The 576,716-nt window shown below is 48.6% G+C and overlaps 1 protein-coding gene across 1 annotated transcript; it reads right to left on the minus strand.

Annotated features, from left to right (window-relative positions):
- Positions 1-119,316: 119,316 nt before the first annotated feature.
- Positions 119,317-405,954, minus strand: DMC1 (DNA meiotic recombinase 1). Its single transcript, XM_069737606.1, has 12 exons — positions 405,862-405,954; positions 405,529-405,675; positions 347,315-347,397; positions 331,794-331,846; positions 286,498-286,539; positions 264,559-264,631; positions 261,573-261,664; positions 230,633-230,706; positions 223,138-223,252; positions 190,294-190,354; positions 176,592-176,708; positions 119,317-119,386 (listed from the first exon to the last, which is right to left on the minus strand). Exons 1-12 carry the CDS (start codon positions 405,952-405,954, stop codon positions 119,317-119,319), a joined length of 1,020 nt encoding a protein of 339 aa, XP_069593707.1.
- Positions 405,955-576,716: the final 170,762 nt, after the last annotated feature.

Genomic DNA, 576,716 nt, shown 5'->3' on the forward strand with positions numbered 1-576,716 from the left:
CTGAATGAGGCCATATATTGATTGGCACTTGCATGCCAAGAGGGAACACAGAACTGAAGAAGCCCAATGGGGTCCACAAAGTGTTTTTATGGACACTGTCTCATTCCAGCCTCCTGTCTGCAGCTGCTGCTTCCAACTCTTCTGGTTGTATCGGAGCAGATAGCTGCGGCTGCAATCCTGAAATGGGGAAGAGTGCGCTCCTCCATTTACTCTGTAAGTGCCAGTGGACTCCTTCAATATCCGTGCCGCAGTGTACTTCTTTTGCCTCATTTATTTCTGCAGTGCATTGCCTTCTGCCCATGTGGGAATCTTTGATCCTAGGTCAAGACAATGGTTTATGTATCGTATTTGGTTCATTTTTTTCCTCATAATATAAAGGTTTTCTTTGAAGATGTATGTAGGTACAATCTCTGTTGCATGTTTGCCTATTTATGAGTTATGTTGTAGCCTCAGTGGCTCCGTCAGGGGTGAAGTCTGTAGCCCTGGAAAACGGGATTTCGTACAGTTGCGCTTGGCCTTTGACTGTAATGATGCAGACGGACTTATAGTGTGCTGTCTTGGACATAATTTTCGACTGCATCCATGTATTTGAGCAGTCGACCATGTCACAATTTCAATCCTGGTTTATTAAGATTTGCGGGTCTGGAAAATGTAAAATACCCTCCGCAAGGAGGTGATCATAATAGATTGCTAATGCGAAATTAAGCCAGATGGATACTAAAAACTAACGCCCAAGGTCCGACTGGTCTAAATGACAGACTAGACTTATCAGTATTTTTATGAAATGTATAAAAATGTTAATTAAGGTTATTGGTCTGCATTTAAATGATGAGTACTTGTTTTAATATGCACATTTGTTAATGTTTTATTATCTTCACTGATGAATATTTCTGTACAAAAGTCTAAAACCTTTAAAAGGAAATAACGAATGGTAATCATGCACCTGGACCCGTTGAAGCACACTCAGCGCGAAACGGCCGTTGTCCACCTTCCGCTCACCACCCCCTCCGGTATACCTGCCATCCACATGGATTTGAATTATTGAAATTCTTTGTGGCCAATAAAGATCACGACTTCACAGCAACAGGGTGAGTGCCGCATTTTCTTCTCATCATAAAATAGTTTGCTTTTTGCTATGTGTATGCTGAGCACCAATAACCCGTGATTTCGTGCAAGCTACAAATCAGTATCCACGTGGATCCAACGCCTGAGAGTGTGCATTTCTCTGGTGCCATTCACTTCACTTTTTTCTTACATTGTGGATATATATATATATATATATATATATGTATATACATATACATATATATATATATATATATATACACAGTTGGGTCTATACATATTTGGACAGAGACAACATTTTTCTAATTTTGGTCATAGACATTACCACAATGAATTTTAAACAAATCAATTCAGATGCAGTTGAAGTTCAGACTTTCAGCTTTCTTTTGAGGGTATCCACATTAATAATGGATGAAGGGTTTAGGAGTATCAGCTCCTTAACATGTGCCACCCTGTTTTTAAAGGGACCAAAACTAATTGGACAAATTCAATAATTTTAAATAAAATGTTCATTTTTAGTACTTGGTGGAAACCCCTTTGTTGGCAATGACTGCCTAAAGTCTTGAACTCATCGACATCACCAGACGCTGGGTTTTCTCCTTTTTGATGGTCTTCCAGGCCTTCACTGCGGTGGTTTTCAGTTGCTGTTTGTTTGTGGGCCTTTCTGTCTGAAGTTTAGTCTTTAACAAGTGAAATGCATGCTCAATTGGGTTGAGATCAGGTGACTGACTTGGCCATTCAAGAATATTCCACTTCTTTGCTTTAATAAACTCCTGGGTTGCTTTGGCTTTATGTTTTGGGTCATTGTCCATCTGTAGTATGCAATGACGACCAATCAGTTTGGCTGTATTAGGCTGGATCTGAGCACACAGTATGGCTCTAAATACCTCAGAATTCATTCGGCTGCTTCTGTCTTGTGTCACATCATCAATAAACACTAGTGACCCAGTGCCACTGGCAGCCATGCATGCCCAAGCCATCACACTGCCTCCTCCATGTTTTACAGATGATGTGGTATGCTTTGGATCATGAGCTGTATTACGCCTTTGCCATACTTTTTTCTTTCCATCATTCTGGTAGAGGTTGATCTTGGTTTAATCTGTCCAAAGAATGTTCATCCAGAGCTATGTTGGCTTTTTTAGATGTTTTTTAGCAGAGTCCAGTCTAGCCTTTTTATTCTTGATGCTTATGAGTGGCTTGCACCGTGCAGTGAACCTCTGTATTTACTTTCATGCAGTCTTCTCTTTATGGTAGATTAAAGCGCCATGGAATAAATGGCGCTATAACAATCTAATATATAATTGCCTAGAATACTACTTCCTGCAATTTGTGCCAACTTCCTGTCCGGAGCTAATGTCCGGAGCTAATGTCCGGAGCTAATGTCCGGAGATAAGTGACGTCAACAGTGTTCAGTGTCTGATTGGTTGCCGCCTGCTGCGAGCGACCAATCAGAAACGTGCCGTACTGTGACACACTCCGCCCGCCATTTTGGTGTGATTTTTGAATTTTTACCTCACAGCAAGTTTCTACTGCGTGGAGGCGGGCCCAGTGACGTTGATCTTCAAGCTCCTGCCGAATTTCGTCAAAAAAAATGATAATACCATTTACCAAAACTATATATATTTAGTTGTGAAGTGGTTCAGTGACATTTTCACACCAATTTTGAACTTTTGTTTGGTGTTTTCTCCATATACTGCCTATTATTCACTGACTGTTATACTGAGAGACTGCCGTTTATTAACCTCTTCTTTGCCACATTGGGTATATTGCTCTATTATTTGCCACACAAGGACATTGTCCATTATTGCCCAGCAATTTCTCTGCAATATAAACTGCCTATTTAATACCTGATGGGCACACAAGTATGCGCCAGTATGGGTACTAAGAGCCTTTCCACATAATAATGAAATATTTTAAAATGTCATAGAACATACCAATATACATAGTTATTGATACATATTATTTATTATTTACATTATTGTTCTTAAGCAAAGAACCGTTGTTGTGGCATTTGCCACAACACGCAAAGTTGTCGTCTGATGTCTTTCATCCCTCCCCTCATAAGCATGTTCATGGATCCTGTGTAACTGTACCTTAAATAACAAGAATTGTCAAGAGCTGGTGAGTGCAGCCATTTTTTGTTCTTTCTTACTATTATTTATTAATTGTATTATTCTTACGTTTGAATAAATAAAGTATATATGGATTCTAGACTCCCGATTCTTTAGAATCGGGCTGCCATCTAGTAAATAATAATAATAATATACACACATTATAGGGGTATACAGCATAGTCTGTATATATTACTCAGGTATATAGCAGAGGTGTACAGATACAGTATGTACACATTATAGGAGTATACAGAATGGTGTGTATATCTAATATATAATTGCCTAGAATACTACTTCCTGCAATTTGTGCCAACTTCCGTGGCTTTGTCCGGAGCTAATGTCCGGAGCTAATGTCCGGAGCTAATGTCCGGAGATAAGTGACGTCAACAGTGTCCAGTGTCTGATTGGTTGCCGCCTGCTGCGAGCGACCAATCAGAAACGTGCCGTACTGTGACACACTCCGCCCGCCATTTTGGTGTGATTTTTGAATTTTTACCTCACAGCAAGTTTCTACTGCGTGGAGGCGGGCCCAGTGACGTTGCTCTTCAAGCTCCTGCCGAATTTCGTCAAAAAAATGATAATACCATTTACCAAAACTATATATATTTAGTTGTGAAGTGGTTCAGTGACATTTTCACACCAATTTTGAACTTTTGTTTGGTGTTTTCTCCATATACTGCCTATTATTTTTGTTCTTTCTTACTATTATTTATTAATTGTATTATTCTTACATTTGAATAAATAAAGTATATATGGATTCTAGACTCCCGATTCTTTAGAATCGGGCTGCCATCTAGTATATATATATTACTACAGTATATAGCAGGGGTGTACATACATATACTGTACATTATAGTGGTATATAGCTGGCTGTGTATATATTACTCAGGTAGATAGCAGGGGTGTATATATTGTGATGCAGTGACCCCTGTAACAGGTAGGGGGCGCTGCATGGTTTCTCAAGTATGCGCACAGAGGTGCATTGAGGCCGTGAGAGTGCTTGGGAATCACAGGCATGGATGTGATGATGTGACAAAATCCGGCATTGTGGTGAATGGCCGATATATGTGTCGCAGAGGAGGGGACTCTGCGCTGCCAGTCTGAAGTTTGGTTGGTGTGCTGGTACCTGTAGTCCCACAAGTAAATGTGAAGTTCTAATGGGAGATTGGCAGGGCTAGTCATGAGAGATGGGCGGGTCAGACTAGCCACACACACCCACCCAGGGGAAGTTGTTCAAGGTATATAATGTGACCAGGGTGTGGGTCACATGGGCCCGGTGTATGAGTGACCTGTGGAAGCCTGTGTTGCTTCCTGGAAAGCACATGCTAGCGTGGGAGGTCCTGGGAGTAAGACTGGATCCCTGAGCAGAGCAGTGGAACTTGGGGAAGCTATAGTCCTCGGTGGGTCTGGACTGACTGAGATATGCCGCAAAGGCAAGTTGGTGATCCCCGTTTGGCAGCTTCTCCAGAAGAGTGGAACTTGGGGAAGCTACAGTCCTCGGTGGGTCTGGACTGACTGAGATATGCCGCAAAGGCAAGTTGGTGATCCCCGTTTGGCAGCTTCTCCAGAAGAGTGAGGACTGACAAGGAGTCAGCTGGTGGAGCAGGAGCTCCCAGAAGGTACCATTGATTGTTGGTGCTTCATATGTTAAAATGAACTATGTGGTAACCCACGGCAACTGGTCAGGAGGACCAGCATGTTTAGTTGCTGCAACCTGTGTTATGAACTGTGTGGTAACCCACGGCAACTGGTCAGAGGAGGACCAGCGTGATTAGTTGCTGCAACCTGTTAATGTGAAGATTGATGCAAAGACTGTTTGCTTATTGTTCATATTTCTGTGGTTTATGATGCCATAATAAACCATGTGGACTGTTTTTGTTTGAAAAAAAACTGTGCCCGTGTACGTGAATCCCGTGCTAAGCGAGTGTCCCCCAATACACTCAGTAAGAGCAATCTTACAATATATATACTGTACATTATAGTGGTATACAGCAGGGTGTGTATATATTACTCTGGTGTATAGCAGCGGTGTACATATATATTCTGTACATTATATGGGTTTACAGCAGGGTGTGTATATATTACTCAAGTATATAGCAGGGGTGTACATATATATACTATACATTATATGGTTATACAGCACGGGAAGATGTACGCTTGTTTTGTGGATTTTAGAAAGGCTTTTGACTCAGTTTCCACCCGGACCTGTTACTGAAACTGCTGGAGAGCGGAATACGAGGAAATACCTATGATGTCATCAAAAGTTCCTACACCGAGATCCGCTGCAGCGTGAACGTGAACGGTAGAAGAACGGCTGATTTCCAGCAGAGCCGAGGAGTCAGACAGGGCTGCACCCTAAGCCCAATGCTCTTCAACATTTACATCAATGAGTTGGCCACCGCTCTGGAATCTTTCACGGCACCAGGTCTCACACTCCATGATGCCCAGGTGATATTCTTGCTGTATGCAGATGACCTACTGCTGCTGTCACCACCTGAGAAAGGTCTCAAAGAAAACCTGAAAATCTTGGAGAAATTCAGCTCCTCATGGGCACTGCCGATCAATGCAAAGAAAACCAACATTATGGTGTTCCAGAAGAGAAAGCCAAGACCGAACCAGCACATTCCATTCGTGCTAAATAACTGCGCTCTTACAGAAATGGACAAATACACCGACCTGGGCCTGGAAGTTCACCAGTCAGGGAGCTTCAAACAAGCCATAGAGACCCTGAAGGACAAGGCCTGCAAAACCTTCTATGCCATCCGAAGGAAACTACCATCTGAAGCCGCCAGTGAGGGTCTGGCTAAAAATCTTCAATGCCATAATCACCCCAATCCTCCTGTACGGCAGTGAAGTCTGGGGCCCTCACGCATACCCAGGCTGGTCAAAGACGGATTCCAGACCAACAGAAATATTCCACCAAGAATTCTGTAAACACCTTCTTCAGGTCCATCTGAGAACCACCAACAGTGCCTGTCGGGCTGAGCTGGACCTAGCAGTCCTGAAGAGGGTGCTATCCTTCCAGGGTCACCTACAGAGTAGCAACCCAAGCTCCCATCACCATAAAGCCATGCTACGTATAGGTGGTCCCCACAAACCAGGACCCCCAAAACAACTCGCCCAAACCAAACCTAACATAGTAACATAGTTATTAAGGTTGAAGGAAGACTTTAAGTCCATCTAGTTCAACCCATAGCCTAACCTAACATGCCCTAACATGTTGATCCAGAGGAAGGCAAAAAAAAAAACCATGTGGCAAAGAGTAAGCTCCACCTTGGGGGAAAAAATTCCTTCCCGACTCCACATACGGCAATCAGACAAGTTCCCTGGATCAACACCCTATCAAGGAATCTAGTGTATACACCCTGTAACATTATACTTTTCCAGAAAGGTATCCAGTCCCCTCTTAAATTTAAGTAATGAATCACTCATTACAACATCATACGGCAGAGAGTTCCATAGTCTCACTGCTCTTACAGTAAAGAACCCACGTCTGTTATTATGCTTAAACCTTCTTTCCTCCAGACGTAGAGGATGCCCCCTTGTCCCTGTCTCAGGTCTATGATTAAAAAGATCATCAGAAAGGTCTTTGTACTGTCCCCTCTTATATTTATACATTAAAATAAGATCACCCCTTAGTCTTCGTTTTTCCAAACTAAATAGCCCCAAGTGTAATAACCTATCTTGGTATTGCAGACCCCCCAGTCCTTTAATAACCTTGGTCGCTCTTCTCTGCACCCGCTCCAGTTCAGCTATGTCTTTCTTATACACCGGAGACCAGAACTGTACACAGTATTCTAGGTGTGGTCGAACTAGTGACTTGTATAGAGGTAAAATTATGTTCTCCTCATGAGCATCTATGCCTCTTTTAATGCATCCCATTATTTTATTTGCCTTTGTAGCAGCTGCCTGACACTGGCCACTGAATAGGAGTTTGTCATCCACCCATACACACAGGTCTTTTTCATTGACGGTTTTGCCCAGAGTTTTAGAATTAAGCACATAGTTATTCATCTTATTACTTCTACCCAAGTGCATTACCTTACATTTATCCCCATTAAAGCTCATTTGCCATTTATCAGCCCAAGCTTCTAGTTTACATAAATCATCCTGTAATATAAAATTGTCCTCCTCTGTATTGATTACCCTGCAGAGTTTAGTGTCATTGGCAAATAATGAAATTCTGCTCTGAATGCCCCCTACAAGGTCATTAATAAATATGTTAAAAAGAAGAGGGCCCAATACTGACCCCTGTGGTACCCCACTGCTAACCGTGACCCAGTCCAAGTGTGCTCCATTAATAACCACCCTTTGTTTCCTATCCCTGAGCCAGCTCTTAACCCACTTACACATATTTTCCCCTATCCCCATTATTCTCATTTTATGTATCAACCTTTTGTGTGGCACCATATCAAAGGCTTTTGAAAAGTTCATATACACTACGTCCACTGGGTTCCCTTGGTCCAGTCCGGAACTTACCTCTTCATAGAAGCTGATCAGATTAGTCTGACATGAACGGTCCCTAGTAAACCCATGCTGATACTGGGTCATGAGGTTATTCCTCTTCAGATACTCCAGTATAGCATCCCTTAGAATGCCCTCTAGGATTTTACCCACAGTAGAGGTTAAGCTTACTGGCCTATAATTACCAAGTTCAGTTTTTGTCCCCTTTTTGAATATTGGCACCACATTTGCTATACGCCAGTCCTGTGGTACAGACCCTGTTATTATGGAGTCTTTAAAGATTAAAAATAATGGTCTATCAATGACTGTACTTAGTTCCTGCAGTACTCGGGGGTGTATCCCATCTGGGCCCGGAGATTTGTCAATTTTAGTGATTTTTAGACGCCGCCGTACTTCCTGCTGGGTTAAGCAAGTGACATTTAATGGGGAATTTTTATCACTAGTCATTTTGTCTGCCATGGGATTTTCTTGTGTAAATACTGATGAAAAAAAAGTCATTTAGCATATTGGCTTTTTCCTGACTGAACCTTCAACCAAAACAACCTGACAAAAGCCACAATCAGGAAGATGGTAGAGGAGGGGCAGGAGAGGTATGGCAGTGTCTGGAGATCAGCAGCTCACAGAAACTGAACCATGTACCAGAGTCTACAGAGAGACTACAGACTGGCTCCATATCTGGAGAAACTCTCGGATCCCAGAGATCGCCAGATCCTGAGCCGGTATAGACTCAGTGCCCAGAATCTGGCCATCGAGGTAGGCCGGCACAGACAGAGATGCAAGCCCAGAGAAGACAGACTGTGCCTACACTCTGACCTGGAGGCCCTGGAGGATGAGACCCACTTCTTGCTACACTGCCCCAAATACTCAGCAGTGAGGGACACTCACTTTAAGAGACTCTCCGATCTCTTCCCGGATTTCAGGTCCATGAAGGAGGAAGACAAAACATATATCCTGCTGGGGGAGGAAGAGAGCGCAGTGGAGATAGCAGCGCAGTATGTGAGTGCGTGCCATAGACTGCGAGAAAGACAACCATGATATGCCATGGACTTCCTCAGCCTCCAGCCTGTACCCCATCCATCGTCCCCACAGTCCCCACCCATTATCCCCACAGTCCCTATTCCCTACTGTACACGTGTTTTGGCAAAACTAATGTTTATTTGGTCCTGCCATTAAAGCTTCATTGAATTGAATTGAATATATTACTCAGGTATATAGCAGGGGTGTACATATATATACTGTGCATTACATGGGTATACAGCAGGGGGTATATATATTATATAGGTATATAGCAGGGGTGTACATACTGCACAGAAGCTGGTGGATGGAACCCCACACACAACACAGTATGATGTCACGTTACTGTGATGTCACAATAGACTCCAGACACCGGAACTCAGAGATAAGGTGACGTGACATCACAGGAAGTCAGAACACAGAGACCAAGTGACCAGGACAGCAGCTCAAGTAACAGAGGGATGAGAGAAAGCAAGGTAAATCCACAGGAGCTTCTCTGGGGCAGGTGGTTTTCATGACAGGGACTTGTGAAGTATTGGACAACTAGTGTTGGGCAGTGTAAATTTCTGGAAGTCAGTGTTATCAACTGCCGACAACAGCCATTTTAATTCCCATGAGACTGCAAGCGGCTCTTACTTGGTCGCCGACACTCATATATATATTTATAGGGATATATAGCAGAGTGTGTATATATTACACAGGAGTAAAGCATGGGGCGTACACATATATACACACATTATAGGGGTATACAGCAGAGTGTATATATTACACATGTATACAGCAGAAGGTGTACATATATATACCTTATAGGGGTATACAGCAGGGTGTATATATATTACTCAGGTATATAGCAGAGGTGCACATATATACACACACACACACACACATTATAAGGGTATACAGCAGGGTATGTATATATTACTCAAGTATATACTGTAGCAGGGGTGTACATGTATAAACTGTACAGTACATTATAGGGGTATAAAGCAGGGTCTGTATATATTACTCAGGTATATAGCAAGGGTGTGCATATACAGTATGTACACATTATAGGGGTATACAGAATGGTGTGTATATATTACTATGGTATATAGCAGGGGTGTACATACATATACTGTACATTATAGTGGTATACAGCTGGATGTGTATAAATTACTCAGGAATATAGCAGGGGTGTACATATATGTACTTTACATTATATGGGTATACAGCAGGGTGTGTATATATTACCCAGGCATATAGCAGGGGTGTACATATATATATTGTACATTATATGGGTATACAGCAGAGTGTGTATATATTACTCAGGTATATAGCAGGGGTGTACATATATGTACTGTACATTATATGGGTATACAGCAGGGTGTGTATATATTACTTAGGTATGTAGCAGGGGTGTACATATACTGCACATTACATGGTTATACAGCAGGGTGTATATATATTTTATAGGTATATAGCAGGGGTGTACATACTGCACAGGAGGTGATGGATGGAACCCCACACACAACACGGTATGATGTCACGTAATTGTGATGTCACAATAGAGTCCAGAGACCGGAACTCAGTGATAAGGTGACGTGACATCACAGGAATTCAGAACACAGAGACCAAGTGACCAGGACAGCAGCTCAAGTAACAGAGGGATGAAAGAAAGCAAGGTACGAGGTAAGTCCACAGGAGCTTCGCTGGGGCAGGTGGTTCTCATGACAGGGCCTTGTGAAATATTGGACAACTAGTATTGGGCAGTCTGGCCAATTTTTGAAGAGATGGATCATTTGGATTCCAAACGGATCGTAATTTATTATATGCTAACCTGTGTATACAAATTATGGTAAAATCAACAGAATCAAATGTGGATGAAACCCCGTCCACCTACAGTCAGCCAATAGCAGAATTATTCAGGATGGATGTCTAACAGCTATTTTTGTCCCCATGAGACTGCAAGCAGCTCTCACTGGGTCGCTAGCACCCATCACTATGGCCAACTCCTTTAAGCTTGAGAAAAATGTGAATATATTGACTGTAATATGGAAGGATGTGTCCTGGTAATGTAGTAGTGTGCTCGATACCAGACTCACAGGAGTCGCTCATGTCTGTGCACTCAGTATAAAGAATTCCTCCATTATTGGTGATCCCTGTGCAGGATCCAGGTTACAAAGTGTGAACAGAAAGACATCACTGATACTCTGCTCCAGACGCCAAAAAGGTCTTCTCAGAAGCTGAAGTTTTCTCTGCAAGATTAAATGGGTTTTCCACCAACAAAGTACATTTTACTTAAAAGATCTTTCAATAATAATAACTTCCACAATTGGATTTGTTAAAAAAAAAGTTCCTGTGCTGAGACAATCTTATAAATGTGTCCCACATCATCCCACAGCTCCTGGGCAGGGGAGGAAGCAAAAAAGTATACAGGTTTTGGTTCTGGGGGGCGAAGCTTCTGAGTGGGCCCCTAAGGCCGGCGTCACACTCGGCGTAAGACAATACGGTCCGTATATTACGGCCGTAATACGCTGAAAAGTCCCCAAAATAGTGGTCCGTAGTTCCTCCGTAGGCAGGGTGTGTCAGCGTATTTTGCGCATGGCATCCTCCGTATGTAATCCGTATGGCATCCGTACTGCGTGTTTTTCTCACAGTAGACACATATATGTATATATATTAATATTTCATACAGCACGAGATAGCAAAAGCCGGCAATTGAATTACCGGCTTTAAAGCTATCTCCTTCCTAAACCCGACATGATATGAGACATGGTTTACATACAGTAAACCATCTCATATCACCATTTTTTTGGCATATTCCACACTACTAATGTTAGTAGTGTGTATATGCAAAATTTGGCCGTTCTATTAAATTAAAGGGTTAAATGGCGGAAAAAATTGGCGTGGGCTCCCGCGCAATTTTCTCCGCCAGAGTAGTAAAGCCAGTGACTGAGGGCAGATATTAATAGCCTGGAGAGGGTCCATGGTTATTGGTCCCCCCCTCTGGCTAAAAACATCTGCCCCCAGCCACCCCAGAAAAGGCACATCTGGAAGATGCGCCTATTCTGGCACTTGGCCACTCTCTTCCCATTCCCGTGTAGTGGTGGGATATGGGGTAATGAAGGGTTAATGCCACCTTGCTATTGTAAGGTGACATTAAGCCAGATTAATAATGGAGAGGCGTCAATTATGACACCTATCCATTATTAATCCAATAGTAGTAAAGGGTTAAAAAAAACACAAACACATTATTTAAAAGTATTTTAATTAAATAAAAACAAAGGTCGTTGTAATATTTTATTCTACGCTCAATCCTTCTGAAGACCCTCGTTCTGTAACATAGTAACATAGTAAGGCCGAAAAAAGACATTTGTCCATCCAGTTCAGCCTATATTCCATCATAATAAATCCCCAGATCTACGTCCTTCTACAGAACCTAATAATTGTATGATACAATATTGTTCTGCTCCAGGAAGACATCCAGGCCTCTCTTGAACCCCTCGACTGAGTTCGCCATCACCACCTCCTCAGGCAAGCAATTCCAGATTCTCACTGCCCTAACAGTAAAGAATCCTCTTCTATGTTGGTGGAAAAACCTTCTCTCCTCCAGACGCAAAGAATGCCCCCTTGTGCCCGTCACCTTCCTTGGTATAAACAGATCCTCAGCGAGATATTTGTATTGTCCCCTTATATACTTATACATGGTTATTAGATCGCCCCTCAGTCGTCTTTTTTCTAGACTAAATAATCCTAATTTCGCTAATCTATCTGGGTATTGTAGTTCTCCCATCCCCTTTATTAATTTTGTTGCCCTCCTTTGTACTCTCTCTAGTTCCATTATATCCTTCCTGAGCACCGGTGCCCAAAACTGGACACAGTACTCCATGTGCGGTCTAACTAGGGATTTGTACAGAGGCAGTATAATGCTCTCATCATGTGTATCCAGACCTCTTTTAATGCACCCCATGATCCTGTTTGCCTTGGCAGCTGCTGCCTGGCACTGGCTGCTCCAGGTAAGTTTATCATTAACTAGGATCCCCAAGTCCTTCTCCCTGTCAGATTTACCCAGTGGTTTCCCGTTCAGTGTGTAATGGTGATATTGATTCCCTCTTCCCATGTGTATAACCTTACATTTATCATTGTTAAACCTCATCTGCCACCTTTCAGCCCAAGTTTCCAACTTATCCAGATCCATCTGTAGCAGAATACTATCTTCTCTTGTATTAACTGCTTTACATAGTTTCTGTAACAAAGAAAAAATAATAAACCAACAATATACATACCGAGGGAGCCGGGTAAGTATTTTATTAACAGCGGGGGGGGGCGCACAGTGGGTGGGAGGGGGTTGGGGACAGGGATTTTTTTTTTAAGCACCAAAAAAAAAAAATGATTTTTCATATCTTCTCTCCAGCGAACGCTGCTGGAGAGAAGAAATGAATGGCGACTTCAGCACCAGATGCAGGGGACAGTGCTTAACTGTAGCGCTGTCTCCTGCACCGTGCGTGTGGTACCCAGTCGGCACACGGGTGGCACACGGATGCCGCACGTGTGCCACTCTGATGTGCCACGTGAGCACACGGACACATGGACACGGATAATTCCGGTACCGATTTTTCCGGTACCGGAATTATCTGGACGTGTGGGACAGGCCAAAGAAAGAGTCAGCTGTGATCACCAGCTATAATGGCTGTATACTCTTTTACTTCCTCCTCTGCCCAGGAGATGTAGCATGATCACACTATGCCAGTACATAGCAGGGGCACATTTATATGATTATATGATTACTAGATGGCAGCCCGATTCTAAAGAATCGGGAGTCTAGAATCCATATATACTTTATTTATTCAAATGTAAAAATAATACAATTAATAAATAATAGTAAGAAAGAACAAAAAATGGCTGCACTCACCAGCTCTTGACAATCCTTGTTATTTAAGGTACAGTTACACAGGATCCATGAACATGCTTATGAGGGGAGGGATGAAAGACATCAGACGACAACTTTGCGTGTTGTGGCAAATGCCACAACAACGGTTCTTTGCTTAAGAACAATGTCAGGTAGTAGGAAAATAGCCAGTTAATAATAGGCAATAGTTCTTTGCAGGAATGCAGATATTAATAAATAGGCAGTTTATATTGCAGAGAAATTGCTGGGCAATAATGGACAATGTCCTTATATGGCAAATAATAGAGCAATATACCCAATGTGGCAAAGAAGAGGTTAATAAACGGCAGTCTCTCAGTATAACAGTCAGTGAATAATAGGCAGTATATGGAGAAAACACCAAACAAAAGTTCAAAATTGGTGTGAAAATGTCACTGAACCACTTCACAACTAAATATATATAGTTTTGGTAAATGGTATTATCATTTTTTTGACGAAATTCGGCAGGAGCTTGAAGAGCAACGTCACTGGGCCCGCCTCCACGCAGTAGAAACTTGCTGTGAGGTAAAAATTCAAAAATCACACCAAAATGGCGGGCGGAGTGTGTCACAGTACGGCACGTTTCTGATTGGTCGCTCGCAGCAGGCGGCAACCAATCAGACACTGGACACTGTTGACGTCACTTATCTCCGAACATTAGCTCCGGACATTAGCTCCGGACATTAGCTCCGGACAGGAAGTTGGCACAAATTGCAGGAAGTAGTATTCTAGGCAATTATATATTAGATTATATGACTAGATTGTGGCCCGATTCTAACGCATCGGGTATTCTAGAATATGCATGTCCCCGTAGTATATGGACAATGATGATTCCAGAATTCGCGGCAGACTGTGCCCGTCGCTGATTGGTTGAGGCAACCTTTATGACATCATCATCGCCATGGCAACCATTATGACATCATCGTCGCTGTGCCCGTTGCTGATTGGTCGAGGCAACCTTTATGACATCATCGTCGCCATGGAAACCATTATGACATCATCGTCGCTGTGCCCATCGCTGATTGGTCGAGGCAACCTTTATGACATCATTGTCGCCATGGCAACCATTATGACATCATCGTCGCTGTGCCCATTGCTGATTGGTCGAGGCCTGGCGGCCTCGACCAATCAGAGACGCGGGATTTCTACGTCGATACTGTGCCCGTCGCTGATTGGTCGAGGCCTGGCGGCATCGACCAATCAGGGACATGGGATTTCCAGGACAGACAGACAGACAGACAGACGGAAAAACCCTTAGACAATTATATATATAGATTGATATTTTTTTAAACACATCCAATTGGGGAACTTATTATTATTCAAAGCTCTATTAATTCAAATGTTGATTCCTGGGGTGGAAAACGATAAAGGAAAAGAGCTGGAAAAACTATTCAGTGTAGAACAAATGGGTTCCAGTATCTGTGTTGGTGTGTGCCCTCCAGCCCAGCCCATGTGTGTTGGTTTGTGGCCTCCTGTTCCCTGTGTTTGAAGGAACTGGAGGCCAAACCCCAGCTGTGAGGGGACCGAAGGCAGAACCCGAACTTGGTGGGTACCGGAGGCTGCATCCCAGCTGAGAGGGGATCGGAGGCCACACCCCAGCTCGAAGGGGACAGGAGGCCACATCCACACTCGGAGGGTATCGGAGGCTACACCCCAGCAGGCAGTGTACTGGAGGCCACACCCCAACTCGGCGGCTAACGGAAGCCACACCCCAACTCGGAGGGCACCCAGAGGGCCACACCCCAGCTCGAAGGGTGCTGGAGGCATTACCCTAAATTGGAGTGTATTCGGAGGCCACACCCCAAGAGGCCAAATTCTAACTCAGAGGGTACAGAAGGCCACACCCCAATTCGGAGGGTACCGGAAACCACACCCCTACTCGGAAGGTATTGGAGGCCACACCCCAGCTCAGAGGTTGCCGGAGGCCACACCCCAACTTGGAGGGTACCGAAGGCCACACCCCAACTCGGAAGGTACCACATGCCACACCCCAACTCGGAGGGTGTCAGAGGCCACACCCCAAATTGGCGGGTACTGAGGCCACACCCCAACTTGGAGGGTACCAGAGGCCACACCCTAGCTCGGAGGGTACCGGAGGCCACAACCCAGCTTGGAGGGTACCGGAGGCCACACCCTAGCTCGGAGGGTATCGGAGGCCACACCCCAATTCGGAGGGTACCGGAAACCACACCCCTACTCGGAAGGTATTGGAGGCCACACCCCAGCCCGGAGGTTGCCGGAGGCCATACCCCAACTCGGCGGGTACCGAAGGCCACACCCCAACTTGGAAGGTACCACATGCCACACCCCAACTCGGAGGGTGTCAGAGGCCACACCCCAAATTGGCGGGTACTGAGGCCACACCCCAACTTGGAGGGTACCAGAGGTTACACCCTAGCTCGGAGGGTATCGGAGGCCACAACCCAGCTTGGAGGGTACCGGAGGCCACACCCTAGCTCGGAAGGTACCGGAGGCCACACCCCAGCTCGGAGGGTACTGGAGGCAACACCCCAGCTCGGAGGGTACACAGAGGCCACACCCCAATTGGGACTGTACCAGAGGCCGCATCCCAATTTGGAGGGTACGAGGCCACACCCCAATTTGGAGGGTACCAGAGGCCACACCCCAATGAGGAGGGTACTGGAAACCGTACCCCAACTCGGAGGGTATTGGAGGCCACACCCCAGGTCGGAGGGTACCGGAGGCCACACCCCAAGAGTCCACACCCCAACTCGGAGGCTACTGGAATCCACATCCCAATTCGGAGGGGACTCAGAGGCCACACCCAAATGTGGAGGGTAACGGAGGCCACACCCCAACTTGAAGGATAACAGGCCACACTACAAGAGGCCACACCCCATCCTAGAGGGTACCGAAGGCCACAACCCAACTCGGAGAGTACCAGAGGCCAAACGCCAACTTGGAGGGTAGGGGGGTCCACACCCCAACTCGGAGTGTGCCCTGAGGCCACACCCCAAATCGTAGGGTACCCAGAGGCTACTCCCCAACACCAAGGGTGCCTGGAAGGCAACGGATGCCACACCCAACTCGAAGGGTACCGGAGGCTACAACCCAACTTGGAGGGTACCGGAGGCCACACCCCAAGAGTCCACACCCCAAATCGGAGGGTAATGGAGCCTACACCCTAATTTGGAGGGTACTCGGAGGCCACACCCCAAGAGGCCAAACTCCAACTCAGAGGGAACCGAAGGCCACACCACAACTCAGAGGGTACCGGAAACCACACCCCAATTCGGAAGGTATCGGAGGCCACACCCCAGCTCTTAGGGTACCGGAGACCACACCCCAAGAGTCCACACCCCAGCTCAGAGGGTAATCGAGGTCAAACCAAGAGGCCAAACCACCAACTCGGAGTGTACCGAAGGCCACACCCCAACTTTTAAGGTACCAAAGGCCACACTCCAACTTGGAGGGTACTGGAGGCTACACCTCAAACTGGAGGATACCAAGGCCACACCCCAACTTGGAGGGTACAGGAGGCCACACCCTTGCTCGGAGGGTACTGGAGGCCACACCCCAGCTCGGAGAGTATCGGAGGCCACACCCAAGCTCGGAGGGCACCAGAGGCCACACCCCAGCTCGGACAGTACACAGAGGCCACACCCCGATTGGGACTGTACCAGTGGCTGCACCCTAATTTGGAGGGTACCAAAGGCCACACCCCAATTAGGAGGGTATTGCAGGCCACACCCCAAGTCGGAGGGTACCAGAGGCCACACCCCAAGAGTCCACACCCCAAGTCGGAGGGTACTGGAGGCCACACCCCAACTTGGAGGGTAACAGGCCACACCACAAGAGGCCACACCCCAACTCGAAGTGTACCAAAGGCCACACCCCAGCTAGGAGGGAACCAGAGGCTAAACCCCAACTCGGAGGGTAGCGGAGGCCACACCCCAACTTGAAGGTTACCGGAGACCACACACCAACTCAGATGGTACCCAGAGGCGACACCCCAAATCTAAGGGTACCCGAAGGCTACTCCCCAACTCCAAAGGTGCCTGGAAGGTAACGGATGCCACACCTAACTCCGAGGGTGCCTGGAAGGTAATGGATGCCACTGCCCAACTCGGAGGGTACCCGGAGGTCACACCCCAACTGAGACTTTGCCTGCAGGACACACCCCAACTCAGAAGGTATCAGAGGCCACACCCCAGCTCTGAGGGTACCAAAGGCCACACCCCAACTTGGAGTTTACCAAAGGCCACACCCCAACTCGGAAGGTACCACATGCAACACCCCAACTCGGAGGGCAGCGGAGGCCACACCCCAAACTGGCGGGTACTGAGGCCACACCTCAATTTGGAGGGTACCAGAGGCCACACCCTAGCTCGGAGGGTACCAAAGGCCACACCCCAGCTTGGAGGGTACTGGAGGCCACACCCTAGCTTGGAAGGTACCGAAGGCCACACCCCAGCTCGGAGGGTACTGGAGGCAACACCCCAGCTCGGAGGGTACACAGAGGCCACACCCCAATTGGGACTATACCAGAGGCCACACTCCAATTTGGAGGGTACCAGAGGCCACACCCCAATATGGAGGGTACCAGAGGCCACACCTCAATTTGGAGGGTATCAGAGGCCACACCCCAATTTGGAGGGTACCAGAGGTCACACCCCAATTAGGAGGGTACTGGAAACCATACCCCAACTCGGAGGGTATTGGAGGCCACACCCCAGGTCAGAGGGTACCAGAGGCCACACCCCAAGAGTCCACACCCAAACTCGGAGGGTACTGGAATCCACATCCCAATTCGGAGCGTACTCAGAGGCCACACTGAAATTTGGAGGGTAACGGGGGCCACACCCCAACTTGGAGGGTAACAGGCCACACTACAAGAGGCCACACCCCAACTCAGAGGGTACCGAAGGCCACAACCCAACTCGGAGAGTACCAGAGGCCAAACCCCAACTTGGAGGGTAGCGGGATCCACACCCCAACTCGGAGGGTGCCATGAGGCCACACCCCAAATCGTGCTTGGAAGGCAACGGGTGCTTGGAAGGGTGCTTGGAAGGCAACGGATGTCACACCCAACTCGGTGGGTACCGTAGGCCACAACCCAACTCGGAGGGTACTGGAGGCCACACCCCAAGAGTCCACACCCCAAATCAGAGGGTAATGGAGCCCACACCCCAACTTGGAGGGTACTGGAGGCTATACCCCAAACTGAAGGGTACCGAGGCCACACCCCAATTTACAGGGTACCGGAAGCCACACCCTTGCTCGGAGGGTACTGGAGGCCACACCCCAGCGCGGAGGGTACTGGAGGCCACACGCCAGCTTGGAGGGTACTGGAGGCCACACCCCAGCTCGGACAGTACACCCCGATTGGTACTGTACCAGTGGCTGCACCCTAATTTGGAGGGTACCAAAGGCCACACCCCAATTAGGAGGGTATCAGAGGCCACACCCCAAGTCGGAGGGTACCGGAGGCTACACCCCAAGAGTCCACACCCCAAGTCGGAGGGTACTGGAGGCCACATCCCAACTTGGAGGGTAACAGGCCACACCACAAGAGGCCACACCCCAACTCGGAGTGTACCGAAGTCCACACCCCAACTAGGAGGGAACCAGAGGCCAAACCCCAACTCGGAGGGTGGTGGAGGCCACACCCCAACTTGGAGGTTACCGGAGACCACACCCCAACTCAGAGGGTACCCGGAGGTGACACCCCAAATCTAAGGGTACCCGAAGGCTACTCCCCAACTCCAAAGGTGCCTGGAAGGTAACGGATGCCACACCCAACTCTGAGGGTACCAGAAGCCACACTCCAAATCGAAGGGTACCAGAAGGCTACACCCTAACTACGAGGGTGCCTGGAAGGTAATGGATGCCACTGACCAACTCGCAGGGTGCTGGAAGACAAACCGCAACTCGGAGGGTACCCGGAGGTCACACCCCAACTGAAACTTTGCCTGCAGGACACACCCCAACTCAGAAGGTATCAGAGGCCACACCCCAGCTCTGAGGGTACCAAAGGCCACACCCCAACTTGGAGTTTACCAATGGCCACACCCCAACTCAAAAGGTATCGGAGGTCACATCCCAGCTTGGAGGGTAGCGGAGGCCAAACCCCAACTCGGAGGGTAGCGGAGGCCACCCCCCAATTTGGAGGGTACTGGAGGCCACACCCCAATTTGGAGGGTACCTTTGGCCACACCCTAATTCGGAGGGTACCAGAGGCCACACCCTAACTGGAAAGGAACCGGAGGCCACTCCCCAATTCGGAGGGTACCAGAAACCATACCACAACTCGGAGGGTACCGGAAACCACACCCCAACTGGAGAAAATCAGAGGCCACAGCCCAGCTCGGAGGATACCGCAGGCCACACCCCAAGAGTCCACACTCTAACTCAGAGGGTACTGGAGCCCAGACCCCAATTCGAAGGGTACTCAGAGGCCACACCCAAATTTGGAGGGCAACGGAGGCCACACACACCTCAACTGAGAGGGTAGCGGAGGCCACACCTCAACTTGGAGGGTATCGGAGGCCACACCCCAACTCAGAGGGTACCTGTGGCCACACCCCAAGTGGCAGGGTGCCCAGAGGCCACACCCCAACTCGGCGGGTACCAGAGGCCACACCACAAATCGGAGGGTACCCGAAGGCTACACCCGAACTCTGATGGTACCCGAAGGTTACACCCCAACTCCGAGGGTGCCTGGAAGGTAATGGATGCCACACCCCAACTGAGAGTGTACAGGAGGCCACACCCCAACTCGGGGGTACCAGATGCCAGACCCCAAATCGGAGGATACCCGAAGGTTACACCCCAACTCCGAGGGTGCCTGGAAGGTAACGGATGCCACACCCCAACTCAGAGTGTACCGAAGGCCACACCCCAGCTTGGAGGGTACTGCAGGCCACACCCCAATTCGGAGGATACTCGGAGGCTACATCCAAATTTGGAGTGCAACAGAGGCCACACCCCAACTCGGAGGGTAATGGAGGTCACACCCCAAGAGGGCACACCCCAACTCGGAGGGTACAGGAGGCTACATCTCGACTTGGAGGGTACCAGAGGCCACATCCCAACTTGGAGGGTACCAGAGGCCACATCCCAATTTGGAGGGTACCGGAGGCCACACCACAATTCGGAGGGTGCTGGTAACCACACCCCAAGTAGGAGGATATCGGAGGCCACACACCACCTTGTAGGGTATTGGAGGCCACACCTCAATTTCTAGGGCAATGGAGCCCACACCCCAATTCAGAGGGTACTCAGAGGCCACACTCAAATATGGAGGGTAACGGAGGCCACACCCCAACTCGGAGTGTACCAAAGGCCACACCCCAATTCGCAGCGTACTGGAAACTACACCCCAAATCGGAGGGTATTGGAGACTACACCACAGCTTGGAGAGTACCGGAGGCCACATTTCAAGAGTCCACACCCCATTTCGGAGGATACTCGGAGGTTACACCCAAATTTGGAGGGTATCGGAGGCCACACCACAGCTCGGAGGGTACAGGAGGCCACACTCCAAGAGTCCACAACCAAATTTGGAGGGTAACAGAGGCAACACCCCAACTTGGAAGGTAACAGAGGCCACACCTACCAAAAAACGGCTAACATAGAAAAAATTCAGAAAAAATAAATACCAAGAGATACGGCCTTCCCAAAACCCTGTCTGATGACAAATGCACACTTAGCAGGATGCAGCAGACCTCCATTGATAAAGGCAAGGGACGGCACAGGTGCAAACTACTTGATGAAAACAGCCACCCCCGCACCAGCCAGACATTGCAGGGGTTGGCTGCCTAGTAGAAAAAATGTGAGTTATATCAGTGTGCATTTGTCATCAGACAGGGTTTTGGGAAGGCCGTATCTCTTAGTATGTATTTTAACAGAGGCCACACCACAAGAGGCCACACCCCAACTTGGAGGGTACTGAAGGCCACACCCTAACTCGGACGGTACTGGAGCCAACACCCCAATTCAGAGGGTACTCGGAGGCCACACCCAAATTTGGAGGGCAACAGATGCCATACCCCAACTCAGAAGGTAACGGAGGCCACACCCCAAGAGACCACATCCTAACTTAGAGGGTACCAAAGGCCACACCCCAACTTGGAGTTTACCAATGGCCACACCCCAACTCAAAAGGTATCGGAGGTCACATCCCAGCTTGGAGGGTAGCGGAGGCCAAACCCCAACTCGGAGGGTAGCGGAGGCCACCCCCCAATTTGGAGGGTACTGGAGGCCACACCCCAATTTGGAGGGTACCTTTGGCCACACCCTAATTCGGAGGGTACCAGAGGCCACACCCTAACTGGAAAGGAACCGGAGGCCACTCCCCAATTCGGAGGGTACCAGAAACCATACCACAACTCGGAGGGTACCGGAAACCACACCCCAACTGGAGAAAATCAGAGGCCACAGCCCAGCTCGGAGGATACCGCAGGCCACACCCCAAGAGTCCACACTCTAACTCAGAGGGTACTGGAGCCCAGACCCCAATTCGAAGGGTACTCAGAGGCCACACCCAAATTTGGAGGGCAACGGAGGCCACACACACCTCAACTGAGAGGGTAGCGGAGGCCACTCCTCAACTTGGAGGGTATCGGAGGCCACACCCCAACTCAGAGGGTACCTGTGGCCACACCCCAAGTGGCAGGGTGCCCAGAGGCCACACCCCAACTCGGCGGGTACCAGAGGCCACACCACAAATCGGAGGGTACCCGAAGGCTACACCCGAACTCTGATGGTACCCGAAGGTTACACCCCAACTCCGAGGGTGCCTGGAAGGTAATGGATGCCACACCCCAACTCAGAGTGTACAGGAGGCCACACCCCAACTCGGGGGTACCAGATGCCAGACCCCAAATCGGAGGATACCTGAAGGTTACACCCCAACTCCGAGGGTGCCTGGAAGGTAACGGATGCCACACCCCAACTCAGAGTGTACCGAAGGCCACACCCCAGCTTGGAGGGTACTGCAGGCCACACCCCAATTCGGAGGATACTCGGAGGCTACATCCAAATTTGGAGTGCAACAGAGGCCACACCCCAACTCGGAGGGTAATGGAGGTCACACCCCAAGAGGGCACACCCCAACTCGGAGGGTACAGGAGGCTACATCTCGACTTGGAGGGTACCAGAGGCCACATCCCAACTTGGAGGGTACCAGAGGCCACATCCCAATTTGGAGGGTACCGGAGGCCACACCACAATTCGGAGGGTGCTGGTAACCACACCCCAAGTAGGAGGATATCGGAGGCCACACACCACCTTGTAGGGTATTGGAGGCCACACCTCAATTTCTAGGGCAATGGAGCCCACACCCCAATTCAGAGGGTACTCAGAGGCCACACTCAAATATGGAGGGTAACGGAGGCCACACCCCAACTCGGAGTGTACCAAAGGCCACACCCCAATTCGCAGCGTACTGGAAACTACACCCCAAATCGGAGGGTATTGGAGACTACACCACAGCTTGGAGAGTACCGGAGGCCACATTTCAAGAGTCCACACCCCATTTCGGAGGATACTCGGAGGTTACACCCAAATTTGGAGGGTATCGGAGGCCACACCACAGCTCGGAGGGTACAGGAGGCCACACTCCAAGAGTCCACAACCAAATTTGGAGGGTAACAGAGGCAACACCCCAACTTGGAAGGCAACAGAGGCCACACCTACCAAAAAACGGCTAACATAGAAAAAATTCAGAAAAAATAAATACCAAGAGATACGGCCTTCCCAAAACCCTGTCTGATGACAAATGCACACTTAGCAGGATGCAGCAGGCCTCCATTGATAAAGGCAAGGGACGGCACAGGTGCAAACTACTTGATGAAAACAGCCACCCCCGCACCAGCCAGACATTGCAGGGGTTGGCTGCCTAGTAGAAAAAATGTGAGTTATATCAGTGTGCATTTGTCATCAGACAGGGTTTTGGGAAGGCCGTATCTCTTGGTATGTATTTTAACAGAGGCCACACCACAAGAGGCCACACCCCAACTTGGAGGGTACTGAAGGCCACACCCTAACTCGGACGGTACTGGAGCCAACACCCCAATTCAGAGGGTACTCGGAGGCCACACCCAAATTTGGAGGGCAACAGATGCCATACCCCAACTCAGAAGGTAACGGAGGCCACACCCCAAGAGACCACATCCTAACTTAGAGGGTACCAAAGGCCACACCCCAACTCGAAGGGTAGAGGAGGCCACACCCCAACCTTGAGGGTACAAGAGGTCACACCACAATTCGGAGGGTATCGAAGGCCACACCCCAATTCAGAGGGTACCGGAAGCCACACTCCAACTAAGAGGGTATCGGAGGTCACAGTCCAGCTCGTAGGGTATCGGAGGCCACACCTCAAGAGTTCACACCCCAACTCGGAGGATAACGAAGCCAACACCCCAACTTGGAGGGTACCAAAGGCCACACCCCAACTTGGAGGGTACCAGAGGCCACACACACCCCACCTGGGAGGGTATCTTAGGCCAAACGCCAAATCGGAGCGTAGAGGAGGCCACACCCCAACTCAGAGGGTAACAGGCAACACCCTAAATCGGAGGGTACCCGAAGGCTACACCCCAACTCCGAGGGTGCGTGGAAGGTAGCAGAGACCACACCACAACTCAGACAGTAGCGGAGACCACACCCCAACTTGGAGGGTACCGGAGGCCACACCCCAACTCGGAGGGTACCAGACGGAGGCCACACCCCAAGAGGCCACACCCCCAAGAGGCCACACACCAATTCGGAGAGTACCATAGGCCACACCCCAATTCGGAGGGTACCATATACCACACCTATATTCGGAGGGTACTGGAGGCCACACCCCAATTCAGAGGGTATCGTAGGCCACACCCCAATTTGGAGGGTATCGGAGGCCACACCCCATTTTGGAGTGTACCTGAAACCACTCCCCAACTCAGAGGGTTTCAGAGGGCACACCCCAGCTCAGAGGGTACCAGAGGCCATACCCAAGAGTCCACACCCCAACTCTGAGGCTACTGGAGCCCACACCCCAATTCAGAGGGTACCGGATGCCACACCCAAGCTTGAAGGGTGTTATGATAAGGTAATTCAGTACCACAATGGACATAGAGGTCAGAGCACATACAGTGACCTGACAATAACCCAAAAACATAGAACGAGCTCTGAGACGTGGGAACTCTGCTGACCGCAATCCCTAATCCTCTCCAACCACACTAGAGGCAGCCGTGGATTGCGCCTAACGCTCCCTATGCAACTCGGCACAGCCTGAGAAACTAGCTAGCCTGAAGATAGAAAATAAGCCTACCTTGCCTCAGAGAAATACCCCAAAGGAAAAGGCAGCCCCCACATATAATGACTGTGAGTTAAGATGAAAAGACAAACGTAGAGATGAAATAGATTTAGCAAAGTGAGGCCCGACTTACTAAACAGAGCGAGGATAGGAAAGGTAACTTTGCGGTCAACACAAAACCCTACAAACAACCACGCAAAGGGGGCAAAAAGACCCTCCGTACTGAACTAACGGTACGGAGGTACACCCTCTGCGTCCCAGAGCTTCCAGCAAGCAGGAAAAAAACAAATAGACAAGCTGGACAGAAAAAAACAGGAAACAAAATAGCAAAGCGGAACTTAGCTATGCAGAGCAGCAGGCCACAGGAACGATCCAGGAGGAAACAGGTCCAATACTAGAACATTGACTAGAGGCCAGGATCAAAGCACTAGGTGGAGTTAAATAGAGCAGCACCTAACGACTTCACCACATCACCTGAGGAAGGAAACTCAGAAGCCGCAGTACCACTTTCCTCCACCAACGGAAGCTCACAGAGAGAATCAGCCGAAGTACCACTTGTGACCACAGGAGGGAGCTCTGCCACAGAATTCACAACAGAAGGGTACCGAAGGCCGCACCACAACTCGGAGGGTACCAGAGGCCACACCTCAATTTGGAGGGTACTAGAACCCACACCCCAACTCGGAGGGTAGTGGACGCTGCACCTCAAGTTGGAGGGTATAAGAGGTCACACCCAAACACGGAAGGAACTCGGAGGCCACACCCCAACTCGGAGGGTAATAGAGCCCACACCCCAATTTAAAGGGTACTCAGAGGCCACACCCAAATGTGTAGGGTAACGGAGTCCACATCTCAACTTGGAGGGTACAGAAGGCCACACCTCAACTCGGAGGGTAGCGGAGGCCACACCTCAATTCAGAGGGTATCGGAGGCCACACACCCCAACTCGGAAGGTAGCCGTAGGCCACACGTCAACTTGGTTGGTGACCGGAGGCCACACCCAAACTCGCTGGGTACCAAAGGCCACACCCCAAATTGGAGGGTTCTCGAAGGCTACATCCCAACTCTGAGGGTGCCTGGAAGTTAATGGATGCAAGATCCCAACTCGGAGGGTATCGGAGGCCACACCCCAGCTTGGAGGGTACCGAAGGCCGCACACCAACTCAGAGGGTACCCGGAGGACACACCCCAACTAAGAGTGTATCGGAAGCCATACCACAGCTCGGAAGGTAGAAGAGGCCAGACCCCAATTCGGATGGTAGTGGACGCTACCCCCCAAATTGGAGGGTATCGGAAGTCACACCCCAATACGGAGAGTACCACATCCCAACTCGTAGGGTGCCCGGATGCCACACCCCAAATTGGAGGAAACAGGAGGCCACATCCCAATTCAGAGGGTACCAGAGGTCACACCCAAATCGGAGGGTACCGGAGGCCACACCCCAAATCTGAGGGTGGCTGGAAAGTAATAGATGTCTCACCCCAACTCGGAGGGTACCATAGGTCACACCCCAGTTTGGAGGGTACCGGAAGCCACACCCCAACTCGTAGGGTTTTTGCAGGCCACATACCAACTCCGAGGGTGCCAGGAAGGTACTGGATGTCTCACCCCAACTCGGAGTGTACCAAAGGCTTGGAGAGTATTGGAGGTAACACCCCAACTCGAAGGGTGTCTGAGGCCACACCCCAATTCGGAGAGAACCGGAAATCACACCCCAACTCGAGGGTATCGGAGTCCACGCCCCAGCTTGGAGGGTATAGAAGGCCAAACGCCAAGCATCCACACCTCAACTAGGAGGGTAATGGAGCCCACACCCCAGGAGGCCACACCCCAACTTGGAGGGTACCGAAGGCTACACCCCAACTCGGAGGGTATTGGAGGCCAAACCCCAACTCGTAGGGTAGCGGAGGCCACAAACCAACTCGGAGGCTACCGGAGGCCACACCCCAAACTGGAGGGAACCAGAACCACATCCCAACTCGGAGTGTACCGGAAACCACACCCCATCTAAGAGGGCATAGGAGGCCACAGCCCAGCGCGGAGGGTACCGCAGGCCACACCCCAAGAGTCCACACCTCAACTCAGAGGGTACTGGAGCCCACACCCCAATTTGGAGGGTACTCAGAGGCCACATCCAAATTTGTAGGGCAACGGAGGCCACACCCCAAGTTGGCGGGTAAAGAAGGCCACACCCCAACTCAGAGGGTATCGAAGGCCACACTTCAAATTGGAGGGTATTGGAGGCTACACACTCCCCAACTCTGAGGGTACTGGAGGCCACAACCCAACTCAGAGGTTATGGGAGGCCAAACCCCAACTCGTAGGGTAGCGGAGGCCACAAACCAACTCGGAGGCAACCGAAGGCCATACCCCAAATTGGAGGGAACCGGAAACCACACCCCAACTCAGAGTGTATCAGAAACCACACCCCAACCAAGAGGGCATAGGAGGCCACAGCCCAGCGCGGAGGGTACCGCAGGCCACACCCCAAGAGTCCACACCTCAACTCAGAGGGTACTGGAGCCCACACCCAATTCGGAGGGTACTCAGAGGCCACATCCAAATTTGTAGGGCAACGGAGGCCACACCCCAACTTGGAGGGTAACGGAGGCCACACCCCAAGAGGCAACATCCCAACTGGGAGGGTAGCGAAGACCACACCACAACTCAGAGGATACCGGACGCTATGCACACCCCAACTCGGAGGCTACCGGAGGCCACACCTCAAATTGGAGGGTACCAGAGGCCACTCTCCAACTCTAAGTGTACTCGGAGGCCACACCCCAATTCAGTGTACCCGGAGACAACACCCCAACTCAGAGGGTATTGGAGGCCACACCACAACTCGGAAGGTACCAAAGGCCCCACTCCAAGTCGGAGAGTATCAGAGACCACACCCAGCTTGGAGTATAGCGCAGGCCACAACCGTTTGGAGGGTAGCGGAAGCCACAACCCAACTCGGAGGGTACTCAGAGGCTACACAGGAAATTAGGAGGGACCCGGAAACTGTTGTGAATTCTGTGGCAGAGCTCCCTCCTGTGGTCACAAGTGGTACTTCGGCTGATTCTCTCTGTGAGTTTCTGTTGGTGGAGGGAAGTGGTACTGCGGCTTCTGAGTTTCCTCCCTCAGGTGATCTGGTGAGGTCGTTGGGTGCTTCTCTACTTAACTCCACCTAATGCTTTGATCCTGGCTTCCTGTCAATGTTCCAGTGTTGGACTTGCTTTTCCCTGGATCATTCCTGTGGCCTGCTGCTCTGCATAGCTAAGTTCTTCTTTGCTATTTGTTTGCTATTTTTTTCTGTCCAGCTTGTCTAATTTGTTGCTGGAAGCTCTGGGACGCAAAGAGTGTACCTCCGTGCCGTTAGTTCGGTACGGAGGGTCTTTTTGCCCCCTTTGCGTGGTTTTCTTTAGGGTTTTGTGTAGACCGCAAAGTTACCTTTTCTATCCTCGCTCTGTTAAGAAAGTCGGGCCTCACTTTGCTGAATCTATTTCATCTCTACGTTTGTCTTTTCATCTTAACTCACAGTCATTATATGTGGGGGGCTGCCTTTTCCTTTGGGGTATTTCTCTGAGGCAAGGTAGGCTTATTTTCTATCTTCAGGCTAGTTAGTTTCTCAGGCTGTGCCGAGTTGCATAGGCAGAGTTAGGCGCAATCCACGGCTGCCTCTAGTGTTGTTTGGAGAGGATTAGGGATTGCGGTCTGCAGAGTTCCCACGTCTCAGAGCTCGTTCTATGATTTTGGGTTATTGTCAGATCACTGTATGTGCTCTGACCGCTATTTCCATTGTGGTACTGAATTGCCTTTCATAACAGGAAACCACACCCCAACTTAAAGGGTACCGGAGGCCACACCCAACTCGGAGGGTATCGGAAACCACACCCCAACTCAGACTGTACCGGAAGCCACACCCCAACTCGGAAGGTATCGGAGGCCACACCTCAACTCGGAGGGCACCAAAGGCCACACCCCAAGAGTCCACACCACAACTCAGAGGGTACTGGAGCCCACACCCCAAATTGGAGGGTACTCGGAGGCCACGCCCAAATTTGGAGGGAAACAGAGGCCACATCCCAACTTGGAGGGTAATGGAGCCCACACCCCAATTTGTAGGGTACTCAGAGGCCACACCCAAATTTGGAGGGTAATGGAGGCCACACCCCAACTTGGAGGGTAATGAAGGCCACACCGCAGGAGCCTACACCCCAACTCGGAGGGTACCAAAGGCCACACCACAACTCGGAGGGTATCGGAGGCCACACCCCACCTCGGAGGGTATTGGAGGCCAAACTCGGAGGGTACCGGAGGCCACACCCCAACTCGGAGGGTATCGGAGGCCAAAATCCAACTCGGAGGGTACCGGAGGCCACACCCCAACTCGGAGGGTATCGGAGGCCAAAATCCAACTCGAAGAGTACCGTAGGCCACACCCCAACTAGGAGGGTATCGGATTCCACACCCCAACGCAGAGGGTATGGGAAGCCACACCTCAAGAGGCCACACCCCCAAGAGGCCACACACCAATTCAGAGAGTACCATAGGCCACACCCCAATTCGGAGGGTACCATATACCACACCCATATTCGGAGGGTACTGGAGGCCACTCCCAAACTCTAAGGGTACTCGGAGGCCACACCCCAATTCAGAGGGTATCGTAGGCCACACCCCAATTTGGAAGGTATCGGAGGCCACACCCCATTTTGGATTGTACCTGAAACCACTCCCCAACTCAGAGGGTTTCGGAGGGCACACCCTAGCTCGGAGGGTACGAGAGGCCATACCCAAGAATCCACACCCCAACTCTGAGGCTACAGGAGCCCACACCCCAATTCAGAGGGTACCGGATGCCACACCCAAGCTTGAAGGGTACCGAAGGCCACACCACAACTCGGAGGGTACCAGAGGCCACAAACCAAATTGGAGGGTTCCCGAAGGCTACATCCCAACTCCGAGGGTGCCTGGAAGTTAATGGATGCAAGACCTCAATTTGGAGGGTACTGGAACCCACACCCCAACTCGGAGGGTAGTGGACGCTGCACCTCAAGTTGGAGGGTATAAGAGGTCACACCCAAACACGGAAGGAACTCGGAGGCCACACCCCAACTCGGAGGGTAATGGAGCCCACACCCCAATTTAGAGGGTACTCGGAGGACACATCCCAACTTGGAGGGTACAGAAGGCCACACCCCAACTTGGAGGGTAGCGGAGGCCACACCTCAATTCAGAGGGAATCGGAGGCCACACACCCCAACTCGGAAGGTAGCCGTAGGCCACACACCGACTTGGATGGTGACCGGAGGCCACACCCCAACTCGCAGGGTACCATAGGCCACAAACCAAATTGGAGGGTTCCCGAAGGCTACATCCCAACTCCGAGGGTGCCTGGAAGTTAATGGATGCAAGACCCCAACTCGGAGGGTACCGAAGGCCGCACCCCAACTCAGAGGGTACCTGGAGGACACACCCCAAGTAACAGTGTATCGGAAGCCATACCACAGCTCGGAAGGTAGAAGAGGCCAGACCCCAATTTGGATGGTAGTGGATGCCACCCCCAAATTGGAAGGTATCGGAAGTCACACCCCAATACGGAGAGTACCCGAAGGCCACATCGAAACTCGTAGGGTGCCCGGATGCCACACCCCAAATTGGAGGAAACAGGATGCCACACCCCAATTCGGAGGGTACCAGAGGCCACACCCCAAATCGGAGGGTACCGGAGGCCACACCCCAAATCTGAGGGTGCCTGGAAAGTAATAGATGTCTCACCCCAACTCGGAGGGTACCAGAGGTCACACCCCAGTTTGGAGGGTACCGGAGGCCACACCCCAACTTGTAGGGTTTTCGCAGGCCACATACCAACTCTGAGGGTGCCAGGAAGGTACTGGATGTCTCACCCCAACTCGGAGTGTACCAAAGGCCACTCCCCAGCTTGCAGAAGACTGGAGGATACACCCCAATTCGGAGGGTACTCGGAGGCCACAACCAAATTTGAAGGGTAAAGGAGGCCACACCCCAGCTCGGAAGGTACTGGAGGCCATACCCCAACTTAGAGGGTAACGGAGGACACACCCCAACTCAGAGGGTACCCAGAGGCAACACCCCAACTCAGAAGGTACCCGAAGGCCACACCCCAACTCAGAGGGTACCAGAGGCTACACCCCAAATCGAAGGGTACCCAAAGGCTATACCCCAATTCTGAGGGTGCCTGGAAGGTAACAGATGCCACAACAACTCAGAGGGTAACAGAGACCACACCCCAATTCGAAGGGTACCCGAAGGCTACACCCCAACTCCGAGGGTGCCTGGAAGGTAACAGATGCCACAGCTCAACTCGGAGTGTACCGGAAGCCACACCCCAACTTAGAGGGCATCGGAGGCCACAGCCCAGCGCCGAGGGTAATGCAGGCCACACCCCAAGAGACCATACCCCAATTCTGAAGGCACCAGAGGCTACATCCCAATTAGGAGGGTACCATAGACAACATCCAGACTCGGATGGTACTGGAGGCCACACCCAAACTCTCAGGTTACTCGGAGGTTACACCACAATTCAGAGGGTATCGTAGGCCACACCCCATTTCGGAGGGTACCGGAGGCCACACCCCATTTTGGAGGATACCGGGGGCTACACCACAACTCGGTGGGTACCGGAAACCACACCACAACTCGGAGGGTATCGGATTCCACACCTCGAAGGCCGCACCCCAACTCTGAGGGTACCCGGAGGATACATCCCAACTCGGAGGGTGCCCGGAGGCCACACCTCAAATTGGAGGGTATTTGGAGGTCACACCTCAATTTGGAGGATACTGGAACCCACACCCCAACTCGGATGGTAGTGGACGCCACACCCCAAGTTGGAGGGTATCAAAGGTCACACCCCAAATCGCAGGGTACCCGAAGGCTACACTCTAACTCCGAGAGTGCCAGGAAGGTAGCGGATAACACACCCCAACTCGAATGGCAGTAGAGGCCACACCCAACTCGAAGGGTACCGGAGGCCACACCACAATTTGGAGGGTACCGGACGCCACACCCCAAGAGGCCACATCCCAAATTTAGAGGGTACCAGAGGCCACACCCCAATTCGAAGGGTACTGGATTACACACCCCGAAGGCCGCACCCCAATTCAGAGGGTACCCGGAGGACACATCCCAACTCGGAGGGTGCCCGGAGGCCACACCTCAAATTGGAGGGTATTTGGAGGTCACACCTCAATTCAGAGGATACTGGAACCCACACCCCAACTCGGATGGTAGTGGACGCCACCCCCAAGTTGGAGGGTATCAAAGGTCACACCCCAAATCGCAGGGTACCCGAAGGCTACACTCCAACTCCTAGAGTGCCAGGAAGGTAGCGGATAACACACCCCAACTCGAATGGCTGTAGAGGCCACACCCAACTCGAAGGGTACCGGAGGCCACACCACAATTTGGAGGGTACCGGATGCCACACCACAAGAGGCCACACCCCAATTCAGAGGGTACCAGAGGCCACACCCCAATCAAAGGGTACTGGATTCCACACCCCGAAGGCCGCACCCCAACTCGGAGGGTACCCGGAGGACACACCTCAAATTGGAGGGTATTTGGAGGTCACACCTCAATTCGGAGGATACTGGAACCCACACCCCAACTCGGATGGTAGTGGACGCCACCCCCAAGTTGGAGGGTACCAGAGGCCACACCCCAATTCGGAGGGTACCAGAGGCCACACCCCAATTCAAAGCGTACCATAGACCACACCCAGACTCGGAGGGTACTGGAGGCCACACCCAAACTCTTAAGGGTACTCGGAGGCCACACACCAATTCAGAGGGTATTGCAGGCCACACCCCAATTTGGAAGGTACTCGGAGGCCACACCCATATTTGGAGGGTAACGGAGGCCACAGCCCAGCCAGAAGGATATAGGAGGCCACACTCTAGATCGGAGAGTATCAGAGGCCACAACCTATCTTGGAGAGTATCAGAGGCCACACCCACACTCAGAGGATAATGGAGGCCACACCCCAACTGAGAGGGTATAGGAGGCCACACCCCAACTCAGAGGATATAGGAGGTCACACCCCAACACAGATGGTATCAGAGGCCACATCCCAACTCGGAGGGTATCGGAGGCCACATCCAAACTTGGAGTGTTTCGGAGGCCACACCCCAACTCAGAGGGTATTGGAGGCCACACCCAAACTCGGAGGGTACCGGAGGCCACACCCCAACTCGGAGGGTGCGCAGAGGCCAAACCCCAACTCAGAGGGTACCGTAGGCCACACCCCAACTCGGAGGGTATCGGATCCCACACTCCAGCTCGAAGGGTACTGGAGGCCACATCCCAATTCTGAGGGTACCGGAGGCCACACCCCAACTCTAAAGGTTTCGGAGGCCACACCCCAACTCTGAGGGTATTGGAGGCCACACCCTAACTCGGAAGGTACAGGAGGCCACACCTCACCTCGTAGAGAAATGGAGGCCACACCACAAATAGAAGGATACCGCAGGCCAAACCCCAACTCGGAGGGTAACGGAGACCACACCGCCACTCGGAGGGTACCCTGAGGCCACACTTTAACTTGGAGGGTGACTGTAGGCCACACCGCAATTCGGAGGGTACTGGAGGCCCATCCCAAAATCAGAGGGTAACGAGGCCAAACCAAAAATCAGAGGGTATCGGAGGCTATATCCCAACTAGGAGGGTGCATGGAGGCCACACCCCAACTCAGAGGGTAACAGATGCCACATTTCAACTCGGAGGGTAATGGATACCACACCACAATTCAGAGGGTATCGGAGGCCACACCCCAACTCAGAGGCTGCCTGAAAGGCACTGGACGCTACACCCAAACTTGGAGGGTACCGGAGACAACACCTCAGCTCGGAGGGTACCAGAGGCCACACCCCAACACGGAGGGTACTGGAGGCCACATTCAAAGAGGCAATATCCCAACTCAGAGGGTACCGAAGGTCACACCCAAACTCGGAGGTTACCGAATGCCACACCCCAACTCGTAGGGTACCGGAGGCCACACCCCAACTCGGGGGGTACCGGAGGTCACACCCCTACTCAGAGGCTACCAGATTCCACACCCCAATTCATAGGGTTCTGGAGACCACACCCCAACTCAGATGGTACTGGAGGCAACACCCCAAATTGGAGGATACCGGAGGCCACACACCAACTTGGAGGGTACCGGAGGCCACACCCCAACCCAGAGGCTGCCGAATGGCACTCCCCAACTCGGAGTGTAGCGAAGGCCACACCACAACTCGGAGGGTAGTGGCGGCCAAACACCAACTTAGAGGATACCCGGTGTCCACAACCCAACTCAGAGTGTACAAGGAGGCCACACCCCAAATCGGATGGTGCCCGCAGGGCACACCTCAACTTGGAGGGTGCACGGAGGCCACACCCCATCTCAGAGGCTACCAAATTCCACACCCTAATTCGAATTGTACCCTCCAAATTGTGGTGTGACCTCCTATACTCTGAGTTGGGGGTGTGGCTTCCGATACCCTCCGAGTTGGGGTGTGGCCTTCGGTACCCTTCAAATTGGGGTGTTGACTCCGGTACCCTCCAAATTGGGGTATGGCCTCCAGTACCCTCCTAGTTGGGGTGCGGCCTCCGCTACCTTCTGAGCTAAAAAGTGGCTTTCGGTACCCTCCGAGTTCAGGTGTGGCCTCCGATACCCTCAGAGTAGGGATTTGGCTTCCGATACACTCTTAGGTGGGGTGTGGGTGACGGAAACCTCTGAGTTGCGGTGTGGCCTCTTGGGGTGTGGCCTCCGGTACCCTCTGAGCTGAGGTGTGGTCTGCAATACCCTCCAAGTTGGGGTGTGGCCTCCGATACCCTTCGAATTGGGGTGTTGCCTCTGGAGCCCTCCGAATTGGTGTGTGGCCTCCGATACCCTTAGAATTGGGGTGTTGCCATTAGTATCCTCCGAATTGGGATGTTGCCTCTGGAACTTTCCCAATAGGGGTGTGGCCTCCAGTACCCTCCTAGATGGGGTGTGGCCTCCGGTACACTTCGAGCTGGGATTTGGCTTTCGGTACACTCCGAGTTGAGGTGTGGCCTCAATACCATCTGAGTTGGGGTGTGGTTACTGGTACCCTCTGAATTGGGGTGTGGCCTTCTGTACCCTCCAAGTTGGGGTGTAGCCGCTCGTACTCTCCGAGTTGGGGTTTGGCCTTTGGTACCTTCCAGGCACCCACTGATTTGGGGTGTGGCATCCGGTACCCTCCAAGTTGGGGTGTGACCTCTTGTACTCTCCGAGTTGGGGTGTGGCCTCAGAAACCCTCCGGTACCCTGATTTAGGGTGTGGCCTCCGAAACCCTCAGATTTAGGCTGTGGCCTTTTGTATTCTCCCGAGTTGGGATGTGGCCTCAGATACTCTCAAATTTGGTGTGTGGCCTTCGCTACCCTCAGAGTTAGGGTGTGGCCTCTGGTACCCACCGAATTGTGGTGTTGCCTCTGGTACCCTACGAGTTGGGGTGTGGACTATGGTACCCTCCGAGTTGGGGTGTGGACTCTAAGGGTTTGGCTTCCGGTGCCCTTCAAGTTGGGGTGTGGCTTCCAAAACGCTCCGAGCTGGGGTTTGGCCTTCGATACACTCCGAATTGGGGTGTGGCCTCTTGTACCTTCCGAGCTGGGGTGTGGCCTCCGATACCCACTGAGTTGGGGTGTGGCCTGATACCTTCCAGGCACCTTCCGAGATGGGGTGTGGCTTCCAGGTACCCTCTGGTTTGGGGTGTGACCTACGGTACCCTTCTTTGTTGGGGTATGGCCTCTGGTACCCTTTGAGTAGGGGTGTGGTCCCCTGCAACCTTCGAACTGGGGTGTGGCTTCTGATACCCTCTGAGTTCGGGTGTGGCCTCCGGTACCTTCCAGGCACCCTCCGAGATGGGGTTTGGCCTCCAGGTACTATCTGCTTTGGGGTGTGGCCGACCGTACCCTCCTTGTTGGAGTGTGGCCTCTGGTATCCTCCGAGTTGGGGTGTGGTCCCCGGCAACTTGTGAACTGGGGAGTGGCATCCAATACCCTCTGAGTTAGGGTGTGGCTTCCGGTACTTTCCAGGCACCCTCTGAGATGCAGTGTAGCCTCCAGGTACCCTCTGCTTTGTGGTGTGGCCTTCTGTACCCTCTGAGTTGGGGTGTGGCCTCCGGTACCCTCTGAAATGTGGAGTGGCCTCCAGGCCCCTCTAAATTGGGGTGTGGCCTACGGTACCCTCCTTGTTGGGTTGTGGCCTCTGGTAACCTCCGAGTAGGGGTGTGGTCTCCGGTACCCTGCGAGCTGGGGTGTGGCTTCTGGGTACTCTTCGAGTTGAGGTTTGGTCTCCGGTACCATCCAAGCAGGGGGGTGGTGGCCTCCAGTACCCTCCAAGTTGGGATGCGGCCTCTGGGCACACTCCGAATTGGGGTGTGTACTCCTGGAACCCCCCGAGTTGGGGTGTGGCCTCCGGGCACTTTCTGAGTTGGGGTGTGGCCTCCAGTACCGTACGAGTTGGGGTGTTGCCTCCAGAACATTCTGAATTGTGGTGTGGCCTCCAGCACATCTGAATTGGGGTGTGGTCTCTGAGTAACGTCAGATTAGTGGTGTGGCCTACGGAACCCTCCTTGTTGGGGTGTGGCGTCTGGTACCCTCCAAGTAGGGGTGTGGTCGCCGGTACCCTACGAGCTGGAGTGTGGCCTCCCATACCATCCGAGTTGGGGTGTGGCCTCCGGTACCATCCAGGCACCTTCTGAGATGGGGTGTGGCCTCAGGTACTCTCTGCTTTGGGGTATGGCCTCCAGTACACTCTGAATTGGGGTATGGCCTCCGAGTAACCCCGGAGTTGGGGTGTGGCCTACTGCACCCTCCAAGTTGGGGTGTGTCCTCTGGTACCCTCCGAGCTGGGGTGTGGCCTCCAGTACCCTCTGAGCTGGGGTGTGGCCTCCGGGAACCCTCCGAGCTGGGGTGTGGCCTCCATTACCATCCAAGTTGAGGTGTGGCATCCAGTACCTTCCAGGAACCCTTGGAGTTGGGGTGTAGCCTCCGGTACCCTCTGAGTTGGGATATGGCCTTCGGGCACACTCTAATTTGTGGCCTATGATACGCTCTGAGCTGGGGTGTGGACTCCAATACCCTCCTAGTTGGAGTGTGGCCTCTGGTTCCTTCCGAGCTGGAGTGTTGTCTCCGATACCCTCTGAGTTAGGGTGTGGCCACGGGTACCTTCAAGGCACATTCCGAGATGGGGTATGGCCTCCAGGTATCCTCTGATTGGTTTGTGGCCTCCAGTACCCTACAAATTGGGGTGTGTCCTCCAGGACCCTCTGAATTGTGGTGTAGCCTCCAATACCCTCCGAATTGGGGTGTGGCCTCCAAGTAACCTCAGAATTGGGGTGTGGCCTATGGTACCCTCTGAGTTGGGGTGTGGCCTCTGGTTCCCTCCAAGTTGGGGTGTGGTCTCCGATACCCTGCGAGCTGGGGTGTGGCCTCCCATACCTCCTGTGTGGCCACTAGTACCTTCTAGGCACCCTTCGAGATGGGGTGTGACATCTGACACCCTCCGAGTTGGGGTGTGGCCTCCAGTACCCTCCGAGTTAGGGTGTGGCATCCAGTACCTTCCAGACACCCTTGGAATTGGGGTGGGGCCTCCGATACTCTGCGAGTTGGGGTGTGGCCTCGGGTACCCTCCGATTTGGGGTGTGCCCTTTGATACTCTCTGAGTTGGGGAGTGCCCTTCCGTACCCTCCAAGCTGGGGTTTGTCCTCTTTTATCCTTCATTTTGGGGTGTTACCTCCGGTACCCTCTGAGTTTGGATGTGACCTCTGGTACTCTCTGAGTTGGGGTGTGGCCACCAGTACTCTCCGGTGCCCTCTGAGTTGGGGTGTGGCCTTTTGGGGTGTGGCCTACCGCACCCTCCGAGCTGAGGTGTGGCTACTGATACCCTGAGAGTTGGCCTCCGGTACCCTACGAATTGGGGTGTTGCCTCCGGTACCCTGCAAATTGGGGTGAGGTCTCCGAGTACCCTCTGAAATGGGGTGTGGCCTCCAGTACCCTCCGAGTTGGGGTTTGGACTCTTGGGGTGTGGCCTCCATTACCCTCCAAGGTGCGGTGTGGCCTCCGATATCCTCCGAGCTGGGGTGTGGTTTCTGACACCCCAACTTGGAGGGCACTGGAGGCCATACCTCAGCAGGACTTAGGAGGGTACCGGAGCACACCCCAAGAGGCTGCACACCCCAGCCAAGATGGCCTCTGATATCCTCCGACTTGGGGTGTAGTTTCTGATACCGGAGGCCAAACCTTAAATCGGAGGGTATCAGAGGACACACCCCAAGAGGGTACCAGTAGGCCACACCCTGACTTGGAGGGTAACGGAGGTCAAACCCCAACTTGGAGGGTACCTGGAGGCCACACCCAACTCGGAGGGTAATGGAGGCCACACCCCAACTGGGAGGGTTCCGCCAGAGGCCACACCCAACTTAGAGGCTAGAGGGTGCCACACCCCAACTCGGAGGGTAACGGATGCAGCACCCAAACTGGAAGGGTACTGGAGTCCACACCCCAACTCGGAGGGTACCCGGAGGCAACACTCCAACTCAGACGGTGCCTGGAAGGTGGCCACACCCCAACTCGAAGGGTAATGGAGACAACACCCCAGCAACAAGTTGGAGGATATCAAAGGCCTCACCCAAACTTTGAGGGTGCCTGGAAGGTCCCTGAGGCCACACCTCAACTCAGAGGGTGCCTGGCCAGAGGCCACACCCCAACTCGGAGGGTACCGGAGGCCACACTATAATTCAGAGGTTACTGGAGGCCACACCCCAACTGAAGGGTGCCTGGAAGGTACCGGTGGCCACAACCCAAATCGGAGGATATCGAAAGCCACACCCCAGCTCGGAGGGTACTGGAGGCTACACCCCAATAGGCTGCACACCCCCACCAAGAGGGTACCAGTAGGCCACTCCCCAACTTGGAGGGTAACGGAGGCCAAACCCCATGGGACTCAGATGGTGCCCGAAGGCCACACCCCAACTGGAAGGGTTCCCGAAGGCAACATCCCAACTCGTAGGGTAACACAGAGGCAGCACCCCAACTTGGATGATAATGGAAACAACACCCCAGCTCCACCCCAAGTTGGAGGTTATCTGAAGGCCACACCAAAACTTTGAGGGCGCTGGAAGGTCCCTGAGGCCACATCAGAGGGTGCTCGGAGGCCACACCCCAGCTTGGAGGGTACCGGAGGCCACACCACAATTCGGAGGTTAGCTCAGATGGTATCAGAGGCCATTCCCCAACTTAGAGGGTAACGGAGGACACACCCCAACCCAGAGGGTACCCAGAGGCCACACCCCAACTCAGAAGGTACCCAAAGGTCACAACCCAACTCAGAGGGTACCAGAGGCTACACCCCAAATCGAAGGGTACCCAAAGGCTATATCCCAATTCTGAGGGTGCCTGGAAGGTAACGGATGCCACAACCAACTCGGAGGGTAACAGAGACCACACCCCAATTCGAAGGGTACCCAAAGGCTACACCCCAACTCCGAGGGTGCCTGGAAGGTAACGGATGCCACAGCTCAACTCGGAGGGTATCGGAGGCCACACCCCAGCTTGGAGGGTAGCAGAAGCCAAACCCATTCTCGGAGGGTAGAGGAGGCCACACCCCATGGGACTCAGATGGTGCCAAAAGGCCACACCCCAACTGGGAGGGTTCCCCAAGGCAACACCCCAACTCGTAGGGTAACACAGAGGCAGCACCCCAACTTGGATGATAATGGAAACAACACCCCAGCTCCACCCCAAGTTGGAGGTTATCTGAAGGCCACACCAAAACTTTGAGGGTGCTGGAAGGTCCCTGAGGCCACATCAGAGGGTGCTCGGAGGCCACACCCCAACTTGGAAGGTACCGGAGGCCACACCACAATTCGGAGGTTACTGGAGACCACAACCCAACTCGGAGGATGCCCGTAGGCCACACCCCAACTCGGAGGGTACTGTAGGCCACATATCAACTTGGAAGGTAACTGAGGCCACACCACAAGTCGGAGGGAACCTGGCGGCCACACCCCAACTTGGAGAATATCGGAGGCCACACCCCAGCTCGGAGGGTATCGTAGGCCACACCCCAGCTCAGAGCGTACCGGAGGCCACACCCCAACTCGGAGGGTACTGGAGGCTATTCTGAAGGCCTGGAAGGCCACACCTCAATTCAGTGGGTATCGGAGGCCACACCACAACTTGGAGGGCACCCAGAGGCCACACCCTAAGTCAGAGGGTGCCCGGAGGCCAGACCCCAACTCAGAGGGCGCCGGATGCCACACCACAATTCAGAGGGTACAGGAGGCCACACCCCAGCTCGGAGTGTACTGGAGCTCACACCACAACTCGGAGGGTATCGGAGACCACACCCCAACTCGGAGGGTACCAAAGGCCACACCGCAACTTGGACAGGGTATCGGAGGCCACACCCCAACTCGGAGGGTACCGGAGGCCACACCCCAACTCGGAGGGTACCAGTAGGCCACAAACCAAGTCCGAGGGTGCCTTGAAGGTACCAGATGCCACACCCCAACTCGGAGGGTACTGGAGGCTATATCCCAGTTTGGAGGGTATTGGAGGTAACACCCCAACTCGAAGGGTGTCTGAGGCGACACCCCAATTCGGAGAGAACCGGAAATCACACCCCAACTCAAGGGTACCGGAGTCCCCAGATTGGAGGTTATAGAAGGCCATACGCCAAGCATCCACACCCCAACTAGGAGGGTAATGGAACCCACACCCCAAGAGGCTACACCCCAACTGGGAGGGTACAAAAGGCCACACCCCAACTCGGAGGGTAGCGGAGGCTACACCTCAATTCAGAGGGTATCGGAGGCCACACACCCTAACTCGGAAGGTAGCCGTAGGCCACACGCCAACTTGGATGGTGACCGGAGGCCACACCCCAACTCGCAGGGTACCATAGGCCACACCCCAAATTGGAGGGTTCCCGAAGGCTACATCCCAACTCCGAGGGTGCCTGGAAGTTAATGGATGCAAGACCCCAACTCGGAGGGTATCGGAGGCCACACCCCAGCTTGGAGGGTACCGAAGGCCGCACCCCAACTCAGAGGGTACCTGGAGGACACACCCCAACTAAGAGTGTATCGGAAGCCATACCACAGCTCGGAAGGTAGAAGAGGCCAGACCACAATTCGGATGGTAGTGGACGCCACCCCCCAAATTGGAGGGTATCGGAAGTCACACCCCAATACAGAGAGTACCCGAAGGCCACATCCCAACTCGTAGGGTGCCTGGATGCCACATCCCAAATTGGAGGAAACGGGAGGCCACACCCCAATGCGGAGGGTACCAGAGGCCACACCTCAAATCGGAGGGTACCGGAGGCCACACCCCAAATCTGAGGGTGCCTGGAAAGTAATAGATGTCTTACCCCAACTCGGAGGGTACCAGAGGTCACACCCCAACTTGTAGGGTTTTCGCAGGCCACATACCAACTCCGAGGGTGCCAGGAAGGTACTGGATGTCTCACACCAACTCGGAGTGTACCAAAGGCCACTCCCCAGCTTGCAGAAGACTGGAGGATACACCCCAATTCGGAGGGTACTCGGAGGCCACAACCAAATTTGAAGGGTAAAGGAGGCCACACCCCAGCTCGGAAGGTATTGGAGGCCACAGCCCAACTCGAAGAGTATCGGAGGCAACAACTTAACTCGGAGAGTATCGGAGGCCACACCCACACTCAAAGGATATCGGAGGCCACACCCCTACTTGGAGGGTATAGGAGGCCACACCCGAGCTCAGATGGTATCAGAGGCCATACCCCAACTCAGAGGGTACCCAGAGGCCACACCCCAACTCGGAGGGTACCGGAGGCCACACCACAACTCGGAGGGTACCAGTAGGCCACAAACCAAGTCCGAGGGTGCCTTGAAGGTACCAGATGCCACACCCCAACTTGGAGGGTACCAAAGGCCACATCTCAAATTGGAGGGTAATGGAGGGCACACCCCAAGAGGCAAACCCCAACTGGGAGGGTAGCGAAGACCACACCACAACTCAGAGAGTACCGGACGCTATGCACACCCCAACTCTGAGGGTACCAGAGGCCACACCCCAACTCGGAGGCTACCGGAGGCCACACCTCAAATTGGAGGGTACCAGAGGCCACTCTCCAACTCTAAGTGTACTCGGAGGCCACACCCCAATTCAGTGTACCCGGAGGCAACACCCTAACTCAGAGTGTACCTGGAGGCCAAACCTCATCTCAGGGCGTATCGGAGGCCGCATCCCAACTCAGAGGGTATTGGAGGCCACACCACAACTTGGAAGGTACCAAAGGCCACACTCCAACTTGTAGGGTACCTAAGGCCACACCCCAACTCGGAGAGTATCAGAGACCACACCCAGCTTGGAGTATAGAGCAGGCCACAACCGTTTGGAGGGTAGCGGAGGTCACAACCCAACTCGGAGGGTACTCAGAGGCCACACAAGAAATTAGGAGGGACCCGGAAACCACACCCCAACTCAAAGGGTACCGGAGGCCACACCCAACTTTAAGGTACAGGAAACCACACCCCAACTCAGACGGTACCGGAAGCCACACCCCAACTCGGATGGTATCGGAGGCCACACCTCAACTCGGAGGGTATCTGAGGCCACACCCCAAAAGTCCACACCCCAACTCAAAGGGTACTGGAGCCCACACCCCAAATTGGAGGGTACTCGGAGGCCACGCCCAAATTTTTAGGGAAACGGAGGCCACATCCCAACTTGGAGGGTAATGGAGCCCACACCCCAATTTGTAGGGTACTCAAAGGCCACACCCAAATTTGGAGGGTAACGGAGGCCACACCCCAACTTGGAGGGTTATGGAGGCCACACCGCAGGAGGCTACCCCCCAACTCGGAGGGTACCAAAGGCCACACCACAACTCGGAGGGTATCGGAGGCCACACCCCACCTCAGAGGGTATTGGAGGCCAAAATCCAACTCGGAGGGTATTGGAGGCCACACCCCAACTCAGAGGGTATCGGAGGCCAAAATCCAACTCGGAGGGTATTGGAGGCCACACCCCTGCTCGGAGAGTATCAGAGGCCACACCCCAACTCGGAGAGTACCGTAGGCCACACCCCAACTCGGAGGGTATCGGATTCCACACCACAACTCGGAGGGTAGCGGAGGCCACACCCCAAGAGGCCACACCCTCAAGAGGCCACACACCAATTCGGAGAGTACCATAAGCCACACCTCAATTCAGAGGGTACCATATACCACACCCATATTCGGAGGGTACTGGAGGCCACCCCCAAACTCTAAGGGTACTCGGAGGCCACACCCCAATTCAGAGGGTATCATAGGCCACACCCCAATTTGGAGGGTATCTGAGGCTACACCCCATTTTGGAGTGTACCTGAAACCACTCCCCAACTCAGAGGGTTAGAAGGGTACCAAAGACAACATCCAGACTCGGATGGCAATGGAGGCCACACCCAAACTCTCAGGTTACTCGGAGGTTACACCCCAATTCAGAGGGTATCGTAGGCCACACCCCATTTCGGAGGGTACCGGAGGCCACACCCCATTTTGGAGGGTACCAGGGGCCACACCACAACTGGGTGGGTAGCGGAAACCACACCCCAACTCGGAGGGTATCGAAGGACACTCCCCAGCTTGGAGGGTACCAGAGTCCACACCCCAACTCTGAGGGTACTGGATTCCACACCTCGAAGGCCGCACCCCAACTCGGAGGGTACCCGGAGGACACATCCCAACTCAGAGGGTGCCCGGAGGCCACACCTCAAATTGGAGGGTATTTAGAGGTCACATCTCAATTCGGAGGATACTAGAACCCACACCCCAACTCGGATGGTAGTGGACGCCACACCCCAAGTTGGAGGGTATCAAAGGTCACACCCCAAATCGCAGGGTACCCGAATGCTACACTCCAACTCCAAGGGTGCCAGGAAGGTAGCGGATAACACACCCCAACTCGAATGGCAGTGGAGGCCACACCCCAACTCGAAGAGAAATGGAGGCCACACCACAAATAGAAGGATACCGCAGGCCATACCCCAACTCGGAGGGTAACGGAGACCACACCGCCACTCGGAGGGTACCCTGAGGCCACACTTTAACTTGGAGGGTGCCTGTAGGCCACACCGCAATTCAGAGGGTACCAGAGGCCCATCCCAAAATCAGAGGGTAACGAGGCCAAACCAAAAACCAGAGGGTATCGGAGGCTATATCCCAACTAGGAGGGTGCATGGAGGCCACACCCCAACTCAGAGGGTAACAGATGCCACATTTCAACTCGGAGGGTAATGGATACCACACCACAATTCAGAGGGTATCGGAGGCCACACCCCAACTCAGAGGCTGCCTGAAAGGCACTGGACCCTACACCCCAACTTGGAGGGTACCGGAGACAACACCTCAGCTCGGAGGGTACCAGAGGCCACACCCCAACTCGGAGGGTACAGGAGGCCACATCCCAAGAGGCAATATCCCAACTCAGAGGGTACCGAAGGTCAAACCCAAACTCGGAGGTTACCGAATACCACACCCCAACTCGTAGGGTACCGGAGGCCACACCCCAACTCGGGGGGTACCGGAGGTCACACCCCTACTCAGAGGCTACCAGATTCTACACCACAATTCATAGGGTTCTGGAGACCACACCCCAACTCAGATGGTACTGGAGGCAAAACCCCAAATTGGAGGATACTGGAGGCCACACCCCAACTCGGAGGGTACCGGAGGCCACACCCCAACCCGGAGGCTGCCGAATGGCACACCCCAACTCAGAGTGTAGCGAAGGCCACACCACAACTCGGAGGGTAGTGGCGGCCAAACACCAACTTAGAGGATACCCGGTGTCCACAACACAACTCGGAGTGTACAAGGAGGCCACACCCCAAATTGGAGGGTGCCCGCAGGGCACACCTCAACTTGGAGGGTGCACGGAGGCCACACCCCATCTCCTCAGAGGCTACCAAATTCCACACCCTAATTCGAATTGTACCCTCTGAATTGTGGTGTGGCCTCCTATACTCTGAGTTGGGGGTGTGGCTTCCGATACCCTCCGAGTTGGGGTGTGGCCTTCGGTACCCTTCAAATTGGAGTGTTGACTCTGGTACCCTCCAAATTGGGGTGTGGCCTCCAGTACCCTCCTAGTTGGGGTGTGGCCTCCGCTACCTTCTGAGCTTGTAGGGTTTTCGCAGGCCACATACCAACTCCGAGGGTGCCAGGAAGGTACTGGATGTCTCACACCAACTCGGAGTGTACCAAAGGCCACTCCCCAGCTTGCAGAAGACTGGAGGATACACCCCAATTCGGAGGGTACTCGGAGGCCACAACCAAATTTGAAGGGTAAAGGAGGCCACACCCCAGCTCGGAAGGTACTGGAGGCCACAGCCCAACTCGAAGAGTATCGGAGGCAACAACTTAACTCGGAGAGTATCGGAGGCCACACCCACACTCAAAGGATATTGGAGGCCACACCCCTATTTGGAGGGTATAGGAGGCCACACCCGAGCTCAGATGGTATCAGAGGCCATACCCCAACTCAGAGGGTACCCAGAAGCCACACCCCAACTCGGAGGGTACCGGAGGCCACACCACAACTCGGAGGGTACCAGTAGGCCACAAACCAAGTCCGAGGGTGCCTTGAAGGTACCAGATGCCACACCCCAACTCGGAGGGTACCAAAGGCCACATCTCAAATTGGAGGGTAATGGAGGGCACACCCCAAGAGGCAAACCCCAACTGGGAGGGTAGCGAAGACCACACCACAACTCAGAGAGTACCGGACGCTATGCACACCCCAACTCTGAGGGTACCAGAGGCCACACCCCAACTCGGAGGCTACCAGAGGCCACACCTCAAATTGGAGGGTACCAGAGGCCACTCTCCAACTCTAAGTGTACTCGGAGGCCACACCCCAATTCAGTGTACCCAGAGGCAACACCCTAACTCAGTGTACCCGGAGGCCAAACCTCACCTCAGGGCGTATCGGAGGCTGCACCCCAACTCAGAGGGTATTGGAGGCCACACCACAACTCGGAAGGTACCAAAGGCCACACTCCAACTTGTAGGGTACCTAAGGCCACACCCCAACTCGGAGAGTATCAGAGACCACACCCAGCTTGGAGTATAGAGCAGGCCACAACCGTTTGGAGGGTAGGGAGGCCACAACCCAACTCGGAGGGTACTCAGAGGCCACACAGGAAATTAGGAGGGACCCGGAAACCACACCCCAACTCAAAGGGTACCGAAGGCCACACCCAACTCTAAGGGTACAGGAAACCACACCCCAACTCAGACGGTACCGGAAGCCACACCCCAACTCGGATGGTATCGGAGGCCACACCTCAACTCGGAGGGCACCAAAGGCCACACCCCAAAAGTCCACACCCCAACTCAAAGGGTACTGGAGCCCACACCCCAAATTGGAGGGTACTCGGAGGCCACACCCAAATTTTTAGGGAAACAGAGGCCACATCCCAACTTGGAGGGTAATGGAGCCCACACCCCAATTTGTAGGGTACTCAAAGGCCACACCCAAATTTGGAGGGTAACAGAGGCCACACCCCAACTTGGAGGGTTATGGAGGCCACACCGCAGGAGGCTACCCCCCAACTCAGAGGGTACCAAAGGCCACACCACAACTCGGAGGGTATCGGAGGCCACATCCCACCTCAGAGGGTATTGGAGGCCAAACTCCAACTCGGAGGGTACCGGAGGCCACACCCCAACTCAGAGGGTATCGGAGGCCAAAATCCAACTCGGAGGGTATTGGAGGCCACACCCCAACTCAGAGGGTATCGGAGGCCAAAATCCAACTCGGAGGGTATTGGAGGCCACACCCCTGCTCGGAGAGTATCAGAGGCCACACCCCAACTCGGAGAGTACCGTAGGCCACACCCCAACTCGGAGGATATCGGATTCCACACCACAACCTGGAGGGTAGCGGAGGCCACACCCCAAGAGGCCACACCCTCAAGAGGCCACACACCAATTCGGAGAGTACCATAGGCCACACCTCAATTCAGAGGGTACCATATACCACACCCATATTCGGAGGGTACTGGAGGCCACCCCCAAACTCTAAGGGTACTCGGAGGCCACACCCCAATTCAGAGGGTATCATAGGCCACACCCCAATTTGGAGGATATCTGAGGCCACACCCCATTTTGGAGTGTACCTGAAACCACTCCCCAACTCAGAGGGTTAGAAGGGTACCAAAGACAACATCCAGACTCGGATGGCAATGGAGGCCACACCCAAACTCTCAGGTTACTCGGAGGTTACACCCCAATTCAGAGGGTATCGTAGGCCACACCCCATTTCGGAGGGTATCGGAGGCCACACCCCATTTTGGAGGGTACCAGGGGCCACACCACAACTCGGTGGGTAGCGGAAACCACACCCCAACTCGGAGGGTACCAGAGTCCACACCCCAACTCTGAGGGTACTGGATTCCACACCCCAAAGGCCGCACCCCAACTCGGAGGGTACCCGCAGTACACATCCCAACTCGGAGGGTGCCCGGAGGCCACACCTCAAATTGGAGGGTATTTGGAGGTCACATCTCAATTCGGAGGATACTGGAACCCACACCCCAACTCGGATGGTAGTGGACGCCACACCCCAAATGGAGGGTATCAAAGGTCACACCCCAAATCGCAGGGTACCCGAAGGCTACACTCCAACTCCAAGGGTGCCAGGAAGGTAGCGGATAACACACCCCAACTCGAATGGCAGTGGAGGCCACACCCCAACTCGAAGAGTACCGGAGGCCACACCACGATTTGGAGGGTACCGGACGCCACACCCCAAGAGGCCACACCCCAATTCGGAGGGTACCATAGACCACACCCAGACTCGGAGGGTACTGAAGGCCACACCCAAACTCTTAAGGGTACTCGGAGGCCACACCCCAATTCAGAGGGTATTGCAGGCCACACCCCAATTTGGAAGGTACTCGGAGGCCACACCCATATTTGAAGGGTAACGGAGGTCACAGCCCAGCCAGAAGGATATAAGGAGGCCACACTCTAGATCGGAGAGTATCAGAGGCCACGACCTATCTTGGAGAGTATCAGAGGCCACACCCACACTCAGAGGATAATGGAGGCCACACCCCAACTGAGAGGGTATAGGAGGCCACACCCCAACTCAGAGGGTATAGGAGGCCACACCCCAAAACAAATGGTATCAGAGGCCACACCCCAACTCGGAGGGTATTGGAGGCCACATCAAAACCCAGAGTGTTTCGGAGTCCACACCCCAGCTCAGTGGGTATTGGAGGCTACACCCAAACTCGGAGGGTATCGGAGGCCACACCCAAACTCAGAGGGTACCAGAGGCCACACCCCAACTCGGAGGGTGCGCAGAGGCCAAACCCCAACTCAGAGGGTACCGTAGGCCACACCCCAACTCGGAGGTTATCGGATCCCAAATTCCAGCTCGAAGGGTACTGGAGGCCACATCCCAATTCTGAGGGTACCAGAGGCCACAACCCAACTCTAAAGGTATCGGAGGCCACACCCCAACTCTGAGGGTATTGGAGGCCACACCCCAACCCGGAGGCTGCCGAATGGCACACCCCAACTCAGAGTGTAGCGAAGACCACACCACAACTCGGAGGGTAGTGGCGGCCAAACACCAACTTAGAGGATACCCGGTGTCCACAACCCAACTCGGAGTGTACAAGGAGGCCACACCCTAAATCGGAGGGTGCCCGCAGGGCACACCTCAACTTGGAGGGTGCACGGAGGCCACACCCCATCTCCTCAGAGGCTACTAAATTCCACACCCTAATTCGAATTGTACCCTCTGAATTGTGGTGTGGCCTCCTATACTCTGAGTTGGGGGTGTGGCTTCCGATACCCTCCGAGTTGGGGTGTGGCCTTCGGTACCCTTCAAATTGGAGTGTTGACTCCGGTACCCTCCAAATTGGGGTGTGGCCTCCAGTACCCTCCTAGTTGGGGTGTGGCCTCCGCTACCTTCTGAGCTTGTAGGGTTTTCGCAGGCCACATACCAACTCCGAGGGTGCCAGGAAGGTACTGGATGGCTCACACCAACTCGGAGTGTACCAAAGGCCACTCCCCAGCTTGCAGAAGACTGGAGGATACACCCCAATTCGGAGGGTACTCGGAGGCCACAACCACACTTAAAGGATATCGGAGGCCACACCCCTACTTGGAGGGTATAGGAGGCCACACCCGAGCTCAGATGGTATCAGAGGCCATACCCCAACTCAGAGGGTACCCAGAGGCCACACCCCAACTTGGAGGGTACCGGAGGCCACACCCCAACTCGGAGGGTACCAGTAGGCCACAAACCAAGTCCGAGGGTGCCTTGAAGGTACCAGATGCCACACCCCAACTCGGAGGGTACCAAAGGCCACATCTCAAATTGGAGGGTAATGGAGGGCACACCCCAAGAGGCAAACCCCAACTGGGAGGGTAGCGAAGACCACACCACAACTCAGAGAGTACCGGATGCTATGCACACCCCAACCCTGAGGGTACCAGAGGCCACACCCCAACTCGGAGGCTACCGGAGGCCACACCTCAAATTGGAGGGTACCAGAGGCCACTCTCCAACTCTAAGTGTACTCGGAGGCCACACCCCAATTCAGTGTACCGGAGGCAACACCCTAACTCAGAGTGTACCCGGAGGCCAAACCTCACCTCAGGGCGTATCGGAGGCCACACCCCAACTCAGAGGGTATTGGAGGCCACACCACAACTCGGAAGGTACCAAAGGCCACACTCCAACTTGTAGGGTACCTAAGGCCACACCCCAACTCGGAGAGTATCAGAGACCACACCTAGCTTGGAGTATAGAGCAGGCCACAACCGTTTGGAGGGTAGCGGAGGCCACAACCCAACTCGGAGGGTACTCAGAGGCCACACAGGAAATTAGGAGGGACCCGGAAACCACACCCCAACTCAAAGGGTACCGGAGGCCACACCCAACTCTAAGGGTACAGGAAACCACACCCCAACTCAGACGGTACCGGAAGCCACACCCCAACTCGGATGGTATCGGAGGCCAGACCTCAACTCGGAGGGCACCAAAGGCCACACCCCAAAAGTCCACACCCCAACTCAAAGGGTACTGGAGCCCACACCCAAATTGGAGGGTACTCGGAGGCCACGCCCAAATTTTTAGGGAATGGAGGCCACATCCCAACTTGGAGGGTAATGGAGCCCACACTCCAATTTGTAGGGTACTCAAAGGCCACACCCAAATTTGGAGGGTAACGGAGGCCACACCCCAACTTGGAGGGTTATGGAGGCCACACCGCAGGAGGCTACTGTTATGAACAGGTGATTCAGAACCACAATGGACCTAGTGGTTAAGAGCACACAAAGTGACCTGATAGTTACTAACATAGGACGAGCTCTGAGACGTGGGAACTCTGCTGACCGCAATCCCTAATCCTATCATACCACACTAGAGGTAGCCGTGGATTGCGCCTAACGCTCCCTATGCAACTCGGCACAGCCTGAGAAACTAACTAGCCCTGAAGATAGAAAAAGTAGCCTACCTTGCCTCAGAGAAATTCCCCAAAGGAAAAGGCAGCCCCCCACATATAATGACTGTGAGTTAAGATGAAAATACAAACACAGAGATGAAATAGATTTTAGCAAAGTGAGGCCCGACTTACTGAATAGACCGAGGATAGGAAAGATAGCTTTGTGGTCAGCACAAAAACCTACAAACAACCACACAGAGGGGGCAAAAAGACCCTCCGCACCGACTAACGGTATGGAGGTGCTCCCTCCGCGTCTCAGAGCTTCCAGCAAGCAAGAAAAACCAATATAGCAAGCTGAACAGAAAATATAGCAAACAAAAGTAACACAAGCAGAACTTAGCTTATGCAGGGCAGACAGGCCACAAGAACGATCCAGGAGAGAGCCAGACCAATACTGGAACATTGACTGGAGGCCAGGAACAAAGAACTAGGTGGAGTTAAATAGAGCAGCACCTAACGACTTAACCTCGTCACCTGAGGAAGGAAACTCAGAAGCCGCAGCCCCACTCACATCCACCAACGGAAGCTCATAGACAGAACCAGCCGAAGTACCACTCATGACCACAGGAGGAAGCTTGACCACAGAATTCACAACAGTACCCCTCCCTTGAGGAGGGGTCACCGAACCCTCACCAGAGCCCCCAGGCCGACCAGGATGAGCCAAATGAAAGGCACGAACCAGATCGGCAGCATGAACATCAGAGGCAAAGACCCAGGAATTATCTTCCTGACCATAACCCTTCCACTTAACCAGGTACTGAAGTTTCCGTCTCGAAATACGAGAATCCAAAATCTTCTCCACTATATACTCCAACTCCCCCTCAACCAAAACCGGGGCAGGAGGATCAACGGATGGAACCACAGGTGCCACGTATCTCCGCAACAATGACCTATGGAATACGTTATGGATGGAAAAAGAAGCTGGAAGGGTCAACCGAAAAGACACAGGATTAAGAACCTCAGAAATCCTATAGCGACCAATGAAATGAGGCTTAAACTTAGGAGAGGAAACTTTCATAGGAATATAACGAGATGACAACCAAACCAAATCCCCAACACGAAGTCGGGGACCCACACAGCGCCTGCGGTTAGCGAAACGTTGAGCCTTCTCCTGAGACAATGTCAAATTGTCCACCACATGAGTCCAAATCTGCTGCAACCTATCCACCACAGTATCCACACCAGGACAGTCAGAAGACTCAACCTGCCCTGAAGAGATACGAGGATGAAAACCAGAATTGCAAAAAAACGGCGAAACCAAAGTAGCCGAGCTGGCCCGATTATTAAGGGCGAACTCAGCCAAAGGCAAAAAAGATACCCAATCATCCTGATCGGCAGAAACAAAACATCTCAGATATGTTTCCAAGGTCTGATTGGTTCGTTCAGTCTGGACATTTGTCTGAGGATGGAAAGCCGAGGAAAAAGACAAATCAATGCCCATCCTAGCACAAAAGGCTCGCCAAAACCTCAAAACAAACTGGGAACCTCTGTCAGAAACGATGTTCTCCGGAATGCCATGTAAACGAACCACATGCTGGAAGAACAATGGCACCAAATCAGAGGAGGAAGGCAATTTAGACAAGGGTACCAAATGGACCATCTTCGAGAAGCGATCACAAACAACCCAAATGACCGACATTTTTTGAGAGACGGGGATATCCGAAATAAAATCCATAGAGATACAGTGGGGCAAAAAAGTATTTAGTCAGTCAGCAATAGTGCAAGTTCCACCACTTAAAAAGATGAGAGGCGTCTGTAATTTACATCATAGGTAGACCTCAACTATGGGAGACAAACTGAGAAAAAAAAATCCAGAAAATCACATTGTCTGTTTTTTTAACATTTTATTTGCATATTATGGTGGAAAATAAGTATTTGGTCAGAAACAAAATTTCATCTCAATACTTTGTAATATATCCTTTGTTGGCAATGACAGAGGTCAAATGTTTTCTGTAAGTCTTCACAAGGTTGCCACACACTGTTGTTGGTATGTTGGCCCATTCCTCCATGCAGATCTCCTCTAGAGCAGTGATGTTTTTGGCTTTTCGCTTGGCAACACGGACTTTCAACTCCCTCCAAAGGTTTTCTATAGGGTTGAGATCTGGAGACTGGCTAGGCCACTCCAGGACCTTGAAATGCTTCTTACGAAGCCACTCCTTCGTTGCCCTGGCGGTGTGCTTTGGATCATTGTCATGTTGAAAGACCCAGCCACGTTTCATCTTCAATGCCCTTCATGATGGAAGGAGGTTTGCACTCAAAATCTCACGATACATGGCCCCATTCATTCTTTCATGTACCCAGATCAGTCGTCCTGGCCCCTTTGCAGAGAAACAGCCCCAAAGCATGATGTTTCCACCACCATGCTTTACAGTAGGTATGGTGTTTGATGGATGCAACTCAGTATTCTTTTTCCTCCAAACACGACAAGTTGTGTTTCTACCAAACAGTTCCAGTTTGGTTTCATCAGACCATGGGACATTCTCCCAAAACTCCTCTGGATCATCCAAATGCTCTCTAGCAAACTTCAGATGGGCCCGGACATGTACTGGCTTAAGCAGTGGGACACGTCTGGTACTGCAGGATCTGAGTCCATGGTGGCGTAGTGTGTTACTTATGGTAGGCCTTGTTACATTGGTCCCAGCTCTCTGCAGTTCATTCACTAGGTCCCCCCGCGTGGTTCTGGGATTTTTGCTCACCGTTCTTGTGATCATTCTGACCCCACGGGGTGGGATTTTGCGTGGAGCCCCAGATCGAGGGAGATTATCAGTGGTCTTGTATGTCTTCCATTTTCTAATTATTGCTCCCACTGTTGATTTCTTCACTCCAAGCTGGTTGACTATTGCAGATTCAGTCTTCCCAGCCTGGTGCAGGGCTACAATTTTGTTTCTGGTGTCCTTTGACAGCTCTTTGGTCTTCACCTTAGTGGAGTTTGGAGTCAGACTGTTTGAGGGTGTGCACAGGTGTCTTTTTATACTGATAACAAGTTTAAACAGGTGCCATTACTACAGGTAATGAGTGGAGGAAAGAGGAAACTCTTAAAGAAGAAGTTACAGGTCTGTGAGAGCCAGAAATCTTGATTGTTTGTTTCTGACCAAATACTTATTTTCCACCATAATATGCAAATAAAATGATAAAAAAACAGACAATGTGATTTTCTGGATTTTTTTTTCTCAGTTTGTCTCCCATAGTTGAGGTCTACCTATGATGTAAATTACAGACGCCTCTCATCTTTTTAAGTGGTGGAACTTGCACTATTGCTGACTGACTAAATACTTTTTTGCCCCACTGTATGTGTCCAGGGCCTCTTCGGGACTGGCAAGGGCAAAAGCAACACACTGGCACGAGAACAGGAGGGCTTAGCCCGAGCACAAATCCCACAGGACTGCACAAACGAACGCACATCCCGCGACAGAGACAGCCACCAAAAGGATCTAGCCACCAAATCTCTGGTACCAAAGATTCCAGGATGACCAGCCAACACCGAACAATGAACCTCAGAGATAACTCTACTCGTCCATTTATCAGGGACAAACAGTTTCTCCGCTGGGCAACGGTCAGGTCTATTAGCCTGAAATTTTTGCAGCACCCGCCGCAAATCAGGGGAGATGGCAGACAAAATTACCCCCTCTTTGAGAATACCCGCCGGCTCAGACAAACCCAGAGAGTCGGGCACAAAACTCCTAGACAGGGCATCCGCCTTCACATTTTTAGAGCCCGGAAGGTACGAAACCACAAAGTCAAAACGGGAGAAAAACAGCGACCAACGAGCCTGTCTAGGATTCAACCATTTGGCAGACTCGAGATAAGTCAAGTTCTTGTGATCAGTCAAGACCACCACGCGATGCTTAGCTCCTTTAAGCCAATGGCGCCACTCATCGAATGCCCACTTCATGGCCAGCAACTCTCGATTGCCAACATCATAATTACGCTCAGCAGGCGAAAACTTCCTGGAAAAGAAGGCGCATGGCTTCATCACCGAGCCATCAGAACTTCAAAACAGCCCCTGCTCCAATCTCAGAAGCATCAACCTCGACCTGGAACGGGAGCGAAACATCTGGTTGACACAACACAGGGGCAGAAGAAAAACGACGCTTCAACTCTTGAAAAGCCTCCACAGCAGCAGAAGACCAATTGACCACATCAGCACCCTTCTTGGTCAAATCAGTCAACGGTTTAGCAATACTAGAAAAATTATTGATGAAGCGACGATAAAAATTAGCAAAGCCCAGGAACTTTTGCAGACTCTTCAGAGATGTCGGCTGAGTCCAATCATAAATGGCCTGAACTTTAACAGGGTCCATCTCGATAGTAGAAGGGGAAAAAATGAAACCCAAAAATGAAACCTTCTGAACACCAAAGAGACACTTTGACCCCTTCACAAACAAAGAATTCGCACACAGGACTTGGAACACCATTCTGACCTGCTTCACGTGAGACTCCCAATCATCCGAGAAGACCAAAATATCATCCAAGTATACAATCAGGAATTTATCCAGGTACTCTCGGAAGATGTCATGCATAAAGGACTGAAACACTGATGGAGCATTAGAAAGCCCGAATGGCATAACCAGGTACTCAAAATTGCCCTCGGGCGTATTAAATGCTGTTTTCCATTCATCGCCCTGTTTAATGCGCACAAGATTATACGCACCACGAAGATCTATCTTGGTGAACCAACTAGCCCCCTTAATCCGGGCAAACAAATCAGACAGCAGCGGCAAGGGGTACTGAAATTTGACCATGATTTTATTTAGAAGGCGGTAATCAATACAAGGTCTCAGCGAACCATCCTTCTTGGCCACAAAAAAGAACCCTGCTCCCAATGGCGACGACGACGGGCGAATATGACCCTTCTCCAAGGATTCCTTTACGTAACTCCGCATAGCGGCGTGCTCAGGCACAAATTAAACAGTCGATCTTTAGGAAACTTACTACCAGGAATCAAATCGATAGCACAATCACAATCCCTATGCGGAGGTAGAGCACTGGACTTGGGCTCATCAAATACATCCCGGTAATCCGACAAGAACTCTGGGACCTCAGAAGGGGTGGATGATGAAATAGACAGAAATGGAACATCACCATGTACCCCCTGACAACCCCAGCTGGACACAGACATTGATTTCCAATCCAATACTGGGTTATGGACTTGTAGCCATGGCAACCCCAACACGACCACATCATGCAGATTATGCAACACCAAAAAGCGAATATCCTCCTGATGCGCAGGAGCCATGCACATGGTCAGCTGGGTCCAGTACTGAGGCTTATTCTTGGCCAAAGGCGTAGCATCAATTCCACTCAATGGAATAGGATACTGCAAGGGCTCCAAGAAAAACCCACAGCGCCTAGCATACTCCAAGTCCATCAAATTCAGGGCAGCGCCTGAATCCACAAATGCCATGACAGAATAGGATGACAAAGAGCAGATCAAAGTAACGGACAAAAGAAATTTCGACTGTACCATACCAATGGTGGCAGACCTAGCGAACCGCTTAGTGCGCTTAGGACAATCAGAGATAGCATGAGTGGAATCACCACAGTAAAAACACAGCCCATTCCGTCGTCTGTGTTCTTGCCGTTCAGCTCTGGTCAAAGTCCTATTGCATTGCATAGGCTCAGGTTTATGCTCAGATAATACCGCCAAATGGTGCACAGTTTTACGCTCACGTAAGCGTCGATCGATCTGAATGGCCAAAGACATAGACTCATTCAGACCAGCAGGCATAGGAAATCCCACCATGACATCCTTAAGGGCTTCAGAGAGACCCTTTCTGAAAATTGCTGCCAGAGCACATTCATTCCATTGAGTGAGCACTGACCACTTCCTAAATTTCTGACAATATATCTCTACCTCATCCTGACCCTGACACAGAGCCAGCAAGATTTTCTCTGCCTGATCCACTGAATTAGGTTCATCATAAAGCAACCCGAGCGCCAGAAAAAACGCATCAATATCACATAATGCAGGATCTCAAACAAAAGTAACACAAGCAGAACTTAGCTTATGTAGGGCAGACAGGCCACAAGAACGATCCAGGAGAGAGCCAGACCAATACTGGAACATTGACTGGAGGCCAGGAACAAAGAACTAGGTGGAGTTAAATAGAGCAGCACCTAACGACTTAACCTCGTCACCTGAGGAAGGAAACTCAGAAGCCGCAGCCCCACTCACATCCACCAACGGAAGCTCATAGACAGAACCAGCCGAAGTACCACTCATGACCACAGGAGGGAGCTTGACCACAGAATTCACAACAGGCTACCCCCCAACTCGGAGGGTACCAAAGGCCACACCACAACTCGGAGGGTATCGGAGGCCACACCCCACCTCAGAGGGGATTGGAGGCCAAACTCCAACTCGGAGGGTACTGGAGGCCACACCCCAACTCAGAGGGTATCGGAGGCCAAAATCCAACTCGGAGGGTATTGGAGGCCACACCCCAACTCAGAGGGTATCGGAGGCCAAAATCCAACTCGGAGGGTATTGGAGGCCACACCCCTGCTCGGAGAGTATCAGAGGCCACACCCCAACTTGGAGAGTACCGTAGGCCACACCCCAACTCGGAGGGTATCGGATTCCACACCACAACCTGGAGGGTAGCGGAGGCCACACCCCAAGAGGCCACACCCTCAAGAGGCCACACACCAATTCGGAGAGTACCATAGGCCACACCTCAATTCAGAGGGTACCATATACCACACCCATATTCGGAGGGTACTGGAGGCCACCCCCAAACTCTAAGGGTACTCGGAGGCCACACCCCAATTCAGAGGGTATCATAGGCCACACCCCAATTTGGAGGGTATCTGAGGCCACACCCCATTTTGGAGTGTACCTGAAACCACTCCCCAACTCAGAGGGTTAGAAGGGTACCAAAGACAACATCCAGTCTTGGATGGCACTGGAGGCCACACCCAAACTCTCAGGTTACTCAGAGGTTAAACCCCAATTCAGAGGGTATCGTAGGCCACACCCCATTTCGGAGGGTACCGGAGGCCACACCCCATTTTGGAGGGTACCAGGGGCCACACCACAACTCGGTGGGTACCGGAACCCACACCCCAATTCAGAGAGTATCGGATGCCACACCCAAGCTTGAAGGGTACCGAAGGCCGCACCACAACTCGGAGGGTACCAGAGGCCACACCTCAATTTGGAAGGTACTGGAACCCACAAGCCAACTCGGAGGGTAGTGGACGCTGCACCTCAAGTTGGAGGGTATAAGAGGTCACTCCCAAACACGGAAGGAATTCAGAGGCCACACCCCAACTCGGAGGGTAATGGAGCCCACACCCCAATTTAGAGGGTAATCGGAGACCACACCCAAATATGTAGGGTAACGGAGTCCACATCCCAACTTGGAGGGTACAAAAGGCAACACCGCAACTCAGAGGGTAGCGGAGGCCACACCTCAATTCAGAGGGTATCGGACGCCACACACCCCAACTCGGAAGGTAGCCGTAGGCCACACGCCAACTTGGATGGTGACCGGAGGCCACACCCCAACTTGCAGGGTACCATAGGCCACACCCCAAATTGGAGGGTTCCCAAAGGTTACATCCCAACTCCGAGGGTGCCTGGAAGTTAATGGATGCAAGACCCCAACTTGGAGGGTATCGGAGGCCACACCCCAGCTTGGAGGGTACCAAAGGCCGCACCCCAACTCAGAGGGTACCTGGAGGACACACCCCAACTAAGAGTGTATCGGAAGCCATACCACAGCTCGGAAGGTAGAAGAGGCCAGACCCCAATTTGGATGGTAGTGGACGCCACCCCTCAAATTGGAGGGTATCGGAAGCCACACCCCACTACGGAGAGTACCCGGAGGCCACATCCCAACTTGTAGGGTGCCCGGATGCCACACCCCAAATTGGAGGAAACGGGAGGCCACACCCAAATTCAGAGGGTACCAGAGGCCACACCCCAAATCGGAGGGTAGCCGTAGGCCACACGCCAACTTGGATGGTGACCGGAGGCCACACCCCAACTTGCAGGGTCCCATAGGCCACACCCCAAATTGGAGGGTTCCCAAAGGTTACATCCCAACTCCGAGGGTGCCTGGAAGTTAATGGATGCAAGACCCCAACTTGGAGGGTATCGGAGGCCACACACCCCAACTCGGAAGGTAGCCGTAGGCCACACGCCAACTTGGATGGTGATCGGAGGCCACACCCCAACTTGCAGGGTACCATAGGCCACACCCCAAATTGGAGGGTTCCCAAAGGTTACATCCCAACTCCGAGGGTGCCTGGAAGTTAATGGATGCAAGACCCCAACTTGGAGGGTATCGGAGGCCACACCCCAGCTTGGAGGGTACCAAAGGCCGCACCCCAACTCAGAGGGTACCTGGAGGACACACCCCAACTAAGAGTGTATGGGAAGCCATACCACAGCTCGGAAGGTAGAAGAGGCCAGACCCCAATTTGGATGGTAGTGGACGCCACCCCTCAAATTGGAGGGTATCGGAAGCCACACCCCACTACGGAGAGTACCCGGAGGCCACATCCCAACTTGTAGGGTGCCCGGATGCCACACCCCAAATTGGAGGAAACGGGAGGCCACACCCAAATTCAGAGGGTACCAGAGGCCACACCCCAAATCGGAGGGTACTGGAGGCCACACCCCAAATCTGAGGGAGCCTGGAAAGTAATAGATGTCTCACCCCAACTCGGAGGGTACCAGAGGTCACACCCCAGTTTGGAGGGTACTGGAGGCCACACCCCAACTCGTAGGGTTTTCGCAGGCCACATACAAACTCCGAGGGTGCCAGGAAGGTACTGGATGTCTCACCCCAACTCGGAGTGTACCAAAGGCCACTCCCCAGCTTGCAGAAGACTGGAGGATACACCCCAATTCAGAGGGTACTCGGAGGCCACAACCAAATTTTAAGGGTAAATGAGGCCACACCCCAGCTCGGAAGGTACTGGAGGCCACAGCCCAACTCGAAGAGTATCGGAGCCAACAACCTAACTCAGAGAGTATCGGAGGCCACACCCACACTCAAAGGATATCGGAGGACACACCCCTACTTGGAGGGTATAGGAGGCCACACCCCAGCTCAGATGGTATCAGAGGCCATACCCCAACTCAGAAGGTACCCGAAGGCCACAACCCAACTCTGAGGGTACCCAGAGGCCACACCCCAACTCAGAAGGTACCCGAAGGCCACACCCCAACTCAGAGGGTACCAGAGGCTACACCCCAAATCGAAGGTTACCCAAAGGCTATACCCCAATTCTGAGGGTGCCTTGAAGGTAACGGATGCCACAACCAACTCAGAGGGTAACAGAGACCACACCCCAATTCGAAGGGTACCCGAAGGCTACACCCCAACTCCGAGGGTGCCTGGAAGGTAACGAATGCCACAGCTCAACTCGGAGGGTATCGGAGGCCACACCCCAGCTTGGAGGGTAGAAGAAGCCAAACCCATTCTCGGAGGGTAGAGGAGGCCACACCCCAACTTGGAGGGTAACAGAGGCAACACCCCAAATTGGAGTGTACCGGAAACCACACCCCAACTAAGGGGGCATCGGAGGCCACAGCCCAGTGCCGAGGGTATTGCAGGCCACACCCCAAGAGACCACACCCCAATTTTGAAGGCACCAGAGGCCACATCCCAATTAGGAGGGTACCAAAGACAACATCCAGACTCGGATGGCACTGGAGGCCACACCCAAACTCTCAGGTTACTCGGAGGTTACACCCCAATTCAGAGGGTATCGTAGGCCACACCCCATTTTGGAGGGTACCGGAGGCCACACCCCATTTTGGAGGGTACCGGGGGCCACACCACAACTCGGTGGGTAGCGGAAACCACACCCCAACTCGGAGGGTATCAGAGGACACATCCCAGCTTGGAGGGTACCAGAGTCCACACCCCAACTCTGAGGGTACTGGATTCCACACCCCGAAGGCCGCACCCCAACTCGGAGGGTACCCGGAGGACACATCCCAACTCGGAGGGTGCCCGGAGGCCACACCTCAAATTGGAGGGTATTTGGAGGTCACATCTCAATTCGGAGGATACTGGAACCCACACCCCAACTCAGATGGTAGTGGACGCCACACCCCAAGTTGGAGGGTATCAAAGGTCACACCCCAAATCGCAGGGTACCCGAAGGCTACACTCCAACTCCAAGGGTGCCAGGAAGGTAGCGGATAACACACCCCAACTCGAATGGCAGTGGAGGCCACACCCCAACTCGAAGAGTACCGGAGGCCACACCACGATTTGGAGGGTACCAGATGCCACACCCCAAGAGGCCACACCCCAATTCGGAGGGTACCAGAGACCACACCCAAATTCGAAGGGTACCATAGACCACACCCAGACTCGGAGGGTACTGAAGGCCACACCCCAATTCAGAGGGTATTGCAGGCCACACCCCAATTTGGAAGGTACTCGGAGGCCACACCCATATTTGAAGCGTAACGGAGGCCACAGCCCAGCCAGAAGGATATAAGGAGGCCACACTCTAGATCGGAGAGTATCAGAGGCCACAACCTATCTTGGAGAGTATCAGAGGCCACACCCACACTCAGAGGATAATGGAGGCCACACCCCAACTGAGAGGGTATAGGAGGCCACACCCCAACTCAGAGGGTATAGGAGGCCACACCCCAAAACAAATGGTATCAGAGGCCACACCCCAACTCAGAGGGTATTGGAGGCCACATCCAAACCCAGAGTGTTTCGGAGTCCACACCCCAACTCAGTGGGTATTGGAGGCTACACCCACACTCGGAGGGTATCGGAGGCCACACCCAAACTCAGAGAGTATCAGACGCCACATCCCAACTCGGAGGGTGCGCAGAGGCCAAACCCCAACTCAGAGGGTACCGTAGGCCACACCCCAACTCGGAGGTTATCGGATCCCACATTCCAGCTCGAAGGGTACTGGAGGCCACATCCCAATTCTGAGGGTACCAGAGGCCACAACCCAACTCTAAAGGTATCGGAGGCCACACCCCAACTCTGAGGGTATTGAGGGCCACACCCTAACTCTTAACGTTCAGGAGGCCACACCTCACCTCGTAGAGAAATGGAGGCCACACCACAAATAGAAGGATACCGCAGGCCAAACCCCAACTCGGAGGGTAACGGAGACCACACCGCCACTCGGAGGGTACCCTGAGGCCACATTTTAACTTGGAGGGTGCCTGTAGGCCACACCGCAATTCAGAGGATACCAGAGGCCCATCCCAAAATCAGAGGGTAACGAGGCCAAACCAAAAACCAGAGGGTATCGGAGGCTATATCTCAACTAGGAGGGTGCATGGAGGCCACACCCCAACTCAGAGGGTAACAGATGCCACATTTCAACTCGGAGGGTAATGGATACCACACCACAATTCAGAGGGTATCGGAGGCCACACCCCAACTCAGAGGCTGCCTGAAAGGCACTGGACCCTACACCCCAACTTGGAGGGTACCGGAGACAACACCTCAGCTCGGAGGGTACCAGAGGCCACACCCCAACTCGGAGGGTACAGGAGGCCACATCCCAAGAGGCAATATCCCAACTCAGAGGGTACCGAAGGTCACACCCAAACTCGGAGGTTACCGAATGCCACACCCCAACTCGTAGGGTACCGGAGGCCACACCCCAACTCGGGGGGTACCGGAGGTCACACCCCTACTCAGAGGCTACCAGATTCCACACCACAATTCATAGGGTTCTGGAGACCACACCCCAACTCAGATGGTACTGGAGGCAACACCCCAAATTGGAGGATACTGGAGGCCACACCCCAACTCGGAGGGTACTGGAGGCCACACCCCAACCCGGAGGCTGCCGAATGGCACACCCCAACTCAGAGTGTAGCGAAGGCCACACCACAACTCGGAGGGTAGTGGTGGCCAAACACCAACTTAGAGGATACCCAGTGTCCACAACCCAACTCGGAATGTACAAGGAGGCCACACCCCAAATCGGAGGGTGCCCGCAGGGCACACCTCAACTTGGAGGGTGCACGGAGGCCACACCCCATCTCCTCAGAGGCTACCAAATTCCACACCCTAATTCGAATTGTACCCTCTGAATTGTGGTGTGGCCTCCTATACTCTGAGTTGGGGGTGTGGCTTCCGATACCCTCCGAGTTGGGGTGTGGCCTTCAGTACCCTTCAAATTGGAGTGTTGACTCCGGTACCCTCCAAATTGGGGTGTGGCCTCCAGTACCCACCTAGTTGGGGTGTGGCCTCCGCTACCTTCTGAGCTAAAAAGTGGCTTTCGGTACCCTCCGAGTTTAGGTGTGGCCTCCGATACCCTCCTAGTAGGGATTTGGCTTCCGATACACTCTTAGGTGGGGTGTGGGTGCCAGAAACCTCTGAGTTGCAGTGTGGCCTCTTGGGGTGTGGCCTCCGGTACCCTCCGAGCTGAGGTGTGGTCTGCAATACCCTCCAAGTTGGGGTGTGGCCTCCGATACCCTTAGAATTGGGGTGTTGCCATTAGTACCCTCCGAATTGGGGTGTTGCCTCTGGAGCCCTCCAAATTGGGGTGTGGCCTCCGATACCCTTAGAATTGGGGTGTTGCCATTAGTACCCTCCGAATTGGGGTGTTGCCTCTGGAACCCTCCCAATTGGGGTGTGGCCTCCAGTACCCTCCTAGATGGGGTATGGCTTCCAGTACACTTCGAGCTGGGATGTGGCCTTCGGTACCCTCCGAGTTGAGGTGTGGCCTCGATACCATCTGAGTTGGGGTGTGGTTACCGGTACCCTCTGAATTGGGGTGTGGCCTTCTGTACCCTCCAAGTTGGGGTGTAGCCTCTTGTACTCTCCGAGTTGGGGTTTGGCCTTTGGTACCTTCCAGGCACCCTCTGATTTGGGGTGTGGCATCCGGTACCCTCTGAGTTGGGGTGTGACCTCTGGTTCCCTCCGAGTTGGAGTGTGGCGTCGGGGACCCTCCAAGTTGAGGTGTGGTCTCCAATACCCTGCGAGCTGGGGTGTGGCCTCCCATACCTCCTGTGTGGCCACTAGTACCTTCTAGGCACCCTTCGAGATGGGGTGTGACATCTGACACCCTCCGAGTTGGGGTGTGGCCTCCGGTACCCTCCAAGCTGGGGTGTGGCCTCCAGTACCCTCCGAGTTAGGGTGTGGCATCCAGTACCTTCCAGGCACCCTTGGAATTGGGGTGGGGCCTGCGATACCCTGCGAGTTGGGGTGTGGCCTCGGGTACCCTCCGAGTTGGGGTTTGGAGTGTGGCCTCCTGGCACCCTCCAATTTGGGGTGTAGTCTCTGGTACCCTGCGAGTTGGGGTGTGCCCTTTGATACTCTCTGAGTTGGGGAATGTCCTTCCGTACCCTCCAAGCTGGGGTTTGTCCTCTTATCCTTCATTTTGGGGTGTTGCCTCACCCCCACTCGGAGGGTACTGTAGGCCACATATCAACTTGGAAGGTAACTGAGGCCACACCACAAGTCGGAGGGAACCTGGCAGCCACACCCCAACTTGGAGAATATCGGAGGCCACACCCCAGCTCGGAGGGTATCGTAGGCCACACCCAAGCTCAGAGCGTACCGGAGGCCACACCCCAACTCGGAGGGTACCGGAGGCTACACCTCAACTCTGAAGGACAGGGAGGCCACACCTCAATTTAGTGGGTATCGGAGGCCACACCACAACTTGGAGGGCACCCAGAGGCCACACCCTAAATCAGAGGGTGTCCGGAGGCCAGACCCCAACTCATAAGGCACTGGATGCCACACCACAATTCAGAGGGTACAGGAGGCCATACCCCAGCTCGGAGTGTACTGGAGGCCACACCACAACTCGGAGGGTATCGGAGACCACACCCCAACTCGGAGGGTACCAAAGGCCACACCGCAACTTGGACAGGGTACCGGAGGCCACACCCCAACTCGGAGGGTACCGGAGGCCACACCCCAACTCGGAGGGTACCAGTAGGCCACAAACCAAGTCCGAGGGTGCCTTGAAGGTACCAGATGCCACACCCCAACTCGGAGGGTACTGGAGGCTATATCCCAGCTTGGAGGGTATTGGAGGTAACACCCCAACTCGAAGGGTGTCTGAGGCCACACCCCAATTCGGAGAGAACCGGAAATCACATCCCAACTCGAGGGTATCGGAGTCCACGCCCCAGCTTAGAGGGTATAGAAGGCCATACGCCAAGCATCCACACCTCAACTAGGAGGGTAATGGAGCCCACACCCCAAGAGTCCACACCTCAACTTAGAGGGTACTGGAGCCCACACCCCAATTCGGAGGGTACTCAGAGGCCACATCCAAATTTGTAGGGCAATGGAGGCCACACCCCAAGTTGGAGGGTAAAGAAGGCCACACCCCAACTCAGAGGGTATCGAAGGCCACACTTCAAATCGGAGGGTATCGGAGGCTACACACACCCCAACTCTGAGGGTACTGGAGGCCACAACCCAACTCTGAGGTTATGGGAGGCCAAACCCCAACTCGTAGGGTAGCGGAGGCCACAAGCCAACTCGGAGGCTACCGGAGGCCATACCCCAAGTTGGAGGGAACCGGAAAACACACCCCAACTCAGAGTGTATCAGAAACCACACCCCAACTAAGAGGGCATAGGAGGCCACAGCCCAGCGCGGAGGGTACCGCAGGCCAAACCCCAAGAGTCCACACCCCAACTCAGAGGGTACTGGAGGCCACACCCCAACTCAGAGGGTACTGGAGGCCACACCCCAATTCGGAGGGTACTCGGAGGCCACATCCAAATTTGTAGGGCAACGGAGGCCACACCCCAACTTGGAGGGTAATGGCGGCCACACCCCAACTCTGAGGGTACCAAAAGCCACACCTCAAATCGGAGGGTAATGGAGGGCACACCCCAAGAGGCAACACCCCAACTGGGAGGGTAGCGAAGACCACACGACAACTCAGAGGGTACCGGACGCTATGCACACCCCAACTCTGAGGGTACCTGTTATGGACCTGGTGGTTAGGAGCACCCGGCACGACCTGATAGTTAAACTCACACAAGACAAGCTCTGGGATGTGGGAGCTCTGCTGACCGCAACCCCTAATCCTATCACAACAACTAGAAATAGCCGTGGAGCGTTCCTCACACTCCCTAGACGCCTCTTCACAGCCTAAGAGCTAGCTAGCCCTAGAGATAGAAAATAAAGCCTACTTTGCCTCAGAGAAATTCCCCAAAGGTAAAGGAAGCCCCCCACATATATTGACTGTGAGTAAAGATGAAAGTCACAAACGCAGAAATGGAACAGGTTTCAGCAAAGGGAGGCCAGACTTACTAAACAGACAGAGGATAGGAAAGGTATCTTTGCGGTCAGCACAAAAAACTACAAAAGTCCACGCAGAGTGTGCAAAAAGACCTCCGCACCAACTAACGGTGCGGAGATGCCACTCTGCATCCCAGAGCTTCCAGCTAGCAAGGCAAAATCATGATATCCAGCTGGACAAGGAAACAATGAACAAATAATAACTAGCAGGAACTTAGCTTCTGCTGGAGTAGACAGGTCACCAGAAAGATCCAAGAGCGAACTGAACCAATGCAGGAACATTGACAGCTGGCATGGAGTAACGATCTGAGTGGAGTTAAATAGAGCAGCCAACCAAAGGATAAACCGCGTCACCTGTGTAAGGAACCTCAGAAGCAGCAGCTCCACTCACAGCCACCAGAGGGAGTCCATGGACAGAAGTCGCCGAAGTACCACTCACGACCACAGGAGGGAGTTCGACAACAGAATTCACAACAGGTACCAGAGGCCACACCCCAACTCGAAGGCTACCGGAGGCCACACCTCAAATTGGAGGGTACCAGAGGCCACTCTCCAACTCTAAGTGTACTCGGAGGCCACACCCCAATTCAGTGTACCCGGAGGCAACACCCTAACTCAGAGTGTACCCGGAGGCCAAACCTCACCTCAGGGCGTATCGGAGACCGCACCCCAACTCAGAGGGTATTGGAGGCCACACCACAACTCGGAAGGTACCAAAGGCCACACCCCAACTTGGAGAGTATCAGAAACCACACCCAGCTTGGAGTATAGCGCAGGCCACAACCGTTTGGAGCAGTGGTCCCCAACTCCAGGCCTCGAGGGCCGCCAACAGTGCAGGTTTTCAGGATTTCCTTAGTATTGCACAGGGGTTGGAATCATCACCTGTGCAGATGATCACATTACCACCGATGCAATACTAAAGAAGTCCTGAAAACCTGCACTGTTGGCGGCCCTCGAGGCCTGGAGTTGGGGACCCCTGGTTTGGAGGATAGCGGAGGCCACAACCCAACTCGGAGGGTACTCAGAGGCCACCCAGGAAATTAGGAGGGACCCGGAAACTACACCCCAACTCAGACTGTACCGGAAGCCACACCCCAACTCGGATGGTATCGGAGGCCACACCTCAACTCGGAGGGCACCAAAGGCCACACCCCAAGAGTCCACACCCCAACTCAGAGGGTACTGGCGCCCACACCCCAAATTGGAGGGTACTCGGAGGCCACGCCCAAATTTGGAGGGAAGCGGAGGCCACATCCCAACTTGGAGGGTAATGGAGCCCACATCCCAATTTGTAGGGTATTCGGAGGCCACACCCAAATTTGGAGGGTAACGGAGGCCACACCCCAACTTGGAGGGTAATGGAGGCCACACCGCAGGAGCCTACACCCCAATTTGGAGGGTACCAAAGGCCACACCACAACTCGGAGGGTATTGGAGGCCACACCCCACCTCGGAGGGTATTGGAGGCCAAACTCCAACTCGGAGGGTACCGGAGGCCACACCCCAACTCAGAGGGTATCGGAGGCCAAAATCCAACTCGGATGGTATTGGAGGCCACACCCCAACTCAGAAGGTATCGGAGGCCAAAATCCAACTCGGAGGGTATTGGAGGGCACACCCCTGCTCGGAGAGTATCAGAGGCCACAACCTAACTCAGAGAGTACCGTAGGCCACACCCCAACTCAGAGGGTATCGGATTCCACACCCCAGCTCGAAGGGTACTGGAGGCCACATCCCAATTCTGAGGGTATCGGAGGCCACACCCCAACTCTGAAGGTATCGGAGGCCACACCCCAACTCTGAGGGTATCGGAGGCCACACACCAACTCGGAGGGTACCAAAGGCCATACCCCAACTAGGAACCTACAGGAGGCCACACCGCAACTCATTGAGTACCGGAGGCCACACCACAAATAGTAGTATATCGCAGTCCAAACCCTAACTCGGAGTGTACTGGAGGCCATACCGCAACTCGGAGGGTACCCGGAGGCGACACTCTAACTTGGAGTGTGCCCCAAGGCCACACCGCAATTCGGAGGGTACCGGAGGCCAAACACAAAATCATAGGGTATCGGAGGCCACATCCCAACTAGGAGGGTGCATGGAGGCCACACCCCAACTCAGAGGGTAACAGACGCCACATTTCAACTCGAAGGGTACTGGAGGCCACACCCCAACTCAGAGGATAACAGTGGCCACACCCCAATTCAGAGGATACCGGTCGCCACATCCCAAGAGGCAATACCCCAACTCAGAAAGTACCGAAGGTCACACCCAAACTCGCAGGTTACCGAATGCCACACCCCAACTCAGAGGGTTCCGAACACCATACCCCAAATCGGAGGGTACTGGAGGCCACAACCCATCTCGGAGGTCACCGGAGGCCACACCCCAACTCGGAGGGTATCGGAGGCCAAACCACAACTTGGAGGGTATAGGAGGCCACACCCCATAAAGAAGGGTATCGGAGTCCACACCCCAATTCGTAGGGTACTAGGAGGCCACACCCCAACTCGGAGGGTTCCGAAGGCCACACCACAACTCTGGAGGGTATTGTAGACCACACCCAGACTCGGAGGGTACTGGAGGCCACAACCCAACTCTAAGGGTACTCGGAGGCCTCGCCCCAATACAGAGAGTACCGGAAACCACACCCAACTCGAGGGTATCAGAGGCCACACCCCAGCTTGGACAGTATCGGAGGCCACACGCCAAGCATCCACACCCCAACTCGGAGGGTAATGGAGCCCACACCCCAATTTGGAGGGTACTCGGAGTCCACACCTCAACTTGGAGGGTAATAGAGGGCACACCCCAACTCGAAGGGCACGGTATGCTACACCACAACTCAGATGGTACTGGAGGCTACGCACACCCCAACTCTGAGGGTACGGGAGGCCACACCCCAACTCGGAGGGTATTGGAGGCCAAACCCCAACTCGTAGGGTAGCGGAGGCCACAAACCAACTTGGAGGCTACCAAAGGCCACACCGCAAATTGTAGGGTACCGGAAACCACACCCCAACTCTGAGGATACTGGAGGCCACAACCCTATTCAGAGGGTATTGGAGGCAGCATCTCAAATCGGAGGGTACTCTGAGGCCACACCCAAAATTGGAGAGCAACTGAGGCCACAACCCAGCTCGGAGGGTACCGGAAGCAACACCCCCAACTCAGAGGGTATCAGAGGCCACACCCCAGCTCACAGCGTACAGGAGGCCACACCCCAACTCGGAGGGTATCAGAGGCCACACCCCATCTCTGAAGGTACTCGGAGGCAACACCTCAGTTCAGTGGGTATCGGAGGCCACACCAAACTTGGAGGGTATAGGAGGCCACACCCCAGCTCAGAAAGTACAGGAGGCCACACACCAACTTGGAGGGTACCAGAAGCCACACCCCAAGTTGGAGGTTACCGGTGGCCACACCCTAGCTCAGAGGGTACCTAAGGCCCCACCCCAACTTGGAGGGAAACGGAGGCCACATCACTTCTCAGAATGTACCCAAAGGCCACACCCCAAGTCCCAGGGTGGCTGGAAGGTTCCGGATGCCACACCCCAACTTGGAAGGTACCCAGAGGCAACACCCCATCTTGGAGGGTGTCAGATGCCATGCCCCAATTCAGAGAGTACCGGAAACCACACCCCAACTCTAGGGTATCGGAGGCCACACCCCAGCTTGGACGGCATCGAAGGCCACACACCAAGCATCCACACCCCAACTCGGAGGGTAATGGAGCCCACACCTTAATTTGGAGGGTACTTGGAGTCCACCCCTCAACTTGGAGGGTAATGGAGGGCACACCACAACTCGGAGGGCACCGTATGCCACACCACAACTCAGAGGGTACTGGAGGCTACGCACACCCCAACTCTGAGGGTACCGGAGGCCACACTCCAACTCGGAGGGTATTGGAGGCCAAACCCCAACTCGTAGGGTAGCAGAGGACACAAACCAACACCCCAAATTGGAGGGTACCGGAAACCACACCTCAACTCTAAGGGTACTGGAGGCCACAACCCTATTCAGAGGGTATTGGAGGCAGCATCTCAAATCGGAGGGTACCAGAGGCCACACTCCATTTAGGAGGGTACTCTGAGGCCACACCCCAGCTAGGAGGGTACCGGAAGCAACACCCCAGCTCAGAGAGTATCAGAGGCCACAACCTTACTCAGAAAGTATCGGAAGCCACACTCACACCCTGAGGATATCGGAGGCCACAACCCAACTCGTTGGGTATAGGAGGCCACACCCCAACTCGGAGGGTATCGGAGGCCACACCCCAACTCGGAGGGTATCGGAAGCCAAACCCCAGCTCACAGCATCCAGGAGGCCACACCCCAACTCGGAGGGTATCGAAAGCCACACCTCAACTCTGAAGGCACTCAGAGGCCACACCTCAATTCGGTGGTCACACCCCAGCTGGGAGAGTATCGAAGGCCACACCCCAACTTTGAGGGTACCAGATGCCACACCCCAATTCGGAGAGTAACGGAGGCCACACCCCAGCTCAGAGGGTACCAAAGGCCACACCCCAACTCGGAGATTATCCGGAGGCCACACCCCATCTCGGAGGGTGTTGGAGGCCACACCCCAATTCGGAGAGTGCCAGAAACCAAACCCAACTCGAGGGTATAGGAGGCCACACCCCAGTTCAGAGGGTACCAAAGGCCACACCCCAACTCGGAGATTATCCGGAGGCCACACCCCATCTCGGAGGGTGTTGGAGGCCACACAACAATTCAGAGAGTACCAGAAACCAAACCCAACTCGAGGGTATAGGAGGCCACACCCCAGCTTGGACAGTATCGAAGGCCACACGCCAAGCATCCACACCCCAACTCGGAGGGTAATGGAGCCTACACCCCAATTTGGAGGGTACTCGGAGGCCACACCCAAATTTAAAGGGTAACTGAGGCCACACCTCAACTTGGAGGGTAATTAAGGGCACACCCCAAGAGGCCACATCCCAACTCGCAGGGTACCGAAGGCCACACCACAACTCGGAGGGTACCTGAGGCTACGGACATCCCAAGTTTGAGGGTACTGGAGGCCACACCCCCAACTCAGAGGTCATTGGAGGCCAAACCCTGACTCGTAGGATAGCGGAGGCCACAAACCAACTCGGAGGCTACCGGAGGCCACTCCCCAAATTGGAGGGTACCGGAAACCACACCCCAACTATGAGGGTACCGGAGGCCACACCACAACTTGGAGGGTACCGGAAACCTCACCCCAACTCGAAGTGTACCTGAAACCACACCCCAACTAAGAGGGCATCGGAGGCCACAGCTCAGCGCCGAGGGTATTGCAGGCCACACCCCAAGATTCCACACCCTAACTCGGAGGGTACTGAAGCCCAGACCCCAATTCGAAGGGTACTCGAAGGCCACAGCCAAATCTGGAGGGCAACGGAGGCCACACACCACAACTGAGAGGGTAGCGGAGGCCACACCTCAACTCGGAGGGTATCGGAGGCCACACACCAATTCGGAGGGTACTCGGGGGCCACATCCAAATTTGGAGGGTAATGGAGACCACACCCCAAGAGGCCACACCCCAACTCGGAGGGAAGCAGAGGCCACACCCCAACTTGGAGGCAACTAGAGGCCACACCCCAATTTGGAGGGTACCGGAGGCCACACACCATTTCGGAGGGTACTGGAAACCACACCCCAAATCGAAGGGTACTGGAGGCCACAACCCTATTCAGAGGGTATTGGAAGCAGCACCCCAATTCGGAGGGTACCAGAGGCCACACTCCATTTGATATGATTTTTTATTTTTACGGCTCTGCATTATAAACTTCTGTAAAGCACTTGGTGGGTCAAAGTGCTCACCACACATCTAGATAAGTTCCTTAGGTGGTCTACTTTCCAAAATAGTGTCACTTATGGGGGGGTTTCAATGTTTAGGCACATCAGTGGACCTCCAAACGCAACATGGCGTCCCATCTCAATTCCTGTCAAATTTGCATTGAAAAGTCAAATGGCGCTCCTTCCCTTCCAAGCTCTGCCATGCGCCCAAACAGTGGTTTACACCCACATATGGTGTATCAACGTATTCAGGACAAATTGCACAACAACTTTTGGGTTCCAATTTCTTCTGTTACCCTTGGTAAAATAAAACAAATTGGAGCTGAAGTAATTTTTTTGTGAAAAAAAGTTAAATGTTCATTTTTATTTAAACATTCAAAAAAATCCTGTGAAACACCTGAAGGGTTAATAAACTTCTTGAATGTGGTTTTAAACACCTTGAGGGGTGCAGTTTTTAGAATGGTGTCACACTTGGTTATTTTCTATCATATGGAGCCCTCAAAATGACTTCAAATGAGATGTGGTCCCTAAAAAAAATGGTGTTGTAAAAATGAGAAATTGCTGGTCAAATTTTAACCCTTATAACTCCCTAACAAAAAAAATTTTGGTTCCAAAATTGTGCTGATGTAAAGTAGACATGTGGGAAATGTTACTTATTAAGTATTTTGTGTGACATATCTCTGTGATTTAATTGCATAAAAATTCAAAGTTGGAAAATTGCAAAATTTTCAAGATTTTCGCTACATTTCCATTTTTTTCACAAATAACCGCAGGTAATATCAAAGAAATGTCACCACTATCATGAAGTACAATATGTCACGAGAAAAATATTTCAGAATCGCCAAGATCCGTTGAAGCGTTCCAGAGTTATAACCTCATAAAGGGACAGTGGTCAGAATTGTAAAAAATGGCCTGGTCATTAACGTGCAAACCACGCTTGGTGGTAAAGGGGTTAACCCCTTAAAGGGAAAATTCCACCAGTTTCCTTGTATTTTGTTTTTTTGTGAAATTAAGCTTAAAATAGTAATTAAAATGTATTAATGCAATGTTAGCAGCTCTGTCCCAGGGATATTAGACCACCCAAAAGGGGAGGGAAATGGTGATGCCAGCAGTTACTGCCCCAATTTTGCTGCTAACAGTAAGAATAAAGAGCAGCATCACAGGGCAGCACCATTTTGTGTGTGACTGCCCTGTGACCTGCTATCACCAGCAGTTACTGCATCAGAGGCACAGCTTGTTTACAGAGGAGCAGAACACAGTGAACTCAGCAGCATTTTTTGTGAATAACATTCTTGCTATTCCCCTTCCCCCACCTTAATCTCTGTCCTGTCAGCTGCCTTGCTCTCTCTCTCTCCACGTGTCACCTCCCTCTCTGCAGGCTGTGAGTGCAGCTTACCAGAGATCACAGGGACTGTGTGTGAGGGGGAGGTGGAGACACAGCAGGAGAAGCACACAGGACAGCTTGTGAGGGGCAGAGGACCTATTCCTGCTTGGAGTACAGAGGAGCAGTGAGGGCTTCTTCTGTCCTGCGATAGAGAGTAAGTGGAGCTCATCAGATAGCACAGGGCTATAATAAAATGGCAGCTAGTCACACCTACAGCAGTGAGTTGTGCAGCCCACAGAGGCGTGCCCAGCTCACTGCTAATGCTGCTGCAATGTTACAGATAGGGTCAGCGCCAGTCTATTATCTCCTATGTCTATGGGGTGCCGTAATCTGACACTGATAGTGCCCTCCTACTGCTGCAAAACCAAGATGTCAGCCCCCAGTGCATTCTTTAAATTCATATAACATATGAAATCTGTTTCACATGCATTTCAAACATGCTTATAGCAGCATGTTATGCTACATTACAGTGATTTATTAATGACCTACAAACGCGGTACCTTCCCTTTAATCCCATATGACGTACTATACCGTCAAGGTGACCTGGGACTTAATTCCCAGTGACGGGATAGTACGTCATATGCGATCGGCTGCGCTCACGGGGGGAGCGCGGCCGATCACGGCCGGGTGTCAGCTGACTATCGCAGCTGACATCCGGCACTATGTGCCAGGAGCCAGGAGCGGTCATGGATCAAACATGATCGCAGTGTGCAGGCGGTACAGGGAAGCATCGCGCAGGGAGGGGGCTCCCTGCGTGCTTTCCTGAGACCCCCGGAGCAACGCGATGTGATCGCGTTGCTGCGAGGGTCTCTTACCTCTCCTCCCTGCTGCAGGCCCGGATCCAAAATGGCTGCGACATCCGGGTCCTGCAGGGAGAGAGGTGGCTTAACAAGTGCCTGCTCAGAGCAGGCGCTTGGTAAGCCTGCAGTGCTGTAATTCAGATCGCTGATCTGACAGAGTGCTGTGCAAACTGTCAGATCAGCGATCTGTGATGTCCCCCCCTGGGACAAAGTAAAAAAGTAAAAAAAAAAAATTTCCACATGTGTAAATAAAAAAAAAAAAAACCTAAATAAAGAAAACAAAAAAATATTATTCCCATAAATACATTTCTTTATCTAAATAAAAAAAACAAACAATAAAAGTACACATATTTAGTATTGCCGCATCCGTAACGACCCAACCTATAAAACTGTCCCACTAGTTAACCCTTTCAGTAAACACCGTAAGAAAAAAACGAGGCAAAAAACAACGCTTTATTATCATACCGCCGAACAAAAAGTGGAATAACACACGATCAAAAAGACAGATATAAATAACCATGGTACCGCTGAAAACGTCATCTTGTCCCGCAAAAACCGAGCCGCAATACAGCATCATCAGCAAAAAAATAAAAAAGTTATAGTCCTGAGAATAAAGCGATGCCAAAACAATTATTTTTTCTATAAAATAGTTTTTATCGTATAAAAGCGCCAAAACATAAAAAAAGATATAAATGAGATATCGCTGTAATCGTGACCCGAAGAAAAAAACTGCTATATCCATTTTACCAAATGCGGAACGGTATAAACGCCTCCCCCAAAAGAAATTCATGAATAGCTGATTTTTGGTCATTCTGCCTCACAAAAATCGGAATAAAAAGCGATCAAAAACTGTCACGTGTCAGAAAATGTTACCAATAAAAATGTCAACTCGTCCCGCAAAAAACAAGACCTCACATGACTCTGTGGACCAAAATATGGAAAAATTATAGGTCTCAAAACGTGGAGACACAAAAACTTTTTTGCTATAAAAAGCGTCTTTTAGTGTGTGACAGCTGCCAATCATAAAAATTCGCTATAAAAAACGCTATGAAAGTAAATCAAACCTCCCTTCATCAGTTAGGGAAAAATAATAAAATTAAAAAAATATATATTTATTTCCATTTTCCCGTTAGGGTTAGGGCTAGGGTTTCCGGTTAGGGCTAGGGCTAGGGTTAGAGTTGAGGCTAGGGTTGGAGCTAAAGTCAGGGTTAGGGTTGGGGTTAAAGTTAGGGTTAGGGTTGGGGCTAAAGTTAGGGTTAGGGTTGGGGCTAAAGTTAGGGTTAGGGTTGGGGCTAAAGTTAGGGTTAAGGTTTGGATTACATTTACGGTTGAATTAGGGTTTGGATTAGAGTTAGGGGAATGTCAGGGTTAGGGGTGTGGTTAGGGTTACTGTTGGGATTAGGGTTAGGGGTATGTTTGGATTAGGGTTTCAGTTAGAATTGGGGTTTTCCACTGTTTAGGCACATCAGGGGCTCTCCAAACGCGAAATGGCGTCCGATCTCAATTCCAGCCAATTCTGCGTTGAAAAAGTAAAACAGTGCTCCTTCCCTTCCGAGCTCTCCCGTGCGCCCAAACAGGGGTTTACCCCAACATATGGGGTATCAGCATGCTCGGGACAAATTGGACAACAACTTTTGGGGTCCAAGTTCTGTTGTTACCCTTGGGAAAATAAAAATTTGGGGGGCTAAAAATCATTTTTGTGGGAAAAAAAGATTTTTTATTTTCATGGCTCTGCGTTGTAAACTGTAGTGAAACACTTGGGGGTTCAAAGTTCTCACAACACATCTAGATAAGTTCCTTGGGAGGTCTAGTTTCCAATATGGGGTCACTTGTGGGGGGTTTCTACTGTTTGGGTACATCAGGGGCTCTGCAAATGCAACGTGACGCCTGCAGACCAATCCATCTAAGTCTGCATTCCAAATGGCGCTCCTTCCCTTCCGAGCTCTGCCATGCGCCCAAACAGTGGTTCCCCTTCATATATGGGGTATCAGCGTACTCAGGACAAATTGTACAACAACTTTTGGGGTCCAATTTATCCTGTTACCCTTGTTAAAATACAAAACTGGGAGCTAAAAAATCATTTTTGTGAAAAAAAAATTTTTTATTTTCACGGCTCTGCGTTATAAACTGTAGTGAAACACTTGGGGGTTCAAAGTTCTCACAACACATCTAGATAAGATCCTTGGGAGGTCTAGTTTCCAATATGGGGTCACTTGTGGGGTGTTTCTACTGTTTGGGTACATCAGGGACTCTGCAAATGCAACATGATGCCTGCAGACCTGTTGTGAAAGGCAATTCAGTACTACAATGGACATAGCGGTCAGAGCACATACAGTGATCTGACAATAACCCAAAATAATAGAACGAGCTCTGAGACGTGGGAACTCTGCAGACCGCAATCCCTAATCCTCTCCAAACAACACTAGAGGCAGCCGTGGATTGCGCCTAACTCTGCCTATGCAACTCGGCACAGCCTGAGAAACTAACTAGCCTGAAGATAGAAAATAAGCCTACCTTGCCTCAGAGAAATACCCCAAAGGAAAAGGCAGCCCCCCACATATAATGACTGTGAGTTAAGATGAAAAGACAAACGTAGAGATGAAATAGATTCAGCAAAGTGAGGCCCGACTTTCTTAACAGATCGAGGATAGAAAAGGTAACTTTGCGGTCTACACAAAACCCTAAAGAAAACCACGCAAAGGGGGCAAAAAGACCCTCCGTACCGAACTAACGGCACGGAGGTACACCCTTTGCGTCCCAGAGCTTCCAGCAACAAATTAGACAAGCTGGACAGAAAAAATAGCAAACAAATAGCAAAGAAGAACTTAGCTATGCAGAGCAGCAGGCCACAGGAATGATCCAGGGAAAAGCAAGTCCAACACTGGAACATTGACAGGAAGCCAGGATCAAAGCATTAGGTGGAGTTAAGTAGAGAAGCACCTAACGACCTCACCAGATCACCTGAGGGAGGAAACTCAGAAGCCGCAGTACCACTTCCCTCCACCAACAGAAGCTCACAGAGAGAATCAGCCGAAGTACCACTTGTGACCACAGGAGGGAGCTCTGCCACAGAATTCACAACAGTACCCCCCCTTGAGGAGGGGTCACCGAACCCTCACCAGAGCCCCCAGGCTGACCAGGATGAGCCACATGAAAGGCACGAACAAGATCGGGAGCATGGACATCAGAGGCAAAAACCCAGGAATTATCTTCCTGAGCATAACCCTTCCATTTAACCAGATACTGGAGTTTACGTCTAGAAACACGAGAATCCAAAATCTTCTCCACAATATACTCCAACTCCCCCTCCACCAAAACCGGGGCAGGAGGATCAACAGATGGAACCATAGGTGCCACGTATCTCCGCAACAATGACCTATGGAATACGTTATGTATGGAAAAAGAATCTGGAAGGGTCAGACGAAAAGACACAGGATTAAGAACCTCAGAAATCCTATACGGACCAATGAAACGAGGTTTAAACTTAGGAGAGGAAACCTTCATAGGAATATGACGAGAAGATAACCAAACCAGATCCCCAACACGAAGTCGGGGACCCACACGGCGTCTGCGATTAGCGAAACGTTGAGCCTTCTCCTGGGACAAGGTCAAATTGTCCACTACATGAGTCCAAATCTGCTGCAACCTGTCCACCACAGTATCCACACCAGGACAGTCCGAAGACTCAACCTGTCCTGAAGAGAAACGAGGATGGAACCCAGAATTGCAGAAAAATGGCGAAACCAAGGTAGCCGAGCTGGCCCGATTATTCAGGGCGAACTCAGCCAAAGGCAAAAAGGACACCCAGTCATCCTGATCGGCAGAAACAAAGCATCTCAGATATGTTTCCAAGGTCTGATTGGTTTGTTCGGTCTGGCCATTAGTCTGAGGATGGAAAGCCGAGGAAAAAGACAAGTCAATGCCCATCCTACCACAAAAAGCTCGCCAAAACCTTGAAACAAACTGGGAACCTCTGTCAGAAACGATATTCTCTGGAATGCCATGTAAACGAACCACATGCTGGAAGAACAATGGCACCAAATCAGAGGAGGAAGGCAATTTAGACAAGGGTACCAGATGGACCATCTTAGAAAAGCGATCACAGACCACCCAAATGACTGACATCTTTTGAGAAACGGGAAGATCAGAAATAAAATCCATAGAGATATGTGTCCAAGGCCTCTTCGGGACCGGCAAGGGCAAAAGCAACCCACTGGCACGAGAATAGCAGGGCTTAGCCCGAGCACAAATCCCACAGGACTGCACAAAAACACGCACATCCCGCGACAGAGACGGCCACCAAAAGGATCTAGCCACCAACTCTCTGGTACCAAAGATTCCAGGATGACCAGCCAACACCGAACAATGAACCTCAGAGATAACTTTATTGGTCCACCTATCAGGGACAAACAGTCTCTCCGCTGGACAACGATCAGGTTTATTAGCCTGAAATTTTTGCAGCACCCGCCGCAAATCAGGGGAGATGGCAGACACAATTACTCCTTCCTTGAGGATACCCGCCGGCTCAGACCAACCCGGAGAGTCGGGCACAAAACTCCTAGACATAGCATCCGCCTTCACATTTTTAGAGCCCGGAAGGTACGAAATCACAAAGTCAAAACGGGCAAAAAACAGCGACCAACGAGCCTGTCTAGGATTCAACCACTTACCAGACTCAAGATAAGTCAATACCACCACGCGATGCTTAGCTCCTTCAAGCCAATGACGCCACTCCTCGAATGCTCACTTCATGGCCAGCAACTCTCGGTTGCCCACATCATAATTTCGCTCAGCAGGCGAAAACTTCCTGGAAAAAAAGCGCATGGTTTCATCACTGAGCAATCAGAACCTCTCTACGACAAAACAGCCCCTGCTCCAATCTCAGAAGCATCAACCTCGACCTGGAACGGAAGAGAAACATCTGGTTGACACAACACAGGGGCAGAAGAAAAACGACGCTTCAAGTCTTGAAAAGCTTCCACAGCAGCAGAAGACCAATTGACCAAATCAGCACCCTTCTTGGTCAAATCGGTCAATGGTTTGGCAATACTAGAAAAATTGCAGATGAAGCGACGATAAAAATTAGCAAAGCCCAGGAACTTTTGCAGACTTTTCAGAGATGTCGGCTGAGTCCAATCATGGATGGCTTGGACCTTAACAGGATCCATCTCGATAGTAGAAGGGGAAAAGATGAACCCCAAAAATGAAACCTTCTGCACACCAAAGAGACACTTTGATCCCTTCACAAACAAAGAATTAGCACGCAGGACCTGAAAAACTGTTCTGACCTGCTTCACATGAGACTCCCAATCATCCGAGAAGATCAAAATGTCATCCAAGTACACAATCAGGAATTTATCCAGGTACTCTCGGAAGATGTCATGCATAAAGGACTGAAACACTGATGGAGCATTGGCAAGTCCGAATGGCATCACTAGATACTCAAAATGACCCTCGGGCGTATTAAATGCAGTTTTCCATTCATCTCCTCGCCTGATTCGCACCAGATTATACGCACCACGAAGATCTATCTTGGTGAACCAACTAGCCCCCTTAATCCGAGCAAACAAATCAGATAACAATGGCAAGGGGTACTGAAATTTAACCGTGATCTTATTTAGAAGGCGGTAATCTATACAAGGTCTCAGCGAACCATCCTTCTTGGCTACAAAAAAGAACCCTGCTCCTAATGGTGACGATGACGGGCGAATATGCCCCTTCTCCAGAGATTCCTTCACATAACTGCGCATAGCGGCGTGCTCAGGCACGGATAAATTAAACAGTCGACCTTTTGGGAATTTACTACCAGGAATCAAATTGATAGCACAATCACAATCCCTATGCGGAGGTAGGGCATCGGACTTGGGCTCATCAAATACATCCCGGTAATCAGACAAGAACTCTGGAACCTCAGAAGGGGTGGATGACGAAATTGACAGAAATGGAACATCACCATGTACCCCCTGACAACCCCAGCTGGACACCGACATGGATTTCCAATCTAATACTGGATTATGGGCTTGTAGCCATGGCAACCCCAACACGACCACATCATGCAGATTATGCAACACCAGAAAGCGAATAACCTCCTGATGTGCAGGAGCCATGCACATGGTCAGCTGGGTCCAGTATTGAGGCTTATTCTTGGCCAAAGGCGTGGCATCAATTCCTCTCAATGGAATAGGACACTGCAAGGGCTCTAAGAGAAACCCACAACGCTTAGCATACTCCAAGTCCATCAAATTCAGGGCAGCGCCTGAATCCACAAATGCCATGACCAAATACGATGACAAAGAGCAGATCAAGGTAATGGACAGAAGAAATTTTGACTGTACCGTGCCAATGGTGGCAGACCTAGCGAACCGCTTAGTGCGCTTAGGACAATCAGAGATAGCATGAGTGGAATCACCACAGTAGAAACACAGCCCATTCAGACGTCTGTGTTCTTGCCATTTAACTCTGGTCAAAGTCCTATCGCACTGCATAGGCTCAGGTTTAAGCTCAGGTAATACCGCCAAATGGTGCACAGATTTACGCTCAGGCAAGCGTCGACCGATCTGAATGGCCAAAGACATAGACTCATTCAAACCAGCAGGCATAGGAAATCCCACCATGACATCCTTAAGGGCTTCAGAGAGACCCTTTCTGAACATAGCTGCCAGCGCAGATTCATTCCATTGAGTGAGCACGGACCACTTTCTAAATTTCTGACAATATACCTCTATCTCATCCTGACCCTGACAAAGAGCCAGCAAATTTTTCTCTGCCTGATCCACTGAATTAGGTTCATCGTACAGCAATCCGAGCGCCAGGAAAAACGCATCGATATTACTCAATGCAGGATCTCCTGGCGCAAGAGAAAATGCCCAGTCCTGAGGGTCGCCGCGCAAAAAAGAAATAACAATCAAAACCTGTTGAACTGGATCACCAGAGGAGCGAGGTTTCAAGGCCAGAAATAATTTACAATTATTTTTGAAACTCAGAAACTTAGTTCTATCTCCAAAAAACAAATCAGGAATAAAAATTCTTGGTTCCAACATAGCTTTCTGATCAATAGTGTCTTGAATCTTTTGTACTCTTGCCGAGAGCTGATCCACAAATGAAGACAGACTTCTAATGTCCATCGCTACACCTGTGTACTGAACCACCCAAATGTCTAGGGGAAAAAAAAGGCAAAACACAGTGCAAAGAAAAAAAAATGGTCTCAGAACTTCTTTTTTCCCTCTATTGAGAATCATTAGTACTTTTGGCTTCCTGTACTGTTGTGAAAGGCAATTCAGTACCACAATGGACATAGCGGTCAGAGCACATAGAGTGATCTGACAATAACCCAAAATAATAGAACGAGCTCTGAGACGTGGGAACTCTGCAGACCGCAATCCCTAATCCTCTCCAAACAACACTAGAGGCAGCCGTGGATTGCGCCTAACTCTGCCTATGCAACTCGGCACAGCCTGAGAAACTAACTAGCCTGAAGATAGAAAATAAGCCTACCTTGCCTCAGAGAAATACCCCAAAGGAAAAGGCAGCCCCCCACATATAATGACTGTGAGTTAAGATGAAAAGACAAACGTAGAGATGAAATAGATTCAGCAAAGTGAGGCCCGACTTTCTTAACAGATCGAGGATAGAAAAGGTAACTTTGCGGTCTACACAAAACCCTAAAGAAAACCACGCAAAGGGGGCAAAAAGACCCTCCGTACCGAACTAACGGCACGGAGGTACACCCTTTGCGTCCCAGAGCTTCCAGCAACAAATTAGACAAGCTGGACAGAAAAAATAGCAAACAAATAGCAAAGAAGAACTTAGCTATGCAGAGCAGCAGGCCACAGGAATGATCCAGGGAAAAGCAAGTCCAACACTGGAACATTGACAGGAAGCCAGGATCAAAGCATTAGGTGGAGTTAAGTAGAGAAGCACCCAACGACCTCACCAGATCACCTGAGGGAGGAAACTCAGAAGCCGCAGTACCACTTCCCTCCACCAACAGAAGCTCACAGAGAGAATCAGCCGAAGTACCACTTGTGACCACAGGAGGGAGCTCTGCCACAGAATTCACAACACAGACCAATCCATCTAAGTCTGCATTCCAAATGGCGTTCCTTCTCTTCCGAGCTCTGCCATGCGCCCAAACAGTGGTTCCCCCCCACATTTGGGGTATCAGTGTACTCAGGACAAATTGTACAACAACTTTTGGGGTCCAATTTATCCCTTGTTAAAATACAAAACTGGGGCTAAAAATCATTTTTGTGAAAAAAAAAAAAGAATTTTTGTTTTCACGGCTCTGCATTATAAACTGTAGTGAAACACTTGGGGGTTCAAAGCTCTCAAAACACATCTAGATAAGTTCCTTAGGGGGTCTACTTTCCAAAATGATGTCACTTGTTGGGGTTTTAATGTTTAGGCACATCAGGGGCTCTCCAAACGCGACAAGGTGTCCCATCTCAATTCCAGTCAATTTTGCATTGAAAAGTCAAATGGCGCTCCTTCCCTTCCGAGCTCTGCTATGCGCCCAAACAGTGGTTTACCCCCACTTATAGGGTATCGGCGTACTCAGGATAAATTGCACAACAACTTTTGTGGTCCAATTTCTTCTCTTACCCTTGAGAAAATAAAAAATTGGGGGCGAAAAGATCATTTTGTGAAAAAATATGATTTTTTTATTTTTACGGCTCTGCGTTATAAACTTCTGTGAAGCACTTGTTGGGTCAAAGTGCTCACCACACATCTAGATAAGTTCCTTCAGGGGTCTACTTTCCAAATGGTGTCACTTGTGGGAGGTTTCAATGTTTAGGCACATCAGGGGCTCTCCAAACGCAACATGGCGTCCCATCTCAAGTCCAGTCAATTTTGCATTGAAAAGTCAAATTGTGCTCCTTCCCTTCCGAGCTCTGCCATGCGCCCAAACAGTGGTTTACACCCACATGTGGGGTATCAGCGTATTCAGGACAAATTGCACAACAACTTTTGGGGTCCAATTTCTTCTGTTACCCTTGGTAAAATAAAACAAATTGGAGCTGAAATAAATTTTTTGTGAAAAAAAGTTAAATGTTCATTTTTATTTAAACATTCAAAAAATTCCTGTAAAACACCTGAAGGGATAATAAACTTCTTGAATGTGGTTTTGAGCACCTTGAGGGGTGCAGTTTTTAGAATGGTGTCACACTTGGTTATTTTCTATCATATAGACCCCTCAAAATGACTTCAAATGTGATGTGGTCCCTAAAAAATATTGGTGTTAAAAAAATGAGAAATTGCTGGTCAACTTTCAACCCTTATAACTCCCTAACAAAAAAAAATGTTGGTTCCAAAATTGTGCTGATATAAAGTAGACATGTGGGAAATGTTACTTATTAATTATTTTGTGGGACATATCTCTGTGATTTAAGGGCATAAAAATTCAAAGTTAGAAAATTGCAAAATTTTTAAAATTTTCGCCAAATTTCCGTTTATTTCACAAATAAATGCACGTTATATCGAAGAAATTTTACCACTATCATGAAGTACAATATATCACGAGAAAACAATGTCAGAATTGCCAAGATCCGTTGAAGCATTCCAGAGTTATAACCTCATAAAGGGATAGTGGTCAGAATTGTAAAAATTGGCCCGGTCATTAACGTGCAAACTACCCTCGGGGCTTAAGGGGTTAAAATATACAGGGGCCCTGGCCTCCATTTTGACCAGTTAATACTTTGCGCCTACTACCACTGTCTGCTACTCAGCAGAGGAGCCCACCCCAGTACCTAGCTATGCCGCCTGTTTAATCCTGTTACCAATTTGGAACTGCTTTTAGCCCACTTTTGTATTTGGACCTACTAACCGTGTCTGCGCCACTCATTACAGTTGTCCTCCACTGAACAAAGCTAGGCCGCCTGTTTAGTCCTGTTACCAATTTTGAACTGCATTTAGCCAACTTTTTTATTTTGGGCCTACAAACTGTGTCTGCGCCACTCATTACAGTTGTCCTCCACTGAAGAAAGCTATGCCGCCTGTTTAGTCCTGTTACCAATTTTGAACTGCATTTAGCCTACTTTTGTATTTGGGCCTACTAACCGTGCCTGTGCCACTCATTACAGTTGTCCTCCACTGAACAAAGCTATGCCGCCTGTTTAGTCCTGTTGCCAATTTTGAACTGCATTTAGCCTACTTTTTTTATTTTGGGCCTACTAACTGTGTCTGCGCCACTCATTACAGTTGTCCTCCACTGAACAAAGCTATGCCGCCTGTTTAGTCCTGTTGCCAATTTTGAACTGCATTTAGCCTACTTTTTTATTGTGGGCCTACAAACTGTGTCTGCGCCACTCATTACAGTTGTCCTCCACTGAACAAAGCAATGCCGCCTGTTTAGTCCTGTTACCAATTTTGACCTGCTTTTAGCCTACTTTGTTGTTTGGGCCTATATCTGTGTTTCCTCCTCATCCTGCCCATTGCCCAGCCACTGCTAGATGAGTCTGCTGGTTCATTGACCCAGACCACTACATTCCCCTTGCACTCTACACAGCCTGAATCTGACCCTGCTGAAAGTCAGGTTCTCCTTCCTGCATACTATACCACCTTACACGGGGACAAAGAGGAAGGTGCAGATGAAAGTGCAGGTTCCTTCATCAGGTGGGGGGGCATACTCGTTGGTGACGTCACTGGCACAGGGCCCCTCATAGTACGCAAAAGTGTCTCTGGCAGTGGGAGGCGCCACCCGCCGTCAAACACACCGCCGTACTATGAGAGGCCCTGTGCCAGTGCCAACGAGTGGGCCCCTGTTGTGAATTCCGCTCTTGGGCTCCCTCCAGTGGTTGTAAGTGGCACTTTTGTGAGTTCTGCTCTTGGGCTCCCTCTTGTGGTTTCAAGTGGTATGGCTGCTCTTTGGAGTTAGCTGTCAGCAGCTGCCTCCACTGATCGTCTTTTCTGCTCGGCTATTTATGCCTGGCTCTTTCCTTCAGCCAGTGCCACTTGTAAATGGTTCCTGGTTGGATTCACATCTCTTTGGATTTCCCTGTTATCCTGACCAGTTCAGCAAAGCTAAGTTCTTGCTTGCTCTTTTCTGTTCACAGATTGTGGACTTATCCGTTCTGTGCTTTCTATGTTTGTCCAGCTTATCAGTATGAATTAATTCTGTCTTGCTGGAAGCTCAGGGAAGCAGATTTACCCTCCACACCTTTAGTCAGGTGTGGAGATTTTTTGTAAACTCTGCGTGGATTTTTGTAGTGTTTTATACTGACCGCACAGTATTCCATCCTGTCCTATCTATCAAGCTAGACTGGCCTCCTGTGCTCATCCTGGTTTCATTCTGTGTATGTCTTTTCCCTCTCCTGTTATGACCTGGTGGTTAGGAGCACCCGAAAAGACCTGATGGTTAAACTAACAAAGGACAAGCTCTGGGAAGTGGGAGCTCTGCTGACCGCAACCCCTAATCCTATCACACACACTAGAAATAGCCGTGGAGCGTTCCTGACTCTCCCTAGACGCCTCTTCACAGCCTAAGAGCTAACTAGCCCTAGAGATAGAAAATAAAGCCTACCTTGCCTCAGAGAAATTCCCCAAAGGTAAAGGAAGCCCCCCACATATATTGACTGTGAGTTAAGATGAAAGTCACAAACACAGAAATGAAACAGGTTTCAGCAAAGGGAGGCCAGACTTACTAAACAGACTGAGGATAGGAAAGGTATCTTTGCGGTCAGCACAAAAAACTACAAAAAGACCACACAGAGTGTGCAAAAAGACCTCCGCACCGACTCACGGTGCGGAGGTGCCACTCTGCATCCCAGAGCTTCCAGCTAGCGAGACAAAATCATGAAAGCAAGCTGGACAAGAAAACAATGAACAAATAATAAACTAGCAGGGACTTAGCTTCTGCTGGAGGAGACAGGTCACCAGAAAGATCCAAGACCGAACTGAACCAGTACAAGAACATTGACAGCTGGCATAGAGTAACGATCTGAGTGGAGTTAAATAGAGCAGCCAGCCAAAGAATAAACTAAATCACCTGTGGAAGGAACCTCAGAAGCAGCAGCTCCACTCACAGCCACCAGAGGGAGTCCATAGACAGAACTCGCCGAAGTACCATTCATGACCAAAGGAGGGAGTTTGATAACAGAATTCACAACAGTACCCCCCCCCCTTGAGGAGGGGTCACCGAACCCTCACCAGAGCCCCCAGGTCGATTTGGACGAGCCAAATGAAAGGCACGAACTAGATCGGCAGCATGAACATCAGAGGCAAAAACCCAGGAATTATCTTCCTGACCATAACCCTTCCACTTGACCAGGTACAGTTTCCGTCTCGAAATACGAGAATCCAAAATCTTCTCCACCACATACTCCAACTCCCCCTCGACCAACACCGGGGCAGGAGGATCAACGGAGGGAACCATAGGCGCCACGTATCTCCGCAACAACGACCTATGGAACACATTATGGATGGCAAAAGAAGCTGGAAGGGCCAAAAGAAATGAGACAGGATTGAGAAATTCAGAAATCTTATACGGACCGATGAAACGAGGCTTAAACTTAGGAGAGGAAACCTTCATAGGAACATAACGAGACGACAACCAAACCAAATCCCCAACACGAAGTCGGGGACCAACACAGCGCCGGCGGTTAGCGAAACGTTGAGCCTTCTCCTGGGACAATGTCAAATTGTCCACCACATGAGTCCAAATCTGCTGCAACCTGTCCACCACAGTATCCACACCAGGACAGTCCGAAGACTCAACCTGCGCTGAAGAGAAACGAGGATGAAAACCAGAATTACAGAAAAACGGCAAAACCAAAGTAGCCGAGCTGGCCCGATTATTAAGGGCGAACTCGGCCAAAGGCAAGAAGGACACCCAATCATCCTGATCAGCAGAAACAAAGCATCTCAGATATGTTTCCAAAGTCTGATTAGTTTGTTCGGTATGGCCATTTAGTCTGAGGATGGAAAGCCGAAGAAAAAGACAAATCAATGCCCATCTTAGCACAAAAGGACCGCCAAAACCTCGAAACAAACTGGGAACCTCTGTCTGAGACGATGTTCTCCGGAATACCATGCAAACGAACCACATGCTGGAAAAACAATGGCACCAAATCAGAGGAAGAAGGCAATTTAGACAAGGGTACCAAATGGACCATCTTAGAGAAGCGATCACAAACCACCCAAATGACCGACATCCTCTGAGAGACAGGGAGATCTGAAATAAAATCCATGGAAATATGCGTCCAGGGCCTCTTCGGGACTGGCAAGGGCAAAAGCAACCCACTGGCACGAGAACAACAGGGCTTAGCCCGAGCACAAGTCCCACAGGACTGCACAAAAGAACGCACATCCCGTGACAAAGAAGGCCACCAAAAGGATCTAGCCACCAAATCTCTGGTACCAAAGATTCCAGGATGACCAGCCAACACCGAACAATGAACCTCAGAGATAACTCTACTAGTCCATCTATCAGGGACAAACAGTTTCTCCGCTGGACAATGGTCAGGTCTATCAGCCTGAAACTTCTGCAGCACCCGCCGCAAATCAGGGGAGATGGCAGACAAAATTACCCCCTCTTTGAGAATACCCGCCGGCTCAGGAACACCCGGAGAGTCAGGCACAAAACTCCTTGACAGGGCATCAGCCTTCACATTCTTAGAGCCCGGAAGGTACGAAACCACAAAATCAAAACGGGAGAAAAACAGCGACCATCGAGCCTGCCTAGGATTCAACCGTTTGGCAGACTCGAGATAAGTCAAATTCTTGTGATCTGTCAAAACCACCACGCGATGCTTGGCTCCTTCAAGCCAGTGTCGCCACTCCTCAAATGCCCACTTCATGGCCAACAACTCTCGATTGCCAACATCATAATTGCGCTCAGCAGGCAAGAACTTTCTAGAAAAGAAGGCACATGGTTTCATCACCGAGCCATCAGAACTTCTTTGCGACAAAACAGCCCCTGCTCCAATCTCAGAAGCATCAACCTCGACCTGAAACGGGAGCGAAACATCTGGCTGACACAACACAGGGGCAGAAGAAAAACGACGCTTCAACTCCTGAAAAACCTCTACAGCCGCAGAGGACCAATTGACCACATCAGCACCTTTCTTGGTCAAATCAGTCAACGGTTTAGCAACACTAGAAAAATTAGCGATGAAGCGACGGTAAAAATTAGCAAAGCCCAGGAACTACTGCAAGCTCTTCACAGATGTCGGCTGAGTCCAATCATAAATGGCCTGAACTTTAACAGGGTCCATCTCGATAGTAGAATGGGAAAAAATGAAACCCAAAAATGAAACCTTCTGAACTCCAAAGAGACACTTTGACCCCTTCACAAACAAGGAATTCGCACGAAGGACCTGGAACACCATTCTGACCTGCTTTACATGAGACTCCCAATCATCCGAAAAGACCAAAATATCATCCAAATATACAATCATGAATCTATCCAGGTACTCTCGGAAGATGTCATGCATAAAGGACTGAAATACAGATGGAGCATTAGAAAGCCCGAATGGCATAACCAGGTACTCAAAATGGCCCTCGGGCGTATTAAATGCTGTTTTCCATTCATCGCCCTGTTTAATACGCACAAGATTATACGCCCCTCGAAGATCTATCTTGGTGAACCAACTAGCCCCCTTAATCCGAGCAAACAAATCAGACAGCAGCGGCAAAGGGTACTGAAATTTGACTGTGATCTTATTAAGAAGGCGGTAATCAATACAAGGTCTCAAAGAACCATCCTTCTTAGCCACAAAAAAGAACCCTGCTCCCAACGGTGATGAAGACGGGCGAATATGACCTTTCTCCAAAGATTCCTTTATATAACTCCGCATAGCGGCGTGCTCTGGCACAGATAAATTGAACAGTCGGCCCTTAGGAAACTTACTACCAGGAATCAAATTAATAGCACAATCGCAATCCCTATGGGGAGGTAGGGCACTGGATTTGGGCTCATCAAATACATCCCGGTAATCCGACAAAAATTCAGGGACTTCAGAAGGAGTGGAAGACGAAATTGACAACAATGGAACATCACCATGTACCCCTTGACAACCCCAGCTGGACACAGACATAGATTTCCAATCCAAAACTGGATTATGGACCTGTAGCCATGGCAACCCCAAAACGACCACATCATGCAGATTATGCAACACCAAAAAGCGAATATCCTCCTGATGTGCAGGAGCCATGCACATGGTCAATTGAGTCCAGTACTGAGGCTTATTCTTGGCCAAAGGCGTAGCATCAATTCCTCTCAATGGAATAGGATGCTGCAAGGGCTCCAAGGAAAAACCACAGCGCCTGGCAAACTCCAAGTCCATCAAATTCAGGGCAGCGCCTGAATCCACAAATGCCATAACAGAATAGGACGACAAAGAGCAAATCAGAGTAACGGACAAAAGAAATTTAGACTGTACCGTACCAATGGTGGCAGACCTAGTGAACCGCTTAGTGCGCTTAGGACAATCGGAGATAGCATGAGTGGAATCACCACAGTAAAAACACAGCCCATTCCGATGTCTGTGTTCTTGCCGTTCAGCTCTGGTCAAAGTCCTATCACATTGCATAGGCTCAGGCCTATGCTCAGAGAATACCGCCAAATGGTGCACAGCTTTGCGCTCCCGCAAGCGCCGATCGATCTGAATGGCCAAGGACATAGACTCATTCAGACCAGCAGGTGTGGGAAATCCCACCATGACATCCTTAAGGGTTTCAGAAAAACCCTTTCTGAAAATTGCCGCCAGGGCACACTCATTCCACTGAGTAAGAACAGACCACTTTCTAAACTTCTGACAATATACCTCCGCCTCATCCTGACCCTGACGCAAAGCCAGCAAGATTTTCTCTGCCTGATCCACTGAATTTAGTTCATCATAAAGCAATCCAAGCGCCAGAAAAAACGCATCTACATCACGCAATGCAGGATCTCCTGGCGCAAGGGAAAATGCCCAGTCTTGAGGGTCACCACGCAACAAAGAAATAATGATTTTTACTTGTTGAACGGGGTCACCAGAGGAGCGGGGTTTCAAAGCCAGAAACAGTTTACAATTATTTTTGAAATTCAGGAACCTAGATCTATCCCCAGAAAACAAATCAGGAATAGGAATTCTAGGCTCTAACATCGGATTCTGAACCACAAAATCTTGAATGTATTGTACCCTTGCAGTGAGATGATCCACACAAGAGGACAGACCTTGAATGTCCATTTCTACACCTGTGTCCTGAACCACCCAGAGGTTAAGGGGAAAAGAAAGACAAAACACGCTGCAGAGGAAAAAAAATGGTCTCAGAACTTCTCTTATCCCTCTATTGAGATGCATTAATACTTTGGGCCAGCTGTACTGGTATGACCTGGTGGTTAGGAGCACCCGAAAAGACCTGATGGTTAAACTAACAAAGGACAAGCTCTGGGAAGTGGGAGCTCTGCTGACCGCAACCCCTAATCCTATCACACACACTAGAAATAGCCGTGGAGCGTTCCTGACTCTCCCTAGACGCCTCTTCACAGCCTAAGAGCTAACTAGCCCTAGAGCTAGAAAATAAAGTCTACTTTGTCTCAGGGAAATTCCCCAAAGGTAAAGGAAGCCCCCCACAAATATTGACTGTGAGTTAAGATGAAACTCACAAACACAGAAATGAAACAGGTTTCAGCAAAGGGAGGCCAGACTTACTAAACAGACTGAGGATAGGAAAGGTATCTTTGCGGTCAGCACAAAAAACTACAAAAAGACCACACAGAGTGTGCAAAAAGACCTCCGCACCGACTCACGGTGCGGAGGTGCCAATCTGCATCCCAGAGCTTCCAGCTAGCAAGACAAAATCATGAAAGCAAGCTGGACAAGAAAACAATGAACAAATAATAAACTAGCAGGGACTTAGCTTCTGCTGGAGTAGACAGGTCACCAGAAAGATCCAAGACCGAACTGAACCAGTACAAGAACATTGACAGCTGGCATAGAGTAACGATCTGAGTGGAGTTAAATAGAGCAGCCAGCCAAAGAATAAACTAAATCACCTGTGGAAGGAACCTCAGAAGCAGCAGCTCCACTCACAGCCACCAGAGGGAGTCCATAGACAGAACTCGCCGAAGTACCATTCATGACCACAGGAGGGAGTTCGATAACAGAATTCACAACACTCTCCACAAACAGTCATTATTTGTAGGGGGCTAATCTATCCTTTGGGGATTTCCTCTGAGGCAAGATAGTTTTCCTGCTTCTATCTTTAGGGGTAGTTAGCTCTTAGGCTGTGACGAGGTGCCTAGGGAGAGTTAGGAGCATCCCACGGCTACTTCTAGTGTTGTGTTGAGCTTAGGGACTGCGGTCAGTACAGTTACCACTTCCTTCAGAGCTCGTTCCATGTTGCTCCTAAACCACCGCATCATAACAGTACAAGTGGCCAAAAATGAATTAAATGCATCTCAAAAGAAGGAAAAGAAAGTTCTGAACCATTTTTTTCTGTGCTCTGGTTTGTCTCTTTTTTCCTCTTGATATCTGGGTGGTTCAGGATATATGCTCTGGCATGGATGTTCAGGGTTTGTTTTCTCGTGTGGATCAACTTGCTGCAAGAGTACAGAGTATCCAAGATTATGTTGTCCTGACTCCGGCTTTAGAGCCTAGAATTCCTACTCCTGATTTGTTTTTTGGGGACAGATCCAAGTTTTTGAACTTTAAAAATAACTGCAAATTGTTTTTTGCTTTGGAACCCCGTTCTTCTGGTGATCCCATTCAGCAAGTAAAAATCATCATATCCTTGCTGCGTGGTGACCCTCAAGACTGGGCTTTTTCTCTTGAAACAGGGAATCCGGCATTATTGAATGTAGACGCATTTTTTCAAGTGTAAACAATGGTGGTGCAAAGTGTCACCGTTATAAGTAATCCAGCAGCACTACCAACAGACTTCCACTTCCAAGTCTGTAAAAAATGCACAACGTGTGGGTATGTATATATACACAAGTAATATATACCGGTAGGCGCACAGAAAATAACGGAAAATGGTAAAAGAAGTAAATAAAATATTCACACAACTGGAGAAAAAACTTATTAAACACTGGAGGAATCCAAAAATAAGGCCAGTAGCAAACCCAGACAGGAACTGATCAATCCTGCCCCTAAATCCAAAGCCACTTTAGAATCTATTCCCATTATTACCAAATATAACTCTAATTCATATTTGTTGCGTAGAATAGTCAGCAAACACTGGCACCTTTTAAAAAATGACAAAATACTGGGAGACACTATTAGTAATGAACCGCGTTTTGTTTTTAAAAAGGGCCAGAATTTGGGAAATCTAGTTGCTCCCACGGTTCAAAATAAATTACCCATGGTTCAAACGTCCCTCTCACATGCGAAATTAAAAGGTTTTTTTCCTTGCCACAAATGTATGGCATGCAAGGAAACTATTATGTTTAAATGCACTGACATTAAAAAAGGAAATAAAACCTTTCAAATTAGGGACGTTATTACATGCTCCACCACTGGGGTAATTTATGTTATAGAATGCCCATGTGGTAAATTCTACGTAGGGAGAACAAAAAGATCGTTAAAAATTAGGATAAACGAGCATATTCGTAATGTAAAAAAGAAATTTTTGGGACATCCACTCTCCCAACATTTTGTGGAATATCATGGCGGTACAGCACAAGGGATGAAAGTTATTGGGATTGCAGTGGTACGCCACCATTGGAGAGGTGGCGACTTTATCAAAGCTATGTCTCGTGCAGAGACGAAATGGATCTTCATGCTGGATACTATTGCACCGAGAGGCCTCAACATGTGTGCTGAACTTTTTGGTTTCCAATAAACTAATGGACAGGATTAGCAGCTATATATAGAATCATGAGTACGGGGCAGGGACCAACCCTGAGGAAGGAGACAGACGTCTCCGAAACGCGTCGGTTGTTTGGCCCCATTCGCACTCCGTACTCACTCGTCTGGTCACCGGGGGTTGCGGTCACGTGATCCGTCACGTCATCCAGGTCCTGCGCACAGCCGGCACGCACTGCCGCTTACACACGCGGCGTCGGCTCTTCAGGATCTTTGTCTCCTCCCGGAGACCAGCTGCTTTGTGGCTTGCCGCCGGCCGGGGCAGCCACTGGATTAGACTCTCTTGTCCTCTGAAGGACTTATTGTCAACGGAAGCACTCACGACTTCTCATCCTACGGTACAGGTAGGAACTACTGCTGAGTGCTCTGAATTACCATTGCCTGTGTTAAACGGACATTCTGTTATCCTGTCAGCGGTCAGTGTTTTAATCCAAGATTGAGACTGAGACACGTGTTTAATAAGCATTTTTTCAAGTGCTCGGATTATTGTATGACGAACCTAATTCTGTGGATCATGCAGAAAAAACCCTGTTGGCCTTGTGTCAAGGTCAGGAAGCGGCAGAATTATACTGCCAGAAATTTAGAAAATGGTCTGTGCTCACTAAATGGAATGAGGAGGCTCTGGCTGCTATTTTCAGAAAAGGTCTTTCTGAAGCCCTTAAAGATGTTATGGTGGGCTTTCCTACGCCTGCCAGTTTGAGCGAATCTATGTCTCTAGCCATTCAGATTGATCGGCGTCTGCGCAAGCGCAAAGCTGTGCACCATATGGCAGTGTCCTCTGAGCAAAGTCCTGAACCTATGCAATGTGATAGGATTTTGACTAGAACAGAACGGCAGGAATTCAGACGTCAGAATAGGCTGTGTTTTTACTGTGGTGATTCTGCTCATTTTATCTCTGATTGCCCTAAGCGTACTAAGAGAGTCGCTAGGTCTGTTATCAATAGTACTATACAGCCTAAATTTCTCTTATCTGTGACCCTGATTTGCTCATTGTCGTCCTTTTCTGTCATGGCATTTGTGGATTCAGGCGCTGCCCTGAACTTAATGGACTTAGAATTCGCCAGGCGCTGTGGTTTTTCCTTGCAGCCTTTGCAGAGCCCTATTCCTTTGAGGGGTATTTGTTGTGAGTTCTGTTTTTGGGCTCCCTCTGGTGGTTACTGATGGTACTGGGTGACTTGTCTTTCCTGGGTTTCTGGGTTCCACCTGTTCCATCAGCATATGGGAGTTTCCTATTTAACCTGGCTTTGCTGGCATTTCCTCGCCGGTTATCAATGTATCCAGTGTGTCTTGTTACCTCTGCTCCCTGCTCCTAGAACCTTCTGGACAAGCTAAGTTTGGATTTTCCTGTTTTGTGTTTTGCTTAATTTGGTTTTTAGTCCAGCCTGCAGATATGTGATTCTCTGCTGCTGGTTGCTCTAGTGGGCTGAAATTGCTTTTCATGTACCATGAGTTGGCACATGAGTTCAAGTAATTTCAGGATGGTTTTTTTGAAGGGTTTTTCGCTGACCGCGCAGTTCACTTTTGTATCCTCTGCTATCTAGCTTTAGCGGGCCTCATTTTGCTGAAACTGTTTTCATACTACGTATGTGCTTTCCTCTCATTTCACCGTCATTATATGTGGGGGGCTGCTATTTGCTGTGGGGTATTTCTCTGGAGGCAAGAGAGGTCTGTGTTTCTTCTGATAGGGGAAGTTAGATCTTCGGCTGGAGCGAGACGTCTAGGATCATCGTAGGCACGTTCCCCGGCTACTTTTATTTGTGTGTTAGGTTCAGGGTCGCGGTCAGCTCAGGTTCCATCGCCCTAGAGCTTGCTTGTATCTGTGCTTGTCCTTTTTGTGATCCCCTGCCATTGGGATCATGACAGTATAACCGGCCCACAAAGTGTTAATTGTATTGGCTGAAGTAGGAGGATAAGTAGTCTGAGGAAGTTTTTTTTTTTTTTTTTTTTCCCCCTCAGAGTTTGCTGCCTAGCCTTATTGCAGCCTGGCTACTTCCTCCTCCTCTTAATCTTTGAATGGCTCTGATCTCAGCTGTTTATCATGGACGTCCAGAGTTTGGCTTCCAGCCTGAATAATCTTGCCACTAAGGTTCAAAATATACAGGATTTTGTTGTACATGCTCCTATGTCTGAACCTAGAATTCCTGTCCCAGAGTTTTTTTCTGGAGATAGATCTCGTTTTCTGAATTTTAGGAACAATTGCAAGTTGTTTCTTTCTTTGAAATCTCGCTCCTCTGGAGACCCTGCTCAGCAAGTCAAGATAATTATATCTTTCCTGCGGGGTGACCCTCAGGATTGGGCATTTGCATTGGCACCAGGGGACCCTGCGTTGCTTAATGCAGATGCGTTTTTTCTGGCATTGGGTTTGCTCTATGAGGAACCTAACCAAGAGATTCAGGCTGAAAAAGCTTTGTTGGCCCTCTCTCAGGGGCAAGATGAAGCAGAAATTTATTGTCAAAAATTTCGGAAGTGGTCGGTACTTACTCAGTGGAATGAGTGCGCTCTGGCTGCAAAGTTTAGAGATGGCCTTTCTGAGGCCATTAAAGATGTTATGGTGGGGTTCCCTGCGCCTGCTGGTCTGAATGAGTCTATGACTATGGCTGTTCAGATTGATCGGCGTTTACGGGAGCGCAAACCTGTGCATCATTTGGCGGTGTCGTCTGAACCGTCACCTGAGATAATGCAATGTGATAGAATTCAGTCCAGAAGTGAACGGCAAAAGTATAGGCGGAAAAAAGGGTTGTGCTGTTATTGTGGTGATTCAGCTCATGTTATATCAGCATGCTCTAAACGCACAAAAAAGGTTGATAAGTCTGTTGCCATTAGTACTTTACAGTCTAAGTTCATTCTGTCTGTGACTCTGATTTGTTCATTATCATCCATTTCCGTCGATGCCTATGTGGATTCAGGCGCTGCCCTGAGTCTTATGGATTGGTCATTTGCCAATCGCTGTGGGTTTAGTCTGGAGCCTCTGGAAGTCCCTATTCCTTTGAAGGGAATTGACTCTACACCTTTGGCTATGAATAAACCTCAGTACTGGACACAAGTGACCATGCGTATGACTCCCGTTCATCAGGAGGTGATTCGCTTCCTGGTACTGTATAATTTGCATGATGTTCTAGTACTTGGTCTGCCATGGTTACAAACTCATAATCCAGTCCTTGACTGGAAATCAGTGTCTGTGTTAAGCTGGGGTTGTCAGGGGGTTCATGATGATGCACCTCCGATTTCTATCGCTTCATCTACTCCTTCTGAGATTCCTGTGTTTTTGTCTGACTATCGGGATGTTTTTGAGGAGCCTAAGCTCAGTTCGCTTCCTCCTCACAGGGATTGCGATTGTGCTATAAATTTAATTCCGGGCAGTAAATTTCCTAAAGGTCGTTTGTTCAATCTGTCAGTGCCAGAGCATACTGCTATGCGGGATTATGTTAAGGAGTCCTTGGAAAAGGGACATATCCGTCCATCTTTGTCCCCTTTGGGAGCAGGTTTTTTTTTCGTGGCCAAGAAAGATGGTTCCTTGAGGCCTTGTATAGATTATCGTCTTTTGAATAAGATTACTGTAAAATATCAGTATCCTTTGCCATTGTTGACTGATTTGTTTGCTCGCATTAAGGGGGCTAAATGGTTCACTAAGATTGATCTTCGGGGTGCGTATAATCTTATACGAATAAAGCAAGGTGATGAGTGGAAAACCGCATTTAATACGCCTGAGGGCCATTTTGAGTATTTGGTAATGCCTTTTGGACTTTCTAATGCTCCTTCAGTCTTCCAGTCCTTTATGCACGATATTTTCCGTGAATATCTGGATAAATTTATGATTGTGTATTTGGATGATATTTTGTTTTTTTCTGATGACTGGGAGTCTCATGTTCAGCAGGTCAGGAAGGTGTTTCAGGTCCTGCGGGCCAATTCCTTGTTTGTAAAAGGCTCAAAGTGTCTCTTTGGAGTCCAGAAGATTTCTTTCTTGGGGTATATTTTTTCCCCTTCTACTATTGAGATGGATCCCGTCAAGGTTCAGGCTATTTGTGACTGGACGCAGCCTACATCTCTTAAGAGTCTACAGAAGTTCTTGGGCTTTGCTAATTTCTATCGTCGTTTTATAACTAATTTTTCTAGTGTTGTTAAGCCTTTGACGGATTTGACTAAGAAGGGTGCTGATGCTGCTAATTGGTCTCCTGCGGCTGTGGAGGCCTTTCAGGAACTTAAGCGCCGGTTTTCTTCTGCTCCTGTGTTGCGTCAGCCAGATGTTTCGCTCCCTTTTCAGGTTGAGGTTGATGCTTCCGAGATTGGAGCGGGGGCGGTTTTGTCACAGAGAAGCTCCGATGGCTCAGTGATGAAGCCATGCGCGTTTTTTTCTAGAAAGTTTTCGCCGGCTGAGCGGAATTATGATGTTGGTAATCGGGAACTTTTGGCCATGAAGTGGGCATTTGAGGAGTGGCGTCATTGGCTAGAGGGTGCTAGACATCGTGTGGTGGTCTTGACTGATCACAAAAATTTGATTTACCTTGAGTCTGCCAGGCGTCTGAATCCTAGACAGGCTCGTTGGTCACTGTTTTTCTCTCGTTTCAATTTTGTGGTTTCATACCTGCCAGGTTCAAAGAATGTGAAGGCGGATGCTCTTTCTAGGAGTTTTGTGCCTGACTCCCTTGAAAATTCTGAGCCCTCTGGTATCCTTAGGGATGGGGTGATTTTGTCTGCTGTCTCCCCAGACTTGCGACGTGCTTTGCAGGAGTTTCAGGTGGCTAAACCTGATTGTTGTCCGCCTGAGAGACTGTTTGTTCCGGATAATTGGACCAGTAGAGTCATCTCCGAGGTCCATTCTTCTGCGTTGGCAGGTCATCCTGGAATATTTGGTACTAGAGACTTGGTGGCCAGGTCTTTTTGGTGGCCTTCCTTGTCGAGGGATGTGCGTTCTTTTGTGCAGTCTTGTGAGGTTTGTGCTCGGGCTAAGCCTTGCTGTTCTCGGGCCAGTGGATTGTTGTCACCTTTGCCTATCCCGAAGAGGCCTTGGACGCACATTTCCATGGACTTTATTTCGGATCTCCCTGTCTCTCAAAAAATGTCCGTCATCTGGGTTGTGTGTGATCGCTTTTCTAAAATGGTTCATCTGGTACCCTTGCCTAAGTTGCCTTCCTCCTCTGAGTTGGTCCCTCTGTTTTTTCAGAATGTGGTTCGTTTGCATGGGATTCCTGAGAACATCGTTTCTGACAGGGGATCCCAGTTTGTGTCTAGATTTTGGCGGACTTTCTGTGCTAAGATGGGCATTGATTTGTCCTTTTCGTCTGCATTCCATCCTCAGACGAATGGCCAGACTGAACGAACTAATCAGACCTTGGAAACTTATTTAAGGTGTTTTGTTTCTGCTGATCAGGATGACTGGGTTACCTTTTTGCCGCTGGCCGAGTTTGCGCTTAATAATCGGGCTAGTTCTGCTACCTTGGTTTCTCCTTTCTTTTGTAATTCGGGGTTTCATCCTCGTTTTTCCTCTGGTCAGGTGGAACCTTCTGATTGTCCTGGAGTGGACATGGTGGTGGATAGGTTGCATCGGATTTGGAGTCATGTGGTGGACAATTTGAAGTTGTCCCAGGAGAAGGCTCAGCAGTTTGCTAATCGCCGTCGCCGCGTGGGTCCTCGACTTCTTGTTGGTGACTTGGTGTGGTTGTCTTCTCGTTTTGTTCCTATGAAGGTCTCTTCTCCTAAGTTCAAGCCTCGGTTCATCGGTCCCTATAGGATCTTGGAAATTCTTAACCCTGTGTCGTTTCGTTTGGATCTCCCGGCATCGTTTGCTATTCATAATGTGTTTCATCGGTCGTTGTTGCGGAAGTATGAGGTACCTGTTGTTCCTTCTCTTGAGCCTCCTGCTCCAGTGCTGGTGGAGGGAGAATTGGAGTATGTTGTGGAGAAGATCTTGGATTCTCGTGTTTCCAGACGGAAACTCCAGTATTTGGTCAAGTAGAAGGGTTATGGTCAGGAGGATAATTCTTGGGTGGTTGCCTCGGATGTTCATGCTGATGATTTGGTTCGCGCTTTTCATAGGGCTCATCCTGGTCGCCCTGGTGGTTCTCGTGAGGGTTCGGTGACCCCTCCTCAAGGGGGGGGTACTGTTGTGAGTTCTGTTTTTGGGCTCCCTCTGGTGGTTACTGATGGTACTGGGTGACTTGTCTTTCCTGGGTTTCTGGGTTCCACCTGTTCCATCAGCACATGGGAGTTTCCTATTTAACCTGGCTTTGCTGGCATTTCCTCGCCGGTTATCAATGTATCCAGTGTGTCTTGTTACCTCTGCTCCCTGCTCCTAGAACCTTCTGGACAAGCTAAGTTTGGATTTTCCTGTTTTGTGTTTTGCTTAATTTGGTTTTTAGTCCAGCCTGCAGATATGTGATTCTCTGCTGCTGGTTGCTCTAGTGGGCTGAAATTGCTTTTCATGTACCATGAGTTGGCACATGAGTTCAAGTAATTTCAGGATGGTTTTTTTGAAGGGTTTTTCGCTGACCGCGCAGTTCACTTTTGTATCCTCTGCTATCTAGCTTTAGCGGGCCTCATTTTGCTGAAACTGTTTTCATACTACGTATGTGCTTTCCTCTCATTTCACCGTCATTATATGTGGGGGGCTGCTATTTGCTGTGGGGTATTTCTCTGGAGGCAAGAGAGGTCTGTGTTTCTTCTGATAGGGGAAGTTAGATCTTCGGCTGGAGCGAGACGTCTAGGATCATCGTAGGCACGTTCCCCGGCTACTTTTATTTGTGTGTTAGGTTCAGGGTCGCGGTCAGCTCAGGTTCCATCGCCCTAGAGCTTGCTTGTATCTGTGCTTGTCCTTTTTGTGATCCCCTGCCATTGGGATCATGACAGGTATTGATGCTACACCCTTGGCCAAGGATAAACCTCAGTACTGGATGCAGATGACTATGTACATGGCTCCAGCACATCAGGAAGATTGCCATTTTCTGGTGTTGCATAACCTGCATGATGTTGTTGTACTGGGTTTTCCATGGTTACAGGAACATAATCCGGTGCTGGATTGGAAAACTATGTCTGTGACTAGTTGGGGTTGTCAAGGGGTACATAGTGACATTCCTTTGTTGTCAATTTCCTCTTCCCCCTCTTCTGAGGTTCCTGAGTTTTTGTCGGATTTCCAGGATGTATTTGATGAGCCCAAGTCCAGTTCCCTTCCACCGCACCGGGACTGTGATTGTGCTATTAACTTGATTCCTGGTTGCAAGTTTCCTAAGGGCCGACTTTTCAATCTGTCTGTGCCAGAGCATGCCGCCATGCGGAGTTATGTTAAGGAGTCTTTGGAGAAGGGGCATATTCGGCCCTCTTCGTCACCATTGGGAGTGGGTTTCTTTTTTGTTGCTAAGAAGGATGGCTCCTTGAGACTCTGTATTGATTATCATCTTCTTAATAAGATCACGGTCAAATTCCAATACCCCTTGCCTTTGCTTACTGATTTGTTTGCTCAGATTAAGGGGGCTAGTTGGTTTACTAAGATTGACCTCCGAGGGGCATATAATCTTGTTCGTATTAAACAGGGTGACGAATGGAAAACTGCATTTAATACGCCCGAAGGCCATTTTGAATACCTTGTGATGCCATTTGGGCTCTCTAATGCTCCATCTGTGTTCCAGTCTTTCATGTGAAGCAGGTCAGGATGGTGTTCCAGATCCTTCGTGATAATGCTTTGTTTGTGAAGGGGTCTAAGTGCCTCTTCGGAGTTCAGAAGGTCTCATTTTTGGGTTTTATTTTTTCTCCCTCGTCTATAGAAATGGATCCTGTTAAGGTCCAAGCTATTCATGACTGGATTCAACCCACATCTGTGCAGGGCCTTCAAAAATTTTTGGGCTTTGCTAATTTCTATCGCCGTTTCATTGCCAACTTTTCCAGTGTGGTTAAGCCCCTTACTGATTTGACGAAAAAAGGCGCTGATGTGACAAATTGGTCCTCTGCGGCTGTTGAGGCCTTTCAGGAGCTTAAACGCCGATTTACTTCTGCCCCTGTGTTGCGTCAGCCGGATGGTTCTCTTCCTTTTCAGGTTGAGGTCGACGCTTCTGAGATTGGGGCAGGGGCCGTTTTGTCTCAGAGGGAGTCGGATGGTTCTTTGATGAAACCGTGTGCTTTTTTTTCCAGAAAGTTTTCGCCTGCGGAACGCAATTATGATGTCGGCAATCGGGAGTTGTTGGCTATGAAGTGGGCGTTTGAGGAGTGGCGACATTGGCTTGAGGGAGCTAAACACCGCGTTGTGGTCCTGACCGATCATAAGAATCTGATTTACCTCGAGTCGGCCAAGCGGCTGAATCCTAGACAGGCTCGATGGTCCCTGTTTTTCTCCCGTTTTGATTTTGTGGTCTCGTATCTTCCGGGATCTAAGAATGTTAAGGCTGATGCCCTCTCTAGGAGTTTTTCGCCTGATTCTCCTGGAGTCCTTGAGCCGGTTGGCATTCTTAAGGAAGGGGTGATTCTTTCTGCCATCTCCCCTGGTTTGCGGCGGGTGCTTCAGGAATTTCAGGCTGATAGGCCTGACCGCTGTCCTGTGGGGAAGCTGTTTGTTCCTGATAGATGGACAAGTAAGGTGATTTCTGAGGTTCATTGTTCAGTGTTGGCTGGTCATCCTGGGATTTTTGGTACCAGAGATTTGGTTGCTAGGTCCTTTTGGTTGCCTTCCTTGTCGCGCGATGTCCGTGCTTTTGTGCAATCCTGTGGGACTTGCGCCCGAGCCAAGCCTTGCTGTTCCCGTGCTAGTGGCTTGCTTTTGCCTTTGCCGGTCCCTGAGAGGCCCTGGACGCATATTTCCATGGATTTTATTTTGGATCTTCCTGTTTCCCAGAAGATGTCTGTTATCTGGGTTGTTTGTGACCGGTTCTCTAAAATGGTCCATCTGGTACCTTTGCCTAAATTGCCTTCCTCCTCAGATCTGGTTCCATTGTTTTTTCAGCATGTGGTTCGTTTGCATGGCATTCCGGAGAATATTCTGTCTGACAGAGGTTCTCAGTTTGTCTCTAGATTTTGGCGAGCCTTTTGTGCTAGGATGGGCATTGATTTGTCTTTTTCTTCGGCGTTTCATCCTCAGACTAATGGCCAAACTGAGCGAACTAATCAGACCTTGGAGACCTATTTGAGATGCTTTGTGTCTGCTGATCAGGATGATTGGGTGTCTTTCTTGCCGTTGGCCGAGTTTGCCCTTAATAATCGGGCTAGTTCGGCTACTTTGGTTTCACCTTTCTTTTGTAATTTTGGTTTTCATCCTCGCTTTTCTTCTGGGCAGGTTGAGCCTTCTGATTGTCCTGGTGTTGATTCTGTGGTGGACAGGCTGCAGCAGATTTGGACTCATGTGGTGGACAATTTGACGTTGTCTCAGGAAAGGGCTCAACGTTTTGCTAACCGCCGTCGGTGTGTTGGTCCCCGGCTTCGTGTGGGCGATTTGGTTTGGTTGTCTTCTCGTCATGTTCCTATGAAGGTTTCGTCCCCTAAGTTTAAGCCTCGGTTTATTGGTCCTTATAACATTTCTGAAATTATTAATCCGGTGTCTTTTCGTTTGGCTCTTCCAGCCTCTTTTGCCATTCATAATGTTTTCCATAGATCTTTGTTGCGGAGATATGTGGTGCCCGTTGTTCCCTCGGTTGACCCTCCTGCCCCGGTGTTGGTTGAGGGTGAGTTGGAATATGAGGTTGAGAAGATTTTGGATTCTCGTTTTTCGAAGCGGAGGCTTCAGTATCTTGTCAAGTGGAAGGGTTATGGCCAGGAGGATAATTCTTGGGTTGTTGCCTCCAATGTCCATGCCACTGATTTGGTTCATGCTTTTCACTTGGCTCGTCCTGATCAGCCTGGGGGCTCTGGTGAGGGTTCGGTGACCCCTCCTCAAGGGGGGGGGTACTGTTGTGAATTCCGCTCTTGGGCTCCCTCCGGTGGTTGTAAGTGGCACTTTTGTGAGTTCTGCTCTTGGGCTCCCTCTTGTGGTTTCAAGTGGTATGGCTGCTCCTTGAAGTTAGCTGTCAGCAGCTGCCTCCACTGATCGTCTTTTCTGCTCGGCTATTTATGCCTGGCTCTTTCCTTCAGCCAGTGCCACTTGTAAATGGTTCCTGGTTGGATTCACATCTCTTTGGATTTCCCTGTTATCCTGACCAGTTCAGCAAAGCTAAGTTCTTGCTTGCTCTTTTCTGTTCACAGATTGTGGACTTATCCGTTCTGTGCTTTCTATGTTTGTCCAGCTTATCAGTATGAATTAATTCTGTCTTGCTGGAAGCTCTGAGAAGCAGATTTACCCTCCACACCTTTAGTCAGGTGTGGAGATTTTTTGTAAACTCTCCATGGATTTTTGTAGTGTTTTATACTGACCGCACAGTATTCCATCCTGTCCTATCTATCAAGCTAGACTGGCCTCCTGTGCTCATCCTGGTTTCATTCTGTGTATGTCTTTTCCCTCTCCACTCACAGTCATTATTTGTGGGGGGCTAATCTATCCTTTGGGGATTTCCTCTGTGGCAAGATAGTTTTCCTGCTTCTATCTTTAGGGGTAGTTAGCTCTTAGGCTGTGACGAGGTGCCTAGGGAGAGTTAGGAGCATCCCACGGCTACTTCTAGTGTTGTGTTGAGCTTAGGGACTGCGGTCAGTACAGTTACCACTTCCTTCAGAGCTCGTTCCATGTTGCTCCTAAACCACCGCATCATAACAGGCCCCCCCTGCTTGCTCAGGATCACAGCACTTGCAAAGTTGAAATACTTACCTCTCCCTGCTCCACCGCCGTGACATATTCTGCGTTTCCTGGGCCCACGAAAATCTTGAGCCAGCCCTACCCCCCTACAACCTTTAGCCAAATGACCCCCTATTTTCAATGCCTAACTATTGTTATAAAGTAAATTAAGATTGACAAGCTTAAGAAATAAGAATTGATGTTTTTGGCATTAAAATGGGCACTGTAGGTGTTTTCCTGTCCTCCACTCACTGCCGACTTTGATTTCCCATTGATTTGCATTGGGTTTCGTGTTTTGGTTGGCCCTCGACTTTTCGCAATAATCGGCCGATTTCACCCGACCCGACTTTTGACAAAGTCGGGTTTCGCGAAACCTGACCCGATCCTAAAAAGTAAAAGTCGCTCAACTCTAGTAATAACATAAACTAGGAGAGAAGTCACACAGCGTGGTGGAGATAGGATGGATGCAGGAAATGCAGCTGTTGGAGAAGAAGCAGCAATGACAGAGGAATCTACAAATTATACAGCAGGAGAGCTAACAGAGTTAGCTACCAGATACAGGCAGCAAGCAGGAGAACATTTGTTAGCATGGATTCTCAGATTATGGGATCAGGAAGCCGAGACGATAATTTTGAACCGTCTCGAGGCAGTAGGAATTGGTAGTATTTGTATTGATCACAAAAAATATAATAGAATCCTAGAACACGCTACAAAACCTAGAAAAAATCAAGGATCCTTAAAATATAACTTTTATTGAAAAACAGTTTCAAAAAGGTCTCTTTTCATAAACAATAAAAAAACAGGTTACTTACCTGATAGGTCCTAGGGGGTTGCTAAACTTCGCCCTGCCTAGCAGTGGGGGTAGGCACACTATTTTTATGTGGTAGGCGCCCCCACTCTACGTCGACTCACCCTCAGAATCCCTAAAAGTCCCTACAATACAGGAATCCTGATATGACCTAAAAAATCCCTATAGGAAAAAACTGCCTGGCAGTGGGGGTAGGCACCCTAATTTGAAATGGTAGGCGCTCCCACTCAGCGTCGACTGACCCTAGGGTCCCTCAAAAGTCCCTACAATGGGGATAGAAAGATAGAAAAAGTGTCCCAATACACCCTGGCACCCAAAAAAATCACAACAAATAAAGGAAAAAGAAAAATTATATGTAAAAAAAAAAAATGTGTCAAATGTTACATAGAGAAAAAAATATAATCAATAATATACCGGGCATCCGTAAACAAAACAGAGTATGCCCCACAAAAAAAGTAGGTGAACAGGATGTAATGAATTCAATATTGTCCAAATAGAACCATACATAGTTTCCAGGGTACAGACATTAGTAAATGGAACATACCACAATGTTAAAGTGTTTTAACGCAATGTGAGTAGTCTCCTATAGCCGGAGAAAAAGAGCCCTGTAGACATCCATGCTCATAATATAAGGGCACAATCATCCCTTCGAGCCTCAGAATAATAGGGCACTACCAGCAGTATTAATCATATGCTGGTTACAGTATTATCTCCTAATGCCCAGGAAACACAACTGTATGGATTTAAAAAAAGATAAAGCGCTAGAAATCAATATCAATACACAGTGCCAATGACTATAAACAGGTATCCTGGATGTATAGGTAGATCAATAAATAATACCACTGATGTTAAAGTGCATAGTGCAATGTAAATCATCTCCCATAGCCAGCAGGCACGAAGCCCTCAAAACATCAGTACTTATCATATAGGGACACAATCATCCCTGCCATCATAGAGATAATAACATACCACCAACATTAATACTCATCTGTAAGTTGTGGTGTTATATCCTAATAACCCGGAGACACCGTTGTATGAATTCAGATGATACATAGGGCGCTAGTCAGCAATCTCCCCAAATAATTCCCGACGTGTTTCCCCCCATAGATATAACGGGGGGTTCATCAGGGGTTCAGTAGCCGCACATATAATAAGAGGTGTGGTACACTCACCATACGCCTCTATATAAGGCCATCAGTACACGTGGAAATCCCGGAACAATGTGGAGCACGCCGAGAGAGGCCGGCCCCCCGGAAATGACGTAGTAATAGCCGGGGATAGCGCCATCTATCAGAGTGGAACGCATAATGCGTTCCAAACTGAGAAAAACAATGGTGCAAGGCGCATGCGCAGAGCTAAAATATCAACGCAGGCTATATATATATATAAGTTTCGCTAAGGTAATAAATAGCTACAGGTATTCCCAAACAGGACAAGTGACCAGAGCCAAAGGTCAACAAAAAGTCTAAAAAAAGAACCACAGACAATATTACATCAAGAAAATGTGATGAAAAATATATACAGTATAAATATACATGGCATAACTAAAGTTTCATAGAACAGAACAGGACAGGTGGCTAAATAAAGCTAGCAAAGGTCAGTTGTTCATTGAGACCCAAAGGACTCATGAATCTCAATATATAGATCCACCTTGTTTCACGTTGTACTATCTTCTTATCCCAATCACCCAATCTCACTGAGGGGGGTATAACCTCAATAACCCTAAAAATTAAAGAACCAAGATCACCTCCATGTTCATTATTGATGTGTCGCGCAATTGCTGTGTCTCTGCCATGTCTGATATCCCCAAGGTGTTCCGTACCCATAGTTCCCGTTTGGTCTTACCCACGTAGTCCTTAGGGCAGGAACACTTGCAGAGATACACAACCCCTACAGTTTTGTAATTAGCAAACTGTCTCATGGAGAATGTCCTGTTGGTAACCGAACTTCTAAAGGTACTGGAGACCAGCACATGCTTGCAAAAAGAGCAATGCCCACACCTGAATGTACCCGTGGACCTATTTTCCAACCAAGTACCCTGTTTCTTAGGAGGAACAAAATGGCTCTGAACGACGTTATCTCTAATTGACTTCCCTCTTCTTTACGTGATTGACGGATGTGAAGAAATAAAGCCACACACATCAGGGTCAGATTTCAGTATCTTTCAATGCTTCCTAAAAATGTCCAACACTTTTTTGGACTGATCATCAAAGGTACCAATTAGACGTGTGATAGATGTTGAATAAGTCTCAGCCTTAGGCAACAAAAGTGATGTCCTATTTGAGTCCGAGGCAGCACCATAAGCAGAGTCAATCACATCATCGGGATACCCCTTATCCCTAAAGCGATATCTAAGTTCAGATGATTTTGTTCTGAAATCGCTCAGGGACGAGCAGTTCCTCCGTAAACGAAGGAACTGCCCCTTTGGGATACCACGTTTTAACGGTAAAGGATGATGGCTCTCCCATCTCAAAAGGCTATTCGTAGCCGTTGGTTTACGATAGATAGTTGTACCAAGAGAGCCATCATTAAGTCTTTTTATGAAGACATCAAGAAACGTGATGCTGTCACCACCTATCTCATAGGTGAAAAACAAACCTTCCAATTAAGATACTGTAAGAAGTCAGAAAAGGAACCAGCATCACCCCTCCATAGGATGAGGATGTCATCAATATATCGGCCCCAGAAAATAATTCTGGGGCTCCACATGTCATCCCCGTCCCTAAAGACAAAAATGTCCTCCCACCAGTCCAGGAGCAAATTAGCATAGGTGGGAGCACAAGGGCTCCCCATTGATGTGCCCCTGAGCTGGTGGTAGCATTTCCCGTTAAAAAGGAAATAATTCCGTTGTAGTACAAAGTCAAGAAGTTCAAGTAGAAAAGTGTTGTGTGGTGCAAAGTGGAAACCCCAACTACTCAGAAAATATTTGATGGCTCTAAGACCATCCTGATGGCGGATGCTACTGTACAGTGCCTCCACATCAATGGAGGCAATGATCGTGTCTGATTCCCCCACAAACCCCTCCAGCTTAGTCAGGAGGTCACTTGTATCTCTGATGTACGAGGGTAGAGCAATCACAAAAGGTCTTAATAACTTATACAATGAAAACATTACAATGAAACCCTGCAAAGTGCTCTGGATGAAGCTGCTCCTCCTATACATAAAACAACTCGGCACAGACGGCAACAACCGTGGCACACGCTGCAAACACGTTTCCTGCAGCGGTGCTCCAGGTGCGCAGAACGTCTGTGGAGAAAATCTAATCTACCCGAAGATTTCATCCATTATAAGTTCATGCTAAAGACATACAATTCTGCCCTTCACCTCTCCAAAAAAACCTACTTCAACACCCTCATCACCTCCCTGTCCAATAACCCTAAACGTCTCTTTGACACGTTCCAGTCCCTACTCAACCCAAGAGAGCAGGCCCCAACCACAGATCTCCGTGCTGACGATCTGGCCAATTACTTCAAAGAAAAAATTGACTACATTCGACAGGAAATCATCTCCCAATCTCTTCATACCATGCACTGTCCTCCCTCCACCACTGCATCTAGTTCAATCTCTGACTTTGAAGCAGTTACAGAAGAAGAAGTAAGCAGGCTCATTGCATCTTCTCACCCGACCACTTGCACCAGTGACCCCATTCCATCACATCTCCTCCAGTCCCTTTCCCCGGCTGTCACCTCTCACCTAACAAAAATATTCAACCTTTCCCTCACTTCCGGTATTTTTCCCTCCTCATTTAAGCATGCCATCATACATCCATTACTTAAAAAACCATCCCTCGATCAAAACTGTGCCGCTAATTATAGACCTGTCTCTAATCTTCCCTTCATCTCTAAACTCCTCGAACGCCTGGTCCACTCCCGTCTTACCCGCTATCTCTCAGATAACTCTCTTCTCGACCCTCTTCAATCTGGCTTCCGCTCTTTACACTCTACTGAAACTGCCCTCACTAAAGTCTCTAATGACCTACTAACAGCTAAATCTAATGGTCACTACTCCATGCTAATTCTCTTGGATCTCTCTGCAGCATTCGACACTGTGGATCATCAGCTCCTCCTCACTATGCTCCGCTCCATCGGCCTCAAGGACACCGTTCTCTCCTGGTTCTCCTCCTATCTCTCTGACCGATCCTTCACTGTATGTTTTGCTGGTTCCTCCTCCTCTCACCTTCCCCTTTCTGTTGGGGTTCCTCAAGGATCAGTCCTAGGCCCCCTCCTCTTCTCGTTGTATACTGCCCCTATTGGACAAACAATCAGTAGATTTGGTTTCCAGTACCATCTCTATGCTGACGACACCCAATTATACACTTCTTCTCCTGATATCACACCGACCTTTTTAGAAAACACCAGTGATTGTCTTACCGCTGTCTCTAACATCATGTCCTCCCTCTATCTGAAACTACACCTGTCAAAAACTGAACTCCTCGTATTCTCTCCCTCTACTAACCTACCTTTGCCTGACATTGCCATCTCCGTATGCGGTTCCACCATTACTCCAAAGCAACATGCCCGCTGCCTTGGGGTCATCCTTGATTCTGACCTTTCATTCACCCCCTACATCCGATCACTGGCTCGCTCTTCTTACCTGCATCTCAAAAACATTTCTAGAATTCGCCCTTTTCTTACTTTCGACTCTGCAAAAACTCTGACTGTTTCACTTATTCATTCTCGTCTGGACTATTGTAACTCTCTACTAATCGGCCTCCCTCTTGCAAAACTCTCCCCTCTCCAATCTGTCCTGAATGCTGCAGCCAGGATCATATTCCTCACCAACCGTTACACCGATGCCTCTACCCTGTGCCAGTCATTACACTGGCTACCCATCCACTCCAGAATCCAGTACAAAACTACTACCCTCATCCACAAAGCACTCCATGGCTCAGCACCACCCTACATCTCCTCCCTGGTATCAGTCTACCACCCTACCCGTGCCCTCCGCTCCGCTAATGACCTCAGGTTAGCATCCTCAATAATCAGAACCTCCCACTCCCGTCTCCAAGACTTTACACGTGCTGCGCCGATTCTTTGGAATGCACTACCTAGGTTAATACGATTAATCCCCAATCCCCACAGTTTTAAGCGTGCCCTAAAAACTCATTTGTTCAGACTGGCCTACCGCCTCAATGCATTAACCTAACGATCCCTGTGTGGCCTATTTATAATAAAAAAAAAAAAAAAAAAAAAAAAGGTTCCTCGCATCATGTTCTCATACACTTTATGCAGTATTAGCCCTCTGTGTCTGTACTGCTACATACTTAGGCAGGTAACTGGTTCATGCAGCTTTACATGAACACCTGAGCCTTACACTATAGCTGGTCCGAATAACTAAAGCAATTGTTACCATCCACCTCTCGTGTCTCCCCTTTTCCCCATAGTTTGTAAGCTTGCGAGCAGGGCCCTTACTCCTCTTGGTATCTATTTTGAACTGTGATTTCTGTTATGCTGTAATGTCTATTGTCTGTACAAGTCCCCTCTATAATTTGTAAAGCGCTGCGGAATATGTTGGCGCTATATAAATAAAAATTATTATTATTATTATTATTATACAAGTAGATGCTCGAATTCTGAGAGATCTCCACCCCCACCCCCGACACAATAGGGCGTCCCTTTAAAGGGCTAATTGTTGTGAATTCTGCTCTTGGGCTCCCTCCGGTGGTTATGAGTGGTAGTGCTGCTGTCTTTGGATCGCAGCATTCATCAGGTGTGTCCACTTTTTGCAATTAGGACTGGGCTATTTAGTCTTGCTTGATTCTTTAGTCAGTGCCAGTTGTCCATTGTTTTTAGAGGATTCACATCCCTGCCTGGTCTCTCCTGTTTTGTTCTTTTCATCAAAGATAAGTTCTGGTTTTGTTTTTGCAGTCCACATGCTGTGGGCCTTATTGTTCAATGCATTTCCATGTTTTGTCTTGTCCAGCTTTGTCTGTGTAAGGATTTTTTCAGCCAAGCTGGTATCTCTGGAGATGCAGATATACCCTCCATGTCTTTAGTCAGATGTGGAGATTTTGTATTTTCTGTGGTGGATATTTTCTAGTGTTTTAATACTGACCGCATAGTACTCTGTTCTATCCTTTCTTTTTAGTTAGTATGGCCTCCTTTGCTATATCCTGATTTCAGTCTGCGTATGTCATTTCCCTCTCCTCTCACAGTCAATATTTGTGGGGGGCTGTCTATCCTTTGGGGATTTTCTCTGAGGCAAGATAGTTTTCCCCTTTCTATCTCTAGGGGTATTTAGTCCTCCGGCTGTGTCAAGGTTTCTAGGGAGTGTTAGGTACATCCCACGGCTACTTCTAGTTGTGGTGTTAGGTTCAGGGTCTGCGGTCAGTACAGGTACCACCTTCTCCAGAGTACGTCTCATGCTGCTCCTAGGCCACCAGATCATAACAGCTAATGCCCTTATGAACCTTGGGTAGTGCGTAAAAGGTCACCCCAGTTGGAAACTTAGGTAGAAGAAAATTATACTCATTCCTAGAAATAAGTCTAGACTCGAGAGCCCATGCCAGGATGCCTTTCAGGGGCATACAGGGGCGGAATATAAGAGGGTCAATAGTTAACAACAGCCGCCAGCTAATTGGAGTCTGGCAGCTGAAGTCGGCCAGGCGCATTGTCTGACGTCATGTCAGACGCCTGCGAGTGTGCGTTGCTGTAGGGAGCTCGCCGCCTGGAGCGCTGGTCGGGTGAGGAGAACTCGGTTTGTTTTTTTTTTTTTTTTTTTTTTATAACCTAACGGTGGAGACACTGGGGGCAATGCTGGAGGACACACTGGGGCAGATGATTGCTGGAGACACTGGGGCAATGCTGGAGACACTGGGGAAGATTGCTGGACACACTGGGGGCAATGCTGGAGGACACACTGGGGCAGATGATTGCTGGAGACACTGGGGCAATGCTGGAGACACTGGGGCAATGCTGGAGACACTGGGGCAGATTGCTGGACACACTGGGAGCAATGCTGGAGGACACACTGGGGCAGATGATTGCTGGACACACTGACTGGGGCAATGCTGGAGACACTGGGGCAGATTGCTGGACACACTGGGGGCAATGCTGGAGGACCCACTGGGGCAGATGATTGTTGGAGACACTGGGGCAATGCTGGAGACACTGGGGCTATGCTGGAGACACTGGGGCAGATTGCTGGACACACTGGGGGTAATGCTGGAGGACACACTGGGGCAGATGATTGCTGGAGACACTGGGGCAATGCTGGACACACGGGGGCAATGCTGGAGACACTGGGGCAGATTGCTAGACACACTGGGGGCAATGCTGGAGGACACACTGGGGCAGATCATTGCTGGAGACACTGGGACAGATTGCTGGACACACTGGGGCAATGCTGGAGGACACACTGGGGCAGATGCTTGCTGGAGACACTGGGGCAATGCTGGAGACACTGGGGCAATGCTGGACACACTGGGGGCAATGCTGGAGGACACACTGGGGCAGATGATTGCTGGACACTGACTGGGGCAATGCTGGAGACACTGGGGCAATGCTGGAGATACTGGGGCAATGCTGGACACTGGGGCAGATTGTTGGACACACTGTGGGCAATGCTGGACAATTGGACATACTGGGGCAGATTGCTGGACACACTGTCTGGAGGCAATGCTGGACACACTGGGGCAGATTGCTGGACACACTGGGGGCAATATGCTGGAGTCAGACACTGGGGCAGATTGCTGGACACACTGTGGGCAATGCTGGACAATTGGACATACTGGGGCAGATTGCTGGACACACTGTCTGCAGGCAATGCTGGACACACTGGGGCAGATTGCTGGACACACTGGGGGCAATGTGCTGGACAATTGGACATACTGGGGCAGATTGCTGGACACACTGTCTGCAGGCAATGCTGGACACACTGGGGCAGATTGCTGGACACACTGGGGGCAATATGCTGGAGTCAGACACTGGGGCAGATTGCTGGACACACTGTGGGCAATGCTGGACAATTGGACATACTGGGGCAGATTGCTGGACACACTGTCTGCAGGCAATGCTGGACACACTGGGGCAGATTGCTGGACACACTGTGGGCAATGCTGGACAATTGGACATACTGGGGCAGATTGCTGGACACACTGTCTGCAGGCAATGCTGGACACACTGGGGCAGATTGCTGGACACACTGGGGGCAATATGCTGGAGTTAGACACTGGGGCAGATTGCTGGACACACTGTCTGGGGGCAATGCTGGACACACTGGAGCAGATTGCTGGACACTGGGGCAATATGGTGGACATACTGGGGCAGATTGCTGGACACACTGGGGGTAATATGCTGGACACACTGGGGCAGATTGCTGGACACACTGGGGGCAGGACTGGAGGCATGGGCAGAAGGTAGATACGGGGCATGATTGGAGACATGGGGCAGAATGAAAGACATGGGGCAGGATTGGATCATGGGGCAGGATGGTTACGATGGAGACAGATGGGGCAGGATGGGGAGATCATATGGGGTAGAATGGATATTCATGAGGGCAGGATGCGAGAACATATGGCTGGAGCCAGGAATTAGATAAACGGGGCCAGGTTGGGGAATATTATTACCATAGGGGCTAATTAAGGGATATTATTACTGCAGTGATGTATTTATTTTATTTTTTGAGTATACTGTTTTAAATAGGGGGGCGGTCCTGTTACTGTGTAGAGTGACACTATATCGCCTTTTTTTCTTCATGTGGTATAATGTAGAAGTTGTGAAAAATTTAGTAATGTGTTCTGCAAGCTGAGCTCGAGATAACTGTGTTATTTCCTGCAGAAACGAGTCCTGGCTGGAAGAAATGATGGCGGTCTGTGCTGGATGAAAGATGAAGGACTTCACCTAGAGACGTCACTGGTGAGTCAGTGTTACCTATACACTGACACTATGCACTGTATACTATATACAGAGCTCCTGTGTATAATGTCACCAGTGATCTCTGTATTACCTCAACACAGACACTGCATACTAAGTACAGATCTCCTGTGAATACTGGCACTTATGGTGATAGTATTGTGTTTTGTTTTTTTTTTATTACTGATCAGTATTGTAGTATGCAGTCACTATGTGGTGGTAATGTGTTGTCTGGAAATGGTGTTGCGGTATTTGTCCCTTGTATGTGCTATTTGGTCACGAAAAGGTGGTAATATGTGGTCTTGACATGGTGCGGTGGTATTTGTTCCTTGTATGTGATATTATTCGATCACTGTGGTTGTAATTTGTGGTCTGGTCATGGTTCGGTGGTATTTGTTCCTTGCATGTGATATTATTCGATCACTGTGGTTGTAATTTGTGGTCTGGTCATGGTGCGGTGGCATTTGTTCCTTGTATGTGATATTGGTCAAAATATGCCTAAATTGTATTGCATATACGGCCATTTTTCTGGAATAATCTGGTTCAGGTGTCACATGACCCCGTCACATGACCCCCGTCACATGACCGGGGGGGCCCACAGTGTCTGAACAGCCTGGGGCCCTGGCTACCCTTAATCCACCCCTGGTTGCATACATCCACATATTGCGAATGATCCAAAATGACAATATTTCCGCCTTTGTCAGAAGGCTTAATAACAATAAAATTGTTATTCTTAAGGTCATTTAATGATTTCCTCTCAGCCACTGTCAGATTAGGATGAGTGGAGTCTAACCCTGGAATGATATTATTAATCTCATCAGTAACTAATTTCTGGAAGATCTTAATGCTCCCATAGTCACTTGAAGGTGGCATCCGTTTGCTGGTTGGTTTCAAGTCTGAAAAGGGACCCTCACCAACCACCCTATCCCCTTCCCCGCTAAGTTCAGTAAGTGTTTCTAAATCAGCGAAGTCATCAATTGAGATGCCCAACTGCTGGCATCTCTGTAGGTCATTTCTTTGAAAAAAATGTCTCCCTTTAAGTTTCCTCGTGAAGAGGTTCAAATCCTTGATCCAAGTGAACGTATCAAATCTCATTGTGGGAACAAACGTAAGGCCTTTACTCAACACCTGCTTCTCAGTATCAATCAGATGATAAGACGACAGATTTATGATCTGATTTCTGTCACTCTCAGCAGACAATCATTTCTGCTGATTGTTGGAATTCTTGGATTGTTGGAATATTTAGGCACACAGGGGCTCTCCAACCACGACATGGTGTCCGCTAAAGATTGGAGCCAATTTTTCATTGAAAAAGTCAAATGGCGCTCCTTCCCTTCCGAGCCCTGTCGTGCACCCAAACAGTGGTTCCCCCCACATATGGGGTATCGGCGTACTTAGGACAAATTGTACAATAACTTTTGGGGTCCAGTTTCTGTTTTTACCCTTGGGAAAATAGAAAAATTGTTGCTAAAAGATCATTTTTGTGACTAAAAAGTTAAATGTTCATTTTTTCCTTCCATGTTGCTTCTGCTGCTGTGAAAAACCTGAAGGGTTAATAATCTTGTTGAATGTGGTTTTGAGCACTTTGAGGGGTGCAGTTTTTAGAATGGTGTCACTTTTTGGTATTTTCAGCCATATAGACCCCTCAAACTGACTTCAAATGTGAGGTGGTGCCTAAAAAAATGGTTTTGTAAATCTTGTTGTAAAAATTAGAAATCGCTGGTCAAATTTTAACCCTTAGAACTTCCTAGCAAAAAAAAAAAATTGTTTCCAAAATTGTGCTGATGTAAAGTAGACATGTGGGTAATGTTATTTATTAACTATTTTGTGTCACATAACTCTCTCATTTAACAGAAAAATTCAAAATTTGAAAATTGCAAAATTTTCAAAATTTTCGCCAAATTTCCATTTTTTCACAAATAAACGCAAACATTATCGACCTAAATTTACCACTAACATGAAGCCCAATATGTCACGAAAAAAAAACAATCTCAGAACCGCTAGAATCCGTTGAAGCGTTCCTGAGTTATAACCTCATAAAGGGACACTGATCAGAATTGCAAAAAACGGCCAGGTCATTAAGGTCAAAATAGGCTGGGTCATAAAAGTGTTAATACTAATTATTGATATGGTTTCAATCAGTTCTAATATATATATCCTTACTTTCATAGAGTTTGCATAAGGTCATTGAAGTTTAAATGTCCAACCAGATGACCCACCTAGCAGAAGGTCATTTGTTGTTTAGTAAATGACCAGTTAGTTGTTATTAGTAAATGTACTTGTTGTCAGTAACTAACCAGTTTCAGGCGGTTTCTTCCCGGCATTCCAATCAATATCAAAGTTTTTTACTGAGATACATTGGGCAGTATAAGATATAAAAGTGGACTGAACTTCTAGAGACGGACAGATGCAACAGAGATGAGGGACAGACACATACATGGAAGAGAGATGGGAAATACAGAGACAGAGACAGCCTGGTGACTTCTACCACAATAATAATAATAATAATAATAATAATTTTATTTATATAGCGCCAACATATTCTGCAGCGCTTTACAAATTATAGAGGGGACCATAATAATGCAATGCATGATTTATGTTACTTTATTGATTATATGTTATTTGAGTGACTGTTTATTTATTATCTTTTATTAAGTAAATTCATTTTTGTTTACTCAATTTTCGTGTAAGCATTTATTATTCATCACAATCCTTGAACCCGTAACAAAACAAGGCCACACACCAACAACAGAAACAGGGGGCTGTACTGAAGGCCACAGACCAACACACATGGACTGGAGTCCACACATGAATGTTGACACAGGGGTTGAAGGCCACACACCAACACACAGAGGCTGGGCTGGAGGTCACACACCCAGGGGCTGAAGGCCAAACACCAACAAACAGGTGCTAGGCTAAAGACCACACACACACCAACCAGGGCTGAAGTCCTCACACCAACACACAGGGGCTGGATGCCACACACCAACACACAGGGGTTAGAGGCCACACAGCAACACACAGGGGATGGGCTGGAGGCCACACACAAAGAAAAGCGCTGAAGTCCACACTGAAAAAAACCCAGGGACTGGAGGCAATACACCAACACACAGGACCTGGACTGGAGGTCACACACCAACACAGGAGCTGGGCTGGAGGTCACACACTAACCCACAGGGGCTGAAGGCCACAGAGCAAGAAACAAAGGGACCATACACCAACATACAGGACCGGGCTGGAGGCCCCATAACAACACTCAGTGAGTGGAGGTCACACAATACACAGGAAACGAACTGAAGGCCACACACACAAACACACATGGACAGGAGGCCCAACACACAGGGCCTGGACTGGAAGCCACATACCAAAACATAGGGGCTGGAAGCCACACACCTAAACACAGGGGCTGGAGGCCACAAACCAACATAAAGGTGCTGGTTTGGAGGCCACAAACCAATATACAGGGTCTGGGTTGGAGGCCATACACATACACAGGGGCTGGAGGCCAGTCACAACCGCAAAAAACACAGGGGTTGAGCTGGAGGCCACACAGCAACCAACACACAGGGGCTGGAGTCCACACACCACAGAGGTAATAGAGGTCACACACCAACACATATGGACAGGAGGCCCACTACACAGGGTCTGGGCTGGAAGCCACACAGGGTATGGTCTGGAAGCCACATACCAAGACACTGGGTCTGGTGGCCACAAACCAACATACAGGGGCTGGAGGCCACAAAAACACAGCGACTGATCTGGAGGCCACACAGCTATGCACAGGCGATTGAGAGCACACACCAAGAAACTGGGCCTGTAGGCCACATAATGGGTGCTGGAGGCCACACACCAAGACCCGGGTGCTGGAGGCCACACAGCAACACCCTGGTGCTGGAGGCCACACAGCAACACAGGGGCTGGAGGCCACACACCAACACACAAGGGCTGGAGGCCACACACTAACACACAAGGGTTGGAGGCCACACACCAACACCTAGAGACTGGGCTGGAGGCCACACACCAATTCACATGGGCTGAGGTCACACACTAGCACTCAGGACCTGGGGCTGGAAACCATACACCAACACACATGGACTGGCAGACTTGGAGGCAACACAGCATCACAAAAAGGCTGGGATGGAGGCCACACACCAACGCCCGGGGCGGGAAGCCAAACATCATCGCACAAGGGCTGGACTGAAGGCAACACACCTATTGGAAGTCATACACCAACACACAGGGCCTGGTGGCCACATACCAACACAAAGAGGCAAAGCTGGAGGCCACACTACAACACACAGGGACTTGAGGCTACACATCAACACACAGGACCTGGGCTGAAGGCACACACCAACACAGGGGCTTGGCTGGAGGTCACATATCAACACACAGAGCCTGGGCAGGAAACCATATACCAAAACATAGGGGCTGGAGCCCACACACCTAAACACAGAGGCTGGAGGCCACAAACCAAAACACAGGATCTGGGCTGGAGGCCATACACACACACATGGGCTGGAGGCCAGTCATAACCGCACAAAACACAGGGGTTGAGCTGGAGGCCACACATCAACCAACACACAGAGGTTGGGCTAAAGGCCACACACCAACACACAGAGGCTGGAAGCCACACACCACCACACAGGTGTTAGACACCACACACCAACATGGGCAGAAGGCCCAACACACAGGGCTTGGGCTGGAAGCCACATACCAAAACATATGCGCAGTAGGCCACAAACCAACACACACAGGTGCTGGTCTGGAGGCCACACACCAACACACAGAGTCTGGGCTGGAGGCCATACACTCATAGAGCCTAGAGGCCAGTCACACCCGTAAAAAATACAGGGGTTGAGCTGGATACCACACAGAACCAACACACAGGTGCTAGAGGCCACACACCAACAAACAGGTGCTGGAGGTCACACACCAACAAAGACACAGGACCTGGCTGAAGGCTACACACCAACACCCTTCCTGGGCAGGAAGCAACATACCAAAACATCCCTGGGGCTGGAGGCCACAAACCAACACACAGGTGCTGGACTGGAGGCCACAAACCAAACACACAGGTGCTTGTATAGAGGCCACACACCAACACACAGGGTCTGGGCTGGAGGCCATACACACACACAGGAGCTGGAGGCCAGTCACACCCGCAAAAAACACAGCGGTTGAGCTGGAGGCCACACAGCAGCCAACACACAACAGCTGGAGTCAACACACAAACACACATGGGGAGGCAAAACACACAGAACCTGGGCTGGAAACACTCACAAAAATTAACTTGTGTATTTGAAAACAACTTATATGTTTATGTTTTATCTGTTTCAGGCTTTGAAAACTGTCAAGCAATTAAAGTGACATGTCCATGCTTCTGGCGTTTTCTGCACAGAAGCTTATTATACAGCACAAATCAAAAGGAATGTCAAAAGATGCCTGGACATTTTTGAAGCATATTGCCCTTGTTTTTGCTTAAAAAAACATTAGCGGTTTCTTCATTATTCCATGAAGTAAAAAAAAAACAACAACTGGAAAATGACAGTAAAAAAATGTCACAAAAACCATGTAAAAATACAGGTTGTCAGAACTGTTAGAAAAAACGCACAGGAAACTACTGAAAAAACAACATACAAGACACTTCATGAAAAAAGACCAGAGTTCCCTGAAGTGTCTTTTGCTTGAAAAACTTGGCTTATTTATTTCTTTGAAGATGAACAGCAATCAAGCACAAAATAACAATTTCTCAATTGTTTAATTCTTGAATATCACCACTGTTTAGAGGACATAGAAGTCATCTGTACAGGCAGACCCACACATTAATGTACAAGAGATAACAAAACAGGTATCACTCATCATCACTTTTCTTATTTATTATTCCATAATGCTTAAAAAGCAGTAAACAGCAAGTACTGATATTTTAAGCCTTTTGTATTAAGAAAAAGAGATTTTACTTTTGCTAAGAGCCATCTTGGTTTTTATCTTTTTTTGAAACAGAAACTTGATGCTGAGCACCACCATCTTCTGCATATATAAGAAACCTGTGTTATCCTACATTGACATTGTTTAGCTGTAAGTTAGTGACTTCAGAATACTTCTATGGACAACATATAATCATATGAATATGCATAGCTCGATTGCTAGCAGAGCATCTTTGGCGTGCTCTAATACTATGTTCCAGTTGCCGTGGTAGACATGCAGCCAGAGCGACTGGAACATAGCATTAGAGCAGTGTTCCCCAACTCCGGTCCTCAAGAGCCACCAACAGGTCATGTTTTCAAGATTTTCTTAGAATTGCACAGGTGATTGAATGCTTGCTTGTCCAGGTGTTAAGGAAATCCTGAAAACATGACCTGCTGGTGGCTCTTGAGGACCGGAGTTGGGGAACACTGCATTAGAGGATGCCGAAGATGCTCTTTTAGCAATTGAGCATGCTTGGATAGCACCTTATCCGACAACGCTCGCTTATCACTAATGACAAATATTTTTTGCAAATTAAACCATAGAACCAATTAATAAAAATGATATAACATGTCTGCAGTAGATATAAAAGCAAGTTACTAGAAAACTGCTATTTAAACCTATTAAACCTTTTTTAAATAGTTTGCATAGATCAAGTATCACTCCTTTGCGTCATTAATACCACCAGCGGTGATTGCAAATGTGGCTTCATTTTCTGGCATCTCAGGGCTGTCAACAAAAAATGTAAATAATTATTATGGATTTTTTCTAATTTTTCATTTTAGGATTTAATATACTTTTCAAAATAAAATGGGTTTTCTGTTAATATTTTTTATCCAATAGGCTATCAAAGGGGCACACACAGGGAATTATTACTTTCTAGGGGGCAAAATGTGGGCGCTGTTTTCTAGGGCACTTCCACCCGGCATTAATATATTATAAAGGGATGCTGTAGAATTTAGAAGGCACAGAGAACCACACAGCAGGTGCAGTAATAGGGACACATATGGCAGAGGCTTATCATTGGGGTATCAGGTGCAGTAATAGGGACACATACGGCAGCGGCTCAGTATTAGGTATCAGCAGGATGAGGTTTTTGTGCAGGTTGGGGATAGATGGTGAAGGGGCTGGAATGTGAGAAGTGAAACGTGTCTTTGTTGTATTCTCTGGAGCCGAGTCCTGGCTGGAAGAAGTTGTCGTGTCGGTCTGGGCCAGATGGAAAAGAGGGGAAAAGTGAACGATTCCATCAGAAACATCGTAGGCGTAAATCATTATCTGTAACTGTGCTGGGATCTGCTATATGTTCTGTAGGACTGGTATCTACCACTGACCATATGGCGGTAATATCCATGTTGGTCTTTATATAGAGGTTATCTTCAGTAATAGCGCGGACATCTGCTGAGGTTCTCCTCCACTATTAGGGTGCGTCATCGAGTTCTAATCAAGGTTACCTGGTTAGGGGCCCACTCAGAAGCTTCGGATACCCCTGAGCCAAAACCCTAGCTACGCCTCTGCCAAGGGGGATACATTTTTAAAAAATATATTATGGGCATCATAGACACCCTTGCCAAAAATTGAACTGCATGTAGCGGCACAGAATACATTAAGTGTGGTGATCTAGTGATGGAGAATGAGGAGACATTGCTGAAGGCCTCATGAAAAAATAGGCACAATGTAAAGAAGTGTGTCTCCTAGACTTGTAATGCCCATACACGCAGTGCATGGGCTGACAAACATTTCCCCAAGGGGGATACATTTTTAAAAAATATATTATGGGCATCATAGACACCCTTGCCAAAAATTGGACTGCCTGTAGCGGCACAGAATACGTAAAGCCTGGTGATCTAGTGGTGGAGAATGAGGAGACATTGCTGAAGGCCTCATGAAAAAATAGGCACAATGTAAAGGAGTGTGTCTCCTAGACTTGTAATGCCCACACACACAGTGCATGGGCTGACAAACATTTCCCCAAGGGGGATACATTTTTTTAAAATATACTATGGGCATTATAGACACCCTTGCCAAAAATTGGACTGCCTGTAGCGGCACAGAATACGTTCAACCTGGTGATCTAGTGGTGGAGAATGAAGAGACATAAAGATAAATCATACGGAAAAATAAAAAAAAAAACAATGTGAATCCACCGATGAAAGTAAAAAAAACAAAAGGGAGGGGCGAACAAAGGTTCATATACTGTATATAGCACAGCCACGTAGTATATAGCACAGCCCACGTAGTGTATAACAGCCCACGTAGCATATAACACAGCCCACATAATATATAGCACAGCCATGTAGTAAATAGCACAGCCATGTAGTATATAGCACAGCCACGTAGTATATAGCACACTGCACAGCCACATAGTAGATAGCACAGCCACATAGTATATAGCACAGCCACGTAGTGTATAACAGCCCACGTAGCATATAACACAGCCCACGTAGTATATAGCACAGCCATGTAGTATATAGCACAGCCATGTAGTATATAGCACAGCCACGTAGTATATAGCACAGCCACGTATTATATAACACAACCACGTAGCATACAACACAGCCCACGTAGTATATAGTACAGCCATGTAGTATATAGCACAGCCGCGTAGTATATAGCACAGCCCACGTAGTATATAGCACAGCCCACGTAGTATATAACAGCACACATAGTATATAGCACAGCCACGTAGTATATAGCACAGGCCACGTAGTATATAGTACAGCCCACGTAGTATATAACAGCCCACATAGTATATAGCACAGCCACCTAGTATATATCACAGCCACATAGTATATAGCACAGCCACATAGTATATAACACAGCCCACATAGTATATAGCACAGCCACGTAGTATATAGCACAGCCAGTCATGTAGTATATGGTCTATAAGTCCCACCCACACCCACCATCACTCAGATGCCATACTGTAGGTCTGTGGAGGCCCCGTACAGTCGCAACTTGTCCTCCCAGGCTGCATCCCCTGGCAATGCTTTGGTTTGGGACCAGCCTGGAACTTGGAAGGAAGACTCACTGCTTTCAATGTCATTCACGCCGTCGCCCCCATTGTACAGGGACGGCCCGGGTGCACCGTTCACTGACTGCTGGCTGCTCGTGCTCGTCATCTTCCTGCTTGGCGTTTGACCTGGCTGGATGGTGGATGATCTCTGAGCTCACCTGTAAGTGACAACACAGACGACCGCCGGCCCGGAAGTGACTTCGTATCCATGGTGACGATGTGGTGAGTATTCCAGCACCTGCGCAGCGAAACTCAGTCACAGCGAGAGCTCTGTGCTGCACCTGCTGCCAGGGATGGCTCCGACTCCGAGTCCTGGCAGGGAGACGGAGATCACGGAGTTGATGTACACTAATACACACAGCACAGCCGGATGTAGTCCGGCTGCGGGGGCCCCCCAGGAGCACATCAGTGCAGTACCGTCCGTACTGTTACTACCTTAAATGGGCCCCCCTGTCTCGTCAGGGCCCCGGCACTTGCCCGGGTGCACCGGGTGCTGACGTCGGCCCTGTATATGTACATCTCATTTTGATGACAGTTCCCCCTGGGGGAGTTTATTTTGGTTTCTAATTAGTAACGGGCATCTGAAAACACCCTTGCACAAAAATTGAGTGACTTTTGCATCACGAAATATGTTCACCCTAGTGTTGTACTGGTTGTTGATGATGAGGATAATGAGGAGGATAACACCAAACAGACAAAATCAGGAAGTGGATAGCCATGTGTGGTTGGGGAGAGGTGCATGACAATACACCTCTACAAAAAAGACAATGTATTACAGGTTATGTTTCGCTGTTTTCACTTGGTGGTGTACAGAAATCTTTGCCAATCCAGCCCTTGTTCATTTTTATAAGAATCAGCCTGTCAGCATTTTCAGTTGACAGACGGATGCGCTTATCTGTTATAATTCCACCAGCGGCACTAAAAAGCTGCTCTAACAGAACGCTAGCAGCAGGGCAGGCCAGGACCTCAAACGCGTAGAGAGCCAGTTCATGCCACGTGTCCAGCTTGGAAACCCAATAATGAAAAGGCACAGAGGAATCACGGAGGACGTTTGTACAATCTGCAAGGTACTCCCTCAGCATCTTCCCAAACATTGCTCTTCTTGTGACAGCACGCCTTGCCTCTGTGCCAGCACAATGGGAGGCTCTGAGAAAACTGTCCTAGAACTTGGCCACTGTTCCCCTGCCTGAGCTGAATTGTACTTCTGTCTCTCTCGCTTGGACTCCTTGGTTGTACAACAAACTCTGAAATCTGCTGCCAGCGTTTTCACATGGGAATTTTCTAAGTAATTCTGCTACATGGGCCCTCTGGTACTGCAACATTTTAGTACACCTCTCTGCCTCTGGTTAAAGAGATTGAAAGTTCTCCATGTAGCTTGGGTCTAGAAGTGTCACCAACCAGTAATTAGTGTCACCAAAAATTTTTATAATGCGAGGGTCACGTGAAATGCAGCACAACATAAAGTCAACCATGCTTGCCAGACTGCTAGCAGGCAAGACTTCAGTGTACTCACAAACAGGACGACTGACCATGCTGTCCTCCTTCTCGTCCTCCTCCTCGCCCTCCTCCTCAGGCCATCTCTGCTGAACAAACAGTATGACAGCTGTGCTTGTAGTACCTTCTATAGCGCATGAAAGTAGCTCCTTTTCAACATATGCAGTGTAGAGTTCCAACACGTGCGGACATCAGACACCAGTCAGTGAGCTGGAAGCTGTAAACACTGCTGAAGCACGGCAAGGTCGGCTGGAACTGTAGCTGACTTTCTAAAATGGGCAGACAGACAGTGTACTTTCACTAGCAGATCCGGCAGCTCCGGGTAGCTTTTCAGAAAACGTTGAACCATAAAGTTAAGCATATGGGCCAGGCAAGGTAAGTTGTGTGAGCTTACCTTGAATCAGAGCCGCCACCAGGTTCTGGCCATTGTCATACACGACCATGCCTGGCTGTAGGTTCAGCGGTGTCATCCAAATATCTGACTGCTCTTTCAGCGTTGTCCACAACTATTCTGCATTGTGCGGTTTGTCACCTATGCAGATTAGTTTCAACACAGCCTGTAGCCGCTTGGCTGAGGCAGTGCTCCAGTGCTTCCAGCTTCAGACTGATGTGTTGATTTCAGAGATGGAGGCTGAAGAGAAGGAGGAGGAGCTGCAGGAGATGTAGACTGTAGGGGCAGCCCTGATTGACATAGGGCCTGCAATCCTCGGCCTTGGGAGGATGTGTTCCATCCCAAGGTCTGAATGGGTCCCGGCTTCCACTATGTTAACCCAGTGTGCCGTCAGTGAGATGTACCATCCCTGCCCACAAGCACTTGTCAATGTGTCCGTGGTTAGGTGGACTTTCCCAGTAACAGCATTGTTGAGGGCACGGGTAATGTTGTGGGACACATGCTGGTGTAATGCCAGTACGGCACACCAGGAGAAATAGTGGCAACTGGGGACAGAGTACCTTGGGACAGCCACCACCATCAGGTTGCGGAAAGTTTCTGTCTCAACGAGACTAAAAGGCAACATTTCGAGCGCAAGCAGAAGAGAAATGTTAGAATTTAGTACTCTGGCCTGTGAGGCATTGGCTGGGTATTTCCGCTTGCGTTCCAATGACTGGGGTATAGACAACTGAAGGCTGTGCTGGGTCAAGGACGTGGACGGGTTTGATGATGGTGCTGCTTGACTGTGGGCAACAACAGGTGCAGGGCTAGAGGCATATTCACATGCACAGTGGACTGGGGATTGGCTTCTACACAAAACAGTGGAAGAAGCAGTGGTGTCACCTGCAGACAGTGCTCCTGGAGCCTGGGGTTCGGCCCACAAAGTCAGGTGCTTTGCTGCCATGTGACTGATCATGCTGTTGGTGGTCAGCCTGGTAGTTTTGCTACCCCTGCTGATGTGGGCATGGCAGGTGCTGCAAATGGCCTTTTTTGGGGTTATCGGCAGAGTCTATAAAAAATAACCAGACTCGGGAAGATCTAACAGTTGGAATGGCACCTTCCCTCATGCTGGTGTTACGGGGAACAGATGCACACCTTCTGTATGTGGCCACCACACTGCTTCTTCCTGCCTGTTGGGGTGATATGCCTCCTTCTCCATGTGTGCTGCCATCCTCGCTCTGCATGTCCTCCTGCCAGGTTGGGTCAATCACTCTGTCATCCACCACCTCATCTTCCACATCCGCACCCTGCTCCTCCTGACTTTCTGGCAATTGTGTCTCATCATCGTCCACCTCTTGTGACACTTTCCCACCATCGCCTTTGTGTGACCATGGCTGGTCAAAGATTTGGGCATCGCTACATGCAACCTCATCTGGCCCCACTTCAAGTTGACCGGCCGAGAGTATGGAATCTTGAAAGGGAATACTGAACAGCTCTTCTGAGTGTCCAAGTGTGGGATCAGTTGTCTCAGGGCACGTGGCATGGTGGGAGGAAGGAGGATTAGAGTGAGGAATATCCAGTCCACACTCATGGCTACTTAGACTTGACCGTGTGGAAGACATGGTGGTGGTGGTGACTAAGTGACTGGAAGCATTATCCACTATCCAACCAACAACTGTTTCACACTGCTCTGGCTTCAATAGTGATGTGCTGCGATCCCCTAGAAACTGGGACAGGAAGGTCAAGTGAGAAGATGTGGGTCTTTGCTGTGGCCCACTTTCAGATAGGCCACGGCCTCGTCGTCTGCATGCACCATCAGCATCATGTCCACTTCCCTGTCCCTTGCTCCTTCCCTTGCCCATTTTAAATGGACTACTGAACTATTTCAAAATCTCAACACAAATGTATTTATTTGGAGCAAAATTATATCTGATCAGTATGCCTTCAAAGCTACGATTTTTCCACCACAGATACAACAGGTCTCAGCCTGACAAAACAGACTGTATACATTTTTTTTTTTTTTTGTTTTTTTAAGAGAATCTTTTTTTAAAAGAGTGGGAAAAGGCTAGCAGACAGAACTATGAAACTTATGCCTTCGAAGCTACAATTTTTCAAACACAGATACACAGTGTTAGGAGTCGAGTTTCCTCTGCTGCACAGGAGGAATCTCGATCCGTGTCTGCTGCGGTCTCCCATTCTTCATCGGCCGCAGTGGGGTCTGCTCAGCGGAGGCGTCGCTCCCAACGTCTTGCTGGGACTGATTCTGTGCAGAGGGTTACTGCTGCCTTTTCTGGCTCTCCTGTTGTACCCTGCACTGATCTGCGGCGAGCAGGCTTCTCTGGGACTAAGTCCTTATTTTCACACTCTGAGCATGCCCAGGGCAAGATCTCCCGTTGGAGATCAAGGGTCACATGCTCAGGTACTGCAGCACATTCCATTGGTCCTCCAGGAAGGTCCTGAAAGGGAAAAACTTCGGTAGCAGCTTCCTGTGCTGCAACTATATAAACTGCGCATGACCGCACGGCCATGCGCTAGTATTGTCTTGTAAATATGTGTGTGTGTTGTGAGTGAAAGTCGCTCTTTAAATAACCCTCCCTATTGGATGACTGTTCGCGGAAGGTGTATGTTTGCTATCGAGCACCCGACTTATCCAACAGCACGTAACACACATTACAGCTACCAGTTGCTGTGTCCGCCAGTACGGCGCCGTGCGCTTGCTCTGCGCTTTCCTGACCCAAGCCTGGGTGGTTAGTGGCGTCCGTCAGTGCGGCACCGCACGCACTCTTGTGCCTTTATATTATTATTTATGTTCCTCTGACACCCCAGTTGCGGTGTCGAGCGCATGGGGTCTTCTGAACTCAAATCCTCAGTCTCGGGTTTGAGATTAGTGACTCCTTGCTTGCGCTCTATGTGCGGTACCGCGGTCCTGTGACGCAACAGGGTCGCTTCCTTCACACAGGGTGAAGCTAACCCATGTGTGTATTCTTATAGTACCGCCATATAGTCCGTCTTTACTAGCAGCAGGGTTTTTACCTGCACGGTGGACCTCGGACTGCGAACGCACCTAGTTCCATTTCATCTATACTTGGTGCGTTCCGCCAGTCCATAACAGAATACTAGCGCCAAGGTCTGGCTAGTAATGACGGACGATCAGCGTCTACAGCGGTACATCCAGCAGCTGGAGGGAAGGTTGGCGGCTCTAGAGCGTTCAACCTCAGCTGTGGATGTTACTGCTGTCGCTGTTCAGGCTGCAAGTGTGGCTGCAGCTACCTTGTGCACTGCCGCCCCTGTACCGACGCTATCTCGCCTCCCGCTACCAGAGAAATTTTCTGGTGACAGTAAGTCCTGTAGGGGTTTCGTGAGTCAGTGCTCAATACATCTCGAGCTTCTGGCCTCTCGTTTCCCTACAGAGTGGGCTAAGGTGGGCTTTATCATATCCTTATTGTCGGACAGGGCGTTGCAGTGGGCTACGCCGCTGTGGGAGCGTGGCGATCATGTGGTGCAGAGTGCTCCGTTATTCCTGAGCACTCTGAAACAGGTTTTCTTAGGACCGCGTGTCACCCATGATACGGCGCTCCAACTGTTGGCATTGACTCAGGGCTCGTCCTTTGTCAGCCTTTTTGCCGTCCACTTCCGCACTCTAGCATCTGAGCTGGAGTGGTCGGATAAAGCCCTTATCCCTATATTTTGGAGGGGGCTGGCTGACCACGTTAAGGACGCCCTGGCCACTAGGGAGATTCCCGCCACACTGGAAGAATTAATAACAATATCTACTCGTATTGACCTCCGTTTTCACGAGCGGAGGTTAGAGCGAGCCCAGTGTAGGCAGAGGTTTCGGCTGGCTCCCACCTTCGCCAAACCTTTGGAATCTCCAGTCCAGGCTCCTGAGTCCCATGAACCTAAGGTAGTGTCACGAGCGGGATCTAAGTCCCGGACCGCTCGTGCACTCCAGGTTTGCCATGTATGCCAACAGTCAGGACATCTTGCCACCAGATGTCATCAGCGGTCGAGGAAACGTCAGCGTCTAGTGGTAGTAGGTGGAGGTGCACTAGACACTGCGACGTTTGCCTCCAAATTGTCCTTTAAGGGGACAATTACTTTTGGCTCATCCTCCCACTCGGTAGAGCTCTGCGTGGATTCTGGGGCGGAGGGCAATTTTATGTCTTCTGCCTTCGCCCAACGTCACGCAATACCCCTGGTTATGCTATCTCAACCAGTAACGGTACGAGTGGTGAATGGGTCGACACTCCCCGCACAGATAACACATCAGACCATTCCTTTTACTCTGTCCATGTCACCATCCCATCAGGAGATTATATCTCTGCTCATCATTCCTGAGGGGATTGATGAGGTCCTGTTGGGGATACCTTGGTTACGGTACCACTCTCCTCACATCGAGTGGTCCTCAGGCAGAATTCTGGGATGGGGTGAATCATGTGGGGGTAGGTGTCACCGAGAGTGCGTTTAGGTTGCTACTACTGAGGTACCCGCAGATCTATCCTCTCTCCCCAAGCAATATTGGTCTTACACAGACGTGTTCTCCAAAAAGGCGGCGGAGACCCTTCCGCCCCATCGCCCCTATGACTGTCCTATCGATCTCTTGCCTGGTGCGGAGCCTCCCCGGGGTCGAGTTTATCCATTATCTCTCCTGGAGACAGAGGCCATGTCTCAGTACATTCAAGAGAATCTGGCAAGAGGGTTTATCAGGAAGTCAGTGTCACCTGCTGGGGCAGGGTTCTTCTTCGTGCAGAAGAGGAATGGGGAACTACGTCCATGCATAGACTACAGGGGTCTTAACGCTATCACCGTTAAGAACAAGTATCCTTTGCCCTTGATATCCGAGCTCTTCGATAGGCTTCGGGGAGCTAGAGTGTTTACTAAATTAGATCTGCGGGGTGCTTATAACCTGATTCGCATCCGTGAGGGGGACGAATGGAAAACGGCGTTTAACACCAGAGATGGGCACTATGAGTATCTGGTGATGCCCTTCAGGCTCTGTAATGCCCCAGCCGTTTTCCAAGACTTTGTCAACGACATCTTCCGGGATATGCTTTCCACCTCGGTTGTAGTCTATCTGGACGATATTCTCATCTTTTCTCCAGATATTGACTCCCATCGGAGAGATGTTGGCAGAGTCTTCGACCTCCTACGGGCAAACTCTCTTTATGCTAAGTTGGAGAAGTGTATGTTTGAGAAGGAGTCTTTACCGTTCCTGGGCTATATCATCTCCGCCCAGGGATTGGCTATGGATCCTGCCAAACTACAGGCTGTGATGGACTGGCAAGAGCCCCATTCTCTTAAAGCGGTGCAGCGCTTTATGGGGTTCATTAACTATTACCGCCAGTTCATTCCCCACTTCTCAACTCTGGTAGCTCCCTTGGTAGCCCTCACCAAGAAGGGAGCGAATCCCAAATTGTGGTCGGAAGGGGTCTCCAAGGCCTTCACTTCTATTAAGTCCCACTTTGCTAGCGCTCCCATCTTACATCGTCCCAATGTGGATAAGCCATTCCTAATGGAGGTGGATGCCTCATCCGTTGGTGCTGGAGCAGTCCTCTATCAAAAGGATGCTCAAGGTCGGAAGCATCCATGCTTCTTCTTCTCTAAGACCTTCTCGCCAGCGGAGAGAAACTACTCCATCGGGGACAGGGAGTTGCTAGCAATGAAGTTGGCCTTTTCAGAGTGGAGACACCTTCTGGAAGGTGCGCGGTTTCCCTTCCAAGTTTACAAGGACCACAAAAATTTGGTCTACTTGCAAACAGCCCAGCGGCTAAATTCTCGCCAAGCCAGATGGTCCTTGTTCTTTTCCCGGTTCCACTTTTCCCTTCATTTTCTCGCCGGGGAGAAGAATATTCGTGCTGACGCTCTCTCTCACTCCCTTATGTAAACTGAAGAGGAGGAAGAGGAGCCTCGGCTTATTGTCCCTTCTGAGAGCCTGAGAACCGTAGCGCCGGTTTTGCTGGAGTCTGTGCCACCGGGCAAGACTTTTGTGCCCATTAATTTGCGACCGGAGGTTCTCTCTTGGGCTCATTCGTCCAGGGTGGGTGGACACTTTGGGACAAAGAGGACATCTGAGCTACTGGCGAGGACGTACTGGTGGCCGCATATGGTCCGGGATGTCAGGGATTATATTCTGGCGTGTGTCTCCTGCGCCAAAAATAAATCTCCGCATCAAAGGCCAGCTGGGTTGCTCTATCCCTTGCCGGTGGCAGATAGGCCCTGGGAGATGGTCGGGATGGACATTGTCGTGGGTTTGCCCAAATCTCGCGGCTGTACCATCATTTGGGTCATCACCGATCATTTCTCAAAAATGGTGCATTTGGTGCCGCTACCACGGTTACCTTCTGCACTGGCCTTGGCAGCGTTGTTCATTAAACACATCTTCCGCCTACATGGTATGCCTGACAAAATTGTCAGTGACCGGGGTCCCCAGTTTGCGTCTCGGTTCTGGAGAGAGCTTTGTCGTCTTCTCAGTATTGAGTTGAATCTCTCTTCCGCTTATCATCCCGAGACGAATGGGTTGGTAGAGAGGGCCAACCAGACCTTGGTCACATACCTGCGACATTTTGTTTCAGCCAGGCAGGATGACTGGGCATCCTTGCTATCATGGGCAGAGTTTGCGCTGAACAACGCCGTAGCCGACTCCACTGGACAAACCCCATTCCTCCTCAACTATGGTCAGCATCCACGGGTACCTGTGCCTATGCCCGTGTCTTCCGCAGACTCCAGGGTGGCAGACTGGGCTGTGGAGGCACGGGATATTTGGGACCACACTCAGGATGCCATTTGGGCCTCTAAGGAGAGAATGAGGTCCTCCGCCGATGCTCATCGGCGCCCCGCTCCGACCTTTGCTCCTGGCGACTTAGTGTGGCTCTCCGCCCGTAACATCAGGCTGCGAGTTGAGTCCACTAAGTTTGCTCCTCGCTACATTGGCCCGTTTAAGGTTCTGTAACAGGTCAACCCTGTGGTCTACCATTTGGGTATTCCTCCACGCCTTGGTATCACCGATACTTTTCACATTTCCCTCTTAAAGCCCGTTCGTTTGTCCCGGTTTTCTGAGTCATCTGCTGGGACATCGGGTTCATCCACGGATGAGTTTGAGGTGAATGCTATTGTGGGGTGCAAGGTGGTACGTGGCAAGAAATTTTATCTGGTGGACTGGAAGGGTCACGGCCCAGAGGATAGAACCTGTGAGCCTGTGGAGCACATTCGGGCTCCGCTGCTTATTGCAGCTTTTGAGCGTAGTGAGGCTCAAGGAGGGGGGGGCCCTAGGAGGGGGGGTAATGTTAGGAGTCGAGTTTCCTCTGCTGCACAGGAGGAATCTCGATCCGTGTCTGCTGTGGTCTCCCATTCTGCATCGGCCACAGTGGGGTCTGCTCAGCGGAGGCGTCGCTCCCAGCGTCTTGCTGGGACTGATTCTGTGAAGAGGGTTACTGCTGCCTTTTCTGGCTCTCCTGTTGTACCCTGCACTGATCTGCGGCGAGCAGGCTTCTCTGGGACTAAGTCCTTATTTTCACACTCTGAGCATGCCCAGGGCAAGATCTCCCGTTGGAGATCGAGGGTCACATGCTCAGGTACTGCAGCACATTCCATTGGTCCTCCAGGAAGGTCCTGAAAGGGAAAAACTTCGGTAGCAGCTTCCTGTACTGCAACTATATAAACTGCGCATGACCGCACGGCCATGCGCTAGTATTGTCTTGTAAATATGTGTGCGTGTTGTGAGTGAAAGTCGCTCTTTAAATAACCCTCCCTATTGGATGACTGTTCGCGGAAGGTGTTTGCTATCTAGCGCCCGACTTATCCAACAGCACGTAACACACATTACAGCTACCAGTTGCTGTGTCCGCCAGTACGGCGCCGTGCGCTTGCTCTGCGCTTTCCTGACCCAAGCCTGGGTGGTTAGTGGCGTCCGTCAGTGCGGCACCGCACGCACTCTTGTGCCTTTATATTATTATTTATGTTCCTCTGACACCCCAGTTGCGGTGTCGAGCGCATGGGGTCTTCTGAACTCAAATCCTCAGTCTCGGGTTTGAGATTAGTGACTCCTTGCTTGCGCTCTATGTGCGGTACCGCGGTCCTGTGACGCAACAGGGTCGCTTCCTTCACACAGGGTGAAGCTAACCCATGTGTGTATTCTTATAGTACCGCCATATAGTCCGTCTTTACTAGCAGCAGGGTTTTTACCTGCACGGTGGACCTCGGACTGCGAACGCACCTAGTTCCATTTCATCTATACTTGGTGCGTTCCGCCAGTCCATAACAGAATACTAGCGCCAAGGTCTGGCTAGTAATGACGGACGATCAGCGTCTACAGCGGTACATCCAGCAGCTGGAGGGAAGGTTGGCGGCTCTAGAGCGTTCAACCTCAGCTGTGGACGTTACTGCTGTCGCTGTTCAGGCTGCAAGTGTGGCTGCAGCTACCTTGTGCACTGCCGCCCCTGTACCGACGCTATCTCGCCTCCCGCTACCAGAGAAATTTTCTGGTGACAGTAAGTCCTGTAGGGGTTTCGTGAGTCAGTGCTCAATACATCTCGAGCTTCTGGCCTCTCGTTTCCCTACAGAGTGGGCTAAGGTGGGCTTTATCATATCCTTATTGTCGGACAGGGCGTTGCAGTGGGCTACGCCGCTGTGGGAGCGTGGCGATCATGTGGTGCAGAGTGCTCCGTTATTCCTGAGCACTCTGAAACAGGTTTTCTTAGGACCGCGTGTCACCCATGATACGGCGCTCCAACTGTTGGCATTGACTCAGGGCTCGTCCTTTGTCAGCCTTTTTGCCGTCCACTTCCGCACTCTAGCATCTGAGCTGGAGTGGTCGGATAAAGCCCTTATCCCTATATTTTGGAGGGGGCTGGCTGACCACGTTAAGGACGCCCTGGCCACTAGGGAGATTCCCGCCACACTGGAAGAATTAATAACAATATCTACTCGTATTGACCTCCGTTTTCACGAGCGGAGGTTAGAGCGAGCCCAGTGTAGGCAGAGGTTTCGGCTGGCTCCCACCTTCGCCAAACCTTTGGAATCTCCAGTCCAGGCTCCTGAGTCCCATGAACCTAAGGTAGTGTCACGAGCGGGATCTAAGTCCCGGACCACTCGTGCACTCCAGGTTTGCCATGTATGCCAACAGTCAGGACATCTTGCCACCAGATGTCATCAGCGGTCGAGGAAACGTCAGCGTCTAGTGGTAGTAGGTGGAGGTGCACTAGACACTGCGACGTTTGCCTCCAAATTGTCCTTTAAGGGGACAATTACTTTTGGCTCATCCTCCCACTCGGTAGAGCTCTGCGTGGATTCTGGGGCGGAGGGCAATTTTATGTCTTCTGCCTTCGCCCAACGTCACGCAATACCCCTGGTTATGCTATCTCAACCAGTAACGGTACGAGTGGTGAATGGGTCGACACTCCCCGCACAGATAACACATCAGACCATTCCTTTTACTCTGTCCATGTCACCATCCCATCAGGAGATTATATCTCTGCTCATCATTCCTGAGGGGATTGATGAGGTCCTGTTGGGGATACCTTGGTTACGGTACCACTCTCCTCACATCGAGTGGTCCTCAGGCAGAATTCTGGGATGGGGTGAATCATGTGGGGGTAGGTGTCACCGAGAGTGTGTTTAGGTTGCTACTACTGAGGTACCCGCAGATCTATCCTCTCTCCCCAAGCAATATTGGTCTTACACAGACGTGTTCTCCAAAAAGGCGGCGGAGACCCTTCCGCCCCATCGCCCCTATGACTGTCCTATCGATCTCTTGCCTGGTGCGGAGCCTCCCCGGGGTCGAGTTTATCCATTATCTCTCCTGGAGACAGAGGCCATGTCTCAGTACATTCAAGAGAATCTGGCAAGAGGGTTTATCAGGAAGTCAGTGTCACCTGCTGGGGCAGGGTTCTTCTTCGTGCAGAAGAGGAATGGGGAACTACGTCCATGCATAGACTACAGGGGTCTTAACGCTATCACCGTTAAGAACAAGTATCCTTTGCCCTTGATATCCGAGCTCTTCGATAGGCTTCGGGGAGCTAGAGTGTTTACTAAATTAGATCTGCGGGGTGCTTATAACCTGATTCGCATCCGTGAGGGGGACGAATGGAAAACGGCGTTTAACACCAGAGATGGGCACTATGAGTATCTGGTGATGCCCTTCAGGCTCTGTAATGCCCCAGCCGTTTTCCAAGACTTTGTCAACGACATCTTCCGGGATATGCTTTCCACCTCGGTTGTAGGCTATCTGGACGATATTCTCATCTTTTCTCCAGATATTGACTCCCATCGGAGAGATGTTGGCAGAGTCTTCGACCTCCTACGGGCAAACTCTCTTTATGCTAAGTTGGAGAAGTGTATGTTTGAGAAGGAGTCTTTACCGTTCCTGGGCTATATCATCTCCGCCCAGGGATTGGCTATGGATCCTGCCAAACTACAGGCTGTGATGGACTGGCAAGAGCCCCATTCTCTTAAAGCGGTGCAGCGCTTTATGGGGTTCATTAACTATTACCGCCAGTTCATTCCCCACTTCTCAACTCTGGTAGCTCCCTTGGTAGCCCTCACCAAGAAGGGAGCGAATCCCAAATTGTGGTCGGAAGGGGTCTCCAAGGCCTTCACTTCTATTAAGTCCCACTTTGCTAGCGCTCCCATCTTACATCGTCCCAATGTGGATAAGCCATTCCTAATGGAGGTGGATGCCTCATCCGTTGGTGCTGGAGCAGTCCTCTATCAAAAGGATGCTCAAGGTCGGAAGCATCCATGCTTCTTCTTCTCTAAGACCTTCTCGCCAGCGGAGAGAAACTACTCCATCGGGGACAGGGAGTTGCTAGCAATGAAGTTGGCCTTTTCAGAGTGGAGACACCTTCTGGAAGGTGCGCGGTTTCCCTTCCAAGTTTACAAGGACCACAAAAATTTGGTCTACTTGCAAACAGCCCAGCGGCTAAATTCTCGCCAAGCCAGATGGTCCTTGTTCTTTTCCCGGTTCCACTTTTCCCTTCATTTTCTCGCCGGGGAGAAGAATATTCGTGCTGACGCTCTCTCTCACTCCCTTATGTAAACTGAAGAGGAGGAAGAGGAGCCTCGGCTTATTGTCCCTTCTGAGAGCCTGAGAACCGTAGTGCCGGTTTTGCTGGAGTCTGTGCCACCGGGCAAGACTTTTGTGCCCATTAATTTGCGACCGGAGGTTCTCTCTTGGGCTCATTCGTCCAGGGTGGGTGGACACTTTGGGACAAAGAGGACATCTGAGCTACTGGCGAGGACGTACTGGTGGCCGCATATGGTCCGGGATGTCAGGGATTATATTCTGGCGTGTGTCTCCTGCGCCAAAAATAAATCTCCGCATCAAAGGCCAGCTGGGTTGCTCTATCCCTTGCCGGTGGCAGATAGGCCCTGGGAGATGGTCGGGATGGACATTGTCGTGGGTTTGCCCAAATCTCGCGGCTGTACCATCATTTGGGTCATCACCGATCATTTCTCAAAAATGGTGCATTTGGTGCCGCTACCACGGTTACCTTCTGCACTGGCCTTGGCAGCGTTGTTCATTAAACACATCTTCCGCCTACATGGTATGCCTGACAAAATTGTCAGTGACCGGGGTCCCCAGTTTGCGTCTCGGTTCTGGAGAGAGCTTTGTCGTCTTCTCAGTATTGAGTTGAATCTCTCTTCCGCTTATCATCCCGAGACGAATGGGTTGGTAGAGAGGGCCAACCAGACCTTGGTCACATACCTGCGACATTTTGTTTCAGCCAGGCAGGATGACTGGGCATCCTTGCTATCATGGGCAGAGTTTGCGCTGAACAACGCCGTAGCCGACTCCACTGGACAAACCCCATTCCTCCTCAACTATGGTCAGCATCCACGGGTACCTGTGCCTATGCCCGTGTCTTCCGCAGACTCCAGGGTGGCAGACTGGGCTGTGGAGGCACGGGATATTTGGGACCACACTCAGGATGCCATTTGGGCCTCTAAGGAGAGAATGAGGTCCTCCGCCGATGCTCATCGGCGCCCCGCTCCGACCTTTGCTCCTGGCGACTTAGTGTGGCTCTCCGCCCGTAACATCAGGCTGCGAGTTGAGTCCACTAAGTTTGCTCCTCGCTACATTGGCCCGTTTAAGGTTCTGTAACAGGTCAACCCTGTGGTCTACCATTTGGGTATTCCTCCACGCCTTGGTATCACCGATACTTTTCACATTTCCCTCTTAAAGCCCGTTCGTTTGTCCCGGTTTTCTGAGTCATCTGCTGGGACATCGGGTTCATCCACGGATGAGTTTGAGGTGAATGCTATTGTGGGGTGCAAGGTGGTACGTGGCAAGAAATTTTATCTGGTGGACTGGAAGGGTCACGGCCCAGAGGATAGAACCTGGGAGCCTGTGGAGCACATTCGGGCTCCGCTGCTTATTGCAGCTTTTGAGCGTAGTGAGGCTCAAGGAGGGGGGGGCCCTAGGAGGGGGGGGTAATGTTAGGAGTCGAGTTTCCTCTGCTGCACAGGAGGAATCTCGATCCGTGTCTGCTGTGGTCTCCCATTCTGCATCGGCCACAGTGGGGTCTGCTCAGCGGAGGCGTCGCTCCCAGCGTCTTGCTGGGACTGATTCTGTGAAGAGGGTTACTGCTGCCTTTTCTGGCTCTCCTGTTGTACCCTGCACTGATCTGCGGCGAGCAGGCTTCTCTGGGACTAAGTCCTTATTTTCACACTCTGAGCATGCCCAGGGCAAGATCTCCCGTTGGAGATCGAGGGTCACATGCTCAGGTACTGCAGCACATTCCATTGGTCCTCCAGGAAGGTCCTGAAAGGGAAAAACTTCGGTAGCAGCTTCCTGTACTGCAACTATATAAACTGCGCATGACCGCACGGCCATGCGCTAGTATTGTCTTGTAAATATGTGTGCGTGTTGTGAGTGAAAGTCGCTCTTTAAATAACCCTCCCTATTGGATGACTGTTCGCGGAAGGTGTTTGCTATCTAGCGCCCGACTTATCCAACAGCACGTAACACACATTACAGCTACCAGTTGCTGTGTCCGCCAGTACGGCGCCGTGCGCTTGCTCTGCGCTTTCCTGACCCAAGCCTGGGTGGTTATTGGCGTCCGTCAGTGCGGCACCGCACGCACTCTTGTGCCTTTATATTATTATTTATGTTCCTCTGACACCCCAGTTGCGGTGTCGAGCGCATGGGGTCTTCTGAACTCAAATCCTCAGTCTCGGGTTTGAGATTAGTGACTCCTTGCTTGCGCTCTATGTGCGGTACCGCGGTCCTGTGACGCAACAGGGTCGCTTCCTTCACACAGGGTGAAGCTAACCCATGTGTGTATTCTTATAGTACCGCCATATAGTCCGTCTTTACTAGCAGCAGGGTTTTTACCTGCACGGTGGACCTCGGACTGCTAACGCACCTAGTTCCATTTCATCTATACTTGGTGCGTTCCGCCAGTCCATAACACACAGATACACCAGGCCTCAGCCTGACATAACAGACTGTATAAAATATATTTTTTTTGGGGGGAGTAAATATTTTGAAAAAAAAAAGGAGAACAAGGCTAGCACACAGAACTATGATACGTATGCCTGCAAAACTACGATTTTTCCACCACTGATACACCAGGCCGCAGCTACAGATAACAGACTATCTATTTTTTTTTTCTCTTGTATGTGAAATTTGGTAAAAAATTAAAAATGAGTACAACAAGGCTAGCAGACAGAACTGTGAAACTTATACCCGTGAAACTACGATTTTTCCACCACAGATACACAAGGCCTCAGCCTGACATAACAAACTCTATAAATTTTCTGGGGGGCTTTGGAGAATTTTTAAAATAAAAAAATTGGAACAAGGCTAGCAGACAGAACTATGGAACTTATGCCTGCGAAGCTATGATTTTTCAAACACAGAACCACCAGGCCTCAGCCTGACATAGCAGACTGTATAATTTCTTTTGGGGGTTTTGGAGAATTAAAAAAAAAAAGAGTGGAACAAGGCTAGCAGACAGAACTGAACTATGAAACTTATGCTTCCGAAGCTACGATTTTTCCACCACAGATACAATAGGCCTCAGTCTGACATAACAGACTGTATAAAAAATTTGGGGATTTGGGATAGTTTAAAAAAAAAAAAGAGTGGAACAAGGCTAGCAGAACTATGAAACTTATGCCTGCAAAGCTACGATTATTCCACCACAGATACACAAAGCCTCAGCCTGACATAACAGACTGTATAATTTTGGGGTGGTTTTTGGAGAATTAAAAAAAAAATAGAACAAGGTTCGCAGACAGAACTATGGAACTCATGCCTGCGAAGCTACGATTTTTCAAACACAGATACACCAGGCCTCAGCCTGACATAACAGACTGTATAAAATATTTTTTTTGGGGGGGGTGAATTTTTGAAAAAAAACAAAACAAAAAAGGAGAACAAGGTTAGCACACAGAACTACGATACGCAACCTGCGAAACTACGATTTTTCCACCACCGATACACCAACCGTCAGTCTCAGATAACAGACTGATCTAAATGTAGCCTTGATTTTTTTACAATTTTCACATTCCCCGAGACCCACAGACATGGTGGTGAAGTCAGCATACTCCTGTCCCCACAATGCACTTTCCAGATCATCCCCCCAGTTCCATTACTCTTATTCCCTTCTTTTCAGGTCTATACCATTAAGCTCTTCCGGCCCCTCTCCCTCAAAGTAGCGGTCATATACCGCCCCCCATGCTCATCCACCCACTTCCTGGTTGCCGCACTTCATGTCCTCAGAACTACCAACCATTATCCTGGGAGACTTCAACATCCCCATTAACAGCCACATTTCCACTTCTGCATCCCAGCTTCTATCACTAACCACTTCTCTAGGCCTCTCACAGCTCCCAACCTCTGAAACATACACAGAGAGTAACACCCTTGACCTGGTCTTTTGTTGTGAATTCTGTGGCCAAGCTCCCTCCTGTGGTCGTGAGTGGTACTGCGGCTGGTTCTGTCTATAAGCTTCCTTTGGTGGATGAGAGTGGTACTGCGGCTTCTGAGTTTCCTTCCTCAGGTGATGAGGTTAAGTCATTAGGTGCTGCTCTATTTAACGCCACCTGGTGCTTTGATCCTGGCCTCCAGTCAATGTTCTAGTATTGGTCTTGCTTCCTCCTGGATCGTTCCTGTGGCCTCTCTATCCTGCATAAGCTAAGTTCTGCTTGTCTTATTTTTGTTTGCTATATTTTCTGTCCAGCTTGCTATATTGGTTTTTTCTTGCTTGCTGGAAGCTCTGAGACGCAGAGGGAGCACCTCCGTACCGTTAGTCGGTGCGGAGGGTCTTTTTGCCCCTCTGCGTGGTTGTTTGTAGGTTTTTGTGTTGACCGCAAAGCTATCTTTCCTATCCTCGGTCTATTCAGTAAGTCGGGCCTCACTTTGCTAAATCTATTTCATCTCTGTGTTTGTATTTCATCTTTACTCACAGTCATTATATGTGGGGGGCTGCCTTTTCCTTTGGGGAATTTCTCTGAGGCAAGGTAGGCTTATTTTTTCTATCTTCAGGGCTAGTTAGTTTCTCAGGCTGTGCCGAGTTGCATAGGGAGCGTTAGGCGCAATCCACGGCTACCTCTAGTGTGGTGTGTTAGGATTAGGGATTGCGGTCAGCAGAGTTTCCACGTCTCAGAGCTTGTCCTATGTTTTTGGTAAATGTCAGGTCACCTTGTGTGCTCAGAACTTCAAGGTCCATTGTGGTTCTGAATTACCTGTTCATAACAGTACTGGAGGCCCAAAGTACTAATGCTTCTCAATAGAGGGAAAAGAGAAGTTCTGAGACCATTTTTTTTTCTTTGCACTGTGATCTGTCTTTCTTTTCCCCTTTACATCAGGGTGGTTCAGAACACAGGTGTGGACATGGATATTCAGGGTCTGTCCTCTTTGATGGATAATCTCAATATAAGAGTACAGAACATTCAAGATTTAGTGGTTCAGAATCCTATGTTAGAACCTAAAATTCCTATTCCTGAGTTATTTTCTGGAGATAGAGCTAAGTTTTTGAATTTTAAAAATAATTGTAAACTGTTTCTGGCTTTGAAACCCCGCTCCTCTGGTGACCCAGTTCAACAAGTTAAAATCATTATTTCTTTATTACGTGGCGACCCTCAAGACTTAGCATTTTCCCTTGCGCCGGGAGATCCTGCATTATGTAATATTGATGCGTTTTTTCTGGCGCTCGGATTGCTGTACGACGAACCTAATTCAGTGGATCAGGCAGAGAAAAATTTGCTGGCTCTGTGTCAGGGTCAGGATGAGATAGAGATTTATTGTCAGAAGTTTAGAAAGTGGTCCGTGCTCACTCAATGGAATGAATGTGCGCTGGCAGCTATTTTCAGAAAGGGTCTCTCTGAAGCCCTTAAGGATGTCATGGTGGGATTTCCTATGCCTGCTGGTCTGAATGAGTCTATGTCTTTGGCCATTCAGATCGGTCGACGCTTGCGCGAGCGTAAATCTGTGCACCATTTGGCGGTATTATCTGAGCATAAACCTGAGCCTATGCAGTGCGATAGGACTTTGACCAGAGCTGAAAGGCAAGAACACAGACGTCAGAATGGGCTGTGTTTCTACTGTGGTGATTCCACTCATGCTATCTCCGATTGTCCTAAGCGCACTAAGCGGTTCGCTAGGTCTGCCACCATTGGTACGGTACAGTCGAAATTTCTTTTGTCCGTTACTTTGATCTGCTCTTTGTCTTCCTATTCTGTCATGGCATTTGTGGATTCAGGCGCTGCCCTGAATTTGATGGACTTGGAGTATGCTAGGCGCTGTGGGTTTGTCTTGGAGCCCTTGCAGTGTCCTATTCCATTGAGAGGAATTGATGCTACGCCTTTGGCCAAGAATAAGCCTCAGTATTGGACCCAGCTGACCATGTGCATGGCTCCTGCGCACCAGGAGGATATTCGCTTTCTGGTGTTGCATAATCTGCATGATGTGGTCGTGTTGGGGTTGCCATGGCTACAAGTCCATAACCCAGTATTAGATTGGAAATCAATGTCTGTGTCCAGCTGGGGTTGTCAGGGGGTACATGGTGATGTTCCATTTCTGTCTATCTCATCATCCACCCCTTCTGAGGTCCCAGAGTTCTTGTCTGATTACCGGGATGTATTCGATGAGCCCAAGTCCAATGCCCTATCTCCGCATAGGGATTGTGATTGTGCTATCGATTTGATTCCTGGTAGTAAGTTTCCTAAGGGTCGACTGTTTAATTTATCTGTACCTGAGCACGCCGCTATGCGGAGTTACGTGAAGGAGTCTTTGGAGAAGGGTCATATTCGCCCGTCATCATCGCCATTGGGAGCGGGTTTCTTTTTTGTGGCCAAGAAGGATGGTTCGCTGAGACCTTGTATTGATTACCGCCTTCTAAATAAAATTACGGTCAAATTTCAGTACCCCTTGCCGCTGCTGTCTGATTTGTTTGCTCGGATTAAGGGGGCTAGTTGGTTCACCAAGATAGATCTTCGTGGTGCGTATAATCTTGTGCGTATCAAACGGGGCGATGAATGGAAAACAGCATTTAATACGCCCGAAGGCCATTTTGAGTACCTGGTTATGCCATTCGGACTTTCTAATGCTCCATCAGTGTTTCAGTCCTTTATGCATGACATCTTCCGAGAGTACCTGGATAAATTCCTGATTGTATACTTGGATGATATTTTGGTCTTCTCGGATGATTGGGAGTCTCATGTGAAGCAGGTCAGAATGGTGTTCAAGGTCCTGCGTGCTAATTCTTTGTTTGTGAAGGGGTCAAAGTGTCTCTTTGGTGTTCAGAAGATTTCATTTTTGGGGTTCATTTTTTCTCCTTCTACTATCGAGATGGACCCTGTTAAAGTTCAGGCCATTTATGATTGGACTCAGCCAACATCTCTGAAGAGTCTGCAGAAGTTCCTGGGCTTTGCTAATTTTTATCGTCGCTTCATCGCTAACTTTTCTAGCATTGCTAAACCGTTGACTGATTTGACCAAGAAGGGTGCTGATGTGGTCAATTGGTCTTCTGCTGCTGTGGAAGCTTTTCAGGAGTTCAAGCGTCGTTTTTCTTCTGCCCCTGTGTTGTGCCAACCAGATGTTTTGCTTCCGTTCCAGGTCGAGGTTGATGCTTCCGAAATTGGATCAGGGGCTGTTTTGTCGCAGAGAAGTTCTGATTGCTTGGTGATGAAACCATGCGCCTTCTTTTCCAGGAAATTTTTGCCTGCTGAGCGAAATTATGATGTTGGCAATCGAGAGTTGCTAGCCATGAAGTGGGCATTCGAGGAGTGGCGTCATTGGCTTGAAGGAGCTAAGCATCGCGTGGTGGTCTTGACTGATCACAAAAACTTGACTTATCTCGAGTCTGCCAAACGGTTGAATCCTAGACAGGCTCATTGGTCGCTGTTTTTCTCCTGTTTTGACTTTGTGGTTTCGTACCTTCCGGGCTCTAAAAATGTGAAGGCGGATGCCCTGTCTAGGAGTTTTGTGCCCGATTCTCCGGGTTTGTCTGAGCCGGCGGGTATTCTCAAAGAGGGGGTAATTTTGTCTGCCATCTCCCCTGATTTGCGGCGGGTGCTGCAAAAATTTCAGGCTAATAGACCTGACCGTTGCCCAGCGGAGAAACTGTTTGTCCCTGATAGGTGGACGAATAAAGTTATCTCTGAGGTTCATTGTTCGGTGTTGGCTGGTCATCCTGGAATCTTTGGTACCAGAGATTTGGTGGCTAGATCCTTTTTGTGGCCGTCTCTGTCGCGGGATGTGCGTTCTTTTGTGCAGTCCTGTGGGATTTGTGCTCGGTCTAAGCCCTGCTGTTCTCGTGCCAGTGGGTTGCTTTTGCCCTTGCCAGTCCCGAAGAGGCCCTGGACACATATCTCTATGGATTTTATTTCGGATCTCCCCATCTCTCAAAGAATGTCGGTCATTTGGGTGGTTTGTGATCGCTTCTCTAAGATGGTCCATTTGGTGCCCTTGTCTAAATTGCCTTCCTCCTCTGATTTGGTGCCATTGTTTTTTCAGCATGTGGTTCGTTTACATGGCATTCCAGAGAACATCGTTTCTGACAGAGGTTCCCAGTTTGTTTCGAGGTTTTGGCGAGCCTTTTGTGCTAGAATGGGCATTGATTTGTCTTTTTCCTCGGCTTTCCATCTTCAGACAAATGGCCAGACTGAACGAACCAATCAGACCTTGGAAACATATCTGAGATGTTTTGTTTCTGCTGATCAGGATGATTGGGTGTCCTTTTTGCCTTTGGCTGAGTTCGCCCTTAATAATCGGGCCAGCTCGGCTACTTTGGTTTCGCCGTTTTTCTGCAATTCTGGGTTCCACCCTCGTTTCTCTTCAGGGCAGGTTGAGTCTTCGGACTGTCCTGGTGTGGATACTGTGGTGGATAGGTTGCAGCAGATTTGGACTCATGTAGTGGACAATTTGACTTTGTCCCAGGAGAAGGCTCAATGTTTCGCTAACCGCAGGCGCTGTGTGGGTCCCCGACTTCGTGTTGGGGATTTGGTTTGGTTGTCATCTCGTTATATTCCTATGAAGGTTTCCTCTCCTAAATTTAAGCCTCGTTTCATTGGTCCATATAGGATTTCTGAGGTTCTTAATCCTGTGTCTTTTCGTTTGACTCTTCCGGCTTCTTTTTCCATCCATAACGTGTTCCATAGGTCATTGTTGCGGAGATACGTGGCACCTGTGGTTCCATCTATTGATCCTCCTGCTCCGGTTTTGGTTGAAGGGGAATTGGAGTATATTGTGGAGAAGATTTTGGATTCTCGTGTTTCGAGACGGAAACTCCAGTATCTGGTTAAGTGGAAAGGTTATGGTCAGGAAGATAATTCCTGGGTCTTTGCCTCTGATGTCCATGCTGCCGATCTGGTTCGTGCCTTTCATGTGGCTCATCCTGGTCGGCCTGGGGGCTCTGGTGAGGGTTCGGTGACCCCTCCTCAAGGGGGGGTACTGTTGTGAATTCTGTGGCCAAGCTCCCTCCTGTGGTCGTGAGTGGTACTGCGGCTGGTTCTGTCTATAAGCTTCCTTTGGTGGATGAGAGTGGTACTGCGGCTTCTGAGTTTCCTTCCTCAGGTGATGAGGTTAAGTCGTTAGGTGCTGCTCTATTTAACTCCACCTGGTGCTTTGATCCTGGCCTCCAGTCAATGTTCTAGTATTGGTCTTGCTTTCTCCTGGATCGTTCCTGTGGCCTCTCTATCCTGCATAAGCTAAGTTCTGCTTGTGTTATTTTTGTTTGCTATATTTTCTGTCCAGCTTGCTATATTGGTTTTTTCTTGCTTGCTGGAAGCTCTGAGACGCAGAGGGAGCACCTCCGTACCGTTAGTCGGTGCGGAGGGTCTTTTTGCCCCTCTGCGTGGTTGTTTGTAGGCTTTTGTGTTGACCGCAAAGCTATCTTTTCTATCCTCGGTCTATTCAGTAAGTCGGGCCTCACTTTGCTAAATCTATTTCATCTCTGTGTTTGTATTTCATCTTTACTCACAGTCATTATATGTGGGGGGCTGCCTTTTCCTTTGGGGAATTTCTCTGAGGCAAGGTAGGCTTATTTTTTCTATCTTCAGGGCTAGTTAGTTTCTCAGGCTGTGCCGAGTTGCATAGGGAGCGTTAGGCGCAATCCACGGCTACCTCTAGTGTGGTGTGTTAGGATTAGGGATTGCGGTCAGCAGAGTTTCCACGTCTCAGAGTTTGTCCTATGTTTTTGGTAAATGTCAGGTCACCTTGTGTGCTCAGAACTTCAAGGTCCATTGTGGTTCTGAATTACCTGTTCATAACAGTCTTTGTCCAGCTCTGTTCAATCTCCTACCTAGATAACTCACCGCTTCCCCTCTCTGACCACAACATTCTCTCTTTCACACTCACAATTCCTCGCCCACTCCAGCACACTCCTACCTACCACACATTCAGAATCTACATGCTATTAACCCTCATTCACTTTCAGACTCCCTACACTCATCATTGTCCCCAATTTCCACTTTTTCCTGTCCTGATCTGGCTGTACATCACTACAACGACACTCTTAGAAGCACTCTTGACCAAGTACGCCCCTCACCTTCAGAACCTCCAAGCACAGAGTGAAACAGCTCTGGCTCACATCGCAAACCCGATTTCTCCAGCGATGATCTAGGTGTGCTAAACGCTTATGGAGGAAAACTCGCACACCAGAAGACTTCATACACTTCAAATTTATGTTAAGAACTTGTAACTCTGCCCTTCACCTCGCCAAACAGACCTACTTCACCACCCTGATCTCTTCACTATCCAACAACCCCGAGAAACTTTTTGACACCTTTCACTCCCTCAGGCCAAAAGCACAAGCCCCTATCACAGACATTTGTGCTGATGAGCTGGCCTCCCTGTAATACTATTGTAGGAACTCGAGGATTCTGGTAGCGTGGGGCAATGAACAGACAGAGACAGGTTTCTTTAGTGCAAATACTGTATTTGTACAACAGCAATAACACCCAAAACAATATACTGATAACCTGCAGTGACCTGAAATGAAACAAGTCCTTGAAACATATACAGCAAATCGGCAGAGTTTTTAAGGCAGAGTCCTCGGCAAGGTGATCAAAAGGTGAGTTTGACAGGTGACGTGGTGCAGATCCAAAACACTGTCGGTGCAGAAAGAGTCAAATCCAGGTATGTATTAAACAGGGAAGTCCAGAACAAGTCCACAGGTTAATCCCAGGTGTGGCATGAACATGGATAAGTCTAGAAACTAGTTCACAAGTTGATCTCAATTGTTGCATAAACACGAGTAAGTCCAGAAACAAGTTCACATTAAAGTATTACATAATGGTGTTGTTTCCAACAGCTACCACCGTGGGGGAAGGGGGGAGTAAATGAAGGATTAAGTAGCAAAACACAGTCCAGCAACATAGTGCAAAAACACAGTTCAGAAACAGAGTTCTTACCAGGAGGAGTGAACCAAGGGTTAAGTTCCAAAGTCAACAGACTAAAGATAACTTAGAGAGTGTAGCTTACATACGCAGAGAATGTCCAGAGCCACGGGTAGAAGCATAGTAAAACAAGCAGCTGAGCTGAGGGGGAACGGAAGCAGAATACTCCAGCAAGGAAGCTGACACCTGAGCCAGGTTTTAAACAAACGAACTAGGGCAGACAAAAACAGCAAACTCCATCTTAACAAGGGGCAAGATCATTCACAAGGTGACTTGGAAAACCCAGAATACTCACATTACTTGGGTATCTACGATGAAACTGAGCAATCTTCAAGGGAGCATTGATGTTACTTACTGGTTCCCAAGAATCGTTTTCAGGAGAGTAACCCTGCCATCTAACTAGATACTGAAGCCGGTTCCTATAAAGTCTTGAATCAATAATGTCCTGTACCACAAATTGTTCTTCGCCATCAACCAACACTGGTGGAGGAGGGGGTACGATACATCCCTGAAATGTGTTAAGAGAAACCAGTTTTAATAAAGAAACATGAAATACTGGGTGTACCTTTAGAGTTCATGGTAGCTTCAGCCGACAAGCAACAGAGCTCACAATCCCGGTGATCTTGAGTGGTCCGATGAACTTCTGTCCCAGTTTCTGCAAAGGAACACCCAGTCTTAGATTCTTGGAGGACAACCAAATCGAGTCTCCTACCTTATACAAAGGTGCCGGTTTCCGGAATCTATTGGCCGACTTCTTGTAACCCTTCTGTGCTACGGTCAGGGAGTCTTTCAAAACTTCAAGATTACATTCCAACACCGCCACTCTGTCTTGAACTGCCGGTACCGAAGTAGCAACCGGAGACCTAGGCAACATATTTGGATGATATCCCAGATTGGCGAAAAAAGGCGTTACATTTGTGGAACTGCTTTGTGAGTTGTTATATGAAAATTCCGCTAACGTAAGTAGCTTCAGCCAATCATCCTGCAAATGAATGACGTAACAGCGTAGATATTGCTCCAAGGTTTGATTGGACCGTTTGGTCTGCCGTTGGTCTGAGGATGGTATGCAGAAGAGAAGCAAACATTAATGTGGAGCGCAGAACAAAATCCTTTCCAAAACCTAGAGGTAAATTGTATTCCTTGGTCAGAAATGATCTTATCTGGTACCCCATGCAGCCGGAAAACATACTGGATAACCAGACCCACTGTCTTTGTAGCTGAGGGAAGACCGGTACAAGGAATAAAATGAGCAGCCTTCGTTAAACGGTCCACTACCACCAAAATAGTGTTTTTACCGCCAAAGGTGGGTAACTCCACAATAAAGTCCATCAAAATAGACCCCCAAGGGCGAGATGGTACGGGTAGCGGCTTAAGAAGGCCAGTAAGTGAAACACGTGGAACTTTGTACTGGGCACAAACCTTACAAGAGGGGACATAGTCATTCACATCTTTCAAGCAGGTAAGCCACCAGAAAAAAAAACTTAAAAATTCCTGCGTCTTCTGTACCCTCGATGACCAGCCAATACGGAGTCATGAACCAATTTGAGAATTCGAAGTCTCACAGCCTCAGGGACATAAATACATCGATCTCTAAGCTATACACCATTCTGAAAGACAAGATTCACATTGTCAGCTGGGGCAGCAAGAAATATGTCACCATCATAGGCCAGCTTGATCTCCTCCCACAAGTCCCGGGCCTGAAGCACTCCTATGAAATTGGCATCAGACAAGATGGTCTTAGATGGGGTCCCAGGCACGGAGTCCATCGTGTGGATTCGGGATAATGCATTGGCTTTCCCATTACGTGAACCTGGGTGGTACGAGATAATAAAATCAAATTGGTTCAAGAACAAACCACCTAACTTGTCGAGGAGAGAGACATCTGGCGGACTTAAGGAATTCCAAATTACGGTGATCTGTGAGCACTACTACCTGTTGAGTTGATCTCTGCAAATGGTGTCTCCATTCATTAAAGGCGGAAATGATTGCCAAAAGTTCCTTATCTGCAATATCATAGTTCAGTTCAGCAAATGATAACTGCGAGAAAAGAAGGCACATGGGCGCAGCAAACCTTTGTCTCCAGTTTGTTGTGAGAGGATTGCTCCCAGTGCACAGTTAGAAGCGTCCACTTCCATGACAAAAGGCAGTGCAGGATCCGGGTGCGTCAATATCGGAGCCGTGGTAAAACAAACCTTGAGGCGGTCAAAGGCTCCCTGAGCTTGTGTAGACCATACAAACTTCTTCCCTTTCTTAGTGAGGAGAGTGATGGGAAGGACAATTTCCCAAAAATTCCGGATAAAACGTCTATAAAAGTTAGCAAAACCAATGAATCGTTGTACCTCTTTAATGTTTTCCTAGTATCGGCAAATCTATGATCGCCTGGATCTTGCTGGACTCCATATTCAATCCCTGGGGAGAAATAACATAGCCTAAAAATTTAATTTTGGAGCAATGAAATTCAAACTTTTCGAGTTTGATGTAAAAACTCAGACACAGTCCAGCAACATAGCTCAAAAACACAGTTCAGAGTTCTTGCCAGGAGTGAACCAAGGGTTAAGTTCCAAAGTCAACAGACTAAAGATAACTTAGAAAGTGTAGCTTACATAAGCAGAGAATGTCCAGAGCCACGGGTAGAAGCACTGTATAGTGAAAATAGATAACAACTGTCAGGAAATCTGCTCCCAGCCAGCAAGTGCAGTGACTCCCAACCCACCCTGCAGCTCTCCTGGCTCACTCTCCACATTCGATCCCATCACAGAAGAAGAAGTCTCCAAGCTCCTTTTTTCTTCTCGTCCGACTACATGCACTACTGACCCCATTCCCTCACATCTCCTCCAGTCTCTCCCTCTCCAGTCGTCACAACTCACCTAACTACAATCTTTAATTTCTCCCTCTCCTCTGACATTTTCCACTCCTCCTTCAAGCACTCTATCATTACTCCATTACTAAAGAAACCTGCCCTCGACCCATCCTGCAGAAACAACTACAGACCAGTTTCCAATCTCCCCTTCATCTCTAAACTCTTGGAGTGCCTGATCTACTCCCGCCTTACCCGTTACCTCTCCACTCATTCCCTCCTAGTCCCTTCACAGTCCAGTTTCCGCCCCCTGCATTCGACAGAAACTGAACTCATCAAAGTGACCTTCTGACAGCAAAATGTAATGGTGACCACTCTCTGCTCATTCTTCTCGACCTTTCTGCAGCTTTCGACACTGTTGACCACTGTCTCCTACTCTCTAGGCTCCAGTCACTAGGCATTAAGGACACTGCTCTCTCCTGGTTCTCTTCCTATCTTTCTGACCGCTCCTTCAGTGTTCTGTTTGCTGGCTCCACTTCATCTCTTCCTCTCACTGTTGGGGTACCTAAGGGCTCAGTCCTTGGCCCCCTTCCCTTCTCCCTCTACACGGCCCCAATTGGACAGACCATCAACAGATTTGGCTTTCAGTACCATCTTTATGCTGATAACACACAACTATACACGTCATCCTCTGACCTTACCCCCACTGTACTACAGAACGCCAATGACTGTCCGCAGTCTCCAACATCATGTTCGCTCTCTATCTGAAACTCAACCTCTTCAAAACTGAAATACTTCTACTCCCGCCATCTACTAACCTCCATAAATCTGAAATTTCCCTCTCCGTGGGTGGCACCATAATAACATCCAGACAGCAGGTACGCTGTCTTGGTGTTATGCTTGATTCTGATCTCTCTTTCACATCCCATATACAATCTTTCCTGCTCTTGCCGCTTACACCTAAAGAACATCTCTAGAATCTACCCTTTTCTCACCATGGAAACAACATAAACCCTCACTGTTGCCTTGATCCACTCCAGCCTGGTCTACTGCAATGCTCTATTAATTGGCCTCCCCCTATCTCAACTTTCCCCTCTCCAGTCCATTCTTAATGCAGCAGCCAGGGTTGTCCATCTAGCTAATCGGTATTCAGACGTGTCTGCTCTTCACCAGTTGTTATACTGGCTGGCCATTCATTATAGAAATTCAGAGTACTAGTCCTCACGCACAAAGCTCTGCACAGTGCGGCACCCCCTTACATGTCCTCCCTCATTTCTGTCTATCGGCCTAACCGACCACTGCGCTCTGCAAACAACTGTCGACTAACCTCTGCACTAATCCGTACCTCCCACTCCTGACTCCAAGACTTCTCCAGTCCTGTGCCAATCCTCTGGAATGCTTCACCCCAAGATATTAGGACTGCATAGTTTTAGGCGCTCCCTCAAAACACATTTGTTCAGAGCGGCCTATCATGCTCCCCAATCAAAGTCATTTTATGTTTGTGTGTGTAGCCCATTCACTACTTCTATCTATCCCCCACCCCTTGAAGATGGCTGGACCATCATTGGAAATACATCATTGTAAATACACACCTGTACTTTGTATCTCCCCCACCTCATTGTAGATTGTAAGCTCTCATGAGCAGAGTTGTCTTATTTTGTTTTAGTTATTGCATTGTTAACATTTTTAATTATGACTGTTGTGTTTGAAACTGTTAAACTGTAAAGCGCTGCGGAATATGTTGGCGCTATACGTATAAAGATTATTATTATTATCCAGTATTGACAGGAGGAAGTACATGCCCCATCAAGACAATTTATCACCTTTCAATGAGAGATGATACAGAGAGTGGATGACATGTTAAAAAGGGTTACCAAACATTGAATTTGCATTTGTATACATCACTGAAATGAGAACGCTCACTTTTAAAGGGAACCTGTCACCCCGAAAATCCTGGGTGAGGTAATCCCACCAGCATCAGGGGCTTATCTACAGCATTCTGTAATGCTGTAGATAAGCCCCCGATGTTACCTGAAAAGGGAGAAAAAGACGTTATATTATACTCACCCAGGGGCGGTCCCGCTGCTGGTCAGGTCGGATGGGCGTCTCCGGTCCGCTGCGGCGCCTCTCATCTTCTTTCCATGACGTCCTCTTCTGATCTTCAGCCACGGCTCCGGCGCAGGCATACTTTGCTCTGCCCTGTTGAGGGCAGACAAAGTACTGCAGTGCGCAGGCGCCGGGCCTCTGACCTCTCCGGCGCCTGCGCACTGCAGTACTATCCTCTGCCCTCAAGAGGGCAGAGCAAAGTACACCTGCGCCGGAGCCGTGGCTGAAGATCAGAAGAGGACGTCATGGAAAGAAGATAGGAATCAACAAGAAATACAAAAAATAGAGCGCACTACCAATACCAACTGAAATGTCATATCAAAAACGGGGTGCAATCAAGCAGCCAAAAAGTCCCCTGACGAAGCCCTCTTAGAAGGGCGATACGCGTTGGGCGTTTTTTCTGGTTTGGCACGCATCTTTGTCTGCGTCTGGAGTCGGCGTGCTTGCCTTTCCCACCTCGGGTATGTTATAGCCCGCTTGTTCTATTAGAGATATGGGGCTTGCTGAGATTCCATGAGTCTCTAGCCTTTTGAGCCACTGCATTTGGTGGGCTTTGCCCGATAGGTGGGTCTTTATATTATAGTGGCTCTCCCAGTTTGGGGGATAGATTGTGGCTGCTATAGGTGTGCACGCTTGCCCAGTTACTGGTTATTAGCTCCATGAGCCCAAGGGTTATTTGTCCTGTATATATGCCGGTTTTTCGCAGACTTGTATTTTGTATTCTGTACATGTCATTTTCTCATATCTGCCAATTGTACTCTGTACTGTTTTTAATTATGTTTTATATGTTTTGAAGTTGTTGTGTGCTAATAAAACCCTTTTTGGTATTATATTTATATTTTTGATTTATTATTTTGTCATGGGTGTGCATTCCTTGGAGCAGCTTCTTTCCTCCTTTTTTGCGGAAAGAAGATAGGAGGCGCCGCAGCGGACCGGAGACGCCCATCCGACCTGACCAGCAGCGGGACCGCCCCTGGGTGAGTATAATATAACGTCTTTTTCTCCCTTTTCAGGTAACATCGGGGGCTTATCTACAGCATTACAGAATGCTGTAGATAAGCCCCTGATGCCGGTGGGCTTACCTCACCCGGGATTTTTGGGGTGACAGGTTCCCTTTAATGTTTTAAATTAACAAAAGTTAAGTTTTAGAGCAGCATTATGTTAATTTATTGAAGCTGGATGTAAAATATAGCGACTCAGTAATGAACAATTTGAGACTGATTTCTAGAGGCAATAGATTATGTAATGTTAAGGTTTTAGTCCCATCCCACAAAGTGAAGGCATATCAAAGCAATAAGCTATCACTTTTGTTATATTGGAAAATACCTTTCTGGGCAATACCTTGGGCATACAGCTGCAAGTACTCTGTGCAATGCCATATATGTAGGACAGTTTTAAGCAAAGTGTGGCCCTAGGCAAAAGTTTAAAATGGGGCCCCAAATGCTAACATATTGCACATCACACAGAAGCATCTTGTTGTATTTATATGTTCTAAGTCCAGGCCGCTAATTGAGCGGGATCAATATTATTGAAGTTGTTAGACGCTTATTTCCTGGCCTCTTTACACCGGCTGAGGAACAATGATGACAGAGACAGAGGACAGAACAATCATTAACAGATCCCCATACAGTATCATGTTATCAGCAGCATATCTACAGTTTTCACTGGGAGATGTGCTGCTGAGAACAATTATTTTTGTTCTGGCATAAACAATCCAATCACTCAATGAATAGGCAGAATTTTGTTGCTTGTTTAGTGGAATACACCTCACAGTCCTCCATATAGTATAATGTTCACCACAGTCCTCCATATTGTATTATGCACACTCAATAGTCCTTCATATAATATAATGTGCCCCATAGTCCTCCATATAGTATAATACACTCTCAATAGTCCTCCATATTGTATCATACACTCTCCATAGTGCTCCATATAGTATACCGCACTCTCCATAGTCTTTTATATAGTATAATACACTCTCCATAGTCCTCCATATAGTATAATACACTCCCCATAGTCCTCCATATAGTATAATACACTCCCTATGGTCTTCCATATAGTATAATGCACTCTCCATAGTCAATAATAAAAAGAAAAAAAATCAGCTTACCAGTCTGCGATGAAATCCCCAAACCTGCCAATGCCCAAGCACGGATCGGGGTGAGCACCCATGCCAAATGACAACAGAGGAAAAATGATCCAGCTTGAAGCAGAGGTGGCTCAAACTTTGTAAAGATTTATTGGACAACTTAAAAAATATATACAGTTCTTCAAAAAATCTGCATAGCAAACACCTGGCACACCAGTGAGGCCGATCAATGCGTTTCAACTAAAAATTCTTACTCATGATCTACCTCATAGTGCATTGAGAACATATACAGTGTAGACCAAAAGTTTGGACACACCTTCTCATTTAAAGATTTTTCTGTATTTTCATGACTATGAAAATTGTAAATTCACACTGAAGGCATCAAAATTATGAGTTAACACATGTGGAATTATATACTTAACAAAAAGTGGGAAATAACTGAAACTATGTCTTATATTCTAGGTTCTTCAAAGTAGCCACCTTTTGCTTTGATGACAGCTTTGCACACTCTTGGCATTTTCTTGATGAGCTTCAAGAGGTAGTCACCAGAAATGGTCTTCCAACAATCTTGAAGGAGTTCCCAAAGATGCTTAGCACTTGTTGGCCCTTTTTGTTGTGAATTCTGCTCTTGGGCTCCCTCCGGTGGTTATGAGTGGTAGTGCTGCGGTAGTTGGATCGCAGCATTTATCAGGTGTATCCATTTTTTGCAATCTGGGCTGGGCTATTTAAGTCCTGCTTTATCCTTTAGTCAGTGCCAGTTGTCCATTGTTTTTGGAGGATTCACATCCATACCTGGTCTCTCCTGGTCTGCTGTTCATTTCTTCAAAGATAAGTTCTGGCCTTGTTTTTGCTGTCCACTGCTGTGGACCATATAGTTCTGTGCATTTTCTTGTTTTGTTTTGTCCAGCTTTGTCTGTGAAGGATTTTTTGCAGCCAAGCTGTGTCTCTGGAGATGCAGATATACCCCCCATGTCTTTAGTCAGATGTGGTGATTTGTATTTTCTGTGGTGGATATTTTCTAGCGTTTTTATACTGACCGCATAGTACTCTGTTCTATTCTTTCTTTTTAGCTAGTATGGCCTCATATGCTAAATTCTGATTTCATGTCTGCGTATGTTATTTCCCTCTCCTCTCACAGTCAATATTTGTGGGGGGCTATCTATCCTTTGGGGATTTTCTCTGAGGCAAGATAGGTTTCCTGTTTCTGTCTTTAGGGGAAGTTAGTTCTTAGGCTGTGTCGAGGGGTCTAGGGAGTGTTAGGTACCCCCCACGGCTACTTCTAGTTGCGCTGCTAGGTTCAGGGTTTGCGGTCAGTACAGGGACCACCTTCTCCAGAGTCCGTCTCATGCTGCTCCTAGGCCACCAGATCATAACACCTTTTGCCTTCACTCTGTGGTCCAGCTCACCCCAAACATCTCAATTGGGTTCAGGTCTGGTGACTGTGGAGGCCAGGTCATCTGGCGCAGCACCCCATCACTCTCCTTCTTGGTCAAATAGCCCTTACACAGCCTGGAGGTGTGTTTGAGAAGGTGTGTCCAAACTTTTGGTCTGTACTGTATATAGTATACCTTTGACATTGATTGGACAGACAATTAAAAATGCAAAAAAGCATATATAAATGTAGAAAGAAGTGATTACCAGTTCAAAACCATCATGGATATTAATTAAATTAAATTTGCATGATATTTTCCCTTAAGAAGTATTATTTAAACATTAATTAATATTGTTTTATTAAGTCTTGTCTAGTATTGAGACCGTGAGGGGTACAAGTGTCAAGCATAAACATCCAATATGTTTCCTGACTGAAAAGTTTCTGCTGTAAGTTACCTCCTCTCAGAGGTTTATAGACCTTTTCTATTCCACAGAATCTAAGACTAGTTAAATTACCTTTGCCCACATTGTAAAAATGTCTTCACACAGCCTAAGCAGAGAGGCCTTTAGAATTTACGGCATCTGATAGATGCCCCCTGACTCGCACTTTTAGCGGACATGTAGTACAGCCTATATACTGAACTTTGCATGTGCTACGATACACATTTTCAGTGTTGCAATTAATGTAATCATGTATGTCAAATTGCTTATGATTGTGGAAAGATGAGAATTTATTTGTTTCATAGACATAGTTACATGTTTTACAACAATTGGCTCAACATCTAAAAAACCCTGTGGCATCGAGCCAAGTAGCTTGGTTAGTATCCTGTGAAGAACAAGAGAACAGGCTAGGGAACAAGATCAAGCCCAAAGTGGGAGCTTTTTTACCAACAAATTTAACCCCTTAAGGTACCTTCACACATAACGATTTAGTTAACGATATCGTTGCTTTTTGTGACGTAGCAACAATATTGTTAACGAAATCGTTATGCGTGACAGCGACCCGATGTTTACCCTGGTTACCCGGGGACTTCGGCATCGTTGGTCGCTGGAGAGCTGTCTGTGTGACAGCTCTCCAGCGACCACACAACGACCTAAACAGCGATGCTGCAGCGATCGGCATCGTTGTCTATATCGCTGCAGCGTCGCTAAATGTGACGGTACCTTTAGTGACAGAGCCAAATTTTTTAAATCTGCCCAGTGTGACATTATGTGGTAATTACTCTGGAACGCTTCAACATATCCAAGTGATTTTGATATTGTTTTTTCGTGACGCATTATACTTTATGATAATGGTAAACTTAGGTCAATATGTTTTGTGTTTATTTATCAAAAATATCAGAAATTTGAGAAAAATGTAAAAAAATTAGCAATTTTCAAACTTTGAATGATTATCACTTTAATCCAGATAGTCATGCCACAGCAAAACATTTATAAATAACATTTCCCTCATGTCGGCTTTACATCAGCATCATTTGTAAAGTGTTCTTTTATTTTGTTAGCATTTTAGGAGGTTTAAAAATGTAGCAGTAATTTTTCATTTCTTCAAGGAAATTTACAAAATGAATTTTTTTTTAGGGACTTAGCCATGTTTGAAGTGCCTTTAGGGGTCCTATATATTTGGAAACCCCTAAAAGTGATACCATTTTAAAAACAGCACCCCTTGACATATTGAAAACTGCTGTCAGGTAGTTTATTAACTCTTCAGGTGCTTTTCAGGAATTAATGCAAAGTGACATGACAGAAATGACAATGTGCATTTTTACCACCTAAATGCCTCTAACTTCTGAACAGGTTACTATAGCCGTCAGACGCTAAGGCCAGAATTTGGTCATGAATTGCCAATCGCAAACATCAGGACCATACAATCATGATCTGAGGGCACCAATTGGGATTAGGAGGAAGCCCCCACAGTCTGTTAACCATTTATAATGAATTTGTCACTACTGAAAGCAGCATCTAAGGGGTTAAACAGATTTGGATGGTGCAAGCACTGATCATGGCTGATGCAGCAAGTTGTCCGCTATAGTGTACAGCCGACAGCTGCGGGATTGTCACCTGTATGGGGAGGCTATTCTCTTATATCTCAGGTCAGTTAAAAGACGTATTGGCTGTCATTAAGGGGTTAATATCATTTTGTGTTAATATTCGTTTTAATTTATCATCTTGTTTTAACATCGGTAAATGATTTTTAACAATATCCACGATCTGCCTATATTGTGAACTATAAGGGGTACTAAATACCACATTATTATGTTTCTGCGGATTATTATGAATAGATCTACCATTTTTCGTTGTTAATACATTTTTACGATCTACTTTAAAGATTTTTTTATGCGCTTTGTCTAGATTCCATTTAGGATATCCTCTTTCAGAAAGACGCTCACAGGTTTTCTCTGTTTCTGTCAAAAAAACATTTTCCGAGCAATTCCTTCTTATCCTAATGAGTTCACAATATAGAATGTTATTTATGACATGATTTTTTATTAAATCACAAATATTTTTGCTTTGATAACAGGTTTTTCATACAACTAACAGGAGTGAGTATGGGTGCGAAATTTTCGCCTTCTCTAGCTAATATTGTTATGCTGAAATGGGAAGAAAGTCATATTTATGATGATGATAATGATATATGCAAACACATTGTGTGGTATGGTCGTTATACAGACGACTTGATCCTAGTATGGAGGGGTACAATGGAGGAGGCTATTAAAATTGTTGATCATATTAATAATAATAATTTTAATTTAAAATGTACTTAATCTTTTCAGAAAAAAAAAACAATTTTTTGGGATTTGAATCTCCTTGGTATTGCATTCAAGCATACCGTTGAGATTATTCCCTACAGAAAACCGACTTCAAGCAATTCAATCCTCAGAGCTAACTCTTGCCATCCAAATCATGTCATAAATAACGTTCCATATGGTGAACTCATTAAAGGGAACCTGTCACCCCGAAAATCGCGGGTGGGGTAAGCCCACCGGCATCAGGGGCTTTAATTTATCATCTTGTTTTAACATCGGTAAATGATTTTTAACACTCACAGGGTTTCTCTGTTTCTGCCAAAAAAAACATTTCCAGAGCAATTCCTTCTGTGATGGTGTGATATGCTGTGTGGGTATCATTTTTGTGTATATTTCTATTTTACTTATTTTCATGGTGTTCTCTTGTAGAAGGAGTTATTTGCTAATTGATGAATGTCTGTTGCTTCTTCTGATATCAGCCCCCACAGTACTGTATTGTTTGCTAATATGCCAATGAACATGTTGACCTAGCTTGTTGAAACTATGAGCCCCTGAGACACTCCCCCTCCTGACCTGTGAATGAGGAGGGAGACTTTTAAAATATCAGGGAAGTGAGACACAGATGAGTACAGTGTGGAATGATGATGTGTTCAAAGCATCTCAGAGAGAAAGAAGAGTATATGGACTATGTTATCCTCTGTCTGCTGGATTGTTGGACTTTTATCCTGTTACTGAACTGCATTCGTGTTCTGGACTATTTTATCCTTTGTGTGGTGGATCGTATATGGACCTTTCGTATTTTTGCCTAAATAAAGGTCTTGGGATTGTTCACTCTTCTCTGGCTCTGTTGATTGTGTGGTACCGGAGAAGGACCCCGTGACACCTTCTTATCTTAAAGGGAACCTGTCACCCCGAAAATCGCGGGTGAGGTAAGCCCACCGGCATCAAGTGCTTATCTACAGCATTCTGTAATGCTGTAGATAAGCCTCCGATGTTACCTGAAAGAGGAGAAAAAGACGTTAGATTATACTCACCCAGGGGCGGTCCCACTGCTGGTCCGGTCAAATGGGTGTGTCTGGTCCGCTGCGGCGCCTCCCATCTTCATTCCAAGACGTCCTCTTCTGATCTTCAGCCACGGCTCCGGCGTAGGCGTACTTTGTCTGCCCTATTGAGGGCAGAGCAAAGTACTGCAGTGCGCAGGCGCCGGGCTTCTCTGACCTTTCCGGCGCCTGCGTACTGCAGTACTTTGTTCTATATAAATATATATTTGTTCTATCTATATAAAAGCGCCAAAACATAAAAAAATGATATAAATGAAGCATCGCTGTAATCGTAGTGACCCGAAGAATAAAACTGCTTTATCAATTTTACCAAACGTGGATCAGTAGCAACAACCCCCCCAAAAAAGAAATTCATGAATAGCTGGTTTTTGGTCATTCTGCCTCACAAAAATCAGAATAAAAAGCGATCAAAAAATGTCACATGCCCAAAAATTTTACCAATAAAAACGTCAACTCGTCCCGCAAAAAACAAGACCTCACATGACTCTGTGGACCAAAATATGGACAAATTATAGCTCTCAAAATGTGGAGACGCAAAAACTATTCTTTGCAATAAAAAGCGTCTTTTAGTCTGTGACGGCTACCAATCATAAAAATCCGCCCCCAAAAAACCGCTATAAATAGTAAATCAAACCCACTTCATCACCCCATTAGTTAGGGAAAATAATAAAATTAAAAAAATGTATTTCCATTTTCCCATTAGGGTTAGGGCTAGGGTGAGGATTAGGGCTATAGTTAGGGCTAGTGTTAGGGCTAGGGTTAGGGCTAGAGTTAGGGCTAGGGTTAGGGGTAGAGTTAAGGCTAGGGTTAGGGCAAGGGTTAAAGCTAGGGTAAGGGCTAGGGTTAGGGCTAGGGCTAGAGTTAGGGCTAGGGTTAGGTTTAGAGTTGGGGCTAGGGTTAGGGTTTCAATTAGAATTGGGGGTTTCACTGTTTAGGCACATCAGGGGCTCTCCAAATGCGACATGGCGTCCAATCTCAATTCCAGCCAATTCTGCGTTGAAAAAGTAAAACAGTGCTCCTTCCCTTCTGAGCTCTCCTGTGCACCCAAACAGGGGTTTACCCCAATATATGGGGTATCAGCGTACTCAGGACAAATTGGACAACAACTTTTTGGGTCCAATATCTATTGTTACCCTTGGGAAAATAAAAATTTGGGGGGCTAAAAAAGATTTTTGTGGGGAAAAAGTGATTTTTTATTTTCACGGCTCTGCGTTATAAACTGTAGTGAAACACTTGGGGGTTCAAAGTTCTCACAACACATCTAGATAAGTTCTTTAAGGGGTCTAGTTTCTAATATGGGTACACTTGTGGGGGATTTCTACTGTTTAGGTACATTAGGGGCTCTGCAAACGCAATGTGATGCCTGCAAACCAATCCATCTAAGTTTGCATTCCAAATGGCGCTCCTTCCCTTCAGAGCTCTGCCATGCGCCCAAATGGTGGTTCCCCCCCACATATGGGGTATCAACATACTCAGGACAAATTGGACAACAATGTTTGGGGTCCAATTTCTCCTGTTACCCTTGGGAAAATACAAAAATGGGGGCTAAAATATAATTTTTGTGGGAAAAAAATAATTTTTATTTTCACGGCTCTTCGTTATAAACTGTAGTGAAACACTAGGGGGTTCAAAGCTCTCACAACACATCTAGATAAGTTCCTTAGGGGGTCTACTTTCCAAAATCGTGTCACTTTTGGGGGGTTTCAATGTTTAGGCACATCAGTGGCTCTCCAAATGCAACATGGCATCCCATCTCAATTCCAGTCAATTTTGCATTGAAAAGTCAAACGGCACTCTTTCCCTTCTGAGCTCTGCCATGCGCCCAAACAGTGGTTTACCCTCACATATGGGGTATCAGCATACTCATGGCAAATTGCACAACAACTTTTGGGGTCCAATTTCTTCTCTTACCCTTGGGAAAATAAAAAATTGGGGGCGAAAATTTTTGTGAAAATATATAATTTTTTATTTTTACAGCTATGCATTATAAACTTCTGTGAAGCACTTTGTGGGTCAAAGTGCTCACCACACATCTAGATAAGTTCCTTAGGGGGTCTACTTTCCAAAATGGTGTCACTTATGGGGGGTTTCAATGTTTAGGCACATCAGGGGCTCTCCAAACGCAACATGGCGTCCCATCTCAATTCCAGTCAATTTTGCATTGACAAGTCAAATAGCGCTCCTTCCTGTTAGGAGTCGAGTTTCCTCTGCTGCACTGGGGGAATCTCGATCCATCTCCGCTGCGGTCTCCCATTCTTCTCCAGCCACGGTGGAGTCTGCTCAGCAGGGACGTCGATCCCAGCGTCTCGCTCAGTCTGACTCTGTGCGTAGAGTTACTGCTGCTTTTCCTGCTTCTGCCATTGAAGCCAGTGCTGGGCAGCGGCGAGTGGACGTTTCTGGATCTAAGTCCTGCTTTTCTCTGTCTGAGCATGCCCAGGGCAGAATCTCCCGTTGGAGATGGAGGGTCACATGCTCAGGTATTGCAGCACATCCCATTGGTCCTCTTGGCAGGTCCTGAAAGGGCAAAACTTCTGGAGCTGCTTCCTGTGCTGCTACTATATAAACTGCGCATGACCGCACGGCCATGCGCTAGTATTGTCTTGTAAATATGTGTGTGTGTTGTGAGTGATAGTCGCTCTTTAAATAACCCTCCCTATTGAATGTCTGTTCGCGGAAGGTGTATGTTTGCTGTCTAGCGCCCGACTTATCCAACAGCACGAAACACACATTACAGCTACCAGTTGCTGTGTCCGCCAGTACGGCGCCGTGCGCTTGCTCTGCGCTTTCCTGACCCAAGCCTGGGTGGTTAGTGGCGTCCGTCAGTGCGGCACCGCACGCACTCTTGTGCCTATATATTATTATTTTTGTTCCTCTGACACACCCAGTTGCGGTGTTGTGCCAGCAAGTGTCTAATCGGACTTCAATCCTGTGTAGGGGTTGAGTCCGCTGACTTCTTGCTCGCGCTTTATGTGCGGTACTGCGGTCCTGTGACGCAACAGGATCGCTTCCTTCACGCAGGGTGAAGTTAACCCACGAGTGTATACTTAGTACCGCCCTATAGTCCGTCTTACTAGCAGCAGGGTCTTTTACCTGCACGGTGGACCTCGGACTGCGAACGCACCTAGTTTCTTATTATCTATACTTGGTGCGTTCCGCCGGTCCTTAACACTTCCCTTCTGAGCTCTGCCATGCGCCCAAACAGTGGTTTACCCCCACATATGGGGTATCGGCGTACTAAGGACAAATTGTACAACAACTTTTGGGGTTCATTTTCTCCTGTTACCCTTGGTAAAATAAATTAAATTGGAGCTGAAGTAAATTTTGTGCGAAAAAAAGTTAAATGTTAATTTTTATTTAAACATTCCAAAAATTCCTGTGAAACACCTGAAGGGTTAATAAACTTCTTGAATGTGGTTTTGAGCACCTTGAGGGGTGCAGTTTTTAGAATGGTGTCACACTTGGTTATTTTCTATCATATAGGCCCCTCAAAATGATTTCAAATGAGATGCGGTCCCTAAAAAAAAATGGTGTTGTAAAAATGAGAAATTGCTGGTCAACTTTTAACCCTTATAACTCCCTAACAAAAAAAAATTTTGGTTCCAAAATTGCGCTGATGTAAAGTAGACATGTGGGAAATGTTACTTATTAAGTATTTTATGTGACATATTAAGTATTTTATGTGACATATCTCTGTGATTTAAGGGCAGAAAAATTCAAAGTTGGAAAATTGCAAAATTTTCAAAATTTTCGCCAAATTTCCATTTTTTTCACAAATAAACGCAGGTCATAGCAAAGAAATTTTACCACTATCATGAAGTACAATATGTCACGAGAAAACAATGTCAGAATCATCAGGATCCGTTGAAGCGTTCCAGAGTTATAACCTCATAAAAGGGACAGTGGTCAGTGGTCAATTGTAAAAATTGGCCCGGTCATTAACCCCTTCACGCCAAAGCCTGTTTTCACCTAAGTGACAGGGCCAATTTTTACAATTCTGACCACTGTCACCTTATGAGGTCATAACTCTGAAACGCATCAACGGATCTTGGTGATTCGGACATTGTTTTCTCGTGACATATTGTACTTCATGAAAGTGGTAAAACTTCTTCGATATGACTTGCATTTATTTGTGAAAAAAACAAAAATTTGTCAGAAATTATGAAATATTAGCAATTTTCAAACTTTTAGTTTTTATGCCCTTAAATTAGAGAGTTATATCACACAATATAGTTAATAAACAACATTTCCCACATGTCTGCTGTACATCAGCACAATTTTGGAAACATAATTTTTTTTTGTTAGGGAGTTATAAGGGTTAAAAGTTGACCAGCGATTTCTCATTTTTGCAACAAAATTTGCAAAACCATTTTTTTTACGGACCACCTCACACTTGAAGTGACTTTGAGGGGTCTATATGACAGAAAATGCCCAAAAGTGACACCATTCTAAAAACTGCACCACTCAAGGTACTCAAAACCACATTCAAAAAGTTTATTAACCCTTCAGGTGCTTCACAGGAATTTTTTGAATGTTTAAAAAAAATTTAACATTTAACTTTTTTTTCACAAAATTTTTACTTCAGGTCCCATTTGTTTCATTTTACCAAGGGTAAAAGGAGAAATTGGACCACAAAAGTCGTTGTACAATTTGTCCTGAGTACGCCGATACCCCATATGTGGGGGTAAACCACTGTTTGGGCACATGGCAGAGCTCGGAAGGGAAGGAGCGCCATTTGACTTTCCAATGCAAGATTTGCTGGAATTGAGATCGGAGCCCATGTCACGATTGGAGAGCCCCTGACGTGCCTAAACAGTGGAAACCCCCACAAGTGACACCATTTTGGAAAGTAGACCCTCTAAGGAACTAATCTAGATGTGTGGTGAGCACTTTGAACCTCCACGTGCTTCACAGAAGTTTATAATGTAGAGCCGTAAAAAAAAATTCTTATTAATTTTCACAAAAAATGATCTTTTTGCCCCCAATTTTTTTTCCCCAAGGTTAACAGGATAAATTGGACCCCAAAAGTTGTTGTGCAATTTGTCCTGAGTACGCCAATACTTCATATATGGGGATAAACCACTGTTTGAGCGCATGGCAGAGCTCGGAAGGGAAGGAGCGCCATTTGACTTTTCAATGCAAAATTGGCTGGAATTGAGATCAGAACCCATGTCGCATTTGGAGAGCCCCTGACGTGCCTTAACAGTGGAAACCCCCCACAAGTGACCCCATTTTGGAAAGAAGACCCCCTAAGGAACTTATCTAGATGTGTGGTGAGCATTTTTAACCCCCAATTGTTTCACTAAAGTTTAGAATGTAGCGGTGTGAAAATTAAAAAATCATTTTTCCTTTCCACAAAATGATGTTTTAGCCCGCAAATTTTTTTTCCGCCAAGGGTAACAGGAGAAATTGGACCCCAAAAGTTGTTGTCAAACTTGTCCTGAGAATGCTGATACCCCATATGTTGGGGGGAACCACTGTTTGGGTGCACGGCAGAGCTCGGAAGGGAAGGAGCGCCGTTTGAAATGCAGACTTAGATGGATTGGTCTGCAGGCGTCATGTTGATTTGCAGAGCCCCTGATGTACCTAAACAGTAGAAACCCCCCACAAGTGACCCCATATTGGAAACTAGACCCCCCAAGGAACTTATCTAGATGTGTTGTGAGAGCTTTGAACCAACAAGTGTTTCACTACAGTTTATAGCGCAGAGCCGTGAAAATAAAAAATATTTTTTTTCCACGAAAATGATATTTTAGCCCCCACGTTTTTATTTTCCCAAGGGTAACAGGACAAATTAGACCCCAAAAGTTGTTGTCAAACTTGTCCTGAGAACGCTGATACCCCATATGTTGGGGGGAACCACTGTTTGGGTGCACGGCAGAGCTCGGAAGGGAAGGAGTGCCGTTTGAAATGCAGACTTAGATGGATTGGTCTGCAGGCGTCATGTTGCATTTGCAGAGCCCCTGATGTACCTAAACAGTAGAAACCCCCCACAAGTGACCCCATATTGGAAACTAGACCCCCCAAGGAACTTATCTAGATGTGTTGTGAGAACTTTGAACCAACAAGTGTTTCACTACAGTTTATAACGCAGAGCCGTGAAAATAAAAAATATATTTTTTTTCCACGAAAATGATATTTTAGCCCCCAGGTTTTTTTTTCCCAAGGGTAACAGGACAAATTGGACCCCAAAAGTTTTTGTCCAACTTGTCCTGAGAACGCTGATACCCCATATGTTGGGGGGAACCACTGTTTGGGCGCACAGAAGAACTCGGAAGGGAAGGAGCAGTGTTTTAGTTTTTCAAAGCAGAATTGGCTGGAATTGAGATCGGACGCCATGTCGCGTTTGGAGAGCCCATGATGTGCTGAAACAGTGGAAACCCCCCAATTCTAACTGAAACCCTAATCCAAACACACCCCTAACCCTAATCCCAATGGTAACCCTAACCCTAGCCCCAACCCCAACCCCAACCCTAGCCCTAACCCTAGTCCTAACCCTAGCCCTAACCCTAATGGGAAAATGGAAATAAATACATTTTTTTACATTTTATTATTTTTCCCTAACTAAGGGGGTGATGAAGGGGGGTTTGATTTACTTTTATAGCGGTTTTTTGGCGGATTTTTAGGGTTGGCAGCTGTCACACACTAAAAGACGCTTTTTATTGCAAAAAATAGTTTTTGCATCACCACATTTTGAGAGCTATAATTTATCCATATTTTGGCCCACAGAGTCATGTGAGATCTTGTTTTTTGCGGGACGAGCTGACGTTTTTATTGGTAACATTTTCGGGCAGATGACATTTTTTGATCGCTTTTTATTCCGATTTTTATGAGGGGGAATGAACAAAAACCAGCAATTCCTGAAATTCTTTTAGGGAGGGCGTTTATACCGTTCCACGTGTGGTAAAATTGATAAAGAGACTTTATTCTTCACGTCAGTATGATTACAGCGATACCTCATTTATATCTTTTTTTATGTTTTGGCGCTTTTACACAATAAAAACTATTTTATATAAAAAAATAATTGTTTTTGCATCGCTTTATTCTGAGAGCTATAACTTTATTATTTTTCTGCTGATGACGCTGTATGGCGGCTTTTTTTTTTGCGGGACAAGATGACGTTTTCAGAGGTACCATGGTTATTTATATCCGTCGTTTTGATCGCGTGTTATTCCACTTTTTGTTTGCCTGTATGATAATAAAGCGTTGTTTTTTGCCTTTTTTTTTTTTTTGCGGTGTTCACTGAAGGGATTAACTAGTGGGATAGTTTTATAGAGCGGGTCGTTACGGACGCAGCGATACCAAATATGTGTACTTTTATTGTTTTTTTTTAATTTACATAAATAAATGGATCTACTGGGAAATTTTTTTTTTTCTTTATTTGGCGATTTTTTTATTTATTTTTTTATACATTCTATTTTTTTTTTTTTTTACTTTCTACCATTGTCCCAGGGTGGGACATCACTGTATTAGATCAGATCGTTGATCTGACAGTGTGCATAGCACTCTGTCAGATCAACGATCTGACAGACAAGCTTAGGTGGCTTTCCGGCGCCTGCTCTCAGCAACTCTCAGCAGGCGCCGGCTAGCCATGTCATTTCATGACCAGGAAGGAGTCCGGCGGCCATCTTGGATCCGGGGACTCCTTCCAGGTCACCGGAGCAACGCGATCTCATCGCGTTTCTCCGGTGGGAGAGCGCAGGGAGCCCCCGTCCCTGCGCGATCCCCCTCTATGCCGCTGTCACTACTGACAGCGGCATCAGAGGGGTTAAATGCCTGCGATCGGCGCTACCGCCGATCGTGGGCATTGCTGCGGGGTGTCAGCTGTCATATACAGCTGACACCCGCACCCGATCACCGCGGCGCTCAGCGCGAGACCGCGGTGATCGGTGCGCCGTACTAGTACTGCTGCTGGCACAAATGCAGTGCCGGCAGCGCAGTACTAGTACGGCGCATGGCGCGAAGGGGTTAACGTGCAAACCACCCTTGGGGCTTAAGGGGTTAATTGGAACACTGAAAATGTGATGTATCTAATAGAATGTACCACATGCAAAGTTCAGTATATAGGCTGTACTACATGTCCGCTAAAAGTGCCAGTCAGATGGCATCTATCAGATGCCGTAAATTCTAAAGCCCTCTCTGCTTTAGCTGTGTCAAATATTTAGAATTGAGAGTCCTCAGTGGTTGATACCTTTTAATGGCTAACTGAAAAGATGGTAACAAATTGCAAACTTTCGAGACTACACAGGTCTCTTCATCAGGCAGAGACTAAAACAAATTCTGAAGAATCACATATTTATGCACAACATAGCATAGAAAAAAAACACAAAAAAAAGGGAAAAAACATGGATAAGACATGTGACATGAAGCAGAATTACCGTGGGTGATAAACAGTTACATCCATAAATGTTGGGCCAATTCTTAGATAAGGATTGTTTTATTGTCCTGTGATTAGGGTCTCTGTTGTGATGACCCCACATGGTCTGAGGGGCAAGTTCCTTAGTTGATGTAAAAAGACATAAATCCGTGCAACACATTCATTCCTGCAGTGTGAGTGTCAAAGGTCGTCATCAGTTTATATTCCCACACTCCTCTGTCTCTCTGAGATTTGAAGCTACCTTTCAACACAAGTAATTTCATGTCCATAATGTTATGATTTGGGAGACAAAATTGTATTGCTACAGGTAGATCCATTCTTTTTTCTCTTATTGTATGGCGATGAGAGTTCATCCTTGTTCTCAGTTTCTGCCCTGTCTCCCCCACATACAGACCCCCAGTTGGACATTTAGTACAAATAATTAGGTACACCACATTAGAAGTGACGCAGCTGAAAGTACCTGGTATCTTGTAGTCCTGATGTGAATTGGGGATCTTTATCTTATCCGTGGTCATTATAAATGGACAGGTTTTACATTTTTTCTGGTTGCAAGGAAAGGTACCTGCAGCTGTTGGAGAGGACAGCGAGCTTCTAACAATGATGCTTCTTAGATTTGGGGGCTGCCTAAAACACAGTAGTGGGGGGTCTGGAAAAATGGATTGTAAGCGGGCATCTTTTTGCAGTAAAGGTTGTAATTTCTGTGCAGCTCCCCTTAGCACCTCCAGATTTGGATTGTAGGTAACTACTAGAGGTACCCGGTTATTTTCTTCTTTAGCTTTGTAATGTAGTAGGTTATTCCTTGATATTCTGGTGGCTCTTGTAATCTGGTTTTCAATTATTCTTGGATGGTAGCCCTGATTCCAAAAGGTCTTTCTGAGGCGACCAAGGTGTTCATCCCTATCCATTGGGTTGGAACATATACGATTGTATCTGATGGCTTGGCTGTAGACAATAGAGTTTTTTATATGTTTTGGATGGAAACTGTCCCATTTAAGGTATGTTGGGCGGTCGATTGGCTTCTGATACAGGGATGTCTCTATTTTATTGTTCTGCAGTTTAATGATGGTGTCCAAAAAGTTAATTTCACTGCAGGAGTAGTTGAGTGTAAAGTTGATGGTTGGATGAAATTGATTAAACTGTTCATGGAACGTATTCAGCTGCGGCTCAGACTCCGTCCAGATGATTAAAATGTCATCAATGTAGCGGTAGAACGCCCGAGGCCTGATGGGACATGAGGACAAAAAGTCGCTTTCAAGCTTGGCCATGAAAAGATTTGCATACTGTGGGGCCATTTTAATTCCCATTGCTGTGCCAGTCTCCTGTAGATAGATCTTCTTGTCAAACTCAAAGTAATTGTGGGTGAGGATGAATTTTATAAGTTTCACCACAGAATTTGCATCAGTCCCTGTGTTTTCCAGGAAGAATTTGCAGGCATTTAATCCATCCTGGTGTGGGATATTGGAATACAAAGATTCCACATCCATGGTGGCCAGGATGGTTCCGTCTGGTAGAGGACCTATTGCTGATAGTTTATTCAATAGGTCAGTTGTGTCCTGAATGAAGCTGGGTGTATCTTTTACCAGGGGTTTAAGAATACCCTCTACCCATCCAGATATCTGCTCAGTAAGGGTGCCCACACATGAAATAATTGGTCTTCCTGGGTTTCCAGATTTGTGGATTTTGGGAAGCATGTAGAATGTCCCTGTTCTTGGACTTTCTGGTATCAGGTCATTGGCTCTTATGGATCCGTCAGGCAGACAAGATATCAACTTGTTTAGCTCCTTGTAATAATCCTGTGTAGGATCCAACTCCAATTTTTTGTAGTAGCGTGTGTCCATAAGTTGTCTGTTTGCTTCCTTCATATAGTCTGATGTGTTCATCATGACTATTGAACCACCCTTGTCAGCAGGTTTGATGATGATTTCTTTGTTGGTTTTCAGAGACTGTATGGCCTTTCTCTCCTGGGCACTGATGTTGGATGCTTGTCTCTTGTTAGAATCTATGATGGTGGATTTTATCAAATGTCTGAAGGATTCTATATAGTTATCCAAATGAGGGTTGCGTCCAGGTGGAGGTGTCCAGTCTGACCTCTTCTTTGTTGTTAGGATCCCTTTTCCTTCAGTCCAGGTGGGTTCTGAATCTTCTGTATCATTGAAATATTCCCTCAGACGCAATCTCCTGAAATAATGTTCCATATCACTGCAGAGTTCAGTTTTATCCAGGGCCCTAGTAGGACAAAATGAGAGTCCTCTGGAAAGCACGGCCAGCTCCACTTTGTTGGGTTTATAATCTGAGAGATTAATGACACAATTATTTGTCTCTGGAATGGAGTGGTTGTCCAAGTTGTCAGGTTTTGGCTTTGTTTTGTATCTGTTTGCATAGAGTCCTGAATTGAGGCGCAATCTGTGCAGTTTCTTTTCCTTGTTATGAATCAGATGGGCCCGTAGTTTGTTGTGTCTTAGCTGTGTCAAGACAATTTTACAATGTGCACAAAGGTAATTTAACTAGTCTTAGATTCTGTGGAATAGAAAAGGTCTATAAACCTCTGAGAGGAGGTAACTTACAGCAGAAACTTTTCAGTCGGGAAACATATTGGATGTTTATGCTTGACACTCGTATCCCTCACGGTCTCAATACTAGACAAGACATAATAAAACAATATTAATGTTTAAATAATACTTAAGGGAAAATATCATGCAAATTTAATTTACTTAATATCCATGATGGTTTTGAACTGGTAATCACTTCTTTCTACTTTTATATATGCTTTTTTGCATTTTTTATTATTTTTCCAAATAATGTCACGTGTATACTATATACAGTGGGGCAAAAAAGTATTTAGTCAGTCAGCAATAGTGCAAGTTCCACCACTTAAAAAGATGAGAGGCGTCTGTAATTTACATCATAGGTAGACCTCAACTATGGGAGACAAACTGAGGAAAAAAAATCCAGAAAATCACATTGTCTGTTTTTTTATCATTTTATTTGCATATTATGGTGGAAAATAAGTATTTGGTCAGAAACAAACAATCAAGATTTCTGGCTCTCACAGACCTGTAACTTCTTCTTTAAGAGTCTCCTCTTTCCTCCACTCATTACCTGTAGTAATGGCACCTGTTTAAACTTGTTATCAGTATAAAAAGACACCTGTGCACACCCTCAAACAGTCTGACTCCAAACTCCACTATGGTGAAGACCAAAGAGCTGTCAAAGGACACCAGAAACAAAATTGTAGCCCTGCACCAGGCTGGGAAGACTGAATCTGCAATAGCCAACCAGCTTGGAGTGAAGAAATCAACAGTGGGAGCAATAATTAGAAAATGGAAGACATACAAGACCACTGATAATCTCCCTCGATCTGGGGCTCCACGCAAAATCCCACCCCGTGGGGTCAGAATGATCACAAGAACGGTGAGCAAAAATCCCAGAACCACGCGGGGGGACCTAGTAAATGAACTGCAGAGAGCTGGGACCAATGTAACAAGGTCTACCATAAGTAACACACTACGCCACCATGGACTCAGATCCTGCAGTGCCAGACGTGTCCCACTGCTTAAGCCAGTACATGTCCGGGCCCGTCTGAAGTTTGCTAGAGAGCATTTGGATGATCCAGAGGAGTTTTGGGAGAATGTCCTATGGTCTGATGAAACCAAACTGGAACTGTTTGGTAGAAACACAACTTGTCGTGTTTGGAGGAAAAAGAATACTGAGTTGCATCCATCAAACACCAAACCTACTGTAAAGCATGGTGGTGGAAACATCATGCTTTGGGGCTGTTTCTCTGCAAAGGGGCCAGGACGACTGATCCGGGTACATGAAAGAATGAATGGGGCCATGTATCGTGAGATTTTGAGTGCAAACCTCCTTCCATCAGCAAGGGCATTGAAGATGAAACGTGGCTGGGTCTTTCAACATGACAATGATCCAAAGCACACCGCCAGGGCAACGAAGGAGTGGCTTCGTAAGAAGCATTTCAAGGTCCTGGAGTGGCCTAGCCAGTCTCCAGATTTCAACCCTATAGAAAACATATGGAGGGAGTTGAAAGTCCGTGTTGCCAAGCGAAAAGCCAAAAACATCACTGCTCTAGAGGAGATCTGCATGGAGGAATGGGCCAACATACCAACAACAGTGTGTGGCAACCTTGTGAAGACTTACAGAAAACGTTTGACCTCTGTCATTGCCAACAAAGGATATATTACAAAGTATTGAGATGAAATTTTGTTTCTGACCAAATACTTATTTTCCACCATAATATGCAAATAAAATGATAAAAAAACAGACAATGTGATTTTCTGGATTTTTTTTTCTCAGTTTGTCTCCCATAGTTGAGGTCTACCTATGATGTAAATTACAGACACCTCTCATCTTTTTAAGTGGTGGAACTTGCACTATTGCTGACTGACTAAATACTTTTTTGCCCCACTGTATGTTCTCAATGCACTACGAGGTAGATCATGAGTAAAACATTTTTTTTTTAAATGCGTTGATCGGCCTCACTGGTGTGCCAGGTGTTTGCTATGCAGATTTTTTGAAGAACGTTATATATTTTTTAAGTTGTCCAATAAAGCTTTACAAAGTTTGAGCCGTGTCACGGCGCCTGGGTATATATGCTGCAGGGGAAGCTGCACACAGCAGCTGAGCAAGACGCCAAGTTACTAACCTGAACCCACGGGACCTTTGACATGAAACAGAGTATACAGGTAATGAACAGGACCTTAGACCATGTGACAGAGTGGGAGGAGGAAAGGGGGCGGAGCCAGATGCCGGGGAAACAGAGAAGGGACAAGCACTAAAGAATAATCAAACAAGCAGAAGTCATAGCCAGAAGATTACGAGGTACCAAAACGGAGAGACAGGGGATCATCAGAAGCAAAGCCAGAGTTCAGTAGCCAGGAACACAAACAGGGTAAAGCACGGAAAGCAAGACAACGCTATGCAAGCCGGGCACACACTCCAGGAGTCACGCATACAGACAGAAACAGAATCTATAGCTGACAGAGAAACCAGGTTAGGAGCGAGGATAAATACCCCTCCCATTTTGGAAAAGAGGCTAGCAAAATTAACCCTGACAGGACATTAACCATGTCCTGACCATGACAAGCCGCCTCTGCTTCAAGCTGGATCATTTCTCCTCTACTCTCCATAGTCCTCCACATAGTATAATGCACCCTGTAACATCCCTGCCGGCATCACGGCATGGCTTCCCATCTCCCTCTTACTCACCACTCCGGGTCATACCGTGAGTTCTGTCCTCTGCCAGCTCCATGCTCTGGGACACATGTCCTTGCTTGCTGCAAACGTCCTGGCTGTATGCTTAGGGAAGTGGCCCCGAAACTTCCTGTTTCTTATACAGACTGTGTGCACCTTCCTAAGGTGTCCCCAGCCAATTGCCAAGAGGCATTAGGTACTTAAGGCATCTCCACCTCTAGGGGGATGCCTGAGCAACATACTTTCTCAGTTAGGGTCTTGCTGCTGAGTTGTCGTACCTGTGTCCTGTGTCTCTCGTTTCTGCCACCCAGGGGGCTTTGTACCCTGGCTGGAATCCTTGTTTCTGTGCCTTGTCCCATACCTTACCCTGTCTGAACTAAGTCCTATACTGTTTGTATCTGTCACGGTTAGCTGCAGATGCCCCCAAGCCAACCAACCTCAGAAGGCGTGGGGCGCGCGTCCCCCGGGGACGCAATACGGACCCTTTAAACCGCAGAGGGGGACCCAGCCTACCTGATCTAGAGGAGGGCAGTGACGGGGTTCTGTGGCAGCTGCGCATGTGGACAAGGAAAGAGACACGTAGGACTTGATTACACCGCACAACTTCAGGTATAGAGAAAGTAAAGTTTACTAAAGTAAAGTCACACAGTACAGAAACAAAACATGACGATGTCAGGCTCCTGATTCCACACCTCAGAAGGGTACCACCCAGTGGACCCCAAGGCACCAACGGATCACCAAGGCACACATAGGTAGGACATCAAGAAGCAGGCAGGACATCAGGGTACAAGCAAGACATCAGGATACAGACAGGACATCAGGATATCTGGACTCAGGAAAGACCTCAGGACATCAGGACACAGGTAGGGCATCAGGACACAGGAATACCGGATAGACATCTGGGACACTGGTGTGGCAGCCCAGATCATCAGTTAGGACACTGGCGTCGCAGCCCAGGTCATCCGTTACATCAGGACATCGAACACAGGAAGGACATCAGGACATCAGGGAACATGAGTTCATCAGGATACAGGTAAGACATCAGGAATACCGGATAGACATCTGGGACACTGACGTGGCAGCCCAGGTCGTCGGCTGGGACACTGGCGTGGCAGCCCAGGGCATCAGTTACATCAGGATATCAGACACAGGGAGGACATCAGGGAACAGACAGGATATCAGGACATCAGGGTCCATGAAGTCATCAAGACACAGGCAGGACATCAGGGTACAGACAGGACATCAGGACATCTGAACCCAGGGTCACCAGCAGACATCAGACAGGAGTCGTTTGGTTCCGGACATCCAACACGACCAACAGGCACCACCAGAGTCATCAGGCTCCAAGCTCCAGACAGCGGTCATCAGGTTCCAGACTACGGTCGTCAGGCTCCGGGCATCAGACCTAGGAAGTAACTCACGCGTGATGTTGCAAGCACCGCCGTACTGGACATGAGCCAGACGGGGTTAACACCGCATGGTAGTCAGAGCACAAAGTAGTAGATGCTCAGCAGAAACACCGATTTCAAGAGACTCAAAGTCACTGGGAGTAAGGCTCCAGATGCAGAGGGATTCCAGGAACATAATCACAGCAGACACAGTTCAGACAGGTTCAGGTACAGGACAGGTACAGGATCAAGGATTCGGGCCTGGATATACCGCCTCCAGGACAGGCGCCTGAACAGGACAAAACAGGAATCAAGGCAAGGACTTTGGTACCAAAACATAGACAGGAGAGGTACAGGAACACACATAGCAAAGTTCAGGAGCTTTGTGAGTAGCTCAGGTCCTGCCCATAGGGCAGGGGAACTTTATATAGGAGCTGCCCCTCAGCAATTGGCTGGGGACAGCATTTGAAGTAAACACCCTAACCCTGATAAAAGCAGGGGAGGTGTGGCCGCGCACGCCCTAAGCACAAACAGAAACCATTACAGCTCAAACAGTGCAGGATCTGAGGCTCAGGGCACCTGACTGAAGCTGCATGCACTGACCCACGTGGAAATTCATGCACCAGCTGCAAATGACCTCACAACCCGCAGACAGCTTCACAGCAGCAACCAGGGACCGCACATATGGATGGTCCTACAGCAGAAAAGACCTAACCACAATGTACGGCTGCACAGAAGAGCAGGGAACTGAGAAGGCTCCATCCAGGTAACAGCCAACAGTATCCCAGCTCAAATTAGGGGGAAAAGGGTAAAGAATTAAAGCAAACATGCATTGTCATGCCGAAAACCAGAAACAGACAGAACGGCTTGACAGTATCCCTGTCTGTAGCCTTCCCTATCTCGCTATGTGTTTCTTTGTGTTCACTCCCGTCTCGCCACCAGCGGCTCTGCCCTTTGCTCTGCAACCTGCGGCTCTGCTCTTTGCTCTGCAACCTGCAGCTCTGCTCTTTGCTCCGCGTCCTGCGGCTCTGCCCTTTGGTCCGTGTCCTGCGGCTCTGCCCTTTGCTCCACATCCTGCGGCTCTGCTCTTTTCTCTGTGTCCTGCGGCTCTGCTATTGGTTGTGCACCTAGCGGCTCTGCTTTGCTACGCACCTTGTGGCTCTGCTTTGCTATGCACCTTGTGGCTCTGCTTTGCCTCCTGCTGTTCTGCTCTGCTCCGCCTCCTGCGGTTCTGCACTGCTCTGCCTCCTGTGGTTCTGCTCTGCTTCACCTCCTGCGGTTCTGCTTTGCTCTGCTCCCGCTCCATGCCCTGTCATTCTAGTCTGCCTCTCCAGTCTGTACTGGTTCCTACCTGCTTCCTTATCCTACCCATATCTGCCTGTGTTCCCGTGTCTTCTGAAGCAGTTCCTGTCCCTCCTGTCTGAACTGGTTCTTAACAGTTCCAGTCCCTCCAGTATGAACTGGTGCCAATCTGTTTCCTACTCGTACCTGCCTGTGTTCCTGCCCTACCCGTTACATCCCGATTCCTTCAGTGTGTTCCTTGCCCGCCTGCTTGCCTAGAGTGCCAGCCGTGCCCGCCTGCCTGCCTAGAGTGTGAGCCATGCCCGCCTGCCAAGAGTGCCAGCCGTGCCTGCCTGCCAAGAATGCCAGCCATGCCCACCTGCCTGCCAGAGTGCCTGCCAGAGTACCAGTCGTGCTCGTCCGTACTTGCTCGCACCTGTTAATAGTGTTCAGTCCCCCAATGGGATCAGCTGCCACAGCCAGATACCACCCTGGAGTGGTACCTGACAGCTACCTGCCACACAAGCCTGACCTTTCCATCAGAGGCTCCAGTGAACACCAAGGTAGCTGCTTAGTCACGCCCCTTCTGGGGTAGTCTGGTTTGTGGCACAGTGGGGCCACAATCTCCAAGCTCAAACCACCCAGTCAGGGCGTGAGTGTATCACACCCCATAGTCCTCCATATAGTATAATGTGCACGACAGTCCTCCATAAAGTATAATACACTCCAAATAGTCCTCTATATAGTATAATACAGTCCTTTTAGTCCTCCATATAGTATAATACACTCCCCATAGTCCTCCATATAGTATAATACACTCCTAATAGTCCTCCATATGGTATAATAAACTCCTAATAGTCCTCCATATGGTATAATACACTCCTCATAGTCATCCATATAGTATAATACACTCCTCATAGTCCTCCATATATTAAAATACACTCCTCAGTCCTCCATATAGTATAATACACTCCTCAGTCCTCCATATAGTATAATGCACCCCTGATAGTCCACCATGTAGCACCCTGCACTCCCCATAGTATAATGCACCCCATAGTTCCTCATACAACATAAAGCATTCCCCATAGTCCTCGATAAAGTATAATGCACGTTCCATATACTACATATAGTATGCACTGACCATAGTCCTATAGAGACTAATGCAGCACCCATATAGTATAATGTCAGAGTACAATGTAGCCATCCCATAAAGTATAATGCAGCCTCCCCAAAGAGCATAATGCAGCCACCCCATAGAGTATATTGCAGACCCTTATAGAGCTCAATGTGGTCACCCCATAGAGTATAATGCAGCTACTCAACAGAATATAATGTTGCCCTCTCATAGAGTTTAATGCAGCCCCCAAAGAATATAATGTTGTCCCCCATAGAGTATAATACAGCCCCCCATAGAATATAAAGCAGCCCCCCTCATATAGTATAATGCAGCTCCCCACAGAATATAAAGTAGCCCCCTCATATAGTAAAATGCAGCCCCCCATAGTACAATGTAGTCCCCTCACAGTATAATGCAGCCCCCTCATAAAATATAACGTAGGCCCCTCATAGAGTATAATGCAACCCTCTCATATAGTATAATGTAGCCCCTCATAGAATATAATGCATCCCCCCAAAAAATATATTGTAGCCTCCTCAGAGTATAATGCGGCCCCCCACATAAAATATAATACAGGCCCTCCATAGAATATAATGTAGCCACCCCCACCATAGACTATAATCCAGCCTCAAAGTCCTACAGTATTATGGCATTGGCAACCAGTACTCAATGATATATAAAAAAAAGACAAAAACCACAATACTCACCTCTCCTCATTGTTCACTCAGTGATCCAAGCTCTGCTCCAGTCTCAACAGCTGCACTGCCCTTCACACAGCATGGTGCATAATGAAGTAACGGCATCGCCCACCCGTTGTGTCAGAGGCAGAGGGGAATGATGGGGGAAAGAGCGTCAGCTGACGCTCTCTCCTCCATTATTGCTTTCATCTATAACGGGCCCAACAGCTGCCACGTGGTGTGCTGCACACCACTGGCTGGGGGCACCTGGGGGAGCGGGGGCCCTATGCAGCTGCGTAGTCCGCCTGCCACTAACGCTGACCCTGCATAGTTGCTCTATATGTTGAAAGATAGTCTCATCTTGAGGGGGACGGAACATGCCATTTTTTTCTGACAAAGTTGTACAGAATCTCATAAAATCTGCTAAAAGTTACTAATTTCAGATTAGTTAAAAGAGACTGTCTCCTTAAGACATTGTTGTCTAAAAGGTTGCCAAACACCAGTGGTATCCAATTATCCAAAGAATCTGACAGAGAATATGGTTCCCATATGTAATCAGATGTGTGTCTTTCTTTTAATCAGATGTGAGAGGATGATTAGGTTAAGTTACCACAGTGTGTATGTGTTGTGTTATTTCCACACACAAAAATGCACTGTATTCATGTAAACCTCATGCCCACTGTTGTGATACATAACGCTATAGAAATGAACCTGTGGTGTGTTCTTGAAATCGGTAGCATGTTCATTTCAGTTGCAGTAAATATGTTTTAACTTCTGATTTTCCCTGTAGAGTTGAATGAGATGTGGAAAATCCACAGATAAAAATTGTATATTTGTTTTTAGTGCATTTCTCGAAGAGAAACACAGTAATAACACATTTAATCGTTACATGAACAACATAGCACTCGTACTAGAAAACTTGACTTCTAAATGAGCACTTGGACACAAGGGAACGAAGAGGTAAAAAAATAAAAAAAATGCTATGTGGACATCTTTGACATCACCTGTCATAAATTTTAGCAATACGCAGCTCGCCTCTTCCTTTTCTTAAGCTGATTCTTGTTGTCGAAGCATGTGCAAGTATATGGCCTCCAATAGGCTTTTTGGGATCTGCTTGAAAACTAGAGCAAAACAAGTTTTTGTCTAAATATGAGAAAACATTTTATATGTCAAATCATTGCTACTATTATTTCCATTCAAAACATGATCATGGTCTTTATATTGTTGTATAATATTTCATAGGATGTCATGCACATATTGTGCATAGCGTGAAGGGGGCAGATTAGAAACAGAAGACTCCTAATGATCTAAGAAGAATAAAGAGCCAGAACTGAAAATCTAGTGACATCTTTTCCAACAGAGTGATTGGTGCAGCACGGTGGCTCAGTGGTTAGCACAGCAGCCTTGCAGCGCTGGAGTCCTGGGTTCTAATCCCACTCAGGACAACATCTGCAAAGAGTTTGTATGTTCTCTCCGTGTTTGCGTGGGTTTCCTCCGGGTTCTCCGGTTTCCTCCCACATTCCAAAGACATACTGATAGGGAATTTAGATTGTGAGCCCCATCGGGGACAGTGATCATAATGTGTGCAACCTGTAAAGCGCTGCGGAATATGTTAGCGCTATATAAAAATAAAGATTATTATTATTATTATTATAACATGTATCAAGTACGCAGTTCATGTAAAAGGCGCAGCCCATAATGTAGTGTATGCACCCCATACATTTGCAGATACTGATGAGTGTCTGAAGGAATATATACAATGGGGAGAATTTATGAAGCATTTTTTCCCAAATTTTTGCACCACAAAATTGCAACTTTATGACATTTTATAATGCTCTCACCACTATTCAAAATTTGTTGTGCTTATGTATGTATGGACATGCTTCCCACGTTTCCCCTTGAAGAGACAACTTTCAATGTTGAAATGTGTTATGTGGTGTAATGTGAGATGTCATATAATAATCACTAATGATATGTAGTCTGAATTGTAGTGTGCGTTAGATTTCTTTAGTTTCACTATAGGAACCGTTAGCGTTTTTTGGGACTAGCCCAGAATAGAACAGGCTATCTGAGAAGACAGTGGGGAACTTCCTGATAATTAGATAGGGCCTGGAGTGCATAGTGAGTAGACCTGAAGGTCCAGGGTGAACAGCACCACATTCTGGGGTGACCCTAAATGAGTGGAGAATGAAGAGACGAGATCCGAATGGCAAAAGTCTAGGAGACAGAGTGGCCTTCCAGAGACAGGTCCTTGCAGAGGAAGCGTAGCCATGAAACCCTAAGCTTATAACGCTGGAAGGTAAATGACCTAAGCAGGACTGAGTACGTACAACTAGTGAAAGGTCCCAAGCGGGAATTTCAGGGTGCCAGTAATGGAAAGAGGATGCTGAACCTCAGAACAAGTAGATGACACTTGTTGATCAGGACTGTAGTGCTAAAGCTGGGCTGTGGTGAAGGAGGGAGAAACAGTGGACATAGAGATCCCTGGAGTAAACTACTGAGGAAGGAAACTGTGTGGAAAATTCTACAAGTTGAAATGTTCATAAAACTGTGTACCCTCTATCACTTGTGTGTAATCCTCATCAAGTTGCCATTCAGTAAAGTGCATATTTTTGAATGGTGGTCTCCCTCATTGAACTGTGAAACATCTGATCCTGTCAAACCAGCAACACCAGTCACACGCAGCCTGCACGGGCACAATGCCTACACAGGAGAAGACCACACATGCCACCAGGACCTCCGCTTTCATGCAACATACCAAGGTATGACAGACAATAGCCCACAGCTACCTCCCCGTGCCACATTAAAGTTATCTATGCAAATGAGAGTTTAGCCAAATGTAATAACTGTGATCTTCTAAAAAGTTTAAAAAAAGAATTGGCAAATACACTCCAGTAACGGGGTGACATAAAAAGGGGAGTGACATTTGTAGAGAAAAGTTTTATTATCTGAAATGGAACCTGTCAGCAGGATTGTGCAGAGCAACCTACAGACAGTGCACCGCCAGCGCCATTTTGCTGGAGAAGAAAAGAATTGTCTCCACCAAGATGGTGCCAGTGGCAGCGGCACAGTAGCATCCATCGGATCGCCAGTAGATGCTACTGCACAGGTGCAGCCAACGTCATTTTGAGATATTTTTTAATGCATATTATACACGTGATCATGCCAAAGCCACCACCACCTGCCTGCTGAATGTGATTTTTTTTGTTCAATACATATAATATTCAGTATGTAAAATAGGGGGTAGGTCACTGACCTGTCATAAGCCATACAGATGAATATGTAAGCAGAGCATCACATAAAGACCGCCCACAGGCCGCCCCGAAGCACAAGATTCTCTAACTGAAAACTACAAATAAAGATTTAACAACCACAAAATGGATTTCATCAACCACAGTATCATTTTAATCAGTATAGCGGCACCGAATTGACACTGTCTGTAGGTTACTCGGCACATTCCTGAGGACAAGTTTCCTTCAAGATGTTCCACATTTATCATAGTATAACACTGAAAAATATTGTACAAATGCAGCCATAAGCAAGACTAACTTTAAAAAAAAAAAACCTTATGTTAAATACCCCAAAAACGTTTACATACTAGCACAGTTTATTGTGCTGAAATACACTATATGGACAAAAATATTGGAACACATCTCTTAAATAATGGGTTTAGGGTTTTCATTCAGGCCCATTGTCAGGTGTCTTTGTGACTCTTTCAAACATCAGCGCTTTCTCTTGGCTGTAGAGTGATTTGAATAAAATCAGTGTTTTGGATCCAATTTTCACCAGTGTTCTAGTACATTCACATAAGAGTATTTTCAGTCTGAGTGCTGTCCGTGTTAAAGTGGACAGTGCATGGATAGCACTAGGCCAAATGCTATGCAACTGGAGTAGGAGAAATCAGACGCTGCGACCTTACGGCTCCTCTCTGTCGCTGTAAACCCCTGACAACTAGACATGAGCATATCTCACATGATCTGAATGTGCAGCAAATTTATTCTGCATTAATTGAATGTCTCTTATTATGCTTTAGGGTCTGGAAAGACCCCCCAGGGCATAGTAAACATAAGATGTAAATGTTGCACATTGTAACCTCAAAACGTGCATGTGCAGAGATGTGCCGGGCTTAATTCGGGCCGAAAGTCTCAGCCAAGAATGTGGGTCCTAAGGTCGCAGCATACATAATGAATTCTTTTTGGACTCATAGTGTGCCGGAGTTTTTCTTATATTAGCATACATAAGGACATGCATGCGAGGTATCAAACCAGGACTAGTCAAAACCAGAAATCTCGGCTTAGCGTGACGATGACTGGAGTTTCAGCATACGTCAGTGTTAAGAAGAGTCACCAAGGATCATACGGGAAAAGCGAGCATTAGAGATTCACTATCAGGAGTACATGTCCCCCTTCTGTCTTACTTTGCGATAGGTAAGATGGGAGGCAAGTGAAACTAGTTGGTGAAAGCAGCATGGATTAATGGAGAACTGGACACCTGTTTTATGGATAACTTGAGAGAACATATGAATGAGATTGTTAGAATCTGTTTAGTTTGTGACTATCTGCCATTTTCTTGTGGTGTTCTGGCTGCTGGTCTTTTCCCTCTGGTGCTGGGTTTGTCTTGGGTCAGGTGATTGTATCACTCTTTATTAACCAGTACCTGCCTCCCAGTCCTTGCTGGACAACAGTGTTAATCAGCTTTAGTTCTGCCTTGGTGCTTTGCTTTCTGTGTGTATAAATTGTGCAGTACTGAGACATCTGGTTCTGCTAGTCATAGTTTCTGTTTTCAGTTAGTATCTGCAGCCTTCTCTGTGTTATCTGTTAGGAGGTGACCCGTTTTTGTACCCAGTCCTTAGATCTTTTAGGGAACCCCTTCCCCCCTATCTATAGGTCTTCACTTGAGATTAACCTAGGATCGTCGGTGGGTCTATTCGCAAGGAATGGGTCGCCCACTCCATCGTTGGGTATCAGCCTAGTCATAGTGCAGGGTCAGTTTTCCCCCTTCTAACCTAGTCCTGTGTTGCATACCTCATACATGTCCCATCAATTCAGAATAATAAGACTGAAGATAAGTCCTAAATTGCGTGCATTGCATTAGTTTTCAATCTATAAATGCAATACCAAGCAAGCATGGCCACTAGACTGTGCAGTAGAAACTTGTTCTATGGAGTGACTGTCAGGAATCACAGGGATGATATTTTTATCATCCCACTGCGGTCACTAAAATGTCACTGTTACAGAACCCCCAGCACCAAGAATATGTTATGCAGTATATATTATGTATAATAGGTTCCATGTGAAATGCATCAGTCCACAGGCTGCGCCCCTGGGCAGAGAGGACAAGATATCCCCCTTCTGTCCTCCCCCACCTTTGTAATTCCCCCAGCAAATATCAGCAGGCTCCGGCCCCCTGCGGCTATTGTAATGTATGTCTGGCCTGCTTTTTCTATTGGCCTGCCCTGTGTATCTGTGTTATATATTCTGTGTGCTGTAAATAAAGTGAGTTCTTTTAGACTGGAAATACGTGGGGGAGAAGTCAGCTTTTATATGCTCTCACGTAACCAAGGAATTCCAGCCAGCCTCCTTCATTCAGAATCCAGAAAAAGCAGAGTGGACCTCCTGAAACACGGGGTGGTACTGAAAGAGGTACCCCAGCTTGTTAGACCCCGTTACACTGGTGGCAGCAGTGGGATCTGATACCCCTTCTACAGGAGGAAAGGAATGAATGGAAGACAACTACCAGAAGTTAAAGAGGACTACATTAAAAGATCTGGTGGAAGCCCGAGGGTTAATCGCCAGCAACAAAACAAAAGCGGATTTGATAGCAGCCATCATTGAACACGACAGTGCAGCGCCCCCCAATGTGAACATGGAGGAGACTGAATTCCAGAGGGAGGTAAAGAACAGACTGGCGTTCTATGGCCCAAACCCTGCAGTAGAGATCATACGAGAGGTGATGGCTGATGTGCGTACTCATCTGAAGGAAAAGATGGCCGAGCGGACCAGGATAGAGCTAGCCAAGATGGAGATGGCAGAGCGAACCAAAGTGGAGCTGGCTAAGATGGAGATGGCAGAGCGGAGAGAGGAGAGTCAGCGAGCAAGGGGAGCTCTGGCCTCCGCCCAGGTACCTTCAACAGTAAGCCACAAAAAGATCCAGTATAATGCCTTCCGACAGTTGGGGGAGGCAGAGGAAAACATTGATGGCTTTCTGCAGGACTTTGAGCGGCAGTGTGTCCTTCATCAAGTGAAGCCGGAGGAACGGGTTCAGATTCTGGCCAGCAAGCTGACAGGCCGGGCAGCGGACGCCTATCGCACGGTACCTAATGAGGACTGTATGGACTATGAGCAGATCAAAGAAGTGATCTTGGCCCGGTATGCGCTGACACCAGAGGCATACCGCCAAAAGTTCAGCGGACTTATAAAACGAGTAACCGATACCCACGCTGAATGGGCCTGTAAATTACGGCGGTCACTGCTACAGTGGGTACAAGGGAGCCAAGCAACCACTAAGCAGGACGTCCTCCAGCTCTTCTTGTTAGAAAGATTCTTTAATGGACTAAACCCCGAGACACAGGAATGGCTTGGGGACAGGCGGCCAAGGACTCTTGAGGAAGCCGCTCGTCTGGCCGATAAACATCATGACGCCAGGAGACCTCAGTTGTCAGGATCAAAGATGGTCACTAGGAGTCCGCCCATGGACCTGGAGGGCCCCAAACCACCAAAGATTGTGGGGGGACCAGCTAGAAGCCTGGCCTACCACAGTTTCCCTGGGGCACGATGCCACACCTGCCATCAGCTGGGCCACCTGCAAAGACAATGTCCCAACCGGACTCAGCATACCCAGTGGCCAAAGGCGGGAACAGCTACCTTCCGCCGGGCCGCTGTACACTGCTACCAAGGCGAAGCTGACCCGGCATTGGGGGCTACAACTAACCAAGGGGTGGAAGACATGGAGGAAGTGCTGCATGAAGTAGACCCCATGGAGGCAGCCCGGGCAGATAATCGACAACAGCATCGACAGGTCGTGTGGGTTAATGGGAAACGCATGCAGGGACTAAGAGATTTCGGAGCAACTTTGATCCTTGTGAAGCCTCATCTCGTCCGAGACCAAGAGAAGATGGACCGGACAGTGGCAGTCCGTGTAGCAGGGGGAGCCATACATCGACTGCCCACTGCCAGGATTCACCTGAACTGGGGAGTCGGGGATGGCCTTGTTGAGGTCGGCTTGATGGAGGATTTGCCTGCAGACGTTTTGCTGGGAAATGACTTGGGGCCCATGTTGTCTGCCTTCTCGGTTGCCCCTCTGGCTGAGACATATCCTGTGACCACCCGGAGACAAGCTCGAGCTGCGGAGGCAAGATCACACTCTGAGGAGGCCCAGGTAAGACATCCCAGCCCTACACGTATTCCCATAGCCAGACACATTTCTTGGGCCACCCCAGATAAATTTAAGAGGGAGTTACTTGAGGATCCTTCATTGGAGGGATATTGTGGGAAGGCACAGGAGGGGAGAGGGGTACTGGAAGGGGAACAGTTTATATGGAAGCAGGGACTCCTCTACCGGATCACAGAGCAGCACCACACAGGGACGAGCCCCACTATAAAACGACAGCTGGTAGTTCCCAAGAAGTATAGGCAGGAGTTACTGCGAATCTCTCATGACATACCCTTGGCCGGGCACTTCGGCGTCAGTCGCACCAGGCATCGTCTGACACAAAACTTCTTTTGGCCGGGGGTAACCTATGATGTTCGTCAATACTGCCAGACCTGTGACAGTTGCCAGCGCATTGGCAAGAGGGGAGATCGATGCAAGGCCAAATTACGCCCCCTCCCCATTGTGGAGTAACCATTTAGCCGAGTAGCGGTCGATCTGATAGGGCCGTTAGCCAAACCCAGTCCGTCAGGGAAAAGGTATATATTGACAGTGGTAGATTATGCCACACGGTATCCAGAGGCGGTTGCATTACCTAACATACTGGCCGAGACAGTGGCGGCTGCCCTGCTCCAGGTTTTCTCACGGGTTGGATTTCCCCGGGAGATTATCTCAGACCAGGGTACCCAGTTTACAGCAGAGGTGACCAACCAACTGTGGAAGCTGTGCGGCGTAAAGTCCATTAGAAGCGCCCCGTACCACCCGCAAACCAATGGGTTGTGTGAACGCTTTAACGGGACGTTAAAACAACTCATTGGGACTTTTACCAGGACCTACAGGGACTGGGAGAAATTCTTGCCTCACCTCCTGTTTGCCTATCGAGAGGTGCCCCAAGAATCCACGGGGTTCTCCCCATTCGAACTGGTATACGGGAGACGGGGACCCCTAGACTTAGTGCTAGAACACTGGGAAGGGGAGGGCATCATAGAAGGGGTATCTATTGTACCCTATGTGCTGGAATTCCGGGACCGCCTACAGGAGCTGACCCAGGCTGTACGTGGGAACATGCAGGTGGCCCAGCAGTGCCAGCGCGTATGGTACGATCGAAGGGCCAGAGAGCGCACCTTGGAAATAGGGCAGAAGGTCCTGGTGTTAGAGCCCACTAGGCAGAACAAGTTCCAAGCTGCATGGCAGGGGCCCTACCAGGTAGTGGGGAAAATAGCCGACACCACCTATAATGTTGCCGATTGTGACGACCCCAGGGTTATCCACATGTTCCACGTGAATATGCTGAAGCCCTATCGGGAGCGCCCTGAAGAGGTAGTGGCCATCTGTGCACCTGAAGCAGAGGATTTAGCCGGACTTCCCTTGCCTGATGTCTTAGGGGAGAGGACTCAGTCTAAAACATGGGACCAGGTACACTGGGGTGAAGACTTAGGTCCCCGGGAGAGACAGCAGGCGGAGGAGTTGTTGAGGCAGCGACAGAGGATGTTTTCGGGGAAACCTGGGTACACTCACCTGGCACAACACAAGGTTGAGACCCAGGATCAGACCCCCCTGCGACAACCCCCCTTCCGTGTCCCTGAGTCTGTACGAGAAGGGATGCGACAAGAGATACAAGAGATGTTGTGTTTAGGGGTCATTGAAGATTCAGATAGTCCCTGGGCATCCCCCGTAGTGTTAGTGCCCAAGAAGGATGGGAGTAGAAGGTTTTGTGTAGACTATCGTAAGCTCAATGAGAAAACAGTGACGGATGCGTATCCCATGCCGCGTGTGGATGACTTGTTAGACCGGCTGGCAGGGGCAAAGTATTTGACCACCATCGATCTATGCAAAGGCTACTGGCAGATTCCCCTTAGTCCTGATGCTTTTCCCAAGTCGGCATTTGTCACCCCGTTTGGCTTATTCCAGTTTCGAGTTATGCCATTTGGGATGAAGACTGCCCCGGTGACCTTCCAGAGGCTGGCTGACCGGCTTCTGGATGGTCTCCAGGACTATGCGTGTGCCTACCTGGATGACATTGCCATCTACAGCGCGACATGGGAAGAGCATCTAAATTACCTAGAGACAGTATTAGACAGGATCCACAAGGCCAGAATCACCCTGAACCCAAACAAGTGTCACGTGGGCAAAGCAGAGGTTCAGTATTTAGGGCATTGGGTGGGAAGTGGGAAACAGAGACCAGAACCAGCCAAGATTGAGGCCATAGCCAAATGGCCTACCCAACGCACTAAAACCCAGGTCATGGCGTTTCTAGGGACAGCGGGGTATTACAGGAAATTCGTTCCCAATTACAGCAGCGTGGCCAAATCCCTCACTGATCTGACCCTTAAGAACCAACCCCGCCAGGTAACCTGGACCCCAGAGTGTGAGGAAGCCTTCCGCCAGCTAAAGGACGCCCTCACCAATACCCCTGTATTGGCCGCACCCGATCCAACTAAACGTTTCCTTGTTCACACAGACGCTTCTATGTTTGGATTGGGGGCAGTACTGAGCCAAGTCGGGCCGGACGGCCAAGAACACCCGGTAGCTTACCTGAGTCGGAAACTACTGCCCCGTGAAGTGAGCTATGCGGCCATCGAGAAGGAGTGCCTGGCAATAGTATGGGCACTCAAAAAGTTACAACCATATTTGTATGGACGACAGTTTTCCCTCCTAACGAACCATAATCCCCTAGTCTGGCTTAATCGGGTCTCCGGAGACAACGCCAGATTACTGCGGTGGAGTTTAGCCCTACAACCTCTGGACTTCACCATCCAATACCGACCCGGCAAACAAAACGGTAACGCCGATGGACTAAGTCGACAAACGGAACTTGTACCAACCCCATAAAGTTCAGTCATCCCCAAACCGATCCGTTAAGGATCAGACTGTGTATGCCGATCGCGTCGCTGAAAAGGGAGCCGTGTTACAGAACCCCCAGCACCAAGAATATGTTATGCAGTATATATTATGTATGATAGGTTCCATGTGAAATGCATCAGTCCACAGGCTGCGTCCCTGGGCAGAGAGGACAAGATATCCCCCTTCTGTCCTTCCCCACCTTTGTAATTCCCACAGCAAATATCAGCAGGCTCCGGCCCCCTGCAGCTATTGTAATGTATGTCTGGCCTGCTTTTTCTATTGGCCTGCCCTGTATATTCTGTGTGCTGTAAATAAAGTGAGTTCTTTTAGACTGGAAATACGTGGGGTAGCAGTCAGCTTTTATATGTTCTCACGTAACCAAGGAATTCCAGCCAGCGTCCTTCATTCAGAATCCAGAAAAAGCAGAGTGGACCTCCTGAAACACGGGGTGGTACTGAAAGAGGTACCCCAGCTTGTTAGACCCCGTTACAGTCACGAATGACAGGGGGATATTTTTATCATCCCCCATGACACCTCCCATCCCCTCATGACACCAATATGTCATGAACCGGGATCGTTTGGTTGGCCCCGGTTCTTATTTGAAGGGGGATTTATCTATATTCCACTTCCCAGTTTCGGTTTGGAACTTGCATCTCTCTGGCACCCCCCTTTACCCCAGGTCAGACAGGGTATTGCACCTAGGATAATCAGTCGCCAGAAAGGCTGCCTTACTATCTCCTAGCTAATGGGCACACTGCAACGAGGGCAATATAATTACTCCCACTCAGGCTGAAACAATAATTATCAACACCGTCCATCGCTACCAGTTTTCCCAACGGCTCAGGACATTTTCCGCTGCCACCAGCTCCTATCCCTGAATTGGTAATGGGTCAGGAGCCAACCCAACTAGTAGCATAATTTACTTCAGAGGACGTGACAGTACATAATAGAGCAAAGAGAGACAAAGCTAGTAATTCTATATATTTTACTCCAAAAGGTAGGCAGGGTTTACAAAAGGGTAAAAAGATATTATAAAAGAAGACAAGTATCGTCTGTACAGACAATTATAAAAATAACAGGGATTAAAGGTGAAAATCAACTTAAAGTTCTTTAATATCATTCAATGGTACGCTATGTGGTGGTGGGAGGAGGCGACCTTCCTAAAATCATCAGGTCAGATTGCACAGCCCGTCATAGCTGCATCCTCTGGCAAAAGACCCCCCTTGTCTGGGCCTCTGTGTTTTATACCTTTGCCCAAAACTACGGGTCTCACCCCCTGGATGACCCTATGGGGTGGGCAGAACTATGGAATGCACTCCCCTTTTCACAAGGACTGAAACCTTATTAATTCCATAACTCGGGGTGGAAGTCTCTTCGAGCGACGGAGGGACCATCATCACTCTGGTTTTGAAATTAGTTTTCTATTAAGTCTAAACATGGTGTGGAAGTATGACCTGGTTAAGCAGAAATCCATTTCTGTGATTGTGCTGGTTCTGGACCCTAGAAAACTCACTGGCTGGTAGTTCTACCGAGGCACATGCCAAAGATGTATTTGACCCACTTTTATCATTACTCGGTGCTAAGATATTTACGTTTGCAAGGAAAAAGAAACCGTGTTTTTTTCATGTGCTTCTACTTTGTACTTTCAGTTTAGGGCCATAAACTACTCAGTGAAGGCTGCTGGCACGCTGGTCTCACATTACAGCTGTATAGCAGGGGAGAGGGAGGGGGAGTGAAATCGCACACAGGCACATGCAGGCAGAGGAAACTGCAGCTGAGAGCTCTGTATGTGTAATTAAAATAATAAGAAATTCTTCATATTTCCTAACAGTGACAAATTATGGTTTTCTATTGGACAGTTTCCTTGATGAATCTGGGCTTGGCAAATGTCTGGAGAATGTTACACACCTGCCTGCATTGTATGAACTGGAAAGTTTGATGGAGAAGGGGTAATTTTATGAGGTTGTTTTGCTGGGTAGACCTAGGCCCTTTAACACTTCTGCATACCAAGACATTTTAAGGGGAATCTGTCACCACTTTTTTGTGATATCATGTAAAAATATCATTCAATTTAGTTTCACCTATACATTATACCAGTACTTTTGATACCCCTCGACTCCCCATCTTTGGTCCATGAATACCGTTTATATTCCTCCAGCGGTGTATGTAAATCTGCTTGGTTCAGTCCGATTGGTGGGACTTAATGTCCGTCTTCACGCCCCTCATCGGTTTGCTGTACGTATTATTTTCTGTGAATATCACAGCTTGGGTAGAGTTACAACGTGTGCGCATTCAAATGTCCTCTCGTGCGTGTGCAGAATGCTTTGCCCTACTGTGGGCAAAGCATAAAATCAGTATTGCGCATGTGTTGGCATACTCCATTATGTTCTATGGCTCCAAAGTAATGCAATGCAATTGTGTCAAAAACTGAAAGAAATGGATGGCGCTCACTGGTTAAAAAAACCTTCTTTATTCCAATACTTTAAAACATTGGCATCGGGAGGATGGGAGCAGGAGTGGAATGGACAGTGTGACCAGTAGAAGCGCCACTGCAGCGCTAAACAGCTGTCATCCATTCCACTCCTGCTCCCATCCTCCTGACGCCGATGCTTTAAAGTATTGGAATAAAGAAGTTTTTTTAAACCGGTGAGTGCCATCTATTTCTTTCAATTTTTGTATCTATTGTGGCTATTTTCTTTGGAGTGGCACCCCGACTCACAGAGCACATACTGCTGTTTATGCAGTACGCTTGCAGCATCAGCTCATGCAATTACCTGTGCACTGAGTGGGCTTCCCCGCTGTGCGGATCAACACTTTATTGGAGCAATGCAATTGTGTGTTCCCTCACGCCGGAAACAGGAAGAATGGGAAAGTCCTCAGAGATTCCGATTCTTCAGGTGTAATGTGCAGGGCTTTTGACAGGTTTCCGGCGTTAGGGCACACACAATTGCATTGCATTACTTCCAGGCCACAGAACGTAATGGAGTATGTCGGCACATGCGCAATAACTGTACGCGATCACAGGAATTACCCGAAAGAAATGCTTAGAGTAAGCCAGGAGGTGGGTAGAGACGGACAATAAGCCCCGCCCATCGGACCGGACCGAGCAGATTTACATACACCGCAGGAGGAATATAAATGGTATTTATGGATCATAGATGGGGAGTCAAGGAATATCAAAAGTATTGGTATAATGCATAGGTGACACTGAATTGAATGATATTTTTACATGATATCACAAAAAAGTGGTGACAGATTCCCTTTAAACAATTGTAAGCTTCCAACTTTGAGTGAAAACTTTAGGTTTAGCCCTGCAGTTTTCTAAAATACATTTGTCTATGTAGTGTATCACAAATATCTGGTTCTTTTCATGTTACATGTAATAACACAGATTATATCTGATATTTGGGGACTAGTTGTATTGCTCTAAAAAATTGCAATTTGTTGCAAGTGCTTTTTTTAACTTTTTTCCAATTTTATGCTGCTTTTTCCACTTTTGACGTGTGGATGGAGACGTTTTTAAAAAGTTGAAATTCAAACTAGACACAAGTGTTATATTTAAAGATGTGCCAAATTGATCAAATATTGTAAAGCACCTCGATACATTTGGTGCGAATAAAGGCTAAACAGCCACACGTAAAATTTATTTTTGTCAAACTGCCTTTTTTGCTATATCTGAAATCCATGAACATGACAGCTGTAAAGGTGTTGTCTAGTCATATCATATTAACCGACTTATCGGTAGGTCATCAATATGACAGATTGGGCGGCTGATACTTGGCGGCCTCACTGATACATTATATGCTCTTCCGGTTGCCAGATGTAAGCACATGGAATAGAGCAACAAAGTGAAGCTCAAATCAATGTGTAGGAGCGGATTCTGGGTCTTATGAATTGGACCTGCTCTGCAGCACCCAGCAGGGGCCTCTTAATCTTGTTGAATATGAGCTGTCCAGCAGCATTATTACATGTGTTTACTTCATATGGCCACCAAAGCAAATAACAGCTGATAGGTGGGAATGCCATGTGATATGACCATGTGATATGATATTCAGTAGGAAAGCTGGAAGACAATAGCACAAAATAGGTTCTTACCCGGATAGAGGATGGGATAACAGTAAGTGTAGGGATGTGGTTCCACAACGCTGCGAGGTGTGCACAACGCCATAAAAAGTTCAGAAAACTGGCTGCTGCAGATCCCAGAAAGCATACACAATATTGGTTTCCAAAAATGATGAAGAAAGGAATCCCGGAGGCGATGAGTAGAGAATGCAGCTCTTAATTATCAACGTATTTCAAAGTTCACAGACTCCTTCATCAGTAGAAACCAGATGGCCTCCTGGATTTCTTTGTTCATAATTTTTAGAAACCAATATTGCTATCTTCGGCAGTGCAGAAAAGATCCTTCTTCCATTTGAGCCTTCTCTCTGAATGGGATATGATGTGACTGGAAAATTTGTTATTTGTACAATGCAAACTTGAATTGTAACTTACGTCATTGTTGCTCCCGGATCAGCAGTCATTTGATTTGTAATAAATACAGCAACATTGTACTCTAAAGAAATAAACGGCACAATTAGAAATGTTGTTGGACTGTAGTTTCAGATTGAATTTGTTCTCATGTGTGCATAACAAAATAAATGCACGGAAGCGGTAAAGCAGTGCTTTAAGGCAGGTAGAATCGCTTTGAGGCTGAGGTCACACAAGATATGATTTTCTCACGCGAGAGAATGAGCTTGATTATTCTAATGACACTCGGCTCAAACTCTGTCAGTTTGAGCCGAGTGTCATCGTAATGTGATCTGATTCTCTCACATGCAAGAATCGGAGCACAGGTGTGGAAAAGGTTGAGAATGTAATTTCTCCATTGTCTGTGTCCGTGGATGTCGGACTGCACTCGGATGGCATCTTAGTGCAGTCTAAAGTTTTATCTGCACCCAAAGACTTAAATGGGTGCGCTTGATCCGAATTCTGGAGACACTGGCAGAATGCACTGCCCCATAATAGAATATTGGTCGGAGTGATAAAACATCAAATAACACTCAGCCGTGTTATACGCTCATGTGAGTGAACCCTTAGGCCGACTTTAAAAGAGGAAATTAAGAATTGTCAGATTTTCATCCATATTGTCATCCATATGCCCTTTCCTACATTTGAGTGGCATCCGTGTTTGTACATCTGTGTTTGCACATCAACAGTTTAAAATGTACATGATCAAATACAGTCTCATATGTTAATAATGTATACAAAAAATTCAAATGCAATATGTATGATCCATATTGGATTCGATTTTTTTTTGTGCATCCATGGGCGTGAATAGGAGAATCGAATCTCATAGCAAAGAAATTATTGCCTGCTGCAATTTTTTTCACAGACATAGTCGGCTCCTATGAAAAAAATGCCATCTGAACAGCCCTAATTAATAATTTTAGCTTGGATAGCGCAAGTCTATATGATATTCTTCTCTGTACGAGACCTAAAAGGGACTCTGTCAGCACAGAATGACTGTTCAAACTACTACCGTAAAAATAAAAAATCATATTTTTTCACAAAAATTATCTTTTCGCCCCCCAATTTTTTTATTTTCCCAAGGGTAAGAGAAGAAATTGGACCCCAAAAGTTGTTGTACAATTTGTCCTGAGTACGCTGATACCCCATATGTGGGGGTAAACCACTGTTTGGGTGCATGGGAGAGCTCGGAAGGGAAGGAGCGCCGTTTGACTTTTCAATGCAAAATTGACAAGAATTGAGATGGGACGCCATGTTGCGTTTGGAGAGTCACTGATGTGCCTAAACATTGAAACCCCCCACAAGTGACACCATTTTGGAAAGTAGACCCCCTAAGGAACTTATCTAGATGTGTGGTGAGCACTTTCACCCAACCAGTGGTTCACAGAAGTTTATAATGCAGAGCCGTTAAAATAAAAAATCATATTTTTTCACAAAAATTATCTTTTCACCCCAATTCTTTATTTTCCCAAGGGTAAGAGAAGAAATTGGACCCCAAAAGTTGTTGTGCAATTTGTCCTGAGTACGCTGATACCCGATATGTGGGGGTAAACGACTGTTTGGGCGCATGGCAGAGCTTGGAAGGGAAGGTGCTGTGAATTCCGCTCTTGGACTCCCTCCGGTGGTTGTAAGTAGCATTTTTGTGAGTTCTGCTCTTGGGCTCCCTCCTGTGGTTTTGAGTGGTGTGGCTGCTTCTTGGAGTTAGCTTCTGCAGCTGTTTTCACTGATCGTCTTTCTGGCTCGGCTATATTAGTCTGGCCTTATCCCTCATTCAATGCCAGTTGTCAATTGTTCTAGCCTGGAGTCATTGCTCTTAGGATTTTCCTGACACTCTGACCAGTTCTGCAAAGCTAAGTCCTTGCTTGTCCTTTTGCAGTTCACTTGTTGTGGACTTTGTTGTTCAGCACTTTCTTTGTTTTGCTCATTTGTCCAGCTTATCAGTATGGATCTATTCAGCTAAGCTGGAAGCTCTGGGCAGCAGAGTTCGCCCTCCACACCTTTAGTCAGGTGTGGAGATTTTTGCATTTCTCTGCGGTGGACTTTTTCTAGTTTTTTACTGACCGCACAGCGTTCTGTCCTGTACTATTTCTATCTAGCTAGAAGTGGCCTCCTGTGCTAAATCTTGTTTCATACTACGTATGTCATTTCCTTCTCCTCTCACAGTCATTACATGTGGGGGGCTAATCTATCCTTTGGGGATTTTCTCTGAGGCAAGATAGTTTTCCTGCTTCTATCTTTAGGGGTAGTTAGCTCTTAGGCTGTGACGAGATGCCTAGGCAGAGTTAGGAGGATCCCACGGCTACTTCTAGTGTTGCGTTGAGCTTAGGGACTGTGGTCAGTATAGTTACCACCTGCTCAGAGCTAGTCGCATGTCGCTCCTTAATCACCAGACCATAACAGGAAGGAGCGCCATTTTACTTTTTAATGCAAAATTGACTGGAATTGAGATGGGACACCATGTCACGTTTGGAGAGCACCTGATGTGCCTAAACATTAAAACCCCCCACAAGTGACACCATTTTGGAAACTAGACCCCCTAAGGAACTTATCTAGATGTGTTTTGAGAGCTTTGAACCCCCAAGTGTTTCACTACATTTTATAACGCTGAGCCGTGAAAATAATGATTTATTAGCCACCAGTTTTGTATTTTCAGGCGTCACATTGCATTTGCAGGGCCCCTGATGTACCCAAACAGTAGAAACACCCCATAAATGACCCCATATTGGAAACTAGACCCCCCAAGGAACTTATCTAGATGTGTTGTGAGAACTTTGAACCCCCAAGTGTTTCACTACAGTTTACAACGCAGAGCGGTGAAAATAAAAAATCTTTTTTTTTCCACAAAAATGATTTTTAGCCCCCCCCCCCCCAATTTTTATTTTCCCAAGGGTAACAGGAGACCTTGGACCCCAAAAGTTGTCCAATTTGTCCCAAGTACACTGATACCCCATATGTTGGGGTAAACCCCTGTTTGGGCGCACGGGAGAGCTCGGAAAGGAAGGAGCACTGTTTTACTTTTTCAATGCAGAATTGGCTGGAATTGAGATCGGATGCCATGTCACATTTGGAGAGCCCCTGATGTGCCTAAACAGTGGAAACCCCCAATTCTAACTGAAACCCAAATCCAAACATACCCCTAACCCTAATCTCAACAGTAACCCTAGCCACACCCCTAACCCTGACACACCCCTAACTCTAATCCAAACCCTAATCCCAACCGTGAATGTAATCCAAACCCTAACCTTAACTTTAGCCCCAACCCTAACCCTGACTTTAGCTCCAACCCTAGCCCCAACACTAACCCTAGCCCTAACCCTAGCCCTAACCCTAGCCCTAACCCAAACCCTAGCCCTAACCCTAACGGGAAAATGGAAATAAATACATTTTTTTTTTAATTTTATTATTTTTCCCTAACTAAGGGGGTGATGAAGGGGGGTTTGATTTACTTTTATAGCATTTATTATAGTGGATTTTTATGATTGGCAGCTGTCACACACTAAAAGACTCTTTTTATAGCAAAAAAGTTTTTGCATCTCCACATTTTGAGACCTATAATTATTCCATATTTTGGTCCACAGAGTCATGTGAGGTCTTGTTTTTTGCGGGACGAGTTGACGTTTTAATTGGTACTTCGGGCATGTGACATTTTTTGATCGCTTTTTATTCCGATTTTTGTGAGGCAGAATGACCAAAAACCAGCTATTCATGAATTTCTTTTGGGAGAGGCATTTATACCGTTCCGAATTTGGTAAAATGGATAAAGCAGTTTTATTCTTCGGGTCAGTACGATTACAGCGATATCTCATTTATATAATTTTTTATGTTTTGGCTCTTTTATACGATAAAAACTATTTTATAGAAAAAATAATTATTTTGGCATCACTTTATTCTCAGGACTATAACTTTTTTATTTTTTTGCTGATCATGCTGTATGGCGGCTCGTTTTTTTGCAGGACAAGATGACATTTTCAGTGGTACCATGGTAGTTTATATATGTCTTTTTGATCAAGTGTTATTCCACTTTTTGTTCGGCGGTATGATAATAAAGCGTTGTTTTTTGCCTCGTTTTTTTTTCTTACGGTGTTTACTGAAGGGGTTAACTAGTGGGACAGTTTTATAGGTTGGGTCGTTACGGATGCGGCGATACTAAATATGTGTACTTTTATTGTTTGTTTTTTTATTTAGATAAAGAAATTTATTTATGGGAATAATATTTTTTTTTCTTTATTTAGGAATTTATTTATTTATTTATTTATTTTTACACATGTGGAAAATGTTTTTTTTTTACTTTTTTACTTTGTCCCAGGGGGGGACATCACAGATCGCTGATCTGACAGTTTGCACAGCACTCTGTCAGATCAGCGATCTGACTTACAGGACTGCAGACTTACCAAGCGCCTGCTCTGAGCAGGCACTTGGTAAGCCACCTCCCTCCCTGCAGGACCCGGATGCCGCGGCCATTTTGGATCCGGGCCTGCTGCAGGGAGGAAGGTAAGAGACCCTCGCAGCAACGCGATCACATCGCGTTGCTGCGGGGGTCTCAGGGAAGCACGCAGGGAGCCCCCTCCCTGCGGGATGCTTTCCTGTACCGCCGGCACACCACGATCATGTTTGATCGCGGTGTGCCGGGGGTTAATGTGTCGGGAGCGGTCCGAGACCACTCCTGGCACATAGTGTCGGATGTCAGCTGGGATAGTCAGCTGACACCCGGCCGCGATCCGATCATCCACGCTCCCCCCGTGAGCGCGGCCGATCGCGTATAACGTACTATCCCGTCACTGGGAATTAAGTCCCAGGTTACCTTGACGGGATAGTACGTCATATGGGATTAAGGGGTTAAAAACTTTTAAACTTTTATTGACAAATACATCAAGGTAATGCAAACACTCTAAATTTAAAGTGTTGACTTAATTTTTAAGACTTCTGCCTTTCGCTCTGGCAGCTGGATATTATTTTCTGGGCCAAATCTTGACTGATGACAAGCCCATTCTTGTCTAATTAGTGCTTCATCATGATTTTGGTGTTTTTGTTTGTGCACCCATTTTTTTGCTTGACCACAACAAAACTCAGTGTGATTGAGATCTGGGAAGATTCCTGGTCATAGACCCAAAATGTCAATGTTTTGTACACCGAACCACTTAGTTATCACTTTTGCCTTGGGACATGATCTCCATCATGCTGGAAAAGGCATTGTTCATCACTAAATTGGGAGAAGTTGCTTTATTCATGACAGTGTGATGTATGCCACATCTGGTAATGATTTAGATGACAGTTGGTGCCATGCCCACTTCTGCCCCAGCTCCACCCATTTGTTTTGCAACGTTTGAATGTGCTTTAACCCCTTAATGACCAAGCCATTATTAACCTTAATGACCAAGCCAAATTTTACAATTCTGACTACTGCCATTTTATGAGGTTGTAACTCTGGAACGCTTCAACGTATCCCACTGATTCTGAGACAGTTTTTTTTTTTGTAACATATTATATTTCATGATAGAGTTAAAATTTATTCGATATGACTTGCGTTTATTTGTGGAAAAAATGGAAACGTCGCGAAAATGTTGAAAATTTCACAATATTCAAACTTTTAATTCTTATGCCCTTAAATCAGAGAGTTATGTCACACAAAATAGTTAATAAATAACATTTCCCACATGTGTTCTTTACATCAGCACAACTTTTGAAACATAATTTTTTTTTGCTAGTAAATTAGAAGGGTTAAAAGTTGACCAGTGATTTCTCATTTTTCCAATAAAATTTATAAAACCATTTTGTTTAGGGACCACATCACATTTGAGTGACTTTGGGGGCCTATTTGACAGAAAATACCCAAAAGTGACGCCATTCTAAAAACTGCACCTAACAAGGTGCTCAAAAGCACATTCATGAAGTTTATTAACACTTCAGGTGCTTTACAGGAACTGAAGCAATATGGAAGGAAAAAATCAACATTTACAGTAATTTTTTTCACCAAAGATTTACGTTAGACCCAAACTTTTTTATTTTCACAGGGGTAACAGTAGAAAATGGACCCCAAAATTGGTTGTGCAATTTCTCCTAAGTATGCCGATACCTTATTTGTGGGGGAAATCTAATGTTTAGATGTATAGCAGAGATCGGACGGGAAGGAGCGCCAATCGACTTTTGAATAAAAAATTTGCTTGAATAATTAGTGGATGCCATGACGCGTTTGAATAGCCGCTAATGTACCTAAACCCCCTACAAGTGACCTCATTTTGGAAACCACGCCCCTCAATGATTTTATCCATGGGTATAGGGAACATTTTGAACCCACAGGTATGACACAGCATTTGATAACATTTGGTAGTCAAATTGAATATGACGTCATTAACCCCTTAATCCCATTTGACGTACTATCCCGTCAAGGTGACCTGGGACTTAATTCCCAGGGATGGGATAGTAAGTCATAGCGATCCGCTGCGCTCTCGGTGGGAGCGCAGCCGAACGTGGCCGGGTGTCAGCTGACTATCGCAGCTGACATCCGGCACTATGTGCCAGGAGCGGTCATGGACCCCCCGGGTACCTTAACCCCCGGCACAATGCGATCAAACATGATCGCAGCGTTCCGGGGGCATAGGGAAGCATCGCGCAGGGAGGGGGCTCCCTGCGGGCTTCCCTGAGATCCTCGGTACAAGGCGATGTGCTCACTTTGTACCGAGCGTCTCATCCCTGCAGGCACCGGACTCAAAATGGCCGCAGGGCTGCATCCGGGTCCTACAGGGAGGTGGCTTACCAGCACCTGCTCAGAGCAGGCGCTAGTAAGCCTGCAGCAATGCACGTCAGATCGCTGATCTGACACAGTGCTCTGCAAAGTGTCAGATCAGCGATGTGACCTTATAACATGATGTCCCCCCTGTGGCAATGTTATAAAGTAAAAAAAAAAAATTTAGTTGTGTAAAAAAAAAAATCCTAAATAAAGAAAAAAATATATTGTTCCCATAAATACATTTCTTTATCTAAATAAAAAAAAAACAATAAATGTACACATATTTAGTATCACCGCGTCCTTAACGACCCGACCTATAAAACTGTCCCACTAGTTAACCCCTTCAGTGAACACCGTAAAAAAAACCGAAGCAAAAAACAACGCTTTATTATCTCAGATCATTGCAGGCAAACCATGCTGGCAGGCAGAGCCCAGAAGTCCCAGAGCATCAGGAGGTCTGGAGAGGAACAGCTCCTCAGGTAGGACTCAGACTGAAGGCTGGGCAAAGTGGAGTCACTTAAAAACTGCAGCCTCGTGACATCACTAAAAGGGTTGGTTTACTCAGACCCTCTTATGTCTTCAGCTGTGCAGTTTTCTCCAACAATTCTTATAATTCTTGTATTTTCGTTCCCAAACATGTCAGAATCATAACTCACCCAGCATTCATCTTATTTTAAAATTGGCTTTCTAATGAGACCAAATTTGTCCTAGTTGGGACATACAGTTCCGGAGAAATCCATACTTTTTACGTGTTGGAATTAGAAGCTCGTGCTTACAGTGGCTGACAGATCAGCCGATGGAGATTCGCAACAGGGACTTATTATTTTCCTATCCCAAATCGGTGGCCCAATAACTCACTATTACAGGACAAAGAACCGCATGTCTTGAGAGGGATATCAGACCAGTTCTAGCTGGCACAACTGTCCACTGAAGCTATAGCGGTCGTAAAAATTCTTCTGGGAGGGGCATGAGGGGTTTGGGATCTACACATACACATCTCCACAAACAGAAACACAGAGAGAAGGGGGATCAACGCCCACCCTATATGTGCTGGTAAGAGAAACTAAAACTTATATTATACATTATCGTCACAGTCGCAAATTAATGGGTACAAAAGTCTTGCCCGGAGGCATAGACTCTAGCGAAACCGGAGCTACGGTTCTCAGATTCTCAGAAGGGACAATAAGCCGAGGCTCCCCTTCCTCCTCAGATGACACAACGGAGTGAGAGAGGGCATCAGCACGAATGTTCTTCTCCCCAGTGAGATAATGGAGGGTAAAGTGGAAACGGGAGAAGAACAAGGACCATCTGGCCTGACGAGAATGTAGCCGCTGGGCTGTTTGTAAATATACCAAATTTTTGTGGTCCGTGAAGACTTGAAAGGGATAACGAGCCCTGTTATGAACTGGTGATTCAGAACCACAATGGACCTAGTGGTTAAGAGCACACAAAGTGACCTGATAGTTACTATAACATAGGACGAGCTCTGAGACGTGGGAACTCTGCTGACCGCAATCCCTAATCCTATCATACCACACTAGAGGTAGCCGTGGAGCGCTCCTGACCAGACCTAGGCGCCTCGGGCACAGCCTGAGAAACTAGCTAGCCCTGAAGATAGGAAAATAAGCCTACCTTGCCTCAGAGAAATTCCCCACAGGAAAAGGCAGCCCCCCACATATAATGACTGTGAGTAAAGATGAAAATACAAACATAGAGATGAAATAGATTTTAGCAAAGTGAGGCCCGACTTACTGAATAGACCGAGGATAGGAAAGATAGCTTTGCGGTCAGCACAAAAACCTACAAACAACCACGCAGAGGGCGCAAAAAGACCCTCCGCACCGACTAACGGTACGGAGGTGCTCCCTCTGCGTCTCAGAGCTTCCAGCAAGCAAGAAAACCCAATATAGCAAGCTGGACAGAAAATATAGCAAACAAATGTAACACAAGCAAAACTTAGCTTATGCAGGGCAGACAGGCCACAAGAACGATCCAGGAGAGAGCAAGACCAATACTGGAACATTGACTGGAGGCCAGGAACAAAGAACTAGGTGGAGTTAAATAGAGCAGCACCTAACGACTTAACCTCGTCACCTGAGGAAGGAAACTCAGAAGCCGCAGCCCCACTCACATCCACCAGAGGAAGCTCATAGACAGAACCAGCCGAAGTACCACTCATGACCACAGGAGGGAGCTTGACCACAGAATTCACAACAGTACCCCCCCCTTGAGGAGGGGTCACCGAACCCTTACCAGAGCCCCCAGGCCGACCAGGATGAGCCAAATGAAAGGCACGAACCAGATCGGCAGCATGAACATCAGAGGCAAAGACCCAGGAATTATCTTCCTGACCATAACCCTTCCACTTAACCAGGTACTGGAGTTTCCGTCTCGAAATACGAGAATCCAAAATCTTCTCCACTATATACTCCAACTCCCCCTCAACCAAAACCGGGGCAGGAGGATCAACGGATGGAACCACAGGTGCCACGTATCTCCGCAACAATGACCTATGGAATACGTTATGGATGGAAAAAGAAGCTGGAAGGGTCAAACGAAAAGACACAGGATTAAGAACCTCAGAAATCCTATACGGACCAATGAAACGAGGCTTAAACTTAGGAGAGGAAACTTTCATAGGAATATAACGAGATGACAATCAAACCAAATCCCCAACACGAAGTCGGGGACCCACACAGCGCCTGCGGTTAGCGAAACGTTGAGCCTTCTCCTGAGACAATGTCAAATTGTCCACTACATGAGTCCAAATCTGCTGCAACCTATCCACCACAGTATCCACACCAGGACAGTCAGAAGACTCAACCTGCCCTGAAGAGAAACGAGGATGGAAACCAGAATTGCAGAAAAACGGTGAAACCAAAGTAGCCGAGCTGGCCCGATTATTAAGGGCGAACTCAGCCAAAGGCAAAAAGGACACCCAATCATCCTGATCAGCAGAAACAAAGCATCTCAGATATGTTTCCAAGGTCTGATTGGTTCGTTCAGTCTGGCCATTTGTCTGAGGATGGAAAGCCGAGGAAAAGGACAAATCAATGCCCATCCTAGCACAAAAGGCTCGCCAAAACCTCGAAACAAACTGGGAACCTCTGTCAGAAACGATGTTCTCCGGAATGCCATGTAAACGAACCACATGCTGGAAGAACAATGGCACCAAATCAGAGGAGGAAGGCAATTTAGACAAGGGTACCAAATGGACCATCTTAGAGAAGCGATCACAAACCACCCAAATGACCGACATTTTTTGAGAGATGGGGAGATCCGAAATAAAATCCATAGAGATATGTGTCCAGGGCCTCTTCGGGACTGGCAAGGGCAAAAGCAACCCACTGGCACGAGAACAGCAGGGCTTAGCCCGAGCACAAATCCCACAGGACTGCACAAACGAACGCACATCCCGCGACAGAGAGACGGCCACCAAAAGGATCTAGCCACCAAATCTCTGGTACCAAAGATTCCAGGATGACCAGCCAATACCGAACAATGAACCTCAGAGATAACTCTACTCGTCCATTTATCAGGGACAAACAGTTTCTCCGCTGGGTAACGGTCAGGTCTATTAGCCTGAAATTTTTGCAGCACCCGCCGCAAATCAGGGGAGATGGCAGACAAAATTATCCCCTCTTTGAGAATACCCGCCGGCTCAGGCAAACCCGGAGAGTCGGGCACAAAACTCCTAGACAGGGCATCCGCCTTCACATTTTTAGAGCCCGGAAGGTACGAAACCACAAAGTCAAAACGGGAGAAAAACAGCGACCAACGAGCCTGTCTAGGATTCAACCGTTTGGCAGACTCGAGATAAGTCAAGTTCTTGTGATCAGTCAAGACCACCACGCGATGCTTAGCTCCTTCAAGCCAATGACGCCACTCCTCGAATGCCCACTTCATGGCCAGCAACTCTCGATTGCCAACATCATAATTATGCTCAGCAGGCGAAAACTTCCTGGAAAAGAAGGCGCATGGTTTCATCACCGAGCCATCAGAACTTCTTTGCGACAAAACAGCCCCTGCTCCAATCTCAGAAGCATCAACCTCGACTTGGAACGGGAGCGAAACATCTGGTTGGCACAACACACAGGCAAAAGAAAAACGATGCTTCAACTCTTGAAAAGCTTCCACAGCAGCAGAAGACCAATTGACCACATCAGCACCCTTCTTGGTTAAATCACTCAACGGTTTAGCAATACTAGAAAAATTATTGATGAAGCGACGATAAAAATTAGCAAAGCCCAGGAACTTTTGCAGACTCTTCAGAGATGTCGGCTGAGTCCATTCATAAATGGCCTGAACTTTAACAGGGTCCATCTCGATAGTAGAAGGGGAAAAAATGAAACACAAAAATTAAACCTTCTGAACACCAAAGAGACACTTTGACCCCTTCACAAACAAAGAATTCGCACGCAGGACCTGGAACACCATTCTGACCTGCTTCACGTGAGACTCCCAATCATCCGAGAAGACAAAATATCACCCAAGTATACAATCAGGAATTTATCCAGGTACTCTCGGAAGATGTCATGCATAAAGGACTGAAACACTGATGGAGCATTAGAAAGCCCGAATGCCATAACCAGGTACTCAAAATGGCCCTCGGGCGTATTAAATGCTGTTTTCCATTCATCGCCCTGTTTAATACGCACAAGATTATACGCACCACGAAGATCTATCTTGGTGAACCACATAGCCCCCTTAATCCGAGCAAACAAATCAGACAGCAGCGGCAAGGGGTACTGAAATTTGACTGTGATTTTATTTAGAAGGCGGTAATCAATACAAGGTCTCAGCGAACCATCCTTCTTGGCCACAAAAAAGAACCCTGCTCCCAATGGTGACGTCGACGGGCGAATATGACCCTTCTCCAAGGATTCCTTTACGTAACTCCGCATAGCGGCGTGCTCAGGCACCGACAAATTAAACAGTCGACCTTTAGGAAACTTACTACCAGGAATCAAATCGATAGCACAATCGCAATCCCTATGCGGAGGTAGGGCACTGGACTTGGGCCCATCAAATACATCCCGGTAATCCGACAAGAACTCTGGGACCTCAGAAGGGGTGGATGATGAAATAGACAGAAATGGAACATCACCATGTACCCCCTGACAACCCCAGCTGGACACAGACATTGATTTCCAATCCAATACTGGGTTATGGACTTGTAGCCATGGCAACCCCAACACGACCACATCATGCAGATTATGCAACACCAAAAAGCGAATATCCTCCTGATGCGCAGGAGCCATGCACATGGTCAGCTGGGTCCAGTACTGAGGCTTATTCTTGGCCAAAGGCGTAGCATCAATTCCTCTCAATGGAATAGGATACTGCAAGGGCTCCAAGAAAAACCCACAGCGCCTAGCAAACTCCAAGTCCATCAAATTCAGGGCAGCGCCTGAATCCACAAATGCCATGACAGAATAGGATGACAAAGAGCAGATCAAAGTAACGGAAAAAAGAAATTTCGACTGTACCGTACCAATGATGGCAGACCTAGCGAACCGCTTAGTGCGCTTAGGACAATCGGAGATAGCATGAGTGGAATCACCACAGTAAAAACACAGCCCATTCTGACGTCTGTGTTCTTGCAGTTCAGCTCTGGTCAAAGTCCTATCGCACTGCATAGGCTCAGGTTTATGCTCAGATAATACCGCCAAATGGTGCACAGTTTTACGCTCACGCAAGCGTCGACCGATCTGAATGGCCAAAGACATAGACTCATTCAGACCAGCAGGCATAGGAAATCCCACCATGACATCCTTAAGGGCATCAGAGAGACCCTTTCTGAAAATTGCTGCCAGCGCACATTCATTCCACTGAGCACAGACCACTTCCTAAACTTCTGACAATATATCTCGACCTCATCCTGACCCTGACACAGAGCCAGCAAATTTTTCTCTGCCTGATCCACTGAATTAGGTTCATCATAAAGCAATCCGAGCGCCAGAAAAAACGCATCAATATTACATAATGCAGGATCTCCTGGCGCAAGGGAAAATGCCCAGTCTTGAGGGTCGCCACGTAATAAAGAAATAATGATCTTAACTTGTTGAACTGGGTCACCAGAGGAGCAGGGTTTCAAAGCCAGAAACAATTTACAATTATTTTTAAAACTCAGAAACTTAGCTCTATCTCCAGAAAACAAATCAGGAATAGGAATTCTTGGTTCTAACATAGAATTCTGAACCACAAAGTCTTGAATATTTTGTACTCTTTCAGTGAGATGATCCACACAAGAAGACAGACCATTAAGGTCCATCACTACACCTGTGTCCTGAACCACCCGAATGTCTAGGGGAAAAGAAAGACAAAACACAGTACAGAGAAAAAAAAATGGTCTCAGAACTTCTCTTTTCCCTCTATTGAGAAGCATTAGTACTTTGGGCCTCCAGTACTGTTATGAACTGGTGATTCAGAACCACAATGGACCTAGTGGTTAAGAGCACACAAAGTGACCTGATAGTTACTATAACATAGGACGAGCTCTGAGACGTGGGAACTCTGCTGACCGCAATCCCTAATCCTATCATACCACACTAGAGGTAGCCGTGGAGCGCTCCTGACCAGACCTAGGTGCCTCGGGCACAGCCTGAGAAACTAGCTAGCCCTGAAGATAGGAAAATAAGCCTACCTTGCCTCAGAGAAATTCCCCAAAGGAAAAGGCAGCCCCCCACATATAATGACTGTGAGTAAAGATGAAAATACAAACATAGAGATGAAATAGATTTTAGCAAAGTGAGGCCCGACTTACTGAATAGACCGAGGATAGGAAAGATAGCTTTGCGGTCAGCACAAAAACCTACAAACAACCACGCAGAGGGCGCAAAAAGACCCTCCGCACCGACTAACGGTACGGAGGTGCTCCCTCTGCGTCTCAGAGCTTCCAGCAAGCAAGAAAAACCAATATAGCAAGCTGGACAGAAAATATAGCAAACAAAAGTAACACAAGCAAAACTTAGCTTATGCAGGGCAGACAGGCCACAAGAACGATCCAGGAGAGAGCAAGACCAATACTGGAACATTGACTGGAGGCCAGGAACAAAGAACTAGGTGGAGTTAAATAGAGCAGCAGCTAACGACTTAACCTCGTCACCTGAGGAAGGAAACTCAGAAGCCGCAGCCCCACTCACATCCACCAGAGGAAGCTCATAGACAGAACCAGCCGAAGTACCACTCATGACCACAGGAGGGAGCTTGACCACAGAATTCACAACAGAGCCCCCTCCAAAAGATGTCTCCACTCCGAGAAAGCCAATTTCATTGCTAGCAACTCCCTGTCCCCGATGGAATAATTCCTCTCCGCTGGTGTGAAGGTCTTGAAGAAGAAGAAGCAAGGATGCTTCCGACCTTGAGCATCCTTTTGGAAGAGGACTGCTCCTGCACCAACGGATGAGGCATCCACCTCCATTATAAACGGCTTATCAACATTGGGATGATGTAGGATGGGAGCGTTAGCAAAATGAGACTTAATAGAAGAGAAGGCCCTGGAGACCTCTTCAGACCATAATTTGGGATTTGCTCCCTTCTTGGTGAGGGCTACCAAGGGAGCTACCAAGGTTGAGAAGTGGGGAATGAACTGGTGATAGTAATTAATGAACCCCATAAAGCGCTGCACCGCATTAAGAGAATGGAGTTCTTGCCAGTAAATCACAGCCTGTAGTTTGGCAGGATCCATAGCCAATCCCTGGGCGGAGATGATATAACCCAGGAAAGGTAAAGACTCCTGCTTAAACATACACTTCTCCAATTTTGCATAGAGGGAATTTGCCCGTAAGAGGTCGAAGACTCTGCCAATATCTCTCCGGTGGGAGTCAATATCTGGAGAGAAGGTGAGAATATCATCCAGATAGACTACGACTGAGGTGGAGAGCATATCCCGGAAGATATCGTTGACAAAGTCTTGGAAAACGGCTGGGGCATTACAGAGCCCGAAGGGCATCACCAGATACTCATAGTGCCCATCCCTGGTATTAAACGCCATCTTCCATTCATCCCCCTCATGGATGTGAATCAGGTTATAAGCACCCCACAGATCTAATTTGGTAAATACCCTTGCTCCCTGTAGCCTATCAAAAAGCTCAGAAATCAGGGGCAGCGGGTACTTATTCTCAATGGTGATGGCGTTAAGACCCCTGTAATCTATGCAAGGACATAATTCTCCGTTCTTCTTCTGTACGAAGAAGAACCCCGCCCCTGCAGGTGACACTGACTTCCTAATGAACCCTTTTGCCAAATTCTCCTAGATGTATTGGGACATAACCTCCATTTCCGGGAGAGGGGATAGACCCGTCCCCGAGGAGGTTCTGCTCCAGGCAAGAGATCAATAGGACAGTCATAGGGGCGGTGAGGCGGAAAAGTCTCTGCAGCCTTTTTGGAAAAAACTTCTGCATAGGACCAATAGCATTTGGGAAGAGAAGAAAGATCTGCTGGTATCTCGGTGGTGGAAATCTGAACGCACACTATCACACATCTACCTTTACATGATTCACTCCAACCCAATATCCTCCCAGAGGTCCACTTAATATGTGGGGAGTGGAAACGGAGCCAGGGTATTCCCAGCAGAATCTCATCCATTCCCTCGGGAAGGACAAGAAGGGAAATAATCTCCTAGTGGGAAGGGTGTTGTGAATTCTGTGGCTGAATTCACTCCTGTGGTCACAAGTGGTATTGCAGCCTCTGGGCTTCCTCCCTCAGGTGTTTTGGTGAGCTCGTTGGCTGCCTTGCTATTTAACTCCACCTGAGTCTGTCTTCCTTGCTCCTTGTCAATGTTCCAGTGTTGGATCTGAGCTACTGCATCTTTCCTGTGGCCTGCTGCTCTGCTAGATAAGTGTTACTTGTTTTTGTTCCCGTTTTTTCTGTCCAGCTGTGCTATTCTCTTTTGCTGGAAGCTCTGAGACGCAAAGGGTGCACCGCCGTGCCGTTAGTTCGGCACGGTGGGTCTTTTTGCCTTCCTTTGCGTGGTTTTGCTTTAGGGTTTTTTGTAGACTGCATAGTTCTCTTTGCTATCCTCGCTCTGTCTAGAATATCGGGCCTCACTTTGCTGAATCTATTTCATTCCTACGTTTTGTCTTTTCATCTTGCTAACAGTCATTATATGTGGGGGGCTGCCTATTCCTTTGGGGTATTTCTCTGAGGCAAGTCAGGCTTGTATTTCTATCTTCAGGCTAGTCAGCTCCTCAGGCAGTGCCGAGTTGCATAGGTAGTGTTAGGCGCAATCCACTGCTGCTTTTAGTTGTGTGAGGATAGGTTTAGGTATTGCGGTCTGCAGAGATTCCACGTCTCAGAGCTTGTTCTATTGTTTTTGGGTTATTGCCATATCACTGTATGTGCGCTGATTACTGCACACTGTGTTGCCTGATAGCACAGCATAACAGTACAAGGAGCCATACCAATGATTCTCAATAGAGGGAAAAAAGAAGTCCTGACATCATTTTTTTTTTTTTCCTCAGCTCTGTCTTCAGTTTTTTTTTTTTTTTTTTTTCCCCTAGACATTAGAGTGCTTCAGGACACAGCTGTGGACATGGATATTCAGGCTCTGTGCTCCTCAATGGATAATCTCGTTATAAATGTACAAAAGATTCAAGATACAATTGATCAGAAATCTATGCTAGAACCAAGAATTCCTATTCCTGATTTGTTTTTTGGTGACAGAACTAAGTTCATGAGCTTCAAAAATAATTGTAAGCTATTTCTGGCCTTGAAACCTCATTCTTCTGGTAATCCTATTCAACAGGTTTTGATTATTATTTCTTTTTTGCGCGGCGACCCACAGGACTGGGCGTTTTCTCTTGCGCCAGGAGACCCTGCATTGAGTAATGTTGATGCGTTTTTCCAGGCGCTTGGATTGCTTTACGATGAGCCTAATTCAGTGGATCAGGCTGAGAAAAATTTGCTGGCTTTGTGCCAGGGTCAGGATGATGTAGAAGTATATTGTCAGAAATTTAGGAAGTGGTCAGTACACACTCTGTGGAATGAATCTGCACTGGCGGCTTGGTTCAGAAAGGGTCTCTCTGAAGCTCTTAAGGATGTCATGGTGGGATTTCCTATGCCTGCTGGTTTGAATGAGTCTATGTCCTTGGCCATTCAGATCGGTCGTCGCTTGCGCGAGCGTAAATCTGTGCACCATCTGGCGGTATTGTCTGAGAGTAAACCTGAGCCTATGCAGTGCGACAGGACTATGACTAAAGTTGAACGGCAAGAACACAGACGTCTGAACAGGCTGTGTTTCTACTGTGGTGATTCCACTCATGCTATTTCTAATTGTCCTAAGCGCACTAGGCGGTTCGATAGCTCTGCCGTCATTGGTACTGTACAGTCCAAATTCCTTCTGTCCATTACCTTGATATGCTCTTTGTCATCGTATTCTGTCATGGCGTTTGTGGATTCAGGCGCTGCCCTGAATCTGATGGATTTGGATTATGCTAAACGTTGTGGGTTTTTCTTGGAGCCTTTGCGGTGTCCTATTCCATTGAGAGGAATTGATGCTACACCTTTGGCCAAGAATAAACCTCAGTACTGGGCCCAGCTGACCATGTGCATGGCTCCTGCACATCAGGAAGTTATTCGCTTTCTGGTACTGCATAATCTGCATGATGTGGTCGTGTTGGGGTTGCCATGGCTACAAACCCATAATCCAGTATTAGATTGGAACTCTATGTCGGTAACCAGCTGGGGTTGTCAGGGAGTACATGGTGATGTTCCATTTTTGTCTATTTCGTCATCCATTCCTTCTGACATCCCAGAGTTCTTGTCTGACTTTCAGGATGTATTTGAAGAGCCCAAGTCTGATGCCCTACCTCCGCATAGGAATTGTGATTGTGCTATCAATTTGATTCCTGGTAGTAAATTCCCTAAGGGTCGTTTATTTAATTTGTCCGTGCCTGAACACACCGCTATGCGCAGTTATGTGAAAGAATCCCTGGAGAAGGGACATATTCTCCCATCGTCATCACCATTGGGAGCAGGGTTCTTTTTTGTAGCCAAAAAGGATGGTTCGCTAAGACCGTGTATTGATTACCGCCTTCTTAATAAGATCACTGTTAAGTTTCAGTATCCCTTGCCATTGATATCTGACTTGTTTGCTCGGATTAAGGGGGCTAGTTGGTTTACTAAGATTGATCTTCGTGGTGCGTATAATCTGGTGAGAATCAGGCAAGGAGATGAATGGAAAACGGCATTTAATACGCCCGAGGGTCATTTTGAGTATCTGGTGATGCCGTTCGGACTTGCCAATGCTCCATCTGTTTTTCAGTCTTTTATGCATGACATTTTCCGTGAGTATCTGGATAAATTCCTGATTGTCTACTTGGATGACATTTTGATCTTCTCTGATGATTGGGAGTCTCATGTGAAGCAAGTCAGAATGGTTTTCCAGGTACTGCGTGCTAATTCCTTGTTCGTGAAGGGATCAAAGTGTCTCTTCGGTGTGCAGAAAGTTTCATTTTTGGGGTTCATCTTTTCCCCTTCTACTATCGAGATGGATCCGGTTAAGGTCCAGGCCATCCAGGATTGGACTCAGCCGACATCTCTGAAAAGTCTGCAGAAACTCCTGGGCTTTGCTAATTTTTATCGTCGCTTCATCTGTAATTTTTCTAGCATTGCCAGACCATTGACCGATTTGACCAAGAAGGGTGCTGATTTGGTTAATTGGTCTTCTGCTGCTGTGGAAGCTTTTCAGGAGTTGAAGCGTCGTTTTTGCTGTGCCCCTGTGTTGTGTCAACCAGATGTTTCTCTTCCGTTCCAGGTCGAGGTTGATGCTTCTGAGATTGGAGCAGGGGCGGTTTTGTCACAGAGAGGTTCTGGTTGCTCAGTGTTGAAACCATGTGCTTTCTTTTCCAGGAAATTTTCTGCTGCTGAGCGTAATTATGATGTGGGCAACCGAGAGTTGCTGGCCATGAAGTGGGCATTCGAGGAGTGGCGTCATTGGCTTGAGGGAGCTAAGCATCGCGTGGTGGTATTGACTGATCATAAGAATCTTACTTATCTCGAGTCTGCCAAGCGCTTGAATCCTAGACAGGCCCGTTGGTCGTTATTTTTTGCTCGTTTTGATTTTGTGATTTCGTACCTTCCGGGCTCTAAAAATGTGAAGGTGGATGCTCTGTCTAGGAGTTTTGTGCCCGACTCTCCGGGGTTATCTGAGCCGGCGAGTATCCTCAAGGAAGGAGTCATTGTGTCTGCCATCTCTCCTGATTTGCGGAGAGTGTTGCAGAAATTTCAGGCTAATAAACCTGATCGTTGTCCGGCCGAGAAACTGTTCGTCCCTGATAGGTGGACTAGTAAAGTTATCTCTGAACTTCATTGTTCGGTGCTGGCTGGTCATCCAGGAATCTTTGGTACCAGAGAGTTAGTGGCTAGATTCTTCTGGTGGCCATCTCTGTCACGGGATGTGCGTGCTTTTGTGCAGTCCTGTGGGATTTGTGCTAGGGCTAAGCCCTGCTGTTCACGTGCCAGTGGGTTGCTTTTGCCCTTGCCGGTCCCGAAGAGGCCTTGGACACATATTTCGATGGATTTCATTTCTGACCTTCCCGTTTCTCAAAAGATGTCGGTCATTTGGGTGGTCTGTGATCGCTTTTCTAAAATGGTCCATCTGGTGCCCTTGGTTAAATTGCCTTCCTCCTCTGATTTGGTGCCTTTTTCTTCCAGCATGTGGTTCGTTTGCATGGCATTCCTGAGAATATTGTTTCTGACAGAGGTTCCCAGTTTGTCTCGAGGTTCTGGCGAGCCTTTTGTGGTAGGATGGGCATTGACCTATCTTTTTCCTCGGCCTTCCATCCTCAGACTAATGGCCAGACCGAACGAACCAATCAGACCTTGGAAACATATCTGAGATGTTTTGTTTCTGCTGACCAGGATGATTGGGTGTCATTTTTGCCGTTGGCTGAGTTCGCCCTTAATAATCGGGCCAGCTCGGCTACCTTGGTCTCTCCATTTTTCTGCAATTCTGGGTTCCATCCTCGTTTCTCTTCAGGACAGGTTGAGTCTTCGGACTGTCCTGGTGTGGATTCTGTGGTGGACAGGTTGCAGCAGATCTGGACTCAGGTAGTGGACAATTTGACCTTGTCCCAGGAGAAGGCTCAGCTTTTCGCTAATCGTAGACGCCGTGTGGGTCCCCGACTTCGTGTTGGGGATCTGGTTTGGTTATCTTCTCGTCATATTCCTATGAAGGTTTCCTCTCCTAAATTTAAACCTCGTTTTATTGGTCCGTATAGGATTTCTGAGGTTCTCAATCCGGTGTCTTTTCGTCTGACCCTCCCAGACTCCTTTTCCATACATAATGTATTCCATAGGTCGTTGTTGAGAAGATACGTGGCACCTATGGTTCCATCTGTGGAGCCTCCTGCCCCTGTTTTGGTGGAGGGGGAATTGGAGTATATTGTGGAGAAAATTTTGGATTCTCGTGTCTCTAGACGGAAACTCCAGTATCTGGTCAAATGGAAGGGTTATGCTCAGGAGGATAATTCCTGGGTTTTTGCCTCTGATGTCCATGCCCCAGATCTTGTTCGTGCCTTTCATGTGGCTCATCCTGGTCGGCCTGGGGGTTCTGGTGAGGGTTCGGTGACCCCTCCTCAAGGGGGGGGTACTGTTGTGAATTCTGTGGCTGAATTCACTCCTGTGGTCACAAGTGGTATTGCAGCCTCTGGGCTTCCTCCCTCAGGTGTTTTGGTGAGCTCGTTGGCTGCCTTGCTATTTAACTCCACCTGAGTCTGTCTTCCTTGCTCCTTGTCAATGTTCCAGTGTTGGATCTGAGCTACTGCATCTTTCCTGTGGCCTGCTGCTCTGCTAGATAAGTGTTACTTGTTTTTGTTCCCGTTTTTTCTGTCCAGCTGTGCTATTCTCTTTTGCTGGAAGCTCTGAGACGCAAAGGGTGCACCGCCGTGCCGTTAGTTCGGCACGGTGGGTCTTTTTGCCTTCCTTTGCGTGGTTTTGCTTTAGGGTTTTTTGTAGACTGCATAGTTCTCTTTGCTATCCTCGCTCTGTCTAGAATATCGGGCCTCACTTTGCTGAATCTATTTCATTCCTACGTTTTGTCTTTTCATCTTGCTAACAGTCATTATATGTGGGGGGCTGCCTATTCCTTTGGGGTATTTCTCTGAGGCAAGTCAGGCTTGTATTTCTATCTTCAGGCTAGTCAGCTCCTCAGGCAGTGCCGAGTTGCATAGGTAGTGTTAGGCGCAATCCACTGCTGCTTTTAGTTGTGTGAGGATAGGTTTAGGTATTGCGGTCTGCAGAGATTCCACGTCTCAGAGCTTGTTCTATTGTTTTTGGGTTATTGCCATATCACTGTATGTGCGCTGATTACTGCACACTGTGTTGCCTGATAGCACAGCATAACAGAAGGGGACATGGATAACGTGAAAGGGACAGTCTGGTGTGTGATTTGTGAAGGAAGTGTCGACCCATTCACTACTCTAACAGTTACCTGTTTGGCGAGCATCACCAGAGGTATTGCATGGCTCAGAGCAAAAGCAGAGGACATGAAATTCCCCTCTGCTCCAGAATCGACACAAAGCTCAACTGTTAGAGAGGATGAGCCTAACATGATTGTCCCTTTGAAGGACAGCTTGGAGGAAAACGCCGCTGTGTCTAGTGAACCTCCTCCAATGGTTACTAGACGCGATCGTTTCCCAACCGCCGTGGACATTTATTGGCGTAATGTCCTAGCTGTTGGAAATTTTTACAAACCACGGGTACTCGAGCGGTCTGAGACTTAGGTCCCGCTTGAGAAACCTCCATGGCCTCATGGGAGTCAGACGCCTGAACAAGAGATTCTATAGGGCTGGAGAAGGTAGGAGCCAGCCGAAACCTCTGCCTACACTGGGTCAGCTCTAACCTCCACTCGTTAAAACGGAGGTCGATGCGGGTAGATATTGAAATGGGCTCCTCCAGTGTGGCGGGAATCTCCCTGGTGACAAAGGTGTCCTTCACATGGTCTGCCAGTCCTTTCCAGAACACCGGAATAAGGACTTTATCCTGCCACTCCAGCTCAGAGGCCAGAGTCCGGAATTGGACAGCGAACTGGCTGACCATGGACGAACCCTGTGTTATTGCCAACAATTGAAGCGCGGTATCGTGGGTAACACGAGGTCCCAAAAAGACCTGTTTCAGAGCGTCCAGGAAGAGAGGAGCACTCTACACCACACGATCATTACGCTCCCATAGCGGCGTTGCCCACTCCAACGCCCTGCCCGACAAAAGGGATAAAATAAATTCCACTTTCGCCTGTTCCATAGGAAAACGTGCAGCCAGGAGCTCTAGATGTATGGAACACTGACTCACGAATCCCCGACATAGCTTACTGTCACCAGAAAACTTGTCTGGAAGCGGGACACGGGATAAAGTCGGAGCAGGGGTGGCAGAGGACAAACTGTCTGCAGCTACACTTGCAGCCTGAACAGCGACTGCGGTAACATCCACAGCTGAGGTTGTGCGCTCAAGAGCCGCCAAACTACCCTCCAGCTGCTGGATGTACCGCTGTAAACGCTGATTGTCAGCCATTTACTAGCCAGACCCTGGTGCTAGTATTCTGTTAGGGCTGGCGGAACGCACAGAGTAAATAGAGAGATATTGTTTGGTGCGTTCGCAGCCCGGGGTCCACCGTGCAGGAGAGAGCCTGCTGCTGGGAAATGGCGGCCCTATATGGCGGTAGAAGCGAACTCTGTTACTTCACAGAGTCGCCTAAAGAAAGCACTGTGTCCTGTTAAACTCACAGGAGTACACATCAACTGCCGAGCAGATAGCAGTTTGTGGTTATGCAATCAAAGAGGCAATCATACAATCTCCTCACCGGAGGAGCCGGTATTCTAGGGGCTTATTTCAGCCGGGGCCCTGAATCCATACACACAATCTCCTCACCGGAGGTGCCAGTATTCTAGGGGCTTATTTCAGCCAGGTCCCTGAACACATATACACATAACCACACTGGCGCAAAGCACATCACTTAGATTTGATACTAGCGCATGGCCGTGAGGCCATGTGAACCTTTTATAGCTGCAACAAGTACAGGACCTTCCTAGAAGGACCAATGAGAGGCTGCCACAGAGCCTGAGCAACTTCAGGACCTTCCTGGAGAACCAATGAGTTTTGCTGCAGTATCTAAGCATGTGATCCTCAATCTCCAATGAGAGATCTTACCCTGGGCATGCTCAGAAGGGGAAAAGCAGGACTTAGTCCCAAAAGCGTCTGCTCGCTGCTGCCCAGCACTGGCTTCAATGGCAGAAGCTGGAAAAGCAGCAGTAACCCTTTGCACAGAGTGAGACTGAGCAAGACGCTGTGACCGACGTCTCCACTGAGCAGGCTCCACTGTGGCAGGAGAAGAATGGGAGACCGCAGCGGAGATGGCCCGAGATTCCCCCTGTGCCGAGGCGGGAACTCAACCCCTAACACTTGGTAATAAAGATAATTTTTGTGGAAAAAAATTATTTTTTATTTTCACAGCTCTGCGTTATTAACTGTAGTGAAAAACGTGGGGGTTCAAAGTTCTCACAACACATCTAGATAAGATCCTTGGGGGGGTCTTGTTTCCAATATGGGGTCACTTGTGGGGGGTTTCTACTGTTTAGGTACATTAGGGGCTCTGCAAACGCAATGTGACGCCTGCAGACCATTCCATCTAAGTCTGCATTCCAAAAGGCGGTCCTTCCCTTCCAAGCTCTGCCATGCGCCAAAACGGTGGTTACCCCCCACATATGGGGTATCAGCGTACTCAGGACAAACTGCACAACAACTTTTGGGGTCCAATTTCTCCTGTTACCCTTGGTAAAATACAAAACTGGGGGCTAAAATATAATTTTTGTGGGAAAAAAAGAATTTTTATTTTCACGGCTCTGCGTCATAAACTGTAGTGAAACATTTGGGGGTTCAAAGCTCTCACAACACATCTAGATAAGATCCTTAGGGGGTCTACTTTCCAAAATGGTGTCACTTGTGGGGGTTTTCAATGTTTAGGCACATTAGTGGCTCTCCAAACGCAACATGGCGTCCCATCTCAATTCCAGCCAATTTTGCATTGAAAAGTCAAATAGCGCTCCTTCCCTTCCAAGCTTTGCCATGCGCCCAAACAGTGGTTTATCCCTACATATGGGGTATCGGGGTACTCAGGACAAGTTGTACAACAACTTTTGGGGTCCATTTTCTCCTGTTACCCTTGGTAAAATAAAACAAACTGGAGCTGAAATAAATTTTTAGTGAAAAAAAATTAAATATTAATTGTTTTTTAAACATTCCAAAAATTCCTGTGAAGCACCAAAAGGGTTTGAATGTGGTTTTGAGCACCTTGAGGGGTGCAGTTTTTAGAATGGTGTCAAACTTGGGTATTTTCTATCATATAGACCCCTCAAAATGACTTCAAATGTGATGTGGTCCCTAAAAAAAATGGTGTTGTAAAAATGAGAAATTGCTGGTCAACTTTGAAACCCTTATAACTCCCTAACCAAAAAAAAGTTATTTCCAAAATTGTGCTGATGTAAAGTAGACATGTGGGAAATGTTACTTATTAGGCCGGCGTCACACTCAGTGTATGAAAGTACGGTCTGTTTTTTACAGCCGTAATACGCAGAAAAGTCCCCAAAATAGTGATCCGTATGTCATCCGTAGGCAGGGTGTGTCAGCGTATTTTGCGCATGGCATCCTCCGTATGTAATCTGTATGGCATCCGTACTGGGAGATTTTCTCGCAGGCTTGCAATACGGACATACAATGGATCCATGGGCTCAAATAAATCGTAAAAACATATATACTGTCTATATTGTGATACAGTGACCCCTGTGACAGCTAGGGGGCGCTGTGAGTGCTCTTTGGGATGTGCATGGAGGCATATCTATTGTGATAATCGTGGTGAAACAGTGACTGGCTGTGTTGTGAATGGCCGATATGTGTCGCAGAGGGAGTCTGCGTAGTAAGTCTGATGCAATGTTGTTGTTCTGGGACCTGTAGTCCCTCAAGTGTGTATAAGTATGGTGTAGCTGTAGGGGAGACTTACTAGGCTAGTTGTGTGAGATGGGTGGGACAAACTAGCCACACATCCACACTCCCATCCAGGGGAGTGGTTAAGGGTATATAATGTGACCAGGGTGTGGGTCACATGTTCCAGTGTGGTTCCAGTGGAAGGTCCTGGAGAGCCTGTGTGTTGGGAGGTCCTGGGAGTAGGACCAGATCCCTGAATAGCACACTGAACCACCTGTGTTGGATTTCCTGGTAGTAGGAGTCCTGAATAGCGCATGGTGGGGCTTTGGACCTGGTGAGCCTCGTGTGTTGATTTCCTGGGAGTAGGAGTCCTGAATAGCATACTGAACAGCCTGTGTTGGATTTCCTGGGAGTAGGAGTCCTGAAGAGCACATGGTGGGGCTTTGGACTTGCTGGTGGCCTGGGGGTGTTGGACGAGGTCCTGAATAGCACCTGGACAGGTCACATGTGCGGTTCATGTGGGGAAGCTACCGTCCTTCGGTGGGTCTGGACTGACTAAGATATGCTGCCCAGGCAAGATGGTGATCCCTGTGAGGCAGCTTTCCCGGAGGAGTGGACTGACGAGGAGTCAGCAGGTGGAGCAGGAGCTCCCATCAGGTACCTATACAGACTGTTGGTGCTTGTGATGTTCCATGAACTGTGTGGTCTCCCACGGTGACTGAACGGAGTGAGGTTCGGCATGTTTAGAGACCGCGACCCAGTGTCATATGCGCTGTATGTGACTTGGGACATTGGTGAAGTGTACGGCGTACAGACACCCATGGTAACTGGGCGAAGTGAGAGGTCCAGCATGTTTAGTGTCTGTGAGACAAAGCCGTAAACGTGAGTTAAAACCGTAATGTCGTATGTTGGTGCCTGTTGTGCTCCATGGACATTGGTGAAGTGTACGGCGTACGGACACCCATGGGAACTGGACGAAGTGAGAGGTCCAGCATGTTTAGTGTCCGTGAGTCAAAACCGTAAATGAAGTGTTAAGACAAAGCTGCAAGTTAATATCACCAGTTGGTGCCTATTGTGTTCTATGGAATGTATAATATGAACTGTGCATAACCCGGTTTATGACACTTTAATAAACCGCATGGACTGTTTTGTGTTCAAAAATCGTGCCTGACTACGTTAATCCCGTGCCAAGCGAGTGTCCCCAATACACTTAGTGAGAGCAATCTTACTATATATGTCAGTGACACACACATATATATATATAAATATTTCATACAGCGCTAGATAGCAGAAAAGCCGGTAATTCAATTGCCGGCTTTTCCTATCTCCTTCTCAAACCCGACATGATATGAGACATGGTTTACATACAGTAAACCATCTCATATCCATTCTTTTATTACATATTCCTCTTTAGTAATGTAAGAAGTGTATGTGTGTCAAATTTGGTGGCTCTAGCTATTAAATTAAAGGGTTAAATCGCGGACAAAAATTGGCGTGGGCTCCCGCGCAATTTTCTCCGCCAGAGTGGGAAAGCCAGTGACTGAGGGCAGATATTGAGATATATATATATAATGTCTCACTCATACTATGTGTAGACATTTATTTTAGCTATTCTATTCTAACCTGTCAGTGTGATTTTACTGTACACCGCACTGAATTGCTGGCTTTTCTCCATAACACCGCTGCGTATTTCTCGCAAGTCACACTGTTGGTCCGTGTGTAATCCGTATTTTTCTCGCCCCCATAGACTTTCATTGGCGTATTTTTTGCGCAATACGGTGACAAACAATACGGATCAGTAAAATACGGCAGATAGCAGCTGGGCCATAGAGGATCATTATACCGTATGCAATCCGTATTTCCTGAGCCTCTCATACATTCGTAAAACTCGCTAGTGTGACGCCGGCCATAAGTATTTTGTGTGACATATCTCTGTGATTTAAGGGCATAAAAATTCAAAGTTGGAAAATTGCGAAATTTTCTAAATTTTCTCCAAATTTACTTTTTTTCCACAAATAAATGCAGGTAATATCAAATAAATTTTTCCACTATCATGAAGTACACAATATCTCGAGAAAACATTGTCAGAATCACCGAGATCCGTTGAAGCGTTCCAGAGAGATACATAAAATGTATGTATACTAATGCCAGAAGCCTCACCAACAAAATGGACGAATTAGAACTAATGTTGTTGGAGCATAATTATGACATGGTGGGGATATCTGAAACGTGGCTGGATGAGAGCCATGACTGGGCTGTTAACTTGCAGGGTTATAGTCTGTTCTGAAATGACCGAATGGATAGGCCAGGGGGAGGGGTGTGTCAATATGTAAAATTGTCCTTAAAACCCATCCGACGTGATAATATAGGTGAATCTAATGAAAATGTAGAGTCCCTGTGGGTGGAGATAAGGAGAGGGGGAAAAATAATAAATTACTGATAGGGGTTTGTTACAAATCTCCAAAAATAATGGAAGCAACAGAGAATATTCTCGTAAAGCAAATAGATGAAGCTGCGACTCAAGGAGAAGTCATTATTATGGGGGACTTCAACTACCCTGAAATAGATTGGGGAACAGAAACCTGCAGTTCCAGCAAAGGTAATCGGTTTTTGACAACTATGAGAGACAATTACCTTTCACAACTGGTTCAGGACCCAGCAAGAAGGGGGGCACTGCTAGACCTAATATTAACCAACAGGCCAGACCGCATATCAAATATAAGGGTTGGGGGTCACTTGGGGAATAGTGATCACAAATAATAAGTTTTCATGTATCCTTTAAAAAGATGTGTAGTAAGGGTGTTACAAGGACACTAAACTTCAGGAGGCCAAATTTCCAGAGGAAGAGAGAGGATCTTGGTGCAATTAACTGGGACGATATCCTGAGACATAAAAATACACAAAGAAAATGGGAGACATTTATTAGCATCCTGGATAGGACCTGTGCACAGTATATACCGTATGGGAATAAACATACTAGAAATAGGAGGAAACCAATATGGGTAAATAGAGCTGTAAGGGGCGCAATAAGTGACAAAAAAAGCATTTAGAGAATTAAAGGAAGTACGGTAGGTAGTGATGAGGCATTAAATAAATACAGAAAATTAAATAAATTCTCTAAAAAGCAAATCAAAGCAGCAAAGATTGAGACAGAGAGACTCATTGCCAGAGAGAGTAAAAATAATCCCAAAATATTCTTTAACTACGTAAATAGTAAGAAACTAAAAAATGATAGTGTTGGCCCCCTTAAAAATAGTCTGGGTGAAATGGTGGATGAGGATGAGGAAAAAGCCAATATGCTAAATGACTTTTTTTCATCAGTATTTACACAAGAAAATCCCATGGCAGACAAAATGACTAGTGATAAAAATTCCCCATTAAATGTCACCTGCTTAATCCAGCAGGAAGTACGGCGGCGTCTAAAAATCACTAAAGTTGACAAATCTCCGGGCCCGGATGGGATACACCCCCGAGTACTGCGGGAACTAAGTACAGTCATTGATAGACCATTATTTTTAATCTTTAAAGACTCCATAAAAACAGGGTCTGTACCACAGGACTGGCGTGTAGCAAATGTGGTGCCAATATTCAAAAAGGGGACAAAAACTGAACTCGGTAATTATAGGCCAGTAAGCTTAACCTCTACTGTGGGTAAAATCCTGGAGGGCATTCTAAGGGATGCTATACTGGAGTATCTGAAGTGGAATAACCTCATGACCCAGTATCAGCACGGGTTTACGAAGGACCGTTCATGTCAGACTAATCTGATCACCTTCTATGAAGAGGTAAGTTCCGGACTGGACCAAGGGAACCCAGTGGACGTAGTGTATATGGACTTTTCAAAAGCCTTTGATACGGTGCCACACAAAAGGTTGATACATAAAATGAGAATAATGGGGATAGGGGAAAATATGTGTAAGTGGGTTAAGAGCTGGCTCAGGGATAGGAAACAAAGGGTGGTTATTAATGGAGCACACTCGGACTGGGTCGCGGTTAGCAGTGGGGTACCACAGGGGTCAGTATTGGGCCCTCTTCTTTTTAACATATTTATTAATGACCTTGTAGGGGGCATTCAGAGCAGAATTTCAATATTTGCCGATGACATTAAACTCTGCAGGGTAATCAATACAGAGGAGGACAATTTTATATTACAGGATGATTTATGTAAACTAGAAGCTTGGGCTGATAAATGGCGAATAAGCTTTAATGGGGATAAATGTAAGGTACTTGGGTAGAAGTAATAAGATGAATAACTATGTGCTTAATTCTAAAACTCTGGGCAAAACCGTCAATGAAAAAGACCTGGGTGTATGGGTGGATGACAAACTCCTATTCAGTGGCCAGTGTCAGGCAGCTGCTACAAAGGCAAATAAAATTATGGGATGCATTAAAAGAGGCATAGATGCACATGAGGAGAACATAATTTTACCTCTATACAAGTCACTAGTTTGACCACACATAGAATACTGTGCACAGTTCTGGTCTCCGGTGTATAAGAAAGACATAGCTGAACTAGAGCGGGTGCAGGGAAAAGCAACCAAGGTTATTAGAGGACTGGGGGTTTGCAATACCAAGATAGGTTATTACACTTGGGGCTATTTAGTTTGGAAAAACGAAGACTAAGGGGTGATCTTATTTTAATGTATAAATATATGAGGGGACAGTACAATGACCTGTCTGATGATCTTTTTAATCATAGACCTGAGACAGGGACAAGGGGGCATCCTTTACGGCTGGAGGAAAGAAGGTTTAAGCATAATAACAGACGCGGATTCTTTACTGTAAGAGCAGTGAGACTATGGAACTCTCTGCCGTATGATGTTGTAATGAGTGATTCACTACTTAAATTTAAGAAGGGACTGGATACCTTTCTAGAAAAGTATAATGTTACAGGGTATATATACTAGATTCCTTGATAAGGGCGTTGATCCAGGGAACTAGTCTGATTACCGTATGTGAAGTCGGGAAGGAATTTTTTTCCCCAAAGTGGAGCTTACTATTTGCCGCATGGTTTTTTTTTTGCCTTCCTCTGGATCAACATGTTAGGGCATGTTAGGTTAGGCTATGGGTTGAACTAGATGGACTTAAAGTCTTCCTTCAACCTTAATAACTATGTAGAGTTATAACTTCATGAAGGGACAGTGGTCAGAATTGTAAAAATTGGCCCGGTCATTAACGTGCAAACCACCCTCGGGGCTTAAGGGGTTAATGTAGAGCGCAACTGCTTGCTACTCCAGTTTGTATCAGGTGCTCAGGTATACACCAAATATCGCAGGTGATCAAGTGACATGCTCGACTCCCCACCCCGTATATTTCACGGCTGTTTGATACCCCCAAAAAATCATGAGGGGATCCGCGATACCCTTCACACCTGAGCACCCGATGCAAACTTGAGTAGTGAGCACTTGCGCGCAACACTAGCCGTCATATCGTTTTTGTTTTGTTTTTTACTTTTGAAAAAAAAACAATTCTAACCACAACCCTAACCCTTAACCCAACTGCAAAGAATAGAAAAAAATATATTTTATAAATTTTATCTAAGGGTGTGACAAAGGGGGATATGATTGACTATTTTTTTTATTTTATATAGGGTCTATCACAGTGATCAAAAGGAACCAAAAGGAAAAATGTCCTATTGTTGCCAAGTACCGGCCGGCAGATCTTGGCGGGCGCACTGCGCATGCGCCCACCATTTTTTTTCCAGAAAGATGTCGCCGGGCCAGGGGACAGATCAGGATGGCCAGGGGATGGTAAAGGAGGGTCTCGGGGAGCATCATTTTTCTCTCATCTGACAGCCAGAAAAAAGTATTTTAATATTCTTAATTTAACCATACTTACCATACTTCAGCGCCTGCAAAAAATGTAAAATAATAAACCATATACTCCCTGTCCGCCGTAGTCCAATTAATAACGAGTGTCCCACGACGATCTCCCCTATAGAACAGTGATATCGGGTGATATCACTGCTCTATAGGACCTTCAGTGACACACTGACAGGAGACAATGGCTTCTGCAATGCATCACTGAGAGGTTACCTTAGTTCAGAGTCTCACTTTATGGCATTCGCTGCGTGGGAAATTTCTCACACAGCAATGCCAAAAGTGAGACTAGTGACTAATTTTTTACAGCGGCGGAGGAATACAGTGCGGAAGGATACCTTCCTCCCATCATTGTATTCCTGGAGCCCCTAGAGAGCGGTCGCATCAGCTGATGCTGCTGTTCTCCACAGGACATCGTGGTGGGACACTCGTGGATTTCTGCGATCAGGGAGTATATTTTTTGTTTGTCATTTTAATAATTTTTACAGATGACACTGGCTTCGTGGGAACAAAGTGACAAGTGATGGTGAGTATGTACTCTCTGTTATATGTACTGTATGTCTATATGTATGTATTGAATGTATTGTATGTAGTATGTATGTAGTATGTATGTAGTATGTATGTAGTATGTACGCAGTATGTACGTAGTATGTTGTATGTATGTAGTATATAGTATGTTGTATGTATGTATTATGTATGTAGTATGTTGTACGTAGTATGTATGTAGTATGTATGTTGTATGTATGTGGTATGTTGTATGTATGTGGTATGTAGTATGTATGTATGTAGTACGAGGTATGTATGTAGTATGTTGTATGTAGTATGTATGTAGTATATAGTATGTATGTAGTATGTATGTAGTATGTATGTTTTTTTTTTTTTTTTACATTCAACACATTAGCCGGATGATGGGACTACTACTGTCCCATCATTGGCTAATGTGTCAATCACTGTCATTGTAGCAGGCAGACTTGTAGTCCCATCGGATGATGTCTGCACACAGACACAAAGACCCCCAGCAGGCCCGCACAGACCCCCGAGAGGCCTGTACAGACCCCCGGCAGGCCACACAGACCCCCGGGAGGCCCGTACAGACCCCCGGCAGCCCGCACAGACCCCTAAATGCCTGTACAGACCCCCAGCAGGCCCGCACAGACCACCGAGAGGCCCGTACAGACCCCCGGCAGGCAGCACAGACCCCCGAGAGGCCCGTACAGACCCCCAATAGGCCCGCACCGACCCCTGAGAGGCCCGTACAGACCCCCGGCAGACCCGCACAGACACGCAGTCTCCGCCACGCACCGCCCACCACCGACATCATTTCAGCAGCCAATCACAGCCATGCCATTAGTTAACATGGCTAACATGCCCAACAGGATGTGCCCACACTTCTTAGGATCCTCATTGGCTGAATAGAATAAAACTGTCTCATTGCATTAGTGGAACTTCCGATTCCGGTATTCGATATTGTAAAATTATCGGAACTAATTATCGGAACTCCAATACAGAGAATATCGGCCAATACCCGATATTTGCAGTATCGGAATGCTCAACACTAGCAATGAGTGTGCACTGCACCTACAGCTCTCCCACCTTGTCTCACTATTCCTTGCCGACTTCCAGTGGAGACAGGAAGTCTCTAGGTCTTACATGTTTCAGTGACCTGTCATTCACAGACAGGAGGCACGCATCATGGAAAAGGAGGACAAGAAGGAAAGCTGTAAGTGTATTTGCAACTCATCAGCAAACAATTTCAACTATGGATTTCTCAAAAAGAGCAAAGTGAATAAGGATTTAAATAGCATGAAAGCACCTTTTACACATTGCATACATGCCAATAGTTTCGGATATAAAATCCTGATGACAGGTTCTCTTTAAAGGGAAACTGTCACCTGAATTTGGAGGGAACAATCTTCAGCCATGGAGGCAGGGTTTTTGGGTGTTTGATTCACCCTTTCCTTACCCGCTGGCTGCATGCTGGCTGCAATATTGGATTGAAGTTCATTCTCTGTCCTCCGTAGTACATGCCTGCACAAGGCAATCTTGCCTTGCGCATGCGTGTACTATGGAGGACAGAGAATGAACTTCAATCCAATATTTCAGCCAGCATGCAGCCAGCGGGTAAGGAAAGGGTGAATCAAACACCCAAAAACCCCGCCTCCATGGCTGAAGATTGTTCCCTGCAAATTCAGGTGACAGTGTCCCTTTAAGGTACATCAAGTGTAGAAGTAATGCCATGTGTATGAGGATTTGCTTATAAGTCCTGTATACTAAAGCACACAACATATGGAAAGGTGTTTGAAGAAGTGATTGCTGTCTTTTAAAATAACAAAATAATATAATGTTAATAATTTAGGAAACTCTCACCTTCTGAAATCTTCTGAAGCCTAGACAACATCTGAGCTAGTTTCTGCTGTCTTTCAGCCAACTCTCCACGCCCACTAAAATCCACTCGGAATAGAGCCATTATAGAATCAATAATCTAAGATCAAGATCAGAAATTGATCATAGCCTGAACATTTTTAACATAGTTTCCATAGCCTTTTCAAAAACTAGTGGTTAAATATTCACAACATAGGATTTCACTTCTACAGTCTGAGAAGTGTCAAATCAAATGATGCACAATGGTAAACAATTGCAATGCATGGTCTCATTCATATATAGTGACAAGAAAATGCTGAAACACAGATGTGGATATAGAAATTGCTTCTATTGAACGTAAGTAAATCTGCATTTGATCACTGAACCATGCAGATTTACCGCATTCAATATATTCTATTAGTGAAATTTATTTTACGGAGACTAGTGATTCTGCAAGAGAAATTGACATGCTGCTGTCTGGAGACGCCGCATGTCAATCTTCATGGGTGATCCGCAGATGACTATGGACACATAGTGGACATGGAATTTCTAGAAATCCCATTGACTATGCGGTCACAGCTGGCTGCTGCGTGTTTGATCATGGGTATGGATCGCCCCCACGTCAGAGCAATGGGGTACTCGGTACCGGGCCCCTTCTGTAGTCGGTGGGGATGTCACGGTGGCTGGACCCGGTCCGTGGCTTATAGGATAGTGTTCGTGACGCCACCTGTGGTATTCGGTCAGGGTGACCGACGCTGCTTAGGGGTCCACTGGGGTGATGTTATGGCAGCTAGATGGTATACCTTCCCACAGGTGAAGTATGTCTCCAGGGCTTCCCAGAGTGTAGATGGTGCAAGGCGCAGTGAATAACGAGGACACAAGGGTGCAGTCTCTTTACCTTTACTGAAGGCTTCAGCATCCACAGTCCAGGGTAGGGACCACAGGGTAGGCAGAGTCCGGCCAGTCTGAAGGCAAATCCAGAGTCCCCTTATCCAGGAGGAATTCAGTAGCCTTCCTCTAGCGCACAGTAACACAGTAGGTCCCTACTTGCATAAGCTCCAATAAGGTCCTCATTGTTGTTACTCCTCTCACTGTTCCCCGTGGTCGGATAGAACAAACCCGTATGACTGATGGCCTGAGGCTTTTTATAGGGACCCTAGAGACGCCCTGGCCCCCACAAGTTGCCACCGTGTCTTCTAAGGTATTAAGGTCGGGCAGCTAACGTGGAATTAACTGTCCTGCCAGTCTCTGAAGTAACGGCATAGAGCTCTTTACTCCCTCGGTGTTCTGGCTACCGGATCTGCGCTTCAGATGGAGGCAGCCTGCTTCTAGCTGGTCTCCCACTGATGTTTCACTCCTGTTGCTATGACTTCTTTTCTCACTCACTACAGCACAATTCTCTTCGTGTCCTTTCCTGGGATGCTGCCGCATGGGATGCAGGCGCAGCTCCGTGTACCCTCGTCCTCCTCAGACCGCAGTCTGGATCTGACTGGAGATCACTCCAGCCAGCTCGAACTGGAGACCTTTCCTCGTCGGTCCCCAGCCAGGAACTCCCTAACTTCCTCCCCAACCCACCAGTTTTACCCTAATGTGAGGAGTGGCCTAATAGATAGAACCCTTTGCTCCCCCTGGTGGACTGGAGTGTGAAGTGTGTGTGTGGCTGTGATACCTGGACAGAAGATCTCCTTCATTGCCTTCAGACGTAACATCACTCCCCCTGGTGGAAGAATAACATTACTGCAACGAACCAGGACTTTGGGGCGCTGCAGGTACGTACCCTAATAGGCTGCCGTCACACTAGCAGTATTTGGTCAGTATTTTACATCAGTATTTGCAAGCCAAAACCAGGAGTGGAAGAATTAGAGGATAAGTATAATAGAAACATATTCACCACTTCTGCATTTATCACCCACTCCTGGTTTTGGCTTCCAAATACTGATGTAAAATACTGACCAAATACTGCTAGTGAGACAGCAGCCATAGTTTGACATGGTTGAAAATTCAATGGCATTTTTTTGCATTATGAGAATTAATTCTGCTGAAGGATTCAGTTAAAGGGAACCTGTCAGCAAGATTGTGCAGAGTAATCTACAGTGTCTGGTCAGCGGCATTATACTGATTACAATGAAACCCGGGTGATGAAATCCATTTTGTTGTTGTTGTTTAATCTTTTTTTTCAGTTTTGAGTTAATGATATGCCCGTAAAAAATATTATCTTAATCAAAATGGCGCCCGCGCCTGTGCAGCAGCATCTATCGTATTTCTGGTAGAGAATTTTTTTGTTTCAAACAAAACTAAATGTCTAACTAAAACGAAAACAGGCATGTTATCAACCGTATTATGCTACAGAGCATGTGCCGCTGCCTGCCTGATGAATGTGATTTTTTTTTCAAACCATATTGTATGCAGCATTTAAAATAGAGGGCAGGTCACTGAGGGATCACTGAGCTGTTATAAGCCATACAGATGAATATGTAAGTGGAGCAACACAAAGCCCCGCCCACAGGCCTCCCCGCATCTAAGGGGTTAAACAGATATGGAAGGTGCCAACTCTGATCATGGTTAATGCAACATGTTGTCGGCTATAGTATACAGATGACAACTGCTGGATTGTCACCTGTATGGGGATGCTATTCTCTTATATCTCAGGTCAGTAAAAAATATATTGGTGGTCATTAAGGCGTTAAACAGCAACCTCAAACAAGCTTACAACCTGTAATGACCACACGGCCACCTCAACACCATCGGAGCTACTGGAACCCCTGACCTACTGTCTCATTTCCCACAATCCTGTAGAATGTAAGCCAGCAAGGCAGGGATCCTCTTCCCTCTGTATCAGTTTGTCATTGTTAGTTTTGTTTACTGTGATATATGTATTTTGATGTAACTCCCTCTAGTGTAAAGCACCATGGAATTAATGGTGCTATATAAATAAATAATCATAAAAATAATAATAAAAAAAATAATAATAATAACCACAAGATGGATTTCATCACCAAGGTATCATTTTAGTCAGTATAACGGCGCCAACCTGACACTGTCTGTAGTTTACTGAGCACAAGCCTACTGACAGGTTCACTTTAAATTCTGTCTTTTAATTTTTTAGTGTATAATTTACCATTTTAAGTAAACTTTATGTTTGGTAAGTGACATATACAATCCTGTCCCCTCTCCTGTGCTGCTTCTCACTGTCAGATGCTGCTTCTCTGGCCCTGAAAGCAAAACTGACAATGGTTTTATAGAGTTTCTTTGCAGCATGAGCATTATGAAAGGTCCTGCCAACTGGCCTATTAAAGGGTTGCCCTAATGGATTGACCCTTGAAGTGTCGAGTACTCTCTCTGCCTAACATTACTGCCTGAAACCTTTGGACTTGAGCCAGGCTACCCTTTCTAGGTTTTCGGCATTGATTTTGTCCCTGATTATTTCTTTCTGGTTCTAACTAGCTTGTAAACAATTTTCCTCCAACTCACTCCACCAGCAGCTACTCCATTGACGCAAGTTCTGTCCATACACACCTATCCTAAGTTTATGGACTTCCTGAAAGGAGGGAGCTGTCATTGAACATATATGGCCAGATTGATAGTGCAATATTGACTAAAATGTGTAGGGCTTGCTGTGTTAGCATTACAATAGGTCATTAAATGATTGTTCAACTAATATACCTTAGGCTATGTTCACAAGTTGCATTTTTGCTGCGTTTTCTTTGCAGCTTTTTCTTTAATGTAAATTAACAACTGCTTTTTACAGTACCAGCAAAAGCTATGAGATTTCAGAAATATCATGCACATGATTGTTTTTTTCCTGACTGAATTGTAAAACTGCTTCTTTTTTAAAAATCTTCACCATGTCAACTATTTCTGCATTTTTTTTCGTCCATAGAAAGCACTGAGACAGCAAAAATGCTGCTTTCAGTTTTGGTGAAAAAAATGCAGGTAAAGCAGAATGTGATGCTACGTGAGGAAACCTAAGCAGACAGGTTTTTTGGGGTGTGCTGACATCAGTTGTTAGTTATTTCTGCAATTTTCACTTTTTTCTTGAACCATTTTTTTTTTTAAATGTATTTTAGCATTAAAAGGATTTAACCCTTGAAAAAAATCACATTTGACCAAAAATACATCAAACTGAAAACTCTGCCAGAAAACTCATTTGGCAAGAGTCGCATTTCATGAATCTGTCTAAGGGCCCCTTTCCACTTGTGTGAGAAAAAAACGGTCCGATTTACGGACCGAAAAAACGGATGTAACGTGTGCGATTGTCATGCGAGTGTCATGCGAGTGTAATGCGATTTTTTAATCGCATCATCCGTTTTTACATCCGTATGCAATCCGTTTTTTTTCTCTGCAACTATTTTTATACAGTCATTTACAGGACTATTTACAGTATTCTGTGCCACAGAATGGTAAGGTATCCGTAACAAACGGATGGAATACGGATGGTCCGTATTCCATGCGTTTTTTTTCTCGCACCCATTGACTTGCATTGGCGAGTCTCGTCCGAGAATCTCAGCAATACGCAGCATGCTGCGATTTTTTTCTCAGCCGACACAGATTTTTCTCAGTCCGATTTCGGCTGGGAAAAAAATCGCAAATGGAATGTCACCTATTGAAAAACATTGGTCCGAGTGCAATCCGATTTTTTATCGGATTGCACTCGTCCGTTTTTCTCACAAGTGGAAAGGGGCCCTAAGGGTATGTGTCCACGTTCAGGATTGCATCAGGATTTTATGCAGGTAAAATCCTGAACAAATCTGCACCTGAGGTCACTGGCAGGTCACCTGCGCTGTCCTTGCGTTTTTTCTGCATTGTAAGGACATGCTGCGTTCTTAAAAGACGCGCCGCATGTGCGTTTTTGCGGGTCTGCCGCATGCGTCTTTTAATGCATAGTGGAGACGGGATTTCATGAAATCCCCTCCACTATGCTGTAACATCTGGACGCTGCGTTTTTGACGCTGCGGCTCGACGCAGCGTCAAAAACGCAGCGTTTCCTGAACGTGGACACATACCCTAAGGGTATGTGCACACGTCAGGATTTTCTAGCAGAAATTTCCTGACAAAAACTGGACATTTCTGCGTTTTTGATGCGTTTTTGTGCATTTTTTCCCAAATGCATAGAATAGCGGGAAAAACGCAGAAAATCCGCAAAATTAATGAACATGCTGCTTTTTTCACCGCAATGCGTTTTTTTGCGGAAAAAACGCATCATGTGCACAAAAATTGCAGAATGCATTCTAAATTATAGGATGCATATGTCTGCAGTTTGTAATGCGTTTTATCGCGTTTTTATCGCGAAAAAATCTGAACGTGTGCACATACCCTAAGACATCTAGATAAGCAAAGTTGTTGATGATATATAAAAAAAAGTGTGAAAAAGGAAGACATAAAATAATGGTGCAAAAAGTAGAGAGAAAAGGCGCATATACTTAAGCCAATAAAAAAGCAGAAAATTACGCCGTAAAATTGGATTAACAATGATGAATAGGGGCCTAAGTGCATGCCTCTTGGACTAGTCCAGCTAATTATAATACCTGTTGCACAATAATTAAAAGCTGATTTTCTGATTATGCTAAGAACTTGCCTACACATCGGTATTGCTAAAAATCAGTGTTAAATGACAAATAAAGCTCCGTAAGCAGTAAAGAGGTAAATTTTGCTGCCATGTTCACTTTAAACGAAATCTGTTAACAAATTTTTGTTCCCCATTTAAAAGCAGCATGATGTAGGTGCAGAGACCCTGATTCTAGCGATGCATCACTTATTAGGCTGTGTGGTACAGTTTTGCTAAAATCAGTTTTATCTGCTGCAGATCCAGCAGGTTTCCAAATGCTGAGCTCTGTATAACCAGCTCTCACCACTGATTGGCAGCTTTCTGTGCATAGGCCAAAAACTACCAATCAGTGGTAGGGTGCGGTTATACAGAGCTCATGAATATCGTGGACTATATCGTGGACTACATGGCAGCAGGTTTACTAGTCCTCTTGTAATAATCTCCTACTGATAGCACAGTGATTTTCTCAAAACTACAGCAAGAAGCTATGTAAGGGACACATCTCTGGGATTAGGGTCTTAGTCTTTACTGTATATTCTGCTGCTCTTAGGTTTGGTGGCAAAAAACTGGTGACAGATTCTCTTTAAATTCAATGAAAATTAATTCTTTCAACCAAAACGATCATTCGTCAGGAAAAAACGTAAGAATGAACTATTGTTTTAACCAACCAAACACAGAGTGTCATAGTTTGAAATTTCTGCTTAATTTATTAGGCTGAAAGCTGGAAGAAAGATCTTTTGTTCAATGCAAGATCAATCATTCATGAAAGATCTTTTGTTGGAAGAATATTCTCAGAAAGATTTTTTGCTCTGTGCCCACTGTCGCTAAACATATATGGCCCAGTTGAATGGGCTTTATGGACTAAGATGTACATGGCATTGTCAGTATTATAATAGTGTGTTAAACAGTTCAACCAACAGCATACTTCAATCTCTGCATGAGTGCCTTAGGGTTCACTCATACCACCGTATTTTCATCCGAGTGTGATCCAACATAACATCAGGTCGTACTCGGACCAATGTTAGTCTATGGGGCTGCACACAGGTACTATTTTTTCCTCGGTCCGATATTTGGATCGCACTTGGCCATGCAAGTCAATGATTGCATGGAAATCACCAGACTGCACTGAAATGACATCTGATTCAGATACAGTCCAATTTCCGAGCACTGACACAATGGAGAAGATGAAGACATTTTGTTCTCCACCTTCTCCTCACATTGTGCTCAGATTCTCTCGTGACACTATGCTGACTCTCCGATCAAACTTTGATCAGAGTTTGATGTGTCATTTGCACAATTGGTCTGATTCTCCTGGATGAAATAATCTACGTCCGTCTGACCCTAGCCTTGAAGAAACACTCAGCATTACAGAATACAGAATTATAAAGCCTCCCAGCTTCAGACAGTAAAAATGATATTCAATCCCCACTCTGGGATTTCAGTTCAGAGTAGAAGAGACCCAACTTTTTGGCTCTGAGGTAACTGCTTCAGAGTTTGTCACTTTCTAAAAGATTCAATCCTCTTGAACCCTCTTGATCTACCACCTGATATGTTTGCAGCAACATCATTTATCTAATTTTATACATTCCCTACCTCAAAGAAAACCACAACATCAAAAATTAGTTTAGTCAAAAAAGGTTAAAAAATGCTATTGCAATTTTTGTGAATAAGAGGTTCCTAGTGCTAATCATTAAGCTGTGTGCAACCTTGATAAATCAATGTATGCTATTTTACTGAAGATGTAGCTAGCTAAGTAGTAGTTAGAAATCTATCATTAGCACTACAAAATGTCTCAGTATAACATGTGGTCATAAAAATGAGTTATTAGTGAATTTTTAAACAATTAATGGACACAGACTTGTATATAATTTTCCTCCATGTCTCAGCCACCTTTCAACTGTGTGGCAACCTCGTTTTGTAACCCTACTAGATAGATTAGATAATCTTTTTAATTACCAAAAGCTTAAAAATACCAGCTTCTTCATGAAACTTAGCAGCCACATAATCCATAAGCTCCATCTGATGTTCACCTGTGAAAAAAGAATGATTTCAGAAAATACAGAAAACATATCAGTTGTTGCTTAACTTAATGTTAGTGTTTTTTTTCGCCATCATAGTGAACATTCAGTTACCGTAGGTTAAAAAATATTTGGCCAGGGACATACTTAAGTTCTGGCATTTTAGTTGTTTACAAAACATTTTCAAGATACAGTTATATAACCAATATGGGCTTAAAGTGCAGGCCCTCAGCTATAATTCTGGCATTTCAATCTTTTTTCTTGTTATTGACCGAAAAGATTAATTTATTTTATATTTTGATAGATAAAACATTTACAAATGCAGCAATACTTAATACTGTATGTGTATTTTTTATTTTGCTTATTTTTTTTATGGGGTAAAAGGAGGTTGCTTTTAACTTTTGTGCTTTATTTATTTAATATAAAAAAAATATAAAAAACATTTTTTTTACTTGTTACTAAATTTTATAGTCCCCTTAGTGGACTTGAAGCTGCAATTGTCTGATCGCTTGTACTATACACAACAATGCATCAGCTAGAATTTCTATCTCCTATGAATGCCAGATAGATGCTGGCTTTTACAGGAGTATCGTAATGGAGTCATCAGCAGTCTCCCCTGCTGTCATGGAAAGTGATTGGTGGCCCGTGATTACGTCACGGTGCCCCGATGCTGGTGCCTGTTAACCTGCTAAATGTCTCTAACAATGGCATTTAACAGACGCTTTTTAATGAATGAAAATAGGATTTTTTGTACACTCGTGAACTTAGCCCAATAACTACACTGCCTAAAGGGAACCTGTCACCCCCCCAGGGCCTATTAAGGTAAAAGAGCCACCTTCTGCAGCACTAAGGCTGCATTCTGTGAAGGTGGCTCTTATGTTTTTGCTCCCTAATAATGCAGAAATAATAACGCAGAAATATTGACTTTTAAAAATTGCACGCCATACCTGTATTGAGTCCGGGGGGTATGTTTTATCCCCCTGACTCAACAGCTTCCCAGCCATCAATCATCCCTTCAGTGCAGCGGGCGCCACCTCCTCTGTGTTTCCTAACGTCACCGGCGCCTGCGCTGTGCTCTCATTTTTCGGGCATGCACCGTGTGTGCTGCCCTGGAACTCACATCAGCTGATGTACTGATATCGCACCTGCGTGCAGCGGGGGCCTGAGATCCCACCCCGCAGTGTGTTATGATTTATTCACACTGCAGGGCAGGGAATCTGGCGCATGCGCAGTTAGTCTCTGCGACTGTCCCCATCTCCCTCCGCCTCTTTCCTCCAGCGTTCTGAGACTCGTCTGCAGCGTCAGAGTGATCACAGGCTGCAGATGAGTCATATAACGATGTAAGTATAGAAGCTTTGAAAATGTCTGTCTGTCTCTCACTGCATTTTGTACTCTGTGCTTATGTTTTTTTTCTGTTGCCTCTAGACTGTTTGTAGCTGCCATCCCGATGCCGCTGTCTTGGTCCCTGTGCTACCGTCTTGGTCCCAGTGCTGCCGTCTATATGTAAGTATAGTAGATGTGAAAATGTCTTTCTGTCTTTGCACTCTGTACTCCGTACATATTTTTTTTCCATTCCTTGTAGATTAGGTGCTGCTGTCTTGGTCCCAGTACCACCGTCTTGGTCCCAGTACCGTCGTCTTGGTCCCAGTGCCGCTGTTTTGGTCCCAGTGCCTCCGTCTTGGTCCCAGTGCCTCCATCTTGGTCCCAGTGCCGCCATCTTGGTTCTTATGCTGCCGTCTATATGTAAGTTTAGAAGATGTGAAAATATCTTTCTGTCTTTGCACTCTGTATGCCGTACAGATTTTTTTCCCATTCCTTGTAGATTAGGTGCTGCTGTCTTGGTTCCAGTACCCCCATCTTGGTCCCAGTACCGCCGTCTTGGTTCCAGTACCATCATCTTGGTCCCAGTACTGCCGTCTTGGTTCCAGTACAGTCGTCTTGGTCCCAGTGCGTCTGTCTTGGTCCCAGTGCCTCCGTCTTGGTCCCAGTGCCACCATCTTGGTTCTTGTGCTGCCGTCTATATGTAGGTATAGAAGATGTGAAAATGTCTTTCTGTCTTTGCACTCTGTACTCCGTACAGATTTTTTTTCCTTTCCTTGTAGATTAGGTGCTGCTGTCTTGGTGCTGATGCTGCTCTCTTGGTCCCAGTGCTGCTGTATTGGTCCCGGTGCTGCTGTCCTGGTGCTGTTCTTCAGTCCGTCCTGGTGCTGTGCTGCTGTCCTGTTGTCTGGTGCCTGTCTGCTGTGTGCTTGGACTACTGCCTGTAATGTAAGTATTGTTGTCCAAATTTTTATGTTTTTTTTCTACATTGTGTTGCTTTTACCAAGTTACATTTTTTTTCTCTGTAGTGTATCACGTGACTGCTGCCTGCTCTTACAACATGTCTTCTACTGAAGGTTCCAAAAGTGGCCATGACACTGATACTGTAATCACATTTGATTTACTGTCAATACTAGACATGTGTTAAATCATGTATTTTCTTTACAGGTACCTGACACTGCAGAAGAGCAGAAGCTGTCAAGTGGAAATGATTCTTCCCAGGGTCGTCAGCCTCAAGTTGCTGAGGAGGAAAGACGGGGTGTAAGTATCCTTTATCAGAGTTTAAATTGAATATGTTGTCATTTTTACTAACAAATTATTTTTTTGTATTTCATCTATAGGTTCCACAACGTGACATAGATAATGACCTACCGATTCAAGCTGTGCAAGAGCGAGCAGCGTTGTGGGACCCCCGTGATCGGAATCATTCCGACCCAGTCCTGATCCGACGACTCTGGGAAGAAGTGGCCAGATCGCTGATGGATGATTGGGACCATGCAATTTTGGTAAGTATTGCTATTTTGTCCGTCTCTGTTTTTTTGTAGATTTTGCTCTCTTTTAACAAATTTATTTTTCTTCCCCCTTCACAGAGAAGAGAGTAAAAGTTCGTTGGCGTTCGATGAAGGATCGCTTCAATAAGGACATGATAGAGGAGATTCGGGTTCGAAGTGGTGCAGCTCGAATAATCAGAAAACACAAGTATCATAAAGAGCTTTATTTTCTGAAGCCAGTGCTTGATCAGCGAACGTGAGTATCATTTGTGATGTCTTTCACTATTATTCAATTTTTTATTTTTTGTAATAATCTTTTTTATTTAATTTCCACACAAAACCTGGAGCAGCACTGTAGAACCTGGATCATCCTCTGTTGGAACGGCCCTTCATCGACCAGCCAACGGACCGGCACCATCCCAATCATTCACCAGTGATGCAGCAGCCAGGCAGGCTTCACAGGCTGGAGAACAGGAAGTCGGTCCTTCTGGTTTCCCCTCTCCCAGCCACTACTTCCTCTCTGTCACTACTTTACGTGGGTCTGCTCGGCAGCGGCAGAGGGCTTGGGAGAGGTCAGTCATGCCCGAGTTTATTCACTTAAGCACGGTCTTCCAGGCTGGGATGAAGGCGGTTGTGGATAGGATGGAGACTGGGTTCACTCATGTGAATACACTGTTCCAGGAAGTCCACAAACGCCTTGACCGCCTGGAATGCAACCTTAATAGACCGGCGCTACATTATTTTTCCACTATAGAACAGGGCGTGATGGAAAAGTTAGTCCTGATCTCCAGCTGTTTGTGATGAAGGCCTGTCAGGATGCTTATACCGAGGCCATGCAGCGGTCCCGATATCAGCAATAGGCACAAAGTTCTCTCCCTGCAGGGCAACAAGCTCCAGGACAACAGCTGTGGCAGAATCCGCCTGCACCGACTCGCCAAGGGACTTATCTACCACCACCACCGCTTATCATTACACTTCCAAGAATCCCAAGCTCCACCATGCAGCCGAGTCCAGAAGACCAGCAATCCACATTCACCACCACGCAGCCTACTGCAGCAGCCCAGCCATCCTGTTCCACCGTCAAGCCGAGCGCAGCAGCCCACACTTCTCCTACACCAACGCAGCACCAGGGAAAAAAAGCAAAAACCAAGTCCCGAAGGAGAAAAAACGGGAAAAAAATATTACATGCACCCCCTCAACCCTCACCTCCTAATGTGTCTGTGTTTTCTAGTCTGTCCACACCTTATTGTGTTTTCTTTATCTCTTTATTTAACCATGTGTGCATTGTTGAGTGAAGTATGAATGGGTGTAACAGTTAAGGTGTTTATTATACAAGATAGATTCAAGGTGTTAATATTAGAGTCAGAAAACATTACAGGTACATAACATTACAGGTACATAACATTACAAGTACATAACAATACCAGTACATTTTATTTACAGGTTAAACCATTTCATCGTGCCATGACACAAGTCCACTATCAGAAACAAAATAGGCTACAAATTTATCCCTCATTTGGGCAACGACTGTAGTCCTCAGAGGGTGATGCTGGTAATCCTGCAATGTGGTATTAACAGTTTCCTCAAGTTCAAAGTGGGGTTGCTCTTTTGACAGGATGTAGTTATGCCGAACAACACATGCTTTCACAACCTCATCAATTGTCTCTATTTTTAGATTTATGGCTGTGCCCAAAATGCACCATTTAGATGCCAGCAAACTAAAGGCACACTCCACAGTTCTTCGTGCCCTTGTCAGTCGGTAGTTGAAAATCCTTTTTGTGTGACTCAAGTCCTGACTTGAGTACGGTTTTAAGATGTTGTCAGATATTTGAAAGGCCTCATCACCAACAATAACAAACGGCATTGGCAGTCCGTCAGTGTTAGGAAGAGGTTGTGGCGGGGGGAAATTAAAATTCCTATACAATCGTTGTCCCATGTCAGAGTTTTTGAAAGTCTGTGAATCATTTCCTCGTACAAATGAGCCAATGTCAACGGCGACAAAATCGACATTCAGCATCGGCAATTGCCATCAGAACAATGGAAAAGTATTTTTTATTATTGAAGTACTCAGATACACTTCTTGCAGGTTTCAGAATCCGAATATGTTTGCCGTCCTCAGCCCCCACACAATTATGAAAATTACACACTTCATTGAATTTTGCTGCATTTTTCATCCAGAGTTCAGCTGTGGGTTCGGGGAGGAAGTCGGCATGCAGAACGTCACACAATGCACAGCAGAAAGAGTGGACAGTCAAATTCGAAGCTGAAAATGTAGAGATCTTAAGGTCTCTCCGGCAGCCAGGAATCTGCGGAACAGACAAAGGAAGAAATAAATGAGTACATGGCTTTTCTATCAATAATAGTAACGACAGGTGTTTGTTCAAAATTACGTACCTTATGGTCACCAACAGACATTCCTCAGCAGAAACTGCGATACGTTGTTGGGCAGGGGTGTCAAACTGCATTCCTCGAGGGCCGCAAACCATGCGTGTTTTCAAGATTTCCTTAGCATTGCACAAAGTGCTGCAATCATTATGTGTGTAGGTGATTAAATTATCACCTGTGCAGTACCAGGAAATCCTGAAAACATGACCTGGTTGCAGCCCTCGAGGAATGCAGTTTGACACCCCTGTTGTTGGGTGTCCTGCCTGCTGATGTATCCTCAGACACGTTGCAACAAATCATCGAAGCTGTGTTGCGACATCCTGGTGTAGTCCAAAAACTTTGCCGGGTTTTCACGACGCTCTGTGTACCATGAGTGGTAGGCTCCACCGCTCTGTTGGAGGGCAACAATGGGGTGTTGCCAAAAGCGACGATGATGTCTTCTCCGTCTTTCTCTTCTCCTTTTTTCCTCACAAGCCACAGCGAAAGCAAAAGCCAATTTCAAAGATAAATCCAGATTCATATTAAAGCTCTCCACGCTCTCCATCTTGCAGCAGCATTCATCATCCAAATGAGTGAATTTCTGCTGTGCAGTGTCTCTACAGTATATATAGAAAACCCATAAGCTACGCCCATTGGGAAATACCGTACGCATGCGCATTAACAACGCAAACGCATGCAAAACGCACACAAACGCATGCAATAACAGCTTTTTTTACATCATGCGTAAGAGCATGCAGATAAAAGAAAGCTGCGTACACATGCTTTTGCATGCATTTTTGCATGCGCTTGCACCTGCAGACGATACGCTGTGGACACATACGCAAATGTGAACTTAGCCTTAGTCACATCTAAACAAATATATACATAATAATCAAAAGTTAATTAGCCATGAAGTAGAGACTTACAGACAAATGTCTAGTAAATAAGAATTATTCTTAATCAATGACTCCTATAGTGCCACTTAGTGGTTAAGACGTCAATGAAAATCACACACATGCAGTATAAGGGAATCAGTGCAAGAAAAAAACAGGACATTATCCATGATGGTGGGAACCATGCAGCTGTATAACGCATCTAGTCTACTATATAATTGTCTAAGGGTCACTTCTGTCTGTCTGTCCCGGATATTCATTGGTTGCGGCCTCTGTCATGGAATCCAAGTCGCTGATTGGTCGTGGCAAAACACCCACGACCATTGCCACGACCAATCAGCGATGGGCGCAATCCGGCGGCAACATGGCCGCTCCTTCCTCCCCGCCGTCAGTGCCCGCTCCGTACTCCCCTCGACAGCACTCACACAGGGTTAATGGCAGCGCTAATGGACCGCGTTATGCCGCGGTGTAACGCACTCCATTAACGCTGCTATTAACCCTGTGTGACTAACGTTTTTACTATTGAGGCTGCCTATGCAATAGTAAAAAAATCTAATGTTAAAAATAATTTTAAAAAATAAAGAATCATCATAAACTCACATTCCGGTGCCTTTCCCGCACCTCGCGATGCTCCGGTAACTGCTCCATGCAAGCGGCAGGTTCCGGTGGCAAGGATGGTATGCGACAAGGACCTGCCAAGATGTCACGGTCATGTGACCGCGACATCATCACAGGTCCTGCGCCCATACCAACCCTGGGAACCAGAAGCTGCCGCGTGCACCGCACACAGGGCCAGGACTTCAACGGAGGGTGAGTATATGTTTATTTTTTATTTTAACCCCTTAGTGACGGAGCCAAATTTTTGAAATCTGACCAGTGTCACTTTATGTTGTAATAACTCTGCAATGCTTCAACAAATCCCAGTGATTTTGAGACTGTTTTTTCATGACGCATTATACTTTATGATAATGATAAATTTAGGTCAATACGTTTTGTGTTTATTTATAAAAAATATCAAAAATTTGAGAAAAATGTTAAAAAATTAGCAATTTCCTAATTTGAATGATTATCCCTTTAATCCAGATAGTCATACCACAGCAAACCATTAATAAATAACATTCCCCACATGTCTGCTTCACATCAGCACCATTTGTAAAATGTTATTTTATTTTGTTAGCATTTTAGGAGGTTTAAAAATGTAGCAGCAATTTTTCATTTTTTCAAGGAAATTTACAAAATTTGTTTTTTTAGGGACTTATCCATGTTTGAAGTGACTTTAGGGGTCCCATATATTGGGAAACCCCCAAATGTGATACCATTTTAAAAACAGCACCCCTAGACATATTGAAAACTGCTGTCAGGTAGTTTATTAACCCTTTAGGTGCTTTACAGGAATTGATGCAAAGTGGTATGACAGAAATGAAAATGTGCATTTTTACCACCTAAATGCCTCTAACTTCTCAACAGATTACTACAGCTGTCAGACTCAAAAGCCGCTATTTGGTCATGAATTGCCATCGCAAACATCAGGACCACAAAATAATGATCTGAGGGCACCAGTTTGGATAAAGAGGAAGCCCCCACATTCTGTTAACCATTTATAATGATGTTGTCACTATTGACAGCAGCATCTAAGGGGTTAAACAGATTTGGAAGGTGCAAACACTGATTGTGGCTGATACAGCAAGTTGTCAGCTATAGTGCACAGTCAGCAGCTGTGGGATTGTCACCTGTATGGGGAGGCTATTCTCTTATATCTCAGGTCAGTTAAAAGACGTATTGGCTGTCATTAAGGGGTTAAGTCTGTATACTACATGGCTCTGTGCTGTATACTCCGTCGCTGTGCAATATACTACGTGGCTGGGCAATATACTACGTGGCTGGGCAATATACTACGTGGCTGGGCAATATACTACGTGGCTGGGCAATATAGTACGTGGACATGCATATTCTAGAATACGCGATGCGTTAGAATCGGGCCACCATCTAGTGCATAATAAATGTTATAACTTATGTAAGCAGGGCTATGAGGCAAACCCTAGAGCAGGGGTGTCAAATTGCATTCCTCGAGGGCTGCAAACAGGTCATGTTTTCAGGATTTCCTTGCATTGCACAGGTGATAATTTAATCACCTGCAGAGAATGATTCCAGCACCTTGTGCAATGCTAAGGAAATCCTGAAAACATGACCTGTTTGCAGCCCTCGAGGAATGCAGTTTGACACCCCTGCTCTAGAGTCTCTATGAAGCAAACCAAAGTGGCTAAAGAAAGAAGGATTAAGGTGCTTTAGTGCTATGTGTTCTTAGTACAGAAGGAATGGTACCTTCCCCAATGCAGTCCGTCACCGACTCTGCACATACGGCCTCACCATGTGTTTCCAGGAATCCAGTCCACTCCAGGACATTCCAACACACAGGCCATCCAGGACCTCCCACTCTTGACTATTCAGGTCCATACTGTTATGCTATCTGAGCAGAAAGCGAGAGTGGACCCTCTGGACCGTGGCAAGGTACTATCTCCGGGCGAGCTGACCAGGTGTTAACCAACCCCTATACAGGGACTGGCTGGAGCAGGCCCGAACAAGACCCAACCACAGTAGCAGATACCAGAAGGGACGGCTCAGGGAAGAAACAAAAAGAAAAACAAAAAACGGAGCACAGGAGCGGGAAACACGGAGGCAGGGGGACTGGAGCACAATGGAAGACACGGAGACCGGAAGACAAGCTGTACTGCGGATAAGCAGGAGACGGAGGCGAAACTGAAAAGAGAAACGGGAGAGATGACGGGAAAAGTAAAGGAACACAGGCGAAAGGCAGGCGAGAGATACTGGACTAGCACGGACACAAGACCAGAAGGGGCCAGAGGCAAAGGCAAAAAGCTAATGACACTCAGGCACCTCCTAGCAGGGGAGGTGGCCTGAAATACTGAGGGTCTTACCGGGATTGGTTGAAACTACCGGATCCCGGAAGCAGGAGAGGCCAGACTGGAGCGCAGGCGCCCTCCATAGAACCCTGCGCGCCGGCGCAGATGCCGAACCTCCTCAGCAGGATGTGAAGGAGGCGGAGCCTGCAGAAGATGAGTGCGCCGTCCCCCAGAAGCAGTGCAGCGGGGACGAACAGCGGCGGAAGGAGTCGGCGCCGCAGAAGAGGCAGGAGGAACGACGCATCGGGACCCGAACGAGAAGCGGCCGAAGCAAGCAGGGACAGCGCGCCGGCGGCCAGAAGCGGCGCGACGAGGGTAAGTAGCGGCGGCCGTAACAGTACCCCCCTCTTTAAAATCCCCTCTCCCAAAACTAGATAGAAATTTGTTTAGAAGACGGGGTGCATTAATATTCTCCAGCGGCTCCCAAGATCTCTCCTCGGGACCAAAACCCCTCCAATCCACCAAAAAAAAACTTTTTCCCTCGAACCCTCTTCATAGCCAAAATATCCCTCACCTCAAAAACATTATCAGCACGAGCAGGTTGAGGAGAGATACAGGAAGATGGATGGAAGCGGTTAAAAATAACAGGTTTGAGCAAAGACACGTGAAAGGTATTGGGAATACGGAGCGAGGCGGGCAGCTTCAGCTTGTAGGCGACATCGTTGACTCGACTCAGAATCTCAAAAGGACCGATGTAGCGAGGACCAAGTTTACAGGAAGGAATCTTAAGTCTAATGTACCGTGAAGAAAGCCAGACCTTGTCACCGGGTGAAAACGGGGAAGAATCTAAACGTCTCTTGTCCGCATGTCTCTTCATCCTCAGAGATGCCATATCAAGTGCTTCTTTAACCTCTCCCCATATAGAAGAAAAGTCCGAAATTACAGCATCCGCAGCTGGTACTGCAGACGTTGAGGAAACTGGGAGAGGCATATTCGGGTGTCGACCAAACATGATGAAGAAAGGAGACTTTGCAGAGGATTCATGGGAGTGATTATTATACGCAAACTCAGCCCAGGGCAGAAGACTGACCCAATCATCTTGGTGGATGTTAGAAAAGTGACGTATGTAGGCAGCCACAATTTGATTCATTCGCTCTGCTTGTCCATTAGTTTGAGGATGGTAGGCCGAAGAAAAGTCTAAAGTCACCTTCAAAAGTTTGCATAATGCCCTCCAAAAATTAGATGTAAATTGTACTCCTCTGTCGGACACGATGTTTTGAGGAAAACCGTGAAGTTTGAAGATTTTCGAAATAAAGATCTTCGCCAACTCTGGAGCCAAAGGTAGACCGGGCAGAGGAACAAAATGAGCCATCTTGGAAAACCGATCCACCACCGTAAGGATAACTGTACAACCTGAGGAGTTCGGTAAATTGGTGATGAAGTCCATGGCTATATGCTGCCATGGACTAGAAGGGACGGGAAGAGGAAGCAGTCCTCCGAGATCGTCTAGGCACTTTATTTTTAGCACAGGAAGAACAAGAGGCAACAAATTCCTCGATATCTTGACGTAACGCAGGCCACCAGTAGTAGCGGGTTATGAGAAGGTAGGTCTTCTTTATCCCAGCATGGCCTGCTAACTTCGAGGAATGTCCTCAGTGAAGCACTTTCTCTCTGTCCCCCTCGGCCACAAAGGTCTTACCCGGAGGAGGATGGATCATGCTAACAGGAGCCACCGTGACGACGTTGCAGGGATCCAGAATATGAGCTGGTTCTTCGTCGACCTCCTCGGGCTGTGAAAGCCTAGAAAGTGCGTCAGCCTTGATATTTTTGTCACCTGGCCGGAAGCGAAGCTCGAAATCGAAGCGAGCAAAGAACAAAGACCATCGAGCTTGTCGTGGATTAAGTCTTTGTGCAGTTTGAAGATAGGCCAAATTCTTGTGGTCAGAGAAAATTACGAAAGGATGAACTGCTCCTTCAAGAAGATGCTTCCACTCCTCCAGAGCCAACTTGATGGCCAAAAGTTCACGGTCTCCGATGGTATAATTGCGTTCAGAGGCAGAAAACGTTTTAGAGAAGAATCCACAAGGAACCAGTCGACCCGTAGAGGATCTTTGGGAGAGCACCGCTCCAGCTCCCGTGGAGGAGGCATCCACCTCGAGAACGAATGGCTTGTTGACCTCAGGATGGTGCAATACTGGAGCGGACGAAAAAGACTGCTTCAGGAGAACAAAGGCATTCTCGGCCTCCGGGGTCCAAATCTTCGGGTTGGAACCCTTGTGGGTGAGAGCAGAAAGAGGCTGAATCACAGAAGAGAAATGGGATATGAACTGCCTATAGTAATTAGCGAATCCCAGGAACCGTTGGATAGCCTTTATTCCATAGGGACGTGGCCAATTGAGAATGGCATTCACTTTCTCAGGGTCCATCTTGAGACCGGAATCCGAGATAATGTAACCAAGAAAGGGCAGCGAGGTCTGTTCAAAGAGACACTTCTCATACTTCGCATAAAGACGATTCTCCCTCAAACGTTGCAAAACCAAACGAACACTTCTTCTGTGGGATGGCAAATCCACTGAAAAAACCAGGATGTCATCCAAATACACCACAACACAGGAGTAGAGAAGGTCACGGAAAATATCGTTAACGAACTCCTGGAAGACTGCTGGAGCGTTGCAGAGGCCGAACGGCATGACCAGGTATTCATAATGGCCGTCTCGGGTGTTAAAAGCGGTCTTCCATTCATCACCGGCACGAATACGAACTAGGTTGTACGCTCCCCGGAGATCTAACTTAGTAAAAATTCGCGCCCCTCTAAGTCGATCAAAGAGCTCTGGAATGAGAGGTAGAGGGTACTTGTTCTTGACCGTGATGTTGTTTAAACCTCTATAGTCGATGCAGGGTCGAAGCGAACCGTCCTTCTTCTTGACAAAGAAAAATCCCGCACCTGCAGGAGAAGAAGATTTACGAATGAATCCTTTAGTCAAGTTCTCTTGAATGTATTCAGACATCGCTCTGGTCTCCGTTGAGGAAAGTGGGTAAATTCTCCCTCTAGGCGGGACGGAACCGGGAAGAAGTTCGATCGGGCAATCATAGGAACGATGTGGCGGAAGAGTCTCAGCCTCTTTTTTATCAAAAACATCCGCAAATGTCCAGTATGGAGAGGGTAATCTGGAAGGAATGGAAACTGCCTGAGGAGGAACTACAGGACTAACGGACAGTAGGCATTGCTTTTGACAAGTAGATCCCCAACGGAGCACATCCCCCGAATGCCAGTCCAGAGTTGGTTCATGAGTACGGAGCCACGGCAACCCAAGTAACAAAGCATGGGCAAGGTGAGGCAAGACGTAAAAGGTGATTCTCTAACAATGTAGAGTGTTATGATAGGCAATTCAGTAACACAATGTACATAGCGATCAGAGCACATACAGTGATCTGACAAAACCCAAAATAATAGAACGAGCTCTGAGACGTGGAAACTCTGTAGACCACAATTCCTGATCCTCTCCAAACACAACTAGAGGCAGCTGTGGATTGCGCCTAACGCTCCCTATGCAACTCGGCACAGCCTGAGAAACTAACTAGCCTGAAGATAGAAAAATAAGCCTACCTTGCCTCAGAGAAATACCCCAAAGGAAAAGGCAGCCCCCCACATATAATGACTGTGAGTAAGATGAAAAGACAAACGTAGGGATGAAATAGATTCAGCAAAGTGAGGCCCGATATTCAAGACAGAACGAGGATAGGATAACTTTGCGGTCTACACAAAACCCTAAAGAAAACCACGCAAAGGGGGCAAAAAGACCCTCCGTACCGAACTAACGGCACGGAGGTACACCCTTTGCGTCCCAGAGCTTCCAGCAAAACAAATAGACAAGCTGGGCAGAAAAAATAGCAACAAATAGCAAAAAAGCACTTAGCTATGCAGAGCAGCAGGCCACAGGAATGATCCAGAAAAGCACAAGTCCAACACTGGAACATTGACAGGAAGCATGGATCAAAGCATCAGGTGGAGTTAAGTAGAGAAGCAGCTAACGACCTCACCAGATCACCTGAGGGAGGAAACTCAGAAGCTGCAGTACCACTTGTGACCACAGGAGTGAACTCTGCCACAGAATTCACAACAGTACCCCCCCCCCTTGAGGAGGGGTCACCGAACCCTCACCAGAGCCCCCAGGCCGACCAGGATGAGCCACATGAAAAGCACGAACAAGATCGGGAGCATGGACATCAGAGGCAAAAACCCAGGAATTATCTTCCTGAGCATAACCCTTCCATTTAACCAGATACTGGAGTTTCCGTCTGGAAACACGAGAATCCAAAATCTTCTCCACAATATACTCCAATTCCCCCTCCACCAAAACCGGGGCAGGAGGCTCAACAGATGGGACCATAGGTGCCACGTATCTCCGCAACAATGACCTATGGAATACGTTATGTATGGAAAAAGAATCTGGAAGGGTCAGACGAAAAGACACAGGATTAAGAACCTCAGAAATCCTATACGGACCAATAAAATGAGGTTTAAACTTAGGAGAGGAAACCTTCATAGGAATATGACGAGAAGATAACCAAACCAGATCCCCAACACGAAGTCGGGGACCCACACGGCGTCTGCGATTAGCGAAAAGTTGAGCCTTCTCCTGGGACAAGGTCAAATTGTCCACTACCTGAGTCCAAATCTGCTGCAACCTGTCCACCACAGTATCCACACCAGGACAGTCCGAAGACTCAACCTGTCCTGAAGAGAAACGAGGATGGAACCCAGAATTGCAGAAAAACGGCGAAACCAAGGTAGCCGAGCTGGACCGATTATTAAGGGCGAACTCAGCCAAAGGCAAAAAAGACACCCAGTCATCCTGATCAGCAGAAACAAAGCATCTCAGATATGTTTCCAAGGTCTGATTGGTTCGTTCGGTCTGGCCATTAGTCTGAGGATGGAAAGCCGAGGAAAAAGACAAATCAATGCCCATCCTACCACAAAAGGCTCGCCAAAACCTCAAAACAAGCTGGGAACCTCTGTCAGAAACAATATTCTCTGGAATGCCATGCAAACGAACTACATGCTGGAAGAACAAAGGCACCAAATCAGAGGAGGAAGGCAATTTAGACAAGGGTACCAGATGGACCATCTTAGAAAAGCGATCACAGACCACCCAAATGACTGACATCTTTTGAGAAACGGGAAGGTCAGAAATAAAATCCATAGAGATATGTGTCCAAGGCCTCTTCGGGACCGGCAAGGGCAAAAGCAACCCACTGGCACGAGAACAGCAGGGCTTAGCCCGAGCACAAATCCCACAGGACTGCACAAAATTACGCACATCCCGTGACAGAGATGGCCACCAAAAGGATCTAGCCACTAACTCTCTGGTACCAAAGATTCCAGGATGACCAGCCAACACCGAACAATGAAGTTCAGAGATAACTCTATTCGTCCACCTATCAGGGACAAACAGTTTCTCCGCTGGGCAACGATCAGGTTTATTAGCCTGAAATTTTTGCAGCACCCGCTGCAAATCAGGGGAAATGGCAGACACAATTACTCCTTCCTTGAGGATACCCGCCGGCTCAGATAAACCCGGAGAGTCGGGCACAAAACTCCTAGACAGAGCATCCGCCTTCACATTTTTAGAGCCCGGAAGGTACGAAATCACAAAGTCAAAACGGGCAAAAAACAACGACCAACGAGCTTGTCTAGGATTCAAGCGCTTGGCAGACTCGAGATAAGTCAAGTTCTTATGATCAGTCAATACCACCACGCGATGCTTAGCTCCTTCAAGCCAATGACGCCACTCCTCGAATGCCCACTTCATGGCCAGCAACTCTCGGTTGCCCACATCATAATTTCGCTCAGCAGGCGAAAACTTCCTGGAAAAGAAAGCGCATGGTTTCATCACTGAGCAACCAGAACCTCTCTGTGACAAAACAGCCCCTGCTCCAATCTCAGAAGCATCAACCTCGACCTGGAACGGAAGAGAAACATCTGGTTGACACAACACAGGGGCAGAAGAAAAACGACGCTTCAACTCTTGAAAAGCTTCCACAGCAGCAGAAGACCAATTGACCAAATCAGCACCCTTCTTGGTCAAATCGGTCAATGGTTTGGCAACACTAGAAAAATTGCAGATGAAGCGACGATAAAAATTAGCAAAGCCCAGGAACTTTTGCAGACTTTTCAGAGATGTCGGCTGAGTCCAATCATGGATGGCTTGGACCTTAACCGGATCCATCTCGATAGTAGAAGGGGAAAAGATGAACCCCAAAAATGAAACCTTCTGCACACCAAAGAGACACTTTGATCCCTTCACAAACAAAGAATTAGCAGCAGGACCTGAAAAACCGTTCTGACCTGCTTCACATAAGACTCCCAATCATCCGAGAAGATCAAAATGTCATCCAAGTACACAATCAGGAATTTATCCAGGTACTCACGGAAGATGTCATGCATAAAGGATTGAAACACTGATGGAGCATTGGCAAGTCCGAACGGCATCACTAGATACTCAAAATGACCCTCGGGCGTATTAAATGCAGTTTTCCATTCATCGCCTTGCCTGATTCTCACCAGATTATACGCACCACGAAGATATATCTTAGTGAACCAACTAGCCCCCTTAATCCGAGCAAACAAATCAGATAACAATGGCAAGGGGTACTGATATTTAACAGTGATCTTATTAAGAAGGCGGTAATCTATACACGGTCTCAGCGAACCATCCTTCTTGGCTACAAAAAAGAACCCTGCTCCTAATGGCGACGATGACGGGCGAATATGCCCCTTCTCCAGGGATTCCTTCACATAACTGCGCATAGCGGTGTGCTCAGGCACGGATAAATTAAACAGTCGACCTTTTGGGAATTTACTACCAGGAATCAAATTGATAGCACAATCACAATCCCTATGCGGAGGCAGGGCATCGGACTTGGGCTCATCAAATACATCCCGGTGTTCAGACAAGAACTCTGGAACCTCAGAAGGGGTGGATGACGAAATTGACAGAAATGGAACATCACCATGTACCCCCTGACAACCCCAGCTGGACACCAACATGGAATTCCAATCCAATACTGGATAATGGGCTTGTAGCCATGGCAACCCCAACACGACCACATCATGCAGATTATGCAACACCAGAAAGCGAATAACCTCCTGATGTGCAGGAGCCATGCACATGGTCAGCTGGGTCCAGTATTGAGGCTTATTCTTGGCCAAAGGTGTAGCATCAATTCCTCTCAATGGAATAGGACACTGCAAGGGCTCCAATAAAAACCCACAACGTTTAGCATAATCCAAGTCCATCAAATTCAGGGCAGCGCCTGAATCCACAAACGCCATGACAGAATACAACGACAAGGAGCATATCAAGGTAACGGACAGAAGAAATTTTGACTGTACAGTACCAATGGCGGCAGACCTAGCGAACCGCTTAGTGCGCTTAGGACAATCAGAGATAGCATGAGTGGAATCACCACAGTAGAAACACAGCCCATTCAGACGTCTGTGTTCTTGCCGTTCAACTCTGGTCATAGTCCTATCGCACTGCATAGGCTCAGGTTTAATCTCAGGTAATACCGCCAAATGGTACACAGATTTACGCTCACGCAAGCGTCGACCGATCTGAATGGCCAAAGACATAGACTCATTCAAACCAGCGGGCATAGGAAATCCCACCATGACATCCTTAATGGCTTCAGAGAGACCCTTTCTGAAAATGGCTGCAAGCGCAGATTCATTCCATTGAGTGAGCACGGACCATTTTCTAAATTTCTGGCAATATAGCTCTATCTCATCCTGAGCCCGACAAAGAGCCAGCAAATTTTTTTCTGCCTGATCTACTGAATTAGGATCATCGTACAGCAATCTAAGCGCCAGGAAAAATGCATCGATATCACTCAATGCAGGATCTCCTGACGCAAGAGAAAATGCCCAGTCCTGAGGGTCGCCACGCAAAAAAGAAATGACGATCCTAACCTGTTGCGCTGGGTCACCAGAGGAGCGAGGTTTCAAAGCCAGAAACAGTTTACAATTATTCTTGAAACTCAGAAATTTAGTTCTATCTCCAAAAAACAAATCTGGAATAGGAATTATCGGTTCTAACAAAGAATTCTGAACCACAAAATTTTGAATATCTTGAACTCTTGCCGTGAGCTGATCTACACATGAAGACAGACCTTTAATGTCCATTGTAACACCTGTGTCCTGAACCACCCAAATGTCTAGGGGAAAAAAAAGACAAATCACAGTGCAAAGAAAAAAAAATGGTCTCAGAACTTCTTTTTTCCCTCTATTGAGAATCATTAGTACTTTGGGCTTCCTGTACTGTTATGATAGGCAATTCAGTAACACAATGTACATAGCGATCAGAGCACATACAGTGATCTGACAAAACCCAAAATAATAGAACGAGCTCTGAGACGTGGAAACTCTGTAGACCGCAATTCCTGATCCTCTCCAAACACAACTAGAGGCAGCTGTGGATTGCGCCTAACGCTCCCTATGCAACTCGGCACAGCTTGAGAAACTAACTAGCCTGAAGATAGAAAAATAAGCCTACCTTGCCTCAGAGAAATACCCCAAAGGAAAAGGCAGCCCCCCACATATAATGACTGTGAGTAAGATGAAAAGACAAACGTAGGGATGAAATAGATTCAGCAAAGTGAGGCCCGATATTCTAGACAGAACGAGGATAGGAAAGATAACTTTGCGGTCTACACAAAACCCTAAAGAAAACCACGCAAAGGGGGCAAAAAGACCCTCCGTACCGAACTAACGGCACGGAGGTACACCCTTTGCGTCCCAGAGCTTCCAGCAAAACAAATAGACAAGCTGGACAGAAAAAATAGCAACAAATAGCAAAGAAGCACTTAGCTATGCAGAGCAGCAGGCCACAGGAATGATCCAGAGAAGCACAAGTCCAACACTGGAACATTGACAGGAAGCATGGATCAAAGCATCAGGTGGAGTTAAGTAGAGAAGCAGCTAACGACCTCACCAGATCACCTGAGGGAGGAAACTCAGAAGCTGCAGTACCACTTGTGACCACAGGAGTGAACTCTGCCACAGAATTCACAACAGTAGAGCCCCGATCTGTAGTTCGACCTCCTCTGTAATTAGGGTAATGGCATCTTGCAAGGGTCTCCCATCCACGGAAGCGATCAGACGAGGAGTGTCCAGAGAGATAACTGGAATGCGAAGTCTTCGAACTGCCTCAAGGCTTATAAAGTTGCCCGCCGCACCCGAATCCACATACGCGACCTCGGAAAAACGTTTAAGGTTAAGAACAAGTAAGACAGACAAAAACAGGGGTAGAGAGGAATCAGAAACACCTAGGGAGGCCTCTCTTACCTGTCCTAGGCGGAGTTTTCCGGACGATCGGGGCAGGATCGCAACAAGTGAGAAGCGCTACCACAATAGAAGCAGAGCCCTTGGGAACGTCTCTCCCGATGACGTTGCTCTGCCATCTTGACACGGTCTACTTGCATGGGCTCAGGTACAGATGCAGCAGAGGACGTCACAGGATGCGGACTCCCCGGCCTACGGACTGGTGGTAGGGAGCGAACAGGCCTCCTCTCCTTGGCGGTCTCACGGGTTCGCTCTTGGAAGCGTAGATCTATGCGCGTAGAGAGAGCTATGAGGTCCTCCAAAGAGGTAGGAGTATCTCGTCCAGCCAATTCATCTTTTATCCGACTGGACAGACCACGCCAGAAAGCCCCGACTAATGCCTCGTTGTTCCACCACAGCTCCGAGGCTAAAGTACGGAAGCCAATAGCATATTGGCCTACCGTTAGGGAACCCTGCTGAAGACTAAAAAGAGACTCCGTAGTGGAGGCTAATCGCCCGGGCTCGTCAAAAACTTTGCGAAAGGTCTCCAGGAAGAAAGCTAACTGAGAGACTATGGGGTCGTCCCGCTCCCAGAGGGGATTGATCCAAGCTAAGGCCTCTCCCTCTAAATGGGACAAAATAAAAGCCACTTTGGCCCGATCAGTCGGGTATTGCTGGGGAAGAAGTTCGAAGTGGAGACGGCACTGGTTTAAGAACCCCCTACAGAGTTTGGGATCACCGCCATACCTGGGAGGTTTGCCGAGACGAGGTGGCTGGTGAGGTATGGAGGAAGAACTTGAGTCCTGTGACACCACCTGAATGGGGGGCGTAGGGATAGACTGCAGGTTGAATAAGCGGTCGTCAATGGAGGCCATATAAGTCAGCATGCGTGCCTGCGTATCACGCTGCTGGGAGAGCTCTTGCTGAAGGCTCGCTAGATGAGAAGCACTGACTGGGTCGGCGGCCTGTAATGAGGTCAAACGGGACTTCATATTTTTTAAGAAAGACATGATGCGCTGTTGATTGTCGCGCAAATGTCCCAATTCCTTTTGGGCTGAAAACGCGGCACCTGCGGGGTCCATGGCCTGAGTGTTCTGTTATGCTATCTGAGCAGAAAGCGAGAGTGGACCCTCTGGACCGTGGCAAGGTACTATCTCCGGGCGAGCTGACCAGGTGTTAACCAACCCCTATACAGGGACTGGCTGGAGCAGGCCCGAACAAGACCCAACCACAGTAGCAGATACCAGAAGGGACGGCTCAGGGAAGAAACAAAAAGAAAAACAAAAAACGGAGCACAGGAGCGGGAAACACGGAGGCAGGGGGACTGGAGCACAATGGAAGACACGGAGACCGGAAGACAAGCTGTACTGCAGATAAGCAGGAGACGGAGGCGAAACTGAAAAGAGAAACGGGAGAGATGACGGGAAAAGTAAAGGAACACAGGCGAAAGGCAGGCGAGAGATACTGGACTAGCACGGACACAAGACCAGAAGGGGCCAGAGGCAAAGGCAAAAAGCTAATGACACTCAGGCACCTCCTAGCAGGGGAGGTGGCCTGAAATACTGAGGGTCTTACCGGGATTGGTTGAAACTACCAGATCCCGGAAGCAGGAGAGGCCAGACTGGAGCGCAGGCACCCTCCATAGAACCCTGCGCGCCGGCGCAGATGCCGAACCTCCTCAGCAGGATGTGAAGGAGGCGGAGCCTGCAGAAGATGAGCGCGCCGTCCCCCGGAAGCAGTGCAGCGGGGACGAACAGCGGCGGAAGGAGTCGGCACCGCAGAAGAGGCAGGAGGAACGACGCGCCGGGACCCGAACGAGGAGCGGCCGAAGCAAGCAGGGACAGCGCGCCGGCGGCCAGAAGCGACGCGACGAGGGTAAGTAGCGGCGGCCGTAACACATACACTCTGAACATGTGACCCAAACCCTGGTCACATTATGTACCTGTAAACACTCCCATAGATAGGAGGTGTGTGTGGTTACTCAGTCCCAGCCAGCTCTCCAACTAACCCTGTAAGCCTCCCTTTAAAGCTACACAAATACTTGTGGGACTACAGGTCCCAGAACAACAATACTGGCTTACAGCTCAGACTCCCTCTGCAACACATACCGGCCATTTACAATCATGCCGGACCCTGTTTCACAAGCCCAGTTACACCTCCATGCGTATCCTGAGGAGCCCACACAGCGCCCCCTGGCTGCATCATGGGTCACTGCATCACATTTATGACCTAGGGATCAAATGATAGCCCTATAAACATGTATAATTAATTGACCAACCCTTAATAATTGAGTATACAGTGCTCAGTGCTGTAATATCATAGCATGCCAGTCAGTCAACACCTAAGGAACTGATACAGAACAGAAAAGACCCAAACATGCAGATCCACGGAGGTAATGTGTCATCAAATACCCCTTGAGTTTGTCCACAAACTTGATTAAGCACATGTGTGCGGCGCCTGTGTTTGATGACCTAGAATCTGGAAGTTCCGGGTGCAGCGTTCAGTGACACGAGAACTTGATCCTCCAAGATGCGTCATATGGACATGTGTTATAGCGTCACTGCAGGGACACGTTGCCGTGGAAAGATTGTATTTAAGATATTGTTCTGTATCATTCAATAAAGGTATTAATTATGTATTCAAGTCATTTAGGGGTCTTTTTCTTTTGTTTTGGATTGCTGTATATTTGACCTGCCTTATTTTCATGGCCAGTTAGGCTCCCTCAAGGAATTCATCTAAGGGTGTTCTGAGCATTTTTAACCTACAGGTGATTCACAAAACTTTGTAATATTTAGGTGTTAGAACAAAAAAAATATTTTTTTCCACTAAAATACTGTTTTAGCACCAAAATTATAATTTACACTAAGAGAATGGGAGAAATTTGACCCCACAATTTGCTATACGATTTCTCCCAAATGTGGCAGAACCCCATATGTGGTTGTACACTACTGTTTGAGCCCACGGCAGGAATTGGATGAGGAGCGCTACTTGACTTTTAGAATGCAGATTTTGTTTGAATAGATTGTGGGCTCCATTAGCCGAGTACCTGAGGCGTCAGAACAATAGAACCGTCCCCAGGTGACGTCATATTGGAAACTTCACTGCATGAGGAATTCATTTAGGGATGAAGTGAATATTTTGAACCCATAGGTGCCTCACAAAATTTCAAGACATAGAAATGTAGAAATATGACATTTTAGTGGTAAAAATTAGATTTTTGCATTTGCTGAAAATTTGTCAGGTACATAAGGTTTAATAAGTGATACTGGACCCCATATTGTATTGCGCAATTTCTTCCGAACGCAGTGTTGCCCCATACGTCGTCAGAAATTACTGTTAGGCCACACGTCAGGGCTGAGAAGGAAGGAGCGCTATTTGGCTTTTGGAGCACAGACTTTGCTATAATAGTTTAGGGGTGGCATTTTCAGAGCTCCGAAGGTGCCACAACCGCAGAATAACCCCAAGTTGACCCCAATTTAGAAATTGCACCTCCCAGTGAATTCATCTACGACTGTAGTGACTATTTTATAACTTCCACGCCTGTTTTTTTCTCTTGAGAATTGTAAATATGCCAGTTTAGTGATTATGCATTGTGCCCCCATACAGTCAAGTGCCCCCATATATTGTAGGGCCCCCATAGACTGTGCCCAACTTGTGCTTCTGGTGACACACTCCATACATTTTTAAGTGCGCTCTCCCTGCTACAATAGGTAGGTACCTGCTTTACCAAGACAAGACAGGTCTAGTTTTTTTCTAACCTTATTTTTTCCCTTTTTACTATTTTTAAAATGTAGCCTTTTCAATTCACATTTTGTGCACCCTGTTAAATCAACTGTATGTTATAATTAACAAGAGACATTGAAAAAGTAAAACTCAAACACACGTGGTGTATCTGGTCTAAAATTATGAAACCAGATGGCTTTACTACACCATGCTACTACCTGTGATTTAACCCCTTAGTGACGGAGCCAATTTTGACCTTAATGACCAGGCAAAATCTTTTAAATCTGACCTTTGTCACTTTATGTTTTAATAACTCTGGAACGCTTCAACGTATTCCACTGATTCTGAGATTTCTTTTTTTACGATATATTGTACTTCATGATAGTGGTAACTATTGTTCGATGTGACTTGCGCATTTGGAAAAATATCAGAAATTTGGAGCAAATTTGTCAATTTTCAAGATTTTAGTTCTTATGCCCTTAACCCTCTTACCCTCGAATGTGGTTGGCACATTAATGACCAGGCCAATTTTTACAATTCTGACCACTGTCATTTTGTGAGGTAATAACTCTGGAACGCTCCAACGGATCCCACTGATTCTGAGAATGTTTATTTGTGACATATTGTACTTCATGATAGTGGCAACATTTCTTCTGTATGATTTGTTTTTATTAGTAAAAAATAAAAAAAATGGAAATTTGGTGAAAATGTCGCAATTTTCCAACTTTGAAATGACCTTAATTCACAGAGATATGTCACACAAAATAGTTAATAAATAACATTTCCCACATGTCTACTTTACATCAGCACAATTTTGGAACCAAATTTTTTTTTGTTAGGAAGTTATAAGGGTTTAAAAGTTGACCAGCGATTTTTCATTCTCCCAAAATTTACAAAACTATTTTTTTAGTGACCACATCACATTTGAATTGACTTTGTGCTCTCCCTGCTACAATAATGCAAAACATGTGGCCACTTACTGTGATTTAGGCACTTTGGGGCTCAGGATGGGGGCAGTTGGATTTGGGAGCGCAGAACTCACTGGATTTTATTTGAAGGGGCGGGAGCCATGTCTCTTTTTCAGAGCCTGTTCTACCAGTAATGTGGGAAATCCCTATATTTCCAGGGACCGATGATGCAGCTGAGTTGGGGCTGGTTTTGTGAAGGATAAATTAGGGTTTTATTGGTAACATTTTGGAGTTCATACTATTTTTCCATCGCTTCCAGAATAAGGCTGGGATCACATTCTTGTGTTCTACATGGAGCACTTACGACAGGATTTCCATGTAAATCCCACAAAATTCAGACGAAACCATGAAAGGAACCACCCACCATAATGAATGAGGCAGATGGAAACACTTTGGAGACCATTTGGCGTCTGCTCCGGTGGTATCCATCTTTTTAGGTGTGTACAGATTTGTGGATGCCCACGGTTGTGCACTAAAAAGACGACTAAAATGATGGGTCACCGCTGGAACAAATGCCAGTTCAAAGTGACTCCATCTGCCTCATAAGTGAGTGGTTCCATTGGGGGTTTTGTCTGAATCGCGGTTTTGGGAAATTTACACAGATATCTTGATCAGTGGAGAGCCTTATTCTGATTTTTAGGAGGTAGAATGAATGGATCACCCCCAGAGTAGGGCGATGGGGTACTCGGCACCGGGTCCTTCGGTTCGGGGGATGTCACGGTGGCTGACCCGGTCCGTGGCCCTCAGGGGTGTCCAGTAAGAGTTTATATATGGGCACGGTGCAATAAAGTATGAGGAGACGGGTTTGCAGTCTTTTACCTTGTTTACTGAAGGCTTCAGACAGTATCCTCAGCCCGGAGCGCCAGATGACATTGCAGGCAGAGTCCGGTCGGTCTGAAGGCAATTCCAGCGTCCCCTTGTCCAGGTGGAAATCAGTAGCCTTCCTCTAGCGCCTGTGTGTTGTAGTACCTCCCTGCTGAGCTTCTCGGTAAGGTCCTCACAACTATTGGAGATGGAATGTCTCTTTCTCTCTGTCCCCCAGATGATATGGATAGGACAAACCCGTATGGCTGGTGACTTGAGACTTTGGTTAGGGATTCTAGCACGCCCCGGCCTCTGAGCGGTGTCACCGTGCCTCCTGGTTATACAAGGGCGGACAGGCAACTTGGAATCACCTGCCCTGCCAGTTTCTGAAGCAAGGCGTAGAGCACTTACTTCCACGGTGCGCTGGCTACCGGATTCTGCGCCTCAGAGGGAAGCAGCTTGCTCCTGGCTGAACTCCCTCTGATATTCTTCTCCCGTGCTCTGCTTTCCTGCACACTCTCTGCAATAGATTCACTTTAGTGTCTTCTTCCAGGAGCTGCAGCCTTCAGGCTCCAGGACTCCTTCCTCTCCCTCAGTCCTCCTGAAAGGAACTCAACTCTGAACCCCTTTTCCCTCCAGATCAGGATGTTAAATAGGGGAGTTCACCCTAAACAGGCTTAGAGCTCCCCCTTCTGGTCTGGAGTGTGAACATGTTGCATGTGTGTGATATCTGAATGTGGTTGTCTTTCATTGCCTTCAGACGTGACATCACTTCTCCCCCTGAAAGGATAATGACATCACTGCGACGACAAGGACACTGGGGCGCCGCATGAACAAATAGACAGCAGTACAAGAATAGCTCTTATTTTTATTTTTGCACAGTTTACCATGCGGTGCAAGTGATAAGACAGATTTATTTTTCGGGTCGGTGCGATTACAGCGATACCAGATATATATATAATTTTTCTTTCAGGTTTTACTGCTATCACACAGTAAAAATTATTTGTCGCCATGTTTTTTGTCGCCATATTCTGAGATCTGTAACTTTTTTATATTTTGTCAAACAGAGTTGTATGAGGGCTTATTTTTTGAGGGACGAGTTGCAGATTTTTTTTTTAACCATTTTGTGTCGCCCAATAATTTTTGATCGCTTTTTATTCTGATTTTTCAAATACAGAATTAACAAAAACCAGCAATGCAGTTATTTGTTTTTATTTTTTATGTTTTGCACCATTCACAGTGCAGTAAAATGATAACACCAATTTGTTTGTCGGGTCAGTACGATTACATTGATATCAGATTTATATTTTTTTTGTATGCGTTGCTCTTTTTACAAACTAAAAACAATATTTTACAAAAATGAATTTGTTTTTGCATCGCCATATTCTGAGAGCTGTAACTTCATTACTTTTTTGCCAAATGCGGAAGGGAAGGGCGCTTTCATTTCTACAATTTTTCTTTTTTTACACAGGACTTTTTGATTGCTGTTTATTCACATTTTGTGAGTCAGTATGATGAAAAAGCAACATTTTTGGCATGTTTTTAATTTTTTTTATGGTCTTCACCATATGGAATAAATAACGTGCCAGTTTTATAGAGCAGGTCGTTCTGGACCTGGCAATACCAATTATGTGTACTTATTTTGTTTATTTTTGTTCTAACACAAACACTGTATTTTGTGTGGGAAACAGATTTAGTGATTTGTGTGCGCTTTTTTGTGCTTTTTTCACATTTTTTACATATTTATTTTACTTTGTTTTACTTTTTCACTAGTCCTACTGTGGGAAATATATAACATTTTATTTTGACATCTGCACAAGACTGTCAATGTCTCACTGACTGTGCCTGTGAGACCCAGTTTATAGATGGATCTCACAGCCACCGTCCCCTTTAGTCATCACATGACCTCAGGGTACAAAGGTAACCATCGGCACCTGCGATTCTCATAGTGTGGGTCCGATGGTTACTAAGGGGGTTTTGCAACCCCCTTGTAACCAATTAAATACAGCTGTTGTGATAGCGATATTTAAGGGGTTAATCGGACCCGATCGGCTCCAAAACCATCCGGGGCCGATACCGCAGGGCGTCAGGCTTTTGGGACTCTTACTCCCATAATCCGACACCTGCTGACACTAATAACAGTGACAGCAAGTGCGGATGATTGGGGTATTCCACAGCCACCACCTGCGATCTAACTAAATAAATGAATGAAAAACCCAACGTGGTTTCCCCCTATTTCCTTGAACCAACCAGGCAAAATTCACAGCTGGGGGCTGCAACCCCCAGCTGTCAGCTTCAGCAAAGTTGGTTATCAAGAATAAAGGGGTCCCCACACTCTTTTTTAATTATTTAAATAAATAAATACGGCGTGAGATTCCCCCCATTTTTGACAACCAGCCTTGCTAAAGCTCACAGCTGGGGGCTGGTATTTTCTGATATTCTCAGGCTGGTAAGGGGCCATGGATTTTGGCCCACCCCAGCCTAAAAACAGCAGCCCGCAGCTGCCCAGAAAAGGCAGCATACATTCTTCCATATTTCGGATAAGAGAAGCCCATTGAAGTCTGTGGGTGCACCCGAAAAAATCGGATCGAATAGCTCAACTGTATTGTATCTGATTTTTACGGGTAGATACCATTATTATAATGGGAAACAGTTTTTGGTCTTGTAAATTTGATTCACTGATGATGCATAAAACTAAATGCTATACTGATGACAATACAGATAAAAAATTGTACGTTCCTTTCGATGAAAATCGGATGATTTTTTTTATACGTTCGTGTGAATTTAGCCTCAAGCTGTATTTTTTATAGATAGGTATGGTGCAAACTCATATATTGCTTTTAACCCCTTTACCCCCAAGGGTTTTTTGCACGTCAATGACCAGGCCAATTTTTACAATTCTGACCACTGTCCCTTTATGAGGTTATAACTCCGAAACGCTTCAACGGATCCTGCTGATTCTGACATTGTTTTCTCGTGACATATTGTACTTCATGATAGTGGTAAAATTTCTTTGATAGTACCTGCGTTTATTTGTGAAAAAAACGGAAATTTGGCGAAAATTTTGAAAATTTCGCAATTTTCAAACTTTGAATTTTTATGCAATTAAATCACAGAGATATGTCACACAAAATACTTAATAAGTAACATTTCCCACATGTCTCCTTTACATCAGCATAATTTTGGAACCAATTTTTTTTTTGTTAGGGAGTTATAAGGGTTAAAAGTTGACCAGCAATTTCTCATTTTTACAACACCATTTTTTTTTAGGGACCACGTCTCATTTGAAGTCATTTTGAGGGGTCTATATGATAGAAAATACCCAAGTGTGACACCATTCTAAAAACTGCACCCCTCAAGGTGCTCAAAACCACATTCAAGAAGTTTATTAACCCTTCAGGTGTTTAATAGGAATTTTTGGAATGTTTAAATAAAAATGAACATTTAACTTTTTTACACAAAAAATTTACTTCAGCTCCAATTTGTTTTATTTTACCAAGGGTAACAGGAGAAATTGGACCCAAAAAGTTGTTGTCCAATTTGTCCTGAGTACGCTGATACCCCATATGTGGCAGTAAACCACTGTTTGGGCGCATGGGAGAGCTCGGAAGGGAAGGAGCGCTATTTGACTTTTCAATGCAAAATTGACAGGAATTGAGATGGGACGCCATGTTGCGTTTGGAGAGCCACTGATGTGCCTAAACATTGAAACCCCCCACAAGTGACACCATTTTGGAAAGTAGACCCCCTAAGGAACTTATCTAGAGGTGTGGTGAGCACTTTGACCCACCAAGTGCTTCACAGAAGTTTATAATGCAGAACCGTAAAAATAAAAAATCATATTTTTTCACAAAAATTATATTTTTGCCCCAAATTTTTTATTTTTCCAAGGGTAAGAGAAGAAATTGGACCTCAAAAGTTGTTGTCCAATTTGTCCCGAGTACGCTGATACCCCATATGTGGCAGTAAACCACTGTTTGGGCGCATGGGAGAGCTCGGAAGGGAAGGAGCGCCGTTTGACTTTTCAATGCAAAATTGACAGGAATTGAGATGGGACGCCATGTTGCGTTTGGAGAGCCACTGATGTGCCTAAACATTGAAACCCCCACAAGTGACACCATTTTGGAAAGTAGACCCCCTAAGGAACTTATCTGGATGTGTGGTGAGCACTTTGACCCACCAAGGGCTTCACAGAAGTTTATAATGCAGAGCCATAAAAATAAAACAAAATTTTTTTCCCACAAAAATTATTTTTTAGCCCCCAGTTTTGTATTTTCCCTAGGGTAACAGGAGAAATTGGACCCCAAAAGTTGTTGTCCAATTTGTCCTGAGTACGCTGATACCCCATATGTGGGGGGGAACCACCGTTTGGGCGCATGGGAGGGCTCGGAAGGGAAGGAGCGCCATTTGGAATGCAGACTTAGATGGAATGGTCTGCAGGCGTCACATTGCGTTTGCAGAGCCCCTAATGTACCTAAACAGTAGAAACCCCCCACAAGTGACACCATTTTGGAAAGTAGACCCCCTAAGGAACTCATCTTGATGTGTTGTGAGAGCTTTGAACCCCCAAGTATTTCACTACAGTTTATAACGCAGAGCCATGCAAATAAAAAAAAATTTTTTTCCACAAAAATTATATTTTAGCCCCCAGTTTTGTATTTTTCCAAGGTTAGCAGGAGAAATTGGACCCTAAATGTTGTTGTCCAATTTGTCCTGAGTACGCTGCTACCCGATATGTGGGGGGGAACCACCGTTTGGACGCATGGGAGGGCTCGGAAGGGAAGGAGCATCATTTGGAATGCAGACTTAGATGGATTGGTCTGCAGGCGTCACATTGCGTTTGCAGAGCCCCTAATGTACCTAAACAGTAGAAACCCCCCACAAGTGACCCCATATTGGAAACTAGACCCCTCAATGAACTTATCTAGATGTGTTGTGAGAACTTTGAACCCCCAAGTGTTTCACTACAGTTTATAACGCAGAGCCGTGAAAATAAAAAATCTTTTTGTTTTCCCACAAAAATTATTTTTTAGCCCCCAGTTTTGTATTTTCCCAAGGGTAACAGGAGAAATTGGTCCACAAAAGTTGTTGTCCAATTTGTCCTGAGTACGCTGATACCCCATATGTTGGGGTAAACCCCTGTTTGGGCACACAGGAGAGCTCGGAAGGGAAGGAGCACTGTTTTACTTTTTCAACGCAGAATTGGCTGGAATTGAGATCGGACGCCATGTCGTGTTTGGAGAGCCCCTGATGTGCCGAAACAGTGGAAACCCCCCAATTATAACTGAAACCCTAATCTAAACACACCCCTAACCCTAATTCCAACGGTAACCCTAACCACACCTCTAACCCTGACACACCCCTAACCCTAATCCCAACCCTATTCCCAACTGTAAATGTAATCTAAACCCTAACCCTAACTTTAGCCCCAACCCTAACTGTAGCCCCAACCCTAACCCTAGCCCTAACCCTAGCCCTAACCCTAGCCCTAACCCTAACCCTAACCCTAGCCCTAACCCTAGCCCTAACCCTAGCCCTAACCCTAGCCCTAACCCTAACCCTAACCCTAGCCCTAGCCCTAACCCTAGCCCTAACCCTAGCCCTAACCCTAGCCCTAACCCTAGCCCTAACCCTAGCCCTAATGGGAAAATGGAAATAAATACATTTTTTTTATTTTTCCCTAACTAAGGGGGTGATGAAGGAGGGTTTGATTTACTTTTATAGCGAGTTTTTTAGCGGATTTTTATGATTGGCAGCCGTCACACACTGAAAGACCCTTTTTATTGCAAAAAATATTTTTTGCAATACCACATTTTGAGAGCTATAATTTTTCCATATTTTGGTCCACAGAGTCATGTGAGGTCTTGTTCTTTGCGGGACGAGTTGACGTTTTTATTGAAAACATTTTTGGGCACGTGACATTTTTGATCGCTTTTTATTCCGATTTTTGTGAGGAAGAATGACCAAAAGCCAGCTATTCATGAATTTCTATTGGGGAAGGCGTTTATACCGTTCCGCGTTTGGTAAAATTGATAAATCAGTTTTATTCTTCGGGTCAGTACGATTACAGCGATACCTCATTTATATCATTTTTTTATGGTTTGGCGCTTTTATACGATAAAAACTATTTTACAGAAAAAATAATTATTTTTGCATCGCTTTATTCTCAGGACTATAACTTTTTTATTTTTTTGCTGATGATGCTGTATGGCGGCTCTTTTTTTGCGGGACAATATGACGCTTTCAGCGGTACCATGGTTATTTATATCTGTCCTTTTGATCGCGTGTTATTCCACTTTTTGTTCGGCGGTATGATAATAAAGCGTTGTTTTTTGACTCGTTTTTTTTTTTTTTTTCTTACGGTGTTTACTTAAGGGGTTAACTAGTGGGACAGTTTTATAGGTCGGGTCGTTACGGACGCGGCGATACTAAATATGTGTACTTTTATTGGTTTTTTTTTTTATTTAGATGAAGAAATGTATTTATGGGAATAATATTTTTTTTTTTTTTCATTATTTTGGAATATTTTTTTTAATTTTTTTTACACATTTGGAAAAATTTTTTTTTACTTTTTTACTTTGTCCCAGGGGGGGACATCACAGATCAGTGATCTGACAGTTTGCACAGCACTCTGTCAGATCACTGATCTGACATGCAGCGCTGCAGCCTTCACAGTGCCTGCTCTGAGCAGGCTCTGTGAAGCCACCTCCCTCCCTGCAGGACCCGGATCCGCGGCCATCTTGGATCCGGGGCTGGAGGGAGCAGGGAGGGAGGTGAGACCCTCGCAGCAACGCGATCACATCGCGTTGCTCCGGGGGTCTCAGGGAAGCCCGCAGGGAGCCCCCTCCCTGCGCGGTGCTTCCCTGCACCGCCGGCACATCGCGATCATCTTTGATCGCGGTGTGCCAGGGGTTAATGTGCCGGGGGCGGTCCGTGACCGCTCCTCGCACATAGTGCCGGATGTCAGCTGCGATAAGCAGCTGACACCCGGCCGCGATCGGCCGCGCTCCCCCCGTGAGCGCGGCCGATCGGCTATGACGTACTATCCCGTCCAGGGTCAGATAAGCCCAGGGCACCTCGACGGGATAGTACGTCTAAGGTCACAGAGGGGTTAAACATGTTTTGTCTCTTACTTGTATAAGCTCGGGCATATAACACATTGTCGAGCATTGCATCATGATCCACACCAAATCGATCAGCTATATCTCGAAGACGATCGGGGCGGCTACAAACATTATTAAGGAATAATTGTTTCGAAAAAAAATTAACACCAAATGAAATAGTATGATAAGAATATAACATATATCATGACAATTGTTTAAATACTGTAATGCTTACACAGTCTATAACATGCAAGGAATCATACCGATACTAAAATTAATTTAGAACTGGAAATTTGCAGAAGACGCAAACAATATGATTTTTTTTTCTTAAACCAGTATGGGGATTTCCCTATCTATCTATATACCTACAAATCAGAACATCTGTAATGCCTTTTTAAAGTAGTGTCCTGATCCACTTGCAAGATAAATTCTATGTAAAACTACGGTAATATTGTGCAATGTCTAGTGTAGAATGTGAGAAATTACAGTGTGTGAAACAGGGATTATGTAATGATACCGATTTCTCTCTCTCTCTTTGCATTTTTTATGTCATGTACTATCCTCTTAGGTCCTGCACTAGACCTAAAACAGTATATCCATCTTTTCAGTCTGGTTCACTGAATTACATTTTGCATAAGACCTGATGGGTTTGAATCCTTGTTTAATGCACCAACCCCAGGCATAAGTGTACATACTCTGGCTGGAATATTCCTTTAGGCTATGTGCACATGTTGCGGATTTTGCTGCGGATCCGCAGCGGGTTTGACGCTGCGGATCTGCAGCAGTTTTCCATGCATTGTAGAGTACCATTTAATCGTATGGAAAACAAAATCAGCAGTGCATATGGTGCGGAAAAACCGCGCGGAAACGCAGCGGTGTTTTTTCCTCAGCATGTCAATTCTTTGTGCGGACTCCACAGCGGTTTACACCTGCTCCTCAATAGGGATGCACAAGTGTAAAACCGCAGGTGGAATCCACACAAAAACCGCGGTAAATCCACGGCAATTTTGTGGATTTTTCTGCACTGATTTTGGTACATCCGCAGGAAAACCGCACTGCGGATGTACCAAAATCAGTCCAGAAAACTCCGCACAGCGTATGCACATACCCTTAAGATCCATCCTGTCACCTCATTAGGTTTTCACATTCTTAGGGATGTTCCACTTTGCACGAAATTAGTGAATATTCACCACAATTGAGCTGTTAAGATGACAGGCTTTTCACACAGATGGAATGGCAGTGAAAAAAAAATTGCAGTATGCAATATACCGTATATACTGTATTTCGGATGAACATCACCTATGTAATTCTAAGGGATTGCAAACAAAAATTGGATCCAATACAAATGATTAATATTGGATGATTTTTAAGGATACATTGCAGTTATTAAAATAATAAGCAGAATATGGTTTTGTAAATGTTATTAACTAATGTATAAAAACGGATGGCATATGGATGTAAAAAATAGAACATACAGATGGCATTCGGATGACAAATTGTCCTTTTTTTCTGGATAGACAATTTTTTTATATGCTCGTGTGAAGTTAGCCTAACACTGACCTAACACAGACCGCAGCATGCTGCGATTTTTTTTCTTAGCCCGGCATCACACTACCGTAGAATATGGGCGAGTGCTATGCTAGAAAACATCACATAGCACTCGATCCAACGTTAAAGGGAACCTGTCACCTGAATTTGGTGGGACAGGTTTGCGGTCATATGGGCAGGGTTTTCGGGTGTTTGATTCACCCTTTCCTTACCCGCTGGCTGTATGCTGGCCACAATATTGGGTTGAAGTAGCCAGCGGGTAAGGAAAGGGTGAATCAAACACCCCAAAACCCCGCCCATATGACCGCAAACCTGTCCCGCCAAATTCAGGTGACAGGTTCCCTTTAATCTATTGGGCAGCTCACATCAAGGCTTATTTTCTGTGGCGTATTCAGCTTGCGTGTAAAATCGCAGCATGCTGCGATTGTCACAGAGACTCGGCTGAGACTCGCCAATGCAAGACTATGGGTGCGAGAGAAAAAAAATTACACAGCACTCAGACCAGCAGAGCGAAAGCTGACGGCTGGGGGCCAATGTTTATAGCCTGGGAAGAGGGTAATACCCATGGAGCTTCCCAGGCTATTAATACCAGTTCACAACTGTATACTTAGCCTTTGCTGGCTATTAAAATATGGCACCCTAAAAAAAATTACGTAGGGTGCCCCTATAATTACTAACCAGCAAAGGCTATGCAGACAGCTGCAGGCTGATATTAATAGCCTAGGAAGGAGCCATCTATACTGGCCCCAGGCTAAAAACAACAGCTATCAGCCACCCCAGAAAAGGCGCATCTGTAAGATGCGCCAATTCTGGCACTTTGGCCCGGGGTCATACTAGCATATGGCATCTGATGCAAGAGCATCAGATGCGATATGATAATGACCCTCAGCTCCTACTCTGCTGCGACCTGGAGCCGAGTGTCATGCGTCTGTGCTCCGAGCCTCTCGCTCAGAGAGGATCAGAGAACAGCTGTGGAGGAGGCAGAGAAATTAATTTCTCCATTTCCTCCATTGCCGGGGTCAGCGTATATCGCACATCACTCGGATGATATCCGAGTGATGTGCGTGGTCTCACTCGTACCCATAGGCTTATATGGGTGCGAGTGAGCCGAGACTCGGCCGAGTGTCGGTGACAATCACAGCATGCTGCCATTTCACTTGCACGTTGAAAACGGCTGAGAAAAAAAACGCTGATGGGAGCTGCCCCATAGATGAATACTGGTCCTAGTGTTATGCGATGTTTTATCACATAGCACTTGTCAGTATTCATCGCTAGTGTGACCTCGGCTTTAGCCTCGCTCTTCCCACTTGCCTTGTAGCAGTGACAAGTGGGGTGATAGTTGGGAGGGTTGATGTCCCTTTATATTGTCAGGTGACATCAAGCCCCGAGGTTAGTAATGCATAATTTTCAAAATATGCAAAAGATTCTATATGTAACAATACAATTAATATACAGCTAAAAAGGATTCAATGTGTTTTCAGTGTCCACAAATATGACCTTCCCTCCAGAGTATCCATTGTGTCCGGAAAGCTGGGCAGTCACTAGGAGAATCATTATAAAACATTAGCATATCACTAAAGAGAAGGAAGTTATATTGAAAGTTCTATTACACATAGGCTTCATAGGAGTACAAACACGGTGATGACGGGGGCTGTTAGCCACTTCAAGATGCTAAACATGAACGGGCTCTCAGGTTGGACTTTTTACATGGGTTTTAACTTGGTGTTTTTGTGTGCGTTCATACCTCTAATAGCCTACAAATGAAATTGGTATCTGTGAAAAACACTGATAGTACTCATCCATGAAAAACGGATGTCTGAATGAGTATGTCTTTGGCAATTAAGTTTTTACAGGTGAAACTCATTCTCATGGACAATGAGTGACAGAAAGTCACTTTTTCCTGTGAATCCACATGCCATTATTGACTGCAGCATTCAGGTGTCTAAAAATAGCCAAGATCAGAGTTATTGCAGCCAAGGCTGTGGAGTCGGTAAGCCAAACCTCCGACTCCTCAATTTCCATGGCACCGACTCCACGACTCCGACTCCCTCATACATGTCTCATGTTTAAGTTTAAGTGATAAATTTACTGTATAAAAATGGTAACATAAGGCTTTTAGTCATTATTATGATACAATAATCAAGCCATTTAGATAGAACAAATATATTTATTGGAATACAACTTTAGAACAAAAAAACTTTTGCATATTTAAAATTTAATATACACTATGCATTAAGTGGAAAAAAAAAAGTTTTCCACAAAAACGTACTGAATAACATTTGTATCATACTAGCGGAAAATGGAGTCCAGACACTGAAGATTTATTAAAAAATATAGAAATTTTATTAATATATAAATACAGACAATACCAAACAAAGATAACCAAAAAATACAGTAAACAAATGTATAAAATAATCTCAACAAGTGGGGGAAAGGAAAAGTCAACCAGTACACTGACAAGAAGGGCACACACCTATAATATGATCTGGGCAAAGAGTCTCACGCATATGACTAGCAAATCATGTTCCCACAGTGGGGGAACATACTCAGAGAGGCTGGCGTATCAAGACACATGTTGTGCCATACTATCTTGAGGTAACACTTAACTAAAAGTCACGCTAAACTTACCCATAGTAGATCAAAGTGCCTGTGTGACCTTCACAGCACCCCTGACGTGCGTTTCACAGTATCGCTTTCTCAAAGGGAGTGGCGTCAGTGGCGTTAGCGTTTAGTGTGACTTTTAGTTAAGTGTTACCTCAAGATAGTATGGCACAACATGTGTCTTGATACGCCAGCCTCTCTGAGTATGTTCCCCCACTGTGGGAACATGATTTGCTAGTCATATGCGTGAGACTCTTTGCCCAGATCATATTATAGGTGTGTGCCCTTCTTGTCAGTGTACTGGTTGACTTTTCCTTTCCCCCACATGTTGGGATTATTTTCTACATTTGTTTACTGTATTTTTTGGTTATCTTTGTTTGGTATTGTCTATATTTATATATTAATAAAATTTCTATATTTTTTAATAAATCTTCAGTGTCTGGACTCCCTTTTCCGCTAGTATGATATGCATCTTCTTGGGAGTGATGCTTTTATATAATTAGACTTACACTGGGAGAGTTTTTCTCTAACATTAATTATGCTCTCGGCCACTTATAATGCATGCTTATTGATTTTCGTATATATCTGAATAACATTTGTGCAGTATATGAATTTGTTCTGAGAAATAGTATCGCCTCCATCAGATCCTCCTTCTTCTTAGATGACCTCAAATCTGACCTAATTATTTTAAGGCTAGCGAACAACCTCTCTACACTAAGTTGGGTTGTGGCAAAGAAGTAACCACATGGGCAACATCTCTAAATTTCAGGGTATAAAGTAACTAACTTGGTCACAGTCAGTTTTGATGAAAGATTGAACTCTCCTACTTCTTTGAGAGCAAGTGAAAAATTTAGCTGAGATATAGTCAATCTGTTTTCTATGGGAGTGGAATCTTTTTCCTTGCGGCAAAGCTTTGCCTGCTCCATGTTGTCTAAATACTTATTGAAATCAAACTTCTCATCAGATAAGGATGAAGAATCGGCAGCAGCACTGGCAGGACCTGAGTCCTCTGGCTCCTGGCCGTTCTGTAGCCTACTCATACTAACTACTACCTCAATCAGATCTTCTTTTCCTTTAGTAAGCTGTTGATCATCCAGCAATACACAATGACTCAGGTCCACATAAACAAACAGCTGCCAGAAGAATTTTATTTTCTAATAGCAGTGTCTCTCTCCATTTCATTGAAGCAGTAATGCCATCTACAATTAAACCTCCTCTTTGTGAAAGGCAAAACAACAAGTTCCTCCACTCCTTGATAAAAATGCCAGGAGTTAAATCCTCCGCTTGTAACTTTTTAGTCACTGTAAATGGGTGATGAAGCAATTCCTTCAATTCAGCCACCTGTGTCCATTGACCTTCATGTAGGGTTACCTGAGGGTTGGCCATATCTACAAGGAAGGGTTTCAGCTCAAGCAATCGCTCAATCAATAAAAAGGAGCTGCCCCACCGAGTGGCTTGATTCACAATTGCCCCTTTTCCAGCATGTCTCTTCAAGATGGAATCAATTTCAGGGGTTCTGGAAGCAATAGCCAATTTCCTCACTTTGCTAATCAGAGTGCCAGCATGTCCCACTTGCAGACTATCTCTTGTTGCCAGCTGCAGCGTGTGCACAACACAGCGCATCTGATGAATAGGAAAGAGGTGTGAAGCAGCTTCAACAAGATCGTCTAATTGTAAAGAATCATTGTGTTGTTCTTCTGTAGTAATATCTCTTTGTTCCTCTGTTATGGGAACAGGACTGGGGTCTTCCAGCTCCAACTACTGAATGTGAAATGTTCTTCTAGCTCCTGTTCACCTTCATTATTCTCATTCATCAGTTTAATTGTACTTATCATGTTTGAAGCATTATCAGTTACAATAGCAAGAACCTGTTCTTTTTTGAGTTCATAATCTTGCAGAACGTTTTCCACTAAGGTCTGGAGAAACTGGATGCTGTGATGAGATTTAGTATCTTTTACTGCCAGCGTCTTAGTAACAATTTTTTGTTGTTACAAACATATCGAACATTGATAGCAAAATAGTTCACTCTGTGACGTGTGCAGGCATCCATTTTGAGAAACACAAAGCGTCTCGAGAGTCTTTTTAAGATCTTCCTTTTGGTTAAGGGCTTCTTCAATCACTAATTTTCTAATACTTTCTCTTTACAGAGAAACACCAAGTTTGCGGGCCATTGTCGTGCAAATGATAATGGTACACTGTCCTTCACGACACGCTCCATGAGTTGTCTTTTAAACACATCTGCTTTCATTGTTACAGTAACTTTGTCACTTACAAAATATCTTGTAACTGATGTCTGAGACGCTGTTTCTTCCTCCTTTGCCTCGCAGGAAGTGCAGGTCTCTGGTTTCTTGGTGGTGCTGTGATCTTTTTAAATCACAGCTTTGTAAACTTCTGGGTGGCAACGTTGTAAATGTCTTTTTATATTGGAAGCTCTTGAAGGCGCATTTATCACTGCCTGAGTATGCACTGATTTTGGCATCACAGCATTTGTTTTCATCTGGGTCACACTGACATACAAAATGTTTTTTTATTTTGAGTCACTATGACATGCTAAAATACAGCTGACTTCAGAAGACGCTTCTTAGAAAATTTGTAATTATGTAAATTCGCTCTCAAAATAATTTTGTCCTGTAAAAAATAAGGTATATTGTAATTCTTGAAGAAAAAATGGAAAAATACGGCTCCAGGAATTAAAATAGCAAAAGATTTATTTAAACATTTTAAAATTAGACAAGTGCAATATTAAGGAACAGCCATGAACCACTGAACGCGTTTCGAACAACCTCTGTTCTTAGTCCTAGGAGGAGCACTTGTCTAATTTTAAAATGTTTAAATAAATCTTTAGCTATTTTAATCCCTGGAGCTGGATTTTTCCATTTTTTCTTCAAGTCTTCAGCGTCTTGGCAGTGACGCTATTTCTCGGATCTCTTCATGACCACATTGATCTGATTCACATATGGGTGAGCTGAAATGTTTTTCTTTATACATATTGTAATTTTTGCAAGAATAGGGAATCATGCAGTGTATAATTTAAGATAGAAATAAAACAATATTTGCATAAATCAATAATACAGATGATAAGTATAAAGTTTGTAAAATATGTTGTCAGATAGCTTTACTCTGAACTTTCAATGTCAGGCTTGTCTCAGGGTACAGCTCACTAAATGCTTCACATCATATTTCTTCACAGTCTATGAAGATGGGAGGAGGGAGCATGTTTGTGCTGAATCATATTCCAGAACACACACACAAAAATATATATGTTCTAATCGATCCTGTTACTGTATTTCTAAATTTGAGATGTTAGAAAACAGTTTTGCCCCTGATAATCTATGTATAGTGTATATAAAAACAAACTAAAACAACAAGCATACAGAGACAACATATACTGAACTATTGATTTATGCACAGTTTATTGAAAGTTTAGATATGCTTTAAGAAGTACTTACCTTAATTTTGCTTTCCTGCTCACTTCAGAAGTTCTGAGATGAATGCAGGCATTCCTTCCCTGTGTTTGTTATTTTTTCCCTTATATTTAGAGGAGGAGCTTCACTACTTATCATGAACACAGGGGCGGACACAGACTGCAGAGGGCCCCTGTGCAAGAAATTTTCCTGGGCCCCCCCCCCATACTGCAACAAAGTTATGTAAACATATAAGTTGTAATATTTATTATCCATATAACGCTGGGCCGCCACATATAATGCTCCATACAATTCATTATGGCCCCATAGATGCTCCATATAACGCTGTGCCACCACATATAATGCTCCATATAATTCATTATGCCATGGCCCCATAGATGCTCCCTATAAAGCTGTGCCGCCACATGTAATGCTCCATACAATTCATTATGCCATGGCCCCATAGATGCTCCCTATGAAGCTGTGCCGCCACATATAATGCTCCATACAATTCATTATGGCCCCATAGATGCTCCATATAACGCTGTGCCGCCACATATAATGCTCCATACAATTCATTATGGCCCCATAGATGCTCCATATAAAGCTGTGCCGCCACATATAATGCTCCATACAATTCATTATGGCCCCATAGAATCATATGCCCCATATGGCATAGATGCTCCATATAATGCTGGGCCGCCACATATAATGCTCCATACAATTCATTATGGCCCCATAGATGCTCCATATAAAGCTGTGCCGCCACATATAATGCTCCATACAATTCATTATGGCCCCATAGAATCTATGGGGCCATAATGAATTGTATGGAGCATTATATGTGGCGGCAGTCGGCACAGCTTTATATGGAGCATCTATGGCATAGATGCTCCATATATAACGCTGGGCCGCCACATATAATGCTCCATACAATTCATTATGCCATCATGCCATGGCCCCATAGATGCTCCCTATAAAGCTGTGCCGCCACATATAATGCTCCATACAATTCATTATTACCCCATAGATGCTCCATCCATAATATGGAGCACCTATGGGGCCATAATGAATTGTATGGAGCATTATATGTGGCGGCACAGCTTTATATGGACTCCCTATAAAGTGTGCCGCCACATATAATGCTCCATACAATTCATTATGGCCCCATAGATAAATGCTCCATATATAACGCCTGTGCCACCACATATAAGCTGCTGCAATAGAAAAAAAAAGACATACTCACCTCGGCTCGACTCTCGTCTCTGCCCGCCCGCTGGTCCTCACCGTCCCGTCTCTCCACACTGACTGATCAGGCAGAGGGCGGCGCGCACACTATACGTCATCGCGCCCTCTGACCTGAACAGTCAGAGAGCGCCGAGACGGGAAGATGGAGCGGCGCCCGGCGCGTGGATCGTGGACAGGTAACTATGATACTCATCTGCTCCTGGCTCCTTCTCCCAGACCCGGACTGTGGACAGAATGGTCTCCGCAGACTCCGGGCAGTGGCGGGCGCCGGGCACGGCAGCTTCTGAGATTCTTCACCAGCGGTCATGTCACTCGCTGGGTCCCGCGGCGCCGGCCCGGCGCTCATTACAGGATCATGATCCACGCAGCGGCAGCAGTCACAACAATGCCGATTGCCGACGTGCCGTGTATGTCCGTCGGGTCGGGCCCCTCCCGCTCTGGGCCCCGACGCGGTTGCACCGGTTGAACCGGCGGTATGTCCGCCCCTGCATGAACATAAACTGCAGCACAGATTCATCTCAGCTAATAGACTAGACCTTAGATCAAGAATAGGACAGACATTTATAGGACACTTCATAACACTCCCAAAATCTTATGAAAAAAATATTCCCCACAAACTGCATTGACCTACTGTACCCAATTTATTATATAGTTTAGGAGTCGGTCTATTTTACACCGACTCCACCAAAATGGGCTCCAACTCCACAGCCCTGATTGCAGCAGGTCTTAGATTACATATTACAGCCAACATCCAATACTGTTGACTTGGACAAAAACTCCCTGAGCTACCGCTGCTCTGTAAATGCATGGTAATGTGTGTTAGGCCTCATTCAGATGTCCGTGTTGCAGATACAGCTCTGACAAAAATCAAGAGACCACTGCAAAATGTTCAGTTTGTCTGATTTTTCTCTTTATAGGTATATTTTTGAGTAAAATGTAAATTGTTCTTTTAGTCTAGAAACTTCTGACATGTTTCTGAAATTCCAAGCAATAAATTTTGCATTTTTTATTCTGAAAAAGAGAAATGATCAAAAAAATTAAAAAAAAAACATCAGTGTTTTCAGACCTCAAATAACGCAAAGAAAATAAGTTCATAATCATTTAGAAACAACGATACTAATGTTTTAACTCAGGAAGAGTTCAGAAATCAATATTTTGTGGAATAACTATGATTTTTAATCACAGCTTTCATGCATCTTGGCATGTTTTCCACCAGTCTTTCACACTGCTTCTGGCGCAAAAATGTATGCAGTTCTTCTTTGTTTGATGGCTTGTGACTGACTGACTATCCATCATCCTCTTGCTTACATTCCAGAAGTTTTCAATGGGGTTCAGGTCTGGAGATTGGGCTGCCCATGACAGGGATTTGATGTGGTGGTCTCTTATTTTTTGCCATAGCTGTATGTGTTGTATCCGGATATAACATACTCATTATACATAGGTATGCCCTCCTTAAGAAACTGTATTAGTCGTGGCTTTTATACATCAGCTCTATTGTTTAATATAGATTTACATACAGTTATATGAAAAAGTTTGGGCACCCCTATTAATCTTAAGCTTTAATGTTTTATAAAAATTGTTATTTATGCAACAGCTATTTCAGTTTCATATATCTAATAACTGTTGGACACAGTAATGTTTCTGCCTTGAAATGAGGTTTATTGTACTAACAGAAAATGTGCAATCTTTATTATTATTATTATTATTATTATTTATTGTTATAGCGCCATTTATTCCATGATGCTTTACATGTGAGGAGGGGTATACATAATAAAAACAAGTACAATAATCTTAAACAATACAAATCATAACTGGTACAGGAGGAGAGAGGACCCTGCCCGCGAAGGCTCACAATCTACAAGGGATTGGTGAGAATACAGTAGGCGAGGGTAGAGCTGGTCATGCAGCGGTTTGGTCAATCGGTGGTTACTGCAGGTTATAGGCTTGTCGGAAGAGGTGGGTCTTCAGGCTCTTTTTGAAGATTTCAATGGTAGGTGAGAGTCTGATATGTTGTGGTAGAGAGTTCCAGAGTAGGGGTGATGCGCGAGAGAAATCTTGTATGCGATTGTGGGAAGAGGAGATAAGAGGGGAATAGAGACGGAGATCTTGTGAGGATCGGAGGTTGCATGCAGGAAAGTACCGGGAGATGAGGTCACAGATGTATGGAGGAGACAGGTTGTGGATGGCTTTGTATGTCATGGTTAGGGTTTTGTACTGGAGTCTCTGGGCAATGGGGAGCCAGTGAAGGGATTGACAGAGGGGAGAAGCTGGGGAATAGTGGGGGGACAGGTGGATTAGTCGGGCAGCAGAGTTTAGAATAGATTGGAGGGGTGCAAGAGTGTTCGAGGGGAGGCCACAGAGCAGGAGGTTGCAGTAGTCAAGGCGAGAGATGATGAGGGCATGGACTAGGGTTTTTGCAGATTCTTGGTTGAGGAATGAACGGATTCGTGAAATATTTTTGAGTTGAAGTCGTCAGGATGTTGAAAGGGCTTGGATATGTGGTTTGAAGGAGAGATCAGCGTCAAGGATTACCCCGAGGCAGCGAGCTTGTGGGACTGGGGAGAGTGAATCTGCATTCAAACAAAATTTGACAGGTGCATAAGTATGGGCACCCCACCAGAAAAGTGACATTAATATTTAGTAGATCCTCCTTTTGCAAAAATAACAGCCTCTAGTCTCTTCCTGTAGCTTTTAATGAGTTCCTGGATGAAGGTATTTTTGACCATTCCTCTTTACAAAACAATTCCAGTTCAGTTAAATTTGATGGTCGCCAAGCATGGACAGCCCTCTTCAAATGATCCCACAGATGTTCAATGATATTCAGGTCTGGGGACTGAGATGGCCATTCCAGAACAGTGTAATTGTTCCTCTGCATGAATGCCTGAGTAGATTTGGAGCTGTGTTTTGGATCATTGTCATGCTGAAAGATCCATCCCCTGCGTAACTTCAACTTTGTCACTGATTCATGAACATTATTGTCAAGAATCTTCTGATACTGAGAGGAATCCATGCGTCCCTCAACTTTAACAAGATTCCCGGTGCCGGCATTGGCCACACAGCCCAAAAGCATGATGGAACCTCCACCAAATTTTGCTGTGGATAGCAAGTGTTTTTCTTGGAATGCTGTGTTTTTTGGCCGCCATGTATAACGCCTTTTTGTATGACCAAACAACTCAATCTTGGTTTCATCAGTCCACAGGACCTTCTTACAAAAAGAAATTGGCATCTCCAAATGTGCTTTTGCATACCTCAGCCGACTCTGTTTGTGGCGTGCTTGCAGAAACGGCTTCTTTCGCATCACTCTCCCATACAGCTTCTCCTTGTGCAAAGTGCGTTGTATAGTTGACCGATGCACAGTGACACCATCTGCAGCAAGTTGATGCTGCAGCTCTCTGGAGGTGGTCTGAGGATTGTCCTTGACTGATCTCACCATTCTTCTCTGCCTTTCTGATGTTTTTCTTGGCCTGCCACTTCTGGCCTTAACAAGAACTGAACCTGTATTCTTAACTTTCCTTACTATGTTCCTCACAGTGGAAATTAACAGGTTAAATCTCTGAGACAGCTTTTTGTATCCTTCCCCTGAACAACTATGTTGAATAATCTTTGTTTTCAGATCATTAGACAGTTGTTTTGAGGAGCCCATAATGCCATTCTTCAGAGGAGATTCAAACAGGAGAACAACTTGCAGGTGGCCACTTTAAGTAGCTTTTCTCATGATTGCATACACCTGGCTATGAAGTTCAAAGCTCAATGAGGTTAGAAAACAAAAAAAGTGCTTTAGTAAGTCAGTAAAAAATAGGTAGGAGTATTTAAAACAAGAAAATGATAAGGGTGCCCATACTTATGCACCTGTCAAATTTTGTTTGAATGCAGATTGCACATTTTCTGTTAGTACAATATACCTCATTTCAAGGCAGAAACATTACTATGTCCAACAGTTATTAGATATATGAAACTGAAATAGCTGTTGCAAAAAAAAACAATTTTTATAAAACATTAAGCTTAAGATTAATAGGGGTGCCCAAACTTTTTCATATAACTGTACCTTTTGAGTACATAGAAGTTTTAAATACGTTTCCTGGCAGGCAAAGAGTTAAGTCCTGTGTGGGCGCACGTTGCTGTCCTCCGAACCAGTGGACGTTGTGCTGCAAATGTGTAGCTGGACGGAAGAAGGCTGGGCGTGTGTCATCCAGGGGCAGTGTGATAGGCGGGACGAAAACTACCGCTGCGTGCAGAGCCAGAGACGTCACGGCCGGTGGCGTCCCTGGTTATACGAGGAAAGAAAAAGATAGCCGCTGCAGCTCAGTCGCTCGCGACGTCACTGGACTACAGAGTCTGCTTGGGACCAAAAAAAACAACGCGTTTCGAAGTGTCACGCGCTTCTTCGTCAGGGTTACGGCTCCCTACTGGTAGCTCCCTTTATATAGTGTGACTAGTCAAACCTCCCGCCTGCCGTCCTTAACCCTACGTGCACCAAAGCTACCTGTTTGTCCTGCATGTTGGAGAAAGGCTACTTTGATGTACTTACTCAATTGGATTAAGTTCCCAAATTAGCAAATTTAAAAAATATAAAAAATATATACCTTTACTATATTATATTCAAAAATAAAAACTCTGACAAAGCTAAAATTAAATTTTAAAATATAACCTCATTAAAATCCTATTGTCTTGGATTTCATCTACAAATGGATCCTTGTCATAATGCAACGATTCACCAAAAGAAGGGAGAGGATTGGGAGGTTTATGTATGTGTATGTTAGATCAACTATGCCTATGATTTCTTTATGGTTTGTTAGACCTTCAAGGGCACCATTATAACAGTGCTGATAGTTTGTACCCCCCAGCACTATTTTATTCATTTATTCCACCAACTAGATGGTGGCCCGATTCTAACGCATCGGGTATTCTAGAATATGCATGTCCACGTAGTATATTACACAGCCCACGCAGTATATTGCCCAGCCACGTAGTATATTGCCCAACCACGCAGTATATTGCCCAGCCACGTAGTATATTGCCCAGTCACGTACTATATTGCCCAGCTATGTAGTATTTTGCCCAGCGACGTAGTATATTGCCAGCCACGTAGTATATTGCCCAGTCACGTAGTATATTGCCCAGTCACGTAGTATATTGCCCAGTCACGTAGTATATTGAACAGCCACGTAGTATACAGCACAGACACGTAGTATACTGCCCAGTCATGTAGTATATTGGCCAGTCACATAGTATATTGCCCAGCCACGTAGTATATTGCACAGTAACGTAGTATACAGCACAGAGCCACGTAGTATACAGCACAGACACGTAGTATACTGCCCAGTCACGTAGTATATTAGCCAGTCACGTAGTATATTGCCCAGCCACGTAGTATATTGCACAGCGACGTAGTATACAGCACAGAGCCACGTAGTATACAGCACAGACACGTAGTATACTGCCCAGTCACGTAGTATATTGGCCAGTCACGTAGTATATAGCCAGGCACGTAGTATATTGCCCAGCCACGTAGTATATTGCCCAGCCGCATATGTAACAGGTTAAAAAAGACTTAAGATAAAAAATAAACATATACTCACCATCCGAGGGCCCCTTGTAGTCCCGGCGCTTGTGTGCGGTGCACGCAGCAGCTTCCGGTCCCAGGGTTGGTATAAGCGCAGGACCTGTCATGACGTTGCGGTCACATGACCATGACGTCATGGAAGGTCCTTCTTGCATAGCATCCTTGCCACAGGAACCTGTCGCTTGCACTGCCAAGGAGAGGATGCGACAGCGGAGGGTGAGAACAACCTTTTTTTATTATTATTATTTGTAACATTAGATCTTTTTACTATTGATGCTGCATATGCATCATCAATAGTAAAAAGTTGGTCACACAGGGTTAATAGCTGCGTTAATGTTAGACCTTCAAGGGCACCATTATAACAGTGCTGATAGTTTGTACCCCCCCCCAGCACTATTTTATTCATTTATTGCACCAATTGTGCTGCCCGTCTAAGTATTGGCAAGGATCTTATTATCATTAGTCCCAACTTCCTATGTCCCAAAGTGTCAGTTGTCTGCGTCAGGGCGCACTGCGGCACGTTTCAGTGTACCACACTGAACGCACTGTCCCAGGCAGTGTTTTTTTCTTTTAAAAAGCATACAATTCTAATTCAGAATTAAGTCCTTTGGGGACTAAGCTATCTAAAATAAGAATCCATTCAGATTCTCTTCTGGACATTTTTTTAATAAAATCCCCCCTCTCAAGCTTTGATGTACCAACTGGATTCCACAAAAATGGACACCTTTAAGTGATTGTCCATGCTTCTCTTTAAAATGGCGGGAGAGGGGGTGTCCCGTGAAACCTTTCAGAATGTTCTTACAATGTTCTTTCATGCTTTCACTGAGTTGTCGTTTTGTGCGACCCATATAGAGTTTACTGCATGGGCATTGTATTATGTAAATGACCCCCTTGGAATAACAAGATATGCGGTCCTTGATAGTAAATTCCTTGGTCCCATTCGAATCTAAAAATGCCAACTGCTTAGTTTTCTTAAACGTAGTATGCATGCAAGCAAAACAAGCCCCACAAGGAAACCAGTTTTCAATTTATCTACTGTTCCTAAATTGTTCACTGCTCTTATATGGGTCATCTTAGTTGTAGGGGCTATAAGGTGACCCAGCGATTGCGTTTTTCTATATACGAACCTGGGATTAATGGGAAGGTGTTCCCCCTACTACTTTGTAATTTTTTTAAAATTGGCCAGTGTTTACATATGATGTTAACAAATTTTTTGTGTCCTGCGTGGAACTGTGTGACAAATGGTAGCTTTGAGATTTGTTCTTGTAGATTGCCAGGCCCACCAATATCCTTCTTGTTATTAGTTTCATTTTTAATCCTGTTGTTACTAGTGTTATTCACCAGAGATTCCCTTGGTAGGAGGGCTATATCTCTCTGTGCTTTTTCCAATAATGGTCTAGAGTACCCTTTATCAATAAACTGTTGTGTTAGATGGTTGGCTTCTCTATTATAATCTGCCCTATTGGAGCAATTGCGTCTAACCCTCGTGAACGGACTCTTTGGTATATTGGTTAACCATATCGGAAGGTGACAGCTGGAGATGTGAATGAAGCTATTAGAATCCACTTCCTTCCAATGGCACTTGGTGTATAACTGGTTGTGTTCCACATAGATGCTTAAATCCAGGAAGTTTACATCAGTGGTGCTAGTATTTGGGGTAAACTTTAGACCGTACTGGTTGTTGTTGAGGCCCGAAATGAAGATGTTTAAATCAGTTTGTGAACTTTCCCATATAAATAAAATGTCGTCTATGAAACGATGCCACATGACTAGGCCCGGATATAGCTGTCCTTTGGGTTGAATGTGGGATTCCTCCCATTTGGGGACATATAGATTCGCGGAACTTGGTGCGAATTGCGTCCCCATTGCGGTCCCCCATGTTTGCAGATAATATTGGCCCTCATATAGAAAATAGTTATGCTGTAATATGAATATAATACCGTCCAAAATATACTGAATTTGTGCTGGAGTATATGTGCCTAAGATACTAAGGAAATGGCCCGCTGCTTGGCATCCTTTTTCCTGATTGATGACTGTATATAGTGACTTAATATCTAATGTTCCTAATATATACCCATCCTTCCACTTGATTCCCTGCAGGATCTCTAATATGTGGCCTGTATCTTTAAGGTATGCTAGAATTATTTTCATGCATTTCTGCAAGTGTACATCCACGTATCGGGATAGATTAGCTGTTAGGTTATTATCGTATTTTTCGGACTATAAGGCGCACCGGACCATAAGGCGCACCCCAAATTTGGGGTGAAAATTGCAGAAAAAAAGATTTTTTATAAAATGGGGGTCCGTCTTATTGTACGAATTTACAGTATCTTACCTGAGGGCTGGCGGTGGCAGAGCAGGGTCACAGGAGGCATGGTGTCGGCAGAGGTGGGGAGGTGCTGGGATGAGGAGGTGCTGGGATGAGGAGGCGCAGTGAGAGGTATGGCGTGAGAGGGGTACTGTTATGTCTGCTAATGAAAGGTGTAATGAAGGCAATCCAGAGACACAGTGTGCCTAGCGATCAGAGCGCACACAGTGATCTGACAAATACCCAAAAACAAAAGAACGAGCTCTGAGACGTGGAAACTCTGTAGACTGCACACCTGATCCTATCCTAAACACAACTAAAAGTGGCTGTGGATTGCGCCTAACCACTACCTATGCAACTCGGCACAGCCTAAGAAACTAGCTAGCCTGAAGATAGAAAAATAGGCCTGACTTGCCCCCAGAGAAATACCCCAAAGGAAAAGGCAGCCCCCCACATATAATGACTGTGAGTAAGATGAAAAGACAAAACGTAGGGATGAAATAGATTCAGCAAAGTGGGGCCCGATATTCTTAGACAGAGCGAGGACAGTAAAGCGAACTTTGCAGTCTACAAAAAACCCTAAAGCAAAACCCACGCAAAGGGGGAAAAAAAGACCCACCGTGCCGAACTAACGGCACGGCGGTACACCCTTTGCGTCTCAGAGCTTCCAGCAAAACAAAAGACAAGCTGGACAGAAAAAAGGCAACAAAATAGCAAAAAAGCACTTAGCTATACAGAGCAGCAGGTCACAGGAACAATCAGGAGAAGCTCAGATCCAACACTGGAACATTGACTAGGAGCAAGGATAGCAGCATCAGGTGGAGTTAAGTAACGAAGCAGCTAATGAGCTCACCAGAACACCTGAGGAAGGAAGCTCAGAAGCTGCAGTACCACTTGTGACCACAGGAGTGAATTCAGCCACAGAATTCACAACAGTACCCCCCCTTGAGGAGGGGTCACCGAACCCTCACCAGAGCCCCCAGGCTTACCAGGATGAGCCGCATGAAAGGCACGAACAAGATCGGGAGCATGAACATCAGAGGCAAAAACCCAGGAATTATCTTCCTGAGCATAATTCTTCCATTTAACCAGATACTGGAGTTTCCGTCTAGAAACACGAGAATCCAAAATCTTCTCCACAATATACTCCAATTCCCCCTCCACCAAAACCGGGGTAGGAGGCTCAACAGATGGAACCATAGGTGCCACGTATCTCCGCAACAATGACCTATGGAATACATTATGTATGGAAAAGGAGTCTGGGAGGGTCAGACGAAAAGACACAGGATTGAGAACCTCAGAAATCCTATACGGACCAATAAAACGAGGTTTAAATTTAGGAGAGGAAACCTTCATAGGAATATGACGAGAAGATAACCAAACCAGATCCCCAACACGAAGTCGGGGACCCACACGGCGTCTGCGATTAGCGAAAAGTTGAGCCTTCTCCTGGGACAAGGTCAAATTGTCCACTACCTGAGTCCAGATCTGTTGCAACCTGTCCACCACAGAATCCACACCAGGACAGTCCGAAGACTCAACCTGTCCTGAAGAGAAACGAGGATGGAACCCAGAATTGCAGAAAAATGGAGAAACCAAGGTAGCCGAGCTGGCCCGATTATTAAGGGCGAACTCAGCCAACGGCAAAAAGGACACCCAATCATCCTGGTCTGCAGAAACAAAACATCTCAGATATGTTTCCAAGGTCTGATTGGTTCGTTCGGTCTGGCCATTAGTCTGGGGATGGAAAGCCGAGGAAAAGGATAGGTCAATGCCCATCCTACCACAAAAGGCTCGCCAGAACCTTGAAACAAACTGGGAACCTCTGTCAGAAACAATATTCTCAGAAATGCCATGCAACCGAACCACATGCTGAAAGAACAAAGGTACCAAATCAGAGGAGGAAGGCAATTTAGCCAAGGGCACCAGATGGACCGTTTTAGAAAAGCGATCACAGACAACCCAAATGACTGACATCTTTTGAGAAACGGGAAGGTCAGAAATGAAATCCATCGAAATATGTGTCCAAGGCCTCTTTGGGACCGGCAAGGGCAAAAGCAACCCACTGGCACGAGAACAGGAGGGCTTAGCCCTAGCACAAATCCCACAGGACTGCACAAAAGTACGTACATCCCGTGACAGAGATGGCCACCAGAAGGATCTAGCCACTAACTCTCTGGTACCAAAGATTCCAGGATGACCAGCCAACACCGAACAATGAAGTTCAGAGATAAGTTTATTAGTCCACCTATCAGGGACGAACAGTTTCTCCGCTGGACAACGATCAGGTTTATTCGCCTGAAATTTTTGCAGCACCCGCCGCAAATCAGGGGAGATGGCAGACACAATGACTCCTTCCTTGAGGATACCCGCTGGCTCAGATAAACCCGGAGAGTCGGGCACAAAACTCCTAGACAGAGCATCCGCCTTCACATTTTTAGAGCCCGGAAGGTACGAAATCACAAAGTCGAAGCGGGCAAAAAATAACGACCAACGGGCCTGTCTAGGATTCAAGCGCTTGGCAGACTCGAGATAAGTCAAGTTCTTATGATCAGTCAATACCACCACGCGATGCTTAGCTCCTTCAAGCCAATGACGCCACTCCTCGAATGCCCACTTCATGGCCAGCAACTCTCGATTGCCCACATCATAATTACGCTCAGCGGGCGAAAACTTCCTGGAAAAGAAAGCACATGGTTTCATCACTGAGCAATCAGAACCTCTCTGTGACAAAACCGCCCCTGCTCCAATCTCAGAAGCATCAACCTCGACCTGGAACGGAAGAGAAACATCTGGCTGACACAACACAGGGGCAGAACAAAAACGACGCTTCAACTCCTGAAAAGCTTCCACAGCAGCAGAAGACCAATTGACCAAATCAGCACCCTTCTTGGTCAAATCGGTCAATGGTTTGGCAATGCTAGAAAAATTACAGATGAAGCGACGATAAAAATTAGCAAAGCCCAGGAACTTTTGCAGACTTTTCAGAGATGTCGGCTGAATCCAATCCTGGATGGCTTGGACCTTAACTGGATCCATCTCGATAGTAGAAGGGGAAAAGATGAATCCCAAAAATGAAACTTTCTGCACACCGAAGAGACACTTTGATCCCTTCACAAACAAAGAGTTAGCACGCAGGACCTGAAAAACCATTCTGACCTGCTTCACATGAGACTCCCAATCATCTGAGAAGATCAAAATGTCATCCAAGTAAACAATCAGGAATTTATCCAGGTACTCACGGAAGATGTCATGCATAAAGGATTGAAACACTGATGGAGCATTGGCAAGTCCAAACGGCATCACTAGATACTCAAAATGACCCTTGGGCGTATTGAATGCAGTTTTCCATTCATCTCCTTGCCTGATTCTCACCAGATTATACGCACCACGAAGATCTATCTTAGTGAACCAACTAGCCCCCTTAATCCGAGCAAACAAGTCAGATAACAATGGCAAGGGATACTGAAATTTAACAGTGATCTTATTAAGAAGGCGGTAATCAATACACGGTCTCAGCGAACCATCCTTCTTAGCTACAAAGAAGAACCCTGCTCCCAGTGGTGATGACGATGGGCGAATATGTCCCTTCTCTAGGGATTCCTTCACATAACTGCGCATAGCGGCGTGTTCGGGCACGGATAAATTAAATAATCGACCTTTAGGGAATTTACTACCAGGAATCAAATTGATAGCACAATCACAATCCCTATGCGGAGGTAGGGCATCGGACTTGGGCTCTTCAAATACATCCTGATAATCAGACAAGAACTCTGGGACCTCAGAAGGGGTGGATGACGAAATCGACAAAAATGGAACATCACCATGTACCCCCTGACAACCCCAGCTGGATACCGACATGGAATTCCAATCCAATACTGGATTATGGGTTTGTAGCCATGGCAACCCCAACACGACCACATCATGCAGATTATGCAACACCAGAAAGCGAATAACTTCCTGATGTGCAGGAGCCATGCACATGGTCAGCTGGGCCCAGTACTGAGGTTTATTCTTGGCCAAAGGTGTAGCATCAATTCCTCTCAATGGAATAGGACACCGCAAAGGCTCCAAGAAAAACCCACAACGTTTAGCATAATCCAAATCCATCAGATTTAGGGCAGCGCCTGAATCCACAAACGCCATGACAGAAAACGACGACAAAGAGCATATCAAGGTAATGGACAGAAGGAATTTGGACTGTACAGTACCAATGACGGCAGACCTAGCGGACCGCTTAGTGCGCTTAGGACAATCAGAAATAGCATGAGTGGAATCACCACAGTAGAAACATAGCCCATTCAGACGTCTGTATTCCTGCCGTTCCACTCTGGTCATAGTCCTATCGCACTGCATAGGCTCAGGTTTAACCTCAGGCAATACCGCCAAATGGTGCACAGATTTACGCTCGCGCAAGCGTCTACCGATCTGAATGGCTAAAGACAAAGACTCATTCAAACCAGCAGGCATAGGAAATCCCACCATGACAACCTTAAGAGCCTCAGAGAGACCCTTTCTGAACAAAGCTGCCAGCGCAGATTCATTCCACTGAGTGAGTACTGACCATTTCCTAAATTTCTGACAATATACTTCTATATCATCCTGACCCTGGCACAAAGCCAGCAAATTTTTCTCAGCCTGATCCACTGAATTAGGCTCATCGTACAGTAATCCCAGTGCCAGGAAAAACGCATCGACACTACTCAATGCAGGGTCTCCTGGCGCAAGAGAAAATGCCCAGTCTTGAGGGTCGCCGCGCAAAAAAGAAATAATAATCAAAACCTGTTGAATAGGATTACCAGAAGAATGAGGTTTCAAGGCCAGAAATAGCTTACAATTATTTTTGAAACTTGGAAACTTAGTTCTATCTCCAAAAAACAAATCAGGAATAGGAATTCTTGGTTCTAACATAGATTTCTGATCAATAGTATCTTGAATCTTTTGTACATTTATAACGAGATTATCCATTGAAGAGCACAGACCCTGAAAATCCATGTCCACACCTGTATCCAGAAACACCCAAATGTCTAGGGGAAAAAAAAAAAAAAAAAAGTGAACACAGAGCAGAGAAAAAAAAAAAAATGATGTCAGAACTTTTTCTTTCCCTCTATTGAGAATCATTAGTTGGCTCCTAGTACTGTTATGTCTGCTAATGAAAGGTGTAATGAAGGCAATCCAGAGACACAGTGTGCCTAGCGATCAGAGCGCACACAGTGATCTGACAAATACCCAAAAACAAAAGAACGAGCTCTGAGACGTGGAAACTCTGTAGACTGCACACCTGATCCTATCCTAAACACAACTAAAAGTGGCTGTGGATTGCGCCTAACCACTGCCTATGCAACTCGGCACAGCCTAAGAAACTAGCTAGCCTGAAGATAGAAAAATAGGCCTGACTTGCCCCCAGAGAAATACCCCAAAGGAAAAGGCAGCCCCCCACATATAATGACTGTGAGTAAGATGAAAAGACAAAACGTAGGGATGAAATAGATTCAGCAAAGTGGGGCCCGATATTCTTAGACAGAGCGAGGACAGTAAAGCGAACTTTGCAGTCTACAAAAAACCCTAAAGCAAAACCCACACAAAGGGGGAAAAAAAGACCCACTGTGCCGAACTAACGGCACGGCGGTACACCCTTTGCGTCTCAGAGCTTCCAGCAAAACAAAAGACAAGCTGGACAGAAAAAAGGCAACAAAATAGCAAAAAAGCACTTAGCTATACAGAGCAGCAGGTCACAGGAACAATCAGGAGAAGCTCAGATCCAACACTGGAACATTGACTAGGAGCAAGGATAGCAGCATCAGGTGGAGTTAAGTAACGAAGCAGCTAATGAGCTCACCAGAACACCTGAGGAAGGAAGCTCAGAAGCTGCAGTACCACTTGTGACCACAGGAGTGAATTCAGCCACAGAATTCACAACAGGGTACCTTTCCCCGGTATGGTGATGCAGCAGCCCGGTAAGCAGCAGAGCCAGTTGAATCCTGCGGTGGCAGAGGTGTGGCGGCAGAGGAGGCGCAGTAAGCGGGGTCCCTTTCTCCGGTGAGGTGATGCAGCAGCCTGGTAAGCAGCAGAGCTGGGTGAATCCTGTTGTTATCGGTGGGGGCGGCCATCTTCCTGAGGCCGCGCGTGTGCAGATGAAGCGCTCTGCTTCCCGGGGCTTCAGGAAAATGGCCGCGGGAGGCCGCGCGTGCGCAGATGGAGATCGCGGCGGCCATTTTCCTGAAGCCCCGGGAAGCAGAGCGTTCCATCTGCGCACACGCAGCCTCAGGAAAATGGCCGCCACCACCAATAACAACAGGATTCACCCGGCTCTGCTGCTTACCGGGCTGCTGCATCACCTCACCGGAGAAAGGGACCCCGCTTACTGCGCCTCCTCTGCCGCCACATCTCTGCCGCCACACCTCTGCCGCCGCACCTCTGCCACTGCACCTCTGCCGCCATGGTAAGCCTGCATTGCGACTATTAGACGCACCCCCCATTTTCCCCCCTTTTTTGGGGGGGAAAAAGTGCGTCTTGTAGTCCGAAAAATACGGTAATCCCTGATACAGTGGGTCTACCAGGAGGGCAAACCTTGTCTTTATGTAGTTTTGGAATATGGTAGAAAATTGCTTTACTGGGATTTTTGTTGAAGCTATAGCAAAACTCTTTTTTGTTCAAAATACCTAAAGATTTACCTTTTTGGGCTAGAATATTTAATTTACTAATATAGTGGGCAGTGGGATCATGGTTTAGTTTTTTATACGTAATCAAGTCTCCCAAAAGTCTCAAGAACTCTTGGTGGCACTTGAATATTCCTGAATCGGATTAAACATAGATGGATTGGCCAGAGAAGTATGTACAAACCCAGATGTGTACTCAAACTTCTATGTACTCAAAAGGTATGTAAATCTATATTAAACAATAGAACTGATGTATAAAACGACAACTAATACAGTTTCTTAAAGAAGGCATACCTATGTATGACGGAACTCTGAACCACTAATTAATTGGTCTCCCTATGAGTTAGTTAACCATATTGGGTAACGATGCTTATTCTTAATTGCATTTGGAAACGTGTGCATATATGGTTATCTGCCAATAACCATTCCTTTTAGCGTGGTAGTTTTTATGCATTGGGTATTATTCACTTCTATATATCTGGCAGAGCTTGGCACAGTCCCTGTCTAAATACCAGCAGCTTTTCTTTGTTTGTTTTAGAATATATAGCGCCAGTGTGATTTTTATTATACGAGTACTCATTATAACCTATGGTGCTATTCATATGTTCATGTTTTTCCACAGACCATGTGTCCATGCAAAACACCTGGAGACATGTCCATTTTTTTTTCGGCAACACACATGAAAAGGGACAATATAAGTCTATAGGTCCACGAAAAACATGTACAGCCTAAATACTGTCTATTTTCCTAAGTATATGAGAAGCTTTTTAATCTATTTCTTTCCTTATCCATCTGTGTAAACACTGATGACACACTGATGGTAAAAACGGACACACGATTAACACATTGATGGTAAAAATGGACACATGGATGATAAGCTGAAGGTAAAAACGGACACACGGACCATACACTGGTGACACAATGATGCCAATCACTGATGACACCAGTACCATTTTTTCACCTACGTGTTTAAATACGGACATCTGAATGAGGCCTAAGTGTTCTAGATGTCTAGCAGTACATTTATGGTACAGGGAGGGCATAGTAAACAGAGGGCTAGTAATATAATACTTTTAAAAAATTCTACCAAAGGTGCAAAGCAAAGCACACACTGTGCAGTACGTTGGCAATTTTTGTTCATGATTTGTACAGAAAGCAGGTGTATGGTGTTTATGTTTGAATAGATCAGTCTTTATAATATACTAGATTGTGGCCCGATTCTAACGCATCGGGTATTCTAGAATATGCATGTCCCCATAGTATATGGACAATGATGATTCCAGAATTTGCGGCAGACTGTGCCCGTCGCTGATTGGTCGAGGCTACCTTTATGACATCTTCGTCGCCATGGCAACCATTATGACATCATCGTCGCTGTGCCCGATGCTGATTGGTCGAGGCCTGGCGGCCTCGGCCAATCAGAGACGCGGGATGTCTACGTCCTTTATGACATCATCGTCGCTGTGCCCGTTGCTGATTGGTCGAGGCCGCCAGGCCTCGACCAATCAGAGAGCCGGGATTTCCAGGACAGACAGACAGACAGACGGAAAAACCCTTAGGCAATTATATATATAGATAAGTATATTCTGAGAGAAATTTAATGCAAAGAAACCTAAAAACCTACCACAAAGTGTATGAGACAGCTGAGTCTTCCCAGTTCGGAATTCTGAATATTAGGGAGAGAAAATATAACAATTGTATGTCTAAATATGAGTATATAATTTATTACAATAAACATTTTTTTTGTTCTGTAAGTTTAAAGATGGCTAGACAAATCTTTGGGTGATAAAATAATAATTTACTGCCAGGCCAGACACATCAGCTAGATGGGGAGAGTAATGAGGACTCCATAAACATAGGGTGATGAGTTTGAATGATTTACAAGTGCTTCTCACAAAATTAGAACATCATCCAAAAGTTAATTTATATTAGTTCTTCAATATAAAAAGTGAAACTCATATATAGAGTCATTACAAACAGAGTGATCTATTTCAAGTGTTTATTTCTATTAACGTTGATGATTATGGCTTATAGCCAATGAAAACCCAAAAGTCATTACTTCAGTAAATTAGAATACTTTATAACACCAGCTTGAAAAATGATTTAAAATCTGAAATGTTGGACTACTAAAATGTATGTTCAGTAAATGCACTCAATACTTGGTCGGGGCTCCTTTTGCATCAATTACTGCATCAATGCGGCGTGACATGGAGGTGATCTGCCTGTGGTACTGCTGAGGTGTTATGGAAGCCCAGCGTGCTTTGATAGCAGCCTTCAGCTCATCTGCATTGTTGGGTCTGGTGTCTCTCATCTTTTATGGGGCTACAGTCAGGTAAGATAGCTGGCCAATCAAACACCGTGATACTGTTGTTTTTAAACTAGGTATTGGTACTTTTGGCACTGTGGTCAGGTGCCAAGTCCTGCTGGAGAATAAAACTTTCATCTCCAAAAAGCTTGTTGGCAGAAGGAAACATGAAGTGCTCTAAAATTTCCTGGTAAACGGCTGCACTGACTTCATAAAAAACAGTTGACCTACACCAGCAGATGACATGGCTCCCCAAACCATCACTGTGGAAACTTCACACTAGACCTCAAGCAGCTTGGGTTGTGGCCTCTTCACTCTTCCTCCAGACTCTGGGAACTTGATTTCCAAATGAAATTGTGCTAAATTTACTTTAATCTGAAAACAACACATTGGACGACTGAGCAACTGTCCAGTTATTTTTCTCCTTGGCCTAGGTAAGACGCTTCTGGCATTGTATATTGGTCATGAGTGGCTTGACACAAGGAATGCAACAATTGTAGCCCATATCCTTGATATGTCTGTGTGTGGTGGCTCTTGAGAAGCAATGACTCCAGCAGCAGTCCACTCCTTGTAAATCTCCCCTAAATTTTAGAATGGCCTTTTCTTAACAATCCTTTCAAGGCTGCGGTTATCCCGGTTGCTTGTGCACCTTTTTTCTACAACACTTTTTCCTTCCACTCAACTTTATATTAAACTGATTGGATACAGCACTCTGTGAGCAGCCAGCTTCTTTAGCAATGTTCTTTTGTGGATTTCCCTCCTTGTGGAGTGTGTCAATGACTGCCGTATGGACATGTGTCAAGTCAGCAGTCTTCCCCATGATTGTGGAGACTACTGAAATAAACTAAGGAACCTTTTTAAACACTGAAGAAGCCTTTGCAGGTAGTTTTTGTTATTTATTTTAATTTACTGAGAATATGACTTTTGGGGTTTAATTGGCTGTAAGCCATAATCATTAACATTAACAGAAATAAACACTTGAAAATATCATTCTGTTTGTAATGACTCTATATAATGTATGAGTTTCACTTTTTGTATTGAAGAACTAAAATAAATTAAATTTTTGATGATATTCTAATTTCTTGAGAAGCACTTGTATATCTTACTTTTTTAACCAATCCCATCCAGTGAAAATCACCAAATTAGCTTTTGTCCCCAAAGTAACATTGATTTTATGAATTTGTGTAGAAAATATACTGTATTACTTAATTTAAACAATTATCTTTTTTATATAATGGCTCATAAGCCACTAGTCATCTATGTCCAGGCTCAAGTTAATTGTGCACCTGTGTCTCAGCCTGTCTCACCCTTCATCTTTGGTGCGGGTTTGGCAGTGTGGAAGCCAGATCTGAAATGTCCGCACTGGACCTGATCGGCCTTTACCTGCGCTTGCCTTTCCTGGCACCAAGGGAGTGATTCTGAAAATGCTCCAGGTACAGTTCGCATTTAATGTGGTCCTTTTTTTTTTTTTTTATACATTCAGGAAGCCATAATGGCACAACGTAAATAAAATACGAAGATTAGGACTGCCCCATTATGAGATTGCCGTGAAGTGGCGGGGTAGCTCAAAGAATTGATCAATTGTTTGCTAAATGTCTCATATTTGAAATACAGTTAGAATTTATGTGCAATTGCACTTCAGTTATTGCGTTCTGACCATAAGCAGTGCTGGCTTCTTCCCTTTTTGTTTTTGCTTTGCATTGGTATGTGGCTGACCACCACTGTTGCCGCGCACGCTGGGTTATGTGCGCCGTTCTTTCTGTGTTCACTGTGATTGATAGGCTGCTGTGCACACACACAGCAGCCCTGCCCTGCCTCAGGCTCAAGTTAATTGTGCACCTGTGTCTCAGCCTGTCTCACCCTTCATCTTTGGTGCGGGTTTGGCAGTGTGGAAGCCAGATCTGAAATGTCCGCACTGGACCTGATCGGCCTTTACCTGCGCTTGCCTTTCCTGGCACCAAGGGAGTGATTCTGAAAATGCTCCAGGTACAGTTCGCATTTAATGTGGTCCTTTTTTTTTTTTTTTATACATTCAGGAAGCCATAATGGCACAACGTAAATAAAATACGAAGATTAGGACTGCCCCATTATGAGATTGCCGTGAAGTGGCGGGGTAGCTCAAAGAATTGATCAATTGTTTGCTAAATGTCTCATATTTGAAATACAGTTAGAATTTATGTGCAATTGCACTTCAGTTATTGCGTTCTGACCATAAGCAGTGCTGGCTTCTTCCCTTTTTGTTTTTGCTTTGCATTGGTATGTGGCTGACCACCACTGTTGCCGCGCACGCTGGGTTATGTGCGCCGTTCTTTCTGTGTTCACTGTGATTGATAGGCTGCTGTGCACACACACAGCAGCCCTGCCCTGCCTCAGGCTCAAGTTAATTGTGCACCTGTGTCTCAGCCTGTCTCACCCTTCATCTTTGGTGCGGGTTTGGCAGTGTGGAAGCCAGATCTGAAATGTCCGCACTGGACCTGATCGGCCTTTACCTGCGCTTGCCTTTCCTGGCACCAAGGGAGTGATTCTGAAAATGCTCCAGGTACAGTTCGCATTTAATGTGGTCCTTTTTTTTTTTTTTTATACATTCAGGAAGCCATAATGGCACAACGTAAATAAAATACGAAGATTAGGACTGCCCCATTATGAGATTGCCGTGAAGTGGCGGGGTAGCTCAAAGAATTGATCAATTGTTTGCTAAATGTCTCATATTTGAAATACAGTTAGAATTTATGTGCAATTGCACTTCAGTTATTGCGTTCTGACCATAAGCAGTGCTGGCTTCTTCCCTTTTTGTTTTTGCTTTGCATTGGTATGTGGCTGACCACCACTGTTGCCGCGCACGCTGGGTTATGTGCGCCGTTCTTTCTGTGTTCACTGTGATTGATAGGCTGCTGTGCACACACACAGCAGCCCTGCCCTGCCTCAGGCTCAAGTTAATTGTGCACCTGTGTCTCAGCCTGTCTCACCCTTCATCTTTGGTGCGGGTTTGGCAGTGTGGAAGCCAGATCTGAAATGTCCGCACTGGACCTGATCGGCCTTTACCTGCGCTTGCCTTTCCTGGCACCAAGGGAGTGATTCTGAAAATGCTCCAGGTACAGTTCGCATTTAATGTGGTCCTTTTTTTTTTTTTTTATACATTCAGGAAGCCATAATGGCACAACGTAAATAAAATACGAAGATTAGGACTGCCCCATTATGAGATTGCCGTGAAGTGGCGGGGTAGCTCAAAGAATTGATCAATTGTTTGCTAAATGTCTCATATTTGAAATACAGTTAGAATTTATGTGCAATTGCACTTCAGTTATTGCGTTCTGACCATAAGCAGTGCTGGCTTCTTCCCTTTTTGTTTTTGCTTTGCATTGGTATGTGGCTGACCACCACTGTTGCCGCGCACGCTGGGTTATGTGCGCCGTTCTTTCTGTGTTCACTGTGATTGATAGGCTGCTGTGCACACACACAGCAGCCCTGCCCTGCCTCAGGCTCAAGTTAATTGTGCACCTGTGTCTCAGCCTGTCTCACCCTTCATCTTTGGTGCGGGTTTGGCAGTGTGGAAGCCAGATCTGAAATGTCCGCACTGGACCTGATCGGCCTTTACCTGCGCTTGCCTTTCCTGGCACCAAGGGAGTGATTCTGAAAATGCTCCAGGTACAGTTCGCATTTAATGTGGTCCTTTTTTTTTTTTTTTATACATTCAGGAAGCCATAATGGCACAACGTAAATAAAATACGAAGATTAGGACTGCCCCATTATGAGATTGCCGTGAAGTGGCGGGGTAGCTCAAAGAATTGATCAATTGTTTGCTAAATGTCTCATATTTGAAATACAGTTAGAATTTATGTGCAATTGCACTTCAGTTATTGCGTTCTGACCATAAGCAGTGCTGGCTTCTTCCCTTTTTGTTTTTGCTCAGTAAGGGTACCGTCACACACTGCCATTTCGATCGCTACGACGGTACAATTCGTGACGTTCCAGCGATATCGTTACGATATCACTGTGTCTGACACGCAGCAGCGATCAGGGATCCTGCTGAGAATCGTACGTCGTAGCAGATCGTTTAGAACTTTCTTTCGTCGCTGGATCTCCCGCTGGCATCGCTAGATCGGTGTGTGTGACACCGATCTAGCGATGCGATCTAGCGATGTGTTCGCTTGTAACCAGGGTAAACATCGGGTTACTAAGCGCAGGGCCGCGCTTAGTAACCCGATGTTTACCCTGGTTACAAGCGTAAAACTAAAAAAAAACAAACAGCACATACTTACGTTCTGGTGTCCGTCAGGTCCCTTGCCGTCTGCTTCCCGCACTCACTGACTGCCGGCCGTAAAGTGAAAGCAGAGCACAGCGGTGACGTCACCGCTGTGCTGTGCTTTCACTTTCACTTTACGGCCGGCAGTCAGTGAGTGCGGGAAGCAGACGGCAAGGGACCTGACGGACACCGGAATGTAAGTATGTGCTGTTTGTTTTTTTTTACGCTGGTAACCAGGGTAAACATCGGGTTACTAAGCGCGGTCCTGCGCTTAGTAACCCGATGTTTACCCTGGTTACCCGGGGACCTCGGCATCGTTGGTCGCTGGAGAGCTGTCTGTGTGACAGCTCCCCAGCGACCACACTACGATTTACCTACGATCACGGCCAGGTCATATCGCTGGTCGTGATTGTAGGTAAATCGTATATAGTGTGACGGTACCCTAAGTCTTAGTGGATAACTTAGTCTAAGTGGATAAAAGAGGAGAACAAGTTTGTCATTGTTTTAGAGCTTGTTGTATAGGAAAGAATGGACAGAGAAACTAATCCAATAATGCTGAAAAAGTTCTGGCCAAAATACATCTAAAATGTTACCATGCTTCCAACAACAGGTGACTAATGGGAATTTCCACCCTTATAACACATTATTTGGAGCCTCTCCTTTGATTATATAGTGCACCATGCTGTCAGGAGGATATATACTAAGACTGCCAATTTATTCACCTGTCTTAAGCCAGAGTAAAATGCATCAAATGTATGCAACTCTCTGGCTTGTATTATATGTTATGGTTGCTAATGACAGGTGTTATGAAGGCAATCCAGAAACACAGTGTGCATAGCGATCAGAGCGCACACAGTGATCTGACAAATACCCAAAAATACAAGAACGAGCTCTGAGACGTGGAAACTCTGTAGACTGCACACCTGATCCTATCCTAAACACAACTAAAAGCGGCTGTGGATTGCGCCTAACAACTACCTAGGCAACTCGGCACAGCCTAAGAAACTAGCTAGCCTGAAGATAGAAAAATAGGCCTGACTTGCCCCAGAGAAATTCCCCAAAGGAAAAGGCAGCCCCCCACATATAATGACTGTGAGTAAGATGAAAAGACAAAACGTAGGGATGAAATAGATTCAGCAAAGTGGGGCCCGATATTCTAGGACAGAGCGAGGACAGTAAAGCGAACTTTGCAGTCTACAAAAAACCCTAAAGCAAAACCACGCAAAGGGGCAAAAAAAAAAACCCACCGTGCCGAACTAACGGCACGGCGGTACACCCTTTGCGTCTCAGAGCTTCCAGCAAAACAAAAGACAAGCTGGACAGAAAAAAAGCAACAAAAAAGCAAAAAGCACTTAGCATTACAGAGCAGCAGGTCACAGGAACAATCAGGAGAAGCTCAGATCCAACACTGAAACATTGACAAGGAGCAAGGATAGCAGCATCAGGCGGAGTTAAGTAATGAAGCAGTTAACGAGCTCACCAGAACACCTGAGGGAGGAAGCTCAGAAGCTGCAGTACCACTTGTGACCACAGGAGTGAATTCAGCCACAGAATTCACAACAGTACCCCCCCCCTTGAGGAGGGGTCACCGAACCCTCACCAGAGCCCCCAGGCCGACCAGGATGAGCCGCATGAAAGGCACGAACAAGATCGGAAGCATGAACATCAGAGGCAAAAACCCAGGAATTATCTTCCTGAGCATAACCCTTCCATTTAACCAGATACTGGAGTTTCCGTCTAGAAACACGAGAATCCAAAATCTTCTCCACAATATACTCCAATTCCCCCTCCACCAAAACCGGGGCAGGAGGCTCAACAGATGGAACCATAGGTGCCACGTATCTCCGCAACAACGACCTATGGAATACATTATGTATGGAAAAGGAGTCTGGGAGGGTCAAACGAAAAGACACAGGATTGAGAACCTCAGAAATCCTATACGGACCAATAAAACGAGGTTTAAATTTAGGAGAGGAAACCTTCATAGGAATATGACGAGAAGATAACCAAACCAGATCCCCAACACGAAGTCGGGGACCCACCCGGCGTCTGCGATTAGCGAAAAGTTGAGCTTTCTCCTGGAACAAGATCAAATTGTCCACTACCTGAGTCCAGATCTGCTGCAACCTATCCACCACAGAATCCACACCAGGACAGTCCGAAGACTCAACCTGTCCTGAAGAGAAACGAGGATGGAACCCAGAATTGCAAAAAAATGGAGAAACCAAGGTAGCCGAGCTGGCCCGATTATTAAGGGCGAACTCAGCCAACGGCAAAAAGGACACCCAATCATCCTGGTCTGCAGAAACAAAACATCTCAGATATGTTTCCAAGGTCTGATTGGTTCGTTCGGTCTGGCCATTAGTCTGAGGATGGAAAGCCGAGGAAAAGGATAGGTCAATGCCCATCCTACCACAAAAGGCTCGCCAAAACCTTGAAACAAACTGGGAACCTCTGTCAGAAACAATATTCTCAGGAATGCCATGCAACCGAACCACATGCTGAAAGAACAAAGGTACCAAATCAGAGGAGGAAGGCAATTTAACCAAGGGCACCAGATGGACCATTATAGAAAAGCGATCACAGACCACCCAAATGACTGACATCTTTTGAGAAACGGGAAGGTCAGAAATGAAATCCATCGAAATATGTGTCCAAGGCCTCTTTGGGACCGGCAAGGGCAAAAGCAACCCACTGGCACGAGAACAGCAGGGCTTAGCCCTAGCACAAATCCCACAGGTCTGCACAAAAGTACGTACATCCCGTGACAGAGATGGCCACCAGAAGGATCTAGCCACTAACTCTCTGGTACCAAAGATTCCAGGATGACCAGCCAACACCGAACAATGAAGTTCAGAGATAAGTTTATTAGTCCACCTATCAGGGACGAACAGTTTCTCTGCTGGACAACGATCAGGTTTATTCGCCTGAAATTTTTGCAGCACCCGCCGCAAATCAGGGGAGATGGCAGACACAATGACTCCTTCCTTGAGGATACCCGCTGGCTCAGATAAACCCGGAGAGTCGGGCACAAAACTCCTAGACAGAGCATCCGCCTTCACATTTTTAGAGCCCGGAAGGTACGAAATCACAAAGTCGAAGCGGGCAAAAAATAACGACCAACGGGCCTGTCTAGGATTCAAGCGCTTGGCAGACTCGAGATAAGTCAAGTTCTTATGATCAGTCAATACCACCACGCGATGCTTAGCTCCTTCAAGCCAATGACGCCACTCCTCGAATGCCCACTTCATGGCCAGCAACTCTCGATTGCCCACATCATAATTACGCTCAGCGGGCGAAAACTTCCTGGAAAAGAAAGCACATGGTTTCATCACTGAGCAATCAGAACCTCTCTGTGACAAAACCGCCCCTGCTCCAATCTCAGAAGCATCAACCTCGACCTGGAACGGAAGAGAAACATCTGGCTGACACAACACAGGGGCAGAACAAAAACGACGCTTCAACTCCTGAAAAGCTTCCACAGCAGCAGAAGACCAATTAACCAAATCAGCACCCTTCTTGGTCAAATCGGTCAATGGTTTGGCAATGCTAGAAAAATTACAGATGAAGCGACGATAAAAATTAGCAAAGCCCAGGAACTTTTGCAGACTTTTCAGAGATGTCGGCTGAATCCAATCCTGGATGGCTTGGACCTTAACTGGATCCATCTCGATAGTAGAAGGGGTAAAGATGAACCCCAAAAATGAAACTTTCTGCACACCGAAGAGACACTTTGATCCCTTCACAAACAAAGAGTTAGCACGCAGGACCTAAAAAACCATTCTGACCTGCTTCACATGAGACTCCCAATCATCTGAGAAGATCAAAATGTCATCCAAGTAAACAATCAGGAATTTATCCAGATACTCACGGAAGATGTCATGCATAAAAGACTGAAACACAGATGGAGCATTGGCAAGTCCGAACGGCATCACTAGATACTCAAAATGACCCTCGGGCGTATTGAATGCAGTTTTCCATTCATTTCCTTGCCTGATTCTCACCAGATTATACGCACCACGAAGATCTATCTTAGTGAACCAACTAGCCCCCTTAATCCGAGCAAACAAGTCAGATAACAATGGCAAGGGATACTGAAATTTAACAGTGATCTTATTAAGAAGGCGGTAATCAATACACGGTCTCAGCGAACCATCCTTCTTGGCTACAAAGAAGAACCCTGCTCCCAGTGGTGATGACGATGGGCGAATATGTCCCTTCTCCAGGGATTCCTTCACATAACTGCGCATAGCGGCGTGTTCGGGCACGGATAAATTAAATAATCGACCTTTAGGGAATTTACTACCAGGAATCAAATTGATAGCACAATCACAATCCCTATGCGGAGGTAGAGCATCGGACTTGGGCTCTTCAAATACATCCTGATAATCAGACAAGAACTCTGGGACCTCAGAAGGGGTGGATGACGAAATCGACAAAAATGGAACATCACCATGTACCCCCTGACAACCCCAGCTGGATACCGACATGGAATTCCAATCCAATACTGGATTATGGGTTTGTAGCCATGGCAACCCCAACACGACCACATCATGCAGATTATGCAACACCAGAAAGCGAATAACTTCCTGATGTGCAGGAGCCATGCACATGGTCAGCTGGGCCCAGTATTGAGGTTTATTCTTGGCCAAAGGTGTAGCATCAATTCCTCTCAATGGAATAAGACACCGCAAAGGCTCCAAGAAAAACCCACAACGTTTAGCATAATCCAAATCCATCAGATTCAGGGCAGCGCCCGAATCCACAAACGCCATGACAGAAAACGACGACAAAGAGCATATCAAGGTAATGGACAGAAGGAATTTGGACTGTACAGTACCAATGACGGCAGACCTAGCGGACTGCTTAGTGCGCTTAGGACAATCAGAAATAGCATGAGTGGAATCACCACAGTAGAAACACAGACCATTCAGACGTCTGTATTCCTGCCGTTCAACTCTAGTCATAGTCCTATCGCACTGCATAGGCTCAGGTTTAACCTCAGGCAGTACCGCCAAATGGTGCACAGATTTACGCTCGCGCAAGCGTCGACCGATCTGAATGGCCAAAGACAAAGACTCATTCAAACCAGCAGGCATAGGAAATCCCACCATGACATCCTTAAGAGCCTCAGAGAGACCCTTTCTGAACAAAGCTGCCAGCGCAGATTCATTCCACTGAGTGAGTACTGACCATTTCCTAAATTTCTGACAATATACTTCTATATCATCCTGACCCTGGCACAAAGCCAGCAAATTTTTCTCAGCCTGATCCACTGAATTAGGCTCATCGTACAGCAATCCGAGCACCAGGAAAAACGCATCGACACTACTCAATGCAGGGTCTCCTGGCGCAAGAGAAAATGCCCAGTCTTGAGGGTCGCCGCGCAAAAAAGAAATAATAATCAAAACCTGTTGAATAGGATTACCAGAAGAATGAGGTTTCAAGGCCAGAAATAGCTTACAATTATTTTTGAAACTTAGAAACTTAGTTCTATCTCCAAAAAACAAATCAGGAATAGGAATTCTTGGTTCTAACAAAGATTTCTGATCAATAGTATCTTGAATTTTTTGTACATTTATAACGAGATTATCCATTGAAGAGCACAGACCCTGAATATCCATGTCCACACCTGTGTCCAGAATCACCCAAATGTCTAGGGGAAAAAAAAAAAGTGAACACAGAGCAGAAAAAAAAAAAATGATGTCAGAACTTTTTCTTTCCCTCTATTGAGAATCATTAGTTTGGCTCCTTGTACTGTTATGGTTGCTAATGACAGGTGTTATGAAGGCAATCCAGAAACACAGTGTGCATAGCGATCAGAGCGCACACAGTGATCTGACAAATACCCAAAAATACAAGAACGAGCTCTGAGACGTGGAAACTCTGTAGACTGCACACCTGATCCTATCCTAAACACAACTAAAAGCGCCTGTGGATTGCGCCTAACAACTACCTAGGCAACTCGGCACAGCCTAAGAAACTAGCTAGCCTGAAGATAGAAAAATAGGCCTGACTTGCCCCAGAGAAATTCCCCAAAGGAAAAGGCAGCCCCCCACATATAATGACTGTGAGTAAGATGAAAAGACAAAACGTAGGGATGAAATAGATTCAGCAAAGTGGGGCCCGATATTCTAGGACAGAGCGAGGACAGTAAAGCGAACTTTGCAGTCTACAAAAAACCCTAAAGCAAAACCACGCAAAGGGGCAAAAAAAAAAACCCACCGTGCCGAACTAACGGCACGGCGGTACACCCTTTGCGTCTCAGAGCTTCCAGCAAAACAAAAGACAAGCTGGACAGAAAAAAAGCAACAAAAAAGCAAAAAGCACTTAGCTATACAGAGCAGCAGGTCACAGGAACAATCAGGAGAAGCTCAGATCCAACACTGAAACATTGACAAGGAGCAAGGATAGCAGCATCAGGCGGAGTTAAGTAATGAAGCAGTTAACAAGCTCACCAGAACACCTGAGGGAGGAAGCTCAGAAGCTGCAGTACCACTTGTGACCACAGGAGTGAATTCAGCCACAGAATTCACAACAATTATAGTAAACTTGTTTTGCTGTCAGGCCCCAGCCCTACAACTAAACAATACCACTTTTCAGTCATAGACTTAAATTAGGAAACAGAGTTAAAAAAATATGCAAATATGGACTCAATTATTTACTTTTTTAATCCGTAGCTGTATTTTGAACTGGAAACAATAGCGAATTAGACATCTCTACTGTTCCCAACACACAGACAAATACGTACAAAAAAAATTCAGAGTCTAGAGTTGTATGTTTTGAACTCTTTTTAAGAATTGAAGTCATATACTATAGCCCCATCGGAAGTTTGTGCAAATCACATCTTTTTAACACCCAATCCATTGAAGCCAATATCCTCTGTGTGAAAAATAAAACAATGAAGCAACATCATCCTCACCTGTCCCGGACATGACGATAATAATACATTAGTCCATAGATGCGTCTATCTCTGCTACATATAAATGGCAGACTGAATTGTTGCATGCTGCGACAATACAGCTTGCCTTTCAGCAGAGACACTGAGCTGTGCGTGCTTGCGCAGATCAGTGAATCGTGGTGACGTGATAAGGTTCAGCGGAATTCATATCCAATGAACCCCTTTCACCTCACTGACATCACTACGAGCATGAGAAAGTTCTCATGATCGTGGTGCTGTCTGGAAAGTCATCAGAGTTCAGAGTCAATGAACTCCATTAATCTCAATGACATCAGCGAGAGCGCTGTGAGAACTTTTCCCACGCTGATGTAATTGAGGTGAATAAAGCCATTTTTTTCAGAAAATAATTTATTTAGTAATAAATTACATGTATGGTAGGCTATACTTGCAAAGCACTGATTATAGATCTCAATCACATAGTTCTATCTATCAAAATATATATGTATATATGCAGCTCTAGCAAAAATTAAGAGACCATTGCAAAATGTTCAGTTTGTCTGATTTTTCTCTTTATAGGTATTTGTTGGAATTAATTAGAGACATACCTGTGGATGTATTTTAATGCACACCTCAAACACACTGCTTTTTTGAGTAGCATCATGGGAAAGTCTCAAGAAATCAGCCAAGATATCAGGAAGAGAATTGTGGACATCCCTAAGTCTGGTTCATCCTTGGGTACAATTTCAAGATACCTGAAGGTGCCTCTTTCATCTGTACAAATGGTGCCCCCACTCGTCGGTGACTGTCCCTTAATACTGTCCCTTTTACGTATTCAAATAAAAGGAGATGTTCACCGATCCTTTTTCGGAACTCCCTTTTAGTCTTCCCCACATACTCTAAACCACATTCACAGGTGGCCTTGTATACCACACCTTTTGTGCGACAATTTATGAAATGTCGGATAGAGTAGGAGGTGCCCGTTACATTGCTCAAAAAAACCTTTGTAGACGTGATTGAGGCACATGCTTTACAACCCCCACATTTGTAGCAGCCCTTCGTCTGGTTTAACCAGGTGGAGCTATTCATTGGTTGATAATGGCTGTGAACCAATCTCTCTGATAAAGATCTGCCTTTTTTATAGGTGATCTGTGGATATATTGAAATGTGTTTCTTTATGTCACTGTCCATCTGGAGTATAGGCCAATGTTTTAGGAGAACATTCTTGATGGCACTGGCTCCATTGGAAAATCTAGTGATGAAGCGAATGACATTGTCTTCATCGGACTTAGGTTTTGGTATCAATAGCTGTTTTCTTTCCTTTTTGGCCAACTCCTTGAAGGCCTTATTCAAAATTCCTTCTAGGTAACCCCTCTCCAAAAACCTATTTTTGAGGTCATCCGCTTGTTCACGGAAAGAGTGCAAGTTAGAGCAATTTCTGCGTATTCTTAGATATTGTCCTTTGGGGATGACTCTTTTCAGTGGGACAGGATGGTTACTCTCCCATCTGAGGAGGGAGTTTGTGGCTGTATCCTTTCTATGGGTCTTTGTTCCTATCTCACCATCCTGCTTTTTTTCAATACAGATGTCCAAGAATGCCAGTTTCGTTGGGTTGGCCTCATAGGTAAAATGAAGGCCTATGTTAATATTGAGGCCCTCAACAAAAATGCCAAATTCTACAGCGATTCCTCTCCAAATTACTAAAACATCATCGATGTATCTTAGCCACAAGACTATCCTCTCATCTGGACAGGATGTAGAATCACTAAAGACCATTGTTTCCTCCCACCAGCCCAGGAGCAGGTTTGCGTATGAGGGCGCACAAGGGCTGCCCATCGCGGTGCCCCTGAGCTTGTGGAAGTACTTCCGGTCAAACAGAAACACATTTTTTGTCAAACCGAATTCCAGAGCTTCTAAAACAAATTTATTATGTTTTTCATATTGAGTCCCTCTGGTGCTAAGGTAGTGGTTCATCAAGCCTTTATCATGTGGGATGGATGAGTATAGTGCCTCCACATCTATACTCCCAAGTATCATATCTGAGTCTAGATAGATACCGTCTAATTTGCCCAAGAGGTCCGTGGTGTCCCGTACAAAAGAATTCAAAGAGCCAACAAACGGTTTTAGGATCCGTTCTATGTATATGCCTAGTTTTTTGGTCAAACTGTTATTACCTGAGACAATGGGTCTTCCTCTTAAGCGATTGGTACCCTTATGAATCTTGGGAAGACAATAGAAAGTTGGAATGACCGGGTTTTTTGGAAGAAGAAAATCTCTCTCGTCATTACCCACCACACCATCATTGTATCCTCTCTCAACAATAAGTTTTAATTCATCCACGAATTCACCCAGGGGGTTTCTAGTCAAAACCCTATAGTCGTTTTTTCTGTCCAAAAGTGAAAGGCATAGGGCATGGTAGTCTGTTGTGTCCATAATGACCACATTCCCCCCTTTATCCGAGGGTTTTATTGTAATGCTGTGGTCCTTCCAAATTGCACAGGCACGCCATTTCACACTTGGAAAGATTATGTGGATTTTTTAGCTGACTATTGGATAAATTCATAATGTCCTCAGTAACCAAATTCAGAAAAATGTCTATAGAACCCAAGTCCCCCGTTGGTGGGGGCATTCTTGAGCTCTTATTTTTTAGACTCGTAAAGGGGCCCAACCCATCAAGGTTGGGGTCTATATGTAAAATCATCCTTAAAACCCATCCTGCGTGATAATATAGGTGAATCTAACGAAAATGTAGAGTTCCTGTGGGTGGAGATAAGGGGAGGGGGAAAAAATAATAAATTACTGATAGGGGTTAGTTATAAGTCTCCAAAAATAATGGAAGCAACGGAGAATAACCTCGTAAAGCAAATAGATGAAGCTGCGACTCAAGGAGAAGTCATTATTATGGGGGACTTCAACTACCCTGAAATAGATTGGAGAACAGAAACCTTCACACTGAAGGAATCAAAACTATGAATTAACACATGTGGAATTATATACTTAACAAAAAGTGTGAAACAACTGAAAATATGTCTTATATTCTAGTTTCTTCAAAGTAGCCAGCTTTTGCTTTGATGACTGCTTTGCACACTCTTGGCATTCTCTTGATGAGCTTCAAGAGGTAGTCACCGGGAATGGTTTTCATTTCACAGGTGTGCCCTGTCAGGTTTAATAAGTGGGATTTCTTGCCTTATAAATGGGGTTGGGACCATCAGTTTTGTTGTGCAGAAGTCTGGTGCATACACAGCTGATACTCCTACTGAATAGACTGTTAGAATTTGTATTAGGTCAAGAAAAAAGCAGCTAAGTAAAGAAAAACGAATGGCCATCATTACTTTAAGAAATGAAGGTCAGTCAGTCCGAAAAATTGGGAAAACTTTGAAAGTGTCCCCAAGTGCAGTTGCAAAAACCATCAAGCGCTACAAAGAAACTGGCTCACATGAGGACCGCCCCAGGAAAGGAAGACCAAGAGTCATCTCTGCTTCTGAGGATAAGTTTATCCGAGTCACCAGCCTCAGAAATCGCAGGTTATCAGCAGCTCAGATTAGAGACCAGGTCAATGCCACACAGAGTTCTAGCAGTAGACACATCTCTACAACAACTGTTAAGAGGAGACTTTGTGCAGCAGGCCTTCATGGTAAAATGGCTGCTAGGAAACCACTGCTAAGGACAGGTAACAAGCAGAAGAGACTTGTTTGGGCTAAAGAACACAAGGAATGGACATTAGACCAGTGGAAATCTGTGCTTTGGTCTGATGAGTCCAAATTTGAACTCTTATGTTCCAACCACCGTGTCTTTGTGCGATGCAGAAAAGGTGAATGGATGGACCCTACATGCCTGGTTCCCACCGTGAAGCATGGAGGAAGGGGTGTGATGGTGTGGGGGTGCTTTGCTGGTGACACTGTTGGGGATTTATTCAAAATTGAAGACATACTGAACCAGCATGGCTACCACAGCATCTTGCAGCGGCATGCTATTCCATCCGGTTTGCGTTTAGTTAGACCATCATTTATTTTTCAACAGGACAATGACCCCAAACACATCTCCAGGCTGTATAAGGGCTATTGGTCCAAGAAGGAGAGTGATGGGGTGGTCACTAGACCTGAACCCAATCGAGATGGTTTGGGATGAGCTGGACCACAGAGTGAAGGCGAAAAGGCCAACAAGTGCTAAGCATTTCTGGGAACTCCTTCAAGATTGTTGGAAGACCATTTCCGGTGACTACCTCTTCAAGCTCATCAAGGGAATGCCAAGAGTGTGCAAAGCAGTCATCAAAGCAAAAGGTGGCTACTTTGAAGAACCTAGAATATAAGACATATTTTCAGTTGTTTCACACTTTTTTGTTAAGTATATAATTCCACATGTGTTAATTCATAGTTTTGATGCCTTCAGTGTGAATTTACAATTTTCATAGTCATGAAAATACAGAAAAATCTTTAAATGAGAAGAAGGTGTGTCCAAACTTTTGGTCTGTACTGTATGTCACACAAAATACTTAATAAGTAACATTTCCCACATGTCTACTTTATATCAGCACAATTTTGGAACCAAAATTTTTTTTTTGTTACAGAGTTATAAGGGTTAAAATTTTACCAGAAATTTCTCATTTTTACACCATTTTTTTAGGGACCACATCACATTTGAAGTCACTTTGAGGGGTCTATATGATAGAAAATACCCAAGTGTGACACCATTCTAAAAACTGCACCCCCCAAGGTGCTCAAAACCACATTCAATAAGTTTATTAACCCTTCAGGTGTTTCACAGGAATGTTTAAAAAACATTGAACATTTAACTTTTTTTCACAAAAAATTTACTTTAGCTCCAATTTGTTTTATTTTACCAAGAATAACAGGAGAAAATGGACCCCAAAAGTTGTTGTACAATTTGTTTGAGTATGCTGATACCCCATATGTGGAGGTAAACCACTGTTTGAGCGCATGACAGAGCTCAGAAGGGTAAGAGGAGAATTTAGACCCCAAAAGTTGTTGTACAATTTGTCCTGAGTACACCGATACCCCATATGTGGGGGTAAACCAATGTTTGGGCGCATGGCAGATCTCGGAATGGAAGGAGCGCCATTTGACTTTTCAATGCAAAATTGACTGGAATTGAGATGGGACGCCATGTCGCGTTTCGAGAGCCCCTGATGTGCCTAAACATTGAAACTCCCCACAAGTGACACCATTTTAGAAAGTAGACCACCTAAGGAACTTATCTAGATGTGAGGTGAGCACTTTGACCCACCAAGTGCTTCACAGAAGTTTATAACGTAGAGCCATAAAAATAAAAAATCATATTTTTTTACAAAAATGATATTTTCGCCCCCAATTTTTAATTTTCCCAAGGGTAACAGAAGAAATTGGACACCAAAAGTTGTTGTGCAATTTGTCCTGAGTACGCTGATACCCCATATGTGGGGATAAACTACTGTTTGGGTGCATGGCAGAGCTCAGAAGGGAAGGAGCGCCGTTTGACTTTTCAATACAAAATTGACTGGAATTGAGATGGGACGCCATGTCGCGCTTGGAAAGCCCCTGATGTGTCTAAACATTGAAACCCCCCACAAGTGACACCATTTTGGAAAGTAGACCCCCCAAGGAACTTATCTAGATGTGTTGTGAGAACTATGAACCCCCAAGTGTTTCACTGCAGTTTATAAAGCAGAGCCGTGAAAATAAAAAATCTTTTTTTTCCACAAAAATTATTTTTTAGCCCCCAGTTTTGTATTTTTCTAAGGGTAACAGGAGAAATTGGACCTCAAAAGTTGTTTTCCAATTTTTCCTGAGTACGCTGATACCCCATATGTGGGAGAAAACTACTGTTTGGGCGCATGGCAGAGCTTGGAAGGGAAGGAGCGCCGTTGGGAATGCAGACTTTGATGGAATAATCTGCAGGCGTCACACTGCGTTTGCAGAGCCCCTGATGTACCTAAACAGTAGAAACCCCCACAAGTGACACCATATTGGAAACTAGACCCCCAAGGAACTTATCTAGATGTGTCGTGAGAACTTTGAACCCCCAAGAGTTTCACTGCAGTTTATTATTATTTTTTAGCCCCACAAATTTTTATTTTCCCAAAAGTAACCAGAGAAATTGGACCCCAAAAGTTGTTGCCCAATTTGTCCGGAGTACGCTGATACCCCATATGTTGGGGTAAACCCCTGTGTAATACCTCTGCTGGCATCACGGCATGGCCTCTCATCTCTCACACACCATCTTACCCACTCCAGGTCATGTTGTGGTCTCTGTGTGCTGCCGGCTCCATGTTCTGTGCCTCTTGCTTTGTGCCTGCTCTCTGCATACTTCCTGGCTGTGTGCATAGGGGGCGGCGCCAGAACTCTCTGGTTCTTATACAATCAGTGCGCACCATTCTAATGTGTTCCTGGCCAATTACCAAGAGGCCTCCAGTATTTAGGGCAGCTTCACTCTGAACTGGGCCTGTGCAATGTGACTGTCTAAAGTCAGATAGTGTATAGCTTCTGAGCTGCCAGGCCTTGCTCTGTGTTACTCCTTCTCTGGAGGCTCTTCTCCTTGCCTTGCCTTGATCTTGTTTGTCTGCCCTCCAGTAGGCTGTATATCCTGGTCTCAGTTTCTGTGTCCTTGCTTTACCTTGTTTTGGTCTGTCCGCCCTCCAGGAGGCAGAATATCCTGGTCCCTGTGTCTTTGTTCTTTTGCCTTGTCTCGTTCCATTACCTTGTCTGAACTTTGTCCTATCTCTGTCTCCTTGTCTGTGGCTTCTTTCCCTGCTGTGTTTTTCCTTGTGTCCTCTCTGTTTGCTTATGCTCCGCACTCTTGCGGCTCTTGTGACTTTGCCTGTGCGCCGCTCTCCTGCAGCTTTACCTCTGCTCTGCACTCCAGCGGTTCCGCTCCATTCTACTCTGCTCCACTCCTGTTGCTGCAGGAATCTCTTGCTGCAGCTCCTCTCCGCATTACTCTCTGCTTAGCTTCTGTTGCTGCTCTATCTCTTGCTGCTCTACCGCTCCTATCTGCAGCCTTGCGGTTCTCTTCCTGTGTGAACAGGTCCCAACCTGTTCCTTCATACTCCTTTCCTTCCAGCTTGTTTCCGTACCTGCATCTCCTGTGTGAACAGGTCCAAACCTGTTCCTTCATACTTCATACCAACCTGCCCTGTGTCTCAGCTGTGCCCTGCCCTTCCCCAACCCTAACTGTAGCCCCAACCCTAACCCTAACTTTATCCCCAACCCTAACCCTAACTTTAGCCCCAACCCTAACTTTAGCCCCGACCATAACCCTAACTGTAGCCCCAACCCTAACCCTAACTGTAGCCCCAAACCTAACCCTAAGTGTGACCCCAACCCTAACTGAAGACCCAATCCTAACTGTAGCCCCAACCCTAACTGTAGCCCTAACCCTAACTTTAGCTCCAACCCTAACCCTAACTTTAGCCCCAACCCTAGCCCTAACCCTAATGGGAAAATGGAAATAAATACATTTTTTAAATTGTATTATTTTTCCCTAACTAAGGGGGTGATGAAGGGGGTTTGATTTACTTTTATAGCGGGTTTTTTAGCAGATTTTTATGATTGGCAGCGGTCACACACTAAAAGGCGCTTTTCATTGCAAAAAAATTGTTTTTGCGTCTCCACATTTTTAAAGCTATAATTTTTCCATATTTTAGTCCATAGAGTCATGTAAGGTCTTGTTTTTTGCGGGACAAGTTGACGTATTTATTAGTACCATTTTCGGGAATGATACATTTTTTGATTACTTTTTATACCGATTTTTGTGAGGCAGAATGACCAAAAACCAGCTATTCATGAATTTCTTTTGTGGGAGGGCGTTTATACCATTCCACCTTTGGTAAAATTGATAAAGCAGTTTTATTCTTTGGGTCAGTACGATTACAGCGATACCTCATTTATATCATTTTTTATGTTTTGGAGCTTTTATACGATAAAAGCTATTTTATATAAAAAATAATTATTTTTGCATCGCTTTATTCTGAGGACTATAACTTTTTTATTTTTTAGTTGATGACTCTGTATGGTGGCTCGTTTTTTGGGGGACATGATGACGTTTTCAGCGGTACCATGGTTATTTATATCCATCTTTTTGATCGCATGTTATTCCACTTTTTGTTTGGCAGTATGATAATAAAGAGTTGTTTTTTGCATAGTTTTTTTTTTACGGTGATCACTGAAGGGGTTAACTAGTGGGACAGTTTTATACGTCAAGTTATTACAGACACGGCAATACTAAATATGTGTACTTTTACTGATTTTTGCTTTTTTTTTATTTAGACAAAGAAATTTATTTATTGGAACAATATTTTTTTTTCTTTATTTAGGATTTTTTTTTTCTTACACATGTAAATATATATTTTTTTTACTTTGTAACATTGCCCCAGGGGGGCCTTCACGTTACAGTGACAGATCGCTGATCTGACACTTTGCAGTGCACTGTGTCAGATCAGTGATCACTCAGGCACTGAAGGAGGCTTGCAGGACCCGGAAGGCCCCTGCGGCCATTTTGGATCCAGGCCTGCAGGGAGGAGGAGGTAGGAGACTCACGGAGCAACGCGATGACATCGCGTTGCTCCGACGGTCTCAGGGAAGTACGCAGGGAGCCCCCTCCCTGTGCGATGCTTTTCCCTATGCCGCCGAAACGCTGCGATCATCTTTGATCGCAGTGTGTCGGGGGTTAATGTGCCAATAGCAGTCCGTGACCGCTCCTGGCACATAGTGCCGGATGTCAGCTGTAATAATCAGCTGGCACCCGGCGGTGATCGGCTGAGCTCCCCCCGTGAGCGCGGCCGATCGCCTATGACGTACTATTCCATCCATGGGAAGAAGGGCCCACCCCACATGGACAGAATAGTACGTCTAATGACAGAAAGGGGTTAAAAATAATCTGGGTGAAATGGTGGATGAGGATGAGGAAAAAGCCAAAAGCTAAATGACTTTTTTTCAACAGTAGTTACACAAGAAAATCCCATGGCAGACAATATGATCAGTGATAACAAAAATTCCTCATTAACTGTCAACTGCTTAACCCAGCAGTAAGTACGGCGTCATCTAAAAATCACTAAAATTGACAAATCTCTGGGCCCGGATGGGATACACCCCCGAGTACTGCAGGAATAAAGTACAGTCATTCATAAACCATTATTTTTTAATCTTTAAAGACTCCATAATAACAGGGTCTGTACCACAGGACTGCCATATAGCAAATGTGGTGCCAATATCAGCATGGGTTTACTAGGAACCGTTCCTGTCAGACTAATCTGATCAATATCTATGAAGAGATAAGTTCCGGACTGGACCAAGGGAACCCAGTGGATGTAGTGTATATGGACTTTTCAAAAGCTTTTGATACGGTGCCACACAAAAGGTTGATACATAAAATGAGAATAATGGGGATAGGGGAAAACATGTGTAAGTGGGTTAAGAGCTGGCTCAGGGATAGGCAACAAAGGGTGGTTATTAATGGAACACACTCGGACTGGGTCGCGGTTAGCAGTGGGGTACCACAGGGGTCAGTATTGGGCCCTCTTCTTTTTAACATCTTTATGAATGACCTTGTGGGGGGGGGCATACAGAGGAGAATTTCAATATTTGCAGATGACACTAAACTCTGCAGGGTAATCAATACAGAGGAGGACAAATTTATATTACAGGAAAATTTATGTAAACTAGAAGCTTGGGCTGATAAATGGCAAATGAGCTTAAATGGGGATAAATGTAAGGTCATGCACTTGGGTAGAAGTAATAAGATTTATAACTATGTGCTTAATTATAAAACACTAGGCAAAACCGTCAATGAAAAAGACCTGGGTGTATGGGTGGATGAAAAACTCACATTTAGTGGCCAGTGTCAGGCAGCTGCTACAAAGGCAAATAAAATAATGGGATGCATTAAAAGAGGCATAGATGCTCATGAGGATAACATAATTTTACCTCTATACAAGTCACTATTTCGACCACATTTAGAATACTGTGTACAGTTCTGGTCTCCGGTGTATAAGAAAGACATAGCTGAACTAGAGTAGGTGCAGAGAAGAGTAACCAAGGTTATTAGAGGACTGGGGGGTCTGCAATACCAAGATAGGTTATTACATTTGGGGCTATTTAGTTTGGAAAAACGAAGGCTAAGGGGTGATCTTATTTTAATGTATAAATATATGAGGGGACAGTGCAAAGACCTTTCTGATGATCTTTTTTATCATAGACCTGAGACAGGGACAAGGGGGCATCCTCTACGTCTGGAGGAAAGAAGGTTTAAGCATAATAACAGATGCATATTCTTTACTGTAAGAGCAGTGAGACTATGGAACTCTCTGCCGTATGATGTTGTAATTAATGATTCATTACTAAAATTTAAGAGAGGACTAGATGCCTTTCTTGAAAAGTATAATGTTACAGGGTATATACACTAGATTCCTTGATAGGGCGTTGATCCAGGGAACTAGTCTGATTGCCGTATGTGGAGTCGGGAAGGAATTTTTTTCTCCAATGTGGAGCTTACTCTTTGCCCCATGGTTTTTTTTTGCCTTCCTCTGGATCAACATGCTAGGGCATGTTAGGTTAGGCTATGGGTTGAACTAGATGGACTTAAAGTCTTCCATCAACCTTAACCCCTTTCTGACATATGACATACTATCCCGTCGAGGTGGTATGGGCCAGTATGACCACTGATGGGATAGTACGTCATCACCGATCAGTCGCTCTCACGGGGGCAGCGTGGCCGATCAGGGCCGGGTGTCAGCTGACCATCGCAGCTGACATCCGGCACTATGTGCCAGGAGCGGTACGTAACCTACAGAACACTGCGATCAAACATGATCGCAGCGTTCTGGCATCATAGGGAAGCATCGCGCAGGGAGGGGGCTCACGGCATTCTTCCCTGAGACCCTCGGAGCAACGCGATGTGATTGCGTTGCTCCGAGGGTCTCCTACCTCCTCCTCCCTGCAGGACCCGGATCCAAAATGGCCACAGGGCTCCTTCTGTGTCCTGCAGTGAGGCGGCTTGCAAGCGCCAGCAAGCCTCCCTGCTGTGCTGTCAGATCGATGATCTGACACAATGCACTGCAAAGTGTCAGATGAGCGATCTGACAATCTATAGTCATGTCCCCCCTGGGGCAATGTTCTAAAGTAAAAAAAAAATATTTACAAATGTAAAAAAAAAAAATCCTAAATAAAGAAAAACATACATATATTGTTCCAATAAATACATTTCTTTATCTAAATACTGAATAAAAACAACAAAAGTACACATATTTAGTATCGCCGTGTCTGTAACGACCCAACCTATAAACTGTCCAACTAGTTAACCCCTTCAGTGAACACCATAAAAAAATGAGACAAAAAACTACGCTTTATTATCATACCGCCAAACAAAATGTGGAATAACACACAATCAAAAAGAGGGATATAAAAAAACATGGTACCACTGAAAACGTTATCTTGTCCCGCAAAAAACGAGCCGCCATACAGCATCAAAGAAAAAATAAAAAAGTTATAGTCCTCGGAATAAAGAGATGCAAAAATAATTACTTTTTATATAAAATAATTTTTATCGTATAAAAGTGCCAAAACATAAAAAATTATATAAATGAGGCATCGCTGTAATCGTACTGAACCGAAGAATAAAAATGCTTTATCAATTTTACAAACGTGAAACAGTATAAATGCCACCCCCCAAAAGAAATTCATGAATTGCTGGTTTTTGGTCATTCTGCCTCAAAAAATTGGAATTAAAAGCGAATAACAAACGTCACGTGCCCAAAAATGGTACCAATAAAAATGTCAACTCGTCCCACAAAAAACAAGACTTCACATGACTCTGTGGACCAAAATTTGGAAAAATTATAGCTCTCAAAATGTGGAGACGCAAAAACAATTTTTTGCAATAAAAAGCGTCTTTTAGTGTGTGACAGCTGCCAATCATAAAAATCCGCTAAAAACCCCGCTATAAATAGTAAATCAACCCCCCCCCCTTCATCACCCCCTTAGTTAGAGAAAATAATTAAATTAAAAAAAATGTATTTATTTCCATTTTCCCATTAGGGTTAGGGATGGGGCTAAAGTTGGGTTAGGGTTGGGGTTAAAGTTAGGGAGGTGACTAAAGTTAGGGATGGGGCTAAAGTTAGGGATAGGGTTTGGATTACATGTACGGTTGGGATTAGGGTTAGGGGTGTGTTGGAGTTAGGGATGTGGTTAGGGTTGGGATTAGGGTTAGGAGTGTGTTGGGGTTAGGGTTATGGTTGGGATTAGGGTTAGGGGTGTGTTTGGGTTAGGGTTTCAGTTAGAATTGGAGGTTTCCACTGTTTAGGCACATCAGGGGCTCTCCAAACGCGACACGGCATCCGATCTCAATTCCAGCCAATTTTGCATTGAAAAGTCAAACGGCGCTCCTTCCCTTCCAAGCTTTGCCATGCGCCCAAACGATGATTTACCCCACATATGGGGTATCAGCATACTCAGGACAAATTGCACAACAACTTTTGGGTCCAACTTCTTCTATTACCCTTGGGAAAATAAAAAATTGTTGGCGATCATTTTTGTGAAAAAATAGTTTTTTTTATTTTTACAGCTCTACATTATAAACTTCTGTGAAGCACTTGGTTGGTCAAAGTGCTCACCACACATCTAGATAAGTTGCTTAGGGGGTCTACTTTCCAAGATGGTGTCACTTGTGGGGGTTTCAATGTTTAGGCACATCAGGGGCTCTCCAAACGCAACATGGTGTCCTATCTCAATTCCAGTCAATTTTGCACTGAAAATTCAAATGGCGCTCCTTCCATTCCGAGATCTGCCATGCGCCCAAACATTGGTTTACCCCCACATATGGGGTATCGGTGTACTCAAGACAAATTGTACAACAACTTTTGGGGTCGAAATTCTCCTCTTACCCTTGGTAAAATAAACCAAATTGGAGCTGAAGTAAATTTTTTGTGATGAAAAGTTAAATATTCAATTTGTTAAACATTGCAAAAATTCCTGTGAAACACCTGAAGGGTTAATAAACTTCTTGAATGTGGTTTTGAGCACCTTGAGGGATGCAGTTTTTAAGATGGTGTCACACTTGGGTATTTTCTATCATATAGACCCCTCAAAGTGACTTCAAAAGTGATGTGGTCCCTAAAAAAAATTGTGTTGTAAAAATGAGAAATTGCTGGTCAACTTTTAACCCTTATAACTCCCTAACAAAAAAATTTTTTGTTCCAAAATTGTGCTGATGTAAAGTAGACATGTGGGAATTGTTAATTTTTAAGTATTTTGTGGGAGATATCTCTGTGATTTAAGGGCATAAAAATTCAAAGTTGGAAAATTGCAACATTTTCGCCAAATTTCCATTTTTTTCATAAATAAAAGCAGGTAATATCAAAGACATTTTATGACTATCGTGAAGTACAATATGTCACGAGAAAACAGTGTCAAAATCATCAGGATCCGTTGAAGCGTTCCAGAGTTATAACGACATAAAGGGACAGCGGTCAAATTGTAAAAATTGGCCCGGTCATTAACGTGCAAACCACCCTTGGGGGTAAAGGGGTTAATAACTGTTACTATGTTACAATAAACAAGCCCCACTAAGGTCCGTGATCTGGCAACAGAAATATCAGTCCATACTACTTGAAAGCCTCTGGAAAAGCAATATAGCTCTCCCCCCACAAAAAGAAATCCAGCAAAATTTGTGCTCCCAAATCGAAAATGACCCCATCCTTTCTGAGCCCCTATATGCCTAAACCACATTTACAATCAACATGTTTGCCCTTTCTATAGTAGTGAGACCCCAATTAATAATTTACAGGGTGCATGTTTCAAAAACCACGAGCTGGGTACAATGTATTGGGCACTAAACTCGCACATTTGCAATATTTACTCTATAACAACTGCGAGCTTACTCTGGAGACACCAGTGGAGTCTAAATAATCACTACTGCATTCAATAGATTAACCCCTTCGCGACATGCGCCGTACTAGTACTGCGCTGCCGGCACTGCATTAGTGCCAGCAGCAGTACTAGTACGGCGCACCGATCACCGCGGTCTCGCGCTGAGCGCCGCGGTGATCGGGTGCGGGTGTCAGCTGTATACGACAGCTGACACCCCGCAGCAATGCCCACGATCGGCGCTATCGCCGATCGCAGGCATTTAACCCCTCTGATGCCGCTGTCAGTAGTGACAGCGGCATAGAGGGGGATCGCGCAGGGACGGGGGCTCCCTGCGCTCTCCCACCGGAGCAACGCAATGAGATCGCGTTGCTCCGGTGACCCGGAAGGAGTCCCCGGATCCAAGATGGCCGCCGGACTCCTTCCGGGTCATGAAGTGACCTGGCTAGCCGGCGCCTGCTGAGAGCAGGCGCTGGAGAGCCAGCTAAGCTGCCTGTCAGATCGTTGATCTGACAGTGTGCTATGCACAGTGTCAGATCAACGATCTGATCTAATACAGAGATGTCCCACCCTGGGACAATGTTAGAAAGTAAAAAAAAAAAAAAATAGAATGTGTAAAAAAAAAATAAAAAAAAATCCCCAAATAAAAAAAAAAAACATTTCCCAATAAATCCATTTATTTATGTAAAAAAAACAAAAAACAATAAATGTACACATATTTGGTATCGCCGCGTCCGTAACGGCCCGCTCTATAAAACTATCCCACTAGTTAACCCCTTCAGTGAACACTACAAAAAAAAAAAAAAAAAAACAAGGCAAAAAACAACGCTTTATTATCATACAGGCGAACAAAAAGTGGAATAACACGCGATGAAAACGACGGATATAAATAACCATGGTACCGCTGAAAACGTCATCTTGTCCTGCAAAAAAAAAGCCGCCATACAGCATCATTAGCAGAAAAATAAAAAAGTTATAGCTCTCAGAATAATGCGATGCAAAAACAATTATTTTTTTATATAAAATAGTTTCTATTGTGTAAAAGCGCCAAAACATAAAAAAAATTACATAAATGAGGTATCGCTGTAATCGTACTGACCCGAAGAATAAAACTGCTTTATCCATTTTACCACACGTGGAACGGTATAAACGCCCCCCCTAAAAGAAATTCAGGAATTGCTGGTTTTTGTTCATTCCGCCTCCCAAAAATCGGAATAAAAAGCGATCAAAAAATGTCATCTGCCCGAAAATGTTACCAATAAAAACGTCAACTCGTCCTGCAAAAAACAAGCCCTCATATGACTCTGTGGGCCAAAATATGGATAAATTATAGCTCTCAAAATGTGGTGATGCAAAAACTATTTTTTGCAATAAAAAGCATCTTTTAGTGTGTGACAGCTGCCAATCATAAAAATCCGCCAAAAAAACGCTATAAAAGTAAATCAAACCCCCCTTCATCACCCCCTTAGTTAGGGAAAAATAACAAAATGTAAAAAAATGTATTTATTTCCATTTTCCCATTAGTGCTAGGGTTAGGGCTAGGGTTAGGGCTAGGCTTAGGGCTAGGGCTAGGGCTAGGGTTAGGGCTAGGGTTAGGGCTAGGGCTAGGGTTAGGGTTAGGGCTAGGGTTAGGGTTGGGGTTAGGGTTTCAGTTATAATTGGGGGTTTCCACTGTTTAGGCACATCAGGGGGCGTCCGATCTCAATTCCAGCCAATTCTGCTTTGAAAAAGTAAAACAATGCTCCTTCCCTTCCGAGTTCTCCTGTGTGCCCAAACAGTGGTTCCCCCCAACATATGGGGTATCAGCGTTCTCAGGACAAGATGGACAACAACTTTTGGGGTCCAATTTGTCCTGTTACCCTTGGGAAAATAAAAACATAGGGGATAAAATATCATTTTCATGGAAAAAAAAATATTTTTTATTTTCACGGCTCTGCGTTATAAACTGTAGTGAAACACTTGTTGGTTCAAAGCTCTCACAACACATCTAGATAAGTTCCTTGGGGGGTCTAGTTTCCAATATGGGGTCACTTGTGGTGGGTTTCTACTGTTTAGGTACATCAGGGGCTCTGCAAATGCAACATGACACCTGCAGTCCATTCCATCTAAGTCTGCATTTCAAACGGTGCTCCTTCCCTTCCGAGCTCTGCCATGCACTCAAACGGTGGTTCCCCCCCACATGTGGGGTATCAGCGTACTCAGGACAAATTGGACAATAACATTTGTGGTCCAATTTCTCCTGTTACCCTTGGGAAAAAAAAATTGCGGGCTAAAACATCATTTTGTGGAAAGAAAAAATGATTTTTTAATTTTCACAATGCTACATTCTAAACTTTAGTGAAACAATTGGGGGTTAAAAGTGCTCACCACACATCTAGATAAGTTCCTTAGGGGGTCTTCTTTCCAAAATGGGGTCACTTGTGGGGGGTTTCCACTGTTAAGGCACGTCAGGGGCTCTCCAAATGCGACATGGCGTCCGATCTCAATTCCAGCCAATTTTGCATTGAAAAGTCAAATGGCACTCCTTCCCTTCCGAGCTCTGCCATGCGCTCAAACAGTGGTTTATCCCCATATATGAAGTATCGACGTACTCAGGACAAATTGCACAACAACTTTTGGGGTCCAATTTATCCTTTTACCCTTGGGAAAATAAAAAATTTGGGGCAAAAAGATCATTTTTTGTGAAAATTAATAAAAAATTTTTTTTTACGGCTCTACATTATAAACTTCTGTGAAGCACTTGGAGGTTCAAAGTGCTCACCACACATCTAGATAAGTTCCTTAGGGGGTCTACTTTCCAAAATGGTGTCACTTGTGGGGGTTTCCACTGTTTAGGCACATCAGGGGCTCTCCAATCGTGACATGGGCTCCGATCTCAATTCCAGCAAATCTTGCATTGAAAAGTCAAATGGCGCTCCTTCCCTTCCGAGCTCTGCCATGTGCCCAAACAGTTGTTTACCCCCACATATGGGGTATCGGCGTACTCAGGACAAATTGTACAACGACTTTTGTGGTCCAATTTCTCCTGTTACCCTTGGTAAAATGAAACAAATTGGACCTGAAGTAAAAATTTTGTGAAAAAAAGTTAAATGTTCAATTTTTTTAAACATTCAAAAAATTCCTGTGAAGCACCCGAAGGGTTAATAAACTTTTTGAATGTGGTTTTGAGTACCTTGAGGGGTGCAGTTTTTAGAATGGTGTCACTTTTGGGCATTTTCTGTCATATAGACCCCTCAAAGTCACTTCAAGTGTGAGGTGGTCCGTAAAAAAATGGTTTTGCAAATTTTGTTGCAAAAATGAGAAATCGCTGGTCAACTTTTAACCCTTATAATGTCCTAACAAAAAAAAATTATGTTTCCAAAATTGTGCTGATGTAAAGCAGACATGTGGGAAATGTTGTTTATTAACTATATTATGTGATATAACTCTCTAATTTAAGGGCATAAAAACTAAGAGTTTGAAAATTGCTAAATTTTCATAATTTCCGACAAATTTTTGTTTTTTCACAAATAAATGCAAGTCATATCGAAGAAGTTTTACCACTATCATGAAGTACAATATGTCACGAGAAAACAGTGTCAGAATCACCAGGATCCGTTGAAGCGTTTCAGAGTTATGACCTCATAAAGTGACAGTGGTCAGAATTGTAAAAATTGGCCCTGTCACTTAGGTGAAAACAGACTTTGGGGTGAAGGGGTCAATTTCTCTAGGAGTGTAATTTCCACAAAGGGGGCATTCGAGTGGTGTGTCTGCTGTTCTGGCACCTTTGGGATCTGCAAATAGCACCTGCAAACTATTCCATGAAAATCTGCACTCAATAAATCAATCCTTCTTTCTGAGCCCTGCCATGTGCGCAAACAGTATTTTACAGCGACATTTTGAGTATTCCCGTGTTCACGAGAAATTGTGTATCAAATTATGAAGCCATAAAATATTTGAATGGTATAAAAATCTATGAGACATGTGGTGTCAACATGCTAACTACACACCTGAACTAATTTATTGAGGGGTGTAATTTTGTAAAATTAGGTCATTTTTGGAGAAGCAGGGGGAATTTCTGCTTCTCTGTACCTCAGTGTTTGTGTCAATGTCACATGGTGACTGTGAAGAAACCAGATGATATCTTAATCACCCAGACAACCATGTTTAGCAAACCAAGAAGAATAGACTTTTGATCTGTATGTTGGCTTTTGGATTTAAGTGTTGATTTCTGGTTGGTCAAGAAAACAGACTTTTGTTTGTGTGAGCCTGGATTGGATATTGACTTATAAGTAGTGATAAGCGAACGTGCTCGCCACTACTCGTTACTCGCCCGAGTATGACTATGCTCGGTGTACTCGGCGAGCACCGAGCATTTCCGGGATTATTCGGCGGTAACTGGTATCTCCACCCAGCATTTTTGGTTGACTTTACAGACCCAATCACGATGCAGGGATTGTCTGCCAGGCCATGAAACGCCGCAGCCATCTTTGTTGTGGTCGTGCAGTGATTGGCTTGGCCGCACAGCATCATCCCGAATATAAGAGACCTGGCGCCGGATTCAACAAGAGTAGGGAGAGCTGCTGCCGAGATAGGGTCAGAATCGTGGTTTTTAGAGCTAGTGTACAGTACAGACCAAAAATTTGGACACACCTTCTCATTTAAAGATTTTTCTGTATTTTCATGACTATGGAAATTGTACATTCACATTGAAGGCATCAAAACTATGAATTAAAACACGTGGAATTATATACTTAAAGGGACTCTGTCACCTGAATTTGGAGGGAACAATCTTCAGCCATAGGGGCGGGGTTTTCGAGTGTTTGATTCACCCTTTCCTTAGCCAAAACGTGCGTTGGGGTGGGTACACGCTGTGGGTGAACGCTCTTCCTTGCCTGCTCAGGTAACTATACATAATTGAATATTAGCCGTATCATGGCATTTATAGATACATGATCTGATATTGTATATCTTGCTCTGCATGGCTAGTTGTAGTATGTTACATTATTCTTAAACTAGTATTAAGACTCTGTTTGAGTCTCATTTTTGGGACCGTGATATTGCTTGTTACAATACAGTTAGCCCTCATGTGTGTACCCCTGCCGTTTCCTTGTGCACATTGTGGCCTGAGTCCGACTTTTCTCCCCCCCTCCCCCCCCCCGGCTTTGCCAAATGTCCTGTTTTATACTGAATAAAGTTTTTTGTAATTTTTCTAAATACGATGTTGGGTGTTTTTTGATCGTAGTTTTCTATGTGGTCGTCAGTTTAGTAGTAGCGATTATCCCATTATCTTATCCGCTATGGCCCATGTATAGGATTTTGATTACATGAGATCTCCTTTTACTAATTATATGGGTATGCTTCCCATGAAGCTGTTGTTTTAACAGTTGTTGTAGAGCTGTGTCTGCTGCTAGAACTCTGTGTGGCATTGACCTGGTGTCTAATTTGAGCTGCTGTTAGCCTGCGATTTCTGAGGCTGGTGACTCGGAGAAACTTATCCTCAGAAGCAGAGGTGACTCTTGGTCTTCCTTTCCTGGGGCGGTCCTCATGTGAGCCAGTTTCCTTGTTGCGCTTGATGGTTTTTGCCACTGCACTTGGGGATATTTTCAAAGTTTTCTCAATTTTTCGGACTGATTGACCTTCATTTCATAAAGTAATGATGGCCACTTGTTTTTCTTTACTTAGCTGCTTTTTTTCTTGCCATAATACAAATTCTAGCAGTCTATTCAGTAAAACTATCAGCTGTGTATCCACCAGACTTCTGCACAACACAACTGATGGTCCCAACCCCATTTATATGGCAAGAAATCTCACTTATTAAACCTGACCGTGCACACCTGTGAAGTGAAAACCATTCTCGGTGACTACCTCTTGAAGCTCATCAAGAGAATGCCAAGAGTGTGCAAAGCAGTCATCAAAGCAAAAGGTGGCTACTTTGAAGAACCTAGAATATAAGACATAATTTCAGTTGTTTCACACTTTTTTGTTAAGTATATAATTCCACATGTGTTAATTCATACTTTTGATGCCTTCAGTGTAAGTTTGGTCATTGTAGGCCGGAGTACCACTTTTTTTGTTGTCTGTTACTCTAATTATATACAGCACTATTTAGCATAAAAAATATAAAAAGGCCACATATTTGCCAGTGTGGTATTTCTCTGACAGCCCTCATATATCTGCGTGCTCCAAGTTTGGGCATTGTAGGCCGGTGTACCCCTTTTTTTGCTGTCTGTTACTCTACTTACATACTGTTAGGGCTGGCGGAATGCACCGAGTAAATATAGAGATGTTATTTGGTGCGTTCGCAGCCCGGGGTCCACCGTGCAGGAAAAGAACCTGCTGTTGGCAAACAGCGGCACAATATGGCGGTAGAAGCGAACTCTGTTGCTTCACAGAGTCGCTATAAGGAAAGGACTGTGTCCTGTTAAACTCCACAGGAATACACAGTAACTGCTGAGCAGATAGCAGCTTGTGGTCACGCAGTCCAGGAGGCAAACATACAATCTCCTCACCGGAGGTGCCGGTATTCTAGTGGCTTATTTCAGCCGGGTCCCTGAATACACACAAGCGTGACCACACTGGCGCAAAACTCATGTCATGCATTGATACTAGCGCATGGCCGTGCTGCCATGCGAGCCTTATATAGCTGCAGCAAGTAAAAGACCTTCCTAGAAGGACCAATGAGAGACTGCCATACCTGAGCATGTGACCCTAGATCTCCACTGAGAGATCTTACCCTGGGCATGCTCAGTGTGTGAAAAGCAGGAGTTAGTCCTAGCAGCTATAGGACCTTCCTACCATGTGACCCTCGATCTCCACTGAGAGATCTTACTCAGGGCATGCTCAGAATGAGAAAAGCAGGACTTAGTCGCAGAAGCATCTGCTCGCCGCTGCCCAGCACTGACTTCAATGGCAGAAGCAGGAAAGGCAGCAGTAACTCTTTGTACAGAGTGGGACTGAGCAAGACGCTTGGACCGACGTCTCCGCTGAGCAGGCTCAACTGCGGCAGGAGAGGAATGGGAGACCGCAGCGGAGATGGCCCGAGATTCCCCCTGTGCAGAGGCGGAAACTCGACCCCTAACATTACCCCCCCTCCTAGGGCCCCCCCCTCCTTGGACCTCGCTACGCTCAAAGGCAGCAATGAGCTGCGGAGCCTGAATGTGCTCAGCAGGCTCCCAGGACCTGTCCTCAGGACCATAACCCTTCCAGTCCACCAAATAAAATTTTTTACCACGTACCACCTTGCACCCCAAAATAGCATTCACCTCGTAATCGTCCGTAGACGAACCCGATGTCCCAGCAGATGACTCGGAAAACCGGGACATGTATATGGGTTTCAAGAGGGACACATGAAAGGTGTCGGTGATTCCCAGGCGTGGCGGAAGGGCTAAACAATAGACCACAGGATTAACCTGTTCGAGGACCTTAAAAGGACCCAAGTAGCGAGGTGCAAACTTAGTGGAATCCACTCGCAGCCTGATGTTACGGGCGGAGAGCCACACCAAGTCGCCAGGAGCAAAGGTCGGAGCGGGGCGCCGATGTGCATCGGCGGAGGACCTCATTCTCTCCTTGGAGGCCCGAATGGCATCCTGAGTGCGGTCCCAAATATCCCGTGCCTCCACAGCCCAGTCTGCCACCCTGGAGTCGGCGGAAGACACGGGCATAGGCACAGGTACCCGCGGATGCTGACCACAGTTAAGGAGAAATGGGGTTTGTCCAGTGGAGTCGACCACGGCGTTGTTCAGCGCAAACTCTGCCCAAGATAGCAAGGATGCCCAGTCATCCTGCCTGGCTGAGACAAAATGTCGCAGATATGTGACCAAGGTCTGGTTGGCCCTCTCTACCAACCCATTCATCTCGGGATGATATGCAGAAGAGAGATTTAACTCAATGCTGAGAAGACGACAAAGCTCTCTCCAGAACCGAGACGCAAACTGGGGACCCCGGTCACTGACAATTTTGTCCGGCATACCGTGTAGGCGGAAGATGTGTTTTATGAACAACGCTGCCAAGGCCCGTGCAGAAGGTAACCGTGGAAGCGGGACCAAATGCACCATTTTAGAAAAATGATCGGTGACAACCCAAATGATGGTACAGCCACGAGACTTGGGCAAACCCACCACAAAGTCCATCCCGACCATCTCTCAAGGCCTGTCTGCCACCGGCAAGGGATAGAGTAACCCTGCTGGCCGTTGTCGAGGAGATTTATTTTTGGCACAGGAGACACATGCCTGAATGTAATCTCTGACATCACGAACCATATGTGGCCACCAGTACGACCTCGCCAGTAGCTCAGATGTCCTTTTTGTCCCAAAGTGTCCACCCACCCTGGACGAATGAGCCCAAGAGAGAACCTCCGGTCGCAAATTAATGGGTACAAAAGTCTTGCCCGGAGGCACAGAATCTAGCGAAACCGGAGCTATGGTTCTCAGGCTCTCAGAGGGGACAATAAGCCGAGGCTCCCCTTCCTCCTCCTCAGATGACACAACAGAGCGAGAGAGGGCGTCAGCACGAATGTTCTTCTCCCCAGCGAGATAATGGAGGGTGAAGTGGAACCGGGAGAAGAACAAGGACCATCTGGTCTGGCGAGAATTTAGCCGCTGGGCTGTTTGCAAATATAACAAATTTTTGTGGTCCGTGAAGACTTGAAAGGGAAAGCGAGCCCCCTCCAAGAGATGTCTCCACTCTGAGAAAGCCAACTTCATCGCTAGCAACTCCCTGTCCCCGATGGAATAATTCCTCTCCGCTGGTGTGAAGGTCTTGGAGTAGAAGAAGCAAGGATGCTTCCGACCTTGAGCATCCTTTTGGAAGAGGACTGCTCCTGCACCAACGGATGAGGCATCCACCTCCATTATGAATGGCTTATCAACATCGGGACGATGTAGGATGGGAGCGCTAGCAAAACGGGACTTAATAGAAGAAAAGGCCCTGGAGACCTCTTCTGACCACAATTTTGGATTTGCTCCCTTCTTGGTGAGGGCTACCAAGGGAGCTACCAAAGTTGAGAAGTGGGGAATGAACTGGCGGTAATAATTAATGAACCCCATAAAGCGCTGCACCGCTTTAAGAGAATGGGGTTCTTGCCAGTCCATCACAGCCTGTAGTTTGGCAGGATCCATAGCCAATCCCTGGGCGGAGATGATATAGCCCAGGAAAGGTAAAGACTCCTGCTCAAACATACACTTCTCCAACTTTGCATAGAGAGAATTTGCCCGTAAGAGGTCGAAGACTCTGCCAACATCTCTCCGGTGGGAGTCAATATCTGGAGAAAAGATGAGAATATCATCCAGATAGACTACGACCGAGGTGGAAAGCATATCCCGGAAGATGTCATTGACAAAGTCTTGGAAAACGGCTGGGGCATTACAGAGCCCAAAGGGCATCACCAGATACTCATAGTGCCCATCTCTGGTGTTAAATGCCGTCTTCCATTCGTCCCCCTCACGGATGCGAATCAGGTTATAAGCACCCCGCAGATCTAATTTGGTAAATACCTTAGCTCCCCTTAGCCTATCAAAAAGCTCAGAAATCAGGGGCAGTGGGTACTTATTCTTAACGGTGATGGCGTTAAGACCCCTGTAATCTATGCAAGGACGTAATTCTCCATTCTTCTTCTGCACGAAGAAGAACCCTGCCCCTGCTGGTGACACTGACTTCCTAATGAACCCTCTTGCCAAATTCTCCTGGATGTATTGGGACATGGCCTCCGTTTCCGGAAGAGAGAGGGGATAGACACGTCCCCGAGGAGGTTCTGCTCCAGGCAAGAGATCTATAGGACAGTCATAGGGGCGGTGAGGCGGAAGGGTCTCCGCAGCCTTTTTGGAGAAGACGTCTGCATAGGACCAATAGTATTTGGGAAGAGAAGAGAGATTTGCGGGTATCTCAGTGGTGGAAACCTGAACGCACTCTTTCACACATCTGCCCTTACAGGATTCACTCCAAGCCAATATCCTCCCAGAGGACCACTCAATATGTGGGGAGTGGAAACGGAGCCAGGGTATTCCCAGCAGAATCTCATCCATTCCCTCGGGAAGGACAAGAAGGGAAATTATCTCCTGGTGGGATGGGGACATAGCTAACGTGAAAGGAACAGTCTGGTGTGTGATCTGAGATGGAAGTGTCGACCCATTCACTACCCTAACAGTCACCGGTTTGGCGAGCATCACCAGAGGTATTGCATGGCGCAGAGCAAAAGCTGAGGAGATGAAATTCCCCTCAGCTCCAGAATCCACACAAAGCTCGACTGTTAGAGAGTAAGAGCCTAATATGATTGTCCCTTTGAAGGACAGCTTGGAGGAAAATGCCGCTGTGTCTAGTGAACCTCCTCCAAGGGTTACTAGACGCGATCGTTTACTCGACCGCCGTGGACATTTATTGGCATAATGTCCTTCTTGTTGGCAATTTCTGCAAACCACGGGTACTCGAGCGGTCCGAGACTTAGGTCCCGCTCGAGAAACCTCCATGGCCTCATGGGAGTCGGACCCCTGAACGGAAGATTCCAGAGGTCTGGCGAAGGTGGGAGCCAGCCGAAACCTCTGCCTACACTGGGCCCGCTCCAACCTCCGCTCGTTAAAACGGAGGTCGATGCGGGTAGATATAGAAATAAGCTCCTCCAGTGTGGCGGGAATCTCCCTGGTGGCCAAGGCGTCCTTCACATGGTCTGCCAGTCCTCTCCAGAACACCGGAATAAGGACTTTATCCGGCCATTCCAGCTCAGAGACCAGAGTCCGGAATTGCACGGCGAACTGGCTGACCATGGACGAACCCTGTGTTGTTGCCAACAATTGGAGCGCGGTATCGTGGGTGACACGAGGTCCCAAAAAGACCTGTTTCAGAGCGTCCAGGAAGAGAGGAGCACTCTGCGCCACACGATCATTGCGCTCCCATAGCGGCGTTGCCCACTCCAACGCCCTGCCCGACAAAAGGGATAAAATAAATCCCACTTTCGCCCGTTCCGTAGGAAAACGTGCAGCCAGAAGCTCAAGATGTATAGAGCACTGACTCACGAATCCCCGACATAGCTTACTGTCACCAGCAAACTTGTCTGGAAGCGGGAGACGGGATAAAGTCGGAGCAGGGGTGGCAGAGGACAAACTGGCTGCAGCTACACTTGCAGCCTGAACAGCGACTGCGGTAACATCCACAGCTGAGGTTGTGCGCTCGAGAGCCGTCAACCTACCCGCCAGCTGCTGGATGTACCGCTGTAAACGCTGATCGTCCGCCATTTACCAGCCAGACCCTGGCGCTAGTATACTGTTAGGGCTGGCGGAATGCACCGAGTAAATATAGAGATGTTATTTGGTGCGTTCGCAGCCCGGGGTCCACCGTGCAGGAAAAGAACCTGCTGCTGGCAAACAGCGGCACAATATGGCGGTAGAAGCGAACTCTGTTGCTTCACAGAGTCGCTATAAGGAAAGGACTGTGTCCTGTTAAACTCCACAGGAATACACAGTAACTGCTGAGCAGATAGCAGCTTGTGGTCACGCAGTCCAGGAGGCAAACATACAATCTCCTCACCGGAGGAGCCGGTATTCTAGTGGCTTATTTCAGCCGGGGCCCTGTAACCAAACACACAATCTCCTCACCGGAGGTGCCGGTATTCTAGTGGCTTATTTCAGCCGGGTCCCTGAATACACACAAGCGTGACCACACTGGCGCAAAACTCATGTCATGCATTGATACTAGCGCATGGCCGTGCGGCCATGCGAGCCTTATATAGCTGCAGCAAGTAAAAGACCTTCCTAGAAGGACCAATGAGAGACTGCCATACCTGAGCATGTGACCCTAGATCTCCACTGAGAGATCTTACCCTGGGCATGCTCAGTGTGTGAAAAGCAGGAGTTAGTCCTAGCAGCTATAGGACCTTCCTACCATGTGACCCTCGATCTCCACTGAGAGATCTTACTCAGGGCATGCTCAGAATGAGAAAAGCAGGACTTAGTCGCAGAAGCATCTGCTCGCCGCTGCCCAGCACTGACTTCAATGGCAGAAGCAGGAAAGGCAGCAGTAACTCTTTGTACAGAGTGGGACTGAGCAAGACGCTTGGACCGATGTCTCCGCTGAGCAGGCTCAACTGCGGCAGGAGAGGAATGGGAGACCGCAGCGGAGATGGCCCGAGATTCCCCCTGTGCAGAGGCGGGAACTCGACCCCTAACACATACAGCACTATTTTGCATAAATTAACTTCACAAAAAAGCCCCCAAAAATTGGATACAGTTTGTTATGTCAGGCTGAGGCCTGCCTGGTGTTTGGGTTTGAAAAATCGTAGGTTTGCAGGCATACTGATCAGATATTATTTCGCTACTAATAAATATATTTGAAGACACAAAAGAGAATGGTAAAACCAAAAACACTCAGTTTGAAAAAATGTTTGCAGTAATCCGCAAGTGCTAGTAAAAGATGTAAATAACAGGGTATTTGGTTGATACGTTTTTTGCAAAAAATGTATACTAAGCTGCTCTACCAATCTTCACGGTATACCCATATCAGAGCAGTCCTAACTAATGTATGCAATCCCTATCTGATGTATTTAAAAACCTGATCATCTGTAAATTACCTGTGTGAACAGGGTTCAGAGAGGAAAAATCCATGTGTGCATACAGGGCAGAACAGCTTTTGTGCAGCTAGCCCAAGAGGAGTGTTTTTGGTTTTACCATTCTCTTTTGTGTCTTCAGGTTTCTTGGTGGTGTGTGAACATGTTCTTACAGACTTGTTCACTGTGCAAGTAGCCCATGTGTTCCTGTTTCCATGATTGTTCTCTTGTGTCTACAAGACTGGGGAGTTCCACCACTCCTCTTGGGCTAGCTGCACAAAAGCTGTTCTGCCCTGTATGCACACATGGATTTTTCCTCTCTGAACCCTGTTCACACAGGTAATTTACAGATGATCAGGTTTTTAAATACATCAGATAGGGATTGCATACATTAGTTAGGACTGCTCCGATATGGGTATACCGTGAAGATTGGTAGAGCAGCTTAGTATACATTTTTTGCAAAAAACGTATCAACCAAATACCCTGTTATTTACATCTTTTACTAGCACTTGCGGATTACTGCAAACATTTTTTCAAACTGAGTGTTTTTGGTTTTACCATTCTCTTTTGTGTCTTCAGGTTTCTTGGTGGTGTGTGAACATGTTCTTACAGACTTGTTCACTGTGCAAGTAGCCCATGTGTTCCTGTTTCCATGATTGTTCTCTTGTGTCTACAAGACTGGGGAGTTCCACCACTCCTCTTGGGCTAGCTGCACAAAAGCTGTTCTGCCCTGTATGCACACATGGATTTTTCCTCTCTGAACCCTGTTCACACAGGTAATTTACAGATGATCAGGTTTTTAAATACATCAGATAGGGATTGCATACATTAGTTAGGACTGCTCTGATATGGGTATACCGTGAAGATTGGTAGAGCAGCTTAGTATACATTTTTTGCAAAAAAACGTATCAACCAAATACCCTGTTATTTACATCTTTTACTAGCACTTGCGGATTACTGCAAACATTTTTTCAAACTGAGTGTTTTTGGTTTTACCATTCTCTTTTGTGTCTTCAGGTTTCTTGGTGGTGTGTGAACATGTTCTTACAGACTTGTTCACTGTGCAAGTAGCCCATGTGTTCCTGTTTCCATGATTGTTCTCTTGTGTCTACAAGACTGGGGAGTTCCACCACTCCTCTTGGGCTAGCTGCACAAAAGCTGTTCTGCCCTGTATGCACACATGGATTTTTCCTCTCTGAACCCTGTTCACACAGGTAATTTACAGATGATCAGGTTTTTAAATACATCAGATAGGGATTGCATACATTAGTTAGGACTGCTCTGATATGGGTATACCGTGAAGATTGGTAGAGCAGCTTAGTATACATTTTTTGCAAAAAACGTATCAACCAAATACCCTGTTATTTACATCTTTTACTAGCACTTGCGGATTACTGCAAACATTTTTTCAAACTGAGTGTTTTTGGTTTTACCATTCTCTTTTGTGTCTTCAGGTTTCTTGGTGGTGTGTGAACATGTTCTTACAGACTTGTTCACTGTGCAAGTAGCCCATGTGTTCCTGTTTCCATAATAAATATATTTGTCTTGAGTATTTGAAATAGTGCAGTAGTCCATTTAAAATGGGCAAGGCAAGGGGCAAGGGATGGGGAAGTGGACGTGATGATGATGGTGTATGCAGAGGACGAGGCCGTGGCCAAGGTGAAAGTGGGCAACAACAAAGACCCACATCTTCTCGCTCGACCTTCCTGTCCCAGTTTCTAGGGGACCGCAGCACACCACTATTGAAGCCAGAGCTGTGTGAAACGGTTGTTGGTTGGATAGAGGATAATGCTTCCAGTCACTTAGACACCACCACCACCAGGTCTTCCACATGGTCAAGACTGAGTAGCCGTGAGTGTGGACCGGATAATCCTCATCCAGATTCTCCTTCCTCCCACCATGCCGAGTGCCCTGAGACAACTGATCCCATAACAGATAAGCGCATCCGCCTGTCAAATGCTAAAAATGCTGACAGGCTGACTCTTATAAAAATGAACAAGGGCAGGATTGGGAAAGACTTCTGTGCACCACCAAGTGAAAATAGCTACACATAACCTCAAATACATTCTCTCTTTTGGGGAGGTGTATCCTCATGTACCTCTTCACAACCACACATGGGTATACACTTCGAGATTTGGTCTGTTTGCTGTTATCCTCCTCCTTATCCTCATCATCCAGAACTACTAGATGACCAGGGTGAACGTGCTCTGTACTGTTATAGGCCGATGCATTTTGGGCAAGGGGGCTGTGATGGCACTATTTTAATTTGTAAAAAAAAGGACCCCAGATTGAGGAATTGGGCATGACATTACATTGGGCCTACTTCTTAATTCTGTCTCCTGCAATGTGTCCTTTAACTGCCACTAGATCACCAGGGTGAACATACTCTGTACGGTGCATTTTTGGCATGGGGGCTGTGATGGCACTATTTTATTTCGCAAAAAAAGGAACCCACATTGGGGAATTGGGCATGAATTGGGAATTGGGCACACACCACATGGCCAGCTAGTGTTGTTAAATGTTACAATGACATTTACCAGTGAACGCATTTGTAGTGGTTGAAAGTAATATTAAAGTTGAAAAACGCTTCAAAAACGCTGCTTCTGAAATAAGCCTAAGCGGGGAAGGAAATTTTCTTTCTGGGGTTAATAATTTGGCCTTACAGGCAAGTCAATAACCTGCAAAGGATGTATTTTAACATATTTACCAGCAAAATCCGTTTTGGTTTCGTTTTAGTGTGTTTTTGGTGGCACTGGGAAAAATGGCATGAATCTCAGAACAAATTGTTTAAAGCTGTGAACTATGAGTCAGGAAAGCTTCCAGGGGCGATCCCCATGATGTTCCTGTATCATTTGAGCAGTGTTTCCATCATTTTCAGACATTTTTAGACCTTAAAAAGGACCCCCGGGGGGGATCACGGTAAAAATACTCGGTTCTCCCATAGACTTACATTGGGCTCGTTGTTCTGTCAGAGTACCTGAGTATTCCAATCTGCTCGACTCGAGCAACAAGCAGACAGCTGGGCCAGCGGACGAGAGCACCCACTGACCCCCGTTTCTCCACAGTGACCATAAACCATTCAAGCAAAATCTGCACTGCAAAATGGCACACCTTCCCTTCTGAGCCCTTTTGTGTGCCTAAACAGTAGTTTCAGATCATACAGGTCCTTCTCAAAAAATTAGCATATAGTGTTAAATTTCATTATTTACCATAATGTAATGATTACAATTAAACTTTCATATATTATAGATTCATTATCCACCAACTGAAATTTGTCAGGTCTTTTATTGTTTTAATACTGATGATTTTGGCATACAACTCCTGATAACCCAAAAAACCTGTCTCAATAAATTAGCATATCAAGAAAAGGTTCTCTAAACGACCTATTACCCTAATCTTCTGAATCAACTAATTAACTCTAAACACATGCAAAAGATACCTGAGGCTTTTATAAACTCCCTGCCTGGTTCATTACTCAAAACCCCCATCATGGGTAAGACTAGCGACCTGACAGATGTCAAGAAGGCCATCATTGACACCCTCAAGCAAGAGGGTAAGACCCATAAAGAAATTTCTCAACAAATAGGCTGTTCCCAGAGTGCTGTATCAAGGCACCTCAATGGTAAGTCTGTTGGAAGGAAACAATGTGGCAGAAAACGCTGTACAACGAGAAGAGACCGGACCCTGAGGAAGATTGTGGAGAAGGACCGATTCCAGACCTTGGGGAACCTGAGGAAGCAGTGGACTGAGTCTGGTGTGGAAACATCCAGAGCGACCGTGCACAGGCGTGTGCAGGAAATGGGCTACAGGTGCCGCATTCCCCAGGTAAAGCCACTTTTGAACCATAAACAGCGGCAGAGGCGCCTGACCTGGGCTACAGAGAAGCAGCACTGGACTGTTGCTAAGTGGTCCCAAGTACTTTTTTCTGATGAAAGAAAATTTTGCATGTCATTCGGAAATCAAGGTGCCAGAGTCTGGAGGAAGACTGGGGAGAAGGAAATGCCAAAATGCCTGAAGTCCAGTGTCAAGTACCCACAGTCAGTGATGGTGTGGGGTGCCATGTCAGCTGCTGGTGTTGGTCCACTGTGTTTCATCAAGGGCAGGGTCAATGCAGCTAGCTATCAGGAGATTTTGGAGCACTTCATGCTTCCATCGGCTGAAATGCTTTATGGAGATGAAGATTTCATTTTTCAGCACGACCTGGCACCTGCTCACAGTGCCAAAACCACTGGTAAATGGTTTACTGACCATGGTATTACTGTGCTCAATTGGCCTGCCAACTCTCCTGACCTGAACCCCATAGAGAATCTGTGGGATATTGTGAAGAGAAAGTTGAGAGACGCAAGACCCAACACTCTGGATGAGCTTAAGGCCGCTATTGAAGCATCCTGGGCCTCCATAACATCTCAGCAGTGTCACAGGCTGATTGCCTCCATGCCACGCCGCATTGAAGCAGTCATTTCTGCCAAAGGATTCCCGACCAAGTATTGAGTGCATAACTGAACATTATTATTTGATGTTTTTTTTGTTTGTTATTAAAAAACACTTTTATTTGATTGGATGGGTGAAATATGCTAATTTATTGAGACAGGTTTTTTGGGTTATCAGGAGTTGTATGCCAAAATCATCAGTATTAAAACAATAAAAGACCTGACAAATTTCAGTTGGTGGATAATGAATCTATAATATATGAAAGTTTAATTGTAATCATTACATTATGGTAAATAATGAAATTTAACACTATATGCTAATTTTTTGAGAAGGACCTGTATATGGAGTATTGACGTACTCAAGAGAAAATTAGTTAAAATTTGGGATTCAATTCTTCTCTATTGACCAATGTGAAACATAAAAATTTGTGGCTAGAGAAGAATTTTAGTGGGGAAAAATACATAACTTTTCAGCTATACATCACAATGTTATAATATTTTTTGAAGTTCCAGTTGCGTCAAAATGCTCAATAAACCCCCTACATGAATTCCCATAGGGATAAAGAATCCAAAATGGGGTAAGTTGTGGAGGGATTTCTGCTGTTTGGGCACCTCAGAGGTTTTGCAATTTCAACATGACGTCCACAATCTAACGCAGTAAAAATTTAACTCCAAAAGACAAATAGCGCACCTCCAAATCTATGTCATGTCATATGCCAAAACAGTATTTTCTGAGCACATAAGGGTTATTCCCGCTTTCGGAACAAATTGATCATAAATTATATGGTCCGTGCTATCCTAATTTTCCTTGTGAAAATTAAAAATTTTGTGCTAAAACTTCATTTTAGCCCTAAATTTGGAATTTTTCATTTTCAAGGTCCAATGATATAAAATACCTTGAATTGCCTGCAGGTTCAAAGTGCTCACTACACCACTAGATAAATTCCTTGAATGGAGTAGTTTCCAAAATTGGGTATCTTGTGGGGGTTTCTGCTGTTTGAGCACCACAGTAGCTCTTCCACATGGCATGGTAACACTCTTTTTCAGCCAAATTTGTGCTCCAAAAGTCAAAAAGTTATCCTTCTCTTCCAAATCCTGCCATGTACCTAAACAGTCGTTTCTGGACACATGTGCGGTATTGCTGCCCTCAAAAGAAATTTTACAACAAATTTTGTGGGGGTTCATTTTCTCCTTTTACTCTTCTTACAAACAACAATTTTGGGGCAAAAGTAACATTTTAGTGGGAAAAAAGTGAATTTTCATTTTCACAGTCCAATGTTATAAAATTCTGTGAAGCACATGTGGGTTCCAGATGTTTGTCACACCCATAGATCAATTCCTTGAGTGGGTCTTGTATCCAGAATGCTCTCACATGATGGGGTTTTTGCTGGTTTGGCACCTTATCACCCCGTAGATGAATTCCTTGAGGGGGTGTAGTATCTATAATGCTCTCACTTGATGGAGTTTCTGCTGTTTGGCACCTTGACGGCTCTCCAAATCTGGCAAATTGTGGGGTCCTGTTACTCTTGTGAAAATTAAAAATTTGGGGTTAAATAAACATTTTAGTAAACAAAAATAAATGTTTTAAGTTTTTCCTTTCACCTTGTATTCTTTTATGTGAAGCACCCAAAGGTTTAATACATTTTCTTAACACCTTTCTTTAATATTTTGAGTGGTGCAGTTTGTATAGCAGGGTCTTCTTAGGGGTTTCTGATGTATAGGCCATTTAAAAGTGAAATTGTCCCTATGAAAACAAGTTTTGTAAATTTCATTTAAAAAATGAAAAATTCCTACTAAAAAGGGAACCTGCTATTAGACTCAAATGGCCTGAACCACAGGCAGCAAATAAGAGCCTAGCTGTGCAATATGTTTTACGCTGAAAAGAAAACTGCCTTTCATGACTGCTAGTGTATTTAGTCTGTGGCACTATATTATGTTATTTAGACTCATAGGGCAAGTTCAGACAACAATAGATTTTTTCATTCAAGAGGAACGGACCGATTGTACTCTGATCGGAGTTTGATTAGAGTGTTATCACAGTGTGCTTCGATTCTCTTGGATGAGAAGATTGATCAAAAAATGTCTCCATCTTCTCCATCGAATCACTCTGTGGAAATTTTACTGGACTCAGATGTCATCCGAGTGCAGTCTGATGTTCTCCACAGACTGATTGACTTGCTCAGCCGACTGTGATCCAAATATCAGATTGTACTTGGGCATGCAGCAATTTTTTTTCTCGGACCGGCGCGTTCCGAGCAAAAGTCTGACATCTACATGACCGCATAGACTAACTTTGATCCGAATGCAATCTTATTTTTGTTGGATCACACTTGGACTGAAAATACGCTCATCTGCACATGCCTGTACTGTATCTTGTCAGACAATGAGGCGAGGCTTCTCTAAATCGGGGCATGGCTTCATCAAAATGGAACATGGTCTAACATGCAACACTTTGTGCCAAAATTCTGCTGTAATGTAAGCCAGCTAATCAGTGGTGTAAACTTAGACTAGGCAGTCTGAAAATATACCAGATATATCAAACAGCATGAAACACGGTGATATGATAAATGGGACACAATGGTGCAATTTCTACTATCTGAACGGTATTGATAAATATGAATCACTTTTACTTAGTAAAATTAAGTAGTTATTTGTTTATTGGATAAAAGAAAATGTTTACCTCCAAATGTCTCGGTTATTGCCATGCTTTCGATACCACCTCCTAATAGCTTACTGCAAGGAAACATACAGATTACTAATGACAGTACTCAAAACTGTGTAACATGAAACTTAAAGAAAAAAACATTTTAAAAAAAGTGAGCTTTGAGTCTAGCCATAGCAGTTACAGGTCTTTACTTGGAACTGCAATAAAGCACAGCCCCAACAAAACAGGGGCTGCACATTGGCTTGTGCAGTTGCAGGTCAGGTATCAAATAGAGCAATGCAGCACCCATAAGAAAACTCAGCAATGATTTTCTTCACTGTTTATGACTTCTCAAACTTGCTTTTTATGTCCAGATATTTGTTGAGAGTTGATATTAAATTAGGAAATCGTCTACAAACACAGTATTTTTCCAGCATTTTAGTGTCAGTGGTGTCATATCAATATGCTGCATTCTTAAGATATGAAGCATTTGTCAAAAAAAAGTTTCAATACAACCTAGACAATCTATTGAAACACTGGTACAAAATTTCATAACTAAATTACACCACTTAAACGGCTTGGTAAAACACCATATAACCCTCCTTCATACACCAATTTAAAAGCATTTTGAAGTCCTTGTAAAAAAAAAAAACGCTGTTAAATCCAAATGTTGTTGTACCAATTTTGATGAAATTTTTTATTTTTTTAACATTCTGTACAGAATTTTTTACTTGGGTTTTTATGTACAGTACTTTAGAAAAGCATGTAGCAAAAATAGGATTATGGCTACTGACCATAAAATATATTTTCTCGTAACCTTCATTGGGGAACACAGAAACCATAGGTGCTGTCTGCTGTCAACAGGAGACTGACACTAAAGGTATCGTCACATTTAGCGATGCTGCAGCGATCTAGACAACGATGCCGATCGCTGCAGCGTCGCTGTGTGGTCGCTGGAGAGCTGTCACACAGACAGCTCTCCAGCGACCAACGATGCTGAAGTCCCCAAGTAACCAGGGTAAACATCGGGTTACTAAGCGCAGGGCCGCGCTTAGTAACCCGATGTTTACCCTGGTTACCAGTGTAAATGTAAAAAAAAAAAACACTACATACTTACATTCCTGTGTCTGTCGCGTCCCCCGGCGTTCTGCTTCCCTGCACTGTGTAAGCACCGGCCGTAAAGCAGAGCGGTGACACAGTGCAGGGAAGCAGAACGCCGGGGGACGCGACAGACACCGGAATGTAAGTATGTAGTGTTTGTTTTTTTTTACATTTACACTGGTAACCAGGGTAAACATCGGGTTACTAAGCGCAGGGCCGCGCTTAGTAACCCGATGTTTACCCTGGTTACCAGTGTAAATGTAAAAAAAAAAAACACTACATACTTACATTCCTGTGTCTGTCGCGTCCCCCGGCGTTCTGCTTCCCTGCACTGTGTAAGCACCGGCCGTAAAGCAGAGCGGTGACACAGTGCAGGGAAGCAGAACGCCGGGGGACGCGACAGACACCGGAATGTAAGTATGTAGTGTTTGTTTTCTTTTACATTTACACTGGTAACCAGGGTAAACATCGGGTTACTAAGCGCAGCCCTGCGCTTAGTAACCCGATGTTTACCCTGGTTACCAGTGAAGACATCGCTGAATCGGCGTCACACACGCCGATTCAGCGATGTCTGCGGGAGATCCAGCGACGAAATAAAGTTCTGGCCTTTCTGCTCCAGCCAACGATGTCACAGCAGGATCCAGATCGCTCCTGCGTGTCAAACACAACGATATCGCTATCCAGGATGCTGCAACGTCACGGATCGCTAGCGATATCGTTGTTAAGTTGTTCAGTGTGAAGGTACCTTAAGAACACAAAATTCAGCTCCTTCTCCACAGGTCACATCTGCTTACTGGCACCAAGATAACACCAGGTAGTATATAGCAGTGGGTGAAACCAATGAACACAAGAATACATTGGCAAAAAAACAACAACAGCACTTCTAGAAGAAATAAGTACACATAAACAAGCCCAACATGGCAACCATGGTGGAAGATGTGTCCCCCAATGAAAGCTACGATAAAGAGATTTTACAGTGAGTACCAGAATCCTGTATTACTGGGTGCTTCTTTGGGGGGGCAAAGGAACCATGAATTGTTCTAAAACAGTCCTATTAGATGGGAAAGTAGCACCTTCCTGCCAAGTCTTGCAGACCACAGAGGTGTGTACTCTGTAGCACACTGAAGCTCATGTCTAAACCTTGAAGAGGTGCAGTGGACATGCCAAGGAAGCACTCAATGTGCCAGTGAAGTGGGCCATTCCCTGAACGGGGAGCGCTGGCATTTGCTCAATGAAGTTACAAAATAACATAACGCCCCAAGTGAGAAAAAGTTGCCTTAGAGACAGAAAGATCTCTATGAAAACCTCTGCAATGATAAATGAAACATATAAACTCCTGAAGGGGCCCAAGACGTACAAGTAGAGACAAAAGGCTATGACCAGGTCCAAGTTGTGGAGGGATATTTCTGTAGGATGAGATGGAGAAATATACAAATAAGACAGCACTATCTTCTCATTGAGGTGAAAAGAGGAAACCACTTTGGGCAGAAATATGTTTAACCTGGAATAAACACGTCAAGGATCCCCAGATGTGTGTCTGCCTCCTACGTGACAGTAAGAAAAAGGGATAATGTTTCTCCTTGTGGAGAGTGACATGCGAAGCCTGGCAGGCCAATATGATGAGACTTTTAAGCCTTGCAATGCTCCTCTGGGAAATTAAATATGCAAAGAGGAAGCAGACTAAAACTCTAGCTCGACCTATTGAAAGTAGTAATTCTAAAAGTAAACATCGACCCTTTAATGAGCCTTGCCATGTGACTTAAGACAAAAGACAAACCAGAATCTCGATTTGCAGACATTGTGTTTTGGAGTGCCGCCCCTCATCAGTGCAAAGTGTAACATCTGGTTTGGCCAGATGAGAGGCTTCTGACCGGGATCCAAGGAGTAACGTTTCTCCTTGTGGAGAGCAAAATGCCAAATCTGGCATGCCAATGTGGGGAGACTTTTTAGCCTTGCAATGCTCCTCTGGGAAATTAAATAAGCAAATTGCCTCTAGCCAAACCAGATCAATTTGCAGACACTGTGTTTTGGGGTGCTTTCCCCTTGAATCCCGATCAGACGTCTCTTACCTAGCCAAAACAGATCTCACACTTTACACTGACGAGGGATAGCACCCCAAAACACAGTGTCTGCAAATTGAAATTCTGGTTTGGGTTTTATACAGTGCCTTGCGAAAGTATTCGGCCCCCTGCAACTTTTCAACCTTTTCCCACATATCATGCTTCAAACATAAAGATACCAAATGTACATTTTTGGTGAAGAATCAACAACAAGTGGAACACAATTGTGAAGTTGAATGAAATTTATTGGTTATTTTACATTTTTGTGGAAATTCAAAAACTGAAAAGTGGGGCGTGCAATATTATTTGGTCCCTTTAACTTAATACTTTGTTGCACCACCTTTTGCTGCGATTACAGCTGCAAGTCGCTTGGGGTTATGTCTCTATCAGTTTTGTACATCAAGAGACTGAAATTCTTGTCCATTCTTCCTTGGCAAACAGCTCGAGCTCAGTGAGGTTTGATGGAGATCGTTTGTGAACAGCAGTTTTCAGCTCTTTCCACAGATTCTCGATTGGATTGAGGTCTGGACTTTGACTTGGCCATTCTAACACCTGGATATGTTTATTTGTGAACCATTCTATTGTAGATTTTGCTTTATGTTTGAGATCATTGTCTTGTTGCAAGACAAATCTCCGTCCCAGTCTCAGGTCTTTTGCAGACTCCAACAGGTTTTCTTCAAGAATGGTCCTGTATTTGGCTCCATCCATCTTCCCATCAATTTTAACCATCTTCCCTGTCCCTGCTGAATAAAAGCAGGTGCAAACCATGATGCTGCCACCACCATGTTTGACAGTGGGGATGGTGTGTTCAGGGTGATGAGATCTGTTGCCTTTACGCCAAACATATTGCTTGGCATTGTTGCCAAAAAGTTTGATTTTGGTTTCATCTGAGCAGAGCACTTTCTTCCACATGTTTGGTGTGTCTCCCAGGTGGCTTGTTGCAAACTTTAAACAACACTTTTTATGGATATACTTCAGAAATGGCTTTCTTCTTGCCACTCTTCCATAAAAGCCAGATTTGTGCAGCGTATGACTGATTGTTGTCCTATGGACAGACCGTCCTACCTCAGCTGTAGATCTCTGCCGATCATCCAGAGTGATCATGGGCCTCTTGGCTCCATCTCTAATCAGTCTTCTCCTTGTTTGAGATGAAAGTTTAGAGGGATGGCCGGGTCTTGGTAGATTTGCAGTGGTATGATGCTCTTTCCATTTCAATATGATCGCTTGCACAGTGCTCCTTGGGATGTTTAACATTTTGGAAATAATTTTGTAGCCAAGTCTGGCTTTAAACTTCTCCACAACAGTATCACGGACCTGCCTGTTGTGTTCCTTGGTCTTCATGATGCTCTTGGTGCTTCAAACAGAACCCTGAGACTATCACAGAGCAGGTGCATTTATACGGAGACTTGATTACACACAGGTGGATTATATTAATCATCATTAGGCATTTATGACAACATTGGATAATTCAGAGATCCACAATGAACTTCTGGAGTGAGACTGCTGCACTGAACGTAAAGGGGCCGAATAATATTGCACGTCCCTTTTCAGTTTTTGAATTTCCACAAAAATATAGCATAACCAATACATTTTGTTCAACTTCACAATTATGTTCCACTTGTTGTTGATTCTTCACCAAAAATTTACATTTGGTATCTTTATGTTTGAAGCATGATATGTGGGAAAAGGTTGAAAAGTTCCAAGGGGCCGAATACTTTCGCAAGGCACTGTAATAATAATCTTTATTTTTGTATAGCGCTAACATATTCCACAGCGCTTTACAGTTTGCACACATTATAATCGCTGTCCCTGATGGGGCTCACAATCTAGAATTTATCCCTAGTCATGCGTCAAGGCTCGTTAAAGGGTCAATACTGACTTTTAGGATTGCTGCTTCCAATAATTGGCACTATAGTTCTAGTCATCTTCCTCTCTGAAGAGGCAATTTGCATATTAAATTTCCCAGAGAAGCATTGCCGCACTAGAGCTCAAGGAAATTGTTCTCCAGTGGTAGCTGCTACATCCATCATGCCATCCTGTGGTGAAGAGAGTTCCAGTGATTTTTTTGTCCTCTACCGGAAGCGAAATAGACCACAGACCAGACGAGGGAGGAGACGGAGGAGCCGCAAGAAAACGGACAGTACGCCACAAGGGCCGCAACCCGCCCTACCATCACAAATATCCAACGAGGCAGAGGTGAATTTGGTGACCGTCTCCCCCCACATGGAACAGGCCCCAGGACCCTCTACTTCTACCCTACAGGTAATAAACCTTTCAAGCCATGTACTTACCACTGTAGAACTCGCCGTCCTTAAAAGGGGTCTAACCTTTGTCCCCACGCATGTGGCGGACAAATTTACTTTGGTCAAAGATCTTTATTTGTTTTGTAGGAACCTCACATTCCAGGTCATCTATAAAAAACCGGACATTCTGCAATCTATGCCTCTGGATGAGCGTCAAGCCTTCCAGGATTTATTAGCCTTATTGGAGGAAAATGAATCGGGATGCACTAGGAGAAGATTCCCGGGGAGAAATAAATCTCTCAAAACACCCTCGTTGTCATTGATGCCCGCCATCAAGATATTCTTCGAGCTGGAGAAACATAACATCTTGGCCATGCCAGCTCAGGTGGGTATGCCTTCTAATCTTAGTCACGAGGAAAAACGAGCCTTGCGGGACCTACAAAACAATAAAGAGTTCATCATCAAAGAGGCGGACAAAGGGGGTAATGTGGTGCTGTGGTCTGTGGAAGCATATCTGACTGAGGCGAACAGACAGCTCACTAACACCAGGTGCTACCAAAAATTACCGTCTGACCCGACGGATATCTTTGCATCTAAGTTTGACGCTTTACTTTGCAGGACACAGAGTTTTGGTATCATCTCGCCTCAAGAGAAAAAGTATCTATGGGTCGAACATCCGGTCACAGCAACATTTTATATGTTGCCGAAGATACACAAGGTTGAGAGGAGACCACCCGGAAGACCGATTGTCTCCAGCATCGGTAGCATCTGTGAGCGGGCAAGTGAGTATTTGGACTTTTTCTTCCAACCAATTGTCACTGCCCTGCCCTCGTTTATTAGGGACTCTGCGCACTTCATAGAGGTGTGTGGACAGATAGAGTTGCCGGGGGAGTTCTACTTGGTCACCTGTGATGTGGAGTCCCTGTACTCCAACATCGAGCATGGGGATAGCCTACATGCTGTTACCTTCTTTCAGGATAAGAATACAAACACGGACCGGGGACATGATTCTTTTCACTTGGACTTACTCAGATTCGTACTCCATCACAATTTCTTTTTAATTGACAGGACGTTTTATTTACAGACAGCAGGAGTGGCGACGGGGGCAAAATGCGCACCGACCTATGCAAATATATTTTTAGGTTGGTGGGAGGAGATGTTTGTGTACCCATCCTCGATTTTTAAAGACCAGGTCCGGAATTGGCATCGATATATCGATGACATATTCTTTATATGGTTGGGCACTAGGGAGGACTGTGTTGAATTCATCAGCGGTCTCAATTCCAACTCCCACAACATCTTTCTCACCCATTTTATCTCCAATAGTTCTATCAACTTCCTGGATCTGAGGATCTTTGTGAGGGGAAATCGATTGGCGACGGATCTGTTCCGGAAACCCACAGCAACGAATGCGCTTCTTGAATTTAATAGCTTCCATCCCTGGCACACCAAGGTGGGTGTCCCTACGGGGTAATTTCTGCGCATCAGACGCAACTGCACTTTGGATCAGGACTTCCTAACACAAGCTCGCGATTTGACAGACCGTTTTAGACAGAGGAGTTACCCGAAACGTGTGGTTTCCACGGCTTTTCAGAACGCAAAACAACGGGACCAAGCCACTCTGTTGACCTCTGTTGAACGCTCTCGGCAACCACAAACAAGATTCATTACGGAGTTCAACGACAACTGGGGACAGGTAAGAGCCATTCTTACCAGACACTGGCCGGTACTACAAACAGACATCCAAACAACAGAAGTTATTAGTAGTAAACCACTTTTGACATCTAGGAGGGCCCCTAACTTGAGACAGTTGTTGACTAGGAGTCACTTTTCCAGGCCCACGGTCAGACTAAATAGGGGCATCATTCTGAAGGGGTCATTCCCCTGTGGGGAATGTAATGTCTGCCCCTTTATGGTGCCCACCCAAGATGTATTTATTCATCCCGCTAACTCCAGCAGACACGTCCTAAAAGCGTATATAAGCTGTAAGACCAGGAACGTTATTTATGCTCTTGTATGCCCTTGTAATAGGATTTACGTGGGGCAAACGTCCCAAGAATTACGCAAAAGGTCACAGAAGCATATATCCACCATACGTCTGGCAGCCACGGACCAAGCAAAAGGTAAAATGCTTACCCCTGTGGCGGCACATTTTCTATCAACTCACAGGGGCTCCCCCACTAATCTCAAAATCGTGGGGCTTCAGAGAGTCTTTTGTGGTGAAAGGGGTGGCAACATGCACAACCATCATTTGCGCATAGAATCCAGGTGGATCTTTGACCTCCAGGCGGTTACACCACTGGGACTCAATGAAGAGCTCCTCTTTACGGGATTCCTGGGGTAGAGTATCAGTAACAACCTGGATGAACGTGGTCCCAGGGATAGCTGCCTCCCTTGCTTTATTACTTGCCTTTTATCCCCTCCAGGGAAGCAGATGGCATATGGAATGGGGCGATGTGGACGCAAAACGGACACCCATAAAATCCGTGAACTACTGTTTAGTCTTTGAGACCAGCATTGATTCATGGAGCTTCGAAGCATTGGATGAAGGAGAAACTGATGGAGGGTGGATGTAGACAGCTACTAAGGAGAACAGAAGAATATTGGAAGAGGACGGAACTATTTCAAGTTCCTACATTGTGGTAGCCATCGTTATACCTATCCTCTATTTCGGACATCAAGAGGGTTGGTCTTATTTGAGCTACAATTATAGAGGGAATACCGGGATGGGCAAGCCAGATGAAGGATCTCCACGGGAGGGGTTCCCCTGCAATTGGGACCTGGACTCTCGGGTTCCTTAGCTCTTTTGGACTACAACATCAGGAGGATAGACATCTGTATGTTAACACGTGTATGCATACATACATGAGTCATTAATAAAATATATGCTCATTACTGCCGGGTAGGGTTGAGCGACTTTTACTTTTTTAATTTTTTTTTTCTCCTCTCTCTCTCTCTCTCTCTCTCTCTCTCCCCTCCGTCCCTGAACAGAAAAGCTGGTGTTACACATTGCAAATCACTACAGCGCACAAGCGACAGCGTCCACGCCCCTAAGACCTATGTCATCACTTTGCCCACGCTCCTTCATTGGCTGAAAAAATGGCGCCAAGCGCGTCATACGAAACGCGACTTTGGCGCGAAAGTCGCGTACCGCATGGTCGACCCCACACAGGGATCGGGTCGGGTTTCATGAAACCCGACTTTGCCAAAAGTCAGCGCTTTTTGAAAATGAACGATCCGTTTCGCTCAACCCTACTGCCGGGTGTTGTGTTCCACTTTGGGATACACTGTGGGGGGTTAATTACTATCTTATTAAGGATTTTGATGGGCACAATACCATGTACTGTTTATTTCTGCATATTTGTGTATTTACGCATTATTGTTATGTATATATCCTTTGCCTATTAACTAGTTCTCCTCCTCAGGTTATATGGGCGTATTTGTGCTCTAGTTTGTGCTGCCCTGGAGTATCTACCCATATACTACACAGGTATATGATGCATCATTCCCTTCTTGACACTTACTCCTCGCCAATCAGCTTATTACTTTTACAGGCTTTTTTGGTGGTTTTTGCCTTTTTGCTCCTTTATAGTACCAGCTCATTCACTATCCCGTCATATTCTGCATCCTTCCTTTTTAACTTTATATGAGCATTCTCTTCCCTCTCTTGTCCAGACCATTGTGTCCCCTCCGGCGGTCCGTTATGTCAGTGCCGACCCCTTCAGCCCTGCTCTTATATTACTTTTGGCATTCGGCGTTTTTTGTATCCATTTTTTTCTTTTCACTTGCCCTGCCAACTTGGGACAGCGCATGCGCAACGCGATCCTATCAGGAATCGCGGTGTGCGCACGCGCAGTGTACCCTATGGACGCTGCACTGTTTCTGTTACTATGCCTGCTTACCCGACATGGCGCGTGCGGTGCCCCTTCTCCCCGCTCTTCCTGGCCGAACACGATGCTCCACACACAGCGGTAGGTAATTACTGCGACTCAATGTTCTATTTAAACTTGCTCAGTACACCTTTAATCACTTCCCCTGACGAAGCTGCTGCGGCAGCAATACGCGTAGGGCTTGCTCTCACCATACCCCCTGTATCTCTTTGGGCTACTTTGCCGGTCCCTCCACCTGCCTCATGGGGACTTAATCCTGGCTGAAAACCCTGTACTACCAATTTTTGCTGCTCTTTGTCAGCTTCATCTACCGCTGTTATCTGACTACTGACAGGCAGGATCCACTTTGACTGCCCCGGGTATCATTACCTGAGTGGGATTACGTGGTGCACATATATGGGCAGTGTGGACACCTGTCCCGGATGACGGGGTTTCTGGACACACTTTATATAGTGCGATTTAGACAAGCTACGGTAGTTAGTCCTTAGGGGTATTCCATGTGGGATTATTCATATGGAGCATATAGGTTGATTTGGAGATATTCATGATGCCGTCGGCATATTGATGAGGCTTCTACTTGCCTCGGGGTATGGTGTATGTATAGATTTGTATATCATGTATTAAATGTTTTTAACCCCTTCCTGACATCTGACGTACTATCCCGTCGAGGTGGGGTGGGCCCCTATGACCACCGACGGGATAGTACTTCATATGCGATCGGCCGCGCTCACGGGGGGAGCGCGGCCGATGTCAGCTGCCTATCGCAGCTGACATCCGGCACTATGTGCCAGGAGCGGTCACGGACCGCTCCCGGCACATTAACCCCTGGCACACCGCGATCAAACATGATGGCGATGTGCCGGCGGTACAGGGAAGCATCGCGCAGGGAGGGGGCTCCCTGCGGGCTTCCCTGAGCCACCCGCAGCAACGCGATGTGATCGCGTTGCTGCGAGGGTCTCCGTACCTCCCTCCCTGCTCCAGGCCCGGATCCAAGATGGCCGCGGCATCCAGGTCCTGCAGGGAGGGAGGTGGCTTACCAAGTACCTGCTCAGAGCAGGCACTGTGAAGCCTGCAGTGCTCTGAGACAGATCGTGATCTGACAGAGTGCTGTGCAAACTGTCAGATCATCGATCTGTGATGTCCCCACCTGGGACCAAGTAAAAAAGTTAAAAAAAAAAATTTCCAAATGTGTAAAAAAAAAAAAAAAAAATCCTAAATAATGAAAAAAAAAAAATCTTATTCCCATAAATAAATTTCTTTATCTAAATAATAAAAAAAAAACAATAAAGTACACATATTTAGTATCGCCGTGTCCGTAACGACCCGACCTATAAAACTGGCCCACTAGTTAACCCCTTCAATAAACACCGTAAGAAAAAAAAAAATGAGGCAAAAAGCAATGCTTCATTATCAGACCGCCGAACAAAAAGTGGAATAACACGCGATCAATAAGACAGATATAAATAACCATGATACCGCTGAAAACGTCATCTTGTCCCGCAAAAAACGAGCCGCCATACAGCATCATCAGCAAAAAAGTAAAAAAGTTATAGTCCTGAGAATAAAGCGATGCAAAAATTATTATTTTTTCTATAAAATAGTTTTTATCGTATAAAAACGCCAAAACATAAAAAATGATATAAATGAGGTATCGCTGTAATCGTACTGACCCAAAGAATAAAACTGCTTTATCCATTTTACCAAACGCGGAACGGTATAAACGCCTCCCCCAAAAGAAATTCATGAATAGCTGGTTTTTGGTCATTCTGCCTCACAAAAATCGGAAAAAAAGCGATCAAAAAATGTCACGTGCCCGAAAATGTTACCAATAAAAACGTCAACTCGTCCCGCAAAAAACAAGACCTCACATGACTCTGTGGACCAAAATAGGGAAAAATTATAGCTCTCAAAATGTGGCAACTCAAAAAATATTTTTTGCAATAAAAAGCGTCTTTCAGTGTGTGACGGCTGCCAATCACAAAAATCCGCTAAAAAACCCGCTATAAAAGTAAATCAAACCCCCCTTCATCACCCCATTATTTAAGGAAAAATTTAAAAAATGTATTTATTTCCATTTTCCCATTAGGGTTAGGGCTAGGGTTAGGGTTAGGGCTAGGGTTAGGGCTAGGGTTAGGGTTAGGGCTAGGGTTAGGGCTAGGGTTACCGTTAGGGTTAGGGTTAGGGCTAGGGTTAGGGCTACAATTAGGGTTAGGGCTAAAGTTACGGTTAGGGTTTAGATTACATTTACGGTTGGGAATAGGGTTGGGATTAGGGTTAGGGGTGCGTCAGGGTTAGAGGTGTGGTTAGGGTTACTGTTGGGATTAGGGTTAGGGGTGTGTTTGGATTAGGGTTTCAGTTATAATTGGGGGGTTTCCACTGTTTAGGCACATCAGGGGCTCTCCAAACGCAACATGGCGTCCGATCTCAATTCCAGTCAATTCTGCGTTGAAAAAGTAAAACAGTGCTCCTTCCCTTCTGAGCTCTCCCGTGTGCCCAAACAGGGGTTTACCCCAACATATGGGGTATCAGCGTACTCAGGACAAATTGGACAACTTTTGGGGTCCAATTTCTCCTGTTACCCTTGAGAAAATACAAAACTGGGGGCTAAAAAATAATTTTTGTGGGAAAAAAAAGATTTTTTATTTTCACAGCTCTGCGTTATAAACTGTAGTGAAACACTTGGGGGCTCAAAGTTCTCACAACACATCTAGATAAGTTCCTTGGGGGGTCTAGTTTCCAATATGGGGACACTTGTGGGGGGTTTCTACTGTTTAGGTATATTAGGGGCTCTGCAAACGCAATGTGACGCCTGCAGACCATTCCATCGAAGTCTGCATTCCAAATGGCGCTCCTTCCCTTCCGAGCCCTCCCATGCGCCCAAACAGTGGTTCCCCCCCACATATGGGGTATCAGCGCACTCAGGACAAATTGGACAACAAATTTTGGGGTCCAATTTCTCCTGTTGCCCTCGGGAAAATACAAAACTGGGGGCTAAAAAATTATTTTTGTGGGAAAAAATGTTTGTTTTACTTTTACGGCTCTGCATAATAAACTTCTGTGAAGCCCTTGGTGGGTTAAAGCGCTCACCACACATCTAAATAAATTCCTTAGGGGGTCTACTTTCCAAAATGGTGTCACTTGTGGGGGGTTTCTACTGTTTAGGCACATCAGTGGCTCTCCAAATGCAACATGGCGTCCCAGCTCAATTCCTGTCAATTTTGCATTGAAAAGTCAAACGGCGCTCCTTCGCTTCCAAGCTCTCCCATGCGCCCAAACAGTGGTTTACCCCCACATATGGGGTATCAGCGTACTCAGAACAAATTGTACAACAACTTTTGGGGTCCAATTTCTTCTCTTACTCTTGGGAAAATAAAAAATTGGGGGCGAAAAGATAATTTTTGTGAAAAAATATGATTTTTTATTTTTACGGTTCTGCATTATAAACTTCTGTGAAGCACTTCGTGGATCAAAGTGCTCACCACACCTCTAGATAAGTTCCTTAGGGGGTCTACTTTCCAAAATGGTGTCACTTGTGGGGGGTTTCAATGTGTAGGCACATCAGTGGCTCTCCAAACGCAACATGGTGTCCCATCTCAATTCCTGTCAATTTTGCATTGAAAAGTCAAACGGAGCTCCTTCCCTTCCGAGCTCTGTCATGCGCCCAAACAGTGGTTTACCCCCACATATGGGGTATCGGCGTACTCAGGACAAATTGTACAACAACTTTTGGTGTCCATTTTCTCCTGTTATCCTTGGTAAAATAAAACAAATTGGAGCTGAAGTAAATTTTTTGTGAAAAAAAGTTTAATGTTCATTTTTATTTAAACATTCCAAAAATTCCTGTGAAACACCTGAAGGGTTAATAAACTTCTTGAATGTGGTTTTGAGCACCTTGAGGGGTGCAGTTTTTAGAATGGTGTCACACTTGGGTATTTTCTATCATATAGACCCCTCAAAATGACTTCAAATGAGATGTGGTCCCTAAAAAAAAATGGTGTTGTAAAAATGAGAAATTGCTGGTCAACTTTTAACCCTTATAACTCCCTAACAAACAAAAATTTTGGTTCCAAAATTGTGCTGATGTAAAGTAGACATGTGGAAAATGTTACTTATTAAGTATTTTGTGTGACATATCTCTGTGATTTAATTGCATAAAAATTCAAAGTTGGAAAATTGCGAAATTTTCAAAATTTTCGCTTAATTTCCGTTTTTTTCACAAATAAACGCAGGTAATATCAAATAAATTTTACCACTATCATGAAGTACAGTATGTCACGAGAAAACAATGTCAGAATCACTGGGATCCGTTGAAGCGTTCCAGAGTTATAACCTCATAAAGGGACAGTGGTAAGAATTGTAAAAATTGGCCCGGTCATTAACGTGTAAACCACCCTTGGGGGTGAAGGGGTTAAATGTGTTTTTTGAGGTGTAATAAAGGTGTTTGATATATTTATATATATATATGCTTTTCTCTTACTCTTTTGTGTGGTTGTGCATAACATATCAGCCTGTCTTTTTCTCGGTTTGACAGAGAAGCATTGCAAGGCTTAAAAGTCTCCTCATATTGGCATGCTAGGCTTGGCATGTCATTCTCCACAAGGAGAAACGTTACCCCTTGGATCACAGCCAGAAGCCTCCTATCCAAACTAGATCTCATAGTTTGCAGTGATGAGGAGTGGCACCCCATAACACAGTGTCTGTAATTAAAGATTCTGTTTTGGCTATTTTCCTAAGTCATGTGGCAAGGCTCATTAAAGGGTCATCATTGACTTTTTAGGTGGCACTAGAGTTCTAGTTCTCTTCCTCTCTTAAAGGGAACCTGTCACCCCGTTTTTTGAGATTGAGCTATAAATACTGTTAAATAGGGCCTGCGCTGTGTGTTCCTATAGTGTATGTAGTGTACCCCGATTCCCTATGTATGCTGAGAAATAACTTACCAAAGTCGCCGTTTTCGCCTGTCAATCAGGCTGGTCAGGTCGGGAGGGCGTGGTGACATCGCTGGTTCTTCCTCAGCTTTACGTTGGTGGCGTAGTGGCGTAGTGGTGAAGACACAGCGCGCGATCTGCGCTGTCATCCCTTTCGTCGGTGGGGGCGGCCATCTTCCTGGGGCCGCACGTGCGCAGATCGAGTGCTCTGCTGCACGGGGCTTCAGGAAAATGGCCGCGGGATGCCGCGCGTGCGCATTAGAGATCGCGGCGGCCATTTTCCCAAAGCCGAGTTTGCATCTCGGCTTTGGGAAAATGGCCGCCGCGATCTCTAATGCGCACGCGCGGCATCCCGCGGCCATTTTCCTGAAGCCCCGTGCAGCAGAGCACTCGATCTGCGCACGCGCGGCCCCAGGAAGATGGCCGCCCCCACCGATGCAAGGGATTACAGCGCAGATCGCGCGCTGCTTGTTCACCACTACGCCACTACGCCACCAACGTAAAGCTGAGGAAGAACCAGCGATGTCACCACGCCCTCCCGACCTGACCAGCCTGATTGACAGGCGAAAACGGCGACTTTGGTAAGTTATTTCTCAGCATACATGGGGAATCGGGGTACACTACATACACTATAGGAACACACAGCGCAGGCCCTATTTAACAGTATTTATAGCTCAATCTCAAAAAACGGGGTGACAGGTTCCCTTTAAGAGACAAATTGCATAAGTAAGAGAATGGTCACATTTCCCACTATGGTTGTCCTGTTGGTCATGTGTATGTTTTATTATCTAAGTTCTGTCTGTTTTTTTCTGTTTTTCCTTATGTTCATTTGCTTCTCCTCCTGCTATTTCACTAGCTGTGTTTGCTTGGTTCTAGTACGTGGATGTATCCTGCGGAGGACGAGCCAACTTTTGCTTTCTTAGTGTCAGCCTCCTGGTGATAGCAGACAACACTGAAAGCAGACAACACTTGATATCTTTGTCCTCAAATGAAGCACCCATGACATGTATTAATTAAAATGTCATACTCAAAGCTTGCTGCATTTTGAAATCAATTCACAAACCCCCAAAAAAGTTTCAAATACGGTACATTGTTATATTTCAATAGATGTTAAAGTAACATCTGGCCACATATCTATGGTCAAAATAAAGAAAAATAACAAAACTACAGTAAAAAATATATTACAGTAGAAAAACAATATTTATATGCATTGGTTAATTTTTTTTCCTCAATTTTTAAATCATATTAAATTATTTGACTGAAAACCCTCCTACGGTTTGTAATTTTAGCAATAAATAAAAATAAGCTCAAAAAGCAGTTAAGTCACTTATTCATTACTTCAGTTCCTGGCTTCCAGTAGATATATGAAACACCATCTTCCTCTTCAAGCTATATTCAAATGCAGTAAGAAAACCAGGCTCCTAAGAAATATATAGAAATAATATTATGGCATGTGTTTGGTTGCATGGTATCTTATTTCTAAAATTGAATAAACATTTTATTGAAGCGCAGTCACATTCAATCACGTATTACCTTGCCTTAAATCCAATGCACATCTGCACCAAAAACCACAGCCAAATCTGGATGTAACACATCCACATATATGAACTTATCATTATTCTCTGTATTATCCATCTCAGTGTTTCTACATCCCTGATATTTTGCAATTGACTGATATAATCCTTAAACCCTTCGCGACAGGGGGTGATTCTCCGTGTTTTCATGTAAACTCTGTCCTTCCCCTTTTACATGAGCAAAGGCTTTTTTATTTTTTTCTCAACATAAAAAAAATGAAATTCTGTCTTTCTGAATTTCTGTTTTTGTTTTAATGGTGACTACTGCGTAGGTGCGGTCAGCATTTTGAGACAGAATTTTTTTTTCTGAAGAAATTTAGAACAGCAAATAAAATAATTAAATGCATACGTATTATACATGTGTGCAAATTGCCTCTTCTGAGAAAAAGAGGACTTAAACTCAATAGCGCCACCTGTTGGAAGTAGCCATCCTACAAGTCACAATCAATTCTTTAACGAGTCGTGCAATATGACTTAGGATTAAAGCCAAATCAGTATCTCAATTTGCAGACACGGTGTTTCGGGCTGTTGGCCCTCGTCAGTGCGAAGCATGAGAACTGATTTGGCTAGGTGAGTGTCATGATTCCAATGGCAGGGAATCACAAAAGGACAAGCACCAACGAGCTCTAGGGTGATGGAACCTGAGCTGACCGCGACCCTAAACCTGAACACACAAATAACAATAGCCGGGGAACGTGCCTACGTTGATCCTAGACGTCTCGCACCAGCCGAAGATCTAACTTCCCCTATTAGAAGAAACACAGACCTCTCTTGCCTCCAGAGAAATACCCCACAGAAATAGCAGCCCCCCACATATAATGACGGTGAAATGAGAGGAAGGCACATACACAGTATGAAATCAGATTCAGCAAAATGAGGCCCGCTAAAACTAGATAGCAGAGGATACAAAAGTAAACTGCACGGTCAGCAAAAAACCCTTCAAAAAACCATCCTGTAATTACTTGAACTCATGTTCCAACTCATGGAACATGAGGAGCAATTACAGCCCGCTAGAGCAACCAGCAGCAAAGAAACAATTATATGCAAGCTGGACAAGACAAAAATAAATCAAAACGTGGAACAAGAAAATCAAAAACTTAGCTTGTCCTGAAGATTACTGAAGCCAGAAGCTGAGGTAACAAAACACTCTGATAACCTTGATAGCCGGCGGGGAAATGACAAGAAAGCCCGGTTAAATAGGAAACTCCCAAATCCTAATAGAACAGGTGGACACCAGAGACAGCAGAACACAAATCACCCAGTACCATCAGTAACCACCAGAGGGAGCCCAAAAACAGAACTCACAACAGGTGAGAGGCTCTGGACTGGGGTCTAAGGGGTAACGTTTCTCCTTATGGAGAGTGACATACCAGCTGGCTTGTCAAGGTAAGGAGGCTTATTCGCCGTGCAATGCTCCTCTGGGAAATTAAATATGCAAATTGCCTCTTCCGAGAAAAAGAGGACTTAAACTCAATAGCGCCATCTGTTGGAAGTAGCGATCCTACAAGTCACAATCGACTCGTTAAAGATACTGATTTGGCTTTAATCCTAAGTCATATTGCACAACTCATTAAAGAGTTGATTGTGACTTGCACGGCGAATAAGCCTCCTTACCTTGACAAGCCAGCTGGTATGTCACTCTCCATAAGGAGAAACGTTACCCCTTAGACCCCAGTCCAGAGCCTCTCACCTAGCCAAATCAGTTCTCATGCTTCGCACTGACGAGGGCCAACAGCCCGAAACACCGTGTCTGCGAATTGAGATACTGATTTGGCTTTAATCCTAAGTCATATTGCATGACTCGTTAAAGAGTTGATTGTGACTTGTAGAATCGCTACTTCCAACAGGTGGCACTATTGAGTTTAAGTCCTCTTTTTCTCAGAAGAGGCAATCTGCATATTTAATTTCCCAGAGGAGCATTGCACGGCGAATAAGCCTCCTTACCTTGACAAGCCAGCTGGTATGTCACTCTCCATAAGGAGAAACGTTACCTATTATACATGTGATCATGCTGCAGCACAGGAGCCGCCGCCTGCCTGTTGAAGGTGATTTTTTTTTCAATACATATAATATTTAGTATGTAAAATAGGGTGCAGGTCAGTTAGGCCATGTTCACACCATCCTTTTTTTCATGCGGAATCGCCGCGATTTTCCCGCTGCGGGTCCGCAGCTGTTTTCCATGCAGGGTACATTAGAATGTACCCTATGGAAAACAGGAACTTCTGTGCCCACATTGCGGAAAATCGCGAAAAAAGCCGCGCTGAATAGCCGCGGTAAAAAAGAAGTACCATGTCACTTCTTTTTGCGGAACTGCAGCGGTTCTGCACCCATAGACCTCCATTGTGAGGTCAAACCCGCAGTAACACCCGCAGATGAAAAAAATATCTGCGGGTTTTCTGCGGTTTGTGGTGCAGAACCGCTGCAGTGTGGCTGCCCCCCCGTGCCCCAATCCCACCCCCCCCATGCTCTGATGCCACCCCCCCATGCTCCGATGCCACCCCCCGTGCTCCAACGCCCCCCCGTGCCCTCATCTCCCCCCTTATACTTACCTGGCCTCTCGGTGTCCGTCCGGCCGTCTTCTCCCTGGGCGCCGCCATCTTGCAAAATGGCGGGCGCATGCGTAGTGCGCCTGCCGAATCTGCCGGCCGGCAGATTCGTTACAAAGTGCATTTTGATCACTGAGATAGGTTATATCTCAATGATCAAAATAAAAAAAATAGTAAATGACCCCCCCCCTTTGTCACCCCCATAGGTAGGGACAATAAAAAAAATTAAGAATTTTTTTTTTTCACTAAGGTTAGAATAGGGTTAGGGGTAGGGTTAGGGTTAGGGTTAGGGGTAGGGTTAGGGTATTTTCAGCCATTTTAACCCTAAAAAACTTCCTAGAAAACACACAGACTCTCTGCATAGAAAACTGCATAAAAAAAACGCATCAAAAAACGCATCAAAAAACGCACCAAAAAAGCACCAAAAAAAGGACCTGCGTTTTCTGCAAAGAGCTGCGGTTTTTAGTCCTGAAAAAAAATGAGGGAAATCAGGAACGTGTGAACATAGCCTTAGGGATCAGGAACCAGTCTGAAGCCATCAGTATGAATACCTAATCAGAGCATCACATAAAGACCCCCCCACAGGCAGCTATGGAGCATGAGCATATCAGTAACTCAAAACTGAAAATAAAGATTAAACAATAACCACAAGACGAATTTCATCACCCAGATGTCAATGTAATCAGTATAACGGTGCCAAACTGACACTGTCTGTAGGTTACTGTGCACAATCCTGCTGACAGGTTCCCTTTAATTACTTTTTTAGCATGCCAAAGTGATGTTTTATTGATAACATTTCAGTATTGATTTGCAATTTTGCGGAAAAGTGCAGTGACCAAAAACATCAATTTTGTTTGGATTTTTTTTTTTTGCTTTACTGTATATGGGTTAAATAATTATCCATATTTTGTTACAACGGGCTTTTAAAGATAAGGTGATAAGCAGTGAATTCCTGTCAAAGATATTGAGAGAACCCCGTTTAATAGGGTTGGCCACTTTATTTTATTAAATATATTAGAAACATAATTTTATGAAACTCACTAAAACATAGATATGTGCTCTCCTTCTGGACTTTTCTCACAGACTGCACAGTTCTATGTTATACAGTCAACAACTGCAACCAACAGCAGTGGTCAGCGCTAATACCGATTGTTGCTGTTTAACTACTTAAAATGTTGCTGTCAATTTCTGAACTAGTGGTCATATGTAAAAGAAAGTTTTTAAAAATAGAAAATAAAACAAAATAAAAAATATATATACAAATTTCAATTACTCCCTCACCTACCTTTCCAATTTAAAAATAAAGAAATTATCTCATACAGCTCCATCAATTAGAAAATAAGAAAGTTATAGCTCTCAGAAAAAGCAACACAAACCAAATTTTATTCACCTTTTTTTAACCACTAAAACATACAAAATGCTACACCAGTACCAAATACTGAACACCAACAAACAAAATCCCAAAAAACAATCACAGTCCAGTTTGTTATTATAAAAAGGGTTTTACTCAATGTCCCTGGGTCTACTGTCACTGCTCCTTGTGTCTGTTATTGGCTAAATCACTGATGTTAAGTTGACAGTAGTGTTGAGCATTCTGATACTGCAAATATCGGGTATCGACCGATATTCGCTGTATCGGAATTCCAATTCTGAGTTCCGATATTTTTGCGATATCGGATACCGGAATCGGAAGTTCCCATAGTGCGATGATGCACTATAATGGAGTGTGGGCAGTGCGTGGGCGGAGACTGCGTGTGTGTGTGTGTGCGGGCGGGGTCTGTGCATGACCGTGGGGGGTCTGTGCGTGCTTTCCGGGGCTCTGTGCGGGCTTACCGGGACTCTGTGCGGGCTTGCCGGGGCTCTGTGTGGCTTGCGGGAGCTCTGTAAGGGATTGCCGGGGCTCTGTGCGGGCTTGCCGGGGCTCTGTGCGGGCTTGCCAGGGCTCTGTGCGGGCTTGCCGGGGGCTCTGTGCGGGCCTGCCAGGGATCTGTACGGGTGTCTCAGGGCTCTGTGCGGGCTTGCCAGGGCTCTGTGTGGCTTGCGGGGGCTCTGTGTGGGCCTGCCGGGAATCTGTACGGGCGTCTCGGGGCTCTGTGCGGCCTGCCTGGGCTCTGTGCGGGTTTCCCGGGGCTCTGTGCGGGCTTGCCGGGGCGCTGTGCGGCCTTGCCGGAGCTCTGTGCGGGCTGCGGGAGCTCTGTGCGGTCCTGCCGGGGATCTGTACGGGTGTCTCGGGGCTCTGTACGGGCTTGCCGGGGCTCTGTGCTGGCTTGTCGGGGCTCTGTGTTGGCTTGCCGGGGCTCTGTGCGGGCTTGCCGAGGCTCTGTGCGGCTTGCGGGGGCTCTGTGCGGGCCGGCCGGGGATCTTTACGGGCGTCTCGGGGCTCTGTGCGGGCTTGTCCGGGCTCTGTGCGGGCTTGCTGGGGCTCTGCTCGGGCTTGCCAGGGCTCTCTGCAGGCTTGCCGGGGCTCTGTGGGGCTTGCGGGGGCTTGTGCGGGCTTGTCGGGGCTCTGTGCGGGCTTGCCGAGGCTCTGTGCGGCTTGCGGGGGCTCTGTGCGGGCTTTCCGGGGATCTGTGCGGGCGTCTCAGGGCTTTGTGCGGGCTTGCCGGGGCTCTGTGCGTGCTTGCAGGGGCTCTGTGCGGTTTGCGGGAGCTCTGTGCGGTCCTGCCGGGGATCTGTACGGGTGTCTCGGGGCTCTGTACGGGCTTGCCGGGGCTCTGTGCTGGCTTGCCGGGGCTCTGTGTTGGCTTGCCGGGGCTCTGTGCGGGCTTGCCGAGGCTCTGTGCGGCTTGCGGGGGCTCTGTGCGGGCCGGCCGGGGATCTTTACGGGCGTCTCGGGGCTCTGTGCGGGCTTGCTGGGGCTCTGCTCGGGCTTGCCAGGGCTCTCTGCGGGCTTGCCGGGGCTCTGTGGGGCTTGCGGGGGCTTGTGCGGGCTTGTCGGGGCTCTGTGCGGGCTTGCCGAGGCTCTGTGCGGCTTGCGGGGGCTCTGTACGGGCTTGCCGGGGATCTGTGCGGGTGTCTCAGGGCTTTGTGCGGGCTTGCCGGCGCTCTGTGCGGGCTTGCAGGGGCTCTGTGCGGTTTGCGGGAGCTCTGTGCGGTCCTGCCGGGGATCTGTACGGGTGTCTCGGGGCTCTGTGTTGGCTTGCCGGGGCTCTGTGCTGGCTTGCCGGGGCTCTGTGTTGGCTTGCCGGGGCTCTGTGCGGGCTTGCCGAGGCTCTGTGCGGCTTGCGGGAGCTCTGTGCGGGCCGGCCGGGGATCTTTACGGGCTTGTCCGAGCTCTGTGCGGGATTGCTGGGGCTCTGCGCGGGCTTGCCAGGGCTCTCTGCGGGCTTGCCGGGGCTCTGTGGGGCTTGCGGGGGCTTTGTGCGGGCTTGTCGGGGCTCTGTGCGGGCTTGCCGGGGCTCTGTGCGGCTTGCGGGGGCTCTGTGCGGCTTGCGGGGGCTCTGTGTGGGCCTGCCGGGAATCTGTACGGGCATCTTGGGGCTCTGTGCGGCCTGCCTGGGCTCTATGCGGGCTTGCCGGAGCTCTGTGCGGGCTTGCCGGGGCTCTGTGAGGGCTGCCGGGGGTCTGTGCAGGCATCGTCCGATGGGACTACAAGTCCCATCGGATGATGGCTGCAACAGTGACAGTGATTGACACATTAGCCAATGATGGGAGAGTAGTAGTCCCATCATCCGGCTAATGTGTTGAATGTAAAAAAAAAAATAATAAAAAATACTACATACATACTACATACATACTACATACAGTACATTAAACAGAGTTCATACTCACCATTACTTGTCACTTTGTCACTTTGATCCCTGAAGCAGTGTCATCTGTAAAAAAGATTAAAATAACAAACAACCAATATACTCCCTGTCCGCAGAAATCCACGAGAGTCCCACGATGATCTCCCGTAGAGAACGGCAGCATCAGCTGTTGCAACCGCTCTCTAGGGGCTCCAGGAACACATTGACGGGAGGAAGGTATCCTTCCGCACTGTATTCCTTCGCTGCTGTACAAAAAAAATAGTCCCTGATCTCACTTTTGGCATTGCTGTATGAGAAATTTTCCTTCGCAGCAATTGCCATAAAGTGAGACTTTGTCCTAAGGTAACCTCTCAGTGATGCACTGCAGGAGCCATTGTCTCCTGTCAGTGTGTCACTGAAGGTCCTATAGAGAAGTGACATCACCCGATGTCACTGTTCTATAGGGGAGATCGTCGTGGGACACTCGTTATTAATTGGACTACGGCGGACAGGTAGTATACGGTTTATTATTTTACGTTTGCAGGCGCTGAAGTATGGTAAGTATGGTTAAATGAAGAATATTAAAATACTTTTTTCCAAATGTGTGTGTGTTTTATTAACCCTTTATTACTATTGGATTCATAACACAGGGGAACAATTTGAAAAAAAATTTCTGTTGAGTTAGGTTTTTGAGCTGATTTATACTAAAATTGGCATGCTGATTCCAAAAATGTAGTCAGTTTTTTTCTAGCACGTCAAGTTTTTCCTACACAACTTACCTGCCAGAGAAGCACAATTGCACTGATATCTGTAATAAGACTTGTTATCTGATTACAATTCGACTCATATAGAGCTACGTGGCAACTTGTAAGAGTAGTCACAACTTTGTCATGCCTATTTCTTATATATTTCATTTTTTGTTCATATTTGTACTATTTAATAAAAAAAAACACTTTTTAGGTACAGTAGTGTTGTGAATTCTGTTGTTGAACTCCCTCCTGTGGTCGTGAATGGTACTTCGGCGAGTTCTGTCCATGGACTCCCTCTGGTGGCTGTGAGTGAAGCTGCTGCTTCTGAGGTTCCTTACACAGGTGACGTGGTTTATCCTTTGGTTGGCTGCTCTATTTAACTCCACTCAGATCGTTACTCCTTGCCAGCTGTCAATGTTCCTGTGCTGGTTCAGTTCGCTCTTGGATTTTTCTGGAGACCTGTCTCTTCCTGCAAGAAGCTAAGTCCCAGTTTGTTATTTTCTGTTCATGGTTTTCTAGTCCAGCTTGCTTTCATGATTTTGTCTTGCTAGCTGGAAGGTGGCGCCTCTGCACCGTGAGTCGGTGCGGGGGTCTTTTTGCACACTCTGCATGGTCTTTTGTAGTTTTTGTGCTGACCGCAAAGATACCTTTCCTATCCTCTGTCTATTTAGTTAGACTGGCCTCCCTTTGCTAAACCTGTTTCATTTCTGTGTTTGTGACTTTCATCTTAACTCACAGTTAATATTTGTGGGGGGCTGCCTTTTCCTTTGGGGAAATTTCTCTGAGGCAAGGTAGGCTTTATTTTCTATCTCTAGGGCTAGCTAATTCTTAGGCTGTGCCGAGGCGTCTAGGCCTGTTAGGTACGCTCCACGGCTATTTCTAGTGTGTGTGATAGGATTAGGGATTGCGGTCAGCAAAGTTCCCACTTCCCAGAGCTTGTCCTGTGAGTTTAACCATCAGGTCATTCCTGGTGCTCCTAACCACCAGGTCATAACAGTACAGCTGGCCCAAAGTATTAATGCATCTCAATAGAGGGATAAGAGAAGCTCTGAGACCATTTTTTTTTCTTTGCACTGTGTTTTGTCTTTCTTTTCCCCTAGACCTTTGGGTGGTTCAGGACACAGGTGTAGAGATGGACATTCAAGGTCTGTCCTCTTGTGTGGATCATCTCACTGCAAGGGTACAAAACATTCAAGATTTTGTGGTTCAGAAACCTATGTTAGAGCCTAGAATTCCTATTCCTGATTTATTTTCTGGGAATAGATCTAAGTTTCTGAATTTCAAAAATAATTGTAAACTGTTTCTAGCTTTGAAACCCCACTCCTCTGGTGACCCCGTTCAACAAGTAAAAATCATTATTTCGTTGTTGCGTGGTGACCCTCAAGACTGGGCATTTTCCCTTGCGCCAGGAGATCCTGCATTGCGTGATGTTGATGCGTATTTTCTGGCGCTTGGATTGCTTTATGATGAACCTAATTCAGTGGATCAGGCAGAGAAAATCTTGCTGGCTTTGTGTCAGGGTCAGGATGAAGCGGAGGTGTACTGTCAGAAGTTTAGAAAGTGGTCTGTGCTTACTCAGTGGAATGAGTGTGCCCTGGCGGCAATTTTCAGAAAGGGTCTTTCTGAAGCCCTTAAGGATGTCATGGTGGGATTTCCCACGCCTGCTGGTCTGAATGAGTCTATGTCCTTGGCCATTCAGATCGATCGGCGCTTGCGTGAGCGCAAAGCTGTGCACCATCTGGCGGTATTCTCTGAGCATAGGCCTGAGCCTATGCAGTGTGATAGGACTTTGACCAGAGCTGAACGGCAAGAACACAGACGTCGGAATGGGCTGTGTTTTTACTGTGGTGAATCCAATCATGCTATCTCCGACTGTCCTAAGCGCACTAAGCGGTTCGCTAGGTCTGCCACCATTGGAACTGTACAGTCTAAATTTCTTTTGTCCGTTACTCTGATTTGCTCTCTGTCGTCCTATTCTGTTACGGCATTTGTGGATTCAGGCGCTGCCCTGAACTTGATGGACTTGGAGTTTGCCAGGCGCTGTGGTTTTCTCTTGGAGCCCTTGCAGTATCCTATTCCATTGAGAGGAATTGATGCTACGCCTTTGGCCAGGAATAAGCCTCAGTACTGGACTCATTTGACCATGTGCATGGCTCCTGCACATCAGGAGGATATTCGCTTTGTGGTGTTGCATAATCTGCATGATGTGGTCGTTTTGGGGTTACCATGGCTACAGGTCCACAACCCAGTATTGGATTGGAAATCAATGTCAAGGGGTACATGGTGATGTTCCATTGCTGTCAATTTCGTCTTCCACTCCTTCTGAAGTCCCTGAGTTTTTGTCGGATTACCGGGATGTATTTGATGAGCCCAAATCCGGTGCCCTACCTCCTCATAGGGATTGTGATTGTGCTATTGATTGGATTCCTGGTAGTAAGTTTCCTAAGGGTCGACTGTTCAATTTATCGGTGCCAGAACACGCCGCTATGCGGAGTTATATAAAGGAGTCCTTGGAGAAGGGTCATATTCACCCGTCGTCTTCACCATTGGGAGCAGGGTTCTTTTTTGTGGCCAAGAAGGATGGCTCTTTGAGACCTTGTATTGATTACCGCCTTCTTAATAAGATTACAGTCAAATTTCAGTATCCTTTGCCGCTGCTGACTGATTTGTTTGCTCGGATTAAGGGGGCTAGTTGGTCACCAAGATAGATCTTCGAGGGGCGTATAATCTTGTGCGAATTAAACAGGGCGATGAATGGAAAACAGCATTTAATACGCCCGAGGGCCATTTTGAGTACCTGGTTATGCCATTTGGGCTTTCTAATGCTCCATCTGTGTTTCAGTCCTTTATGCATGACATCTTTCGAGAGTACCTGGATAGATTCATGATTGTATATTTGGATGATAATTTGGTCTTTTCGGATGATTGGGAGTCTCATGTGAAGCAGGTCAGAATGGTGTTCCAGGTCCTTCGTGCGAATTCCTTGTTTGTGAAGGGGTCAAAGTGTCTCTTTGGAGTTCAGAAGGTTTCATTTTTGGGTTTCATTTTTTCCCCTTCTACTATCGAGATGGACCCTGTTAAAGTTCAGGCCATTTATGATTGAACTCAGCCGACATCTGTGAAGAGCCTGCAGAAGTTCCTGGGCTTTGCTAATTTTTACCGTCGCTTCATCGCTAATTTTTCTAGTATTGCTAAACTGTTGACTGATTTGACCAAGAAAGGTGCTGATGTGGTCAATTGGTCCTCTGCGGCTATAGAAGCTTTTCAGGAGTTGAAGCGTCGTTTTTCCTCTGCCCCTGTGTTGTGCCAGCCAGATGTTTCGCTCCCGTTTCAGGTCGAGGTTGATGCTTCTTAGATTGGAGCAGGGGCTGTTTTGTCGCAAAGAAGTTCTGATGGCTCGGTGATGAAACCATGTGCAATTATGATGTTGGCAATTGAGAGTTGTTGGCCATGAAGTGGGCATTCGAGGAGTGGCGACATTGGCTTGAAGGAGCTAAACATCGCGTGGTGGTCTTGACGGATCACAAGAATTTAACTTATCTCGAGTCTGCCAAACGGTTGAATCCTAGACAGGCTCGATGGTCGCTCTTTTTCTCCCGTTTTGATTTTGTGGTTTCATACCTTCCGGGATCTAAGAATGTGAAGGCTGATGCCCTGTCAAGGAGTTTTGTGCCTGACTCTCCGGGTGTTCCGGAGCCGGCGGGTATTCTTAAAGAGGGGGTAATTTTGTCTGCCATCTCCCCTGATTTGCGGCGCGTGCTGCAGAAGTTTCAGGCTGATAGACCTGACCGTTGTCCAGCAGAGAGACTGTTTGTCCCTGATAGATGGACTTGTAGAGTTATCTCTGAGGTTCATTGTTCGGTGTTGGCTGGTCATCCTGGAATCTTTGGTACCAGAGATTTGGTGGCTAGATCCTTTTGGTGGCCTTCTTTGTCACGGGATGGGCGTTCTTTTGTGCAGTCCTGTGGGACTTGTGCTCGGGCTAAGCCCTGCTGTTCTCGTGCCAGTGGGTTGCTTTTGCCCTTGCCGGTCCCGAAGAGGCCCTGGACGCATATTTCCATGGATTTTATTTCTGATCTCCCTGTTTCTCAAAGGATGTCGGTCATTTGGGTGGTTTGTGATCGCTTCTCTAAGATGGTCCATTTGGTACCCTTGTCTAAATTGCCTTCCTCCTCTGATTTGGTGCCATTGTTTTTCCAGCATGTGGTTCGTTTGCATGGCATTCCAGAGAACATCGTCTCGGACAGAGGTTCCCAGTTCGTTTCGAGGTTTTGGCGGTCCTTTTGTGCTAAGATGGGCATTGATTTGTCTTTTTCTTCGGCTTTCCATCCTCAGACTAATGGCCAAACCGAACGAACTAATCAGACTTTGGAAACATATCTGAGATGCTTTGTTTCTGCTGATCAGGATGATTGGGTGTCCTTCTTGCCTTTGGCTGAGTTCGCCCTTAATAATCGGGCCAGCTCGGCTACTTTAGTTTCTCCTTTTTTCTGTAATTCTGGTTTCCATCCTCGTTTCTCTTCAGGGCAGGTTGAGCCTTCGGACTGTCCTGGTGTGGATACGGTGGTGGACAGGTTGCAGCAGATTTGGACTCATGTGGTGGACAATTTGACATTGTCCCAGGAGAAGGCTCAACGTTTCGCTAACCGCCGGCGCTGTGTTGGTCCCCGACTTCGTGTCGGGGATTTGGTTTGGTTGTCATCTCGTCATGTTCCTATGAAGGTTTCCTCTCCTAAGTTTAAGCCTCGTTTCATTGGGCCATATAAGATTTCTGAAGTTCTTAATCCTGTGTCATTTCGTTTGGACCTTCCAGCTTCTTTTGCTATCCATAATATGTTCCATAGGTCGTTGTTGCGGAGATAAGTGGCGCCTATGGTTCCCTCCGTTGATCCTCCTGCCCCGGTGTTGGTCGAGGGGGAGTTGGAGTATGTGGTGGAGAAGATTTTGGATTCTCGTGTTTCGAGACGGAAACTCCAGTACCTGGTCAAGTGGAAGGGTTATGGTCAGGAAGATAATTCCTGGGTTTTTGCCTCTGATGTTCATGCTGCTGATCTAGTTCGTGCCTTTCATGTGGCTCATCCTGATCGGCCTGGGGACTCTGGTGAGGGTTCGGTGACCCCTCCTCAAGGGGGGGGGGGTACTGTTGTGAATTCTGTTGTTGAACTCCCTCCTGTGGTCGTGAATGGTACTTCGGCGAGTTCTGTCCATGGACTCCCTCTGGTGGCTGTGAGTGAAGCTGCTGCTTCTGAGGTTCCTTACACAGGTGACATGGTTTATCCTTTGGTTGGCTGCTCTATTTAACTCCACTCAGATCGTTACTCCTTGCCAGCTGTCAATGTTCCTGTGCTGGTTCAGTTCGCTCTTGGATTTTTCTGGAGACCTGTCTCTTTCTGCAAGAAGCTAAGTCCCCGTTTGTTATTTTCTGTTCATGGTTTTCTAGTCCAGCTTGCTTTCATGATTTTGTCTTGCTAGCTGGAAGCTCTGGGATGCAGGGTGGCGCCTCCGCACCGTGAGTCGGTGCGGGGGTATTTTTGCACACTCTGCGTGGTCTTTTGTAGTTTTTGTGCTGACCGCAAAGATACCTTTCCTATCCTCTGTCTATTTAGTTAGACTGGCCTCCCTTTGCTAAACCTGTTTCATTTCTGTGTTTGTGACTTTCATCTTAACTCACAGTTAATATTTGTGGGGGGCTGCCTTTTCCTTTGGGGAAATTTCTCTGAGGCAAGGTAGGCTTTATTTTCTATCTCTAGGGCTAGCTAATTCTTAGGCTGTGCCGAGGCGTCTAGGCCTGTTAGGTACGCTCCACGGCTATTTCTAGTGTGTGTGATAGGATTAGGGATTGCGGTCAGCAAAGTTCCCACTTCCCAGAGCTTGTCCTGTGAGTTTAACCATCAGGTCATTCCTGGTGCTCCTAACCACCTAAGGTCATAACACAGTAGTTTACATAGTTTTGAGAAGACAAAAATCCTATAGTTCAAAAACTTGACGTGATAGAGAAAAACTGAGATCATTTCTGGATTCAGCATCCAAAAATTAATTAAGAACAGTTGTCTGACCTAACTCTTAAAAAATTGTGTTCCCCAGTGTAATGGATAGGCGTCTGTTGTGAATTCTGTGGCTGAATTCACTCCTGTGGTCACAAGTGGTACTGCAGCTTCTGAGCTTCCTCCCTCAGGTGTTCTGGTGAGCTCGTTAACTGCTTCATTACTTAACTCCGCCTGATGCTGCTATCCTTGCTCCTTGTCAATGTTTCAGTGTTGGATCTGAGCTTCTCCTGATTGTTCCTGTGACCTGCTGCTCTGTATAGCTAAGTGCTTTTTGCTTTTTTTGTTGCTTTTTTTTCTGTCCAGCTTGTCTTTTGTTTTGCTGGAAGCTCTGAGACGCAAAGGGTGTACCGCCGTGCCGTTAGTTCGGCACGGTGGTTTTTTTTTGCCCCCTTTGCGTGGTTTTGCTTTAGGGTTTTTTGTAGACTGCAAAGTTCGCTTTACTGTCCTCGCTCTGTCCTAGAATATCGGGCCCCACTTTGCTGAATCTATTTCATCCCTACGTTTTGTCTTTTCATCTTACTCACAGTCATTATATGTGGGGGGCTGCCTTTTCCTTTGGGGAATTTCTCTGGGGCAAGTCAGGCCTATTTTTCTATCTTCAGGCTAGCTAGTTTCTTAGGCTGTGCCGAGTTGCCTAGGTAGTTGTTAGGCGCAATCCACAGCCGCTTTTAGTTGTGTTTAGGATAGGATCAGGTGTGCAGTCTACAGAGTTTCCACGTCTCAGAGCTCGTTCTTGTATTTTTGGGTATTTGTCAGATCACTGTGTGCGCTCTGATCGCTAAGCACACTGTGTTTCTGGATTGCCTTCATAACACCTGTCATTAGCAAACATAACAGTACAAGGAGCCTAACTAATGATTCTCAATAGAGGGAAAGAAAAAGTTCTGACATCATTTTTTTTTTTTTTCTGCTCTGTGTTCACTTTTTTTTTTTTCCCTAGACATTTGGGTGATTCTGGACACAGGTGTGGACATTGATATTCAGGGTCTGTGCTCTTCAATGGATAATCTCGTTATAAATGTACAAAAAATTCAAGATACTATTGATCAGAAATCTATGTTAGAACCAAGAATTCCTATTCCTGATTTGTTTTTTGGAGATAGAACTAAGTTTCTAAGTTTCAAAAATAATTGTAAGCTATTTCTGGCCTTGAAACCTCATTCTTCTGGTAATCCTATTCAACAGGTTTTGATTATTATTTCTTTTTTGCGCGGCGACCCTCAAGACTGGGCATTTTCTCTTGCGCCAGGAGACCCTGCATTGAGTAGTGTCGATGCGTTTTTCCTGGCGCTCGGATTGCTGTACGATGAGCCTAATTCAGTGGATCAGGCTGAGAAAAATTTGCTGGCTTTGTGCCAGGGTCAGGATGATATAGAAGTATATTGTCAGAAATTTAGGAAATGGTCAGTACTCACTCAGTGGAATGAATCTGCGCTGGCAGCTTTGTTCAGAAAGGGTCTCTCTGAGGCTCTTAAGGATGTCATGGTGGGATTTCCTATGCCTGCTGGTTTGAATGAGTCTTTGTCTTTGGCCATTCAGATCGGTCGACGCTTGCGCGAGCGTAAATCTGTGCACCATTTGGCGGTACTGCCTGAGGTTAAACCTGAGCCTATGCAGTGCGATAGGACTATGACTAGAGTTGAACGGCAGGAATACAGACGTCTGAATGGTCTGTGTTTCTACTGTGGTGATTCCACTCATGCTATTTCTGATTGTCCTAAACGCACTAAGCGGTCCGCTAGGTCTGCCGTCATTGGTACTGTACAGTCCAAATTCCTTCTGTCCATTACCTTGATATGCTCTTTGTCGTCGTTCTCTGTCATGGCGTTTGTGGATTCGGGCGCTGCCCTGAATCTGATGGATTTGGATTATGCTAAACGTTGTGGGTTTTTCTTGGAGCCTTTGCGGTGTCCTATTCCATTGAGAGGAATTGATGCTACACCTTTGGCCAAGAATAAACCTCAATACTGGGCCCAGCTGACCATGTGCATGGCTCCTGCACATCAGGAAGTTATTCGCTTTCTGGTGTTGCATAATCTGCATGATGTGGTCGTGTTGGGGTTGCCATGGCTACAAACCCATAATCCAGTATTGGATTGGAATTCCATGTCGGTATCCAGCTGGGGTTGTCAGGGGGTACATGGTGATGTTCCATTTTTGTCGATTTCATCATCCACCCCTTCTGAGGTCCCAGAGTTCTTGTCTGATTATCAGGATGTATTTGAAGAGTCCAAGTCCGATGCTCTACCTCCGCATAGGGATTGTGATTGTGCTATCAATTTGATTCCTGGTAGTAAATTCCCTAAAGGTCGATTATTTAATTTATCCGTGCCCGAACACGCCGCTATGCGCAGTTATGTGAAGGAATCCCTGGAGAAGGGACATATTCGCCCATCGTCATCACCACTGGGAGCAGGGTTCTTCTTTGTAGCCAAGAAGGATGGTTCGCTGAGACCGTGTATTGATTACCGCCTTCTTAATAAGATCACTGTTAAATTTCAGTATCCCTTGCCATTGTTATCTGACTTGTTTGCTCGGATTAAGGGGGCTAGTTGGTTCACTAAGATAGATCTTCGTGGTGCGTATAATCTGGTGAGAATCAGGCAAGGAGATGAATGGAAAACTGCATTCAATACGCCCGAGGGTCATTTTGAGTATCTAGTGATGCCGTTCGGACTTGCCAATGCTCCATCTGTGTTTCAGTCTTTTATGCATGACATCTTCCGTGAGTATCTGGATAAATTCCTGATTGTTTACTTGGATGACATTTTGATCTTCTCAGATGATTGGGAGTCTCATGTGAAGCAGGTCAGAATGGTTTTTCAGGTCCTGCGTGCTAACTCTTTGTTTGTGAAGGGATCAAAGTGTCTCTTCGGTGTGCAGAAAGTTTCATTTTTGGGGTTCATCTTTACCCCTTCTACTATCGAGATGGATCCAGTTAAGGTCCAAGCCATCCAGGATTGGATTCAGCCGACATCTCTGAAAAGTCTGCAAAAGTTCCTGGGCTTTGCTAATTTTTATCGTCGCTTCATCTGTAATTTTTCTAGCATTGCCAAACCATTGACCGATTTGACCAAGAAGGGTGCTGATTTGGTTAATTGGTCTTCTGCTGCTGTGGAAGCTTTTCAGGAGTTGAAGCGTCGTTTTTGTTCTGCCCCTGTGTTGTGTCAGCCAGATGTTTCTCTTCCGTTCCAGGTCGAGGTTGATGCTTCTGAGATTGGAGCAGGGGCGGTTTTGTCACAGAGAGGTTCTGATTGCTCAGTGATGAAACCATGTGCTTTCTTTTCCAGGAAGTTTTCGCCCGCTGAGCGTAATTATGATGTGGGCAATCGAGAGTTATTGGCCATGAAGTGGGCATTCGAGGAGTGGCGTCATTGGCTTGAAGGAGCTAAGCATCGCGTGGTGGTATTGACTGATCATAAGAACTTGACTTATCTCGAGTCTGCCAAGCGCTTGAATCCTAGACAGGCCCGTTGGTCGTTATTTTTTGCCCGCTTCGACTTTGTGATTTCGTACCTTCCGGACTCTAAAAATGTGAAGGCGGATGCTCTGTCTAGGAGTTTTGTGCCCGACTCTCCGGGTTTATCTGAGCCAGCGGGTATCCTCAAGGAAGGAGTCATTGTGTCTGCCATCTCCCCTGATTTGCGGCGGGTGCTGCAAAAATTTCAGGCGAATAAACCTGATCGTTGTCCAGCAGAGAAACTGTTCGTCCCTGATAGGTGGACTAATAAACTTATCTCTGAACTTCATTGTTCGGTGTTGGCTGGTCATCCTGGAATCTTTGGTACCAGAGAGTTAGTGGCAAGATCCTTCTGGTGGCCATCTCTGTCACGGGATGTACGTACTTTTGTGCAGTCCTGTGGGATTTGTGCTAGGGCTAAGCCCTGCTGTTCTCGTGCCAGTGGGTTGCTTTTGCCCTTGCCGGTCCCAAAGAGGCCTTGGACACATATTTCGATGGATTTCATTTCTGACCTTCCCGTTTCTCAAAAGATGTCAGTCATTTGGGTGGTCTGTGATCGCTTTTCTAAAATGGTCCATCTGGTGCCCTTGGCTAAATTGCCTTCCTCCTCTGATTTGGTACCTTTGTTCTTTCAGCATGTGGTTCGGTTGCATGGCATTCCTGAGAATATTGTTTCTGACAGAGGTTCCCAGTTTGTTTCAAGGTTTTGGCGAGCCTTTTGTGGTAGGATGGGCATTGACCTATCCTTTTCCTCGGCTTTCCATCCTCAGACTAATGGCCAGACCGAACGAACCAATCAGACCTTGGAAACATATCTGAGATGTTTTGTTTCTGCAGACCAGGATGATTGGGTGTCCTTTTTGCCGTTGGCTGAGTTCGCCCTTAATAATCGGGCCAGCTCGGCTACCTTGGTTTCTCCATTTTTTTTGCAATTCTGGGTTCCATCCTCGTTTCTCTTCAGGACAGGTTGAGTCTTCGGACTGTCCTGGTGTGGATTCTGTGGTGGATAGGTTGCAGCAGATCTGGACTCAGGTAGTGGACAATTTGATCTTGTCCCAGGAGAAAGCTCAACTTTTCGCTAATCGCAGACGCCGTGTGGGTCCCCGACTTCGTGTTGGGGATCTGGTTTGGTTATCTTCTCGTCATATTCCTATGAAGGTTTCCTCTCCTAAATTTAAACCTCGTTTTATTGGTCCGTATAGGATTTCTGAGGTTCTCAATCCTGTGTCTTTTCGTTTGACCCTCCCAGACTCCTTTTCCATACATAATGTATTCCATAGGTCGTTGTTGCGGAGATACGTGGCACCTATGGTTCCATCTGTTGAGCCTCCTGCCCCGGTTTTGGTGGAGGGGGAATTGGAGTATATTGTGGAGAAGATTTTGGATTCTCGTGTTTCTAGACGGAAACTCCAGTATCTGGTTAAATGGAAGGGTTATGCTCAGGAAGATAATTCCTGGGTTTTTGCCTCTGATGTTCATGCTTCCGATCTTGTTCGTGCCTTTCATGCGGCTCATCCTGGTCGGCCTGGGGACTCTGGTGAGGGTTCGGTGACCCCTCCTCAAGGGGGGGGTACTGTTGTGAATTCTGTGGCTGAATTCACTCCTGTGGTCACAAGTGGTACTGCAGCTTCTGAGCTTCCTCCCTCAGGTGTTCTGGTGAGCTCGTTAACTGCTTCATTACTTAACTCCGCCTGATGCTGCTATCCTTGCTCCTTGTCAATGTTTCAGTGTTGGATCTGAGCTTCTCCTGATTGTTCCTGTGACCTGCTGCTCTGTATAGCTAAGTGCTTTTTGCTTTTTTTGTTGCTTTTTTTTCTGTCCAGCTTGTCTTTTGTTTTGCTGGAAGCTCTGAGACGCAAAGAGTGTACCGCCGTGCCGTTAGTTCGGCACGGTGGTTTTTTTTTGCCCCCTTTGCGTGGTTTTGCTTTAGGGTTTTTTGTAGACTGCAAAGTTCGCTTTACTGTCCTCGCTCTGTCCTAGAATATCGGGCCCCACTTTGCTGAATCTATTTCATCCCTACGTTTTGTCTTTTCATCTTACTCACAGTCATTATATGTGGGGGGCTGCCTTTTCCTTTGGGGAATTTCTCTGGGGCAAGTCAGGCCTATTTTTCTATCTTCAGGCTAGCTAGTTTCTTAGGCTGTGCCGAGTTGCCTAGGTAGTTGTTAGGCGCAATCCACAGCCGCTTTTAGTTGTGTTTAGGATAGGATCAGGTGTGCAGTCTACAGAGTTTCCACGTCTCAGAGCTCGTTCTTGTATTTTTGGGTATTTGTCAGATCACTGTGTGCGCTCTGATCGCTAAGCACACTGTGTTTCTGGATTGCCTTCATAACACCTGTCATTAGCAAACATAACAGGCGTCTTATTGACGCCTCCCGTTATTAACCCGGCTTAATGTCACCTTACAATAGCAAGGTGACATTAACCCCTTATTACCCCATATCCCACTGCTACACGGGAGTGGGAAGAGAGGGGCTAAGTGCCGGAATTGGCGCATCTTACAGATGCGCCATTTCTGGTGCGGCTGCGGACTGGCATTAGTAGCCGGTGGGGTGGGGGCCCAATATCCATGGCCCCTCTCTAGGCTATGAATATCAGCCCGCAGCTGTCTGCATAGCCTTTCTGGCTATAAAATATAGGGGGACCTCACGTCATATTTGGGGGGTCCCCCTATTTGAACCCCTTTACCCCCAAGGGTGGTTTGCATGTTAATGACCGGGCCAATTTTTACAATTCTGACCACTGTCCCTTTATGAGGTTATAACTCTGGAACGCTTCAATGGATCCTGGTGATTCTGACATTGTTTTCTCGTGACATATTGTACTTCATGACAATGGTAAAAATTCTTTGATAGTACCTGCGTTTATTTGTGAAAAAAACGGAAATTTGGCGAAAATTATGAAAATTTCGCAATTTTCCAACTTTGAATTTTTATGCAATTAAATCACAGAGATATGTCACACAAAACACTTAATAAGTAACATTTCCCACATGTCTACTTTACATCAACACAATTTTGGAACCAAAATTTTTTTTTGTTAGGGAGTTATAAGGGTTAAAAGTTGACCAGCAATTTCTCATTTCTACAACACCATTTTATTTTAGGGACCACATCTCATTTGAAGTCATTTTGAGGGGTCTATATGATAGAAAATACCCAAGTGTGACACCATTCTAAAAACTACACCCCTCAAGGTGCTCAAAACCATATTCAAGAAGTTTATTAACCCTTCTGGTGCTTCACAGGAATTTTTTGAATGTTTAAATAAAAATGAACATTTAACTTTTTTTCACAAAAAATTTAATTCAGCTCCAATTTGTTTTATTTTACCAAGGGTAACAGGAGAAAATGGACCCCAAACATTGTTGTACAATTTGTCCTGAGTATGCCAATACCCCACATGTGGGGGTAAACCACTGTTTGGGCGCATGGCAGAGCTCGGAAGCGAAGGAGTGCCATTTGACTTTTCAATGCAAAATTGACTGGAATTGAGATGGGACGCCATGTTTCGTTTGGAGAGCCCCTGATGTGGCTAAACATTGAAATCCCCCACAAGTGACACCATTTTGGAAAGTAGACCCCCTAAGGAACTTATCTAGAGGTGTGGTGAGTACTTTGACGCACCAAGTGCTTCACAGAAGTTTATAATGTAGAACCGTAAAAATAAAAAATCATATTTTTTCACAAAAATTATCTTTTCGCCCCCAATTTTTTATTTTCCCAAGGGTAAGAGAAGAAATTGGACCCCAAAAGTTGTTGTACAATTTGTCCTGAGTACGCTGATAGCCCATATGTGGGGGTAAACCACTGTTTGGGCGGATGGGAGAGCTCGGAAGGGAAGGAGCGCCGTTTGACTTTTCAATGAAAAATTGACAGGAATTGAGATGGGACGCCATGTTGCGTTTGAAGAGCCACTGATGTGCCTAAACATTGAAACCCCCCACAAGTGACACCATTTTAGAAAGTAGACCCCCTAAGGAACTTATCTAGAGGTGTGGTGAGCACTTTGACCCACCAAGTGCTTCACAGAAGTTTATAATGTAGAACCGTAAAAATAAAAAATCATATTTTTTCACAAAAATTATCTTTTCGCCCCCAATTTTTTATTTTCCCAAGGGTAAGAGAAGAAATTGGACCCCAAAAGTTGTTGTACAATTTGTCCTGAGTGCGATGATACACCATATGTGGGGGGAACCACTGTTTGGGCACATGGGAGGGCTCAGAAGGGAAGGAGTGCCATTTGAATGCAGACTTAGATGGAATGGTCTGCAGGTTTTACATTGCGTTTGCAGAGCCCCTAATGTACCTAAACAGTAGAAACCCCCCACAAGTGACACCATTTTGGAAAGTAGACCCCCTTAGGAACTTATCTAGATGTGTGCTGAGCGCTTTGACCCACCAAGGGCTTCACAGAAGTTTATAATGGAGAGCCGTAAAAATAAAACAAAAATTTTTTCCCACAAAAATTATTTTTTAGCCCCCAGTTTTGTATTTTCCCGAGGGTAACAGGAGAAATTCGACCCCACAATTTGTTGTCCAATTTGTCCTGAGTGCGCTGATACCCCATATGTGGGGGGGGGACCACTGTTTGGGCGCATGGGAGGGCTCGGAAGGGAAGGAGCTCCATTTGGAATGAGGACTTAGATGGAATGGTCTGCAGGTGTCACATTGCATTTGCAGAGCCCCTAATGTACCTAAACAGTAGAAACCTCCCACAAGTGACACCATTTTGGAAACTAGACCCCCTAAGGAACTCATCTAGATGTGTTGTGATAGCTTTGAACCCCCAAGTGTTTCACTACAGTTTGTAACGCAGAGCCGTGAAAATTAAAAAAAAAAAATCTTTCCCCCCAAAATTATTTTTTAGCCCCCAGTTTTGTATTTTCCCGAGGGTAAGAGGAGAAATTCGACCCCAAAAGTTGTTGTCCAATTTGTCCTGAGTACGCTAATACCCTGTATGTTGGGGGAAACCACCGTTTGAGCGCATGGCAGAGCTCGGAAGGGAAGGAGCACCATTTGGAATGCAGACTTAGATGGAATGGTCTGCAGACGTCACATTGCGTTTGCAGAACCCCTAATGTACCTAAACAGTAGAAACCCCCCACAAGTGACCCCATATTGGAAACTAGACCCCCCAGGGAACTAATCTAGATGTGTTGTGAGAACTTTGAACCCCCAAGTGTTTCACTACAGTTTATAACGCAGAGCCGTGAAAATATAAAATCTTTATTTTTCCCACAAAAAATATGTTTTAGCCCCGAGTTTTGTATTTTCCCAAGGGTAACAGGAGAAATTGGACCCCAAAAGTTGTTGTCCTATTTGTCCTGAGTACGCTGATACCCCATATGTCGTGGTAAACCCCTGTTTGGGCACACGGGAGAGCTCGGAAGGGAAGAAGCACTGTTTTACTTTTTCAACGCAGAATTGGCTGGAATTGAGATCGGACGCCATGTCGCGTTTGGAGAGCCCCTGATGTGCCTAAACAGTGGAAACCCCACAATTATAACTGAAACCCTAATCCAAACACACCCCTAACCCTAATCCCAACAGTAACCCTAACCACACCTCTAACCCAGACACACCCCTAACCCTAATCCCAACCCTATTCCCAACCGTAAATGTAATCTAAACCCTAACTGTAACTTTAGCCCCAACCCAAACTGTAGCCCTAGCCCTAATCCTAACCCTAGCCCTAACCCTAGCCCTAACCCTAGCCCTAACCCTAACCCTAGCCCTAACCCTAGCCCTAACCCTAGCCCTAACCCTAGCCCTAGCCCTAGCCCTAACCCTAACCCTAGCCCTAACCCTAGTCCTAAGTCTAACCCTAGCCCTAACCCTAACCCTAGCCCTAACCCTAGTCCTAAGTCTAACCCTAGCCCTAATGGGAAAATGGAAATAAATACATTTTTTTAATTTTTCCCTAACTAAGGGGGTGATGAAGGGGGTTTGATTTACTTTTATAGCGGGTTTTTTAGCGGATTTTTATGATTGGCAGCCGTCACACACTGAAAGACGCTTTTTATTGCAAAAAATATTTTTTGCGTTACCACATTTTGAGAGCTATAATTTTTCTATATTTTGGTCCACAGAGTCATGTGAGATCTTGTTTTTTGCGGGACGAGTTGACGTTTTTATTGGTAACATTTTCGGGCACGTGACATTTTTTGATCGCTTTTTATTCCGATTTTTGTGAGGCAGAATGACCAAAAACCAGCTATTCATGAATTTCTTTTGGGGGAGGCGTTTATACCGTTCTGCGTTTGGTAAAATTGATAAAGCAGTTTTATTCTTCGGGTCAGTACGATTACAGCGACACCTCATTTATATCATTTTTTTATGTTTTGGCGCTTTTATACGATAAAAACTATTTTATAGAAAAAATAATTATTTTGGCATCGCTTTATTCTCAGGACTATAACTTTTTTATTTTTTTGCTGATGATGCTGTATGGCGGCTCATTTTTTGCGGGACAAGATGACGCTTTCAGCGGTACCATGCTTATTTATATCTGTCTTTTTGATCGCGTGTTATTCCACTTTTTGTTCGGCGGTATGATAATAAAGCGTTGTTTTTTGCCTCGTTTTTTTTTTTTCCTTACGGTGTTTACTGAAGGGGTTAACTAGTGGGCCAGGTTTATAGGTCGGGCCGTTACGGACGCGGCGATACTAAATAGGTGTACTTTTATTGTTTGTTTTTTTTTATTTAGATAAAGAAATGTATTTATGGGAATAATATTTTTTTTTTTTTCATTATTTTGGAATATTTTTTTTTATTTTTTTTTACACATCTGAAAATTTTTTTTTTTTACTTTTTACTTTGTCCCAGGGGGGACATCACAGATCAGTGATCTGACAGTTTGCACAGCACTCTGTCAGATCACTGATCTGACTTAGAGCAGTGCAGCCTTCACAGTGCCTGCTCTGAGCAGGCTCTGTGAAGCCACCTCCCTCCCTGCAGGACCCGGATCCGCGGCCATCTTGGATCCGGGGCTCGAGCAGGGAGGGAGGGAGGTAAGACCCTCGCAGCAACGCGATCACTTCGCGTTGCTGCGGGGGGCTCAGGGAAGCCCGCAGGGAGCCCCCTCCCTGCGCGGTGCTTCCATGCACCGCCGGCACATCGCGATCAACTTTGATCGCGGTGTGCCAGGGGTTAATGTGCCGGGGGCGGTCCGTGACCGCTCCTGGCACATAGTGTCGGATGTCAGCTGCGATAGGCAGCTGACACCCGGCCGCGATCGGCGGCGCTCCCCCCGTGAGCGCCGCCGATCGCGCTGGACGTACTATCCCGTCCATGGTCATAGGGGCCCACCCCACATGGACGGGATAGTACGTCCGATGTCAGAAAGGGGTTAATAGCCAGTAAAGGCTACGCAGACAGCTGCGGACTGATATTCATAGCAGGCTACAAATATTGGCCCACACGTTGCAGATTCTCTGCGGATCCGCAGTGTTTTTTGAGGTGCAGAAACACTGCAGATCCGCAATTGATTTACAGTACAATGTAAATCAATGAGAAAAAAAAATGTGCACACTTTACGGAAAATCCGCTGCGGAAACGCTGCGGTTTAAAAGAAGTAGCATGTCACTTCTTTTTTGTGAATCTGCAGCGTTTTTGTACCCATTTCATTATAGAAAACCGCAGGGGTAAAAACCGCAGCAAATCCGCAAGAAAACCGCAGCAAAAACGCACAGAAAACGCTGCGGAACCGCACAAAAAACGCAACAAATCCGCAGGTGCGTTTTCTGCCAGGAGAGGCAGAATCCGCACCAGAAACTCCTAAGCCTAATCCGCAACGTGTGCACATAGGTTTATGCGGGTTTTGATGCGATTTTTGATGCAGTTTTTGGTGCAGATTTTGATCCAGGTTTTTGGTGTGGTTTTGGTGCCTTTTTGGAAGTGCATTTGAACAGCAAGGTGGATTGCTATTGAGGGGAACTAGAGAAAAAAAAATATATAAATCTTCAGCATAGCGAGTGTGACCAGAGCGTAAGTGTGACTTGTGATTCAGTGACTTTGGAGTCAGGGAGTTTCCAAGGGAGGAATTGCTGAATTGCTGTCTGTTTTTTATTAATACTTTATATTTATTTATTTTTTATTTAACTTTTCTGTCTGGTGCAATCCCCATTAGGAAATGTGCTCCACTATTGTTAATGCGATCCAGTGCACATCTTGCCACATGTATGCAATCCTTAAGCAGCCGGTCGAGGGTGCATACTGCTGTGCGAGATGTGAGCACGTTGTGCATTTGGAAACCCAGATTCTGAATCTAAATGTGCAGCTGGCAACACTGAGATCCATAGACAATATGGAGAGGAGTCTTCTGCTCACTGAGCAGACGCTCAATGGGATAGATGAGGGGGGGGGATGGTAGGATTGAGCTGCAGGACGATGAAGTAGCAAGCTGGGTGACAGTTAGAAAGCAGGGTAGAGGGAAGAGTGCCAGAGAGGCTAGTACTGATCTGGAACACCCCAATAAGTTTGCTAAGTTGGCAGATGAGGGGGGTGCCAGTACAGGGGTAGCACTGCTGCAGCCAGCCATGTCCTCTGAAAGCCAGAGGAGTGACTGCTCCAGTAAGGAGGGAAATAGGAGAGCAGGGCAGGCCAGACAGGTGCTGGTAGTGGGCAACTCAATTATTAGGGGAACAGATAAGGGCAATCTGTCACAAAGACAGGGATCGTCGAACGGTTTGCTGCCTACCTGGCGCTCGAGTCCGACACATCGCTGATCGGGTTGACAGATTACTGGGAGGGGCTGGTGAGGACCCAGCGGTCATGGTGCACATTGGCACAAATGACAAAGTTAGAGGTAGGTGGAAGGTCCTTAAAGATGATTTCAGGGAATTAGGCTGCAAGCTGAAAGCAAGGACCTCCAACGTGGTATTTTCCTAAATACTGCCTGTACCACGTGCCACGCCAGAGAGGCAACGGGAGATTAGGGAGGTTAATAAGTGGCTCAAGAATTGGTGTAGGAAGGAGGGGTTTGGGTTCCTGCAGAACTGGGCCGACTTCTCAGTTGGCTACAGGCTCTACGCTAGGGATGGGCTGCACCTCAATGGGGAAGGTGCAGCTGTGCTGGGGGAGAAAATGGCTAGAAGGTTGGAGGAGTGTTTAAACTAGGGATTGGGGGGGGAAGGTATTCAATGTATAGGAGGGGAAGATAGTGTAGACAGAGACCTGGGAACAAATAAGGAAGTTGGGGGTGGCGGTGGCATGGGGGGTGGGGTTAGAACAGTTAATAATTTAAGAAAGAATAGAGGTACAGAGAGGAACATCAAGTGCATGTATACTAATGCCAGAAGCCTCGCCAACAAAATGGACAAATTAGAACTAATGTTGGAGCATAATTATGACATGGTGGGGATATCTGAAACGTGGCTGGATGAGAGCCATGACTGGGCTGTTAACTTGCAGGGCTATAGTCTGTTCAGAAATGACCATACAGATAAGCGAGGGGGTGGGGTGTGTCTATATGTAAAATCGTCCTTAAAACCCATCCTGCGTGATAATATAGGTGAATTTAATGAAAATGTAGAATCCCTATAATAAATTACTGATAGGGGTTTGTTATATATCTCCAAAAATAATGGAAGCAATGGAGAATATCCTCGTAAAGCAAATAGATGAAGCTGCGACTCAAGGAGAAGTCATTATTATGCGGGACTTCAACTACCCTGAAATAGATTGGGGAACAGAAACCTGCAGTTCCAGCAAAGGTAATCGGTTTTTGACAACTATGAGAGACAATTACCTTTCACAACTGGTTCAGGACCCAAGAAGAAGAGGGGCACTGCTAGACCTAATATTAACCAACAGGCCAGATCACATAGCAAATATAAGGGTTGGGGGTCACTTGGGGAATAGCGATCACAAAATAATAAGTTTTCATGTATCCTTTAAAAAGATGTGTTATAGAGGGGTTACAAGGACAGTAAACTTCAGGAGGGCAAATTTCCAAGGGATGAGAGAGGATCTTGGTGCAATTAACTGGGACGATATCCTGAGACACAAAAATACACAAAGAAAATGGGAGACATTTATTAGCATCCTGGATAGGACCTGTGCACAGTATATACCGTATGGGAATAAACATACTAGAAATAGGAGGAAACCAATATGGCTAAATAGCGCTGTAAGGGGCGCAATAAGTGACAAAAAGAAAGCATTTAGAGAATTAAAGGAAGTAGGTAGTGAGGAGGCATTAAATAAATACAAAAAATTAAATAAATTCTGTAAAAAGCAAATCAAGGCAGCAAAGATTGAGACAGAGAGACTCATTGCCAGAGAGAGTAAAAATAATTCCAAAATATTCTTTAACTACATAAATAGTAAGAAACTAAAAAATGATAGTGTTGGCCCCCTTAAAAATAGTCTGGGTGAAATGGTGCATGAGGATGAGGAAAAAAGCCAATATGCTAAATTACTTTTTTTCATCAGTATTTACAAAAGAAAATCCCATGGCAGACAAAATAACTAGTGATAAAAATTCCTAATTAAATGTCACCTGCTTAACCCAGTAGGAAGTGCGGCATCGTCTAAAGATCACTAAAATTGACAAATCTCCAGGCCCGGATGGTATACACCCCCGAGTACTGCAGGCAGGCTCGGACTGGCCCACCGGAGAACCAGAGGATTCTCCGGTGGGCCCAGGCACTGACACCTGCTGTGTGGGCCCCCACTGCTCCAGGGCCCCCCCGCCTCCCTCCCACCCTCCCTCCTTGAAGACGATACTCACCCTGCTCCAGAGATGGCTGGTCTCGGCGTCTGCAGCTCAGCTCCTCCTGAATGAGCGGTCACGTGGTACCGCTCATTAAGGTCATGAATATGCGCCTATTCATGACCTTAATTAGCGGTATCACATGACCGCTCAAGCAGGAAGGTGCTGCGCCAGAAGTCGGGACAGAGCCTGGCACCATGTCGACGCGGCCGTGCGGTGTATGGGGCTAGGACAGGTGAGTCTGAGGGACGGGTCAGGTCAGGTGAGTATGAGGGATGGGGGCGGGGCGTCCTCCAGTGCAGCGCTGATAGCAGCAGGAGACCTCCTGTGCTGTGGAGAGAGGCTGAGGAGCGGCGCAATGGTGGGGGCTCTGTACACAGGACTCCATGGGGCTGATCTGAGGGTTGTGGGGGCACAGATAAGCGGACGTTCCTACATGGGGGCTGTACAGAGAGCAGGGTGACTTTTGAATGTGGGGGAGGGGGTGCTGTCACATGGGGGTCTGTGGGGAAGGAGGGGGTGCTGTCACGTGGGGGTCTGTGGGGAGGGAGGGGGTGCTGTCACGTGGGGGTCTGTGGGGAGGGAGGGGGTGCTGTCACGTGGGGGTCTGTGAGGAAGGAGGGGGTGCTGTCACGTGGGGGTCTGTGGGGACGGAGGGGGTGCTGTCATGTGGGGGTCTGTGGGGAGGGAGGGGGTGCTGTCACGTGGGGGTCTGTGGGGAAGGAAGGGGTGCTGTCCGTGGGGGTCTGTGGGGAGGGAGGGGGTGCTGTCACGTGGCGGTCTGTGGGGAGGGAGGGGGTGCTGTCACGTGGGGGTCTGTGGGGAGGGAGGGGGTGCTGTCACGTGGGGGTCTGTGGGGAAGGAGGGGGTGCTGTCACACACATGGGGGGTCTGTGGGGAAGGAGGGGGTGCTGTCACACACATGGGGGGGTCTGTGGGGAAGGAGGGGGTGCTGTCACACACATGGGGGTCTGAAGGAGGACATAAGCCGGCGCGCCATGCAAGATGGGAGCGGGGGGGTGGAGAGATAAGCCATGCACAGAGGAGGCGGGGGTCATTATACAGTATTGAGCATCATGTGGGATCATTATACAGTATGGAGAACTGTGTGTGGCCATTATACAGTAATGAGCATCATGTGTGGCCATTATACAGTATGGAGCGTCGTGTGTGGCCATTATACAGTATGGAGAACTGTGTGTGGCCATTATACAGTATTGAGCATCATTTGTGGCCATTATACAGTATGGAGCATCATTTGTGGCCATTATACAGTATTGAGCATCATGTGGGATCATTATACAGTATGGAGCATCATGTGCGGCCAATATACAGTATGGAGCATCATGTGGGATCATTATACAATATGGAGAACTGTGTGTGGCCGTTATACAGTATGGAGCACTGTGTGGCTATTATACAGTATGGAGCGCTATGTGTGGCCATTATACATTATGGAGCATGATGTGTGGCCATTATACAGTATTGAGCATCATGTGTGGCCATTATACAGTATGGAGCATCATGTGTGTGGCCATTATACAGTATTGAGCATCATGTGTGGCTATTATGTGTGGCCATGTTTTTTTTTTGTTTATAATTATTGTATATAAAACAGTGTGATCAGCAGTGCTAAATGGCTGTGGTTGGGACGTGGAGATGGGTGTGACTAGTTGTGAAATGGGTGTGGTCAGAGGCGTGGCCTAAAATTTGCCGCGGCGCACTACGCGCGCCGCAAACTTTATACCTCCTTCCCTTCATCAAAAGTTGAGAGGTATGGTACCGCATTTGCCAGATCACGACAAGTGCCGCAAATCCCATAGGGAATGAATGAGGCCGAATGCAGTGTTGCTGTAACTGATCCGGTACGCGGCAGATGCAGAAAAACTGCCTGATCTGCTGCAAAAGGCGACTTTCACATCAGCGATTCTTGCCAAAGTCACTGCCGATAGCGTCATACTCACCAAAGGGGGAGGCAGCACTAAAAGTGCCTAGGGCAGCAGAAACTCTAAATACGGCCCTTGGGGGCTACATTATATTCTGTGGGGGGACTGCATTATACTCAGAGTACTACATTATATTATGGGGGGCTACATCATACTATATGAGGGGTTACAGTATACTCTATGGGGGGCTGCATTATATTCTGTTGTGGGGCTGCATTATTCTCTCGGGACTACATTATATTATGGGGGGCGACATCATACTATATGAGGGGGCTACAGTATACTTTATGGGGGGCTGCATTATATTCTGTGGTGGAACTGCATTCTCTCAGGGGACTACATTATATTCTGTGGTGGGTTGCATTATACTATATGAGGGGGGCTGCATTATACCCTATGGGGGTGCTACATTATATTCTATGGTGGGGACTGTGTCATACCTGAAGGGGTTGCATTATATTTTGTGGGGTGCTGCATTATATTCTATGAGAGGGGACCGCATTATATTTTATGAGGGGGCTACATTATATTCTGTGAGGGGGCTACCACAACCCTTGCTACATTATTAAGACGTGAACTACCTTATATTATACCCTGATATTAGCGCTTTTTAATGCACAATTGGTGGTCTTGTATCTATTTCTATGTAGCTACATAGTGGGCCCCAAGAATGATTTTCTCTGGTGGGCCCAAGGTGCTCCAGTCCGACGCTGACTGCAGGAATTAAGTACAGTCATTAATAGACCATTATTTTTAATCTTTAAAGACTCCATAATAACAGGGTCTGTACCACAGGACTGGCGTATAGCAAATGTGGTGCCAATATTCAAAAAGGGGACAAAAACTGAACTCGGAAATTATAGGCCAGTAAGCTTAACCTCTACTGTGGGTAAAATCCTGGAGGGCATTCTAAGGGATGCTATACTGGAGTATCTGAAGAGGAATAACCTCATGACCCAGTATCAGCACGGGTTTACTAGGGACCGTTCATGTCAGACTAATTTGATCAGTTTCTATGAAGAGGTAAGTTCCGGACTGGACCAAGGGAACCCAGTGGATGTAGTGTATATGGACTTTTCAAAAGCTTTTGATACAGTGCCACACAAAAGGTTGATACATAAAATGAGAATAATGGAGATAGGGGAAAATATGTGTAGGTGGGTTGAGAGCTGGCTCAGGGATAGGAAACAAATGGTGGTTATTAATGGAGCACACTCGGACTGGGTAGCGGTTAGCAGTGGGGTACCACAGGGGTCAGTATTGGGCCCTCTTCTTTTTAACATATTTATTAATGACCTTGTAGGGGGCATTCAGAGTAGAATTTCAATATTTGAAGATGACACTAAACTCTGCAGGGTAATCAATACAGGGGAGGACAATTTTATATTACAGGATGATTTCTGTAAACAAGAAGTGTGGGCTGATAAATGGCAAATGAGCTTTAATGGGGATAAATGTAAGGTCTTGCACTTGGGTAGAAGAAATAAGATGTATAATTATGTGCTTAATTCTAAAACTCTGGGCAAAACCGTCAAAGAAAAAGACCTGGTTGTATGGGTGGATGACAAACTCATATTCAGTGGCCAGTGTCAGGCAGCTGCTACAAAGGCAAATAAAATAATGGGATGCATTAACCCCTTTACCCCGAAGGGTGGTTTGCACGTTAATGACCGGGCCAATTTTTACAATTCTGACCACTGTCCCTTTGTGAGGTTATAACTCTGGAACGCTTCAATGGATCCTGGTGATTCTGACATTGTTTTCTCGTGACATATTGTAATTCATGACAATGGTAAAAATTCTTTGATAGTACCTGCGTTTATTTATGAAAAAAACGGAAATTTGGCGAAAATTATAAAAATTTCGCAATTTTCCAACTTTGAATTTTTATGCAATTAAATCACAGAGATATGTCACACAAAATACTTAATAAGTAACATTTCCCACATGTCTACTTTACATCAGCACAATTTTGGAACCAAAATTTTTTTTTGTTAGGGAGTTATAAGGGTTAAAAGTTGACCAGCAATTTCTCATTTCTACAACACCATTTTTTTTTAGGGACCACATCTCATTTGAAGTCATTTTGAGGGGTCTATATGATAGAAAATACCCAAGTGTTACACCATTCTAAAAACTACACCCCTCAAGGTGCTCAAAACCATATTCAAGAAGTTTATTAACCCTTCTGGTGCTTCACAGGAATTTTTTGAATGTTTAAATAAAAATAAACATTTAACTTTTTTTCACAAAAAATTTAATTCAGCTCCAATTTGTTTTATTTTACCAAGGGTAACAGGAGAAAATGGACCCCAAACATTGTTGTACAATTTGTCCTGAGTACGACAATACCCCACATGTGGGGGTAAACCACTGTTTGGGCGCATGGCAGAGCTCGGAAGCGAAGGAGCGCCATTTGACTTTTCAATGCAAAATTGACTGGAATTGAGATGGGACGCCATGTTTCGTTTGGAGAGCCCCTGATGTGCCTAAACATTGAAACCCCCCACAAGTGACACCATTTTGGAAAGTAGACCCCCTAAGGAACTTATCTAGAGGTGTGGTGAGCACTTTGACCCACCAAGTGCTTCACAGAAGTTTATAATGTAGAACCGTAAAAATAAAAAATCATATTTTTTCACAAAAATTATCTTTTCGCCCCCAATTTTTTATTTTCCCAAGGGTAAGAGAAGAAATTGGACCCCATAAGTTGTTGTACAATTTGTCCTGAGTACGCCGATACCCCATATGTGCGGGTAAACCACTGTTTGGGCGGATGGGAGAGCTCGGAAGGGAAGGAGCGCCGTTTGACTTTTCAATGCAAAATTGACAGGAATTGAGATGGGACGCCATGTTGCGTTTGGAGAGCCACTGATGTGCCTAAACATTGAAACCCCCCACAAGTGACACCATTTTGGAAAGTAGACCCCCTAAGGAACTTATCTAGAGGTGTGGTGAGCACTTTGACCCACCAAGTGCTTCACAGAAGTTTATAATGCAGAGCCGTAAAAATAAAACAAAAAATTTTTCCCCCAAAAATTATATTTTAGCCCCCAGTTTTGTATTTTCCCGAGGGTAAGAGGAGAAATTTGACCCCAAAAGTTGTTGTCCAATTTGTCCTGAGTACGCTGATACCCCATATGTTGGGGGGAACCACCGTTTGAGCGCATGGGAGGGCTCGGAAGGGAAGGAGCTCCATTTGGAATGCAGGCTTAGATGGAATGGTCTGCAGGTGTCACATTGCATTTGCAGAGCCCCTAATGTACCGAAACAGTAGAAACCCCCCACAATTGACACCATTTTGGAAACTAGACCCCCTAAGGAACTCATCTAGATGTGTTGTGAGAGCTTTGAACCCCCAAGTGTTTCACTACAGTTTGTAACGCAGAGCCGTGAAAATTAAAAAAAAAATCTTTACCCCAAAAATTATATTTTAGCCCCCAGTTTTGTATTTTCCCGAGGGTAAGAGGAGAAATTTGACCCCAAAAGTTGTTGTCCAATTTGTCCTGAGTACGCTGATACCCCATATGTTGGGGGGAACCACCGTTTGAGCGCATGGGAGGGCTCGGAAGGGAAGGAGTGCCATTTGGAATGCAGACTTAGATGGAATGGTCTGCAGGCGTCACATTGCGTTTGCAGAACCCCTAATGTACCTAAACAGTAGAAATCCCCCACAAGTGACCCCATATTGGAAACTAGACCCCCCAGGGAACTAATCTAGATGTGTTGTGAGAATTTTGAACCCCCAAGTGTTTCACTACAGTTTATAACGCAGAGCTGTGAAAATAAAAAATCTTTTTTTTCCTACAAAAATTATTTTTTAGCCCCCAGTTTTGTATTTTCCCAAGGGTAACAGGAGAAATTGGACCCCAAAAGTTGTTGTCCTATTTGTCCTGAGTACACTGATACCCCATATGTTGGGGTAAACCCCTGTTTGGGCACACGGGAGAGCTCGGAAGGAAAGAAGCACTGTTTTACTTTTTCAACGCAGAATTGGCTGGAATTGAGATCGGACGCCATGTCGCGTTTGGAGAGCCCCTGATGTGCCTAAACAGTGGAAACCCCCCAATTATAACTGAAACCCTAATCCAAACACACCCCTAACCCTAATCCCAACAGTAATCCTAACCACACCTCTAACCCTGACACACCCCTAACCCTAATCCCAACACTATTCCCAACTGTAAATGTAATCTAAACCCTAACCGTAACTTTAGCCCCAACCCTAACTGTAGCCCTAACCCTAGCCCTAACCCTAGCCCTAGCCCTAACCCTAGCCCTAACCCTAGCCCTAACCCTAACCCTAGCCCTAACCCTAGCCCTAACCCTAGCCCTAACCCTAACCCTAGCCCTAACCCTAGCCCTAATGGAAAAATGGAAATAAATACATTTTTTTAATTTTTCCCTAACTAAGGGGGTGATGAAGGGGGGTTTGATTTACTTTTATAGCGGGTTTTTTAGCGGATTTTTATGATTGGCAGCCGTCACACACTGAAAGACGCTTTTTATTGCAAAAAATATTTTTTGCGTTACCACATTTTGAGAGCTATAATTTTTCCATATTTTGGTTCACAGAGTCATGTGAGGTCTTGTTTTTTGCGGGACGAGTTGACGTTTTTATTGGTAACATTTTCGGGCACGTTACATTTTTTGATCGCTTTTTATTCCGATTATTGTGAGGCAGAATGACCAAAAACCAGCTATTCATGAATTTCTTTTGGGGGAGGCGTTTATACCGTTCCGCGTTTGGTAAAATTGATAAATCAGTTTTATTCTTCGGGTCAGTACGATTACAGCGACACCTCATTTACATCATTTTTTTATGTTTTGGCGCTTTTATACGATAAAAACTATTTTATAGAAAAAATAATTATTTTTGCATCGCTTTATTCTCAGGACTATAACTTTTTTTTTTTTTTGCTGATGATGCTGTATGGCGGCTCGTTTTTTGCGGGACAAGATGCCGCTTTTAGCGGTATCATGGTTATTTATATCTGTCTTTTTGATCGCGTGTTATTCCACTTTTTGTTTGGCGGTATGATAATAAAGCGTTGTTTTTTGCCTCGTTTTTTTTTTTTTTCTTACGGTGTTTACTGAAGGGGTTAACTAGTGGGCCAGTTTTATAGGTCGGGCCGTTACGGACGCGGTGATATTAAATATGTGTACTTTTATTGTTTTTTTTTTATTTAGATAAAGAAATGTATTTAGGGGAATAATTTTTTTATTTTTTTTTCATTATTTAGGAATATTTTTTTTTATTTTTTTTTTTTTTACACATTTTGAAATTTTTTTTTTTGCTTTTTTACATTGTCCCAGGGGGGGACATCACAGATCAGTGATCTGACAGTGTGCACAGCACTCTGTCAGATCACCGATCTGAGAGCAGTGCAGGCTGCTTCACAGTGCCTGCTCTGAGCAGGCTCTGTGAAGCCACCTCCCTCCCTGCAGGACCCGGATCCGCGGCCATCTTGGATCCGGGCCTGGAACAAGCAGGGAGGGAGGTAAGACCCTCGCAGCAACGCGATCACATCGCGTTGCTGCGGGGGGCTCAGGGAAGCCCGCAGGGAGCCCCCTCCCTGCGTGATGCTTCCCTGCACCGCCGGCACATCGCGATCATGTTTGATCGCGGTGTGCCGGGGGTTAATGTGCCGGGAGCGGTCCGTGACCGCTCCTGGCACATAGTGCCGGATGTCAGCTGCGATAGGCAGCTGACACCCGGCCGCGATCGGCCGTGCTCCCCCCGTGAGCGCCGCCGATCGCGCTGGACGTACTATCCCGTCTGTGGTCATGGGGGCCCACACCACCTCGACGGGATAGTACGTCCGATGTCAGAAAGGGGTTAAAAGAGGCATAGATGTACATGAGGAGAACATAATTTTACCTCTATAAAAGTCACTAGTTCGACCACACTTAGAATACTGTGCACAGTTCTGGTCTCCGGTGTATAAGAAAGACATAGCTGAACTGGAGCGGGTGCAGAGAAGAGCGACCAAGGTTATTAAGAGGACTGGGGGGTCTGCAATAACAAGACAGGTTATTACACTTGGGGCTATTTAGTTTGGAAAAACGAAGACTATGGGGTGATCTTATTTTAATGTATAAATATATGAGGGGACAGTACAAAGACCTTTCTGATGATCTTTTTAATCATAGACCTGAAACAGGGACAAGGGGGCATCCTCTACGTTTGGAGGAAAAAAGGTTTAAGCATAATAACAGATGCGGATTCTTTACTGTAAGAGCAGTGAGACTATGGAACTCTCTGCAGTATGATGTTGTAATGAGTGATTCATTACTTAAATTTAAGAGGGGACTGGATACATTTCTGGAAAAGTATAATGTTACAGGGTGTATATACTAGATTCCTTGATAGGGCGTTGATCCAGGGAACTAGTCTGATTGCCGTATGTGGAGTCGGGAAGGAATTTTTTTTCCCCAAGGTGGAGCTTACTCTTTGCCACATGGTTTTTTTTGCCTTCCTCTGGATCAACATGTTAGGGCATGTTAGGTTAGGATATGGGTTGAACTAGATGGACTTATAGTCTTCCTTCAACCTTAATAACTATGTTTTTGATGCAGGCTTTTGGTGTGGTTTTTGGTGCAGTTTTTGATGCAGGTTTTTTATGCTGTTTTTGGTGCGGTTTTTGATGCAGGTTTTTGATGCAGGTTTTTGGTGCAGTTTTTGCTGCAGTTTTTGATGCAGTTTTTGCTGCAGTTTTTGATGCAGTTTTTGGTGCAGATTTGATGCAGGTTTTTGGTGTGGTTTTTGATGCAGCTTCTGGTGCAGGTTTTTGGTGTGGTTTTTGATGCAGTTTTTGATGCATGTTTTTGGTGCTGTTTCTGATGCAGTTTTTGATGCAGTTTTTGGTGCAGTTTTTGATGCAGGTTTTTGGTGTGGTTTTTTATGCTTTTTCAATGCTGTTTTTGGTGCAGTTTGTGGTGTGGTTTTTGATGCGTTTTTTGATGTTTTTTATGCTGTTTTTCATGCAGTTTTTTGGTGTGATTTTTGATGCTTTTTATGCTGTTTTTGGTGCAGGTTTTTGGTGTGGTTTTTGATGCATTTTTTGATGCTCTTTTTGGTGCAATTTTTGATGCAGGTTTTTGGTGAGGTTTTTGATGTGTTTTTGATGCTGCTTTTGGTGCAGTTTTTGGTGCAGGTTTTTGGTGTGGTATTTGATGCGGTTTTTGATGCTGTTTTTGATGCAGTTTTTGGTACAGTTTTTGATGCAGGTTTTTGGTGTGGTTTTTGATGCTGTTTTTGGTGCAGGTTTTTGGTGTGGTTTTTGATACTGTTTTTTTATGCTGTTTTTGGTGCAGTTTTTGATGCGGGTTTTGGTGTGGTTTTTGATCCAGGCTTTTGGTGTGGCTTTTGATGCTTTTTTATGCAGTTTTGGGTGCAGGTTTTTGGTGTGGTTTTTTATGCTCTTTTTGGAAAAAAAACGGATCCAGTGGCAAAAACGGATCCGGGGGAAAAAACGGATCTTGCAGAAAAAAAGCGGATTCTGTGGAAAAAACGGATCCTGCGGGAAAAAAACGGATCCGGTGGAAAAAAAACAGATCTGGTGGAAAAACGGATCCGTTTTTTTCAAAACTCAACGGATTGTGCCTGACGGCAAAAACCTGATGTGTGAAAGCAGCCAGATATATGGATAGATATATCTATGTATCTATAGATATATCTATCTATAAATATATCTATAGATAGATATATCCATAGATATATATAAAAAAAGGCCGATGTTTCTAAGGCTACTTTCACACTTGCGTTTTTAGCAATCCGTCGTTTTGGGAAAAAAACAGATCCTGCAAATGTGCTCGCAGGATGTTTTTTTACCCATAGACTTGTATTAGCAACAGATCACGACGGATGGCCACTTGTCGCGTCCGTCATGCAATGGATCCGTCATTTTGGCGGACCGTCGGCACGAAAAAACGTTCAAGTGAGCGTTTTTTGTTTGTCGCGTCCGCCATTTTCTACCGCGCATGCGCAGTCGAAACTCCGCCCCCTCCTCCCTGGACTTCAGAATGGGCAGCGAATGCGTTGAAAAACTGCATCTGCTGCCCATGTCGTGTACAAATTTCACAACGTGCGTCGTTACATCGGCCCGATGCATTGCGACGGACTCGTACCGACGCAAGTGTGAAAGTAGCCTTAATGAGCGTTGAATTTAAAAAAACAAACAAAAAAAATGTCATGGGCTCCCACGCAATTTTCTGCACCAAAGGGGGAAATCCGACGGCCGGGCGCCAATATTTGTAGCCTGCTATGAATATCAGCCCGCAGCTGTCTGCGTAGCCTTAACTGGCTATTAAAATAGGGGACCCCCCAAAAAAATGACGTGAGGTCCCCCTATATTTTATAGCCAGAAAGGCTATGCAGACAGCTGCGGGCTGATACTCATAGCCTAGAGAGGGGCCATGGATATTGCCCCCCCCCCCCCCCCCCGGCTACCAATACCAGTCCGCAGCCGCCCCAGAAATGGCGCATCTGTCTGATGCGTCAATTCCAGCACCTAGCCCCTCTCTTCCCACTCCCGTGTAGCGGTGGGATATGGGGTAATAAGGGGTTAATGTCACCTTGCTATTGTAAGGTGACATTAAGCCAGGTTAATAACGGAGAGGCGTGACGCCTATCCATTATTAATCCAATAGTAATAAAGGGTTAATAAAACACACACACATTAGGAAAAAAGTATTTTAATATTCTTCATTTAACCATACTTACCATACTTCAGCGCCTGCAAAAAACGTAAAATAATAAACCGTATACTACCTGTCCGCCGTAGTCCAATTAATAACGAGTGTCCCACACCGATCTCCTCTATAGAACAGTGAGATCGGGTGATGTCACTGCTCTATCTGACCCTCAGTGACACACTGACAGGAGACAATGGCTCCTGCAGTGCATCACTGAGAGGTTACCTTAGGACAAAGTCTCACTTTATGGCAATTGCTGCGTGGGAAAATTTCTCATACAGCAATGCCAAAAGTGAGACCAGGGACTATTTTTTTTACAGCGGCGGAGGAATACAGTGCGGAAGGATACCTTCCTCCCGTCATTGTGTTCCTGGAGCCCCTAGAAAGCGGTCGCAACAGTTGATGCTGCCGTTCTCTACGGGAGATCGTCGTGGGACTCTCGTGGATTTCTGCGGCCAGGGAGTATATTGGATATTTGTTATTTTAATCTTTTTTTACAGATGACACTGGTTCGGGGTTCAAAGTGACAAGTAATGGTAAGTATGAACTCTATGTTTAATGTACTGTATGTATGTAGTATGTATGTAGTATCTATGTAGTATTTTTTTTTTTTTTACATTCAACACATTAGCCAGATGATGGGACTACTACTCTCCCATCATTGGCTAATGTGTCAATCACTGTCACTGTTGCAGGCATCGTCCGATGGGACTTGTAGTCCCATCGGACGATGCCTGCACAGACCCCCGGCAGCCCGCAGAGAGCCCCGGCAAGCCCGCACAGAGCCCCTGCAAGCCGCACAGAGCCCCGGCAAGCCAGCACAGAGCCCCAGCAAGCCGGCACAGAGCCCCCGCAAGCCGGCACAGAGCCCCCGCAAGCCCGCACAGAGCCCCCGCAAGCCGCACAGAGCCCCCACAAGCCGCACAGAGCCCCGGCAAGCCCGCAGAGCCCCCGCAAGCCGCACAGAGCCCCGCAAGCCCGCACAGAGCCCCCGCAAGCCGCACAGAGCCCCCGCAAGCCCACACAGAGCCCCAGCAAGCCCGCACAGAGCCCCGGCAAGCCCACACAGAGCCCAGACAGGCCGCACAGAGCCCCGAGACGCCCATACAGATCCCCGGCAGGCCCGCACAGGTGCCACCCGCACACACAGACATGCACAGTGTCCGACCACGCACTGCCCACACTCTTCCCCCCTCTGGAACAGGATGTAGAAGGACAGAAAGGGCTTATTTACATTCCGATATTTGTGTCCCATTGAGTTGCATTGGTATCGGGTATCGGTATCGGCGATATCCGATATTTTTTGGATATCGGCCGATCCAATCCGATACTTCTTGATATCGGAAGGTATCACTCAACTCTAGTTAACAGTCATTCAGTGAGATCAGCAGCTCTGAGCGGTGCGTTACATCTAAATGGGCAGAGCCTCTGAGCTCAGAAATTGGTTGCAGATCTCTCGATGTGATGTCAGCGCTGTAGCTAATAACAGACACAGGGAACAGCTGTGAAAATCAGCGCTGGACTCAATGGAGGTGAGTAAAGCAAGGGGAAGACATACCGTATTTTTCAGACTATAAGATGCACCGGACCATAAGACGCACCCAAAATTTTCAGAAGGAAAATAGGGAAAAATAAATAACGTGTGAAATGGGGGTCTGTCTTAGGGCTCATACTCGTATTTGTGAGAAAAACGGACGAGTGCAATCAGAGAAAAAAAAAATCGGATTGCACGCTGACCAACGTTATTCAATTGGTTACATCTCATCTGCGACTTTTTTTCTCAGCTGAAATCGGACTGAGAAAAAAATTGCAGCATGCTGCGATTTGCTGCGTATCTCAGACCAGACTGCTTCAGAGACTAGTGCTGACGTCTCTAATGCTGCGCGCACTCACAGACTGACCTGCGCTGAACTCTGGAGCGTGGGAAAATGCCAGTTGATTTTCCCACGCTCCAGAAGTCATCCCAGTTCACCACGGCTGCGAGCAGCAGCTTCAGTGATTAGTGCTGCAGTCACTGACACTGTGCTGCCTCAAAGCCTGACCTGCGCTGAACTCTGGAGCATGGGAAAATGCCAGTTCATTTTTCCATGCTCCAGAGCTCAGCGCAGGTCAGGCTGTGAGGGAGAGCAGCATCAGTGACGTCAGCGCTAGTCTCTGAAGCAGCGCTGGCAGCATTTCATTCATTCATCAGTGGTTTACAGCCAGGGTGGTCGCATCTTGGCACCGTCCTGATTGTAAACTGTATATACCCCAGATATGGATTACGGCGTGGGACACATTGACGGACAGGTATGGTATATTGTTGGTTTGTTATTTTATATTTATTACAGGAGATCGAGGGCATCGCCTAGATTAGGAGTAACAATAACATGAGAAAACTGTATTTAGTCTTTTATTTCATTAAAAGACTTTATTCTGGCTGAGTCTTTATTTAACATGTAACAACTATACGATTAGTAATGGATAGGTGTCTTATTGACACCTCTCCATTACTAAGCCGTGGGCATGATGTCACCTTAAAATAAAAAGGTGACATCAACCCCACAACTATTACCCCACTTGCCACGGCTACAGGGCAAGTGGGAAGAGTGCCAGAATTGGAGCATCTTAGAGATGCGCCTTTTCTGGGGTGGCTGAGTGCTGATGTTTTTAAAGGGGGGCAATATCCATGGACTCTTTCTAGCCTATTAATATCAGCCCACAGCTGTCAGCATAGCCTCTGCTGGTTATAATTATGGGGGGACCCTACCTCATTTTTGGGGGGAGTCAGTAAAGGCTAAGTATAGAGCTGTGAGCTGATATTAACCCCTTCCCGACCCATGACGCCACGTAGGCGTCATGAAAGTCGGTGCCATTCCGACCCATGACGCCTATGTGGCGTCATGGAAAGATCGCGTCCCTGCAGGCCGGGTGAAAGGGTTAACTCCCATTTCACCCGATCTGCAGGGACAGGGGGAGTGGTAGTTTAGCCCAGGGGGGGTGGCTTCACCCCCTCGTGGCTACGATCGCTCTGATTGGCTGTTGAAAGTGAAACTGCCAATCAGAGCGATTTGTAATATTTCACCCATTATAACGGGTGAAATATTACAATCCAGCCATGGCCGATGCTGCAATATCATCGGCCATGGCTGGAAATACTAGTGTGCCCCCACCCCACCGATCGCCCCCCCAGCCCCCCGATCTGGCCGGTACACTGCTCCGGCTCCCCTCCGTCCAGTGCTCCGCTCCCCCCCCCCGTGCTCTTGTCCGCTCCCCCCGTGCTCCAATCACCCCCCCGTGCTCCGATCACCCCCCCTGCACTCCGATCCACCCCCCCCGGTGCTCCGTTCCACCCCCCGGTGCTCCGTTCAGCCCCCCCGTGCTCCGTTCCACGCCCCCCGTTCTCCGTTCCACCCCTCCCGCGCTCCGATTCCCCCCCCGTGCTCCGATCCCCCCCCCCCGTGGTCCCCCCCACCCCATCATACTTACCGATCCAGCCGGGGTCCCGTCCGTCTTCTCCCCGGGCGCCGCCATCTTCCAAAATGGCGGGCGCATGCGCGGTGCGCCCGCCGAATCTGCCGGCCGGCAGATTCGTTCCAAAGTGCATTTTGATCACTGAGATAGAATATATCTCAGTGATCAAAATAAAAAAAATAATAAATGACCCCCCCCCCCTTTGTCACCCCCATAGGTAGGGACAATAAAAAAATAAAGAAATTTTTTTTTTTCCACTAATGTTAGAATAGGGTTAGGGTTAGGGCTAGGGTTAGGGTTAGGGCTAGGGTTAGGGGTAGGGTTAGGGTTAGGGTTAGGGGTAGGGTTAGGGGTAGGGTTAGGGTTAGGGTTAGGGTTAGGGCTAGGGTTAGGGTTTCGGTATGTGCACACGTATTCTGTTCCTCTGCGGATTTTTCCGCTGCGGATTTGATAAATCCGCAGTGCTAAACCGCTGCGGATTTATGGCGGATTTACCGCGTTTTTTTCTGCGCATTTCACTGCGGTTTTACAACTGCGATTTTCTATTGGAGCAGTTGTAAAACCGCTGCGGAATCCGCACAAAGAAGTGACATGCTGCGGAATGTAAACCGCTGCGTTTCCGTGCAGTTTTTCCGCAGCATGTGTACAGCGATTTTTGTTTCCCGTAGGTTTACATTGAACTGTAAACTCATGGGAAACTGCTGCGGATCCGCAGTGTTTTCCGCAGCGTGTGCACATACCTTTAGAATTAGGCCATGTGCACACGGTGCGGATTTGGCTGCGGATCCGCAGCAGTGTTCCATCAGGTTTACAGTACCATGTAAACATATGAAAAACCAAATCCGCTGTGCCCATGGTGCGGAAAATACCGCGCGGAAACGCTGCGTTGTATTTTCCGCAGCATGTCAATTCTTTGTGCGGATTCCGCAGCGTTTTACACCTGTTCCTCAATAGGAATCCGCAGGTGAAATCCGCACAAAAAACACTGGAAATCCGTGGAAAATCCGCAGGTAAAACGCAGTGCCTTTTACCCGTGGATTTTTCAAAAATGGTGCGGAAATATCTCACACGAATCCGCAACGTGGGCACATAGCCTTAGGGTTAGGATTGGAATTAGGGTTGTGGTTAGGGTTAGGGGTGTGTTGGGATTAGGGTTGTGGTTAGGGGTGTGTTGCGGTTAGGGTTGTGATTAGGGTTATGGCTACAGTTGGGATTAGGGTTAGGGGTGTGTTGGGGTTAGTGTTGGAGGTAGAATTGAGGGGCTTCCACTGTTTAGGCATATCAGGGGTCTCCAAACGCAACATGGCGCCACCATTGATTCCAGCCAATCTCGTATTCAAAAAGTCAAATGGTGCTCCCTCGCTTCCGAGCCCTGACGTGTGCCCAAACAGTGGTTTACCCCCACATATGGGGTACCAGCATACTCAGGACAAACTGCGCAACAATTACTGGGGTCCAATTTCTCCTGTTACCCTTGTGAATCTAAAAAAATGCTTGCTAAAACATAATTTTTGAGGAAAGAAAAATGATTTTTTATTTTCACGGCTCTGCGTTGTAAACGTCTGTGAAGCACTTGGGGGTTCAAAGTGCTCACCACATATCTAGATAAGTTCCTTGGGGGGTCTAGTTTCTAAAATGGGGTCACTTGTGGGGGTTTCTACTGTTCAGGCACACCAGGGGCTCTGCAAACACAACGTGACACCCGCAGACCATTCCATCAAAGTCTGCATTTCAAAAGTCACTACTTCCCTTCTGAGCCCCGACGTGTGCCCAAACAGTGGTTTACCCCCACTCATGGGGTATCAGCGTACTCAGGAGAAACTGGACAACAACTTTTGGGGTCCAATTTCTCCTGTAACCCTTAGGAAAATAAAAAATTCTGGGCTAAATAATTATTTTTGAGGAAAGAAAACGTATTTATTATTTTCACGGCTCTGCATTATAAACTTCTATGAAGCACTTGGGGGTTCAAAGTGCTCACCACACATCTAGATAAGTTCCTTTGGGGGTCTAGTTTCTAAAATGGGGTCACTTGTGGGGGGTTTCTACTGTTAAGCCACATCAGGGGCTCTGCAAACGCAACGTGACGCCCACAGAGCATTCCATCAAAGTCTGCATTTCAAAACGTCACTACTTCACTTCCGAGCCCCGGCATGTGCCCAAACAGTGATTTACCCCCACATATGGGGTATCAGCGTACTCGGGAGAAACTGGACAACAACTTTTGGGGTCAAATTTCTCCTGTTACCCTTGGGAAAATAAAAAATTGCAGGCTAAAAGATCATTTTTGAGAAAATAATTTTTTATTTTTTATTTTCATGGCTCTGCGTTATAAACTTCTGTGAAGCACTTGGGGGTTCAAAGTCCTCACCACACATCTAGATTAGTTCCTTTGGGGGTCTAGTTTCCAAAATGGTGTCATTTCTGGGGGATCTCCAATGTTTAAGCACACAGGGGCTCTCCAAACGTGACATGGTGTCCTCTAATGATTGGAGCTAATTTTCCATTTAAAAAGCCAAATGGCGTGCCATCCCTTCCGAGCCCTGCCGTGCGCCCAAACAGTGGTATACCCCCACATATGGGGTATCGGCGTACTCAGGACAAACTGGACAACAATATTTGGGGTCCAATTTCTCCCATTATCCTTGGCAAAATAGGAAATTCCAGGCTAAAAAATCATTTTTGAGGAAAGAAAAATTATTTTTTATTTTCATGGCTCTGCGTTATAAACTTCTGTGAAGCACCTGGGGGTTTAAAGTGCTCAATATGCATCTAGATAAGTTCCTTGGGGGGTCTAGTTTCCAAAATGGGGTCACTTGTGGGGGAGCTCCAATGTTTAGGCACACAGGGGCTCTCCAAACGCGACATGGTGTCCGCTAACAATTGGAGCTAATTTTCCATTCAAAAAGTCAAATGGCGCGCCTTCCCTTCCGAGCCCTGCCGTGTGCCCAAACAGTGGTTTACCCCCACATATGAGGTATCGGCGTACTCGGGAGAAATTGCCCAACAAATTTTATGATCCATTTTATCCTACTGCCCATGTGAAAATGAAAAAATTGAGGCGAAAAGAATTTTTTTGTGAAAAAAAAGTACTTTTTCATTTTTACGGATCAATTTGTGAAGCACCTGGGGGTTCAAAGTGCTCACTATGCATCTAGATAAGTTCCTTGGGGCGTCAAGTTTCCAAAATGGGGTCACTTGTGGGGGAGCTCCAATTTTTAGGCACACGGGGGCTCTCCAAACGTGACATGGTGTCCGCTAAAGAGTGGAGCCAATTTTTCATTCAAAAAGTCAAATGGCGCTCCTTCCCTTCCAAGCCCTGCCGTGCGCCCAAACAGTGGTTTACCCCCACATATGAGGTATCAGCGTACTCAGGACAAATTGGACAACAACTTTCGTGGTTCAGTTTCTCCTTTTACCATTGGGAAAATAAAAAAATTGTTGCTAAAAGATAATTTTTGTGACTAAAAAGTTAAATGTTCATTTTTTCCTTCCATGTTGCTTCTGCTGCTGTGAAGCACCTGAAGGGTTAATAAACTTCTTGAATGTGGTTTTGAGTACCTTGAGGGGTGCAGTTTTTAGAATGGTGTCACTTTTGGGTATTTTCAGCCATATAGACCCCTCAAACTGACTTCAAATGTGAGGTGGTCCCTAAAAAAATGGTTTTGTAAATTTCGTTGTAAAAATGACAAATCGCTGGTCAAATTTTAACCCTTATAACTTCCTAACAAAAAAAAATTTTGTTTCCAAAATTGTGCTGATGTAAAGTAAACATGTGGGAAATGTTATTTATTAACTATTTTGTGTCACATATCTCTCTGGTTTAACAGAATAAAAATTCAAAATGTGAAAATTGCGAAATTTTCAAAATTTTCGCCAAATTTCCGTTTTTATCACAAATAAACGCAGAATTTATTGACCTAAATTTACCACTAACATGAAGCCCAATATGTCACAAAAAAACAATCTCAGAACCGCTAGGATACGTTGAAGCGTTCCTGAGTTATTACCTCATAAAGGGACACTGGTCAGAATTGCAAAAAACGGCAAGGTCTTTAAGGTCAAAATAGGCTGGGTCATGAAGGGGTTAATAGACTGGGAAGCGCCATTTGTATTACGCCCTTTCCAGGCTATAAACATCTGCACCCAGTCATTTGCTTTCCCTCTGCTGGTTGTGAAAATTGAAGCGGGAGCCCACGCCATTTTTTTTTTTAGTAAAATAATCTTTTAGTCTATCTAGTCTGCTCCTGCAGTGAATTTACAGAACCCGACAGATGTATTACCAGCTTTTCTTCTATCTATCTATCTCTATATGTAATATAAACACACACATTATATATATATATATATATATATATATATATATATATATATATATATATATATATATATATATATATATATATATATACAGTGGGGCAAAAAAGTATTTAGTCAGTCAGCAATAGTGCAAGTTCCACCACTTAAAAAGATGAGAGGCGTCTGTAATTTACATCATAGGTAGACCTCAACTATGGGAGACAAACTGAGAAAAAAAAATCCAGAAAATCACATTGTCTGTTTTTTTAACATTTTATTTGCATATTATGGTGGAAAATAAGTATTTGGTCAGAAACAAAATTTCATCTCAATACTTTGTAATATATCCTTTGTTGGCAATGACAGAGGTCAAACGTTTTCTGTAAGTCTTCACAAGGTTGCCACACACTGTTGTTGGTATGTTGGCCCATTCCTCCATGCAGATCTCCTCTAGAGCAGTGATGTTTTTGGCTTTTCGCTTGGCAACACGGACTTTCAACTCCCTCCAAAGGTTTTCTATAGGGTTGAGATCTGGAGACTGGCTAGGCCACTCCAGGACCTTGAAATGCTTCTTACGAAGCCACTCCTTCGTTGCCCTGGCAGTGTGCTTTGGATCATTGTCATGTTGAAAGACCCAGCCACGTTTCATCTTCAATGCCCTTGCTGATAGAAGGAGGTTTGCACTCAAAATCTCACAATACATGGCCCCATTCATTCTTTCATGTACCCGGATCAGTCGTCCTGGCCCCTTTGCAGAGAAACAGCCCCAAAGCATGATGTTTCCACCACCATGCTTTACAGTAGGTATGGTGTTTGATGGATGCAACTCAGTATTCTTTTTCCTCCAAACACGACAAGTTGTGTTTCTACCAAACAGTTCCAGTTTGGTTTCATCAGACCATAGAACATTCTCCCAAAACTCCTCTGGATCATCCAAATGCTCTCTAGCAAACTTTAGACGGGCCCGGACATGTACTGGCTTAAGCAGTGGGACACGTCTGGCACTGCAGGATCTGAGTCCATGGTGGCGTAGTGTGTTACTTATGGTAGGCCTTGTTATATTGGTCCCAGCTCTCTGCAGTTCATTCACTAGGTCCCCCCGCGTGGTTCTGGGATTTTTGCTCACCGTTCTTGTGATCATTCTGACCCTACAGGGTGGGATTTTGCGTGGAGCCCCAGATCGAGGGAGATTATCAGTGGTCTTGTATGTCTTCCATTTTCTAATTATTGCTCCCACTGTTGATTTCTTCACTCCAAGCTGGTTGGCTATTGCAGATTCAGTCTTCCCAGCCTGGTGCAGGGCTACAATTTTGTTTCTGGTGTCCTTTGACAGCTCTTTGGTCTTCACCATAGTGGAGTTTGGAGTCAGACTGTTTGAGGGTGTGCACAGGTGTCTTATTATACTGATAACAAGTTTAAACAGGTGCCATTACTACAGGTAATGAGTGGAGGAAAGAGGAGACTCTTAAAGAAGAAGTTACAGGTCTGTGAGAGCCAGAAATCTTGATTGTTTGTTTCTGACCAAATACTTATTTTCCACCATAATATGCAAATAAAATGTTAAAAAAACAGACAATGTGATTTTCTGGATTTTTTTTTCTCAGTTTGTCTCCCATAGTTGAGGTCTACCTATGATGTAAATTACAGACGCCTCTCATCTTTTTAAGTGGTGGAACTTGCACTATTGCTGACTGACTAAATACTTTTTTGCCCCACTGTATATATATATACACACACACACATACACTGCTCAAAAAAATAAAGGGAACACTTAAGCAACAGAATATAACTCCAAGTAAATCAAACTTCTGTGAAATCAAACTGTCCACTTAGGAAGCAACACCGTTTGACTATCAATTTCACGCGCTGTTGTGCAAATGGAATAGACAACAGATGGAAATTATTGGCAATAACAATTAAAACACTTAATAAAGGAGTGGTTCTGCAGGTGGGGACCACAGACCACATCTCAGTACCAATGCTTTCTGGCTGATGTTTTGGCCACTTTTCAATGTTGGTTGTGCTTTCACACTTGTGGTAGCATGAGACGGACTCTACAGCCCACACAAGTGGCTCAGGTACTGCAGCTCATCCAGGATGGCACATCAATGCGAGCTGTGGCAAGGTTTGCTGTGTCTGTCAGCATAGTGTCCAGAGGTTGGAGGTGCTGCCAGGAGACATGGAGGGGGCCGTAGGAGGGCAACAATCCAGCAGCAGGACCACTACCTCAGCCTTTGTGCAAGGAGGAACAGGAGGAGCTCTGTTATGACCTGGTGGTTAAGAGGCCACACTGAAATGACCTGGTGGCTAAAACGCAACATGGAACGAGCTCTGAGAAGGTGGTATCTCTACTGACCGCAGTCCCTAATCCTAACAACACAACTAGAAATAGCCGTGGGATGTTCCTGACACTCCCTAGACACCTCGTCACAGCCTCAGATATAACTACCCCTAAAGAGGGAAATAGAAACCTATCTTGCCTCAGAGAAACCACCAAAAGGAAAGACAGCCCCCCACAAATATTGACTGTGAAAGGAGAGGGAAATGACGAACACAGAAATGAAATTAGAATTCAGCAAAGGGAGGCCAAAACTAAACTAGATAGACAGAGAGCAAAGGATACTGTGCGGTCAGTATTAAAAGCTACAAAATCCACGCAGAGTTTACAAAAATGAACTCCACACCGACTCACGGTGTGGAGGGGCAAATCTGCTTTCCCAGAGCTTCCAGCTAGCCTGAATAAGACATAGTGACAAGCTGGACAAAAGAGACAAAATGCAAAGCAATAGAGTCCAAACAAATGGACAAACAAAACTAGCAAAAACTTATCTTTTGCAGACAAGGACTAGCCATATGAGAAATCCAAGGGAAGAATCAAATCCAACCAAGAACATTGACAGCAGGCATGAACTAAAGCCCAGAGCAGGCTTAAATAACAAAGCCAGGCAAGGCGATTAGTGAAGGCAGCTGCCACAGCTACCTAATGGAGCAGCAGTTCCACTTGAAACCACCAGAGGGAGCCCAAGGGCAGAACTCGCAAAAATACCATTAGCAACCACAGGAGGGAGCTCCAGAACGGAACTCACAACAGAGCCCTGCCAAATGACCTCCAGCACCCAGCAAATGTGCATGTGTCTGCACAAACGGTTCGAAACCAACTCCATGAGGATGGTCTGAGTGCCCAACGTCCACAGATGGGGGTTGTGCTCACAGACCAACACCTTGCAGGTTGCTTGGCACTTGCCACAGAACACCAGGATTAGCAAATTCGTCACTGGCACCCTGTGCTCTTCACAGATAGTTACATAGTTATTAAGGATGAAGACTTATGAAGTCCATCAAGTTCAACCCATAGCCTAACCTAACATGCCCTAACATGTTGATCCAGAGGAAGGCAAAAAAAAAAACCATGTGGCAAAGAGTAAGCTCCACCTTGGGGGAAAAAATTCCTTCCCGACTCCACATACGGCAATCAGACAAGTTCCCTGGATCAACACCCTATCAAGGAATCTAGTGTATACACCCTGTAACATTATACTTTTCCAGAAATGTATCCAGTCCCCTCTTAAATTTAAGTAATGAATCACTCATTACAACATCATACGGCAGAGAGTTCCATAGTCTCACTGCTCTTACAGTAAAGAATCCGTGTCTGTTATTATGCTTAAACCTTTTTTTCCTCCAGACGTAGAGGATGCCCCCTTGTCCCTGTTTCAGGTCTATGATTAAAAAGATCATCAGAAAGGTCTGTGTACTGTCTTTGTACTGTCCCCTCATATATTTATACATTAAAATAAGATCACCCCTTAGTCTTCGTTTTTCCAAACTAAATAGCCCCAAGTGTAATAACTTATCTTGGTATTGCAGACCCCCCAATCCTCTAATAACCTTGGTCGCTCTTCTCTGCACCCGCTCCAGTTCAGCTATGTGTTTCTTATACACCGGAGACCAGAACTGTGCACAGTATTCTAAGTGTGGTCGAACTAGTGACTTGTATAGAGGTAAAATTATGTTCTCCTCATGAGCATCTATGCCTCTTTTAATGCATCCCATTATTTTATTTGCCTTTGTAGCAGCTGCCTGACACTGGCCACTGAATATGAGTTTGTCATCCACCCATACACCCAGGTCTTTTTCATTGATGGTTTTGCCCAAAGTTTTAGAATTAAGCACATAATTATACATCTTATTACTTCGACCCAAGTGCATGACCTTACATTTATCCCCATTAAAGCTCATTTGCCATTTATCAGCCCAAGCTTCTAGTTTACATAAATCATCTTGTAATATAAAATTGTCCTCCCCTGTATTGATTACCCTGCAGAGTTTAGTGTCATCTGCAAATATTGAAATTCTACTCTGAATGCCCCCTACAAGGTCATTAATAAATATGTTAAAAAGAAGAGGGCCCAATACTGACCCCTGTGGTACCCCACTGCTAACCACTACCCAGTCTGAGTGTGCTCCATAAATAACCACCCTTTGTTTCCTATCCCAGAGCCAGCTCTCAACCCACTTACACATATTTTCCCCTATCCCCATTATTCTCATTTTATGTATCAACCTTTTGTGTGGCACCGTATCAAAAGCTTTTGAAAAGTCCATATACACTACATCCACTGGGTTCCCTTGGTCCAGTCCAGAACTTACCTCTTCATAGAAACTGATCAAATTAGTCTGACATGAACGGTCCCTAGTAAACCCGTGCTGATACTGGATCATGAGGTTATTCCTCTTCAGATACTCCAGTATAGCATCCCTTAGAATGCCCTCCAGGATTTTACCCACAGTAGAGGTTAAGCTTACTGGCCTATAATTTCCGAGTTCAGTTTTTGTCCCCTTTTTGAATATTGGCACCACATTTGCTATACGCCAGTCCTGTGGTACAGACCCTGTTATTATGGAGTATTTAAAGATTAAAAATAATGGTCTATCAATGACTGTACTTAATTCCTGCCGTACTCGAGGGTGTATCCCATCCGGGCCCGGAGATTTGTCAATTTTAGTGATTTTTAGATGCCACCGCACTTCCTGCTGGGTTAAGCAGGTGACATTTAATTGGGAATTTTATTCACTAGTCATTTTGTCTGCCATGGGATTTTCTTTTGTAAATACTGATGAAAGCAGGTTCACACGGAGCACAAGTGACAGATGTGACAGAGTCTGGAGACGCCGTGGAGAGAAATCTGCTGCCTGCAAATCCTTCAGCAGGACAGGTTTTGTAATGGGTCATTAATGTTGTGGGGTGGCATTTCTTTGGAGGGCCGCACAGCCCTCCATGTGTTCGCCAGAGGTAGCCTGACTTCTATTAGGTACCGAGATGTGATACTCAGACCCCTTGTGAGACCATATGCTGGTGCGGTTGGCCCTGGGTTCCTCCTAATGCAGGACAATGCCAGATCTCATTGTGGCTGGAGTGTGTCAGCAGTTCTTGCAAGATGAAGGCATTGAAGCTATGGACTAGGCCCACCCATTCCCCAGACCTGAATCCTATTGAACACATCTGGGACATCATGTCTCGCACCATCCACCAACATCACGTTGCACCACAGACTGTCCAGGAGTTGGCGGATGCTTTAGTCCAAATCTGGGAGGAGATCCCTCAGGAGACCATCCATCGCTTCGTCAGGAGCATGCCCAGGTGTTGTAGGGAGGTCATACAGGCACATGGAGGCCACACATGTAATGAGAAGATTTACAACTGGAATATTTCACTCACTGATATCTAGTATGTGGGATTTTAGTGCTCCCTTTATTTTTTGAGCAGTGTGTGTGTGTGTGTGTGTGTGTGTGTGTGTGTGTGTGTGTATGTATATATATATATATATATATATATATATATATATATATATATAGTAGCATTTCCCTTAATTCAGGTCTTGGGGGACACTCGCCTGGAATGGGATTAACGCATACAGGCACGGTTTTTCACACATAATGGTCCATTCGGTTTATTAAATACAGCATAAACCGTATCTCGAACAGTTCATTATATCACCATATCAAAATGTCACATTCGGCTTTACATAGCCTTCAGTGGTCACACTGGTATCTCTCTCCAGTCACCAGATGACTACGCAGTTCAGCAACTGCCCTATGTTAGCGCACACAGTTCTTTTCCCCGCACCAGGGGTTACCTCTAGAGTGGGCTCCTGCTCCACAGGTTGACTCCACGTCAATCCAAGGTCCACAACAGGACCGTCCAGGTCGACGGTCTCACAGTGCTTCCAGGACGACTCCACCCCCTGGAGCCTCCAACACTGACCGTCCAGGTCCTACAGCACACAGGCTACTCAGTGCCAAAGCCCAACCATGTGCTATTCAGGAATTCCCAGGATTTCCAACACAGGCTTCCAGGGCCTTGCACTTGGACCATTCAGATCCAAACACAGGAACATGTGACCCACACCCTGGTCACATTATATACCTTTTAACCACTCCCCTGGGTGGGAGTGTGGATGTGTGGCTAATTTGTCCCACCCATCTCACATAACTAGCTTAGTAAGTCTCCCTTCATAACTATACAAACTCTTGAGGGACTACAGGTTCCAGAACAACAACATTGCATCACACTTACCACGCCGACTCCCTCTGCGACACATATTGGCCATTCACAACTCTGCCAGTCACTGTTTCATCACATTTATGCCTCCAAGCGCATTTTGAAGCGCACACACAGCGCCCCCTGGCTGTAACACTGGTCACTGCACCACAATGTATATATACAGTGGGGCAAAAAAGTATTTAGTCAGTCAGCAATAGTGCAAGTTCCACCACTTAAAAAGATGAGAGGCGTCTGTAATTTACATCATAGGTAGACCTCAACTATGGGAGACAAACTGAGAAAAAAAAATCCAGAAAATCACATTGTCTGTTTTTTTAACATTTTATTTGCATATTATGGTGGAAAATAAGTATTTGGTCAGAAACAAAATTTCATCTCAATACTTTGTAATATATCCTTTGTTGGCAATGACAGAGGTCAAACGTTTTCTGTAAGTCTTCACAAGGTTGCCACACACTGTTGTTGGTATGTTGGCCCATTCCTCCATGCAGGTCTCCTCTAGAGCAGTGATGTTTTTGGCTTTTCGCTTGGCAACACGGACTTTCAACTCCCTCCAAAGGTTTTCTATTGGGTTGAGATCTGGAGACTGGCTAGGCCACTCCAGGACCTTGAAATGCTTCTTACGAAGCCACTCCTTCGTTGCCCTGGCGGTGTGCTTTGGATCATTGTCATGTTGAAAGACCCAGCCACGTTTCATCTTCAATGCCCTTGCTGATGGAAGGAGGTTTGCACTCAAAATCTCACGATACATGGCCCCATTCATTCTTTCATGTACCCGGATCAGTCGTCCTGGCCCCTTTGCAGAGAAACAGCCCCAAAGCATGATGTTTCCACCACCATGCTTTACAGTAGGTATGGTGTTTGATGGATGCAACTCAGTATTCTTTTTCCTCCAAAGACGACAAGTTGTGTTTCTACCAAACAGTTCCAGTTTGGTTTCATCAGACCATAGGACATTCTCCCAAAACTCATCTGGATCATCCAAATGCTCTCTAGCAAACTTCAGACGGGCCCGGACATGTACTGGCTTAAGCAGTGGGACATGTCTGGCACTGCAGGATCTGAGTCCATGGTGGCGTAGTGTGTTACTTATGGTAGGCCTTGTTACATTGGTCCCAGCTCTCTGCAGTTCATTCACTAGGTCCCCCCGCGTGGTTCTGGGATTCTTGCTCACCGTTCTTGTGATCATTCTGACCCCACGGGGTGGGATTTTGCGTGGAGCCCCAGATCGAGGGAGATTATCAGTGGTCTTGTATGTCTTCCATTTTCTAATTATTGCTCCCACTGTTGATTTCTTCACTCCAAGCTGGTTGGCTATTGCAGATTCAGTCTTCCCAGCCTGGTGCAGGGCTACAATTTTGTTTCTGGTGTCCTTTGACAGCTCTTTGGTCTTCACCATAGTGGAGTTTGGAGTCAGACTGTTTGAGGGTGTGCACAGGTGTCTTTTTATACTGATAACAAGTTTAAACAGGTGCCATTACTACAGGTAATGAGTGGAGGAAAGAGGAGACTCTTAAAGAAGAAGTTACAGGTCTGTGAGAGCCAGAAATCTTGATTGTTTGTTTCTGACCAAATACTTATTTTCCACCATAATATGCAAATAAAATGTTAAAAAAACAGACAATGTGATTTTCTGGATTTTTTTTACTCAGTTTGTCTCCCATATTTGAGGTCTACCTATGATGTAAATTACAGACGCCTCTCATCTTTTTAAGTGGTGGAACTTGCACTATTGCTGACTGACTAAATACTTTTTTGCCCCACTGTATATATATATATATATAAGCTCATGAAGAGAATGCCAAGAGTGTGCAAAGCAGTCATCAAAGCAAAAGGTGGCTACTTTGAAGAACCTAGAATATAAGACATATTTTCAGTTGTTTCACACTTCTTTGATATAATTCCACATGTGTTAATTCATAGTTTTGATGCTTTCAGTGTGAACTTACAATTTTCATAGTCATGAAAATACAGAAAAATCTTTAAATGAGGTGTGTCCAAACTTTTGGTCTGTACTGTACATATACCATATTTTCCGGCGTATAAGTAGACTTTTTGACCCCTAAAAATTGTCCCAAAAGTCGGGTGTTACGCTTAGGGACCAGGAAAGCGAGATAAGTGGACCCACTGGACCGAAACAGCGAACCTCCACAGGACGAGTGGACCAGGTGGACCGCCCCCTATACAGGGAGCGTTAGGAGCAGGCCCAGGGGAGACTACTGAACGGCAGCCGGTACCAAAGTACAGGGAAAGGAAAAGGTCAGGGCAGGGACGACGGAAAAGAGAACGAAGAAGGAGAAGAGGAACGGGTAACGGGAAACTGAAAAGTCAGACAGAGAATAGAAGGACAAACCGGAAGACAGGATGGAGACTCGAGACCACGGAAGCGCAGGAGACGATGGCGGAAGGACTAGGCAGAGGATCTGGAACACCGGGAAGAAACGAAGGTACAGGAGAACTGGAGCTGCAAGGGAAACACGGAGACAGTAAATGAAAATACACAGAAACGAAAAGTCAGAGACAAGCAGCAGGGAGAACGTAAGGTACGCTAGGAAGCGAGAGAGCCAGAGACATTTGCCAGAAAACAAATGACAGACAGGCACAGCCAAAAGGAAGAGGCGGCCTTAAATGCAGAGTAGCAGCGTACCTTCCGGGTCATGGACCTCCAGGACCACAGAGAGCAGGGGAAAAAGGCAGAGTGCGCATTCATGTGCTTCCAGTAGAAGGCGCTGTGGACGCGCAGGAGCGCTGCTAGTAACGTCAGCGCTGCCAGCGTGAGACACAGGGATGACCGGAGCAGGGAAGGAAGGGAAGGCAGAGTGCGCATGCGCAGGAAACCCTAGTGAGCGCGCGCCCGACAGGAAGCAGGAGCCGGGAGAGCGAGCAGAGGAGGCGGCGCTGGAGAAGGAACAGGAGCGCGCCGGGACGCCGAGGAGCGGTAAGTAAGAGCGGACAGCAGGGGCCGCGGCGGTGATAACGGCGACCTGACATCGGGGGTCGTCTTATACGCCGGGTACGGCGTGTGCAGGGAGCGATCCTGGATGTCGGCGTGTGGTTCCCAGGGTCTGGAGGAGAGGAGACTCTCCTTCAGGCCCTGGGATCCATATTCATGTAAAAAATAAAGAATAAAAATAAAAAACATGGATATACTCACCCTCGGACGGCCCCTGGCTCACAGCGCTGCTAGCGTCTGCCTCCGTTCCTGAGAATGCAGTGAGTGAAGGACCTTCGATGACCTGACCGCTCATGTGACCGCGACGTCATCGAAGGTCCTTCACTCACTGCATTCTCAGGAATGGAGGCAGACGCTAGCAGCGTTTTATTTACTTCTTCTAACTTCACACAGATGCAGGACCGCCTAGCTACTCGTCTGGGCCTACTGCATGCCTTCTTCTAGGTCCACGGCAAACCATCTCTCTATGGTTCTCAGAAGGACTCACTAACCCCTACGGGTTCACTTACTAGCTCTCTAGCTACATGGCATCTACTATGCAAACATTATCACTATCTTACTACTTAAGGCAACATTATCAAGTACAACAAGTAAACATTCCCTTTAAGAGGGGAAAATCAGTCTTCTCTGAGGTAGTGCAACAATCATCAAGTCACTAATAAACTTTTAAGACAAGAGAAACTTTCACGTCGTCATCAGGAACAGTTTCTTCGCAAAGTCTTCATGCTCTGTAAAACCAGTAGGGAGCATCTTTAAGAAGGTGCAAACTATTTACAACACAGTTTGTGAATCATTCACCGTCCATGATTCGGCAGTCTTTTATAACACTAACTTTGTGCAAATTAAAAATGTAAAACAATAGGGATCCCGGGTCAACAAAGGGATTCCTTTAAGAAATAACTCTAAATGGGTTTAGCAGCAAAAGAGCAGGGAACAAACAGTCAACTATTTACATTTGTCAGGTTTTCAAAGTTTTATTCCTGCTCTGGTGGTCTCCGCCAGGGCCTGACCAGGCAGGCAGGCCTTGGGGGTCTGGGAAGACTAAAATCAAAGTCTATCTCCGGCATCATGGGAGTCCAGTGGATGATCCGAGGGACGGCAGCAGCGGCTGCCGCCGCTTCAGCAAGTTCTTCCTCCAAGGACTTGGCAGCGACCAGTACGGAGGTACAGCACTGGATGTCCCGAGCCCACCAGCCGTGGCCCTTTTGGTATCGGCAGTAGCTTACCGCCTCCACCGGCATTAGGACGGGACCTTTGCTGTCGCCACGCAGGCCAGCCTCCACCACCTCCCGGGTGATGTGGACCCTTATCGTCGATCCGATCTCCTGTACAAAACCTTTTCCTCTCTGGGGTTGGTAGACAATCAAAACAATGCCCCACTTTGGCAAAGATCCGTCCAGCAGTTCACCGCGAGCCTCCCGCTCCCACAGGTGAAGTGTGTCCCCAGGGCTTCCCAGTAGTGTAGGTGGCGATGATGTGAGGTGCAGTTAATAACGAGGACACAGGGTTGCAGTCTCTTTACCTTTTACTGAAAACTTCGGGATCCGCAATCCAGAGCACTGTTAACAGGGCTGTCTGAGACCGGCCGGTCCGAAGGCACATCCAGAGTTCCCTTTGCAGGTGGAAATCAGTGCCTACCACTAGCGCCTGTGTGTTGTAGTTCTTCCCTGCTGAGCATTCGGGATAGTCCTCACAACTTCTGTTCTCGTTCTTTCTCTCTCTCTCTCCGTCCCCCAAGATTATCTGGATAGGACGCACCCATTTGACGGGAAGGCTCAGAGCTATTCTGGGACCCTAGGGACGCCCCTCTCCACGCTTGCCCCCTATGTCTGCTTAGGTGATGTATTGTAGACAGCCAACCTATAATTAACTGTCCTGTGGTATTTGAAGTAAGGCATAGAGTCAGTTACTTCCTCGGTGTTCCGGTCACCGGCTACACGTCTCAGTAGAAAGTTGCCGTTCTTGAGGCACGACTCCTACTGGCTCTCCTTTGTGCTTGATCTCGTTTTTCACTTTCCACAATATCCTTCTGTTCGTGTCCTTTCTTAGGATACTGCCACAAGGTAGTGCAGGCGCGGTTCCGTTGCTTTCTATTCGTTCTGCTAGGCCCCTGTCAGGAGCCCACCCCTGACAGGTCCTCCCTGGAGCTCTCCCAGGCTGCGTTCTCTTCTAACTTCCTATCCGAGCCCCGGTTTTACCAATGTGAGGAGTGGCCTAATACATAGTGCCTTTTGCTCCCCCTGGAGGCCGGAGTGTGAAGTGTAATGTGTGCTGTGATACCTGGTCAGGTGAACTCCTTTAGTGCAATGAGACATAACATCACTCCCCTTAGCGGCAGAGCGACATTACTGCAACGACCAGGACTCTGGGGCGCTGCACTTACACACACACACACACACACACAAGTTTGGTATCACCATATTCACACTGAATGGGAAAATCAAACTGCTAGGTCATATTTACAGCACAATGAATGCCGTAAAAACAAAATATTTTATGCATATTTTTTTTCCATTTTCCAGTAAATTACATTTTAAATGAATGGTGTAACTCAAAACCTACAACTCATTCCACGGAAAAAAACAGTCCATCATACAACTTTTTGAACAGAAAAAAAAAAAATTTTTGGTTCTCAGTAGTGGGGGAGAAAAGATGACATAACAAAATCAAAAAATCGCCTGGTCAGGTAAGGCTTCAGAATATGTCTAATGTGGCCTTTGAAAATGAGCACAGCACATAAAAACAAGTACATTAATTGAAAACACATATTGTAAAATAAAGTGCAGACTTTTGGCCATTTTTTTAATGGAACAACTCACTATTAATTTGTTTGCTGCTTCCTTTATCTTGTCAACTTTAGCTTCGGAAAGCCCTTTAATGTTACACATGGACTTTTTTGTTGTCATCTGAATCCCTTTTACTGTACATATTCCTACGGTTTTGAGCTTCTTAATATCAGCAACATTCTGTGGGAAAATGAAAAAAAAAAAAAAAAAAACGAATGGAAGTAGTATTTTAACATTTTCTCAAAAAGAAAAAAATATAACATACAACATTTAAACATTGTCCTATTGGCTCCTTGTCATCTTCTCATAAAGACTCATGCAAAAGTCCATGCAACACAGTCTGTACATTGACCACAATGCACAAACTGGCTGCTGGACTCCTGACCTAAGCGTGACAGCCTCAGAAAATGATATGACGCTGGTACATTCAAGTCGGGAGCCCCCAGCAAATTCGTGCATTGCAGTCCATACTCGGATGTCTGCATGAGCCTTTAGGGACAATGGAAATTATGGAAAAAGGAGTATGCAAAACATTTTATTCTTTGCAGGACCTGAAATAGTTAATAGTAGGTTCTAGGCCAATAAGGCCACATGCACACCTTTTTTGTGAGTTTTTTACCTCAGTGACTGTAAGCTAAAAACAGCAGTGGAACAATCAGAGTCAAAGCTCATACACATTTGTGAGAAAAACGGACTACTGCAATCCGATAATAAATCTGAATGTTATTCTACGATTCCCTGCTCATCAGCAATTTTTTTTCTCAGTTCATATCGGACTAAAAACATCAGCTCTCAGCCATCCCAGAAAAGGTGAATCCATAAGATGCACCAATTCTGACGCTTAGCCTCGCTCTTCCCACTTGCCCTGGTGCATTGGCAAGTGTGATAATAGTATTGGGGTTGATTATGTCAGCTTTGAATTGGCAGCTGACACCAAGCCCAGAGATTAGTAATGGAGAGGTGCCTATAAGATGTCCACACTAATAACCCCGTAGTCAGATTGTAAATAAAAAAAACACCCATAATAAAGTCCTTTACGTGAGCTTGTGACGGATCGTACAGGGGAAGAGGTGTGTCAACTTCACTCACCTCTGGGGAGGGGAGAGAATGACCCAGTAGGGATCGGCTCTCTGGTGCCACTACTTACCCCAGATCAGTCAGGGAACTGCACCGAGGGCAAATAGTAGCCGGAAAGGCTTCCCTCATAGGTACGAATTATTGAGGCGCTCCCAGTGAGGGGAATATATATCACCAGTACAAGTTGGGGATATATATAAACTTCACGCCATCACTGTCAGAGTTCCTCACTAACACAGTACGGTATGCTGCCACCAGTTCATCGTTAGATATAAGCCCCGTCCTACAACAGGCATATATTAGGTCAGGAACCAACCCCGCATTGCATACAATAACCAACCGAGTGTGCAGATGTGGAGATTCGTGAATCGAGATAAAAGAGCAGCCCAAGATTAATTTCATATTTAATCGTCGAAAGGCGCACTAGAAGGATACAGGTACTGTATAAATTTACAAGAACAAATATACGAGTATACAGTCAGGAGTGTAGTACAATGGTAGGGTACATATAGATTATAATTACTGTGTAATATAGCACGTGACCACAAGGAGGCGCTGATGAATCACAGGTCCAAATCTTTGTAACATAATTCTCTGGCCGCATCAGCTAACGGGCCTTTCAGTAGAAAAACTGAGTCCAAAATGAGGAGCTGCCTATTATCCCCTAGGCTGTTCCCTCACACACGCTGTGCCAAACCCTTAGCTGTGCAGCCTCTCTCCTCCCATATCTGAGTGCATGGTTTTCCATCCAGAAAGGTGGATGCCCATAACTTTCTGCCCGAAGCTCTAAATGGGACGGCGGCGTTGCCACTGGGTTCTGCTGGTTTTTATCTGTGCAGGGAGACCAAATACGGCTGCCGTATTTAATTCCTGGTAGCTATGCTTTATAACTCAATAACGCAGAGTTCTAGAGGTGGCTGCGTGGTATGGGCTTCTGGGGAAAGGAATGCAGATTCCGATTATGTGCTCGGCTAGGTTCAGAGATATTGCATTCTTTTATTATAGGTCATTTTCTAGATTCAATATCTCCAAGCCTTGTGCTGTTGAGACTGGAATCTGCGTTGCCAATATGTCTGTATGTCAGCAACAAAGGAAGCCAGTTGGCTGGTAACTGCACAAGACTTCACACCCGTTATCATTGCTGGACTTGGTGCTGGAGGACACAGGGTCTGTTATGAAAGGTAATTCAGTACCACAATGGACATAGAGGTCAGCGCACATACAGTGACCTGGCAATAACCCAAAAAACAAGAACGGGCTCTGAGACGTGGGAACTCTGTTGACCGCAATCCCTAATCCTCTCCAACCACACCAAAGGCAGCCGTGGATTGCGCCTAACGCTCCCTATGCAACTCGGCACGGCCTGAGAAACTAGCTAGCCTGAAGATAGAAAATAAGCCTACCTTGCCTCAGAGAAATACCCCAAAGGAAAAGGCAGCCCCCACATATAATGACTGTGAGTTAAGATGAAAAGACAAACGTAGAGATGAAATAGATTTAGCAAAGTGAGGCCCAACTTTCTGAACAGAGCGAGGATAGGAAAGGTAACTTTGCGGTCAACACAAAACCCTACAAAAACCACGCAAAGGGGGCAAAAAGACCCTCCGTACCGAACTAACGGCACGGAGGTACACCCTCTGCGTGCCAGAGCTTCCAGCAAGCAGTAAAAACAAATAGACAAGCTGGACAGAAAAAAACAGCAAACAAATAGCAAAGAGGAACTTAGCTATGCAGAGCAGCAGGCCACAGGAACGATCCAGGAGGAAACAGGTCCAATACTAGAACATTGACTGGAGGCCAGGATCAAAGCACTAGGTGGAGTTAAATAGAGCAGCACCTAACGACTTCACCACATCACCTGAGGAAGGAAACTCAGAAGCCGCAGTACCACTTTCCTCCACCAACAGAAGCTCACAGAGAGAACCAGCCGAAGTACCACTTGTGACCACAGGAGGGAGCTCTGCCACAGAATTCACAACAGTACCCCCCCCCCCCTTGAGGAGAGGTCACCGAACCCTCACCAGAGCTCCCAGGATGACCAGGATGAGCCATATGAAAGGCACGAACAAGATCGGGAGCATGGACATCAGAGGCAAAGACCCAGGAATTATCTTCCTGAGCATATCCCTTCCACTTAACCAGATACTGGAGTTTCCGCCTTGAAACACGAGAATCCAAAATCTTCTCCACAATATACTCCAACTCCCCCTCCACCAAAACCGGGGCAGGAGGATCAACAGATGGAACCATAGGTGCCACGTATCTCCGCAACAATGACCTATGGAATACGTTATGTATGGAAAAAGAATCTGGAAGGGTCAGACGAAAAGACACAGGATTAAGAACCTCAGAAATCCTATACGGACCAATAAAACGAGGTTTAAACTTAGGAGAGGAAACCTTCATAGGAATATGACGAGAAGATAACCAAACCAAGTCCCCAACCCGAAGTCGGGGACCCACACAGCGTCTGCGATTAGCGAAACGTTGAGCCTTCTCCTGGGACAAAGTCAAATTGTCCACTACATGAGTCCAAATCTGCTGCAACCTGTCCACCACAGTACCCACACCAGGATAGTCCGAAGACTCAACCTGCCCTGAAGAGAAACGAGGATGGAACCCAGAGTTGCAGAAAAACGGTGAAACCAAGGTAGCCGAGCTGGCCCGATTATTAAGGGCGAACTCAGCTAAAGGCAAAAGGGACACCCAGTCATCCTGATCAGCAGAAACAAAGCATCTCAGATATGTTTCCAAGGTCTGATTGGTTCGTTCGGTCTGGCCATTAGTCTGAGGATGGAAAGCCGAGGAAAAAGACAAGTCAATGCCCATCCTACCACAAAAGGCTCGCCAAAACCTCGAAACAAACTGGGAACCTCTGTCAGAAACGATATTCTCTGGAATGCCATGTAAACGAACCACATGCTGGAAGAACAATGGCACCAAATCAGAAGAGGAAGGCAATTTAGACAAGGGTACCAAATGGACCATCTTAGAGAAGCGATCACAGACCACCCAAATGACTGACATCTTTTGAGAGACGGGAAGATCTGAAATAAAATCCATAGAGATATGTGTCCAAGGCCTCTTCGGGACCGGCAAGGGCAAAAGCAACCCACTGGCACGAGAACAGCAGGGCTTAGCCCGAGCACAAATCCCACAGGACTGCACAAAAGTACGCACATCCCGCGACAGAGATGGCCACCAAAAGGATCTAGCCACTAACTCTCTGGTACCAAAGATTCCAGGATGACCAGCCAACACCGAACAATGAACCTCAGAGACAACTTTATTCGTCCACCTATCAGGGACAAACAGTTTCTCCGCTGGGCAACAATCAGGTTTATTAGCCTGAAATTTTTGCAGCACCCGCCGCAAATCAGGGGAGATGGCAGACACAATTACTCCCTCTTTGAGGATACCCGCCGGCTCAGATACACCCGGAGAGTCGGGCACAAAACTCCTAGACAGAGCATCCGCCTTCACATTTTTAGAGCCCGGAAGGTATGAAATCACAAAGTCAAAACGGGCAAAAAACAACGACCAACGAGCTTGTCTAGGATTCAACCGCTTGGCGGACTCGAGATAAGTCAAGTTCTTATGATCAGTCAAGACCACCACGCGATGCTTAGCTCCTTCAAGCCAATGACGCCACTCCTCGAATGCCCACTTCATGGCCAGCAACTCTCGATTGCCCACATCATAATTTCTCTCAGCAGGCGAAAACTTCCTGGAAAAGAAGGCACATGGTTTCATCACCGAGCAATCAGAACTTCTCTGCGACAAAACAGCCCCTGCTCCAATCTCAGAAGCATCAACCTCGACCTGGAACGGAAGCGAAACATCTGGTTGACACAACACAGGGGCAGAAGAAAAAGGACGCTTCAACTCTTGAAAAGCTTCCACCGCAGCAGAAGACCAATTGACCAAATCAGCACCTTTCTTAGTCAAATCAGTCAATGGTTTAGCAATACTAGAAAAATTGCAGATGAAGCGACGATAAAAATTAGCAAAGCCCAGGAACTTTTGCAGATTTTTCAGAGATGTCGGCTGGGTCCAATTATGGATGGCTTGGACCTTAACAGGGTCCATCTCGATAGTAGAAGGGGAAAAGATGAACCCCAAAAATGAAACCTTCTGAACACCAAAGAGACACTTTGATCCCTTCACAAACAAAGAATTAGCACGCAGGACCTGAAACACCGTTCTGACCTGCTTCACATGAGACTCCCAATCATCCGAGAAGATCAAAATGTCATCTAAGTACACAATCAGGAATTTATCCAGGTACTCTCGGAAGATGTCATGCATAAAGGACTGAAACACTGATGGAGCATTGGCAAGTCCGAATGGCATTACTAGATACTCAAAATGGCCCTCAGGCGTATTAAATGCAGTTTTCCACTCATCGCCTCGCTTAATACGCACAAGATTATACGCACCACGAAGATCTATCTTGGTGAACCAACTAGCCCCTCTTAATCCGAGCAAACAAATCAGATAACAATGGCAAGGGGTACTGAATTTTAACCGTGATCTTATTTAGAAGGCGGTAATCTATACAAGGTCTCAGTGAACCATCCTTCTTGGCTACAAAAAAGAACCCTGCTCCTAATGGTGACGATGACGGGCGAATATGCCCCTTCTCCAAAGACTCCTTCACATAACTTCGCATAGCGGCGTGCTCAGGCACAGATAAATTAAACAGTCGACCTTTTGGGAATTTACTACCAGGAATCAAATCGATAGCACAATCACAATCCCTATGCGGAGGTAGGGTATCGGACTTGGGCTCAAATAAATCCCGGTAATCAGACAAGAACTCAGGAACCTCAGAAGGGGTGGATGACGAAATAGTCAGAAATGGAACATCACCATGTACCCCCTGACAACCCCAGCTGGACACAGACATGGATTTCCAATCTAATACTGGATTATGGACTTGTAGCCATGGCAACCCCAACACGACCACATCATGCAGATTATGCAACACCAGAAAGCGAATAACCTCCTGATGTGCAGGAGCCATGCACATGGTCAGCTGGGTCCAGTACTGAGGCTTATTCTTGGCCAAAGGCGTAGCATCAATTCCTCTCAATGGAATAGGACACTGCAAGGGCTCCAAGAAAAACCCACAACGCCTAGCATACTCCAAGTCCATCAAATTCAGAGCAGCGCCTGAGTCCACAAATGCCATGACAGAATACGATGACAAAGAGCAGATCAAGGTAACAGACAGAAGAAATTTTGACTGTACCGTACCAATGGTGGCAGACCTAGCGAACCGCTTAGTGCGCTTAGGACAATCAGAGATAGCATGAGTGGAATCACCACAGTAGAAACACAGCCCATTCTGACGTCTGTGTTCTTGCCGTTCAGCTCTGGTCAAAGTCCTATCGCACTGCATAGGCTCAGGTTTAAGCTCAGGTAATACCGCCAAATGGTGCACAGATTTACGCTCGCGCAAGCGTCGACCGATCTGAATGGCCAAAGACATAGACTCATTCAGACCAGCAGGCACAGGAAATCCCACCATAACATCCTTAAGGGCTTCAGAGAGACCTTTTCTGAAAATAGCTGCGAGCGCACCTTCATTCCACTGAGTGAGTACGGACCACTTTCTAAATTTCTGACAATATACCTCTATTTCATCCTGACCCTGACACAGAGCCAGCAAATTCTTCTCTGCCTGATCCACAGAATTAGGCTCATCGTACAGCAATCCGAGCGCCAGGAAAAATGCATCGATATTACTTAATGCAGGATCTCCTGACGCAAGAGAAAATGCCCAGTCCTGAGGGTCGCCACGCAAAAAAGAAATAACGATCCTAACTTGTTGAACTGGGTCACCAGAGGAGCAAGGTTTCAAAGCCAGAAATAGTTTACAATTATTTTTGAAACTCAGAAATTTAGTTCTATCTCCAAAAAACAAATCAGGAATAGGAATTCTCGGTTCTAACATAGAATTCTGAACCACAAAGTCTTGAATACTTTGTACTCTTGCCGTGAGCTGATCCACACATGAAGACAGACCTTTAATGTCCATTGCTACACCTGTGTCCTGAACCACCCAAATGTCTAGGGGGAAAAAAAGGCAAAACACAGTGCAAAGAAAAAAAAATGGTCTCAGAACTTCTTTTTTCCCTCTATTGGGAATCATTAGTACTTTTGGCTTCCAGTACTGTTATGAAAGGTAATTCAGTACCACAATGGACATAGAGGTAAGCGCACATACAGTGACCTGGCAATAACCCAAAAAACAAGAACGGGCTCTGAGACGTGGGAACTCTGTTGACCGCAATCCCTAATCCTCTCCAACCACACCAAAGGCAGCCGTGGATTGCGCCTAACGCTCCCTATGCAACTCGGCACGGCCTGAGAAACTAGCTAGCCTGAAGATAGAAAATAAGCCTACCTTGCCTCAGAGAAATACCCCAAAGGAAAAGGCAGCCCCCACATATAATGACTGTGAGTTAAGATGAAAAGACAAACGTAGAGATGAAATAGATTTAGCAAAGTGAGGCCCAACTTTCTGAACAGAGCGAGGATAGGAAAGGTAACTTTGCGGTCAACACAAAACCCTACAAAAACCACGCAAAGGGGGCAAAAAGACCCTCCGTACCGAACTAACGGCACGGAGGTACACCCTCTGCGTCCCAGAGCTTCCAGCAAGCAGTAAAAACAAATAGACAAGCTGGACAGAAAAAAACAGCAAACAAATAGCAAAGAGGAACTTAGCTATGCAGAGCAGCAGGCCACAGGAACGATCCAGGAGGAAACAGGTCCAATACTAGAACATTGACTGGAGGCCAGGATCAAAGCACTAGGTGGGGTTAAATAGAGCAGCACCTAACGACTTCACCACATCACCTGAGGAAGGAAACTCAGAAGCCGCAGGACCACTTTCCTCCACCAACGGAAGCTCACAGAGAGAACCAGCCGAAGTACTACTTGTGACCACAGGAGGGAGCTCTGCCACAGAATTCACAACAAGGGTCTATGCCTTTGCGCCCCCCTGGACAGAGTTTCAAAGGCCTAGTTGCTTGAGCTAATTAAAAAACATTGGTCGGCCCTGCCCAAGGAGCTGCCTTCGCTGGATAATGAGGCCCCATTGTTTGATGTGTATTTGATTTCCCTTTTGGCATAGGGGAATGCCAAACATGGGGGCTGAGTTTGGAGCCATGATATTTCTGGGCCAAACTGTATCTGATAGGGAACTCCATCAGATATCAAAATGATATCAATTAGATATCATTGTCCCATATCTCACAGAGCTAAAGACCATAACACCTTTTTTAACCCCTTCATGACCCAGCCTATTTTGACCTTAAAGACCTTGCCGTTTTTTGCAATTCTGACCAGTGTCCCTTTATGAGGTAATAACTCAGGAACGCTTCAACGGATCCTAGCGGTTCTGAGATTGTTTTTTCGTGACATATTGGGCTTTATGTTAGTGGTAAATTTAGGTCAATAAATTCTGCGTTTATTTGTGATAAAAACGGAAATTTGGCAAAAATTTTGAAAATTTCGCAATTTTCACATTTTGAATGTTTATTCTGTTAACCCCTTTACCCCCAAGGGTGGTTTGCACGTTAATGACCGGGCCAATTTTTACAATTCTGACCACTGTCCCTTTATGAGGTTATAACTCTGGAACGCTTCAATGGATCCTGGTGATTCTGACATTGTTTTCTCGTGACATATTGTACTTCATGACAATGGTAAAAATTATTTGATAGTACCTGCGTTTATTTGTGAAAAAAACGGAAATTTGGCGAAAATTATGAAAATTTCGCAATTTTCCAACTTTGAATTTTTATGCAATTAAATCACAGAGATATGTCACACAAAATACTTAATAAGTAACATTTCCCACATGTCTACTTTACATCAGCACAATTTTGGAACCAAAATTTTTTTTTGTTGGGGAGTTATAAGGGTTAAAAGTTGACCAGCAATTTCTCATTTCTACAACACCATTTTATTTTAGGGACCACATCTCATTTGAAGTCATTTTGAGGGGTCTATATGATAGAAAATACCCAAGTGTGACACCATTCTAAAAACTACACCCCTCAAGGTGCTCAAAACCATATTCAAGAAGTTTATTAACCCTTCTGGTGCTTCACAGGAATTTTTTGAATGTTTAAATAAAAATGAACATTTAACTTTTTTTCACAAAAAATTTAATTCAGCTCCAATTTGTTTTATTTTACCAAGGGTAACAGGAGAAAATGGACCCCAAACATTGTTGTACAATTTGTCCTGAGTATGCCAATACCCCACATGTGGGGGTAAACCACTGTTTGGGCGCATGGCAGAGCTCGGAAGCGAAGGAGTGCCATTTGACTTTTCAATGCAAAATTGACTGGAATTGAGATGGGACGCCATGTTTCGTTTGGAGAGCCCCTGATGTGGCTAAACATTGAAACCCCCCACAAGTGACACCATTTTGGAAAGTAGACCCCCTAAGGAACTTATCTAGAGGTGTGGTGAGCACTTTGACCCAACAAGTGCTTCACAGAAGTTTATAATGTAGAACCGTAAAAATAAAAAATCATATTTTTTCACAAAAATTATCTTTTCGCCCCCAATTTTTTATTTTCCCAAGGGTAAGAGAAGAAATTGGACCCCAAAAGTTGTTGTACAATTTGTCCTGAGTACGCTGATAGCCCATATGTGGGGGTAAACCACTGTTTGGGCGGATGGGAGAGCTCGGAAGGGAAGGAGCGCCGTTTGACTTTTCAATGCAAAATTGACAGGAATTGAGATGGGACGTCATGTTGCGTTTGAAGAGCCACTGATGTGCCTAAACATTGAAACCCCCCACAAGTGACACCATTTTGGAAAGTAGACCCCCTAAGGAACTTATCTAGAGGTGTGGTGAGCACTTTGACCCACCAAGTGCTTCACAGAAGTTTATAATGTAGAACCATAAAAATAAAAAATCATATTTTTTCACAAAAATTATCTTTTTGCCCCCAATTTTTTATTTTCCCAAGGGTAAGAGAAGAAATTGGACCCCAAAAGTTGTTGTACAATTTGTCCTGAGTACGCTGATACCCCATATGTGGGGGTAAACCACTGTTTGGGTGGATGGGAGAGCTCGGAAGGGAAGGAGCGCCGTTTGACTTTTCAAAGCAAAATTGACAGGAATTGAGATGGGACGCCATGTTGCGTTTGAAGAGCCACTGATGTGCCTAAACATTGAAACCCCCCACAAATGACACCATTTTGGAAAGTAGACCCCCTAAGGAACTTATCTAGACGTGTGCTGAGCGCTTTGACCCACCAAGGGCTTCACAGAAGTTTATAATGGAGAGCCGTAAAAATAAAACAAAATTTTTTTCCCACAAAAATTATTTTTTAGCCCCCAGTTTTGTATTTTCCCGAGGGTAACAGGAGAAATTCGACCCCACAATTTGTTGTCCAATTTGTCCTGAGTGCGCTGATACCCCATATGTGGGGGGGAACCACTGTTTGGGCGCATGGGAGGGCTCGGAAGGGAAGGAGCTCCATTTGGAATGAGGACTTAGATGGAATGGTCTGCAGGTGTCACATTGCATTTGCAGAGCCCCTAATGTACCTAAACAGTAGAAACCTCCCACAAGTGACACCATTTTGGAAACTAGACCCCCTAAGGAACTCATCTAGATGTGTTGTGATAGCTTTGAACCCCCAAGTGTTTCACTACAGTTTGTAACGCAGAGCCGTGAAAATTAAAAAAAAAAATCTTTCCCCCCAAAATTATTTTTTAGCCCCCAGTTTTGTATTTTCCCGAGGGTAAGAGGAGAAATTCGACCCCAAAAGTTGTTGTCCAATTTGTCCTGAGTACGCTGATACCCCATATGTTGGGGTAAACCCCTGTTTGGGCACACGGGAGAGCTCGGAAGGGAAGAAGCACTGTTTTACTTTTTCAACGCAGAATTGGCTGGAATTGAGATCGGACGCCATGTCGCGTTTGGAGAGCCCCTGATGTGCCTAAACAGTGGAAACCCCCCAATTATAACTGAAACCCTAATCCAAACACATCCCTAACCCTAATCCCAACAGTAACCCTAACCACACCTCTAACCCTGACACACCCCTAACCCTAATCCAACCCTATTCCCAACCGTAAATGTAATCTAAACCCTAACTGTAACTTTAGCCCCAACCCAAACTGTAGCCCTAGCCCTAACCCTAGCCCTAACCCTAATCCTAACCCTAGCCCTAACCCTAGCCCTAACCCTAGCCCTAACCCTAACCCTAGCCCTAGCCCTAACCCTAGCCCTAACCCTAGCCCTAACCCTAACCCAAGACCTAACCCTAGCCCTAACCCTAACCCTAACCCTAGCCCTAACCCTAGCCCTAACCCTAACCCTAGCCCTAACCCTAGCCCTAACCCTAGCCCTAACTCTAACCCTAGCCCTAATGGGAAAATGGAAATAAATACATTTTTTTAATTTTTCCCTAACTAAGGGGGTGACGCTTTTTATTGCAAAAAATATTTTTTGCGTTACCACATTTTGAGAGCTATAATTTTTCTATATTTTGGTCCACAGAGTCATGTGAGGTCTTGTTTTTTGCGGGACGAGTTGATGTTTTTATTGGTAACATTTTCGGGCACGTGACATTTTTTGATCGCTTTTTATTCCGATTTTTGTGAGGCAGAATGACCAAAAACCAGCTATTCATGAATTTCTTTTGGGGGAGGCGTTTATACCGTTCTGCGTTTGGTAAAATTGATAAAGCAGTTTTATTCTTCGGGTCAGTACGATTACAGCGACACCTCATTTATATCATTTTTTTATGTTTTGGCGCTTTTATACGATAAAAACTATTTTATAGAAAAAATAATTATTTTTGCATCGCTTTATTCTCAGGACTATAACTTTTTTATTTTTTTGCTGATGATGCTGTATGGCGGCTCGTTTTTTTGCGGGACAAGATGACGTTTTCAGCGGTACCATGGTTAGTTATATCTGTCTTTTTGATCGCGTGTTATTCCACTTTTTGTTCGGCGGTATGATAATAAAGCGTTGTTTTTTGCCTCGTTTTTTTTTTTTTTTCTTACGGTGTTTACTGAAGGGGTTAACTAGTGGGCCAGTTTTATAGGTCGGGCCGTTACGGACGCGGCGATACTAAATATGTGTACTTTTATTGTTTTTTTTTTTTATTTAGATAAAGAAATGTATTTATGGGAATAATATTTTTATTTTTTTTTTGATTATTTTGGAATATTTTTTTTTATTTTTTTTTACACATTTGAAATTTTTTTTTTTTACTTTTTTACTTTGTCCCGGGGGGGGACATCACAGATCAGTGATCTGACAGTTTGCACAGCACTCTGTCAGATCACTGATCTGACATGCAGCGCTGCAGCCTTCACAGTGCCTGCTCTGAGCAGGCTCTGTGAAGCCACCTCCCTCCCTGCAGGACCCGGATCCGCGGCCATCTTGGATCCGGGGCTGGAGGGAGCAGGGAGGGAGGTGAGACCCTCGCAGCAACGCTATCACATCGCGTTGCTGCGGGGGGCTCAGGGAAGCCCGCAGGGAGCCCCCTCCCTGCGCGGTGCTTCCCTGTACCGCCGGCACATCGCGATCATCTTTGATCGCGGTGTGCCGGGGGTTAATGTGCCGGGGGCGGTCCGTGACCGCTCCTGGCACATAGTGCCGGATGTCAGCTGCGATAAACAGCTGACACCCGGCCGCGATCGGCGGCGCTCCCCCCGTGAGCGCTGCCGATCGCATATGACGTACTATTGCGTCCTTGGGAAGTAAAGCCCACCCCACATGGACGCAATAGTACGTCTAATGGCAGAAAGGGGTTAAACCAGAGAGTTATGTGACACAAAATAGTTAATAAATAACATTTCCCACATGTATACTTTACATCAGCACAATTTTGGAAACAAAATTTTTTTTTGCTAGGAAGTTATAAGGGTTAAAATTTGACCAGCGATTTCTCATTTTTACAACGAAATTTACAAAACCATTTTTTTTAGGGACCACCTCACATTTGAAGTCAGTTTGAGGGGTCTATATGGCTGAAAATACCCAAAAGTGACACCATTCTAAAAAATGCACCCCTCAAGGTACTCAAAACCACATTCAAGAAGTTTATTAACCCTTCAGGTACTTCACAGCAGCAGAAGCAACATGGAAGGAAAAAATGAACATTTAACTTTTTAGTCACACAAATTACCTTTTAGCAACAATTTTTTTATTTTCCCAATGGTAAAAGGAGAAACTGAACCACGAAAGTTGTTGCCCAATTTGTCCTGAGTATGCGGATACCTCATATGTTGGGGTAAACCACTGTTTGGGGGCACGGCAGGGCTTGGAAGGGAAGGAGCGCCATTTGACTTTTTGAATGAAAAATTGGCTCCACTCTTTAGCGGACACCATGTCACATTTGGAGAGCCCCCGTGTGCCTAAAAATTGGAGCTCCCCCACAAGTGACCCCATTTTGGAAACTAGACGCCCCAAGGAACTTATCTAGATGCATAGTGAGCACTTTGAACCCCCAGGTGCTTCACAAATTGATCCGTAAAAATGAAAAAGTACTTTTTTTTCACAAAAAAATTCTTTTAGCCTCAATTTTTTCATTTTCACATGGGCAACAGGATAAAATGGATCCTAAAATTTGTTGGGCAATTTCTCCTGAGTACACCAATACCTCACATGTGGGGGTAAACCACTGTTTGGGCACATGGTAAGGCTCGGAAGGGAAGGAGCGCCATTTGACTTTTTGAATGAAAAATTATCTCCATCGTTAGCGGACACCATGTCGCGTTTGGAGAGCCTCTGTGTGCCTAAACATTGGAGCTCCCCCACATTTGACCCCATTTTGGAAACTAGACCCCCCAAGGAACTTATCTAGATGCCTAGTGAGCACTTTAAACCCCCAGGTGCTTCACAGAAGTTTATAACGCAGAGCCATGAAAATAAAAAATAATATTTCTTTCCTCAAAAAGGATTTTTTAGCCTGGAATTTCCTATTTTGCCAAGGGTAATAGGAGAAATTGGACCCCAAATGTTCTTGTCCAGTTTGTCCTGAGTATGCTGATACCCCATATGTGGGGGTAAACCACTGTTTGGGCGCACGGCAGGGCTCGGAAGGGAAGGCACGCCATTTGGCTTTTTAAATGGAAAATTAGCTCCAATCATTAGCGGACACCATGTCACGTTTGGAGAGCCCCTGTATGCCTAAACATTGGAGATCCCCCACAAATGACCCCATTTTGGAAACTAGACCCCCAAAGGAACTAATCTAGATGTGTGGTGAGGACTTTGAACCCCCAAGTGCTTCACAGAAGTTTATAACGCAGAGCCATGAAAATAAAAAATAAAAATTATTTTCTCAAAAATGATATTTTAGCCTGCAATTTTTTATTTTCCCAAGGGTAACAGGAGAAATTTCACCCCAAAAGTTGTTGTCCAGTTTCTCCTGAGTACACTGATACCCCATATGTGGGGGTAAACCACTGTTTGGGCACACGCCGGGGCTCGGAAGTGAAGTAGTGACGTTTTGAAATGCAGACTTTGATGGAATGCTCTGCGGGCGTCACGTTGCGTTTGCAGAGCCCCTGATGTTGCTAAACAGTAGAAACCCCCCACAAGTGACCCCATTTTGGAAACTAGACCCCGAAAGGAACTTATCTAGATGTGTGGTGAGCACTTTGAACCCCCAAGTGTTTCACAGAAGTTTACAACGCAGAGCCGTGAAAATAATAAATACGTTTTCTTTCCTCAAAAATAATTATTTAGCCCAGAATTTTTTATTTTCCCAAGGGTTACAGGAGAAATTGGACCCCAAAAGTTGTTGTCCAGTTTCTCCTGAGTACGCTGATACCCCATGTGTGGGGGTAAACCACTGTTTGGGCACACGTCGGGGCTCAGAAGGGAAGTAGTGACTTTTGAAATGCAGACTTTGATGGAATGGTCTGCGGGCGTCACGTTGCGTTTGCAGAGCCCCTGGTGTGCCTAAACAGTAGAAACCCCCCACAAGTGACCCCATTTTAGAAACTAGACCCCCCGAGGAACTTATCTAGATATGTGGTGAGCACTTTAAACCCCCAAGTGCTTCACAGACATTTACAATGCAGAGCCGTGAAAATAAAAAATCATTTTTCTTTCCTCAAAAATTATGTTTTAGCAAGCATTTTTTTATTTTCACAAGGGTAACAGGAGAAATTGGACCCCAGTAATTGTTGCGCAGTTTATCCTGAGTATGCTGGTACCCCATATGTGGGGGTAAACCACTGTTTGGGCACACGTCGGGGCTCGGAATTGAGGGAGCACCATTTGACTTTTTGAATACAAGATTGGCTGGAATCAATGGTGGCGCCATGTTGCGTTTGGAGACCCCTGATGTGCCTAAACAGTGGAAACCCCTCAATTCTAACTCCAACACTAACCCCCCCACACCCGTAACCCTAATCCCAACTGTAGCCATAACCCTAATCACAACCCTAACCCCAACCCTAACCCTAAGGCTATGTGCCCATGTTGCGGATTCGTGTAAGATTTTTCAGCATCATTTTTGAAAAATCCGCGGGTAAAAGGCACTGCGTTTTACCTGCGGATTTTCCGCGGATTTCCAGTGTTTTTTGTGCGGATTTCATCTGCGGATTCCGCATGGTATTTTCCACACCATGGGCACAGCGGATTTGGTTTTCCATAGGTTTACTTGTTACTGTAAACCTGATGGAACACTGCTGCGAATCCGCAGCGGCCAATCCGCTGCGGATCCGCAGCCAAATCCGCACCGTGTGCACATAGCCTAATTCTAAAGGTATGTGCACACGCTGCGGAAAACGCTGCGGATCCGCAGCAGTTTCCCATGAGTTTACAGTTCAATGTAAACCTATGGGAAACAAAAATCGCTGTACACATGCTGCAGAAAAACTGCACGGAAACGCAGCGGTTTACATTCCGCAGCATGTCTCTTCTTTCTGCGGATTCCGCAGCGGTTTTACAACTGCTCCAATAGAAAACCGCAGTTGTAAAACCGCAGTGAAATGCGCAGAAAAAACATGGTAAATCCACCATAAATCCGCAGCGGTTTAGCACTGCGGATTTATCAAATCCGCAGCGGAAAAATCCGCAGAGGACCAGTATACGTGTGCACATACCAAAACCCTAACCCTAGCCCTAACCCTAGCCCTAACCCTAGCCCTAACCCTAACCCTAACCCTAACCCTAGCTCTAACCCTAGCCCTAACCCTAACCCTAGCCCTAACCCTAGCCCTAACCCTAGCCCTAAGCCTAACCCTACCCCTAACCCTACCCCTAACCCTATTCTAACATTAGTGGAAAAAAAAAATTCTATATTTTTTTTATTGTCCCTACCTATGGGGGTGACAAAGGGGGGGGGGTCATTTATCATTTTTTTTATTTTGATCACTGGGATAGATTATATCTCAGTGATCAAAATGCACTTTGAACGAATCTGCCGGCCATGCGCCCGCCATTTTGGAAGATGGCGGCGCCCAGGGAGAAGACGGACGGACCCCGGCAGGATCGGTAAGTATGATGGGGTGGGGGGGAACACGGGGGGGGGGGGGGTCGGAGCATGGGGGGGTGGATCGGAACGCGGGAGGGGTGGAACGGAGCACTGGGGGGTGGAACGGAGCACGGGCGGGGGTGGAACAGAGCACGGGGGGTGGAACAGAGCACGGGGGGTGGATCGGAGTGCGGGGGGGGGGGTGATTGGAGCACGGGGGGGTGATTGAAGCACGGGGGTGAGCGGACAAGAGCACGGGGGGAGCGGAGCACAGGACGGAGGGGAGCGGGGCAGTGTACCAGGCAGATCGGAGGGCTGGGGGGGCGATCGGTGGGGTGGGGTGGGGGCACATTAGTATTTCCAGCCATGGCCGATGATATTGCAGCATCGGCTATGGCTGGATTGTAATATTTCACCAGTTATAATAGGTGAAATATTACAGATCGCTCTGATTGGCAGTTTCACTTTCAACAGCCAATCAGAGCGATCGTAGCCACGGGGGGGTGAAGCCACCCCCCCTGGGCTAAACTATCACTCCCCCTGTCCCTGCAGATCGGGTGAAATTGGAGTTAACCCTTTCACCCGATCTGCAGGGACACAATCTTTCCATGACGCCACATAGGCGTCATGGGTCGGATTGGCACCGACTTTCATGACACCTACGTGGCGTCATGGGTCGGGAAGGGGTTAATTAAAAATAAAAAACAAAGTTATACTCACCATGATGCCTAATCCCCTGTAGCCCATGTCCCTTGTAAAAGAATTAAAATAATAAACCATCATCTCCCTAGCCTATCCGACGTGAAGATAGTCTTCCGATGCCCATGTCCCTTGCAAAAGAGTTAAAAAATAAACCACTATATTCCTCACCTTTCCGACGAGAAGATAATCAATTTGACTCTTATTGAGACTATCTCTCCTACATCTAGTTGGCAGGCTGAACGCTGGCATAATGCAAGCATACAGTCTGCCAGCCGAGACACTGAGCTGCCCTTACTAGCACAGCTCAATGGTTCGCGGTGAATTGGCGCTTTTTTGAAGTAGTTGAGAGCTGATGTTTTTAGTCTGGGCACTAATATCCATAACCCCTTCCTAGCATATTAATATAAGCCCGCAGCTGTCTGCCTAGCCTTTGCTGGTTATTAATTATAGAGGGACACTTGTTATTATCTGGTGGCCTAGGAGCAGCATGAGACGGACTCTGGAGAAGGTGGTCCCTGTACTGACCGCAAACCCTGAAAATAGCAGCGCAACTAGAAGTAGCCGTGGGGGGTACCTAACACTCCCTAGACCCCTCGGCACAGCCTAAGATCTAACTACCCCTAAAGACAGAAACAGGAAACCTATCTTGCCTCAGAGAAAATCCCCAAAGGATAGATAGCCCCCCACAAATATTGACTGTGAGAGGAGAGGGAAATAACATACGCAGATATGAAATCAGATTTTAGCATAGGAGGCCATACTAGCTAAAAAGAAATAATAGAACAGAGTACTATGCGGTCAGTATAAAAACACTAGAAAATATCCACCACAGAAAATACGAATCACCACATTTGACTAAAGACATGGGGGGTATATCTGCATCTCCAGAGAAATAGCTAGGCTGCAAAAAATCCTTCAGACAAAACTGGACAAGACAAAAACATGAATAAGCACAGAACTATAAGGTCCACAGCAGGAGAACAGCAAAAACAAAGCCAGGGCTTATCTTTGTAGAAAAGCACAGCAAACTGGAGAGACCAGCAGGGAAGTGAATCCTGCAAAAACAATGAACAACTGGCACTGACTAAAGAGTCCTGCAAAGCTATATACCCCAGTCAGTTTTGGAATTAGTAGATACACATGTCCACTCCTGCAGTCCAGGCACAACTGCATTACCCTCTACAACCACCGGAGGGAGCCCTAAAGCTGAATTCACAACAGACACTACTGCTATGAACAGGTGATTCAGAACCACAATGGACCTGGTGGTTACGAGCACAGAAAATGACCTGATAGTTGCTAATCACATAGGACGAGCTCTGAGACGTGGGAACTCTGCTGACCGCAATCCCTAATCCTATCACACCACACTAGAGGTAGCCGTGGATTGCTCCTAACGCTCCCTATGCAACTCGGCACAGCCTGAGAAACTAGCTAGCCCTGAAGATAGAAAAATAAGCCTACCTTGCCTCAGAGAAATTCCCCAAAGGAAAAGGCAGCCCCCCACATATAATGACTGTGAGCAAAGATGAAAACACAAACACAGAGATGAAATAGATTTTAGCAAAGTAAGGCCCGACTTACTAAATAGACCGAGGACAGGAAAGATAGCTTTGCGGTCAGCACAAAAACCTACAAACAACCACGCAGAGGGCGCAAAAAGACCCTCCGCACCGACTAACGGTACGGAGGTGCTTCCTCTGCGTCCCAGAGCTTCCAGCCAGCAAGACAAACCAATATAGCAGGCTGGACAGAAAAAATAGCAAACAAAAATAACACAAGCAGAACTTAGCTTATGCAGGACAGACAGGCCACAAGAACGATCCAGGAGAAAGCAAGACCAATACTGGAACATTGACTGGAGGCCAGGAACAAAGAACTAGGTGGAGTTAAATAGAGCAGCACCTAACGACTTAACCCCGTCACCTGAGGAAGGAAACTCAGAAGCCGCAGCCCCACTCACATCCACCAGAGGAAGCTCATAGACAGAACCAGCCAAAGTACCACTCATGACCACAGGAGGGAGCTTGACCACAGAATTCACAACAGTACCCCCCCCTTGAGGAGGGGTCACCGAACCCTCACCAGAGCCCCCAGGCTGACCAGGATGAGCCAAATGAAAGGCACGAACCAGATCGGCAGCATGAACATCAGAGGCAAAGACCCAGGAATTATCTTCCTGACCATAACCCTTCCACTTAACCAGGTACTGGAGTTTCCGTCTCGAAATACGAGAATCCAAAATCTTCTCCACTATATACTCCAGCTCCCCCTCAACCAAAACCGGGGCAGGAGGATCAACGGATGGAACCACAGGTGCCACGTATCTCCGCAACAATGACTTATGGAATACGTTATGGATGGAAAAAGAAGCTGGAAGGGTCAAACGAAAAGACACAGGATTAAGAACCTCAGAAATCCTATACGGACCAATGAAACGAGGCTTAAACTTAGGAGAGGAAACTTTCATAGGAATATAACGAGATGACAACCAAACCAAATCCCCAACACGAAGTCGGGGACCCACACAGCGCCTGCGGTTAGCGAAACGTTGAGCCTTCTCCTGAGACAATGTCAAATTGTCCACTACATAAGTCCAAATCTGTTGCAACCTATCCACCACAGTATCCACACCAGGACAGTCAGAAGACTCAACCTGCCCTGACGAGAAACGAGGATGGAAACCAGAATTGCAGAAAAACGGCGAAACCAAAGTAGCCGAGCTGGCCCGATTATTAAGGACGAACTCAGCCAAAGGCAAAAAGGACACCCAATCATCCTGATCAGCAGAAACAAAACATCTCAGATATGTTTCCAGGGTCTGATTGGTTCGTTCAGTCTGGCCATTTGTCTGAGGATGGAAAGCCGAGGAAAAAGACAAATCAATGCCCATCCTAGCACAAAAAGCTCGCCAAAACCTCGAAACAAACTGGGAACCTCTGTCAGAAACGATGTTCTCCGGAATGCCATGTAAACGAACCACATGCTGGAAGAACAATGGCACCAAATCAGAGGAGGAAGGCAATTTAGACAAGGGTACCAAATGGACCATCTTAGAGAAGCGATCACAAACCACCCAAATGACCGACATTTTTTGAGAGACAGGGAGATCCGAAATAAAATCCATAGAGATATGTGTCCAGGGCCTCTTCGGGACTGGCAAGGGCAAAAGCAACCCACTGGCACGAGAACAGGAGGGCTTAGCCCGAGCACAAATCCCACAGGACTGCACAAACGAACGCACATCCCGTGACAGAGATGGCCACCAAAAGGATCTAGCCACCAAATCTCTGGTACCAAAGATTCCAGGATGACCAGCCAACACCGAACAATGAACCTCGGAGATAACTCTACTCGTCCATTTATCAGGAACAAACAGTTTCTCCACTGGGCAACGGTCAGGTCTATTAGCCTGACATTTTTGCAGCACCCGCCGCAAATCAGGGGAGATGGCAGACAAAATTACCCCCTCTTTGAGAATACCCGCCGGCTCAGGCAAACCCGGAGAGTCGGGCACAAAACTCCTAGACAGGGCATCCGCCTTCACATTTTTAGAGCCCAGAAGGTACGAAACCACAAAGTCAAAACGGGAGAAAAACAGTGACCAACGAGCCTGTCTAGGATTCAACCATTTGGCAGACTCGAGATAAGTCAAGTTCTTGTGATCAGTCAAGACCACCACACGATGCTTAGCTCCTTCAAGCCAATGACGCCACTCCTCGAATGCCCACTTCATGGCCAGCAACTCTCGATTGCCAACATCATAATTACGCTCAGCAGGCGAAAACTTCAACAGGGTCCATCTCGGTAGTAGAAGGGGAAAAAATGAAACCCAAAAATGAAACCTTCTGAACACCAAAGAGACACTTTGACCCCTTCACAAACAAAGAATTCGCACGCAGGACCTGAAACACCATTCTGACCTGCTTCACGTGAGACTCCCAATTATCCGAGAAGACCAAAATATCATCGAAGTATACAATCAGGAATTTATCCAGGTACTCTCGGAAGATGTCATGCATAAAGGACTGAAACACTGATGGAGCATTAGAAAGCCCGAATGGCATAACCAGGTACTCAAAATGGCCCTCGGGCGTATTAAATGCTGTTTTCCATTCATCACCCTGTTTAATACGCACAAGATTATACGCACCACGAAGATCTATCTTGGTGAACCAACTAGCCCCCTTAATCCGAGCAAACAAATCAGATAGCAGCGGCAAGGGGTACTGAAATTTGACCGTGATTTTATTTAGAAGGCGGTAATCAATACAAGGTCTCAACGAACCATCCTTCTTGGAAACAAAAAAGAACCCTGCCCCCAATGGCGACGACGAGGGGCGAATATGACCCTTCTCCAAGGATTCCATTACGTAACTCCGCATAGCGGCGTGCTCAGGTACAGACAAATTAAACAGTCGACCTTTAGGAAACTTACTACCAGGAATCAAATCGATAGCACAATCGCAATCCCTATGCGGAGGTAGGGCACTGGACTTGGGCTCATCAAATACATCCCGGTAATCTGACAAGAACTCTGGGACCTCAGAAGGGGTGGATGATGAAATAGACAGAAATGGAACATTACCATGTACCCCCTGACAACCCCAGCTGGACACAGACATTGATTTCCAATCCAATACTGGGTTATGGACTTGTAGCCATGGCAACCCCAACACGACCACATCATGCAGATTCTGCAACACCAAAAAGCGAATATCCTCCTGATGCGCAGGAGCCATGCACATGGTCAGTTGGGTCCAATACTTATTCTTGGCCAAAGGCGTGGCATCAATTCCTCTCAATGGAATAGGATGCTGCAAGGGCTCCAAGAAAAACCCACAGCGCCTAGCAAACTCCAAGTCCATCAAATTCAGGGCAGCGCCTGAATCCACAAATGCCATGACAGAAAAGGATGACAAAGAGCAGATCAAAGTGACGGACAAAAGAAATTTCGACTGTACCGTACCAATGGTGGCAGACCTAGCGAAACGCTTAATGCACTTAGGACAATCAGAGATAGCATGAGTGGAATCACCACAGTAAAAACACAGCCCATTCCGTCGTCTGTGTTCTTGCCGTTCAGCTCTGGTCAAAGTCCTATTACATTGCATAGGCTCAGGTTTATGCTCAGGTAATACCGCCAAATGGTGCACAGTTTTACGCTCACGCAAGCGTCGATCGATCTGAATAGCCAAAGACATAGACTCATTCAGACCAGCAGGCATAGGAAATCCCACCATGACATCCTTAAGGGCTTCAGAGAGACCCTTTCTGAAAATTGCTGCCAGAGCACATTCATTCCATTGAGTGAGCACAGACCACTTCCTAAATTTCTGACAATATAACTCTACCTCATCCTGACCCTGACACAGAGCCAGCAAGATTTTCTCTGCCTGATCCACTGAATTAGGTTCATCATAAAGCAACCCGAGCGCCAGAAAAAACGCATCAATATCACATAATGCAGGATCTCCTGGTGCAAGGGAAAATGCCCAGTCTTGAGGATCGCCACGTAATAAAGAAATAATGATCTTTACTTGTTGAACTGGGTCACCAGAGGAGCGAGGTTTCAAAGCCAGAAATAGTTTACAATTATTCTTGAAATTCAGAAACTTAGATCTATCACCAAAAAACAACTCAGGAATAGGAATTTTAGGTTCTAACATAGGATTCTGAACCACTAAATCTTGAATGTTTTGTACACTTATAGCGAGATTATCCATCAAAGAGGACAGACCTTGAATGTCCATGTCTACACCTGTGTTCTGAACCACCCTGATGTAAAGGGGAAAAAAAGACAAACACAGTGCAAAGAAAAAAAAATGGTCTCAGAACTTCTCTTTTACCTCTATTGAGAAGCATTAGTACTTTGGGCCTCCAGTACTGTTATGAACAGGTGATTCAGAACCACAATGGACCTGGTGGTTATGAGCACAGAAAATGACCTGATAGTTGCTAATCACATAGGACGAGCTCTGAGACGTGGGAACTCTGCTGACCGCAATCCCTAATCCTATCACACCACACTAGAGGTAGCCGTGGATTGCTCCTAACGCTCCCTATGCAACTCGGCACAGCCTGAGAAACTAGCTAGCCCTGAAGATAGAAAAATAAGCCTACCTTGCCTCAGAGAAATTCCCCAAAGGAAAAGGCAGCCCCCCACATATAATGACTGTGAGCAAAGATGAAAACACAAACACAGAGATGAAATAGATTTTAGCAAAGTGAGGCCCGACTTACTAAATAGACCGAGGACAGGAAAGATAGCTTTGCGGTCAGCACAAAAACCTACAAACAACCACGCAGAGGGCGCAAAAAGACCCTCCGCACCGACTAACGGTACGGAGGTGCTTCCTCTGCGTCCCAGAGCTTCCAGCCAGCAAGACAAACCAATATAGCAAATAGAAAGAAGTCTAGCACTCAACTTAAGCGGCGAAAGATTTGATTTGTAGCACTCGAAACGTTTCAGTCCATAAGGACTTTCATCAGTCACTACAAAGTCATAACAAAATAAACAAAATAAAGAGTACAACCAGTACAAAACAACGAAAGTATATACAAATGACAAAAAAACAAAATATCATATAAACATATAAAGCCGATAACAATGAGGACATCATAAACGATCATATCTGAGTAAATATATGAAGGCAGTGGATATATAGCAAATAGCTCCGTTCAGTGCCAAATGAGGTGATAGTGAGTTGTTGTGAGGACCGATATAGCAAGAAGAAAGCAAAAAGGGAACAAAAAACGTACTGTGCCGTTAGAATTTAAAATACAGGGCCATTTCACATGCAATTCAGCTTATGTGGTATATGTCATAAAATGCCCTTGCGGCTTGCTATATGTAGGCGAGACATCTCAATCTGTCCGTGATAGGGTGTCTAAACATAAATCGACCATTCGCTGCAATAATCTTCTCCTACCAATACCCCATTACTTTGCCTCAATGGGACATAACATCTCCCAGTTGAAATTTCTGGTTCTGGAACAGGTACCACCCCCACGCCGTGGTGGCAACAGAATTTTGAGCCTTAAAAAGCGAGAAGCATTTTGGATACATACACTAGACACGTTATCACCCAAGGGATTGAACAGAGAATATGAATTAACTGCATTTACCTAATTTGACTGTTTATGCCTTATGTATGATGTACGGTCTTTAAGAGATGTAGTATGTGTTTATCCTAACATCTATTTCTGTTTTCCTTAGAGTCGCCTCTACTAATTTATCTGATGGGCACGTCACGGCCTTCCACTCAACCGGTCTAGTTTCTACCCGAGGCCACTCCATCACGCCTTACTTTGTTCTTGATGTAATCACACCACGGATTACCTATGTGTCCATAGTCATTCTCTTCTCTCCACAGGCATCTAATTTTTCACCTATGGTTCAACATGTTGTGTTTCACTTATTGTGCTACCTTTTCACTCAGCATTTTTCTATTTTACTGCATTTTCCACCTTCGTTCTTCCCTTCTTCCCTTCTGCATTGTTAGCATATCCTATTGATTCTTCTTCTACTGCAATTTTTGGTGCCCACTTTTACATCTCCACCTTTATTACTGGCCATTGTGTGTGTGTGTGTGTGTGTGTGTGTGTGTGTGTGTGTGTGTGTGTGTGTGTGTGTGTGTGTGTGTGTGTGTGTGTGTGTGTGTGTGTGTGTGTGCGTGTGTGTGCGTGTGTGCAATTGTGTATGTATGTGCAGGTTTTTTTTTGTTTTTTTTTCCCCTTTAGACACTATGTCTAATTCTCTCTTATATTTGTATCTCCCATATATTTCGGGTTTTTTCTTCCCCATGTTTCATCATTATTTATCTTATATAGGACTACACCTTATTCATACATTTAGTCCGGTCCTTCATCTACTGCATGCTAGTTTGTGCAAATACTACACTCCTGTTATGGCTGGCAATCAGGCAACACAGCGTGCAGTAATCAGCGCACATACAGAGATCTGGCAATAACCCAAAACAATAGGACGAGCTCTGAGACGTGGAATCTCTGTAGACTGCAGTACCTGATCTATCCTCACACAACTGGAAGCAGCAGTGGATTGCGCCTATCAACTACCTATGCAACTCGGCACTGCCTGAGGAGCTGACTAGCCTGAAGATAGAAATACAAGCCTGACTTACCTCAGAGAAATACCCCAAAGGAATAGGCAGCCCCCACATATAATGACTGTTAGCAAGATGAAAAGACAAACGTAGGAATGAAATAGATTCAGCAAAGTGAGGCCCGATATTCTAGACAGAGCGAGGATAGCAAAGAGAACTATGCAGTCTACAAAAAACCCTAAAACGAAAACCACGCAAAGGGGCAAAAAGACCCACCGTGCCGAACTAACAGCACGGCGGTGCACCCCTTTGCTTCTCAGAGCTTCCAGCAAAAGATAAAAACAAGCTGGACAGAAAAAACAGAAAACAAACTAGAAGCACTTATCTAGCAGAGCAGCAGGCCCAAGGAAAGATGCAGTAGCTCAGATCCAACACTGGAACATTGACAAGGAGCAAGGAAGACAGACTCAGGTGGAGCTAAATAGCAAGGCAGCCAACGAGCTCACCAAAACACCTGAGGGAGGAAGCCCAGAGACTGCAATACCACTTGTGACCACAGAAGTGAACTCAGCCACAGAATTCACAACAGTACCCCCCCCTTGAGGAGGGGTCACCGAACCCTCACCAGAACCCCCAGGCCGACCAGGATGAGCCACATGAAAGGCACGAACAAGATCTGGGGCATGGACATCAGAGGCAAAAACCCAGGAATTATCTTCCTGAGCATAACCCTTCCATTTGACCAGATACTGGAGTTTCCGTCTAGAGACACGAGAATCCAAAATCTTCTCCACAATATACTCCAATTCCCCCTCCACCAAAACAGGGGCAGGAGGCTCCACAGATGGAACCATAGGTGCCACGTATCTCCTCAACAACGACCTATGGAATCCATTATGTATGGAAAAGGAGTCTGGGAGGGTCAGACGAAAAGACACCGGATTGAGAATCTCAGAAATCCTATACGGACCAATAAAACGAGGTTTAAATTTAGGAGAGGAAACCTTCATAGGTATATGACGAGAAGATAACCAAACCAGATCCCCAACACGAAGTCGGGGTCCCACACGGCGTCTGCGATTAGCGAAAAGCTGAGCCTTCTCCTGGGACAAGGTCAAATTGTCCACTACCTGAGTCCAGATCTGCTGCAACCTGTCCACCACATAATCCACACCAGGACAGTCCGAAGACTCAACCTGTCCTGAAGAGAAACGAGGATGGAACCCAGAATTGCAGAAAAATGGAGAGACCAAGGTAGCCGAGCTGGCCCGATTATTAAGGGCGAACTCAGCCAACGGCAAAAATGACACCCAATCATCCTGGTCAGCGGAAACAAAACATCTCAGATATGTTTCCAAGGTCTGATTGGTTCGTTCGGTCTGGCCATTAGTCTGAGGATGGAAGGCCGAGGAAAAAGATAGGTCAATGCCCATCCTACCACAAAAGGCTCGCCAGAACCTCGAGACAAACTGGGAACCTCTGTCAGAAACAATATTCTCAGGAATGCCATGTAAACGAACCACATGCTGGAAGAACAAAGGCACCAAATCAGAGGAGGAAGGCAATTTAACCAAGGGCACCAGATGGACCATTTTAGAAAAGCGATCACAGACCACCCAAATGACAGACATCTTTTGAGAAACGGGAAGGTCAGAAATGAAATCCATCGAAATATGTGTCCAAGGCCTCTTCGGGACCGGCAAGGGCAAAAGCAACCCACTGGCACGTGAACAGCAGGGCTTAGCCCTAGCACAAATCCCACAGGACTGCACAAAAGCACGCACATCCCGTGACAGAGATGGCCACCAGAAGGATCTAGCAACCAACTCCCTGGTACCAAAGATTCCTGGATGACCGGCCAGCACCGAACAATGAAGTTCAGAGATAACTTTACTAGTCCACCTATCAGGGACGAACAGTTTCTCGGCCGGACAACGATCAGGTTTATTAGCCTGAAATTTCTGCAACACTCTCCGCAAATCAGGGGAGATGGCAGACACATGACTCCTTCCTTGAGGATACTCGCCGGCTCAGATAACCCCGGAGAGTCGGGCACAAAACTCCTAGACAGAGCATCCGCCTTCACATTTTTAGAGCCCGGAAGGTATGAAATCACAAAATCAAAACGAGCAAAAAATAACGACCAACGGGCCTGTCTAGGATTCAAGCGCTTGGCAGACTCAAGATAAGTAAGGTTCTTATGATCAGTCAAAACCACCACGCGATGCTTAGCACCCTCAAGCCAATGACGCCACTCCTCGAATGCCCACTTCATGGCCAGCAACTCTCGGTTGCCCACATCATAATTACGCTCAGCAGCAGAAAATTTCCTGGAAAAGAAAGCACATGGTCTGAACACTGAGCAACCAGAACCTCTCTGTGACAAAACCGCCCCTGCACCAATCTCAGAAGCATCAACCTCGACCTGGAACGGAAGAGAAACATCAGGTTGACACAACACAGGGGCACAGCAAAAACGACGCTTCAACTCCTGAAAAGCTTCCACGGCAGCAGAAGACCAATTAACCAAATCAGCACCCTTCTTGGTCAAATCGGTCAATGGTCTGGCAATGCTAGAAAAATTACAGATGAAGCGACGATAAAAATTAGCAAAGCCCAGGAATTTCTGCAAACTTTTTAGAGATGTCGGCTGAGTCCAATCCTGGATGGCCTGAACCTTAACCGGATCCATCTCGATAGTAGAAGGGGAAAAGATGAACCCCAAAAATGAAACTTTCTGCACACCGAAGAGACACTTTGATCCCTTCACGAACAAGGAATTAGCACGCAGTACCTGGAAAACCATTCTGACTTGCTTCACATGAGACTCCCAATCATCTGAGAAGATCAAAATGTCATCCAAGTAAACAATCAAGAATTTATCCAGATACTCACGGAAAATGTCATGCATAAAAGACTGAAAAACAGATGGAGCATTGGCAAGTCCGAACGGCATCACCAGATACTCAAAATGACCCTCGGGCGTATTAAATGCCGTTTTCCATTCATCTCCCTGCCTGATTCTCACCAGATTATACGCACCACGAAGATCAATCTTAGTAAACCAACTAGCCCCCTTAATCCGAGCAAACAAGTCAGAAATCAATGGCAAGGGATACTGAAACTTAACAGTGATCTTATTAAGAAGGCGGTAATCAATACACGGTCTTAGCGAACCATCCTTCTTGGCTACAAAAAAGAACCCTGCTCCCAATGGTGACGACGATGGGCGAATATGTCCCTTCTCCAGGGACTCCTTCACATAACTGCGCATAGCGGTGTGTTCAGGTACGGACAAATTAAATAAACGACCCTTAGGGAATTTACTACCAGGAATCAAATCGATAGCACAATCACAATTCCTATGCGGAGGTAGGGCATCAGACTTGGACTCTTCAAATACATCCTGAAAGTCCGACAAGAACTCTGGGATGTCAGAAGGAATGGATGACGAAATAGACAAAAATGGAACATCACCATGTACTCCCTGACAACCCCAGCTGGTTACCGACATAGAGTTCCAATCCAATACTGGATTATGGGTTTGTAGCCATGGCAACCCCAACACGACCACATCATGCAAATTATGCAGTACCAAAAAGCGAATAACTTCCTGATGTGCAGGAGCCATGCACATGGTCAGCTGGGCCCAGTACTGAGGCTTATTCTTGGCCAGAGGTGTAGCATCAATTCCTCTCAACGGAATAGGACACCGCAAAGGCTCCAAGAAAAATCCACAACGTTTAGCATAATCCAAATCCATCAGATTCAGGGCAGCGCCTGAATCCACAAACGCCATGACAGAATATGATGACAAAGAGCACATTAAGGTAATGGACAAAAGGAATTTGGACTGTACAGTACCAATAACGGCAGAGCTATCGAACCGCCTAGTGCGTTTAGGACAATTAGAAATAGCATGAGTAGAATCACCACAATAGAAACACAGTCTGTTCAGACGTCTGTGTTCGTGCCGTTCTACTTTAGTCATAGTCCTGTCGCACTGCATAGGCTCAGGCTTACTCTCAGACAATACCGCCAGATGGTGCACAGATTTACGCTCGCGCAAGCGACGACCGATCTGAATGGCCAAGGACATAGACTCATTCAAACCAGCAGGCATAGGAAATCCCACCATTACATCCTTAAGAGCTTCAGAGAGACCCTTTCTGAACAAAGCCGCTAGTGCAGATTCATTCCACAGAGTGAGTACTGACCATTTTCTAAATTTCTGACAATATACTTCTACATCATCCTGACCCTGGCATAAAGCCAGCAGATTTTTCTCAGCTTGATCCACTGAATTAGGCTCATCGTAAAGCAATCCCAGCGCCTGGAAAAATGCATCAACATTACTCAATGCAGAATCTCCTGGTGCAAGAGAAAACGCCCAGTCCTGTGGGTCGCCGCGCAAAAAAGAAATAATAATCAAAACCTGTTGAATAGGATTACCAGAAGAATGAGGTTTCAAGGCCAAAAATAGCTTACAATTATTTCTGAAGCTCAGGAACTTAGTTCTGTCACCAAAAAACAAATCAGGAATCGGAATTCTTGGTTCTAGCATCGATTTCTGATCAATAGTATCTTGAATCTTTTGTACATTTACAACGAGATTATCCATTGAGGAGCACAGAGCCTGAATATCCATGTCCACAGCTGTGTCCTGAAGCACTCTAATGTCTAGGGGAAAAAAAAGACTGAAGACAGAGCTAAGAAAAAAAAATGATGTCAGGATTTCTTTTTTCCCTCTATTGGAAATCATTGAAGGGCTCCTTGTACTGTTATGGCTGGCAATCAGGCAACACAGCGTGCAGTAATCAGCGCACATACAGAGATCTGGCAATAACCCAAAACAATAGGACGAGCTCTGAGACGTGGAATCTCTGTAGACTGCAGTACCTGATCTATCCTCACACAACTGGAAGCAGCAGTGGATTGCGCCTATCAACTACCTATGCAACTCGGCACTGCCTGAGGAGCTGACTAGCCTGAAGATAGAAATACAAGCCTGACTTACCTCAGAGAAATACCCCAAAGGAATAGGCAGCCCCCACATATAATGACTGTTAGCAAGATGAAAAGACAAACGTAGGAATGAAATAGATTCAGCAAAGTGAGGCCCGATATTCTAGACAGAGCGAGGATAGCAAAGAGAACTATGCAGTCTACAAAAAACCCTAAAACGAAAACCACGCAAAGGGGCAAAAAGACCCACCGTGCCGAACTAACAGCACGGCGGTGCACCCCTTTGCTTCTCAGAGCTTCCAGCAAAAGATAAAAACAAGCTGGACAGAAAAAACAGAAAACAAACTAGAAGCACTTATCTAGCAGAGCAGCAGGCCCAAGGAAAGATGCAGTAGCTCAGATCCAACACTGGAACATTGACAAGGAGCAAGGAAGACAGACTCAGGTGGAGCTAAATAGCAAGGCAGCCAACGAGCTCACCAAAACACCTGAGGGAGGAAGCCCAGAGACTGCAATACCACTTGTGACCACAGAAGTGAACTCAGCCACAGAATTCACAACACACTCCCCCTTGTGTTTTTAGTCCCCTTGTGTGCTCTGCACATTATGTGGAACACATACTGTGCTGCTAATCCACATTTACACCTTCTCCCAGCTCTCACACAGCTGTGCTTTGTCACATCTGATTCGGCGGTCCCGCCCCCATTCACCTAGCTTCCTCTCCCCTGGTTATTTAAACACATGGGGCTATACACTCCTCAGACTAGCGGTGGATACCATGTCTGGAGGCAGTGCCCCTCACCCCGAACACCAGCGCTTTCAGGTAACATCTACTCACCCACTGTTACTACATATTGGCCTGCTGCCACTCCTTTGAACTATATGGCGCATTTATCCCTCTTTTCTATAGCTTGTGGGTGCTACATCCTGATGTGCGGCCATTGCCCCACCATTACAGCACTCTAACTAAGGTACCTACTTTTTCCCTTATTTATGTCACACATATATATGGCCTCTAGCTTTCAGATACCCTTTGCAGGTTCTGATCTATACCCTTTATTTTCTGCCTCACAGCTCTATTTTACCTCCATTCTCTATAACGCAAGCTGTGGCGGCGCTTTTTGTAAGTACCTTTTTTACATATGCCCTCTTTCTCCTCTTTCCCCCCTGCTCCATTTACCGATTGTCTTCTTTCTGCATTTTATTAGGCACATTCTGTGCATCCCTGCTCTTTCTGAACCCAGCCCTACGGGCTTCTAACGGCACGGTACGTTTTTTGTTCCCTTTTTGCTTTCTTATTGCTATATCGGTCCTCACAACAACTCACTATCACCTCATTTGGCACTGAACGGAGCTATTTGCTATATATCCACTGCCTTCATATATTTACTCAGATATGATCGTTTATGATGTCCTCATTGTTATCGGCTTTATATGTTTATATGATATTTTGTTTTTTTGTCATTTATATATACTTTCGTTGTTTTGTACTGGTTGTACTCTTTATTTTGTTTATTTTGTTATGACTTTGTAGTGACTGATAAAAGTCCTTATGGACTGAAACGTTTCGAGTGCTACAAATAAATCAAATCTTTCGCCGCTTAAGTTGAGTGCTAGACTTCTTTCTATTTGTATTGAAGGTCTGGGAACCTAGTCTAAGCACCACAGTATAGCTGTGCACACGGTGTTTTCTCTCAAACCAATATAGCAGGCTGGACAGAAAAAATAGCAAACAAAAATAACACAAGCAGAACTTAGCTTATGCAGGACAGACAGGCCACAAGAACGATCCAGGAGAAAGCAAGACCAATACTGGAACATTGACTGGAGGCCAGGAACAAAGAACTAGGTGGAGTTAAATAGAGCAGCACCTAACGACTTAACCCCGTCACCTTAGGAAGGAAACTCAGAAGCCGCAGCCCCACTCACATCCACCAGAGGAAGCTCATAGACAGAACCAGCCGAAGTACCACTCATGACCACAGGAGGGAGCTTGACCACAGAATTCACAACACACTACATCATTTTATGGGGTCACTCATTTTAATAACCAGTAAAGGCTAAGCATACAGCTTTGAGCTGATATTAATAGCCTGGGAAGCTCCTTGTATATTACCCCCTCCCAGGCTAAAAACATCAGCCCCCAGCTGTCCGCTTTCCCTTTACTAATTAATAAAATTTCAGGGCATCCCACGCCACTTTTTTCTCAATTTTTTTTATTGCTAAAAGACATGTACAGTAAGCTACACACACAAAGCACTGATTATATACCTCACTCATATATACAGTTGTGCTCAAAAGTTTACATACCCCGGCAGAATTTTTGCTTTCTTGGCCTTTTTTCAGAGAATATGAATAACACGAAAACTTTTTCTCCACTCATGTTTAATGGTTGGGGGAAGCCATTTATTGTCAAACTACTGTGTTTTCTCTTTTTAAATCACAATGGCAACCCAAAACATCCAAATGACCTTGAACAAAAGTTCACATACCCTGGTGATTTTGGCCTAATAACATGCGCAGAAGTTGACACAAATGGGTTTAAATGGCTACTAAAGGTAACATCCTCGATTGTGACCTGTTTGCTTATAATCAGTGTGTGTATGAAAGCTGAGTGAGTTTATGGGATCCAGACAGACTCTTGCATCTTTCATCCAGCCACTGACGTTTCTGGATTGTGAGTCTTGGGGAAAGCAAAAGAATTGTCAACAGATCTACGGGAATGGTAGTTGAACTGTATAAACAGGAAAGGGATACAAAAAGATATCCAAGGAATTAATAATGCCAGTCAGCAGTGTTCAAACTGTGATAGGGGCTCTGCAAAAACAAAACCACAGTCAGGCAGACCAACAAAAATGTTGTCCACAACTACCAGGAAAAATGTTTGGGATGCAAAGAAAAACCTGCAAATAACATCAGCTGAAATACAGGACTCTCTGAAAACTAGCAGTGTGGCTGTTTCAAGATGCACAATAAGGCGGCACTTGAAGAAAAATGGGCTAAATGGTCGAGTCGCCAGAAGAAAGCCACTACTGCAGAAATGCCACAAAGTATCTAGCCTACAATACACAAAACAACAGAGACAAGCCTCAAAACTACTGGAACAAGGTAATTTGGAATGATTAGACCAAAATTGAACTTTTTGGCCACAACCATAAACGTTGCATTTGGAGAGAGAACAACAAGGCCTAAGATGAAAGGATCACCATTCCTACTGTAAAGCACGGAGGTAAATCACTGATGTTTTGGGGTTATGTGAGCTACAAAGACACAGGAAACTTGGTCAATGTTGAAGGAAAGGTGAATGCAGCATGTTATCAGCAAATACAGGATGCAAATTTGCATTAATCAGCCCGGAAGCTGCGCATGGGACATACTTGGGCATTCCAACATGACAATGATCCAAAACACAAGGCCAAGTCGACCTGTCATTGGTTACAGCAGAACAAAGTGAAGGTTCTTGAGAGACCATCTCAGTCTCCTGACCTCAATATCATTGAACCACTCTGGGGAGATCTCAAGAGCGCAGTTCATGCTAGACAGGCCAGGAATTTACAGGAACTGGAGGCTTTTTGCCAAGAAGAAGGGGCAGCTTTACCATCTAAGAAAATAAAGAACCTCGTCCACAACTACCACAAAAAGACTTCAAGCTGTTATTGATGTTAGAGGGGGAAATACACTGTATTAAGAAATGGGGTAAGTGAAGTTTTGATCAGTGTCGTTTGGATATGGGTTGTCATTATGATTTAAAAAGAGAAAACACAGTAGTTTGACAATAAATGGCTTCACCCAACCACTAATCATGAGTTGAACACAACTGTATATAAGTGTATTTTAACCCCTTAATCCCATATGCCGTATTATCTCGTCGAGGTGACCTGGGACTTAATTCCCAGTGACGGGATAGTCTGTCATATGCGATCGGCCGCGCTCACTGGGGGAGAGCAGCCGATCGCGGCCGGGTGTCAGCTGACTATCGCAGGACCACACTCACTGACTATCACGGACCGCTCCTGGCACATTAACACCCAGCACACTGCGATCAAACATGATCGCAGTGTTCCGGCGGCATAGGGAAGCATCGCGCAAGGAGGGGGCTTCATGCGTGCTTCCCTGAGACCCTCGGAGCAACGCGATGTGATTGAGTTGCTCCGAGGGTCTCCTACCTCCTCCTCCCTGCAGGCCCTGGATCCAATATGGCCGCGGGGCTGCTTCTGGGACCTGCAGGGAAGTGGCTTGCAAGTGCCTGCTCAGAGCAAACGCTTGCAAGCCTCCCTGCACTGCCTGTCAGATTGCTAATCTGACACACTGCATTTCAAAGTGTCAGATCAGCGATCTGACCCTATAACATGATGCCCCCCCGGGGCAATGTTATAAAGTAAAAAAAAACAAAACATTCACATATGCAAAAAAAAAAAAAAATCCTAAATAAAGAAAAAAAAATAAATACATTTCTTTATCTAAAAAACAAACAAACAAAAAAAGTACACATATTTAGTATCGCCGCGTCCGTAATGACCCGACCTATAAAACCGTCCCACTAGTTAACCCCTTCAGTGACCACCACCGTAAAGAAAAAAAAAAACCGAGGCAAAAAACTACGCTTTATTATCATACTGCCGAACAAAAATTGGAATAACACGCAACCAAAAATACTGATATAAATAACCATGGTACCGCTGAAAGCGTAATCTTGTGCCGCAAAAAACAACCCACCATAAAGCATCATCAACGTAAAAATAAAAAAGTTATAGTCCTCAGAATAAAGCGATGCAAAAACAATTATTTTTTCTATAAAATAGTTTTTATCGTATAAAAGCGCCAAAACATAAAAAAATGATATAAATGAGGTATTGCTGTGATTGTACTATCCCGAGGAATAAAACTGGTTAATCAATTTTACCAAACATGGAACGGTATAAACGCCCACCCTCAAAAGAAATTTATGAATAGCTGGTTTTTGGTCATTCTGCCTCACAAAAATCGGAATAAAAAGTGATTAAAAATGTCACGTGCCCGAAAATGGTACCAATAAAAACGTTAACTTGTCCCGCAAAAAACAAAACCTCACATGACTCTGTGGACCAAAATATGGAAAAATTATAGCTCTCAAAATGTGGAGATGGAAAAACTATTTTTTGCAATAAAAAGCGTCTTTTAGTGTGTGACAGCTGCCCATCACAAAAATCCGCTAAAAAAACCCGCTATAAAAGTAAATAACCCCACCTTCATCACCCCCTTAGTTAGGGAAAAATAATAAAATTAAAAAAATGTATTTATTTTCCTTTTCCCATTATGGTTAGGGTTGGGGCTAGGGTTGGGGTTAGGGCTACAGTTAGGGTTGGGGCTAAAGTTAGGGTTGGGGCTAAAGTTAGGGTTAGGGTTTGGATTACATTTACGGTTGGGATTAGGGTTAGGGGTGTGTCAGGGTTATGGGTAGGGGCTTCTACTGTTCAGGCACATCAGGGGCTCTCCAAACGCGACATGGCGTCCGATCTCAATTCCAGCCAATTCTGCGTTGAAAAAGTAAAACAGTGCTCCTTCCTTTCCGAGCTCTCCCGTGCGCCCAAACAGGGGTCTACCCTAACATATGGAGTATCACCGTACTCAGGACAAATTAGACAACAACTTTTGGGGTCTAATTTCTCTTGTTACCCTTGGAAAAATAAAATTTGGGGGGCTAAAAAAAACATTTTGTTGAAATTTTTTTTTTTTTTTCACGGCTCTGAGGTATAAACTGTAGTGAAACACATGGGGGTTCAAAGTTCTCACAAAACATCTAGATAAGTTCCTTGGGGGGTCTAGTTTCCAATATGGGGTCACTTGTGGGGGGTTTCTACTGTTTAGGTACATTAGGGGCTGTGGAAACGCAATGTGACGCCTGCAGACCATTCCATCTGAGTCTGCATTCCAAACGGCACTCCTTCCCTTCCGAGCTCTGCCATGTGCCCAAATGGTGGTTTCCCCCCCACATATGGGGTATCACCGTGCTCAGGACAAATTGGACAACAACTTTTGGGGTCCGATTTCTCCTGATACACTTGGGAAAATACAAAACTGGGGGCTAAAAAATAATTTTTCTGAAAAAAAAAGAATTTTTATTTTCACGTCTATGCGTTATAAACTGTAGTGAAACACTTGGGGGTTCAAAGCTCTCACAACACATCTACATAAGTTCCTTAGGGGGTCTACTTTCTAAAATGGTGTCACTTGTGGGGGGTTTCAATGTTTAGGCACATCAGGGGCTCTCCAAATGTGACATGGTGTCCCATCTCAATTCCAGTCAATTTTGCATTGAAAAGTCAATCGGCGCTCCTTCCCTTCCGAGCTCTGCCACACGCCCAAACAGTGATTTACCCCCACATATCGTGTATCAGCGTACTCAAGACAAATTCCACAACAACTTTTTGGGTCCAATTTCTTCTCTTACCTTTGGGAAAATAAAAAATTGGGGGCGAAAATATCATTTTTGTGAAAAAATATGATTTTTTATTTTTACGGCTCTGCATTATAAACTTCTGTGAAGCACTTGGTGGATCAAAGTGCTCACCACACATGTAGATAAGTTCCTTAGGGTGTCTACTTTCCAAAATGGTGTCACTTGTGGGGGGTTTCAATGTTTAGGCACATTAGGGGCTCTCCAAACGCAAAATGGCGTCCCATCTCAATTCCAGTCAATTTTGCATTGAAAAGTCAAACGGCGCTCCTTCCCTTCCAAGCTCTGCCATGTGCCCAAACAGTGGTTTACCCCCACATATGGGGTATCGGCGTATTCAGGATAAATTGTACAACAACTTTTGGGGTCCATTTTCTTCCGTTACCCTTGGTAAAATAAAACAAATTGGAGCTGAAATAAATTTTTTGTGAAAAAAAGTTAAATGTTCGTTTTTGTTTTTTTTTCATGGATGGAGACTTTTTTTGTCTATGTATTTCAGATGTTCAATTAAGCTGTGGCAAATCCATTTAACTCATTTTGATATGATGTATATTTTGATATCTAAGTACGGTAGTAATTTTAAATTAACCCTGGTTGCAAGAAATATAAATGGCATGCAGCGTTTTACACTCCTTACAGTCTATACCTTGAAGATTTTTATAGTTCATACATGCAAAGAAAACATATTTAAATCACTATACATAAGAAAAAGTAAATGTATATATTGTTCTTTGTTAGTACAAATTCGTAAAAAACTTTTATGAAAATAGATGGGTTCTGTCATGAACCGGGGGTGTTTGGTTGCCCCAGTTCTTTCCTCAGGTATTTATTTATATCCCACTTCCTAGTTCCGGTTTGGAACTTGCAGCTCTCTGGCGCCCCCCTTACCCTCAGGTCAGTTAAGGAACTGCACCTAGGATAATTAGTCGCCAGAAAGGCTGCTTTGCTATGTACTGGCTATTGGGCACACTGCAGCGAGGGCGATATAACTACTCCCGCTCAGGCAGAAATTATAATTATCAAACGCCATCAGTCGCTGCCAGTTTTGCCCAACCAGCTCAGAATGCTTTGGTGCCACCAGCTGCTATTACTATGATTAATAGCGGGTTAGGAGCCAACCCAATCAGTAGCGTAATTTACTTCAGAGGACGTTGGGAGTACGTTTTAGAGCAGGGAAAATGAAGCTAGTAAATTTTATAACTTTTACTCCAAAAAGAAATAGGCAGTGTTTACAAAAGTCTAAAAGGATTACTAAAATGAGACAATTATAGTATGTACAGAACGATTACAAAATAAAAGGGATTAAGAATTAAAATAAACTTACATTTGTCTTATGTCATTCCATCGTAAGCCATGTGGCAGAGAGGAGGAGCATATGTCCCAATGCATCAGGCATAGTATCTGCTAGGTGACTTCCCAGGCCAAGAGAGACAGAGGGAGAGAGAGCGGGCTCTAGTCCCACCTCTGTGTCTTATACCTGTGCTCAAACTTAAGGCACTCCCACTGTGCTGACCTCACTGGGTGGTTTGGGAACTCACCTTTCTGAACAGTTATGCAATACTCTATTACCCATATCTCTTAGGGTGAACCTCGTAGAAGAAAGATAAAATTATCATTATGCTCAGCATGACATGGGGGTTCATTTAAGTATAACCACAAAGTGGATAGATGACCTGCTTACGGAGAAATCCATTCCGTGGATTTTGTAGGGTTTGGATTTTAGAGATTTCACTGGGCTATAGATCTATCGGTGGACATTCGGAGTACCGTATGTACCTTTTATATCTCTATCACTAATTGGGGCCAAGTTATGCCCTACTACTAAGTTTTTAAATGAACAAAAGAGCCAGCATAGGGCCATAAACTACTTAGTGAGGGTCTGCTAGCACACTAGTATCACATTGCACAGAGTGTGTAGTGAGAAGGAGCCATGGAACGTTCTAGAAGTACGGTATACTCAGAATATGGCATAGTTACATTATCATGACAAGTTCACATAGTAAAATAGCCCGAAGTGTTTCCAGCAACTGTATCACCCTAAGGCCTCATTCGAACATCTCTTTTATTTATTTATTTAATTTTAACTACAAGAATCACTGTCTCTCGCATCAATACCTGATACTGCCGCCAGCACTCGGGACCAGAGTGTGCGGCTGCATGTATTTCTATGCAGCTGTACACTCCGGTCCCGAGTGCTGGTGGTAGTGCCGGGTATTGATGCGAGTTTTTCGCATCACACTCCCAAGTGTGACCCCTGCCTTTATCCCAAGTTTTGATTATGAAAATTCACCACACACTCTTTGTGCATTATCTTTCCAAATAGCTTGCAATTTTATTCATATAATAAATCAGGGAGCGTAACAGAATTGTGCAGTGGAAGCGATTATATTAACAAAACAACAACGTTTCTGCTCCTCCGGAGCCTTTATCACAGAATCGCTTAATCCATTGCCAAGAGGGAGCGTAACAGAATTGTGCAGTGGAAGTGATTATATTAACAAAACAACAACGTTTCGGCTCCTCCGGAGCCATTATCACAGAATCGCTTAATCCAATGCCAAGAGGAAGAATGCACTGTGGAGGCTATATAAAAATGATTGTGCTTGTCAGCGTGTCAGGAGTGCCACTGCATACACTGACAGCCTTAGAGCCTCACTTCCATTGTGTGGGGACTGGATAAACCCAAAAGCACTATCATTTTCATATAGCCTCCTCTGGGCATTACAGGGACTTCTATCCCTCTACATTGCATTTTTCCTCTTGGCATTGGATTAAGTGATTCTATGATAAAGGCTCCGGAGGAGTCGAAATGTTGTTTTGTTAATATAATCGCTTCCACTGCACAATTCTGTTACGCTCCCTGATTCATTGTATGAATAAAATTGCAAGCTATTTGGAAAGATAATCCACAAAGAGTGTGCAGTGAATTATCATAATCTATGTTTAAGACCTTTGGTCCATTACCCCAGCACCTCGTGATTTTTGGGCTGAGTGCACGCTAAAATTAATTTCTATTTATCCCAAGTTTCATCACATTTTCTTGTACGTGAAAAAAAAAGTTTCTCCGCCTTCTCCTGCCTCAGTGAAAAACAAACAGCACACGGATGGCATCCGAATGCTGTCCATATTTTATCAAACCCATATACTTTCATTGCCAATTTTGATACGACAGTCGCATCCAAATTGGATACACTAACAAGATATTGCGTGGAACACTTGGTCTGCAGAAAATCACAGACATGTGAACAGTCCCATTCACTTTTTGACTAGGGTCACACCAAGGGTAAGTTCACACTGGGCGTTTTTTCTCCGTTTTTTTTGCAGCAAAACCTGATTTCTTAGCAGGAAAGAAGCTGTGGCAAAAACGCATGTTTTGATGCGTTTTTGGTGCATTTTTTTCATGCGCTTTGGGGGCTAACTTGTGTCTCTTTGTGCATGCTAATAAAGTTGACTGCCCTCAGAGAAAAAAAAACCTACGGTATTTCCTGTAAAACCATAACTCTAGATCCTTTGAAAAGCCAGCAATTCATGTGTCGCGTACAGAAAAATCACACTGACAGGTTAAAATAGAATAGATATATACACATACAATACAGAGACATATAGATATCAGTGACACACACATATATATATATATATATATACATACAGACACTGTCTTGCGAAAGTATTTGGCCCCCTGGAACTTTTCAACCTTTTCAAACCTAAAGATACCACATGTAAATTTTTGGTGAAGAATCAAGAATCAACAAGTGGAACACAATTGTGAAGTTGAAAGAAATTTATTGGTTATTTTAAATTTTTGTGGAAATTCAAAAACTGAAAAGTGGGGCGTGCAATGTTATTCAGCCCCTTTACTTTCAGTGCAGCAAACTCACTCCAGAAGTGTTTTAATAAAAATGAACATTTAACTTTTTTTCACAAAAAAATTATTTCAGCTCCAATTTGTTTTATTTTACCAAGGGTAACAGGAGAAAATGGACCCCAAAAGTTGTTGTACAATTTGTCCTGAGTACGCCGATACCCCATATGTGGGGGAACCACTGTTTGGACGCATGGCAGGGCTCGGAAGGGAAGGAGCGCCGTTTGGAATGCAGACTTAGGCTGGTATCACACTTGCGTTTCAAAACGCATGCGTTTTTAAAAAAAACACATTGTGAAAAAATGCATGTAAATGCATGCAAACGCTGCGGTTTTTTGACGCATGCGTTTTTGCATGTGGTGAAAAAACGCGGCGTTTTGACGCGTTTACATGCGTTTTTTCATGCGTTTGCGTTTTTTTAATGCATGCTGAGAAATGTGTGACAGCTGCCAATCATCAAAATAAAGTAAAAAACCCACTATAAACAGAAATAGTTAAAGTTAGGGGTAGGGTTAGGGGTAGGGTTAGGGGTAGGGATCATAACCCTAACCCTAAAGGGATCCTAACCCTAACCCTAAGCTTAAAGGGATCCTAACCCTAACCCTAAAGGGATTAGGGTTAGGGTTAGTGGTAGGATTCCTTTAGGGGTAGGGTTAGGGATAGGGTTAGGGATAAGGTTAGGATCCCTTTAGGGTTAGGGTTAGGGTTAGGATCCCTTTAGGGTTAGGGTTAGGATCCCTTTATCACCTTTATGGTGGGGGGTGGCATATCAGTGTGTTTTCTGTTTTTTTTTAATAAAAACGCATGCATTTTTAACGCAAACAAACGCATGTGCTTAAAAAAGCATGCGTTTACATAGACATCAATAGGTTTTTTTGCCGCGAAAAAAACCCCGCAAAAATTACTACATGTTGCATTTCTGCAACACAACGCATACAGAGAAAAAACGCATGCGTTGCAAAAACGCGTCAAAACACATGCAAAAAAACGCATGCTTTTTAATGTTAAATATAGGGGGGAAAACGCATGCTTTTTTTGCGTTTTTTACCTCAAAAACGCAAAAAAAAAACGCAAATGTGAAACCAGCCTTAGATGGAATGGTCTGCAGGCGTCACATTGCGTTTGCACTAATGTACCAAAACAGTAGAAACCCCCCACAAGTGACCCCATATTGGAAAATAGACCCCCCAAGGAACTTATCTAGATGTGTTGTGAGAACTTTTAACCCCCAAGTGTTTCACTACAGTTTATAACGTAGAGCCGTGAAAATAAAAAAAAAAATTTCCACAAAAATTATATTTTAGCCCCCAGTTTTGTATTTTCCTAAGGGTAACAGGAGAAATTGGACCCCAAAAGTTGTTGTCCAATTTGTCCTGAGTACGCTGATACCCCATATGTTGGGGTAAACCCCTGTTTGGGCGCACGGGAGAGCTCGGATGGGAAGGAGCACTGTTTTACTTTTTCAACGCAGAATTGGCTGGAATTGAGATCGGACACCATGTCGCGTTTGGAGAGCCCCTGATGTGCCTAAACAGTGGAAACCCCCAATTCTAACTGAAACCCAAATCCAAACATACCCCTAACCCTAATCCCAGAGGTAACCCTAACCACACCCCTAACCCTGACACACCCCTAACCCTAATCCCAACCGTATTCCCAACCGTAAATGTAATCCAAACCCTAACCGTAACTTTAGCCCCAATCCTAATTGTAGCCTTAACCCTAGCCCTAACCCTAGCCCTAACCCTAATGGGAAAATGGAAATAAATACATTTTTTTAATTTTTTAATTTTTCCCTAACTAAATAAAGGGGGGTTTGATTTACTTTTATAGCGGGTTTTTTTAGCGGATTTTTATGATTGGCAGCTGTCACACACAAATATTTTTTTGCGAGACGAGTTGACGTTTTTATTGGTAACATTTTCGGGCACGTGACATTTTTTGATCGCTTTTTATTCCGATTTTTGTGAGGCAGAATGAACAAAAACCAGCTATTCATGAACTTCTTTTGGGGGGCGCTTATACGGTTCAGCATTTGGTAAAATGGATAAAGCAGTTTTATTCTTCGGGTCAGTACGATTACAGCGATACCTCATTTATATCTTTTTTTATGTTTTGGCGCCTTTATACGATAAAAACTATTTTATAGAAAAAATAATTTTTGCATCGCTTTATTCTGAGGACTATAACTTTTTTATTTTTTCGCTGATGATGCTGTATGGCGGCTCGTTTTTTGCGGGACAAGATCTTGTTTTCAGCGGTACCATGGTTATTTATATCCGTCTTTTTGATCGCATGTTATTCCACTTTTTGTTTGGCGGCATGATAATAAAGAATTATTTTTTGCCTCGATTTTTTTTTTTACGGTGTTCACTGAAGGGGTTAACTAGTGGGACAGTTTTATAGGTCGGGTCGTTACGGACGCGGCGATACTAAATATGTGTACTTTTATTGTTTTTTTTATTTAGATAAAGAAATTATTTATGGGAACAATATATTTATTTTTTTATTTAATTTTTTTTAGGAATTTTAGTAAAAAATTTTTACACATGTAAATATTTTTTTTTTAACTATAAGGCCGGGATCACACATGCGAGAAATACGTCCGAGTCTCGCATGGTAATACCCGGCATTGCCGCCGTCTCTCTGGAGCGGAGCGTGAGGCTGCATGTATTCCTATGCGGCCGACGCTCCGCTCCTGAGTGACGGCGACAATGCCAGGTATTACCATGCGAGACTCGGACGTATTTCTCGCATGTGTGATTCCGGCCTAAGGCTGCCATCACACTAGCAGTATTTGGTCAGTATTTTACATCAGTATTTGTAAGCCAAAACCAGGAGTGGGTGATAAATACAGAAGTGGTGCATATGTTTCTATTATACTTTTCCTCTAATTGTTCCACTCCTGGTTTTGGCTTACAAATACTGATGTAAAATACTGACCAAATACTGCTAGTGTGGTGGCAGCCTCACATTGCCCCGGGGGGGGGGGGGGCATCATGCTATAGTGTAAGATCGCTGATCTGACCCTTTTTGCTGTGCACTGTGTCAGATCAGCGATCTGACGTGCACTCCTGCAGGCTTACCAGTGCTTGCTCTGAGCAGCTTGCTCTGCGCAATGCTTCCCTATACCGACGGAACATTGCGATCATGTTTGATCGCAGTGTGCCGGGGGTTAATGTGCCGAGGGCGGTCCGTGACCGCTCCTGCCAAATAGTGCCAGATGTCAGCTGCGATAGTCAGCTGCCACCCGGCCGCGCTCCCCCCGTGAGCGCGGCCGATCGCTATGACGTACTATCCCGTCGGTGGGCATACGGGCCCACCCCACCTCGACGGGATAGTACGTCACATGTCAGAAAGGTTTTAAACAGACTATGATCAGAGTGTTTTCTGATTTTCTCGGATGTGGAGAAGATGGAAAAAAAATTGCAGATGAGGAGACCATGCATACCAGGATAGAGATGAGAGGACCATATACCATGATAGGGGTGAGGGATCCATACATACTAGGTTAGGGATGAGAGGGCTATGCATACCATCATCCCTCTCATTGTACTTAGATGACATCCGAAACTTTTTTTTGCTCACCACCTCTGAGAAAAACTGATGACACTGTGATCAAAGTATGATCAGAATAGAGGCTTGCTCCCACGTACGATAAAAACTATGTGTACACGCTGCGGATTACTCTGCAGATTTTTCCGGACTGATTTTGGTAAATCCGCAGGTAATCCGCAGTGTGGATTTCCTGTGGAATTACAGCGTTTTTTTTTTGCGGATTTCACATGCGGTTTTACACCTGCGGATTTCTATTATGGAGCAAGTGTAAACTGCAGCGGAATCCACACAAAGAATTGACATGCTGCGGAATAAACAACGCTACGTTTCCGCGTGTTTTTTTCCGCAACATATGCACTGCTGATTTGGTTTTCCATAGGTTTACATGGTACTGTAAACGCAAGGAAAATTGATGCGAATCTGCAGCGGCCAATCCGTTGCGGATCCGCAGCCAAATCCGCAGTGTGTGCACATGCCCTAAATCGGATGAATAAAATCCAATTAAAAATTGGATTGCATTCGTACCAATTTAATCCTATGCTTCTGTTCTCAATAGCATTATTTTTGCTGCTCCAATTGGATCACGATTGTACTGAGAAAAAAACACAGCATGTTGCGATTGCATGTGATTCCCGGCGATTTTGTTTTCCATAGGCTTACATGGTACTGTAAACTCATGGAAAACAGTTGCGAATCCACAGCGTCAAAACCGCTGCGGATCCGCAGCAAAATCCGCAACATGTGCACATACCCTTAGTTTTAGCTGCCATTGGGCAAACATTGCATCTGCCATTTCCACATTAAAAAACCTTTGTTATCAGCCATGTGTTAAGAGATATTTTTCTTAAAGGGACACTGCCACCTGAATTTGGAGGGAACAATCTTCAGGCATGGAGGCGGGGTTTTGGGGTTTTTGATTCACCCTTTCCTTACCCGCTGCCTGCATGCTGGCTGCAATATTGGATTGAAATTCATTCTCTGTCCTCCATAGTACACGCCTGCGCAAGGCAAGATTGCCTTGTGCAGGCATGTACTACGGAGGACAGAGAATGAACTTCAATCCAATATTGCAGCCAGCATGCAGCCAGCGGGTAAGGAAAGGGTGGATCAAAAAACCCCAAACCCCGCCTCCATGGCTGAAGATTGTTCCCTCCAAATTCAGGTGACAGTGTCCCTTTAAGGCCGGAGTCAGACTAGCGTATGGCATCCGATGCGAGAGCTATGTGCTAATGACACTCGGCTCCTACTCTGCTGCGAGTAGGAGCCGAGTGTCATGCGTCTATGCTCCAAGCCTCTCGCTCAGAGAGGATAGGAGGACAGCTGTGGAGGAGGAGGAGAAATGAATTTCTCCATCTCCTCCTTTGTCGGGGTCAGCATATATCACACATCACTCGAATGATATCCGAGTCCATGTCTCGCATGTGAAAACCAAGCTCTGGCACCGGCACTCCAGAGCGGAGAGTGCGGCTGCATAGCAATACATGCAGCCGCACGCTACGCTCCCAAGTGCCGGCGCCAGAGCTTGGTTTTCACATGGGAGACACAGACGTTTATGTCTCAAGTGGAAAGGAGCCCGTAGTGACATTCTAGTGCTGAAAATACGCAGCGGAGACTAGCGTCTCTCCTACAGAAATTGACGTGCTGAGGCTTGTAAACCCGAACCACAGGTGAATTTATGCAGTTTTAAATAGAAGCACAGTGGGCATGGGATTTCTATAAATCCCATCCACTGTGCTTGTAATGTAGAACGCAACGTTTTGGAAGCAATGAAAATACACTGTGTCCAAAATGCAGCTATTCCTGATTGTGGGCATGTAGCCTAAATCTAAAAATTCCACTTTGAAATTTGGTTGAAAAAAAAGTAAAACATAAATTAAATTCATTAGTGTTCAGACATTGAATAAGGTTTTATATAGCCACAATATATGTGTCGAATGTTAATGGATCTAGTCGGGACTCATACTTGGACAAGGATTATCTTTGATGATCGATCACACAAACTGCCCCAGGTTTTTTAAATTGATACACCTGATTACAGGAATGGACTGCATATCTTGGAGAAAACACTGAGGCAGTTAGCACATGGTGGGACTTTATGCATATGCAGAAAAGAGCATGGTTCCTCGTTGCTTACGGCTGAAAAAAATGCCTACTTTTATTTTCTCTGATAACTTCATGGAAGAATGGGACAATATCTTAACCCAATGTTAACTCCAGTTAATGGATTTAATCATTCAACACGAATCTGAGAAACTCTGAAATCAAACATTGAGGATGTTGAAACTGCTATTACTAACCTCACTATCCATCTTTGCTGCTGCTAATAAATCAGGAGCATCATCTCCAAACTGGAAGCCAACATCCTCTTTCAAGTAAACAAAACTAAATACATTTTGAAGAGACACTATTGATTACCAAAATAACAAGGTATATGATTAGAAGCATTCTAAATTTATTTTTACTGAAGTCTAAATTGAATAACGATTTCCAGCTCTGTCCTCTTTTCATCTAGAAAGCAAGACTGGGAAGTCACAGTACCCGCTGCAGATCCTTCTGATTGCATTGATTTCTGTAGCAAGGATGATGCACAGTCTGAACACAGTTTTATACAAGCCAGAAGACCAAAAAAACATACCCAGAGGAGAAGAGGCGACAAAGAAAAACATCAGATTTTACCCAAGACTTGAGAAGAAAAGACACAGATAAGTCTTCGTGATATGTTGGATAGTTTTATAATATTAATCACCTCTGTTTTCTCAGTGGAGCAGATTGAGGTCATGTCCAAGAGACTCAATTTTGTTCCTTTCAATGACTGCGAACTGTACAGCACAATTTTGGAATTAAAAAGCTTGAAAGCCAATATTGACAGTACAGACTTTTTTTTTTTTAAATGATGAGAATTGCCTCACACATTTGATATGGAAGTCTGTGCTTTTAGTAATGAATTCAGGGGATTAACTTTTGATAAACAAAACTTTTGATGAACAAAATGCAAATCTGTCTTAATTCAGACAGAGAACCTTCTTTCCGTTTTAGTAGAGGCTGACCACAGAGCTTTTTTTTTTAATGTGGAAATGGCAGATGCAATGTTTGCACAATGGCAGCTAACACTAAAAAGGTCACTACTACACATGATGTGAATCACAACATTAAGAACTTCATAAACTGTTATACGCAACATGTTATTTATTGCATACAATGTGTGGTTTGCAACATGAATTACAGTGGCTGCGCAAAAGACAAAAAATATATTACTGCTAAAAAAGATTGTGTTAAATTAATTGTTCATGTTCTTTGGTATAGAAAAAGGTATTGGATCACTGAGGGGGGCAACTGGCTAAGACGTCTGTTGGTGTCAGATTTATTGGATTCTTCAACCTGATATTAAACAGCCACATGGCATGACTTACACCTGATTAAGCGATCACTTACTAACGTTTGTGAACCCCACCATGTTACACACTCCAATTAGAGTCCATTATGTGTTCAGTTTTATTTGGTTAATCTTTTAAAAAGCAGTGTGTCTTGTATCTTCAACTTAGATTATGACTAAGGACAATAGACAAAAATACCTCAGTATATTTTACAATGTGAACCCATGTGTATTCATATGTTTTAATGGCTTTGTAGTAATAAAGAAGATGTACATTTTGGAAGTGCTGTTTCAACTTTTTTCCTATATACAGTTAACAGCTCGCGGTCTGCAATGTAGCTGGCACCTGTTCACATTAGACCATTCTGCCATTAGAAAAAAAAAACAAGGGTAGTTTCCGGCACAATCAACTGGATTGTTGAATAGGGGTTATAGCAAAACCAGTGTTTTTAACCCCTTCCCGAAGCGGCCCTTTTTCATTTTTGTGTTTTCTTTTTTTCGCTCCCCCTCCTTCCCAGAGCCATAACTTTTTTTATTTTTCCGTCAATATGGCCATGTGAGGGCTTATTTTTTGCGGGACGAGTTGCACTTTTGAACGACACCATTGGTTTTACCATGTCGTGTACTAGAAAACAGGAAAATAATTCCAAGTGCGGTGAAATTGCAAAAAAAAGTGCAATCCCACACTTGTTTTTTGTTTGGCTTTTTTGCTAGGTTCAATAAATGCTAAAACTGACCTGATATTATGATTTTCCAGGTCATTACGAGTTTATAGACACCTAACATGTCTAGGTTATTTTTTTTATCTAAGTGGTGAAAAAAATTCAAAACTTTGATAAACAAAAAAATAAATAAATAAAGCGCCATTTTCCGATACCCATATCGTCTCCATTTTTCGTGATCTGGGGTCGGGTGAGGGCTTATTTTTTGCGTGCCAAGTTGATGTTTTTAATGATACCACATTTGTGCAGATACGTTCTCTTGATCGCCCGTTATTTCATTTTAATGCAATGTCGTGGCGACCAAAAAAACGTAATTCTCAAATTTTTTTTTTTCTCGCTACGCTGTTTGGCGATCAGGTTAATGCTTTTTTCTTATTGATCGGGCGATTCTGAACGCGGCGATTCCAAATGTGTAGGTTTGCTTTTTTTTTTTTTCATATTTTCAAAAACATTTTTTTTACTTTTGCCATGCTTCAATAGCCTCCATAGGAGGCTAGAAGCTGGCTCCACTCGATCGGCTCTGCTACATAGCAGCAATCATCAGATTGCTGCTATGTAGCTGAAATGCAGGCTTGCTATGAGCGCCGACCACAGGGTGGCGCTCACAGCAGGCCTGCATTAGTAACCATAGAGGTATCAAGGACCTTTCTGGTTACCATCCTGATGCATCGCCGACCCCCGATCATGTGACGGGGGTTGGCGATGCGCTCATTTCCGGCTGTGTGGCCGGAAGCAGTAGTTAAATGCCGCTGTCAGCATTTGACAGCGGCATTTAACAGGTTAATAGCGGCGGGTGAATCGCGATTTCACCCGCCACTATTGCACACCCATATCAGCTGTACAAAACAGCTGACATGTCGCGACTTTGATGTGGGCTCACCGCCGGAGCCCACATCAAAGGGGGAGACACGACATGCGCAGTACTAGTACAGCAGACGTCGTGAAGGGGTTAAATGTGCATTTAGAGAAACCATGAATGCACCTCACAGAAAGCTACTCGGCAATGGTTTAGGCTATGTGCACACGTTGCGCATTAGGCTTAGGAATTTTTGGTGCGGATTCTGCATCTCTTGGCAGAAAACGCAGGTACAGATTTGATGCGTATTTTGTGCGGATTTACTGCAGATTTTTTTGTGGATTTACTGCATGTTTTTTACCCCTGCGGATTTCTATAATGAAATGGGTACAAAAACGCTGCAGATCTGCAAAAAAGTGACATGCTACTTATTTTAATCCGCAGCGTTTCTGCACCATTAGCACAGCTTTTACCATTGATTTACATTATACTGTAAATCACTTGCGGATCTGTAGCGCTTCTGCACGGCAAAAAAAAACACTGCGGATCCCCAGGAAATCCGCAACGTGTGCACATACCCTTAGAAAAGACACTGTCACTGACTGAAATGGTAATGACGCCAGAAGACACAGAAGTGATTAAAGCTAATTAGTAAAAAATAATTTTATTGAGATAATACATAAAATGTATGTAAAAAGATGGGGTAGGGACAAAAAAAACTCCCAAAAAAAGGGGAGCACACAATAAAGACTGGGAATGAAGGTGGTCACCAGGTCACATATAGTTAGATATTACATGGGGTTTCGGGAGGCACTGCTGTCATGGTTTTCTGAAGGTCCTGGCTTTGTCTTTCCTGCTGCTGATAGCCCTAGCCCTAGATGATGCATATTTCCTCCTTTGAATAGATTCCATTTATTTTACTTTGGTCTTAGTAGCACTTTAGTTGCATAGCATTCTTAATATATACTTACCTTGTAATGTCTTCACATCCTGTTCCATCCAGATGTGTCCGAATCCCTGAATTCCAAACGGCGGAAGTTCAATAGCCTCCATAGGAGGCTAGAAGCTGGCTCCACTCGATCGGCTCAGCTACATAGCAGCAATCATCAGATTGGGACACCCAAGTGATGGGTGTCTCAAAATGGAAACTGCTGCACGGTACCACCAGCGGAACACTGTACACACAGACGCCATACGCAGCCTCTTGCGCGGTAACACCGCCGTGAACACGCTGCCACTGGGATCAGCCAAATGACTCACTGACCACCGCCGTCTTTGTACAGGAGCGCATGCGCAGTTTTAATGTGACTGCTGCTATCTGTCTGCACAAAGATGGCGGTGGTCTGATTGCCTGCGCGAATTCCGCGCAGGTGCAGTGAATCATTCAGCTGATCCCGGCGGCAGATGCGCGACGTGTCTACACGCAGAGGAAGCCAGTCACGTTAAAGGGATTTTCCCACGAATGAAAGTTAATTTGAAAAATTGTCTGTGTCTGACCGCATACTACATCTCCTTGTAAGGGGAGGAAGCAAAAGACAATACCGACATTACAGCAGGGGATCACAGAGGAATTCTTTTGTCAGGTAAAATATTTTGCAGAGGATACATTTTGTGAGGTAAAATATTTTACCTGACAAAAGAATTCCTCTGTGATCCCCTGCTGTAATGTCAGTATTGTCTTTTGCTTCCTCCTCTGCCCAGGAGCTGTGGTATGTTCTGTACACGGTCAGACACAGACAATTTTAAAAATTAACTTTCGTTTGTGGGGAAAATCCCTTAAAAAGCAAATATCAACGCCAACATGGCTTCTCCAAAAAAAGTATAACAATGAAAGGAAAGCAGCAAAGGCACAACGTCAAAGAAAACAAGGGCAAATGAGTCTTTAGAAGGGAAACGGCATCGCTGGAACAAAAACAATGCATATAAGAGTAGGAGTCAAGCACATGAGTCCCCTGATGCAAAGGTCATTAGATTATCACAAGATGACATGAGGCAACAACAGCGCCGCAAACAGAAATCTGCAGTCTTAACAGCAAAACCATGCTGGAACAAGCACACAACACCGGAGCACATGGGGTACACAGGTCAAAGTAGAGATGACATGAGAGGAGAAGACAGTAGATGGGGGAGAGAGAAAGAGCACAGGGAGCAGACAGCTCAAACGGGAAAGCACATGAGGAGAGAACACAGTACAGGAAGGAGAGAGACAGTAGACAAGGGGGATAGCACATGGGGGGGTAGACAGGTCAAAAAAGAGAGCACAGACGGGAGAAGTTAGCACATGGGGAAAGAGAGAGTGGATAGGTGGGTGAGCACATGGGGGGGGGGGAGAAAGATTCTCAATGCTGAAAAGCCTGCCCTCATTGTGACATTAACACCCTCCCAATGTGACAGCATCGGGCCTCCATCTAGTATATATAATACATGTACAGTATATATAATGTATGTACAGTACAGAACAAAAGTTTGGACATACCTTCTCATTTAAAGATTTTTCTGTATTTTCATGACTATGAAAATTGTACATTAACACTGAAGGCATCAAAACTATGAATTAACACATGTGGAATTATATACTTAACAAAAAAGTGTGAAACAACTGAAATTATGTCTTATATTCTAGGTTGTTCAAAGTAGCCACCTTTTGCTTTGATGACTGATTTGCACACTCTTGGCATTCTCTTGATGAGCTTCAAGAGGTAGTCACCGGGAATGGTTTTCACTTCACAGGTGTGCCCTGTCATGTTTAATAAGTGGGATTTCTTGCCTTATAAATGGGGTTGGGACCATCAGTTGTGATGAGCAGAAGTCTGGTGGATACACAGCTGGTGGTCCTACTGAATAGACTGTTAGCTGCTTTTTTTCTTGCCATAATACAAATTCTAAGTAACGAAAAATGAGTGGCCATCATTACTTTAAGAAATGAAGGTCAGTCAGTCTGAAAAATTGACCAGCATATGGTCTCACAAGGGGTCTGAGGATCTCATCTCGGTACCTAATGGCAGTCAGGCTACCTCTGGCGAGCACATGGAGGGCTGTGCGGCCCTCCAAAGAAATGCCACCCCACACAATTACTGACCCATTGTCAAACCGGTCATGCTGAAGCATGTTGCAGGCAGCAGATCGTTCTCCACAGCATCTCCAGACTCTATCACCTCTGTCACATGTGCTCAGTGTGAACCTGCATTCATCTGTGAAGAGCACAGGGCGCCAGTGGCGAATTTGCCAATCCTGGTGTTCTGTGGCAAATGCCAAGCGTCCTGCACGGTGTTGGGCTGTGAGCACAACCCCCATCTGTGGACTGTTATGCAAGGCAATTTCAGTAACACAATGTACATAGCGATCAGAGCACATACAGTGATCTGACAATAACCCAAAATAATAGAACGAGCTCTGAGACGTGGAAACTCTGTAGACCGCAATTCCTGATCCTCTCCAAACACAACTAGAGGCAGCTGTGGATTGCGCCTAAGGCTCCCTATGCAACTCGGCACAGCCTGAGAAACTAACTAGCCTGAAGATGGAAAAATAAGCCTACCTTGCCTCAGAGAAATATCCCAAAGGAAAAGGCAGCCCCCCACATATAATGACTGTGAGTAAGATGAAAAGACAAACGTAGGGATGAAATAGATTCAGCAAAGTGAGGCCCGATATTCTAGACAGAACGAGGATAGGAAAGATAACTTTGCGGTCTACACAAAACCCTAAAGAAAACCACGCAAAGGGGCAAAAAGACCCTCCGTACCGAACTAACGGCACGGAGGTACACCCTTTGCGTCCCAGAGCTTCCAGCAAAACAAATAGACAAGCTGGACAGAAAAAATAGCAACAAATAGCAAAGAAGCACTTAGCTATGCAGAGCAGCAGGCCACAGGAATGATCCAGAGAAACACAAGTCCAACACTGGAACATTGACAGGAAGCATGGATCAAAGCATCAGGTGGAGTTAAGTAGAGAAGCAGCTAACGACCTCACCAGATCACCTGAGGGAGGAAACTCAGAAGCTGCAGTACCACTTTCCTCCACAAACGGAAGCTCCCAGAGAGAATCAGCCGAAGTACCACTTGTGACCACAGGAGTGAACTCTGCCACAGAATTCACAACAGTGGACGTTGGGTAGTCAGATCATCCTCATATGGAGTCTGTTTCTAATCATTTGTGCAGACACATGCACATTTGTGGCCTGCTGGAGGTCATTTTGCAGGGCTCTGGCAGTGCTCCTCCTGTTCCTCCTTGGACAAAGGCGGAGATAGCGGTCCTGCTGCTGAGTTGTTGCCCTCCTACGGCCCCCTCCACGTCTCCTGGTGTACTGGTCTGTCTCCTGGTAGCGCCTCTAGACACTAAGCTGACAGACAAAGCAAACCTTCTTGCCACAGCTCGCATTGATGTGCCATCCTGGATGAGCTGCACTACCTGAGCCACTTGTGTGGGTTGTAGAGTCCGTCTCATGCTACCACGAGTGTGAAAGCACAACCAACATTCAAAAGTGACCAAAACATCAGCCAGAAAGCATTGGTACTGAGATGTGGTCTGTGGTCCCCACCTGTAGAACCACTACTTTATTGAGGGTGTCTTGATAATTGCCAATAATTTCCATCTGTTGTCTATTCCATTTGCACAACAGCATGTGAAATTAATTGTCACACAGTGTTGCTTGCTAAGTTGACAGTTTGATTTCACAGAAGTTTGATTTACTTGGAGTTATATTCTGTTGTTTAACCCCTTTCTGACCTCGGACGGGATAGTACGTCCGAGGTCAGATCCCCTGCTTTGATGTGGGCTCCGGAGCTGAGCCGCGACATGTCAGTTGTTTTGAACAGCTGACATGTGCGGGCAATAGCGACGAGTGGAATCGCAATCCATCTGCTGCTATTAACTAGTTAAATGCCGCTGTCAAACGCTTCCGGCCGCGCTGCCGGAAATGCGCGCATCGCCGACCGCCGTCACATGATCGGGGGTCAGCGATTCGGCATAGTAACCAGAGGTCTCCTTGAGACCTCTATGGTTACTGATGCCGGCTTGCTGTGAGCGCCACCCTGTGGTCGGCGTTCATAGCAAGCCTGTAATTCAGCTGCATAGGAGCGATCTGATGAACGCTGCTATGTAGCAGAGCCGATCAGGCTATGCCATCTTCTAGCCGCCCATGCTATTGAAGCATGGCAAAAGTAAAAAAAAAATGTTTATAAAAAAAAAAAAAAAAAATTGAAATAAAAAAAAAATATAAAAGTTTAAATCACGGCATAGTGAGAAAAAAAATTTAAATGCCAAAATTACGTTTTTTTTGGTTGCCGCGACATTGCATTAAAATGCAATAACGGGCGGTCAAAAGAACATATCTGCACCAAAATGGTATCACTAAAAACGTCAGCTCGGCACGCAAAAAATAAGCCCTCATCCGACCCGAGATCACAAAAAATGGAGACGTACGGGTATCGGAAAATGGCACAATTTTTTTTTTTTTTTAAGCAAAGTTTGGATTTTTTTTTCACCACTTAGATAAAAAATAACCTAGACATGTTTGGTATCTGTGAACTCATAATGACCTGGAGAATCATAATGGCAGGTCAGTTTTAGCATTTAGTGAACCTAGCAAAAAAGGCCAAACAAAAAACACGCATGGGATTGCACTTTTTTTTGCAACTTCACCACACTAGGAAATTTTTTTCCCATTTTCTAGTACATGACATGGTAAAACCAATGATGTTGTTCAAAAGTACAACTCTGCCCGCAAAAAATAAACCCTCACATGGCCATAGTGACGGAAAAATAAAAAAGTTATGGCTCTGGAACGGAGGGAAAGCGAAAAACGAACACTGAAAAATGGAAAATCCCAAGGTCATGAAGGGGTTACGGTAAGTTGTTCCCTTTATATTTTTTTTGAGCAGTGTATATGATACAATATGTGTGTGTATATATATATATATATATATATATATATATATATATATATATATATATATATATATATATATATATATATATATATATATATATATATATACGCACACGTCCATTAGTAAATAGTAACTTTAATTTTACTGTCTGTGAAAAATATTATATATTATATTTTATTTACTTATTCTTTCATCTCAGCAGGCACTATGCACTTTATGCCTATCTGTTTAGGAGCTTGGTATCAATAGCAATTTGGTCCATATGAAAAAACCTATGTTTTTGTAAAATATATGTAATATCTACCTATATGTGACCCAGTGACCTTCTACATTCCCAGTCTTTACTGTGTGCCCCATCCTCCCTCCCCCCCCCCCCTCCTTTAGGAGATTTTTTCTTGTCCCTACCGAGTCCTTTTAATAATTTTTTTTTTTTTGTTTACATTTTTTGTATTATCTCAACAAAGATTATTCTTACTAATTAGCTTGAATCACTTCTGTGTCTTCTGGCGGCATTACCATTCCCGTCAGTGACAGTATCTTTTCTAAATTGTATTTGAAGTGTTGAGTATTCGAATGAATGTAAAGTAGGTCAATGACCTGTAGTTACCTTTATTCGCGGTGATGCGCCCTCTGCTGGAGCCCTCCCAGGCTCGAGTTCATATGAGGACAACCAGCAAAGGGCGCATCACCGCGAATGAAGGTAACTACAGGTCATTGACCTACTTTACATTCATTCGCTGGGGTTTTACAGCCAGGAGCACAACTGCATTAGCAGAGCTCCTGCCTGTGTAAAAAAAAAAAAAATGTAACCCCTCCAGATGGATTTACATCGTGGGACGTGACAGATCATCGGGAGGTATGAGATATTGTTGTTTTTTTATTTTTCCTTTGTTACAGAGCGAGGGTCTTCAGGTGGATTACCAGGATAATAAAATATTCCAACAACCTTTGTATTTATTTCATTAAAAGACTTTGTAATAATGTGTTTGTGGTTTTTTTTTTTTTTAAACCATTTCAGACAATTGGATTAATAATGGATAGGTGTCATAATTGACGCCTCTCCATTATTAATCTGGCTTAATGTCACCTTACAATAGCAAGGTGATATTAACCCTTCATTACCCCATATCCCAAGGCTACACGGGAATGGGAAGAGAGTGGCCAAGTGCCAGAACAGGCGCATCTTCCAGATGTGCCTTTTCTGGGGTGACTGGGGGCAGATGTTTTTAGCCGGGGGGGGGGGAGAATAACCGTGGACTCTCTCCAGGCTATTTAATATCTGCCCTTAGTCACTGGCTTTACTACTCTGGCGGAGAAAATTGCGCGGGAGCCCACGCCAACTTTTTCCACCATTTAACCCTTAAATTTAATAGCTAGAGCGCACAAATTTTGCACATACACACTACTAACATTAATAGTGTGGAATATGCAAAAAAAATGGGGATATGAGATGGTTTACTGTATGTAAACCATGTCTCATATAATGTCGGGTTTAGGAAGGAGATAGCAAAAGCCGGTAATAGCTTAAAAGCCGGTAATTGAATTACCGGCTTTTAAGCTATCTAGCGCTGAATGAAATATTAATATATATACATATGTGTCTCAATGACATATATATAAATGTGTACACATAGAATAGGTATATTATATATATATAATATATACCTATTCTACAGTATGTGTACACATTTATTCTACCTATTCTATTGTAAGCTGTCAGTGTGATTTTACTGTACACCGCACTGAATTGCCAGCTTTTCTCTCTAACACCGCTGCGTATTTCTCGCAAGTCACACTGCTGGTCCGTGTGTAATCCGTATTTTTCTCACCCCATAGACTTTCATTGGCGTATTATTTGTGCAATAGGGTGACAAACGCAACATGCTGCGATTTTGTACGGCCGTAGAAAGCCGTATAATACGGATGCGTAATATACGGCTGATAAGACCTGACCCATTGAGAATCATTGGGCCGTGTGTAATGCGTGTTTTACGGACGTATTTTATGCGCTCATACGTCCGTAAAACTCGCTAGTGTGACGCCGGCCTAACTGCTCAAATGCCTACTTGAATTTCACTTTAGACTGTCTAACATCTTTTGCCTAATTTGGGTGATGCAGTAAAAAAAGGTCAAAGTTTGTTTACACAAAAACCATATGCAGTCTTTTTTCTTTTTTTTTTTTTAACCACTTCACAATCACACTATCTGACCTTACCCTTTTAGAATATTAGTTTGTGAACACTAGAAATATACACACAACAGTTATTGTATTTACATGTGGATTTGTTGCAGAAATGTCTGCAAGTGAGAATTCCTTAATAGGTCTGAAATGACAAACATATTAAATAGCTAATACTTACGATACCATGCTTCTGTAACATATCAATATCTTGAAAAAAAGATTCCTAAATGAAAAGTATGATAAAGATAACATTGTTATAAATTTGCTTCTTCTATTATACACATTATTTTACTGCATCATTATGATGCCAATTTGAAAATGAAAATAAGATTAAAATGACATACTGTATCTCTAAATAACAATATTTGCAACAGATAAGAAAACTTAAAACAAGGGTTTTTTTTAATACACTGATGCTTTATTCACATATATTTGGGCTCAAGAGTTAGACTATTCACTACAGTAGTTTTAGCATGTTAAATTGGCCACATTATAGACTAGTGGCTACAGAGCTGAATAAAATGTTTTTGTTTTTTCATCTCCATTACAGAGCTATCGGCTTGTAAAGTTTAGGATATTATTTATGATACCTGGGCGTTACCAGAGATTTGTCTCTGTGGGTATGTACTTCTTCCCCTGTAAGATATTTACCAATCATAAACAGCAAGCAACACAGAATAGGGGAAAAAAGCACTTCCCACAGTAGCTTTCTCTTGAGTCAGACATGTAATGACAGTCTACTCTCACTGTTCTCCCTGTAGAGCTGGGAGTAACTACAATTTTAGGGTTGATATGAATGTGAATCCTAAGGCTATGTGCACACTTTGCAGATTCCACTGCGGATTTTTCCGCAGCGGAATTGCAAAATCCGCAGTGAAAACCCATCGCGGTTTTTACTGCGGATTTATCGCGGTTTTTACTGCGTTTTCTTCTGCGGATTTTCAACTGCAGTTTTCTATTGGAGCAGCTGAAAATCCGCAGAAAAGAAGTGACATGCTGCGGAATGTAATCCGCAGCGTTTCCGCGCGGATTTTTCTGCAGCATGTGCACAGCGTTTTTTGTTTCCCATAGGTTTACATTGAAATGTAAACTCATGGGAAACTGCTGCGGATCCGCAGCGGTCAAATCCGCTGCGGATCCGCAGCAAAATCCGCAAAGTGTGAATATAGCCTTACACTTCTTCAGCTTTCCTACATCTCCCGAGATCTTGGTGCTGAGATCTCCATCTGCGCATGCGCCGGCCTCCGGCGGCTATTTTCCGGAGTCCACCGCCCAGGAAACCATGGAACTTAAGGGGGCTCTGGCCTTTCACAAAATGTCGGCAGAGCCAGCAGCAGCGCTGGACACCCAGCAGCGCCGGAAATGAGCAGCAGCACTGGACACCCGAAGCGCCGCACAGCACATCAGAACACCTCCCTCATCCCATCCTGCAACATCACCGCACTCCTGCCTCCTCCAGCACCGACCCTGGGAGCCAGCTTCACCGTAGCCACCACCCCCGGTAAGCAAATAAGACTCATGGATTATAAGAAGCACCATTTTATTAAAATGCGCCGACACACTATGTCACAGAACACAGCACAATACTTCCGGGACATAGTGCGCCGGCGCACACGCAGTAATGCTTTTCGGCTTTGCCCGCGGCAAGATTGCATTGCGCACGCGCGAACTATGAAGGACACCTACTCAAATTCCTGAAAATATTGCGGACAGCGGGGAAGGATGGAGTGGAGGAAAGAAGACGAAACACCGCCCATCTGACCGGACACAGGGCATTTACAAAGCCCGCCAATTTGAGGTGACAGATTCCCTTTAATCAGGAAAGACCACAAGATACTTGACATGGGCTTAAAAAAGGTGAATATATGATGACTAACCCCCTCTAATTTTAAATTAAATAAGGAAATTGTATCCTGATGGAATGCATAGGTGAAAGAGGGATTTATATACGTTGCCATTAATGCATTCATCGAAAATGGGTATTGCAGACACATTGCCCCTCCCAGTAAGGAGGAGGTCATCAATGTATCTGCCGTAACAAAATATGTCCTGAAGAAAAGGATTAGCAACATTGTACAAGTAATTGATCTCCTAATAGAACATTACCAGCTTGGCAAGAGAGGGCAAGTATTTGACACCCATAGAGACTCCCTTTATATTGAAGAAAATAATCCTGGGAATACTTGGAAAAATTGAGACATGAGAAATTAAACGACATGCATAATGTTATTGCATAGGTCTGCTGTATAATTGCTATGTTTCTCAAGACGGTACTGTACTGCTTGCAATGCGATGTTGCATGGAATGCAAGTGTACCGTGATGTCATGTCACAGCTCAGCCAAGTGTATTCCGGAGCCCATGAAAGGTTAGAAAGTTGAGTACATCCCGTGAGTCTATCACACAGCACTCTGCCCAGTGGTATTCTATGGGGCAGCTCGGATCTACGATTATTTTCTCATGCCGATTAGGCATAAGAGAAGAATCGCTGCATGCTGTGATTTGTAGCAAGACTCCGCTCACTCACACCCATATAAGTCTGAGTGCGAGTAAAACATCGGACTGCACTCTGATGTCACCCCAGTGCAGCACGATATACGCCGAGACAGGTAATAGAGGAAATGGAGAAATTACATTCTCCATACCCGTGCTGCGATCCTCTCATGAGAGACGATAGCAGCACAGTAGCATGACACTCGGCTCCTGCTCGCAGCCGGGCTGGAGCCGAGGGTCATTAGCATATAGCATCTGATGCTCTCGCATCTGATGCCATACGCTGGTGTGATTCCAGCTTAATAGTGTTTTTCATGTGACAGGTTCCCATTAACATTATAAAACAAGTGAAAGATTCTCTTTAGGCTGGGGCCACAAAGTGAATTTTGCCATGACACCAGTAACATGACCAATGTTTGCTAGGTATTGCTGCTTCATCTCAGCGTAATACAAGTGAATAGGGTTCCATTCTGAAATTGAGGGTACTGCAACAAGCAAGTCTCTATAAGTCCAACAGCCTCATTTTTTGTGACTTGCTTGTCTCAGTACCCTTGAGATAGCATAGAGCTGCGTAGAGCCGCAGCGTCAAACACGCAGTGTCCAGATGTTACAGCATAGTGGAGGGGATTTCATGAAATCCCATCTCCACTATGCGGTAAAACATGGAGGCGGCAGACCGGCGTAAACTGACATGTGGCGCGTCTTTTCAGAACACAGCATGTTTGTTTACAAAGCGGCGACGCTCCGTCGCCGCACCGTATATTTACCATAGACTATCATTAGATGCGATAAAATCGCATCTAATGATTAGTCACATGTGTAGAAACTGCGTACAAGCAGCTTACTACGCATGTCTGCCGACTCACCTGTCCCGCCGCCGGAAGTCCCTCGTCCACTGCAGTATTCGCGATAACTTATGTTATCGTGAGAACTGCCGTGCACGTTACCGGGACTTATCTCCGGTCACTAGTCTGGTTCTCGCAAACAGCTGATCAGCTGTTTGTGAGAACGCTGTAGTGTAGGTGATCGCTGGAGAGTTATCTCCGGCAATCATCTACCGGCTCTGCTACATCTAGATGTCAGGCATCCAGATGTAGCAGAGCTGAACTCGTCTACACTGTGTGCACATACAACACGCGACATGCGGCAACATGCAACAACATGCGACATGTGAAATGCAACATGCGACGACATGCGACATGCAGCGACAGGTGACAACATGCAACATCATGCAACATGCGACAACATGCAACGACATGCAACATGCAATAACATGCGACAACATGCATCATGCGACATGCACCATACAACATGCAGCATGCACCATACAACACATACATACAGTGCATGCATACAACATACATATAGACATACAGTACATTAAACATAGAGTACATACTCACCATCACTTGTCACTTTGATCCCCGAAGCCAGTGTCACTTGTAAAAAATATTAAAATAATAAACAAACACTATACTCCCTGATCCGCAGAAATCCAATTAAAACGAGTGTCCCTCGATGATCTCGAAGAACAGCAGCATCAGCTGATGCGACCGCTCTCCAGGGGCTCCAGGAATACAATGATGGAAGGTATTCTTCCACAATGTATTCTTCACAATGTATTCCTACTCCCCTGTGAGAAAATAGTCCCTAGTCTCACTTTTGGCATTGCTGTGTGAGAAAGTTCCCATGCAGCAATTGCCATAAAGTGAGACCAGTGAACTACAGTAACCTCTGAGTGATACACCGCAGGTGCCATTGTTTCCTTTCAGTGTGTCACTGGAGGGCCTATAGAGCAGTGACATCACCAGATGTCACTGTTCTATAGGGGAGATTGTCGTGGGACACTCGTTATTAATTGGACTGCGTCGGACAGGTAATATACGGTTTATTATTTTACGTTTTTTGCAGGCAATCGAGTATGGTGAAATTAAGAATAATAAAATACTTTTTTCTGGCTGTGTCTTTATTTCTTTTTTAACTCTTTCACTACTCTAGGATTAATAATGGATAGGTGTCTTATTGACGCCTCTCCATTAATAACCCGGCTTAATGTCACCTTACAATAGCAAGGTGACATTAACCCCTTATTAACCCATATCTTACCGCTACACGGGAGTGGGGAGAGAGGGGCTAAGTGCCGGAATTGGCACATCTTACAGATGCACCATTTCTGGGGCAGCTGTGGGCTGGTATTTGTAGCCGGGGGGGGGGGGGCAATATCCATGGCCCCTCTCTAGGCTATGAATATCAGCCTGCAGCTGTCTGCGTAGCCTTTCTGGCTATAAATTATAGGGGGACCCCACGTCATTTTTTTTTTCGGGGTCCCCCTATTTTAATAGCCAGTAAAGGCTACGCAGACAGCTGCAAGCTGATATTCATAGCCTGGGAGGGGCCATGGGTATTACCCCCTTCCCAGGCTACAAATATTGGCCCCCGGCTTTCCCCCTCTGGCGCAGAAAATTGTGCGGAAGCCCACGCCATTTTTTTTCCCATTTTTTTTTCATTCATAAACTTCAGCCTTGCTATTCTATAACTACTAGATGGTGGCCCGATTCTAATGCATCGGGTATTCTAGAATATGTATGTACTTTATTTACGAAGTGGTGTTTAAATCCCGCTGCAATATCTCTGATTGCTCGCGGCCAGCCACGTAGTATATAGCACAGCCATGTAGTATATAGCACAGCGAGGTAGTATATAACACATCCCACATAGTATATAGCACAGCCAACACAGTAAATATAGCAGCCACATAGTATATTGCCCAGTCACGTAGTATATAGCACAGCCACGTAGTATATTGCACAGCCACGTAGTATATTGCCCAGCCACGTAGTATATAGCACAGAGACGAAGTATATAACACTGCCCATGCAGTATATAAAACAGGCCACGTAGTATAGAGCACAGCAATGTAGTATATTGCCCAGCCAACGTAATATATATATACCACAAACACGTAGCATATAGCACAGAGATGTAGTCTATAACACAGCCAACGTAGTATATAGCAATGTGGGCACCATATCGCAGTTAAAAAATAAAAATAAAAAATAGTTATATACTCACCTTCCGCCGGCCCCCGGATCCAGGCGAGGCATTTACCGATGCTGCTAGCGACGCTCCGGTCCCAAGAATGCATTGCAGTCTCGCGAGATGATGACGTAGCGGTCTCACGAGACCGCTACGTCATCATCTCGCGAGACCACAATGCATGGACCGGTCACCGGAGCGTCGCGAGGAGCGGGAAAGGCCTCAGCTGGATCCAGGGGCTGACGGAGGGTGAGTATATAATGATGTTCTTTTTTTATCATTTTTAACATTAGATCTTTTGACTATTGATGCTGCATAAGCAGCATCAATAGTAAAAAAGTTGGTCACACAGGGTTAATAGCAGCGTTAACGGAGTGCGTTACACCGCGGCATTGCGCGGGCCATTAACGCTGCCATTAATCCTGTGTGAGCGCTGACTGGAGGGGGCACTGTTATGAATGGCAATTCAGTACCACAATGGACATAGCGGTCAGAGCACATACAGTGATCTGACAATAACCCAAAATCATAGAACGAGCTCTGAGACGTGGGAACTCTGCAGACCGCAATCCCTAATCCTCTCCAAACAACACTAGAGGCAGCCGTGGATTGCGCCTAACTCTGCCTATGCAACTCGGCACAGCCTGAGAAACTAACTAGCCTGAAGATAGAAAATAAGCCTACCTTGCCTCAGAGAAATACCCCAAAGGAAAAGGCAGCCCCCCACATATAATGACTGTGAGTTAAGATGAAAAGACAAACGTAGAGATGAAATAGATTCAGCAAAGTGAGGCCCAACTTTCTTAACAGAGCGAGGATAGAAAAGGCAACTTTGCGGTCTACACAAAACCCTAAATAAAACCACGCAAAGGGGGCAAAAAGACCCTCCGTACCGAACTAACGGCACGGAGGTACACCCTTTGCGTCCCAGAGCTTCCAGCAACAAATTAGACAAGCTGGACAGAAAAAATAGAAAACAAATAGCAAAGAAGAACTTAGCTATGCAGAGCAGCAGGCCACAGGAATGATCCAGGGAAAAGCAAGTCCAACACTGGAACATTGACAGGAAGCCAGGATCAAAGCATTAGGTGGAGTTAAGTAGAGAAGCACCTAACGACCTCACCAGAACACCTGAGGGAGGAAACTCAGAAGCCGCAGTACCACTTCCCTCCACCAACAGATGCTCACAGAGAGAATCAGCCGAAGTACCACTTGTGACCACAGGAGGGAGCTCTGCCACAGAATTCACAACAGTACCCCGCCCTTGAGGAGGGGTCACCGAACCCTCACCAGAGCCCCCAGGCCGACCAGGATGAGCCACATGAAAGGCACGAACAAGATCGGGAGCATGGACATCAGAGGCAAAAACCCAGGAGTTATCTTCCTGAGCATAACCCTTCCATTTAACCAGATACTGGAGTTTCCGTCTAGAAACAAGAGAATCCAAAATCTTCTCCACAATATACTCCAATTCCCCCTCCACCAAAACCGGGGCAGGAGCATCAACAGATGGAACCATAGGTGCCACGTAACTCCGCAACAATGACCTATGGAATACGTTATGTATGGAAAAAGAATCTGGAAGGGTCAGACGAAAAGACACAGGATTAAGAACCTCAGAAATCCTATACGGACCAATGAAACGAGGTTTAAACTTAGGAGAGGAAACCTTCATAGGAATATGACGAGAAGATAACCAAACCAGATCCCCAACACGAAGTCGGGGACCCACACGGCATCTGCGATTAGCGAAACGTTGAGCCTTCTCCTGGGACAAGGTCAAATTGTCCACTACATGAGTCCAAATCTGCTGCAACCTGTCCACCACAGTATCCACACCAGGACAGTCCGAAGACTCAACCTGTCCTGAAGAGAAACGAGGATGGAACCCAGAATTGCAGAAAAATGGCGAAACCAAGGTAGCCGAGCTGGCCCGATTATTAAGGGCGAACTCAGCCAAAGGCAAAAAGGACACCCAGTCATCCTGATCGGCAGAAACAAAGCATCTCAGATATGTTTCCAAGGTCTGATTGGTTCGTTCGGTCTGGCCATTAGTCTGAGGATGGAAAGCCGAGGAAAAAGACAAGTCAATGCCCATCCTACCACAAAAGGCTCGCCCAAACCTTGAAACAAACTGGGAACCTCTGTCAGAAACGATATTCTCTGGAATGCCATGTAAACGAACCACATGCTGGAAGAACAATGGCACCAAATCAGAGGAGGAAGGCAATTTAGACAAGGGTACCAGATGGACCATCTTAGAAAAGCAATCACAGACCACCCAAATGACTGACATCTTTTGAGAAACGGGAAGATCAGAAATAAAATCCATAGAGATATGTGTCCAAGGCCTCTTCGGGACCGGCAAGGGCAAAAGCAACCCACTGGCACGAGAACAGCAGGGCTTAGCCCGAGCACAAATCAGACAGGACTGCACAAAAGCACGCACATCCCGCGACAGAGACGGCCACCAAAAAGATCTAGCCACTAACTTTCTGGTACCAAAGATTCCAGGATGACCAGCCAACACCGAACAATGAAGTTCAGAGATAACTCTATTCGTCCACCTATCAGGGACAAACAGTCTCTCCTCTGGACAACGATCAGGTTTATTAGCCTGAAATTTTTGCAGCACCCGCCGCAAATCAGGGGAGATGGCAGACACAATTACTCCTTCCTTGAGGATACCCGCCGGCTCAGACAAACCCGGAGAGTCAGGCACAAAACTCCTAGACAGAGCATCCGCCTTCACACTTTTAGAGCCCGGAAGGTACGAAATCACAGTCAAAACGGGCAAAAAACAGCGACCAACGAGCCTGTCTAGGATTCAACCGCTTAGCAGACTCAAGATAAGTCAAGTTCTTATGATCAGTCAATACCACCACGCGATGCTTAGCTCCTTCAAGCCAATGACACCACTCCTCGAATGCCCACTTCATGGCCAGCAACTCTCGGTTGCCCACATCATAATTTCGCTCAGCAGGCGAAAACTTCCTGGAAAAAAAAGCGCATGGTTTCATCACTGAGCAATCAGAAGCTCTCTGCGACAAAACAGCCCCTGCTCCAATCTCAGAAGCATCAACCTCGACCTGGAACTGAAGAGAAACATCTGGTTGACACAACACAGGGGCAGAAGAAAAACGACGCTTCAACTCCTGAAAAGCCTCCACAGCAGCAGAAGACCAATTGACCAAATCAGCACCCTTCTTGGTCAAATCGGTCAATGGTTTGGCAATACTAGAAAAATTGCAGATGAAGCGACGATAAAAATTAGCAAAGCCCAGGAACTTTTGCAGACTTTTCAGAGATGTCGGCTGAGTCCAATCATGGATGGCTTGGACCTTAACAGGATCCATCTCGATAGTAGAAGGGGAAAAGATGAACCCCAAAAATGAAACCTTCTGCACACCAAAGAGACACTTTGATCCCTTCACAAACAAAGAATTAGCACGCAGGACCTGAAAAACTGTTCTGACCTGCTTCACATGAGACTCCCAATCATCCGAGAAGATCAAAATGTCATCCAAGTAGACAATCAGGAATTTATCCAGGTACTCTCGGAAGATGTCATGCATAAAGGACTGAAACACTGATGGAGCATTGGCAAGTCCGAATGGCATCACTAGATACTCAAAATAACCCTCGGGCGTATTAAATGCAGTTTTCCATTCATCTCCTCGCCTGATTCGCACCAGATTATACGCACCACGAAGATCTATCTTGGTGAACCAACTAGCCCCCTTAATCCGAGCAAACAAATCAGATAACAATGGCAAGGGGTACTGAAATTTAACCGTGATCTTATTTAGAAGGCGGTAATCTATACAAGGTCTCAGCGAACCATCCTTCTTGGCTACAAAAAAGAACCCTGCTCCTAATGGTGACGATGACGGGCGAATATGCCCCTTCTCCAGGGATTCCTTCACATAACTGCGCATAGCGGCGTGCTCAGGCACGGATAAATTAAACAGTCGACCTTTTGGGAATTTACTACCAGGAATCAAATTGATAGCACAATCACAATCCCTGTGCGGAGGTAGGGCATCGGACTTGGGCTCATCAAATACATCCCGGTAATCAGACAAGAACTCTGGAACCTCAGAAGGGGTGGATGACGAAATTGACAGAAATGGAACATCACCATGTACCCCCTGACAACCCCAGCTGGACACCGACATGGATTTCCAATCTAATACTGGATTATGGGCTTGTAGCCATGGCAACCCCAACACAACCACATCATGCAGATTATGCAACACCAGAAAGCGAATAACCTCCTGATGTGCAGGAGCCATGCACATGGTCAGCTGGGTCCAGTATTGAGGCTTATTCTTGGCCAAAGGCGTGGCATCAATTCCTCTCAATGGAATAGGACACTGCAAGGGCTCTAAGAGAAACCCACAACGCTTAGCATACTCCAAGTCCATCAAATTCAGGGCAGCGCCTGAATCCACAAATGCCATGACAGAATACGATGACAAAGAACAGATCAAAGTAACGGACAGAAGAAATTTTGACTGTACAGTACCAATGGTGGCAGACCTAGCGAACCGCTTAGTGCGCTTAGGACAATCAGAGATAGCATGAGTGGAATCACCACAGTAGAAACACAGCCCATTCAGACGTCTGTGTTCTTGCCGTTCAACTCTGGTCAAAGTCCTATCGCACTGCATAGGCTCAGGTTTAAGCTCAGGTAATACCGCCAAATGGTGCACAGATTTACGCTCACGCAAGCGTCGACCGATCTGAATGGCCAAAGACATAGACTCATTCAAACCAGCAGGCATAGGAAATCCCACCATGACATCCTTAAGGGCTTCAGAGAGACCCTTTCTGAACATAGCTGCCAGCGCAGATTCATTCCATTGAGTGAGCATGGACCACTTTCTAAATTTCTGACAATATACCTCTATCTCATCCTGACCCTGACAAAGAGCCAGCAAATTTTTCTCTGCCTGATCCACTGAATTAGGTTCATCGTACAGCAATCCGAGCGCCAGGAAAAAAGCATCGATATTACTCAATGCAGGATCTCCTGGCGCAAGAGAAAACGCCCAGTCCTGAGGGTCGCCGCGCAAAAAAGAAAAAACAATCAAAACCTGTTGAACAGGATCGCCAGAGGAGCGAGGTTTCAAGGCCAGAAATAATTTACAATTATTTTTGAAACTCAGAAACTTAGTTCTATCTCCAAAAAACAAATCAGGAATAGGAATTCTTGGTTCTAACATAGATTTCTGATCAATAGTGTCTTGAATCTTTTGTACACTTGCCGAGAGCTGATCCACAAATGAAGACAGACTTCTAATGTCCATCACCACACCTGTTTACTGAACCACCCAAATGTCTAGGGGAAAAAAAAGGCAAAACACAGTGCAAAGAAAAAAAAATGGTCTCAGAACTTCTTTTTTCCCTCTATTGAGAATCATTAGTACTTTTGGCTTCCTGTACTGTTATGAATGGCAATTCAGTACCACAATGGACATAGCGGTCAGAGCACATACAGTGATCTGACAATAACCCAAAATCATAGAACGAGCTCTGAGACGTGGGAACTCTGCAGACCGCAATCCCTAATCCTCTCCAAACAACACTAGAGGCAGCCGTGGATTGCGCCTAACTCTGCCTATGCAACTCGGCACAGCCTGAGAAACTAACTAGCCTGAAGATAGAAAATAAGCCTACCTTGCCTCAGAGAAATACCCCAAAGGAAAAGGCAGCCCCCACATATAATGACTGTGAGTTAAGATGAAAAGACAAACGTAGAGATGAAATAGATTCAGCAAAGTGAGGCCCGACTTTCTTAACAGAGCGAGGATAGAAAAGGCAACTTTGCGGTCTACACAAAACCCTAAAGAAAACCACGCAAAGGGGGCAAAAAGACCCTCCGTACCGAACTAACGGCACGGAGGTACACCCTTTGCGTCCCAGAGCTTCCAGCAACAAATTAGACAAGCTGGACAGAAAAAATAGCAAACAAATAGAAAAGAAGAACTTAGCTATGCAGAGCAGCAGGCCACAGGAATGATCCAGGGAAAAGCAAGTCCAACACTGGAACATTGACAGGAAGCCAGGATCAAAGCATTAGGTGGAGTTAAGTAGAGAAGCACCTAACGACCTCACCAGAACACCTGAGGGAGGAAACTCAGAAGCCGCAGTACCACTTCCCTCCACCAACAGAAGCTCACAGAGAGAATCAGCCGAAGTACCACTTGTGACCACAGGAGGGAGCTCTGCCACAGAATTCACAACAGGGCACTGACTGCAGGGGAGTAGGGAGCGGCCATTTCACCGCCGGACTGTGCCCGTCGCTGATTGGTCGTGGCTGTTTTGCAGCGACCAATCAGCGACTTGGAATTTCCGTGACAGACAGAATAAAGATACATAGATATACTAAACATCGGGCTTGGTATTATCTATCTATTATCTATCATCTATCTATCTATTATCTATTGATATATCTATCTAGCTATCTATCGATAGATATATTTATAGATAGATAATAGATACGATAGATAGATAGATACGATAGATCTATCTATTATCTATCATCTATCTATCTATGGATCTATCATCTGTGTGTGTAAACATTATTCTTCAATGGAGTATGTAAATGAAGAGATTGGACAAGAAATTACATCACCCTTTTTTTTGGTAGATCTTTATTGAGCTTACAAAAACACACACAAATCCGCATGAAAAAAACGCGTCAAAACGCATGAAATAGCATGAAAAACGCAGGTGACCTGCCAGTGACCTCAGGTGCAGATTTGGTCAGGATTTTACCTGCATAAAATCCTGACCAAATCCTGATGCAATCCTGAACATGGACACATACCCTTACACTTAGCAAACGAGTTGTTGCAGACATTTTGGTACAACTGGAACACAGCTTTCTAGATTTTTTTTTTCTTTGCCTAGAAAAAATGCCTTTATAAATTGCACTTAATTGCAAATCTTTGTATTTATTTTCAAAACCCAGAAAGAATCATGACCTGCAAAATTATAAAGGGAATACTTGTAAATATAGAACCCTCTAATAAAACACAAATTCACAACAGCATACGGTACTTCACTTTATCACGTTATAATAAAAATAAACGATTTGTCTCTACCCTGTGGGCTCATAAATGGAGAAAGCAGCACATTTCTGAGAACATATGGCACAAAGTTTATATTCACTTGTACTATTAATTTATGCAAATTAAGTTGAAACAAAAGTGAAATTTTAAAATAATTACTTCATCGTCATGAAGCCCTATTTCTTCATCCAATACTTGATCCTCCATTGTTTTCATAGTGACAATAAAAACAACAAATGGACCTGTCAAATAAAAAAAATAATGGCAAGATATGTTAAATAGCATTCAGAATTCTGGTAAAACTGTCTAAGACACATTCCAAATTTTGAACACTTCACAAGTTTTAGAACACTAGTATTGTTTTCTTTCACAAACTGTATCCCTACATTAGTAACTCAATGTAGTACAGTGTCACAAAAAGTAAATTAGATAATGTATAGTATATCGTATGGACACTGTATTAATGATAGTTACCATTACAGGGGGTTTCCAGTTTAAAAAATAAATAAATAAAGGGGAATCCATCATGATGTTATGGTAAATATTTATACTTTGCTTTATTATTTTGGACAATATACCTATATATCTTTGCTAATTCTGTATTTTAGTATTAGCTTTTATAAGTGTTATTCATAAAAGCAGTAACACAGGGTGTTCTCTCTGATACAAAGGTGTCTGTGTGTTAAACAATCCTTTGTCTCTGAAAGTATAGTAATCTTAGAACCGGTTACAATTTTGTTTTTCCCAACTTAAATATCTTCTCTCTTAGCAATGTAATGTAAGAAGCCATTCCCACTTTCTTATCTCTGTAGTTGTAATAAAGACTTGCGACTAGGGATCTGAGTTCCAGACAAGAATTGTACACGGACAGACACTGGCCAGGGTCACACTAGCTTAGAATATGGATGAGTGCTATGCGAGAAAACATTGCATAGCACTTGGAGCAGTGTTAATCTATGGGGCAGCTCACATCACCGTATTTGTTCTCCGGCGTATCCTACATGCGTGTAAAATCGCAGCATGCTGAGTCTTGCCAATGCAAGCTTATGGATGCGGGAAAAAAAATCGCACAGCACTCGGACCATGCAAGTGCTGTCCGTTAATTACGCACCAGTGTCCTTTGAAAAGCGGCAAATCATTAGCCGCATACAGTAAAATCTCACTGACAGGTTAGAGTAGATAGAAGATAGATAGATAAATACACATAGAATGCATAGATATATAGAGGTCAGTGACATAATATCTATCTATCTATCTATCTAACCAGCAAAGGCTATGCAGACAGTTGCGGGTTGTACTGCAGTGCGCAGGCGCTGGGCCTCTCTGACCTTCCCCAGCGCCTGCGCACTGCAGTACTTTACTCTGCCCTCAACAGGGCATAGAAGTACGCCTGCGCAGGAGCGCTGATGCCGGGGAGCAATGAAGAAGCAGGAGGGAGGCGTCGCAAGAAGATGGGAGGTTCCGGACCTGGATCTGCAACACCCATCGGACCGGACCACCCTACAGGTGAGTATACTATACCTTATTTTTCTTCACTTGCAGGTCGGACCGTGGGCTTATCTACAGCTTTATAGAATGCTGGAGATAAGCCCTCAAAGGCAGCAGCCGCATCTTATAGTGGCAAAATCTGACAGGTTCCCTTGAAATAAGCAGGCAATCAGTAGCCGAAGCAGGTGACTAATGGTCCGAACATCTTTTCTTATGATCCTGTAGAGACCGTTGGAGCTGCACTCAGCTGGAAACAATGCTACTAGGATGAGTTCTGTAGAAGATTCCCAGTTCCACTCCTATTAATTCATACTTTACCTAGGTAGTCACTGCACCTAATTCAGTAGCAAAGGATGTATTTCCAAGGCACTGAATATTTTAATTATTGCATAATCTTAAAAAAAATTACATTAGCATTGTTTTGGCCATGGTTTAAAATATTGCCAGTATCTGTCATTTTCTTTATTACATCGTCTTAGAAAACATCTGTTGATTTGGAAACCTATCCACTGCTAGTTCAATCTGCAGGTTTTTGGTGGCTTCTCACCACCAGCTCCTCTACACATATAAAGAGAGACTGGTTAGCATAAAGAAGGGCAATAAGAAGCCCCCGGGACTTACCTTTTGGTCTAGTCGTCCTAGTTTTATTGTGGCCACTGTTTTAAAACATGTGTTTCTTTGAAACCTCTCGGTATTTCAGAATAAAACATATATACCTGCAGCTAAGGACATCATTAGTGATGAGCGAGTATACTCGTTGCTCGGGTTTTCCCAAGCACACTCGGGTAAACTCAGAGTATTTGTTAGTGTTCGGAGATTTCGTTTTCATCGCCGCAGGTGAACGATTTACAGCTACTAGCCAGCCTGAGTACAAGTGGGGGTTGCCTGGTTGCTAGGGAATCCCCACAAGTAATCAAGCTGTCTAGTAGCTGTAAATCATTCAGCTGCGTTGATGAAAGCAAAATCTCCGAGCACTTATGTAACGGGGTCTACCAATCTGGGGTACCTCTTTCAGTACCACCCCGTGCTTCCACTCTGCTTTGGCTGGAGTCTGAATGAAGGACGCTGGCTGGAATTCCTTGATTACATGGGCGCATATAAAAGATCACTGCTTCTCCACGTATTTCCAGTCTGACAACACTTGACTCACAGGACACAGAATATATCACACAGATACAGAGGGCAAGCCAATAGAAAAGCGGCAGGCCAGACATACATTACAATAGCTGCAGGTGGCTTGAGCCTGCCAATATTTACTGTGGGAATTACAAAGGGGGGGGGGGGGGGCGGACAAAGCGGGAATATCGTGTCCTCTGCCCAGGGGCGCAGCCTGTGGGCTGATGCATTAAGGACATGCATCTCACATGGAACCTATTATACATACATATTACTGCACAACATATTCTGGGTGCTGAGTGGTTCCGTAACACGTAACAACTTACAAATACTCAGAGACCACCCAAGCGTGCTTGGGAAAACCCGAGCAACGAGTATACTCGCTCATCACTAGACACCATCTCTGATTTGCTCTGCCCTTTGTTTTCCTGCAGTGGTCCAGGAAGAGGACACTGTGATATACTTTACTATGAGACCATATATATAAATATATAAGAAAACCAAATATATAACACGTTTCCCTAAAATTCCAAGCTAAAAACGCTACTTCCAAGAATGCTGCATTATTCCTTCTGTGATCATTTTGCCAGATAGACACAGCACAGGACTTGCCTTGCAGCCAGCAGTCACTGTGCAGTTAGAACCCCAACTAATGAAAACAACTGCTAATTAGTGAAGAACTCCTCACAGCCATAGCTGCTCCTCCCAATGTTTGTATGGGAGTGGGGTGTTTGAAATTAATAGCAGCAGTGGAGGATATCCATTATATAAAACATAACTTTTAATACATCTAGTTAAAATATGGATCCTAACAAACACAAACAGAAAAGAAAACCGTGCTCAAGTGAAACAGTGCTCAAGATAAAAAATTGGAGCAGTCTTACCAATTAGACGGACAAAAAAGGGAAATCCCTCAGATTATAGGAGGAAGGTGGTACCGATTGTACTAGCCAGGTAAGAGGGTAGGGAAATAATATGTAAACCACTGTCTTCCCTGTGAACCCTCCACGAGCTCCTGTCCTGACAAGGACAGGCCCCAAGTAGATCCTGCTATGGATACCCACCAACCAAAGAGAAAAAACAATAGAAAAAAAAAGAAAAGAAAATAATGTCTATAATCTTCCAACGCGTTTCAACTCCGATGGGGGAGAATCATCAGGGGAGTTGTATGATTCACGACCAATGGGTCTGCGATAGTCCGTAAAAAATAATCAGATCTCATTCATGAGTGAAGAACTCCGCACAGCCATAGCTGCTCCTCCCAATGTTTGTATGGAAGTGGTGTGTTTGACCCCAGGGCCGATTTTTGTAATTTAACCGTTTTAGACTTGTGGTGCTCCAATAATAGTGAGAGCAACAAAATCGTCGCTTCTTTTACAAAATGCAGTTCCGTCCACAGATCCTCACAAGACTGTGCATTTGAAGAGGACCCCAAAATACAGTGTTGGGCAATTACCCCATCACAGTGCCAAATTCTAACTGATCAGTAGATTACTTCCCTGGCAAAATAAGCACCTCAACAAAGTCTAGCATCCCTCATTATAACTCAGTGGGGTCCATTGTGGAACACTAACATCTGTCATGCAATGGGTCCAAAACAGATTTTAACCCCTTCACGACCTTGGGATTTTCTGGTTTTTTTTTTCTATTTTTCTTCTTTTTTTTTTCTCCTCTTCTTCCCAGAGCCATAACTATTTTTATTTTTCCATCAATATGGCCATGTAAGGGCTTTTTATTTTTGCGGGAAGAGTTTTTCTTTTGAACGACACCATTGATTTTACCATATAGTCTACTGGGGATTATATAAAGGATTGGTGCACAAAAGACCATATGAGAGAAATAAATATTAGAAATGTATACATTTTATTTAAGTAATAAATAATCAAAAGTTAAGACAGGACACAAAATGAACCATGGGCAAATAATCACATGCACATGATAGTATCGTTCCCCTACACACGTTTCGGTGCTTAACTTCTTTTTGATGCCCCCCCTGTAAGAAAGCAAGCGCCGAAACGCACGTAGAAGAAAGCAGGACACATCCACACTCTGGTTAATGAATACTACTTCCTCCGCCTCTTTCTTCTGCACATGTACTTTACTGCAGACCTAACTATGGCTATATAGCCAGCACTCATCTGGCGTCCTCAGCCTAACAGCAACCTATAAATTCCTTATTGCATATTGCACTTTACTGCAAATTATGATTGCTGTTTAAGGTTTGAATAGAACATGTCTTCTACCGTCTTATAAATAGATTGGTATATTGCATATTACTTTTCTCAGGGTACTTACACCCCTAACTCCCTATTTGTCTGCTAAAAATACTATCCTGTGCATGTGCTTATTTGCCCGTGCTTCCATTTGCGCGTGTTTTTTTTTTTACTTTTGATTATTGATTATTTTATTAATAGTTTAAATAAAATTGATACATTTTTTTAATATACGGTATATATTTCTATCATATGGTCTTTTGTGCACCAATCCTTTATATAATCCGCATATCAATATGTGCATGACCTACGGTTCTATATCCTTGTGATGTCTCACAATTTGTTCAATATCTGCCACTTCATATAGTCTACTGGAAAACAAGAAAAAAAGAAAAGAATCCAAGTGCAGTGCAATTCCGCAATTGTCTTTTTGGATTTTTATTTACCATGTTCACTAAATATTAAAACTGACCAGCCACTAGGATTTTCCGGGCCATTACGAATTCGTAGATGCCAAAAATGTATAGGTTCCTTGTTTTTTTAAAGGGGTTGTGCTACCATAAAAAATATCTTTAACGGAGCAGAAAAGGTGGAAATAAATGGTTTTGAAATTTACAGTTATTAAAAATTATGCTCCATTCAAAAAATAAGCTTTAATCTGCTGAAGTTTGCCCCGATGTTATTCTATCAGCAAGCTTTAGGCTATGTGCACACGTTGCGGATTTTGCTGTGGATCCGCAGCAGATTTGCAGCAGCAGTTTTCCATGCATTGTACAGTACCATGTAAACGTATGGAAAACCAAATCCGCAGTGCACAGGATGCGGGAAAAAAAACAGCGGAAACGCAGCATGTCAATTCTTTGTGAGGATTCCGCAGCGTTTTACACCTGCTTCACTTCTCCAACAAGAACAACCAAGTGACCGGCACTGAACCACGCTGACAACCGATGGAAACTCCGCAACTGTGATCTATTAAGCAGGATGAGTGAGGTCTCCACATGAATGAAGGGAGGTGCTATGCATATGCAAGAAATAGTCCAATATCATTTCATAAGCAGTATAAGAATGCAGCACTCACTCACGATCTTCATGAAACAAGTGTGTCCTTTATTCAGCGAAAACAGCTTTACAAGACATAACGCGGCATCGGCAGGAGAGTGTTAGGGAGCGGGAGTGAGCAGAGACCGGACGACGGCCATTTCGCGCTACGGCGCTTCTACGGGTCCATGTGAGTAAAACAGGTGATGTCATTTCCTTATAAAGGGTTAGACTTATTGTAAAAAATAGACTCTTACCATCAAGGAACAGTTGGATAAATAAAACTTTGCCGCGAGGCAATTATATATGTGGCAATTGCAGTGTATGTCACTTGCACAAAACCGACAATCCCTTGCGAGTAGGGATGATTGAACATTTCGTGAAGGATTTCATAACCTGTAAGAGTAGATTCTTAGTATATGTTATTTTCTGCCCCTGTCACAGATTTTATATCGGTAAGACGATCAGACCACTTATAGTCCGGGTTCGCGAGCATTATAATTCAATTCTGACAGGAAAGGGACGCGTGCGCTTTGTGAAACATATGGTAGATGAGCATAGCGGCGACCCTAGTCAGTTGCGCTTTGCAGGTCTAGAGATAGTTAAATTTCCACAGCATGGTGATAACCATGACCGACTACTCTTGCAGCGCGAGGCTAAATGGATCCTTAAAACAAATGCACAAGGACCGGGTGGTCTTAACGATAAACTAGGCATGGCAGTGTTTATTTAATATCCTTGTAATGTATTGTTCTGTATTAAGAGACTGTTTTGTTTTTAACCACACATTGTATTTAATAGTTTCAGGTGAGTCTAATCATAACATAGTAACATAGTTAGTAAGGCCGAAAAAAGACATTTGTCCATACAGTTCAGCCTATATTCCATCATAATAAATCCCCAGATCTATGTCCTTCTACAGAACCTAATAATTGTATGATACAATATTGTTCTGCTCCAGGAAGACATCCAGGCCTCTCTTGAACCTCTCGACTGAGTTCGCCATCACCACCTCCTCAGGCAAGCAATTCCAGATTCTCACTGCCCTAACAGTAAAGAATCCTCTTCTATGTTGGTGGAAAAACCTTCTCTCCTCCAGACGCAAAGAATGCCCCCTTGTGCCCGTCACCTTCCTTGGTATAAACAGATCCTCAGCGAGATATTTGTATTGTCCCCTTATATACTTATACATGGTTATTAGATCGCCCCTCAGTCGTCTTTTTTCTAGACTAAATAATCCTAATTTCGCTAATCTATCTGGGTATTGTAGTTCTCCCATCCCCTTTATTAATTTTGTTGCCCTCCTTTGTACTCTCTCTAGTTCCATTATATCCTTCCTGAGCACCGGTGCCCAAAACTGGACACAGTACTCCATGTGCGGTCTAACTAGGGATTTGTACAGAGGCAGTATAATGCTCTCATCATGTGTATTTAGACCTCTTTTAATGCACCCCATGATCCTGTTTGCCTTGGCAGCTGCTGCCTGGCACTGGCTGCTCCAGGTAAGTTTATCATTAACTAGGATCCCCAAGTCCTTCTCCTGTCAGATTTATCCAGTGGTTTCCCATTCAGTGTGTAATGGTGATATTGATTCCTTCTTCCCATGTGTATAACCTTACATTTATCATTGTTAAACCTCATCTGCCACCTTTCAGCCCAAGTTTCCAACTTATCCAGATCCATCTGTAGCAGAATACTATCTTCTCTTGTATTAACTGCTTTACATAGTTTTGTATCATCTGCAAATATCGATATTTTACTGTGTAAACCTTCTACCAGATCATTAATGAATATGTTGAAGAGAACAGGTCCCAATACTGACCCCTGCGGTACCCCACTGGTCACAGCGACCCAGTTAGAGACTATACCATTTATAACCACCCTCTGCTTTCTATCACTAAGCCAGTTACTAACCCATTTACACACATTTTCCCCCAGACCAAGCATTCTCATTTTGTGTACCAACCTCTTGTGCGGCACGGTATCAAACGCTTTGGAAAAATCGAGATATACCACGTCCAATGACTCACCGTGGTCCAGCCTATAGCTTACCTCTTCATAAAAACTGATTAGATTGGTTTGACAGGAGCGATTTCTCATAAACCCATGCTGACATGGAGTTAAACAGTTATTCTCATTGAGATAATCCAGAATAACATCCCTCAGAAACCCTTCAAATATTTTACCAACAATAGAGGTTAGACTTACTGGCCTATAATTTCCAGGTTCACTTTTAGAGCCTTTTTTGAATATTGGCACCACATTTGCTATGCGCCAGTCCTGCGGAACAGACCCCGTCGCTATAGAGTCCCTAAAAATAAGAAATAATGGTTTATCTATTACATTACTTAGTTCTCTTAGTACTCGTGGGTGTATGCCATCCGGACCCGGAGATTTATCTATTTTAATCTTATTTAGCCGGTTTCGCACCTCTTCTTGGGTTAGATTGGTGACCCTTAATATAGGGTTTTCATTGTTTCGTGGGATTTCACCTAGCATTTCATTTTCCACCGTGAATACCGTGGAGAAGAAGGTGTTTAATATGTTAGCTTTTTCCTCGTCATCTATAACCATTCTTTCCTCACTATTTTTTAAGGGGCCTACATTTTCAGTTTTTATTCTTTTACTATTGATATAGTTGAAGAACAGTTTGGGATTAGTTTTACTCTCCTTAGCAATGTGCTTCTCTGTTTCCTTTTTGGCAGCTTTAATTAGTTTTTTAGATAAAGTATTTTTCTCCCTATAGTTTTTTAGAGCTTCAATGGTGCCATCCTGCTTTAGTAGTGCAAATGCTTTCTTTTTACTGTTAATTGCCTGTCTTACTTCTTTGTTTAGCCACATTGGGTTTTTCCTATTTCTAGTCCTTTTATTCCCACAAGGTATAAACCGCTTACACTGCCTATTTAGGATGTTCTTAAACATTTCCCATTTATTATCTGTATTCTTATTTCTGAGGATATTGTCCCAGTCTACCAGATTAAGGGCATCTCTAAGCTGGTCAAACTTTGCCTTCCTAAAGTTCAGTGTTTTTGTGACTCCCTGACAAGTCCCCCTAGTGAAAGACAGGTGAAACTGTACAATATTATGGTCGCTATTTCCTAGATGCCCGACCACCTGCAGATTTGTTATTCTGTCAGGTCTATTAGATAGTATTAGGTCTAAAAGTGCTGCTCCTCTGGTTGGATTCTGCACCAATTGTGAAAGATAATTTTTCTTGGTTATTAGCAGAAACCTGTTGCCTTTATGGGTTTCACAGCTTTCTGTTTCCCAGTTAATATCCGGGTAGTTAAAGTCCCCCCATAACCAGGACCTCATTATGGGTTGCAGCTTCATCTATCTGCTTTAGAAGTAGACTTTCCATGGTTTCTGTTATATTTGGGGGTTTGTAACAGACCCCAATGAGAATTTTGTTACCATTTTTCCCTCCATGAATTTCGACCCATATGGACTCGACATCATTTCCTTCGCTAATATCCTCCCTTAAAGTGGACTTTAGACAAGACTTTACATAGAGACAAACCCCTCCTCCTCTCCGATTTTTACGATCCTTTCTAAACAGACTGTAACCCTGTAAGTTAACTGCCCAGTCATAGCTTTCATCTAACCATGTCTCGGTTATTCCCACTATGTCAAAGTTACCTGTAGATATTTCTGCTTCTAGTTCTTCCATCTTGTTTGTCAGGCTTCTGGCGTTTGCGAGCATGCAGTTTAGAGGATTTTGTTTTGTTCCAATCTCCTCGCTGTGGATTGTTTTAGAAATGTTCTTACCTCCCTTCTGAGTATGTTTTCCTGGGTCTACTTTGTTCAAGTCTAATGTTTTTCTTCCTGTCCCCTCTTCTTCCTTTATAAGGAAATGACATCACCTGTTTTACTCACATGGACCCGTAGAAGCGCCGTAGCGTGAAACGGCCGTCGTCCGGTCTCTGCTCACTCCCGCTCCCTAACACTCTCCTGCCGATGCCGCGTTATGTCCTGTAAAGCTGTTTTCGCTGAATAAAGGACACACTTGTTTCATGAAGATCGTGGGTGAGTGCTGCATTCTTTTCCTGCTTATGAAATTATATTTTCCACCTGCTCCATAATAGGAATCCGCAGGTGTACAACCGCTGGTGAAAACAGCACAAAAAAGTGGCAATTCAGTGATAAATCCGCGGTAAATCTGCAGGTAAAATGCAGGGCGTTTTACCTGCGGATCTAAAGGAATCCGCGGCAGATCCTGCAACGTATGCACATAGCCTTATCCGTCCTCCAAGTGGCTGATTAGCTGGCCGAGCATGCGCAGTTCCTGCCATAAGAGGTCTCCCCAAACTCCCCAACACCAGTGTGCACAATTTATGCTCCATGCGCTCACCTCACATAGGTCTGACAGTGAGCGCAGGGGGCATATTACCGAGAAGCATAGAATCATGTCTGAGATTCTCCTCCCTGTGCTCACAGGTCTGATCTCCGGATGAGATCGTTCTGCTTCACAGACTTGTGTGAGTGCGGGAAGCGTCTGCAATCGCGCTCTGTGAATCGGAACAATTTTTCTCATTATATTGTTTACTGATCAAATTACCGCAATTATTTTTATATCTTGATAAATCGGGCGTTTCTGATGCGGTGATACCAGATGTGTATTTGTTACTATTGTTTTATTCTGAATGGGGGTGATGGGAAGTTTATATGTACTATTCGCTTATTCAATAGTCTCCTTAGGAGACTTGAAGCTGTGAACCCAATGGCACCCCACGATCATGTGGCAGGGATGCCGATGGGTGGGGTTAGTGACGTGCTCATGTTACATGCAGCTGTCAGAGATTGACAGCGGCATTTAACATGTTAACAGCCACTGGTGGAACACAATTCCACACGTGGCCTGTTAGGAGCACATGACAGCTGATCAAATCGGCTGTCATGTGCCAGGAAAGATGTGGGTTCATCGCATCAAAGGGGGATAGATGACATATAACATACCTATAGGTTGTGAAAGGGTTAAACTACCACTCCAGCGTTGTATTGTATTTCAGAGCTGGAGTGGTGTCACTAATGTAAGTTCCCTGCACCTAGATTTATACTTACCAGCCGCCGCCTTCACCTTCTATCGCTGCTGTTCCTCATGGCCTCAGGTAGTTTGTGACCTGAAGCTGGAGTCTGAGGTCACTTTTCAATGCAAGTCTATGACTGTCTTGTTCTGGCTCTTGCAGACCTACATTGAGAGCCAGTGATCGTTACCTCAACCTTCCAGTCAGAAGCTGCGGTCACAAGATGGCGGTGCGGAACCAGAGCGGCGCCAGGACGAGCTGAAGACAGCGGCTGGTGAGTATAATAATATGAGCGGGGAACTTATATTCATGATACCATGCAAGCGCTGCAATAAAAAGACTGCGGGAGTGGAGCCTTATCTCCCATTACTGGACAGAACAGATGTGAACTACCACGTGTCTCCGCAGCGCCTCTGTCAGCACTGGCCCCCATAGCAGGAGTCAGTGACTGACCACCATGGCTCACACACTGTACACACACTGCTTCACACATACACATTCCTATGGCTTCTACTTCTCTACTGCTTCTATTTATGTTCTTTCTAGTTGTTTTATAGAAAAACTGAACAATATACACACGCGCGTACAGGCCTGATATCTAATACTACCTCACGTTCTTCTCACCTGAGCTATGGTAAAGTATTAGACTAATGTGACTGCTCGGTAGTAATAGGAGCACTGGGGCTGTCCTTCTCTCGCGGACTGGTGCTCTTATGAGAAGCAGCTGTGGGACCCGGGGGCAGAGGAACACTTTTTCTTGCGCCTCAGTTTTCCCGCGCTTTTTGGCGGTCACTGTAACAGCGGTGACGTCACGTCGCCCAAGCGAGAACACAAAGCTGCCGTACCGGGGATGCTGTGCAGGAAGACAGCGCCACCCCACACTGTCTGCGCCTGCGCTGTGTTGTCACAGAGATTATACAGGCGCCGGCTGTGGCCTGTTGGTGAAAGAGAAGCTTTGTATGTAGACAGCGGACCTGCGGCCCCGGCCGCCTCTATGGTTCACAGTGCAGCAATTTGGATATATTTCTCTGCCGAAGAAAACGGAACAGATATAAGCAATGGCGCTGTCCCTGTGCACCAGATAGCACTGGGAGAAAACAGACTGATGATGTAATGGGCAGAGCAGCGTCCGCACCTGCCCAACGACTGACAGGCTGCACAGTGGCTGCCATCACTCGGGAGGAGGCTGCACAGTGGCTGCCATCACTCGGGAGGAGGCTGCACAGTGGCTGCCATCACTCGGGAGGAGGCTGCACAGTGGCTGCCATCACTCGGGAGGAGGCTGCACAGTGGCTGCCATCACTCGGGAGGAGGCTGCACAGTGGCTGCCATCACTCGGGCAGAGGTTGCACAGTGGCTGCCATCATTCGGGAGGTGGCTGCCATCTTTCGGGAGGAGGCTGCACAGTGGCTGCCATCACTCGGGAGGAGGCTGCACAGTGGCTGCTATCACTAGGGAGGAGGCTGCACAGTGGCTGCCATCACTCGGGCGGAGGTTGCACAGTGGCTGCCATCATTCGGGAGGTGGCTGCCATCACTCGGGAGGAGGCTGCATAGTGGCTGCCATCACTCGGGAGGAGACTGACAGGCTGCACAGTGGCTGCCATCATTCGGGAAGAGGCTGCACAGTGGCTGCCATCATTCAGGAGGAGGCTGCACAGTGGCTCCCATCATTCGGGAGATGGCTGCCATCTTTCGGGAGGAGGCTGCACAGTGGCTGCCATCACTCGGGAGGAGTCTGCACAGTGGCTGCCATCACCTGGGAGGAGGCTGCACAGTGGCTGCCATCACTCGGGATGAGGCTGCACAGTGGCTGCCATCACTCGGGAGGAGGTTTCACAGTGGCTGCCATCACTTGAGAGGAGACGGCACAGAGGCTGCCATCACTCAAGAGGAGGCTGCATAGTGGCTGCCATCACTCGGTAGGAGGCTGCACAGTGGCTGCCATCACTCGGGAGGAGGCTGCACAGTGGCTGCCATCACTCGGGAGGAGGCTGCACAGTGGCTGCCATCACTCGGGAGGAGGCTGCACAGTGGCTGCCATCACTCGGGCAGAGGTTGCACAGTGGCTGCCATCATTCGGGAGGTGGCTGCCATCTTTCGGGAGGAGGCTGCACAGTGGCTGCCATCACTCGGGAGGAGGCTGCACAGTGGCTGCTATCACTAGGGAGGAGGCTGCACAGTGGCTGCCATCACTCGGGCGGAGGTTGCACAGTGGCTGCCATCATTCGGGAGGTGGCTGCCATCACTCGGGAGGAGGCTGCATAGTGGCTGCCATCACTCGGGAGGAGACTGACAGGCTGCACAGTGGCTGCCATCATTCGGGAAGAGGCTGCACAGTGGCTGCCATCATTCAGGAGGAGGCTGCACAGTGGCTCCCATCATTCGGGAGATGGCTGCCATCTTTCGGGAGGAGGCTGCACAGTGGCTGCCATCACTCGGGAGGAGTCTGCACAGTGGCTGCCATCACCTGGGAGGAGGCTGCACAGTGGCTGCCATCACTCGGGATGAGGCTGCACAGTGGCTGCCATCACTCGGGAGGAGGTTTCACAGTGGCTGCCATCACTTGAGAGGAGACGGCACAGAGGCTGCCATCACTCAAGAGGAGGCTGCATAGTGGCTGCCATCACTCGGTAGGAGGCTGCACAGTGGCTGCCATCACTCAGTAGGAGGCTGCACAGTGGCTGCCATCACTCGGGAGGAGGCTGCACAGTGGCTCCCATCATTCGGGAGGTGGCTGCCATCTTTCGGGAGGAGGCTGCACAGTGGCTGCCATCATTCAGGAGGAGGCTGCACAGTGGCTCCCATCATTCGGGAGATGGCTGCCATCTTTTGGGAGGAGGCTGCACAGTGGCTGCCATCACTCGGGAGGAGGCTGCACAGTGGCTGCCATCACCCGGGAGGAGGCTGCACAGTGGCTGCCATCACTCGGGATGAGGCTGCACAGTGGCTGCCAACACTCGGGATGAGGCTGCACAGTGGCTGCCATCACTCGTTAGGAAGTTGCACAGTGGCTGCCATCACTCGAGGAAATGGCACAGTGGCCGCCATCACTCGGGAGGAGGTTTCACAGTGGCTGCCATCACTTGAGAGGAGACGGCACAGAGGCTGCCATCACTCGGTAGGAGGCTGCATAGTGGCTGCCATCACTCGGTAGGAGGCTGCACAGTGGCTGCCATCACTCGGGAGGAGGCTGCACACTGGCTCCCATCATTCGGGAGGTGGCTGCCATCTTTCGGGAGGAGGCTGCACAGTGGCTGCCATCATTCGGGAGGTGGCTGCCATCTTTCGGGAGGAGGCTGCACAGTGGCTGCCATCTTTCGGGAGGAGGCTGCACAGTGGCTGCCATCACTCGGGAGGAGGCTGCACAGTGGCTGCCATCACTTGGGAGGAGGCTGCACAGTGGCTGCCATCACTCGGGAGGAGGCTGCACAGTGGCTGCCATCACTCGGGAGGAGGCTGCACAGTGGCTGCCATCACTCGGGAGGAGGCTGCACAGTGGCTGCCATCACTCGGGAGGAGGCTGCACAGTGGCTGCCATCACTCGGGAGGAGACTGACAGGCTGCACAGTGGCTGCCATCATTCGGGAAGAGGCTGCACAGTGGATCCCATCATTCGGGAGGTGGCTGCCATCTTTCGGGAGGAGGCTGCACAGTGGCTGCCATCACTCGGGAGGAGGCTGCATAGTGGCTGCCATCACTCGGGAGGAGGCTGAACAGTGGCTGCTATCACTCGGGAGGAGGCTGCATAGTGGCTGCCATCACTCGGGAGGAGACTGACAGGCTGCGCAGTGGCTGCCATCATTCGGGAAGAGGCTGCACAGTGGCTGCCATCACTCGGGAGGAGGCTGCACAGTGGCTGCCATCACCCGGGAGGAGGCTGCACAGTGGCTGCCATCACTCGGGAGGAGGCTGCACAGTGGCTGCCATCACTCGGGAGGAGGCTGCACAGTGGCTGCCATCACTCGGGAGGAGGCTGCACAGTGGCTGCCATCACTCGGGAGGAGGCTGCACAGTGGCTGCCATCACTCGGGAGGAGGCTGCACAGTGGCTGCCATCACTCGGGAGGAGACTGACAGGCTGCACAGTGGCTGCCATCATTCGGGAAGAGGCTGCACAGTGGCTACCATCATTCGGGAGGAGGCTGCACAGTGGCACCCATCATTCGGGAGATGGCTGCCATCTTTCGGGAGGAGGCTGCACAGTGGCTGCCATCACTCGGGAGGAGGCTGCACAGTGGCTGCCATCACCCGGGAGGAGGCTGCACAGTGGCTGCCATCACTCGGGAGGAGGCTGCACAGTGGCTGCCATCACTCGGGAGGAGGCTGCACAGTGGCTGCCATCACTCGGGAGGAGGCTGCACAGTGGCTGCCATCACTCGGGAGGAGGCTGCACAGTGGCTGCCATCACTCGGGAGGAGACTGACAGGCTGCACAGTGGCTGCCATCATTCGGGAAGAGGCTGCACAGTGGCTGCCATCATTCAGGAGGAGGCTGCACAGTGGCTCCCATCATTCGGGAGATGGCTGCCATCTTTCGGGAGGAGGCTGCACTGTGGCTGCCATCACTCGGGAGGAGGTTGCACAGTGGCTGCCATCACCCGGGAGGAGGCTGCACAGTGGCTACCATCACTCGGGAGGAGGCTGCACAGTGGCTGCCATCACTCGGGAGGAGGCTGCACAGTGGCTGCCATCACTCGGGAGGAGGCTGCACAGTGGCTGCCATCACTCGGGAGGAGACTGACAGGCTGCACAGTGGCTGCCATCATTTGGGAAGAGGCTGCACAGTGGATCCCATCATTCGGGAGGTGGCTGCCATCTTTCGGGAGGAGGCTGCACAGTGGCTGCCATCACTCGGGAGGAGGCTGCATAGTGGCTGCCATCACTCGGGAGGAGGCTGAACAGTGGCTGCTATCACTCGGGAGGAGGCTGCATAGTGGCTGCCATCACTCGGGAGGAGACTGACAGGCTGCACAGTGGCTGCCATCATTCGGGAAGAGGCTGCACAGTGGCTGCCATCATTCGGGAGGAGGCTGCACAGTGGCTCCCATCATTCGGGAGATGGCTGCCATCTTTCGGGAGGAGGCTGCACAGTGGCTGCCATCACTCGGGAGGAGGCTGCACAGTGGCTGCCATCACTCGGGAGGAGGCTGCACAGTAGCTGCCATCACCCGGGAGGAGGCTGCACAGTGGCTGCCATCACTCAGGAGGAGGCTGCACAGTGGCTGCCATCACTCAGAAGGAGGCTGCACAGTGGCTGCCATCACTCGGGAGGAGGCTGCACAGTGGCTGCCATCATTCGGGAAGAGGCTGCACAGTGGCTCCCATCATTCGGGAGGTGGCTGCCATCTTTCGGGAGGAGGCTGCACAGTGGCTGCCATCACTCTGGAGGAGGCTGAACAGTGGCTGCTATCACTCGGGAGGAGGCTGCATAGTGGCTGCCATCACTCGGGAGGAGACTGACAGGCTGCACAGTGGCTGCCATCATTCGGGAAGAGGCTGCACAGTGGCTGCCATCATTCAGGAGGAGGCTGCACAGTGGCTCCCATCATTCGGGAGATGGCTGCCATCTTTCGGGAGGAGGCTGCACAGTGGCTGCCATCACTCGGGAGGAGGCTGCACAGTGGCTGCCATCACCTGGGAGGAGGCTGCACAGTGGCTGCCATCACTCGGGATGAGGCTGCACAGTGGCTGCCATCACTCGGGAGGAGGTTTCACAGTGGCTGCCATCACTCAAGAGGAGGCTGCATAGTGGCTGCCATCACTCGGTAGGAGGCTGCACAGTGGCTGCCATCACTCAGTAGGAGGCTGCACAGTGGCTGCCATCACTCGGGAGGAGGCTGCACAGTGGCTCCCATCATTCGGGAGGTGGCTGCCATCTTTCGGGAGGAGGCTGCACAGTGGCTGCCATCATTCAGGAGGAGGCTGCACAGTGGCTCCCATCATTCGGGAGATGGCTGCCATCTTTTGGGAGGAGGCTGCACAGTGGCTGCCATCACTCGGGAGGAGGCTGCACAGTGGCTGCCATCATTCGGGAGATGGCTGCCATCTTTCGGGAGGAGGCTGCACAGTGGCTGCCATCACTCGGGAGGAGGCTGCACAGTGGCTGCCATCACTCGGGAGGAGGCTGCACAGTAGCTGCCATCACCCGGGAGGAGGCTGCACAGTGGCTGCCATCACTCAGGAGGAGGCTGCACAGTGGCTGCCATCACTCAGAAGGAGGCTGCACAGTGGCTGCCATCACTCGGGAGGAGGCTGCACAGTGGCTCCCATCATTCGGGAGATGGCTGCCATCTTTCGGGAGGAGGCTGCACAGTGGCTGCCATCACTCGGGAGGAGGCTGCACAGTGGCTGCCATCACTCGGGAGGAGGCTGCACAGTAGCTGCCATCACCCGGGAGGAGGCTGCACAGTGGCTGCCATCACTCAGGAGGAGGCTGCACAGTGGCTGCCATCACTCAGAAGGAGGCTGCACAGTGGCTGCCATCATTCGGGAAGAGGCTGCACAGTGGCTCCCATCATTCGGGAGGTGGCTGCCATCTTTCGGGAGGAGGCTGCACAGTGGCTGCCATCACTCTGGAGGAGGCTGAACAGTGGCTGCTATCACTCGGGAGGAGGCTGCATAGTGGCTGCCATCACTCGGGAGGAGACTGACAGGCTGCACAGTGGCTGCCATCATTCGGGAAGAGGCTGCACAGTGGCTGCCATCATTCAGGAGGAGGCTGCACAGTGGCTCCCATCATTCGGGAGATGGCTGCCATCTTTCGGGAGGAGGCTGCACAGTGGCTGCCATCACTCGGGAGGAGGCTGCACAGTGGCTGCCATCACCTGGGAGGAGGCTGCACAGTGGCTGCCATCACTCGGGATGAGGCTGCACAGTGGCTGCCATCACTCGGGAGGAGGTTTCACAGTGGCTGCCATCACTTGAGAGGAGACGGCACAGAGGCTGCCATCACTCAAGAGGAGGCTGCATAGTGGCTGCCATCACTCGGTAGGAGGCTGCATAGTGGCTGCCATCACTCAGTAGGAGGCTGCACAGTGGCTGCCATCACTCGGGAGGAGGCTGCACAGTGGCTCCCATCATTCGGGAGGTGGCTGCCATCTTTCGGGAGGAGGCTGCACATTGGCTGCCATCATTCAGGAGGAGGCTGCACAGTGGCTCCCATCATTCGGGAGATGGCTGCCATCTTTTGGGAGGAGGCTGCACAGTGGCTGCCATCACTCGGGAGGAGGCTGCACAGTGGCTGCCATCACCCGGGAGGAGGCTGCACAGTGGCTGCCATCACTCGGGATGAGGCTGCACAGTGGCTGCCAACACTCGGGATGAGGCTGCACAGTGGCTGCCATCACTCGTTAGGAAGTTGCACAGTGGCTGCCATCACTCGAGGAAATGGCACAGTGGCCGCCATCACTCGGGAGGAGGTTTCACAGTGGCTGCCATCACTTGAGAGGAGACGGCACAGAGGCTGCCATCACTCGGTAGGAGGCTGCATAGTGGCTGCCATCACTCGGTAGGAGGCTGCACAGTGGCTGCCATCACTCGGGAGGAGGCTGCACACTGGCTCCCATCATTCGGGAGGTGGCTGCCATCTTTCGGGAGGAGGCTGCACAGTGGCTGCCATCATTCGGGAGGTGGCTGCCATCTTTCGGGAGGAGGCTGCACAGTGGCTGCCATCTTTCGGGAGGAGGCTGCACAGTGGCTGCCATCACTCGGGAGGAGGCTGCACAGTGGCTGCCATCACTTGGGAGGAGGCTGCACAGTGGCTGCCATCACTCGGGAGGAGGCTGCACAGTGGCTGCCATCACTCGGGAGGAGGCTGCACAGTGGCTGCCATCACTCGGGAGGAGGCTGCACAGTGGCTGCCATCACTCGGGAGGAGGCTGCACAGTGGCTGCCATCACTCGGGAGGAGACTGACAGGCTGCACAGTGGCTGCCATCATTCGGGAAGAGGCTGCACAGTGGATCCCATCATTCGGGAGGTGGCTGCCATCTTTCGGGAGGAGGCTGCACAGTGGCTGCCATCACTCGGGAGGAGGCTGCATAGTGGCTGCCATCACTCGGGAGGAGGCTAAACAGTGGCTGCTATCACTCGGGAGGAGGCTGCATAGTGGCTGCCATCACTCGGGAGGAGACTGACAGGCTGCGCAGTGGCTGCCATCATTCGGGAAGAGGCTGCACAGTGGCTACCATCATTCGGGAGGAGGCTGCACAGTGGCACCCATCATTCGGGAGATGGCTGCCATCTTTCGGGAGGAGGCTGCACAGTGGCTGCCATCACTCGGGAGGAGGCTGCACAGTGGCTGCCATCACCCGGGAGGAGGCTGCACAGTGGCTGCCATCACTCGGGAGGAGGCTGCACAGTGGCTGCCATCACTCGGGAGGAGGCTGCACAGTGGCTGCCATCACTCGGGAGGAGGCTGCACAGTGGCTGCCATCACTCGGGAGGAGGCTGCACAGTGGCTGCCATCACTCGGGAGGAGGCTGCACAGTGGCTGCCATCACTCGGGAGGAGACTGACAGGCTGCACAGTGGCTGCCATCATTCGGGAAGAGGCTGCACAGTGGCTACCATCATTCGGGAGGAGGCTGCACAGTGGCACCCATCATTCGGGAGATGGCTGCCATCTTTCGGGAGGAGGCTGCACAGTGGCTGCCATCACTCGGGAGGAGGCTGCACAGTGGCTGCCATCACCCGGGAGGAGGCTGCACAGTGGCTGCCATCACTCGGGAGGAGGCTGCACAGTGGCTGCCATCACTCGGGAGGAGGCTGCACAGTGGCTGCCATCACTCGGGAGGAGGCTGCACAGTGGCTGCCATCACTCGGGAGGAGGCTGCACAGTGGCTGCCATCACTCGGGAGGAGACTGACAGGCTGCACAGTGGCTGCCATCATTCGGGAAGAGGCTGCACAGTGGCTGCCATCATTCAGGAGGAGGCTGCACAGTGGCTCCCATCATTCGGGAGATGGCTGCCATCTTTCGGGAGGAGGCTGCACTGTGGCTGCCATCACTCGGGAGGAGGTTGCACAGTGGCTGCCATCACCCGGGAGGAGGCTGCACAGTGGCTACCATCACTCGGGAGGAGGCTGCACAGTGGCTGCCATCACTCGGGAGGAGGCTGCACAGTGGCTGCCATCACTCGGGAGGAGGCTGCACAGTGGCTGCCATCACTCGGGAGGAGACTGACAGGCTGCACAGTGGCTGCCATCATTTGGGAAGAGGCTGCACAGTGGATCCCATCATTCGGGAGGTGGCTGCCATCTTTCGGGAGGAGGCTGCACAGTGGCTGCCATCACTCGGGAGGAGGCTGCATAGTGGTTGCCATCACTCGGGAGGAGGCTGAACAGTGGCTGCTATCACTCGGGAGGAGGCTGCATAGTGGCTGCCATCACTCGGGAGGAGACTGACAGGCTGCACAGTGGCTGCCATCATTCGGGAAGAGGCTGCACAGTGGCTGCCATCATTCGGGAGGAGGCTGCACAGTGGCTCCCATCATTCGGGAGATGGCTGCCATCTTTCGGGAGGAGGCTGCACAGTGGCTGCCATCACTCGGGAGGAGGCTGCACAGTAGCTGCCATCACCCGGGAGGAGGCTGCACAGTGGCTGCCATCACTCAGGAGGAGGCTGCACAGTGGCTGCCATCACTCAGAAGGAGGCTGCACAGTGGCTGCCATCACTCGGGAGGAGGCTGCACAGTGGCTGCCATCATTCGGGAAGAGGCTGCACAGTGGCTCCCATCATTCGGGAGGTGGCTGCCATCTTTCGGGAGGAGGCTGCACAGTGGCTGCCATCACTCTGGAGGAGGCTGAACAGTGGCTGCTATCACTCGGGAGGAGGCTGCATAGTGGCTGCCATCACTCGGGAGGAGACTGACAGGCTGCACAGTGGCTGCCATCATTCGGGAAGAGGCTGCACAGTGGCTGCCATCATTCAGGAGGAGGCTGCACAGTGGCTCCCATCATTCGGGAGATGGCTGCCATCTTTCGGGAGGAGGCTGCACTGTGGCTGCCATCACTCGGGAGGAGGTTGCACAGTGGCTGCCATCACCCGGGAGGAGGCTGCACAGTGGCTGCCATCACTCGGGATGAGGCTGCACAGTGGCTGCCAACACTCGGGATGAGGCTGCACAGTGGCTGCCATCACTCGTTAGGAGGTTGCACAGTGGCTGCCATCACTCGAGGAAATGGCACAGTGGCCGCCATCACTCGGGAGGAGGTTTCACAGTGGCTGCCATCACTTGAGAGGAGACGGCACAGAGGCTGCCATCACTCGGTAGGAGGCTGCACAGTGGCTGCCATCACTCAGTAGGAGGCTGCACAGTGGCTGCCATCACTCGGGAGGAGGCTGCACAGAGGCTCCCATCATACGGGAGGTGGCTGCCATCTTTCGGGAGGAGGCTGCACAGTGGCTGCCATCATTCGGGAGGTGGCTGCCATCTTTCGGGAGGAGGCTGCACAGTGGCTGCCATCACTCGGGAGGAGGCTGCACAGTGGCTGCCATCACTCGGGAGGAGGCTGCACAGTGGCTGCCATCACTCGTGAGGAGGCTGCACAGTGGCTGCCATCACTCGGGAGGAGGCTACACAGTGGCTGCCATCACTCGGGAGGAGACTGACAGGCTGCACAGTGGCTGCCATCATTCGGGAAGAGGCTGCACAGTGGCTGCCATCACTCGGGAGGAGGCTGAACAATGGCTGCTATCACTTGGGAGGAGGCTGAACAGTGGCTGCCATCACTCGGGAGGAGGCTGAACAGTGGCTGCCATCACTCGGGAGGAGGCTGCCATCTTTCGGGAGGAGGCTGCACAGTGGCTGCCATCACTCGGGAGGAGGCTGCATAGTGGCTGCCATCACTCGGGAGGAGGCTGAACAGTGGCTGCTATCACTCGGGAGGAGGCTGCATAGTGGCTGCCAACACTCGGGAGGAGACTGACAGGCTGCACAGTGGCTGCCATCATTCGGGAAGAGGCTGCACAGTGGCTGCCATCATTCGGGAGGAGGCTGCACAGTGGCTCCTATCATTCGGGAGATGGCTGCCATCTTTCGGGAGGAGGCTGCACAGTGGCTGCCATCACTCGGGAGGAGGTTGCACAGTGGCAGCCATCACTCGGGAGGAGGCTGCACAGTGGCTGCCATCACTCGGGAGGAGGTTGCACAGTGGCTGCCATCACTCGGGAGGAGGCTGCACAGTGGCTGCCATCACTCGGGAGGAGACTGACAGGCTGCACAGTGGCTGCCATCATTCAGGAGGAGGCTGCACAGTGGCTGCCATCATTCGGGAAGAGGCTGCACAGTGGATCCCATCATTCGGGAGGTGGCTGCCATCTTTCGGGAGGAGGCTGCACAGTGGCTGCCATCACTCGGGAGGAGGCTGAACAGTGGCTGCTATCACTCGGGAGGAGGCTGCATAGGGGCTGCCATCACTCGGGAGGAGACTGACAGGCTGCACAGTGGCTGCCATCATTCGGGAAGAGGCTGCACAGTGGCTGCCATCATTCAGGAGGAGGCTGCACAGTGGCTCCCATCATTCGGGAGATGGCTGCCATCTTTCGGGAGGAGGCTGCACTGTGGCTGCCATCACTCGGGAGGAGGTTGCACAGTGGCTGCCATCATCCGGGAGGAGGCTGCACAGTGGCTGCCATCACTCGGGAGGAGGCTGCACAGTGGCTGCCATCACTCGGGAGGAGGCTGCACAGTGGCTGCCATCACTCGGGAGGAGACTGACAGGCTGCACAGTGGCTGCCATCATTCGGGAAGAGGCTGCACAGTGGATCCCATCATTCGGGAGGTGGCTGCCATCTTTCGGGAGGAGGCTGCACAGTGGCTGCCATCACTCGGGAGGAGGCTGCATAGTGGCTGCCATCACTCGGGAGGAGGCTGAACAGTGGCTGCTATCACTCGGGAGCAGGCTGCATAGTGGCTGCCATCACTCGGGAGGAGACTGACAGGCTGCACAGCTGCTGCCATCATTCGGGAAGAGGCTGCACAGTGGCTGCCATCATTCGGGAGGAGGCTGCACAGTGGCTCCCATCATTCGGGAGATGGCTGCCATCTTTCGGGAGGAGGCTGCACAGTGGCTGCCATCACTCGGGAGGAGGCTGCACAGTAGCTGCCATCACCCGGGAGGAGGCTGCACAGTGGCTGCCATCACTCAGGAGGAGGCTGCACAGTGGCTGCCATCACTCAGAAGGAGGCTGCACAGTGGCTGCCATCACTCGGGAGGAGGCTGCACAGTGGCTGCCATCATTCGGGAAGAGGCTGCACAGTGGCTCCCATCATTCGGGAGGTGGCTGCCATCTTTCGGGAGGAGGCTGCACAGTGGCTGCCATCACTCGTGAGGAGGCTGCATAGTGGCTGCCATCACTCGGGAGGAGACTGACAGGCTGCACAGTGGCTGCCATCATTCGGGAAGAGGCTGCACAGTGGCTGCCATCATTCAGGAGGAGGCTGCACAGTGGCTCCCATCATTCGGGAGATGGCTGCCATCTTTCGGGAGGAGGCTGTACAGTGGCTGCCATCACGCGGGAGGAGGCTGAACAGTGGCTGCTATCACTCGGGAGGAGGCTGCACAGTGGCTGCCATCACTCGGGATGAGGCTGCACAGTGGCTGCCAACACTCGGGATGAGGCTGCACAGTGGCTGCCATCACTCGTTAGGAGGTTGCACAGTGGCTGCCATCACTCGAGGAAATGGCACAGTGGCCGCCATCACTCGGGAGGAGGTTTCACAGTGGCTGCCATCACTTGAGAGGAGACGGCACAGAGGCTGCCATCACTCGGTAGGAGGCTGCACAGTGGCTGCCATCACTCAGTAGGAGGCTGCACAGTGGCTGCCATCACTCGGGAGGAGGCTGCACAGAGGCTCCCATCATACGGGAGGTGGCTGCCATCTTTCGGGAGGAGGCTGCACAGTGGCTGCCATTATTCGGGAGGTGGCTGCCATCTTTCGGGAGGAGGCTGCACAGTGGCTGCCATCACTCGGGAGGAGGCTGCACAGTGGCTGCCATCACTCGGGAGGAGGCTGCACAGTGGCTGCCATCACTCGGGAGGAGACTGACAGGCTGCACAGTGGCTGCCATCACTCGGGAGGAGGCTGCACAGTGGCTGCCATCACTCGGGAGGAGACTGACAGGCTGCACAGTGGCTGCCATCATTCGGGAAGAGGCTGCACAGTGGATCCCATCATTCGGGAGGTGGCTGCCATCTTTCGGGAGGAGGCTGCACAGTGGCTGCCATCACTCGGGAGGAGGCTGCATAGTGGCTGCCATCACTCGGGAGGAGGCTGAACAGTGGCTGCTATCACTCGGGAGCAGGCTGCATAGTGGCTGCCATCACTCGGGAGGAGACTGACAGGCTGCACAGCTGCTGCCATCATTCGGGAAGAGGCTGCACAGTGGCTGCCATCATTCGGGAGGAGGCTGCACAGTGGCTCCCATCATTCGGGAGATGGCTGCCATCTTTCGGGAGGAGGCTGCACAGTGGCTGCCATCACTCGGGAGGAGGCTGCACAGTAGCTGCCATCACCCGGGAGGAGGCTGCACAGTGGCTGCCATCACTCAGGAGGAGGCTGCACAGTGGCTGCCATCACTCAGAAGGAGGCTGCACAGTGGCTGCCATCACTCGGGAGGAGGCTGCACAGTGGCTGCCATCATTCGGGAAGAGGCTGCACAGTGGCTCCCATCATTCGGGAGGTGGCTGCCATCTTTCGGGAGGAGGCTGCACAGTGGCTGCCATCACTCGGGAGGAGGCTGCATAGTGGCTGCCATCACTCGGGAGGAGACTGACAGGCTGCACAGTGGCTGCCATCATTCGGGAAGAGGCTGCACAGTGGCTGCCATCATTCAGGAGGAGGCTGCACAGTGGCTCCCATCATTCGGGAGATGGCTGCCATCTTTCGGGAGGAGGCTGCACAGTGGCTGCCATCACGCGGGAGGAGGCTGAACAGTGGCTGCTATCACTCGGGAGGAGGCTGCACAGTGGCTGCCATCACTCGGGATGAGGCTGCACAGTGGCTGCCAACACTCGGGATGAGGCTGCACAGTGGCTGCCATCACTCGTTAGGAGGTTGCACAGTGGCTGCCATCACTCGAGGAAATGGCACAGTGGCCGCCATCACTCGGGAGGAGGTTTCACAGTGGCTGCCATCACTTGAGAGGAGACGGCACAGAGGCTGCCATCACTCGGTAGGAGGCTGCACAGTGGCTGCCATCACTCAGTAGGAGGCTGCACAGTGGCTGCCATCACTCGGGAGGAGGCTGCACAGAGGCTCCCATCATACGGGAGGTGGCTGCCATCTTTCGGGAGGAGGCTGCACAGTGGCTGCCATTATTCGGGAGGTGGCTGCCATCTTTCGGGAGGAGGCTGCACAGTGGCTGCCATCACTCGGGAGGAGGCTGCACAGTGGCTGCCATCACTCGGGAGGAGGCTGCACAGTGGCTGCCATCACTCGGGAGGAGACTGACAGGCTGCACAGTGGCTGCCATCACTCGGGAGGAGGCTGCATAGTGGCTGCTATCACTCAGGAGGAGGCTGAACAGTGGCTGCTATCACTCGGGAGGAGGCTGCACAGTGGCTGCCATCACTCGGGAGGAGACTGCACAGTGGCTGCCATCACTCGGGAGGAGGTTGCACAGTGGCTGCCATCACTCGGGAGGAGGCTGCACAGTGGCTGCCATCACTCGGGAGGAGACTGACAGGCTGCACAGTGGCTGCCATCATTCAGGAGGAGGCTGCACAGTGGCTCCCATCATTCGGGAGATGGCTGCCATCTTTCGGGAGGAGGCTGCACAGTGGCTGCCATCACTCGGGAGGAGGCTGCACAGTGGCTGCCATCACCCGGGAGGAGGCTGCACAGTGGCTGCCATCACTCGGGATGAGGCTGCACAGTGGCTGCCAACACTCGGGATGAGGCTGCACAGTTGCTGCCATCACTCGTTAGGAGGTTGCACAGTGGCTGCCATCACTCGAGGAAATGGCACAGTGGCCGCCATCACTCGGGAGGAGGTTTCACAGTCGCTGCCATCACTCAAGAGGAGGCTGCACAGTGGCTGCCATCACTCGGGAGGAGGCTGCACAGTGGCTCCCATTATTCGGGAGGTGGCTGCCATCTTTCGGGAGGAGGCTGCACAGTGGCTGCCATCATTCGGGAGGTGGCTGCCATCATTCGGGAGGTGGCTGCCATCATTCGGGAGGAGGCTGCACAGTGGCTGCCATCACTCGGGAGGAGGCTGCACAGTGGCTGCCATCATTCGGGAAGAGGCTGCACAGTGGATCCCATCATTCGGGAGGTGGCTGCCATCTTTCGGGAGGAGGCTGCACAGTGGCTGCCATCACTCGGGAGGAGGCTGCATAGTGGCTGCCATCACTCGGGAGGAGGCTGAACAGTGGCTGCTATCACTCGGGAGGAGGCTGCATAGTGGCTGCCATCACTCGGGAGGAGACTGACAGGCTGCACAGTGGCTGCCATCATTCGGGAAGAGGCTGCACAGTGGCTGCCATCATTCGGGAGGAGACTGCACAGTGGCTCCCATCATTCGGGAGATGGCTGCCATCTTTCGGGAGGAGGCTGCACAGTGGCTGCCATCACTCGGGAGGAGGCTGCACCGTGGCTGCCATCACTCGGGAGGAGACTGACAGGCTGCACAGTGGCTGCCATCATTCGGGAAGAGGCTGCACAGTGGCTGCCATCATTCGGGAAGAGGCTGCACAGTGGCTCCCATCATTCGGGAGATGGCTGCACAGTGGCTGCCATCACTCGTTAGGAGGCTGCACAGTGGCTGCCATCACTCGGGGAAATGGCACAGTGGCCGCCATTACTCGGGAGGTTTCACAGTGGCTGCCATCACTTGAGAGGAGACGGCACAGAGGCTGCCATCACTCAAGAGGAGGCTGCATAGTGGCTGCCATCACTCGGTAGGAGGCTGCACAGTGGCTGCCATCACTCAGTAGGAGGCTGCACAGTGGATGCCATCACTCGGGAGGAGGCTGCACAGTGGCTCCCATCATTCGGGAGGTGGCTGCCATCTTTCGGGAGGAGGCTGCACAGTGGCTGCCATCACTTGGGAGGAGGCTGCACAGTGGCTGCCATCACTCGGGATGAGGCTGCACAGTGGCTGCCATCACTCGGGATGAGGCTGCACAGTGGCTGCCATCACTCGGGATGAGGCTGCACAGTGGCTGCCATCACTTAGGAGGCTGCACAGTGGCTGCCATCACTCTGGAGGAGGCTGCACAGTGGCTGCCATCATTCGGGAAGAGGCTGCACAGTGGCTGCCATCATTCGGGAGGAGGCTGCACAGTGGCTCCCATCATTCGGGAGATGGCTGCCATCTTTCGGGAGGAGGCTGCACAGTGGCTGCCATCACTCGGGAGGAGGCTGCACCGTGGCTGCCATCACTCGGGAGGAGACTGACAGGCTGCACAGTGGCTGCCATCATTTGGGAAGAGGCTGCACAGTGGCTGCCATCATTCGGGAAGAGGCTGCACAGTGGCTGCCATCACTCGGGGAAATGGCACAGTGGCCGCCATCACTTGGGAGGTTTCACAGTGGCTGCCATCACTTGAGAGGAGACGGCACAGAGGCCGCCATCACTCAAGAGGAGGCTGCATAGTGGCTGCCATCACTCGGTAGGAGGCTGCACAGTGGCTGCCATCACTCAGTAGGAGGCTGCACAGTGGATGCCATCACTCGGGAGGAGGCTGCACAGTGGCTCCCATCATTCGGGAGGTGGCTGCCATCTTTCGGGAGGAGGCTGCACAGTGGCTGCCATCACTCTGGAGGAGGCTGCACAGTGGCTGCCATCATTCGGGAGGAGGTTGCACAGTGGCTGCCATCACTCGCGAGGAGATGGCACAGAGGCTGCCATCACTCAAGAGGATGCTGCACAGTGGCTGCCATCACTCGGTAGGAGGCTGCACAGTGGCTGCCATCATTCGGGAGGAGGCTGCACAGTGGCTCCCATCATTCGGGAGGTGGCTGCCATCTTTCGGGAGGAGGCTGCACAGTGGCTGCCATCACTTGGGAGGAGGCTGCACAGTGGCTGCCAACACTGGGGATGCCAGAACTCGGGAGGAGGCTGCCATCACTCGCGATGAGGCTGCACAGTGGCTGCCATCACTCGGGATGACATTGCACAGTGGCTGCCATCACTCGGGATGAGGCTGCATAGTGGCTGCCATCACTCGGGATGAGGCTGCACAGTGGCTGCCATCACTCGGGAGGAGGCTGCACAGTGGCTGCCATCACTCAGGAGGAGGCTGCACAGTGGCTGCCATCACTCGGGAGGAGGCTGCACAGTGGCTGCCATCACTCGGGAGGAGGTTGCACAGTGGCTGCCATCACTCGAGGAAATGGCACAGTGGCTGCCATCACTCGGGAGGAGGCTGCACAGTGGCTGCCATCGGGAGGAGGCTGCACAGTGGCTGCCATCATTTGGGAGGAGGCTGCACAGTGGCTGCCATCATTTGGGAGGAGGCTGCACAGTGGCTGCCATCATTCGGGAGGAGGCTGCACAGTGGCTGCCATCATTCGAGAGGAGGCTGCACAGTGGCTGCCATCATTCGGGAGGAGGCTCCACAGTGGCTGCCATCACTCGGAAGGAGGCTGCACAGTGGCTGCCATCACTCGGGAGGAGGCTGCACCGTGGCTGCCATCACTCATTAGGAGGCTACACAGTGGCTGACATCACTCGTTAGGAGGTTGCACAGTGGCTGCAATCACTCGAGGAAATGGCACAGTGGCCGCCATCACTCGGGAGGAGGCTGCACAGTAGCTGCCATCACTCGGGAGGAGGCTGCACAGTGGCTGCCATCATTCGGGAGGAGGCTGCACAGTGGCTGCCATCACTCGGGAGGAGGCTGTACACTGGCTGCCATCACTAGGGAGGAGGCTGCACAGTGGCTGCCATCGTTCGGGAGGAGGCTGCACAGTGGCTGCCATGACTCGGGAGGAGGCTGCACAGTGGCTGCCATCACTCGTTAGGAGGCTGCACAGTGGCTGCCATCACTCGTTAGGAGGCTGCACAGTGGCTGCCATCACTCGTTAGGAGGTTGCACAGTGGCTGCCATCACTCGAGGAAATGGCATAGTGGCTGCCATCATTCGGGAGGAGGCTGCACAGTGGCACCCATCATTCGGGAGGTGGCTGCCATCACTCGGGAGGAGGCTGCATAGTGGCTGCCATCATTCGGGAGGAGGCTGCACAGTGGCTGCCATCATCGGAGAGGAGGCTGCACAGTGGCTGCCATCACTCAGGAGGAGGCTGCCATCACACAGGAGGAGGCTGCATAGTGGCTGCCATCACTCAGGAGGAGGCTGCACAGTGGCTGCCATCACTCGGGAGAAGGCTGCACAGTGGCTGCCATCACTCGGGAGGAGGCTGCACAGTGGCTGCCATCACTCACGAGAAGGCTGCACAGTGGCTGCCATCACTAGGGAGGAGACTGTACAGTGGCTGCCATCATTCGGGAGGAGGTTGCACAGTGGCTGCCATCACTCGCGAGGAGATGGCACAGAGGCTGCCATCACTCAAGAGGATGCTGCACAGTGGCTGCCATCACTCGGTAGGAGGCTGCACAGTGGCTGCCATCACTCGGGATGAGGCTGCACAGTGGCTGCCATCACTCGGGATGAGGTTGCACAGTGGCTGCCATCACTCGGGAGGAGGCTGCACAGTGGCTGCCATCACTCAGGAGGAGGCTGCACAGTGGCTGCCATCACTCGGGAGGAGGCTGCACAGTGGCTGCCATCACTCGGGAGGAGGTTGCACAGTGGCTGCCATCACTCGAGGAAATGGCACAGTGGCTGCCATCACTCGGGAGGAGGCTGCACAGTGGCTGCCATCGGGAGGAGGCTGCACAGTGGCTGCCATCACTCGGGAGGAGGCTGCACAGTGGCTGCCATCGGGAGGAGGCTGCACAGTGGCTGCCATCATTTGGGAGGAGGCTGCACAATGGCTGCCATCATTCGGGAGGAGGCTGCACAGTGGCTGCCATCATTCGGGAGGAGGCTGCACAGTGGCTGCCATCATTCGGGAGGAGGCTCCACAGTGGCTGCCATCACTCGGGAGGAGGCTGCAAAGTGGCTGCCATCACTCGGGAGGAGGCTGCACAGTGGCTGCCATCACTCATTAGGAGGCTGCACAGTGGCTGCCATCACTCGTTAGGAGGTTGCACAGTGGCTGCCATCAGTCGAGGAAATGGCACAGTGGCCGCCATCACTCGGGAGGAGGCTGCACAGTGGCTGCCATCACTCGGGAGGAGGCTGCACAGTGGCTGCCATCACTCGGGAGGAGGCTGCACAGTGGCTGCCATCATTCGGGAGGAGGTTGCACAGTGGCTGCCATCACTCGCGAGGAGATGGCACAGAGGCTGCCATCACTCAGGAGGATGCTGCACAGTGGCTGCCATCACTCGGTAGGAGGCTGCACAGTGGCTGCCATCATTCGGGAGGAGGCTGCACAGTGACTCCCATTATTCGGGAGGTGGCTGCCATCTTTCGGGAGGAGGCTGCACAGTGGCTGCCATCACTTGGGAGGAGGCTGCACAGTGGCTGCCAACACTGGGGATGCCAGAACTCGGGAGGAGGCTGCCATCACTCGGGATGAGGCTGCACAGTGGCTGCCATCACTCGGGATGACGCTGCACAGTGGCTGCCATCACTCGGTATGAGGCTGCACAGTGGCTGCCATCACTCGGGATGAGGCTGCACAGTGGCTGCCATCACTCGGGAGGAGGCTGCACAGTGGCTGCCATCACTCAGGAGGAGGCTGCACAGTGGCTGCCATCACTCGGGAGGAGGCTGCACAGTGGCTGCCATCACTCGGGAGGAGGTTGCACAGTGGCTGCCATCACTCGAGGAAATGGCACAGTGGCTGCCATCACTCGGGAGGAGGCTGCACAGTGGCTGCCATCGGGAGGAGGCTGCACAGTGGCTGCCATCATTTGGGAGGAGGCTGCACAGTGGCTGCCATCATTCGGGAGGAGGCTGCACAGTGGCTGCCATCATTCGGGAGGAGGCTCCACAGTGGCTGCCATCACTCGGGAGGAGGCTGCAAAGTGGCTGCCATCACTCGGGAGGAGGCTGCACAGTGGCTGCCATCACTCATTAGGAGGCTGCACAGTGGCTGCCATCACTCGTTAGGAGGTTGCACAGTGGCTGCCATCAGTCGAGGAAATGGCACAGTGGCCGCCATCACTCGGGAGGAGGCTGCACAGTGGCTGCCATCACTCGGGAGGAGGCTGCACAGTGGCTGCCATCACTCGGAGGAGGCTGCACAGTGGCTGCCATCATTCGGGAGGAGGCTGCACAGTGGCTGCCATCACTTGGGAGGAGGCTGTACAGTGGCTGCCATCACTAGGGAGGAGGCTGCACAGTGGCTGCCATCGTTCGGGAGGAGGCTGCACAGTGGCTGCCATCGTTTGGGAGGAGGCTGCACAGTGGCTGCCATCACTCGGGAGGAGGCTGCACAGTGGCTGCCATCACTCGTTAGGAGGCTGCACAGTGGCTGCCATCACTCGAGGAAATGGCACAGTGGCCGCCATCACTCGGGAGGTGGCTGCACAGTGGCTGCCATCACTCGGGATGAGGCTGCACAGTGGCTGCCATCACTCGGGAGGAGACTGCACAGTGGCTGCCATCACTCGGGAGGAGGCTCCACAGTGGCTGCCATCACTCGGGAGGAGGCTGCACAGTGGCTGCCATCACTCGGGAGGAGGCTGCACAGTGGCTGCCATCACTCGGGAGGAGGCTGCACAGTGGCTGCCATCACTCGGGAGGAGGCTGCACAGTGGCTGCCATCACTCGGGAGGAGGCTGCACAGTGGCTGCCATCACTCGGGACGAGGCTGCACAGTGGCTGCCATCACTCGGGAGGAGGCTGCACAGTGGCTGCCATCACTCGGGAGGAGGCTGCACAGTGGCTGCCATCACTCGGGAGGAGGTTGCACAGTGGCTGCCATCACTCGGGAGGAGGTTGCACAGTGGCTGCCATCACTCGGGAGGAGGTTGCACAGTGGCTGCCATCACTCGAGAGGAGACGGCACAGAGGCTGCTATCACTCGAGAGGAGGCTGTACAGTGGCTGCCATTACTAGGGAGGAGGCTGCATAGTGGCTGCCATCACTCGGGAGGAGACTGACAGGCTGCACAGTGGCTGCCATCATTCGGGAGGAGGCTGCACAGTGGCTGCCATCATTCGGGAGGTGGCTGCTATCTTTCGGGAGGAGGCTGCACAGTGGCTGCCATCACTCGGGAGGAGGCTGCACAGTGGCTGCCATCACTCGGGAGGAGGCTGCACAGTGGCTGCCATCACTCGGGAGGAGGCTGCACAGTGGCTGCCATCACTCGGGATGAGGCTGCACAGTGGCTGCCATCACTCGGGAGGAGGCTGCACAGTGGCTGCCATCACTCAGGAGAGGAGGCTGCACAGTGGCTGCCATCACTCGGGAGGAGGCTGCACAGTGGCTGCCATCACTTGGGAGGAGGTTGCACAGTGGCTGCCATCACTCGAGGAAATGGCACAGTGGCTGCCATCACTCGGGAGGAGGCTGCACAGTGGCTGCCATCGGGAGGAGGCTGCACAGTGGCTGCCATCATTCAGGAGGAGGCTGCAAAGTGGCTGCCATCATTCGGGAGGAGGCTGCACAGTGGCTGCCATCATTCGGGAGGAGGCTGCACAGTGGCTGCCATCATTCGGGAGGAGGCTGCACAGTGGCTGCCATCATTCGGGAGGAGGCTCCACAGTGGCTGCCATCACTCGGGAGGAGGCTGCACAGTGGCTGCCATCATTCGGGAGGAGGCTGCACAGTGGCTGCCATCATTCGGGAGGAGGCTACACAGTGGCTGCCATCACTCGTTAGGAGGTTGCACAGTGGCTGCCATCACTCAAGGAAATGGCACAGTGGCCGCCATCACTCGGGAGGAGGCTGCACAGTGGCTGCCATCACTCGGGAGGAGGCTGCACAGTGGCTGCCATCATTCGGGAGGAGGCTGCACAGTGGCTGCCATCACTCGGGAGGAGGCTGCACAGTGGCTGCCATCACTCGTTAGGAGGCTGCACAGTGGCTGCCATCACTCGTTAGGAGGTTGCACAGTGGCTGCCATCACTCGAGGAAATGGCACAGTGGCCGCCATCACTCGGGAGGAGGATGCACAGTGGCTGCCATCACTCGGGAGGAGGCTGCATAGTGGCTGCCATCACTTGGGAGGAGGCTGCACAGTGGCTGCCATCATTCGGGAGGAGGCTGCACAGTGGCTGCCATCACTCGGGAGGAGGCTGTACAGTGGCTGCCATCACTCGGGAGGAGGCTGCACAGTGGCTGCCATCGTTCGGGAGGAGGCTGCACAGTGGCTGCCATCGTTCGGGAGGAGGCTGCACAGTGGCTGCCATCGTTCGGGAGGAGGCTGCACAGTGGCTGCCATCGTTCGGGAGGAGGCTGCACAGTGGCTGCCATCGTTCGGGAGGAGGCTGCACAGTGGCTGCCATCGTTCGGGAGGAGGCTGCACAGTGGCTGCCATCGTTCGGGAGGAGGCTGCACAGTGGCTGCCATCGTTCGGGAGGAGGCTGCACAGTGGCTGCCATCACTCGGGAGGAGGCTGCACAGTGGCTGCCATCACTCGGGAGGAGGCTGCACAGTGGCTGCCATCACTCGGGAGGAGGCTGCACAGTGGCTGCCATCACTCGGGAGGAGGCTGCACAGTGGCTGCCATCACTCGGGAGGAGGCTGCACAGTGGCTGCCATCACTCGGGATGACGCTGCACAGTGGCTGCCATCACTCTGGATGAGGCTGCACAGTGGCTGCCATCACTCGGGATGAGGCTGCACAGTGGCTGCCATCACTCGGGAGGAGGCTGCACAGTGGCTGCCATCACTCGGGAGGAGGCTGCACAGTGGCTGCCATCACTCGGGAGGAGGCTGCACAGTGGCTGCCATCACTCGGGAGGAGGTTGCACAGTGGCTGCCATCACTCGAGGAAATGGCACAGTGGCTGCCATCACTCGGGAGGAGGCTGCACAGTGGCTGCCATCGGGAGGAGGCTGCACAGTGGCTGCCATCACTCGGGAGGAGGCTGCACAGTGGCTGCCATCACTCGGGAGGAGGCTGCACAGTGGCTGCCATCACTCGGGAGGAGGCTGCACAGTGGCTGCCATCACTCGGGAGGAGGCTGCACAGTGGCTGCCATCACTCGGGATGACGCTGCACAGTGGCTGCCATCACTCTGGATGAGGCTGCACAGTGGCTGCCATCACTCGGGATGAGGCTGCACAGTGGCTGCCATCACTCGGGAGGAGGCTGCACAGTGGCTGCCATCACTCGGGAGGAGGCTGCACAGTGGCTGCCATCACTCGGGAGGAGGCTGCACAGTGGCTGCCATCACTCGGGAGGAGGTTGCACAGTGGCTGCCATCACTCGAGGAAATGGCACAGTGGCTGCCATCACTCGGGAGGAGGCTGCACAGTGGCTGCCATCGGGAGGAGGCTGCACAGTGGCTGCCATCATTTGGGAGGAGGCTGCACAGTGGCTGCCATCACTCGGGAGGAGGCTGCACAGTGGCTGCCATCACTCGGGAGGAGGCTGCACAGTGGCTGCCATCACTCGGGAGGAGGCTGCACAGTGGCTGCCATCACTCGGGAGGAGGCTGCACAGTGGCTGCCATCACTCGGGAGGAGGCTGCACAGTGGCTGCCATCACTCGGGAGGAGGCTGCACAGTGGCTGCCATCACTCGGGATGACGCTGCACAGTGGCTGCCATCACTCGGGATGAGGCTGCACAGTGGCTGCCATCACTCGGGATGAGGCTGCACTGTGGCTGCCATCACTCGGGAGGAGGCTGCACAGTGGCTGCCATCACTCGGGAGGAGGCTGCACAGTGGCTGCCATCACTCGGGAGGAGGCTGCACAGTGGCTGCCATCACTCGGGAGGAGGCTGCACAGTGGCTGCCATCACTCGGGAGGAGGCTGCACAGTGGCTGCCATCACTCGGGAGGAGGCTGCACAGTGGCTGCCATCACTCGGGAGGAGGCTGCACAGTGGCTGCCATCACTCGGAAGGAGGCTGCACAGTGGCTGCCATCACTCGGGAGGAGGCTGCACAGTGGCTGCCATCACTCGGGATGACGCTGCACAGTGGCTGCCATCACTCTGGATGAGGCTGCACAGTGGCTGCCATCACTCGGGATGAGGCTGCACAGTGGCTGCCATCACTCGGGAGGAGGCTGCACAGTGGCTGCCATCACTCGGGAGGAGGCTGCACAGTGGCTGCCATCACTCGGGAGGAGGCTGCACAGTGGCTGCCATCACTCGGGAGGAGGTTGCACAGTGGCTGCCATCACTCGAGGAAATGGCACAGTGGCTGCCATCACTCGAGAGGAGACGGCACAGAGGCTGCTATCACTCGAGAGGAGGCTGTACAGTGGCTGCCATTACTAGGGAGGAGGCTGCATAGTGGCTGCCATCACTCGGGAGGAGACTGACAGGCTGCACAGTGGCTGCCATCATTCGGGAGGAGGCTGCACAGTGGCTGCCATCATTCGGGAGGTGGCTGCTATCTTTCGGGAGGAGGCTGCACAGTGGCTGCCATCACTCGGGAGGAGGCTGCACAGTGGCTGCCATCACTCGGGAGGAGGCTGCACAGTGGCTGCCATCACTCGGGAGGAGGCTGCACAGTGGCTGCCATCACTCGGGATGAGGCTGCACAGTGGCTGCCATCACTCGGGAGGAGGCTGCACAGTGGCTGCCATCACTCAGGAGAGGAGGCTGCACAGTGGCTGCCATCACTCGGGAGGAGGCTGCACAGTGGCTGCCATCACTTGGGAGGAGGTTGCACAGTGGCTGCCATCACTCGAGGAAATGGCACAGTGGCTGCCATCACTCGGGAGGAGGCTGCACAGTGGCTGCCATCGGGAGGAGGCTGCACAGTGGCTGCCATCATTCAGGAGGAGGCTGCAAAGTGGCTGCCATCATTCGGGAGGAGGCTGCACAGTGGCTGCCATCATTCGGGAGGAGGCTGCACAGTGGCTGCCATCATTCGGGAGGAGGCTGCACAGTGGCTGCCATCATTCGGGAGGAGGCTCCACAGTGGCTGCCATCACTCGGGAGGAGGCTGCACAGTGGCTGCCATCATTCGGGAGGAGGCTGCACAGTGGCTGCCATCATTCGGGAGGAGGCTACACAGTGGCTGCCATCACTCGTTAGGAGGTTGCACAGTGGCTGCCATCACTCAAGGAAATGGCACAGTGGCCGCCATCACTCGGGAGGAGGCTGCACAGTGGCTGCCATCACTCGGGAGGAGGCTGCACAGTGGCTGCCATCATTCGGGAGGAGGCTGCACAGTGGCTGCCATCACTCGGGAGGAGGCTGCACAGTGGCTGCCATCACTCGTTAGGAGGCTGCACAGTGGCTGCCATCACTCGTTAGGAGGTTGCACAGTGGCTGCCATCACTCGAGGAAATGGCACAGTGGCCGCCATCACTCGGGAGGAGGATGCACAGTGGCTGCCATCACTCGGGAGGAGGCTGCATAGTGGCTGCCATCACTTGGGAGGAGGCTGCACAGTGGCTGCCATCATTCGGGAGGAGGCTGCACAGTGGCTGCCATCACTCGGGAGGAGGCTGTACAGTGGCTGCCATCACTCGGGAGGAGGCTGCACAGTGGCTGCCATCGTTCGGGAGGAGGCTGCACAGTGGCTGCCATCGTTCGGGAGGAGGCTGCACAGTGGCTGCCATCGTTCGGGAGGAGGCTGCACAGTGGCTGCCATCGTTCGGGAGGAGGCTGCACAGTGGCTGCCATCGTTCGGGAGGAGGCTGCACAGTGGCTGCCATCGTTCGGGAGGAGGCTGCACAGTGGCTGCCATCGTTCGGGAGGAGGCTGCACAGTGGCTGCCATCACTCGGGAGGAGGCTGCACAGTGGCTGCCATCACTCGGGAGGAGGCTGCACAGTGGCTGCCATCACTCGGGAGGAGGCTGCACAGTGGCTGCCATCACTCGGGAGGAGGCTGCACAGTGGCTGCCATCACTCGGGAGGAGGCTGCACAGTGGCTGCCATCACTCGGGATGACGCTGCACAGTGGCTGCCATCACTCTGGATGAGGCTGCACAGTGGCTGCCATCACTCGGGATGAGGCTGCACAGTGGCTGCCATCACTCGGGAGGAGGCTGCACAGTGGCTGCCATCACTCGGGAGGAGGCTGCACAGTGGCTGCCATCACTCGGGAGGAGGCTGCACAGTGGCTGCCATCACTCGGGAGGAGGTTGCACAGTGGCTGCCATCACTCGAGGAAATGGCACAGTGGCTGCCATCACTCGGGAGGAGGCTGCACAGTGGCTGCCATCGGGAGGAGGCTGCACAGTGGCTGCCATCATTTGGGAGGAGGCTGCACAGTGGCTGCCATCACTCGGGAGGAGGCTGCACAGTGGCTGCCATCACTCGGGAGGAGGCTGCACAGTGGCTGCCATCACTCGGGAGGAGGCTGCACAGTGGCTGCCATCACTCGGGAGGAGGCTGCACAGTGGCTGCCATCACTCGGGAGGAGGCTGCACAGTGGCTGCCATCACTCGGGATGACGCTGCACAGTGGCTGCCATCACTCGGGATGAGGCTGCACAGTGGCTGCCATCACTCGGGATGAGGCTGCACAGTGGCTGCCATCACTCGGGAGGAGGCTGCACAGTGGCTGCCATCACTCGGGAGGAGGCTGCACAGTGGCTGCCATCACTCGGGAGGAGGCTGCACAGTGGCTGCCATCACTCGGGAGGAGGCTGCACAGTGGCTGCCATCACTCGGGAGGAGGCTGCACAGTGGCTGCCATCACTCGGGAGGAGGCTGCACAGTGGCTGCCATCACTCGGGAGGAGGCTGCACAGTGGCTGCCATCACTCGGGAGGAGGCTGCACAGTGGCTGCCATCACTCGGGAGGAGGCTGCACAGTGGCTGCCATCACTCGGGATGACGCTGCACAGTGGCTGCCATCACTCTGGATGAGGCTGCACAGTGGCTGCCATCACTCGGGATGAGGCTGCACAGTGGCTGCCATCACTCGGGAGGAGGCTGCACAGTGGCTGCCATCACTCGGGAGGAGGCTGCACAGTGGCTGCCATCACTCGGGAGGAGGCTGCACAGTGGCTGCCATCACTCGGGAGGAGGTTGCACAGTGGCTGCCATCACTCGAGGAAATGGCACAGTGGCTGCCATCACTCGGGAGGAGGCTGCACAGTGGCTGCCATCGGGAGGAGGCTGCACAGTGGCTGCCATCATTTGGGAGGAGGCTGCACAGTGGCTGCCATCATTCGGGAGGAGGCTGCACAGTGGCTGCCATCATTCGGGAAGAGGCTCCACAGTGGCTGCCATCACTCGGGAGGAGGCTGCAAAGTGGCTGCCATCACTCGGGAGGAGGCTGCACAGTGGCTGCCATCACTCATTAGGAGGCTGCACAGTGGCTGCCATCAATCGTTAGGAGGTTGCACAGTGGCTGCCATCAGTCGAGGAAATGGCACAGTGGCCGCCATCACTCGGGAGGAGGCTGCACAGTGGCTGCCATCACTCGGGAGGAGGCTGCACAGTGGCTGCCATCACTCGGGAGGAGGCTGCACAGTGGCTGCCATCATTCGGGAGGAGGCTGCACAGTGGCTGCCATCACTTGGGAGGAGGCTGTACAGTGGCTGCCATCACTAGGGAGGAGGCGGCACAGTGGCTGCCATCGTTCGGGAGGAGGCTGCACAGTGGCTGCCATCGTTTGGTAGGAGGCTGCACAGTGGCTGCCATCAATCGGGAGGAGGCTGCACAGTGGCTGCCATCACTCGTTAGGAGGCTGCACAGTGGCTGCCATCACTCGTTAGGAGGTTGCACAGTGGCTGCCATCACTCGAGGAAATGGCACACTGGCCGCCATCACTCGGGAGGAGGATGCACAGTGGCTGCCATCACTCGGGAGGAGGCTGCACAGTGGCTGCCATCACTCGGGAGGAGGCTGCACAGTGGCTGCCATCACTCGGGAGGAGGCTGCACAGTGGCTGCCATCACTCGGGAGGAGGCTGCACAGTGGCTGCCATCACTCGGGAGAAGGCTGCACAGTGGCTGCCATCACTCGGGAGGAGGCTGCACAGTGGCTGCCATCACTCGGGATGAGGCTGCACAGTGGCTGCCATCACTCGGGAGGAGGCTGCACAGTGGCTGCCACCACTCGAGAGGAGGCTCCACAGTGGCTGCCATCACTCGGGAGGAGGCTGCACAGTGGCTGCCATCACTCGGGAGGAGGCTGCACAGTGGCTGCCATCACTCGGGAGGAGGCTGCACAGTGGCTGCCATCACTCGGGAGGAGGCTGCACAGTGGCTGCCATCACTCGGGAGGAGGCTGCACAGTGGCTGCCATCACTCGGGACGAGGCTGCACAGTGGCTGCCATCACTCGGGAGGAGGCTGCACAGTGGCTGCCATCACTCGGGAGGAGGCTGCACAGTGGCTGCCATCACTCGGGAGGAGGTTGCACAGTGGCTGCCATCACTCGGGAGGAGGTTGCACAGTGGCTGCCATCACTCGGGAGGAGGTTGCACAGTGGCTGCCATCACTCGAGAGGAGACGGCACAGAGGCTGCTATCACTCGAGAGGAGGCTGTACAGTGGCTGCCATTACTAGGGAGGAGGCTGCATAGTGGCTGCCATCACTCGGGAGGAGACTGACAGGCTGCACAGTGGCTGCCATCATTCGGGAGGAGGCTGCACAGTGGCTGCCATCATTCGGGAGGTGGCTGCCATCTTTCGGGAGGAGGCTGCACAGTGGCTGCCATCACTCGGGAGGAGGCTGCACAGTGGCTGCCATCACTCGGGAGGAGGCTGCACAGTGGCTGCCATCACTCGGGAGGAGGCTGCACAGTGGCTGCCATCACTCGGGATGAGGCTGCACAGTGGCTGCCATCACTCGGGAGGAGGCTGCACAGTGGCTGCCATCAGGAGAGGAGGCTGCACAGTGGCTGCCATCACTCGGGAGGAGGCTGCACAGTGGCTGCCATCACTCGGGACGAGGCTGCACAGTGGCTGCCATCACTCGGGAGGAGGCTGCACAGTGGCTGCCATCACTCGGGAGGAGGCTGCACAGTGGCTGCCATCACTCGGGAGGAGGTTGCACAGTGGCTGCCATCACTCGGGAGGAGGTTGCACAGTGGCTGCCATCACTCGGGAGGAGGTTGCACAGTGGCTGCCATCACTCGAGAGGAGACGGCACAGAGGCTGCTATCACTCGAGAGGAGGCTGTACAGTGGCTGCCATTACTAGGGAGGAGGCTGCATAGTGGCTGCCATCACTCGGGAGGAGACTGACAGGCTGCACAGTGGCTGCCATCATTCGGGAGGAGGCTGCACAGTGGCTGCCATCATTCGGGAGGTGGCTGCCATCTTTCGGGAGGAGGCTGCACAGTGGCTGCCATCACTCGGGAGGAGGCTGCACAGTGGCTGCCATCACTCGGGAGGAGGCTGCACAGTGGCTGCCATCACTCGGGAGGAGGCTGCACAGTGGCTGCCATCACTCGGGATGAGGCTGCACAGTGTCTGCCATCACTCGGGAGGAGGCTGCACAGTGGCTGCCATCACTCAGGAGAGGAGGCTGCACAGTGGCTGCCATCACTCGGGAGGAGGCTGCACAGTGGCTGCCATCACTTGGGAGGAGGTTGCACAGTGGCTGCCATCACTCGAGGAAATGGCACAGTGGCTGCCATCACTCGGGAGGAGGCTGCACAGTGGCTGCCATCGGGAGGAGGCTGCACAGTGGCTGCCATCATTCGGGAGGAGGCTGCAAAGTGGCTGCCATCATTCGGGAGGAGGCTGCACAGTGGCTGCCATCATTCGGGAGGAGGCTGCACAGTGGCTGCCATCATTCGGGAGGAGGCTGCACAGTGGCTGCCATCATTCGGGAGGAGGCTCCACAGTGGCTGCCATCACTCGGGAGGAGGCTGCACAGTGGCTGCCATCACTCGGGAGGAGGCTGCACCGTGGCTGCCATCACTCATTAGGAGGCTACACAGTGGCTGCCATCACTCGTTAGGAGGTTGCACAGTGGCTGCCATCACTCGAGGAAATGGCACAGTGGCCGCCATCACTCGGGAGGAGGCTGCACAGTGGCTGCCATCATTCGGGAGGAGGCTGCACAGTGGCTGCCATCATTCGGGAGGAGGCTACACAGTGGCTGCCATCACTCGTTAGGAGGTTGCACAGTGGCTGCCATCACTCGAGGAAATGGCACAGTGGCCGCCATCACTCGGGAGGAGGCTGCACAGTGGCTGCCATCACTCGGGAGGAGGCTGCACAGTGGCTGCCATCATTCGGGAGGAGGCTGCACAGTGGCTGCCATCACTCTGGAGGAGGCTGCACAGTGGCTGCCATCATTCGGGAGGAGGTTGCACAGTGGCTGCCATCACTCGCGAGGAGATGGCACAGAGGCTGCCATCACTCAAGAGGATGCTGCACAGTGGCTGCCATCACTCGGTAGGAGACTGCACAGTGGCTGCCATCATTCGGGAGGAGGCTGCACAGTGGCTCCCATCATTCGGGAGGTGGCTGCCATCTTTCGGGAGGAGGCTGCACAGTGGCTGCCATCACTTGGGAGGAGGCTGCACAGTGGCTGCCAACACTGGGGATGCCAGAACTCGGGAGGAGGCTGCCATCACTCGGGATGAGGCTGCACAGTGGCTGCCATCACTCGGGATGACATTGCACAGTGGCTGCCATCACTCGGGATGAGGCTGCATAGTGGCTGCCATCACTCGGGATGAGGCTGCACAGTGGCTGCCATCACTCGGGAGGAGGCTGCACAGTGGCTGCCATCACTCAGGAGGAGGCTGCACAGTGGCTGCCATCACTCGGGAGGAGGCTGCACAGTGGCTGCCATCACTCGGGAGGAGGTTGCACAGTGGCTGCCATCACTCGAGGAAATGGCACAGTGGCTGCCATCACTCGGGAGGAGGCTGCACAGTGGCTGCCATCGGGAGGAGGCTGCACAGTGGCTGCCATCATTTGGGAGGAGGCTGCACAGTGGCTGCCATCATTCGGAAGGAGGCTGCACAGTGGCTGCCATCATTCGGGAGGAGGCTGCACAGTGGCTGCCATCATTCGAGAGGAGGCTGCACAGTGGCTGCCATCATTCGGGAGGAGGCTCCACAGTGGCTGCCATCACTCGGGAGGAGGCTGCACAGTGGCTGCCATCACTCGGGAGGAGGCTGCACCGTGGCTGACATCACTCATTAGGAGGCTACACAGTGGCTGCCATCACTCGTTAGGAGGTTGCACAGTGGCTGCAATCACTCGAGGAAATGGCACAGTGGCCGCCATCACTCGGGAGGAGGCTGCACAGTGGCTGCCATCACTCGGGAGGAGGCTGCACAGTGGCTGCCATCACTCGGGAGGAGGCTGCACAGTGGCTGCCATCATTCGGGAGGAGGCTGCACAGTGGCTGCCATCACTCGGGAGGAGGCTGTACAGTGGCTGCCATCACTAGGGAGGAGGCTGCACAGTGGCTGCCATCGTTCGGGAGGAGGCTGCACAATGGCTGCCATCACTCGGGAGGAGGCTGCACAGTGGCTGCCATCACTCGTTAGGAGGCTGCACAGTGGCTGCCATCACTCGTTAGGAGGTTGCACAGTGGCTGCCATCACTCGAGGAAATGGCACAGTGGCCGCCATCACTCGGGAGGAGGATGCACAGTGGCTGCCATCACTCGGGAAGAGGTTGCACAGTGCCTGCCATCACTCGAGGAGATGGCACAGTGGCTGCCATCACTTGGGAGGAAGCTGCATAGTGGCTGCCATCATTCGGGAGGAGGCTGCACAGTGGCACCCATCATTCGGGAGGTGGCTGCCATCGCTCGGGAGGAGGCTGCATAGTGGCTGCCATCATTCGGGAGGAGGCTGCACAGTGGCTGCCATCATCGGAGAGGAGGCTGCACAGTGGCTGCCATCACTCAGGAGGAGGCTGCCATCACACGGGAGGAGGCTGCATAGTGGCTGCCATCACTCAGGAGGAGGCTGCACAGTGGCTGCCATCACTCGGGAGAAGGCTGCACAGTGGCTGCCATCACTCGGGAGGAGGCTGCACAGTGGCTGCCATCACTCGGGAGGAAACTGACAGGCTGCACAGTGGCTGCCATCACTCACGAGAAGGCTGCACAGTGGCTGCCATCACTAGGGAGGAGACTGTAATGTGGCTGCCATCACTCGAGAGGAGACTGCACAGTGGCTGCCATCATTCGGGAGGAGGTTGCACAGTGGCTGCCATCACTCGCGAGGAGATGGCACAGAGGCTGCCATCACTCAAGAGGATGCTGCACAGTGGCTGCCATCACTCGGTAGGAGGCTGCACAGTGGCTGTCATCATTCGGGAGGAGGCTGCACAGTGGCTCCCATTATTCGGGAGGTGGCTGCCATCTTTCGGGAGGAGGCTGCACAGTGGCTGCCATCACTTGGGAGGAGGCTGCACAGTGGCTGCCAACACTGGGGATGCCAGAACTCGGGAGGAGGCTGCCATCACTCGGGATGAGGCTGCACAGTGGCTGCCATCACTCGGGATGACGCTGCACAGTGGCTGCCATCACTCGGGATGAGGCTGCACAGTGGCTGCCATCACTCGGGATGAGGTTGCACAGTGGCTGCCATCACTCGGGAGGAGGCTGCACAGTGGCTGCCATCACTCAGGAGGAGGCTGCACAGTGGCTGCCATCACTCGGGAGGAGGCTGCACAGTGGCTGCCATCACTCGGGAGGAGGTTGCACAGTGGCTGCCATCACTCGAGGAAATGGCACAGTGGCTGCCATCACTCGGGAGGAGGCTGCACAGTGGCTGCCATCGGGAGGAGGCTGCACAGTGGCTGCCATCATTTGGGAGGAGGCTGCACAATGGCTGCCATCATTCGGGAGGAGGCTGCACAGTGGCTGCCATCATTCGGGAGGAGGCTGCACAGTGGCTGCCATCATTCGGGAGGAGGCTCCACAGTGGCTGCCATCACTCGGGAGGAGGCTGCAAAGTGGCTGCCATCACTCGGGAGGAGGCTGCACAGTGGCTGCCATCACTCATTAGGAGGCTGCACAGTGGCTGCCATCATTCGGGAGGAGGCTCCACAGTGGCTGCCATCACTCGGGAGGAGGCTGCAAAGTGGCTGCCATCACTCGGGAGGAGGCTGCACAGTGGCTGCCATCACTCATTAGGAGGCTGCACAGTGGCTGCCATCACTCGTTAGGAGGTTGCACAGTGGCTGCCATCAGTCGAGGAAATGGCACAGTGGCCGCCATCACTCGGGAGGAGGCTGCACAGTGGCTGCCATCATTCGGGAGGAGGCTGCACAGTGGCTGCCATCACTCGGGAGGAGGCTGCACAGTGGCTGCCATCATTCGGGAGGAGGTTGCACAGTGGCTGCCATCACTCGCGAGGAGATGGCACAGAGGCTGCCATCACTCAAGAGGATGCTGCACAGTGGCTGCCATCACTCGGTAGGAGGCTGCACAGTGGCTGCCATCATTCGGGAGGAGGCTGCACAGTGACTCCCATTATTCGGGAGGTGGCTGCCATCTTTCGGGAGGAGGCTGCACAGTGGCTGCCATCACTTGGGAGGAGGCTGCACAGTGGCTGCCAACACTGGGGATGCCAGAACTCGGAAGGAGGCTGCCATCACTCGGGATGAGGCTGCACAGTGGCTGCCATCACTCGGGATGACGCTGCACAGTGGCTGCCATCACTCGGTATGAGGCTGCACAGTGGCTGCCATCACTCGGGATGAGGCTGCACAGTGGCTGCCATCACTCGGGAGGAGGCTGCACAGTGGCTGCCATCACTCAGGAGGAGGCTGCACAGTGTCTGCCATTACTCGGGAGGAGGCTGCACAGTGGCTGCCATCACTCGGGAGGAAGTTGCACAGTGGCTGCCATCACTCGAGGAAATGGCACAGTGGCTGCCATCACTCGGGAGGAGGCTGCACAGTGGCTGCCATCGGGAGGAGGCTGCACAGTGGCTGCCATCATTTGGGAGGAGGCTGCACAGTGGCTGCCATCATTCGGGAGGAGGCTGCACAGTGGCTGCCATCATTCGGGAGGAGGCTCCACAGTGGCTGCCATCACTCGAGAGGAGGCTGCAAAGTGGCTGCCATCACTCGGGAGGAGGCTGCACAGTGGCTGCCATCACTCATTAGGAGGCTGCACAGTGGCTGCCATCACTCGTTAGGAGGTTGCACAGTGGCTGCCATCAGTCGAGGAAATGGCACAGTGGCCGCCATCACTCGGGAGGAGGCTGCACAGTGGCTGCCATCACTCGGGAGGAGGCTGCACAGTGGCTGCCATCACTCGGGAGGAGGCTGCACAGTGGCTGCCATCATTCGGGAGGAGGCTGCACAGTGGCTGCCATCACTTGGGAGGAGGCTGTACAGTGGCTGCCATCACTAGGGAGGAGGCTGCACAGTGGCTGCCATCGTTCGGGAGGAGGCTGCACAGTGGCTGCCATCGTTTGGGAGGAGGCTGCACAGTGGCTGCCATCACTCGGGAGGAGGCTGCACAGTGGCTGCCATCACTCGTTAGGAGGCTGCACAGTGGCTGCCATCACTCGTTAGGAGGTTGCACAGTGGCTGCCATCACTCGAGGAAATGGCACAGTGGCCGCCATCACTCGGGAGGAGGATGCACAGTGGCTGCCATCACTCGGGAGGAGGCTGCACAGTGGCTGCCATCACTCGGGAGGAGGCTGCACAGTGGCTGCCATCACTCGGGAGGAGGCTGCACAGTGGCTGCCATCACTCGGGAGGAGGCTGCACACTGGCTGCCATCACTCGGGATGAGGCTGCACAGTGGCTGCCATCACTCGGGAGGAGGCTGCACAGTGGCTGCCATCACTCGGGAGGAGGCTCCACAGTGGCTGCCATCACTCGGGAGGAGGCTGCACAGTGGCTGCCATCACTCGGGAGGAGGCTGCACAGTGGCTGCCATCACTCGGGAGGAGGCTGCACAGTGGCTGCCATCACTCGGGAGGAGGCTGCACAGTGGCTGCCATCACTCGGGAGGAGGCTGCACAGTGGCTGCCATCACTCGGGACGAGGCTGCACAGTGGCTGCCATCACTCGGGAGGAGGCTGCACAGTGGCTGCCATCACTCGGGAGGAGGCTGCACAGTGGCTGCCATCACTCGGGAGGAGGTTGCACAGTGGCTGCCATCACTCGGGAGGAGGTTGCACAGTGGCTGCCATCACTCGGGAGGAGGTTGCACAGTGGCTGCCATCACTCGAGAGGAGACGGCACAGAGGCTGCTATCACTCGAGAGGAGGCTGTACAGTGGCTGCCATTACTAGGGAGGAGGCTGCATAGTGGCTGCCATCACTCGGGAGGAGACTGACAGGCTGCACAGTGGCTGCCATCATTCGGGAGGAGGCTGCACAGTGGCTGCCATCATTCGGGAGGTGGCTGCCATCTTTCGGGAGGAGGCTGCACAGTGGCTGCCATCACTCGGGAGGAGGCTGCACAGTGGCTGCCATCACTCGGGAGGAGGCTGCACAGTGGCTGCCATCACTCGGGAGGAGGCTGCACAGTGGCTGCCATCACTCAGGATGAGGCTGCACAGTGGCTGCCATCACTCGGGAGGAGGCTGCACAGTGGCTGCCATCACTCAGGAGAGGAGGCTGCACAGTGGCTGCCATCACTCGGGAGGAGGCTGCACAGTGGCTGCCATCACTTGGGAGGAGGTTGCACAGTGGCTGCCATCACTCGAGGAAATGGCACAGTGGCTGCCATCACTCGGGAGGAGGCTGCACAGTGGCTGCCATCGGGAGGAGGCTGCACAGTGGCTGCCATCATTCGGGAGGAGGCTGCAAAGTGGCTGCCATCATTCGGGAGGAGGCTGCACAGTGGCTGCCATCATTCGGGAGGAGGCTGCACAGTGGCTGCCATCATTCGGGAGGAGGCTGCACAGTGGCTGCCATCATTCGGGAGGAGGCTCCACAGTGGCTGCCATCACTCGGGAGGAGGCTGCACAGTGGCTGCCATCATTCGGGAGGAGGCTGCACAGTGGCTGCCATCATTCGGGAGGAGGCTACACAGTGGCTGCCATCACTCGTTAGGAGGTTGCACAGTGGCTGCCATCACTCAAGGAAATGGCACAGTGGCCGCCATCACTCGGGAGGAGGCTGCACAGTGGCTGCCATCACTCGGGAGGAGGCTGCACAGTGGCTGCCATCATTCGGGAGGAGGCTGCACAGTGGCTGCCATCACTCGGGAGGAGGCTGCACAGTGGCTGCCATCACTCGTTAGGAGGCTGCACAGTGGCTGCCATCACTCGTTAGGAGGTTGCACAGTGGCTGCCATCACTCGAGGAAATGGCACAGTGGCCGCCATCACTCGGGAGGAGGATGCACAGTGGCTGCCATCACTCGGGAGGAGGCTGCACAGTGGCTGCCATCACTCGGGAGGAGGCTGCACAGTGGCTGCCATCACTCGGGAGGAGGCTGCACAGTGGCTGCCATCACTCGGGAGGAGGCTGCACAGTGGCTGCCATCACTCGGGAGAAGGCTGCACAGTGGCTGCCATCACTCGGGAGGAGGCTGCACAGTGGCTGCCATCACTCGGGATGAGGCTGCACAGTGGCTGCCATCACTCGGGAGGAGGCTGCACAGTGGCTGCCATCACTCGGGAGGAGGCTCCACAGTGGCTGCCATCACTCGGGAGGAGGCTGCACAGTGGCTGCCATCACTCGGGAGGAGGCTGCACAGTGGCTGCCATCACTCGGGAGGAGGCTGCACAGTGGCTGCCATCACTCGGGAGGAGGCTGCACAGTGGCTGCCATCACTCGGGAGGAGGCTGCACAGTGGCTGCCATCACTCGGGACGAGGCTGCACAGTGGCTGCCATCACTCGGGAGGAGGCTGCACAGTGGCTGCCATCACTCGGGAGGAGGCTGCACAGTGGCTGCCATCACTCGGGAGGAGGTTGCACAGTGGCTGCCATCACTCGGGAGGAGGTTGCACAGTGGCTGCCATCACTCGGGAGGAGGTTGCACAATGGCTGCCATCACTCGAGAGGAGACGGCACAGAGGCTGCTATCACTCGAGAGGAGGCTGTACAGTGGCTGCCATTACTAGGGAGGAGGCTGCATAGTGGCTGCCATCACTCGGGAGGAGACTGACAGGCTGCACAGTGGCTGCCATCATTCGGGAGGAGGCTGCACAGTGGCTGCCATCATTCGGGAGGTGGCTGCCATCTTTCGGGAGGAGGCTGCACAGTGGCTGCCATCACTCGGGAGGAGGCTGCACAGTGGCTGCCATCACTCGGGAGGAGGCTGCACAGTGGCTGCCATCACTCGGGAGGAGGCTGCACAGTGGCTGCCATCACTCGGGATGAGGCTGCACAGTGGCTGCCATCACTCGGGAGGAGGCTGCACAGTGGCTGCCATCACTCAGGAGAGGAGGCTGCACAGTGGCTGCCATCACTCGGGAGGAGGCTGCACAGTGGCTGCCATCACTTGGGAGGAGGTTGCACAGTGGCTGCCATCACTCGAGGAAATGGCACAGTGGCTGCCATCACTCGGGAGGAGGCTGCACAGTGGCTGCCATCGGGAGGAGGCTGCACAGTGGCTGCCATCATTCGGGAGGAGGCTGCAAAGTGGCTGCCATCATTCGGGAGGAGGCTGCACAGTGGCTGCCATCATTCGGGAGGAGGCTGCACAGTGGCTGCCATCATTCGGGAGGAGGCTGCACAGTGGCTGCCATCATTCGGGAGGAGGCTCCACAGTGGCTGCCATCACTCGGGAGGAGGCTGCACAGTGGCTGCCATCATTCGGGAGGAGGCTGCACAGTGGCTGCCATCATTCGGGAGGAGGCTACACAGTGGCTGCCATCACTCGTTAGGAGGTTGCACAGTGGCTGCCATCACTCAAGGAAATGGCACAGTGGCCGCCATCACTCGGGAGGAGGCTGCACAGTGGCTGCCATCACTCGGGAGGAGGCTGCACAGTGGCTGCCATCATTCGGGAGGAGGCTGCACAGTGGCTGCCATCACTCGGGAGGAGGCTGCACAGTGGCTGCCATCACTCGTTAGGAGGCTGCACAGTGGCTGCCATCACTCGTTAGGAGGTTGCACAGTGGCTGCCATCACTCGAGGAAATGGCACAGTGGCCGCCATCACTCGGGAGGAGGATGCACAGTGGCTGCCATCTCTCGGGAGGAGGCTGCATAGTGGCTGCCATCACTTGGGAGGAGGCTGCACAGTGGCTGCCATCATTCGGGAGGAGGCTGCACAGTGGCTGCCATCACTCGGGAGGAGGCTGCACAGTGGCTGCCATCACTCGGGAGGAGGCTGCACAGTGGCTGCCATCACTCGGGAGGAGGCTGCACAGTGGCTGCCATCACTCGGGAGGAGGCTGCACAGTGGCTGCCATCACTCGGGATGAGGCTGCACAGTGGCTGCCATCACTCGGGATGAGGCTGCACAGTGGCTGCCATCACTCGGGAGGAGGCTGCACAGTGGCTGCCATCACTCGGGAGGAGGCTGCACAGTGGCTGCCATCACTCGGGAGGAGGCTGCACAGTGGCTGCCATCACTCGGGAGGAGGTTGCACAGTGGCTGCCATCACTCGAGGAAATGGCACAGTGGCTGCCATCACTCGGGAGGAGGCTGCACAGTGGCTGCCATCGGGAGGAGTCTGCACAGTGGCTGCCATCATTTGGGAGGAGGCTGCACAGTGGCTGCCATCATTCGGGAGGAGGCTGCACAGTGGCTGCCATCATTCGGGAGGAGGCTCCACAGTGGCTGCCATCACTCGGGAGGAGGCTGCAAAGTGGCTGCCATCACTCGTCAGGAGGCTGCACAGTGGCTGCCATCACTCATTAGGAGGCTGCACAGTGGCTGCCATCACTCGTTAGGAGGTTGCACAGTGGCTGCCATCAGTCGAGGAAATGGCACAGTGGCCGCCATCACTCGGGAGGAGGCTGCACAGTGGCTGCCATCACTCGGGAGGAGGCTGCACAGTGGCTGCCATCACTCGGGAGGAGGCTGCACAGTGGCTGCCATCATTCGGGAGGAGGCTGCACAGTGGCTGCCATCACTTGGGAGGAGGCTGTACAGTGGCTGCCATCACTAGGGAGGAGGCTGCACAGTGGCTGCCATTGTTCGGGAGGAGGCTGCACAGTGGCTGCCATCGTTTGGGAGGAGGCTGCACAGTGGCTGCCATCACTCGGGAGGAGGCTGCACAGTGGCTGCCATCACTCGTTAGGAGGCTGCACAGTGGCTGCCATCATTCGTTAGGAGGTTGCACAGTGGCTGCCATCACTCGAGGAAATGGCACACTGGCCGCCATCACTCGGGAGGAGGATGCACAGTGGCTGCCATCACTCGGGAGGAGGCTGCACAGTGGCTGCCATCACTCGGGAGGAGGCTGCACAGTGGCTGCCATCACTCGGGAGGAGGCTGCACAGTGGCTGCCATCACTCGGGAGGAGGCTGCACAGTGGCTGCCATCACTCGGGAGAAGGCTGCACAGTGGCTGCCATCACTCGGGAGGAGGCTGCACAGTGGCTGCCATCACTCGGGATGAGGCTGCACAGTGGCTGCCATCACTCGGGAGGAGGCTGCACAGTGGCTGCCATCACTCGGGAGGAGGCTCCACAGTGGCTGCCATCACTCGGGAGGAGGCTGCACAGTGGCTGCCATCACTCGGGAGGAGGCTGCACAGTGGCTGCCATCACTCGGGAGGAGGCTGCACAGTGGCTGCCATCACTCGGGAGGAGGCTGCACAGTGGCTGCCATCACTCGGGACGAGGCTGCACAGTGGCTGCCATCACTCGGGACGAGGCTGCACAGTGGCTGCCATCACTCGGGAGGAGGCTGCACAGTGGCTGCCATCACTCGGGAGGAGGCTGCACAGTGGCTGCCATCACTCGGGAGGAGGTTGCACAGTGGCTGCCATCACTCGGGAGGAGGTTGCACAGTGGCTGCCATCACTCGGGAGGAGGTTGCACAGTGGCTGCCATCACTCGAGAGGAGACGGCACAGAGGCTGCTATCACTCGAGAGGAGGCTGTACAGTGGCTGCCATTACTAGGGAGGAGGCTGCATAGTGGCTGCCATCACTCGGGAGGAGACTGACAGGCTGCACAGTGGCTGCCATCATTCGGGAGGAGGCTGCACAGTGGCTGCCATCATTCGGGAGGTGGCTGCCATCTTTCGGGAGGAGGCTGCACAGTGGCTGCCATCACTCGGGAGGAGGCTGCACAGTGGCTGCCATCACTCGGGAGGAGGCTGCACAGTGGCTGCCATCATTCGGGAGGAGGCTGCACAGTGGCTGCCATCATTCGGGAGGAGGCTACACAGTGGCTGCCATCACTCGTTGGGAGGTTGCACAGTGGCTGCCATCACTCGAGGAAATGGCACAGTGGCCGCCATCACTCGGGAGGAGGCTGCACAGTGGCTGCCATCACTCGGGAGGAGGCTGCACAGTGGCTGCCATCATTCGGGAGGAGGCTGCACAGTGGCTGCCATCACTCGGGAGGAGGCTGCACAGTGGCTGCCATCACTCGTTAGGAGGCTGCACAATGGCTGCCATCACTCGTTAGGAGGTTGCACAGTGGCTGCCATCACTCGAGGAAATGGCACAGTGGCCGCCATCACTCGGGAGGAGGATGCACAGTGGCTGCCATCACTCGGGAGGAGGCTGCATAGTGGCTGCCATCACTTGGGAGGAGGCTGCACAGTGGCTGCCATCATTCGGGAGGAGGCTGCACAGTGGCTGCCATCACTCGGGAGGAGGCTGTACAGTGGCTGTCATCACTCGGGAGGAGGCTGCACAGTGGCTGCCATCGTTCGGGAGGAGGCTGCACAGTGGCTGCCATCGTTCGGGAGGAGGCTGCACAGTGGCTGCCATCGTTCGGGAGGAGGCTGCACAGTGGCTGCCATCGTTCGGGAGGAGGCTGCACAGTGGCTGCCATCACTCGGGAGGAGGCTGCACAGTGCCTGCCATCACTCGGGAGGAGGCTGCACAGTGGCTGCCATCACTCGGGAGGAGGCTGCACAGTGGCTGCCATCACTCGGGAGGAGGCTGCACAGTGGCTGCCATCACTCGGGAGGAGGCTGCACAGTGGCTGCCATCACTCGGGAGGAGGCTGCACAGTGGCTGCCATCACTCGGGAGGAGGCTGCACAGTGGCTGCTATCACTCGGGAGGAGGCTGCACAGTGGCTGCCATCACTCGGGAGGAGGCTGCACAGTGGCTGCCATCACTCGGGAGGAGGCTGCACAGTGGCTGGCATCACTCGGGATGAGGCTGCACAGTGGCTGCCATCACTCGGGAGGAGGCTGCACAGTGGCTGCCATCACTCAGGAGAGGAGGCTGCACAGTGGCTGCCATCACTCGGGAGGAGGCTGCACAGTGGCTGCCATCACTTGGGAGGAGGTTGCACAGTGGCTGCCATCACTCGAGGAAATGGCACAGTGGCTGCCATCACTCGGGAGGAGGCTGCACAGTGGCTGCCATCGGGAGGAGGCTGCACAGTGGCTGCCATCATTCGGGAGGAGGCTGCAAAGTGGCTGCCATCATTCGGGAGGAGGCTGCACAGTGGCTGCCATCATTCGGGAGGAGGCTGCACAGTGGCTGCCATCATTCGGGAGGAGGCTGCACAGTGGCTGCCATCATTCGGGAGGAGGCTCCACAGTGGCTGCCATCACTCGGGAGAAGGCTGCACAGTGGCTGCCATCATTCGGGAGGAGGCTGCACAGTGGCTGCCATCATTCGGGAGGAGGCTACACAGTGGCTGCCATCACTCGTTAGGAGGTTGCACAGTGGCTGCCATCACTCAAGGAAATGGCACAGTGGCCGCCATCACTCGGGAGGAGGCTGCACAGTGGCTGCCATCACTCGGGAGGAGGCTGCACAGTGGCTGCCATCATTCGGGAGGAGGCTGCACAGTGGCTGCCATCACTCGGGAGGAGGCTGCACAGTGGCTGCCATCACTCGGGAGGAGGCTGCACAGTGGCTGCCATCATTCGGGAGGAGGCTGCACAGTGGCTGCCATCATTCGGGAGGAGGCTGCACAGTGGCTGCCATCATTCGGGAGGTGGCTGCCATCTTTCGGGAGGAGGCTGCACAGTGGCTGCCATCACTCGGGAGGAGGCTGCACAGTGGCTGCCATCACTCGGGAGGAGGCTGCACAGTGGCTGCCATCATTCGGGAGGAGGCTGCACAGTGGCTGCCATCATTCGGGAGGAGGCTACACAGTGGCTGCCATCACTCGTTAGGAGGTTGCACAGTGGCTGCCATCACTCGAGGAAATGGCACAGTGGCCGCCATCACTCGGGAGGAGGCTGCACAGTGGCTGCCATCACTCGGGAGGAGGCTGCACAGTGGCTGCCATCATTCGGGAGGAGGCTGCACAGTGGCTGCCATCACTCGGGAGGAGGCTGCACAGTGGCTGCCATCACTCGTTAGGAGGCTGCACAGTGGCTGCCATCACTCGTTAGGAGGTTGCACAGTGGCTGCCATCACTCGAGGAAATGGCACAGTGGCCGCCATCACTCGGGAGGAGGATGCACAGTGGCTGCCATCACTCGGGAGGAGGCTGCATAGTGGCTGCCATCACTTGGGAGGAGGCTGCACAGTGGCTGCCATCATTCGGGAGGAGGCTGCACAGTGGCTGCCATCACTCGGGAGGAGGCTGTACAGTGGCTGTCATCACTCGGGAGGAGGCTGCACAGTGGCTGCCATCGTTCGGGAGGAGGCTGCACAGTGGCTGCCATCGTTCGGGAGGAGGCTGCACAGTGGCTGCCATCGTTCGGGAGGAGGCTGCACAGTGGCTGCCATCGTTCGGGAGGAGGCTGCACAGTGGCTGCCATCACTCGGGAGGAGGCTGCACAGTGCCTGCCATCACTCGGGAGGAGGCTGCACAGTGGCTGCCATCACTCGGGAGGAGGCTGCACAGTGGCTGCCATCACTCGGGAGGAGGCTGCACAGTGGCTGCCATCACTCGGGAGGAGGCTGCACAGTGGCTGCCATCACTCGGGAGGAGGCTGCACAGTGGCTGCCATCACTCGGGAGGAGGCTGCACAGTGGCTGCTATCACTCGGGAGGAGGCTGCACAGTGGCTGCCATCACTCGGGAGGAGGCTGCACAGTGGCTGCCATCACTCGGGAGGAGGCTGCACAGTGGCTGGCATCACTCGGGATGAGGCTGCACAGTGGCTGCCATCACTCGGGAGGAGGCTGCACAGTGGCTGCCATCACTCAGGAGAGGAGGCTGCACAGTGGCTGCCATCACTCGGGAGGAGGCTGCACAGTGGCTGCCATCACTTGGGAGGAGGTTGCACAGTGGCTGCCATCACTCGAGGAAATGGCACAGTGGCTGCCATCACTCGGGAGGAGGCTGCACAGTGGCTGCCATCGGGAGGAGGCTGCACAGTGGCTGCCATCATTCGGGAGGAGGCTGCAAAGTGGCTGCCATCATTCGGGAGGAGGCTGCACAGTGGCTGCCATCATTCGGGAGGAGGCTGCACAGTGGCTGCCATCATTCGGGAGGAGGCTGCACAGTGGCTGCCATCATTCGGGAGGAGGCTCCACAGTGGCTGCCATCACTCGGGAGGAGGCTGCACAGTGGCTGCCATCATTCGGGAGGAGGCTGCACAGTGGCTGCCATCATTCGGGAGGAGGCTACACAGTGGCTGCCATCACTCGTTAGGAGGTTGCACAGTGGCTGCCATCACTCAAGGAAATGGCACAGTGGCCGCCATCACTCGGGAGGAGGCTGCACAGTGGCTGCCATCACTCGGGAGGAGGCTGCACAGTGGCTGCCATCATTCGGGAGGAGGCTGCACAGTGGCTGCCATCACTCGGGAGGAGGCTGCACAGTGGCTGCCATCACTCGGGAGGAGGCTGCACAGTGGCTGCCATCACTCGGGAGGAGGCTGCACAGTGGCTGCCATCACTCGGGAGGAGGCTCCACAGTGGCTGCCATCACTCGGGAGGAGGCTGCACAGTGGCTGCCATCACTCGGGAGGAGGCTGCACAGTGGCTGCCATCACTCGGGAGGAGGCTGCACAGTGGCTGCCATCACTCGGGAGGAGGCTGCACAGTGGCTGCCATCACTCGGGACGAGGCTGCACAGTGGCTGCCATCACTCGGGACGAGGCTGCACAGTGGCTGCCATCACTCGGGAGGAGGCTGCACAGTGGCTGCCATCACTCGGGAGGAGGCTGCACAGTGGCTGCCATCACTCGGGAGGAGGTTGCACAGTGGCTGCCATCACTCGGGAGGAGGTTGCACAGTGGCTGCCATCACTCGGGAGGAGGTTGCACAGTGGCTGCCATCACTCGAGAGGAGACGGCACAGAGGCTGCTATCACTCGAGAGGAGGCTGTACAGTGGCTGCCATTACTAGGGAGGAGGCTGCATAGTGGCTGCCATCACTCGGGAGGAGACTGACAGGCTGCACAGTGGCTGCCATCATTCGGGAGGAGGCTGCACAGTGGCTGCCATCATTCGGGAGGTGGCTGCCATCTTTCGGGAGGAGGCTGCACAGTGGCTGCCATCACTCGGGAGGAGGCTGCACAGTGGCTGCCATCACTCGGGAGGAGGCTGCACAGTGGCTGCCATCATTCGGGAGGAGGCTGCACAGTGGCTGCCATCATTCGGGAGGAGGCTACACAGTGGCTGCCATCACTCGTTAGGAGGTTGCACAGTGGCTGCCATCACTCGAGGAAATGGCACAGTGGCCGCCATCACTCGGGAGGAGGTTGCACAGTGGCTGCCATCACTCGGGAGGAGGCTGCACAGTGGCTGCCATCATTCGGGAGGAGGCTGCACAGTGGCTGCCATCACTCGGGAGGAGGCTGCACAGTGGCTGCCATCACTCGTTAGGAGGCTGCACAGTGGCTGCCATCACTCGTTAGGAGGTTGCACAGTGGCTGCCATCACTCGAGGAAATGGCACAGTGGCCGCCATCACTCGGGAGGAGGATGCACAGTGGCTGCCATCACTCGGGAGGAGGCTGCATAGTGGCTGCCATCACTTGGGAGGAGGCTGCACAGTGGCTGCCATCATTCGGGAGGAGGCTGCACAGTGGCTGCCATCACTCGGGAGGAGGCTGTACAGTGGCTGTCATCACTCGGGAGGAGGCTGCACAGTGGCTGCCATCGTTCGGGAGGAGGCTGCACAGTGGCTGCCATCGTTCGGGAGGAGGCTGCACAGTGGCTGCCATCGTTCGGGAGGAGGCTGCACAGTGGCTGCCATCGTTCGGGAGGAGGCTGCACAGTGGCTGCCATCACTCGGGAGGAGGCTGCACAGTGCCTGCCATCACTCGGGAGGAGGCTGCACAGTGGCTGCCATCACTCGGGAGGAGGCTGCACAGTGGCTGCCATCACTCGGGAGGAGGCTGCACAGTGTCTGCCATCACTCGGGAGGAGGCTGCACAGTGGCTGCCATCACTCGGGAGGAGGCTGCACAGTGGCTGCCATCACTCGGGAGGAGGCTGCACAGTGGCTGCTATCACTCGGGAGGAGGCTGCACAGTGGCTGCCATCACTCGGGAGGAGGCTGCACAGTGGCTGCCATCACTCGGGAGGAGGCTGCACAGTGGCTGGCATCACTCGGGATGAGGCTGCACAGTGGCTGCCATCACTCGGGAGGAGGCTGCACAGTGGCTGCCATCACTCAGGAGAGGAGGCTGCACAGTGGCTGCCATCACTCGGGAGGAGGCTGCACAGTGGCTGCCATCACTTGGGAGGAGGTTGCACAGTGGCTGCCATCACTCGAGGAAATGGCACAGTGGCTGCCATCACTCGGGAGGAGGCTGCACAGTGGCTGCCACCGGGAGGAGGCTGCACAGTGGCTGCCATCATTCGGGAGGAGGCTGCAAAGTGGCTGCCATCATTCGGGAGGAGGCTGCACAGTGGCTGCCATCATTCGGGAGGAGGCTGCACAGTGGCTGCCATCATTCGGGAGGAGGCTGCACAGTGGCTGCCATCATTCGGGAGGAGGCTCCACAGTGGCTGCCATCACTCGGGAGGAGGCTGCACAGTGGCTGCCATCATTCGGGAGGAGGCTGCACAGTGGCTGCCATCATTCGGGAGGAGGCTACACAGTGGCTGCCATCACTCGTTAGGAGGTTGCACAGTGGCTGCCATCACTCAAGGAAATGGCACAGTGGCCGCCATCACTCGGGAGGAGGCTGCACAGTGGCTGCCATCACTCGGGAGGAGGCTGCACAGTGGCTGCCATCATTCGGGAGGAGGCTGCACAGTGGCTGCCATCACTCGGGAGGAGGCTGCACAGTGGCTGCCATCACTCGTTAGGAGGCTGCACAGTGGCTGCCATCACTCGTTAGGAGGTTGCACAGTGGCTGCCATCACTCGAGGAAATGGCACAGTGGCCGCCATCACTCGGGAGGAGGATGCACAGTGGCTGCCATCACTCGGGAGGAGGCTGCATAGTGGCTGCCATCACTTGGGAGGAGGCTGCACAGTGGCTGCCATCATTCGGGAGGAGGCTGCACAGTGGCTGCCATCACTCGGGAGGAGGCTGTACAGTGGCTGCCATCACTCGGGAGGAGGCTGCACAGTGGCTGCCATCGTTCGGGAGGAGGCTGCACAGTGGCTGCCATCGTTCGGGAGGAGGCTGCACAGTGGCTGCCATCGTTCGGGAGGAGGCTGCACAGTGGCTGCCATCGTTCGGGAGGAGGCTGCACATTGGCTGCCATCGTTCGGGAGGAGGCTGCACAGTGGCTGCCATCACTCGGGAGGAGGCTGCACAGTGGCTGCCATCACTCGGGAGGAGGCTGCACAGTGGCTGCCATCACTCGGGAGGAGGCTGCACAGTGGCTGCCATCACTCGGGAGGAGGCTGCACAGTGGCTGCCATCACTCGGGAGGAGGTTGCACAGTGGCTGCCATCACTCGGGAGGAGGTTGCACAGTGGCTGCCATCACTCGGGAGGAGGTTGCACAGTGGCTGCCATCACTCGAGAGGAGACGGCACAGAGGCTGCTATCACTCGAGAGGAGGCTGTACATTGGCTGCCATTACTAGGGAGGAGGCTGCATAGTGGCTGCCATCACTCGGGAGGAGACTGACAGGCTGCACAGTGGCTGCCATCATTCGGGAGGAGGCTGCACAGTGGCTGCCATCATTCGGGAGGTGGCTGCCATCTTTCGGGAGGAGGCTGCACAGTGGCTGCCATCACTCGGGAGGAGGCTGCACAGTGGCTGCCATCACTCGGGAGGAGGCTGCACAGTGGCTGCCATCACTCGGGAGGAGGCTGCACAGTGGCTGCCATCACTCGGGATGAGGCTGCACAGTGGCTGCCATCACTCGGGAGGAGGCTGCACAGTGGCTGCCATCACTCAGGAGAGGAGGCTGCACAGTGGCTGCCATCACTCGGGAGGAGGCTGCACAGTGGCTGCCATCACTCGGGAGGAGGCTGCACAGTGGCTGCCATCACTCGGGAGGAGGCTGCACAGTGGCTGCCATCACTCGGGAGGAGGCTGCACAGTGGCTGCCATCACTCGGGAGGAGGCTGCACAGTGGCTGCCATCACTCGGGAGGAGGCTGCACAGTGGCTGCTATCACTCGGGAGGAGGCTGCACAGTGGCTGCCATCACTCGGGAGGAGGCTGCACAGTGGCTGCCATCACTCGGGAGGAGGCTGCACAGTGGCTGGCATCACTCGGGATGAGGCTGCACAGTGGCTGCCATCACTCGGGAGGAGGCTGCACAGTGGCTGCCATCACTCAGGAGAGGAGGCTGCACAGTGGCTGCCATCACTCGGGAGGAGGCTGCACAGTGGCTGCCATCACTTGGGAGGAGGTTGCACAGTGGCTGCCATCACTCGAGGAAATGGCACAGTGGCTGCCATCACTCGGGAGGAGGCTGCACAGTGGCTGCCATCGGGAGGAGGCTGCACAGTGGCTGCCATCATTCGGGAGGAGGCTGCAAAGTGGCTGCCATCATTCGGGAGGAGGCTGCACAGTGGCTGCCATCATTCGGGAGGAGGCTGCACAGTGGCTGCCATCATTCGGGAGGAGGCTGCACAGTGGCTGCCATCATTCGGGAGGAGGCTCCACAGTGGCTGCCATCACTCGGGAGGAGGCTGCACAGTGGCTGCCATCATTCGGGAGGAGGCTGCACAGTGGCTGCCATCATTCGGGAGGAGGCTACACAGTGGCTGCCATCACTCGTTAGGAGGTTGCACAGTGGCTGCCATCACTCAAGGAAATGGCACAGTGGCCGCCATCACTCGGGAGGAGGCTGCACAGTGGCTGCCATCACTCGGGAGGAGGCTGCACAGTGGCTGCCATCATTCGGGAGGAGGCTGCACAGTGGCTGCCATCACTCGGGAGGAGGCTGCACAGTGGCTGCCATCACTCGGGAGGAGGCTGCACAGTGGCTGCCATCACTCGGGAGGAGGCTGCACAGTGGCTGCCATCACTCGGGAGGAGGCTCCACAGTGGCTGCCATCACTCGGGAGGAGGCTGCACAGTGGCTGCCATCACTCGGGAGGAGGCTGCACAGTGGCTGCCATCACTCGGGAGGAGGCTGCACAGTGGCTGCCATCACTCGGGAGGAGGCTGCACAGTGGCTGCCATCACTCGGGACGAGGCTGCACAGTGGCTGCCATCACTCGGGACGAGGCTGCACAGTGGCTGCCATCACTCGGGAGGAGGCTGCACAGTGGCTGCCATCACTCGGGAGGAGGCTGCACAGTGGCTGCCATCACTCGGGAGGAGGTTGCACAGTGGCTGCCATCACTCGGGAGGAGGTTGCACAGTGGCTGCCATCACTCGGGAGGAGGTTGCACAGTGGCTGCCATCACTCGAGAGGAGACGGCACAGAGGCTGCTATCACTCGAGAGGAGGCTGTACAGTGGCTGCCATTACTAGGGAGGAGGCTGCATAGTGGCTGCCATCACTCGGGAGGAGACTGACAGGCTGCACAGTGGCTGCCATCATTCGGGAGGAGGCTGCACAGTGGCTGCCATCATTCGGGAGGTGGCTGCCATCTTTCGGGAGGAGGCTGCACAGTGGCTGCCATCACTCGGGAGGAGGCTGCACAGTGGCTGCCATCACTCGGGAGGAGGCTGCACAGTGGCTGCCATCATTCGGGAGGAGGCTGCACAGTGGCTGCCATCATTCGGGAGGAGGCTACACAGTGGCTGCCATCACTCGTTAGGAGGTTGCACAGTGGCTGCCATCACTCGAGGAAATGGCACAGTGGCCGCCATCACTCGGGAGGAGGCTGCACAGTGGCTGCCATCACTCGGGAGGAGGCTGCACAGTGGCTGCCATCATTCGGGAGGAGGCTGCACAGTGGCTGCCATCACTCGGGAGGAGGCTGCACAGTGGCTGCCATCACTCGTTAGGAGGCTGCACAGTGGCTGCCATCACTCGTTAGGAGGTTGCACAGTGGCTGCCATCACTCGAGGAAATGGCACAGTGGCCGCCATCACTCGGGAGGAGGATGCACAGTGGCTGCCATCACTCGGGAGGAGGCTGCATAGTGGCTGCCATCACTTGGGAGGAGGCTGCACAGTGGCTGCCATCATTCGGGAGGAGGCTGCACAGTGGCTGCCATCACTCGGGAGGAGGCTGTACAGTGGCTGTCATCACTCGGGAGGAGGCTGCACAGTGGCTGCCATCGTTCGGGAGGAGGCTGCACAGTGGCTGCCATCGTTCGGGAGGAGGCTGCACAGTGGCTGCCATCGTTCGGGAGGAGGCTGCACAGTGGCTGCCATCGTTCGGGAGGAGGCTGCACAGTGGCTGCCATCACTCGGGAGGAGGCTGCACAGTGCCTGCCATCACTCGGGAGGAGGCTGCACAGTGGCTGCCATCACTCGGGAGGAGGCTGCACAGTGGCTGCCATCACTCGGGAGGAGGCTGCACAGTGTCTGCCATCACTCGGGAGGAGGCTGCACAGTGGCTGCCATCACTCGGGAGGAGGCTGCACAGTGGCTGCCATCACTCGGGAGGAGGCTGCACAGTGGCTGCTATCACTCGGGAGGAGGCTGCACAGTGGCTGCCATCACTCGGGAGGAGGCTGCACAGTGGCTGCCATCACTCGGGAGGAGGCTGCACAGTGGCTGGCATCACTCGGGATGAGGCTGCACAGTGGCTGCCATCACTCGGGAGGAGGCTGCACAGTGGCTGCCATCACTCAGGAGAGGAGGCTGCACAGTGGCTGCCATCACTCGGGAGGAGGCTGCACAGTGGCTGCCATCACTTGGGAGGAGGTTGCACAGTGGCTGCCATCACTCGAGGAAATGGCACAGTGGCTGCCATCACTCGGGAGGAGGCTGCACAGTGGCTGCCATCGGGAGGAGGCTGCACAGTGGCTGCCATCATTCGGGAGGAGGCTGCAAAGTGGCTGCCATCATTCGGGAGGAGGCTGCACAGTGGCTGCCATCATTCGGGAGGAGGCTGCACAGTGGCTGCCATCATTCGGGAGGAGGCTCCACAGTGGCTGCCATCATTCAGGAGGAGGCTCCACAGTGGCTGCCATCACTCGGGAGGAGGCTGCACAGTGGCTGCCATCATTCGGGAGGAGGCTGCACAGTGGCTGCCATCATTCGGGAGGAGGCTACACAGTGGCTGCCATCACTCGTTAGGAGGTTGCACAGTGGCTGCCATCACTCAAGGAAATGGCACAGTGGCCGCCATCACTCGGGAGGAGGCTGCACAGTGGCTGCCATCACTCGGGAGGAGGCTGCACAGTGGCTGCCATCATTCGGGAGGAGGCTGCACAGTGGCTGCCATCACTCGGGAGGAGGCTGCACAGTGGCTGCCATCACTCGTTAGGAGGCTGCACAGTGGCTGCCATCACTCGTTAGGAGGTTGCACAGTGGCTGCCATCACTCGAGGAAATGGCACAGTGGCCGCCATCACTCGGGAGGAGGATGCACAGTGGCTGCCATCACTCGGGAGGAGGCTGCATAGTGGCTGCCATCACTTGGGAGGAGGCTGCACAGTGGCTGCCATCATTCGGGAGGAGGCTGCACAGTGGCTGCCATCACTCGGGAGGAGGCTGTACAGTGGCTGCCATCACTCGGGAGGAGGCTGCACAGTGGCTGCCATCGTTCGGGAGGAGGCTGCACAGTGGCTGCCATCGTTCGGGAGGAGGCTGCACAGTGGCTGCCATCGTTCGGGAGGAGGCTGCACAGTGGCTGCCATCGTTCGGGAGGAGGCTGCACAGTGGCTGCCATCGTTCGGGAGGAGGCTGCACAGTGGCTGCCATCACTCGGGAGGAGGCTGCACAGTGGCTGCCATCACTCGGGAGGAGGCTGCACAGTGGCTGCCATCACTCGGGAGGAGGCTGCACAGTGGCTGCCATCACTCGGGAGGAGGCTGCACAGTGGCTGCCATCACTCGGGAGGAGGTTGCACAGTGGCTGCCATCACTCGGGAGGAGGTTGCACAGTGGCTGCCATCACTCGGGAGGAGGTTGCACAGTGGCTGCCATCACTCGAGAGGAGACGGCACAGAGGCTGCTATCACTCGAGAGGAGGCTGTACATTGGCTGCCATTACTAGGGAGGAGGCTGCATAGTGGCTGCCATCACTCGGGAGGAGACTGACAGGCTGCACAGTGGCTGCCATCATTCGGGAGGAGGCTGCACAGTGGCTGCCATCATTCGGGAGGTGGCTGCCATCTTTCGGGAGGAGGCTGCACAGTGGCTGCCATCACTCGGGAGGAGGCTGCACAGTGGCTGCCATCACTCGGGAGGAGGCTGCACAGTGGCTGCCATCACTCGGGAGGAGGCTGCACAGTGGCTGCCATCACTCGGGATGAGGCTGCACAGTGGCTGCCATCACTCGGGAGGAGGCTGCACAGTGGCTGCCATCACTCAGGAGAGGAGGCTGCACAGTGGCTGCCATCACTCGGGAGGAGGCTGCACAGTGGCTGCCATCACTTGGGAGGAGGTTGCACAGTGGCTGCCATCACTCGAGGAAATGGCACAGTGGCTGCCATCACTCGGGAGGAGGCTGCACAGTGGCTGCCATCGGGAGGAGGCTGCACAGTGGCTGCCATCATTCGGGAGGAGGCTGCAAAGTGGCTGCCATCATTCGGGAGGAGGCTGCACAGTGGCTGCCATCATTCGGGAGGAGGCTGCACAGTGGCTGCCATCATTCGGGAGGAGGCTGCACAGTGGCTGCCATCATTCGGGAGGAGGCTCCACAGTGGCTGCCATCACTCGGGAGGAGGCTGCACAGTGGCTGCCATCATTCGGGAGGAGGCTGCACAGTGGCTGCCATCATTCGGGAGGAGGCTACACAGTGGCTGCCATCACTCGTTAGGAGGTTGCACAGTGGCTGCCATAGTAACATAGTAACATAGTTAGTAAGGCCGAAAAAAGACATTTGTCCATCCAGTTCAGCCTATATATCACTCAAGGAAATGGCACAGTGGCCGCCATCACTCGGGAGGAGGCTGCACAGTGGCTGCCATCACTCGGGAGGAGGCTGCACAGTGGCTGCCATCATTCGGGAGGAGGCTGCACAGTGGCTGCCATCACTCGGGAGGAGGCTGCACAGTGGCTGCCATCACTCGTTAGGAGGCTGCACAGTGGCTGCCATCACTCGTTAGGAGGTTGCACAGTGGCTGCCATCACTCGAGGAAATGGCACAGTGGCCGCCATCACTCGGGAGGAGGATGCACAGTGGCTGCCATCTCTCGGGAGGAGGCTGCATAGTGGCTGCCATCACTTGGGAGGAGGCTGCACAGTGGCTGCCATCATTCGGGAGGAGGCTGCACAGTGGCTGCCATCACTCGGGAGGAGGCTGCACAGTGGCTGCCATCACTCGGGAGGAGGCTGCACAGTGGCTGCCATCACTCGGGAGGAGGCTGCACAGTGGCTGCCATCACTCGGGAGGAGGCTGCACAGTGGCTGCCATCACTCGGGAGGAGGCTGCACAGTGGCTGCCATCACTCGGGAGGAGGCTGCACAGTGGCTGCCATCACTCGGGAGGAGGTTGCACAGTGGCTGCCATCACTCGAGGAAATGGCACAGTGGCTGCCATCACTCGGGAGGAGGCTGCACAGTGGCTGCCATCGGGAGGAGGCTGCACAGTGGCTGCCATCATTTGGGAGGAGGCTGCACAGTGGCTGCCATCATTCGGGAGGAGGCTGCACAGTGGCTGCCATCATTCGGGAGGAGGCTCCACAGTGGCTGCCATCACTCGGGAGGAGGCTCCACAGTGGCTGCCATCACTCGGGAGGAGGTTGCACAGTGGCTGCCATCACTCGAGAGGAGACGGCACAGAGGCTGCTATCACTCGAGAGGAGGCTGTACAGTGGCTGCCATTACTAGGGAGGAGGCTGCATAGTGGCTGCCATCACTCGGGAGGAGACTGACAGGCTGCACAGTGGCTGCCATCATTCGGGAGGAGGCTGCACAGTGGCTGCCATCATTCGGGAGGTGGCTGCCATCTTTCGGGAGGAGGCTGCACAGTGGCTGCCATCACTCGGGAGGAGGCTGCACAGTGGCTGCCATCACTCGGGAGGAGGCTGCACAGTGGCTGCCATCACTCGGGAGGAGGCTGCACAGTGGCTGCCATCACTCGGGATGAGGCTGCACAGTGGCTGCCATCACTCGGGAGGAGGCTGCACAGTGGCTGCCATCACTCAGGAGAGGAGGCTGCACAGTGGCTGCCATCATTCGGGAGGAGGCTGCACAGTGGCTGCCATCATTCGGGAGGAGGCTGCACAGTGGCTGCCATCATTCGGGAGGAGGCTGCACAGTGGCTGCCATCATTCGGGAGGAGGCTCCACAGTGGCTGCCATCACTCGGGAGGAGTCTGCACAGTGGCTGCCATCACTTGGGAGGAGGTTGCTCAGTGGCTGCCATCACTCGAGGAAATGGCACAGTGGCTGCCATCACTCGGGAGGAGGCTGCACAGTGGCTGCCATCGGGAGGAGGCTGCACAGTGGCTGCCATCATTCGGGAGGAGGCTGCAAAGTGGCTGCCATCATTCGGGAGGAGGCTGCACAGTGGCTGCCATCATTCGGGAGGAGGCTGCACAGTGGCTGCCATCATTCGGGAGGAGGCTGCACAGTGGCTGCCATCATTCGGGAGGAGGCTCCACAGTGGCTGCCATCACTTGGGAGGAGTCTGCACAGTGGCTGCCATCACTCGGGAGGAGGCTGCACCGTGGCTACCATCACTCATTAGGAGGCTACACAGTGGCTGCCATCACTCGTTAGGAGGTTGCACAGTGGCTGCCATCACTCGAGGAAATGGCACAGTGGCCGCCATCACTCGGGAGGAGGCTGCACAGTGGCTGCCATCATTCGGGAGGAGGCTGCACAGTGGCTGCCATCATTCGGGAGGAGGCTACACAGTGGCTGCCATCACTCGTTAGGAGGTTGCACAGTGGCTGCCATCACTCGAGGAAATGGCACAGTGGCCGCCATCACTCGGGAGGAGGCTGCACAGTGGCTGCCATCACTCGGGAGGAGGCTGCACAGTGGCTGCCATCATTCGGGAGGAGGCTGCACAGTGGCTGCCATCACTCGGGAGGAGGCTGCACAGTGGCTGCCATCACTCGTTAGGAGGCTGCACAGTGGCTGCCATCACTCGTTAGGAGGTTGCACAGTGGCTGCCATCACTCGAGGAAATGGCACAGTGGCCGCCATCACTCGGGAGGAGGATGCACAGTGGCTGCCATCACTCGGGAGGAGGCTGCATAGTGGCTGCCATCACTTGGGAGGAGGCTGCACAGTGGCTGCCATCATTCGGGAGGAGGCTGCACAGTGGCTGCCATCACTCGGGAGGAGGCTGTACAGTGGCTGCCATCACTCGGGAGGAGGCTGCACAGTGGCTGCCATCATTCGGGAGGAGGCTGCACAGTGGCTGCCATCGTTCGGGAGGAGGCTGCACAGTGGCTGCCATCGTTCGGGAGGAGGCTGCACAGTGGCTGCCATCGTTCGGGAGGAGGCTGCACAGTGGCTGCCATCACTCGGGAGGAGGCTGCACAGTGCCTGCCATCACTCGGGAGGAGGCTGCACAGTGGCTGCCATCACTCGGGAGGAGGCTGCACAGTGGCTGCCATCACTCGGGAGGAGGCTGCACAGTGGCTGCCATCACTCGGGAGGAGGCTGCACAGTGGCTGCCATCACTCGGGAGGAGGCTGCACAGTGGCTGCCATCACTCGGGAGGAGGCTGCACAGTGGCTGCCATCACTCGGGAGGAGGCTGCACAGTGGCTGCCATCACTCGGGAGGAGGCTGCACAGTGGCTGCCATCACTCGGGAGGAGGCTGCACAGTGGCTGCCATCACTCGGGATGAGGCTGCACAGTGGCTGCCATCACTCGGGAGGAGGCTGCACAGTGGCTGCCATCACTCAGGAGAGGAGGCTGCACAGTGGCTGCCATCACTCGGGAGGAGGCTGCACAGTGGCTGCCATCACTTGGGAGGAGGTTGCACAGTGGCTGCCATCACTCGAGGAAATGGCACAGTGGCTGCCATCACTCGGGAGGAGGCTGCACAGTGGCTGCCATCGGGAGGAGGCTGCACAGTGGCTGCCATCATTCGGGAGGAGGCTGCAAAGTGGCTGCCATCATTCGGGAGGAGGCTGCACAGTGGCTGCCATCATTCGGGAGGAGGCTGCACAGTGGCTGCCATCATTCGGGAGGAGGCTCCACAGTGGCTGCCATCACTCGGGAGGAGGCTGCACAGTGGCTGCCATCATTCGGGAGGAGGCTGCACAGTGGCTGCCATCATTCGGGAGGAGGCTACACAGTGGCTGCCATCACTCGTTAGGAGGTTGCACAGTGGCTGCCATCACTCGAGGAAATGGCACAGTGGCCGCCATCACTCGGGAGGAGGATGCACAGTGGCTGCCATCTCTCGGGAGGAGGCTGCATAGTGGCTGCCATCACTTGGGAGGAGGCTGCACAGTGGCTGCCATCATTCGGGAGGAGGCTGCACAGTGGCTGCCATCATTCGGGAGGAGGCTCCACAGTGGCTGCCATCACTCGTTAGGAGGTTGCACAGTGGCTGCCATCACTCGAGGAAATGGCACAGTGGCCGCCATCACTCGGGAGGAGGATGCACAGTGGCTGCCATCTCTCGGGAGGAGGCTGCACAGTGGCTGCCATCACTTGGGAGGAGGCTGCACAGTGGCTGCCATCACTCGGGAGGAGGCTGCACAGTGGCTGCCATCACTCGGGAGGAGGCTGCACAGTGGCTGCCATCACTCGGGAGGAGGCTGCACAGTGGCTGCCATCACTCGGGAGGAGGTTGCACAGTGGCTGCCATCACTCGAGGAAATGGCACAGTGGCTGCCATCACTCGGGAGGAGGCTGCACAGTGGCTGCCATCGGGAGGAGGCTGCACAGTGGCTGCCATCATTTGGGAGGAGGCTGCACAGTGGCTGCCATCATTCGGGAGGAGGCTGCACAGTGGCTGCCATCATTCGGGAGGAGGCTCCACAGTGGCTGCCATCACTCGGGAGGAGGCTCCACAGTGGCTGCCATCACTCGGGAGGAGGTTGCACAGTGGCTGCCATCACTCGAGAGGAGACGGCACAGAGGCTGCTATCACTCGAGAGGAGGCTGTACAGTGGCTGCCATTACTAGGGAGGAGGCTGCATAGTGGCTGCCATCACTCGGGAGGAGACTGACAGGCTGCACAGTGGCTGCCATCATTCGGGAGGAGGCTGCACAGTGGCTGCCATCATTCGGGAGGTGGCTGCCATCTTTCGGGAGGAGGCTGCACAGTGGCTGCCATCACTCGGGAGGAGGCTGCACAGTGGCTGCCATCACTCGGGAGGAGGCTGCACAGTGGCTGCCATCACTCGGGAGGAGGCTGCACAGTGGCTGCCATCACTCGGGATGAGGCTGCACAGTGGCTGCCATCACTCGGGAGGAGGCTGCACAGTGGCTGCCATCACTCAGGAGAGGAGGCTGCACAGTGGCTGCCATCACTCGGGAGGAGGCTGCACAGTGGCTGCCATCACTTGGGAGGAGGTTGCTCAGTGGCTGCCATCACTCGAGGAAATGGCACAGTGGCTGCCATCACTCGGGAGGAGGCTGCACAGTGGCTGCCATCGGGAGGAGGCTGCACAGTGGCTGCCATCATTCGGGAGGAGGCTGCAAAGTGGCTGCCATCATTCGGGAGGAGGCTGCACAGTGGCTGCCATCATTCGGGAGGAGGCTGCACAGTGGCTGCCATCATTCGGGAGGAGGCTGCACAGTGGCTGCCATCATTCGGGAGGAGGCTCCACAGTGGCTGCCATCACTCGGGAGGAGTCTGCACAGTGGCTGCCATCACTCGGGAGGAGGCTGCACCGTGGCTGCCATCACTCATTAGGAGGCTACACAGTGGCTGCCATCACTCGTTAGGAGGTTGCACAGTGGCTGCCATCACTCGAGGAAATGGCACAGTGGCCGCCATCACTCGGGAGGAGGATGCACAGTGGCTGCCATCTCTCGGGAGGAGGCTGCATAGTGGCTGCCATCACTTGGGAGGAGGCTGCACAGTGGCTGCCATCATTCGGGAGGAGGCTGCACAGTGGCTGCCATCACTCGGGAGGAGGCTGCACAGTGGCTGCCATCACTCGGGAGGAGGCTGCACAGTGGCTGCCATCACTCGGGAGGAGGCTGCACAGTGGCTGCCATCACTCGGGAGGAGGCTGCACAGTGGCTGCCATCACTCGGGATGAGGCTGCACAGTGGCTGCCATCACTCGGGATGAGGCTGCACAGTGGCTGCCATCACTCGGGAGGAGGCTGCACAGTGGCTGCCATCACTCGGGAGGAGGCTGCACAGTGGCTGCCATCACTCGGGAGGAGGCTGCACAGTGGCTGCCATCACTCGGGAGGAGGTTGCACAGTGGCTGCCATCACTCGGGAGGAGGCTGCACAGTGGCTGCCATCACTCGTTAGGAGGCTGCACAGTGGCTGCCATCACTCGTTAGGAGGTTGCACAGTGGCTGCCATCACTCGAGGAAATGGCACAGTGGCCGCCATCACTCGGGAGGAGGATGCACAGTGGCTGCCATCTCTCGGGAGGAGGCTGCATAGTGGCTGCCATCACTTGGGAGGAGGCTGCACAGTGGCTGCCATCATTCGGGAGGAGGCTGCACAGTGGCTGCCATCACTCGGGAGGAGGCTGCACAGTGGCTGCCATCACTCGGGAGGAGGCTGCACAGTGGCTGCCATCACTCGGGAGGAGGCTGCACAGTGGCTGCCATCACTCGGGAGGAGGCTGCACAGTGGCTGCCATCACTCGGGATGAGGCTGCACAGTGGCTGCCATCACTCGGGATGAGGCTGCACAGTGGCTGCCATCACTCGGGAGGAGGCTGCACAGTGGCTGCCATCACTCGGGAGGAGGCTGCACAGTGGCTGCCATCACTCGGGAGGAGGCTGCACAGTGGCTGCCATCACTCGGGAGGAGGTTGCACAGTGGCTGCCATCACTCGAGGAAATGGCACAGTGGCTGCCATCACTCGGGAGGAGGCTGCACAGTGGCTGCCATCGGGAGGAGGCTGCACAGTGGCTGCCATCATTTGGGAGGAGGCTGCACAGTGGCTGCCATCATTCGGGAGGAGGCTGCACAGTGGCTGCCATCATTCGGGAGGAGGCTCCACAGTGGCTGCCATCACTCGGGAGGAGGCTCCACAGTGGCTGCCATCACTCGGGAGGAGGTTGCACAGTGGCTGCCATCACTCGAGAGGAGACGGCACAGAGGCTGCTATCACTCGAGAGGAGGCTGTACAGTGGCTGCCATTACTAGGGAGGAGGCTGCATAGTGGCTGCCATCACTCGGGAGGAGACTGACAGGCTGCACAGTGGCTGCCATCATTCGGGAGGAGGCTGCACAGTGGCTGCCATCATTCGGGAGGTGGCTGCCATCTTTCGGGAGGAGGCTGCACAGTGGCTGCCATCACTCGGGAGGAGGCTGCACAGTGGCTGCCATCACTCGGGAGGAGGCTGCACAGTGGCTGCCATCACTCGGGAGGAGGCTGCACAGTGGCTGCCATCACTCGGGATGAGGCTGCACAGTGGCTGCCATCACTCGGGAGGAGGCTGCACAGTGGCTGCCATCACTCAGGAGAGGAGGCTGCACAGTGGCTGCCATCACTCGGGAGGAGGCTGCACAGTGGCTGCCATCACTTGGGAGGAGGTTGCTCAGTGGCTGCCATCACTCGAGGAAATGGCACAGTGGCTGCCATCACTCGGGAGGAGGCTGCACAGTGGCTGCCATCGGGAGGAGGCTGCACAGTGGCTGCCATCATTCGGGAGGAGGCTGCAAAGTGGCTGCCATCATTCGGGAGGAGGCTGCACAGTGGCTGCCATCATTCGGGAGGAGGCTGCACAGTGGCTGCCATCATTCGGGAGGAGGCTGCACAGTGGCTGCCATCATTCGGGAGGAGGCTCCACAGTGGCTGCCATCACTCGGGAGGAGTCTGCACAGTGGCTGCCATCACTCGGGAGGAGGCTGCACCGTGGCTGCCATCACTCATTAGGAGGCTACACAGTGGCTGCCATCACTCGTTAGGAGGTTGCACAGTGGCTGCCATCACTCGAGGAAATGGCACAGTGGCCGCCATCACTCGGGAGGAGGCTGCACAGTGGCTGCCATCATTCGGGAGGAGGCTGCACAGTGGCTGCCATCATTCGGGAGGAGGCTACACAGTGGCTGCCATCACTCGTTAGGAGGTTGCACAGTGGCTGCCATCACTCGAGGAAATGGCACAGTGGCCGCCATCACTCGGGAGGAGGCTGCACAGTGGCTGCCATCACTCGGGAGGAGGCTGCACAGTGGCTGCCATCATTCGGGAGGAGGCTGCACAGTGGCTGCCATCACTCGGGAGGAGGCTGCACAGTGGCTGCCATCACTCGTTAGGAGGCTGCACAGTGGCTGCCATCACTCGTTAGGAGGTTGCACAGTGGCTGCCATCACTCGAGGAAATGGCACAGTGGCCGCCATCACTCGGGAGGAGGATGCACAGTGGCTGCCATCACTCGGGAGGAGGCTGCATAGTGGCTGCCATCACTTGGGAGGAGGCTGCACAGTGGCTGCCATCATTCGGGAGGAGGCTGCACAGTGGCTGCCATCACTCGGGAGGAGGCTGTACAGTGGCTGCCATCACTCGGGAGGAGGCTGCACAGTGGCTGCCATCGTTCGGGAGGAGGCTGCACAGTGGCTGCCATCGTTCGGGAGGAGGCTGCACAGTGGCTGCCATCGTTCGGGAGGAGGCTGCACAGTGGCTGCCATCGTTCGGGAGGAGGCTGCACAGTGGCTGCCATCACTCGGGAGGAGGCTGCACAGTGCCTGCCATCACTCGGGAGGAGGCTGCACAGTGGCTGCCATCACTCGGGAGGAGGCTGCACAGTGGCTGCCATCACTCGGGAGGAGGCTGCACAGTGGCTGCCATCACTCGGGAGGAGGCTGCACAGTGGCTGCCATCACTCGGGAGGAGGCTGCACAGTGGCTGCCATCACTCGGGAGGAGGCTGCACCGTGGCTGCCATCACTCGGGAGGAGGCTGCACAGTGGCTGCCATCACTCGGGAGGAGGCTGCACAGTGGCTGCCATCACTCGGGAGGAGGCTGCACAGTGGCTGCCATCACTCGGGATGAGGCTGCACAGTGGCTGCCATCACTCGGGAGGAGGCTGCACAGTGGCTGCCATCACTCAGGAGAGGAGGCTGCACAGTGGCTGCCATCACTCGGGAGGAGGCTGCACAGTGGCTGCCATCACTTGGGAGGAGGTTGCACAGTGGCTGCCATCACTCGAGGAAATGGCACAGTGGCTGCCATCACTCGGGAGGAGGCTGCACAGTGGCTGCCATCGGGAGGAGGCTGCACAGTGGCTGCCATCATTCGGGAGGAGGCTGCAAAGTGGCTGCCATCATTCGGGAGGAGGCTGCACAGTGGCTGCCATCATTCGGGAGGAGGCTGCACAGTGGCTGCCATCATTCGGGAGGAGGCTGCACAGTGGCTGCCATCATTCGGGAGGAGGCTCCACAGTGGCTGCCATCACTTGGGAGGAGGCTGCACAGTGGCTGCCATCATTCGGGAGGAGGCTGCACAGTGGCTGCCATCATTCGGGAGGAGGCTACACAGTGGCTGCCATCACTCGTTAGGAGGTTGCACAGTGGCTGCCATCACTCAAGGAAATGGCACAGTGGCCGCCATCACTCGGGAGGAGGCTGCACAGTGGCTGCCATCACTCGGGAGGAGGCTGCACAGTGGCTGCCATCATTCGGGAGGAGGCTGCACAGTGGCTGCCATCACTCGGGAGGAGGCTGCACAGTGGCTGCCATCACTCGTTAGGAGGCTGCACAGTGGCTGCCATCACTCGTTAGGAGGTTGCACAGTGGCTGCCATCACTCGAGGAAATGGCATAGTGGCCGCCATCACTCGGGAGGAGGATGCACAGTGGCTGCCATCACTCGGGAGGAGGCTGCATAGTGGCTGCCATCACTTGGGAGGAGGCTGCACAGTGGCTGCCATCATTCGGGAGGAGGCTGCACAGTGGCTGCCATCACTCGGGAGGAGGCTGTACAGTGGCTGCCATCACTCGGGAGGAGGCTGCACAGTGGCTGCCATCGTTCGGGAGGAGGCTGCACAGTGGCTGCCATCGTTCGGGAGGAGGCTGCACAGTGGCTGCCATCGTTCGGGAGGAGGCTGCACAGTGGCTGCCATCGTTCGGGAGGAGGCTGCACAGTGGCTGCCATCGTTCGGGAGGAGGCTGCACAGTGGCTGCCATCACTCGGGAGGAGGCTGCACAGTGGCTGCCATCACTCGGGAGGAGGCTGCACAGTGGCTGCCATCACTCGGGAGGAGGCTGCACAGTGGCTGCCATCACTCGGGAGGAGGCTGCACAGTGGCTGCCATCACTCGGGAGGAGGCTGCACAGTGGCTGCCATCACTCGGGAGGAGGCTGCACAGTGGCTGCCATCACTCGGGAGGAGGCTGCACAGTGGCTGCCATCACTCGGGAGGAGGCTGCACAGTGGCTGCCATCACTCGGGATGAGGCTGCACAGTGGCTGCCATCACTCGGGAGGAGGCTGCACAGTGGCTGCCATCACTCGGGAGGAGGCTGCACAGTGGCTGCCATCACTCGGGAGGAGGTTGCACAGTGGCTGCCATCACTCGAGGAAATGGCACAGTGGCTGCCATCACTCGGGAGGAGGCTGCACAGTGGCTGCCATCGGGAGGAGGCTGCACAGTGGCTGCCATCATTTGGGAGGAGGCTGCACAGTGGCTGCCATCATTCGGGAGGAGGCTGCACAGTGGCTGCCATCATTCGGGAGGAGGCTCCACAGTGGCTGCCATCACTCGGGAGGAGGCTGCAAAGTGGCTGCCATCACTCGGGAGGAGGCTGCACAGTGGCTGCCATCACTCATTAGGAGGCTGCACAGTGGCTGCCATCACTCGTTAGGAGGTTGCACAGTGGCTGCCATCAGTCGAGGAAATGGCACAGTGGCCGCCATCACTCGGGAGGAGGCTACACAGTGGCTGCCATCACTCGGGAGGAGGCTGCACAGTGGCTGCCATCACTCGGGAGGAGGCTGCACAGTGGCTGCCATCATTCGGGAGGAGGCTGCACAGTGGCTGCCATCACTTGGGAGGAGGCTGTACAGTGGCTGCCATCACTAGGGAGGAGGCTGCACAGTGGCTGCCATCGTTCGGGAGGAGGCTGCACAGTGGCTGCCATCGTATGGGAGGAGGCTGCACAGTGGCTGCCATCACTCGGGAGGAGGCTGCACAGTGGCTGCCATCACTCGTTAGGAGGCTGCACAGTGGCTGCCATCACTCGGGAGGAGGCTGCACAGTGGCTGCCATCATTCGGGAGGAGGTTGCACAGTGGCTGCCATCACTCGCGAGGAGATGGCACAGAGGCTGCCATCACTCAAGAGGATGCTGCACAGTGGCTGCCATCACTCGGTAGGAGGCTGCACAGTGGCTGCCATCATTCGGGAGGAGGCTGCACAGTGACTCCCATTATTCGGGAGGTGGCTGCCATCTTTCGGGAGGAGGCTGCACAGTGGCTGCCATCACTTGGGAGGAGGCTGCACAGTGGCTGCCAACACTGGGGATGCCAGAACTCGGGAGGAGGCTGCCATCACTCGGGATGAGGCTGCACAGTGGCTGCCATCACTCGGGATGACGCTGCACAGTGGCTGCCATCACTCGGTATGAGGCTGCACAGTGGCTGCCATCACTCGGGATGAGGCTGCACAGTGGCTGCCATCACTCGGGAGGAGGCTGCACAGTGGCTGCCATTACTCGGGAGGAGGCTGCACAGTGGCTGCCATCACTCGGGAGGAGGCTGCACAGTGGCTGCCATCACTCGGGAGGAGGTTGCACAGTGGCTGCCATCACTCGGGAGGAGGCTGCACAGTGGCTGCCATCACTCGGGACGAGGCTGCACAGTGGCTGCCATCACTCGGGAGGAGGCTGCACAGTGGCTGCCATCACTCGGGAGGAGGCTGCACAGTGGCTGCCATCACTCGGGAGGAGGTTGCACAGTGGCTGCCATCACTCGGGAGGAGGTTGCACAGTGGCTGCCATCACTCGGGAGGAGGTTGCACAGTGGCTGCCATCACTCGAGAGGAGACGGCACAGAGGCTGCTATCACTCGAGAGGAGGCTGTACAGTGGCTGCCATTACTAGGGAGGAGGCTGCATAGTGGCTGCCATCACTCGGGAGGAGACTGACAGGCTGCACAGTGGCTGCCATCATTCGGGAGGAGGCTGCACAGTGGCTGCCATCACTCGGGAGGAGGCTGCACAGTGGCTGCCATCACTCGGGAGGAGGCTGCACAGTGGCTGCCATCACTCGGGATGAGGCTGCACAGTGGCTGCCATCACTCGGGAGGAGGCTGCACAGTGGCTGCCATCACTTGGGAGGAGGTTGCACAGTGGCTGCCATCACTCGAGGAAATGGCACAGTGGCTGCCATCACTCGGGAGGAGGCTGCACAGTGGCTGCCATCGGGAGGAGGCTGCACAGTGGCTGCCATCATTCGGGAGGAGGCTGCAAAGTGGCTGCCATCATTCGGGAGGAGGCTGCACAGTGGCTGCCATCATTCGGGAGGAGGCTGCACAGTGGCTGCCATCATTCGGGAGGAGGCTGCACAGTGGCTGCCATCATTCGGGAGGAGGCTCCACAGTGGCTGCCATCACTCGGGAGGAGGCTGCACAGTGGCTGCCATCACTCGGGAGGAGGCTGCACAGTGGCTGCCATCATTCGGGAGGTGGCTGCCATCTTTCGGGAGGAGGCTGCACAGTGGCTGCCATCACTCGGGAGGAGGCTGCACAGTGGCTGCCATCACTCGGGAGGAGGCTGCACAGTGGCTGCCATCACTCGGGATGAGGCTGCACAGTGGCTGCCATCACTCGGGAGGAGGCTGCACAGTGGCTGCCATCACTCAGGAGAGGAGGCTGCACAGTGGCTGCCATCACTCGGGAGGAGGCTGCACAGTGGCTGCCATCACTTGGGAGGAGGTTGCTCAGTGGCTGCCATCACTCGAGGAAATGGCACAGTGGCTGCCATCACTCGGGAGGAGGCTGCACAGTGGCTGCCATCGGGAGGAGGCTGCACAGTGGCTGCCATCATTCGGGAGGAGGCTGCAAAGTGGCTGCCATCATTCGGGAGGAGGCTGCACAGTGGCTGCCATCATTCGGGAGGAGGCTGCACAGTGGCTGCCATCATTCGGGAGGAGGCTGCACAGTGGCTGCCATCATTCGGGAGGAGGCTCCACAGTGGCTGCCATCACTCGGGAGGAGGCTGCACAGTGGCTGCCATCACTCGGGAGGAGGCTGCACCGTGGCTGCCATCACTCATTAGGAGGCTACACAGTGGCTGCCATCACTCGTTAGGAGGTTGCACAGTGGCTGCCATCACTCGAGGAAATGGCACAGTGGCCGCCATCACTCGGGAGGAGGCTGCACAGTGGCTGCCATCATTCGGGAGGAGGCTGCACAGTGGCTGCCATCATTCGGGAGGAGGCTACACAGTGGCTGCCATCACTCGTTAGGAGGTTGCACAGTGGCTGCCATCACTCGAGGAAATGGCACAGTGGCCGCCATCACTCGGGAGGAGGCTGCACAGTGGCTGCCATCACTCGGGAGGAGGCTGCACAGTGGCTGCCATCATTCGGGAGGAGGCTGCACAGTGGCTGCCATCACTCGGGAGGAGGCTGCACAGTGGCTGCCATCACTCGTTAGGAGGCTGCACAGTGGCTGCCATCACTCGATAGGAGGTTGCACAGTGGCTGCCATCACTCGAGGAAATGGCACAGTGGCCGCCATCACTCGGGAGGAGGATGCACAGTGGCTGCCATCACTCGGGAGGAGGCTGCATAGTGGCTGCCATCACTTGGGAGGAGGCTGCACAGTGGCTGCCATCATTCGGGAGGAGGCTGCACAGTGGCTGCCATCACTCGGGAGGAGGCTGTACAGTGGCTGCCATCACTCGGGAGGAGGCTGCACAGTGGCTGCCATCGTTCGGGAGGAGGCTGCACAGTGGCTGCCATCGTTCGGGAGGAGGCTGCACAGTGGCTGCCATCGTTCGGGAGGAGGCTGCACAGTGGCTGCCATCGTTCGGGAGGAGGCTGCACAGTGGCTGCCATCACTCGGGAGGAGGCTGCACAGTGCCTGCCATCACTCGGGAGGAGGCTGCACAGTGGCTGCCATCACTCGGGAGGAGGCTGCACAGTGGCTGCCATCACTCGGGAGGAGGCTGCACAGTGGCTGCCATCACTCGGGAGGAGGCTGCACAGTGGCTGCCATCACTCGGGAGGAGGCTGCACAGTGGCTGCCATCACTCGGGAGGAGGCTGCACAGTGGCTGCCATCACTCGGGAGGAGGCTGCACAGTGGCTGCCATCACTCGGGAGGAGGCTGCACAGTGGCTGCCATCACTCGGGAGGAGGCTGCACAGTGGCTGCCATCACTCGGGATGAGGCTGCACAGTGGCTGCCATCACTCGGGAGGAGGCTGCACAGTGGCTGCCATCACTCGTTAGGAGGCTGCACAGTGGCTGCCATCACTCGTTAGGAGGTTGCACAGTGGCTGCCATCACTCGAGGAAATGGCACAGTGGCCGCCATCACTCGGGAGGAGGATGCACAGTGGCTGCCATCTCTCGGGAGGAGGCTGCATAGTGGCTGCCATCACTTGGGAGGAGGCTGCACAGTGGCTGCCATCATTCGGGAGGAGGCTGCACAGTGGCTGCCATCACTCGGGAGGAGGCTGTACAGTGGCTGCCATCACTCGGGAGGAGGCTGCACAGTGGCTGCCATCGTTCGGGAGGAGGCTGCACAGTGGCTGCCATCGTTCGGGAGGAGGCTGCACAGTGGCTGCCATCGTTCGGGAGGAGGCTGCACAGTGGCTGCCATCGTTCGGGAGGAGGCTGCACAGTGGCTGCCATCGTTCGGGAGGAGGCTGCACAGTGGCTGCCATCACTCGGGAGGAGGCTGCACAGTGGCTGCCATCACTCGGGAGGAGGCTGCACAGTGGCTGCCATCACTCGGGAGGAGGCTGCACAGTGGCTGCCATCACTCGGGAGGAGGCTGCACAGTGGCTGCCATCACTCGGGAGGAGGCTGCACAGTGGCTGCCATCACTCGGGAGGAGGCTGCACAGTGGCTGCCATCACTCGGGAGGAGGCTGCACAGTGGCTGCCATCACTCGGGATGAGGCTGCACAGTGGCTGCCATCACTCGGGAGGAGGCTGCACAGTGGCTGCCATCACTCGGGAGGAGGCTGCACAGTGGCTGCCATCACTCGGGAGGAGGCTGCACAGTGGCTGCCATCACTCGGGAGGAGGCTCCACAGTGGCTGCCATCACTCGGGAGGAGGTTGCACAGTGGCTGCTATCACTCGAGGAAATGGCACAGTGGCTGCCATCACTCGGGAGGAGGCTGCACAGTGGCTGCCATCGGGAGGAGGCTGCACAGTGGCTGCCATCATTTGGGAGGAGGCTGCACAGTGGCTGCCATCATTCGGGAGGAGGCTGCACAGTGGCTGCCATCATTCGGGAGGAGGCTCCACAGTGGCTGCCATCACTCGGGAGGAGGCTGCAAAGTGGCTGCCATCACTCGGGAGGAGGCTGCACAGTGGCTGCCATCACTCATTAGGAGGCTGCACAGTGGCTGCCATCACTCGTTAGGAGGTTGCACAGTGGCTGCCATCAGTCGAGGAAATGGCACAGTGGCCGCCATCACTCGGGAGGAGGCTGCACAGTGGCTGCCATCACTCGGGAGGAGGCTGCACAGTGGCTGCCATCACTCGGGAGGAGGCTGCACAGTGGCTGCCATCATTCGGGAGGAGGCTGCACAGTGGCTGCCATCACTTGGGAGGAGGCTGTACAGTGGCTGCCATCACTAGGGAGGAGGCTGCACAGTGGCTGCCATCGTTCGGGAGGAGGCTGCACAGTGGCTGCCATCGTTTGGGAGGAGGCTGCACAGTGGCTGCCATCACTCGGGAGGAGGCTGCACAGTGGCTGCCATCACTCGTTAGGAGGCTGCACAGTGGCTGCCATCACTCGTTAGGAGGTTGCACAGTGGCTGCCATCACTCGAGGAAATGGCACACTGGCCGCCATAACTCGGGAGGAGGATGCACAGTGGCTGCCATCACTCGGGAGGAGGCTGCACAGTGGCTGCCATCACTCGGGAGGAGGCTGCACAGTGGCTGCCATCACTCGGGAGGAGGCTGCACAGTGGCTGCCATCACTCGGGAGGAGGCTGCACAGTGGCTGCCATCACTCGGGAGAAGGCTGCACAGTGGCTGCCATCACTCGGGAGGAGGCTGCACAGTGGCTGCCATCACTCGGGATGAGGCTGCACAGTGGCTGCCATCACTCGGGAGGAGGCTGCACAGTGGCTGCCATCACTCGGGAGGAGGCTCCACAGTGGCTGCCATCACTCGGGAGGAGGCTGCACAGTGGCTGCCATCACTCGGGAGGAGGCTGCACAGTGGCTGCCATCACTCGGGAGGAGGCTGCACAGTGGCTGCCATCACTCGGGAGGAGGCTGCACAGTGGCTGCCATCACTCGGGAGGAGGCTGCACAGTGGCTGCCATCACTCGGGACGAGGCTGCACAGTGGCTGCCATCACTCGGGAGGAGGCTGCACAGTGGCTGCCATCACTCGGGAGGAGGCTGCACAGTGGCTGCCATCACTCGGGAGGAGGTTGCACAGTGGCTGCCATCACTCGGGAGGAGGTTGCACAGTGGCTGCCATCACTCGGGAGGAGGTTGCACAGTGGCTGCCATCACTCGAGAGGAGACGGCACAGAGGCTGCTATCACTCGAGAGGAGGCTGTACAGTGGCTGCCATTACTAGGGAGGAGGCTGCATAGTGGCTGCCATCACTCGGGAGGAGACTGACAGGCTGCACAGTGGCTGCCATCATTCGGGAGGAGGCTGCACAGTGGCTGCCATCATTCGGGAGGTGGCTGCCATCTTTCGGGAGGAGGCTGCACAGTGGCTGCCATCACTCGGGAGGAGGCTGCACAGTGGCTGCCATCACTCGGGAGGAGGCTGCACAGTGGCTGCCATCACTCGGGATGAGGCTGCACAGTGGCTGCCATCACTCGGGAGGAGGCTGCACAGTGGCTGCCATCACTCAGGAGAGGAGGCTGCACAGTGGCTGCCATCACTCGGGAGGAGGCTGCACAGTGGCTGCCATCACTTGGGAGGAGGTTGCTCAGTGGCTGCCATCACTCGAGGAAATGGCACAGTGGCTGCCATCACTCGGGAGGAGGCTGCACAGTGGCTGCCATCGGGAGGAGGCTGCACAGTGGCTGCCATCATTCGGGAGGAGGCTGCAAAGTGGCTGCCATCATTCGGGAGGAGGCTGCACAGTGGCTGCCATCATTCGGGAGGAGGCTGCACAGTGGCTGCCATCATTCGGGAGGAGGCTGCACAGTGGCTGCCATCATTCGGGAGGAGGCTCCACAGTGGCTGCCATCACTCGGGAGGAGGCTGCACAGTGGCTGCCATCACTCGGGAGGAGGCTGCACCGTGGCTGCCATCACTCATTAGGAGGCTACACAGTGGCTGCCATCACTCGTTAGGAGGTTGCACAGTGGCTGCCATCACTCGAGGAAATGGCACAGTGGCCGCCATCACTCGGGAGGAGGCTGCACAGTGGCTGCCATCATTCGGGAGGAGGCTGCACAGTGGCTGCCATCATTCGGGAGGAGGCTACACAGTGGCTGCCATCACTCGTTAGGAGGTTGCACAGTGGCTGCCATCACTCGAGGAAATGGCACAGTGGCCGCCATCACTCGGGAGGAGGCTGCACAGTGGCTGCCATCACTCGGGAGGAGGCTGCACAGTGGCTGCCATCATCCGGGAGGAGGCTGCACAGTGGCTGCCATCACTCGGGAGGAGGCTGCACAGTGGCTGCCATCACTCGTTAGGAGGCTGCACAGTGGCTGCCATCACTCGTTAGGAGGTTGCACAGTGGCTGCCATCACTCGAGGAAATGGCACAGTGGCCGCCATCACTCGGGAGGAGGATGCACAGTGGCTGCCATCACTCGGGAGGAGGCTGCATAGTGGCTGCCATCACTTGGGAGGAGGCTGCACAGTGGCTGCCATCATTCGGGAGGAGGCTGCACAGTGGCTGCCATCACTCGGGAGGAGGCTGTACAGTGGCTGCCATCACTCGGGAGGAGGCTGCACAGTGGCTGCCATCGTTCGGGAGGAGGCTGCACAGTGGCTGCCATCGTTCGGGAGGAGGCTGCACAGTGGCTGCCATCGTTCGGGAGGAGGCTGCACAGTGGCTGCCATCGTTCGGGAGGAGGCTGCACAGTGGCTGCAATCACTCGGGAGGAGGCTGCACAGTGCCTGCCATCACTCGGGAGGAGGCTGCACAGTGGCTGCCATCACTCGGGAGGAGGCTGCACAGTGGCTGCCATCACTCGGGAGGAGGCTGCACAGTGGCTGCCATCACTCGGGAGGAGGCTGCACAGTGGCTGCCATCACTCGGGAGGAGGCTGCACAGTGGCTGCCATCACTCGGGAGGAGGCTGCACAGTGGCTGCCATCACTCGGGAGGAGGCTGCACAGTGGCTGCCATCACTCGGGAGGAGGCTGCACAGTGGCTGCCATCACTCGGGAGGAGGCTGCACAGTGGCTGCCATCACTCGGGATGAGGCTGCACAGTGGCTGCCATCACTCGGGAGGAGGCTGCACAGTGGCTGCCATCACTCAGGAGAGGAGGCTGCACAGTGGCTGCCATCACTCGGGAGGAGGCTGCACAGTGGCTGCCATCACTTGGGAGGAGGTTGCACAGTGGCTGCCATCACTCGAGGAAATGGCACAGTGGCTGCCATCACTCGGGAGGAGGCTGCACAGTGGCTGCCATCGGGAGGAGGCTGCACAGTGGCTGCCATCATTAGGGAGGAGGCTGCAAAGTGGCTGCCATCATTCGGGAGGAGGCTGCACAGTGGCTGCCATCATTCGGGAGGAGGCTGCACAGTGGCTGCCATCATTCGGGAGGAGGCTGCACAGTGGCAGCCATCATTCGGGAGGAGGCTCCACAGTGGCTGCCATCACTCGGGAGGAGGCTGCACAGTGGCTGCCATCATTCGGGAGGAGGCTGCACAGTGGCTGCCATCATTCGGGAGGAGGCTACACATTGGCTGCCATCACTCGTTAGGAGGTTGCACAGTGGCTGCCATCACTCAAGGAAATGGCACAGTGGCCGCCATCACTCGGGAGGAGGCTGCACAGTGGCTGCCATCACTCGGGAGGAGGCTGCACAGTGGCTGCCATCATTCGGGAGGAGGCTGCACAGTGGCTGCCATCACTCGGGAGGAGGCTGCACAGTGGCTGCCATCACTCGTTAGGAGGCTGCACAGTGGCTGCCATCACTCGTTAGGAGGTTGCACAGTGGCTGCCATCACTCGAGGAAATGGCACAGTGGCCGCCATCACTCGGGAGGAGGATGCACAGTGGCTGCCATCTCTCGGGAGGAGGCTGCATAGTGGCTGCCATCACTTGGGAGGAGGCTGCACAGTGGCTGCCATCATTCGGGAGGAGGCTGCACAGTGGCTGCCATCACTCGGGAGGAGGCTGTACAGTGGCTGCCATCACTCGGGAGGAGGCTGCACAGTGGCTGCCATCGTTCGGGAGGAGGCTGCACAGTGGCTGCCATCGTTCGGGAGGAGGCTGCACAGTGGCTGCCATCGTTCGGGAGGAGGCTGCACAGTGGCTGCCATCACTCGGGATGAGGCTGCACAGTGGCTGCCATCACTCGGGATGAGGCTGCACAGTGGCTGCCATCACTCGGGAGGAGGCTGCACAGTGGCTGCCATCACTCGGGAGGAGGCTGCACAGTGGCTGCCATCACTCGGGAGGAGGCTGCACAGTGGCTGCCATCACTCGGGAGGAGGTTGCACAGTGGCTGCCATCACTCGAGGAAATGGCACAGTGGCTGCCATCACTCGGGAGGAGGCTGCACAGTGGCTGCCATCGGGAGGAGGCTGCACAGTGGCTGCCATCATTTGGGAGGAGGCTGCACAGTGGCTGCCATCATTCGGGAGGAGGCTGCACAGTGGCTGCCATCATTCGGGAGGAGGCTCCACAGTGGCTGCCATCACTCGGGAGGAGGCTGCAAAGTGGCTGCCATCACTCGGGAGGAGGCTGCACAGTGGCTGCCATCACTCATTAGGAGGCTGCACAGTGGCTGCCATCACTCGTTAGGAGGTTGCACAGTGGCTGCCATCAGTCGAGGAAATGGCACAGTGGCCGCCATCACTCGGGAGGAGGCTGCACAGTGGCTGCCATCACTCGGGAGGAGGCTGCACAGTGGCTGCCATCACTCGGGAGGAGGCTGCACAGTGGCTGCCATCATTCGGGAGGAGGCTGCACAGTGGCTGCCATCACTTGGGAGGAGGCTGTACAGTGGCTGCCATCACTAGGGAGGAGGCTGCACAGTGGCTGCCATCGTTCGGGAGGAGGCTGCACAGTGGCTGCCATCGTTTGGGAGGAGGCTGCACAGTGGCTGCCATCACTCGGGAGGAGGCTGCACAGTGGCTGCCATCACTCGTTAGGAGGCTGCACAGTGGCTGCCATCACTCGTTAGGAGGTTGCACAGTGGCTGCCATCACTCGAGGAAATGGCACACTGGCCGCCATCACTCGGGAGGAGGATGCACAGTGGCTGCCATCACTCGGGAGGAGGCTGCACAGTGGCTGCCATCACTCGGGAGGAGGCTGCACAGTGGCTGCCATCACTCGGGAGGAGGCTGCACAGTGGCTGCCATCACTCGGGAGGAGGCTGCACAGTGGCTGCCATCACTCGGGAGAAGGCTGCACAGTGGCTGCCATCACTCGGGAGGAGGCTGCACAGTGGCTGCCATCACTCGGGATGAGGCTGCACAGTGGCTGCCATCACTCGGGAGGAGGCTGCACAGTGGCTGCCATCACTCGGGAGGAGGCTCCACAGTGGCTGCCATCACTCGGGAGGAGGCTGCACAGTGGCTGCCATCACTCGGGAGGAGGCTGCACAGTGGCTGCCATCACTCGGGAGGAGGCTGCACAGTGGCTGCCATCACTCGGGAGGAGGCTGCACAGTGGCTGCCATCACTCGGGAGGAGGCTGCACAGTGGCTGCCATCACTCGGGACGAGGCTGCACAGTGGCTGCCATCACTCGGGAGGAGGCTGCACAGTGGCTGCCATCACTCGGGAGGAGGCTGCACAGTGGCTGCCATCACTCGGGAGGAGGTTGCACAGTGGCTGCCATCACTCGGGAGGAGGTTGCACAGTGGCTGCCATCACTCGGGAGGAGGTTGCACAGTGGCTGCCATCACTCGAGAGGAGACGGCACAGAGGCTGCTATCACTCGAGAGGAGGCTGTACAGTGGCTGCCATTACTAGGGAGGAGGCTGCATAGTGGCTGCCATCACTCGGGAGGAGACTGACAGGCTGCACAGTGGCTGCCATCACTCGGGAGGAGGCTGCACAGTGGCTGCCATCACTCGGGAGGAGGCTGCACAGTGGCTGCCATCACTCGGGAGGAGGCTGCACAGTGGCTGCCATCACTCGGGATGAGGCTGCACAGTGGCTGCCATCACTCGGGAGGAGGCTGCACAGTGGCTGCCATCACTCGGGAGGAGGCTGCACAGTGGCTGCCATCACTCGGGAGGAGGCTGCACAGTGGCTGCCATCACTCGGGAGGAGGCTCCACAGTGGCTGCCATCACTCGGGAGGAGGTTGCACAGTGGCTGCTATCACTCGAGGAAATGGCACAGTGGCTGCCATCACTCGGGAGGAGGCTGCACAGTGGCTGCCATCGGGAGGAGGCTGCACAGTGGCTGCCATCATTTGGGAGGAGGCTGCACAGTGGCTGCCATCATTCGGGAGGAGGCTGCACAGTGGCTGCCATCATTCGGGAGGAGGCTCCACAGTGGCTGCCATCACTCGGGAGGAGGCTGCAAAGTGGCTGCCATCACTCGGGAGGAGGCTGCACAGTGGCTGCCATCACTCATTAGGAGGCTGCACAGTGGCTGCCATCACTCGTTAGGAGGTTGCACAGTGGCTGCCATCAGTCGAGGAAATGGCACAGTGGCCGCCATCACTCGGGAGGAGGCTGCACAGTGGCTGCCATCACTCGGGAGGAGGCTGCACAGTGGCTGCCATCACTCGGGAGGAGGCTGCACAGTGGCTGCCATCATTCGGGAGGAGGCTGCACAGTGGCTGCCATCACTTGGGAGGAGGCTGTACAGTGGCTGCCATCACTAGGGAGGAGGCTGCACAGTGGCTGCCATCGTTCGGGAGGAGGCTGCACAGTGGCTGCCATCGTTTGGGAGGAGGCTGCACAGTGGCTGCCATCACTCGGGAGGAGGCTGCACAGTGGCTGCCATCACTCGTTAGGAGGCTGCACAGTGGCTGCCATCACTCGTTAGGAGGTTGCACAGTGGCTGCCATCACTCGAGGAAATGGCACACTGGCCGCCATAACTCGGGAGGAGGATGCACAGTGGCTGCCATCACTCGGGAGGAGGCTGCACAGTGGCTGCCATCACTCGGGAGGAGGCTGCACAGTGGCTGCCATCACTCGGGAGGAGGCTGCACAGTGGCTGCCATCACTCGGGAGGAGGCTGCACAGTGGCTGCCATCACTCGGGAGAAGGCTGCACAGTGGCTGCCATCACTCGGGAGGAGGCTGCACAGTGGCTGCCATCACTCGGGATGAGGCTGCACAGTGGCTGCCATCACTCGGGAGGAGGCTGCACAGTGGCTGCCATCACTCGGGAGGAGGCTCCACAGTGGCTGCCATCACTCGGGAGGAGGCTGCACAGTGGCTGCCATCACTCGGGAGGAGGCTGCACAGTGGCTGCCATCACTCGGGAGGAGGCTGCACAGTGGCTGCCATCACTCGGGAGGAGGCTGCACAGTGGCTGCCATCACTCGGGAGGAGGCTGCACAGTGGCTGCCATCACTCGGGACGAGGCTGCACAGTGGCTGCCATCACTCGGGAGGAGGCTGCACAGTGGCTGCCATCACTCGGGAGGAGGCTGCACAGTGGCTGCCATCACTCGGGAGGAGGTTGCACAGTGGCTGCCATCACTCGGGAGGAGGTTGCACAGTGGCTGCCATCACTCGGGAGGAGGTTGCACAGTGGCTGCCATCACTCGAGAGGAGACGGCACAGAGGCTGCTATCACTCGAGAGGAGGCTGTACAGTGGCTGCCATTACTAGGGAGGAGGCTGCATAGTGGCTGCCATCACTCGGGAGGAGACTGACAGGCTGCACAGTGGCTGCCATCATTCGGGAGGAGGCTGCACAGTGGCTGCCATCATTCGGGAGGTGGCTGCCATCTTTCGGGAGGAGGCTGCACAGTGGCTGCCATCACTCGGGAGGAGGCTGCACAGTGGCTGCCATCACTCGGGAGGAGGCTGCACAGTGGCTGCCATCACTCGGGATGAGGCTGCACAGTGGCTGCCATCACTCGGGAGGAGGCTGCACAGTGGCTGCCATCACTCAGGAGAGGAGGCTGCACAGTGGCTGCCATCACTCGGGAGGAGGCTGCACAGTGGCTGCCATCACTTGGGAGGAGGTTGCTCAGTGGCTGCCATCACTCGAGGAAATGGCACAGTGGCTGCCATCACTCGGGAGGAGGCTGCACAGTGGCTGCCATCGGGAGGAGGCTGCACAGTGGCTGCCATCATTCGGGAGGAGGCTGCAAAGTGGCTGCCATCATTCGGGAGGAGGCTGCACAGTGGCTGCCATCATTCGGGAGGAGGCTGCACAGTGGCTGCCATCATTCGGGAGGAGGCTGCACAGTGGCTGCCATCATTCGGGAGGAGGCTCCACAGTGGCTGCCATCACTCGGGAGGAGGCTGCACAGTGGCTGCCATCACTCGGGAGGAGGCTGCACCGTGGCTGCCATCACTCATTAGGAGGCTACACAGTGGCTGCCATCACTCGTTAGGAGGTTGCACAGTGGCTGCCATCACTCGAGGAAATGGCACAGTGGCCGCCATCACTCGGGAGGAGGCTGCACAGTGGCTGCCATCATTCGGGAGGAGGCTGCACAGTGGCTGCCATCATTCGGGAGGAGGCTACACAGTGGCTGCCATCACTCGGGAGGAGGTTGCACAGTGGCTGCTATCACTCGAGGAAATGGCACAGTGGCTGCCATCACTCGGGAGGAGGCTGCACAGTGGCTGCCATCGGGAGGAGGCTGCACAGTGGCTGCCATCATTTGGGAGGAGGCTGCACAGTGGCTGCCATCATTCGGGAGGAGGCTGCACAGTGGCTGCCATCATTCGGGAGGAGGCTCCACAGTGGCTGCCATCACTCGGGAGGAGGCTGCAAAGTGGCTGCCATCACTCGGGAGGAGGCTGCACAGTGGCTGCCATCACTCATTAGGAGGCTGCACAGTGGCTGCCATCACTCGTTAGGAGGTTGCACAGTGGCTGCCATCAGTCGAGGAAATGGCACAGTGGCCGCCATCACTCGGGAGGAGGCTGCACAGTGGCTGCCATCACTCGGGAGGAGGCTGCACAGTGGCTGCCATCACTCGGGAGGAGGCTGCACAGTGGCTGCCATCATTCGGGAGGAGGCTGCACAGTGGCTGCCATCACTTGGGAGGAGGCTGTACAGTGGCTGCCATCACTAGGGAGGAGGCTGCACAGTGGCTGCCATCGTTCGGGAGGAGGCTGCACAGTGGCTGCCATCGTTTGGGAGGAGGCTGCACAGTGGCTGCCATCACTCGGGAGGAGGCTGCACAGTGGCTGCCATCACTCGTTAGGAGGCTGCACAGTGGCTGCCATCACTCGTTAGGAGGTTGCACAGTGGCTGCCATCACTCGAGGAAATGGCACACTGGCCGCCATAACTCGGGAGGAGGATGCACAGTGGCTGCCATCACTCGGGAGGAGGCTGCACAGTGGTGCCATCACTCGGGAGGAGGCTGCACAGTGGCTGCCATCACTCGGGAGGAGGCTGCACAGTGGCTGCCATCACTCGGGAGGAGGCTGCACAGTGGCTGCCATCACTCGGGAGAAGGCTGCACAGTGGCTGCCATCACTCGGGAGGAGGCTGCACAGTGGCTGCCATCACTCGGGATGAGGCTGCACAGTGGCTGCCATCACTCGGGAGGAGGCTGCACAGTGGCTGCCATCACTCGGGAGGAGGCTCCACAGTGGCTGCCATCACTCGGGAGGAGGCTGCACAGTGGCTGCCATCACTCGGGAGGAGGCTGCACAGTGGCTGCCATCACTCGGGAGGAGGCTGCACAGTGGCTGCCATCACTCGGGAGGAGGCTGCACAGTGGCTGCCATCACTCGGGAGGAGGCTGCACAGTGGCTGCCATCACTCGGGACGAGGCTGCACAGTGGCTGCCATCACTCGGGAGGAGGCTGCACAGTGGCTGCCATCACTCGGGAGGAGGCTGCACAGTGGCTGCCATCACTCGGGAGGAGGTTGCACAGTGGCTGCCATCACTCGGGAGGAGGTTGCACAGTGGCTGCCATCACTCGGGAGGAGGTTGCACAGTGGCTGCCATCACTCGAGAGGAGACGGCACAGAGGCTGCTATCACTCGAGAGGAGGCTGTACAGTGGCTGCCATTACTAGGGAGGAGGCTGCATAGTGGCTGCCATCACTCGGGAGGAGACTGACAGGCTGCACAGTGGCTGCCATCATTCGGGAGGAGGCTGCACAGTGGCTGCCATCATTCGGGAGGTGGCTGCCATCTTTCGGGAGGAGGCTGCACAGTGGCTGCCATCACTCGGGAGGAGGCTGCACAGTGGCTGCCATCACTCGGGAGGAGGCTGCACAGTGGCTGCCATCACTCGGGATGAGGCTGCACAGTGGCTGCCATCACTCGGGAGGAGGCTGCACAGTGGCTGCCATCACTCAGGAGAGGAGGCTGCACAGTGGCTGCCATCACTCGGGAGGAGGCTGCACAGTGGCTGCCATCACTTGGGAGGAGGTTGCTCAGTGGCTGCCATCACTCGAGGAAATGGCACAGTGGCTGCCATCACTCGGGAGGAGGCTGCACAGTGGCTGCCATCGGGAGGAGGCTGCACAGTGGCTGCCATCATTCGGGAGGAGGCTGCAAAGTGGCTGCCATCATTCGGGAGGAGGCTGCACAGTGGCTGCCATCATTCGGGAGGAGGCTGCACAGTGGCTGCCATCATTCGGGAGGAGGCTGCACAGTGGCTGCCATCATTCGGGAGGAGGCTCCACAGTGGCTGCCATCACTCGGGAGGAGGCTGCACAGTGGCTGCCATCACTCGGGAGGAGGCTGCACCGTGGCTGCCATCACTCATTAGGAGGCTACACAGTGGCTGCCATCACTCGTTAGGAGGTTGCACAGTGGCTGCCATCACTCGAGGAAATGGCACAGTGGCCGCCATCACTCGGGAGGAGGCTGCACAGTGGCTGCCATCATTCGGGAGGAGGCTGCACAGTGGCTGCCATCATTCGGGAGGAGGCTACACAGTGGCTGCCATCACTCGTTAGGAGGTTGCACAGTGGCTGCCATCACTCGAGGAAATGGCACAGTGGCCGCCATCACTCGGGAGGAGGCTGCACAGTGGCTGCCATCACTCGGGAGGAGGCTGCACAGTGGCTGCCATCATTCGGGAGGAGGCTGCACAGTGGCTGCCATCACTCGGGAGGAGGCTGCACAGTGGCTGCCATCACTCGTTAGGAGGCTGCACAGTGGCTGCCATCACTCGTTAGGAGGTTGCACAGTGGCTGCCATCACTCGAGGAAATGGCACAGTGGCTGCCATCACTCGGGAGGAGGATGCACAGTGGCTGCCATCACTCGGGAGGAGGCTGCATAGTGGCTGCCATCACTTGGGAGGAGGCTGCACAGTGGCTGCCATCATTCGGGAGGAGGCTGCACAGTGGCTGCCATCACTCGGGAGGAGGCTGTACAGTGGCTGCCATCACTCGGGAAGAGGCTGCACAGTGGCTGCCATCGTTCGGGAGGAGGCTGCACAGTGGCTGCCATCGTTCGGGAGGAGGCTGCACAGTGGCTGCCATCGTTCGGGAGGAGGCTGCACAGTGGCTGCCATCGTTCGGGAGGAGGCTGCACAGTGGCTGCAATCACTCGGGAGGAGGCTGCACAGTGCCTGCCATCACTCGGGAGGAGGCTGCACAGTGGCTGCCATCACTCGGGAGGAGGCTGCACAGTGGCTGCCATCACTCGGGAGGAGGCTGCACAGTGGCTGCCATCACTCGGGAGGAGGCTGCACAGTGGCTGCCATCACTCGGGAGGAGGCTGCACAGTGGCTGCCATCACTCGGGAGGAGGCTGCACAGTGGCTGCCATCACTCGGGAGGAGGCTGCACAGTGGCTGCCATCACTCGGGAGGAGGCTGCACAGTGGCTGCCATCACTCGGGAGGAGGCTGCACAGTGGCTGCCATCACTCGGGATGAGGCTGCACAGTGGCTGCCATCACTCGGGAGGAGGCTGCACAGTGGCTGCCATCACTCAGGAGAGGAGGCTGCACAGTGGCTGCCATCACTCGGGAGGAGGCTGCACAGTGGCTGCCATCACTTGGGAGGAGGTTGCACAGTGGCTGCCATCACTCGAGGAAATGGCACAGTGGCTGCCATCACTCGGGAGGAGGCTGCACAGTGGCTGCCATCGGGAGGAGGCTGCACAGTGGCTGCCATCATTCGGGAGGAGGCTGCAAAGTGGCTGCCATCATTCGGGAGGAGGCTGCACAGTGGCTGCCATCATTCGGGAGGAGGCTGCACAGTGGCTGCCATCATTCGGGAGGAGGCTGCACAGTGGCTGCCATCATTCGGGAGGAGGCTCCACAGTGGCTGCCATCACTCGGGAGGAGGCTGCACAGTGGCTGCCATCATTCGGGAGGAGGCTGCACAGTGGCTGCCATCATTCGGGAGGAGGCTACACAGTGGCTGCCATCACTCGTTAGGAGGTTGCACAGTGGCTGCCATCACTCAAGGAAATGGCACAGTGGCCGCCATCACTCGGGAGGAGGCTGCACAGTGGCTGCCATCACTCGGGAGGAGGCTGCACAGTGGCTGCCATCATTCGGGAGGAGGCTGCACAGTGGCTGCCATCACTCGGGAGGAGGCTGCACAGTGGCTGCCATCACTCGTTAGGAGGCTGCACAGTGGCTGCCATCACTCGTTAGGAGGTTGCACAGTGGCTGCCATCACTCGAGGAAATGGCACAGTGGCCGCCATCACTCGGGAGGAGGATGCACAGTGGCTGCCATCTCTCGGGAGGAGGCTGCATAGTGGCTGCCATCACTTGGGAGGAGGCTGCACAGTGGCTGCCATCATTCGGGAGGAGGCTGCACAGTGGCTGCCATCACTCGGGAGGAGGCTGTACAGTGGCTGCCATCACTCGGGAGGAGGCTGCACAGTGGCTGCCATCGTTCGGGAGGAGGCTGCACAGTGGCTGCCATCGTTCGGGAGGAGGCTGCACAGTGGCTGCCATCGTTCGGGAGGAGGCTGCACAGTGGCTGCCATCACTCGGGATGAGGCTGCACAGTGGCTGCCATCACTCGGGATGAGGCTGCACAGTGGCTGCCATCACTCGGGAGGAGGCTGCACAGTGGCTGCCATCACTCGGGAGGAGGCTGCACAGTGGCTGCCATCACTCGGGAGGAGGCTGCACAGTGGCTGCCATCACTCGGGAGGAGGTTGCACAGTGGCTGCCATCACTCGAGGAAATGGCACAGTGGCTGCCATCACTCGGGAGGAGGCTGCACAGTGGCTGCCATCGGGAGGAGGCTGCACAGTGGCTGCCATCATTTGGGAGGAGGCTGCACAGTGGCTGCCATCATTCGGGAGGAGGCTGCACAGTGGCTGCCATCATTCGGGAGGAGGCTCCACAGTGGCTGCCATCACTCGGGAGGAGGCTGCAAAGTGGCTGCCATCACTCGGGAGGAGGCTGCACAGTGGCTGCCATCACTCATTAGGAGGCTGCACAGTGGCTGCCATCACTCGTTAGGAGGTTGCACAGTGGCTGCCATCAGTCGAGGAAATGGCACAGTGGCCGCCATCACTCGGGAGGAGGCTGCACAGTGGCTGCCATCACTCGGGAGGAGGCTGCACAGTGGCTGCCATCACTCGGGAGGAGGCTGCACAGTGGCTGCCATCATTCGGGAGGAGGCTGCACAGTGGCTGCCATCACTTGGGAGGAGGCTGTACAGTGGCTGCCATCACTAGGGAGGAGGCTGCACAGTGGCTGCCATCGTTCGGGAGGAGGCTGCACAGTGGCTGCCATCGTTTGGGAGGAGGCTGCACAGTGGCTGCCATCACTCGGGAGGAGGCTGCACAGTGGCTGCCATCACTCGTTAGGAGGCTGCACAGTGGCTGCCATCACTCGTTAGGAGGTTGCACAGTGGCTGCCATCACTCGAGGAAATGGCACACTGGCCGCCATCACTCGGGAGGAGGATGCACAGTGGCTGCCATCACTCGGGAGGAGGCTGCACAGTGGCTGCCATCACTCGGGAGGAGGCTGCACAGAGGCTGCCATCACTCGGGAGGAGGCTGCACAGTGGCTGCCATCACTCGGGAGGAGGCTGCACAGTGGCTGCCATCACTCGGGAGAAGGCTGCACAGTGGCTGCCATCACTCGGGAGGAGGCTGCACAGTGGCTGCCATCACTCGGGATGAGGCTGCACAGTGGCTGCCATCACTCGGGAGGAGGCTGCACAGTGGCTGCCATCACTCGGGAGGAGGCTCCACAGTGGCTGCCATCACTCGGGAGGAGGCTGCACAGTGGCTGCCATCACTCGGGAGGAGGCTGCACAGTGGCTGCCATCACTCGGGAGGAGGCTGCACAGTGGCTGCCATCACTCGGGAGGAGGCTGCACAGTGGCTGCCATCACTCGGGAGGAGGCTGCACAGTGGCTGCCATCACTCGGGACGAGGCTGCACAGTGGCTGCCATCACTCGGGAGGAGGCTGCACAGTGGCTGCCATCACTCGGGAGGAGGCTGCACAGTGGCTGCCATCACTCGGGAGGAGGTTGCACAGTGGCTGCCATCACTCGGGAGGAGGTTGCACAGTGGCTGCCATCACTCGGGAGGAGGTTGCACAGTGGCTGCCATCACTCGAGAGGAGACGGCACAGAGGCTGCTATCACTCGAGAGGAGGCTGTACAGTGGCTGCCATTACTAGGGAGGAGGCTGCATAGTGGCTGCCATCACTCGGGAGGAGACTGACAGGCTGCACAGTGGCTGCCATCATTCGGGAGGAGGCTGCACAGTGGCTGCCATCATTCGGGAGGTGGCTGCCATCTTTCGGGAGGAGGCTGCACAGTGGCTGCCATCACTCGGGAGGAGGCTGCACAGTGGCTGCCATCACTCGGGAGGAGGCTGCACAGTGGCTGCCATCACTTGGGAGGAGGCTGCACAGTGGCTGCCATCACTCGGGATGAGGCTGCACAGTGGCTGCCATCACTCGGGAGGAGGCTGCACAGTGGCTGCCATCACTCAGGAGAGGAGGCTGCACAGTGGCTGCCATCACTCGGGAGGAGGCTGCACAGTGGCTGCCATCACTTGGGAGGAGGTTGCTCAGTGGCTGCCATCACTCGAGGAAATGGCACAGTGGCTGCCATCACTCGGGAGGAGGCTGCACAGTGGCTGCCATCACTCGGGAGGAGGCTGCACCGTGGCTGCCATCACTCATTAGGAGGCTACACAGTGGCTGCCATCACTCGTTAGGAGGTTGCACAGTGGCTGCCATCACTCGAGGAAATGGCACAGTGGCCGCCATCACTCGGGAGGAGGCTGCACAGTGGCTGCCATCATTCGGGAGGAGGCTGCACAGTGGCTGCCATCATTCGGGAGGAGGCTACACAGTGGCTGCCATCACTCGTTAGGAGGTTGCACAGTGGCTGCCATCACTCGAGGAAATGGCACAGTGGCCGCCATCACTCGGGAGGAGGCTGCACAGTGGCTGCCATCACTCGGGAGGAGGCTGCACAGTGGCTGCCATCATTCGGGAGGAGGCTGCACAGTGGCTGCCATCACTCGGGAGGAGGCTGCACAGTGGCTGCCATCACTCGTTAGGAGGCTGCACAGTGGCTGCCATCACTCGTTAGGAGGTTGCACAGTGGCTGCCATCACTCGAGGAAATGGCACAGTGGCCGCCATCACTCGGGAGGAGGATGCACAGTGGCTGCCATCACTCGGGAGGAGGCTGCATAGTGGCTGCCATCACTTGGGAGGAGGCTGCACAGTGGCTGCCATCATTCGGGAGGAGGCTGCACAGTGGCTGCCATCACTCGGGAGGAGGCTGTACAGTGGCTGCCATCACTCGGGAGGAGGCTGCACAGTGGCTGCCATCGTTCGGGAGGAGGCTGCACAGTGGCTGCCATCGTTCGGGAGGAGGCTGCACAGTGGCTGCCATCGTTCGGGAGGAGGCTGCACAGTGGCTGCCATCGTTCGGGAGGAGGCTGCACAGTGGCTGCCATCGTTCGGGAGGAGGCTGCACAGTGGCTGCCATCCCTCGGGAGGAGGCTGCACAGTGGCTGCCATCACTCGGGAGGAGGCTGCACAGTGGCTGCCATCACTCGGGAGGAGGCTGCACAGTGGCTGCCATCACTCGGGAGGAGGCTGCACAGTGGCTGCCATCACTCGGGAGGAGGCTGCACAGTGGCTGCCATCACTCGGGAGGAGGCTTCACAGTGGCTGCCATCACTCGGGAGGAGGCTGCACAGTGGCTGCCATCACTCGGGATGAGGCTGCACAGTGGCTGCCATCACTGGGGATGAGGCTGCACAGTGGCTGCCATCACTCGGGAGGAGGCTGCACAGTGGCTGCCATCACTCGGGAGGAGGCTGCACAGTGGCTGCCATCACTCGGGAGGAGGTTGCACAGTGGCTGCCATCACTCGAGGAAATGGCACAGTGGCTGCTATCACTCGGGAGGAGGCTGCACAGTGGCTGCCATCGGGAGGAGGCTGCACAGTGGCTGCCATCACTCGGGAGGAGGCTGCACAGTGGCTGCCATCACTCGGGACGAGGCTGCACAGTGGCTGCCATCACTCGGGAGGAGGCTGCACAGTGGCTGCCATCACTCGGGAGGAGGCTGCACAGTGGCTGCCATCACTCGGGAGGAGGTTGCACAGTGGCTGCCATCACTCGGGAGGAGGTTGCACAGTGGCTGCCATCACTCGGGAGGAGGTTGCACAGTGGCTGCCATCACTCGAGAGGAGACGGCACAGAGGCTGCTATCACTCGAGAGGAGGCTGTACAGTGGCTGCCATTACTAGGGAGGAGGCTGCATAGTGGCTGCCATCACTCGGGAGGAGACTGACAGGCTGCACAGTGGCTGCCATCATTCGGGAGGAGGCTGCACAGTGGCTGCCATCATTCGGGAGGTGGCTGCCATCTTTCGGGAGGAGGCTGCACAGTGGCTGCCATCACTCGGGAGGAGGCTGCACAGTGGCTGCCATCACTCGGGAGGAGGCTGCACAGTGGCTGCCATCACTCGGGAGGAGGCTGCACAGTGGCTGCCATCACTCGGGATGAGGCTGCACAGTGGCTGCCATCACTCGGGAGGAGGCTGCACAGTGGCTGCCATCACTCAGGAGAGGAGGCTGCACAGTGGCTGCCATCACTCGGGAGGAGGCTGCACAGTGGCTGCCATCACTTGGGAGGAGGTTGCTCAGTGGCTGCCATCACTCGAGGAAATGGCACAGTGGCTGCCATCACTCGAGAGGAGACGGCACAGAGGCTGCTATCACTCGAGAGGAGGCTGTACAGTGGCTGCCATTACTAGGGAGGAGGCTGCATAGTGGCTGCCATCACTCGGGAGGAGACTGACAGGCTGCACAGTGGCTGCCATCATTCGGGAGGAGGCTGCACAGTGGCTGCCATCATTCGGGAGGTGGCTGCCATCTTTCGGGAGGAGGCTGCACAGTGGCTGCCATCACTCGGGAGGAGGCTGCACAGTGGCTGCCATCACTCGGGAGGAGGCTGCACAGTGGCTGCCATCACTCGGGAGGAGGCTGCACAGTGGCTGCCATCACTCGGGATGAGGCTGCACAGTGGCTGCCATCACTCGGCAGGAGGCTGCACAGTGGCTGCCATCACTCAGGAGAGGAGGCTGCACAGTGGCTGCCATCACTCGGGAGGAGGCTGCACAGTGGCTGCCATCACTTGGGAGGAGGTTGCTCAGTGGCTGCCATCACTCGAGGAAATGGCACAGTGGCTGCCATCACTCGGGAGGAGGCTGCACAGTGGCTGCCATCGGGAGGAGGCTGCACAGTGGCTGCCATCATTCGGGAGGAGGCTGCAAAGTGGCTGCCATCATTCGGGAGGAGGCTGCACAGTGGCTGCCATCATTCGGGAGGAGGCTGCACAGTGGCTGCCATCATTCGGGAGGAGGCTGCACAGTGGCTGCCATCATTCGGGAGGAGGCTCCACAGTGGCTGCCATCACTCGGGAGGAGGCTGCACAGTGGCTGCCATCACTCGGGAGGAGGCTGCACCGTGGCTGCCATCACTCATTAGGAGGCTACACAGTGGCTGCCATCACTCGTTAGGAGGTTGCACAGTGGCTGCTATCACTCGAGGAAATGGCACAGTGGCCGCCATCACTCGGGAGGAGGCTGCACAGTGGCTGCCATCATTCGGGAGGAGGCTGCACAGTGGCTGCCATCATTCGGGAGGAGGCTACACAGTGGCTGCCATCACTCGTTAGGAGGTTGCACAGTGGCTGCCATCACTCGAGGAAATGGCACAGTGGCCGCCATCACTCGGGAGGAGGCTGCACAGTGGCTGCCATCACTCGGGAGGAGGCTGCACAGTGGCTGCCATCATTCGGGAGGAGGCTGCACAGTGGCTGCCATCACTCGAGAGGAGGCTGCACAGTGGCTGCCATCACTCGTTAGGAGGCTGCACAGTGGCTGCCATCACTCGTTAGGAGGTTGCACAGTGGCTGCCATCACTCGAGGAAATGGCACAGTGGCCGCCATAACTCGGGAGGAGGATGCACAGTGGCTGCCATCACTCGGGAGGAGGCTGCATAGTGGCTGCCATCACTTGGGAGGAGGCTGCACAGTGGCTGCCATCATTCGGGAGGAGGCTGCACAGTGGCTGCCATCACTCGGGAGGAGGCTGTACAGTGGCTGCCATCACTCGGGAGGAGGCTGCACAGTGGCTGCCATCGTTCGGGAGGAGGCTGCACAGTGGCTGCCATCGTTCGGGAGGAGGCTGCACAGTGGCTGCCATCGTTCGGGAGGAGGCTGCACAGTGGCTGCCATCGTTCGGGAGGAGGCTGCACAGTGGCTGCCATCACTCGGGAGGAGGCTGCACAGTGCCTGCCATCACTCGGGAGGAGGCTGCACAGTGGCTGCCATCACTCGGGAGGAGGCTGCACAGTGGCTGCCATCACTCGGGAGGAGGCTGCACAGTGGCAGCCATCACTCGGGAGGAGGCTGCACAGTGGCTGCCATCACTCGGGAGGAGGCTGCACAGTGGCTGCCATCACTCGGGAGGAGGCTGCACAGTGGCTGCCATCACTCGGGAGGAGGCTGCACAGTGGCTGCCATCACTCGGGAGGAGGCTGCACAGTGGCTGCCATCACTCGGGAGGAGGCTGCACAGTGGCTGCCATCACTCGGGATGAGGCTGCACAGTGGCTGCCATCACTCGGGAGGAGGCTGCACAGTGGCTGCCATCACTCGGGAGGAGGCTGCACAGTGGCTGCCATCACTCAGGAGAGGAGGCTGCACAGTGGCTGCCATCACTCGGGAGGAGGCTGCACAGTGGCTGCCATCACTTGGGAGGAGGTTGCACAGTGGCTGCCATCACTCGAGGAAATGGCACAGTGGCTGCCATCACTCGGGAGGAGGCTGCACAGTGGCTGCCATCGGGAGGAGGCAGCACAGTGGCTGCCATCATTCGGGAGGAGGCTGCAAAGTGGCTGCCATCATTCGGGAGGAGGCTGCACAGTGGCTGCCATCATTCGGGAGGAGGCTGCACAGTGGCTGCCATCATTCGGGAGGAGGCTGCACAGTGGCTGCCATCATTCGGGAGGAGGCTCCACAGTGGCTGCCATCACTCGGGAGGAGGCTGCACAGTGGCTGCCATCATTCGGGAGGAGGCTGCACAGTGGCTGCCATCATTCGGGAGGAGGCTACACAGTGGCTGCCATCACTCGTTAGGAGGTTGCACAGTGGCTGCCATCACTCAAGGAAATGGCACAGTGGCCGCCATCACTCGGGAGGAGGCTGCACAGTGGCTGCCATCACTCGGGAGGAGGCTGCACAGTGGCTGCCATCATTCGGGAGGAGGCTGCACAGTGGCTGCCATCACTCGGGAGGAGGCTGCACAGTGGCTGCCATCACTCGTTAGGAGGCTGCACAGTGGCTGCCATCACTCGTTAGGAGGTTGCACAGTGGCTGCCATCACTCGAGGAAATGGCACAGTGGCCGCCATCACTCGGGAGGAGGATGCACAGTGGCTGCCATCTCTCGGGAGGAGGCTGCATAGTGGCTGCCATCACTTGGGAGGAGGCTGCACAGTGGCTGCCATCATTCGGGAGGAGGCTGCACAGTGGCTGCCATCACTCGGGAGGAGGCTGTACAGTGGCTGCCATCACTCGGGAGGAGGCTGCACAGTGGCTGCCATCGTTCGGGAGGAGGCTGCACAGTGGCTGCCATCGTTCGGGAGGAGGCTGCACAGTGGCTGCCATCGTTCGGGAGGAGGCTGCACAGTGGCTGCCATCGTTCGGGAGGAGGCTGCACAGTGGCTGCCATCGTTCGGGAGGAGGCTGCACAGTGGCTGCCATCACTCGGGAGGAGGCTGCACAATGGCTGCCATCACTCGGGAGGAGGCTGCACAGTGGCTGCCATCACTCGGGAGGAGGCTGCACAGTGGCTGCCATCACTCGGGAGGAGGCTGCACAGTGGCTGCCATCACTCGGGAGGAGGCTGCACAGTGGCTGCCATCACTCGGGAGGAGGCTGCACAGTGGCTGCCATCACTCGGGAGGAGGCTGCACAGTGGCTGCCATCACTCGGGATGAGGCTGCACAGTGGCTGCCATCACTCGGGATGAGGCTGCACAGTGGCTGCCATCACTCGGGAGGAGGCTGCACAGTGGCTGCCATCACTCGGGAGGAGGCTGCACAGTGGCTGCCATCACTCGGGAGGAGGCTGCACAGTGGCTGCCATCACTCGGGAGGAGGTTGCACAGTGGCTGCCATCACTCGAGGAAATGGCACAGTGGCTGCCATCACTCGGGAGGAGGCTGCACAGTGGCTGCCATCGGGAGGAGGCTGCACAGTGGCTGCCATCATTTGGGAGGAGGCTGCACAGTGGCTGCCATCATTCGGGAGGAGGCTGCACAGTGGCTGCCATCATTCGGGAGGAGGCTCCACAGTGGCTGCCATCACTCGGGAGGAGGCTGCAAAGTGGCTGCCATCACTCGGGAGGAGGCTGCACAGTGGCTGCCATCACTCATTAGGAGGCTGCACAGTGGCTGCCATCACTCGTTAGGAGGTTGCACAGTGGCTGCCATCAGTCGAGGAAATGGCACAGTGGCCGCCATCACTCGGGAGGAGGCTGCACAGTGGCTGCCATCACTCGGGAGGAGGCTGCACAGTGGCTGCCATCACTCGGGAGGAGGCTGCACAGTGGCTGCCATCATTCGGGAGGAGGCTGCACAGTGGCTGCCATCACTTGGGAGGAGGCTGTACAGTGGCTGCCATCACTAGGGAGGAGGCTGCACAGTGGCTGCCATCGTTCGGGAGGAGGCTGCACAGTGGCTGCCATCGTTTGGGAGGAGGCTGCACAGTGGCTGCCATCACTCGGGAGGAGGCTGCACAGTGGCTGCCATCACTCGTTAGGAGGCTGCACAGTGGCTGCCATCACTCGTTAGGAGGTTGCACAGTGGCTGCCATCACTCGAGGAAATGGCACACTGTCCGCCATCACTCGGGAGGAGGATGCACAGTGGCTGCCATCACTCGGGAGGAGGCTGCACAGTGGCTGCCATCACTCGGGAGGAGGCTGCACAGTGGCTGCCATCACTCGGGAGGAGGCTGCACAGTGGCTGCCATCACTCGGGAGGAGGCTGCACAGTGGCTGCCATCACTCGGGAGAAGGCTGCACAGTGGCTGCCATCACTCGGGAGGAGGCTGCACAGTGGCTGCCATCACTCGGGATGAGGCTGCACAGTGGCTGCCATCACTCGGGAGGAGGCTGCACAGTGGCTGCCATCACTCGGGAGGAGGCTCCACAGTGGCTGCCATCACTCGGGAGGAGGCTGCACAGTGGCTGCCATCACTCGGGAGGAGGCTGCACAGTGGCTGCCATCACTCGGGAGGAGGCTGCACAGTGGCTGCCATCACTCGGGAGGAGGCTGCACAGTGGCTGCCATCACTCGGGAGGAGGCTGCACAGTGGCTGCCATCACTCGGGACGAGGCTGCACAGTGGCTGCCATCACTCGGGAGGAGGCTGCACAGTGGCTGCCATCACTCGGGAGGAGGCTGCACAGTGGCTGCCATCACTCGGGAGGAGGTTGCACAGTGGCTGCCATCACTCAGGAGGAGGTTGCACAGTGGCTGCCATCACTCGGGAGGAGGTTGCACAGTGGCTGCCATCACTCGAGAGGAGACGGCACAGAGGCTGCTATCACTCGAGAGGAGGCTGTACAGTGGCTGCCATTACTAGGGAGGAGGCTGCATAGTGGCTGCCATCACTCGGGAGGAGACTGAGAGGCTGCACAGTGGCTGCCATCATTCGGGAGGAGGCTGCACAGTGGCTGCCATCATTCGGGAGGTGGCTGCCATCTTTCGGGAGGAGGCTGCACAGTGGCTGCCATCACTCGGGAGGAGGCTGCACAGTGGCTGCCATCACTCGGGAGGAGGCTGCACAGTGGCTGCCATCACTCGGGAGGAGGCTGCACAGTGGCTGCCATCACTCGGGATGAGGCTGCACAGTGGCTGCCATCACTTGGGAGGAGGCTGCACAGTGGCTGCCATCACTCAGGAGAGGAGGCTGCACAGTGGCTGCCATCACTCGGGAGGAGGCTGCACAGTGGCTGCCATCACTTGGGAGGAGGTTGCTCAGTGGCTGCCATCACTCGAGGAAATGGCACAGTGGCTGCCATCACTCGGGAGGAGGCTGCACAGTGGCTGCCATCGGGAGGAGGCTGCACAGTGGCTGCCATCATTCGGGAGGAGGCTGCAAAGTGGCTGCCATCATTCGGGAGGAGGCTGCACAGTGGCTGCCATCATTCGGGAGGAGGCTGCACAGTGGCTGCCATCATTCGGGAGGAGGCTGCACAGTGGCTGCCATCATTCGGGAGGAGGCTCCACAGTGGCTGCCATCAATCGGGAGGAGGCTGCACAGTGGCTGCCATCACTCGGGAGGAGGCTGCACCGTGGCTGCCATCACTCATTAGGAGGCTACACAGTGGCTGCCATCACTCGTTAGGAGGTTGCACAGTGGCTGCCATCACTCGAGGAAATGGCACAGTGGCCGCCATCACTCGGGAGGAGGCTGCACAGTGGCTGCCATCATTCGGGAGGAGGCTGCACAGTGGCTGCCATCATTCGGGAGGAGGCTACACAGTGGCTGCCATCACTCGTTAGGAGGTTGCACAGTGGCTGCCATCACTCGAGGAAATGGCACAGTGGCCGCCATCACTCGGGAGGAGGCTGCACAGTGGCTGCCATCACTCGGGAGGAGGCTGCACAGTGGCTGCCATCATTCGGGAGGAGGCTGCACAGTGGCTGCCATCACTCGGGAGGAGGCTGCACAGTGGCTGCCATCACTCGTTAGGAGGCTGCACAGTGGCTGCCATCACTCGTTAGGAGGTTGCACAGTGGCTGCCATCAGTCGAGGAAATGGCACAGTGGCCGCCATCACTCGGGAGGAGGCTGCACAGTGGCTGCCATCACTCGGGAGGAGGCTGCACAGTGGCTGCCATCACTCGGGAGGAGGCTGCACAGTGGCTGCCATCATTCGGGAGGAGGCTGCACAGTGGCTGCCATCACTTGGGAGGAGGCTGTACAGTGGCTGCCATCACTAGGGAGGAGGCTGCACAGTGGCTGCCATCGTTCGGGAGGAGGCTGCACAGTGGCTGCCATCGTTTGGGAGGAGGCTGCACAGTGGCTGCCATCACTCGGGAGGAGGCTGCACAGTGTCTGCCATCACTCGTTAGGAGGCTGCACAGTGGCTGCCATCACTCGTTAGGAGGTTGCACAGTGGCTGCCATCACTCGAGGAAATGGCACACTGGCCGCCATCA

The sequence above is a fragment of the Ranitomeya imitator genome, chromosome 8, assembly GCF_032444005.1.
Source record: "Ranitomeya imitator isolate aRanImi1 chromosome 8, aRanImi1.pri, whole genome shotgun sequence".
Taxonomy (NCBI): domain Eukaryota; kingdom Metazoa; phylum Chordata; class Amphibia; order Anura; family Dendrobatidae; genus Ranitomeya; species Ranitomeya imitator.

What these genes read in the sequence shown, in the direction of transcription:
- DMC1 (XM_069737606.1), bottom strand. Translation starts at nt 405,954, where the DNA reads ATGCACGAATTTGCTGGGGGCTCCCGACTTGAATGTACCAGCGTCATA. An exon ending in AAGCAGCAAACAAATTAATA is followed by an intron (nt 347,398 to 405,528) that starts GTGAGTTGTTCC and finishes TATATTTCTTAG; the next exon opens with GAGCCTGGTTTTCTTACTGC. An exon ending in GTGGACACTGAAAACACATT is followed by an intron (nt 261,665 to 264,558) that starts GAATCCTTTTTA and finishes TAATGTTTGTAG; the next exon opens with CCGCCCCGATCGTCTTCGAG.